At 42.3% G+C, this 467,948-nt stretch overlaps 6 protein-coding genes and 2 long non-coding RNA genes across 18 annotated transcripts; 4 read left to right on the top strand and 4 right to left on the bottom strand.

The window, feature by feature from the left end:
* Window positions 1-1,353: 1,353 nt before the first annotated feature.
* LOC126948418 (uncharacterized) lies at window positions 1,354-12,909 on the bottom strand. The gene is made up of 2 exons (XM_050780198.1): window positions 12,112-12,909; window positions 1,354-10,366 (listed from the first exon to the last, which is right to left on the bottom strand). Exons 1-2 carry the CDS (start codon window positions 12,840-12,842, stop codon window positions 10,339-10,341), a joined length of 759 nt encoding a protein of 252 aa, XP_050636155.1. The 5' UTR covers window positions 12,843-12,909; the 3' UTR covers window positions 1,354-10,338.
* On the top strand, window positions 12,909-265,807 carry MCF2L2 (MCF.2 cell line derived transforming sequence-like 2). Of its 2 annotated transcripts, XM_050780176.1 has the most exons (30): window positions 12,909-13,010; window positions 51,879-51,962; window positions 62,732-62,846; window positions 108,813-108,903; window positions 111,554-111,673; window positions 125,072-125,188; window positions 130,212-130,361; window positions 137,056-137,180; window positions 137,798-137,912; window positions 139,017-139,136; window positions 148,380-148,571; window positions 151,387-151,578; window positions 153,346-153,523; window positions 159,671-159,771; window positions 171,870-171,955; window positions 214,359-214,425; window positions 215,597-215,712; window positions 217,026-217,095; window positions 219,676-219,768; window positions 220,450-220,542; window positions 224,025-224,093; window positions 228,028-228,153; window positions 236,559-236,774; window positions 238,404-238,496; window positions 238,670-238,748; window positions 249,481-249,514; window positions 251,631-251,728; window positions 264,137-264,225; window positions 264,583-264,698; window positions 264,772-265,805. In XM_050780176.1, exons 1-30 carry the CDS (start codon window positions 12,935-12,937, stop codon window positions 264,893-264,895), a joined length of 3,345 nt encoding a protein of 1,114 aa, XP_050636133.1. In that variant the 5' UTR covers window positions 12,909-12,934; the 3' UTR covers window positions 264,896-265,805. The 2 variants fall into 2 exon arrangements, with proteins under 2 accessions (XP_050636133.1, XP_050636134.1); XM_050780177.1 differs by lacking the exon at window positions 151,387-151,578 and having other exon boundaries at window positions 264,772-265,807.
* On the top strand, window positions 13,327-48,484 carry LOC126948425 (uncharacterized). Its single transcript, XR_007723448.1, has 2 exons — window positions 13,327-13,923; window positions 45,289-48,484. It is a non-coding gene; the product is annotated as an uncharacterized LOC126948425 (long non-coding RNA).
* LOC126948424 (uncharacterized) lies at window positions 160,073-164,616 on the bottom strand. 2 transcript variants are annotated; one of them, XR_007723447.1, is made up of 3 exons: window positions 162,714-164,616; window positions 161,051-161,310; window positions 160,073-160,419 (listed from the first exon to the last, which is right to left on the bottom strand). It is a non-coding gene; the product is annotated as an uncharacterized LOC126948424 (long non-coding RNA). The 2 variants fall into 2 exon arrangements; XR_007723446.1 differs by lacking the exon at window positions 162,714-164,616 and having other exon boundaries at window positions 161,051-161,822.
* B3GNT5 (UDP-GlcNAc:betaGal beta-1,3-N-acetylglucosaminyltransferase 5) lies at window positions 175,444-196,027 on the bottom strand. Of its 2 annotated transcripts, none has more exons than XM_050780195.1 (2): window positions 195,858-196,027; window positions 175,444-179,324 (listed from the first exon to the last, which is right to left on the bottom strand). In XM_050780195.1, the coding sequence occupies exon 2, from the start codon at window positions 179,028-179,030 to the stop codon at window positions 177,897-177,899; it is 1,134 nt and encodes a 377-aa protein (XP_050636152.1). In that variant the 5' UTR covers window positions 179,031-179,324; window positions 195,858-196,027; the 3' UTR covers window positions 175,444-177,896. The 2 variants fall into 2 exon arrangements, with proteins under 2 accessions (XP_050636152.1, XP_050636153.1); XM_050780196.1 differs by lacking the exon at window positions 195,858-196,027 and adding an exon at window positions 186,229-186,652.
* Window positions 265,808-285,736: 19,929 nt separating the features above from the next.
* Window positions 285,737-341,264, top strand: LAMP3 (lysosomal associated membrane protein 3). 3 transcript variants are annotated; one of them, XM_050780190.1, is made up of 6 exons: window positions 285,737-286,021; window positions 294,562-295,271; window positions 296,483-296,611; window positions 308,948-309,005; window positions 313,683-313,853; window positions 316,560-321,025. In XM_050780190.1, the coding sequence occupies exons 1-6, from the start codon at window positions 285,973-285,975 to the stop codon at window positions 316,697-316,699; spliced, it is 1,257 nt and encodes a 418-aa protein (XP_050636147.1). In that variant the 5' UTR covers window positions 285,737-285,972; the 3' UTR covers window positions 316,700-321,025. The 3 variants fall into 3 exon arrangements, with proteins under 3 accessions (XP_050636147.1, XP_050636149.1, XP_050636148.1); XM_050780192.1 differs by lacking the exon at window positions 316,560-321,025 and adding an exon at window positions 340,929-341,264 and having other exon boundaries at window positions 285,877-286,021; XM_050780191.1 differs by lacking the exon at window positions 316,560-321,025 and adding an exon at window positions 326,350-328,395 and having other exon boundaries at window positions 285,877-286,021.
* Window positions 320,224-321,397, bottom strand: LOC126948420 (non-histone chromosomal protein HMG-17). The gene has a single exon (XM_050780202.1). It carries the CDS (start codon window positions 321,315-321,317, stop codon window positions 321,045-321,047), a length of 273 nt encoding a protein of 90 aa, XP_050636159.1. The 5' UTR covers window positions 321,318-321,397; the 3' UTR covers window positions 320,224-321,044.
* An 18,507-nt stretch (window positions 341,265-359,771) lies between the features above and the next one.
* MCCC1 (methylcrotonyl-CoA carboxylase subunit 1) lies at window positions 359,772-442,467 on the top strand. 6 transcript variants are annotated; one of them, XM_050780182.1, is made up of 20 exons: window positions 359,785-360,001; window positions 361,515-361,532; window positions 364,408-364,454; window positions 366,470-366,606; window positions 371,861-371,956; window positions 386,470-386,591; window positions 387,592-387,739; window positions 387,829-387,950; window positions 401,435-401,546; window positions 406,283-406,364; window positions 413,000-413,127; window positions 416,790-416,973; window positions 419,396-419,505; window positions 421,099-421,315; window positions 424,330-424,416; window positions 432,649-432,698; window positions 436,240-436,377; window positions 438,553-438,660; window positions 440,758-440,829; window positions 442,107-442,467. In XM_050780182.1, the coding sequence occupies exons 1-20, from the start codon at window positions 359,913-359,915 to the stop codon at window positions 442,233-442,235; spliced, it is 2,196 nt and encodes a 731-aa protein (XP_050636139.1). In that variant the 5' UTR covers window positions 359,785-359,912; the 3' UTR covers window positions 442,236-442,467. The 6 variants fall into 6 exon arrangements, with proteins under 6 accessions (XP_050636135.1, XP_050636139.1, XP_050636136.1 ...); XM_050780178.1 differs by lacking the exon at window positions 361,515-361,532 and having other exon boundaries at window positions 359,772-360,001; XM_050780179.1 differs by lacking the exon at window positions 424,330-424,416 and having other exon boundaries at window positions 359,812-360,001.
* Window positions 442,468-467,948: the final 25,481 nt, after the last annotated feature.

Below are 467,948 nucleotides of genomic sequence, written 5' to 3'. Positions count from 1 at the left end.
CTGCTCAATTTAACATAGCTAGAGTTAGTAAAGCCACTGAAGTATATCAAAGTAGTTATATTTTGCATTGTGAGGGGCCCAATGGACAACCTGGGATTATTCAACCAATTGTAACTTCTGTAGCTCTAAATTTATGGGGAAGAGATTTATTACAACAATGGAGAGCACAAGTTCTAATTCCAGAACAATTATATAGCCCTCAAAGTCAACATACAATGCATGATATGGGGTATGTCCCTGGTATTGGACTAGAACAAAATTTGCAAGCTTTGAAAGAACCACTTCAAGCGGAGAAACAAAGTTCCCCCCAAAGATTAGGAAATAATTTTTGATGGCGGCCATTATTAAGCCTCCAGAACCCATACCTTTAAAATGGCCAATTTGGATAGAACAGTGGCCACTAAGTAAAGAAAAACTGGAGGCTTTAGAGAAATTAGTTACTGAACAATTAGAAAATGGGCACATAGCTCCAACATTTTCCACTTGGAATTCTCCAGTTTTTGTAATTAAGAAAAAATCAGGTAAATGGAGAATGTTAACTGACTTAAGAGCCATCAATTCAGTTATACAACCAATGGGGACATTACAGTCAGGATTGTCTTCTCCTGCTATAATTCCAAAAAATTGGCCTTTAATAGTCATAGATTTAAAAGACTGTTTCTTTACTATCCCTTTAGCTGAGTGAGACTGTGAATGGTTTGCATTTACGATTCCTGCAGTAAACAACCTGCAGCCTGCTAAGCGTTATCAATGGAAAGTGTTGCCACAGGGCATGTTAAACAGTCCCACATTTTGCCAGATGTATGTGGGGCAAGCAATTGAACCTACTCGTAAAAAATTTTCACAGTGTTACATTATTCACTATATGGATGATATACTTTGTGCTGCCCCCATTCAAGAAATATTACTCCAATGTTATGATCACTTGCAAAATTCAATTTCTCACGCTGATTTAATTATAGCTCCTGACAAAATTCAGACTACTACTCCTTACTTCTACTTGGGGACCTTGGTAAATGACACTACCATTGTGCCACACAAAGTAACCATATGTAGGGATCAACTGAAAACATCAAATGACTTTCAAAAATTACTAGGGGATATTAATTGGATACAACCTGCTCTAGGTATTCCTACCTATGCCATGAGTAATCTGTTTTCTATCCTTAAAGGAAATCCTAGTCTCACTAGCCCTCAGAAATTAACAAAGGAAGCTGAGGTCGAGTTAGAGCTGATTGAAAAGCAAGTCCACAAAGCTCAGATAAATAGAATAGATGCAAAGAAGACTGTAGATTTACTAATTTTTTCAACTCAGCATTCACCTACTGGTGCTATTGTCTAAGAACAGGACTTAGTAGAGAGGCTTTTTCTTCCACATACTAATTCATGGACTCGAACTCCTTATTTAGATCAAATCGCTACTATGATAGGGATTGAGAGAACTTGGATTGTTAAATTACATGGATATGATCCTGGAAAAATTATTGTCCCTTTCAAGAAGGCACAAATACAGCAAGCTTTTATAAATAGTCTTACTTGGCAAACCCATTTAGCTGACTTTATGGGTATTCTCAATAATCATTTTCCTAAAATGAAGCTGTTTCAGTTTTTGAAATTAATTAATTGGATTCTCCCTAAAATAACTAAATTTAAACCAATTGAAGGTGCTGAGAATGTTTTTACAGATGGGTCTAATAATGGTAAAGCTTCTTATTTTGGCTCAAAAAGTAAAGTTTTCCAGACGTCCTATACTTCAGCTCAAAAAGCAGAACTTGTAATTGAGGTATTGACTGCTTTTGATATGCCTATTAATGTGATTTCTGATTCTTCATACGTGGTTCATTCCACACAGTTAATTGAAAACGCTCAGTTATTATTTCATACAGATAAACAACTGATGACTTTATTTACCCAATTGCAAACAGCAGTAGAATGCGTCCTTTTTACATCATTAGAGCTCAATTCAGTTATACAACCAAAAACCAAAAGTCTTTTCCAGGACCTTTGACTGAAGAGAATCAAATGGCTGATCGCCTAGTTGCTACTGCAATATCTAATGCTAGACACTTTCACAATTTAACCCATGTTAATGCCTCTGGTCTCAATTGCAGATACAACATTACCTGGAAAGAAGCTAAAGCTATTATCCAGCGATGCCCAACTTGCCAAATGGTACATTCCTCATCTTTCACAGGAGGAGTTAATCCTCGAGGACTGGAACCTAACTCTATTTGGCAAATGGAGTCACATATGTTCCCTCGTTTGGGAGACTAGCTTATGTACATGTATGTGTGGATACCTTTTCTCACTTTGTCTGGGCTACATGCCAAACAGGAGAGGCTTCTGCCTGTGTTAAATGTCACCTTTTGCAGTGTTTTGCGGTGATGGGCATTCCAGCTTCTATTAAAACAGATAATGCCCCAGGCTATACTAGCCAAGCTCTAGCTGCCTTTTTCTCTATGTGGAATATTAAACACATTACTGGTATCCCATACAATTCTCAAGGACAAGCCATAGTGGAAAGAATGAATCTCTCCCTAAAACAGCAGTTGCAAAAGCAGAAGGGAGACAGAGAATGTGGAACCCCACAGATGCAACTGAACCTAGCATTATTAACTTTAAATTTTTTGAGCCTGTCCAAAGGTCAGATGTTATCAGCAGCTGAATAGCATCTACAGAAACCAGCTGCAAAGACAGAAACAGAGAAACTGATTTGGTGGAGAAATCCAATAATAAAAAGTTGGGAAATAGGTAAAATAATAACTTGGTGTAGAGGTTATGCTTTTATTTCTCCAGGCCAAAATCAACAGCCAATTTGGATACCATCAAGGCACCTGAAACCTTATCATGAGCCAGATGCGAAGGAAGAGACTCCAGGAGGATCCTGAGGACTCCCCAGTTGCAGCCATGTCGAGACTGATGCTGAGGAGGACCCCAACTGTCACGTGCAACACCCATAGAACACAGCCACCCACCTGGGGACAGATCAAGAAGCTGTCACAGATGGCTGAAGAAAACCTGAGGAAAGTGGGATAACCAGTCACAATGAATAATTTAATGGTAGCTATGATAATGGTTATCACCACTGCCGTGAGTATTCCTTCAATAAGCACTGGTAATAATGCCTGGATGCAATCACTCTATGACACAGTTACACATGCTTTCTGATCTTGGTATTTACCATAATAAATCTGCTCCTATAATTGAGGCATACTGCCCTCAAAAACCTATTTGTAAACAGGATTGGACCCAGTCAGAAAAAATGAACGTACTTGTTTGAAAGATTACTTTGCAGAACAGGCAGAGGTGCTGCACAATGATTCCATGATTCCTATGGAATCATTATTAATTGGTCCCTTAAGGGGATGTTTAGCTTGAATTGCACCTCTCAGTCTGTGTGCCATGGTCATACTATGCTCAGCTGATCTGAACAAAATGGTCAGATGGTAGATATATTAAGAAGTATGGCAAAAGTTCCTATTATCTGGAACCATGGCAGTATAGTGGCACTTCAACCTCAAATGATATGGCCTGCTCTAGGAGCTTAATGTAAGGATTTGTGGAAACTATTAAATGCTCTTAATAAGATCAAAATTTGGGAAAGAATAAAAAAGCATCTAGAAGGACACTCTACAAACTTGTTTTTGGATGTAGCAAAATTAAAAGAACAAATATTTAAAGCATCCCAGGCACACCTGACCTTAATACCAGGAACTGTAGTGCTTAAAGGAACTGCAGACAAATTAGCAGCTAGTAACCCATTAAAATGAATAAAAACACTTGGAAACTCTGTGATTTCAATGATGACTGTGCTTTTAATCTATGTTGTTTGTCTTTGTATAGTCTGCAGATGCGGATCCCAACTCCTATGAGAAGTAGCTCACCATGACAAAGCTGCCCTTGCTTTTATCTCTTTGCAAATCAGAGAAGGGGGACATGTTGGGAGCAAGTCCCCAAATCTGGTCATAAACTGGCCCCAAGACTGGCCATAAACAAAATCTCTGCAGCACTGTAATATGCTCATAATGGCCCTAACGCCTGCACCGGAAGGTTGTGGGTTTATGGGAATGAGGGCAAGGAATACCTGGCCCACCCAGGGCAGAAAACTGCTTAAAGGCATTCTTAAGCCACAAACAATAGCATGAGTGATGTCTGCCTTAAGGGCGTGTTCCTGCTGCAGTTAACTAGCCCAATCTATTCCTCTAATTTGGCCCATCCCTTCGTTTCCCATAAGGGAATCTTTTAGTTAATTGAATATCTATAGAAACAATGCTAATGACTGGTTTGCTGTTAATAATTATGTGGGTAAATCTCTCTTTGGGGCTGTCAGCTCTGAAGGCTGTGAGACTCCTGATTTCCCACTTCACATCTCTATATTTCTGTGTCTGTGTCTTTAATTCCTCTAGTGCCACTGGGTTAGGGTCTCCCCAGCCGAGCTGGTCTTGGCAGCAGCTGCAATTGGAATCATAATCTGGTTAAGCTTCTGATAATCCACTGTCATTCTCTAAGATCCATCTGTCTTCTGCACAGACCAGATAGGCAAGTTGATAGGGCATATGGTGGGAAACACCACCCCTGCATCTTTCAAGTTCTTAATGGTGGCTCCAAGCTCTGCAGGAATACTGCATTCCTCCAGGGATGCAATATTACTTTTGGATGCAATATTACTGCATTCCTCCAGGGATGCAATATTACTTCTATTTCCCTAAGTAGAAGCAATTCCAGTGGCTTCCACTTGACCTTTCCACTATAACGGCCTTCACTTCACAGGTTAGGAAACATATATGAGGATTCTGCCAGCTGCTGAGTGTATCTATTCCAATTATACATTCTGGAACTGGGGAAGTAACCACAGGATGGGGTCAGAGGCCCCATTGGGCCTGCTGTAGGACATACTTGAGTTAAAACTCTTAGTCTATTTGGGCTGCTGTAACAAGATACCTTAGACTTGGTGGCTTATAAACAACAGAAATTTATTCTTACACTTCTGGAGGCTGGGAAGTACAAGATCAGGGTGCCAGCACGGCCAGGTTTTGGCAAAGGCCCTCTTCCAGGTTGCAAAATGCCAACTTCTCGCTGTGTCCTCATGTGGCAGAGGGGGAAACCATGCTCCCCTCAGGCCTCTTTTATAAAGGCACTAATCCCATTCATGAGGGTTCTACCATTATGAACTAATCATACCCCAAAGCCTCCACCTCCTAATACTATCACTTTGGGGGTTATGATTTCAACATATGACACAAACATTCAGACTATAGCAAACTTCAGTGATCACTCGATCTCCATTAGCCCCTATTCTGACTAGTGGGCCACAATGATATTTTTGGTGTCCTGGGATTAGTGTCAGTTCAGAGTCCTATAATCCCCCAAAGTCTCATTATTTCCTCTTCCCTAATGTACAGCTACCTGAGTAAAATGTCACACATCCTTTGGGGAAGGCTGGGAGAAAGATTAACAGTACAAAAAATTTTGGTTGATATGGGGTTCTTTCCAAAAGGGCACTCAATTTTATCTTAATTCAAGGGGTTCTGGGACTGTAAACTGGCTCAAATCCTGGAATTGAATGAGTGGTTGTGACTCTCCATTTTATGATTCAAGTTAGACTTTTGTTCACTTGACCTAGAAACCTTTCTGCCGATACAAATCAAGTAAGAATTTAGTAGGCCTCCTGTCTATTCCACTTTTGGAAAGATCATGATCAACCAGCAAATGCTGAGGTCTGCAAGAGTCAGACTATTTCAGTTCCTGCTTTGACTTTGCTGTCCCTTGTGGTAATCACATTCACCTCACCTTTGATGATTGAGTGCTGCCACTTAGTCCCTGCCACCCTGAGATCCAATTACTCCTATTACATTGAAGTTTCCCAATTCAGTGACCGTAGTTACCACTGTAAGGCCTGGCCCACAGCAAAGAAAGATCACAGAGCTCTAAGAATGCCAGGGCTCCCCTCAGACATTTCTCACGGTTGTGATGAAAAGGGTATGTACCCTGCCAAGGTGGGTGAGTAGGTCTTAAATGACGAATCTGCTCTAACAATCCAATTTCCCTAAGCCTTTGAATCCCTTCCTCTACATGAAACCAAGGCAGGTCAGGGATTCATAACTCATTTTGGAATTAGGATTTCAACATATAAACATATGTTGAATGCATGAGCCACCTTTCTGTCCATGCATCAGTCAACTAACCAAATAGACTGTTAGAATCCCTTCTAACTCTAAGCTGCATTGTTAAAGGCAGAATCTCTGCTTTGTGGGTCCATATCAATAAATTCAGCCTGATCCAGCTTTATGTTCTTTATGTCAATATCTCATGCCCTTAATATTCATTTCCACATATGTTCCCCAGATTTCTGTCTGTATAAATTAGAAAACTCAAGTAATTCTTTTGTAATATACCCGTGCATGGGGCATACTTTGTAACTCGCCTGCTGGGTGAGTTACAGGGGGCCTGCTGGGACTTGAGTCTAGTTATAGGTCTAGAAGCAAAGAAGGGTGGGTATGGGTGGATCCTGAAGAGAATCAGCGTTGTTTTGCAAAGGCAACTGGCCCAGGGGATGCCATCACAGTTTCCTCTGGGAATGCAGGGTTAATCCCTCAGATGGCACTGAGGAGGATACTTCTACTGGCAAATAAGACTCCTAAGAATTTAGGGGCAAAATGTCCTCAGCATTTACACACACAAAATGTGTGTTGTAATTCAGTCACTTGTGGGATGAGACAAAACCACACAGGGAAACACATGGGAAGAGACAGTGGCAGCATAGAGGTAGAGGTAGATGTGCTGCCCCACCCCCCCATGTATGCACATGCATGCACACATACACCCCTATGCTAGGGTGGCAGGTTGATTTCAGAAAACAAAAAGATGGCAGTGGAATGACTGTTAGGATGGTGTGAGCTCAAGTAACATGTCACTTCTTCTTCTTTTTTCTTTTTTTCAAGACGGAGTTTTGCTCTTGTTGTCCAGGCTAGAGTGCAAAGGTGCTATCTTGGCTCATCGCAACCTCCGCCTCCCAGGTTCAAGCGATTCTCCTGCCTCAACCTCCCAAGTAGCTGGGATTACAGGCATGCGCCACCATGCCTGGCTAATTTTGTATTTTTAGTAGAGTCAGGGTTTCTCCATGTTGGTCAGGCTGGTCTTGAACTCCTGATCTCAGGTGATCCGCCCAACTCGGCCTCCCAAAATGCTGTGATTACAGGTGTGAGCCACTGTGCCCGGTGTCATGTCACTTCTTAGGTTCGTCTATTCAATCAGCTGTGGAGTAAGTGGGATCTTTTCCAATGCCACTTTTCATTCTCTGGCACAAACTGGGTGTCCAGCAATTCAATTCAAATCTGATTTTAACTATCTGGCGTTAGAAAAGACACCACAGGTTAAGAGCACAGTCCCATAAGACTGCCCCTCAATTCAGACACCAATTACAAATCCCCAGCCTTCCATACTTCTGGTTGGCTATAAATTGAGAGTTTCCCTGACTTCCTCCTGAGGTTTGATAATTTGCTAGAATGACTCACAGAACTCAGGGAAGTGCTTTACTTATTGTTACCAGTTTACTGTAAGAGATACAACTCAGGAAAAGCCAAGCGGAAGAGGTGCATAGGGCAAAGTATGGGAGGTGGTGGTCTGCAAAGTTTCCATGCCCTCTCCAGGTGTACCATCCTCCCAGCACTTGATGTGTCCACCAATCCAGAAGCTCTGACACAATCATTTAGGGATTTTTTTTTTTTTTTTTTTTTTTTTGGAGACAGTCTCATTTTGTCACACAGGCTGTAGGGCAGTGATGTGATCTTGGATCACTGCAGCCTCAGCCTCCTGGGCTCAAGGGATCCTCCCTCCTCAGCCCTCCAAGTAGTTGGAACCACAGGCATGTGCCACCATGCCTGGCTAATTTTTTGATTTTTTTGTAAAGATTGGGTTTCATCATGTTGCCCAGGCTGGTCTCGAATTCCTGAGCTCAAGCAATCTGCCTTCCTTGGCTTTCCAAATTGCTGTGATTTATAGGCGTGAGCCACCATGCCCGGCTTCATTTGGGGATTTTTATGGAGGCTCTGCTCTGTAAGCACGATTGATTAAATCATTGGTTGGTCGTTAACTCAATCTGCAGCATTTTCCCCCTTCCTAGAGGTTGAGGGATAAGGCTGAGAGTTTCAACCTTCTAACCAAGGCTTGGTCTTTCTGGTGAACAGGCTGTGTTCTGAAGCTATCTAGGGGTCTGCTAAGAGTCTCTTCATTAGAACAAAAGACACTCCTATCACACTACTATTCATGAAATTCCAAGAGGCTTAGGAGCTCTATGCCAGGATCTTGGGGCAAAGACCAAATCTCTTTCTAATGGCACAATCATACTAAGATGTGCAATCTAAGAATTTTAAAGAGCTCTCATCCAGGCCAGTGGTGCTCAAAGGGTAATCCCAGGACTAGTACCGTCAGGTTTCCTGGGGACTTGTTAGAAATGCAGATTCTTGGGTACCAATCCAGACTACTAAACCAGAATCCTGGAGGTAGGGCCCAGAAATTTGTGTTTTTATAAAAATTACTTCTATTCCCAGGTGATGCTGCTAAAGTTTGGGAACCACAGATGTAGATGAAACTGGTGGCCTCCTTGGTACCCCAGGAATGTCCACCCTCACCTGTAGCACCAGGAGCTGAGGAGGCTGTAGTGCCAGCCACTGCTCTCCAAGGTAGGTCCTTTGTCTGTCTTTCCTTTGCCAGAAGTTGCACTGACAGTTCACCCATAGGGAGGTGCAATCTACAGGGACTTGGAGCTTGAGCAATTATTATTATTATTTTTTGAGATGGAGTTTCACTCTTGTTGCCCAGGCTGGAGTGCAGTGGCGTCATCTCAGCTCACCGCAACCTCTGCTTCCTGGGTCCAAGTGATTGTCTTGCCTCAGCCTTCTGAGTAGCTAGAATTACAGGCATGCGCCACCACAGTCGGGTAATTTTGTATTTTTAGTAGAGACAGGGTTTCTCCATGTTGGTCAGGCTGGTCTCGAACTCCTGACCTTAGGTGATCCTCCCACCTCAGCCTCCCAAAGTGCTGGGATTACAGGTGTGGGCCACCGTGTCTGACCAGCTTGAGCAGGTCTTTACTGAAGGGAGAGAATGGTCTAGGTTTTGACTACACAGTTTGGTCCTTTACAATGGCATCTGCAAAATGAGGCTAAAGCCTTTAGAGTGCTGTTGCGAGGCCTCAAAGGTGTTTGCAAAATGTCTAACATCATACTAGACACAGAACAGTCACTTGCTATATGGTGGTGGTAGTTGTACCTGACACTGCCTATCACAACCATAGCAGATGTTCAGTAGATGTGAGTGATTGTTAATTGGTTCACTGGAGAAGGAAGCAGGCTTTTCTAGCTTGTTTCTCTGATTTTGCCAGCCAAGATGTCTTAGTCTGTTTTGTGCTGCCGTAACAGAAAACCAAGGACTGGGCAATTTAAAATGAACAGAAATTGCTTTGGCTTATGGTTTTGGAGGCTGGGAAGTCTAAGATCGAGGGGCTGTATCTGGTGAAAGCCTTCATGCGGCATCATAACATGGTGGAAGGCATCACATGGGTGATGAGATGCCTCTTTGTGCTGTGGTTTCAATGTGTTCTCCAAAGTTCATGCATTGGAAACTCGATCCTCAATGCAACAGCACTGAGAAAGAAGACCTTCAAGAGGTGATTAGTTCATGAGGGCTTTGTCCTCATTAATGAACACAAGGAGGCATAATATAAGAGATCATAATTAGGAAGGAGAAAAACAGGCAGGGAAGGTGGGAGGGTGGGAAGAAAGAAGACAGAAAGGATGTCAATGTTCATGAGAACAATGGAGACAATGACCATTTTCTTGGAAGAACAAGGAGGTATGAGATATTGAACACTATATGGTCATTATTTCTTCTTCCTTCTTCTTTCTTCTTTCTTCTTTCTTCTTTCTTCTTCCTTCTTCCTTCTTCCTTCTTCCTTCTTCCTTCTTCCTCTTCTTTTCTTTGAGATGGAATCTCACACTGTCACCTGGGCTGTAGTGCAGTGGCACTATCTCAGTTCACTGCAACCTCCGCCTCCCAGGTTCAAGCGATTCTCCTGCCTCAGCCTCCCAAGTAGCTGGGATTACAGGTGCCCACCAATGCACCCAGTTGATTTTTGTTATTTTTAGTAGAGATGGGGTTTCACCATGTTGGCCAGGCTGGTTTCGAACTCCTAATCTCAGGTAATCCACCCACCTCAGCCTCCCAAAGTGCTGGGATTACAGGTGTGAGACAACGCAGCCGGCCGATCATTTCTTCTTAATTCCAGTTATAGGATTTCAGAGCTGGAAAAGGGAACTTGGAGATCACAGAGCCACTTCCTTACTGCCCAGGGGAAGCAGTGAAGGCCCTGAGAGAGCAAGTGTCAGAGACAAGAGCAAAATTAGTTTCTGAGAATAGGCGCTGCCTGCTACATCTCACCATAACTGGAGCTCATTTATCTCCATGGAAACCTTTGAGGACTGTGAAAGTACCAAAGATGTGGGCAGCACTCTGAGTGTGATTTATTTCCTTTCTATCTCTTTTCTTTTTCTTCTCATTCTTAATCATAAGCTTCTCCTCCCTCCTTTTCCTCTCCTCCATTCCTTCTCTTCTTCCTTTTCATGATTCTCACCCATAAGGACCCGGCCTAAGCTGGGAAGTTGAGGTTATTGGATCTTCAAAGTGGCTCTGACGCTCCCAGTCCAACATACCCTACATCATTGTGTTCTTTACAAAGCATTGGTTTCCGCTGACCAAAACTCACAATTGGCTCTGACTGGGCACCAGGGTTCTGACTACTATCAGTAGGAAACATCTCATTTGGTTCCTTGAAAACACTTGTGACCCCTGAATAGCCAGAAACCACCGTGGAAACATAATTCAAAAGCTGCCTCCCTCCTGTGGATCTTTAACTTTTTTTTTTTAGATGGAGTCTCATTCTGTTGCCCAGGCTGGAGTGCAATGGCACGGTCTTGGCTCACTGCAACCTCCACCTTCCAGGTTCAAGCAATTTTCCTGCCGCAGCCTCCCCAGTAGCTGGGATTACAGGCGCGTGACACCATACCCGGCTAATTTTTGTATTTTCAGTAGAGACGAGGTTTCGCTATGTCGGCCAGGCTGGTCTTGAACGCCTGACCTTGTGATCTGCTCACCTCGGCCTCCCAAAGTGCTGGGATTACAGGCGTGGGCCACTATGCCCGGACTTTTAACCCTTTTTTTAATCTCTTGCAAAAGGTGGTTGTGAAAATGGTTGCTCTGTGGCCGGGCATGATCACTCGAGCCCAGGAGTTTGAGACCAGCCTGGGCAACATGGTGAAACTCCATCTCTAAAAACGAAAAAAAAAAAAAAAAAAAAAAAAAGAAAAAAAGAAAATCCTTGCTCTGTTTTGCAGGCAGCGTGCAAAGTGCCAAACTTCACAGCGGGAAGAACCTCCTCTCTCCAAATCTCATGACACAGGTGAACTAACGTCGCTTCTCAACTACAGCCCACAATTGCTAGAGAGAGCATTAAAAATACCCTCCGCCCCCTGGGATGGGGGACTACTCCTAGAATTTGGATCCAGGGTGTTTGCGGCTTGGCTTTTTACATATCGAAGAGGAAAGAGATGGCTGAGAACATCCTCATGGGTGGTCCCGCCACGCCACCGGCTGAGTATTCAGGGACTCCCGCTGTAGAAAGGATTGGGGGACAACCTGACCGAATTCGCATTTGCTCAGGTGTTTCCCATGGCGCTCTGCTGAACTGGGGTTAGTCTTTTGCTGCCAGTCAGAAAGTGTCTGGGCCCAACTAGGGAAACCACAGGATAATGGGCTGATGGGGAGGAGGACCGGCATGGAAGATGTGCCACAGCCTCTCCAGAACGTAGCACTGGCGCGCCTGACTGGTGACAGACGGAGCAGTGGCAAGGGCGCAGCTGCACCAAGGAAAAAGCCCACACAGGGGGTGAGCGCGCCCATGCGTGCCCAGTCATGTTGGAGCGCAGCCCAGGCGCTGGGCTTCCAGTGCAGGTGTGGCCAGCGGAGGCCAAGAACTGCGTGGAACAACCTCAAGGGGGGAAAACACACGCCAGCCGCCCCCCGGGTCAGAAGGTGGGGCAAGCAGCGGCGCCTCACCCAGCCTCCCGCTCCGGGTCCTGCCGGATGGCGGCATCTCTTCGGGTCAGCCCCCTTCTCTCCGCTGCTCCTCCGCAGACACCGCGCCGGGAAGAAGGAGGGGCGGAGACCAAGCCGGCGCGCGTCTGGTGATCCCGACCCCGGTGCGGCTGGAGCGCCTCAGTCGCTGTCTCCCTGCCCCACGGTTCCGAGTAGGGACCGTGAGTCGCCCCCACTCCAGGGGCTGCAGCGCGGGCTCCCAGCAGGGAAAGGGGCGCAGCGTTCCCGACCCCCAAACAAGCGGCGCTTGGGCGCGTGCGCGCCTCCCAGAGAGCCCCGGGCGCCGCCTGCGGGCGGGAAGAGGTGGGCTCCGGGGAGTGGGGAGTGGGGCGTGGGGCGGGGGGCGCAGAGGAGCCGCAGCCACCTGCCGCCTCCCCTGCACCCGGCGAAGCATCCCTCACCTCACAGTCCCTGGAGGCGGCGCCGGAAACCCGGCGGCCGGGACCGCGATTCTGGAAGCCCTTGCCCTCGCCCAGCCGGAGGAGCCGGGACGCGGTTCTGGCGACACTGGCAACTTGCTTCCTTTTGCAGAGCGGCCGCTCCCCTCTCGGTCCAGCTGCGACGCTGGGAAAGCGCCAGACTTGGTCTGTCACAGGAGCCCCCGCGAGGCGTGGCGAGGGAGAGCTGGCAGCGGCTGCGAGGGACTCTCGATCCTTGACTGGAGAGCCAGGAAGAGGGCGAGGGCAGAGCATCCTCGGGAGGAGATGCCTTTAAAAAATCATCCACAGCAGCGGTAGAAACAGTTTTGTTTGGCTTTCTTTATACGGAGTGGTTTTTCAGTGAAATGCTGTCTTGCTTAAAAGAAGAGATGCCCCCCCAGGAGCTCACCCGGCGACTGGCCACAGTGATCACTCATGTCGGTAAACAAAGCTTTAATTTTTCCTGCGTTTTATTAATGGCGGGTGGGGATGGTCTCTGGGCTTAGTCTGACTCCCGGCCTCACCCGGGGCAGCGCGCTCCCTGGGGGCTTGCCCGGCGTCTGGGCCTCGCTGCTCTGGGTCCTGCCTGCGGTGCCCAGCCGGGGGCATCCCTGGGGCGCGCCGCTGGGGGGCTCGGGGGGCCGACGCTGGTGCCTTCACCAGGTGGTTGCCATGTCCGTTGAGCTCCAAACCGAGGGCTGCTGAGCTGTTACCATCCGTTAGCTGCTTCTGACGGGAGTGGGGTGGGTGGGAAGTTATGTTCTGGTTCTGGGGATAGTGAGGAAGGAGAGGGCATAAGAGGAACGAATGCCAGTATTTTTCAGCAGAAATGACTGCCACGCCACTGAAGGCTTGTTTATAAGAAAGTGCAGGGAGAGGCAGGTTAGATGGGAGCGCCCCTGCGCAGCCCGGCCCCTAAGCCTGTTACTGTGCTGCCTGGAGGCGTCAGCACACCCCTGATGATCCCCACGAGAAACCTCTGCAAGCCAAGGAGACTGAGCAATATTAATCCTCTTCCCTGAGTTGAAAAGAGGAGCAAAACATTCATTGCTTACTCCTGAAATAAGGTTCGTGATGGAACGTCAGGCCCCACAGACTAAGGGAAAGAGGACATTGAGACAGTTCCCAGTTTTATCTCAGCACTTTCTTCCCCTAGGTCTTCCCTGGACCTCCCTCAATAAAGACACACATTCAGGTTCAGAACCTTTGGATGTGGGCTACTGGAATTATCGGGATCATTTTCTGTTGCTGACTGCACTTGGAGGTCCTCCCATGAATGCAAATCAGCTTTTATTGATAAAGCCAGGAACTATTTGCCTTCGTTTTCTACACATTTGTGAAAGCTGCTTTCTTGGTACTTGCATGTTAAATATTGCCTCAATTAGTCCAATGTGTTTGCTGTAATAATCATGCACATCTCAAATGATACACTTGTGAGGACAGACTTTGTAAAGATGATTTATATGGGAAGGCCCAGTTTTCATAATTCAGGTTTAGAAAAGAGTTTCTGGTGCCAAATGTGGGCACTGAACTTTTAAGACAAGAGATCAGTAGGATCCTACCAGGTAAGGTTGAATGTGAAATATTGCTGAAGGCAGTGTGAAATAAGAGGAAAAAGAACTTGTAATGAAACAGAATTTGGAATCTGAAATATGATGAAAGCTGAAATGATTGTGCTAAAACCCAGCGCAGGCATGAAGTTGTGGTATAGAGAAAGAGCAGTGGGCTGGGGGTATGACTGTCTGGATTTGAATCCTTCCCTGGACAAGTCATTTAACCTCAGGTTGAAAAACAGGAATTTTTTTTTTTTTTTTTTTTTTTTTTTTTTTTTCAGATGGAGTCTGGCTCTGTCGCCCAGGCTGGAGTGCAGTGGCCGGATCTCAGCTCACTGCAAGCTCCGCCTCCCGGGTTTACGACATTCTTCCGCCTCAGCCTCCCGAGTAGCTGGGACTACAGGCGCCCGCCACCTCGCCCGGCTAGTTTTTTTGTATTTTTTAGTAAAGACGGGGTTTCACCGTGTTCGCCAGGATGGTCTCGATCTCCTGACCTCGTGATCCGCCCGTCTCGGCCTCCCAAAGTACTGGGATTACAGGCTTGAGCCACCGCGCCCGGCCGAAATTTTAATAATACTTTCCCACTCAGCTCAAAGGCTATTTGTGAAGATAAGTAAGATAATGTGGGTAGAAATACTGTGTACACTGTGATTATACAGACATTCCAGTTATTGGACATATCCCTGGTCCCTCTGTCACGCCACTAGAGATCTTTGGTAGGTTACTGGGCCTGTCTCAGGGCGAAGCCTCCCATCTGTTAAACAAGAGGGATGACCTGGTTGATTTTAACTGCCCCTCCTATTTCTCTGGAGCAGGCTGTTCTTGAAATCTGGCAGGCAGTATTCTTTGACTAACAGCTGCCTGTGGCCCCCAGGCTATGGTATTTTCTTGCCTACCTTGCTCCCTCCCTCCTTCCATAGACAGCTCCATACAGGATACACATAGGAATTTGTTGTAGTTTCTGCTCTCAACTTCTAATGACCCTTGGCTTTTGTGTGCTTTGCAAGATTCTGTCTCCTCATACTTAATCTAATAAAACCTGTGAAATGGGTGGGGTACTCATTACTACCCCTATCTTACAAATGGAGGAATTGACTCAGAGAGGATCATCTTCTTTTTTTTTTTTTTTTTTTGAGATGGAGTTTCACTCTTGTTGCCCAGGCTGAAGTGCAATGGCATGATATCGGCTCACCCCAACCTCTGCCTCCTGGGTTCAAGTGATTCTCCTACCTCAGCCTCCTGAGTAGCTGGGATTACAGGCATGTGCTACCATGCCCAGCTAATTTTTTTGTATTTTTAGTAGAGATGGGGTTTCTCCATGTTGGTCAGGTTTGGTCTCGAACTCCTGACTGCGAGTGATCCGCCCACCTCAGCCTCCCAAAGTGAGAGAAGATCATCTTTTAAGGTTTCAGGGGGAGTGAGTGGCAGACTCAGGGCCGGAAGGTTGCTCTTTATATCCCCTGTTGGGGGACCTCAAGGTGGAGGGGGGCGTTTCTCTAACCCTGCAACAGCCTCTGCCTTCACAGAGGGTCGCCTTGGGTAGCCAGTGGCGCTTCTCAAGGATGGATTGGCTCTATCCTTGCCTGTTCTTTTCAGGTATTTCCTTATCAAGTAGCTTCTGAGGGGGTGATCATGAGTTGGGGAAGGTTTGAGAGGTGCTTAGAGCAAGGCTTTGGGTTAGAACATTCTCCTGGTCCTATCCTAGCCACTTTCCAGGGTAGCCACACTGTCTTCCATATTCACTCAGCCTGCTCTGACCCTGAGTCAGTTTCTCCTCCAGCAGGGGTTTCTGCTCTTTCTGCGTCCCTTAGACTTGATAACTGAGTTATCCCTCCTCACCCACTCCCATATTTCCAGAAGTGTCTTGGCTGCTGTTGATTCAGTTTCTGAAATACCTCACAGCTTTTTTCCCTCATGTCCATCCCCACTGCTACCTGCCTCAATCCTACTTCAGGACTTCATTTCCTTCTACCTAGCCATTGTGCAAACCTCCTGTCTCTCTGTGTCTGCCTCTGATCTATGCTAGGAGTCAAACAAACACGACACTCTATATTACAAAGCTTTTAATAATACCTGCACCTAGTCATTCTCTGCAGCCTAAGATACAAGCTCTTCACTGTTGGGCCTATAAAGTTCTAGCTTTGTCCCCTAATACTTGAGATTTCTATACCTGTGGTTGGTCAACTTGAACTCATCAGTTCTTTGGCTCTGTCCCATTATGTTTTCCAGCCCTTTTCTCACCTCTAAGTATTTGCACTTTTACCTCCAACCTGGAATAAGTCTTTAGTATATTTCTCCTCACAGAAATAGTACACATCTTTGAAACCCAGTGCAATGCCATCTCTTTCATGGTGTCGTTTCTGATCTTGCTAGTGGGACATGATAACTCCTGACTCTGAATTCCAAAGTAAGCTTTGTTCTGCTCACATGATGCCTATCATACTCTCCCCTGTATTATGGTTACTGGGTTATTCACATGCTTGTTTAACCCTCTCTGCTTCTAGACTCTTCATTACTTACGAAGAGTCTTATGTACCCCTAGATAGCCACTTAACACAGGGCCTCACTCTGAGGAGATGCAGAATAAATGTTTGCTGAATAGATGAATGAATGATTGTGTTTTGGAATGGAGCTGGAGTACCAGGCAGTTTTTACACTTTTAAGGACAGCTATAAAATATTTGAAGATAACTATTTTGTTTCCAAACCCCCATTTGAAAGGAAATGTGAAGCCCTTTGTGTGTTCCTCATGTGGTGTGCTTCACTCTAGGGTCCTCCTTCTTTGGATTTTGTCCATTTGTCAGGAACTCTTATAAAATGTGTAGTTCACATGTGAACACATGTCTAGATGTGTTTTTATCCATGCAGGACAAATGTAGGACCATCCTTTCCCCTTGATTCTGGACCATAGAGTCACATTGGTTTACGGAATTCCAGTGTCAGAAAAGTGTTGGTTGATTTTCCCCATCCTGTCCCTTTCAGCTGTTGAAATATCTGCAACTTTTGCTGTACTGCTGTTTATATGTGGAGGTGCTGTCAAAGTAACGTGGACTATCTATGAATGCATCTGAAATTGCTCTAGGATTTTGATAGACAGGGCACATATGGCTCACACGGGGGCTTCCAATCACTGGAAACCCATAGTCATCAAGATGGGCCATGTCACCGGGCACGGTGGCTCACACCTGTAATCCCAGCACTTTGGAAGGCTGAGGCAGGCAGATCACCTGAGGTCGGGAGTTCAGGCTGACCAACATGGAGAAACCCTGTCTCTACTAAAAATACAAAATTAGCCAGGCATGGTGATGCATGCCTGTCATCCCGGCTACTTGGGAGGCTGAAGCAGGAGAATCGCTTGAACCCAGGAGACGGAGGTTGCAGTGAGCCGAGATCGTGCCATTGCACTCCAGCCTAGGTGACAGAGCAAGATCCCGTCTCAAAATAAATAAATAAATAAATAAAATTTAAAAAATGGTCCGTGTCAGTAACCCCCCATAGAGGTTTTGCATTTCCATCCTGGCTCACTTTCCACCTTGCTACCTCATATTAGAAGTGATTATTTTACATTTTGATCTTATCATTGTTCTAAAATGACTTCATACGTTTGGCTACATCCAATTACCTGTGAAGCAGAAAAGAATATCTTTTGAAACATTCCTTATATAATTGGAGATCGGATTGGTGGCTCTTTTGGTGACAGAGGCTCTAGGAAACTGATCTGTAACCCAGGTTGCTACTTCTGGGACACAGTCAGCATTGATAACATGCAGCCAGAAGAATACTAAACTGAGGAATTCAGCCCATGGCTCATTATTAAACAATGTTGTTAGCAGCTGAAATGTCTAGGGTCCATGCCTCAGCTGTTAGTACTGAAAGAAGAGTCTAATTAGAGTAGGGTATCTGCTACTCAGGTGGGAATGTGCCCGGTGGGGATGGCTGGACATGTTTCCCCATCTGGCTACACTTGGGCTCTTTTTCGATTGGGCTCTGTAGACACTGTGCCTAGTGTTCACAGACTCTTCAAGGCCTACTAAAAATGTTTGAACCCTAAAAAAAATTGATCGACAAATTTAAAAGTGCAAAATAAAATTTAAGAAATGTTTAAATGTCTACAAAAGCTCTCTTGCCCTTAACATTTTGTTACATTTAAAAAGAAACAGTTGTGGAGTTGGAATTCCATTTCCAGAAATGCCAGTGCGAAGAGTTACAATTCCTCAGTGAAGCAACTGTACTTGGTGAAAATTATTTTAAAAGCCAACCTTCTAAAGCCTCTGGAAGTTGTTTGAAGGGCATGCAGCAAATGAAAAAAAAATACATTTATTCAAGAAAATCTACTAAATCTTGGTAAGAATAGTGAGTGTCTATGGTACCTGAGCATGACCTGCTCTCTTCTCATCCCTCCCAGCTCCTCTCTCCTCAGCTTTCAGTGAAGGGATATAGTCCCTTGCCAGGAGAGGCAGGTGTCCAGCATTTCTCTTCTCTAACTCCAAGTTACTGAGGCCAAGTTCCTGGAGAGCCTCCAGCTGACAGGTCAGGGTCTACTTCATTCCACCTAGCCCCCATTCATGGGACAGAAGCTTTATCCCAGGTGCAGAAGGCTAAGAATACGGAGACCTGGTTGCTTTTGCCCCAGCTCCCTCATAAAATGGAGGTTCAACATTGAGAGAGGCAAGCCAAGACCAGTCTACTACTCTGGCCGAGATTTTGCCTAGAAGTAGAGACAGTCTAGAAGAATAGAAGGTTTGAAGCTCTCCCCAAAATAATTGACTTTAGCAAAAACAGAGTATGGGAAAGCTCAAGTCTAAAGGCATTCTTGAATACAATGGAGATTTTGAGAGCAAGAAATTAAGAGGAGCCTGGTAGCTTTGTGAGAGCAACAAGCTAAACTATAGGCCAGCTTGTTTATCAGAGACTCTGAACCAGGGAAAGAGGCAGCTAAGAAGAACCTTACTAGAATTATAAGGAACCTAAAGATTGGCCTTAAAAAATATCTTTGCCTGAATTTAATTGAATAAGACTGGAGCAATTGTATGCCCCAGGGCATTGTTGAAAACCATAGAGCAAACAGTAGGTAGGTGGAGTTGAACAGCTGAGTATGATATCAACAAAGGCAGACAGCAGAGAGATCCGAAAGGGAGACAGGCAGTACAACTCTGTTAAACCCACACAGACGATGGGCACAACCAAAGCAACACTGTCTGAGGAGGGACATGAGTGTCTTTATACTTCAAGGGAAATATACTTCATTGAAACAGTCTAGCTATGTCACTAAACAAGCAAACAAACAAAAACAAGCCCCAGAGATGGGCAGAAGAGGAATTGGTATTCGTGGTTGCTATAGTATGTTACCTCAAATGTCCAGTTTTGAATCAAAACTTATGAGACCTTCAAACAAACAGGAAAGTGTGACTCTTATATAAACAAAAAGCAGGCATCAGAAACTGCCTGTGAGAAAGCCCAGATGTCAGATTTAGCAAAAACTTCAATACAGCCACAATAAATATGTTCAAAGAGGTCAGGTGTGGTGGCTTATACCTGCAATCCCAGACCCAGGCAGGAGGATCACTTGAGGCCAGGAGTTCAAGACCAACCAGAGCAACATAGTAAAACCTTGTCTCTATAAAAAACTAAAATAACTGAAATTAAAAATTTACTAGAGAATCTTAACAGTGGATTGGAACTGGAAGAACAAAGACTCAAGGAACTGAAGATAGACTGATAAAGATTATGCAATCTGAAGAAGAGAGAAAAATGAATAGTCTTAGAAAAATGTGAGACACTATTAAGTGCACCAATATACATGAAATGTAAAGAGAGGAGCTAGAGGAGGAGCAGAAAAAGTATCAGAAGAAATAATGATTTAAAAAATTCCCCAGATTGATGAAAAACCTTGTACATCAAAGAAGCTCAATGATGTTCAAGTAGGATGAAGGCAAAGAGATCCACACCCAAACACATTATTGTAAAAATGCTGAAATTGAAGGATGAGACAATTTTGAAAGAAGAGAAAAATGACTCATCACATACAAAGAAACTTTAATAAGGATAACAACCAACTCTCATCAGAAACGATAGATGCCAGAAAGCAGTGGTATGACATATTCAGAGTGCTAAAGAAAGAAAATTATCAACCAAGAATCTTGTATTCAGCAAAACTATCTGATATAGTTTGACTCTGTGTCCGTACCCAAATCTCACCTTGAATTGTAATCCCCACATGTTAAGGGAGGGACCTATTTGGGGGGTGATTGGATAATAGGAGTGGTTTTCCCCAGGCTATTCTTTTGACAGTGAGGGAGCTCTCACAGGGTCTGATGGTTTTAAAAGTGGGAGTTTCCCCTGCATGAGCACTCTCTCTCCTGCTGCCTTGTGAAGACGTGCCTTGCTTCCCCTTTGCCTTCTGTCATCATTATAAGTCTCCTGAGGCTTCCCCAGCCAGGTGGAACTGTGAGTCAGTTAAACTTCTTTCCTTTATAAATTACACCATCTTAGGTTGTATCTTTTTTCTTTTTTTGAGACGGAGTCTTGCTCTGTTGCCCAGGATCACTGCAACCTCCCCCTCCTGGGGTTCAAGTGATTCTTCTGCCTCAGCCTCCCAATTAGCTGGGATTACAGGTGCCCGCTACAACACCCAGCTAATTTTTGTATTTTAGTAGAGACAGAGTTTCACCATATTGGTCAGGCTGGTCTTGAACTCCTGACCTTGTGATCCACCCACCTTGGCCTCCCAAAGTGCTGGGATTACAGGCATGAGCCACTGCGCCTGGTGTGGTTGTATCTTCATAGCAGTGTGAAAACAGACTAATACAGAGAATTGGTACTAAGAGTGCAGGTGCTGCTGTAAAGATAACCTGAAAATGTGGAAGTGATATTGGAACTGGGTAACAGGCAGAGGTTGGAACAATTTGGAGGACTCCAAAGAAGAGAGGAAGATGTGGGAAAGTTTGAAACTTCCTAGAGACTTGTTGAATGGTTTTGACAAAATTGTTGATAATGATATGCACAATGAAGTCCAGGCTGAGGTGGTCTCAGATGGAGATGAGGAACTTTTTGGGAACTGGAGTAAAGGTCACTCATGCTATGCTTTAGCAAAGAAACTGGTGGCATTTTGCCCCTGCCCTAGAGATCTGTGGAACTTTGAACTTGAGAGAGATAATTTAGGGTATATGGCAGAAGAAATTTCTAAGCAGCAAAGCATTCTTTTTCTTTCTTTTTTTTTTTCTTTTTTCTGAGACAGAGTCTCATTCTGTTGCCCAGGCTGGTATGCAGTGGCATGATCTCAGCTCACCGCAACCTCTGCCCACCAGGTTCAAGTGATTCTCATGTCTCAGCCTCCTGAGTAGCTGGGACTACAGGTGCATGCCACCATGGCTAGCTAATTTTTGTAATTTTAGTAGAGATGAGGTTTCACCATGTTGGTCAGGCTGGTCCTAAACTTCTGACCTCAAATGATGCACTCACCTTGGCCTCCCAAAGTGCTGGGATTATAGGCATGAACCACCATGCCCGGCCACAGTAAAGCATTCAAGGCTTATTCTGAAAGTGTTCAGTTATATGCTTTCACAAAGAGATGGTTTGAAATTGGAATTTATGTTGAAAAGGGAAGCAGAGCATAAAGGTTTGGAAATTTTGCAGCCTACCTGACCATGTGGTGGCAAAGAAAAACCCATTTTCTGGGGAGGAATTCAAGCTGGCTGCAGAGATTTGCATAATAATGAGGAGCTGAATGTTAATACCCAAGACAATGGGGAAAATGTCTCCAGGGCATGTCAGAGACCTTCATGGCAGCCCCACCCATCACAGTCCCAGAGGCCTAGGAGGAAAAGATGGTCGTATGTGCCAGGCCCAGGGGTCCAGTGCTCTGTGTAGCCTTGCGACATGGTGTCCTGCATCCCAGTCACTCCAGCTGCAGCTGTGGCTAAAAGGGGCCAAGGTACAGCTCAGGCCATTGCTTCAGAGGGCGCAAACCCCAGGCTTTGGCAGCTTCCGTGTGGTGTTGAGCCTGTAGGTGCGCAGAACAAGAGGTGAAGTTTGGGAAACTTCCTGTATTTCAGAGGATATATGGAAATGCCTGGATGTCCAGGCAGTAGTCTGCTGCAGGGGCAGAGCCCTCATGGAGAACCTCTGCTAGGGCAGTGTGGAGGAAAAATAGAGTCCCCACTGGGGAACTACCTAGTGAAGCTGTGAGAAGAGGGCCATCATCCTCCAGACCCCAGAATGATAGATCCACTGACATCTTGCACTGTGTGCCCGGAAAAGCTGCCGGCACTCAACACAAGCCTGTGAAAGCAGCTGCGGTGGCTGTACCCTGCAGAGCCTCAGGGATAGAGATGCCCAAGGCCTTGGGAGCCCATCCCTCACATCAGTTTACCCTGGATGTGAGACATGAAGTCAAAGGAGATCATTTTGGAGCTTTAATATTTAATGACTGTCCTACTGGATTTCAGACTTGCGTGAGGCCTGTAGCCCGTTTGTTTTCGCCAATGTCTCTAATTTAGAATGGGAACATTTACCCAATGTGTGCACCATCCTTTATCTTGGAAGTAACTAATTTGTTTTTGATTTTACAGGCTTATAGGCAGAAGGGACTTGCTTTGTCTCAGATAAGACTTTGGACTTGCACTTTTGAGTTAATGCTAAAATGAGTTAAGACTTTGGGGGACTATTGGGAAGGCATGATTGGTTTTGAAATGTGAAAAGGACCTGAGATTTGGGAGGAGCCAGGGGTGGAATAATATGGTTTGGCTCTGTGTCCCCATCCAAACTTCATCTTGAATTGGAATCCCCACATGTTGAGGGAAGGAACTGGTAGGAGGTGATTGGATCATGGGGTGGTTTTTCCATGCTGTTCTCATGATAGTGAGGGAGTTGTCACAAGATCTGACAGTTTTATTTATTAATTTAATTTTTTGAGATGGCGTCTCACTCTGTCACCCAGGCTGTAGTGGAGTGGCATGATCTCAGCTTACTGCAACCTCTGCCTCCTCTGCCTCCTGGGTCCAAGTGATTCTCCTGCCTCAGCCTCCCAAGTAGCTGGGACTATAGGTGTGCACCACCACACCCAGCAACTTTTTGTATTTTTAGTACAGACGGGGTTTTGCCATGCTGGCCAGGCTGGTCTCGAACTCCTGACCTCAGGTGATCTGCCCATCTCAGCCTCTCAGAGTGCTGAGATTACAGGCCTGGCCACAGGATTTGATGGTTTTAAAAGTGGCAGTTTCCACTGCACACTCTCTCTTTCCTGCCATCTTTTAAACATATGCTTTGCTTCCCTTTCACCTTCCACCATGATTGTGGGTTTGCTGAGGCCTGCCTAGCCATGTGGAACTGTGAGTAAATTTAACCTCTTTCCTTTATAAATTATACAGTTTCAGGTAGTATCTTTATAGTAGTGTGAAAATGACTAATGCAGTCTCTTTAAGAAATGTAGGCAAAATAAAGACATTCCTGGATAAACAAAAACAGATAATTAATTGCTAACAGATCCACCTTTTAAGAAATACTAAAGGAAGTTATTCAGGCTGAAAGCAAGTGACCCCAGGTGATAATTCAAATCTATATGGAAAACAAAGCATCAGTAAAGGTAATTATGTGATTATGAAAGACACTGTAAATGCATATTTCTTCTTTGTTCTCGTAACTGATTTAAAAAGCAATTATGTTAAATAAAAGTACAGGTGGTCCCCAGCTTACAATGATTCAACTTACAAATTTTTGACTGAACAATGGGTTTATCAGGATGTAACTTCATCATAAGTTGAAGAGCTTCTTACAACTTAAGATGGGGTTACAGTTTCTACTGAATGAATACAGCCATTCCTTGGTATCCAAGGGGGATTGGTTCCAGTACCCCCTAGCGCATACCAAAATCTTTGGATGCTCAAGTTCCTTTTATAAAATGATATAAATGGTTAACCTATGCACATCCTCTTGTATACTCTAAATTATCTCTAAATTACCTTTCTTTCTTTCTTTTTTTTTTTTTTTTTTGAGATAGAGTCTCACTCTGTTGTCCGGCTGGAATGTAGTGATGTGGCACGATCTTGGCTCGCTGCAACCTCTGACTCCCTGGTTCAAATGATTCTCCTGCCTCAGCCTCCCGAGTAGCTGGGATTACAGGCACGCACTACCACGCCCAGCTAAATTTTTAAAAAAATTTTTAGTAGAGATGGGGTTTCACCATGTTGGTCAGGATAGTCTCGATCTCCTGACCTCAAGGTCTGCCCACCTCGGCCTCCCAAAGTGCTAGGATTACAGGTGTGACCCACCACTCCCAGCCTGATTTCTAAATTACTTATAATACTTAATACAATATAAATGCTATGTAAATAGTTGCTGTACTTTATATTTAGAATTTGTATTTTTTTATTGTTGTATTGTTTTTTATTTCTTTGAATATTTTTGATCTTCAGTTGGTTGAATTCATGGATGCAGAGCCCACAGATACAGAGGGCCAACTATATTGCTTTTGCACCATTATAAAGTTGAAAAATCATAAATCAAGCCATCGTAAATTAGGGATTATCTGCTGTGTTGCCAGCATTAAGTGCATTTTTGACTTACAATTATTTTGACCTATGATGGCTTTATCAAGACATAACCCCATTGTAAGTTGAGGAGCATCTGCATATAATGTACTGTTGGGTCTATAATATTCAGTAACATAATATATTTAACAAGAGAACAGGGGAAGTGGGTAGGAGAAAAGCTGCATTTGGAATAAAGAAATGACTCCAGAGGGTAGCTCAAATCCATAGGAACAAATGAAGAGAACCAGGAATAGTAAATAAGGTTAATGTTATAAACTCTATAAATATACACTGTTCTCCTTTCTTGTCTCAGATTCTATACTAAACATAAAATTATGTAACATAGTAATTATAACAATGTATTGTTGGATTTATAACATATGTAGATATACTATGTATAATAGCAAAGTGGGAAGAGGGATTAGCACTATATAGAAGTAACATTTCTGTATTTCAGGTTTAATTAAGTTAGTATAAATCTGAAGTAGACTTTGATAAGATGTATATGATAAACTGTAGAATAACCACTAATAAAATAACTTAAAATATATAATGAAAATATTATCAAAGGAATTAAAATGCTACACTATAAATTTTTATTTAATGCAAAAGAAAGCAGTAAGTGAAAAAAATTGAGATACAGAGAAAACAAAACTTAAAATGACAGACATGGATCCCACTATATCGATAATATTAAGTGCAAATGGATAAATGATCCAGTCAAAAGGCAGAAATTGTCAGGCTAGATTTGAAAAATAAGAGCCAACTATATGGTGTCTCCTGGAGACACACTTTATATTCAAAGATACAATTAGTATATTCAAAGATATATAAAAGTAAAAGGATGGGAAAAGATGTATGATACAAATTGTAACTATACATGATGATGTATGTTATAATGATGATAGTATTATCAGATAAAGTAGACTTAAAACAAAAAAAGTCACTAGAGATAAACAAGGATATTTTATAGTGACAAAAGGGTTAATCTATCAGCAAGATATAATAACTACAAACACCTAAAAACAGAGCTCCAAAACACATGAAGCAAACACTGACAGAATTGAAAGGAGACATAGAAAATTCAACTATTGGCTGGCTGCCGTGGCTGACGCCTGTAATCCCAGCACTTTGGGAGGCCGAGGTGGGTGGATCACTTGAGGTCGGGAGTTTGAGACCAGCCTGGCCAACATGGTGAAACCCTGTCTCTACTAAAAATACAAAAATTAGTCGGGTGTGGTGGCGGGCACCTGTAATCCCAGCTACTCGGGAGGCTGAGGCAGGAGAATCGGTTGAACCCGGGAGGCAAAGGTCGCAGTGAGCAGAGACTGCACCACGGCACTCCAGCCTGGGCAACAGAATAAGACTCCGTCTCAACAACAACAAAAAATTCAATTCAACTATTAAATATAATAGTTAGAAACTTCAGTATGTCACTTTCAGTAATGTGTAGAACCAACAGGCAGAAGATCAACAAGGAAATGGAAAACCTACACAACACTATAAATCAACCAGGCCCAACACAGAATAACTCCATTCAGCAACAGCAGAATATACATTTGGAACATTCTCAAGTGTTCCAAGGAACATGGAACATTCTCCAGGACAGACCATATTCTAGACTCTAAAACAGCCTCAATAAATGTAAAATGATTGAAATTATACAAAGTATGTTCTTTAATCAATATGGAATGAAATTAGAAATCAACAACAGAAGGAAATGTGAAAAATTCACAAAAATGTGAAAGTTAAGTAGCATGCATATAAAGAGCAATGAGTCAAACAAGAACTCACAAGGGAAATACTTTAAGATGAGTGAGAATCAAGACACAACATACTCAAACTTAGAGGTTGCAATGGGAGCAGTGCTGAGAGGGAAATTTATAGCTGCAAATGCTTACATTAAAAAAGAAGAAAGATCTCAAATCAATAACCCAATCTTCCACATTTAAGACACTAGCCGGGCGCGGTGGCTCACGCCTGTAATCCCAGCACTTTGGGAGGCCAAGGTGGGCAGATCACAAGGTGAGGAGATCGAGACCATCCTGGCTAACATGGTGAAACCCCGTCTCTACTGAAAAATACAAAAAATTAGCCAGGTGTGGTGGCGAGCGCCTGAAGTCCCAGCTACTCAGGAGGCCGAGGCAGGAGAATGGTGTGAACCCTGGAGGCGGAGCTTGCAGTGAGCTGAGATTGTGCCACTGCACTCCAGCCTAGGTGACAGAGTGAGACTCTATCTCAAAAAAAAAAAAAGACACTAGGAAAAGAAGAGCAACCTAAATATAAAGTAGGAGGAAGAAAATAGTGAAGATTAGAGGAAATTAATGAAATGTAGAATAGAAAAGCAATACAGAAAATCAACAAAATCAGAAATTGATTAATTGAAAAATAAACAGAATTGATAAACCTTTAGCTATAGAGTAACAAGAGAAAAAAGAGAAGACTTAAATGACTTGAATGAAAGAGGGGCATTTCTATCATCCTTACATAAGTAAAAAGACTTGTAAAGGAATAATGTGGATAACTATATGGCAACAAATAAGATAACCTAGATGAAATGGACAAATTCCTAAAACTATACAAACTACCAAAAATGACTCAAGAAATAGAAAATCTGAATAGACCTATAAGAAGTAATTTTTTTAAAAAAAACTTTAAAACTAGTAATTTTTTGAAAACTTACCCACCCACACAAAAAAGTTCAGAACCAGATGGCTTCATGGTGAATTCTACCAGCCATTTAAAAAAGAATTAGTACCAATTGTTCACAAACTCTTCCGAAAAATAGAAGAAGTGAGAATACTCCACAACTCATTTTATGAGGTCAGTATCACCTTAATACCAAAACTAGACAAAAATGCAACAGAAAAGCAAACTGTGGGCTAAATCTCTTATGAATATACAGTTGACCCTTGAACAACATAGGTTTGAAGTGTACAGGTCCACTTATACATGGGTTTTCTTTCTCCTCTGCCACCCAGAGTTAGCAAGACCAACCCTCCTCTTCTTCCTCCTCCTCAGCCCACTTAAGGTGAAGACAAGGAGGATAAAGACCTTTATGGCGATCCATTTACACTTAATGAATAGTAAATATATTTGTAAGGGATAATTGGAAGGACAGCTGAGGAAGGAATGAGGCCAACAGACCCAAGTTCAGGCAAGCTGATTTATTGTCAGTCCTGCCGGGCTACCTCCTGACAAAAGCAGAGGAGGCAGCCCCACTTACAGACTACAGCAGGGCTTTGCAGGGCGAGGAACTGGGCCAGGGTAGGGGAGCTGAGTCGGGGGTGCAGGCGTCTTGACCGCATCCTGGAGATGTTTTTGCCAGCTTTGTTTTGCAAGGTGAGCAGACATGTTAACTGCATCCTGTAACTGCCTGGACAGTTACTGGAGGGGTCAGTGACGTGGGGGGTTTTGTCTTTAGCCCTGAGGGAGCTATGCGGAGGTCACAAAGGACTGCATCGTAAGACCCCTGGGAAGGGAGGGGAATAGCCTGGTTGGGGTGACCTTAACAATATTTTCCCTTATGATTTTCTTAAAACATTTTCTTTTCTCTAGGTTTATTATAAGAATACAGTTTATAATACATATAACATACAAAATTTGTGTTAATCAACTGTTAATGTTATTGGTAAGGCTTCCAGTCAACAGTAGGCATTAGTAGTTAAGTTTTGGGGGAGCCAAAAGTTATACAGGTATTTTCAACTTTGAGGGAGTTTGGCACCCCAGCTCCCACATTGTTCAAAGGTCAACTATAGACACAAAAAGCCTCAACAAAGTTCTGGCACCAAATCCAGCAACATACAAAAAAGATTATACACCATGATCAAGTGGGATTTTTCCTAGGAATTTAAGGTTGGTTTAACATCCAAAAATCAATCAATATAATACATATATCAATAGAATAAAGGGGAAAACCCACATAAGCATCTCAGTAGAGGCCGAAAGGTCATTTGACAAGATTCAACACCCTATCTTGATGAAAAACAAACAAACACTTCTAGGAGTAGAAGGAAGTTTCCTCAACCTGATAAAGGGTGTTTATGAAAAGCCCACAGTTAACATCATAGTTAGTGTTGAATGACTGAATGCTTTCCCCCAAAGATCAGGAACAAGACACCACTTCTATTCAACATTGTACTGGATGTTCTAGCCAGAGCAGTCAGGCAAAAAAAAAAAAAAGAAGAAGAAGAAAGAAAAGACATACAGATTGGAAAGGGAGTAAAACTATCTGTATTTGCAGATGACATGATCTTGTATATAGAAAATCCTAAGGAATCCACTAAAAATACTATTAGAGAAAGCCAGGCATGGTGGCTCACGCCTGTAATCCCAGCACTTTGGGAGGCTGAGGTGGGTAGATCACTTGAGGTCAGGAGTTGGAGACCAGGCTGGCCAACACGGTGAAACCCCGCCTCTACTAAAAATACAAAAATCAGCTGGACTTGGTGGCTGGTGGTTACCTGTAATCCCGGCTACTTAGGAGGCTGAGGCAGGAGAATTGCTTTAACCTGGGAGGTGGAGGTTGCAGTGAGCTGAGATCGCACCACTGCACTCCAGCCTGGATGACAGAGGGAGACTTCGTCTCAAACAACAACAACAACCACCACCACCACCAAACAAACAAACACAATTAGAGAAGAGCCTGCAAGTAGCTGTGAATTCCCTTTGCAGTGACTCCTAGGGGCTCAGTATGCTCCCATTAGTCTAGTCTCACTCAGTCTCATACAATTAATTTAAAACTTTTAGGGGATTGCTTCTTATTTGCTTATATGCATTTAAGAAAAGTTATGATTTTGTAGTTTATCTGGGTTTTTTTGTTGTTGTTGTCGTTAGGGTAGTATTGAGCCTCCTTCTAGCATTCTGGCTTCTAGTGGAAGCAGAACATCTCCTTGGCTTTTTAACCTTCTGTGCATTTCACAGAGAAAACATAATTCATGTACACAGCCTTCCTTCATCATGGCATTTTCCAGCATGTTACAGTGTTTGCCATACTACAACATTTGCAAGCTATACCAGAAAACTGGGTCTCAAAGTTTTTCTCTGTGTTTAGCCAGATGTCAAGGATCTTGAATGTTAAAACAACTGTAGTTCATTTTCAAGGATGCTAAGCTTAATGAACATACTTCCTATCATTTGTTATCCAGGAACCAACTAAGGCAAGGACCTCTGATGTTAGGGAGTCTGGGTAGCTGGCCTCTTATCAGGGCTTCCTGTACTTCTCAGCTAGGGCCACAGGCCATCCTTTGTGTTCCAAAAGCTCATGTGTGTTCCTTATTAAAAAAAAAAAAATGCTTCAAGTAGCCTAACATTTCTGCAAAAAATTACACTTAATTAACATGGCTAATTTAAAAATCTTTGCCAGATACTTGAAATCACTGAGGATCAAAATGGAAATGGTCCTGCTGGTTTTGGAATTTTTCTTTGAAGGGTGAGGCTATTATCACATTGGCTTCCCTTTGGGTGTTAGTGAATATGACCCAGCCAGAGGGCCTCTGAGCCCAAATCTGGCACCATGGGCCAGCTCTTCCCAAATGAGTGTAAGTGCTCTTTCTGCTTATTGTGAGAAATGGCAATTGATTGATTTTAATGAGTCTGAAAAGGAAGACTATCTCATTGTCATGGACTTGTGAAATTAAAGCACTTAGTTCATACTGGCAGGCAATAATTATTATAATAAACTTAAGAAATTTTGGAATTTAACACACTGACATTACCAAAGACATGAATATTTAATTCAAATTAACAAAGCAAAAAAAAAAAAAAAAATTAGCTCCTTTTGGAGCATCTTGCTGGTAAGTGGCAGGACCAGGATTTGAACCCAGGAGGCCTTGGCTTCAGAGTCTGAGCTCCTGACCACTGCTGTTCCATGCTGAGTGCTCTCCAGGCTATGGAGTATCTCATAGAACCTCAGAGCAGGAGGTCCCCCTGGGCCTCATCAGCAAGGTGTACAGTCAGGAGCTAAGACAGCTGTTCTCTCTCTGGTGTCATCTGGTCACTGTGCTCTGCTTCCCTCCTGTGTCTATACCATTCGTCTGCTTTTCTCTGCAGATCAGCTCTTTATTCAGCTGTGGATTTAGAAAGTGGCTGGGTGTTGGCATGGGGGTAGAAGTCCTCAGGGAAGAGGGCTTTGAGGTGAAGAGTCATCCTGAAACAAATCTAATAACCTGGGAAGTGCTGGCCTTATGCTTTCAACTTTTAGAATCATTAAGAATGTAAAATACTTAGGCAGTTTTACGGGCTGGCCCTGGGAAAAATAGGAACCTTGCCCTATATTCAGTGTGCTACCTCCCCTATGTGACCGCCTAGGTGCTCGGGCACCATAACTACATTAAGATGTCACTGGTCAATGAACGGATGGTATTTAGACAGCACCCACCACGACGAAGGCAGTGGGCCAGGCATATGGCCCACAAGCTGTCATGGGGAGAGAATTATGGGGAATCTGAGGGCCTGAGCTCTTAATACCAGCTGAGTCACCCATGGGTCCCTGCTTTATCCAGATAACAAAGGATCTGAGGGGTTTGGAGAGGACACTTGTAGGCCACTGGACTGGAGGGGAGTTCAGGGCCTAATCTGATAGATATATTAAGAAAGTGTGCAGAAAGTCACAAGTTGATGCTTGATCAATTGCCAGTATAGATAGTGGTGTGAGAGTTTGGAGGCAGAAGTTATCGTGACCTTCAGTGATTGGAGAAAGCTTCATATGAGATGTGACTTGAGCTGATCTTGAAGGAAGGAAAAGATTTAGGCAGATGCAGGGGAAAAGCTATTTAATTGGCAAGATAAGGGGAACAGCCACTTTTAGAAATTGCATTGGTCTTTCTGCACTAGTTGTCCAATTTATTGTAGTCTCTGCCTAGGCCTCCATGGTCAATAACCCTTCCCTGGACAACAAAGCTCAATAGTGAGCTTTGCCTTGAAAGAAAGAATGACCTCAAGCTTGAAGGCAGATCTATGGTGTCTCATTGTTTTTCCTTCCTCATATAGATCCTTTTCTAGGAGTAAGAGATTGGAAAGGCTAGAGGATATGGAAATAACATTTAAAATGATGCTATTGGCTGGGTGCGGTGGCTCATGCTTGTAATCCTAGCACTTTGGGAAGCCAAGGTGGGTGGATAACCTGAGGTTAAGAGTTCGAGACCAGCCTGACCAACATGGTGAAACCTCGAGTCTCTACTAAAAAATACAAAAATTAGCCAGGCATGGTGGTGGGCACCTGTAATCGCAGCTACTCAGGAGACTGAGGCAGGAGAATCACTTGAACCCAGGAAGTGGAGGTTGCAGTGAGCCAAGATTGCACCATTGCACTCCAGCCTGGGCAACAGAGCAAAAACTCCATCTCAAAAAAAAAAAAAAGATGTTATTTTAGCTGCCATTTATTTCCTGCCTTTTAGTGTCACAAGTTGTGCTTTTTAAATGTACATTGTTTATTTAATTAAGTTTAATGGTAAATGCAGTCTATTTATATGGAGGAGAAATTTGAGGCTTAAGCAGGTTAGGAAGCTTGCCCAAGGTCATAGCAAGAGGAAATGTCAGAATTGAAAGTCAGGTCTGGCTGGCTTCAAGGCCTTTGAATGCTCATATTTGGTTTAATTTCACCTGACAAAGTGATATATAAACCAGCAAATGACAGAAGTGCTATTACTGAGTTTTGAAAAATCTTTTGAAAAAATAGAATAGAAAATGAAAGCATTAATCCCTGAATTTAAGTATTTTATGAGTCCCTTGAAAAGCTGACTTATTAATAGTCACTTTCTTCCAAAGAAAAACTGTTAACTAAAGCTAGAGAATTTACTTTGTAGTCTAAACATGCAGAAGTAATAAACACATAATTCTTAAATAAGGATAAGCCTGTTAAGAAATGTTTAGGAGTGTTGCCTAATTGCACTTCCCATGCTAAGCACTAGAGTCTTAAGCAAAAAGTCTAATAATCTAATAAAGTTATAACCTCTCATTATCATGGCAAGGTGGCAGCACCACTATGCACTTTTATTTAGTATAGAAGACTCTTTGTATTTAGAGGACTTTACTATGAGGGGGTTTTAAGTACAAACGGTATGCATGTGGACAAACTACAGGTGTTCAAAATGTTTGAGCACAGAGGCTTAGAAGAGTTGCCTCTGGATTTCTTTGTTCAGTTATCTGAGCTTAGCTCCTGTCCAGCCCAGGTTTTGGATTATGTGTCTGTTTTTTTCTACCTATTGTCAGATCAGTTCACATTCATTTTAGCTTTCTCTTTCTATACCCTGGGAAGCTAGAATTAATTAAATTGCTGCGGGGAAAGAGGTCCTTCAGCCTGTTTCTCCTCTTTAATCCCCAATTTAGGACTAACCACGGCCGGGCGCGGTGGCTCACGCCTGTAATCCCAGCACTTTGGGAGGCCGAGGCGGGTGGATCGCGAGGTCAGGAGATGGAGACCATCCTGGCTAACACGGTGAAACCCTATCTCTACTAAAAATACAAAAAATTAGCCGGACGTGGTGGCGGCGCCTGTAGTCCTAGCTACTTGGGAGGCTGAGGCAAGAGAATGGCGTGAACCCAGGAGGCGAAGCTTGCAGTGAGCCGAGATGGCGCCACTGCACTCCAGAATGGGCGACAGAGCGAGACTCCGTAACAAAAAAAAAAAAAAAAAAAAAAAAAAAAAAAAGACTAACCACATTTCCTAAAGGCCTGTGGGAACTGGGCACTGGGCCAGGGCTGAGGACGGGGTATGAAGGAGTGGGGATAACCCCTGCCCATGGCCATAGGCCTCTGAGGGCCAGAACCAGGCCATGGCCTCCACTGCTGCAGCTGCAGCATCCTGCCCAGCTCCTCAGGTAGGGGGCCTGGAGGAATGAATGAATGAATGACTGTCCTTCTGGAGCCTGCAGTCTAATGGGGAGGTAGACCTTAAGCAAACATAAGACAGTATTTAGGCAAAGTCAGCCATCATTCCCAGGTCGCTCGTGGAGTCCCAAGCCTCCCAGGTTCTCTTTCATCATTGGGCTGATCTTGTGGTCTCCTGGCCTCTTTGCTCTGGGCTCCAGTTTTCAGTGACTGCCTTTCTTTTGCACTTGGTTGGTTCAGTTGTGCAATCCAGCTCTTTCTCCCAGTGTCTCAAAAATCATGCACACAGAAGATCGGGGGTTGCAAGATAACTTTCCAAAGTTGGGGAGCAAACAGAGCAAACAGAGCCTGTGTCTAGCAACACAGGCACTTTGAAATGGAGCCAGAGGCATCTTTGTGTTGAAAGTGTCCTCTGGCCACCCTAGCACCTCAGGGTTTCACAGCCCTTACCGTCACCAATTTACTGGCACCTCCCATACCCCATGGCACCTTTCTCTTTCCTCATTTTTCTCCCCCACCATGAAGAGGGTTTGGTGCAGGACCTAGACTAGAATGACAGGCCTAATGAACTCTTGCATTCTCAGCCTCCTATTCTTCATTCCATCTTATTTCTATTGCAGTATTTATACCTCTAGCCTTGCTTGCAAAGGAGGAACAAGCCTGCAGGCTGTGAAATGGGATTTTAGACCTTGACATATGGTGCAGAAATGAGAAGGAAAATTCCACTACACAAACCTCATATGTGAGGTGGCCATTTTCTCCCTCAGTGCCTTGGGAAAACTGACCCAGATTTTAAAAAGAAAGATCATGTTTTCTGGTCATTTTCTGTGGGCTTTGCAGTAGACTCTAAAAAATAAGCAGAAGAAAGAGGGAGGAGAATGAGCATTATGTGATATTTCATAAGGGCTTTAAAAACTGTTTATAAAACTAATATATCATTCGTATTTAAGGTTTGGAAGACTCAAGATGTCAATTCTTCCCAAATTGATCTATAAATTAAACACAACTTCAATCAAAAATCTATTATGTATTTTTGTAGAAATTGAGAATCAGCTAAGAGATACTATAGTAGGCAAAAAGAACTATAATAACAATTTTTTTTAAAAGAGCAAATTTGGAGGATTCACATTACCTAACTTTAAAACTTACTTTAAAGCAAAGTAATCACAACAGTGTGGTACTGGCAAAAGGATAGACATGTAGATCAATGGAGCAGAGTAGATAATCCAGAATAGTACCATACAAATATGGCCAAATGATTTTTGTCAGAGGTATAAAGGCAGTTCAATGGAGTATGATGCAATGGCAATTTCAACAAATGGTGCTGGAACAATTAGACATCTATGTGCAAAACAATTGAACCCTTACCTATACCTCACCCCATATAGAAAAATTAACTCAAAGTGGATCATGGACCTAAATGTAAGAGCTAATTAGAAATCTGTTAGAAAACATAGGAGGAAATCTTTGTGACCTTAGTTGGTCACCAAGACCAAAAGTCTGATTCATAAGGAAATTTGATTTAAGTTAGATTTTGGTAACATTGACATTTTTTTTTTTTTCTCTGCAAAATATACTGTTTAGAGAATGAAAAGACAACCCACCAACTGGGGAAAAAAGATTTGTGAATAGGCCGGGCATGGTGGCTCACGCCTGTAATCCCAGCACTTTGGGAGGCCAAGGTGGGCAGATCACCTGAGGTCAGGAGTTTGAGACCAGCCTGGTCAACGTGGTGAAACCCCGTCTCTACTAAAAATACAAAAATTAGCCGGGCATGGTGGCGCACACCTGTAGTCCCAGCTACTGGGGAGGCTGGGGCAGAAGAATGGCTTGAACCTGGGAGGCGGAGGTTGTAGTGAGCTGAGATCACACCACTGCACTCCAGCCTGGACAACAAGAGCGAAACTCTGTCTCAAAAAAAGAAAAAAGACTTGTGAATAGCATATATGACAAAGGACTTGATCCAGAATGTATAAAAAGAACTCTCAAATTCAATAATAAAAAAACTCAAATGACCCAATTTAAAAATGGGCAAAAGATTTGAATGGATACTTTATCAAGGAAGATACAAGATATACAGATAGTAAAAAACACATGAAAATATGCTCAATATCAGTAGTCATCAGTGAAATTGCGTACCTGTTAGAGTGACTAAAAAAAATGACAATACCAAGTCATGGTGAAGATGACAAGGGACTGGATATCTTACATGCACTGTTGGTGGGAATGTTAAATGGTACAGCCATGTTGGAAAACAGTTGGCAATTTCTTATAAAGTTAAACATACACTTAATATATGACTCAGTAATCGCAACCCAAGAAAACGAAAACTCACGGTCACTTAAAAATCTGTTCATGAATATCTATAGCAGTTTTATTCTTAATCACTAAAACCTAGAAGCAGGGCCAGGTGCATTGGTGGCTCATGCCTGTAATCCCAGCACTTTGGGAGGCTGAGGCGGGCGGATCACTTGAGGTCAGGAGTTCGAGACCAGCCTGGCCAACATGTTGAAACCCTGTCTCTACTAAAAATACAAAAATTAGCTGGGCCTGGTGGCTCGCGCCTGTAATCCCAGCTACTCAGGAGGCTGAGGCATGAGCATTGATTGAACCTGCAAGGCAGAGGTTGTGGTGAGCCGAGATCATGCCACTGTACTGCAGCCTGGACGACAGAGCGAGACCCTGTCTAAAAAAACAAAACTGGAAGCAACCCAAGTGTCCCTCACTGGGGAAGTGATCAACTGTGGTACATCTGCCCAGTGGAATATTCAATAATAAAAAGAAATGATTTATTGATACAGATGATAATGTAAATACATCTGAAATGTATTATGCTAAGATAAAGATGTCAGAATCAAAAGGTACATACTGATCTTTCTATGATTTTGGGAAAAGGTAAAACTATAGGAGTGCAGTGATTGCCAGGGGTTAAGGGTGGGTGAGTGGTTTGACTACACAGGGGCGATCAACTATACTGTATCCTGATTGTGTTGATGCTTAAACAACTCTATGCATTTGTCAAAACTCATAGAACTGTATCCCCAAAAGAGTGACTTATACTATTGGTTAAAAAAACAATTTTAAGAAGAATTAGCAAAGAAAAATAATACCGAAAAAATAATACATGCTCATTGTTCAATATTTGGAAAATACAGAAAAGTACAAGAAAGAAAGTCTATAATCCCATTTTCTAATAATAATCACAGTTACCTTTTGAGCTATATCCCATTAGCTTTTCGTTCCTTTGGCATTTTTACATAGTTAAGATGATATGATCTAGCTTTCTTTACATGTATCATACATATTACAGATAGAATTATATAGATTATATTCTGCTTTTGAAAACTATACTATACATTCAATTATATTGTAAATTCTATTCAGACATCTCCATAGATAATATTTTAATGCTTTATAATTTTTTTGCTACATGATTTTACCATAAATTATGTTGTTCATATAGGTTATTCCCAGTTTCCCAATGTTATTTTTAAGATGCAAGGAGCATCTTTAGTCAGAAATTTTTGCACACATTTCAGATTTTTTTTTTTCTTTTTTTGAGATGGAGTCTCGCACTGTCACCCGGGCTGGAGTGCAGTGGCGAGATTTCGGTTCGCTGCAACCTCCGCCTCCCAGGTTCAAGTGATTCTCCTGCCTCAGGCTTCTGAGTAGCTGGGATTATAGGCGCCCACAAGCATGCCCGGCTAATTTTTTTGTATTTGTAGTAGAGACGGGCTTTCACCATGTTTGCCAGGCTGGTCTCGAACGCCTGACCTCGTGATCCACCCATCTCAGCCTCCCAAAGTATTGGGATTACAGGCGTGAGCCACCGTGCCCGGCCCATATTGTTGTTTTACAAGTAGAGTTCTAGAAAATATTGCATTAGAGAGTGTAAGTGTTAAGTTTTTAAATATGTTTTGGTCAGATTGCCTTCTGGGAAACTTATACCCATCAACAGGATGTGGGGGTTCTTGCTTTCACTTGATCTGTTTATCAGCACTTGTGATTTTGTATGACATATGAGCTAATGACAGAACTTACTTGCAGGGTTGTTTTAAAAGAATGCATGTGAAGGGAATGATGCAGTATCTGTAATGTTAGTCTTCTAGTGATGCATATTTTTATTTTCTTATTTGAATTTTTGCTTGTTTGATAAATGTGTTTTTGTATTCATTTTAATTGAATTTTAAAAAATTATGAGTGAACTCTAATGATTTTAATATTTTATTAGCTGTTTTACTTTTTGCTCTGTGACTTGTTAATATTTGGCTTGGGACCAAGGCATTTGTGCATAAATTTTTTAAATGTTAAAGCTATTAAGCCTTTCTTAAGTTTATAGAAGGTTTTTTGTTCTCCAGTTTGCTGTTTATAATTTTGTTTTTGATGTCTTTTAACATACAAAGGTTTAAAATTGTATGTAGTCAAATCTATAGATCTTTTATTTTGTTATTTTGTAACCATCAGCTTAGCTGAGCCTCAAACCACTTTTTAAACATTTTTTTCTTCTTTCCCTTTTCCTCTTACCCCTGTCAGTTTCAAGATATAACTTTGAGACAAACTGCATGTATGTGCCTCTCATCTTAAAAGACAGCAATGGAATGTGCTGCGAACCTCCACTCCCTTTCCTTTCCCATACTATACTCTCATGCCTTATGAACATTTATTTGCCTAATGCTTATTAAGCACAGACCATGTGGTCTTATCTGGTCATATTTTTTGTTAGAAGCTTCAGGAGTCAGATCCTAATAGGGACCAGGCACCTCCAGAATTCTCTCTTCAACAAAAGATTCCTTCAAGGATGGAACCCACACCCAGCTGAAGACTAATTTACAACCTGGCAGGATCCACGAAGGTGCCAGCCCCTTCACCAAATGAGACAATAATTCGAGGGCCACCAGAGCCACCTGAGCAAGTCATGCCACCTGGAATCTCGTAGCCCCATTTGCCTCTTCTACTTTCCAAGCCCTTTGTTTAAAAACCCGTGTGTTCCCTCCACAAATTTAAGAGTGGAATTGCTTTCTACTCTTCCCATGCTAGCATGGATAATACAATCTTGCTCTCTCTTATCACAACTCGTCATTATTTTTGACTTATTTTGAGAAGCGGTGAGCGGCAAGACCCTTTTGCAGGTTACAATTTCTTATATTGCTTTTATTTTATTTTATTTATTTTGAGACGGAGTCTCACTGTCACCCAGACTGGAGTGCAATGGTGCGATCTCGGCTCATTGCAACCTCTGCCTCCCGGGTTCAAGCAATTCTCCTGCCTCAGCCTCCTAAGTATCTGGGATTACAGGTGCCCACCATACCCAACTAATTTTTATATTTTTATTTTTGGTAGAGACAGGGTTTCACCATTTTGGCCAGGCTGGTCTTGAACTCCTGACTTCAGGTGATCTGCCCGCCTCAGCCTCCCAAAGTGCTGAGATTACAGGGATGAGCCACTGCTCCTGGCCTTTTCTGTTGCTTTTATATCCTTCCTCAAGTAAAGAATAAGTAAATAATCATCAGGGTTTTTTTTTTTTTTTTTTTTTTTTAAGTATCTTTTAGTGGTTTTATTTTTTTTTACACAACTTTTAAATTTCTGATATATATTTTTTGTAATTTTCTCAGTAGTATTTATTAAGTATTTCTTCATTGATTGGCAATGCCTCATTCTTTACATATTGTTATTTTTGAATTTATAATCTATTCCTGGGTCTTGTTTCATTCTTTGTATTTTATTAGTGCTAACATAATAACTTTAAAATATCTGCCAGGAGAAATTCTCTTTATCTAGCATTTGCTTTTTTTAAAAACCTTTTTTTTTGAGACATGGTTTCCTTATGTTGCCTAGGCTTGTCTTAAACTCCTGGGCTACAGTGATCTCCTGCCTCAGCCTCTCAGTGTGCTAGGATTACAGGTGCGAGCCACTGTGCCTGGCCAAAAAAACATTTTCCTAACCCTTCTAGCCTTTTATATTCTTTCAGATAACTTGATAACGATTTCATTAATTCCCCTCATCTCCACAAACTTACTGTAATTTTAACAACAACAAAGAACTAGCTCTAATTAATCAACTGAGTAGTCTCTAATCTTAAAGTGCTTTCTAGTACAACTGCTTTGGGGAAACATTTGACAGTTTCTTGTAAGTTAAATATACCCCTACCCTTTGACTCATCAATACCATTTCTCGATATTTGTCTGAGAGAAAGCTAAACATGTCTACACACAGGCCTTTACATGAAGGTTCATAGCAACTTCATTTAAAACAGTCCAAGTTGGGGAAAAACCTGAATGTCTGTCAGTAGGAGAATGAACAAGCAATAGCTGTCCATATGATGACATATAACTCAGCGATGAAAATGAATGAACTACTGATACCCACTGTGGATGAATCTCAAATGCATTATCCTGATAGAAAGAAGCTAGACACAAAAGAATCAATACTGTATTATTATACCATATGATGTTTTGGAACAGGCAATACTAGTCTCTCTCAAAAAAAGTCACAATGGTGGTTGCCTGGGAACCAGGGTTGACTGGGAAGGGACTTGAAGGTGTCTTCTGGGGCTATGGAAATGTTCTACATCTTGAAAGAGGTATGGGTTACATGGATGTATTCTTTTCTCAAAGCTCATTGAAATGTATAGTTTAATATTTGTACATTTTTATCCCTCCCCCAAATAAAGTTAAAAACCTTTTTAAATAATAAAAAAAAATGTCTTCCAGTTTCTCCTTGGCCAATTGCAAGGCTTACTCTGAAATTTTAGCTTGAATGATACAAATAAAGATGAGAGGTTTGTGTAAAAACATTTATTACTTGCTGATTGGCTATTTTGCATTGTACTCTTTCTTTAAATATGGAAGCACATTATTAATAAATACCATTAAGCATGAAGAACCAAAATAAAATGCATCAGGGAAAGGCAGCCTCTCTCTCAGTATATCATACTCTCTGCATGGCACAGTTTGAAAGGTGAACTCACTTTTCCCCAAGTGGTAGTAAGTAGAATCTTGATCACATTATGACAGGCAAAGAATATCCTTCGTTTGAGAATCAGATTATACTTGCACCTGATCTTCAGGAGGAGTCCAGGAGACGCTGTACATCCTGTCTCAGGATCTGAACCTTTACCGTTTGCCATGTCAATCTAAGGTGCCTGCTCAGATAGTGAATCTTACTGGCTGCAGCGTTAAGCCTCTGGATTTTATTACTGGCAGCCTAGAGAGGTTAGAAGAGGAGGGTAGAATTGTGGCCTGGAATAAGTTTTTTGTTTTGTTTTGTTTGTTTGTTTGTTTTTTTAGAACATCCTTTAAAAAGTTTATCCTTATCATTTTATTTTAAATATCTGGTGACCTGATTTGTGTCTCATGATGTGATGATATGATACTTCTAAAAAAAAAATTCTGATTCTCATGAAGCTAGGATGTCCCTCTCTGTCATCCCCCAGTTTTCCTTTTGTTTCTAAATGAGTACGTTTGATAATCTGCTGGGGCTGTAAACCTGTGAGCACTCACCAATCAAAAGGATCAGCTCTCAGCCATGAAATGACCTTGAGTGAACTTCAGGGAGATTAACTGGGAGAAAGGATTGAACATTTCTGTGTGAGTGCAGTGCCTAGAGAGAAATGGAGAGCGAGCGAGGTGGCACCGTTTCCTGGAATCCAGTGGTGGTCTGGTGCACGAAGTGTGAGCAGCAAGATCCTAGATACTCACCTTACACCTTGGTGCGGATAACAGAGGCAGAGATGAGGGCCTATCACCGTTTAGTAGGAAGTTGCATCAGGCTAGAATATGTGGCAAAAAAAGGTAGTGTGGACGCAATGATGCATGTGTTTTATGTATGTGTTTTATTTCTCCTCATTGTTAGCACAATGATTTAAAAGTAAGAAATTTTACATTAAAAAAATCGTATTTTGCAGTACTGTCTCAAGTTTTTTGTGAAGAATTTCTAAAATGACTTTTATAAAAAGCATTAATTAGCTATTACAATATTGTAGATGGTCATTTATTGATATGTTCATAGGTAGATTCGTAATAAAAAGATACAATTTTCTGAAAAATTAGGTTGTAATATGGAATGTGTAAGTGTGAGCTTGTTTTGAAAGCCTACATATGTCTGCACATACATATACATGCACTGAGTATTGTATAACAATGAGATAACTGGTTAATTTTGGTTAAAGGAATACGTTTTACTTAATTTTGTTTGGTTCTATTTTCTATTTTTTAAAATTACCAACATATCTTGCTTTTTTTCCAAGTGGTAGTAAGTAGGATCTTGGTCACTTCATGGCAGCAAAGAATATCCTTCATTTGAGAGTCAGATTGTACTTGCACCTAATCTTCAGGAGTTTAGGAGATGCTTTACATCCCATCTCAGGATCTGAACCTTTACCATTTCAATATTTCTATATTTCTTCTATGAAATGAAAGTGAAAATAAGAATCCAGGTTATGAAATTCATATTCCTGGAGAAAAATGTTGAGTCTGAAAGGCTTCATGTTAGATGCATGAACTGATAACAGACTGATGGTCTCAGAGTAGAAAAAGAAAAGCGCTTCCCTTCAGTGGGCTGGTGAGAAGAAACATCATTTCTAAGTGTGCTTTCTGTGTACTTGGAAGCCAGCAGGACAGATGTTCTCAAAGCTGAAGCAACTACTTGTTTCTAAGACTGCTTCTTTTAGAAATGCACTTAGTGGCATGCTCCCACCTTTTGTTTGTTTGTTTGTTTGCCTTGAAAATGTTTATAATACATTTATTCCCTTTGGATCACAGGCTAGAAAAGGTGATTAAAGCAAATGTCTTAGGCTCTCTCATTACCCTTTATACTTGGAACCTGTTTCTTCAAGAGTGGGAAGTTATTAAATGAAGTGTGCTTTAAAAAAAATCATTGTTGCAGTATACTTTCTGATTGAGACATGATTCATAGTTATATACCATATACATATTTAGTATGTAATGCATAAATTATATTCTCAAAGGCAATGGCTATTATATATTTGCTACTTAGATAAGGACAACTTGTTAAATAGATTTTGCTTTCCATATTTAAACATGTGTGCTCACCTATGCATGCACACAAATCCTTACAAGGCTTGAATTGAAGTGTATATGATTGCTCTGATTTTATGAAAATTAAATTATTACAAGGGCTTTCCAACTCTGTTAGTAGTGAGGAGAGGAAATAATTTGAAAGAAGAATAAGAATTGCCAAATCCTAAGCTCACAGCATTATATAGGCCTAATTTTTTTCCCTACTAAAGAAGATTATGAAATGTTCACCTGTATTCTTTAGCTGTCAGTCATTTTATTCTGTGACTCAAGACAACAATGAAAGGTTGAGTATGTTAATGTAAATTTTGTGAGTATCTGAAAGACCTTTCTAACATTACTGCAGCATTATGTTCATGAGATACTGTCAGTTGACTTTTCGGACTAAAGTAACACTGATTCCTTGGGATTAGGGGAATGAAACTAGAGATAACACGCTGATTGAAATATGCGTTAATAAAGACCCATAGTTTATGTAATTGTTGGGGGGTCAAGGAGGGTTAGCAACTGGAGGTTTGCTTTTCCACTGACTGTCCCCCCTCCCTTTTTTCTCTTTTTAAAGAAAAAAGTATATTTATAATATATATTATTATAAGTATATTATATTAATATTATAAAATGAATGCTTCTAAGAGTAGCACCAGCTGCTGTAACAAACACCCAAATTTCAATGGATTAATAGATTCCAACACACTGTCCTCTGTCAGAGAGCTGTTTTCTCTCAGTGTTTTAGGGACCCTGGCTGCCTCTATCTTGTGGGTCTGCCATTTGCTATACTTGGAGTTGTCACCTTGCAGCCTGGGAGAGGGAAGAGAGAGTGGCGAAAGCAAACTTGTTTTTTAAATACCCCAGCTTAGAAGTGAAACATCATTTTTGCTTACCTCCCATTGGCATTCAGTCACATGACCATAACTGAAGGTAAAGGGGTGGGTGGGAGATTGAGGCCCTGGCTAGGCAACTGCCTTTCAGTGGTAAAGCTACCGTATGGAAGAGGATCTGTGACATTCTGATGGGCAGCGAGCCATCTCTGCTTCAATAGCTCATTGCAATTCAACTTAAGCAGTACCTCTATACATACATACATATAAATATAAACAACATTCTGTTCTGTATCTCACTTTCTTTTTAAAAAACTTAATATATTTTAAACCTCCTTTCCTGTCAGTAGCATAGATATATCTGATTTTATTAAATGCCTCCATAGTATCCTATTATATGGCTTTATCATCATTTATTTAACCAATCCTCTATTAATGGTCATTTGCAACAAAAGAACAAGCTATAATAAACATCTTTGAACCCATTTATTTTGTACTCGTATTAGTATTACCTTAGAAATCCCTAGACATGGAATTTCTTGGCTAAAATGCTGCATATTTAATATTTTGACAGTTATTTTTAAATTAATCAATGGAAAGATTGTACCTATTTATACTTTCACCCATAGATAATCTGCCTATGCTCTTACCAACCCAATCTTATTCATTGTTAAGATAATCACTAATCCATCAGGCAGAAAATATCTCGTTTTGTTTTAATTTACATTTCTTTATCCATGGTTTGAATGTATGTGTCCCTCCAAAATTCATATGTTGAAACCTAACCCCCAAGGTGACGGTATTAGAAAGTGGGGCCTCTGGGAGGTGGACAGGTCATGAGGAATCCACCTTTATGAATGGAATTAGTGCCCTTATAAAAGAAGCTTCAGACAGCTGCCTCCCTCTTCCATCTCTCCTGCCATGTGAGGACTCAGCATACATCCCTTTCACCCTTCCACCATGTGAGGATGCAGCAAGAATGCACTATCTTGGAAGCAGAGGGAAGTCCTTGCCAGACACTGAATCTGCTGGTGCCTTGACCTTAGACTTCCCAGTCTCCAGAACTGTGAGAAATAAAATTTCTACATTTGTAAATTACTCAGTGGAAGTATTTTGTTATAGCAGCAAGAACAGACTAAGACATGTGGTTAAACATGTTTTGATATAAATTTATTGGCTATATTTCTTCTATCAATTGTCTGTTTCCAGTCTATGCCTATTATATTAGTTTCCTGTGTCTGCTGTAACAAATGACCACAAAACTTGATGGCTTACAACAACAGAAATTAATTTTTTTCACAGTCCTAGAGGCCACAAGTCCACCCTCAAGGTGCTGGTAGGGCCACTCTCTAGAAGCTCTGGGGATGATTCCGTTTCTTGTCTCTTCTGGCTTCTGGGAGCTCTGGCTATTTCTTGGCTTGTGATTGCATCATTCTGATATCTGCCTCCTTCTTCACATGGTTTTCTCTGTGTTTCTGTCTCCTTCTGTTTCTCTGTCTAATCTCCTTTCTCATCTCATTATACTATATCATATTATCGTATGTATACTGAATATACAGTAATGATAATAATTATTATTGTTTTGTCCACACACTGTTTCCAATCAATAGGTTTCACTGGTTATGGGCCAGTGATATGTGAATTAATAATAAATATATACATAATCCCTAAGTCATTATTCCATAAAATATGTTTTTTCTTGTCTTCATGTCAGCAAAAACAGTGAACTGTTGAGAATAGTGATCTAAAGTCAATGTGATCTAAGTAAAATGTAATTGTGTTTAACAAGTTCAAACTTTGAGTATATTTGCATGATGAATTACAAAAAGAAAAGTAAGAGCATTGATGCTTGGTTCTATTGGACTGGATATATAATTACCAAAGAATCTACATTATCATGCTATGAGAGAGGAGGGATTTCTCAAGTTAATTCATTTGTTTTTTCTCTTATCTAAGCACTTCCGCAGTTCAAATCCTCCCTGCGCTCTGAAGCAGTGTGTGTCCCTGATGTCAGCAGTGGCGCAACCCACAAACCACCCTAGCATTTGGATGCAGTCGCATTTTCTTTTGAGGACATAGACCAAGAGCTGTGAAGTATTTCCCTGGGTCTGAGCAGCGTTCAAAGAGTAGATTTCCAGGGCTATGTGCACCTGCCAGCACTGAGCACTGGACCATGAGTGCCCGGGGCAGCCAAGTGTTCTTTAATACATATGTTCATGGGGGTAGGGTGTGAGACGCTGAGCCCTCCAAAGTGAGGGTCTGGGCAGGGGGTGCCACAAGGAACTCTCTGGAGGTGGTGGGAGGGAAATATTCCATTCCTTTTTCTTTTCTTTTTTTTTTTTTTTCCTGAGATGACATCTTGCTCTGTTGCCCAGGCTGGAGTGCAGTGGCATGATCACAGCTCACTGCAACCTCCGCCTCCCAGGTTCAAGTGATTCTCCTGCCTCAGCCTCCTGAGTAGCTGGGATTACACGCACGTGCCACGACGCTGGCTAATTTTTGTATTTTTAGTGGAGTTTCACCATGTTGGCCAGGCTGGTCTCAAACTCCTGACCTCAGGTGATCCTCCCACCTCGGCCTCCCAAAGTGTTGGGATTACAGGCATAAGCCACTGCACCCTGCCAAATATTCCATTTCTTGATCTGTTTGATGGTTACATCAGTGTATATTTGTCAAAATTCCTCAAATTGTATGCTTAAGGCTTTGTGCACTGTATTGCATGTAAATTATACTTCAATAAAGTACCAATAGCGTAAAAAATAAAGGCTACCAGTGCATACTTTTCTGTAAGTAAGCTAAAGGGGTAACCACATATAATGCCATCACTTTAACACAACTGTTTCATATATTCTTTTCTCATACACCCACACATAAGTGCATAAACATATCACACACTTGGTTTTTTCTTTCTTTTTTAAAATCTGGCTATAATCTAACCATTTGTAGGATTTTTGTGTCCTTGACATTGTATCTTAAATATTTTTTGATGGATGCAGTCTTTATACTTGTGTAATGATTGCTTCCATTTTTTCACTCTGGTAAAAATATTACAGTCTACACTGTTACATATAAAGTTTTTATTATGTTCTCGTGATATATTTTCAGATATAGGATGAGTGCATAAAATATTATGGAGATTTTAATGACTGTAATGGTTAAGACATTGGGCTTTGGAGGTCAGAATGAGCTGGGTTCAAGTTCTGGATCTGCATGATCTTGGACAAGCTACTTCAAATCTAGTTCAATATCACCCTTAGAGTTGTTTTGAGGATTAAATGAGGTCACATATATAAAGTATCTGGTATGGAATCAACCACATAAGTGCTCAGAGATCACCAGATAAAAGATTGAGAAACTACTTTTCATAAGGATGCTACCTGCTTCACTCCCTGAGGTTATGCAGAAGCACTGATTTTCCATTATAACCCCAGCATTGTGTATTAGAATCTCAATTATTTTGTGGATGAAATGAGATATTCTATTGCTGTTTAAGTTTCATTTGTTGACAACTAGGAAGTTGGACATGTTCTAGTGTTCTTGATTTTTAAAATCTTTAAATTTCCTTCTAAACAATTATTCTGTCTTTCAAAAGCCTTTACTTCATTATTTGTTATGAATAAGACAAAAGTCACTATTATAGGGCAGGTTAAGCATCGCTATAGCACAGGAGCCAGTAAAAGAAGGAAATATGTCTGTGTTATTTCTGACCTGGCCAATAAAACAGAGTGGTGAAATGCATTATGCCTCATGGGCTGGCCTTTTGTACCAGCCCAGCAACTGGTGTCTCTGAGCCTCTGGTCCAGAGTTTCCTCAGTGGTCAAGTCTAGTCTAGTTGTGGACATAGGAGGGTGGGGCAGGCTGGAAGATGTTCATTTGAGTGTTAGGGCACATCCCTTTTCTGTTATTGTGCAATAAATTCAACTAGTTTATCCGTGGCATGCAAAGTTAGTGTCGAGCTCACAGCTGGTGCCCTATTCATGTTATTAACAGGTACAGTCTTTACACAGCGCCTGAGAGCGGAGATCCTGGTTCGTGGCTTGTTACGTGTTATTGCAGACTCAGTTGTTGGGATCTAGTTTGATGAACTGGCAGACGCTTCTGTTCCTTCTGTCCCCTTGATTCTCTGGGCAAAACAGTGATGTCACAGGGTCTGCCAAACTTGGGGGAGCTGTTCTCTGCTCCAGACCATACCTTTTCCCCCTTAACCTAGGTATTTATTTATTTAGTTCTTTTTTTTCCCCCTCAGATCATACTTGAATCTTTTTTTTTTTTTTTTTTTTTTTTTTTGAGACGGAGTCTTGCTCTGTCACCCAGGCTGGAGTGCAGTAGCGCGATCTCGGCTCACTACAAACTCCGCCTCCTGGGCATACTTGAATCTTTTAAATCACAGTGTGACAGAAATTTCAGAAGAGCAAGAGTGGGGGGCTAAGGGTTTCACTGCCCTTTATCCCTTATCCATTGCAGCAATCAGTGTTGAGATGTCATCAGCCCTGTTTCCTGCCCTCTGTTGTAAGGAGGATGACTCCAATCATTAGCAAAGGTCCTGGCCCCAGAGCACATGCTGCTCTCTCAGCCTGGGAAGTGGGCAACACAGGGATATTGCTTGCTGGCTGCAGTGGAATTCCCGTGGGACATGCTGGACTATTATTTCATTGCCTGAGTCTGGAGGCTGTGTGTGGCCTTTGATACCATCTGTATTTCTGGAATTGTGGGGCCAGGGTAAAATAGAGTCACACTTCTGTGTACTTATCAAGGATAGAAAAGAGACAAGTTTTTCCCTAGTGTATTTGTTTGCCCAGGATAGAAATTGTGTTGAAATTGAATTATCACTTCCCTTTGCCTTATGTGGGTAACAGAGGCAAGTTTCTGCCAGGCATGATGGCTCACACCTGTAATCTCAGCACTTTGGGAGGCCGAGGCGGAAGTTGGAGACCAGCCTGACCAACATGGAGAAACCCTGTCTCTACTAAAAATACAAAATTAGCCGGGCATGGTGGTGCATGCCTGTAATCCCAGCTACTCGGGAGGCTGAGGCAGGAGAATCGCTCGAACCCGGGAGGTGGAGGTTGCAGTGAGCCGAGATTGCACCATTGCACTCCATCCTGGGCAACAAAAGCGAAACTCCGCCTCAAAAAAAAAAAAAAAAAGACAAGTTTCTCCCTAATCTAAGCAAGCCAAAAATGGCAAAAAACAAGCGGGAAGCCTCCACAGACTTCTGTGAGGCCGGGGCAGATGTGTAACAGGCACCAGCGCCTTGGTGGGTCACGGTTCTGCTCACCTTTTCCTGGGAGAAGGAAAAACCCTTTTACTGGTGAGAACACTAAGACTCAGAGTGTACTTGCCCTGATCACCTATCTAGAAGGTGGCAGAAAGTGCCTTTGCATGCAAGTCTGTCTGAATCTGAAGCAGGTCCTTTCCCACTGCAGTGGAGGTGTTCTTTTAGAACCAAACAGTTCTTGCACTTCCTCCCCTACCTACCTAATACAGGAGTGGGAGGCAGGGCCTGCCAGCCGCAGGGCGGTCTTTCTGTTTTGGTATAGAGCATAAGTGTGCCTTACTGGGGGCAGAACAGAGCATGCCCTATTCCAACAGGCCCACAGTGTCAGGCAACTGAAGACTGGGTGTATCTGCAGTCATCTCCATCATGAGTCAGAGGATGAGTCCAAGAAAGCCTCATGATCTGTTGCAGCGGGCCAGGTTGGGTCATGTGGCTCCTTTGCTAGGAAGACTTCAAGGATAACCATGTCACTTCCTCGCTGGAGACCAAGCACTCTCAGCAAAACCTGTACTCAAAGCAAAGCAGCTCATTGCTATTCTTAGAAAAACAAATTATGAATTTTAGTCCTGGTCATTTGATAGCCACAGGAGGCTGGTGAGAAAGGTCTCTGTCGGGGGATGGAGGGATGGGCAAACCTCAGATTCCCACGACACTAGTCAGCCTTTCAGGGTTGCAGGAGCCTTTGCAACTCAAGGCCAAGCTTGGGAATTCTACCAAGCGTGGCTGAAGTTGGCCCTCTTAGAGTCAGGTGATCCGGGCTCTACAGTTATTTGTTGCATAACCACAGGCAAGTTCAGGAACTCTCTGGGTCTCCATGTTGTTGTTTGAAAAATGAGATGGTGTGGGGATGGCTGACTTCGCTAATGTCTGTTCCCCTTTCAGATCTTACATCTTTAAAATGTTTAAAGCACACCTCAAATATTAACATACAAGAACAGTAAATTACACCTTATGATTTTTGTTTTTCTCTGAGTTCATCATCTCTTAAATATGCTTGCTTGGCCAGGCGTGGTGGCTTGCGCCTCTGATTCTAGCACTTTGGGAGCCCAAGGCAGGAGGACTGCTTGAGCACAGGAGGTCAAGTCTGCAGTGAGCTATGATTATGCCACTGCACTCTAGTCTGGGTGACAGAGCAAGATCCTACATCTTAAAAAAATAAAAATAAAAAAATGCCCAGGTATGAACAAATGATAAGGAAGCTCTATTTCTGAGTATGCCACTTTCCTAGAATGCTGGGAGATTGTACTCTGAAGAACTCTTTAATTACATAACTTCTGTTTCTGCTGAAATTCTCTATGTTGTTGTCTACTTGTGTTTTACATTTTATTACAGAAAATTTGAAATGTAGCAAGAGAATTATGTGACAAACCCCTGTGGACCCATCAACCAGCTTCAACAATTATCTACATTTTGTCAATCATGTTTCATCTACCCCCCACTTCCACCCCATGCATACTTTTGGCAAAGGGGAGTGGCTGGAGTATTTGTAAGCAAATCTCAGACTTCATATCATTTCACTGTTAAATGCTTCAATTTGTGTTTCTAACAGAGAAGGCCCCCCTTTGTATAAAATATGACTACCATGCCATTATTACACCCACTGAATTAACAGTGACGAAGGAGTTCTTTGAACTTTTAGTGAATTCAGGGTGGAAGTGGTATTGGGATGAAGAAGCCCTGGTCTGGATTTATCCCCTTTACCCAAAACAATGGGGGAATTCATTGAAGGGGATCTTGGGGCTTAAGCTGTCACTTGGCCCACCCCTTACAAGACTTTCAGAAAGCAAATTTGGAAAAGACCTGTCTGTTCAGAACAATGGATATAACTAGCATTTGCTCAGCACCCTTTGTGTACATCTCCATATATATTATCTCCTTTAACCTCCACACCAAAAAGCTGAGAGTAGAAACCAAGGCTCAAGGAGGACCTTCCCAAATATTAACTTCTGATTGGTCAACCCTAGAATATCATAATGTTACTGAAACAATAGGAAATTCCCCATACTGATTCAATAGGAAATTCCCCCCTAGCATCAGAGCACAGGTTATTGGGTTCATGCCTTAATCTAACCAGATGTTTAACTCCTGTAGCAACAATAACCAGTTCATTCATTGTTTATTGTTGTTTGGTTTTTTGTTTTGTTTTGTTTGTTTTGAGACAGGGTCTCCATCTGTTGCCCAGGCTGTAGTGCAGTGGCACAATCATGGCTAACAGCAGCCTCAAACTGCTAGACTCAAGAGATCCTCCTGCCTCAGCCTCCCAAGTAGCTGGGACCACGGGCATACACCAGCATGTCTGGCTAATTTGTTAATTTTTTGTGGAGACAAGATCTTACTCTGTTGACCAGGCTGGTCTCAAACTTCTGGCCTCAAGCAGTCCTCCTGCCTGGGCCTCAGTACCCAGCTACCAGTTTATTCTTTAAGATTCCCTGGGAAATAGTTAAATGAAGATAATATCTTATTAGGCAGACAGAACATGAAAATGCCTTCCTCTCTTCAGCCCAGGTTGAAGGATTCTAGGCAGTCTTCCCCTCTCTCTAATTCGCTTTCCCCAAATGGATATGAGGGCAAATCACAGGGCTTATAAGTCATTTTCTAGGATTAGAGGACCTTGTAGATTTGTGCTTGAAAGGATTGGATTTTTTGCATTGGAAACCTATAACTTATTATTCAGTTAGGAGAATCTTTAAATAGAAAACTGAAAAAGTGCCTCCTTATATACATTTAGCAGTAGGAAGAGGCCCCTTAAAGTATTCTGGGAGGGGGGAAAAAGGAATGGAGATAAGGTGGGGAGGAAGGAAGTGAGGTAGGGAGGAAAATAAAAATTAAAGAACCCTCATGAATCCCAGATTGATTTTATGACCTGTTTTGAAAGGAGCTCTAGTAACTTATGTTGTTTGTGTTTAAAGTGTCCTTCTGCAGACCCAAAGTTGTAGGCAAATACCTGCTTTCGTAATCAGATCATCCAGCAGGTTTCCTGTGAAGCTACTGAAGCTTAAACTTCAGGGTTCTTTCCTTGTATTGGTCCCTCCCAAAGCCTTGGTAGGGGCTCTAGAAATGTGTTCCCCACTCAGATGCATAAACTCCAAAGCACACAAACCCAGATACAGCCCTGGGTCTCAGGAATCAAGTTCTCAAGGGAATGATGTGCCAGAACCATCTCTTGATAAGTCCCAGATTTCCCAGTAGTACAACTTGCCTTTGTTTCTTTTTAATTTCTTCTTGTAATTTGCACATATTTAACCCCCTTTGTATTTCATTTGTGCAGATGAAATTATGCAGCAGGAAGTCAGGCCCTTGATGGCGGTGGAGATAATAGAACAACTTCACAGACAATTTGCCATTCTTTCAGGTAAGGAGGACATTCATTTGCATTTCCAGATTTTGATGGGGGTGGAGGGTCTTGATGGGAAGGCCCAACCTCTTGAACCTTGAGGAATATTATACTCAAATCTTACTCACCCCTTAGGCCTCACCCAGGACTAGAACAGGCTGAGGCCTATCCTGCCAGAAGAGGGTGGGATCTCATATATATTATTACCTTTGCTGTTCAGTGCAATCTGATCTTTCCCAAAGGAGCACATTTCTTTGTGGTTGTAAATAACAGAGCTGAAAAGATTTTGAGGAAAGAAAAAGAGATAACTACTGACATCAGCGGCCACCATGATGTTCTTCCAATGTTCCTGTTGGATGTTCTTCCAAGATTCCTCCTTAAAAAGGTCTAAGTTCTAAGGGTTCCCAAATGTTGCTGAGGTTATTTGTTCTCTGGGAGAACTGTCTTTTATTCTTAGCTCATTTAAGGGGATTTCCATTAAGCATTTAATTGGGAATGAAGAGAAACTGTTCTGACTAAAAGTCTAGCATTTTTTGAGCCTAGACACAACCCTGAAAGGCTGTCATGACTTGAATATTGTTCTTTCTTATTCGCCTAGCTAAGGGTGACATGACTTTAATTACTAAAACTAGAAGTAGATGCCAAACCCCAAATTGTAGTTAGACCCAACTTAGAGAATGAAGTGGTGACATTAGATGTCCTTAGTATATAACATGGAGGGATAAAGTGGCAAGTTACTATTTTCAACTTTTACATCTCTTCTGAAAAAAACAACAAAGCCATCTTAGTTATATCACAGAGAGAATATGTAGTTGGCGTGAATTTTATTCTACAACATGGGATGTAAAAAAAAAAGTCCCATCTCTTTCTTTTCTCCAAATCACACTTAATCTGCTCCAGGCTCCTCATACCACTGATTTGAAGGAGATGCGAACTCAGTTACTATTGGGATACTTCTCCCAACCCCAGCATTGCCTCCTGGGTGGCAACATCTTACATAATCCAGGACATTCTGGGGGAATTCTCTGGTCTTCACATTAGTCACTGCTCACATAGTCACTGAAAGCTCCATAAATACAGGGTCCTCCTTTTTCTTCTTTCTGTCTGTATTGCCAATACTTAGATCAGAGACTAGAACATAAAAGGTGCTCAGTACAAAAATATCCAAGTCCCTGTGGTCTATTCTGTGAGGCCCGTGGTCTCCCTGCTCCCCAAATGCCTAGTTAGGCACCATTGGTCCCTGTGGGAGGACATAACCAGCCTCCTGAAGGCTCATAGCTTCCCACTATGAGTCTAGGCTTGCGCAAGACAAAAGGCAGAATGGGGTCTGTCCTCTGGGTTCCTGGAAGCTGTTGCTGTGGCCCTACCACAGAAGGCTCCAAGACCACCATGCAGCTCAAGGTCTGGAATGGATGACAGGGTGGGCTGGGGTCGGGTAGATTCCTAGAGCCTCAGACTAAAGCTCTAAGGCCTCAATGCATGATTCTGGCCTATATAATTATGCAATGGCTCATCTCAGGAATCAGTCTAGTGACTGATTAATTAATACATTTATGATCCAAATTTATCTCCTTTGAGTATTATTGAGGCATTTCTTTCTGTTCTTATGACTTAGAGGCAATATAGAAAAAACATGAACTGGTATCAGACAGCTCCAGATATGAATTTGGATTCTGTACTTACTAGCAGCGTCACCTTGGGCAGCTTACTTCTCTAAGCCTCAGTTTCCTTATCTGTATGATGGGATTATTGTAACTTTTTTTTTTTTTGAAACGTAGTCTTGCTCTGTCATCCAGGCTGGAGTACAATAGGATAATCTCAGCTCACTGCAACCTCCACCTCCCAGGTTCAAGTGATTATCCTGCCTCAGCCTCCTGAGTTGCTGGGATTATAGGGACCCGCCATCATGCCTGGCTAATTTTTGTGTTTTTGTAGAGACGGGGTTTCACCATGTTGGCCAGGCCGGTCCTGAACTCCTGACCTCAGGTGGTCCACCTGCCTCAGCCTCTTAAAGCGCTGGGATTACAGGCGTGAGCCACCACACCCAGCCAGTAATTTTGAGGATTAAATGACATAATGTATGAAAAATGCTTGGTATTGCAACTGCTAAATAAGTGTTTCTCTTTTTTTCCGATATCTTTTATAGTGCTAAATAAGTGTTTCTCTTTTTTGCTGATACATTTTTATAGTTCTATAAAATGTTTATTTTGGGGTTCTATTACAAGTAAGATAGTTTTTATAAGGAACTGAAGTCATGCTCACATAACTATGGTATACAATGCCACCATTGATTAGGAATAGAGAGGATTGTCACTCCTTAACGTAGAACAGAGAACTGTGGAAACACACACTGGGCACAGAATACACTTCTGCTTTAGGAAGTTACTTTGACCATAATAAAGATAACCCTTCGATTCTGAGTTTCTTTTGTCATTTAAGTTTGTCTTCTTTTTTTCTTCTCTTTTCCTTTTTTTTTTTTTTTTTTTTTTTTTTTTGAGACATGGTCTCGCTTTATTGCCCAGGCTGGGGTGCAGTGGCACAGTCTTGGCTCACTGCAGCCTTGACCTCTCAGGCTCAAGTGATCCTCCTACCTCAGCCTCCTGAGTAACTGAGACTACAGGCAGGCACTGGCGCACACCATCATGCCCAGCTAATTTTTAAATTTTTTGAAGAGATGGGGTTTTGCCATGTTGCCCAGGCTGGTCTGGAACTCCTGGGCTCAAACAATCTTTCCATCTCAGTCTCCCAAAGTGCTGGGATTACAGGCGTGAGCCAGCACGTCCAGCCCAAATTTGCCTTTCTTATGAAGGAGAAGCATGGATTCGCTGTGATAGTAATTACAGCCTTGCAAGCCTGCAGGAATAGCGGCAGCCGTGGGTCTCTCTGAGTCAGCACTTTGTTTGGAATCAGAGGCCTGCTTTTCATCTTTAACCATCTCTCTTTTTCTGGCAGAAACAGCAGGTGTCAGCAAGGAGGCTGTTGTGGGGGCCAGTACAGTTGTTGTAAAACAGAAATCTCTCTAATTAGGTCTTTTCCCATGGCTGTGGTAGCCTAAGAGCTGCAGTCTCAGCCCCAACTCGCAGCAGTTTCCTTTTCCTGATTCAGGCAAGTAAGGTAAATATTTTCCCTACAAAATTTTCTACCAATTTCATTGATCTCTGGAAGGAGCCAGAGGCCCTGTCAACCAGCAAAGCTGTGAAGGAGAAGATAGAGCCTTTTCCTCAATGCAGCTCTAGCTGCCTAGTCTGCTGAACTGTGCATGTGTTCCCACGGCTGGTAGAAGAGCAGAGGCTCATTACATGAAGCCTGACCCAGATTTGTGGCCCAATGGTTTGCAGCCTTGAAGCCTGTGGGCAGGGCCACCAGCGAGAATTGGATATTGACCGGGGCTGGGGCCTCTGGGAGCTCTGACATTGGAAGACACCTGCATGTTCACAGTGAACTTGGGATATTTCTAAATTCAGAGCTTAGCTAGGAAACGAGAGTATAACCTGGTTAGTGTGGTGGAAACATTCTGGGCTTTGGACTCAGACAATTCTGGGTTCACATTCCAACACAACCAGTAGGTGGCTCTGAACCTCGGTTTTTCATCTGTAAGAAGAAAAGTGCTCAGCATGGTATCTGACTACCAGGGAACTTAACCTCTGAGACTTGTTGGTTTGTTTTTTAAACTGCATAACGAGGTCTGAAGATAGAAACTCTTGGTATTGGATCAGAGGCTCGATGACATTAAGGTTGACATCTTTATGATTCTCTTGATGTTTTCTTCTTACTTGTCAACTCTTGATTCAAGGTGGCTGCTGCAATTCCAGACATCAGGTCAGTGTCCAAAGCAGGAAGAAGGAGAAGGAAAATGCTGGCTTCTTCAGTTCCGTTTGTAGAAACTCTTGGCTGCCTTCTGCTTATGTCTTATTCTAGAATTATGTCACACAGCCATTCCCTGGCAGCAAGAGAATCTCAGAAGGCAAGCATTTAGCTTTCTAACTGCCACAGGAGATGGTGGTCAGGGAAAAGGGGATTGGGAGTGAATTAGCCATTTATCAACATTGCCACAGCTCCTTTCCTTTAATTATAAGGAATTGTCCTTTTAGCTTTATCTTGATGGTTGTTTCCCACTTGGAATTACTGTGTCTGAATCTCTCTCTTTCACTTTCTCTCCCTCTTTGCTCCCTTTCTCTGCCTCTGTCTTGTGGCAGCTTGAATCCTTTTGAAAGTAATTGATGAAGAAATCAACTGCTCAATACTCTTAGGCTTGTAGAGTCCCCAGTTTCCCCTCATACACACCAATGAACCCCAGGTTTGGTGGCGGGTAGGGCTCCCAGGGGTGAGTGGGGGACTCCTACCTGAAACAATGGAGAATGTCAAACCAAGGAAGAGATCAGAGCCCCAACTCCTAACTTACCTATGGAGCTAGTGACTTGAAACCTGGGCGGTGAGAACCAAGGGTGATATCTAGAGCAGGACTGTTTAATAGACATACAGTGTGGCCCACACGTGTACTTTAAAATTTTATAGTAACCATATTAAAAAGGTTAAAATAAATGGATACAATGAATTTTAATAATATATTTTAAAATTACCCATATCTGAAATAATATTTTCACATGTACTCAATATTTAACATTATTGAGATTTTACCTTTTTATTCTAAATCTTTGAAATCTAGTTCGCATTATATACTTACAGCATATCTCAGTTTGGACTGGTTACATTTCAGGTGCTTCATAGTCACATGTGTCTAGCGGCTGTTGGATTCGGTAGTGCAGGTGAGAGGGAAGGTTCTCAGTCATGTTTGACTGAATATCTCCTTTTTATAACAAAAGATTTGTATTGCCCTCTGCCATCCTAACATGAAATTTATACATACTATAACTTGTATCTGCAAGGGTGGGCTCAACAACTACAACAAACAGACTCCAAAGGGTATAGGGCTCCAACTGTAACCACCCAAGGGGTTGACCTTGCCTGCTGCCCAGACAGAGCCAGGGGAATTGCAATAGAGAAAGAGTAATTCATGCAGAGCCGGTTGTGTGGGAGACTGGAGGTTTGTTATTACTCAAATCAGTCTCCCCGAGCATTCAGGGAGCAGAGTTTTTAAGGATAACTTGGTGGGTGGGGGAAACCCAGTGAGCCAGGAGTGCTGATTGGCCAGAGATGAAATCACAGGGAGTTGGACCTGTCTTCTTGTGTTTAGTCAGTTCCTGGGTGGGGGCCACAAGATCAGATGAGCCAATTTATTGATCTGGGTGGTGCCAGCTGATCCATCAAGTGCAGGGTCTGCAAAATATCTCAAGCACTGATCTTAGGAGCAGTTCAGGGAGGGTCAGAACCTTGTAGCCCCCAGCTGCAGGACTCCTAAACCGTAAGTTTTAATCTTGTGGCTAATGTTAGTCCTACAAAGGCAATCTAATCCCCAGGCAAGAAGGGGGTCTGCTTTGGGAAAGGGCTGTTACCGTCTTTGTTTAAACTATAAACTAAATTTCTCCCAAACTTAGTTCAGCCTACGCCCAGGAATAAACAAGGACAGCTTGGAGGTTAGAAGCAAGATGGAGTGGATTAAGTTAGATCTCTTTCACTGTCTCAGTCATGATTTTGCGAAGGCTGTTTCAAAACACACATAACAGAAATTAAGTTCTTACTCTTTTTTTTTTTTTAATACTTTAAGTTCTAGGGTACATGTGGATAACGTGCAGGTTTGTTACATATGTATACCTGTGCCATGTTGGCGTGCTGCACCCATCAACTCGTCAGCACCCAAGTGCTTACTCTTTTACCACTTCTGCATGTATGTTCCTGGTCAGCAGACAACTTTTCTCCATGTGGAGGTTCAGGAATGAAGGCTCCTTTGAGTTTTTGGTGCTTACTGTTGTTATGCATATTGCAGCCTTCTTCTTATGTGTGTCCGGGGAGCAGACAGGCTAACAGAACATGGAAGGAGCATAGTGCTTCTTAAAATTCTCAGCTCCGAGATAGCATACAGCACATTCCATTGACTTGAACTTGTCACAGTCATTTGAACAAACATAACAGCATGGGATCTGGGAAATGTAGTGTAGCTGTGTGCCCAGGAAGGGTAAACTTAGGTGAATAGCCGCCCCTACCTATGCTCATATTTTTAAAAATTAAAAAATAAAATATAAGGAACTGCAATGTAAAGGAGAAATCAAAGGAAACTAATTATAGTAAAGTAACATATCTTTCAATAGCACGTATTTCCACATACATGTCTAGCTACATGAGAATAATAAAAGAGATGCTTGCTCCTCAATTTGGAGTCACCATAAATGTGATGGGTGCAAATGCTGGGGTGTGATGGGGTGATCGGATACCTGCAGTGACTTTATTAAGATTAAAAGAAAAAAAATTCTTGGCCGGGTGTGGTGGCTCACGCCTGTAATCAATCCCAGCACTTTGGGAGGCTGAGGTGGGGGGATCACCTGAGGTCGGGAGTTAGAGACCAGCCTGACCAACATGGAGAAACTCTATCTCTACTAAAAATACAAAATTAGCTGGGCGTGGTGACACATGCTTGTAATCCCAGCTACTCGGGAGGCTGAGGCAGGAGAATCGCTTGAACCCGAGAGGCGGAAGTTGTGGTGAGCCGAGATCATGCCATTGCACTCCAGCCTGGGCAACAAGAGTGAAACTCCGTCTCAAAAATAAATAAATAAATAAATAAATAAATAAATAAAAAAATAAAATAAAATAAAATAAATAAAATAAAAATTCTTTATGAGTATTTGTAAAAACAGAGTTAGAGGCTAGGTTCAGAGCATTTTAAATGGATTTTTCACTTAAATTAAGCCTCTAGTAAGACATTTGGAAGTCATGTAGCATGTGGGGCAATTCTTTGTTTTATTACGGAGAATGGGTCATTTAGTATTCCAGGCCCTGAGATTTCCAAAGTGCCTCCCAGGGAATGGGTCTGCCATTTCCCCAGTGAAAACCTTGTGTGGAGGAGAAAGGGAAAATAGATATTGGAAGGCAAAGAGCAGTAGGAAGATGCTTTGCACCCTTCCCCATCATTGATCTTTGCCATCTTCCTATAGGATTTCCCGTATTCTCAATTCACCTCTGTATGAAGCCTTCTTGCCAACTATCCCCAGGGCCCTTTCAGCAATCCCCTTATGTTCCCCAAGCGCTTAATGTTTTCTGCAATAAAACTAGATGTTTTTCACTTAATGAAAAGGTACAAAATCATAGTAGGAGGAGTAGTTTAGGTTATCATTTTACTTAGTACCAAATAATTCGGGCTGTTTTTTTTTTTTTTTTTTTTTTTTTGAGACGGAGTCTCGCTCTGTCACCCAGGCTGGGGTGCGGTGGCCGGATCTCTGCTCACTGCAAGCTCCGCCTCCCGGGTTTACGCCATTCTCCTGGCTCAGCCTCCCGAGTAGCTGGGACTACAGGCGCTCGCCACCTCGCCCCGCTAGTTTTTTGTACTTTTTAGTAGAGACGGGGTTTCACCGTGTTAGCCAGGATGGTCTCGATTTCCTGACCTCGTGATCCGCCCGTCTCGGCCTCCCAAAGTGCTGGGATTACAGGCTTGAGCCACCGCGCCCGGCCAATTCGGGGTTTTTTGTATTCCTTGAATGGGACTTCGGAATGATCACTTTCTTCCTATTGCATTACCGCGTTTCCTCAGAAGGTGGCACTAGATGCCATGTTGTGGGTTGCCCCGTGGTGGTAAATCTAGCTGTTTCCTTGATGCTTCTGCCTCTTAAGACTAATATTCAACAATAGGTGGGTGTCCACAGTTAACCTTAGGGCCTCTCTGCTGTTCAGTATTGGTAGTAACTAAGATAGAAGAAAATGTCGCCTTTTTTCATTTAGGTGGGGCTAACTTTAATACAGTCAACTATAAAAAGGTAAAATTGACCAGGTGCAGTGGCTCATGCCTATAATCCCAGCACTTTGGGAGGCCGAGGCAGATGGATCATTTGAGGTCAGGAGTTCGAGACCAGCCTGGCCAACATGGTGAAACCCCGTCTCTACTAAAAATACAAAAATTAGCCGGGCGTGGTGGCGTGTGCCTGTAATCCTAGCTACTCGGTAGGCTAAGGCACGAGAATCGCTTGAACCTGGGAGGTGGAGGTTGCAGTGAGCGGAGATCGCACCACTGCAGTCTAGCCTGGGCGACAGAGCAAGATTCCATCTAATAATAATAATAATAAATAAAAGGTAAAATTAAATGGCATAATCACATTCTAGTGAATATTTTAGCGTGTTTCAGTTCCTTGAAATGTTTTAGCCATTCCCTCAGCAAATGTTGATTATGCAATTACTACAGTGTTATAATGCATCTAAATTTAGCTTTTTAAAGACACAAATTCTCTGAATGCACGTTTCTCTGAAACTTCCCATAGTTGTGAAACTGCAAAGAGGAAGAATATTATTAGATGAAAGCTGTTAATATCCTTATCAGTCACTGTAATGAGGTAGTTTAACATACTTGTCTTGGTAAACATCTAATCTATAGATTTCATTTTTGGAAATTTAGAGTAAACATATAGGATTAATAAAGAGGTACCTCTTGGGGACGGATGACTGACCATCCAGACAAATCTCACATGGTTTCATTCCACAGCAATTGGTTTCTGAGCACCTAAGACCCATATTAACAACACCCACAAGAGACTTGTGCAGAAAAACCACAGCACTAACTTACTCTTTACGTAATATACTTATGTTTGCTCAATGACGCATTCCTTTTCTTGAAACAAATTTATGTGGAAAATGAGATTATAAACAGAAGATTCTTATCAGGCTTGGAGTCAGCACCAGAGAGTTGGCCGAACGATCTTACAGTGGTGTCATCAGATAGACTGGTAACATGGATTGGACTCTCAGGGTGGGCTGGCCCTCTCTCCTTAGCTGTACACCGCCCGCCTTTGCTCCTTTGAGTCCTCCTCTTCTGTAGTTTCTTTGTTGACCACACATCCTCATTAACCACACAGTCCCCACTAATCACACCCCACACTGATATGTCTTTCTCAGATATGTTAAATACATTCAGTCATTTGTAGTTGGCCTTGCCTTGAGAGCCATGATTCCTCTTCAAGTGGTTTCTCTTCAAGGACATCACTTGGAAGGTGCATGCAACTTAAGCTCCTATGCCACTGGCTAGGGCAGAGGTTCCCAAACCCTCTCAATTCTCTGCGCCTTAGTATCTCAGTCTTTCTTTCATGGCCCCCCAAGGCCAAAAGCAATAACTAGCATTTCAAACAACTTAATATGTATCTATGTCCTAACAACTTAGTAGCTGTTTGAAAAAATAATACATATAAATTAAAATATTATTTTTTCTCTCAATTTTATTCTTAAATAACTACAACTATCTTAAACCTTGCAATCAAACCAGATATCACCACCTTTATGTCTTGTTCCACATTGATTTTCATACTGTTTTTGCTTTTTATTCCAGCAAGTACCAAACCCCCAGCTTTTTAAAGATGCAACACCATCTACAAGAATATAATGCAATTTGATGTTGAAATTGGGAACTACTGGGGCCGGGCGTGGTGGCTCATGCCTGTAATTCCAGCACTTTGGGAGGCCGAGGCGGGTGGATCACCTAAAGTCGGGAGTTCAACACCAGCCTGGCCAACATTGTGAAACCCTGCCCCTACTAAAAATACAAAAATTAGCTGGGTGTGGTGGTGCATGCCTGTAATCCCAGCTACTCAGGAGGCTGAGGCAGGAGAATCGCTTGAACCTGTGAGTCAGAGGTTGCAGTGAGCCGAGATTGCATCACTGCACTCAAGCCTGGGCGACAGCGCGAGACTCTGTCTCAAAAAAAGAAAAAAGAAATTGGGAGTTACCTCTAGCTAGTAGTAGTACATATGGTGTCCAACAGATGTCAACTATCACTGGGTTTCCCTCAAAAATTTAAAATAGTCACAGCGCTCCTATGAGTTTACTGTGGTTCCCTGGGTACCTGTGACACAGTTTGGGGATTGCGGGGCTAGAACTTAGTCAAATGGCTCCACGTAACTGCAAGGGGACTGGGAAATAGAATCTATTGAATTTGGTGGTCTCTGCTCTGAATTAAATGTTAATTTTCATATTTTTACTTTCACAGGGATATCTTAAATTGCTATTTATAAATTCTTGAAGGGAAGCTGATTATTGCTTCCTTGTAATAATAATAATTATAATAATGGTCACCATTTTTTGAGCAGTTTTATATAATAAGCACCCTGCTAAGGTGCTTCTCCTTTGTGCTGTCACTTAATTCTCACAATACCTTACCACATAGGTACAAACATTATTCCTATATAATAAAATGATGGGACATATATATCTATGTATATACCTAGATATATATATATAAATATGAAAGAAACACATTAAGTATCTTGGCCAAAATCATATAGCAACAATGTGGCAAAGCAGATTTGAACCAGGCTGTCTGATTTTAGCGTTAACTCTCTTAACCAGCATGCAATATTACTTTTGACATTTACTGACTACAAAAATGAAGAGCAATATTACATATTTGTGTTGGCATTATTTACTATTCTACCTATGCTGAATAATTAAATCAGTATTACCTTTTACACAGTAACTCTCTTCAAACGATTCAAAAATTGAGTTCTTACAATGCCATGGAGCCAGCATGAATGAGAAGAGAGACTTGCTCAAAATAACTGTGTTAACTTCTCCCAAATTCTAGTCTGAGATAATATAGATAGGAAAAGAGGTGACTGATATTCTTTCACCCAACTTTCCTGCAGAGGCGCGACGTGACAGCATTTTGCTAACATCTTGACCACCTGTTTTTGTTACAGGAGGCCGAGGGGAGGATGGCGCCCCCATCATCACGTTCCCAGAGTTTTCGGGGTTCAAACACATCCCAGATGAAGACTTCCTGAATGTCATGACCTACCTGACTAGCATCCCCAGGTGAGCTGAGTACAGTCTCCTGCCGCCTTAGGCACTGGCTTTATTCCACCCTTCCCATGTGGCAGGGCTGGGTTGAGACATAGACTTCCATGAGCACAGTTTACCCTGGTATGCATAATAACCCAGCTGGCTTCTGTCACCCATCAGTCACGAACAAGGAATGTGGACAGGGACTGGAAAACAATGACAAACAATTCTCAGTTTTGACTCTGTTTGCACACCGGAGGGACAGAGTAAACAGTGTCGAGTGGATGGAAAACTGATTGAGCAGCTGTGTTGCCTTTGTTCCTTAGGCTATTACTTTATTTTTATTTTTTATTTTTGAGATGGAGTCTTGCTTTGTTGCCCAGGCTGGAGTGCAGTGGCACGATCTTGGCTCACTACAACCTCCGCCTCCTGGGTTCGAGCAATTTCCAGCTAATCTTTTTTTTTTTTTTTTTTTTTTTTTTAGCAGAGAGGGGTGTCACCATGTTGGCCAGGCTGGTCTCGAACCCCTGACCTCAAATGATCCCCCTGCCTCGGCCTCCCAAAGTGCTGGGATTACAGGCTTGAGCCACCGTGCCCAGCCGAGGCTATTCTGGCTTCCTGGGTCGTGTTGTCTAGGACACAGGACCCTTGTTTAAGGACCTCCAACTGTGTCAGGAGTTATTTATCGCTCCTAAATAAGAAAATTAGGGGCAGATTGTTGTGATTGTCATTGTCAGATGGAGAAACTAAGGCACAGAGCAAGGAAACTACAAGGCCAGGGAAAAAAAACTGTGCTTGTAGCCAAGCCCACGATAGAAATGCTTTCTGGCATCTTCTCCTTCCACCCGCTCCAGCCTGGGCCTCAACTCTTTATGCCGCTTAAATCAGTATGCGCCCAGGTCTTCAAGGGGATGGAGTGTGGGCAGAGTCCACATTGGTTACCACCATTTCACAGACAGGGGCAGAGCGGGGTCCAAATGCTGTCCTTAGGCAGTGCTGTGTCCACCTCTAGCCGAGAAGACTTGGTTGGGAAAGGCCTTCCCTCCATGGGTTTGCATTGCTGATGAGCCCCCACCCCTCCCTTGACTATGGTGTGGTTTAGAATGTACACAGTGACCAGGTGTGTGGTATTTTGCTTGCTTGCCATCTGCCTTTTATGATTTAGAGGTAAACAGCAGCTTTGTGACTGAGAGGCCGCCTGGAGTCTGATACCACTTGTGGAGATTAGGAAGTTGATTGCTTTAACCAAACCCGCTTGAAAAACATGTTTTTTCTTTTACACCTTTTTCTTTAGTTTTTTCTTTTACACCTTTTTCTTTAGTTTTTTCTTTTACCCATCTTATTTCTTCAGAGAAAGTTGTGGATTTATTTTGAATGCATTTCTTCAAAGTTAGTACTTAAATATATTTCACTGATTTCCCCCTTTCCTCCTCCCTGCCACGGTCATATGCCATTTATTAATGCAGATATAAGGATGTGGGAAATCCTTTGTTGCTGTGAGGGAAACACACCACACCTGTCTCACGGCTTTGCTCCGGTGTTTCTCTGCGGGACACCTCTGCCTCTCTTTTAGGCCTGATTCTCACTCATTCATCAGCCCTCAACTCTGACCTCATCCCTTTGATGAAACCTTCCCTCACCCCAGTTCTGTTTTCACAGAATCTTTTAAATTTCCACAGAACCCCAGGGTTTACCTTTGCCTATGGAAATTACTTGTCTATGGAAATTATTTCTGCCTCTTCCAGTAGACTGTGAACTTCTTAAGAGTAGGGGCAAATGCTTTGCTTTTCTTCTCTTTCTCTTTCAAAATCTGCAGCCCTAGTCCAGTGCCCAGTGTATGGTTGGTTCTCAGAACTAATGTTGGTACAGTTTTCAGTTTTGATAATGATTCATTCCAAATGGTATTTGTTGTGGGGTGATGAAGGGGTTAAAATATGCTATTCTGTACTATGCGCCATAAAAAAGAATGAGTTCGTGTCCTTTGCAGGGACATGGATGAAGCTGGAAGCCATCATCCTCAGCAAACAAACACAGGAACAGAAAACCAAACACCGTATGTACTCACTCAGAAGTAGGAGTTGAACAATGAGAACACATGGACACAAGGAGGGGAACTTCAGGCACCGGGGCCTGTTGGCAGGTCGGGGGTGAGGGGAGGGAGAATATTAAGACAAATACCTAATGCATGCAGGGCTTAAAACCTAGATGATGGGTTGATAGGTGCTCCAAACCACCACGGCACATGTATACCTATGTAACAAACCTGCACGTTCTGTACACGTATCCCAGAACTTAAAGTAAAATTTAAAAAATGCCATTCTGGCATATTGACTATTTAAGTTAAAAGCACTTGAAAAACAGCAGGTACAAGAAGATCACTTCGACTTTTGTGCTGTTTCTTAAGAGAAGAAGATGGAATTCCTATGTGAAAGACACTCTCTAGGGACTAGAAGGAAAGGTCACTTAGAGAATATTGCACAGGCCTTGTTAGAAACTCTTATTTTTTAAGCTTCCCCACATAATTTGTCACATTTTCACAGTTTACTATTCTTTATTCAATCCAATATATAAGTAACTGACTCTGACTGATTCTTTGGTCTTCATTTCTTTATGAGGGCTGCTGTGCCATGTAAAACACTTATGAATAAATTTCTATGCTTTTCTCATATTAATCTATGTTTTGTTGATTTAACTCTTGGACCCAGCCAGGACCCTAAAACAATAGAGGTGAAGTTTTTCCATTCCTATAGTGAGAAGGGGGACCCTGACAGAGAGGGGAACCCCAGCTGTTATCAACTTGGGTTTTAAGAAGTTGAACTTGAACTCTGTCTTTGGCCCAGTGGCATTTCAGGACAACATACCGTCAGTTTAGCAACTTCTTCTTCCGTGGGAGCGGCAGGGAAGAGGGTGAACAGGGAGGTAGACAATAGGAGGAGTGTCCCCTGTCCCCATTCTCCTTATATTTGTTTTAAGCTCAATGTCTAATCTTACTTAATCCCCAGGGATACAGTCAAATGCTAAGTTAAATGGAGGATTTTCATCTTGCGTTTGCAGCCTTTTCCAAATCATGCTGAAGACAGCTTAGGGAGTGCCCCTGGACTGTGTGGTGAGAAGCAGGCATCTTACAGATGGAGATGAGAAGATCAAACAGGGGCTACTGTTTTGGATTTCCTTGTTCTGCTGTAGGCTCCTTGTACAATTGCTTGTGACCTAGGGAATATTTTCCTTTCCTAGAATGCTGTTTGTCTTTCGGGGAAGAGTGGCTGTCTGGCCAGTTATTCCCCTTTCTTCTTCCGCTTTTGCTCACACTGCTTGCTGCCCCTCCCCTTGTTCCTTTCCACAAAAAATGGAGACAAAGGGTGAGAAGGCCTGAAAGGGCAACTTGACCTGGACCTATGTCTAATTTCCATTTTGGATTTCAAAGAATGTAACCACCCTTGTTCATTTTGTGACTCCTATTTGTCATGATTTGCATCTTTTTATATGTTACATAGTTATCCAGTACCAGAGTCCTTCCCAATTGCAAAATGTTGTATAGACAGGTGGCAGAGGGCTCGTGGATGGAATAAAAAAAGAATTGATAGGCTAGAATAGGAAAATGGCAGGATACTTGGGGTTGGGAAGTGTTATCTTTGTGCCTGAAATTAATTAGGATCTCGCGTTGTGAGAGGGTTGGGCAGGTACAGAAAGGCTTCCCACAGTAACTCATTCTTCAGCAGACCTCTGTGAGAGCCCACAGCATGTAGGGTGCTGTGTACCATGCTGTAAAGGACTGAAAAACCTCAAGACAATGTCTTAGACCACAGGAAACTTATCACATGACTCTGTTATCAATATATTTTGTGAAATGTGTAAATAAAGTGTTATAGGAGCTCAGAAGACAGAAAGTCACTTCGACAAGAAAAAAAAGGAAAACTTTAGGAGAAAAGGGCGTTTCAATCCAGACCCCTAAGAGAAGGTTCTTGGATCTTATGTGGGAAAGAAGTCAAGGTGAGTCACAAAATGCAGTGAAACAAGCAAGCTTGTTAGAAACTACTCTGTTACAGAGTAGGGCGCCCTCAGAAAGCAAAAGGAGGAACGCATCGACTTTAAGTTTTTCTTATATTGGGGTCTTGTCTATATAAAGATTAAACTAAGCTGTGCCTATGTGCGGATGAGCAGACAGTGTGACAAAACTTATTATTCTATTGATTTAAAGAAAACTATCCTTGACATTTTAGTGTGTGAGAACATCAAAGCATAACTATAATTTTTTGAAAACATTTGTTGTTATGGTATTGGGACATCTGGACTTTCTGTTGTTGTAGTATCCTTAGGCTGTTTTCTCAACCATAAACATCTTATGACCATGGGTCATGGTTGGCAAGGAATGTGCCTTGTTAGTCTCAAGACAGAGCTGAACTTAAAACTCTGTCACCTTTGCTCTCCTCGGTTCCTGCCTCCCTAACAAAATGTCCTTGAAGGGATGGTACAGTTTCTACAGATAGATATAGAAGGGAGCATTCCAGAGAGAGAATAGGATAGTGTTGAAGAGCTTTGAACACAGCCCAAACCTGGATTGAAATCCAGATCCTATTGCTCACTAGCTAGGTGGTCTGCGGCAAATGACCTGGCTTATATTTCTTTCTTTCTTTTTTTTTTTGAGATGGAGTTTCCCTCTTGTTGCCCAGACTAGAGTGCAGTGGCACGATCTCAGCTCACTGCAACCTCCGCCTCCCGGGTTGAAGTGATTCTCCTACCTCATCCTCCCAAGTAGCAGGATTACAGACACGTGCCACCACACCCAGCTAATTTTTATATTTTTAGGAGAGACAGAGTTTCACCATGTTGGCCAGGATGGTCTCAATCTCTTGACCTCGTGATCCATCCGCCTCAGCCTCCCAAAGTGCTGGGATTACAGGCATAAGCCACTGCGCCTGGCCAATCTGGCTCCTATTTCTATCTAACGCAGGGTCTCAAGTTTTCAACAGAGCGTCTTTGGGGAATTACAGAGCATCCAGTTTGACCAGAAGAGAGTGAGGCTGCTTTTCAGATGGTATTGAGAAATGAGAGCTGGAAAGAGTTGGAAACAGACTGGGCAAGGCCTTTACCCCCAAGTGAAGGAGTTGAGGCACAGGGAGTAGGAAGAGGCCATTTTCCTGCAAGAGGGTTTGAGGAGGAGAGTGAGGAGCAGATTTATCTGGTGATGGTGTGCAGGATAGATTGGAGGGAGCAGGAAAAGGAGGCAGGGACACCAGTTAGGGGCTTCTACATTAAGACAGGTGCAAAATGAAGAGGGATGATGGCCTGAGAACTGGATAGGAAGGGATGGACAAGAAGACAGGCATTGGGGACTGGTGGAGGTTGGGAAGGAGGAAGAGGGAGAAGCTATGGAAGACGCTTGGTTTTAGGAGCCTTACGATTGTATCCTATTACTCTAAGTCTGGTTGTGTGGAGTTGGAGGTGTGGAATTCAGGCCTCATTTTGGTTTTGATGGTCTCATCATGATTATTTTAAAACTTTTTCTTATCAAAGCCATGCTAAGATAATGGTTCTCAACCTCAACTGCATTTTAGGATTGCCTAGGGAGATTTTAATTCAAGATGTCCAGACCATAATTCAGATGAATTAAATCAGGATTTCTGGGGATGAAACCTGGGTTTCAGTGGTATCTCATCTCCCTGGTGATCCCCATTGCAGCCAGGGGTGAGAGTGCTGTACTAGGAGTGGATAGGGAGAAGCTGTGGTGAGACGGAACAGACATTTGAGGGGCGTGAAGAAGAGAACTTGGAATCAGACTTAGCTTTCAGATAAAGTGAGGTGGTAGTGAATGTGCAGAAGTTGAAAGTCGGAGGGAGGGCTGTTCCCATGTCCTTTACTTTTGCTATCATGGTTCTGTATTTCTTTCCTTAAAAGCAATGTATAAAAAGATTCAATTTCTTGAGCTTCTGTGACCCTGGAATTTCTTTGTGAATTATGTATAGTACTGTACATAAGGAACTATTGAATTACAAACCTTCCCACATGAATCTTATGGTATTAAAATAAATAAATACTAAAAAATACACAGAAATCATTACCCCATCACCATTCTGTTTCCAAAAACAGCTGAGGGCGAGGTTTAGCCTATCAGGTGCCATCTGCTTTATAAATTGTACTACTAGTGGTTTTCACAGTCCAGCTTATAACAATAGCATAGTAAATCCTAGTGGTCAGTTTCTCAGAATGCAAGACATTATCGTTTAAAACATGTCACCTGTGGCTACAGAGTGGAGCCAAGTGGTCTAAAAAGGCATTAGTAAAATATTCTGAGCCACAGAGATGGAGCCGAACTTGGGTCACCCTTGGTCTCCTAGGCTCCTGCCTAACAAGATGTCCTTGAAGGAAGGTACAGTTAACTACTTTTCCATCACAGTTGTTGGTCCTGCAATCACCATTTGTATAACTAAGCATGGATATTTATCACTCTGTTTCTCTACTCAGTTTCCTTATTTTAACTTTCAATTCTGGGTGCATTATTAGAATGGATTGGAGAAAGTACTTTTATTAGATGGTGCAAGAGCAGTATTTCATATCAGTGGTTAATTTTGTGATTGTTTCTATTTCTTTTCTTTTCTTTTCTTTTCTTTTCTTTTCTTTTTGAGACCAAGTCTCACTCTGTCACCCAGGCTGGAGTGCAGCAGCGTGATCTCGGCTCACTGCAACCTCTACCTCCTGGGTTCAAGCAATTCTCCTGCTTCAACCTCCCGAGTAGCTGAGACTACACAGGCAGATGACATCATGCCCGGCTAATTTTTGTATTTTCAGTAGAGACAGGGTTTCACCATGTTGGCCAGGCTGGGGTTGTTTCTATTTCTAAAGGACTTTTCTATAATGAATCTATTGAGGGACCTATTTAAGTTAGAATAATTTTTCTACATTCATTTTCCTCACATACAGTGTGATGAATAGTTTTTGGAGTTAGTTGTGTCCTCTTTTAAGTAAAGTGACCTAAAATGCGGTCTGATATTTGTACTCTAGGAAGGAATAGGAGAAGAACAGTGTTATTTGGCCTGTGAATTGTGATGAGACTTACTCCTTTGTATTGAAAGACTCAGTGGGATTATAACAACTTCTCAGCTTTAGAAACCAGCCTCACCAGAGAAGCGAGTGCAATCGGGGCTTCTTAATATTGTGGAGTGTGAAGGGAGAATAAACCTAGGGACCCCCAAATCATTAAGCCAAAGGGAAGTGAAGCTGGGAGGTGCATCAGGCAAACCTGCCTCTCATTTTATTCCTAAAGAAGATAACTACAAAGATTAAAAGACTATATACCTCCCTCACAATTTGCCCACAAGGGAGTTCCTTATGGAAAAAAGACGGATGGAACTCAGAGTTATCCCTCTGCCCATGTGAGACAGATGCCTATCTGATTGCTTCCTCTGCCCTCCTGTTTCATGAAGCCAAACTGAGGCCTAAGTGACTATTCCTTTATCCTCTTCTCACATGTAAATTGTGTACGGCATATAAGGCTAATCAGAGGCTGGGTGTGGTGGCTCACACCTGTAATCCCAGCACTTTGGGAGGCTGAGGTGGGCAAAACACTTGAGGTCAGGAGTTCAAGACCAGCCTGGCCAACAGGGTAAAACCCCATCTCTACTAAAAAAAAAAAAAAAAAACAACAAAAATTAGCCAGGTGTGGTGGCACGGCGCCTGTAATCCCAGCTACTTGGGAGGCTGATGCAGGAGAATTGCTTGGACCCAGGACGTGGAGGTTGCAGTGAGCTACTGCACTACAGCCTGGGAGACACAGTGAGATTCTGTCTCAAAAAAAAAAAAAAAAAAAAAAAGACCGGGCGCGATGGCTCACGCCTGTAATCCCAGCACTTTGGGAGGCCGAGGCGGGCAGATCACGAGGTCAGGAGATCGAGACCATCCTGGCTAACACGGTGAAACCCCGTCTCTACTGAAAATACAAAAAATTAGCCGGGCGTGGTGGCAGGCGCCTGTAGTCCCAGCTACTCGGGAGGCTGAGGCAGGAGAATGGTGTGAACCTGGGAGGTGGAGCTTGCAGTGAGCTGAGATTGCGCCACTGCACTCCAGCCTGGGTGACAGAGTGAGACTCCGTCTCAAAACAAAACAAAACAAAACAAGGCTTATCAGAGACTCAAAAGAATGCAACCTTTTGTGTCTTATCTACCTATGAACTGGAAGCCCCCCTCACCCGTCGAGTTGTCCTGCCTTTCCGGAATGACTAATGGACATCTGACATGTATAGATTGATGTCTCACATCTCCTTAAAATGTATAAAAGCAAGCTGTGCCTCGAGCACCCTGGGCACGTGTTGTCAGGACCTCCTGAGGCTGTGTCAGGAGTGCGACCTTACCCTTGGCTAAGTAAACTTTCTAACTTGATTGAGACCTGTCTCAGATACTTTTGGGTTCACAGAAGGCAGTGGAAAATACTGTTTTTCAAGTGTCTAAACAACATTAACGAGCAAAAGTGCTGCTTTGATGGAGTAGCTGGAGTGAGGTACAGTTTTCACTGGACTGGCTGTGGAACTGTGTCCCAAAGGGTCAGGGAGATGAATTCATTCATCTGACTCGTCAGGATAGGAATCCAGAGTGTACAGTCATGTGGGTGACTGTGTTGCCCAAGGAGGGTAGATTTGCTTCAGAGCCCCCAGGGAGGTTACCAGAGAGGCTAGATTTTGGGCACTCAACTGAGGCCTGAAATTAGGCACTCCATGCGTTTATTAGGAATAAATGGTGGCACTGGCAAGTATGTCTTACATGTCACGGAAATTTAAGTAAACTGTACTAAAGGGCAGGAAACAAAGTTAATATGCCAGGTTCTTGTCCTTCTCTATTTAAAAACTAAGGGTCTGATGGTACTTCTTCCCAGTAGAATGACCTCATGTGTGTATAATGGCTTTTCTTTGTTCATTTGCCTGGGTGATTGTTTCAGAATACCTCTATGCTGTCATGCCTTTGTGTCCTCTATTCTGTTCTGTTCACTTTCCATCTTTCGACATTTCGATTTAGATTGCTTCAGAAATTCAAAACACAACTTTTGCTTGAATTTGTGAGTACTAATGATTGTGAATATCTGGAATTTGGTCTTAGTGGAATTATTGATGCAGGATTTTTCTTCTTGGTCACTTGGCAAGCTGGAGGCCCCGGGCCAGCGATGCCCCACCTGGGCCTTACTCGGCCACACTACTGAGCCCTAGCTCACCTGTGTTATAGCTTGTATCCGCATCTGCTGGTTCCACAGGGCAGAAAAACAGTTAGGAAAGGGTAGGTATACGTAAAATAGGTGAGGGGTGGGGGTCCATCACAGGAAAGCTTGACAAATGGGAAGACAAGTTCTCAATCGGGTCTGAGGATTTAACCTGTAGCTTGGCTTTTGGGCTTTAAACGATCTTCAGCTTGGAGGTGGGGTTTCACCAGGGACCTGACCGTATCTGCCTGGCCATTTGGCTGCCTCCTGCCACTCATTATCAATTATAAAGATGATAGCCACCTACCATAACAAGCAGCCTCCTCTCCTATTTATTATGTGATATGGGTTGTTATAGTGAAGGGGTGGTCTGAGGAATTGAGATGAAGTTCGAGAATTTAGCGGGTGAGGGATTAGCTATAAAATTTGTGAATGTTGCCTTTTTAAAATCAAACTTTGGGTGTAGAGTAGACAACTGTTTGCCACACCCTCTAACATTCATTATGCGATCAAGAAAGTTTTCCAAGACTGTGAGCCAGAGAGGGATTGACTTTTTACTATTTATTTACTATTGTCAACTAAAGAATGAGGAGGTTCGTAAATTTGGAAAGGAGAACTTTATTTCTCATAAAGAGTTCCAGTCTACAGGGTGACCATTCTGATAGGCTGGGAAGCATAGTCTCCTGCCAGAAGCTGGAAATGGACTCTTCAAGAGAGGGGCCAGAGGGAACAGGAATTTATGCTGAGCAGGGTGGCCAAATGTACATGTTCAATAAGCTATAGGAAGAGTCTGAATATTTATACAAGGAAAAATGTGCACACACACAATTGAGCTTCTTGCCCCTTCATGGGTCCCATGTACAAAAAAATGGCAGCATTAGCATGATCTGAGAGTGGAATTTTTGGCCCTCTGATGTCAAAAAGGGAAGCAGAAGACACGCAAACCCTTACTGCACATTCTCCGTAGACTGACCAGATCCACTCTGTGATCAGTGACCTCTTATCAGGCAAAAAAGGAGAAGCAGTGTTGGGTGGTTGGTTAATATCAGTGGTAGAGTCTTTGGAAAGGGCTAGTTTCTGTGAAAGCCTTGGGAAGAAAGCCTAATTGTGGTTAGCGAGGCAGGTGGGTAATGAGGCATGTAAGACTCTCCATTCCATCATGGCCTGGAACTCAGTTTTCAAGGTTATTCTGAGATTCCCTTGGTTAAGAGATGGTCCATTCGGTCAATTGGGGGACTTAGAATTTTATTTTCAGCTTACACTATTTATTAAGTGACTTTTTGCTATTTATTATTTACTATTCTATTGTGTCAGGAATATGGGGAAGGATTCTAGTACCATTGCCAGAATTAGTCCACCCACTTTTAAAGGAGTCTAGGCATTTGCATAAATACCTTTCTGATTGAATAATCTTTATGAATTCCATGGGTTCATAAAGATTATCATCCTCATGGAGATGATAAACGTGGCGTCAAATTTAGTAATGATGTACATTCAGTATTATCAATCAGAATAGTCCAGGTTAGAGGTCAGCAAACTTCTTCCGTAAAGAACCAGAGAGGGAAATATTTTTGGCTTTTGTTTTGTTTTGTTTTGTTTGCTCTGTTGCCCAGGCTGGAGTGCAGTGGCACAATCTCAGCTCACTGTAACCTCCACCTCCTGGGTTCAAGCAATTCTGCCTCAGCCTCCTGAGTAGCTGGGATTACAGGCACATGGACCAAGCCTGGCTAATTTTTATATTTTTAGTAGAGACAGGGTTTCACCATGTTGGCCAGGCTGGTCTCGAACTCATGACCTCAAGTGATTTGCCCCTCCTCAGCCTCCCAAAGTGCTGGGATTACAGGCATAAGCCACTGCACTGGGCCTATTTTAGGCTTTTTGAACCATAGTGTCGCTACCTCAACTACTGAACTCAACTGTTGTAGCTCAAAAGCAACCATAGACAATACTTTAATGACTATGGCTGTGTTCCAATTAAACTTTATTTACAAAGACGAGAGAGGGGTGGATTTGGCAGACAGATGGTAGTTTGTTGGCCAGTGGTCTAGATTTGTGGTTCTCATACATTAGGACACAATAGAATCACTTGGAGGACTTTTTAAGACACAAATTGCTGGTCCCAACCTGAGATTTCTCATTCAGTAAGTCTAGGGGTAGGGTCAAATAATTTGCATTTCAAACAAGTTCCCAAGAGATGCTGATGCTGCTGGTCTGGGGAACACACTTTGTGAACTGCTGGTCTAGTCCAAGCTCATTTACAGAGGTGGACACTAAGACCATGAACAAAGGAGTTGGGTAAACTCACAAGCTGGTAAAGGAAAAACTTAGGGCTTGATTAGGATTTAGATTTTCTGGCCCCTGGCTCAGTGCTGTTCCACCATGTCATGCAGTTTTCAAATGATATAATGGTGGTTAGCTCCATGATACTAACTTGCATATTTATGTCTGTATTTCTTGATTCATCAACTTTAGACAATATCTTGTGTTTCTTTACTGTGAAAAATGAGTTTTGCATATTATGATGCTTTCTCTCTCCTCATTCCCTCTCATTCTCTAATTTGTGTTAGTTACATTGTTATTTTTAGATCACATACCAGTGATCTAGATTGAAACAACATACTTAACTTCTTTTTGGTGATCCAGCTACCTTAGATAGTATCTGTTGATTTTCTACCACGTGTTTCCATCTTTCTTTATGCTTGTCCTTCATGTTCTTCTAACTATTATATACTGTTGCTAAGATTTAGAGTGTATTTACATTTATTCTACAAGTAGATTTTTTTTTCTCTGACTACAGGTTGATTTTAAATAATAGAAATCAGTAGGCCGGGCACAGTGGCTCACGCCTGTAATCCCTGCACTTTGGAGGCTGAGGTGGGTGAATCACTTGAGGTCAGGAGCTCGAGACCAGCCTGGCCAACATGGTCAAATTTGTTTTGTTTTATTTTGTTTGCTCTGTCGCCCAGACTGGAGTGCAGTAGCACAATCTCGGCTCACTGCAACCTCTGCTTCCTGGGTTCAAGCAAGTCTCTTGCCTCAGCCTCCTCAGTAGGTGGGATTACAGGCACGTGGACCAAGCCTGGCTAATTTTTGTATTTTTAGTAGAGACGGGGTTTCACCATGTTGGCCAGGCTGGTCTTGAACTCCTGACCTCGAGTGATTTGCCTGCCTCGGCCTCCCAAAGTGCTGGGATTACAGGCGTAAGCCACTGCACCGGGCCTATTTTAGGCTGGCCAAATCCCGTCTCTGCTAAAAATACAAAAAAAGTAGCCAGGTGTGGTGGTGGGCACCTGTAATCCCCAGCTACTTGGGAGGCTGAGGCAGGAGAATCGCTTGAACCCAGGAGGCAGAGGTTGCAGTGAGCCAAGACTGCGCCACTGCACTCCAGCCTGGGCAACAAGAAAGAAACTCCATCTCAAAAAAAAAAAAAAAAAAAAAAGAAAAGAAATAAGTAAAATGCATTTATATGCATTCTGTGATATACATTATATATACATAATAGATTGGACCTCTCTCAAGTGACAGATGTAATCCTATGTCATTAAACCTGTATCACTGAAAGGAGGAAGCTACAAATGGTAAAGTAAAATGGGTTCTCTTTCCTTATACCCCATCAGCTACTCAAAATCATTCCGTAATTTAATTTATTTCAGATTCAGACAATGACTTTTTTATGTGCATTTTCACCTGGCATTTCTAATTGCCCTTCTTTTTTCCCTATTTTATAGAAGTGGCATATATCTTTATTGCATTATTAATATCTTGCAGATTCTTTATTATAGAGTGTGTAATGCATACACTTACTTCTTGAAGATATTCTTTTGAGGCCCTCTGGTCTGCTCTTATAATTCAGGGTTGTTGCTGTCTAGATCTCCTGCAAGCTGTCAACCTGGGAGCGTTTTACATTGTGTCTCTGGGAAAGTGCCCTCTGTTTTGGATTTCATTTTCATTGAAACACTTAAAAAATTATTTTATCTTCCAAAAGCATGTATGGAATAATTTTTTTTTTTGAGATGGAGTCTTGCTCTGTTGCCCAGGCTGGAGTGCAGTGGTGCAATCTCAGCTCACTGCAGCCTCTGCCCACCGGGTTCTGGCGATTCTCCTGCCTCAGCCTCTCGCGTAGCTGGGATTACTGGCACACGCCACCATGCCTAGCTAAGTTTTGTATTTTAAGTAGGGACAGATTTTCACCATGTTGGCCAGGCTGGTCTGGAACTTCTGACCTCAGGTGATCTGCCCGCCTCGGCCTCCCAAAGTGCTGGGATTACAGATGTGAGCCACAGCGCCCGGCCGGTAAATAAATCTTAACAGTACCTTGAACATTTGAAAATGACTATATTTGTCCTCGTATTTGATTAGTAGTTTGGCTGGGAATGGAGTTTTTAATGTAAATAACATTGACCCATTGGTTTGTAGCATCCAGTGTTACTGATAACAATGCTAATCCTTCGCACAAAGATCATTCTCATTTCTTTGTAGGTAAACTGTTTATTTTGTTGTAGGTTTGAAATTTCAAACCTTTTTCCTTCTCTCCTGGGCCTTCAAACCTGAGTAAAGTCTTTCTTAGACTTAGAATTCTTTTCACTATTGTTTCTTTGAGTATTTCTCCCCTCCAACTCTATTTTCTGTTTCTGTTTCTATTTTTCATCTCTTTATCAGTTTACTTTTTACTTATATATATATGTATGTACTGAAATGTCTATTCATGTTTTTGCATTCTTCTTCTATTGAGTTTTTGATTTTTATTTTTCTCTCAATTTTTAAGAATTATTTATGTAATTGGTATATTAGCCCTTTATCTGTGATGTATATTGCAAACATTTTTCTCTCACTTCTTAATTTGTCCTTTGTCTTTGCTTAGGATGCTTTTTTCCATGCGGAATTTTTATGTCATCAAATGTATTGATTTTTCTTTTATTGTATCTAAATTTTGAGTCATTGTTAGAAAGTGTTCCTAAATCTACGTTATAGAGCAATTCATCCAGGCTTTCCTGTAATATAGTATGCTTTCTGTTTTTACTGTCAGCTCTGATGAGATTGTTTGTGGTTGGTATGAAGTATAGATCCAAGTTTATCTTTCTTGAAATGTCTATTCAGTTACCTGAACACTATTAATTTTAAAAGTCCATCTTTGCCTCAGTGACTTGAGAATTAATTGGTGTGTCTGTCTATTCATAAATGAGCAATAAACTTTTAATTATAGAGGATTTAAGTTGTTTAATATCTAGTGAGATTAATCACTTCTCCCCATCCCTTAAGCTTTGCCTTCTTTTCCAATGTTTTCCTAACTGTTCTTTCCTGTTTTCTGTCTATTTCTCTAATTTCATAAGAAGGAAAAGAAAAGCTTGTTGGTCTTGTCATTGGGACTGTGTTATATTTACAAATCAATGTAGGGAAAAGTGAAATTTTTCTTGTGTTAAAATCATCCTATCAAAAAGACGTGTCTTTCTGTTTGTTCAAGTCTACTTTTGTGTCTTTCAGGAATGTTTACATTTTTTTTTTCTGGTATAGATTTGTAATTTTATTAAGTTTTTGATCTCTTGTTGCTATTGTAAATGGGATCTATCTACCATTATATCCTTTAACTAATAATTTTACTTTTTGTACTGTCTTTATTAAGTTTAGATATCAATGTTACGCTTGCTTTATACATAGTATTTTAAAGTCTTCTTTCATTTTTTAAAGCTCTGGAACAATTTTGTGACATTGAGACTACATGTATATAGTCATTGATTTTGTAGAATTCCCCTGTGAAACCTTCTGGGCCTTGATAACTTTTTCTTTCAGCTAAATTGGTCCTGTTTAAGTTTTATATTTCTGATGAGGTTAACTTAAGTAACATATATTTTTCTAGGAAATTGCTTATTTATATCCAGGTTTTCAAATTTTTTTGCATAGGGGTGTGCAAGGTTGTTTCTTAGGGATTTTTAATTTTTTGTTTCAGTTTCTTTTGCCATTTCTCATTTTGTGTACCTGTGCTTTCCCCTTCCTCCCCTCCTCTTTTTTCTCCTTAAGTTAGCTAGTGACTGATTTATTTTGTTAATTTTAAAAGTGGGACTTTGATTTACTAATTAGATCTATTGTTTTTTCCATTCTCTACCTTATTCATTTCTGCCTTTATCTTTAATATTGCCTTTCTGTTCTTCCTTTTGGTTTGCTTCATTTTCTTTCATTTTTTGAGTTGATAATTTACTTTGATTCTTTTATCTTGATGATATAAATGTTTAAGGCTATGAATTGTCTCCATTTACTGCTTTAAACAAACCCATACATTCTGATATGTAGTGTGTTGTCATTATATTTTAGAAATTCTGAAATTTTACTTTACATTTTCCCTTCACCAAAGAGTTATTAATAGTAAAGTTTTAAAATTTTCAAGTGTTTTCTTTGTTGACTTACATCGTGATCAATTTCTGTGGATGTTCCATGTGTACTTTAGAAGATGGTGAGTCCTCTATTATCAGGATGTAAAGCTTAAGACATAGTCATTATATTTCCCTTATTGAGTATGTCATGTAGGTCTTTTATAACTTTATTGTTATGTTGTCTATTTGCTCTATCTTGTACTGAAAGCAGTGTATTAAAATCTCCTGTTTAAAGTATATTTCTCTCTACCTGCTTTTGAGACAGGGTCTCGCCCTGTCACCCAGGCTGGAGTGCAGTGGTGTGATCATGGCTCTCTACAGCCTTGACCTTCCTGAGCTCAAGCGATTCTCTCACTTCAGCCTCCCAGGTAGCTGGGTCTGCAGACATGCACCACCATGCCTGGATAATTATTTAAATTTTTGTAGAGATGGGGTCTCCCTGTGTTGCCCACACTGGTCTCAAACTCCCGTGCTGAGGAATACTCCTTTCTCAGCCTCCCAAAGAATGGGGATTACAGGCTCAAGTCATCGCGCCCAGCTCACTTCCTTTATAGGAATTGGTTTACTTCATAGGAATTTGATATAGTAGGGAAATTAATAACTTTGCTCTGGGTCTTCCTCTTATAGACTTTGTATACTGATAATCCCTGACTTACGATGGTTCAACCTGTGATTTTTTTAACTTTATGATGGTACCCATACAACCATTCTGTTTTCCACTGTCAGTACAGTATTTAATAAATTACATGAGATATTCAATACTTTCTTATAAAATAAGCTTTTGTGTTAGATGATTTTGCTCAACTGTAGGCTAATGTAAGTGTTCTTAACACATTTAAGGTAGGCTAGGGTAAGTTATAATGTTCAGTAGGTTAGGTGTATTAAATGCATCTTTGACTTAGGATATTTTCAACTTAAGATGGTTTTGTCAAGATGTAACCCATTGTAAGTCAAGGAGCATCTGTAGTTGGTTCTTTCTTTGTGAGTTAAATTGAAAATATTTTTCTTAGAAAAAGTGAATTAAGTCCATTCATATATATTGATAGGAATGATTTGTTGGGTGTCAATTTTGTCATCATTTTATAACTGCTAGGTGGATTATATTTACTATATTTTTATATACATATTTTCTTTGCTCTTCTTTATTTTTAACTTCTTTTGGTATTTAAGAAGATTTGGAATTTTGTTCTTGTATTTATACCTTTTAAAAATGTTCTTAGTCTCTATTTTTAAAGGTAATCTTTTGCTGTCTAGTTTGTCAGTTTTTAATAATATTCTCTGACTCCCACCTATTGCCTGTACAAGAATCAATGAGCTTATTCTTTTCTCTTCTCTCCTCTTTTCTTCTTCCATTTTTAAACTTGCATTACTTGTATATGTTTTTATTCTACTATGTCTGATATTAGACCTACCATTAAATATATTAAATATATCCTTTTGCTGAAGCTCCCCCAAGTTATCTTTTGATTGGATGAAGACCAACCTTTACTAGATTCTTCAAGACGGGCTTATAGCTACAAAATTCCCTGAGTTTTTGCATGTTTATAACTGTTTTTCTATTGCCTCAATAGTTGAAGGCCAGCTTGTCTTGATATAAAATTCTTGTTTCACACTTTTTGCTCATGAGTTGTCCTAGAATGCTATTACATTCTTGCCATGAATTGTATGTTGCTTTGAGAAGTATGATGTCTTCCTGTTTCTCTTATCCTGATAAATCATTTCATTTTTTCCCTGAAGGTGTTGAGAATTTTTATTTTATCTTTAAAGCCAAACAGTTTACTAAGATATGTCTTACAGTTTATTGTTTCAGGTAGATTTTTCCAGGTGCCTGCTGGGCCCTTTTAGGTATATGTAGATTCAAGTTTTTTGTGTTTTTTGAAAGTTTCTTGGATTATATTACTTATATTTGAAATATTATTTCTGTTGTTTTTAGTTTTTAGAGACTCCAATTATAAGCACATTGGTTCTTTTCTGTCAGGCTTCTATTTCATCCACTTTCTTTCTGACCTTTTTCATTTAAAATTTTGTTTTTTTCATTTTCATTCATTCTTGTTTGTTTTCTCAATGTTATTCACTGCCTTTTATTAAAGTTTTTGTTCAAATATGATATCCCTTAGGTGTCTTGTAATTTAGACTGCTTTTCTCATATGAGGTTGTCTTTTCCTTTTATTTTTCTGTCTTCATTAACTCTGATTTCACTTCTTCTCTTTTTATATATTAAGAAGTTTACTTCTGTTCTTGTTTTTTGACTTTCTTATTTAAAGTGCCACCCACTCCCTCTGTCTCCAGATGTTTGTTTGAAGATATGTAATTCAATTTGGAAAGCTATATTTTTTTCTGCTTAATGACTATATTTTTGGGAGCAATTTTCATTATCTAAAAAGTTTATTTAAAGATATACTTTATTTTATAACAGTTTTCAGCAAAATTGAATGGAAAGTACAGAGAGTCCCTATATACCCCTGTTCCACACACATGCACAATCTTGGCCATTAATGTTCCCCACCAGAGTAGTACATTTGTCACAGTTGAAGAAGCTGCACTGACACATCATTGTTACCTGAAGTCCATCGTTTACATATGGTTCACTCTGGGTACAATACATGCCATGAGTTTTGACAAATGTGTAATGACATGTGTCTACTATAATTGTAGTAATATACAAAATAGTTTCACTGCCCTGAAAACCCTCTGTGCTCCACCTATTCATCTTCCGTGCCCCAGTCCCTAGCAGTCACTGATCCTTTTACTGTTTCCATAGTTTTGCCTCTTCCAGAATGTTATACAGTTGGACTTATACAATATGTAGGCTTTTCAGATTGGCATCTTTCAGAAGACTTTCACAAGTCTTCTCATGGCTTAAAGCTCATTTCTTTTTAGTCCTAAATAATATTCCAGTGTCTGGGTATGCCACAGTTTATTTTTCCATTCACCTGCATCATGGTTATTTTCAGGTTTTGGCGATTATGAATAAAGCTTCTATAAACATCTGTGTGCAGGTTTTTGTGTAGATGTGCATCTCTGGCTCATTTGGGTAAATACTAAAGAGCAAAATTAATGGATCTTATGGTAAGAGTATGCATAGTTTTGTAAGAAACTGCCCAACTGTCTTCTAAAGTGGCTGTGCCATTTTGCATTCCCACCAGCAGTGAATGGGAGTTCCTGTTGCTCTTTGCCAGCATTTAGTGTTGTCAATGTTTAGGATTTTGATCTTTCTAATATATATGATAGTATCTCATTATTGTTTTAATTTGTAATTCCCCAAAGACATATGATGTTGAACACCTTTTCATATGTTTATTTGTCATCTGTAAATCTTCTTTAGTGAGGTGTCTGTTCAGGTCTTTTGCTCATTTTTAAATTGGGTTGTTCATTTTCTTATTGTTGAGTTTCAACAGTTCTTTGGATATTTTAGGTAACATTTCTTTATAAGATATAAAGATATAAAGAAATGTGTCTTATCTTCTCATTCTATTGAAAGTAAACATTTTTATTCTTATTTTCTCTTTTTCCTCCTTATAGTAGTCTTATGTAGATAACTACTGCTTGCATCTTCCATTTAATTGACAGCTTTGGTGGTTTGGGGTGGTTTACAAGATTTCTAGTTCAAGAACATCATCTTCTGTTAGTATATCTAAATGTAGTTTCTTTGATAGATGGCCTTAAAACCTTTTTTTTTCGAGATTAAGGAAAGGGATTTGTATCCTTGTCTTTTTTTTTTTTTTTTTTAAATCTTGTAAGATGCTAAATTTTACCTGTTCTTTTTGCCTTTACCACACAGCCACTGTCTTGCCTTTCTTTTCATTTTCTCTCCCAGAAGCTGTGCCTTTCCAAGACTGCCTCTTTGATTCCTTCTCTTGTCAGTGCCCTGATGCTCCAGAACTCTTTTTCAGTACAGATTATCTCTTCTCCAAAGTTCTTGAGACAAGAGGCTGGGTGTGGTGGCTCATGCCTGTAATCCCAGCACTTTGTGAGGTTGAGGCGGGTGGATCATGAGGTCAGGAGTTCGAGATCAGCCTGGCCAAGGTGGTGAAAGCCCATCTCTACTAAAAATACGAAAATTAACCGGGCATGGTGGCGTGTGCCTGTAGTCCCAGCTGCTCAGGAGGCTGAGGCAGGAGAATTACTTGAACCCAGGAAGTGGAGGTTGCTGTGAGCTGAGATTGTGCCACTGCACTCTAGCCTGGGTGATAGAGCAAGACTCCATCTCAAAAAAAAAGTTCTTGAGACAAGAAGTATTTCAGATGTTTTCAGATTTGGGAATATTTGTGTATACCTAATGAGATATCTTGGGATGCAACCCAAGTCTAAGCACAAAATTGACTTATATTTCACATACACATATCTTGAAGGTAATTTTATACAATATTTTAAATAATTTTGTGCATGAAACAGTTCGTATGCATTGATCCATCAGAAAGCAAAGATGTCACTCTCTCAGCCACCCATGTGGACAGTCTGTGGTGGTTTGGCATCACTGTTATCCTTGAATCTGAACTTTCATGCTACTGATAAACAACTATTATCTTATACTTATTCACACTTAAGTATTTAATAGTAAATAATAAGACATACCATTATTATAGCAAAAACAAATAATGTGTTCAGGGTAACTGTATTTGTCCATTCTCACACTGCTATGAAGCACTACCTGAGACTGGTTAATTTATGAAGAAAGGAAGTTTAATTGACTCACATTTCCACAGGTTGTACAGGAAGCATGGCTGGGAGGCCTCAGGAAACTTACAATCATGGTGGAAGGTGAAGGGGAAGTAAGCATGTCTTACCATGGTGGCCGGAGAGAGACAGAGTGATAGGGGAAGTGCCACACACTTTTAAACCATCAGATCTCATGAGAACTCACTGACTATCATGAGAACAGCAAGGGGGAAATCTGCCCCCATGATCTAATCACCTCCTACCAGATTCCTCCCTCCACATTGGGGATTACAATTCAACGTGAGATTTAGGTGGGAACACAGAGCCAAACCATATCAGTAACTAAGCAGTACAGTAGCATTACCAGCATTCTTGCATCTGCTGTTAAACAACAGCAACAAGGACAAACAACAGCAGGCTTTCAGTTTCCACCTACAATGCCATGTGTTGATTAAAAGGTTATTGTACATTATGTGTTTTCTTTCTTTCTCTTTCTCTCTCTCTCTTTCTTTCTTTATTTCCTTTCTTTCTCTCTCTCTCTCCCTTCCCTTCCCTCCTTCTTTTTCTCCTTCTTCTTCTCTCCCTTCCTTCCTTCTTTCTTTCCTCCCTTCCCTTCCCTCCCTTCCTTCCTTCCTTCCTTTTTCTTTCTCTCGCTCTCTCTCTCTCCCCCCCTTTCCTTCCCTTCCCTTCCCTTCCCCTCCCTTTCCCTCCCCTCCCCTCCCTTCCCTTCCCCTCCCCTCCCTTCCCCTCCCTTCCCCTCCCTTCCCCTCCCCTCCCCTCCCTTCCCCTCCCTTCCCCTCCCCTCCCCCCCTTCCCCTTCCCCTCCCTTCCCCTCCCCTCCCCTCCCTTCCCTTCCCTTCCCCTCCCCTCCCTTCCCCTCCCTTCCCCTCCCTTCCCCTCCCCTCCCCTCCCCCCTCCCCTCCCCTCCCCTCCCCCCCCCCTCCCTTCCCTTCCCCTCCCCTCCCCCTCCCCTCCCTTCCCCTGCCTTTCCCTCCCCTCCCCTCCCCTCCCTTCCCCTCCCCTTCCACTCCCCTCCCCTCCCCTCCCTTCCCCTCCCTTCCACTCCCCTCCCCCTCCCCTCCTTTCCCCTCCCTTCCCCTCCCTTCCCCTCCCTTCCCCTGCCTTCCCCTCCCCTCCCCCCCTTCCCCTCCCCTCCCCTCCCCTCCCTTCCCCTCCCCTCCCCTCCCTTCCCCTCCCTTCCCCTCCCTTCCCCTCCTTTCCCCCCCTCCCCTCACCTTGCCTTCCTTCTGATGGAATTTCACTCTTCTTGCCCAGGCTGGAGTGCAATGGTGCTATGTCAGCTCACTGCAACCTCTGCCTCCCAGATTCAAGCGATTCTCCTGTCTCAACCTCATGAGTAGCTGGGATTACAGGCATGCACCAACACACCCAGTTAATTTTCTATTTTTAGTAGAGACGAGGTTTCACTGTGTTGGCCAGGCTGGTCTCAAACTCCTGACCTCAGGTGATCTACCCACCTCAGCCTCCCAAAGTGCTGGGATTATAGGAGTGAGCCACCACGCCTGGCCTAGTACACTATATGTTATTTTTCTAGGTGAGAAGAAACATCAGAAGTAGTTGAAGAAACAGGAAGAAGTGGGTCCTCTAGGGATGAGGAGGATGAGGAGGCATTCTGGCTTATTTATTTATTTATTTATTTATTTATTTTTTGAGACAGCTTCTCATTCTATCACCCAGGCTGGAGTGCAGTGGCATGCATGATCATAGCTAACTGCAGCCTTGAACTCCTGGGCTCAAGCAATCCTCCTACTTCAGCCTCCCAAGTAGCTAGGACTACAGGCCTGTAGGGGCTGTCTTATCACTGCAGTCAATGTCTTTTTGGGGGAATAGACAAAACAGTGATGTTTCATCAGCATCCCAGGCTTATTCGGGTGTCAAATTTTCATCAGTAGTGACCTTGGCAAACTTGTCAATGAATTTCTCCATTGCTTCAGTAAAGATTTAGAATTTAAGAAAAACAGAAAAACAAACAAACAAACAAACAAAACCCCAATGAACTTTTCCACTGGAGGTGGTGGCACGTGCCTGTAGTCCCAGTTACTCAAGAGGCTGAGGTAGGAGAACTGCTTGAGCCCTGGAGTTCGAGGTTGCAGTGAGCTGTGATCAAGCCACTGTACTCCAGCCTGAGGGACAGAATGAGATCCTGTTTCTTAACAACAAATTTTCTGTAACCAGCCTGTTGAATATTCACACTTCCTTTCAATTTTCAGTTCATTGTGATAGATTTTTGCTTGTTTCATAAGCAGCATACCATTAAGTTGCACAAGTTCACTGCAGTGCTGATGGATCTACTCTTTCACTACATGATCAAGAGCTTCATTTTTAACTTTATGTTGTGTTTTGTATTTTTTTGTTCATTTCTGTTCATCACTTTTTGCATGGAGCATCAACAATTTATCATTCTATATCTTTAGGTCATATATGGTATGCATTCTAACACCACACTCTTCTTCTTCTTCTTTTTTTCTTTTGTGACAGAGTTTCACTCTCGTTGCTCAGGCTGGAGTGCAATGGCACGATCTTGGCTCACTGCAACCTCTGTCCCTCCCAGGTTCAAGCAATTCTCCTACCTCAGCCTCCCAAGTAGCTGGGATTACAGCAGCCTGCCACCACACCCAGCTAATTTTTTGTATTTTTTAGTAGAGAAGGGGTTTCACCATCTTGGCCAGGCTGGTCTTGAACTCCTGACCTTAGGTGATCCACCCTTCTCAGCCTCCTAAAGTGCTGGGATTATAGGTGTGAGCCACAGCGCCCAGCCACTAATACCATACTCTTCTGTAAGATGTTTCTTACTTATGCTGCTGTCCAGTTTCTCCAATTGCTTGAATTTCTGTGCTATAGATAAACATAAGCTTCCTCTTTTTCTTATCACTGTTACTCATAGGGGTGTCTGCTGGCCTTTTTTTTTTTTTTTTTTTTTTGGACATTTCGAAAAATATCTTTACATCATGGAGAAGAGAATAAGCAGAAAACCACAGTGAGTAATACTCGTAGGTCTTGGTCCCATGCAGAGCATCATGGGGAACCTGCCACTGATGCATCTGGCCTGTACACATGCCATTTTATTACCCGTCATGGGTGTGCTTGCACAGGGGAGTCAGGATGTGCATGGAAAAGATACACTGCAGCTGAACAGGGCTGGGAGAGTCTTTATCCCCTTGAGGATGCTGAATAAACGGTGTGTCTATGCTTGCGTTTTAACTGCAACTTGTTACATGAAGTCAGGTGTTGGGTTTTTCCACTTTTGGCATCACGTCAGTGCTCAAAAAGTTTCAGATTTGGGGGCATTTTGGATTTTGGATTTTTGGATTAAGGATGATTGACCTGTATCTTTGCGCTTAAAGTGGACTCTTTTTTGTTTTGTTTTTCCTGTGAGTGGTTTTATCTCAATGGCCTCTTCTCTTGGCACTCCTTAGCTCTCTGCAGAAGCTAGGAGCAGGAGCTCAAGAAATAGTTCTGTTGAAAATTAGTATCTTGATTGTTTTTTAAAAAATGTTTATAAGTAGCTTGAAGTTTGTAGTGTTCTTAATCTTCTAGTTATTCGCAAGGCATGGGATTTGTGTGGCTCTATTTATTCTTTTGGTTTATCTGCATAGTTCTGAGAGGATACGTGACAATTCAGATTCTGCTCAGCTACCCAGAAGTCCCTCTGTTTTGTTTTTGATAAACTTCAAATCACTGATTTCAGATCACTAATGATTTCATTACTAGATGACTAATCAGTGATCTCAGATCACTGATTTTGTTATCAGCCATGTGCATTTTTAAAAAACTCTTCTGTACATTTTTAGGTTCTAACATCATATGTTTAATTTCTGAGAACTATTTCTTATTCTCCCCTTGCTCCCTTTTCATAAGAGTGTGTTCTTGTTTTATGGATGGAGTATTCTTTCAAGAGTCTGAGATTACTGACTAGAAAAAATATAAACTTTTTTTGTAGTTGTTTTCGTTGTTTCTAGATTGGCTGTTCCGTTTGTTCACCTCAATCTTTCTCTTTGATGCTTTGCTTTTATTCAATTCAGGAGATCTTTGGTTGCCTTTTTATATTTTCGAAGGGTTATGTTGTTAATATAATTATCTGGCTTGGATTTCCTTTGCAATTGGGTAGATCTGTTTAACCAAAGTACTTGTACTTGAATGGGAGGAAATTGAGGTCAGTAGACTCTGCAACAGTGAGTGGGTCCTATAAATAGATTTTCCTTTAGGGATGCTTGATTAGGAACAGGCAATACTTTTATTTTTATTATTTATTTATTTATTTATTTTGAGACGGAGTCTCGCTCTGTTGCCAGGCTGGAGTGCAGTGACGCAATCTTGACTCACTGCAACCTCTGCCTCTCGGGTTCAAGCGATTCTCCTGCTTCAACCTCCTGAGTAGCTGGGACTACAGGTGCGTGCCACCACACCCAGCTAATTTTTATATTTTTAGTAAAGACAGGGTTTCATGTTGGCCAGGATGGTCTTGATCTCTTGACGTCTTTATCAGCCTGCCTCAGCCTCCCAAAGTGCTGGGATTACAGGCGTGAGCCACCACGCTCTGCAATACTTTTATTTTTTATAATGAAGAATACTTTGCTCCAGAGCAGAGGTGTTTTGTTTTGTTTTGTTTTGTTTTTAAGTCAATTTTATTTCTAGAAAGACCTGCTCTTTGTATTCTCCTTTTGAGTCTTTCATGCATATGGTCTGAAGTTTCTTCAAGTGCTGCTCTTCCTTCTCCTTAGCTTCAACTCCTATAGCCTAGGCACTGTCCTGGCAAATCTACTTTGCAAAGGAAGAGGTTTGCAAGGCTACAGATGGGGCAAATGCTACAGCCAGCTGCTCTTTATTCACAAGGGGGTGGGGAGTGGGGAAGGAGGGACCCACTGTCCTAGTCACTCCAAGTGAGGCCCCAGAATGAACATCACCTGCAAACTTGTCAGAAATGCAGAATCTGGGGCATCACCCCCAACTTCATGACTTGAAATTGGTATGTTTAACAGGACCCTCGGGTGACTGGTGTGGACTTGAAAAGCGATGATGGCCGGGCGTGGTGGCTAATGCCTGTAATCCCTGCACTTTGGGAGGCCAAGGCGGGCGGATCACGAGATCAGGAGATCGAGACCATCCTGGCTAACACAGTGAAACCCTGTCTCTACTAAAAATAGAAAAAAAAATAATACCCGGGCGTGGTGGCGGGCCCCTGTAGTCCCAACTACTTAGTAGGCTGAGGCAGGAGAATGGCGTGAACCCGGGAGGCAGAGCTTGCAGTGAGCCGAGATCGCGCCACTGCACTCGAGCCTGGGCGACAGAGTGAGACTCCGTCAGAAAGAGAGAAAGAGAGAGAGAGAGAGAGAGAGAGAGAGAGAGGAGGGAGGGAGGGAGGGAGCTAGGGAGGAAAGGAAGGAGCATTGTTGATTATGGTATCTAAGTAATTATTCTGCTATTCCTGCTTTCTGCCCACTCTACTGAAAGAGTAAGACTGTCTTGGAGTTACCACTAAGAGGCCTTCAAGCATTTTCCCCTCCATTTTCTAAGGTCAATATCCTTAGAAAGAGGAATTCATTCATATCCACAAGCAACAAGATCTGATCCTTTTCTAGCGATGTTACCTATCTCTTGCTTCCCCCTTAGAATCCCCTAGTTTTTTTCATTTTCAAACATTTAATGTAAATTCTAGAAATCAATATCATGTAAAGAAAGTTGTGGTGGAGTGTGTGGAGGGGATGGGGTCCGTTAGACTTCCTAGAAGCATTTTTTGCCAATGCTTTAAACAACTATTTTATATCACTTCACACAGTACAAAGACCTGGAAATATGCTTTAATTCTTATATTTATTTCTGTATTTATTCATTAATTCATGATGGTTATTCCCTTTGCATGCTTATAGAGACTACGTTATTGATCAGTAACATACCTATGTTGACCCTAAAGGGCCAGACTCTGTAAAATATTTGAAGAACTTTATTCTGAACCAAATGTAGGGACCACAACACCATGACACATTCTCAGGAGATCCTGAAAACATGTGCCCAAGGTGATCGGGTAATAGCTTGATTTTATACATTTTAGGGAGACAGGAGTTACAGGCAAACATCAATCAATACATGTAAGATGTACATTGGTTTGGTCCAGAAAGGTGAGACCAAACTTGAAAACTTGAACCATTGGGTGAGAGATCATAGGTGGATTCAAACATTTTCTGATTGGTAATTGGTTGGTAGAGTTAAGTTATTATCTAAAGAGTAGAAGTCAGCAGAATGGAATGCTTGCGGTTAAGATAAGCGGGGTGGGGTGGGAGGGTGAGGGTTGTGGAAGCCAAAGTTCTTGATCTGTAGCAGGCTTTAGAGAGAATAGATGGTAAATGTCTCTTATGAGACCTTAAAAGTTACCAGACTCTCAGTTAAATCTCTCCTGGATCAGGAAAAGACCTGGAAAGGGAAGGGGATTCTCTGCAGAATGTAGATTTTCCCCACAAGAGACAGCTTTGCAGGATCATTTCAAAATTTGGCAAAGAAATATATTTTGCAGAAAAAATAATTGTTTCCTTCAGGGCCTGCTGTCATGTGACGCTATACTAGAGTCCGGTTGGAGCCTGGCATCTTATTGTTATAAATAATCTGTTGTGTTAGTCTTAAGATCTCTTTTAATGTTAATGCTGGACAGTTGAGCCTGCATTCCAAAGGGAAGAGGGTATAATGAGGCATGTCTGACCCCACTTCCTGTTATGGCCTGAACTAGTTTTTTAGGTTTCTTTGAAATCCACTTGTCCAAGAAGAGGGGTCCATTCAATTGGTTGGGGAGCTTGTAATTTTATTTTTGGTTTACACTTCTCTTCCTATTAAAAAAAAAGTGTGGTGAGAGGATAGAATTTGACATGTGGAAGCTCTATAGAAAGGAATAGTTGACTGAATATGGGGAAAGGGCTACCTCCTTTTCTGGACAGCCTAGTAGAGAATTAAGTTGGCTTGGAGGCAATGGAGGCCCTGGATATGGTTTGGATTTGTGTCCCTGCCCAAATCTCAGGTCAAGTTGTAATCCCGTGTTGGAGGTGGGGCCTGGTGGGAGATGAATGGATCATGGGGTCAGATTTCCCCTTTGGTGCTGTTCTTGTCATAGAGTTCTCACAAGATCTGGTTGTTTAAAATTGTGTGGCACCTCCTCCCTCACTCTCTTCCTCCTGCTCCAGCCATGATAAGAGATGCCCATTTCCCCTTTGCCTTCCACTGTGATTGTAAGTTTCCTGAAGCCTCCCCAGCCATGCTTCCCATACAGCCTGCAGAACCATGAACCAATTAAAACTGTTTTTAAAAAATAAATTACCCAGCCTCAGATTTTTTTTTTTTTTTTTATAGCAGTGCGGGAACGGGCTAATACATCCTATTACTGGATGTGTCTGGTGGAACTGAGTGGGCATCTTGCAAGGATATGGAAGGGGATTCCTTCATTATTAAAGCACGGAACTAAGTCATTGACCATGTTCCTTCCTCCTATAAACAGGAAGTAGCCTCTAAATATGGTATTTTCTATGAATGAGTGTAGCTGATTCCTAAAGCTTCAGTTTTCTATAACTCTAGATTGTTTATTCATGAATCACGTAAGAGGCTTTGGTTTTTTTTTTAATCTTTAAATTTTTTAAATGGAAAGTACAGAAAAATTTAAACATTTGCAAAAGCCAACAGACTAGTATAATAAACACCTACCTTTCTATCACCCAGCTTCAACAATTAACCAACTCATGGACAATTTGTTTTGTGTGTATCTCCTCCCATGTTCCTTCTCATCGTTACCTTGAAGCAGATAATGTATCATTTTGCCTGTAAATATTTCAGCATGCATTTCTACAAGACAGAGGTCTTTTTCAAACATAATAATACAATCATCACATCACAAAATATACTTTAATATAACCAAATAGTTCAGTCATTTTTCATATATCTCCAATTATCCTTTTTTCTAATAAGTTAGTTGAAATCAGGATCCAGAAAAGAAGTGAGCAGGGGCATACCCTGCCATTGGTTGCTCTGCATATTCTCTCTCCTTTTACTCAAGAGCTATTAATGTCCCTCAAAGCACTGTTCTTTGCTGGCTTTCCTGTGCAGAAGGAGCACATCTGTTTCTTTCCATTGGCTTGGGCAGGGACTTGCCATTATATCAAGGAGAATGCTAGAGTCACAGCCTTTAGTCCATTCTTTTTTTTTTTTGAGTTGGAGTTTCTCTCTATCACCCAGGCTGGAGTGCAGTGGCACAATCTCAGCTCACTGCAACCTCTGCCTCTGGGGTACAAGCAATTCTCCTGCTTCAGCCTCCCAAGTAGCTGGGATTACAGGCACGCACCATCACTCCCAGCTAATTTTTGTATTTTCAATAGAGATGGGGTTTTGCCATGTTGACGAGGCTGGTCTTGAACTCCTGACCTCAGATGTCTGCCCGCCTCAGCCTCCCAAAGTGTTGGGATTACAGGCGTGAGCCACCGCACCCAGCCTCGCCTTTAGTCCATTCTAAGTGAAGATGCTAGTTCTCCTACATAGAACATGGAGAGTGACTTTCCACTCAGGATGAGGCACTGAAGAAAATAGCAAGAGATAAGGTGAGGTGAGATGAGAGAGAAAGTATGATGAAGATGCTGAGGTACTTGAGAGATCAACAAAATCATCCCGTGTGTCTTCCATTCTTAATTTGGTTGTATCTCATAATATCTTCCAAACCCTATAAAAATGATCAGCCCAATCCAACTGAATTTGTAGAAGCATATCCACGGTCCCTAGGGACTTGAAGTCACTATGCAGAATCAGTGAATCATACAATGTTAAAATTGGAAGGATGGTTTGAGATGAGCTTCTGTTAGTCCCCACCATTTTGCAGATGAAGGTGCCAAAAGAATGTCACAAGACTAGAAGGCATAATGGATACTTTATTTCTGAATTAGAATAATAAATTTAAAAAGACATAGGCTAATCATCTTATCCCCTATACCAGGATCAACTCTGGGCACTGCCATTCAAAAGGGAATTCCTAAATTTGCTTAAATTTACAGTGTAACCATCGGCAAACATAGACAGTCCTGAAGAGTAGTTTGATTTCTTCCAGTAAGAAGCCCCATATGCAGTATATCTGTGACAATCATATTCATGCTTGGAATTAGGTATTTGAATCAGGGTTTCCAATTGTCCTGATTTTCCTGAGACTGTTGTTTTTAGCACTGAAAATAATGTGTCCCAGGAACTTCTCAGTGCTGGACAAACAGGATGGTTTGTCACCCTACATTCGACTCAGTTCTGATGACAATGCATTAAAATTTCAGTTGACCAAAATATTTTCTATACCTTGCTTACCCAAAAAGGCAAATCATAGGAAAATATATTAACATCAGAGCTTTCCTGGCACAGTGGTATGACCTGTAGTCCCAGCTACTTGGGAGGCTGAGATGGGAGGATTGCTTGAGCCCTGGGGTTCTGATATATACATATGTGTGTATATATATATATAAACTTAAGAAAGTAAATACCACACCCACCACAATGCTTCTTTGCTATTTTGGGGTCAGAACATATTTACCTCAATCTCTTATACTTACATATTCATATTTAGTGATTTTCAGAATATCAGGTGTGACTCATCAATAATTCAATTATATTTGTGACAAAGGAGTTACTAAGGTTGGAAAATGAAGGAGTATAGTATTACAATATTTTCTATAATAAGACATAATGAATTTTGTGGCATGAGCATTGGTCTTGGAGTCTGAAGACTTCTAATGACTCTTAACTCTGCATATAGGATGTGACTTTCACAAGTTATTTTTTGAAACATTATTGAGGATTAGTTTCCTTGTCTATAAAATGGAATTGTTATCACCAGCCTCACAGAGTGAATATGAGAATCATATCAAAGAGTATTTGTGCAGGTGTCTGACACATCATAGGGCTTTAGTGTTAAAAGGAACAAGAGGGGTAAAAACTAAGTGTTACCTAAAGAAATACATTGGCTAGAAACCCCATTTCCCATGCATTTGGTTTAGTTGAAGTTTTCATGCCTTTGTTGAATAAGAGGGGGTGAAAAAAAAAATCCCATCACAGCAGTCATTTCTGAGTGTTGTCTAACATGTATACCTTATGGGAGGATGATTTAAAGTCATTGTCATGATTCATTGTCTCTTTCTGAACTGTGGCCTATACACAATTATGTCAGGAGACACAGCCCTTTCTGTTCACAGGTATTTTTCCAGCAGATCCCACACTCCATTTACCCAGATGCTCTGGTTGGGTCTTAGTCTGTGTGGAGTGAAGAGAAGTCTTGTTCCAAGGAACACTTGTCCTCAGTTTGGCCGGGGAGACCATATATGCCAGCAGCTGCTTATTTCATAGGTGAAAGAATAGCCTGTGTTTATGAACGATCTAATATTTGCTGAGCCTCTCCCAGCTTCACCTTGTTTAAGAGTCCTGGTGCCTCCCTTAGAACTTCCTTCAGTGATTACATGGTTTAAGTAGAAAAGAAAAAAAAAAGAAAGGAAAAGGAGCAGTAAAATATACAAAATCAAGCTGCCACAAGGTACAAGCAGGTTTGCTGTGAAAAAACAGTGGAAGGGGAGAAATGGAATAGGGTGAAGAGCATCAGTATCAGAGAGCCCTGAGTCTGAAAGCCAGGCTTGCTAGTGTGATGTCAGGCAAGTTATTCTGTTCTATCAGCCTTGGTTTCTTCCTCTGTTAAATGGCGATAACATCTATTTCATTAGGTTAAGTGAGACAAAAAAAAAAATAAGTCTGACAAATGGTAGAACTCAATAAATAGCAGCTATGACTATCTAGAATGAGTGTTGTTGTGTTTGACGTTCACATGTTTTTGCTAGTGCAGCAGAACTGTTTTGCTCACTCTATATCCCCTATGATCAGTGCCCAGTGACATTCAGAAGCTAAGCAACCACCTCTATGTAACCTATGAATCGAAGAAATCACAAAGGAAGTGAGAAAACATTTTTACTGAGCAATAACAAAAACGATATGTCAACTTTCATGTGATATAGGTAAAAGTAGTGCTTCAGAAGAAATTGTAACTTGAAATACTTATATTGGAGAAGAAGAAAGGCTTAAAGTCAGTCCTCTAATCTTCCCCTTAAGAAGTCAGAAAAGAGAATAATAAACACAAAGAAAAGAGAAGGAAGGAAATTGTAAAGGAAAATAAAAAGAACCAAAGATAAATGAAATAGAAAAGAGAAGAATACTAGAGTTCCAGTTTAATTCCATGGTGATCAGAAGTGCACCCTCTGTGTTTAGAATCATTTAAAATTTGTTGAGGGGGTGCCCAAGATGGCTGAATAGGAAAAGCTCCAGCCCTCAGCTCCCAGCGTGAGCGACACAGAAGATGAGTGATTTCTGCATTTTCAACTGAGGTACCAGGTTCATCTCACTGCGGCATGTCGGACTGTCAGTGCTGGTCAGCAGATGCAGCCCAACCAGCAAGAGCTGAAGCAGGGCGAGGCATTGCCTCACCTGGAAAGTGCAAGGGGGAAGGGAATTCCTTTTCCTAGCCAAGGGAAACTGAGACACACAACACCTGGAAAATCGGGTAACTCCCACACTAATACTGTGCTTTACCAAGGGTCTTAGCAAATAGCACACCAGGAGATTATATCCCACACCTGGCCCAAAGGGTCCCACGCCCATGGAGCCTCCCTCATTGCTAGCACAAAAGTCTGAGATCTAATTGCAAGGTGGCAGTGAGGCTGGGGGGGGGGCGCCCACCATTGCTGAGGCTTAAGTAGGTAAACAAAGCTACCGGGAAGCTCCCACAGCTCTAGGAGGCCTGCCTGCCTCTGTAGACTCCACCTCTGGGGACAGGGTATAGCTAAACAAAAAGCAGCAGAAACCTCTGCAGATGTAAATGTCCCTGTCTGACAGCTTTGAAGAGAGCAGTGGTTCTCCTAGTACGGAGCTTGAGATCTGAGAACAGAGAGACTGCCTGCTCAAGTGGGTCCCTGACCCCTGAGGAGCCTAACTGGGAGACATCCCTCACTAGGTACAGACTGACACCTCACACTTCACACGGCTGGATACACCTCTGAGACGAAGCTTCCAGAGCAAGAATCAGACAGCAACACTTGCTGTTCAGCAATATTCTATCTTCTGCAGGCTGCACAGCTGATACCCAGGCAAACAAGGTCTGGAGTGGACTTCAAGCAAACTCCAACAGACCTGTAGCTGAGGGTCCTGACTGTTAGAAGGAAAACTAACAAACAGAAAGGACACCCACACCAAAACCCCATCAGTACGTCACCATCATCAAAGACCAAAGGCAGATAAAACCACAAAGATGGGGGGAAAGCAGTGCAAAAAAGCTGGAAATTCAAAAAATCAGAGCACATCTCCCCCTCCAAAGGAACGCAGCTCATCGCCAGCAACGAAACAAAGTTGGACAGAGAATGACTATGACGAGTTGAGAGAAGGCTTCAGTTGATCAGACTTCTCAGAGCTAAAGGAGGAACTATGTACCCAGTGCAAAGAAACTAAAAACGTTGAAAAAAGAATGGAAGAATGGATAACTAGAATAACCAATGCAGAGAAGACCATAAACGAACTGATAGAGATGAAAACCATGACATGAGAACTACATGACAAATGTACAAGCTTCAGTAACTGACTTGATCAACTGGAAGAAAGAGTATCAGTGATTGAAGATCAAATGAATGAAAGGAAGTGAGAAGAAAAGTTGAGAGAAGAAAGAATAAAAAGAAATGAACAAAGCCTCCAAGAAATATGGGATTATGTGAAAAGACCAAATCTACGTCTGATTGGTGTGCCTGAAAGTGACAGGGAGAATGGAACCAAGTTGGAAAACACTCTGCAGGATATTATACAGGAGAACTTCCCCAACCTAGCAAGGCAGGCCAACATTCAAATTCAGGAAATACAGAGAATGCCACAAAGATACTCCTTGAGAAGAGCAACTCCAAGACACATAATTGTCAGATTCACCAAAGTTGAAATGAAGGAAAAAATGTTAAGGGCAGCCAGAGAGAAAGGTTGGGTTACATACAAAGGGAAGCCCATCAGAGTAACAGCAGATTCTTGGCAGAAACTCTAAAAACCAGAAGAGAGTGGGGGCCAATAGTCAACATTCTTAAAGAAAAGAATTTTCAACCCAGAATTTCATATCCAGCCAAACTAAGTTTTGTAAGTGAAGGAGAAATAAAATCCTTTACAGACAAGCAAATGCTTAGAGATTTTGTCACCACCAGGCCTGCCCTACAAGAGATCCTGAAGGAAGCACTAAACATGGAAAGGAACAACTGGTACCAGCCACTGCAAAAACATGCTAAAATGTAAAGACTATCGATGCTAGGAGGAAACTGCATCAACTAACGAGCAAAATAACCAGCTAATATCATAATGACAGGATCAAGTTCACACATAACAGTATTAACCTTAAATGTAAATGGACTAAATGGTCCAATTAAAAGACACAGACTGGCAAATTGGATAAAGAGTCAAGACCCATCAGTCTGCTGTATTCAGGAGACCCATCTCACATGCAGAGACACACATAGGCTCAAAATAAAGGGATGGAGGAAGATCTACCAAGCAAATGGAAAACAAAAAAAAGCAGGGGTTGCAATCCTCGTCTCTGATAAAACAGATTTTAAACCAACAAAGATCAAAAGAGACAAAGAAGGCCACTACATAATGGTAAAGGAATCAATTCAACAAGAAGAGCTAACTGTCCTAAATATATATGTACCCAATACAGGAGCACCCAGATACAGAAAGCAAGCCCTTAGAGACTTACAAAGAGATTTAGACTCCCATACAATAATAATGGGAGACTTTAACACACCACTGTCAACATTAGACAGATCAACGAGACAGAAAATTAACAAGGATATCCAGGAATTGAACTCACCAAGCAGACCTAATAGACATCTACAGAACTCTGAACCCCAAATCAACAGAATATACATTCTTCTCAGCACCACATCACAGTTATTCCAAAATTGACAACATAGTTGGAAGTAAAGCACTCCTCAGCAAATGTAAAAGAACAGAAATTATAACAAACTGTCTCTCAGACCACAGTGCAATCAAACTAGAACTCAGGACTAAGAAACTCAATCAAAACTGCCCAACTACATGGAATTTGAACAGTCTGCTCCTGAATGACTACTGGGTACATAACGAAATGAAGGCAGAAATAAAGATGTTCTTTGAAACCAATGAGAACAAAGCTACAACATACCAGAATCTCTGAGACACATTTAAAGCAGTGTATAGAGGGAAATTTATACCACTAAATGCCCACAAGCGAAAGCAAAAAGGATCTAAAATTGACACCCTAACATCACAATTAAAAGAACTAGAGAAGCAAGAGCAAACAAATTCAAAAGCTAGCAGAAGGCAAGAAATAACTAAGATCATAGCAGAACTGAAGGAGATAGAGACGCAAAAAAACCTTCAAAAAATCAATGAATCCAGGAGCTGGTTTTTTGAAAAGATCAACAAAATTGATAGACTGCTAGCCAGACTAATAAAGAAGAAAAGAGAGAAGAATCAAATAGATGCAGTAAAAAATGATAAAGGAGATATCACCACCGACCCCACAGAAGTACAAACTACCATCAGAGAATACTATAAACACCTCTATGCGAATAAACTAGAAAATCTAGAAGAAATGGATAAATTCCTGGACACATACACTCTCCCAAGACTAAACCAGGAAGAAGTTGAATCCCTGAATAGACCAATAGTAGGCTCTGAAATTGAGGCAATAATTAATAGCCTACCAACCAATAAAAGTCCAGGACCAGATGGATTCACAGCCGAATTCTACCAAAGGTACAAGGAGGAACTGATACCATTCCTTCTGAAACTATTCCAATCAATAGAAAAAGAGGGAATCCTCCCTAACTCATTTTATGAGGCCAACATCATCCTGATACCAAAGCCTGGCAGAGACACAACAAAAAGAGAATTTTCGACCAATATCCCTGATGAACATCAATACAAAAATCCTCAATAAAATACTGGCAAAGTGAATCCAGCAGCACATCAAAAAGCTTATCCACCATGATCAAGTGGGCTTCATCCCTGGGATGCAAGGCTGGTTCAATATATGCAAATCAATAAATGTAATCCAGCATATAAACAGAACCAAAGACAAAAACCACATGATTATCTCAATAGATGCAGAAAAGGCCTTTGACAAAATTCAACAACCCTTTGTGCTAAACACTCTAAATAAATTTGGTATTGATGGAACATCAAAGCCTTCACTTTCTGTGTGTGCAGATCATCAAGATCAGCCAGAGGTAAGATCATGGGGCCTTCTCAGATCTGTCCTGAACATATTCACAGGAAATGTGTGCATGGTCTTCTAGAGTCTCACAAATATTTTGGAGCCTTTACAAGCCTCTATGAGCATCTTATTCCTGAGCTTTCCCTTTTAAATTTCTTGATTAGCCCATGTTTGCCCCACTGTTAGCCAATACCTCAAGCAACCAAGAAGTTAAACAATTGCCTGTAATCATTTTCTACAAAGGCCTTTGGGGAAAAGACTTTTCACATTGGGCAAGTTCTGAGTCAGGCCTAATAAAGACAGCCTTGCAGGTGGGGTATTCCTAGAAACCCCTGGACAGGTCAAATAATGATAATTCTATAAGACTGAGGCTCCGTAGGTCCCCCATTCCTGTTCTGCCCCTCCCATGGCTGCCAGACTGCTGATTTTCACCATCATTGCAGGCTGTTCATTTCTAAGGCTACCCCCAAGGAAGGGGAGGATAGAAATAGGGCAAGTTAAAAAGCTCACTGTTCATACTGAGACACAGCCATTTTCCTTGAACAAATGCTCTCCAGATTGCTGCAAGCCATCATTTAATTTCCAGTGTTCTCTAAAGATAAAAACCACGTGATTATCTCAATAGATGCAGAAAAGGCCTTTGACAAAATTCAACAGCACTTCATGCTAAAAACTCTCAATAAACTAGGTATTGATGGAACATATCTCAAAATAATAAGAACTATTTATGACAAACCCACAGCCAATGTCATACTGAACGGGCAAAAACTGGAAGCATTCCCTTTGAAAACTGGCACAAGACAGGGATGCCCTCTCTCACCACTCCTATTCAACATAGTGTTGGAAGTTCTGGCCAAGGCAATCAGGCAGGAGAAAGAAATAAAGGGTATTCAATTAGGAAAAGAGGAAGTCAATTTGTCCCTGTTTGCAGATGACATGATTGTATATTTAGCAAACCCCATCATCTCAGTCCAAAATCTCCTTAAGCTGATAAGCAACTTCAGCAAAGTCTCAGGATACAAAATCAATGTGCAAAAGTCACAAGCATTCTTATACACCAATAACAGACAAACAGAGAGCCAAATCATGAATGAACTCCCATTCACAATTGCTTCAAAGAGAATAAAATACCTAGAAATCCAACTTACAAGGGATGTGAAGGACCTCTTCAAGGAGAACTACAAACCACTGCTCAGTGAAATAAAAGAGGACACAAACAAATGGAAAAACATACCATGCTCATGAATAGGAAGAATCAATATCGTGAAAATGGCCATACTGCCCAGGGTAATTTATAGATTCAGTGCCATCCCCATTAAGCTACCAATGACTTTCTTCACAGAATTGGAAAAAAACTACTTTAAAGTTCATATGGCACCAAAAAAGAGCCCGCATTGCCAAGACAGTCCTAAGCCAAAAGAACAAAGCTGGAGGCATCATGCTACCTGACTTCAAACTATACTACAAGGCTACAGTAACCAAAACAGCATGGTACTGGTACCAAAACAGAGATATAGACCAATGGAACAGAGCAGAGCCCTCAGAAATAATACCACACATCTACAGTCATCTGATCTTTGACAAACCTGACAAAAACAATGGGGAAAGGATTCCCTATTTAATAAATGGTGCTGGGAAAATTGGCTAGCCATAAGTAGAAAGCTGAAACTGGATCCTTTCCTTACTCCTTATATGAAAATTAATTCAAGATGGATTAGAGACTTAAATGTTAGACCTAAAACCATGAAAACCCTAGAAGAAAACCTAGGAAATACCGTTTAGGACATAGGCATGGGCAAGGACTTCATGTCTAAAACACCAAAAGCAATGGCAACAAAAGCCAAAATTGACAAATGGGATCTAATTAAACTAAAGAGCTTCTGCGCAGCAAAAGAAACTACCATCAGAGTGAACAGGCAACCTACAGAATGGGAGAAAATTTTTGCAATCTGCTCATCTGACAAAGGGCTAATATCCAGAACCTACAAAGAACTCAAACAAATTTACAAGAAAAAACCAAACAACCCCATCAAAAAGTGGGCAAAGGATATGAACAGACACTTCTCAAAAGAAGACATTTATGCAACCAACAGACACATGAAAAAATGCTCATCATGACTTGCCATCAGAGAAATGCAAATCAAAACCGCTATGAGATAACATCTCACACCAGTTAGAATGGCAATCATTAAAAAGTCAGGAAACAACAGGTGCTGGAGAAGATGTGGAGAAATAGGAACACTTTTACACTGTTGGTGGGACTGTAAACTAGTTCAACCATTGTGGAAAACAGTGTAGCGATTCCTCAAGGATATAGAACTAGAAATACCATTTGACCCAGCCATCCCATTACTGGGTATATACCCAAAGGATTATAAATCATGCTGCTATAAAGAAACATGCACACGTATGTTTATTGTGGCACTATTCACAATAGCAAAGACTTGGAACCAACCCAAATGTCCATCAGTGACAGACTAGATTAAGAAAATGTGGGATATATACACCATGGAATACTATGCAGCCGTAAAAAAGGACGAGTTCGTGTCCTTTGCAGGGACATGGATGCAGCTGGAAACCATCATTCTCAGCAAACTATCTCAAGAACAGAAAACCAAACACCGCATGTTCTCACTCATAGGTGGGAATTGAACAACAAGATCACTTGGACACACGAAGGGGAACCTCACACACCAGGGCCTATTGTGGGAGTGGAGAGAGGGGAGGGATAGCATTAGGAGATACACCTAATGTAAATGACGAGTTAATGGATGCAGCACATCAACATGGCACATGTATACATATGTAACAAACCTGCACGTTGTGCACATGTATCCTAGAACTTAAAGTATAATAATAATAATAATAATAATAATAATAATAATAAGAGACTCAAAGGGATGCATGACCTGTCCTGAGATGTGGCACACAGAAACAGCAGGCCAGAGCTTGAATCCAGGGCTCCCAGCTCACCCTGCTGTCTCTCTACTGGGGCCTAGCCTTAGATACCTGGTGGTCTCCCCTGAAATCTTGAAATAAATGTCTCGTTCTCGTCAAAAAAAAAAAAAAAAAAAAAAAAAAAAGTGTTGATACTTGCTTTATGACCCAGACAATGGTCTATTTTGTTAAACATTCCATGAGCATTTGAAAAGAATATCTTCTGCGTTGCTAGATGTTGCGTTCTTCCAAGTCAGGTCTATGTTCTTACTAATTTTTGACTGCTTGTTCTATCAGTTACTGAGAGAGGAATACTAGAATCTCAAACTTTGTGGATTTATCTGTTTTTCTTTTAGTTCTACCCATTTTTGCTTAGTGTCTTTGGAGCAATGTTATTGCACGCTTAGACATTTAGGATTTTTATGTGTTCCTGATAAATTGGCCCTTTTATATTTATGAATAATTTATCTCTGCCAATACTCCTTGTCATAAATACTACTTTGAAAAATATTAACATAGCCACATTGGCTTTCTTATGACTAGTGATAGCATGGTGTATGTTTTACTACCCTGTTCTTTCAATCTAACTCTGTCCTGATACACAAAAGTGTATCTTTTGTAAGCAGTGTATTTACTCTGTCTCTATTTGCCTTTTTAAATATTTATTTATTTATTTATTATACTTTAAGTTTTGGGATACATGTGCAGAACGAGCAGGTTTTTTCCATAGGTATACATGTGCCATGGTGGTTTGCTGCACCCATCAACCCATCATCTACACTAGGTATTTGTCCTAATTCTCTCCCTCTCCTCACCCCCCCACCTGCTGATAGGTCCCACTGTGTGATGTTCCCCTCCCTGTGTCTATGTGCTCTCATTGTTCAACTCCCATTTATGAGTGAGAACATGCGGTGTTTGGTTTTCTGTTCCTGTGTTAATTTGCTGAGAATGATGGTTTCCAGCTCCATCTATATCCTTGCAAGGACCATGAACTCATTCTTTTTCATGGCTGCATAGTGTTCTATGGTATATATGTACCACGTTTTCTTTATCCAGTCTATCATTGATGGGCATTTCGGTTGGTTCCAAATCTTTACTATTGTAACAGTGCTGCAGTAAACATATGTGTGCATGTGTCTTTATAGTAGAATGATTTATAATCCTTTGGGTGTATACCCGGTAATGGGATTGCTAGGTCAAATGGTATTTCTGGTTCTAGATTCTTGAGGAGTTGCCACACTGTCTTCCACAATGGTTGAACAAATTTACACTCCTACCAACAGTGTAAAAGCGCTCCTCTTTCTCCACATCCTCTCCAGCATCTGTTGTTTCCTGACTTTTTAATGATTGCCATTCTAACTGGTGTGAGATGGTATCTCATTGTGGATTTGATTTGCATTTCTCTAATGACCAGTGATGATTAGCATTTTTTCATATGTTTGTTGGCCACATAAATGTCTTCTTTTGAGAAGTGTCTGTTCATATCCTTCACCCACTTTTTGATGCGGTTGTTTTTTTCTTGTAAATTTGTTTAAGTTCCTTGTAGATTCTGGATATTAGCCCTTTGTCAGATGGATAGATTGCAAAAATTTTCTCCCATTCTGTGGGTTGCCTCTTCACTCTGATGGTAGTTTCTTTTGCTGTGCTGAAGCTGTTTAGTTTAATTAGATCCCATTTGTCAGTTTTGGCTTTTGTTGCAATTGCTTTTGGTATTTTCGTCATGAAGTCCTTGCCCATGCCTATGTCCTGAATGGCATTGCCTAGGTTTTCTTCTAGGGTTTTTATGGTTTTAGGTCTTCTGTTTAAGCCTTTAATCCACCTTGGGTTATTTTTTTGTATAAGGCATAAGGAAGGGGTCCAGTTTCAGTTTTCTGCATATGGCTAGCTAGTTTTCTCAACATCATTTATTAAATAGAGAATCCTTTCCCCATTGCTTTGTTTTTGTTAGGTTTGTCAAAGATCAGATGGTTGTAGATGTGTAGCATTATTTCTGAGGCCTCTGTTCTGTTCCATTGGTCTATGTATCTATTGTAGTACTAGTACCATGCTGTTTTGGTTACTGTAGCCTTGTAATATAGTTTGAAGTCAGGTAGCATGATGCCTTCAACTTTGTTTTGGCTAGGATTGTCTTAGCTCTATGGGCTCTTTTTTGGTTCCATATGAAATATAAAGTAATTTTTTCTAATTCTGTTAAGAAAGTCAATGGTAGCTTGATGGGAATAGCATTGAATCTATAAATTACTTTGGGCAGTATGGCCATTTTCACGATATTAAGTCTTCCTATTCATGAGCATGGAATGTTTTTCCATTTGTTTGTGTCCTCTCTTATTTCCTTGAGCCGTGGTTTGTAGTTCTCCTTGAAGAGGTCCTTCACATCCCTTATAAATTGTATTTCTAGGTGCTTTATTCTCTTTGTAGCAATTGTGAATGGGAGTTCACTCGTGATTTGGCTCTCTGTCTATTATTGGTGAATAGAAATGCTTATGATTTTTGCACACTGATTTTGTATCCTGAGACTTTGCTGAAGTTGCTTATCAGCTTAAGGGGCTTTTGGGCAGAGACGATGGAGTTTTCTAAATATACAATCATGTCATCTGCAAACAGAGACAATTTGATGTCCTCTCTTCCTATTTGAATACACTCTATTTCTTTCTCTTGCCTCATTGCCCTGGCGAGAACTTCCAATACTATGTTGAATAGGAGTGGTGAGAGAGGGCGTCCTTGTCTTGTGCCGGTTTTCAAAGGGAATGCTTCCAGCTTTGCCCATTTGGTATGATATTGGCTGTGGGTTTGTCATAAATAGCTCTTATTATTTTGAGATATGTTCCATCAATACCTAGTTTATTGAGTGTTTTTAGCATGAAGGGTATTGAATTTTATTGAAGGCCTTTTCTGCATCTATTGAGATAATCATGTGGTTTTTGTCTTTGGTTCTGTTTATGTGATGGATTACATTTATTGATTTGTATATGTTGAACGCATCCCAGGGATGAAGCCGACTTGATCGTGGTGGATAAGTTTTTCATGTGCTGCTGGGTTTCGATTGCCATTGTTTTATTGAGGATTTTTACATTGATGTTCATCAGGGATATTGGCCTGAAATTTTCTTTTTTTGTTGTGTCTCTGCCAGATTTTGGTATCAGGATGATGCTGGCCTCATAAAATGAGCTAGGGAAGAGTCCCTCTTTTTCTATCGTTTGGAATAGTTTCAGAAGGAATGGTACTAGCTCCTCTTTGTACCTCTGGTAGAATTTGGCTGTGAATCTATCTGGTCCTGGGCTTCTTTTGGTTGGTAGTCTATTAATTACTGCCTCAATTTTAGAGCTTGTTATTGATCTATTCAGGGATTCGACTTCTTCCTGGTTTAGTCTTGGGAGGGTGTTTGTGTGCAGGAATTTATCCATTTCTTCTAGATTTTCTAGTTTATTTGCATAGAGTTGTTTATAGTATTCTCTGATGGTAGTTTGTATTTCTTTGGGATCAGTGGTGATATCCCCCTTATCACTTTTTATTGTGTCTACTTGATTCTTCTCTCTTTTCTTCTTTATTAGTCTGGCTAGCAGTCTATCTATTTTGTTAATCTTTTCACAAAACCAACTTCTGGGTTCATTGATTTCTTGAAGGGTTCTTCAGGTCTCTATCTCCTTCAGTTCTGCTCTGATCTTAGTTATTTCTTGTCTTCTGCTAACTTTTGAATTTGTTTGCTCTTGCTTCTCTAGTTCTTTTAATTGTGATGTTAGGGTGTTGATTTTATATCTTTCCTGCTTTCTTGTGTGGGCATTTAATGCTACAAATTTCCGTCTAAATACTGCTTTAGCTGTGTCCCAGAGATTCTGGTACATTGTGTCTTTGTTCTCTTTGGTTTCAAAGAACATCTTTATTTCTGCCTTCATTTCTTTATGTACCCAGTAGTCATTCAGGAGCAGACTGTTCAAATTCCATGCAGTTGTGCAGTTTTGCGTGAGTTTCTTAATCTTGAGTTCTAATTTGATTGCACTGTGGTGTGAGAGACTATTTGTTATGATTTCCATTCTGTTACATTTGCTGAGGAGTGTTTTACTTCCAATTATGTGGTCAATTTTAGAATAAGTGCTATGTGGTGCTGAGAAGAATGTATATTCTGTTGATTTGGGGTGGAGAGTTCTGTAGATGTCTATTAGGTCTGCTTGGTCCAGAGCTGAGTTCAAGTCTGAATATCCTTGTTAATTTTCTGTCTCCATCTAATATTGACAGTAGGGTGTTAAAGTCTCTCAGTATTATTGTTTGGGAGTCTAAGTCTCTTTGTAAGTCTCTAAGGACTTGCTTTATGAATCTGGGTGCACCTGTATTGGGTGCATATATATTTAGGATAGTTAGCTCTTCTTGTTGCATTGATCCCTTTACCACTATGCAATGCCCTTCTTTGTCTTTTTTGATCTTAGTTGGTTTAAAGTCTGTTTTATCAGAGACTAGGATTGCAACCCCTGCCTTTTTTTTCTTTCCATTTGCGTGGTAAATATTACTCCATCCCTTTTTTTGAGCCTATGTGTGTCTTTGCACGTGAGATGGGTGTCCTGAATAGAGCACACCAATGGGTCTTGACTTTTTATCCAATTTGCCAGTCTGTGTCTTTTAATTGGGGCATTTAGCCCATTTATGTTTAAGGTTAATATTGTTATGTGTGAATTTGATCCTGTCATTCTGATGCTAGCTGGTTATTTTGCATGTTAGTTGATGCAGTTTCTTCATAGTGTCGATGGTCTTTACATTTTGGTATGTTTTTGCATTGGCTATTTGCATTTTAAATGGAGTGTTATAGGCAATTTCCAATTAATGTGATTATTAAGATGGTTGGGTTTTAATCTACCCATCTCTGACTTGTTCCCTTATTTCTCCTTTCCTGCTTTCTTTTGAATTATTCAAATATTTTCAGTATTCTGTTTATCTCCTTTATTGAGTTTTTAGCAATTATTTCCTAATGTCACAGTATGTGTTTTTAAATTAGCACAATCTACCTGGGATTAATTTCATACCACTTTATATACAACATAAATAGTATAGTTTAATTTCACCCAATACTAGTTTTAATAGTACTTTGTTTTTGGGGGGTTTTTGTTTTTGTTTTTGTTTTGAGCCCAGTCTATCTGTTGGGCTCAAGCAATCCTCCCACAACAGCCTACTGAGGAACTGAGACTATGGGTACATGCCACCATGCCTGGCTAATTTTTTAAATTTTAGTGGAGGTAGTGTCTTGCTATATTGCTCAGGCTGGCCTTGAACTCCTGAGCCCAAGCGATCCTCCTGCCTTGGCCTCCTAAGTTGCTGGGATTATAGGTGTGAGCTACTGCACCTGGCTAATAATAAGTAAAAGTAATTTTACTTACTCCATTCCATTCTTCATGCTATTGTTGTGACGTCATTTATTTTATAATAATACTTTATTACTTTTACTTTGATTAGTCAGTAGTCTTCAGAGAAATAAAAAAATAGTTGATAATACTATGTATACACTATATATTCACATATTTAACGTTTACATAACTCTTCATTCCCTCTTGCAGATTCAAGTTACTATGCTGGGCCAGGTGCGGTGGCTCACGCCTGTAATCCCTGCACTTTGGGAGGCTGAGGTGGGTGGATTGCTTGAGGTCAGGAGTTTGAGACCAGCCTAAACAACATGGTGAAACCTGTCTCTACTAAAAATAGAAAAATTAGCCGGGTGTCGTGGTGCATGCCTGTAATCCCAGCTACTCAGGAGGCTGAGGCAGGAGAATCACTTGCACCTGGGAGGTGGAGTTTGCAGTGAGCCAAGATGGTGCCACTACACTCCAGCCTGGGTGACAAAGTGAGACTCGTCTCAAAAAAAAAAAAGAAAATCAGGTTATCATGTTGGATTATTTCCCTTCAGATTCATTCATTTGCCTGCCTATTCCCAGAATAGGCAACCACCACTTTATGTAAAGGTCTCCTTTAGTATTTGCTCTCTATGGAAGGTCTTAAGTCTCTCTGGAATTTGTTCATTTATATTTCTTTGTCTTCAGAGTTCTCCCATGTTTAAGGAAAAATATGAGCTTTTAACTTCACCAGTGTTTTGTTTGTTTTTGGTAGGAGTGAAAATTTTCCTAAACATCAGCTGAATCTATATTTCTTCAAGTGTATGTCTAATGACAATAAATTCTCTCACCTCTAGTTGCCTGCAAATGTCCTTATTTCACTTTCACTTTTAAAATGAGTTTTCAGCAAGCTAACCTGGGTCAGTATGGGGCTGTGAGAATCGATTAACCCAGTGATGCTTAACTGAGATTAGCTACTTATGTTTTCTTGCAGGTTTTGCTTAGACCTTCTGCCTCATTCACATGTACACACTTTTGTAGGGTAGAGCCCACCTTTCACCCAATATTAGAGAGTTACTGAAGGTTTACTCTAGGCCAACTACTTATCATGTACTATATCTCTTTTTATCTCTGTGACAAGCACATAAGACATAATAGAATTGGAGAAAAGAAAGAAAGAATAATAGCTAGTTCTTATACAGCATTACCAAGTGTCAGGCATTGTTCTGAGCATTTTGCATGTTTGTACATATATGTGTACACACACACACACACACACACATTTAATCCTCGTATCAACCTCATAGATAGATACTATTTTATTATTTCTGCCTTACAAACGAAGAGTCCGAGAAACTACAGGGGTTAAGTAACTACCACTCAACCCCCCAAAAGCACACACAATAGAATTCAGAATTCAAATCTAGTCAAGTTGGTTCCAGAATCTGTGCTTTTAACCATCTTATTACTGGTAATATGATTGTCATTTTACAGAGAAGAGCACCGAATTTTAGCAGAGTTAGGTGAACTCTGCTAGTAAGTCACTGCTAGTAAGTGGCAACACTAGGGTTTGAACCAGGCTCCAAAGCCCTTGCTCTTTTCTCTGTACCATTCTTCTTCCCAAAGGAGATAAGAAAAATGTTTTCACTTTTAGAATTCTACTTTCGAAGGATTCTGTCAGAATTTCATGAGGACTTGAGAGGGGACCAAACAGCTTCCTTTTGGTCTTAGTGATAATGATGTCTTCTCAAGCATATGGTGTCTTGACCTATTTATAGCCAGGCACTGCGACGGGGTTGCTTTTCCCACTGACATGTATTAATTCCGAACACCTCTCTCTTTACTCCCTCTCAGATTGCTCTCGAGCCTCATAGCTGAGCATGTTACTGTACTGATAGCTCTATGAATGTTTGCTTTGGGAGTGGAAGGATGGCAGAGCTCAACCTCGAGGTCCTCTGCCTACACTGGGGATATGTGATGCTCACCTGACACGTGCATATTCCTTTGGGCTTGAACACATGTGTTCCTTTGGTGTTTCATGCATTTGCCAGCCAGAAAGGCAGTCCTTAAGTGGGTCTGATAGACAAAGTATCCATTTTGTTAAGATTCCCAGGCTCAGACTGGGAGAGGGAGTTGGTTGTGCTGTGCAGGGTGTTTACACGGTGAGCCTGGAGTGCTGTGGAGGCTCCAGGGTGTATTCTGCTGTGGGAGCCACATGGAGCATATGGGTCTAATCTCTGACACTGACCACCCTTCTTTGCAGTGTGGAGGCTGCCAGCATTGGATTCGTTGTTGTTATCGACAGACGAAGAGACAAGTGGAGCTCTGTAAAGGCGTCCTTGACACGAATAGCCGTAAATATTTATTTTTGTGCTTTTATTATAAAAGTCATTTAAGTTGTCTGTTCAACTATTTCATATCAAAGTCCTAGGGAAAAGGCAATTATTTTATGTCAAATTTTGGGAAGATCTTTGTAACAGGTGCTGTTATGTCACATCCCTATCTCCTCTGCCATCTGCAGGTCACCTGCACACAATTCTGAGCATGTCAAAGACTTCCTAAGTCTCTCTACCTACTGACTTCTCTGGTCACTGAAGAGGGGCAGGTGGGGAGTACTGGAAAGTTAATGCCCCAGGGGTAACCTGCGACCATTGAGTTAGAGGATTTGGAAGATAAACACCCCAGCTTCCAGACCCGCAGTGGGGCAATTCTGAGGTGTGTTCCACACAGTATCCCAGAGAGTCTCAGCCCCCTTTGCCTACAGTAGTAACCACCTCATTGAGACATTGCCACTCTATTCATTGTTGTCTTCCTTAGCATTCCCTCATTCGAGCTTCCTGGAATCACTTCCCCGACAAAATACCTGCACCAATCCGTGTCCGAGGATTTGCTTTGGGGGCAATTCAATTTAAGACAGTCTTTATTTCAGTATTATTATTATTATTATTATTAAGACAGTGTCTCACTGTGTCAACCAGGCTGGAGTGCAGTGGTGCGATCTCAGCTGACTGCAACCTCTGCCTCTCGGGTTCAAGCGATTCTCCTGCCTCAGCCTCCCAAGCAGCTGGGATTACAGGCATGCACCACCACGCTTGGCTAGTTTTTGTATTTTTAGTAGAGACAGGGTTTCACCATGTTGGCCAGGCTGGTCTCGAACTCCTGACCTCAAGTGATCTGTGGACCTCGGCCTCCCAAAGTGTTAGGATTACAGGCTTGAGCCACTGCACCTAGCCAAATTATTTATTCATATATTAGAAAGACAATGGCAAAAACAGACCCAATGATATTTAAGTAGCGTGGTGGGAGGTGTGCTTGCTTTTGCATTAAATTATATCACCTTGGATTGGCCTCCTTTTGCTTATAGTCTGCTTTTGAACCCTATTTGTTGTTTTCAGCAAGTAGATGTGTCCTTCCTCTGTAGGGACCTCAGACTTGTGAACTCTGCCACAAGCAGAGACACCTTAGGGCCAGCTAAGTCAACATTTTTACCTGAGCATAGCCCCTCTGGAGCAGTTGGGACTGGCTAAAGAGGATGGATGTGGTAGTGTGGTAAAGCAGGACAGGAGAGGGACATTTGAAACCTCACTTAAACCTGCTTGCAGAAGGAGTCACACATGCAAACATGCACACACACGGAGTCCCTGTCAGATTGCTCTAGAGCCTCATCCAAATTCACAAATTATGCCTCAGCCAATACTTTCCGTCTTGGGACAACAAAGCGCGAGGTTCTTCTGTTAGGAGCTTGCATTCAAAGATGGGGAGGGGAGTCCTCCCATCACTGCATGGATTGTTTTCTCCCTTTAGTTTAGTTTTGGATACAGGATTTATCTTTGGGATAACTGCAGCCATGATTGATGCCCATGACTATTCCAGTCTGGCCTCTAGAGAGTTCTGGCTTTCCAGGGTCCATACATAACACATGAGTAATCTAGTATCTGAGCCTAATTTGTTCCAGAATTACGTTGATCATTTTATATGTAAAACATGCTATAGTGCAGGGATCCCCAAATCTGGCTACCTGCCAGAACCTCTTCACGTACTCATTGAAAATACTGATACCTAGATTTCATCCCAGTCCTAGTGAATCAAAGTAGTCTGGAGTAAAGATCTGATTTAGATTAAAAAAAAAAAAAAAAAAAAAAAAAAAGGCGCCATAGGAGGTTGCTTTGGGGGAACCACTGGAAGAATGGAAAGCCATGGCAGTTCCCATGGAGACCTGGGTTCCTAGGTTTGCCCCTAAGCAATTATATGAACCTGGACTATCTCATTGCTCAGAACCTTGCCTTAAGATGAGGGCAATACTTTCTGAAAGCAACTTAGCAATAATATACATCAAGAATACTTAAAATACTAACTCTTTGATTCAGTAATTATTCTACGATTCTAGCCTCAGAAAATATTCCAAGATGTGGATAAAGATGTTCATATCAGCATTATTTACAATAGTAAAATTATCAAAAAGCCTAAATGATTAACAATAAGGGATTGGTTAAATAAATTGTACACCCATAAAGAATAATATTTCCAAAGAATTTATTAATAACAGGAATAAAAGCCTATGGTATAACATTAAGTGAAAAGGCCAGTTACAAAATATTTTAATAATATGAGCCATGATAAAGATATTTAAACAAAGAAAACATCCTATAAGTAAACAGATGGAAATATTAAGTATGGCTGTGAAAACCCATGGGTGAGTTTTCACTTTCTAATGTATACTTTTATTAATTTCCCAATTTTTCTATAAATAATATGAATCATTTTTATAATCAGAAAACATTTTTGCTTGCTCGTTTGGTTAGCTTTGGTTTTTCAGGAGGCGTTAGGCTTATCTGACCTCTAAGGTCTCTTTCAGCCCTGAAATCTGGTGAGATTTACATCATGGCATTCATTTTAACTTTTCCTTCAGTGGTCTTGATCTTGGGTAAGGGGAGACCAATGTAGACCCTGGTAATGGATATGACATTTTCTCTCTCCTCCTGACACTTTTCCTGATGCTTGCAGGTGGCATTTCCAGGAAATTTACAGCTTATATTCATCCTTCGTCCATCTCGCTTTATCCAGAGGACGTTTACTGACATTGGCATTAAATACTATCGAAATGAATTGAAAAAGAAAGTGCCGGTAAGCTTGACCTTTCATCTTGTCTCATTTGGTTAGGGCGTCTGGCGAAGATGGCATTTGGGCAGGGTTTCTGGGCAAGGTAAGATTCAACAGGTAGAGAGGGAGAAAAGGGTTTTCTGGGCTGAGGGAACCATATGAGTGAAGGCATAAAGGTGGGAAGTACACACTGGACGGAGGCCCATGGGAAGCTTCATTTGTGTTGGAGCACGTAAACAGTAATCTTTTGGAGGAAAGAGTAAGAAACATGGACTAGATCTTCAGTGTGAGGATGCAGGGTTTGGATTTTATTCAGTAGACAGTGGGGATCTAGGGAAGGTTTTCTTTTTCTTTTTTTGTTTTTTTGTTTTTTTTTTTTGAGACAGAGTTTCTCTCTTGTCACCCGGGCTGGAGTACAATGATGCAATCTCAGCTCACCATAACCTCCGCCTCCTGAGTTCAAGTGATTCTCCTGCCTCAGCCTCTCTAGTAGCTGGGATGACAGGCATGCGCTACCACACTTGGCTAATTTTTGTATTTTTAGTAGAGACAGGGTTTTACCATGTTGGCCAGGCTGGTCTTGAACTCCTGACCTTGGGTGATCCACCCACCTCGACCTCCCAAAGTGTTGGGATTACAAGTGTGAGCCACCACACCAGGCGCCAGGGAAGGTTTTCTACCTGGGGAGTGACATGGTAAAATTCGTCTGAAGGTGGTGTCTAAAATGATAGAAAGGGACTTGTGAGGAAGCTAAATTGTACAGGTGAAACAAAACACAGATCTGAAATATAGGGGTGACATAAATACAGGAAACTAAAGTAAAAAGTCAACATTGTGATTCTCAGAAGAAAAAAACAAAACTAGAAGATTCAAATTTTTACCTATAACTTTGGCAAACAGATATGAGAAAACAAGCACTCTTAAAATTTGCTGGTAGGAATGGAGTTGGTAATGAGCAATGTGAAGGATTAATTATCAGTATTTATAGAAAATTCAAATGTACACCCTCTTTCACCCACCTGTAAAGTTATTCTATAGATATTTTCACACATCTGGACAAAGCTGCTTAGACAGCAATGTTCATTATTAAGCTGTTTATAAAGGTAAAAGATTGAGAATAACTTAATACTTGACAATAGGGGACTGGTTAAATAAATAATTATCTACCCAATCAGTGTACTTTGTAGCCAATAAAAGTGGTAAGTTATGGTACAACCACAATGGAAACAGCTGATAGTTTCTTTTTTTCTTCCTTTTTTTTTTTTTTTTTTTGAGATGGAGTCTTGCTCTGTTGCCCAGGCTGGAGTGCAGTGGTGCAATTTCAGCTCACTGCAACCTCCACCTCCTGTGTTCAAGTCATTCTCCTGCCTCAGCCTCCCAAATAGCTGGGATTACAGGTGCCCACCACCACGCCCAGCTAATTTTTGTATTTTCAGTAGAGATGTGGTTTTACCATGTTGGCCAGGCCGGTCTTGAACTTCTGACCTCAAGTAATCCACCCGCTTCAGCCTCCCAAAGTGCTAGGATTACAGGCGTGAGCCACTGTGCCTGACTGATAGTTTCTTTAAAAGTAAACATACACCTAACCTATGACCCAACCAGGAGAAATGAAAACACAAATTCACAAAAGGACATACACAGGAATGTCCATCAGCTGGTCAACGGAAAAGTATATATAAGTTGTGGCACATTTATATAATGTAATACTATTAAGCAATAAAAAGGAGTGAAGTACTGATACGTTCAACAACATGGATACATTTCAAACATATTCTCTTGAGAGAAAGAAGCTAGACATTAAGCAGTATGATTATGATTCCTTTTAGGAAAAGTTCAAGAATAGGCAAAACTATGTTGTGATAGAAAATCAAAACAGTGGCTGCTGTTAGGGATGAGGGTGGTGGAGACTAGTTGGAAGGAGACAAAAGGAACTTTCTAGGAAGTGTTCCATATCTTTTTTTTTTAGATGGAGTTTTGCTCTGTTGCCCAGGCTGGAGTGCAATGGCGTGATCTTGGCTCACTGCAACCTCTGCCCCCCAAGTTCAAGTGATTCTCCTGCCTCAGCCTCCTGGGTAGCTGGGATTACAGGCGCCTGCCATTACGCCCGGATAATTTTTGTATTTTTTTTTAGTGGAGACGGGGTTTCACCATGTTGGTCAGGCTGGTCTCGAACTCCTGACCTCAGGTGATCCAACCACCTTGGCCTCCCAAAGTGCTGGGATTACAAGCGTGAGCCACTGCATCCAGCCCTTTCTTCGTCTTTTATGCTACTTAAGTGATACATGTCCTTCTCGGAGTATTGCCTGGAAGCCCACGGTGCTCGTCTGTCCCCTATTGGTGATGTGAATTTTGATCCCCTAGTCAAAGTGTTGTCCACTTTCCCAAATATTAAATAGATTCTTTCCCTTGCAACTAATAATCTTTGCAGAGACGCTTTAAGATCATGCAAATATCTGCTCCTCTAAAAAGTCCAATCTCTCTTTAATATCCATTGAAGATTCTTGCCTGAAACAACCTTTATTTATTGGTTGCAGAATAATGGTTTTTCAACTCCAGCACTCTCATCATTTACTAATCAGTAAATGATGGTATTTTACTGTAAGCTACAGCTTTCCCTTCTCCCCTATTTGTATATTATAGTTTTGGATTCTTAGTTTTTCAGTGGTTTGTAATTCATTGCTGCTCTCAATTATTGTGGTGCTCCGGCTGTCCCAGATTTGGCCAGCGGGAACCCCTTCAAGCTGACTCTTGTGTCCTTGTGACATGTCCCTATCATGTTTTTTTTGGCACTTCCTTACTTTCTGGCCTAATGTGATCATCTAGGCCCCTCTCAGGCATGCTCTGATCCAGCTTTGTTACCAGCCATTTCTCTCAAGAGCCCTGGTTCCTTTTGGTGTTGAAAAGTATTTGAGTCCAAGATCTGGATGCAAGATGTGCTATTACTACTTGGTATCTTTGTTTGTAGGCTCTTTCAGCAGACAGCAGCTGTAAATATATGCATGTATATGCACATATACATGTACATATTTGTAATTACAAATATTCTAGAAATCACAAGTTCATACTGATACCTTAAATTTCAGTCCATGTAAGATGTGTATTTAAGTGAGGGTAAAGTCAAGGGGAGAACAGTATATCCCATTCCGATTCCCATTCGGATAAAATAAGAGGGCCATATATATGATTGTGCATAGATCATCTTGAGAAGGATACACAAGATATACAAGAAGCTGGTTAAACTGGTTGCCTTCTAGATCTCCACCTAGATGGCTGGGGGTAAGTGGGAAGGGGGAGGATTTTTCTATTTAGATAGACTTTTTCTGTTCAAATTTATTACTATCTATAAATATTATCCATTCAAAATTAACAAAAAATAGCTTTAATTAAAATTACTCTGAAAGAGGGCCGGACACCATGGCTCATGCCTATAATCCCAACATTTTGGGTGGCTGAGGTGGGCGGATCATCTGAGGTCAGGAGTCCAAGACCAGCCTAGCCAACATGGCAAAACCCTGTCTCTACTAAAAATACAAAAATTAGTCGGGCGTGGTGGCATGCACCTGTAGTCCCAGCTACTTGGGGGGGCTGAGGCAGGAGAATTGCTTGAACCCAGGAGGCAGAGGTTGCAGTGAGCCAAGATCGCACCACTGCACTCCAACCTGGGCGACAGAGCAAGAGCCTGTCCCAATAAATAAATAAATAAATGAATAAATGAATGAATAAATAAATAAATAAAATTACTCTGAAAGAATGGTTAACCCATCTCAGTGAAGACTTGCCATCTTAGACAAGGAATTTTTCTCATTTTTCTCTCTCCTTTCCCACTCTTATTTTCCTTGTTTGGGTTATGTCTTATATTAATAATCAGATTTCTGAAAATCATTTCTTTTCTACTTTGGGGATTAGCCAAACTCAAAATGAATTTCCCATTCTATTTTAAATACTCATTTTTAAAATACTTGAGTGTTTAAGGAAAATGTAAGGCCTGAGTTCTTTGCTCAGTTTTCCTAACTTGAGTAACTGTTGATGTTTGGAAAGAGATGGAGACCAACAAGAAGCCAATGACTTGTCATCATCCTCATGAGTCCCTTCGTGCCTCCCCTTCAGAAATGAAGAGTCATCAATTCTTCTTGCCACTCAAAAACGTTTGGAATTGGAACTGAGCATTTGACCAAACGTCATGCATATTTCCCTGATTGCACATAAAACACATGTGTTTTATACGTATTATACATATGATCTAGGCATGCTTATATGTACACAGATACATTTGTGACTTATGCCCTCCTTTTCACATGGTGCATCTATCCTAGGCGGGACTGAACATCTACTTTATCTCGATACTCTGACTTTAGCTACCTCTACTTGTGGTAGTGTAGGTTGATTCCCTACGTGTCCTGCTTTTGATTTTAAGTTTAAAATCAAACTTAAAATGCTTTTTGAAAATGCTCTCAGTCACCCAAACCCTGGGTACATTGAGTAGGGCATTCTTTAATGCAAGTTCACCCCGTAAGTTACCATTTCACCTGACGCACAAGGTCACACTCCGTGGTAGCGCTGATGCTCCAGAAACGGCAGAGTCTGAAGTCACCAAGCTTGATGAAATCTAACTTCGAAATACGTGTTGCCTTCTCAATGACAGTTCAAACTGTCAGTTTGTCTTCTTTATTTTAAAACGTGGTTGTGATATTAGCACTTTACTTTGTAGCTTCCTAGCCTCTCTTATATTATAACATCTTCCTGGTCATTTCTAGATAGATAATTATATTTTCACGTGTTGTGGGGAAAGGAGTTTATTTTGCCTGACTGGTGTAGGAATCAGGTGGGCCAAGGATGTAATTGTAGTCAAGTGACATCCTCCCTCTACCTTTATCTATGGAGGCGAAGTACTTTGATGTAGTAAATGGTTTTGGTTTTTGTTTCGTTTTGTTTGAGACAGTGTCTTGCTCTGTCACCCAGGCTGGAGTGCAGTGGCACCGTCAGGACTCACTGCAGCCTCAACCTCCTGGGCTCAAGTCATCCTCCCACCTTGGCCTCCCAGTAGATGGTTTCTGAGTCCCTGTTGCTGGCCAGGCACTTCCCTATTCTGGAACAGCTGTACTCATAGCAGCCCCACAAAACAGTTAATGTGAAGTCACCAAGGCAGTCTTGTAAAACTCCTGAAGAGGCTATGATCGTGGAAACTGGTTGCTTAAAATGAAGTTTGTGTCAGAATACAGGAAATGCTTCTTGTGCAGTTAAAAAACCATGTGTTTCTTTGAAATAACGGTTTTAAGCATCTATAGATAAGAACACAAATGTATACAGAAAAGGAAAAGAAACACGACATTTTTAGCTTTTAACAATTGTTCCAAGAATATGCATGTATGGTAAAGTTGGTGGGGCCACATGAAGAGACAGGTTTGGAAGGAAGAAGTTTATTATATTCACATGTCCCAGAGGTCGGGGTCACCTCACACCACATGGGCCACTGGGGAAGCACCAAGCTTTGGTCAGGAGGCAGAAGAAGGAGGCAGAGGAAAGTCTAGGCCAGAGTGTTTACTGGAGTTTCTGCAGGCAAAGCAAGGCAGGATTTAGTACGGACTAGTTAGAATAACTCCTGCAGTCTTTGGGGTATAAGGGTCGTCCCTTTGTTACTTGGTACCTGGCCCTGGGATGACTTAGGACAAGGTGAACATTGGCCTGGTGTGTGAGAGTTTGATAAGGCGGTGGTTGGGGATTTGGATTTGAGACTGGTTGTTTTGCATATGAAAGACCTGCTCCCAGCTAACCCCTTCACAGTCTCTAAGAAGTGGTTAGCCCTGGGGTGGGGGTGGTGGGGCAGTCTCTTCCTAATCATGGAGGCCACAAATGCCGGAGCCTCAAGAGTACAGAAAATAAGAAAATGTGGCTCATGTAATTGACCTGTGATGACAGGATGCCAGATAGACAAAAACAGAATCCAAGAAAACACAGAAAAAATGTTTTAAGGTCAGTTTTACATGCTCAGTGTGTCCTGTGGGTTTGATGACTAGAATTATTCTGCTTTTTTTCTTCACTATATAGAATATAAAAACTTTCTAAAAATTTCTATCCTGTAAAGATTAAAAGAAGAAAAAAATATGTGGGGAAACTGCCTCTCGTTTATTTTTGAAATTTTTAAATTTACATCAGGTAAAATTCACTCTCTTTGGTGTACAGTTCTATGAAGTTTGACAAATGCACGGCGTTATTCAGTCACCACAATCAAGATACAGAACGGTTCCATCACCACGCAAAACTTCCTCACTGTGCCGCTTTGTAGCCAGCCCCTCTCCCCATCCCTAATCCCTGGCAGCCACTGATTGGCTCTCCATCCTTATAGTTTTACTTTTTGCAGAGAGTGATACAAATGCAATTCCAGCCATGTGCTGCATAACAACGTTTTGGTCAACAATGGACCACATATACAACGATGGTCCCATAAAATTATAAAACTGTATTTTTACTGTACTTTTTTAAAATTTTTTTTTTTTTTTTTTTTTGAGGCAGTCTCACTGTGTCGCCCAGGCTGGAGTGCAGTGGCCTCATCTCAGCTCACTGCAAGCTCCGCCTCCGGATTCACGCCATTCTCCTGCCTCAGCCTCCCGAGTAGCTGGGACTACAGGCGCCCGCCACCACGCCCGGCTAATTTCTTTTTGTATTTTTAGTAGAAACGGGGTTTCACCATGTTAGCCAGGATGGTCTCAATCTCCTGACCTAGTGATCCACCCACCTCGGCCTCCCTTTTTTTTTTTTTTTTTTTGGGACAGGGTCTTGCTCTGTCACCTGGGCAGGAGTGCAGTGGCGTGATCATGACTCACTGTAACCTCAAACTCTGGGGCTGAAGCTATCCTCCCACCTCAGCCTCTTGAGTAGCTGGGACTACAGGTACACACCACCATGCCCAGCTGATTTTTTTTTTTTAATTTATTTTTTGTAGAGGCAGGGGTTTCCCTGTATTGCCCACGCTGGCCTTAAACTCCTGGGCTCAAACGATCCTCCTGTATCAGCCTCCCAAAGTGTTGGGATTACACACATGAGCCACCGCCCCTGGCCCCTTTTCTATGTTTAGATATGTTTAGATGCAGAAATACTTCCCATTGTGTTATACTTGCCTACAGTATTCAGTGCAGTAACATGCTGTACAAGCAGTTAGCCCAGGCGTGTAGCAGGCTGTACCATCTGGGTTTGTGGAAGTGCACTTTACGACTGAGCAGCAACGAAATTGCCTAATGGCGATTTTCTCAGAATTGATCTCTATCATTAAGTGACATATGACTGTGTATATGAGTAGCCTTGGAGTCTAACTTCTTTCACGTAGTGTAAAACAGCTGGGGTTCATCCATGTTGCTTGGTATGTCTATAGTTCGTTCCTTTCATTGCTGAATATTATCTCACATTGTAGAGGTGCCAGTTTATCCATTCACCATTCACCAGGAAAAAACAGTTGAGTTGTTTCTAGTTTTTAGGGATTAAGAATAAAGCTGCAGCCAAACATGGTGGCTCACACCTGTAATCCCAAAACTTTGAGAGGCTGAGGTGGGTGGATCACTTGAGTCAGGAGTTTGAGACCAGCCTGGCCAAATTGGTGAAACCCCATCTCTACTAAAAATACAAAAATTAGCTGAGCATGGTGAGGGGTGGATGTAGTCCTGGCTACTTTGGAGGCTGAGGCAGGAGAATTGCTGAGGTGGAGGTTGCAGTGAGCTGAGATCATGCCCACTGCACTCTAGCCTGGGTGACAGAGCAAGACGCTATCTCAAAAAAAAAAAAAAAAAAAAAAAAGAATAAAGCTGCTATAAACATTCACATACATGTTTTTGCTGGGCCACAGAGTAGGTTTATGTTTAACTTTAAAAGAAACTGCCAAACCGTTTTGGCGAAGTGGCTCTATCATTTTGCATTCCTACCAGCAATGTATGTGAATTCCAGCTACTTCATACTCTTACCACCTTTTCAAAAACAAGGGTATTTTTTTCTAATTAGTCATTTAGTAGGCATGTTGTGGTATCTCACTGTGGTTTTAATTTGCAATTTCCTAATGATTCATGATATTGAGTCTCTTTTCATGTGTTTATTTTCCATCTGTATATGTTCTTTGGTGATGCTTCTGTTCAAATCCTTTGCCCTTTTTTAATTGGGTTTTTTTTTTTTTCTCATTGTTGGGTTTTGAGAGTTCTTTATATGTTCTGGATATAAGTCACTGTCAGATATATGACTTGCAAATATTTTCTCTGAGTTTTTAGGTTGGATTTTCGTTCTCTAAACAGTGTCTTTTGCAGAGCAAATGTTTAATTTGGATGAAGTCCAGCTTATCAGCTTTTCTTTTCTGGGTTATGCTTTTGGTGTGATATCACAGAACTCTTTGCCTAACCCAAAGATTTCTCCTAAAATTTCTCTGAGAAAACACTTTCTCTACTCAGACAACACTTCTAACACCTAATGTGTGGGTTTTGTTGTTTTTTTTTTTTCCCCCACACCAAGCAGTTCTCCAACTGTCTAGACACCATTCAGGTGTTCTACAACTCAATTCAGACACTGAAGTTATCATCAGATCCCACAAGTTAAGGGCTCATTCCCTCAAGACTGTCCCCACTTCAGATGCTAATGCTAATTTTAAGTCTGGGCATCCTATACTTCTGACCTACCAGCTATGGATTGGGGGGGTTCCGACAGCCTCTTCCTGGGGTTCTATAATTTGCTAGAATGACTCACAGAACTTAGGGAAACACTTTACTTATGTTTACTGGTTTATTATAAAGGATACAACTCAGGAACAGCCAGATGAATGAGATGCATATGGCAAGGTGTGTGGGGTGCACAGAGCTTCCCAGCTCTCTCCAGCACACCACCCTTCCAATACCTTGGTGTATTCACCAACAGGGGAGTTCCTCAAATCTCCTTGTTCTAGAGTTTTTATAGAGCTTAATCCTCTCCTTCCTAGAGGTCAGTGAGCGGGGCTGAAAATTCCAAACTATAATCACTTGTTTTTTTCTGGAAACCAGCTCTGCCCAGCAGTTATCTAGGGTTCCCAGCCTGAGTCACCTCATTAGTGTAAACTCAGGTGTGACCAAACGGGCCCCTTATAAACAACAAAAGATACTCCTATCACTTAAGACATTATAAGGATTTTAGGAACTCTGTACCAGGAACCAGGGATAAAGTCTAAATAAATTTCTTATTATACCACAGTTTTCTTCTACATTTTCTTCCAAGTTTAATGTTTCATGTTTACATCTATGATCCATTTTGAGTTAATTTTCATATAAGATGTGAGATATGTCAGCCTAAATAACAGACAGGGAGAGGCTGTCTAAAAGAAAACAATATTTATTCAGGAATAGGGCATTGAAATGGGAATGTGTGTGTCATAGTAAACTATGTGCTTATTCAGGAAGGTAGAGTGAGACAAAGGTTTTTAAAGGGAACTTGAGGAGCATTACATAATTGTTTTGAGATCATTATTTCTGGCTACAAAGATCAATAACAAGAGAGATGCCAATCGGAAATTGGACAGGCAGTTAAATGTTGCAATGGCCTGTGTGCAAGGCTGTGGTTTTTGAAGTCTTTTGTGATAGTTTTGTTATCAGGCATACAAGTGTGAGAACCCTTTCTTTGCAGTCTTCCCTGGCCTATTTGTTAGGTTTATTATTTATTTATTTTTTAGACTCTTGTCACCCAGGTTGGAGCGCAATGGTGTGGTCTTGGCTCACTGCAACCTCCGCCTCCTGGGTTCAAGCGATTCTCCTGCTTCAGCCTCCCGAGTAGATGGGATTACAGGCATGTGCCACCACGCCCTGCTAATTTTTGTATTTTTAGTAGAGACAGGGTTTCACCATGTTGGTCAGGCTGATCTGGAACTCCTGACCTCGTGATCTGCCCGCCTCGGCCTCCCAAAATGCTGGGATTACAGGCATGAGCTACTGTGCCCGGCCTATTTATTTATTTTTTAATACTAGTGACTCTGTTTTGATTCTGGCTACTTTCATAGGTATGGATGAAGGTTCTTATTTTTACATATGAATGTCCGATTGTTTCAGCACCATTTGTCTAAATAGAATTATTTCTCCATTGAATTACCTTTGCACCTTTGTGAAAAAATCAGATTAGTGTTTGCCGGAGTTCACGGAGGGATGTTGGGGGTGGGAGTTGACCGAAAGGTGAGGCACAAGGGAGGTCTTTGTGGCGATGGACAGTTTTGCATCTTGCTTGTCCTGGTGGGTACAGGAAACAACATAGGTGGGAAAATGACAGAGCTACACACACATTATAAGCATATCAAATTCCTGGTCTTGGTATTGTACTGTAATTATGTAAGATGTAACCATTGAGGGTGGAAGGTGCCTAGGACCTCTCTGTACTGCCTTCGTAACTTCCTATTAATCTGTAATTATCTTTGCAACTTCCTGTGAATCTATAATTACTTCGCAGGATAAAAAGGTTTGTGGTTTGTTTTGTTTGTTTGTTTTTTGAGACAGAGTTTCACTCTCATTGCCTAGGCTGGAGTACAATGGTGTAATCTTGGCTCACTGCAACCTCCGCTTCCCGAATTCAAGCGATTCTTCTGCCTCAGCCTCCCAAGCAGCTGGCATTAAAGGCGCCCGCCACCACGCCCGGCTAATTTTTGTATTTTTAGTAGAGACGGGGTTTTGCCATGTTGGCCAGGCTAGTCTCAAACTCTTGACCACAGGTGATCCGCCCGCCTCCGCCTCTCAAAAGTGCTGGGATTACAGGCGTGAGTCACTGTGCCCAGCCTCCTCACAGGATAAAAAGTTAAAAAAATCAATTGATCCTATTTGTGTGGGTCTATCAGGACTTTCTATTTTTTTTTCCATTGATCTATTTGTTCATCCTTGGCCATTACCACACTCTTCTTTACTGTAATTTTATAAGTTTTGAAATTGACAAAACACGTGAATCATCGAACTTTTTTCCTCTTTTACAAAATTGTTTTACCTATTCTGTGTCTTTTGCATTTCTTTTTCTTTTTCTTTTTCTTTTTTTTTGAGACAGAGTCTCGCTCTGTCGCCCAGGCTGGAGTGCAGTGGCCGGATCTCGGCTCACTGCAAGCTCTGCCTCCCGGGTTCACGCCATTCTCCTGCCTCAGCCTCCGGTGTACCTGGGACTACAGGCGCCCGCAACCTCGCCCGGCTAGTTTTTTTGTATTTTTTAGTAGAGACAGGGTTTCACCGGGTTAGCCAGGGTGGTCTCCGTCTCCTGACCTCTTGATGCGCCCGTCTCGGCCTCCCATTTCTATATGAATTTTAGAATCAGTTTGTTAATTTCTATAAAATGTCGGCTGGGATTTTGATTATGGAATTGCTTTGACTCTACAGATCAATACTTAACAGTATTGATTCTTCTAATATAATCCTTTGTTTTTAATTTTCACTTTTCGCTTTCAACTTAAAATTCCTCTTGGTCATCTAAAACTTAAGATGAGAAAGCACAGTTTTGGCAAGTGTGGGATATCACACCTCCCTAATGGTACAGAAAATATGCAGCCTAGCAGGATAGGTTTCTGAAACTCCCGACCCTGTGCAAGGTTACTTTTGCCTAATACAATGTTGCACATTGGGTATTTTTTAAAATGTCGATTATTATCATAGTAACTCATATTCCAAGAAGCAAAGTACATTTTTAGCTTGATAATTTCTAACGACCTGTCCTAAAATTTCTAATTTTAGAAAGAATAAAAACCTTTTAAAAACTCCCATAAGTGGTTTAAAATTTTTAGGCGGGAAAGGCACAGATAGATTCAGGTTTTTATCCATTCTCATATTATAAAGATAAATTTTAAAAGCCCCGAACTGTTTTCAGAAGTGGAGGAGCAAGACATGGGGCCTGACAAGGTTAAGGTGGTGATAGGTAGTAATCAAATCCCACGGAGCCTGAGTCTCTCCAGACCAGGGTCTGTCTTGTTTACAGTATTATCCCTCAGTACCTGGCACTTTTTTTAGTAGTTCAATACATATCTGTTAAAAGAATAAATCAGTTTTATTGCATAATGTTGACCTGGAATCTTTGGGCCACGATTTTTTTTTTTTAAGAGATGGGGTCTCACTTTATCACCCAGTCTGGAGTGCAGTGATGCGATCACAGCTCATTGGAACCTCAAATTCCTGGGCCCAAGGAGTCCTCCTGGCTCAGCCTCCTGAGTAGCTGGGATTACAAGTGCAAACCACTGCACCTGGCTGGGCTCTAATTTATATTCTCATTCCAAACTGAATTCATTCCTTGACTAATACTTTATAATAATAGAAGAAAGTCCATATTCTTATGTCCTCCGACCGAGAGTTAATTTTCAAAATAATCAACAGGGAGTGAAAAAATATAATGTCACAATTAAAGGTTTCAAAGATGTGTTTCAGAGATAGGAATGAGGAGGAGTGCTTGTCCCGCTCAGGAGTGAGTAGAGGGTGTGATACAGTCACTGAGTGAGCCAGAACCACACCCAGGCCAGAACTACTACCAAGGAATAGAAAGGGGCAATTTGGGATGCGTCAGCTTTCTCTGCATGTGTGGGTATTTGCTCATAAGCAGAACTGCTGGTTTATAAACCCCAACACCCTGTTACCTCCAGATCCTCCCTGTGCAAGCTAAAGTAGGGGCACATCAATATTCTTCATCGGGGTGCATTAGTGTAGTGAGTCTTTTTGATGCATACTCTGTGTGTTTCCCTGTATTCTAATTATATTTTGACATTTACCCAACCACCTTTGATTGGGCTTCTCATGGTAGACTTTCAGGCCATAGCACAACACTTGATTTTGGGGGCTGAAAGTACCTTAGCTTGGGAACTTTTGACTGAAAATTCACATAAAGTGAGGCGTGACTTCTAGGTAGCCTGGAACTGCGCTTCCTGAGCCAAGTCAACATTTCATCACAGGCTATACCACACTTTAGTATTTCTCATTCAAAAGGGAAAAATGGAAGAGACTTTAAAATATTTCCCTGCTGGATATAGTAACTTTTTTTTTGAGATACGGTCTTGTTCTGTCACCCAGGCTGGAGTGCCATGGTGCGATCACAGCTCACTGCAACCTTAACCTCCCAGGCCCAAGCAATCCTCCTGACTTAGCCACCTGAGTAGCTGGGGCCACAGGTGCATGCCACCATGCCTGGCTAATTTTTTTTTTTTTAATTTTTCTGGTGATGGGGTCTTGCTATGTTGCTCTGGCTGGTCTCAAACTCCAGGCCTCAAATGATTCTCCCACCTCCGCCTTGCAAAGTGCTGAGATTACAGGCATGAGCCACTGTGCTTGGCTGTAACCATTTTTAAATATAAATGCCTGATAAGGCAAGGTTGAAGTATCATTTAAATAATAATAGAATATAAGATATAATTATAAGAATAGAACCTAATGAACTCTTATTTAGTGATCAATGAGGAATATGTTTAATTATCCTTTTACCTTACAGATTATCATGGTAAACTCTGTCTCTGACCTTCATGGCTACATCGACAAAAGCCAACTGACCCGGGAATTAGGGGGGACTTTGGAATATCGCCACGGACAGTGGGTAAATCACCGCACTGTGAGTACCAGCTTACACGTGCTTTTCACTCTCTCTCCTTGTTTTCCGGAGGATGGAGTGGCAGAGTTAAACATCGACTGCTGGGAGGTCACCCTGTGACTGCCTGACCTTGGGGTGGTTGGGATTTCTCAGGCACAGGCTGGGGAAGAAGGAGCGTGGAAGGGCAAAGGCTGGGGTTTCTCCTGTTGACCGCGTTACCCTATTGCATCTCTTGGTGTGGGGGTTTTGGGACACTTACCTTCGAATGTACCTGGGAAGTTTCCAGAAACACCAATAGCCTGTTATACCTCAGAGAAACTAATTTACTTCATCTGGGATGGGTCTTAGCCTGCCACAGAACTCCCCAGATGATTCTAAGGTACAGACATATTGACACCCATGAAGTCAGAAGAAGCTACATTTAAATATTATCACCCCTCAGTGACTACTGTAGGTGAGAGGTGGGAGGGGGACAAGGATTGTAGAACTACTGGGTATGATGCTCACTATCTGGGTAACAGGATCAACTGTACCCCAAACCTCGGCATCATGCAGTATACCCATGTAACAAACCTGCACGTGTACCCTGGATCTAAAGTCAAAGTCAAAGATGAAACCAGTTTTAAAAAATTGTCACGATAACACATAGTCTATGTCAGGTGAGTTTCTAAGCATTTCTGAGCTTTTTTCTTCCTCTGTTAAAATGGGACTAACACAGTATTGCTCTACAGGGGATAATTTTGCCTGCCCCCTACATTTGTCAATATCTTTCGACTTTTTGTAGTCATAACTTAGTGGGGAAAGTTAACTGGTATCTAGTGGGTCGTCAGGGACTGTGCTGAACACCTTACAATGCTCAAGACAGCCTCCCACAACAAAGCATCATCTGGCCCAAAGTGTGAAGAGCCAATGCTGAGAAACCCCAGACTAACAAAAGCCTCCTGATAGTTTGATGTGGGGAATAAGTGATGTATTATCTGTGAAAGCACCTGCTATATAGTATTTTACTTTTCCCTACCTACTGATATTGGTGATTGTTATGCTAAGTTAGGAGTTTCAGTAATATTGAGATAAACGTGAGATCAAAATTCATTGTCATGGCTTGAATGTTGGTGTCCCCTAAAAATTCACATGTCGGAACCCAATGTGATAGCATTAAGAGGAGGGGCCTTTTGGGACGTATTAAGTCATGAAGGCTGTGGCATCATAAATGGAGTTAGTGCCCTTGCAAAGAGATTAAAGGGAGTTGTCATGCCCCCTCTGCCCTGTGAGGGCACAGAAGCCGTCTTTTATGAGAAACAGACCTCTACCAGACACCAAATCTGTTGGGGCCTTGATCTTGAACTTCCCAACTTCCAGAACTGTAACTGTGAGAAATCAATTTCTGTTGCTTATAAATTACCCATTTGTTTTTGTTATAGGCCATCCCTGGCCTAGTATGTAGCCATGGTTTGTGGTTGTGCATGTGCTAAACATTTTTTAGTGAACTTTAAAAAATACAACTAGTATTGAAAGACCAGAGATATTCTTTACATGCCTTTTACATGTTCTGTGTATATATTTTATATACACACATATACAGTCATGTCTCATTTTATTATGCTTCACATTAATGGGCTTCGCAGATTTGCAGTTTTTTAAAATTGAAGTTTCGTGGCAACTTTGTGTTGAACAACTCTATCAGCACCATTTTTCCAACAGTATGTGCTCACTTCCTGCCTCTCTGACAAATTTTGGCAATTCTTGCAATATTTCAAAGTTTACTATTATTGTTATATTTGTTTCTTTTTCTTTTTCTTTTTTTGAGACAGAGTCTTGCTCTGTCACCCAGACTGGAGTACAATGGTGCGATCTCAGCTCACTGCAACCTCAGACTCCTGGGTTCAAGCAATTCTCCTGCTTCAGCCTCCTGAGTAACTGGGATTACAGGCATGTGTTACCATGCCCAGCTAATTTTTGTATTTTAAGTAGAGACAAGGTTTCACCATGTTGGCCAGGCTGGTCTCGAACTCCTGACCTCAAGTGATCTGCCCACCTCAGCCTCCCAAAGTTCTGGGATTACAGGCGTGAGCCACCATGCCCGGCCAATTGTTATATTTGTAACAGTGACTTGTGGTCAGCAATCTTTGGTGTTACTATTGTAATTGTTTTGGGGTGCCGAAAACTGCATTCATATAAGACAGTGAACTTAATGGATATGTGTTGTGTGTGTTCTGACTGCTCCACCAACTGGTCCTCAGCTGTCTTTCTCCCTCTCCTGGGCCTCCCCACTCTCTAAGACAGAACAATATTGCAATTAGGCCAATTAATTACCTTACAATGACCTCTAAGTATTCAAGTGAAAGGAAGAATGGTGTGTCTCACTTTCGATCAAAAGCTTGTAATGATTAACCTTAATGAGGAAGGCATGTCAAAAGTTGAGATGGGCAGAAAGCTAGGCCTCTTAGCCTAGCCAGTTCGCCTAGTTGTGAATGCAAAGATAAAGTTCTTGAAGGAAACTAAAAATGCTACTCCAGCGAATACATGAACGATAAGAAAGCAAATAGCCTTCTTTGCTGATACAGAGAAAGTTTTAGTGGTCTGGGCCTGGATAGAGTATCAAACCACCCACAACATTTCTTTAAGCCAAAACCTAATCCGGAGCAAGGCCCTAACTCTCTTCAATTCTATTAAGGTTGAGAGAGGTGAAGAAGCTGCAGAAGAAAAGCCTGAAGCTAGCAGGGGTTGGTTTGTGAGGTTTGAGGGAGGAATTCTTCTCTGTAACATACAAGTGCAAGGTGCTGATAGAGAAGCTGCAGCAAGTTATCCAGAAGATCTAGCTAAGATCATTGATGAAAGTGGCGACACTCGGCTGGGCGCGGTGGCTCACGCCTGTAATCCCAGCACTTTGGGAGGCTGAGGCAGGCAGATCACCTGAGCTCAGGAATTCAAGACCAGCCTGGACAACATGGTGAAACCCTGTCTCTACTAAATGTATGAAAAATTAGCTGGGCGTGGTGGCGGTTGCCTGTAATCCCAGCTACTCAGGAGGCTGAGGCAGGAGAATCGCTTGAACCCAGCAGGCAGAGGTTGCAGTGAGCTGAGATCACGCCATTGCACTCTAGCCTGAGCAACAAGAGCAAAACTCCATCTCAAAAAACAAAACAAAACAAAAACAAAAACAAGAAAAAATGGCTACACTCAACAACAGATTTTCAATGTAAATGAAACAGCTTTCTATTGGAAGAAGATGCCATCTAAGACTTCCATAACTAAAGAAGAGAAGTGAATGCCTGGCTTCAAAGCTTAAAAGGACAGGCTGACTCTCTTGTTAGGGGCTAATGCAGCTGGTGACCTTAAATGGAAGCCAATGCTCATTTACCACTCCAAAAATCCTAGGGCCCTTAAGAATGATGCTAAATCTACTCTGCCTGTGCCCTAGAACTAGAACAACAGAGCCTGGATGGCAGCACTTCTGTTTACAGCATGGTTAACTGCATATTTTAAGCCACCTTTTGAGACCTACTGCTTAGACAAAAAGATCCTTTCAAAATATTACTGCTTTTTGGCGATGCACCTGGTCACCTGAGAGCTCTGATGGAGATGTACAAGGAGTTGAATGTTGTTTTCATGCCTGCTAACACAACATCGATTCTGCAGCTTATGGATCAAAGAGCAATTTCAACTTTCAGTTTTATTATTTAAGAAATACATTTTGTGAAGCTATACCTGCCATGTATAGTGATTCCTCTGATTAGTGTGAGTACAGCAAATTGCAAACCTTCTGGAAAGGATTCATCATTCTGGATGCCTTTAAGAACATTAGTGATTCATGGGAGGAAGTCAAACTATCAATATTAACAGGAGTTTGAGAAAAGCTGATTCCCACCCTCATGGATGACTTTGAGGGGTTCCAGAATTTAGTGGGGGAAGTAACTGCAGGTGTGGTGGAAACAGCAAGAGAACTAGAATTAGAAGTGGAGCCTGAAGATGTGACTGCATTACTGCAACCTCATGATAAAGCTTGAATGAATGAGGTGCTGTTTTTTACGGATGAGCAAAAAAAGTGATTTCTTCATCTTTCTGGGGATGATGATGTGAACACTGTTGAAATGACAACAAAGGATTTAGAATATTCCATAAACTTAGTCTACAAAGCAGTGGCAGAGTTTGAGAGGATTAACTCCAATTTTGAAAGAAGTTCTATCGTGGGTGAACTGCTATCAAACAGTATTGCATGCTACAGAGAAATCATGAAAGGAAGTCAATTCATGTGACAACTTCATTGTTGTCTTATTTTAAGAAATTGCCACTGCCATTCCAGCCTTCAGCAACCATCACCCTGATCAGTCAGCAGCCCTCCATATTGAGGCAAGACCCTCCAGTGGCAAAAAGATTGTGATTTGATGAAGGCCCAGAAGATTGTTAGCAATTTTTTAACAATAAAGTATTTTTAATTTCAGGTATGTAGAATTTCTGACATAATGCTATTGCACACTTAATAGACTACAGTATACTGTAAACATAATTTCCCTTTGCACTGGGACACAAAAGAATTTGTGTGACTCACTTTATTGTAACATTGGCTTCATTGCAGTAGCCTAGAACCAAACCCACAATATCTCTGAGATTTGCCTGTATATATAACTAGGAATAATATAACCACACATGTACAGTACATATTGTTTTATAAGTGAGGTATATAGATTCTTTTGTGTGTGACAGTGCATTTTATGGGTGTCACCTCTTTGAACGAGAGACTCAGAAAGTTAGAACTCAAAGGAATCTTAAAGATCATCTGGCTCAATCACTTTATTTTATAGATAAATAAACTGACATTCAATGTAAAGAGGTGACTTATCCAAAGTCATTTGGTCAACTAGTAGCAGCACTGAGACTAAAACCAGCCTCTTTTTAATCTCCCTATCAGGATCAGGTCCTCTATACCATTTCCAAAGTCAGGTAATTCACTCATTTTGTCAACTAAATCTGTTGTCTTTCCATCAAGAAAGCATGTTGGTGAATGTTAAGCTCTCCACATTGTTACAATTATCTGACCTTCCAGGCCATCGAAAACTTTGCCTTGACCTTGAAGACCACTGCCCAGATGCTGCAGACATTTGGGGCCTGCCTGGCCACAACAGAGCTGCCCAGAAGCATGCTATCCACCGAAGACCTTCTCATGTCCCACACAAGGCAGCGGGACAAGCTGCAGGTGAGCGGTCAGTGGCCTCTCAGAGGCTAGCGTCTGTGCCAGCAGGTATACCTGCCTCTTGGAGAGAGCTGGGAGCAAAATTAACAGTTAAGCTCTCATTTTCCTTCTTCTTTAGTGACTTGGAAACCACTGATCATCTTAAACCTTCCAGACAGGCAGTTTGTAATGAAAGAAGTATCTTGAGACTGAGTGGTGAGTGAAGGATGGTGGGAAGCAGCACAGAGAAGGGCTTTTCCAGCTTTGTCTGGGTGAGCTGAGGCATGTGAGCACCCTTTCAAGGGTTGCACTCCTGTGATCCTGCTCAGGACAGAGCAAGACAGAACATGCTAAAATTGCAGGGGGTAGGGGCTGGCTTTTGAAATACAAGCTTTCCAGCAGTGGTTGTAAAGTTTTGGGGCAGACTAATAAGCTGACTTACTGCTTCACTTTCTCAGAAGTGTGTCTTTTTATTTGGGGATGAATTTGAGAAAAAGGACTATGGAAGGTGCCCTGACCTGGGTTGAAGGAGAGGCACCTATTAAATGATTCATAAAAGCACGTCAGAACCTGCTGAGGAAAGGGAGCTTGGCAGGTTCTTTTAGTCATGCAGTACAGGGAAATCTTCCTGGGGCTTCTCCCTGGATGAGTGTTGGCACCTTTCTACCTTGAGAAGCACAGACCAATCCCATTATTTCAGAGAAGCCCAGTTTTCAATAGGGCAGCAAAATGAGGATTGGACGGTCAGTGTATGTGTCTTGGCCTCATGGAACTTGGGAAGAGTTGAACTGTTGTATCTGTGACCAAAAAGTTGCAAAAACACTTTGCTAGATGGTTGATTTGTTCATTTATTCAACATTTATTGAGCACCCACCACTACTTGCCAGGAGAACCAAAAAGGCAACCTCAGCGAACACATAGTCTACTTAGGAGAGTCTCAGAGTCTAGTAATCGAGGCAAATTAATGTTTCCATGTGCCAGGGAACACTGTTAAATTCAGTCTTTAAGGAGGTTGTTATTCAAAAAGAGATGACCGGGAGTGGTGGCTCACATCTGTAATCTCAGCACTTTGGGAGGCCAAGGTGGGTGGATCACCTGAGGTCAGGAGATCGAGACCAGCCTGGCCAACATGGTGAAACCCCGTCTCTACTAAAAACATAAAAATTAGCCAGGCTTGATGGCGGGCGCCTGTAATCCCAGCTACTCAGGAGGCTGAGGTGAGCGAATTGCTTGAACCTGGGAGGCGGAGGTTGCAGTGAGCCGAGATCTTGCCACTGCACTCTGTCCTGGGCGACAGAGAGAGACTCCATCTCAAAACAACAACAACAATGAAAGAGAAAAATATATTCCAAAGATTACTGTGAATAATCAAAATATCTGGACTGGGCTGGGCCCAGTGGCTCACACCTGTAATCCCAGCACTTTGGGAGGCTGAGGTGGGCATATCACCTGAGCTCAGGAATTCGAGACCAGCCTGGACAACATGGTGAAACTAAAACTCTACTAAAAACACAAAAAGTAGCTGGGCTTGGTGGCAGGCGCCTATTATCCCAGCTACTCGGAAGGCTGAGGCAGGAGAATCACTTGAACCCAGGAGGCAGAGGTTTCGGTGAGCCGAGGTCATGGCACGCCACTCCAGCCTGGGTGACAGAGTGAGACTGTCTCAAAAAACAAACAAACAAACAGAAAAACAAAACAAACCAAAATCTGGACTGAAATTGTAAAATCCTGATGACATCCTGAAAATTTTCCCTGAAAATGCCTCTGAGAAGCTTGGCCTTTGCTTTTCTAAACCTACTGGCTTAAGTTCACATGATTCTTAGGAGGTGCGAGTTGCAGAAAGCAGGGCCTAGGTGCCTCTGTGAAGTGTGCTAGGAAGGAGTTTGCAGTTGCACAGGCCCTAAGGTGATCCCTGACCAAGAGGAGTCTGCAGAGTGGTCCTGTTGATACAAAGGGGTGTCATGGGAAGGGCGCCCAGCGCAGCAAGGACTGTGAAACTGAGCTCTGTGCCTAGGGCTCATGAGCACAGTGCGTTCTTTGCCTCAATCCCTGAAGGGTGTGGAGAGGTCGAAGAGCAGAATCACCAGGATGACAACGTGATCAGTCAGGAAGGTCTCTGGAGAAAAGGTTAAAACATTTGGATTTTAGATAAGGACACATTACTGGGAGGTGAAAACCAGCCAGTCAGGTCTTGCCGTATGTGCTGGTGGCAAGGCAGAGGGGTGGGGACAGGGAAGGCAGATGAGTGGGTGTTCTATATTTCTCTACACAGGCAAAGAGTTCTGCAGAGGTAAACAGGTGGGAAAGAACCAGTTTCCAGGATGGAGTAAGGGGATATCCTTATGCATGCTAACCAGCTGTTCTCAGAATTAGAACAGGCAGCTCTGAGCAAAGGCGGCTAAGACTTCTCTCAGGTTATGGGGTGGAGTAACCTTGGAGGCCACATAGTTAGAAGTATTATTTGACATTTATACTCTATTATGTTAATTTGGTTAAACATTCCCTATCCAAGCTGTAAGACAAGTGAAAGGAAATTAGAAGGTTCCATTTAATTGGCCTTTTAGTAAAAGAAATGCTTGCATTTATATTCCATGCTACCCTAAAATCATGGTGAAGACCTAAAATTATTTTAAGACAAAATTCTGAAAGTGATTTAATTTGTCCAAGTGTTTACCTCGATTAAGAATATTAAGTGAATTTGGATTTAAAATATTATCATCTTTATTTTACCAAGTAATATTAATTAACATCCTTTAAAACACAACACAGGCTGGGCACAGTGGCCCAAGCCTATAATCCCAGCACTTTGGGAGGCCGATTGGGGGTGGATCACCTGAGGTCAGGAGTTCGAGACCAGCCTTGCTAACATGGTGAACCCCTGTCTGTACTAAAAATACAAAAATTAGCCGGGCATGGTGGCTGGCGCCTGTAATCCCAGCTACTCGGGAGGGTAAGACAGGAGGATCACTTGAACTTGGGAGGCAGAGGTTGCGGTGAGCCAAAATCACTCCATTACACTCCAGCCTAGGCAACAAGAGTGAAACTCCGTCTCAAAAACAAAACAAAACAAAAAACCAAAAAACCAAACAAACAAAAAATACAGATAATTTCTTAAGGCCTTTTGGTGATTACTGATTATTGTCCCAATTCAAATTTGATTCCTTATCTTGTAGCTTAGAAGCATGAATACCAAAATCATTAAACTAGAGTTACATTTTTCCTCTTTCTTATCCAAAAGTGACTTAAAGAGAGAAATGGTTTATATTAGAAAAAAAGAGGTACTGGCCGGGCACAGTGGCTCACACTTGTAATCCCAGCACTTTGGGAGGCCAAGGTGGGTGGATCACGTGAGGTCAAGAGTTTGAGACCAGCCTGACCAACATGGAGAAACCCCATCTCTACTAAAAATACAAAATTACCCGGGCATGGTGGTGCATGCCGTAATCCCAGCTACTCGGGAGGCTGAGGCAGGAGAATCGCTTGAACCTGGGAGGTGGCGGTTGCAGTGAGCTGAGATCACACCACTGCACTCCAGCCTGGGCAATGAGAGTGAAATTCCGTCTCAAAAAAAAAAAAAAAAGAAAGAAAAGAAAAAAAGAGATACTGTTTAAACTTGTATTAATAACTTAGTAGTTTTTGTGGTTATTTATGCATATTTTATTTTACCCTTATTGGTCTTTTACCTACCTTTTAATCAAAGATTCTATATGTCATTAAATAATTTCTTTTCCAGCTAGAAGAGTGAAAAACTATTGTAAGATCCATTCTTCAGTACAGTGAACTTTTATAGCTATTTAAATAGCTATAAAAGTTGTAGCATGTGATTTACCGTTTTCTCCCAGCCTGGAGAGGGTTTTTTCCTAAACAGCTAGCACAGCTTCGGGGATTTGGCTTGATGTCTTGAATTCCTTTCTCCTGGATCTTTAAGAGAGACCTTAGGTATACGTGTCTGGTCGCCTCTACAATCAAACAGAATAGGAGAGCTATTGAGTTGGAGAGGTTTTCAGTCTCACTTGCTATTTCTCTAGGGACTTGTTACTATTTTGTTCAAAATAGTCTTCCAGTAGAACCTCTTTTCTTTTGGCCCTTCGGTATATTAAGCCAATCAGTTCACACAGAAAAAAATCTCAAAACATCCACAGTGGAACAATCGTATCAAACTTTTAAGCAAACTGATGACTTTACAAAAGGCTCTTCCCCAGAAACATAAATTCTTTCCCCCAGCCTGAGCCACAGTTTGGGCCTTAATCTATTCTTACAATCAGAGAGTGCTCCCGACTTCAGTAAGTGCTATTTTCTGTCCAAATTGTGGGCACCTTGGGCTTCATACTAAATTTGAAACCTTATTTTCTCTGTGATTTCTCTCTCATCTGAGGGACAGAAAGGAAGAGCAAGTCTTGTAAACACAAGCAGCTTTAGCCTTCCCTGGGAGAGCTGAGCTCCGGATGAATGAGACAAGCAAACAGGACTCAGCTACCCGTGGTTTCTGCTGTGTGCCTTTCCACCCATCAAGGAGAGTCCGAGCAAGTGCTCAGAGCGCATGCACAACGGCACCTCCACCTCGTCTGCCAATTGGATCCTGTTCCAAGGTGGTGGTGGGGCTCCCATTTTCTGAGGAAAGGGAACTTTGGTAGGCAATGAGCTATCTCTCAGTTTACAAGCAGTCCTCACCCTGCCACCAGCAGGATCCTGTCAGCACAGGGAAAAGGAGACTCTACAAAAGGGAGTATGAACTTAAACACATGTTCTGGAAGACAGTGCCCTGAGTTCCTCCTCCAGCCTGAGTGCAGGCAGTAAAAAAATTAAATACCTGAAAAGATTATTTTCTTTCCATGGAAACTGAAACTCCAGTTTTAGGCTGAGCAACTTCCCCTTACCCTTTCCAAGTACCATAGTTGCTCCATCTTTCCATCTGTGTTCATGACAGATTTTTGTAACCCTACTCAAGTTGACCATGGGGTTGAATCCCAAAGCAGTCACTTGGTCACAATTTTTGCTTGTATCCTTTTTAAACAGTGTAAAGGGGATATACAGCGTGTGACATCACTTGTGAAGATTCACCTTCCCTGTCTCACACACTTTCTTCATGCTCTGCCACACTTCGGGTGTATCCCTCTTCCCAGCTTCCCCCTCCAGTGTCTCCTTCTGCCACAACAATATGGCGCTTCTCCTTTAGCCTCTCTACCTTTCTTCCCAACTCTTCTTCATATATGGATGTGTGTGTGTGTGTGTGTGTGTGTGTGTGTGTGTGTGTGTGTGTGTTGCTGGAAGCTCAGCAGCAGTTAAGAAAATGAGTGGGAAAAGCCACGACCCTCTTTAGTGGGTGGGATGAGGGAATGGCTAAGACACTGACTCAGGAGTACATTTTTTCCATCATATCTAATTTGTCTTTATCCATCTGCAACCTGACTTCTTTTAGGCTGTTATTAATTTATCCAACCTACAAATATTTAATGAGCATTGATGAGATAAGAAATGAGGGCTGACACATGAGAATGGAAAAGAAGAGATATGCCTGATTCCCAGGCGAGAGTGCCAACCATGTGGCTAATGTGGGGCACTATTTGGAGTGGGCAGAGCCAGAGGAGGTGTCCAAAGAACCTGAAGGGCTAGCTCACAGAAGCCAAGTCCATCATCAGCCAGATCCAGGGCCAGGTTTGAGGATGGGTATGGCCATGTAACCCTTCCAGGGGAAATTCTGGAGTAGGATGGGACACAACAAAAGTATGAGCTTGAGAGGGTCCAGGACTTCTGTGTGATCAGAGTGGGGAAGTCTAAAACTCTTCCCACAGGGAATGAGCTCTAGGCTGTGTGAAGACCACAGAGGTGGCTGGGCCTAGAGGAAGTGATTCAGTGTTTATGTGTGCAGAGGTGATCTCTTGGTTTGTTTTAGAACTATGGGCCTGTTCTAATGCTCAAGGGCATACCAAACCAGCCTCCTCTGACCCAGGAACCAAACCCATAATTCCCAAGCACAAAATTCTAGGTCAGGCTCTGCCACTTTTGTTTTGCAGCCCGGGCTTTCTTTATGGGTAAGGCTCAGGGCAATGAGAGATGACCTGCACTGTCCAAGGAAAGGACTACAGCTGTTGGCTGAAGGAAGTAACCTTCCACAACTGCATAGCACTAAGTCTTTGTGTTAAAAAAGCAGAATGGGGGGTTGGCTTGGAAGTACGAATCTTTCCATGTTAAACTGAAATTGCTGCCCATATCTGCCAAACTTAAATAATTAAACAAGGCCACAGTTGGTTGGCAGGTGGAGGGAGAGCAGGTGTTTATTGATGAGACCAACCGAAGTATTTTTATGATCAATTAGCAGTTATTACGTTATTATTGCTTGGTAGTTTCTAGCATTCAACATTCAATATCTATCATTTTCTTGTTTCTGGTCACTGTCTTGGATTAAAACTAGGTTGTATTAACTAGTTTTGCTTTTAATTTACAATAGTAGCTTGAGATATACAAAAAGCAGATGTTGATTTTGAAGAGGAAAAATATACTTTTTTTGGTGTATACCCTTTCAGATATTTTGAATTTTGTATCATGTCGGTGCGTTACCTATCAAGGATAAGTTAACTGATTAATTTTAAAGCTGCATCTTGACTTCATCAGCATTTAATTTCCTAAATGAAAAATGTACTGATCTACCTCTTCACCCCAATTCTACCAAGAATTTGTTTTTTCTAATTCCTTCTAAGAGAGACTACTTTTATTCTAGGATGAGCTGAAATTACTTGGAAAACAGGGGGCCACATTGCTGTCATGCATCCAAGAACCAGCCACCAAATGTCCCAACAGCACACTCAATCTCAATCAACTTGAGAATGTAACTACCATGGAAAGGTGAGTGAGTGAGGTGGAATCTGCCTTTTCAGGAGAAAATATATAGAGCTAGATGTTCTGGAGCAACCAAGAACAGATTGGAACAGCCAATATTGGGTCTTGGTGGGGCCAAGGAAGAAGAACATTTGAGACAACAAAGGAAAAAAGATCACATCCATCTGGCATCCACGTATGGAGATCTTTTTATGAGCATTCCATTCCCCGCTCTTCAATGTCTATGACATGCTCCCACCCTAGGATTTTGAGGGAGAGGGTAGTATTTATTGGGCTTCATTTCCAAATAACAGTTTGGCTTGGAGCTGTGCTTTATATTCGTGTGTCTCAGGTAGAAAGAAAGAAGGCATGAAGGTAAGATCAGCTGGAGCACATTCTAAAGCACAGCAGCTGCATCTGAAGTGAAGTTGCTGCCTGCACTGTGGGTGTCCTGATTGGAAAATGAAAGGTGCAAAGCCCGCTGAGCCAGAAGAAAGGCATAGGTGACACATGCTTTCATAATAAGGAGATGGTTGCAATTGATACCACTGACCGAAGACACAGGTGTTCTATCCATAGGCCTATATGGATGCCTGTGGAAATGAATGCTAACCTAACACCACTTTCTCATTCTTTCCTGAAAGGTTATTAATTCAACTGGATGAAACAGAAAAAGCCTTTAGTCAGTTTTGGTCCAGTCATCATTTGAAGCTTAACCAATGCCTACAACTACAGCATTTTGAGCACGATTTTTGTAAGGTATTCTTTTCTTGTTTAATATAACTTTCTTTTCTGCTACTGTGACCTCTGGTTTTCTCTCCCTCCTCACTCTTTGGTATGGGGTTTCCCTCTTTTCCCTAATCCAGCTTTCTCCTTATCTCCTTGCTTCTTTACAGACCACCCCCTCCAACCCCCTTCTCACTTTTTCAGTGGAGTAAAGGTGTTCTAGAATCCCATTTTCCTGTTGCGGTACATGGCATTTCAGCGATGGTTTATCTTGCTTTTTTTTTTTTTTTTTTTTTTTTGAAACAGGGTCTTATTCTGTCACTCCGGCCGGAGTGCAGTGGTGCGACCATGGCTCACTGCAGCTTTGATCTTTGGGCTCAAGCTGTCCTCCCACCTCAGCCTCCCAAGTAGCTGGAACTACAGGCAATGCCCCACCATCACACTAGATAATTTTTTTTTTTTTTTTTTTTTTTGAGATGGAGTCTCACTCTGTTACCCAGGCTGCGTACAGTGGCGCAATCTCAGCTCACTGTAACCTCCGCCTCCCTGGTTCAAGCGATTCTCCTGCCTCAGCCTCCCGAGTAGCTGGGACTACAGGTGCCCGCCACTACACTCAGCTAATTTTTGTATTTTTAGGAGAGATGGGGTTTCACCATGTTAGCCATGATGGTCTTGATCTCCTGACCTCTGTGATCTGCCCGCCTCAGCCTCCCGAAGTGCTGGGATTATAGGCGTGAGCCACCGTGCCTGGCCCAGATAATATTTTAATATTTTTGCAGAGACGAGGTCTCCCTATGTTGCCCAGGCTGGCCTCAAACTTCTAAGCACAAACAATCCTCCTGCCTCAGCCTCCCAAAGTGCTGGGATTATAGGCATGAGCCACTGGACCCAGCTATCTTCCTTTTTGATTGATAATTGGTTGAATATAGTTCTAATAGTTCAACTACAGGTGAATTCTGCACCCCCAGCTTAATTTGAAAGTTAGTGAGCTGCAAAAAACAATTTTTTAACATATATAGATATATACAAGTCTTGAATCCTCTTTGGAATTTTGAGTTTTCTTGAAGCATAACAAACCTATACCTTCAGGTGAGTGAGTGTTGGTTTACTTCTGGACTGTTCTAATGTTTCTTGTAGGCTAAGCTTACCCTGGATAATTTGCTGGAAGAACAAGCAGAGTTTACAGGCATTGGAGACAGCGTGATGCATGTGGAGCAGCTTCTTAAGGAACACAAAAAACTGGAGGAAAAAAGCCAGGTTTGCTTTCTAACATTTTTGTGTACTGGGAAGGAGGTTGCTGTGGACGGTGATGGATCACATCCAGTCATTGCTATTGGAAGGTTGCTAAAGGACACAGGAATGCCCAATCCTGCCCTTCAGTCACCCCAGGATCCCAAGGAAAGTTGCACATTAACAACTGCTATGAATAATACGGGCAGCACAGAGTCCTATTAAAGCCGCCGAACATACAGTTGCGGTTGGACGCTCAGGTGGGGTGAGGACTCTGGACCAGCCCTGCCCTCTTACGTGGTCAGCAACCAAGTGGGAGAAGATCACAGCAGGTTCATCACTCACCAGAACAATTATCTCAGAGTCTCACCAATCAGCTTGAGCTCCTCCCTGGAGCCTGGACTAGGGGACTGGGGGTTGTGGGGTTGGTAGTAGACGGGAAACTTTCAAAGGGGAAACCAGGAAAAAAAACAACAACTAGTTTTATACCTGGAGCAAGACAGTTAGACGGGGGAAACTGGTCCACATTAGTTCCATTGCTACACAGAATTGGCAAAGCTTTCTCCTTTCTCATGTCCCAGGAGTTGTAAATATGAAACTTGTATAAGAATATGTATTTTACAGTCCCATACTGGAATTAAACAGTGTCCCAGATCTGCACAGAAGTCAGCATTTAGAAGTGATTACATTTTAAGTGTTTACAAATTTGTTTTATTACAAATGAAGAAAGCGGAGTCATCTCTTTCCATAGAAGTTCCTTTCTGCTTGTTTAAAATTAGGTTCTTTATATTTTTGGGTCTTGGGAACCAAGTACCCTATGGTTAGCGCTTCCTTTCTTAGCTAATCTGGAGGCATGTTTCTCAGATGGCAATTTTGCAGTACTAGAGATGTGCCAAAGTGTGAGCCTCTGGCCAGCAGCACAGATGTCACCTGAGTAAGTGCTAATTAGAAATATAAAATCTCAGACCCCACCCTGGAATTGGAATCTGCATTTTAAGAGGATCCCCAGGTGATTGACTTGTACATTACAGTTGGAGACACACACCCCTAAAGGATACGAAACAAAGTATACTAAGGCCACACTGACTCTAAGAGCTGTCGGTTATAGATTCTGAGCTGCAGGTGCTTGTGCACATGCATGAACACACAAACCCACCTGTGTATCCAGATCCCCATTCAGGAATCCCGTCCCTCCCTAGCGAGTGCTCTTTCTCTTACCAGTGACCATTTGTCAGATAGACTAGTGCCGAAGACACACGAGTCATCAGGAACATTTCTCAAACAACGGAAAAGGTGAATTTCATATCTATGATGACTATATGTCTTAGATTCTTCAGGACAGCCCCAATCTTATAACATTTTAGTTTTTTCAAAAGAATTTTTTACTGAATATAAGTACTATATTTTTTGCTTATTCATATATTAAGAAAAAGTGCCTCATCAATAAAATGCCTTCGTATATATATGAAAGTGGCTACTGACCTATCCGGAGGGTTATTTATTCATCAACAGGTATTCCTTATCCTGGGTTCCATGGATGCGGCGGTGAGCCAGACAGTCCAGATTCTGCCCTCATGGAGCTTACATTCTACTGGAGAGAGATGGTTCACTAAAAAGCAATCAAATTAATAATAACATCAGATAGTAACAATTGATATAAAAAAGAAAACAAAATATAATAGAAAGTGACTGGGGATGCTACTGTAGCTAGCATGGTCTGGAAAGGCCTGAGAAGACGACCTTTGATCTGAGATCTGTTTGATCTGTGTAATCATGCAAAGACTTAGGGAGCTGCGGGTGCAAAGGTCTTAAAGCGGGAATGAGCTTGGTGAGTTCAAGGAACATTGCTAGAGCAGGTGGGCCAGGAGGAAATGAGGGGACAGAGATGAGCAGAGGCCAGGTGTCCTGTTGCACCCTGAGATCTTTTGTGAGGATTTGAATTTTATTCTCAGTGGAACAGAAAGCCCTTGGAAGGCACTCTGGACTGTGTTTTGAATAGTAGTGATGGATCTGCATGACTGCATCACATTCTGTCTTCTGCCCACCTCCTTGAACTTGTGGTCCTTGGTATATACTTCAAAAGTTGCTGACCTGAGCTAGGGATGAAACCTATGGCTATGGAACACAGGAATGCTCTGCGAACCCATGACCCACCTTTCATGGGCAACATTCTGGAAGCAGCTAGACTAGCCCACTGTGGATGACCCGTGACTTGCAGGATTTGCAGACCTGTCACATCCTGTGACTTGCAGATCTTGTTTCTAAACTTGCTTCCTGAAGGATGCAGTACACCTGTGTCTCTGCCTTTGGGTCAATCAAACAAAGCTGTCTCACCATAACTGAGGTCGTTTTCAATATATCTTCCCTCAGACTTCTCAGAGGCATGGCTTCTTCAGATGATTAGGGCTTGGCTCATCTTTCCATTTGTCCTTTAAAGTGTTAAAGGAACAAGACTGTGTCTGGCCACAGTCTGACAAATATCTGCTTGGGGTTTGTCCTTTCCTCGGCACCGAGGGGCCACCTCCCTCCCAGCACAGCCGCACACTGGCTCTGGGGCGTTGCCAGCTTCCTTATTCCACACAGTGACATCATCCTCACAAGTAACCTCAGAGTCAGCTCACTAACCAGGCTCCTGTCGCATGCTGATTCAGCCTGTTCTTTATCTTGTTCTAGTTTGAGGGTTTAGCAGTGTTTTGAATGCTCCTTCCTGATTCTGAAAAACAGTAGTTTCAACCATTTATAGAAGGTCTTCTATAAAAGCAGAATTTGCAGCCAGGTTTTGACTGTGGGAGCATACTGAGACCCTTGCTGAGAGGCCAGCAGGGAACACACCAGGATAGGGTGGAGGAACCACCAGATTTCAGCCTTGACCTCTCCCTATAAGGGTGCTGTGTCTAAGAAGGCATGGAACCCAGGCCATTAACATCTAAGGATGTCATCTAGTTGGAGGGTCATGGCTTTGTGTACATGTGTGAGATTTTCAAACACACACAGAAGTAGACAGACTGGCACAATGAACTCCAAGTGTCCGTCATTCAATTTCAACAACCATTAACTTTCTGCCTTTCTTGTTTCATCTGGCCCACCTCCCCATACACACACTCCATCCCTATGGATCATCTGTGGGTTTGTTCTAGATTCCCTGATAGAGTAACATCACTCACTTTCTTGCTATTTTCTTCCCTAGTAGGCACTCTCATCTCTCATCTGTTATACCAGTAGAGTCCTCGGCGGGGAATAAACTGTTATTTCAATAAAGATTTCTGAATCGCAACTTCTAAGCTGCAACTTGACTATCTAGCCTTCTGGAATTTTCGGCATCTGAAAGATCCCAGATGGGCTTGTGATCAGAGTACCGGATTTTAGCCATTTTTCCCTCACGCTTTCTTTTTTACTTTGGAGATTTTGATGACTATTTATCTTGAGCGGGAGGTATATAAACTAAAAAAATAAGCTTCAATTTGGAGGTTTCACTGTAAATTTCTTTGCAGGCACCAGGAGGATTTCATAGCACATGTGGAGAGGCCAGGTGGTTGGAAGGTGACAAGAACATAGGCTTTAGAGTCAGATAGGGATGGATTAAAATCTTGGCTCTAACAAGTACCAGCTGTATGACCCTAGTCACGTTTCTTAGCCTTTCTGAATATGGCACCCCTCATCTGTAAAACAGAGATAATAATTCCTACCTCACAGAGACCCTGTGAAGATTAAATGAGTTAGATGTGTGGTAGGGACTTCATGTGGTCGGCCTGCAATGTGGTCAGTGGTCAATATTCAGTGGTCAGAAACTATTGTTGTCCTTTCAATTCTGTAATAGTGACCTTCCAACCATATGGTGGCTGAATCCGGGTTGCTCCTTAGTTTCCCTTTTTGTTTTGAGACGGAATTTCACTCTTGCTGTCCAGGCTGGAGTGCAGTGGCACAATCTCGGCTCACTGCAACCTCCACCTCCCAGGTTCAAGCGATTCTTCTGCCTCAGCCTCCTGAGTAGCTGGGATTACAGGTGCCCGCCACCACGCCCGGCTAATTTTTGTATTTTTAGTAGAGATGGGGTTTCACCATGTTGGTAAGGCTGGTCTCTAACTCCTGACCTTGTGATCCGCCGGCCTTGGCTTCTCAAAGTGCTGGGATTACAGGCGTGACCCACCGCGCCCGGCCTCCTCAGTTGCCTTTATGGGTGTTTTTCCCTAGACACATTTGGACCTGTTACTCACATCTTTCCTCTAACATCTCAAATGTCTTCTGGACAGTTCTGAAGGGTGAAATACTATATGCCAAGGGAAGGGCAGGCTCTGATCACCACAGGGCGATTTGGAAGTATCTTGTGGTGAATTTCCCTGGACCCAGAAAATTCTGCCCTGTTCTTAATAAATTAGGCAGCTGGACTTAAAAAAAATGTCAACAGAGACTTTCTTGCCAAGTCTCATGTTTCTACATTTGACTAAAGTCAGACAAGTTTGAGCAACCAAATGAGGTCTCTAAGCTTAGGCAGAATAAGTGCAGTCATTTTTCTCTGTGTATGTTGCTCTGAGCCAGATCCTGGAGCCAGACTGCCTGGGTTTGAAGCCTGGCTCTTCTCTTTCCTACCTGGGTCACCTTGGGCCATTGTGCCTCCACTTCCCTTTGGTAAAACAGTACCTGTATCAAAGGTTTTGTTGTGAAGAGTTAAAGAAATAAGCAAATGTAAAGCATTCAGAACGGTGCCTGGCACGTAGTAAGCTCTCAGTAGATGTCAGCTGTTGTTATTAATATTACAGAGGTAGAGGGATAAATTCTGTGCTATGGAACATGTCCTAGGTTCAGTCTGCAGTAGCTGAGCAGTGCTAGTAAAGGTCTGTCATTCATTTGACATTTATTCTGCAAATATTTATTCATCTCCTACCATGCCAGGTACTGTTTAAGTTCTGAGGACACAGCAGTGAACCAGAGAGTCAAAAATCACTGCCCAGGGAATGAGTATTGCAGTCGTCTTGTAACCAGTGTACCTGGGCCTTTGCTGTTTAGAACAAGTGCTCTGGGTATTTTCGCCTCAGTCCTTTTAACTAGCCACTGCTTGATTTGTGTCACTCGTTTCTATACCAGTACTCCTCTTTGTTTTGTGCAGCATTTGTTTGTAAGTATCTCAGATGCACCATGCCCTGTTTTCAGTTGAATAAGAGCTGGTTCTGGACCATAGGGGTCTGTGGCATAGTGCAGGCAGCAGATAAGTGGTCACAACATAATGAAGCAGGTGCTCTGATCAAGAAAGCACAGAGAAAGTTTTCTGGAGAAGGTGAAGTCTGAAATGTAATTTAGATTGAGCTGGCCCCAGAGGAGTACGGGTGTGGTAGAGGATGGGTGAGGGGGAGTAGGGAAGGATGGGCTTTCTAGGCAGACAGCAGGTAGAGAAGGGATGGAGGCCTAAAGCTGCCTGAATATTTGGGGAACAACAAATGGATAATTAGTATGGTTGCAGCAGAGAATGGTGTTGAGGAAGTGGAGGAGGACTTGGTAAGAGGCACACCCAGGTATAAGCTAGATAACGAAAGGTCCCGTGTGCATTGCTCAAGAGTTTAAGCTTGCTCCTGAAGACCCTGGGGACCCAGAAAAGGGCTTGAAGCTTGGAAGTGATGTAGACACAATAAGATGTGTTGGAATCGCTGCTTTGTCAGCAGTCTGGAGCGTGAGTTGAAGGAGAGCCCGAAGAAAAGCAGGGAGACCAGCTGTCCCCATGAGAAACCATGAGGCCTGAGCAGACAGTGGCAAGGAGGTGGCAGAGATGGGGTCAGAACTTGAAAAGCATTAAGAAGGCGATGGCCCCTGCAGGGCTTCTTGAATGACTGGGAGGGTAGGAGGAAAGGGGTTTGGAAATTGTTGAAACGATAAACCAGTGCAAGTTAAGAGAGGGGCAAGTTGTACATACCTGGAGTTACGGTGACTCCTCATGTTACTGTAAACAGCTAAAGCAGAGCAGAAAATGATGCACTGGATGCTTAGCGTGGCTGGCAAGGGGGCTCATGGGCTCTCTGCTCCTAGAGACCTTTCGGAATGTGGCAGTCATCTGTGCTGATGCCAAAGTCAAGGTTGTTTCACAGAGTTCCAGCCAAGCAGATCACTACATCATGTAGGTCACTGGCTCATTCATTTAATTTGTTGATCAAATATTTATTGCATGTCTACTAAATACTCTCATGGAACTGACATTTTGGTGGGAGTGAGTGGAGGAGGGAGGAATTCTTTTTTTCTTTCTTTTTTTTTTTTTTTTTTTTTTTGACAGAGTCTCATTCTGTTGCCCAGGCTGGAGTGCAGTGGTGCAATCTCGGCTCACTGCAACCTCCGCCTCCCAGGTTCAAGCGATTTTCCTGCCTCAGCCTCTTGAGTAGCTGGGACTACAGGTGCACGCCACCATGCCTGGTTAATTTTTTGTCTTTTTAGTAGACGGTGTTTCACCATGTTGGCCAGGATGGTCTCGATCTCCTGACCTCATGATCTGCCCACCTCAGCCTCCCAAAGTGCTGGGATTACAGGTGTGAGCCACCACGCCCAGCCAGGAGCCAAGAATTCTACATTAAAGTAAATAAAGAAAATAGTTTTTAGATAGAGGTGAGTGCTGTTAAAGAATAAAGTGAGGGAGAGGGCCTAGATGAGTGGGTGAATGGATTGTAGAGAATGACTTCAGATATAGTCGCCGGGGAAGCCCTGTGAGGAGGTGACCCAGAAACTGAGTTCTGCATGACCCAGGGAAGAGCAATCCAGAGAAGGGCCGAGTCAGGAGCTAGGTTGGTGATCAGCTGTAAGCCGTATCTCTCAGCTGGATTCCTGCAGCAGCCCTTTAACAGGCCTCCCTGCATTTCCTCTTATTCTGGACACTGTACCTGGAGCCTTCCAAAAACATGTTCGAGATCCTCCCTACAAACCCAGGGACTTTCCTCTCACAATTAGAAAAAGCCAAAGTGCTTACAAGGGCAGCAAGGCCCCCGCCATGGAACGCCCACTTTCCTCTGGTTACGTCTTCCACTTATTTCCTGCTTGCTCCCTCTGCTGCAGCCACACTGGCCTCCTTCCTGCTACCGGAACTTGTCAAACACACCTTCACCTCCCAGCCAAGTACTGCGCGGCTTGTGCCTGACTTCAGGTCTCGGCTTGTGTGCAGAGCGCTCCCAAGACCATGCACACATTTCTTCGAAGATTCGCTAGGACTCTGCATGTAGCTGTATTAGAGTTACAATCTATAACGATGAAAAAGTACTAAGCAAAATTAGCAAAGGGGAAAGGCGAGGTGAAGTCTGGAGGAAACCAGGCACAAGCTTCTTAGAATCCTCTCCTGTGGGAGTCTCACAGGACATACTTCTTGCCCCCATCTGTGGGTTGTGACAACATGTGTGAAATGTTGTCTACCAGGGAAGCTCATTAGAGACTCAACGCCCAGAGGTTTTATTGGTGGCTGGTCATGTCGGCAGCTTCTGTCTGGCAAGAACCAAGATTTCAGACTCCCAGAAGAAAAGCAGGTAATCACCATAAACCATACTGTTTGCACAAGCGGTTCAGGCATCATGAGCTATTCACATCAGGGAATGGAGGGAACCTTCCCAAAATCTAAGTTCCTAGGTGCCAACAAAGGGCCAATCTTACAATTGGGTCTTTCTTTCTAAGGCTGTAGTCTCAAGCTTTTTTCTTTTTTTTTTTTTGGAGATGGAGCCTAGCTCTGTCGCCCAGGCTGGAGTGCAGTGGTGCAATCTTGGCTCACTGCAACCTCCGCCTCCCAGGTTCAAGCAATTCTCTGCCTCAGCTTCCAGAGTAGCTGGGACTGTAGGCACATGCTGCCATGCCTGGCTAATTTTTGTATTTTAGTAGAGGTGGGGTTTCACTGTGTTGCCCAGGCTGGTCTCGAACTCCTGAGCTCAGGCAATCCGCTTCGGCCTCCCCAAGTGCTAGGATTACAGGCATGAGCCACCACACCCGGCCTAGTCTCAGCCTTTCTATGTGAAGTCTTTTCTGCATAGCTTGAGTACTGCTGCTCAGGGAGACCTTCTCACCATCCGATTTAAAATACTAGCTCCAGCACTCCCTGCCCTCCCCATCATCTAATTTTTCTCCATATACTCGTCGCTGTCTAAGATACCATATAATCCACACATGCAATTATTTATTGCCCGTGTCTCCCACTAAAATGTAAGCTTCATTTCATGAGGTGGGGATTTTTACCTGCTTTCTTTACCAATGAACCCCCAGCACCTATGACAGTGTTTGGCACATAGTAGGTTCTCAATAATATGAGATGGATGAATGAAGGAATGCTTTAAAAAAACAGGAAAACTTGGCACGTGTGGTTAGAGTGAAGTGTCATGCAGAAAGAGGTAGGAAATGTGATTGAGCAGACAGGGTCAGTGCATACAGAGCCCTTACAGGCTTTGGGAAAGGGTTTAGACAAGCATATTTCTTTTTTTTTCTTTCTTTTTTTTTTTTTTTTTTTTTTTTTTTGAGGTGGAGTCTTGCTCTGTCACCCAGGCTGGAGTGCAGTGGCACAATCTCAGCTCACTGCAATCTCCGCCTCCCGGGTTCAAGCGATTCTCTTGTCTCAGCCTCCTGAGTAGTTGGGATTACAGGCGCCCGCCACCACGCCCATCTAATTTTTGTATTTAGTAGAGATAGGGTTTTGCCATGTTGGTCAGGCTCGTCTGGAACTCCTGACCTCAAGTGATCCGCCCACCTCAGCCTCCCAAAGTGCTGGCATTACAGGTGTGAGCCACTACGCCCAGCCTAGACAAGCATATTTCTTAAGTGTCATGACCACCTTTTAGTTGTCCAAACCCAATTTTCACCAGTGTCTCAACTTCAGCTCACCCCCCACTCTCCTCAAAGACAAGTGTCAGTTCCTCTTCTTGTTCCTTTAGTTAATAGGGGTATTCAAAATCTCTTATTATGTGTACTCCATGCTTTTCTGCCCTAGAATTTATTGCAATTATAATAAGTTAACAATTTGTGTAATTTAGTTAATATCTTAATTCTCCATTAATCTGAAGATTTTTGGCTTGTCAGCACTATATCCTCAATGTCTAGCCCAGAACCCAACAATAGAATGACTGCTATTGTTTAGAGTATGGACAACTCCAGGCCAGGGTCAACTTCCTGGACCTGGAACCATTCAGAGCTTTCTCAGGTTCTCCAGTCTTCGTCCTGGGTCAGCATCTCCCCAGCCTCCCTCCAGGCTTGGAGCACACAGTACCAGGCAGCTCTCAGCCTCACGATGCCCTGACTTCTGATGCCTGGCTGTGCATGTTCGCTTTGCAGGAACCCCTGGAAAAGGCCCAGCTGCTGGCACTGGTTGGGGACCAGCTCATCCAAAGCCACCATTATGCAGCAGACACCATCAGGCCCCGGTGTGTGGAGCTCAGGCACCTCTGTGACGATTTCATCAATGGAAACAAGAAAAAATGGGACATTTTAGGAAAGTCCTTAGAGTTTCATAGACAGCTGGACAAGGTGAGCAAAACACAGCCAAGAACGTGATGTCTGCAAGATTTTCTGTGAAGAAGCTTCCATTATACTCGTCCTCCCTTCCTTGTGTGATTGCTGACAGGCTCGAGTGCTTTATGTGAAAAGATGTTCACGAGGCATTTAAAGTGTGCACATCCTAGATTGAAGAGGTACTGAAGGTAAAAAGTGCTCTGGCCATCCCACCACATCCCATTAAATTAACTAAAGGCCATTTCTATCTGTGTGGAGCCAGACTTTAAGAGTGTGTTTTGGCCTGGCCCTGTGGGAACACTTCTTGATTCCCTTTCAGGTGTACAGAGAACCAAGCACTATATTTGCAGAGTGCTTCCCTCATATAAAGGCAAAGGGTTTTGATTCTTTTTGGAGAAGCTTAAGTAATAATGACTATTTTATATGCCCTAGCATTTATCGAGCACCTACTCTATTTCTACCAGGAACATAATTATGTCATCTATTTATAATCCTCAAGACAACCTCTGAGGAAGGTATTAATGGCCTCATTGTGCAGAGGCAGAAACTGATACTCTGCTGGTTCTCAAAATGTAGCACACAAGAATCACCTAGTGAGCTGTTATATGGCAGATTCCCTTATGCACCAGGGCTGGAGACTCAGCGTCGGTAGGTCTGGAATACTGCCCAGGAACTAGTATTTTACTAAAGCACCCAAATGATTCTGGTGCAGGTGGTGCAGGAATGACACCAAGAAGCCCTGGGGAAGTGACTGCCCAAGACCACACGTGGTGCAAACAGGGGAAGCCAGAATTGAAGTCAGGCCTGCCAGATTCCACACCGAGGCTTCACAGGATAGACAGCAAGGCTGCATGCCAGGGGCCCACAGGGAGAGGGGTGTGCAGAGCCTGGTGCCCTTTGGAGGTGACCTCTAGGGTATGTTCCCAGTCAGCAGGAGCAGTGGTTTCTGGAGTCTTCCCTGTCAATTGGTCCCAGGCAGCATGTGACTGATGGCAATGAGTCAGCATGCTCCATCCCCACAGCTGTTCCTCTTGCATGCCAGGGGCACCCACCCGGTTGCTTACCTCATCCCATTGCCAAAGGGATTTTAATGTCAATGAAATACAGTTGTTCCAGAAGCAAGTGGCTCAGAAGGGGCTGGTGCGCAGCCTTCTCTGTGTGCTGAGCTCGCTGCAGGATCAGCTGCTGTTTTGCCAACTCCATTTTTGCTCCAGAGTGGTGTGTGTGTGTGTGTGTGTGTGTGTGTGTGTGTGTGTGTGCGCGCATGCACACACACATGGGTATGAGACGGAGAGAGGGAGACAGAGAGAGAGAGAGAGAGAGAGAAAGCAAGTAGCCATAGGAACTCTGCAGAAAATCCCAGCCTAATGCTTTTTACAGATCTAGGCATGATGTGTAAAGAGAAAGTTTTCACAGCATATATCAAAGCATGAGTTCATATTATTGTGGAAATCCAAAAATGTAGGAAGAAAAAGGTTACTCATGTGCATGTACATATCCTACTACCCCCCACCCCTACATAATGGTAATTATTAATTCTGAAATATCTTTATTTTTATTATTCTAAATGTAGCATATATTCACTGTGCTACATTCATTTGCCTAGATTATCTAGGGAAAAAGTGAGACAAACATTTAAGTTGCCTATCATTTTCCCACTTAGAAAGGCAGCCACTTTGGAGTGTTCCATTTTGATCTTTTTTTCTCTGTATAGTTATTTTATATTGCTTTTCAGGTCACATGGTAAATGGAAATGCAGAGGTACTGGCACTGGAAGCTTATTTTCATATAACTCTTCAGGTAGCATAAGGGTCCCCTGTCTTTCTGTTCAGGTGTCTCAGTGGAGTTCAGAAGAGCAAAGAAAATGAGTCTTTTAAAAAATCTGAATAATTAGAATTCATCACCTATCTGACGTCCTCCCAGCATCCAAAAACTTTGAGTATTGCTGTGCTGAGTTACAAAGCTTTACATTCTTGCTTCCTTAGGAAACACAAATGCCAGTAAATGCAAATAGGGATGGCCTGGGAATCCAAAGAGGAAAGTTGTGTTTTTGTTAAAAGGGACACTCCTTTCTCCCAGGAAATGTAAGGGCCGGGTCCAATGTCTCATTAATCACTCTGTGTTCTCGTAACCAATTTGGATGCAGGTAAACCCCGAAAGCCATTGATTACATTTCTCTATGGTTAGACCAGCCTAAGAGATATTTAGCGCTAAGGCTGAATGGTGCAGTGCCACATGCCTGTAATCCCAGCACTTTGGAAGGCTGAGGCGGGAAGATTGCTTGAGCCCAGGAGTTTGAGACCAGCCTGGGCAACATGGCCAAAACCTGTCTCTTAAAAAAAAAAAAAAAAAAGGAAAGAAAAATTAGCCTGGTGTGGTGGCGCACATCTGTAGTCCCAGCTACTTGGGAGGCTAAGATGGAAAGATCACCTGAGCCTGGGGTAGACCTCTCCAGGCTGCATTAAGCCATGATTGCACTACTACACTCCAGCCTGGGCAACAGAGTGAAACGCTGTCTCAAATTAAATACATATTTACCTGTCTTCTCCTGGAGATGTAGCAATTCCCGTCAGTGGAAGAGAGAAGAACATTATATGACTCATTTTGCTGACCAAGTGACCTCCCTGAGAAGTGGACAGGTGTAGATTGGTTTGGGTTTATCCACCTCATAGTATAATTTACAGTGGTTAGACCCCTTAAACTTTATGCCGTCCCATGACAATTTTCCATTGTCTCAGAATCCTTGTAGACAAGCTCAGACCTGCTGAGGATTATGGTGGCTCTGAGTTGTGGTCAGTCAAAGTGCACAAGGCACTGTTTCTTTCCGAAGGTCAGCCAGTGGTGTGAGGCAGGAATCTACCTCTTGGCTTCCCAAGCTGTAGACAAGTGCCAGTCTCGAGAGGGGGTTGACATCGCCTTGAATGACATTGCAACATTCCTGGGCACAGCCAAGGAGTACCCATTGCTCAGCCCTAAGGAGTTTTACAGTGAGTTTGAGTTGCTGCTCACCCTCGATGCAAAGGTAATGCTTCCGGGTTATTTTGATCCTGTGGTTGGGAAATGGATAGGGGAGGGAGGGACTGTATCTTCTTCCTGATAAAGTGCACGCAGGGTGTACTGAGCAGGCTGTATTGAGTGGGCTCACCGATTCCAAAGCCCTCTGGTGGCCTCTTAGACTCCTGGCCTGAACATCCTGGCATACTGACGCTTCATCTGACTCAAATCAGTCATTTCTCTATTAATGCTTATGAGCATTCCTGATGTACCACACACTGTGCTGAATGCTGAGGATACCATGATGATTAGAAATAGGCCGAGGCGGGCGGATCACGAGGTCAGGAGATCGAGACCATCCTGGCTAACTTGGTGAAACCCCATCTCTACAAAAAATAGAAAAAATTAGCCAGGCATGGTGGTGGGTGCCTGTAGTCCCAGCTACTCGGGAGGCTGAGGCAGGAGAATGGCGTGAACCCGGGAGGTGGAGCTTGCATTGAGCCAAGATCGCGCCACTGCACGCCAGCCTGGGCGACAGAGTGAGACTCCGTCTCAAATAAAAAAAAGAAATAAATAGGCATGCTTCTATCCCTCACTGAGCTTACAGTTTCGTGGGAGAGGCTGACATTAACAAAATAATCACACAAAAATGTATTACAAGCTGATATAAGTGCTGTCAAGGAGGGATTCAGGGTCAGGCATGTGACAGAGGAACTTGACCTGGACTGGGGTCAGAGAAGGCTCTCAGGAAGAGTCATTTGAGCTAAAGCCTGGAGAATGAGTAGACAAGATGGGAGAGCCTTTCCGGACAGGAGGAATAGCATGTGCAAAGGCTTTAGGGCTGGAGGGAGCCTGGCACAGTGCAGACCAAAAGGTCAGGGTGCTAGAACCTGGAGAGCAATGGAAGTGTGTTTTGGGTGAGGTTAGAGATTGGCAGGCAAGGTAGGCTTTGTGGGCCACATGAAAGAGTTTGGATTTAAGCAGGGGATAACTTGATTGGATTTGCATTTGAGAAGCACATTCTTCCATGAAGCCAGCAGGGTTGTAGATAGCACACCTTCCTCTGAGAGCCACATTACCTTGTCTGCACCTCTGGTTTAAGAGCTTCTTTAAGTCAGCTTCCTGGGCACACAGCAGGGAAGAGAAGACACGGTGGAGGAACAAACAGATTATATCCAGCCTGTCTAACTGTTCATGTAATTCTGGGGAATGCCCTGAAGTCCATCCATGGACTCAGGCCAAAATCTTTGCTTTGTCTAACATGACACAAACCACATTGTATTCTAATTGTTTGTTTGTTTATGTATTTATTTCTGATACGGAGTCTAGCTCTGTCGCCCAGGTTTGAGTGCATTGACATGATCTCGGCTCACTGCAACCTCCGCCTCCTGGGTTCAAGCGATTCTCCTGCCTCAGCTTCCCAAGTAGCTGGGATGACAGGTGCCAGCCACCACACCCAGCTAATGTTTGTTTTTTTAGTAGAGATGGGGTTTCACCATGTTGACCAGGCTGGTCTCAAACTCCTGTGCCAGGGTGTTCCAGGCACTGGAGATGCCATCATGCAAGGATGTAGTCATTGCCCTCAAGGGTCTCAAGTAGGAGAGGCTGATCCTTAGATGCACAATTCTGGAGCATGGCAGGACCTGCAACGACTTGCATAGTGATGCCCAGAGGGGGCCACCTGAGGGAGGTAGGGATGGGGGGAGTAGGGGAAGCTGGGAGAAAGGGAATGCTTCGTGTCCTCAGGCTGTATACAGAGAGACCTGTTCATCATGATTTGCTTTTGTTACTGCAGGCCAAAGCTCAGAAAGTTTTGCAGAGGCTGGATGATGTCCAGGAAATATTTCACAAGAGGCAAGTGAGTCTGATGAAACTGGCAGCCAAACAGACTCGTCCAGTGCAACCTGTGGCCCCACATCCTGAGTCTTCACCAAAATGGGTGTCATCGAAAACCAGCCAGCCCTCCGCCTCGGGTAGGTTATTTGAGGAAAAGAAGCTTTGTGGCTTTTGTGTTTCTCCAGCAACATAAGGACTGAGACTGGTTGTCTACAATGGATAATGGTCACTGTTTTAACAGATACTTTTTAAAACAGACTACAGATATGCCATAGCGCAGACATGGAAGACATAAACACTTAGATAACACCAAGTGCCTGGATGTAAGGAGAAACACACAATCTACTGAAGAAGTAAAAAAAAAAATGCATCATAAAGGCTGGGCGCGGTGGCTCGCGCCTGTAATCCAGCACCTTGGGAGGCCTTGGCGGGTGAATAATCTGAGGTCAGGAATTCGAGACCAGCCTGGCCAACATGGTGAAACCCCGTCTCTACTAAAAATATAAAAATTAGGCTGGGTGTGGTGGCTCACACCCGTAATCCCAGCACTTTGGGAGGCTGAGGGGGGCAGATGACAAGGTCAGGAGATAGAGACCATCCTGGCTAACACAGTGAAACCCCATCTCTACTAAAAATACAAAAAATGAGCCCGGCGTGGCCGCGGGTGGCTGTAGTCCTAGCTTCTCAGGAGGCTGAGGTAGGAGAATGGCGTGAACCCGGGAGGCAGAGCTTGCAGTGAGCTGAGATGGCGCCACTGCACTCCATCCTGGGCGACAGAGCGAGACTCCATCTCAAAAAAAAAAAAGAAAAAATTTATTTATATATATATGTATAAATTAGCTGGGCATGGTGGTGGGTGCCTGTCATCCCAGCTACTCAGGAGGCTGAGGCAGAAGAATTGCTTGAACCCGGGAGGCAGTTTGCAGTGAGCCGAGATTGTGCCATTGCACTCCAGCCTGGGTGACAAGAGCAAAACTCCATCTCGACAACAACAGCAACAACAAATGCATCATAATAATAACAACGTAATAATAACAGCATACAATAGACTCCATTCAGGACCTTTAAAAGGCCCACATTTTATTAGCAATGGTGTAGTAAAATTGGTTCTTTGAGCAGAGATTTAAAAAATAGGTAAGTTCTTATGCCAATCCCATATGGTCCTGATTACTATAGCTTATTAGTTAGCATTTAAGATCAAGTCATGCAGTGTTCCAACGTTGTTCTTTTTCAAGGTTGTTTTGGCTATTTTAGGTCCTTTTCATTTTTCCATAAGTTTTAGAATCACCTTTCAATTTCTGCTGGGATTATGATAGGGATTACACTGGATATATGAGCCAATTTGGAGAGAACTATTATCTTACCAATATTGACTTTTCCAATTCCTGAATATGTTATAACTTATGTTTTTTAGGTCTTTAATTTCTCTCAACAATGCAGTAGTTTTGAGTGTAAAGGCCTTAGGCATTTCACTTTTTTTTAACCCTATAATGAATGGAATTAACCGTATTTAAGAATAGGAATAGATTTCTATATAGAGATATAATCCTATCATCTGTGAATAGGGATACTTTTACTTTTTCTGTTTCAATCATTGTACTTTTTTTTCTGGTCATATTATAATGACTGGGACCTCCACTACAATGTCAAATAGAAATGGTGAGAGCAGACATCCGTGTGTTTTCCCAATATTAGGAAAAAAGTTGAAGTTTCACCTTTAAGTATGATGTAAGCTATAGGTTTTCCACAGATGTCTTTTATCAGATTGAGGGAATTCCCTTCTATTTCTTTTTTTTTTGAGAATTTTTATCATGAATGATTATTGAGTTTTTCAAATGCTTATTTGGTCCATGTATTGAGATAATGATATGGTTTTTCTTCTTTATTTGTTAATATGGTAAATTATAATGATTTATTTTCAAATGTGAAAACAACTGTACATTCTCGGAATAAACTGTCCTTGGGCGGGATGTACATGTCATTTGTTTGTGTTGTGTATTGTGGCGCTCTGTCATTAAGCACATATATATTCATGGTTTTTATGTCTTGCAGATATATTAGCCCTTTTATAATGATGAAATGTCTCTCCTTTGCTCCTTATCTCTAGAAATACTCTTAAAGTCTATCTTGTGTGATATTGTCACAGCCATTCCTGTTTTCTCGTGCTTAGTGTTTGCACAACGTATTTTTTTTTTTGTTTTCTATTCTTCTTTGTATTTAAAGTATATTTGTTGTATGCAGCATATAGTTGGGCCTTGCCTTTTTATACACTGCAACCTCTGCCTTGTAATTGGAGTGATTAGATTTTTATGTTTACATCCATCATCATTATTGATATAGTTGGATTTAGAGCTCCTGTTTTGTTATCCTTTATGTCTCACATACTTTCTATTCCTCTTTTCCTCCTTTCCTGCTTTCTTTTGGGTTAGTAAATATTTTTTAATATTTTGTTTTAATTCCTCTATTGGCTTGTTATCATATCTCTTTGCACTGTTTTTCACCCAGACTAGGGATTACCATATGCATCTTAACTTGTCATGATCTGTTGAGTTAGTTTCATACCACTCTATGCAAAATATAGGAAATCTACAACATCATACTTCCATATGCTCCCCATCCATCCTCTGTGCTATTCTTATCATAAATATTACATCTATATATGTTAAACCCCCACTATGGTATTACAATCTTTGCTTTCAATAGTCATATATCAAATTAAGACAAATACATATGTGTGTGTGTGTGTGTGTGTGTGTGTGTGTGTGTGTGTGGTGTATACATACCCCCTTATTCACCATTTCTGGGGTTCTTCATTCCTTATTATAGATTTGAGTTACTATCTTATGTCATTTCTCTTCAGAATAAAGAGCTTCTGTTAGTATTTATTGTTGGGGAGTCTACTGGCAACAAATTCTTTTCTTGGCTTTATTTTTTCCTTTTTGTGGAGAACGGAGTCTTGCTATACTGTCCGGGCAGGTTTCGAACTCCTGGGCTCAAGCTATCCTCCCGCCTCTGCCTCCCTAAGAGCTGGGATTACAGTTGTGAGCCACTGTGCCTGGCCTGTTAGCAATACATTCTTTCAGTTTTTGTTTATCTGAAAATTGTGGTGTGTTTTGGTAATTCTCCATTTAGTACAATTTACAGTGCCTCGTCTTCCACCATGTATCCTACTTTTTAGAAGTAAGCCTGATAACATGTAGTGTATTTATTTCCTGAATTTTAACTGCAAATACACACACACATCCACGTACACACTCTAACACACTTGCATACACATACCACAGACATACCCAAACATACACAGACACATCCTTCTTAGATGATTGGAAACAGAACTTTGTTTTCTTGACCTTTCATCTTCCCTCAAGCTAAACCATGTTCATGTCTATGACTTGGCTTCATTTGTTGTTTCAAGGAACATATGTTTGTTTCAAGTAAATAAAGCAAGAATTAGAGATTTGTTTCTCGGCTTTTCAAATACAAGATTTCATAATAGATAACACTCCTTTCCAGAATAAATAGGTCTTTGTCAAGTCTGAACAGGTTGTCATTGACCTAAGTCAAACAACTAGCTCGTTTTGCAGAACAATCCTGCACTTTTGTTTTTGGCAAGTATCTACTGAGTGTGGACTCTAGCAAGTCACTAAAAGGCTTTTCAAACATTTTTGTGTGATTCCTTAGTAGCTGAGTCTGTGCCAAGATAAGCAATAGTATTTCACAGTGTAAAGAAGATGGGTGGAAGGGCTTAAGAGCTGGAATTTCAGCTCTGACTCTTGTTAGCTGGATGCGTTGGCTACAACTTTTAACACCTCTGAAGTTCATAAGGAATGTGAAAAAACTTTTTAATGCCATGTGACTATAATAGCTAAAATATGTTATGCATTGTATATGATCCACATTCTTCACAAATGAACTCATTAAAGCCTCATCACAGCCTTTACTATAGGATTTCTCATTTTTCCCTACTTTACAGATGAAAAAGGTAACGCACAGAGGTGACTGTAATCATGTGTGCCTCGTGCATGGAAGAGCAAGGCTTGAACACCAGCAGTGTGGCTTCTGTGGCCCTACCTTTCACTGCTTCACTCTACTTACAGTGTCAAGGACAGGCGCTTCTCAGTCATGGTGTCACCAATTATAGTGCATCCATTTCTAGCATCTAGTTATTGTGCCTGGAATCACTCACTTTATAGAGAGCCCACAGAGAGGGAGGAGCCCAAAGGATTGTCTGTTATTACAAAGCAGCATTAATGGTCATATATATAACCTGGGGCAGCAGTGTACTTTCCTACCATTTTCAACATAACATCTATGAAAAACCCATAGAAAGCCCAAGCTGCTTCCAGTTGGCTCACAGAATGAAAGGGTTGGGAGGAGCCTCTGGAGGTCAGATGTCAACCTCCCTCAAGTCTATCATAGCTAAGAATCAGGGTGATATATTGGTGGCGTTTGATGAATGGCATTTTGGTCTTGGGACCTGTAAATGCTAAAATCGGCCAGGCGCGGTGGCTCACGCCTGTAATCCCAGCACTTTAGGAGGCTGAGGCAGGCAGATCATGAGGTCAAGAGATCAAGACCATCCTGGCCAACATGGTAAAACTCCATCTTTACTAAGAATACAAAAATTAGTTGGGCATAGTGGTGCGTGCCTGTAGTCCCAGCTACTTGGAAGGTTGAGGCAGAAGAATCACTTGAACCTGGGAGGTGGAGGTTGCAGTGAGCTGAGATCACACCACTGCACTCCAGCCTGGCAACAGAGCGAGACTTCATCTCAAAAAAAAAAAAAAAAAAAAAAAAAAAAAGAAAAGAAAAGAAAAAAAGAAATGCTCAAATCCTGCCTGGGATTAATCACATCTCCTGTGAGTTTCCCAAGGGACCAGCATATACAAGGGTGGCAACTGTGACAAATAAGAATTCAAAGTACCTCTTATCTATTAGCCTTGTGGCCATCACCCACAATGCTTGGTAAAGCTGGTAAGGTGGGTTAGGAAGCCTTGAGGCCTAACCAGGGCTTCTCCTCTCCAAGTCCCAATTTTACTACCAAATGGCCATGGAGCTTAAAGAAAGGATATTTCCCAGGTGTCTAGGAGCTTGTGGGAAGGGGAGAAGGGAGATAGAGTGACTGAGAGAAAAGAGCAAGAGTAAGACAGCCCAATTTCTTCCTGACTCAGCCAACTGATTCTCACAGTCCTCCCATTCACTGATAAATGTGGGTCCATCAGTTCTGGAATGCAACAATTATACCATCAGATTACCTGCAACAACTGCTGGCTATCGCAAGCATGGCCATCCTCTTACAGTACAATCATAGTATGATTGTGTGTATACATGTATGTGGGTAAAAAGAGGGAGAGCATTTGAAAGAAGACTATAAGGAAATATACTAAGTGACTATGCTTCAATGTTAAGATTTTAGTGTTTTTCAGATTTTCTATAATAAGCAAAAATTAATTACCTTTATAATGGAAAATATATTCAGTACAATGCAGTACCTAGAATTTAGTCTTCGAATCAAAGACCAACATCAAGTGCAACATTATGCTGTACACATGATGCATGCCTAAGCAGCAGTGCATAAAGGAATCCATAAAGTTTGTAATAAGGAAGACTTCATGAGGAAAGTGTCCTGTTTGTTTGTTTGTTTGTTTGAGATGGAGCCTAGCTCTGTTGCCCAGGTTGGAGTGCAGTGGCACGATTTCAGCTCACCACAACCTCTGCCTCCCAGGTTCAAGTGATTCTCCTGCCTCAGCCTCCCAAGTAGCTGGGATTACAGGCACATGCCACTGTGCCCAGATAATTTTTGTATTTTTAGTAGAGACGGGATTTCACCATGTTGGCCAGGCTGGTCTCGAACTCCTGACCTCAGGTGATCTGCCCACCTCGGCCTCCGAAAGTGCTGGGATTACAGGTGTGAGCCACCAAACCCAGCCGAAAGTGACCTTTTAGCTGAGTCTTAAAAATGGGAATGACAGAAAATCTACTGTTCTTTACCACATTACTATATTTATAGATTTATTGTAGTTTGATGTTTCGTACGGTGCTGGGTGTGACTTTTTTCTCTTCTGCTGAAATGTCAAGTCCCTGGAGTCAAGGATTCTATTTCTTTTCTGTGTCTCTCCTTCACCTCCAATTTCATCCACCACCTGGGAAATCAGTGCAGCAGCTCAACTGAGCTTTTTTAGTTAACCACATTGACATGGTCCAGCTATTTGTCCAAGTCAGACAAAGTGCTCTGAGTTATAATTTATAAGTCAAATAACCAAATTAATGGCAGGTTTTCTTAGTCCCTCTAGCTCCTCCTCTGAGAACGTCTGAGGAACCTTATACAGAGACAGAGTTGAACTCCCGGAGAAAGGAAGACGATGAGACTAAATTTGAAGTCAAGGTAAAATTACCTTTATTTTACTTATGGAACTTTCTGACAAGAGAGAAGATTGCTGTCATAATTATCAATAAATCAACAAATCATATTTCCATATTTCCTTAATCTGTACCTATTGTCACCTCCAGAAGATAAGCCCATCAAGGCACATAGCACAGACTAATGCTTTCAAGAACTGGGGTTTATAGGATTTTTTTTCTTTTCATCCTTTTCTTTCTTCTTAATGACAGCTAGAAATGAAATTTGGTTGTGTATGTAATTATCGGTAGGTACTGTTGTAGTAAAAGAAAAATCATTTTATTTATTTCTGTAATCTGACTTCATATTTAAAATTGGTAGAACAGTATATGGTTCATGTATAAAAAGAGCATGACAGGCTGAGCGCGATGGTTCACACCTGTAATCCCAGCACTTTGGGAGGCCGAGGTGGGCGGATCACGAAGTCAGGAGTTTGAGACCATCCGGCAAACATGGTGAAACCCCATCTCTACTAAAAATACAAAAATTAGATGAGCGTGGTGGCAGACGCCTGTAGTCCCAGCTACTTGGGAGGCTGAGGCAGGAGAATCACTTGAAACTGGAAGGTGGCAGTTATGGTGAGCCAAGATTGTGCTGCTGCACTCCAGCCTGTTCAACAGGGCGAAACCACGTCTCACACACACAAAAAAAGAGCATGACAAAATTGCATAGAGCTGCACACACACATGCACACACACAAGTGCGTGAATAACTGGTGAACGCTTAATAGGCTCTGTGGATTGTGCCAGTGTCAGTTTCTTAGATGTTAATATTGGAGGAGGTTTGGAGAAAGGGGACATGAGACTTTCCATTTCTTTGCAACCTCATGTGACTTAATATAATTATTTCAAAATAGAAGTTTAAAAAAAGCATAAGGTTTGGAATCAGGCAGATCTGGGTTTAAGCAACATAACCTCTTGAAACCTCAGTTTCTTGCTTGTACAAATGGGTATAACAATAGCTACGTCCTGAAAATATTTTGAGCATGAAATGAAAATTTGAAAATTGCTAAGCACTGTATAATTTTAAAGTAACATACATTGAGAAACTGAAGTATAATTAATTGTGAATTGTGAATATATGTTGCTGCATAGCAACCCCCGGAGGGGTTCCCTTCCCCTGCCTCCCTGAAAATTAAATATTTGACTGGCTGACTGGTTCTGAAACCATGAGGCCAGGGGCTCAAATGAGCTTCAGCAACATTTATGATCCATCATCAATCCCCAAAGCGTCTGAATATGAACCCCACGGGAACTCCACTGACCTTTAAAGAGTCTGGAAGAAAGTGAGTTTTAGGCTTTTCTTCTTGGAGGCAGAAACAGAGCGGGAACGAGGGTTCTCAGCAGACTTTTCTTAGAGAGAAAGCTGCGTCCATCTGCGAATCTGTGCAGTCATCCTGTATTCAGGGCAGATTAGGACCTAGCCACTGCTGTCCATAAATCCCTTCTGGTTGGAGGAATTGCATCACCATGTTTTCTCAAGTTAAGAAACTGTATGAAATTTCATACTGTCTTGATCAGCCACCTAAAAAAGTAAATAGCAATTTTTAAAAATAGATTCACCTGATTTAACACCCAGGAGGTCTGTGGAATCATTAAGTAATGTTAAAAGGGTTTCATTGTGGTCCTCTTCAAAAGTGAACATCAGCCTCTCCATTTCTGCACCCTGGACTTCTGGGAGAGTGTCATCTCTGAAGGTGAGGACTGTGTCACATGATCAGAGCTCAGATTTGGCCTCTGAGCTCATATTCTGTTGCCACTGACTCACAACATGACATGAACTCACTTCCTATCTCTATGACCTACTTTGCCCATATTCAGACAACATATTTATGACCTGCACACTATAAAGATGCTACGGGAGTTTTAAGCATATGGAAGTTCTCATATAAAGGAATCCAAATTAGAGTGATTTATTTCAATTATTGTGAACAGTAAACAAGTTCTATGGTTTTTTGTTGTTGTTGTAAAAGAAAAACATAGACAGTGTAGGAGCAGCAGTGGGGATAGAATCGGAGGCCTGTTGGTGTGGAAAGTGTTGAGTAGAATCCAAGAAGCCCTGGTCACCCAACTTTTGGTTTCTTCCTTCTTTTGCCATGTTGTTTATTTAATTCAGACTCCAAACCCATCCTGTTAAGATGCCATCTCCCTCTGTATTTAGGCAACTCACCAAACAGTATGGGTACTGTTAAACAAGCACAAGTCCATGTTAAAATCATCCTTCTGTGCTTTAGTTGTTTTCTTCCTTATTGTTGATTTGTTGCATATTTAATGAAAAGCTTTTCCCACAACAGCATATGTTAACAGTCAAGGTGGTGGAGGAAGCAGAGTAGGAACAGAGGCTGGTCAGATTTCTGCTTAGAAAGACCAAGGCTATGGAAGGAAATGTAAGCAGAATCCATAAAGTCATGAACAACATGAGCAGGAAGAAAGTGGATTTGTGCACTAAATCCCCAAATCCTAGACTTAGGAATGAATTTAGGACCAATAAATGCAGTTAGTGTTTCACACATTGTATATTATAACCAGAGAAATTGTTATTCCAAAATACATAAGAAAACTAGTAAGAAAAAGATAGGTTCAAAAAAAAAAAGGTTTAGATTCATGTCTGTGTGGATCATGGATTATTAAAAGGGGGACAAATCAGTTGACTACATCAACAATAATCATTGCAGCTTGTGTTTAGTGGCCGCTGTCCAAGAGAGATGACCAGGATGCATAGAGCATGCATCTAACTCTGGGTGGCAATTCTGACATCCTTTTGGCCTTAGGTCTAGAACTCAAAGATGAAATGAAACACAGCCAGTCTAGCAGAGTGAATCATAACATTGTGATAAATGCCACCCCTTTGCCCTTGAGAGTAAGTACGCAGAGAAAAAAAAGTAGCTGTGAACCAAAACCATGTATAATACAGTCACTGATACTCACCACCTACAACTGAAATCATGACATGGTTTGATCACGATCAGAGAAATCATTTCCTTTTCTGGAGGGATGATCCTTGCCGTGCTGGTTCTGGGGAACTTGAGAAGCTAAACTTGACAGGGCAGCTGAGACTCTTCCGGGGCCATCTGGCAAGAGTGATGCCCTGTGCTCAGCTCACTGACGTCATCTGGGAAAGCCCTGTGGTGGAAGCGATTCGCTGTGCTTTTTGGCGATAGTGATGTAACTATTTCCTGTTCTTCACTGGCTGGAAGCTGAAAGCATGACTCACGGGAACTACTTTTCCCGGGCTGCCAACATCACAGCCTTTTTGTAAGCTGGAAATAAGTCAGAGGCTAACAATTTCTTTTTCCTAAATGTGTACCTACAGAATTAAGAAAGAGCTAACAGTGTTCCTTGGTGCCTGTTAAAATTATTTAAAGGAGCAGAAGCCTATTCTGTGCTCCCAGAGGTTGAAAAAAAAAAGTAAAGTAACAGAAGCCTTTTCAGGATTCTGAGCAAAGAGCCTCCTAAATTAAAAATAAATAAATAAAAGTTTTTGAATGCAGGAGCTGGAAGGGAATGGAGAGGTGAGTGGAGGGTTGCTATCATTGACTGAAGGCCAGACATTGTACTGGGTGCTGTGTGTACCTGAGTCCATCTCTAGTCCTCAGAACCTTGTGAGGATGATGTTTTCCGTTTTATCAGCAGTGCCACGAGACTCAGAGGCTGAGTTTCCCCAAGGGTCATGCAACTAGTAAATGTTATAGGTGGGATTTGAAACTAGCTGTTTACTAATCTGGCAGCTTACTTAACTACCTAACTTATCTATCTGATTATTTATTAATACTTAATGTACCCAACCAGCAGCTTATTTAATCTCTTGTGCCCTAAATGTCCTTTTCTGCCAAATGGTGATAAATCATAGCAATTTCACAGGTGGCTGATTAAATGAGAAATGTGTGGAAAGCAACTTGCACTGTACCTGATACCTAGCAGGTTCTTGGTGAATTTTAGTTCCTCATTTAATCCTGTGTTTAAAAGACAGAATGGTCAGTGTGAAAGATGAAAAGAAGGTAAAAGAAGGTCAGATTTGGGGCTTATACAGAATGATCCTGTTGTTGAATATGTACCTTACTGCCAAATGATAACAGATCAAGGACTAAATTCAGTTCCTTGTCTTCTTATTACTTTGACTTCCAGAAGTTTTTATTAATATTTCTGATTCTCAACAAGAAAACTGTAGAATTATAAACACATTTCAGTGCTTGCCTTCTATGATATTTGAAGTCTAGTCAGTGTCAGAGCTAACAGGAGATTCAGGGACTCTACCAAATCCTGGGGTAGCCCCCAGCCAAGTTCTCTGAAGTTTCCAGAACAAGGATTCTCATGGTTTCCTGTGTACCACAGCTCTGAGAAGCTTATGAATTATGTAGATTCCCAGGGCCCCACTCTCTGAGATTCTAATTAGGGAAGTGTAGGGTTGGGTCCCGGAATCTGATTTTTTTTTTTTTTTTTTTTTTTTTTGAGACGGAGTCTCACTTTGTTGCCCAGGCTGGAGTGCCATGGAGTGATCTCAGCCAGGTTCAATTGATTCTCCTGCCTCAGTCTCCAGAGTAGCTGGGATTACAGAGGCCCATCACCACGCCTGGCTAATTTTTGTATTTCTGGTAGAGGCAGGGTTTCACCATGTTGCCCAGGCTGGTCTTGAACTCCTGACCTCAGGTGATCCCCTGGCTCAGCCTCCCAAAGTGCTGGGATTACAGGCGTGAGCCACTGCACTCAGAATCTGAATTTTGAACTTACACGTTTGGTGACAAGAATGCAGGTGGTATAAAGATCTCACTTTTTGTAACATTGTCCTAGAGGTTACATTTATAGGCCATGAGGACTTGGGATAAAGGAGAACTCATTATGTTTGATCTGGATTTCTCAGGCTAGCATAGGGTCTGAAGTTCAGGGGAGTGAGGTGGTGATTACATTAAGCTAGGAAATGTATTTTTGTTGAGGGAGCTGAATAAGATGAAAGAGAGAATAACATTAAGATCACCATTGGCCTTGCTCTTTCACCAATAAAAAAATGACATCACTGAAATATTTGGTGGGTCCAACTGGGTACATGGCTTATTCAGCTCAATTTAATATATATTAAGGCAATTGCTATGGGTTATATGAAAATGATTGTATCATCAGGCCTAAACTCAGGAAACTTGAAACTTTCATGGGGGAAACAACATATTTCTAATAATTTATAATATATAGCAGAATGACATTTCTACAGTAAAAGGAATATATAAGGTGGTAGAGAAAGCAATTCCTCACAAGGACATCAAGGATGGCTTTCAAAGGAGGTGGCATTTGAATTCAACTCTAAAGAATAAATAGGGCTGTGCGTGGTGGCTTGCACCTGTAATCCCAGCACTTTGGGAGGCTGAGGCAGGTGGATCACCTGAGGTGAGGAGTTTGAGACCAGCCTGACCAACATGGTGAAACCCTGTCTCTACTAAAAATACAAAAATTAGCTGGGCATGGCAGCAGGCACTTGTAATCCCAGCTACTTGGGAGGCTGAGGCAGGAGAATCACTTGAGCCCGGGAGGCAGAGGTTGCAGTGAGCCAAGATGGCGCCACTGCTCTCCAGCCTAGGTGACAGAGCGAGACTCCGTCTCAAAAAAAAAAAAAAAAAAGAATAACTAGAACTCTGAAAGGTGGGTAAGACAGAGAAGGGCATTCCAGAATGAGGAAGGGTATAACATCTCAGAGGTCTAAAGGGCCTAGGCTGTCCTGGGAATGGCTCAAGAATGCTGGGAAGGTAGATGAGAGACAGTTTACTGAGGCTGTCGTTGAGGAATGTTGACAGGAGGAGGAGGGCACCTGTGTATTAGGAAGCTGACTCTGGTAGACACTGAAGAGCAGGTTAGATGAAGGCAGGCAGGCTGACCAGCCTCTGGCAGTTGTCACAGTTGGCTGAGACATCAGTGGTGAGAGCTTACTAGTAGCCGTGGCAAAAAGAGATGAGCAGAAATTATACCCATTGACTGAAACGTTCTCTCTAGTGCCTAGAACACGACTATTGGAGGAAATGTGTAGAATGAAGGAACGGATCAAGGCAGAGAAGGTAGGGGGAGGAAGCATGATATTAAAGACAGCTTCGAGGTTTCCATCTTGGATTCCTCATGGGATGAATTTGTGGGCTGGATAAAGTACTTAGGAGGAACAGTAAGAAGTAAAGGCTTATGACAGCTGAGTCCAGGTTGGGGCTGGGGTCTCATAGATTGATAAGAGCACCCTATACCCTCTGTCAGTGGGGCTAATGCTGCCCCAGAGGCTGCAGCCCTGCCCACACCATTGATGCTAGGATAGTCAACCCACTGGCCTTGTAGCTGTGTGGCAATTATTTGTAAACTAGCTTTGGACCAAATTTGCTGGGACAAAGACTGGCCTAATAAAGTACTTTTCTGATTTGTGATTTTATTTATAGGTTAAGATTTACAGACATAAAAATTGTTACAATGAAATTTATCCATGGAGCTTAAAATCAGATGAAACCAAACAGCCTGAGAAGATTCAAGATGTATGGGCAGCTTCTTTTCAGTGGCCTTGGCACACTTACTTCCTTTACATTTTCTTGGTTTGGGAATGGGCAAAAGTTATCACATAACATGTTTCTCACTTCCTGATATTTTAAACAGAATTACATATTTGCAAATCATTGTTAAAACATTTGCAGTCAGTTTTATAAGATGTTTTTCCTGAAAACAAACTATTACCAATAGTGTTTAGAGTATTAGTCCAGTCTATAAAAGCCAATTTAACCAGCAAGTGAATTGAATTAATTACTAACAATGGTAGCTGGGAAATTTAAGATCTCGGATTAAAAAGACCCTGAAGCTGGGGGTGGTGGCTCACGCCTGTAATCCCAGTGCTTTGGGAGGCTGAAACAGGATGATCGCTTGAGCTCAGGAGTTTGAGGCTGCAAGCTTCAGGAAGCTATGATCACACCACTCTCCTTCAGCCTGGGTAACAGAACAAGACCTTGTCTAAAAAAAAAAAAGACCATCTGAAAATTTTGAAATAGGCAAAATTGCATTTAGGATCCAGTCTCTTACCTTTCTCTATTCATTTCTCATTTCCACAAAGCCTCAGGAACACTGAGGCTTGTTCCTCAAGTCTGCCGTTCCCCTCCAAAGGGGATTCAGTCTATACAATGTCCTAAAACCTTCCTCTCCTCGTCCTTTCCTCCAGGAAGCCCCCCTCCCAAGACAGCTGATCTGGACTAAAGGTAGAGGCAATCTGAGCTAGTTCACCACAATGCATGAATGATGGGCAGTCTGAAAGCCCTTTAACTCTCCTGGAAATAGTTGCGGTTTTAAAAAAGGGACAGACTGCCCAGTTTTCCAAAGTAATATTGCAGTGGCTTTTGCAGGCAGTGAAAATGGAAAGTAGGAAAAGAAGTGCTAGGGTAGAGCAAATAGGGCAGACAAACCAGCTGTGAATGCACTGCTAGGATAGAGTCTCTTCCTGTTCTCCATATCAAAACCCAGTGAATCTCAAAAAAAACAGTTGAGGGTTCCCCTCTTTTTCCCATCAGCTGTGGAGAGGAAGACAGAGCCACTCATTCCTGAGGCTAGTATTTTTCACTCTGGGGCTGCATGGTGTAGAACACCCTGGACTCAGGCTGTGGGTAAATAGCTTTGCCTTTATTTCCTTCCCTTCCTTTTCCTTTCCTTTTTCTCACTATCCTCTCCTGCATCCCATTTGGTAGAGAACATTTTGATAATTATTGATTCTTACGTGACATACCTTTTCATTTTATTTCTCATTTCCATAATTTACATAATTAATTAATTAAATTTACAATGCCAGAAAATGCTAAACCTTTAACATTTTATTGTCATTCTTTAAATGAAGAAGGTGGTACGGGTGCTTGAAATCTACTTTTTATTCTCTCCTCAGAATTGGGCCTAATAGCTCCTGTTTTTCTTTTTTGTTTGTTTGTTTTTTGTTTTTTTTTTTTTTTGAGACAGTCTCACTCTGTCACCCAGGCTGGAGTGCAGTGGCACAATCTTGGCTCACTGCAAGCTCCGCCTCCCGGGTTCATGCCATTCTCCTGCCTCAGCCTCCTGAGTAGCTGGGACTACAGGCGCCTGCCACCGCACCTGGCTAATTTTTTGTATTTTCAGTAGAGACGGGGTTTCACCGTGGTCTCGATCTCCTGACCTTGTGATCCGCCTGCCTCGGCCTCCCAAAGTGCTGGGATTGCAGGCGTGAGCCACCACGCCCGGCCAATAGCTCCTGTTTTTAAGGAAAGTGATCATAATAGTAAATAATACTTTTACCTTAAATTACCAGATACCCTTGGTTTTTTTTGTTTGTTTGTTTTGTTTTGTTTTGTTTTTAACAGAGTCTTACTCTGCTGCCCAGACTAGAGTGTGGTGGCACGATCTCAGCTCCCTGCAACCTCCGCCTCCTGGGTTCAAGCGATTCTCCTGCCTCAGCCTCCCAAGTAGCTGGGAGTACAGGCGCGCATCACTATGCCAGCTAATTTTGTATTTGTAGTAGAGACAGGGTTTCACCATGTTGGCCGGGCTGGTCTCAAACTCCTGACCTCAGGTGATCTGCCCACCTCGGCCTCCCAAAGCGCTGGGATTACAGGTGTGAGCCACCGCGCCCAGCCCAGAGAGCCTTACTTTAAGAGTTGGAACTGAAATCGCTTTCTACACATTCCTAAAATCACAAAGTAAAATCATTTAACTTTGGGAAAAAGTTAATTTAATTTCGTTCAAAGGTTGCTATCTCCCCTTTAGTGAAGAAAAAAAACAATTTCAATAATCGATTGAAAATTAGCTATTGGGACTTTTCACAGTATAAGTTTGAAAAAGGTTTCTGTGTCCTTTAGAGAAACTGAAAACAAAACTTTTTTTTTTTTATGAAATTCCTCAAAATTCAATTTTGAGAGCATGTATTTCTTAAAAATATAGGGGAGAAAACAATTAGATTATAAGTGTAATGAGAAAATGTAAGAAGTTACCATTCAAGGTGCTCCTGGAGAGCCTGTGTGTTGGTTGGCGTCACTTTGAAACTGGAGAGAGGCTGGAAGTGGGGAGGTGGAGGTTTGTGGGGTGGATATGGGGGTTGGGTGTATGTGAGGGGAATTGGACCCAGAGCAGTTCCCTGCCTTCATTGCCACCCCCGCCCCAACCTTTTTGAGACGGAATCTTGCTCTGTTAACCAGGCTGGAGTGCAGTGGCACAATCTCAGCTCACTCAACCTCCACCTCTGGATTCAAGTGATTCTCCTGCCTCAGCCTCCTGAGTAGCTGGGACCACAGGCATGCACCACTATGCCCGGCTAATTTTTGTGTTTTTAGTAGAGACGGGTTTTCACCTTGTTGGTCAGGCTGGTCTTGAACTCCTGACCTCGTGATCCGCTCGCCTCGACCTCCCAAAGTGTTGGGATTCCAGGCGTGAGCCACCGCGCCCGGCCAGCTGTTATATTTGTAACAGTGATCTGTGATCAGCAATCTTCTTTGCCATCTTTTTGCCACCCTTTTTCTTCAGGATAAAATGACCATAAGGGGAGAGGGGCTGTTCCGCCTGATTGGCCTCCAGACAGGGCAGGCATGAGTGACTTCCCTTTCACAGCACCAGCTGGCTGCCAGCCCTCCATCTCCTAGGTATACCCTAGGGGAAATTCAGGGTGAAGGAAGGGAAAAAGGATGCAGTGTCACAAAAAACGATTGTTGCTCTGCTTTAGAAGAGTATCCTTTTATCATTCAATGGAGCTCATAAGGAATCCCTCACTAAGAAATACGGCAGCAATTGCTGAGTTTCTATGGTCAATATTTTTGTCTACTATTTGAATAAAAGAAAGCTTTTACTTGAATATGCTCTCTTCCTCCTAGATCTTTCAAAATGTATAATTTTAAAATTTCCTAAAAGTAATTTGGCTACAATTCACCTTTCATCTCAATAAAATAAAATAAAATTAAAATTAAACATAAAAATAAAAGATATCTCATCAGTTACGATGTAAATGAAAAAATGTTTATGTGTGTGTATGTGTGTGTGTGTGTTATGATATACTTCTTGTGAGTTGTGGTCAGGCTGAAAGCCACTATGCTAGAACACAACTAATCTGTCTACACCTTAGTAAAACATTGGTATACAGTGCAGCTTTCATGAATGCAGTCTCTGGATCTGCTGTGGGTCCTTCCCATTGCATCCTCAATGGCACCAGTGTTATATTCCATTAGACTTGCTTGGCAGAGGAGACTCCCTCTACCCCCACACCAACCGTCTGACACATGTCAGCAAGAGCAACGTGCCAAGGCATTCCTGCAAGCTCCTGAGGGCATCTCATGCATGACAAAATCTATAAATTAGGGAGATGTCATCATTCAATGTAAAAGCTGACAAGGTCCATTACCTACACCTGAATCATTGTTATTTTTCCATCATTAGGTTATTATGAAATAAGACTCTACAATCCACCCCACATACAATAGATCAACAGAGTTCGAAAGAGCACAATTCATTTTATAATTGGGAGCAGGTTTCACAGTGAGAGGAAATTTTGTTAGTAATAATGGTCACTCTTTATGAAGGGCCTGTATTACACGCTGGTGATCCAAAGATGAGTAAGACTGAGTTCAAAGTTCAGTAGGGAGTTTGGGCATAGTAATGTCATAGATGAGAAACTGCAAAAGGATACAATGTAACATTCACTGCTATATTAATTAGTTCAACTTTATATAGAAAATGTGAAGAAAGACTTTTTGGTAGTGTGGTGAAAATAATTAGACTGAATTTGAATCCTGGAACTGGTTCGAATTTGAATCCTGGGACTTATATATATATATACACACACACACATATATAAAATACACATATATATATATACACACACACACACATATATATATATATATATATTTTTTTTTTTTTTTTTCTTTTTCTTTTGAGACAAGGTCTCACTCTGTTGCCCAGACTGGAGTGCAGTGGTACAATCTCGGCTCATCGCAACCTCCGCCTCCCAGGCTCAAGTGATTCTCCTGCCTCAGCCTCCCAAATAGCTGGATTACCAGTGCCTGCCACCATGCCTGGCTAATTTTTGTATTTTTAATAGAGACGGGGTTTCACCATGTTGGCTAGGCTGGTCTTGAACCCCTGACCTCAAATGATCCACTGACCTCCACCTTCTAAAGTGCTGGGATTACAGGCATGAGCCACTGCACCCGGCCAACTTTTATATATTGACACATGAAAAATATTATCTGGTCCCTGGCCAGATATATATAATAGAAGGAACTAAAATTTAGATTCTTATGGGAGTGGCATCCTATTTTAAAAGGAAAACGTGTGTATATATATATACACACACACATATATATACACACACACATATATACACACACACACATATACACACATACACACACACACACACACACACTTGGAATATAAGATTGCCATATTGTTTTAGAGCTGAATTGGCAAAACTAGTACCCCAGGCACGTCTTTAGTTAGACTTGTTATCACACCTCTGTGAAAGCCTACACTGGGCTTACCTCATCTCTGCCTCCAGCACTTTCTGGTCTTAGGACGAGTGCAACTTTTCCAGACCTTGATTTCTTACGAGAAAAAAAAAAAAGGAGATGCTGAATGCAATGATCGCTTTACTGTCCTCTTATGAATCACTTATGAGTACAGTGTGAATAGCCCTTCATGATTAAGGGGAAAGGACACCTGTTTTTTGTTTTTTTCTTTTTTTCTTTTTTTGATATGGCGTCTCGCTCTGTTGCCCAGGCTGGAGTGCAGTGGCGCCATCTCAGCTCACTGCAACCTCCACCTCCCAGGTTCAAGCAATTCTCCTGCCTCAGCCTCCCAAGTAGCTAGGATTACAGGCACCCGCCACCATGCCCGGCCGATACCTGCTTTTGGGAATGAGTTTTTAGTGTGCCTAAAGGAAGCCAAAAAGGGCAAAACCATAATGGATCCACAGAGCGGCTGGGGAAAACCCAAGGAAGAGCGGCATGAGAAACTGGTTATTTTGCTTATCGAGGGAATCAAAACCAAAATCAAACACAGAAATTGGGAGAGAGAAAAATATAGGTTAGGAGGTCCCCACAATATCAAATCTTAACAAAATTTCTTTCACTTCAGAATGAAGAAATCTTTGCAAGCCGTCATGAAAGGGGGAACCCTGAGCTGGAGCAGCAGGCCAGGCTCGGAGACCTTTCTCCCCGCAGGTAAGACTGCAGATCCGTGGGTGCGGGGTGGGGGCACGGGTGGCGAGGATCCTCTCTTTTACATCTCAGCACCTGTCTTTCCCAGATGAGAATCATAATATTTATCCTCTATACTAACCTTCATTTATGTACCTGAGAACAAACCTTGTGAATCCCACAAAAGCAACAAGCAAAAGAGCTTAAAGTGACATCTTAGAAACCAAACTTCTAAGAATACGGTGTTTTAAAAAATTGGGCTATTAAGAGAATATTACATGTAAGCTAATGTTGATATTGACTGAATTATTGGTTTAAACACATTTAAAGTCTCTTGGTTCCCCAAAGACACAATTTATACAAATGCTGTTTTTGCTCTGTAGAAAGGTGTTTGCATCCTCAGAAATGCTGTGCCATTCAGAAAGCCTAAATTAAGGAGGTAAAAGCCAAAAATATACAGGAAAATTTATTTTTAAAAAAATATTTATACTCAGAATCCCCATCATGACACCTGTTCTAGTGCTAGTCACATTATTTATACCCACACTGTTTGAGTTGTAAGCTGCTTTTATCCATGGTGTCTATCATAATGCTTGACTCTTAGCAGGCCTCTGAAAAATGTCTGTAGAATGAATGAACAAACATCTTTAGGAACGTGCTTCTTGATTAAACATAATGTTAACTAGACTACTTTATATACTTTCGCTTACGGTGTATTCAGAGAAACATGTGGGCTCTTACTGATTGACATGTGTCCTGGAGTTATAACGAATGGCCCAGTTCAACATGTGAGTGTTGAATGGTATCACCTCTGAAAAACACCATTTGGCATTGATATGTTCTCTAGTTTTCCTTAAGTGACAGTTTATCTTTTAATACTTTTACTAAAACTCATACCTACTTTTATAAGAGTCTTAGTGTTCTTTAAGTTAGTTGATGAATTATTGTATTAACTTATAACAGGCCAGGTGTGGTGGCTCGTGTCTGTAATCCCAACACTTTCCAACACTTTGGGAGACTGAGGTAGGAGGATTGCTCGGGCCCAAGAGCTCGAGACCAGCCTGAGCAACATAGTGAGACCCCATCTCCACAAAAAGTTAAAACACTTATCGGGGTGTGGTGGGGTGCACCTGTAGTCTCAGCTACTCAGGAGACTGAGGTGAGAAGATTACTTGAGCCCAGGAGGCTAAGTCTGCAGTAAGCTAAACTGTGATCACACAGCTGCGCTGCAGCCTGGGTGACAGAGCAAGACCCTGTCTCAAAGAGGAAGAAAAAAACCAAAAAACTTATGGCAGACTGCCAAATCATACTTCTTATGAGAAACACAAAGGAATAAAGTTACAGCACTTAACTAATGAAACAAAAATATCTTTACCTTCTTGCAAAAGAACTTCGAGAAAAGGCAAAATTAGCCACTGAGTTAATCAAGAGGTAGAATCTGTAAGACTGTTTTTGTTCTACCACCAGCTTTGAATAAATACCTTAAGATCACCAGTCTTTGCTGCAACTGTTTAATCTGTATTTCCTTATTCCTTTTTGATTCTATAGATTTGAGTTTTGCTGCATAACTAATACAAATTTGCTTGGTATATAGAAAGCTTTCAGATTTTTGGGAGATGATTTATTATTCAGAATCCTAAGTGGACACTGTGCAAGGCATGGTTGCCTTCAGAACTTATAGCTGGTAAAAACACGCATGGAATGATTAGTAGGTAGTACAATAATATATGTGACTAAGTATAAATTTGGGGAGGAGGGAAGGAAGAGATGCTTAAGGGAAGAGAGAAGGTAGAACTGGGTTTCCAAAATTTCAGCAGGTATAGAAAAAGCGGTGTTCTTGGCAAGGGAAACCAACTTAAGCAAGGTAGGGTCACGAATGACATTATGAGAGATAATAGTGGCAGTGATAAAAACCAAGCTTTTTATCTTGAAGGAGGAAAAGATTACAGAGGGCCTTGAAAACCAGGTAAAAGAGTTTAGATTTGATGCTGGAGGCAGTAAGGAGTCTTTGAGGTCTGGAGTAAAGGAATATTGTAATGAAAGCTATTATTAAGGACTGTATCACTGCAGAATGTAGAAGTGATTGGAAGGAAAATGGGCTCAAAGAGACATCGAATATTCCTCCCATTATTATCGCAGAATGAATAACCTTGCATATCAAGAGTTCTCTGGTTCTATTCTCGTTGCAGCTATAGCATCCAATTAAAGTCCCCAAATATAGGTCATTAATTAATTCTTCCAAGTCATCACATTTTAGTACCAACTACAAACATTCCTACCATGCCTTGCAAGTAAAAAGTTCTACCATAACCAAATAATTCAGATGCTTACAAGTTTTAAATATAGATTGAGTTACACAATATGCTATGTGAAGAACTGAGCAGGAATCTGGTAAAAAACAGATGAGAGCACACTACATGCAAATATATCGAAGCACCAAACACTCCGAAGTAGGTGTAAGGGCATTCCTGATATTAAGAGATTAGGGTTAAAATTGATTGTATTTCAGACAGCTAACAGTATCAAAGAAAAGGAAAATGTAACTTTTGCAAATGGTATCTTAAGGCACTGTAACTAGAGGTGATTTCTTCCCTCTCTCAACAGATTATAGTCATGCATTGCTTAACAATGAGGATAAATTCTGAGAAATGCTTTTTTTTTTTTTTTTTTTTTTTTTTTTTTTTTTTGAGACAGAGTCTTGCTCTGTCGTCCAGGTTGGAGTGCAGTGGCACAATCTCGGCTCACTGCAACCTCCCTCTCCCAGGTTCATGCAATTCTCCTGCCTGAGCCTCCCGAGTAGCTGGGATTACTGGTGTGTGCCACCACACCCGGCTAATTTTTGTATTTTTAATAGAGACAGGGTTTCACCATGTTGGCCAGGCTGGTCTCAAACTCCTGACCTCAGGTGGTCCACCTGCCTCGGCCTCCCAAAGTGCTGGGATTACAGGCGTGAACCACTGCGCCCAGCCAAGAAATGTATCTTTAGGTGACCACATGGACATGCAAACATCCCAGGGTATACATACGAGAACCTAGATGGAATAGCCTACTAGACACCTAGCTATATGGTAGAGCCTATTGCTCCTGGGCTACAAACCTGTACAGCATGTTACTGAATACTGCAGGCAACTGTAAGACAATGGAAAGTATTTATGTATCTAAATATATCTAAATGTACAAAAGGTACAGTAAAAATCTGAAATAAAAGATAAAAAATGGTACACCTGTGTAGGGCAGCTCCATTACAATTTCATGGGACTGTCGTCATATATATGGTCCATTGTTAACCGAAACGTCATTTTGTGGCACATGACTACATTAGGAAAGAACATCTCCCCATCCAGACATTCCAGCGTGAGTCATTTGACAAACAGTAGCATCTTAGGTGGCCCTATAATGCAGAGAACATGATCATCCTATAGGAATAGGGCTAAGACCATGTAGGACATTAAAACAGAATGAATGATTATATAAGCAATGTTCATGAAAAAGTTTAAATACACATCTCCTGATAATTTTTCAGTTGTTTATTGGAAATCATAGATTTTTTTTTAAAACCCACTAATTATTTTGTCATACAAGAGCAAAATTCAAATAATACAAATATTTAACATTTTGGTATAAAATTAACAATATGGAAAAAAGATGCAAACCAACCAAAAGGTAAAAAAATTTTAACAATAACACTGTGTATAACCATCTTCTATTCAAGTGACCATCCAAGCTGATAGTTTATTTTCCCTTTGTTGACATTTTTAAAAAAGATAGCCCTGCATTTGGAGCACCAAGAAGTTTTTTCCTTCTTTTTTAAAAGGTTGGAACCCTTTTATTTACAAATACTCTTCTCAGTACTTTAAGTGTGATGAGGGAATCATCTAGCAACTTCCTTCTTAGAAAAAAAAGGAAGTGCCTTCATATTTCCTTGAAATTTAAACCTGCTCCATTCTATTCTAAGCAAAAATAAAAAGGACACGGTTCAGAAGAGTTCTTTTAGCAAATAAATAATAGTTTCACAAAAGCACTGCTGTAAACAAGATCACTTTGATGGCCAGAGACACTGATGTTTTCAACCAATGGCAACTTTAAACACTTCCAAGTATAGATACACAGGGTATATATGGCCAAAAGGCAATGTATCATTAAAGAATCAACTAATAAAAATTAATTATAAGCCTGTTGCTTGGTCAAATATGCTTTTGTTCTCTACGTTTTTTAAAATTGGTCAGAAAACTTAAACTGTGATGATCTAAAACCCTGCATCTACTCTGAAAGTAACTACAACCTAGAATGTTTGACATTGTAGTTTTGACATTAGTTAAAAATACTAAATTATCTAAGCAATGTAAACAAGCCTCAAATTTCAAAATAGAAAAAAATTAAAATTTCTGTAAACATTAAAAAGCTACCTGCTAAAAATTGTTAAGTATCATCATCCAGTTGTGTATACTGATAAATCTTTTTTAGTTTTGTTTTGCATGTTTTTAGACATTACCTTATGAGACATCTTATTTTCCCTAACAGGTGCCTCTGCTGTCAAAGGTCTTAAGAGTGAGTTCAGCCACTGTTGCTGAAGTCATTATTTTGGCCTTCATATAATCTCCCTAGCAGTAGACACCACCTAATTCTTTCTGTAGTGAAGGGAGGTAGTGTATTATAGCCACATTTTTATCCTGCTTTGTAAAATAAATGTAACTTACTTTATTAGATCTCAGACACATCTCTCTGATTGCAAGGAACATGCAGCTTTAAAAATGGTTTAAACCCCAAACTGGCAACTTTTCCATCACTTTTTTACTGTTTTCAAGTTTGAATTATTTAGAAAATAAAGATCACCTCTGACAGCTATTTGATGAAAAATAAATTGTTTTAGATATTATAACTTTGATGTTTAATGCTCTCAATTTAAAACTCTGAACTTGGAACAAAGTGCTGTGGTTTATAAGACCTCATTGGGGAGGAGTGGGTTAATTTTAGTAATCAGTACAATGATTTAGACACTAAGATTTCATTTTATAAAATTATGGATAAATTTGGCTTGTAATGTTCTCTCTTTCCATTTGAAGTCTCTCCATTATTATATTCCTCTATGTAAACTACATTCAAATAACAACCTTAAACACAGATCAATATTGAATATTTAAAAACCAGTTGAAAACTTCATTAAAATCAGCTTATTTGAATTAACAATGGTTTCTCCCTACAGAAGGACCCTATGAGCAACCAACTGCCCATGTTATGTGTCATTTTCTAATACTTAAAAAAAATCCATTAAAAACATACAAAGTATTAGGGCAGCATTACTCACTTTTCTCAAAGTTCTCATTAACCTTGAAAAAAGATACCAAAAAAAAAAGGTATTTTAATGACTCTATCACCAATAGCTACATGGATGTGGTAAGAAGTGATGTGTCTGTTTATAATAACATTGTACACATTTTTCTACATCTCCTCGTAAGAACAAGAGACTTTCTTTTACCAGATTCATGTACTTTCTCTCCTATGCTGACCTTTCCCTGCCCCTACTACCTCCACCAAGTGCTGTTTAACAAAAATAAACTTGTTTACCTGGTCTAACAATATATTCATTTCCTTGAAATGTTGTACTATACGTTCATTTGGTATTTTCCAAAAGCAATTATTCTAACATCAAGACTTCTTAATAACGTCTCTACGCCTCAAGTATATAATGTGGCATTACATGAGAACTTGAACTTCCCTTTAGTTTTGTTTTCACTAATAATATAAACCTTTTCTAAATACGAATTCTTTGAAATGAATTTAGGCAATGAAATAGATAAGTGATATTAAACAGCTTCTAGAATCAAAGAAACATTCTGATGGACTAGGCTTTCAAAATATTTGTCTTTCATGCTCATTTTACTTAGGGTATAGACAAACATTTAAAGGTTTTTTTTCATCCAGGTTTGACTCACTGACAGTGAAAACATACAACATTCAAGTACTATTAGATAAACGCAGCCCTACAAGGATATGTGTCCACATAGCTAATTTTACAAAGGAGAATTATCTTCATTAATCTGCAGTATATTTGACCAAAAAAACCTTTTGAAATGGTTTTTACTTTAGGATCTGTAGCATTCTTCCAAAGGTCCTGGAGATCTTGTAAATGTCCATGAGATGTCATCATTTTTTCATAGATGCAGGGATGATAAGGAGTTTTACCCTCTCCAGAAAAAAACACATGGTACTGTGGTACTATCCCTATTTTATTGGCACAGAGGCCCATGAACACATCGTCTATGTAAAGACTAGAATTAAGTGTCTGTGACGCCTCATAGACTTTGGCAGCTACATCACCCGAGATTACATAGGCAGCTCCAGCTGTATAGTCAGGGTAAGCTGGCCACTGGTACATTTCATAGGACACATAGTATTTGCTGCTTTTATGTCTAATGGGAGGGGCACCACGATGGACACGACCAATCCAAAAGTCTTGAACACCAATTTGTTCTAAACTTTGAAGGTATTCAATCAGATTTGGCATGTGAATAAATATGTCATCATCAGCAGTCATAAGAAATTTGGCATGTGGACAATAGGTATTTGCCCAACTGAACTGCATAAGTAATTTCAGAGTAAGATTGTAGAAAGAATCAACAAAGTCTTGCTGAATTACATCATTGTACATTTGATCTTCCCAAACCAGTTTTCTTTGTAGTTCTTCTCCCTCCAGTGGACTAGGAGTTCCTAAGGCAAACAGAGTTTTGATGTTGGCATTCAGCTGAGACCGAACGTAATTCTCATTGCCCCACGTCTTTCTAATTGCGGAACGTCGATCGTAGTTTTCAGGAGCGGTTTTTACAAACAGTAAAAGGAGGACGTCTTGAGCTTGACACTTTTCCTTGTGGTTAATCAAGTACTGGTAGCGAGGCCCCGCTGAGGTGTGCTTAAGAGACAGGGTATCGTTCACAAAGTCATAGCTATTTATGAGGTATCTGTAAGAATATGACTTCATATGGCTCACAATGTGATTATCGATCGGTTCCCAAAAAAACATGAGGCTCCCTATAAAACAAGTTGCAAATAACTGAATAAACTGCCATTTTTTGACTCTTCTGCCACTAATCAACATTCTCATATCCACTCAAGTCTGTTTTTATTTAGCATAGGCACTGGCTTCTTTGGGACCATAGAACTTCGTATTTCGTAGAGTAGGTGTCCATCTTAATACATGTTGGTCATTAAAAATGGAAAACAGTTTTCTTATTTCACAAAATAGTTTCTTTTAATCCCATTTTTCTGAGATTGTGAAAGAATGGAACACCCTGTAGAACGAGGACACTGGCACGTCAAAATTCTTCCACCCGGGCATCCTTCAGGAAGCGTGGTGGGCGGCCTCATGTGGCTCTCCCATGTGAACATTCCATGCCACCTATCAGAGTCAAGAAGAGAAAAGAATCACAATCACGTGGGTTACTGAGGTGCCAGAAAGACACATATTCCTAATTTCTTAAAACCAAATGTAAGCTGCCCGATCTGGACAAAAGGTGATGAGGCAGTTAGTATTTGGCAGAGGCATATGGCTGTTTATTTTTTTTTTTAAGGAGGACAGGAAAAGGGAAAAAATTGCTTTACACTGTCTTCCCATTCAGAATACAGAGACCTTTTTCTACTCCTACTCTTAAAAAAATAAAAAAAAGCTTCCCAAACAGCTATAATCTTGTATACTTAAGTTCAAATTTCACAAATGGGTATATTCATGAATAAACTGCCTTGAATATGGTCAGGAGGAAAGTAGATACATAGATGAAGGCAAAATCTTCAATGAAAAGAAAATTCACAGCAGTAAAAATCCATTAAGGCTTGCCCCAGACAAGGCAGGAATAAGACTTATTATTATTATTTTTTTTAATTAAGGTTCATAATCAAGGAGCCACAATTTGCTCCTTGAAAGCAAACTCTCAATAATGAAAATTAGTTTGTGAGCCCCAGATTTATACAGCCACCTTCTTTCTGCACTTTTTTATTTGGAAATGCAACAGGCGCATCAATGTAAAATGTTCTAAACTGGGAAGCAACAGAATGTAGCCAACAAGCACTGTCTTTGTAGTCAGGCAATTTGAACACCAATGCTGCCTCAGCCACTTATGGTTTCTTATACCATATCATGCATCTAACACAGAAATTTGACAAATTGGGGTAAGACCATTTAACTCAAAGTCTTTGTGCAAATTAAATGGGAATATACATGATAAATGAAGGGAAGCAGACAGAAGACAGATCATTACCTAGCACACTAGGGTACTCAAGTGTCATTTCTTTTTATTTTTTTGAGACGGAGTCTCACTGTCTCCCAGGCTGGAGTGCTCCGCCTCCTGGGTTCACGCCATTCTCCTGCCTCAGCCTCCCGAGTAGCGAATAGCTGGTACTACAGGCACCCGCCACCATGCCAGGCTAATTTTTTGTATTTTTAGTAGAGACGGGGTTTCACTGTGTTAGCCAGGATGTTCTCAATCTCCTGACCTTGTGATCTACCCATCTCAGCCTCCCAAAGTGCTGGGATTACAGGCGTGAGCCACCACGCCCGGCCTCAAGTGTCATTTCTAACCCATTCTGTTATCTTCTCCCCTAAAACCTGCTGTTCCTATTTCTCTTTATTTGTGCTTACTGCACTTCTTTCTTCTGTGCCTGAAATCTGGAACACCCCCCGCCCCATCTCCTCCACTTCCGTTATTTAAATGTTTAATCCTGTGAATCACTTCAAAATCTCTCTTCACCCCTTCATGTTATCCCCTCTCACCCAGACTAGATGATCCCCTGGCCAACCCACCTTCCACTTACAGTCAGAGTGACCTTTGTAAAACTTGGATTTAATCACGAGACGAACTGAGCTTTTTTATCTCCTTCAGAGCCTCTCCACTAGTTAGTGACAAGATGAAGTCTAGCCTGGCTCACAGGACCCTTTAGGATCTGCCTCTCCAGCTATTTGGTCACATCATTTGACAATACCAAATTACTGGCTGAAAGCACAATCACACTTGCCATTTCATATGCCCTGGTCTTTACACCAGCAGTCCTGTGGCCTGGTTACCCTACCTCCCTTGCTAATATCAAGTCTATAGACATCCTTCTCTGGGAAGCCTGAATTAGGATCAACCCATTCCCTGAAAGATGCTTCTCATCTCATCTGTATTGCACCAGCACCTTCTTATACCCCATACAGAGACTTTTTAGGCACGATGTTGTAGACACCCTACACTCAGCATCCAGGTCAGTGTGTGACCCCTGGTAGGCATTCCCCAAATGTTGGTGCAAAGAACCATGCTGGGGGTGGAGCCACTGTTTACTCAAAGTGATGGTTACTGGGGAAAGACTGGGGGTCAGGACGCCTAGCCAGGTGCCACCTCAGATGAGGTCCATGCCATGGCTGCTTACCCCAGGTCCTCTCTTTTCTTCCACCACTGGGACATAGCACCCTCCTTTCTCAAGGATTCTGTCCCCAGTGCTTACCACAGGTAAAACACTTCCTTGGATGGAGAGGTAGGCTGTCTTCCTCAGGGGTGGTACATTAGTTTCCTGGGCTTTGGACAGGACTGACAGGGAGAGAGCTGTGTAGGCTGAGCCACATAGCAAGCCCCAGGCAAAGGCCCTGCTTCATGCCCAGAGATCTGTCCTCAAGTCCCCCTGCCAGTTGACCCCTGATAGAAAACCAACTGCACACACTGAGTGCCCTGCAGAATGGGCCTAGCCTCAGCTGTGACACCTCCATCCCCACTTCAGAGCTTTCGGATCCAGCTGTATTTCCCACCCCCATGATCATTCCACATCAGGGTAGAGGCAAAGGCCAGGTATGTAAAATGTCCAGTGAGGACTAGAGATTAGAGCCAAGCCCCATTCAGACTTTGTCCAGAGATAATCAGTATAGGACACATTTTATTGCTAAGGGCACTGATGTGAAAACTGCACGTACCACTTAGGAAGCCACAGCCAGCATTCTCTTTTTTTTTAAATGCAGAGTGTACTGAAAGTAGTAAGAGCAAGAATCATTTTGTGAAACTTTTGGGTTTTATGTGTGTGTGCGTCCAGGGGTGTAATGAGAAATGTGTTACTGTGCTTTACCATCACAAAGGCTGAAGGCCGGGCGTGGTGGCTCATGCCTGTAATCCCAGCACTCTGGGAGGCCGAGGCAGGAGGATCACTTGAGGTCAGGAGTTTGAGACCAGCTTGGCAACATGGTGAAACCCCATCTCTATCAAAAATACAAAAATTAGCTGGGTGTGGTGGTGCACACCTGTAATTCCAGCTACTAAGGAGGCTGAGGCAGGAGAATCGCTTGAACCAGGAAGGTGGAGGTTACAATGAGCTGAGATCATGCCACTGCACTCCAGCCTGGGTAACAGAATGAGATTCCGTCTCAAAAAAAAAAAAAAAAAAAAAAAGGCTGAAACACTGCTCTAAGGAACAGATCAATATCAGTAATTTCCTCCTTGGATAGGCTGGTCATTTCTGGACTGAATGCTCTAGAGGAAGGTGAGAAAGACATCAGAAAATATCAGTTTCTGATGGTGGCATCTGCCTAAACTTTGCAAAATCACTTTCATTCAGGGGCCCACTTTCTTTCAGTTGCTCTCGCAGTCTTTATCCACAGTGCTCACCCAGATAATGACCATCCTCTGAAGCCTCAAAGCAAGGGCCCTCTGGTCTCCTCCACAATACATCTTGAAGGAACTGGAGGCTTAAAGTAAGGTAATGGAATTCTTGATGGCAGATTTTAAGCCAGCATACACATTTTTAAGAAATCTAGGAAAATTCTCAACTGAAAAGCATCTGCAGTTTCTACTCTAATTGACCCTGGGAAGGGAACAAAGAGGAAAGTAACCTTTGGAATCTCAGGGATCAAAGGGAAAACCAGCTGCCTATTCCTGAGCAGCTGTGTCCAGCAAGCTCCAATGCCAGCTTGCTTTGCATGTCCTAGAGTTGTTTGCAAGTCTGAGCTTCTTGCTAGACTTTCTGCCCACAAGTCCAACTGCTCCCACACCCAGTGTGCATCCATCTGACTCATTAAAGGCGCTACTATCTCTCCAGTGAATCAGGCCTATTACTCACCAGGTTGGTGCGTTGCTGCTACTGCTTATATGGCTACTGTAAGCTGGCAGCTGGTTCAGAACATTCATTTTGTCCCCACCCTCAATATGTATGTTATTTACCTTATTTTCCTGTATTTTTTCAACTGTTCCAAATTGACATTAACAAGTCAAAATGCTTTCTGAAAAATGACAAAAGACCTGTCACAAAGCCAACATCCCACGCTACTTATTCAGCACAGCATGTGAAGTTCTAAAATGAGAATTCTCCCCCTCAGTCGTTTGAATTTTTTAGCCACCATTTACATAAATCGTAACCAGATCTCACTGATAATACGGGAATGATAAGGGGAAGATTTAGGGAAGGTAAAACTCCTCATTTGTATTACACAGCTTCACTTGTATCACAAAAGAACATCTGAATTCCTCCAAATTGAACATAGTCACTAGGAGGCCTTTCCCAGCCTAAATCAAAAGCACTGCCCTCCCCCGGCCTGCCCCCGATCTAAATTCATCAATTACAAGTCAACACTGTTGCGCCCAGCTCCGGCTCTGCGGATGGAGACCACGCACATACAACTGGCACTCACTCTTCTGGTTTCTTACAGCGTCTTAAAGCTTCTCTAAAGCACAGCTTCCAGCTTTCCTATTCAGAGTGCAGGGGAGGGCCCTAGTAAGACGCCCACAAAGCCTGCCGATCTGGTAGAAGAAAATGCTGGGCCTGGCAGGAAACAAAGCAAGCCCAATGCCGAATGCGAAGCTCAGCAACCATCCACAACAGACTGCTGTGGGTGCAGCTTCCTTTGTGTGCCTGCAGCATGGGTCAGTGGCCAATCAACAGGCTAGAAACTCAAGGGTTACCCCTGTTTGGGGCCAGATTTATTGTGTAACCTTGGGCAACCCTCACCTCACTCTGATTCAGTGCTTTAATCTGCAAATCGGGGATGAATATCCATGTAATGTCACTGAGGGGCAGTAAAAATTATAGATGACTTCAGAGCCTGCTGAAAATAGGAAATAGAAAAGCATGGGAGAGAAGAGGACAAAGAATTGCTTGGAAGAAAATATGCAGATATCTCAAATACAACCTGGGTTTGCTTCTATTTGGACTGAGAAGAAGGGACAGGTATTCTTAGTATTATCTTTCCTAATAGAGGTAGTCAGAAGAATAAAGAATAGAAGTAGGAACATCAGAAAAGAGGTGACAGACCCCAAATACTTTTCAGTCTGGGAGCCGTACCCCTCAGTTACTCATAGGAATATTCTTTCACAAGAGAGCTCTTTAAACTTTTTGGGAAGAAACTAGTTAGCACACCCAAAGGTTACAAGTTTCCCTGCAATAATCCCTGATTTTTTTAAACCTTACCCCTGCTATCAACTCATTTCTTTGTGGAGTCTACTTTTGTGATGCTGAGATAATATGTAAAACCTGCTATCCATTTTGAAGTTCTAATCAAGATGGGGAGGTCCACACTTTTAAGTACAAGTTAAACAACCTCAGTCTCCAGTGTTTCAATTAATCCTGTAAGTATATGAGTATTTACTCTGCGAGTTCTTATACCAGTCACAGTGGGAGACCATGAATAAGTATTTTACAGTCTCCAATCTCAAAGCATTTACAGTCTATTTGTGACAAGACTCATAGTTCCCACATGAAAGCATAGTTCCCACAGACAACAATGGACAAATCCTGGTAAGGTACAGTGTGTCAGCACTAATCTGCATGATACCAACCCCAGGCGCAAGAGGAAAGTCTCTGGGACTAGTAGAGAAATCAGTGGGGGCTGGATTAGTCAGGATTTTAGGAGGGCCTGAGGATGACTAGGATTTAGGTGGCTGCAGGAGTAGGAGCAACCTTTGTTTCAGACAAGAACTGCATATGGCAGATATTTGAGAAAGAGCCATTGATTTGAAAGCAGAGAGGTGGGAACCTACTTATGGAGAACCTTAAAAATCAGGTAGAGGAGTCTTAGAGGGTACAGACAGCAGCAGGAAGTCATAGAAATTTCAGGTTTTGTTTGTCATGGTAACTCCCTTGCTCAGTATTTATTAAGTTTGAGCAAGAGGGATTAAACTGGCAATGGTGGTGCAGGGTGAAATGCAGAATGCCTGAAGATCAGGACGCTGGTTTCTCAGGGGCTCGTACTGATGCCGGATGAGGTGAGGAAGGCCTAGTCAAGGGTAGTGGAAGTGGGGAGGAAAGGAAGGCATAAAGAAGGCCCTTTCAAGAAAAAGACCTAGCAGGACCTGATGAATGACCTGGGATGGGGAGTAAAGGAGGAAGAGGAGAAGTGAGAGCTAATTTCAAGCATTACCGACAAGGGAGGGAAAACTGTTTCCTGAGTTAGGAGCGAAGGGGATTGCATTTGATTTTAGACTTGCATTGAGTTCGAGGGTGATGGAGAGACAATAAGGTACAGATGTCCAGAGGGTAATAATCTAAGACAAGCTAGACAAGACTGGGGAGATCCAGGTGGGTACTCTCAGCATGACGATGACTAATTTCATGAATGTGGATAAGCTCTCTAGGTGGAGAGAGAGCAATGGGCCTGAAGGAAAAATAAACTCCGGAGAAGGAGAAAAAGGAGGAGTCAATGAAAAAAGGTCTCGTTCATCAGAAAATTAAGATGGGGTTAACAAATGGGTAGAGTGGGTAAGCAGGACAAACAAGGCCCTGGTCTTGGAGCTCTAAGTGGGGAAGAGAGACACTGACCATGTAGTTAGGGTTATGCTGGGTGCTACGGGAGGGTCTAAAGATGGACCCTGCCCCACTTGGGGGCTGGTTTGAGGTTGGGGAGGGCAATTTCCAGGAAGAGAAGCAACAGTGAACTGTATTTCTGCATTTTACTTAGGAGACATACAACACACTCAAGTTTAAGGAAACCTTATGATGTGTAGACCATTTTGTTCATGTTGTCTCCCAACACTCAAGACAGCTTAGCAGCCAGGAAGTTGTTTACATGGCTTCACCAAGAACTGCATTTCTTCTGAGACTTCAAATTCCAGGATACTCATTCTATAGTATGCTCACTCCTAGCTGCAACTTCTAAATATTCATCCAGAACCTTCTGCCACCCCACCACGCCCAGCAGTCTCCTGACCTTTCTTCCTCACGCACCTCCCCTGTCTCAGATGCAGAATCATCATCGGACACCTTTGCCCTCCCACCCCAACAACCCCAGACCCCAGCGCCACCCTCCCATCTTCCTGTTCCTACGACACCTCCAGGGATGCAGTGGAAACGGAACTTACCAGGCAGGCAGCGTCACCACAAATGGCACTATCTAGCTTTGGGCAAAGTTTTCAGTGCCGTGTGACTGTTCTTGCACTTGTCCCAGACCTTCTCCCTTTCCTGGTCTCTTCAGCGGCCATGCTAAATCTCCCCCTCCCAGGCTCTGTCCCCTCACTCCAAAGACTTCACCTCCTGTCTGCTTCCTAGAGAAAGGAGGAGACATCAGACACACCATCAGCTCCTCCTCCCCTTGTGGGCCGCCTCCTCACAGGCTCCCTAGTTCCCCAACACTCACCATTCCCTCTGTAAACCATACTGATCGGGGCCAGGACTAGAGGGAGACAAGGGAGCCACTTACTTTAGGTGTACAATTTAAGTAGTCAGTATAATAACTCAGTAGTCAGTATAATACTTTGATGTGGTATTTTTTAAAAATCAAAGTTACTGCAAAAAATCCACAATGAACAAAATGTCAAAACTGTAAACCAAGACAGGCTCCAACCCTGTACTTACACAGCCCTGCTTCACCTGACTCCCCTAATCCCTGTCCTGCTGACTGGGACCTGCTGGGGGCTGAATATTGCTGACTTCCATGGACATGCCTGCATTCTTAGTATATGTATGTATACCAACCTAAAGTATCAAAAAACAATACTAATCCTTAGTAAGAATACTAATCCTTAGTAAGAACTAATCCTTAGTAAGAATTCGTATTGTTTTATACTTTAATTTGGTGTGTGTGTGTGTATATATATAATATATATACATTCCTCATTCCTTTATATATTTTACACTTTTATTACTTAATATGCATATATATACATATATATATATATGAATGCCCACTTCTATTCCTATTTTTTTTAAATGCTGGACATGAAAACCTCCTAAAACGGTTGTCTGAACCATGAATAGATTGTGTTCTACATAGCCGAAAAACACCAATCTAGAATCGAATCAAACCTCTACCATAAAATCATCCTCTCTTACTTCAATTGTTGCCAAAACAAGAACAAACCCAGAAATTCTATATAAGAAGGCAGTATAATTCGATGGAAATACTAACGGATTAGAAGAAAACTAAGAAATTTAATCATTCTGTTCTAGTTCTGGTTTTTTCCTTGCTGGGGAAATAAAATATTGTAGTGAAACCTATATAGAAAACAAGACTGAACTGATAATTTTCATTTTAAAAATCAACTTAATATTTGGAATATCCCCATGAGTCATGAAAATATAACGATCCCTTTCAAAGTGACATGCTTATAAAGCAGGACTAGATGAGGCTCCTCCAGTGAGTCGCAGATTTTTTAAAAATTCCTTTATATTCTCATGCCTTTATATCTTTTACATTTAAACTTTTATTACTTAATAATTAAGTCCCATGTGGGAGAGTTTTTAGTTCCTGTCCAGACATAATGAAAGGAAAGAAAGATAAAATCTTCTGTACCATGTTTATGCTGCATTTTGTTCTACATTCCAAGTTTTTTTTTCCTGGCTGCTTCTTGTCATCTGTTTCCTATTAAGTATAGCTAGGACCAATCTTCAGAAGCCAAATTACCTCGTTGAGAGCGATCAGGAATAAAAAGCCCCGCACTTCCTGGAAAAGCTATAATTTGATCTGCATAGATTTCTTCTTAATAAATTAGTTACAATAATTGGTGTTAAGAAATATAACTAGTTACTATTTGGTACTAATTGCCTAGTCTATTTGCTCAAGAAGGAAGGAGGCAATGTGAACTCTGAATTTATAACTCACATTTTAAGGTGAAATATTAGATATCTTTGCAACTGTTATATTTCCAATATAAGACCTCTAAAAAAGAAAAAAATTCTACCTAATGGCTGTCTTCGAGTGTTTTTGTGCTGGGACTTTAGCTATATGAAACTTTATTTCAAGCCATGGGCAAAAATTAGAAGCCACTTGGAATTCTTATCCTTCTGCAGAGAATACATTTATAGAGTTAGTTCTTGATTCAGTGTTAGTCCAAAGAGACTTTAAATTCCACTTTAGCAATCATGGCTCTGGGACAGAGGGGAAAGCTGGATAATAAAACCTTCAATGTGAATCCAGGTACAAGATCTCCACCTATGTTAACTAAGCTATATCTTTCTTTATAAGTTAAACATGGGTGTAGATTTGTTTGCTGGTTATGGGGGAAGTAAAGACAGGGAAATTTCAAATGAACAAATGGGTAAAGACAGACCCTAAGTCTTTATTAACGGGACTTGTGGCATGTGATTATAGATTATTCTTCTATTTTAGGGACGTTATATGAAATCAATAATTCCCAGTAACCAGTTTGATTATGCAAAATTTGAAACAAATTTTAAAAAGCTGACATATAAAGGAGGTCTCAGAGAGGTCAAACACTTGCTTTTCTGAGCTTGGCCCTCTGTGCTCCTTCTTGCAACACAGTTGTTTGGGTTGACAGGGGTGCTTGCTCTTTTAAATATAACTCTTGTCAGTTTCTTTCTTGCCTACTTAAGAAACAAACTTCTCCTTTTACCCAGTCTAGCAACCAAGACAGGCTCCAACCCTGCACTTACACAGCCCTGCCTCACCTGACTCCCCTAATCCCTGTCCTGCTGACTGGGACCTGCTGGGGGCTGAATATTGCTGACTTCCATGGACATGCCTGCATTCTTAGTATATGTATGTATACCAACCTAAAGTATCAAAAAACAAGACTAACCCTTAGTGTATATAATTAAGTATCATAAAACAATACTAATCCTTAGTAAGAATCAGTATTGTTTTATACTTTAATTTGGTGTATAATGGGTATGTCTACTGTACACCACGCCCTGTTCCAAATGCCTTACAAATATGGTAGCTCTTGAAGCCTGACAACAGCCTTTGAGGAAGAAAGGATCTCCCTCCCCATGTTGCAAAAGATACTGAGGCACCGAGATACCAAGTTAACCATGTAACGTCAACAAACTCCAGACCCTGTGGCAGCTTAGAGCAGCTTGTCAGTCCCAGCCCCATCCCTGTGTTCCTCACCTGCCCTTTCTCCCTGGCATGGGCACAGGTTTTCCTGCAGTTCTCATCAGGAGGGGAGGGCAGGGGAGCAGGGGGCAGGGTCAAGAGAAGCAACCCCAGAGGGATGAGAATTTGCTTCACTGCCAGAAGTTTGAAGTCATTTCTGTTTTGCTGCATTTTGTTAGCACTGTTCTTACTTCTTTTACTAACATACTCTTTTTCAAACCTTCCATTTCAGTTTTCCCTCCTTCTTCTTCTTGGTCTCAGTAGTACGAGGCAGTGGGCAGAACTGACCTCATCAGTCTGTGTCCTTTGAGTGTAGTCTTTCATCCACAAAAAAGATTCAGGGACTCCAAGGACGGAGATCCAAAGTTGCAGGAGGGGGAGAAAAAGAGGTGGGGAGGAAGGAAGGAGAGGAGGCAAAAAAGTACCAGAGTCAGGGAGGATGTTTTACGCAAGTATTGGGTAAAATGAAAGGCAAGGAGTCAGACACAGACACCATGGCCTGGAAAAGCTGTCATTCTCTAATGAAAAAGCTGTATCAAAACCGTTTTCATGTGTAAAGGCACGGAAAATGTGAAGATATATTCGAAGTCAGCTCATAAAATGACACATAAGAAGTAAACCTGATGAAGAGATGTAAACCAGTTATCCATCATAAGGTAGATGAATAAAAAATACAAGTTCACCTATCAGTAAGAGTAAGAATTATTGCCTAAAATGCATACCCATCCCTTTAATGTGACATAAAACATGCTACAAATAGCCACTACTCCCAACCCCACCCCTGCCACCCCACTAGGACTCCTCAGACACAATGACTGCTTTATTTGAGTCACCAGAAGAACAACGTTCACTCAAGCTAGAATTTTTCAAACATTCTTGAGATTTGTTAGGCTGGCTTTGTCCCAGAAAAACTAAAATACATTTGAAATGTTGCATTGTGTGGGTTGCCTTCATCCACGAATCTGTTATTAGAAACCCATATGCAGTTGGCCCTGTACATTCATGGGTTCCGCATCCTCAGATTCAACCAACTACAGATCAAAAACATTCTTAAAAAAACTGTATGGTTGTGTCTATACTGAACATGCACAGACATGTTTTTCTTGTCATTATACACTAAATGATACTGTGTAACAATTGTTTACATAGCATTTACATTGCATTAGGTATTATAAGTAATCTAGAGATTATTTAAAGTACATGGGCCAGGTGTGGTAGCTCACACTTATAATCCCAACTACTTGGGAGGCTGAGGCAGGAGGATCATTTGAGCTCAGGAGCTCAAGGCTATATGCCTCTGCACTCCAGCCTGGGCAACAGAGTGAGACCCCATCTCTAAAAGCATAAAAAGAAAAAAAAGTACATGAGAATATTGCATAGGTTATATACAAATGATATACCATTTTATATAAGGGACTTGAGCATGCATGGATATGGGGGGGTGTCCTGGGACTAATTCCCCAAGGATACCGAGGGACAACAAACTATGGACCCCAGACCAGGTGCTCTGTGGATGAAGAGCTTTCCTCTGAGATGAGGGAAGCAGGGAGAAGATGGAAATTGGGGAAGGCTTTGTGGGAGAGGTGGCAAATGAGCAGGAGCTAGAACAGAATTCAAATGTGGGTTTGCGGAGGAAAGGAGGAAGACAGCTCAGAAAGAGAAGAAGTCCACAGCCATACCACCCTGAATGCGCCTGATCCTGGCTGATCTCAGAAGCTAAGCAGGGCTGGGCCTGGTTAGTACTTGGATGGGAGAAAGAAAGGTGAAGGGAGGAATACGGCAGGGAGCATTTCAGCTGGCTTAAAAGGGTGAAGTGGGCTGGGTGTGGGGGTTCACGCCTGTAATCCCAGCACTTTGGGAGGCTGAGGTGGGCATATCAGGAGGTCAGGAGATGGAGACTATCCTGGCTAACATGGTGAAACCGTGTTAATTTTTGTCTCTACTAAAAACACAAAAATTAGCTGGGTGTGGTGGAGCATGCCTGTAATCTCAGCTACTCGGGAGGCTGAGGCAGGAGAATCGCTTGAACCCAGGAGGCGGAGGTTGCGGTGAGCCGAGATGGCTCCATTGCACTCCAGCCTGGCGACAGAGCGAGACTCTGTCTAAAACAAAAAAAAAGGTGAAGTGGAGGGAGCAGGGAATAAGACATTCCAAGAGAGACTACGCAGGAATTTTTTTAAGCACGTAAGAGAAAAAGTTGTGGCTTGAATGGGGAAATGTCAAATCACTTAGTTTGGCTAGAAGTTAGGGTAAAGGGAAAAGACGGAAAAAAGGAGATCAGAAAGGTTAGCCATGGTTGAATCATAAGAAAAACCAGGATTCAGAAACAGGGTGATGATATAACCCAGTGTCTGCCTGTTGTCCAGTGGCAGTTCCTGTGTTCCATTCTGGACATTGTCTTTAGAAACAGCACTTGATAGAGGGTTTATAACACAGAGGTACAAAAAGTAGAAGATGGTATAAAACAAGAGGTATGTGTAACATGTTTCTGTCTTGGTGGATCAATGTTTAGTCTAAGTTAACTACCATTTATTAAGTGCCTGCCCTATTCTAGGCATTACAGCGGGCAGCCCTGAAAGTAGGTTAATACCTATATTTAACTAATTCAACAAATATTAACTTATACTGTGTAGTAGGCCATGGACAGGATGCTCAAAAGACTTCAGAGATGTTTCAGGTGTAGATCTTCTATCAAAGGGTCAGTAAATATTCCAGTGCAAGCTGGAATCTGGACCTGATGGAAGTGAAAGAGAGTAAAAAAGCCAAGAGTGTTTAAATGCAAACAAAAGTAGATGTATACTGTGCCTCTCCATTTACTGGTCACATGAGCTCGACTTGTGTCTAAACCATGTACCAGACAGTGTTTTCTGAGGATCATTTGAGATAACTTATTGACAATGTCAGTCCAGATTAGATGTTCCATCTGTGCAATTTTCCTTTCTCTAGAATCTGTTCGTGTAGCTTTACCAGGGTTAGTTCATGGATGGCTGATTTTTTTTTTTTCAGGTTTTTTTCTTTTTAGAGTACTAAGCTATACTCATAATATGCTTCTTATCAAAAAACATTAATTAGGTAGGAGTTTTTTAAAATACTGATCTGATGGCTAAGGGCCATTTAACACATCGCAAATACTGTGAGGCTTTGTATCGCCCCTAATTGACTGAATATGGTCCTTCTCATGTTCCCCATTATTCTATTAATAGAATAATGGTCTTCCATTATTCTTGACAGGAAATAACATGGTTCCCACAAGCACTTAAAATACATTTCAATTAGGATGACACAGGTATAAGATTATACGGTCCTCTAAAGTAAGAGAAGGAAACCTGAGGTGAGTCCATCCTTGAACTTATTTTGCTTAGAGCACTATGAAAAAGTTATAGAAAGTTATAGGAAAGGAGCAAAAGAGTCAAATCTGAAATATTAGGTGGATCTTAGGCTTTTGAACTTGAACTTTTGGGCTTTGTTGCCTACACACTTGGTAGAACATTCTCTTTTGTGGAGAACTGGCTTCTAGTGTTAAAACCTTCTATGGAAGAGAAATCTGAGTAAGTTACATATCAAAGCCAGCATCTGAATTTGTAGAATTAAAATGTTTTTTTAAAAAAATCGCTTTTTCATTCAAATCTCGTATCTCACCTGATCAAGTTTCTTATCCTTTAAATATAAAGATTCTTACATCCCCTATATATATGTAAACTGATACATATTAGTTAGATATTGCATACTGTAAGGAAGGTATTTAATTCTAGATTTACACTGTTCTGGCTACATCTTTGCTCACAGAGATTCCATATCAAAGGGTAGAGCTCTTGTAATAATTTCCTGTGCCTCAGTTTCTGGAACACGGACATAATGAATTCCTCTCCTTACAAGGTTATTCTAACAATGAATTAAAATAATGGCTATGGAAATATTTTAGAAAAGGCATAATGTATTATAAAAATGCAAAGCTGAGACCTATTTACTTCAGCATATATAAAATCCCCCCAAATAGGGTACATTTTGTTATTCTGAGAAGAGACCATTTCCTTCTGAATTTCTCCCCGTTTCTTCCTGACACCTGTGTTCTGAAATGCAGATTCTAGTGCAATTGGGCCTCAGAAAGAACTTGACCCTTTACAATGTGAGTCACCAAGTGCAATGATTCTAGCCAAAGTGACCCATTTTAAAAGATGACCCATTTCAAAACCCATGAGTTATTATTCAAGCTGTTCTATTTTTGAGAATTAGAAAGGTTTTTTTTGTTTGTTTGTTTTTTACAATCTCACCATTTGAATGTCTTTTATTAAAAGAGAAAACTGATCTCCACTTTAATGAAATACAATATTTCATTTTCTACTTGATGGGGCCTGTACTTTATTTTGAAAATTCTTCTGCACCTTCTGAGTTTTCTCTGGGCAGAGCAGTTATAAGCATCTCTACCTCCTACTCATCCTCATCTCCCACGTTCTCTGGAACAGCTGCTCTGAGCTTTGGCTTGGGCCTTTCCTGTGATAACACTGGTTCTACCTTAAGGTGCCACAGGGAGCCTTGCAGGGCGGGGAAGGGTCAGCCTGAGTCAGCCTCCTCCTCAGAGAGTGCTCAGTCAATGCTCAGAGCGTGTGCAGGAGGAGAAGGAAGAGAGAGAAGGACAAGCAGGTTAAGTACTGAATGGAAAACATTTCGGGTATTGCATTTAGCTTGCTTTAAAAGCAAAGAGTTGGTCCGAGAAAGCAGCTTTCACCTCCTCACTTGTGACCAGATAGAAAATCTACCATAAATTTCTGAGAAAGTTATAACATCAGCTGCTGATCACTAATCACCCTTTCAGCAAGTTCAGGTTGGGATCATTTCAGTGCCACCACTTAATACAACTACCTTCAATCTTCCTTTTCTGGGTCAACTTCAGCTTTTCACATTCCTCTCCCATCCCCCACAGGGACCAGGCAAGGTTTCCCAAAATAAAGGCACAGAGGAACAAATCCAATTCTGATGGATGTACTTTCATCAGATAATTACCATAAATATGAGCCTCAGGCCACCACCAGCCACTGTGCGGTTTCCACATCAGTGTCCCTTTAACAAGATCCGTAACCTAAGAAAACCCACACTGGCCAAGAACGTACAGGGTGTAGTCAAGAGCCGAGTTGAAAACTGTTACTTTTACCTATATGGTATCCAAGCAAGCAATTGCCTCTGTCACATCAGGATTCAAAATGAAATTAGGCAGAGTCAAAGGAAACAGCGGCCACGACCTCCCCGCCAGAAAGATCTACGGCTCCAGTCTCCCCGCCTGCCCACTTCCCTGTCCCCATTTCCCCCTGCCAGTAACTCGCCGAAAGCGTTACTAGGCTGGCGGTTTCCTCTTTCCAGCCCGACGCGGGCTGTCGACTCGAATTCAGCCCTGCCGCCGGAGGCGGGTGGCCGCAAGCCTGGGGCCCCCGGCCGGCAACTGAATTGGTGGGCGCGGCGTTCGCCTCGCGGCTCCCGCGCCCGGGCCGGTCCCGCCACCGAGGAGCCGGAGCTCCTCAGGGAATGGGACTGCGCCGGCCCCGGGAAGCCACCCCAACCGGAGCTGCCCGGCCCCCGAGCCTACCTGCCGCACCTGGGCGGCGGCCGGGCCTGGGTCCCAGCCGCTGGCCACCCGCGCGGGCAGGCCGGAGGGAACAAAGGCGCTCCGGGGAGGGGGCGAGCCTCCTTCCCCGCCGCGCTTTCGGAGGGCGGGCTGCCGGGGCCCGCGGTGGGAGAGGCCTCCCCGACTTCCCGGCTTCCCGGCGCTGGGCGGTGCGCGGTCCGGGCCAGGGCGGCGGGCCCCGAGCCCGTGTCCACGCCAGCCGCGCGCCCCCGGCCCGAGCGCGCGTTCCCACCTGAAGTCCTGGCGCCACGCGCCGGGCGAGGACCAGCGTGTCCTCACCTCCTAGCCACTCTTCCCCCCCGGAGACCTCGCTCGGTCCGGAGTGGGCAGACTCGGAGCCTCCCGCGCCGGAGACCGCGAACCGCTCGGCCGAGAAGGCGCGCCGGGCGGGGGCGGGGCGGAGGGGGCGGCCCGCAGCCACAGTGCCGGGAGCCCGCGCGGGCGACCCAGGGAGCCCAGCTCGGGGCCGCGGCACGGAGAACGAACCATCCGGGGCCTGGAGACGTATCCCGCTGAGCGGCCAGAACTTTCCCCATTTAGCGATCCGGAAGGGAAGTCAACATTCCCACCCAGAGAAGCCTCGGCCCGCGGAAAGATGCGGCCGCGGCACGGCAGTGTTTTCACCACGTAACTGACCACAGACTAACTCCGCGCGGAACCACCGGCCCGGGGCGCTCCGCCAAGAGGCGGACTGTGTTGGCCTCGCGGGTCCTGAGCCCAGGACACGCCGCGGTTCCTCCCACACAGGACACTGGTTCTGCCGCGCAGCGGATTAGGGTGGTCTTTTCGTTTCCGAGCGGGAGCTCTAAGGCAGGCTCTCAAGCGGGTCTTGTTAAAAGGTTTCTGGTCACACCACTTATGCCTGGAGCTCTGGGGGCCTCAGTAACAAAGGAAGGAAACTTACAGCAAACTAGGGCTGCACTGCTGCGATCCGTTTCTAAAATACGAGAGGAGGGGGAAACCCCGCCCCAGGCCAGCTTCCCAGTGACTTTACCTCCAAGTCTAGCTTCATTTCAAGGGCAGTTTAGAGCGAAACTCACCAAGTCCAAGCCCAGCTCTTTAAATGTCCAAATCTGAGGTCGGCTTTCCTTCCTGCATCGGAGCGAAAGTCGCTGGTCTCAAGAACAAAACTTGCGGGCTTTAAATCTTGGGCGAAGACTGGACGGGCAGCGCTGGACTGGGCTCGCTTCCCCGGCGGGATGCGGGCTGGATGCGGGCGGAATGGGGGCCGGCCCGGGCGGGGGCGCTAGGCTCCTAGCCGCGCGCCCCGCACCTCTCGGCGTCACGGCCCGAACCCGGCCCAGCCCGCCAGACCGCCACCCTCCCGGCGCGTAGGTGAAGGTAATGGGCCCCGCCCCAGTTTGTACTTGTCTGTGGATGAGAATTCCAGGAAGTGTTTCCCTGCCGCTCTTCAGTTAATTGCGATCACTTACTTAAATGGCCAACTGGAAGCCAGAGTACACATGAATGTCCTCTTTGAACTTCAGAATACTTCCTGCAGGTAACCAGACAATATCGAGAGATGCGGGCTTCTACTCAGGGAGAGAGATTATGAATGAATCCTGTATGCGCTTGGTTTCTTGTTCCCCGCATGTTGTTAGACCTCTCCCTAAAGCTACAAAACATTTAACAGAGATAATATTTTGAGCGATTCTGTTATTGTACCTATTTCAGAACATGATAGAAAAGCAAAAGATTAATCCAAATACTTTAGTAAAATAAAAGCTTTGAGTTTGTCATAAGAGGAAGAAGACAGGTAATGAGTTAAATGTATGACTGTTGAATCAGGGTTTAAAACAGTGGGGCCAGCAGGCACGGTGGCTCACACTTGTAATCCCAGCACTTTGGGAGGCTGAGCCGCAGGAGGATTGCTTGATCCCAGGAGTTAGAGACCAGCCTGGCCAACACAGCAAGACCCCGTCTCTAAAAGAAAACACACACACACACAATGAAAACTGTAAACATTGTACTTGTTCATTCAAACTAGATTTTTAGAAAGTTTTTAAATTGCTTTCCTTAAGCCGGTCAGCATCTTTTAAATCATGCAGTTCTTTTCATATGCTACCTACAGAGGGCATGGCTCAGCACCTCCCAGACTGTGGCACTGCATGTACGTCAGACCATAGACAGAAATATTTACATATGTGATTTGCAAAGGAGTCACTGACAGTGACCCACAAATAAGCTGATTCATTATTAATACAGCACTAATCACATACCTTCTGTAATAAAATGCTGACTAAAATCCCACATGCATTTCCCCCAGCCATCACAAGTGTATGTTGGATATCTGTGCAAATATTCAATTACAATTATATTCCTTTCAGATCATTTGGAACTAGGTCCATGTGTCAGGATACATATGTTCCACATACATGAGCACATAGAACTGTACCCACGAGAAATACAAACTGACCAAAACCGTGATAGACACACATAAAAATCACATATTCATGTCATACTAGATACAGATAAACATACCAGATAGATAAATGGTTTCAAAAGTATGTCTGGAAATTGGAGATACAATGCAAGCTTTTTGGTGGTAGTAGGGAGAGATGAGAGGGTGTGAAGGAGAGATGGGCAAGGTCAAGTAGTCCCGAATGCCCACCCTGGGATCCACACAAGCTCAGGTCACACATGGGAGGGGACAGGGAAGTCCCCTTTGCTTGTTTGGAAAGATTTCCTAGAGCAGCATGGCTTCCTGTCCCACCCAGAGAGAGGGGAAGAGAATGACAGATTTGATGGTATTGATGGTGTTATGCTCAGTTACTTTTATCAAGAGGGAATACATGAAGATGTTGAGATGTGTTAGAAATAAACTTAGGTAATAATGATGCTGACTTGGCCATCAGGAAGAAGGAGGACCGTGTTGGCATGCTTTCCTTATCCAAGTAGCAGCTGGTAAGCAGAGAGCCCTGTGATTAGATCTATACATGACTTTGGAATGACCAAAATCTGCATGTTAGACTCAGCAGGGATAGATAAGGCACAGAAAGAGCAGAGGAGTAGCAGATTTAGGAAAGGGGATCAGAGAGTAAGGCAATACATGCATCATCAGTAGTGGAGAGGGAAGACTAAACCTGAGTGCAAGAGAACCTGGGAGATGGTGGGAGCAACAGGGAGGGGCCCAAGGAAGAGGCTAGTGTTACTAAAATCATGAAAGGAGAAGCAGGTCTGATCACTGAGTGGCTTAACACAACTGAAGCATAGCAGCACAGTGTCAGGCTTGACCTGTTTCACGAAATTTGTCTTTCCGGATTCTCTTAGACCAGATTTCCTCACAGGCCCTATAGGGAACCTGTCCTGTGAATTTGAACACAGCGCGGGCCATGTATTCTGAAGCAGGCCAGTGTTCATTCAAGGCCTGGGCTGTTAGAGAGACTCTGGCTGGATCCTGACCTGGCTTCCTACACAGGAGCTGGCAAGTTACCAAACTTCTGTGTGCCCACAGTAATGCCTGCCTGCAAGGGTGGGTGAGGATTAGTGCAATCATAGTGATGGGGGGAGTGCTGAGCTCAGAGCCTGGGCTATCTCGATGGGGTGGATGAATGGTCGGCATCCTCGAGCCCACCACAGGCTGCAGAAAGCTCCTCTCACCTGGCAGAGGTGGGCTCATGCTGTGTCCTATCATCGTGCTGTAAAGGATCTGCTGTGTTTCACACCTCTGGGAATTTCATTTCTGTTGATACAGCATCATCATTCAAACAACGCTCTATCTCCTTGGGTCCACTTCCTCTTTCACTGCTCACCGGCCACCTCCCACCACACACAGCCTTTCTTGGTGTTCTTTTCTCTCCACACTTGCTCCTTGCTGATCTCACCCATTGTCTTTAATCTTGACTTACATTTCTTTTTTTTTTTTTTTTTTTTCTTTTTTTGAAACTAAGTCTCACTCTGTCACCCAGGTTGGAGTGCTGTGGCACGATCTCAGTTCACTGCAACCTCTGCCTCCCAGGTTCAAGTGACTCTCCTGCCTTAGCCTCCCGAGTAGCTGGGATTACAGTTGTGTGCCACCACACCTGGCTAATTTTTTATATTTTTGGTAGAGATGGGGTTTCACCATGTTGGCCAGGCTGGTCTCGAACTCCTGATTTCAAGTGATCCGCCTGCCTCAGCCTCCCAAAGTGCTGGGAGTACAGGCATAAGCCACCACTCCCAGCCCACCCTGATTTATATTTCTAACCCAGATTCTCAGCTTCAAACTTAAGTGTCTTTGGGTATGTCACATCAGTCTTTAGCTTAATATGTCTAAAATGGGATGTATAAATACGGGATTGGGAAATGGTTAATGGACAGGACTTGAATGCCCCGAAAGCCAGAATCCTCCTTCTTCTCACCAGTGACCCAGCCCAGGGTGTTATGTGTCAGTAACAGTCGGCAGTATTTTGTCACTGTATAAGTTATATGTCTTTTGCCTCAACTGGCTGTGGGGAGGGGAAAAAAGTTGTATGTCTGTTTTGCCAACTACTTTGAAAGTCTTCAGATCTCTTGTGGGTGAACACCATGTCCTGCTCTTCTCTGAGTCCCTCAAAGACCCCCCCCCATCTCCTTGCCACTCCCACAACAATTCCTATCACAGAATGAATGCCTGGTAACTGCAGGTTGAATTGAATTTTTGCATAGCACTTCCACACTCATCAGTTATTCAAACTTCTGTTCCAAGAATCCCATCCGTAGTACAGTGGCCCTGTGTACTTCTCCTTTGATGCCACCAAGGCCCAAAAGCTGACCCTGGAGGCACACTAGCCCTTTCCTGCAGTTCTTGCTACTGCTTCTGTGGCCTGGCGCCCTTCAGCAACCTCCCTCAATTCCCGGGCCTCTGCAGTTTGATGAAATCGTACTAGGTACACCCAGAACTGGAAGATGAAGCAAACTGACAGCACAAGGAGGCACTCACCTGCAGGCCATTCTGAGAACCCACTTTCTTCCATTTTCTTCTCCTCTGCTTGGGGGAGGGGTCTCCTGGGACTGATCAGCTCCTTCACACCAACACATAAGGAAATCTCTTATGTGCCATCTAACACTCGGTGGGACCTCTCAGACACAGGGACAGGGATAGTCTTGGAGGGGCAGGCCCTGCTGGCTGGGACCCTCCCTGGTCCAGTAGAGCTGTGCTGTCAACCCTCCGACAGCCCCTGTGAAAATGGCCTGATACCAGTCCCTGGCAGTGAGTCTGTCAGCGTGTCTTCTCCTTTTCCCAGCAGCAGATCAGACACACGCTCCACACTCCCGGGAGCATACAGGGTTCTGTGCAGGTTCCAGAGGCAATCATTTGTGTTGGGAATTTTGCACTTAGGTTTGGTTGTACTAATATTTAAGGAACAACTAAAATGTAATTTTCTTTTTAAAAAAATATACATTTTTTTCTGAGACAGGGTCTCGCTCTGTTGCTCAGGCTGGAATGCAATGGCTGGTCACGGCTCACTACAAGCTTGACCTTCTAGGCTCAAGCAATCTTCCTGCCTCAGCCTCGTGAGTAATGGGGACTACAGGTGCACATCATCACACCCAGCTAATTTTTTTATTTTTAGTAGAAATGGAATTGCTCACTATGTTGCCCGGGCTGGTCTTGAATTCCTGGGCTTAAGCGATCCACCCACCTCTGCCTGCCAAAGTGTTAGGATTACAGGTGTGAGCCACTGCACCAGGTCTAAAATGTAATTTTCCATTTCCCATTTTTAAATACTTAGTAATTACTAAGTGCTAATTTCCTGCTTTACAGAGAGTACGTGGTTCAAATCCCACTCAACCAATTTCCAAAAGGCAGTTAAAAGTCTTCCTAGGGTTTACATTGAGTAGTCTTTAATATAAGTAGACTATTAGATAAAACTTGCTATGCTGGGATTTTCCTTATAGCAGTACTTCTAAAAAGACAATTTTAAAGTCCATGATAAATTCATGTGATCTGAAACCATATACATTTCATGAATCAGTCTTGGTGGTCTGATGGTCCAAAGTTGTAAAGCCCAATATTAATACCTAATTGGCTCTGCAGATTTAGGGCTAAGGAATCCTAGGAAAGATTTCTAGGATTCCTCTGAGAGGAATTCCTCTGAGAGAGATGTTGGCATCATACTTAATAAATAAGTGAACCCTCTTGGGAAAAACAGGGATCTATTAGAATAATAGAATATCTGCTGCTAGATAAAGACGCAAATAGATCTGCGTCTTTTTGCACAGGGGCAAAAAGAGGCATGGGGAGGGAAAAAGGGGCACAGGGCAGGGAAAGTAGCATGTGTCTTCTCAACATTTTCGGCTCTTTGACTGTTTCATAGGCATGCTTTTTATCTTTGGGAATTTCCTTTTTGCAGTAGATTTCCTTTTGTTTTCATGAGGTAGAAGCTCTGGGTGCAGTTGACCCTTGGTATCCATGGGGAATTGGTTCTGGGACCCTTGTAAATAACAAAGTCCACAGATGCCCAAGTCTCTTATGTAAAATGGTGTAGTATTCGCATATAACCTATGCACAGTCTCCCATATACTTTAAATAATCTCTGGATTACTTATAATACCTAATATAATATAAATACTATGTAAATAATTGTTATACTGTATTGTTTTTAAAATTTGTATTATTTTAATTGTTATAGTGTTATTATTTATTTATTAATATTTTCTTTTTTTTTTTTTTTTTTTTTTTTTTTTTTGAGACGGAGTCTCGCTCTGTCGCCCAGGCTGGAGTGCAGTGGCGCAATCTCGGCTCACTGCAAGCTCCGCCTCCCGGGTTCACGCCATTCTCCTGCCTCAGCCTCCCGAGTAGCTGGGACTACAGGCGCCCGCCCCTGCGCCTGGCTAATTTTTTCTATTTTTAGTAGAGACGGGGTTTCACCATGGTCTCGATCTCCTGACCTTGTGATCTGCCCACCTCGGCCTCCCAAAGTGCTGGGATTACAGGAGTGAGCCACCCCGCCCGGCCTATTAATATTTTCAATATAAGGGGTGTTTAATCCACAGATGTGGAACCTATAGAGACGGAGGACTGACTATAATTGTTTCACAATTTCTTTTCTTTACTGAAGATTACTGAGTTACTTGGATACTCCTGTTGGGATTACTACCAGTAGTACTCTTTCTTGGGAATTGAAGTAATGAGGTTTTCCTATCAGCTGTATTCTAGGAATCTCCTTGCTGTGCCAGACATCTCTGACACCACGTCTTGTTATATTTGATTGCAGATGTGCTTCTGAACCAGAGGATTGAGATTTCAGCCACATTCCTCAAATCCCAGGCATACATAGATAATGGTCTGAGCCAGCCCTTTTTCTGTAACCTGCTTCTCTGTGTCCTTGCTGTACAGGCCCTGTCTCTCAAGGAGACGAGTCAGAAAAGTGGGCACTGTTTCAATGGACTGACATTCATGCTCGACACATCAGTTCCCCTGTCACTGTTAGATAAAACTTGCAGGCAGTTTGACCTCAACCAAGTCAGTGCTCAGAGCCCTGATTTGCTCTTCTGTGAAATGAAAATAACAATTAGTACCTACTCTTGTCCACAGAATTGGCATGCATCCTATAAATCTATCAACCATCCATTCAATTAACACTTATTGAGAATTCACTTGCTTGCAAGGCACTGGGGCCAAGGATGAATAAGATAGGACATCTGCCCTAGAGGAGCTCTTGTTAGGGATTTAATGGATCAAGTAAGATAATGAACACATTAAAAACAAAAAAACAAAAACAACCTTATTTCGTGCCCATTGGGTTAGCTATTATATTTTTTTTCTTTTTTCAAAAAAAAAAAGAATGATAATCTAAATGTTGACCAGAATGTGGAGCAATTAGAACCTTTGTGCACTGTTGGCAATATAAAAGGTGCAGCTGCTGTGGAGGGTGTATGGCAATTCCTCAAAAAAGTTAAAAATAGAATGATCCTATGATCCAGCAATCCCACTTCTAGGTATATGCCCAAAATTGAAAGCAAAGACTCAAACAGGTACTTGCACATCAAGGTTCATAGCAGCATTATTCACAATAGCCAAAAGGTGAAAAGAACCCAGGTATTCGTCAACAGAAGAATGGATAAGCAAAATGTAGTGGATGCATAAAATGGAAGATATTCAGCCTTAAAAACGAATCAGATTTTGATAAATGCTACAACATGGATGAACCTTGAAAGCATTATGCTACGTGAAATAAGTCAGACACCAAAGGATGAATATTGTATGATTCCACTTATATGAGACACCTAGAATAGGAAAATTCATACAGAAAGTAGAATAGAGGTTCCTAGGAGCTGTGGGGAGGTGGAGAATGAGGTCATGTTTAATAGGTACAGAGATTCAGTTTGGGATGCTGAAAAAGTCTGGAAATGGGTAGCGGTGATGGTTATATAACATTGTGAATGTACTTAACACGACTCAACTATACACTTAAAAAAAGGTTTAAATAGTAAATTTTATGCATATCTTACCACAATTTAAAAAAACTTTATAATACCTAAAATGCCATACAAATGCAAGCATTGTTAAGTTGAATTAAGATTAATGGGACTGTTTATGATCAATCTCTTAAAGTGCTATATGCATAAAATTACATTATCATTATTTATTGTGTGATGTTGAAGAACATCTATTCAGATAAACTTTAATAATAATTTATATCCCATCTTCTTCCAAAAAGAATTTGAGGTAGTTTACTCTAAAATCATCAGGGTAATGAGACCAAATCCTACTAATATAAGACAAAATATAGAAACTGAGATGCAAAGCAGAGAAGAAGGAAGAGAAGGCAGGTCACCTAAGCAAAACTCAACTGTTATCCTCCTAGGAACCAGGGAATTGTTCATATTAATCAGACCTTTTGTTCTTAAAATGTCATTAGTTTCAATATGATCCTTGTATGGGTCTATAGTGCTTTGTGTTGTTACCATTAACAGTTCTAGGAATTTATTTTATAATTAGGAAACACCTAATCAAAACAGAAGAAGGATCTAAAACTTAAGAACATGTTTTCCTGAGACCGAGCCCTCAGGACTGTATTCTGTGTTTAATAAACAGGTTCCTGGAAGGGTATCTGCCCTGCTTGCCACGGCCCCATCAATCTCCTGTACCTCCCCTGGCCTGCAATTGTCCACACTCGTGGCCTGGCATGACAACCATCTCCTCAGCCAGCTCCCCCAGCCTCCCCCTACTAGCCCCCATCCAAACTCTGCCCTGGCAGCCTGGATCCTCTAAGGCCCTGTGTGTGGCCATGACTCCAGCCCCTGCTGGAGTTTACTCCTCCTGGAACTCCTGTCTTCCTGGACAAGCCCTGTACCTCTTGTAGAGGATAGGTCAGACTTCACCTTCTCCAACCCAATCCATTCCCCTTCTCCTTTCTGTTCCTATGTAGCACTCCAGTTACACATTAACTATTAGTTAATCACGGTTGCAAATGAATTGAAAGTCTTGTGACCTTTGTTTCATTTCTTCGGAAAAGTGAAAAGCAGGGACCATTAGACAAAAGATCACATCAAACAGTGATCTATTAGAAGTGATAACACATTTGTAGAATGATGTATGAGGGCCAAGAGGGGAAGTCAAGTTTATCTAATCCAGCCCTTTAACATACAAAGAAACAGATTCTGAGAAAGGAAGTGACTTACCCTGTATCCTAGAGGTAGAAATAGAATTGGAAACCTAGTTTCTTGAAACCCTGTGTTTTTATAACACCATGCTAATTTCATTCTAATTTGTGTTTTATTTAATAATCAGCAAACGGTTCTTTAGATGCACCCCAAACATAGCCAAGAGGAACTAGGTAAAGTAGCAGAAACAGTACTTGCTTTGCAAAAGCCATAGACCTTGGGCAAGTTGTTTCAGAGCCCTGGGCCTCTATTTGAACTGTTTCCTGATATTAAATAAAACACAAATTAGGATGAAATTAGCATGGTGTTATAAAAACACTGGGTTTCAAGAAACTGGGGTTCCAATTCTATTTCTACTTCTGTTTTTACGTCTGTAAAATGAAGAGATGAGCTGGATCGTTTTTAAGTTTATATCTGCTTGTAGCATTTTATGAACCTACTAGACGATTGGCTTAACCCCACTGCATTAGTTAGGGTTCTCTAAAGGTACAGAACTAATAGGATAGATGAATATATGAAGGGGAGTTTATTAGGAAAATTGACTCACACAATCACAAGATGCCAAGTCCCACAATAAGGCATCTGCAAGCTGAGGAGCCAGGAAGCCAGTCTGAGTCCCAAAACCTCAAAAATAGGGAAGCTGATAGTGCAGCCTGCAGTCTGTGGCCAAATGCCAGAGAGCCCCTGGCAAATCACTGGTGTAAGTCCAAGAGTCCAAAAGCTGAAGAACTTGGAGTCTGATGTTCCAGGGCAGGAAGCATCTAGCACTGGAGAAAGATCTAGTCCTTCCACCTTCCTTTGCCTGCATTTATTTATTTATTTTATTTATTTATTTTATCAGATTTTGGTACTGGGAATGGTTCTAGAGGAACAGAGTTTTAAGGCTGGATTTCTTTAGTTGGTTTTTGAGGTTTCTGGAGTTGGTTGCTTAATATGATTAGACCCCAAAATGCTAAGGACTCTACTTCTAATTGTGTGGAGAACACTGATAGTCCTTGGCACAAACTGTTTAAAGAGTTATGCAACAGAAATGCATTCAATACTCCTGATTCACCACTCATGAGAGGCAAGGAGTTTAATGACTCTATACATAATACCTTTGACCATATGTAGAGGACCAAGGAATATAATGAAGTTGGTTGGCTGCTCCTAAGTTCACTGGACAAAGTGATGGAAGAAAATGAGGAACTTAGGGATTCTGACTCTTGGCTCCAGAAGCATACACTGAGCCTCAAACCTTCTAAGATTGTCTGGAGTGAGAGTCTTATCTCTTGTAGAGAAAGAGTTGAAATTGTGGAAAATCATATACAAGCTCTTATCATGGGAGTGGCTGACCTGCAATGAAAGGTGCATGCACAGCCTTGCCAGGTGTCTACTGTTAAAATGAGGGCATTGATTGGAAAAGAATGGGACCCTGCAACTTAGAATGGGGATGTGTGGGAGGATCCTGATGAAGATAGGGACACAGGGACAAACCATATCATTTCACCCCGGCCCCTCCCAAATCTCATGTCCTCACATTTAAAAACAAATCATGCCTTCCCAACAGTCCCCTGAAGTCTTAACTCATTTCAGCATTAACTCAAAAGTCCACAGTTCAAAGTCTCCTCTGAAACAAGGCAAGTCCCTTCCACTTATAAGCCTGTAAAATCAAAAGCAAGTTAGCTATTTCACAGATAAAATGGGGGTATAGACATTGGGTAAATATACCTGTTCCAAATGGGAGAAATTGTCCAAAACAAAGGGGCAATCAGCCTCATGCAAGTCTGAAATCCAATAAAGCAGTCATTAAAGCTTGAAGTTCCAAAATGATCTCCTTTGACTCCATGTCTCATATCCAGGGTATGCTGATTCAAGAGGTGGGTTCCTACTACAACCTTGGGCAACTCTGCCCCTGTGGCTTTACAGGGTACAGCCCCCCTTGTGGTTGCTTTCATGGGCTGGTGTTGAGTGTCTGCAGCTTTTCCAAGCACATGGTGCAAGCTGTTGGTGGATCAACCATTCTGGAGTCTGGAGGATGGTGTCCTTCTTCTCACAGCTCCACCAGGCAGTGCCCCAGTGGGCACTCTGTGTGGTGACTCTAACCCCACATTTCCCTTCCATACTCCCCTAGCAGAGATTCTCCATGAGGGCCCCAAACTTCTGCCTGGACATCCAGGCATTTCTATACGTCCATCTCAATTGACTTCTGTGAACTCACAGGCCCAACACTACGTGTAAGCCACCAAGGCTTGGGGCTTGCACCTCTGAACCAATGGCCTGAGCTGTACCTTGGCCCCTTTCAACCATGACTGGAGTGGCTGGGATGTAGGGCACCAAGTCCCTAGACTGCACAGAGCAGGGGTCCCTGGGCCAGGCCCACAAAACCACTTTTTCCTCCTAAGCCTGATTCTGTGATGGGAGGGGCCACCACAAAGGTCTCTGACATGCCCTGAAGACATTTTCCCCACTGTCTTGGTGATTAACATTTGGCTCCTCATTATTTATGCAAATTTCTGCAGCAGGCTTGAATTTCTTCTCAGAAAATGGGTTTTTCTTTTCTATTGCATCATCAGGCTGCCAATTTTCTGAACTTTTATGCTCTTCTTCCCTTTTGAACATAAGTTCCAATTCCAAACCATATCTTTGTGAGCACATAAAACTGAATGCTTTTAACAGCACTCAAGTCACCTCTTGAATGCTTTGCTGCTTAGAAATTTCTCCTGCCAGATGCCCTGAATCATCTCTCTCAAGTTCAAATTTCCACAAATCTCTAGGGCAGGGGCAAAATGCTGCCAGGCTCTTTGCTAAAACATAGCAAGAGTCTCCTTTGCTCCAGTTCCCAACAAGTTCCTCATCTCCATCTGAGACCAACTCAGCCTGGACTTTATTGCCCATATCACTGTCAGCATTTTGGTCAAAGTCATTCAACAAGTCTCTAGGAAGTTCCAAATTTTCCCACATCTTCCTGTCTTTTGAGCCCTCCAAACTGTTTCAACCTCTGCCTGTTACCCAGTTCCAAAGTTACTTCCACATTTTCAGATACTGCAGCATCCCACTCTGCCAGTTCCAATTTACTGTATTAGTCCATTCTCCTGCTCCTGATAAAGATATACCTGAGACTGGGTAATTTATAAAGGAAAGAGGTTTAATGGGCTCACAGTTCCACATGGCTGGAGAGGCCTCACAATCATGGTGGAAGGCAAAGGAGGAGCAAAAGCATGTCTTACATGGTGGCAGGCAAGAGAGCATGTGCAAGGAAACCGCCCTTTATAAAATCATCAGATCTCCTGAGACCTATTCACTATCATGAGAACAGCACAGGAAAAACCTGCCCCCACGATTCAATTACTTTCCACTGGGTCCCTCCCATGATATGTGGAGATTATTACAATTCAAGGTGAGATTTGGGTGGGGACACAGAGTCAAACCATATCACCCACCAAAGAATTTGCCAGTACACAGAACAGCATACACTTTCACCTCCTCTCATCCTCCACACTGTTCCCCTTAGTCTGGGACAAACATCCTTCTTCTATTCCCCCTTACTTTTTAAAAAACTTTTTATTTTAAAAAACTGATTTTTTACTTAAAGAAAAACCTCTGCTTAAACTTCACTCAACACAGAGTTAGCAGTGTCTCCCCCAACCCCTGATTTAATTAGTTGCCCCTCCTCTGCACCTGACTTTTCTGACTACCCTTACCTTATCACACTTATTGGAATCATTGATTTTCTTATCTCTTCCATTAGACTCTGAATTTATTAAGGTCAGGATTATGGTACATTTCTCTATCCCAAGTGCCTATCATGGAGCCAGGCTCATAGTAGGGCATCAATATGTGTCTGGTCAATTAATGTAATGGTTTTTGGGTGGGAAACAAGGACGAGAGTGTGGTACTGATTTCAACTGAAGCTGCTGGAGTTTTTAAGGATGATTGGCACTTTAAAGAAAGTGGAAAATAGTGATAACGTTGGCTTAAGAAAAGTGGGGTCTAAAAGGAGTGGGACAGATGAGTGCTATTTAGTTGAATAGGGGACCATCTGCAGTAGAATCATCCAGGGCGCTTGTGAAAACTACAGGTTCCATCTTAGCTCCCACCCACCACTCTCCATTCTGATGTGTAAATCTAGTTGTGTAAATCTGGTTTTACCTTTAAAGGAAGCTCCTTAAGAAGATTCTTAGCACATGAACAGAGAGCCTTAAACTCCTAGAAGGAACTCTGGCAGCTCTGGGCAAGTTCTTGAAGAAAGAGAATGATGACAGGATAAAAATGGAGCTTTGGGGGACTGGGCATGGTTCCTCACACCTGTAATCCCAGCACTTTGGGAGGCCTAGGTGGCAGATCACCTGAGGTCAGGAGTTCGAGACCAGCCTGGCCAATATGGCAAAACCCCATCTCTACTAGAAATACAAAATTTAGCCAGGTATGGTGGCAGGCACCTTTAACCCCAGCTACTGGGAAGGCTGAGGCACGAGGATTGCTTAAACCTGAGAGGTGGAGGTTGCAGTGAGCCAAGATCTTGCCATTGCACTCCAGCCTGGGCAACAAGGATGAAACTCTCTCTCAAAGGAGCTTTTGGAAGGGCATAGTCTGGTGGTCTGCAAAATAGACTGGGGGAAGAGAAATCTCAGAAGTAAGGGTGAGCTTCTATGAGTGCACTAAAGTGTTTAAATGGCAGGAATTGAAAGCTTGCACTGCAGGGTGTCACCAGAAGTGGAGAGTCAGTAGTCACCCAGGAAGCATGTTGAGAGATGATATAAGGAGCCTGGGTGACAGAATATAAGGGAGATATAAGAATGATGGAGGGGGAATTTTGAAATGACAACTGTGTTTTAGGGACCGTAGAAAAATGTCAGTTCCACTGATACACATGCTACTTCTGTCTGATTAGTTCTATTTCAACTTGATGTGACTGCGGTGTCTGGGAGGCATCCAGGTGAAAATGATATAGCCCATTGGCAGCGTGGCCTCAAGAATGACCAAAGGTCTGGGAGGAAGACAAAGATGTGGGAGAGTCAACAGCATGGGACAGGAAGGACAGAAGCCTGGAAATCTGAGTTCAGATTCTTAAAAAGTAAAAATCTGTAATGCTTTCTGACATGCATAATGTGATGATAGGATAGCAGGAGGAACTGGAAACTCTTGAAGGCAAACTGTGTTGACAATAATGAGCAAAAATAGACCTCTGGTGGACGGGAATCCCAAAGGATACTCTTCTATTGGAGAACTGAGAACCGAGGAGGGGGTGTGTGTGTGACGGGGCAGTAGTTCAAAGCGGGAGCAGAGGAGGGCACATGAACAAAGAAGAAACTTATCAGGAAATCCTAACATGTATCTATTTTAATGATCTCTCTTGCTAAAGAGGATTGCATTTTTTTAAAGCATATTCCTTTCATTCCTGCCCCTTGGTTGTGGTGTCATTTGAAACAAGCATGAGGTGTCATGTAGAATGGAACCAGATAACCAAAGCTCCGTTTTCATGCTACCCTGAAATATGGCTTCAGAGAAGAAACATTCCTTTAAAACACATTTTGCCTGCGTTTCCCCTTTAATGAGCTAAGGGCAGCATCTATTTTGAAATGTAAAACAAAGTAAACTAACGCAGAGTACCTTAGTGCAGGCTGCTCTTGCATCCTAATCTCCCTTTGATATCCTAAGTGCAGTCCTCTAGCTCTGAGTAGATTGCCATCAGGACAGAAATTGCTGTTGGTGCTGAAAGGTTTTTTAATTACTTGAATACTCCAGTGTTTTCTGTTGTTCATCTGCATGATATACACTTGATGACTTTAGGTGGTAAATCCTTGAGAGTCTTTTCTGTGAATAAAGTTACATGCTTTGGAATAGGGTTGTCCAATCTTTTGGCTTTCCTGGGCCACACTGGAAGAAGAATTGTCTTGGGCCACACATAAAATACATTAACACTGGCCAGGCACGGTGGCTCACGCCTGTAATCCCAGCACTTTGGAAGACCAAGGAGGGTGGATCACGAGGTCAGGAGATCAAGACCATCCTGGCCAACATGGTAAAACCCCATCTCTACTAAAATACAAAAAGTTAGCTGGGCATGTTGGCGCACACCTGTAGTCCTAGCTACTCAGGAGTCTGAGGCAGGGGAATTGCTCGAACCTGGGAGGCAGAGGGGGCAATGAGCCGAGATTGTGCCACTGCACTCCAGCCTGGCAACAAAGCAAGACTCATCTCAAACAAACAAACAAACAAACAAAAACATTAACACTAACGATAGTTGATGAGCTTTAAAAAAAATCACGAAAAAAATCTCATAACGTTTTAAGAAAGTTTACAAATTTGTGTTGGGCCACATGTGGCCCACAGGCCGCAGGTCGTACGAGCTTGCTTTAGAATAATAAAGCAGGGAATCATCAGTAAGAGTCATACATTTTCTCCTGTTTTATAAAGGTAGCTGAAAGGCAAACAGGAGAAGAAAGCAAAAACAATGGCCTAACTGTGGTGTGAGGGCTCTTTTTAAAGTTATATATTAATTTGAATGTATTGAATGAATATTGATTTGCCTACATTCTTCAGTGGAATTCCTGTCATTGGCATTTTATCTGTTGCACTCCAACAGGTAAAATGAAGCAGTTGGATAAGATTTCTAGACTATTTTCCAAACTATAATGCAGAATATGACCAAGGGATTTCTTTTCCTTCAGAGATGTGAATATTTTCCTGTATTAGAGTCCTAAAAGCTCCTAAGAGTCTCTTAAGTTCATAGATCATCTTTGGATAATAACCTTGACTTCTGCCCACCTCCTGGTTATTTCTGCCTTCTGACTTCCTTTAATCGTCAATGCATCCTGAAGCCAACTTGCCAAGTTGCTTAAGCCCAATGCTTCATGAAGGCATAAGAGGCTGATTGTACTCAAGTTTTCCATGAATGCTTAACTGTTGCTGTAGTCCCCCTGGATGCCGTGGCTCATAGAAACATATTGGTGTTGAGACCTGTACTTCCTTCTGACGTAGAAACCGTCGTTGTTTCAGGGTGATTTATAAAAGGCACAGGAACCTCTTTCTCAGTGACTTAGTAAAGTATGATGTTAAAGTAACTTTTTGGGAGTTTTAGACTTCTGGAAATTACATCCTCTATGGTGCATCTCGTTTATCAGTCTTGTCTTATAACAAGTATTTATAAATAGACACAAAAATGATTATAAGAAAGAATAATGAACTGTAAAATATGTGAATTGTATTAATTTATATCTATCAAATAGGGTTTACTTATCATTACCTCCAGTAACATTCATTTTAAAATATTATATAAACCCTATTTTTCCATTATAAAAGCAGTAAATGTTTCACTTAAAAAAACATTGTAGAAGGGTATAGAGTAAGATGTAGAAATTCTTCATATTTTAGCTTTCAGTACCACTCTCCAAAAGCAATCACGTGTTAAGTTTCTTTGCATAAATTTTCTGAGCATATACAATTTTACGTATATTTCTACGTACTCATTTTTTACACAAATAGTCATGCTATGCTTACTTGTCTACTTCTTGCTTTGTTTTTTCACTGAAAATACCTGGCCTCTGTCATATCAATGTTTGAGTCAGCCTCATTCTTTTTAATAATTGCGTGGTATTTCATTATGTGTGTGTTCCATATATATATATATATAATTTTTTTCTTTTTTTCTTTTGAGACGGAGTTTCACTCTTGTCCCCCAGACTGGAGCACAATGGTGTGATCTTGGCTCACTGTAGTCTCCACCTCCTGGGTTCAAGTGATTATCCTGCTTCATCCTCCCAAGTAGCTGGGATTACAAGCATGCACCACCACACTCATCTAATTTTTTGTATTTTTAGTAGAGACAGGGTTTCACCATGTTGGGCAGGCTGGTCTCGAATTCCTGGCCTCAAGTAATCCACCCGCCTCGGCCTCCCAGAGTGCTGGGATTACAGGTGTGAACCACCATGCCCGGCCTACATACCATAATTTTTTGATGAGCATTTAAGTAACCAGTTTATATCTGGTTGTCGTTGAAGTTATATTGTCCTAATTGCAAACAATGAATATTCCTAGAAGTGAAATTACTGAACCAAGGAGCACGTGTTTTACATTTCCATGAGATGTTTCCAAATTACCTTCCAAAGAGCTTGCACAAATTTATACATTTTACCAATATTGTCTGAAGGTTTTTCCACACCTTCATTTACCAGTCTTTCTTTGAGGTTTGAAATGTTTAATATTCTAATATATGAAAATTGTTGCTTTTTTAAGATATGCCTTTATTGAATGTATGTACTGAGTATTTTTTCCACAAGCCTAATAGCCATTTGAATATTTGTGTGAATCTCCTATTTTGTGTCCTTTCCCATTTTTTTCTTTTGGATCATTTGTGTCTTGCCACATTCATTTTTACGAGAGAAAAACAAATCATTTTCTAGGAGAGGCTGCCATTTAATAGATAATCCATCAGTAGTTCACAGGAATAAATACATATATTCTACACAAGGACACATGTATAAACACTCATCTACTTGGACCCCTAAAAGAAATAATAAATATGGCCACGTAGCCTAAGGAGAGAAAGAAAGTCTGTCTGGGATAGATGTGGGGACTGGCCTCACTCTTTCTACTGGTTTTCTATTGCTCTATAAAAACTGACCACAAACTTAGGAGACTCACAGTTTCCCTGGGACAGGAGTCCCACAAGGCTAAAGTCAAGGTGTTGGCTGTGTTTTCACGTGAAGCTCTGGATCCTCTTCTAAGTTCATGTGGTTGTGGCAGGACTTGGTTCCTTGCAACTATAGGACTGATTTCCCTTCCTTGCTGCCTGTCAGCTGGGAGCCACTCTCAGTTCCTATGGCTGCCCACATTCCATTCCATCTGGCCCCCTCCATCTCAAAAGTCAGCAAAGGGGAATCTCCTTTGTGTTGAATCCTTTTTGTGCTTCCAATCTCTGACCTCTAGACCCAAAACTGAGTTCATGTGATTAGGACAAGCCCAAGTGGATTACCTATCAAATGAACCGTAAAAGCCTTCCACAGCAGCCCCTAAATTAGTGTTTGATTGGAAGAGGTGTATGTGCAGTGGGGCCAGAAGTCTTGGGGACCGTCTTTAATTCTGCCCACCACATGTTCCACCTGCCTTCCTTGACAGAAGCAGACAGAACTCATACCTTTTGCCTTAGGAAATCATGGTGAAACATCCAATGCCAGAGGAAGGAGCTAGCATCCATCTAATGCCATGTACAACAAAATACATCCATATGGGTCAAAGATCTGGATGTGAGGGCCTCGCACACTGTCTCACACCTATAGTCTCAGCAGTTTGGGAAGCCAAGGCAGGAGGATTGCTTGAAAGTAGTAGTTTGAGACCAGCCTGGGTAACATAGCAAGACCTCATCTCTACCAAAAAAAAAAGGCATTAGCTGGGCGTAGTGGTGCACATCTGTAGCCCTAGCTACTTGGGAGGCTGAGGTGGAAGGGTTGTTGGAGCCCAGCAGTTTGAGGCTACAGTGAGCCATGATCATACCACTGTACTCACTGTACTGGGCAACAGGGCAAGACCCTATCTCTTAAAAGGAAAAAAATCTTGATGTGAGCAGAAAGCTGGAGAGAAAATCTAGGAAACCGCTTATACAACGTATACAATGTAGGGGGTGGGGACAGGGTCAGGCAGACCTTCCTTGACTAAGGATCCAAACCTGCTATTTCTGACTCCAACACCTCCCTTCTTGACCCCCACACTGTATGGCCCACCCAGAGGACAGGTCATTCACTGGCTGCCTAAAGGATTTTGAGTTCTCTAACCTTGCTGTGTCTTCTTGATACCAGTGTGATCACAGTATGTGTTTGTGAGATGCTGACCTTGGGTGTTCAATAGAACAGAATGAACTGACCAGAAACTAAGTAGGTGAGCCACTAAAGGGAAACTGTATTGATGAGCATTATTCTAACAGAATTCTAAAAGAACACTCTCCCCTCCCTGTCTCTCTCTCTTTCACCCTCCCACCTGCTGCTGCGATTCAGGCGCATTATACATGACTTGCTTGAGACTGAAGAGATTTATATAAAAGAGATTAAAAGCATAATTGATGTAAGTAGATTTGGGGAGTGGGTATCAAGCATATATTCAAACTGCAGACATTTTGTTGTACAAAAAGACTCAAAATAGTTGCCATAAGTCTCCAGAATTCCCACCAAGGTTTCAGGTCTTAAAATATTACAAGTGTCTCCAGTAGGAATAAGAGCATTCCTGTGGTTTCTTGATCCGCGTAGCCAAATAGTTTCCAAAGAATTATGCCAGTTCACACTGATTCCAGCAATGCCCAAATAGGTCTACCATCTTCTTGCCTACAAAGGATATTATAAGTGTTCCTGATACTTTAATAAGGGAAGATTATTTCTTGTTTTTTTTAAGTAGCCTTTTTTCTTAAGAGTAAAAATGCATGTTTCCCCTATTTTCCTAAGGGAATAGTCTTAAGGAAAAAATTATATGTACACAATTATTTATAATCACATTTTTACAATAAAATATTAGAAGCAACCCAAATGTCCAATAAAAAGGGAATGTTTAGTAAATTATGATATGTATGCTGAATAAACATTATTCAGATATTAAACAATTATTATTGGGCTGGGAGCAGTGGCTCACACCTGTAATCCCAACACTTTGGGAGGCCGAGGCAGGTGGATCGCCTGAGATCAGAAGTTCGAGACCAGCCTGGCCAACATGGTGAAACCCCGTCTCTACTGAAAATACAAAAATTAGCCATGTGTGGTGGTACATGCCTCTAATTCCAGCTACTTGGGAGTCTGAAACAGGAGAATCACTTGAACACGGGAGATGGAGGTTGCAGTGAGCCGAGACCACGCCATTGCCCTCCAGCCTGGGCAAGAAGAGCAAAACTTCGTCTCAAAAATAATAATAATCATAATAGTCATAGCAATTGTATCAGGTCACAAAACAATGGGTACATTTTCCCTTCTTTTACATTAAACCTGTGTAACACAAACATTTTTAAATGTATTTGCTCTTCCCACAAAAATGCCATTTTATTATCATTGCCATTAAGCCATCTCCTTCTGAAAGTGGGCACATGAGGAAAATGATATCAAAAGAAAGTACTCGATACAACAGCTTTCAAGAAACAAGTGTGCTATATTCTTCAATTATTTCACTAAAGTTTTGGTTTTTGGAGTAGCTAATTCAGATGATCTCTGGTATGTTCCTGTTTGTAACACCTACCTTGTTTCCACCTCTGCAGGGATATATCACTCCAATGGATTTTATCTGGCTAAAGCATCTAATTCCAGATGTTCTTCAGAATAACAAGGACTTTCTCTTTGGGAATATTAGCGAACTTTACGAATTTCACAACAGGTATATAATAATTCATGTTATCAGAAAGAATGGAGAGTAAGAGAAGGGTGGAAATGAGACTGATGGAACTGGGGGATGAAAATGCTTAGATGTTTTCAGGTTTAAGCTAGTGGTTTGGAGTCAGTGGATTGGATTGGGGTGGGTTGGAGTGAAAGGGGAGGAGAAGCCCCACAGGATCCCTGGGGAGGAAGGGAAGAGGCATCAAAGGAGCATGCACCTGGTGTCAGACATCCATATTGTATGCAGTTGAGTGTTCCTTTGTTTATTTATTTATGCATCAGCATTTTTTGAGTACCTGTTCTATGCCAGGCGCTGTGATCAGCATTGAGAATACAAAGATGACCAAGATACACATCTACATACCATTATCATAAGGGGATGCTGGGAACTAGGCTGTTAGAAAATGCTGACTGCTCAAACAAGTTGTACTTTTAACCCAGGGCTGCTTAGATACTGAGTTCTAGAGAATTGCAGGAATAAGGGACTTTGGAAATCATCTTCAAACACTTTCATGTTACACATGTGGGAATGGTAACATGTTGACTCTCTTTATTTGCTATGATGACCCCAAGATTGCACACCTAATTCACAGAGGGAGAAAAGCTGCTTGATGAATTGAACCACAGTTGTTTCCTAACCCCATCCCTCGTCCATTGGTCAGACACAAAATTAAAATGGAAACCCACTTCCGCTAATTTCCCCAGAGAAGTTATGTAGCGTCTTTGAGCCCCAGGTTTTATATTTATGAAACCCTATCTTGCAGGGTTTGGTTGAGGATTAAATGAGATATTATTTGAGGAGCACTTAGCTTATGCCTGGCTTATAGTAAGCTCTCAATGATATTAGTAATAGCAACAGCAGCAGCAACAGTTCTTATGAACGTTGTTTTCATGTAACAGGGAGCATCAGTGAGTGTATCCAGTCTGTCTATGACTAGTGCTTAGAATTACCAGAACAGCTGTGTTCTGATAATTTGAGATGATCCTGACCCGCTGTGCCTTCTAAGTAGTTCTCGTTTCTCCTCTCTTTCTCAACTAGTTCTTCTCATTCTCTTTCTTAGTTTTCTTTTTGTGAACCTAAGGCAACAGATCAAACAAATTAAAGTTGTGAGTGATTTCAGGGTAATTGTAGTAATGCCTCAGAATACAGCTTTTTCTTTCTGAATCAATGTGTAGAAGACAAGGTAAGAGCAAGAAGGCCTGGAGAACATTTTTGTAGGCACCTCTTAAAACCTTATGTGATTGTACTTAAAAAAATAATTATCTGCATGTAAAAATCAAAACATTCTTACTTGTATACTTTTATTTTTCCAGGACTTTTCTAAAAGAGTTGGAAAAGTGTGCTGAGAACCCTGAACTTCTGGCACATTGCTTTCTCAAGAGAGTAAGTCTGTGCTCCCAGTAAATAACCATGTTAAAGTCAGGCCTTACTTTTCTGTATTAAGAGGTAAGGACAAATGGAAACACCAATGGTCTAAAAACATATCTGCTTCCCCCCCACTCCAAGCTTTACTGAAATATAATTGGCAAATAAAAATCGCATATATTCAAACTATACAACTTGATGGTTTGATATACTTACACCCTGTGAAATGATTACCACAATCAAGTTAATGAATACATTCATTACCATTGTGTGTGTGTATGTGTATATATATATAATACATATATATATATATATATATAAAAAAAATCTTAAAAAGTTGATTTTATATCATTGAAGTAGAAGGGTGGTTTCCAGGGGCTGAAGTCTAAAGGAAGTAGGGAGATGTTGGTCACAGGGTACAAACTTGCAGTTATGAGATGAGCAAGTTCTGGAGATGTAATGCACAGCATGGTGACTATCATGGAATAATACTGCACTGTATACTTGAAATTTGCCAAGACAGTATATCTTGTATCTGCCCTTTGAATGGAAAACATGAGTTGGCCTCCCAACTTTATTTGACTTTATCCAAGGTGAGAATGAGTACAATTTGACTGAGCTCACACTGATATGCGGGAGTAACTGCAAGCCTGGCTTCCTGCATAGCCCCATGAAATGGAAGGCTGGCCACCCATTGTCCCCAAAGCAGAGGTTACTCTTCTGAATGACTCAACTGTGTTTTAAAACAAGAATCATACAGTGAGATTAGAGTCCCACGATAAAGCTGTATTAATGCTCTCAAGAGGAGAAGCATTGGTGTTAAACTAAAAATCTCAGAAAATACATTTTATTTCCATTCTATTTTTTACAACATAGAGGATGATTAGAAAATTTTAAATCTACAACCTCTTTTAGGCTTAGTACTCAATTTGTGAATGTCTTGGCCTACAACATACCTCCAACTACCCCTTCTTCCCACCTCCCATACTTCTTCCTTCTTTCCCTGTTTCTCCATCCTGTTTTGGGCAACAAATAGGCTGTCTGGGCCAGTGGGAGCTGCCACAGAGAAATGTTTCACCCAACACCATTCCCCACCAAGTGCTTTCTAGGACGCGACCATAGAGATGATCCTGATGCCCCGTGCCTTCTAAATGGTTCTCGTTTCTCCTCTCTTTCTCAACTAGTCCTTCTCATTCTCTTTCTTATTTTTCTTTTTGTGAACTCAAGGCAACAGATCAAACAACTTAAAGTCGTAAGCAACTCATATTATGACTGAGGCTGAGAGCAATACTTATGATAACTGGAAGAAAACAAAGCCCCCAGGTTTCAAGATATTTGACATTAATGGAGAGAAGGAATCTTCAATGCTCAGAGCCCTTTGGTGGCCCCATATGGCTTTCCATGTCACCTCATCATAGGTGTTAAGCTCTGAGTTACTGTTCTAGCTCCTTAACCGGTCTGAACATTTTTCAAGGGCCATCTGTCTTAAGTGTGTGTGTCATTTTTTTCCTGGAGGGAATAGCAAAGGACGGTTGCTGTAGTTCTTATGCTTAAAGTGACCACTTACAACCTCTTGGGACAAAGCAAGAGCTATAGAAATGGAAGTCATTCACCATAGCGATGTATTTGGGAGTCGAACAGGCATCATTGAAGCTGCGAGGGAAGAAATCATCTGTGTTGGCATATGATGGAAGTCCAGAGTTGGGCTGAGCAGGACAGGGACACAGACTTCAGCAAGGAGGTGGCTGCATGGGCTTCTCCAGCAGAGTGGCATGGGATCTGTGGCCAGCACAGCCGCTGTGGGCCAGGCTCCCTGATAGAGCAAGTGAAGCTGGCAGGCTGACTCCAGAGGCTTGAAGTGTGCTCTCTCTCTGGGATATTGGCAGATGTGTGCCTACCTCTCAGTGTCTTTGATACCATGAGAATACAGGTTGAGCAGCACCTTGAGTCCTCCTTGCTCTCCAGTTCCGAAACAGTCACATAACATTTCCTGTCTCAGAGTCTTGTGCTGCAGGTTGAAAGTGATGTTTGAGGCAGAGCCTGTCACTTTGAGGGTTGCCCAAATCACTGAGATCCATATTGGTTGCCCAATCTACCACATCTCCCCTCTGGCATGTTTCCATCTTTTGGTTGTTTCTTGGGCTTCTTTGTAGGGTTGGTGTCACGATGACCACAAGGAACGGGTGGGGAGAGAAAAGAGGGGGCCATCAACCACCAGCCTCTTTTCTGTCAGTTTTACTACTCATTGCAGACCTGTTGTGGGGAGATGTCGAAGTCCTGGACAAAGGGCAGGAAAAGAATGATAAAGATAAAAACCAATTCCTGTTTGTGAGTCTACTTATGTATTTACCAATAGCCCTTGTAGATGTTCCCAGAGCACTCTGTGCCCATCTATGTCCAGTAGTTATGGTTGTTTATAGCCTTCTGTTTCTCTCTCCATCACACACGCATCCCAACATAAGATTACTTACTGCGCACCCCCAATTCCTTACACATTAGAGTACTCTGGCTTGTTGAATGAATGAATAAACTGTGTTATCCTGTCCACTTACTGAAAAATGCTACCTGATTAATTTGTTCTAATTTTTTCCCACCTAGAAAGAAGATCTTCAGATATATTTTAAATACCATAAGAATCTGCCCCGAGCTAGGGCAATCTGGCAAGAGTGTCAAGACTGCGCCTACTTTGGGGTAATGTTGAGAAGACAGAGTCTCCCACAGATTGTTCCTGGAAAATGTTTCTATGCATCAAGTTGTTAAAGAAATCACAAGTGGGACTAGGGAGAGGAATTAGACATTGGGATTTATGTTTACTTAAAGTGTCCCATACTTTGAAATTACACATGAAAAGTTTCGACACAGTCTTTGGTCTCTATGGGATAGGCCTGTGAGGAGCACCTATATCTGGTGAGAAAACCAGTGTCTTCTTCTAGGATGGGTTTTTTAAATGAAACTAAGTCAAAAATATCACACTTTGGGCTACCTGGAATGATATCTACAAACCATCTGTATCCTTCAGGCTCCAGATGGCCTGAATAGACTCTGGCGGCCCCCAGCTTGAAGACAGGCAGCCTTCTTTTCAGAAGGACTTGAAATGCCCCACTGTTTTCTAGTGAACTTGCTTTCTAAAAGAAATAAATGGTTCTGCTTCCCTAGATGCCTGTAAAAATCTTAGCCAAACCGTCCTCTTTCCTCTTTCTCTTATTTCACATACTGTTCCTAGGGGACAGAACAACCCCACAGCCTTATGGAGCTGCTCGACAGCTGCCCCTATTGTCTAGGAAAAGCAATTCTGTGTTTTGTACCTAAATGCTGCCACTTTTATTCTGTGTGTATTGTTTGTTTTATGTTGTTTCTATTTGGCTTTTAAAGGTATGCCAGCGCCAACTGGATCACAATCTCCCTCTTTTTAAGTATCTTAAAGGACCAAGCCAGAGACTTATAAAATACCAGATGCTGTTGAAGGTAAAATCAATGAGACAGTGCTTTTCCATTGTGGGAAACCAGGCGCCTGCACTATGGTGCCCTTGTCGTTATGCATGTAGAGCTGTGCCTTGGTCTTCTAAGGCTGAAGATGTGTCCATCCTGCCGGCTTTTTCTTTTCCTCCAACTCTAAATCAGCCCTCTTCAAGGTGGAGTAAGACCAAAGAATCGTAGAGCTGGAGGGCACCTGAGGGCCTCACTAGTCTAATGTGTAGCTCAGGGCATGAATCACTAAGGAGCCTGGCTTAGGGGAGGAGAGCTCTTTGGGAGCGAGAGTGTGATTTTCCACAAAGTTACTGTTTTATGGGCATTTTAACTTATGGAAGGGAGAAGACAAAACTGAAGTCTTCTCTCCTTTTGCAGCGCTGACCTCCATTCTTAGATTTAGGATCTTACCCTGAGAGCAGCCTAACAGAATGAACTTTGCTATATCTGAACCCTGAACCCCTAAGTGGTTCTGTCTCTCTCTGTCTCTCTGACCTTTGCCCCTCCTTAGTGATAAGTCATTGACACTAGCACATCTGCAGGCAAGCATTCTCAGACACCCCAAACAGGATTTGAGGGCCTATCATGGCTGGTTTTCCATGTGTGAGCTTGAGGGAAAGGTTTGGGCCACCGCGGTACGTTGTCTGTTGAATTAACCTCTATGAGGCATTTAGGTAGCTCTTGCCCAGTGGCCACTGTCTCTTAATAAAAAAACAAACAAAAACAAGCACCTACTGTTTACTGGGTGCTTCCCCATGTGTATTTCTTTTTTGTTTTGTTTTGTTTTGTTTTGTTTTGAGATAGAGTGTGACTCTGCCCAGGCTGGAGTACAGTGGCGCAATCTCAGCTCACTGCAACCTCTGCCTCCCAGGTTCAAGCAATTCTCCTGCCTCAGCCTCCCGAGTAGCTGGGATTACAGGCGTGCCACCATGCCTGGCTAATTTTTGTATTTTTAGTAGAGACAGAGTTTCATCATGTTGGTCAGGCTGGTCTTGAACTCCTGACCTTGTAATCCACCCACCTCAGCCTCCCAAAGTGCTGGGATTACAGTATTTCTTATTTAATCCCCACAATCAGACATACCAGCCATGCTCTGGACTGTGAAAAAACTGAGGCTCAGGAAGGTTAAGCTCATTGCCCAACAATCTCCCCTCGGAAAAAGTTACCCCTTTCAGGCCAGACATGATGACACACACCTGTAGTCCCAGCTACTTGCGAGGCAGAGGCAGGAGCATCCCTGAGTCCAGGAGTTCAAGGCTAACCTGGGCAACATAGCGAGACCTCATCTGTAAAAATAATTTAAGGCCCAGTGTGGTGGCTCACACCTGTAATCCTAGCACTTTGGGAGGCCAAGGTGCGCAGATCATGAGGTCAGGAGATCGAGACCATCCTGGCTAACAAGGTGAAATCCCGTCTCTACTAAAAATAAAAAAAATTAGCCAGGCGTGGTGGTGGGTGCCTGTAGTCCCAGCTACTCGGGAGGCTGAGGCAGGAGAATTGCATGAACCTGGGAGGCGAAGCTTGCAGTGAGCCGAGATTGTGCCACTGCACTCCAGCCTAGGCAACAGAGCAACATTCTGTCTCAAAAAAAAAAATTTTTTTTTCAAAGTTACTCGTTTCAAGCTTTCCATTAGCAGTTTTAGCCTCAGCATACTCTGCCATTTGTCAGTTATGAGACCTTGACCTCTTGGGCCTTAGTTTTCCTCTATGTAAAATGAGGGTACTAGAACCTCCTCTGTAAGATCGTTATGAAGCAGATGATTAGCACATGCGGAGGGCTTGGCACAGCCCAGGAAGCTCTGCATGATGCGTAGCTGTTATCTTAGACACCGAGACTGTCACACCACCATAGAAATGAGGATAATGATCTGCTTCCTTCAGCGAGCAGCACCTCGGAGCATGTTTGACACAGCACTCACTCAAGGCTTCATGCTCCTCTGCATGTCCCATTGTCACTGTCATTCCTATTCTAGAAGTCCAACCTCTGGGCCCAGTGAGGAGTGAGCAGGATGTAAGTGATGGTCCTCCCTCCTTCAGCCTAGGCTCCAGCTTTCCCACAGAGGTGACATTTACACACGAGCTAGGTTCGTACCAGACGCAGAGGGCTGTGGGACATCGTCACTGGAAACACAGACTCGAGAGTTTAACAACCTGGGTCTGAATCCAGGCTCTGACCCTTCCAGGATGCGTGAACTCAGGCAAGTTACTTAACCTCTCTCAGCCTCAGATTTCTCACCCGTAGAATTAAGATAATAATAGTATTTTCCTGGAATGCTTGTTGGGAGCATTAAATGAGACAATACAGGTTAAAAGCACTTAGAAGGTTTTGTTAGCTGCCTTTCACTGAAGAAACAAGAGATAGAATTACTACAACATATTTTGCAGGGGGTCTGTGAGGAATTGTGGGGGCTACCCAAGGCAGACCAGAGCAGCGTCCCCACAGCTAAGCTTGCTGGTGCCTGTGAAACCAGCTCAGGCCATCACATGCCTGCAAAGAAAGGAAAGACCTTGTAGTCCTGTCTAGGACCTTCTCTATCCCCAGGGGCGGAGCTTATTTTGCTTCTGCCACACATGAGCTGGCTTGACAGAGCATGAATGTTGGACTGATTGCTTTAGAAAGGATCATGGGGTCTTGGGGAGAGGGTGATCAGTGATAGCTTATACCATTAAAGACAAAGACTCATGAAACGTTGGGGAAAACGTGAACAAAATATGTAACAAATGGTCAGTATGCTTAATGAATCACGTGCTCTTGGAAATTATAATAAAAAGATGTGCAAAGGACATAGCAGTTTGCATAATAAACACCGCTAGTAGCAAACATTTTTTTAAAAAGTTCTACACCTCTAGTTATCTAAGGAAGTCAAAATAAAACAACAGTGAGGTAGGATTTCTCTTTTCATTCAATTGTTAAAGATTTTTTATTAAATGGTACTACCCCTTGTAGGCTAGGAGCTGGTGAGACAAGCTTTCCTATATAGCTGGCAGGAACACAGTCCTTCTGTGAAGAACTTGGAAATATGCCTCAAAACTATTAACATTTACAATTCCACTCTAGGAATTTAGCTTTAAGAAAAATGCACAAAAGTTATTATCATTATTATAGTAAAAAATATTGTTAAACCTAAATGTTTAATGATAAGGGGGACTATAATTCGATTATGGTTTATCTATAAAATATAACACGCTACCACAATCAAAGCCCATGTTTTAGAAAAATATAAGGGGAAAATATTCATGAGATATTGTTGAATGAGAAAAAGCAGTCTACAAAATAGGGTGTACAATATGATTCTAGGTTTGTGGAAAGAACCCTGTGCCAAATACATCATTTATTCTTTCCCTCTTACACATTTACACACGTTCTCAGTCAGCTTAGCACTGGTGACAGATAGTTTGCACAGTAGATTTTGTTGACAATCTACATTTTGATGGCAATCTACGTTTTAATTTTCAACAAGACTTTTGGGTTAATGCAGGGTCTGCTGGATTTCGAGTCTCCAGAAGATATGGAGCTAGACCCAGGTGAACTAGGAGGCTCGGCTAAGGTACTGGATATTAAATATTACATTTATATAACTGATTGTTAATGGTGTTTGTCTATGGGTCAGAGGATTTACAGCAATTTTACTTTGTGATCTTTATTGTCTAGATTTCCTAAAACCGTATGTATCCTATAACTCATAGTCAAGAAAAAAATCAAAGGCAATTTTAAAGTAGGGATTTGCAGCCCAAAGGGAAGTGGTAATGTATTTTCTTCCTTCCACATAATTTTTTTTTTTTCAGACAGAATCTCACTCTGTTGCCCAGGCTGGAGTGCAATGGTGCAATCTTGACTCACTGCAACCTCCACCTCCCGGGTTCAAGCGATTCTCCTGCCTCAGCCTCCCAAGTAGCTGGGATTACAGGTGCCCACCACCATGCCCAGCTAATTTTTTTATTTTTAGTAGAGACGGAGTTTCGCCATGTTAGCCAGACTGGTCTCTAACTCTTGACTTCAGGTGATCCACCCGCCTCGGCCTCCAAAGTGCTGGGATTACAGGCGTGAGCCACTGCGCCCAGCCAAAAAATATTTTAATGGGAACAAAATTAAGCAAATACGTAAAATGCATACATAAAAGACTGGAAGTAAATAAATATGATAAAATGTCTGCTATGGTTTTCCTGAATGGTAGGATTATGTTTTCTTCTTTGTACCTCTTAGTGTATCTAATTTGTATGTGTTATGTCTTGTTCTCCTCTCTGTGTGTGTGTGTGTGTGTGTGTGTGTGTGTGTGTGTGTGAAACTCTAAGAATCTGCCAAAGTTCCCTTAGAAGAAATGGTGACTGTGACCACATCAGGTTGGAAAGAAATCTGTGGTTTAGCAGTGGGGTTTCTCTTCCATTTTCTATAGAATATTCTAGTTTTAGCAATAAACACTTAAGACATGTCTCATGGGTCAGTCATTTGCATGCCCTTTCTGCTCAGAATGGATGACAAGGACCCCTTGAAAACAGAAGCAGCTCAGGACACAGGTAGTATTTTTACAGCCGGGAGCAAGAGGAGCTACCCCTAGTTAGAGGAGTTTAATAATGTTTTCAAGGATTTTTCTGAAACCTATATTATATAATTCAAAACCCTAGCCACCTCATGTTTTGTGAAGAAGGGTTAGTGGAAGGAAGGAGGATAGGAGCATGTGAGGATCTGAAAGGAAACTGAGCATTCAGTGTTAGGTAAGGAGAAAGATGCCTGGTATAAGAACTTTTTTAAAAAATTTGTTTATTTGTTTATTTTTTTGAGACAGAGTCTCACTCTGTCACCCAGGCTAGAGTGCAATGGCATGGTCTCAGCTCACTGCAGAGGTGGAGACCTCCCGGGTTCAAGCTATTATCCTGCCTCAGCCTCCTGAGTAGCTGGGATTACAGGCACCCGCCACTACACCTGGATAATTTTTGTATTTTTAGTAGAGATGGGATTTCATGACGTTGGCCAGGCTGGTCTTGAACTCCTGACCTCGTGATCCACCACTCTCGGCCTCCCAAAGTGCTGGGATTACAGGCATGAGCCACTGCGCCCTGCCAAGAACTCTTAATCCCTTATTGATGATGTTAAAATAAATTCAGGTGAGAGTCTGTAGTCTTACCAAGAAGTGAAGCTTCTTTATTATGAATGAGAAGCGACGATTCCATGGTACGTTGTTCAGAGGCAGCAGCATGATCTGTTCCATTCACCAGCCCTGTCACTCATGTCTCTCATCCAAAGATGCAAAAACCCAGTGCTTCTGCATAGATTGAGAAAATATTAAACCCTTTGACTACATTGTGCTGTAGAGCACAAAAGGAGTCAGGGCTAGATGGGGAGCAGCAAAGGGGCTAGCTGTTCTTTATTGTAGAAATTGAGATGTTAGGCCAGGCGCGGTGGCTCAAGCCTGTAATCCCAGCACTTTGGGAGGCCGAGACGGGCGGATCACAAGGTCAGGAGATCGAGACCATCCTGGCTAACACGGTGAAACCCCGTCTCTACTAAAAAATACAAAAAACTAGCAGGGCGCGGTGGCGGGCGCCTGTAGTCCCAGCTACTCGGGAGGCTGAGGCAGGAGAATGGCGTGAACCCAGGAGGCGGAGCTTGCAGTGAGCTGAGATCCGGCCATTGCACTCCAGCCTGGGCGACAGAGCGAGACTCCGTCTCAAAAAAAAAAAAAAAAAAAAAAAACAAAAAAAAAAACAACAAAAAAAAAGAAATTGAGATGTTAAAAAAATACATTGAATAAACCAAAAATTTTTTTATGTGTATTTACCAGGTAACAGATAAATACAGCATGTCAGTAGCAGGGAGATAAAATACCGCAAACCCATGCAAAAGCCTTTTGAGCTGAAACAATCATCCCAATCACATCCTAAATGTCACTGTGGTTATAATTGGAACATTGATCTCTTTAATTAGTTACTGCTTTTCCGCTGAATGCTGAGTCTCTATGTTTGGGAGGTACAGAGCGCTGGCTTATCTCTTTGGCATCTGTAATGGGGTGCAGTATGGGGAGGGCCAGGGACAGTGGAGGAAGGAAGAACAGAGTCGGGGGAGATTCAGTGTGCAAATATGATGTTATGGCTTTTACATGTAAATCATTAGTAAATTTTCACATAGCAGCCTCTGTGGAGTTCTTTGTCTCTATAGGAGTTTACAAATGTCCTCCTCTGGGATGATTTTAAGTATAATTTTACCCATAGGAATAAAGCTTTCACATTAAATACAGGAATATGATACTCAGATTGTACTCTTTTTATTTGTCTTTTTTTTTTTTTTTTTTTTTTGTGAGACAAGGTCTCACTTTGTTGCCCAGGCTGGAGTACACTGGTGCAATCTTGGCTCTCTGCAAACTCTGCCTCCCGGGTTCAAGCAATTCTCCTGCCTCAGCCTCCTGAGTAGCTGGGATTATAGGCACGCACCACCACACCCAGCCAATTTTTTTTAATTTTCTTTTTCTTATTTTTTTTTTTTATTTTGAGACAGGGTTTCACTCTTGTTACCCAGGCTGGAGTGCAATGGTACAATCTGGGCTCACTGCAACCTCTGCCTCCTGGGTTCAGGCAGTTCTCCTGTCTCAGCCTCCCAAGTAGCTGGGATTACAGGTGCCCACCACCACACTAAGCTAATTTTCGTATTTTTAGTAGAGATGGAGTTTCACCATGTTGGCCAGGCTGGTCTCAAACTCCTGACCTCAAGTGCTCTGACTGTCTCAGTCTCCCAAAGTGCTGGGATTACAGGCGTGAGCCACTGTGCCCGGCCATATGGTTTTTTTTTTTTTTTTCAATTAGCCCCAGGGAATAGGGGTATAAAAGAGAGAGGAACCTATTTAAAAGGAGCTAGGTTTTTCCATGCTTTAAAAAAGCTGAATTCTGGCCAGGCACAGTGGCTCATGCCTGTAATTCCAGCACTTTGGGAGGCCAAGAGGGGCGGATCACCTGAGGTTAGGAGTTCGAGACCAGCCTGGTCAACATGGCAAAACCTTGTCTCTACTAAAAATACAAAAATTAGCCAGGCATGGTGGTGCTCACCTGTAATCCCAGCTACTTGAGAGGCTGAGACAGGAGAATTGCTTGAACCCAGGAGGCAGAGGTTGCAGTGAGCCAAGTTCGTGCCTCTGCACTCCAGCCTGGGCAACAGAGTGAAACTCTCTCTCAAAAAAAAAAAAAAAAAAAAAAAAAAAAAAGCTGAGTTCTATATGTTTCTTATGTAGCAGGAATATAATTTCCATGATTTATGAACTCCATTCTTCACTAGTACAATGCACAGAAGTAGATGATTTTGCTTGTCTCTATATCATATACCTAAACCACAAGCATCTTTAGCCACCATGCTTTGGGAGCAGGGAGACAGATCAATATCCACCATTCTCAGTCAGGGTTGGCTGGATCCCCGGCTCCTCATCTCTGTCCTGTTTTCCTTCTTTGCTTTCCAGATTGTATACTTTTGATTTCCAACAAGGCATTTGTTTTCCACAGGATGGGCCAAAGAGAACCAAGGCTTCAGCATTCTCAGCTGAACTACAACAAGCTTTGGCAGTGATAGAGGATTTGATCAAGTCCTGTGAGTTGGCTGTGGACCTAGCAGCAGTGACTGAATGTCCGGTATGTTCCACAGCAGCGTTAGAGCATCTCACACAAAAGGCAGGTGCAATACTACACAGCAAGGAAATGCTCTGGCAAAGTCAGAGAGATCGTCTATGGTAAAGAAATTGAACTCTGAGGAAAGTCACCTAAATCGCTTAGTAAACCCAGGCTACGAGATTCCAAGCAGTCCCTTGGCATCTTCAGGAATCTTGGGTTTATTCCTCAGGGTTCTGAATGTGGGATTGACCCACTGTCTGGACAAACCAGAAAGTCAAGGGCCATAACATAAATGGGCAGAGGAAAAGTCCTGGAGGAGCAATTGATTTTCTAACTTGTGGCATTGTTAAAATAGTGAAAGATTTGTCTTCTTGTTTCAGAGTTTCTCTGAGAAAAGTATTTTGGAAACAGGTCCTATATTCTTGCCCCAATTTTATATCACAGATCCCAGAAGAGGCCCCAAAAATATACAGTGTACATGCCTTAATCCAAATGGTCTAATGAAAACCCAAGAGATGCATTTAGAGGCCAACACTGGGGAGCTGAGCTCCAGCATCAGTGTTAATCTGGAGCAGGCTGGTTCCAGGCATTCCAGGCAAAACATCCCCTATAACTGTATGATCTCTGAGACTGGAGCATAGTTAATATTCGACTTGTTTTGTTTTTTACTTTGAAGTACTCTAGATTTTGATTCAGATGTATTTGTTTTATTTCACTGTCATAATAAATTACCGTAAGTTTGGTGGCTTAGAGCAGCATAAATTCATTATTATTATTATTTTGAAGTTCCAGGGTCAGAAGTTCAACACAGTCTCATGGGCTAAAATTAAGGTGTTTCCTTTCCTTTGTGGAGACTAGCATCTGTCTCATTGAGTTTTCCAGCTTAAAAAGGCCACCCACGCTCCGTGGCTCATGGCTTCATAGCCAGCAATGGCAGGCAGGTTGAGTTCTTCTTTTTTTTTTTGAGACAGAGTCTTGCTCTGTCGCCCAGGCTGGAGTGCAATGGCACAATCTTGACTCACTGCAACCTCTGCCCACCAGGTTCAAGCGATTCTCCTGCCCCAGCCTCCTGAGTAGCTGGGATTACAGGCGCCCATCACCATGCCCAGCTAATTTTTGTGTGTGTGTGTGTATTTTTAGTAGAAACGGGACTTCTCCATGTTGGTCAACCTGGTCTCGAACTCCTGACCTCATGTTCCACCTGTCTCCACCTCCCAAAGTGCTGGGATTACAGGCAAGAGCCACTGTGCCAGGCCAAGTTCTTCTTACATCACATCTCTGTGACCCCTTCTTCTGCTTTTTTGTCACTTGTGATTATATTATACTTTTTCCTTTTTTTTTCTTTTCATTTTTGTCTGGTTTTGAACATACCATGTATGAGGTCTTGGTAGAGGAAATGACTTTTCTTTCCTTGTCATAAGTCAAACCATGAAAGTTATTAAGGTCCGAAAAATGAGATGTTTTTACTTCCCATGCTGGTATTTCTTGGGCCTGGATCTCAGAAACTTAGCCCCACAAACCCTGTGATCCCAGCCATGATGCTGTTACTGTCCCCTGGGACTCCAAGGTGCCTCTGCTCATGACTGATGCATGATTCAAGAGGATATGCATAAAATGCAGAGTAGGGTTATGTTGTGTGTAAGGATCATTTTCTTGGTAACAATTCTTCCTTCTTCGGCTAAGGAAAGTCAAGGGAACAATTTGTTAGGTCAATTTGGGGCATCTTTCTGTTCTTTCTTTAATCTTGAATCATGTGTTAGCCACCCCTATTAAATTTCATTTCCCTGAATCTAATGAATGTCCTGGAAATGATACACAGAGCAGGAAACTCTTAGTGTAAATAACATAGGAGGAGGAGGCTGTGAGAAAAGAATGGTTAAAACATGAGGAAATAATATTCTGCCTTAATTTCATTCCAAGCTAGTTTGCATGCAAATAGGATGTACCAGCTTATAGAATTTGGAGATTTTACACGCAAAGCAAAGGACCTTTTTTGACCATGTGTCCTCAGAACTGTGCCTTTGCCAGATGCTTTTTGGTACCTTTTCTACTAAGACTTAACTTACTTTTACATCTAATACATTAGCTGATTTCTCCTGACAGTTTTGTATAATCCTGTTGAATTATGGAGGAGTAGGCATTGGAATTTTCAACCTTCTGATTCAAAAGAAGATCCATGGAAGAAGAGTTAACTCACTCAAGATGACATGGCTGTCAGTTTGGACTATTTTTTGTTCATTCCCTATCCAGGGTGCTATTCCACTCTTCATCTGATTCTGATTAGAGTTGACTAACAACTACCTCTAACTGAGCTCAAATGATTCTGAGACTCTGTCTCCATTTTGTGGAGTTTTATGACGGGTGTTTATAATCACATGCTGTATGCATGGCTGAATCCAGAGTTTAACCTCTTAGTTTCTCTGCTTGAAATTTAATATTAACCTGGCTTTATAAAGGAAAGAAATTGAATGTGATAATTAAATTATCACAATTAAACAACTAGAAAACAACTAGAAAAAAAATCCCTTCTGATATTTATATTTTCTCCTTTTTATGCATATTCAATTAGTCCTGGGTCTAACTTAATCACAGAAGTTTAAAATTCTTTTCCAAACAAGTTTGTTTTGTGGAACACTGAGATATAATTTTCTTCTATGCATTTGCAAAAAAAAAAAAAAAAAAGTTTTTTTCAAATCCAATGCAAAATAGAGATGCATTTAAATTCTGACTTGCCAGGGACAAGTTCCAAAGTTGAATTGTAAAGATTGAATGGAACAGTCTTCCTTTTTGGAACAAATCCATATAAACCACTAAAGGATGTATTTGTATTGGAAGTTCGTTGTGGGCTAGGGCCAGGATTTTATTTCTATTGCAGTTTCCTCTTTCCTTACCCCAGTGTTACCTGCAGAGATAGGGCTGAGTAAATAATCCTAGTGACCCAGGCAAAGTATCTTGTTCATTCCACCCTCCGCCCCCTCCATAACACCTGTATTGCAGGTAGTTGCCGGCAGTAAATGAGGATTAAATCATGGGTAAGGCACCAAGCACTGTGTCTGGCGCCCAGCAGATGCCGAATAAACAGCCCTAGTGGTAAGTTATATGGGGACCTGCTCAGGCTGGAAAGGAAGAAACCTTTTTGCCCCTGACTATTGTAATCACAGGCTCCAACAGCTTCTGCTTTTCATTTCTGGACTCAGGCTCTGTGTGGATCCATTTATACAGATGTTTCCTGCTTCTTTGTGCAATAAGTTTGTGACAGTCACATTAACTCTTACTACCAGGAATGGAAACGTGGGCACCCAAAAGAAGCTCTTCCTGAGGCCAGCTTCCCTAGATTCAGTCTCTCAGCCAGACTCTTCATTTGGCCAATGTAGTCACATTTGAAATCTTTGTATCGGGGCTCTGACCTACAGAATGCCCAGGCATGAAAATGGTAGCATTTACTAATTGATTTTGCTATCACTTCTTGTACAGAGGAGGCCATCTAACTTATCACTTACTCGTTTGAGGTAGCCCCTATATTCCATCTCTGAGTTCACAACCATCAGGTTCTTCCACACACCGTGTGATATGGCCACACTTGTTACTAGTGGAAAACAGTTGGGAGTATATTCGTTTCCTAGGGCTGATGTCACAAAGAACCACAAACTACTTGACTTCAAACAACAGAAATTTATTCTCTCACAGTTTTGAAGGCTAGACGTCCAAAGTCAAGGTGTGAGCAGGCCCACATTCCCTCTGAAGGCTCTCAGGAAGAATCCTTCCTTACCTCTTCAGAGCTTCCGGTGACTGCCGGCAATTCTTGGAGTTCCTTGACTGAGAGCTGCCCCACTCCAATTTCTGCCTCTGCCCTCGCATGGCTGTTCCTTCAGCGTGCGTCTCCATTTCTTTGTTTTCTCTTTTGATAAGGACACTGGTCATTGGATTTGGACACATCCTAACCAAGTGCAACCCCATCTTAACCAATTATATCCGCAAAGACCCTCTTTCCTAATAAGGTCATATTTTGAGGTTCTCATAGACATGAGATTTTGGGGCAACACTCTTCAACCCAGTACAGAGGCATCACTGAATGAACTCCTTGGATAAATCAGTATTCCCTCACAGTGATGAGTCTTTTGCTTCCTGTCCCCTACTCCCAAGCACCACTAAATGCCAATAAATAAATACAAGGGAATGCCAATAAATAAATAAATACCAGGGAACACGTATCTGAAAGAGGTTGTGCAACGTGGCCTCTGACCTTGAGATCAATTACAGTCTAGTTGGAAAGAAAAGGTACACATGATGGAAAAGGTCATTCTTGCTCCTGCTCAGGGAATGTCCCTGCAGCTTCCTGTTGGAGGTGGAGTAGCTCCACACAGCACACACCGTGATGACGGTGAAGCGTGTGTGCCTGCTCTTCATCAGCACCGGGTAGGGCATGTGCTCACCCGCTGGAGATTGGGCCTTGGGCGTGGAGATGGGCGATCCTGTCATATGTGTGGTCTGAGAACCATTGTGCAATATGACCCAGAGGATATGTGCCCATATGTTTCTGCCAGACTTGAAAGACCCAGCGACCCTCTCCAGTGACTTCCGGTGATAATGGACTTACTGGAAAGCTGACCTGCGGCGTCTCAAGAAGTCACAATGGCAAAGCCAGGCTCATGGAGATGGGAACTGAACAAACCTGGGATCCACAGCAGCTCTGGGGCCTGGGCCTGGGGAGGGAGCCGGGGTTCTTACCCGTGTGCCCTGCCTGTATGTGTCAAGTGCACCTACATGCCTGCTCGCCCCTCCTCTTGCCACCTACTGACTGTTTTTTTCCCTTCCGTCAGTGTCTTCCTCTTCCTCATAATTTCTAATGACTCACCTTCTTCATAGTCGTTTCCTTTTTGTTTATTCCGCTGCCTGCTTTCCCCTAAAGCATCTCACAGCCCCATCTCCTGCTGGTCACCGCATCCTCCTGTTTTCTTCAGTTCAGGGAGATACCATATTGCCACTTCCAACCCCTGGCACATTGTTTTATGCTGGGGGCCCTATGGTCAGCTGCTGGTGCCTCTCTTGATTCACATCCCTGAGTAGGAGCAAGAATGACCTTTTCCGTCATGTGTACCTTTTCTTTCCAACTAGACTGTAATTGATCTCAAGGTCAGAGGCCACGTTGCACAACCTCTTTCAGATACATGTTCCCTGGTATTTATTTATTTATTTATTGGCATTCCCTAGTATTTATTTATTGGCATTTAGTGGTGCTTGGGAGTACGGGACAGGAAGCAAAATACTCATCACTGTGAGGGAATACTGATTCATCCAAGGAGTTTGTTCAGTGATGCCCCTGTACAGAGTTGAAGAGTGTTCCCCCAAAATCTCATGAGAACCTCAAAACTTGCCTATGAAGGTACAGCAGCATGGCTATGGATGGGGTGAGAAGGAGGGTTCAGAGGTAATAAAGCACAAACCTAGCTGCCTGAGGCTGCCTCTTCAGCATTTCTGGTTGGGGCTGTTTCCTCTACAGTAATAGTCTGTAGCCTTGTGGATGCCTTAACTCACGTCACCCCATCTTCCACAAGTCATTAAAGAGAGGACACCTGGACTTATGCCCGTTCCCCCATCATCCTAGCCTCTTCTAGAATTACTTTGACAGTTGAGCCTCCACACTGACCGCATGTGTTCTTACGAGCAGCTTTACCTAAAACATGTTCCTCTTTCTAACGTAGAGCGTGGTTGAGGATGTTGCTCAGTGACAACATATCATTGGGAGAAATGTTTCTTATAGCTTAACAGGAATAGCTGTGCTTTTCCTGAACAACTTGTTTGTGTATGTCTTCAGACACAATAAATCATATCACTCACCATGTTTCCCTCTGTATTGCTATTAGAAAGTCAGAGCCAAGTCTGCAGCAAGTTTAAATGACTTTATTATATGCATTTTACATATAACCTCTTCATCTTTTCTTTCATCTTCTACACCTTCTGGAACAGTTCATCTGATTTATTATCTTTATTTTTAGGGATGGGGATCTCCCTATGTTTCCCAGACTGGTCTCCAACTCATGGACTCGAGTGATCCTCCTGCCTCAGCCTCCCAAGTAGTTGCGACTACAGGCAGGCGCCAACCTCCCAACTTCTTTGCTTTTTCTTCACCCTAATTCTCTCAGTTATTTTCTATCTGCCTATACTGTATGTATTTCTCTAAGATGTGTCAAATGTTTAAAGTGAGGTAGAGAGTGAATACATTGTAAGATAGAAACTACAAGTTTGAATATCCCTTAGCCAAAATGCTTGAGACCAAAAGTGTTTTGGACTTTTTTTTTTTTTTAGGGGAGGATTGGAATACTTGCATATACATATTGAGTTATGTTGGGGATGGAACCCAAGTCTAAACACGAAATTCATTTATGTTTCATGTATACCTTATACAGTTAGACTGAAGGTAATTTTACATGTTTTAAATAATTTTGTGCATGAAAGCTGGGTGCAGTTGGTCATACCTGTAATCCAAGCACTTTGGGAGGCCAAGGCGGGCAGATCACCAGAGATCAGGAGTTCGAGACCAGCCTGGCCAACATGCCGAAACCCCAGCTCTACTAAAAATACAAAAATTAGCCGGGCATGGTGATGCACGCCTGTAATCCCAGCTACTCGGGAGGCTGAGGCAGGAGAGTCCCTTGAACTCAGGATACGGAGGTTGCAGTGAGCCAAGGCTGTGCCACTGCACTCCGGCCTGGGCAACAGAGCAAGACTCCATTTCAAAAAAATAAATAAATAAAAAATAATTTGGTGCGTGAAGCAAAATTTTGACTGTGTTTTGACTGCCACCCATCACGTGTGGGCAGGTATGGAATTTTTCGCTTCCAGTGTCATACTGGTTCTCAGAAAGTTCCAGATGTTGGAGGATTTCAGATTTTTTAAATTATGGATGCTCAACCTGTGCCGATGACATGTGTTTATGCAGTGAATATTAAGTATCTGCTTCTACCAGTTGCTTTTACGAAAACATACTTCCTGCACTATTTACGTCGATATTGAGTACGAACTGAATGAGTTTAAAGGAAAAAGCAATCACTAAGATCTGTAGTGATCACATTTGAGTAGGTCCTTGATGGATGCAGATAGAGTGAAAAAATTATCCAGGGTCCTCGTGGGCCTCTCCACCCTTCTGTTTTGGAATGTGGTGAACTGTTAACACAGAACAGGAGCATTGGCTTTTAGGAAAGAAGGCCTCATTCCTGGACGTTTGAGGGTTTTATTCACCACAGTCGACATATATAAATTTTCCAAAGAAGAAAATAAAAAATTAACATAGAAAATAATGCCATAGACACCATAGAAATGACTAGAGTTTATTGCTCTTGAAGTTTTTCTTTTAATGTTTCAGAAGTTAAGTCAATTCTTTAAAAAAAAAAAAAAAAAAAACCTAAAGTTTGCCTAACATATAAACTATAAATTATAAAAATGCCCAATGAATTATGAATGGAGTACGTATTTCCGGTATTAACTCAGGAATCATAAGGATTGATCTCAGCTAGAGGTCACTTAGGGAGATTTCTTTGTCTTTGTCCCCTTCAAATAATTTGTTCCTTTTGGTGTTTTTATTCAGGGAAATGAATTCTTACCTGCTTTAAGCAATCAAAGTTTTGAAAAATACCAGATAAAATGTCTCGCTCCCAGCTCGTCTTAGTCCACTGTCTTTTGAAGAGAGCTCAGAGAAGGCAGGGTCATCTCATTTGGACTTTCAACCAGACATGTGACAAAGGCAGCCTTGCTGGTGGAGAGAGCGGCAACTCAGTATATACCTAGAGTCAAACGGACTTTTACCTGTCATTTGGTATTATCTTGGCACTGTTGACTCACTCTGAAAAACCCAGAGCTGAATGCAGTTAATGTTTCCATTACAATGTTATGAAGATTAGATCATACTAAACTTTCTCTTTTCAGAAAAAGCTTCATGTTCTCAGATTCTCATATACCTGAAGCAGAAGTTAGGATGCAGATGGAACACACAGATGCTCATGGGTCCATAATGCAGCCAAAATTCTGTCTCTCCTGGACATAATTGAAATGTTAATTTCTTGTCCCTTTGAAGGAGACTGTCACGTATCAAACATAGTGCAGAGGAAATTGAATTCTGCTAGTTAAAAATTAACTGAGTCAAAAATATCACAGTCCCCTATCTCTAGCTCAAGTATTTCTAGCATTCTTTACGTGTAGCATTACCTTTCATAGCTGAATTGATTTCCTTGTATAACTAAACGGTGCCGCACTCAGTGAAGCTCACAAAATTGTAGTTTTGATTTAGTGACAGATCAGCCTGAAAAGCACTGTTAGAATTGTAAACTTCAAAGAAGCATGCTTTCTAAAATTTGAAAACAGGCCACAAAGGCTTCTTTCTCTGTCAAGTAATTTTACAGCTTCTTTTCCTGTATGTGTGTTTCCAAAAGGATGACATTGGAAAACTAGGCAAGCTGTTGCTGCACGGCCCTTTCAGCGTCTGGACAATTCACAAGGATCGTTATAAAATGAAGGATTTGATTCGATTTAAGCCCAGCCAGAGGCAAATCTACCTATTTGAAAGGGGAATAGTGTTCTGTAAGATACGAATGGAGCCTGGGGACCAGGGATTGTCTCCTCATTACAGCTTCAAGAAGGCCATGAAGGTAAAGGGAGTCCTATTGCATCTGGGAGTTGCCCTGTGCAGAAAGAGAGAGATTGTTTCCTTATTTTACAGATGAGGAAGCTGCAGTGCAGAGAGGTGAAGTTAACTTGCCAAATACCACCCCACACGGCTAGAATCCGTACCCAGGTCTGTCTGACTCCAGGGTCAGAGCTTACAATCAGTCTCTAGACAGGGCCAGGGCTGGCATAGGAGATGCCTTTGTACTAGAGAAAAAAGACTGTATGGTAGCCGGTCTGGACAAACTAATTAGTAAAAGTACCCTCTTTCCTCCAGGCAAAGAGGTGAAAGAGAGGTGAAAGGCATAGTGGTGAGAACATGGGCTGGATTTCATCTTAGATTTGCCCTTCTCAACGGTGCATCTTTGTGTCTAAGTGCAGGCATTGTCCTGACCTTGGGGTCTAAGGGACCCAGGCCCACACCAAGCATTGTTTTCTCGCCTGTTTAGAAACTGTTTAGCTATCTGTATAGCCAGTTAGCTATCAGGTACACACACACACACACACACACACACACACACACACATACAGGAGTCACACACCTATACATTTATGCTCTTGTGATTAAAGCTGTTAATTTGTTCATAGTAGCCTTTGTTATTTATGTTTCTTTTTTCTTTTTCTTTTTTTTTTTGAGACAGAGTTTTGCTCTTGTTGCCCAGGCAGGAGTGCAATGGCATGATCTTGGCTAACTGCAACCTCTGCCTCCCAGGTTCAAGCAATTCTCTTACCTCAGCCTCCCGAGTAGCTGGGATTACAGGTGCGCACCAACACACCCAGCTAATTTTGTATTTTTAGTAGAGACAGAGTTTCACCGTGTTGGTCAGGCTGGTCTCGAACTCCTGACCTCAGGTGATCCACCTACCTAGGCCTCTCAAAGTGCTGGAATTACAGGACTGATTACAGGGGCATGAGCCACCACACCCGGCCTTGTTGCTTATGTTTCTTAATGGATCCTTGTTCAGTTACTATTATGTAGAAAGTTGTGGCCGGGCGCGGTGGCTCAAGCCTGTAATCCCAGCACTTTGGGAGGCCGAGACGGGCGGATCACGAGGTCAGGAGTTCGAGACCATCCTGGCTAACACGGTGAAACCCCGTCTCTACTAAATAATACAAAAAACTAGCCAGGCGAGGTGGCGGGCGCCTGTAGTCCCAGCTACTCGGGAGGCTGAGGCAGGAGAATGGCGTAAACCCGGGAGGCGGAGCTTGCAGTGAGCTGAGATCCGGCCACTGCACTCCACCCTGGGCGACACAGCGGGACTCCGTCTCAAAAAAAAAAAAAAAAAGAAAAAAAAAAAAAGAAAGTTGTAAAATAGGTGTTGAAGGAGAAATGGTCTCTTCACTGAAAGGCTGAGGGCTGCAGCGCCTCCTGCAGAAAGATACAGTGGAAAGTTAACAGTCTGTGTTACCTTCTGAAGCAGATGAGACAGAAGACACTGTACCAGATTGTGTTTTATGCTGTCTTGGGGTCATTAAGAGAGGAAAGCAAAAACTTGAAAGGAAGATGAAAGAAGAGAGCTGTCAGGGACAGAAAGGATTAGAGTGATTGACAGGGACTATTTTAAAATCAGAAAACGATGGTATAGAACATTTCTCTTCCCTCTTTATAATAGTTGACGACACTTTCAATTCGCCAGCTTGGAAGGGGGAGCCATAGAAAGTTTGAAATTGCCAGTCGAAATGGACTTGAGAAATACATCCTGCAGGTAAAGCTCATGCCTTCCCCATGGGTCTCCTCTACTCTTTCCTCATTGTGTTCCCATAACTCGACGAGTGTTTTCTATCTCATTATGCTAACGGTCACTGGGAGAATAAAAACTCTGCAATGAATACTCAGGGTAGTCTTATACTCATAGTGTTTTCTTATGTGTAATTGCAGGCAGCTTCAAAAGAAATCAGAGACTGTTGGTTTTCAGAAATAAGTAAATTATTGATGGAACAACAAAATAATATTACAGGTAGGTTACCCCTGCTGACTTTCGCCTGTAGAGTTATACTGATTTCAGCTCAGTGGGGGATATGCAAATTGGGGATATTGTTAAAGAAAATGGTTTGCTGGGAAAACAAATGAGGCCACATTTTCACAGTCCCTGGAAGCACCTGTGCTCGCTTTTGACTGTGGTGGAGGTGGAGGGGTTGTGTGATTGTGTGTGGTTGTGCTGGTTTGTCCCTTTTGGTTGTGTTCCCCCCACCACCTAATTGCCAAGGTCAACTTCTTAATCAAAAATCTGAAGGCCACCCAAGAAAATGTTAACAGAGATTCAAATGGCCAATACTACCTTTCAGACACTGTACTACTTTTTTAAAACATCAAGATATAATTAACATACCATAAAATTTACTGTCTTAAAGTACACAATTCAGTGGGTTTTAGACTATTCACAAGGCTCAGTAAGCATCCCTAGTCTAATTCTATTTTTTTTACTTTTTACTTTTGTCTTTTGTTTTGTTTTGAGACGGAGTTTTTTCTCTTGTCGCCCAGGCTGGAGTGCAGTGGCGCCATCTAGGCTCACTGCAACCTATGCCTTCCAGGTTCAAGTGATTCTCCTGCCTCAGCCTCCCGAGTAGCTGGGACTACAGGTGCGCCACCACGTCTGGCTAATTTTTGTATTTCTAGTAGAGACAGGTTTTCACCATGTTGGGCAGGATGGTCTTGATCTCCTGACCTCGTGATCCACCCGCCTCGGCCTCCCAAAGTGCTGGGATTACAGGCGTGAGCCACCACGCCCGTCTGTTTTTTGTTTTAAAGTATTTAACAACCTAATTCTAATTCTACTTCCAAAATATTTTCATAACTCTCTCCCAACAAAAAAAATTCTGTACCAATTAGCAATCATTCTCCATCTTTCCTCTTCCCCCAGCCCCTGGCAATCACTAATGTATTTCCTATCTCTATTGGATTTTCCTCTACACATTACATATATAGCCCTTTCTGTCTAGCTTCTTTCACTTGGCATATTTTTTTAAGTTTCATTTATGTTGTAGTATCTATCAGTACTTCATACATTTTTATGGCTGAATAACAGTCCATTGTATGGATATACCATCTTTGTTTATCCATTCATTAGTTGATGAAGATTTGGGTTTTTTCCCCTTTTTGGATACTGTAAGTAAAGCTGCTATGGATATTTGTGTACAGATATTTGTATGAATCTTTATTTCCAATTTTCTTGAGTGTATGTATGTGGAATTGCCAGACCATATGGTAACTTTTGTTAACTTTCTGAGGAACTTCCAAATCATCTTTCAAAACAATACCACCATTTCACATTCACACCAGCAATATAATAGTTGGGTTCAATTTTCTCCATTTCCTTACTAACACTTTTATTGTTCATTATAATAACATTATTATCATTATTATTGCCATCCTAGTGGGCATGTACTGGTATCTCATTGTGATTTTGATTTACATTTCCCTCATGGCTAGTGATGTTGAGCATCTTTTAACATGCATATTGGTCATTGGTGTATCTTCTTTGTAGAAATGTCTATTAACTCCTTTGTATGTTTTTTAATTAGCTTGTCATTTTATGGTTATTCTGGATACTGGACTTTTATCAGATATATTATTTGCAAGTATTTTTTCCCATACTGTGCATTGTCTTTTTACTCTCTTGATAGTGTTCTTTGCAAAGAGTTTATAGTTCTAACTCTTACAGTTAAGTCTTTGATTCATTCCAAGTTAATTTTTGTATATGATGTGAATTAGGGACCCAAGTTCATTTTTTTAAATGTGGATATCCATTGTCCCAGAACCATTGATTGAAAAGACTATTCTTTGCCCACTTTGAATGGTCTTGGCATCATTGTTGGAAATAAATTGCCTTTAGGTATAGAATTCTTTGTTGACACTCTTTTTTTTCTAAGCACTTTGAATATGTCATGCCATTGCCCTCTGGATTCTGTGATTTCTGATAGAAATCAGCTGTTAATCTTATTGAAGAGTCCTTCTGTATGCTTGCTGCTTTCAAGATTCTTTCATTGTCTTTGTTGACAGTTTGATTATGATATGTCTAGGTGTGGATCTTGATCTCTTTGAATTTATATTTTTTGGGGTTTATAGACTTTCTTGAAGGTAAAGATTAATGTTTTTCATCAAATTTGGGAAATGTTCAGCCATTGTTTCTTTAAATATTATTTTAGCCCATTTACCCCTCTCTCCTTCTGAGACTGCCATTATGCATTATTAGCATGCTTGAAGGTATCTCGCAGTCCCTGAGGCTCTATTCATTTTTCCTTCATTCCTCTTTCTTTCTCTTCCTAAGACTGGATAGCTTCAATTAACCTATATCTAAGTTCTCTCATACTTTCTTCTGCCTACTCAGATCTGCTATCTAGCCACTCTAGTGAATTTCTCATTCAATTATTATACTTTTGAAATCTAGAATTTCTGTTTGGTCCTTTAAAACAAATATTTATATTCTCTATTTAATGAGGATTTGTTCTTTTACTTTCCTTTAGTCTTCATATTTGATTTCCTTTCACTTCTTGAACATATAAAAATAGTTCATTTAAAGTATTGGTCTAGTAAGGTCAGTATCTTGGCTTCCTCAGGAAGAGTTATTTTCTTTCTTTCTCGCTTTCTTTCTTTCTTTCTTTTGTTCTTTCTCTTTTTTTCTTTCTTTTTTGAGACAGAGCCTTGTTCTGTAGCCCAGACTAGAGCACAGTGGTGCAATCTTGGCTCACTGCTACCTCTGCCTCCTGGGTTCAAGTGATTCTTCTGCCTCAGCCTCCCAAGTAGCTGGGATTACAGGTGCACGCCACCATGCCCAGCTAATTTTTGGGTTTTGTTTTGTTTTGTTTTGTTTTTGTATAGATGGGGTTTCACCATGTTGGTCAGGCTGGTCTTGAACTCCAGACCTCAGGTGATCCGCCTGCCTCAGCCTCCTGAAGTGCTGGGATTACAGGCATGAACCACAGCACCCAGCCTCAGAACAGTTTCTATTGACTGGTTTTGCTTTTTCCCTGGGTATAGACTGCATTTTCTTATTTCTTTATATGTCTCATAATTTTCTGTTAAAATTAGACATTTTAAATAACATAATGTAGCAACTCTGGAAATTGGACTTTCCCACCTCTCCTGTTTGTTGTTGTTACTGTTTATTGTTGTTTGTTTTAGTGACTTTTCTAAACGAATTCTGTGAAGTCTATATTTATGTGCAGCCCTTGAAGCCTGTGCTCAGTTAGCTTAGTGATTTAAATACTAATGACCCGACAGAGATTTCTTTAAACACCTGAAACCAATAAGTCTTCTAGTCTTTGCCAAGGGGCTCTGTGTGCACATTAGGGCACACCTTCTCACTCAGCCTGGCACTTGACAGTTCTAGCCTAGCCTTCACTTTCTGTGTGTGCAGATCATCAAGATCAGCCAGAGGTAAGATCATGGGGCCTTCTCAGATCTGTCCTGAACATATTCACAGGAAATGTGTGCATGGTCTTCTAGAGTCTCACAAATATTTTGGAGCCTTTACAAGCCTCTATGAGCATCTTATTCCTGAGCTTTCCCTTTTAAATTTCTTGATTAGCCCATGTTTGCCCCACTGTTAGCCAATACCTCAAGCAACCAAGAAGTTAAACAATTGCCTGTAATCATTTTCTACAAAGGCCTTTGGGGAAAAGACTTTTCACATTGGGCAAGTTCTGAGTCAGGCCTAATAAAGACAGTCTTGCAGGTGGGGTATTCCTAGAAACCCCTGGACAGGTCAAATAATGATAATTCTATAAGACTGAGGATCCGTAGGTCCCCCATTCCTGTTCTGCCCCTCCCATGGCTGCCAGACTGCTGATTTTCACCATCATTGCAGGCTGTTCATTTCTAAGGCTACCCCCAAGGAAGGGGAGGATAGAAATAGGGCAAGTTAAAAAGCTCACTGTTCATACTGAGACACAGCCATTTTCCTTGAACAAATGCTCTCCAGATTGCTGCAAGCCATCATTTAATTTCCAGTGTTCTCTAAAGATAAAAACCACGTGATTATCTCAATAGATGCAGAAAAGGCCTTTGACAAAATTCAACAGCACTTCATGCTAAAAACTCTCAATAAACTAGGTATTGATGGAACATATCTCAAAATAATAAGAACTATTTATGACAAACCCACAGCCAATGTCATACTGAACGGGCAAAAACTGGAAGCATTCCCTTTGAAAACTGGCACAAGACAGGGATGCCCTCTCTCACCACTCCTATTCAACATAGTGTTGGAAGTTCTGGCCAAGGCAATCAGGCAGGAGAAAGAAATAAAGGGTATTCAATTAGGAAAAGAGGAAGTCAATTTGTCCCTGTTTGCAGATGACATGATTGTATATTTAGCAAACCCCATCATCTCAGTCCAAAATCTCCTTAAGCTGATAAGCAACTTCAGCAAAGTCTCAGGATACAAAATCAATGTGCAAAAATCACAAGCATTCCTATACAACAATAACAGATAAACAGAGAGCCAAATAATGAGTGAACTCCCATTCACAATAGCTTCAAAGGGAATAAAATAACTAGGAATCCAACTTACAAGGGATGTGAAGGACCTCTTCAAGGAGAACTACAAACCACTGCTCAGTGAAATAAAAGAGGACACAAACAAATGGAAGAATATTCCATGCTCATGGATAGGAAGAATCAGTATTGTGAAAATGGCCATACTGCCCAAGGTAATTTATAGATTCAGTGCCATCCCCATCAAGCTACCAAAGACTTTCTTCACAGAATTGGAAAGAACTACTTTAAAGTTCATATAGAACCAAAAAAGAGCCCGCATTGCCAAGACAATCCTAAGCCAAAAGAACAAAGCTGGAGGCATCACACTACCTGACTTCAAACTATACTACAAGGCTACAGTAACCAAAACAGCATGGTACTGGTACCAAAACAGAGATATAGACCAATGGAACAGAACAGAGCCCTCAGAAATAATACCACATATCTACAGCCATCTGATCTTTGACAAACCTGACAACAACAAGAAATGGGGAAAGGATTCCCTATTTAATAAATGGTGCTGGAAAAACTGGCTAGCCATATGTAGAAAGCTGAAACTGGATCCCTTCCTTACACCTTATACAAAAATTAAGTCAAGATGGATTAAAGACTTAAGTGTTAGACCTGAAACCACAAAAACCCTAGAAGAAAACCTAGGCAATATCATTCAGGACAGAGGCATGGGCAAGGACTTCATGACTAAAACACCAAAAGCAATGGCAACAAAAGCCAAAATTGACAAATGAGATCTAATTAAACTAAAGAGCTTCTGCACAGCAAAAGAAACTACCATCAGAGTGAACAGGCAACCTACAGAATGGGAGAAAATTTTTACAATCTACCCATCTGACAAAGAGCTAGCATCCAGAATCTACAAAGAACTTAAATAAATTTACAACAAAAAAATCAAACAACCCCATCAAAAAGTAGGCGAAGGATATGAACAGACACTTCTCAAAAGAAGACATTTATGTAGCCAACAGACACATGAAAAAATGCTCATCATCACTCGCCAAGAGAAATGCAAATCAAAACCGCTATGAGATACCATCTCACGCCAGTTAGAATGGCAATCATTAAAGTCAGGAAACAACAGGTGCTGGAGAGGATGTGGAGAAATAGGAGCACTCTTACATTGGTGGTGGGAGTGTAAACTAGTTCAACCATTGTAGAAGACAGTGTGGCCATTCCTCCAGGATCTAGAACTAGAAATACCATTTGACCCAGCCATCCCATTACTGGGTATATGCCCAAAGGATTATAAATCATGCTGCTATAAAGACACATGCACACATATGTTTATTGTGGCACTATTCACAATAGCAAAGACTTAGAACCAACCCAAATGCCTATCAATGATAGACTGGATTAAGAAAATGTGGCACATATACACCATGGAATACTATGCAGCCATAAAAAAGGATGAGTTCGTGTCCTTTGTAGGGACATGGATGAAGTTGGAAACCATCATTCTGAACCAACTATCGCAAGAACAGAAAACCAAACACCGCATGTTCTCACTCGTAGGTGGGAATTGAATAATGAGAACAATTGGACACAGGAAGGGGAACATCACACACTGGGGCCTGTCATGGGTTAGGGGGAAGTGGAAGGGATAGCATTAGGAGATATACCTAATGTAAATGATGAGTTGATGGGTGCAGCACACCAACATGGCACATGTATACACATGTAACAAACCTGCACATTGTCCACATGTACGCTAGAACTTAAAGTATAATAAAAAATTTTTAAAAAGAAAAAAAATTTTCCAGTGTTCTGAAAATACATTTTCTGACCATTTTTGGCCAGTTTTTTCCATGCTTTCACAAAGAAGAGAATTTGGGGAGGGTTTTTTTCTCCACCATTTTGACTGATGTCACATGCTGTACTCCTTTCAGCAAGTAAAAATCATCTTTAAGTAGGCTTTATCCTTTCATTTTGTTTTTTTGTTTTGTTTTGTTTTTGAACCAATTCTCATAATAGTAGGGATATTTGGTGGGAAAATCCACAGCAAACTTTATCAATTGAGTTCTGATGTTCCTCTCAGGTAATGTTACTAGGGTGAAGAAATGTCAGTCTCATGTGGAAAGTCTGTCTTCCATCATTTATACTGGCAGTGGTTTGCATTTTGGGTAAGAAAAATCACATAAAAATGAAAAGATAACCTTTGTCTTTAGAGATAGCAGGAATGCAACTAGCTCACACTTTTTCTAGGTCTTCTGTGATCATCAGCTGCTCAGGAATGTGCAAGGGGTGTGCATCATAAGATAAGGGAAAAGATAAACCAAGTAGTGTAACTGGGAAGCCACCACATCAGTTTTCTGTCACAAAAACCAAGCAACATAAGCTCTTGATTTAAACTGTAGGTAACTGCCAAGAACCAGTAACAAGATTATATCATTGATTTTACTTTGTATAAAAATAAGATGGGAAAAACTATGATTTGCTTTTGTTTTACAACTATTAATATTATGTTAAATATATGTTGTGGTAATTGAATAGGAGTGTCCTAGAGGCTTAATACGGAATGATATGGTAACACTAGTAGAAAAAATTACTTGTTTCCTGCAGAAACAACATTCTAGTCACAAGCTTGTTTAGAAATCCTTACTCACTAGGTCAGTGTTTCTCAAACGGTAGTTTAAGGACCACCTGCATTCAAATTATTTGAAGGGCTTGCTACAAATGCAGATTTCTGGTTCCACCCCAGAACTATAGAATAGCTAGGGTTAGTCCTGGGGACATACATTTTAGCTTATTAAGGTTTCTAGGTAGAGACTTTTTACTATAATTTTTAAAACTCCTTTACTGAGGTATAATGACACGATAAACCACACATATTTAAAGTGTACAATTTGATAAGTTTTGACATCTGTATATATCTGTAAGGCATCACCACAGTCAGGATAATGAACATGCCTATCATCCGCAAAGGTTTGTTCACACTCCTTTGCATTCCCTTCCTCCTGCCCCTCCCTCACCCACCCCAGGTGATGACCGATCTCCTTTCTATCACTAGAGGTTAGTTTGCATTTTCTAGAATTTCATAAGAGATAATACAGTATGTACTTTTTTTTGGTCTGGCTTCTCTCCTTGGCATATTTATTCTGAGATTCGTCTATGTTGCATTTTGTAAACAATAGTACATATTTTGGTTGTTGCTGAGTAGTATTTCATTGTTTGGCTAGACCCCATTTTCTTTATCTATTTACTTGTTAATGAACATCCGATTTGTGTCTGCTTTGGGGCCATTTTGAATAATGCTGCTATGAACATGCAAGTACAAGTCTTCCTGTGGACATGTGTTTTTATTTCTCTTAGGTAAATACCTAAGAGTATAATGGTTTGGCCATATGGTAGGTGTATGTTTAATTTTTAGGAAATTTCTAATTACTTTCCAAAGTGATTATACCATCTTCCATTCCCATAGTAATGTATGAGAATTCCACTTGTGCCATGTCCTCACCAATTCTTGGTATTGTCAGTCTTTAAAATTTTCAGATTTCTAATAGGGGCATAGTGGTATGTCATTAAGGTTTTAATTTGCTTTTCTCTAGTAACTAATGGTTGAGCATCTCTTTATGTGCTGCTTTGCCATCTTTATATCTTCTTTGGTGAAGTGTCTGTTCAAATCTTTTGCTCATTGTTTTCTTATTATTGAGTTTTGAGAATTTTTATGTATATCCTAGATACATGTCCTTTTAATGCTTTGTAAATATTTTCTTTTAGTGTGTGGCATATTTTTCTCCTAAGAGTAACTTTTGAAGAGCAAAAGACTTTAATTCTTATAATATTTAATTTTAAAATTGTATGGAGCATGCTTTTGGTGTCCTGCCTAAGAAATCACTATCCAAACGCCATAAAGATTTCCTCCCTATGTTTTCTTCCAGAAGTTTTATAGTTTTACATTTAGGTCACTGATCCATTTTGGGTGTTGGTTTGTTTGTTTGTTTGTTTCTGTTTTTGATTTGTATGTGGTGTGAGGTATGGACCAAAGTTCAGTCCTTTGCATATTGATGTTCTAGTTTTTCCATTGCCAGTTGTTAAAAACACTATTCTTTCTCCAACTGACTATTTATGTAGGTGCATCTATTTCTGGATGCCTGATTCATTTCCATTGATTTATTTGTCTACCTTGACATCAGTCCCTCACTATCTTGGTTACTGCTGCTTTCTGATAAGTCCTTGACATCAGTCCCTCACTATCTTGGTTACTGCTGCTTTCTAATAAGTCTTAAAATGAGGTAGTTAGAGTCCTCTAATTTTGTTCTTCCTTTTTAAAGTTGTTTTGATTATTCTCTGTCCTTTATACTTCTATATATATTTTAGAATCTGCTTGTCAACTTCTCAAAAAAACTAATTGAGATTTTGATTAGGATTATGTAAAACCTCTAGACCAATTTGGTGAGAATTGACTTCTTAACAATATTAAGCTTAATCTAAAATTTAAATTCTAACTGACTCCCCTGCTGCCTTCCTGGCCCTGCAGAAAAAGACAAGTTTGTTATGAAGATATGACATTTATTCAGTTGACAATTCAGAAAGAGATTTCTCAAGCCCTCCTTAAGACCTGCACTGTGCTCTTTAGGTTGTGACAGGAATGCAAAAATCTAGATAAGAAGCAAAACCAGGCCCCAGCCTGTAGTTTAGATAAAAAGAAAAACATTACTGAACTGAAAGGCCCAGTGGTGTTGTACCAGCCCCTTCCTTTTACAGATGTGCAAGCAGAGGGTCAATTTTACACAACTTATCCGCAGCAGAACGGAGTCTCCTGAGCCTAGTACACCAAGTAGGGTCTGATGAAATGTCTCTGTGAGTGATGCAAATGGCAAGGGCTCTAAGAATTCAGAGAGGGCCCACAGTGGATGGTGAGTGAGTGGGAACCAGGGCCCTGGGCTGAACCAGGAGCAGAATGCAGACTCAGGCTCTCTGGATACCCTTGAGGGTATCCAAGCAATGTTGAGAAGATGGTGTCCCAGGTTCCAAGATCAGGAATATCAGGACTGTCAGTACCTTATGCCTGCTGAGCACTTTACAAAGCTCTGACATATAAACATTATCTCCTAGATTCATTTTTACACCATCCTACAACACCTTTCAACCTTTGTGGATTGTTAAGCATAATAACCCTATACACTGGCCAAAGCATAGAGTGACCTCAGGGCCATGGGTGAGAGGAAGGACAGTGGGAGCCAATGAGGGATTTAGAGAGAGGGCCTCTCAGAGATAACCAGGCAGAAGAGGACATTGTACCCAGGTGTTATGGAGTCAGCTAGGGCTTGGGCAGGGAAGAGAAGCGTGTCACTGATGGGTGAGATACAGCAGCACAAGAAGCTGAGGAGGGAGGCAGGCACTGAGGTTTGGGACAAGCTCCTCAGCTGTGGCATGACTACCTATGATCGGGAGGTGTAGGGAGACTGCGGGGAAAGGTCAGGCCCCACCCGGAAGGGTGCAGGAGCAGGTAGTGCTGTGGGTGGGATACAAGGCAAAGCCCCAGTCCTGGCAGAAATCAAGGCTATGATCCCATCCTAGCAACTGGGCAACACGTGCCAGTCACATCGGTAGTAAAAGGTAGGCCCAGGAACCTTGAAAATCACAGAGCTGCCTTGAAGTGAGCACATTCAGTGATGATCTGGAGCCTAGCCTGGGACAGTCAGGAATAGGGTGGAAGGAAAAAGACTGAGATGGCCTCAAATATCAGGCCAAGAAATTTGGCTTTTATGCCATGGGAGGCAGTGGGGGGCCTCTGGAGGTTGAGATCTGGTGTTATGCTCATACCTGGGACAACACTTTAGTAAAGAATGTGACTCTTATCACTCTCCCAGGGACTCATGATTTTTTCCCTCATCAAGTCACAGAATTTGGGCTCACATGGAAAAAAATCAGCATTTGATGGGTACACTGTTTATTCTTTAATTCAGTATTAATGGAGCTAACTGTAGAAACTTGAATGGACCCAGAATCAATGCATGCAGGAAACTCAGCAGGATGGGCTAGAGACGTGGGGGAGGATGCCAGGACCACGTGAGCCCAGGGACTGCAGCAACGTTTTCTGAATTCCTGGGAAAATAAGATCAAGACCTACACACCTTTATATATTTTTATAGTATTCTCTGTATGCATATATGTGTATTTAAAAATCAATATGTAAAATCAATTCAAATTAGCTTAAAGTTGAGAGTGCTGTTTTTTGTTTTTTTAAATTTTAGACCAAGGAAATCCACAGTTTGAAATAAGCACAAGGTAAGTACTGATTTTTTTATTTTAAAGACGTGTCAGATGCTTTGGATGTTTCATATTGAGTCCATGTCATTGCTTTTATTGCTTTTCTTCCCCCAACACTTGGCTTATTACAAGGGATTTCCAATTTTTAAAAAATACTGGCCGGGTGCAGTGTCTCATGCCTGTAATCCCAGCACTTTGGGAGGCCAAGACAGATGGATTGCTTGAGCCCAGGAGTTTGAGACCAGCCTGGGCAACATGGTGAAACCCTGTCTCTAACAAAAAAATACAAAAATTAGCCTAGGGTGGTGGCGCAATTTTAGTCCCAGTTACTCGGGAGGCTGAGGTGGGAGGATCACTTGAGCCCAGGAGGTCAAAGCTGCAGTAAGCCTAGATCACATCACTGCTCTCTAGCCTGGGTGACAGAGCAAGAGCCTATCTCAAAAATAAATAAATAAGTACATATATATGTAAATAAATATAAAACATTAAACAATAAATCAGTTCCCAACCCCACTGCTAGCCTAGGATATTAAATCAATTCCCAACCCCACTGCTAGCTAGGATATCTTTTCTGGTGCACACTTGCTGTATTGCCAGTTGAGGTAGATCTGCCAGTTCAAAACCTCCCCTAATTGTCCTTGCTTTTGGCTGTTTGCTTGAGTTTTCTATTCCATTCCTATTTTCACAAGGCTGCCCTGCCTCCTACTTTGCTGAGTGGGCCAACGCACCCTCTGATGTTACCTCCCCCGGCTTTCCCCTCTCCACTCAGAACTCTCCTGATCATCTTCCTTTCTTTATTCCCCCTTGTCTGGGAGGAAGGTGTGCTCAGACTTCTTTCACGGTTAAGTTCTCACTGGTGCTCCTTGCCCCATCTATTACTGTGGCTTACAAACCTCTTCGTCTATAATTCCTCTTCCTGCCCAAAGCACTCAGGGATACTCAATATGTTTGTTGAAAACACCTGTCTACTGTGATCCAGTTCTGATACAGGAGTCTGCTTAGTTTTTCTAAGCTCATTTGGCCCGATCCTTGTGGAACCCACCCAGACCCTAACCCAAAAAGATGAGAGAAGTGGAAAAGGTGAGGGCTCTAGAAAGCAGCTGTTTCTACCCCTCCTCTTTGCCCCCACACTCTTACAGAGTACTCTATTGCAGCATTTAATATGCTATAATTTTATTGTGTGTTTACATTTTCTCCCTACTAGATCATGAATTCCTTTAGGGCATGGAGGTTGTCTTATTAGTTTTAGCTTCCCTCAGGCCTCATCTACCAGTGCCAGGCACTTTTGTAGGTGCTCAGTAAATATTTAGTGAATAAACAAATGAAAGCACTCATTGAATAATCAGACAAGGCCAGCAAACCACTCTGCAAGCAAGGCCGGAGGTTTAGCTCAGGCATATCTTATTCCTCTTGGACCTCCAATGCTTAGTAGGTGTTTATTCACTGGATTCGTCTAACGCAAAAGAGTTACTATCATAGTTGGCATTTCGGGTCAATAAAGAGGAAGGAGGGAGCTGTAGTGAGCCAGTGAAAACACTTTTGAGAAGACAAAGGTGATTCTTCCTCCTCACCTCTCCCCTCTTTAAGATTTGTAGCCATGTAATCCCAGCACTTTGGGAGGCCAAGGTGGGTGGATCACAAGGTCAAGAGATCGAGACCATCCTGGCCAACATGGTGAAACCCCATGTCTACTAAAAACACAAAAATTAGCTGGATGTAGTGGCACATGCATGTAGTCCCAGCTACTCGGGAGGCTGAGGCAGGAGAAGGTGTCAACCCAGGAGGCAGAGCTTGCGGTGAGCAGAGATCGCGCCACTGTACTCTAGCCTGGGCAACAGAGCGAGACTCCGTCTCAAAATAAATAAATAAATAAAAGAAAGAAAGAAAAAAGATTTGCAGCCAATTAGATGTTTGCTGTGTAATCCAACAAGACGTGTCCTTTGGACATTTCCTTACTGCATATCACCTACCGAGCTGAGGCAGGCCTTCAACTACAGGTAAGGGAGGAGCAGCAGGTCCTCGAGACCTAGACCAGAGATACACTAGGTGAGCCAGTGCTACTCCAACTGGTGGGGGAGGGATGCATGTGTTGTTCCTTCCAGTGACTCAATGTTCATGTTTATTTCTCTAAAAGCAAAGGCAATGGAGCGGGATGCGGACCATGGATTGAAAACATGGAAAGAGCTACCACTAGCAAAGAAGACCCAGCCTCCAGCCCAGGAGGGATTAAAGGTAGGGAGGGTCCTGTGGGAGAGTGGAGCACAGAAGCAGTGGGGTGATACCAGCTGCTTAGATGCTAAGGAAGACATCACCTAGGGCCCAGCCCTTCTTTAGTTAAATGAGGGAGAAAAAAGAAAGCATTTTACCACCATGTGGTTTAAAATCGATTTCCTGCTATTCATTTGTGTAGAACAAATGGGGCCAGAATTAACATGAAGGCAAATGCCTCACGTTGAGAAGGTAGATGCACCCCCTTATCCACAGTTTCACTTTCCAGGTTTTAGTTACTGTTAGTCAACTGCTGTCCAAATATCTAATGGAAAATTACAGAAATAAACAATCGGTGAGTTTTAAATGATACGCCATTCTGAGTAGTGCGATGAAATCTGGTGCCTTCTGCTGTGTCTTGCTTGGGACATGAATTATCCCCTTGCCCAGGGTGTCCCTACTGTCTGTGCTCCCCACCCCGCCAGCCTTGGTCACTTATAACCATCTTGGTGATTAAATCGACTGTTAGGATCATAGTGCTTGTGTTCAAGTCACTCTTACTTTACTTCATAATGGCCCCAGGCCAGGCGCAGTGGCTCACACCTGCAATCCCAGCACTTTGGGAGGCCAAGGTGGGTGGATCACCTGAGGTCAGGAGTTCAAGACCAGCCTGGCCAAGATGGTGAAACCTCGTTTCTACTAAAAATACAAAAATTAGCCAGGCGTGGTGGTATGTGCCTGTAATTCTAGCTACTCAGGAGGTTGAGGCAGAGAATTGCTTGAACCTGGGAGGTGGAGGTTGTAGTGAGCCGAGATGGTGCCACTGCACTCCAGCCTGGCCGACAGAGCGAGACTCTGTCTGAAAAAAAATAAGTAAATAAATAAATAAAATAAACAATGGCCCCAAAGCACAGTCGTGATGCTGGAAATTCAGATATGCCAAAGAGAAGCCGTCAGATGCTTCCTGTAAGTGAAAAGGTAAAAGTTCTTGATTTAACAAGAAACAAAAAAATCACATGCCGAAGTTGCTAAGATCTATGGTAAGAAGGAATCATCTATCCACGACATTGTGAAAAAGGAGAAAGAAACTTGTACTCGTTTTGCTGTCGCATCTCAAACTGCCAAAGTTTACAGCAGCAGTACTAAGATGAAAAAGGCGTTAAATCTGTGGGGGTGGAAGGCAAATAGAAACATGCTCCCACTAATGGCAGTCAAGTTTGGCACTCTCTGGGGTTTCAGGCATCCACTGGGGATCTTAGAAGTAGCCCCTGAGGATAAAGGGGGACTACTGTACATGTCATTATAAATATGTCCAAACCCAAGGAATGTACAACACCCCAGAGTGAACCATGATGTGAGCTACGGACTTTGGGTGAATATTATATATTCAGGGTATAGGTTCATCCATTGTAACAAATGTGCCTCTCTGGTGGGGAATGGTGATAGTCAGGGAGGCCATGCATGTGTGAGCACACGGGATATATGGGAAATCTTCATACTTTCCTCTCAGTTTTTCTGTGGACCTAAAACTGCTCTAAAAAAATAAAGTCAGTTGGGTGCGGTGGCTCACGCCTGTAATCCCAACACTTTGGGAGGCCGAGGTGGGCAGATCACCTGAGGTCAGTAGTTGAAGACCAGCCTGGCCAACATGATGAAACTAAAAATACACAAAATTAGCTGGGCATGGTGGCACATGCCTTAATCCCATCAACTCGGGAGGCTGTGGCAGGAGAGTCGCTTGAACCCAGGAGGCAGAGGTTGTGGTGAGTCAAGATCGCACCATTGCACTCCAGCCTGGGCAACAAGGGTGAAACTCCTTCTCAAAAAATAAAATAAATAAAGTCTTCTAAAAAATAAATAAAGTCTTCTACACATATACAGTATTATAGTAGAGAGTACTGACAGCCTGCCCAGACCCTCTTTACAGGCTGTTGGCCCCATGTCTCCGCTGCTATGAGGTTAGCTGACAATGGCTCACAGCCGTGCCCTCCAGACAGTTGCCCTCCGCTGCCCAGGGCTGTCCAGCCAGGAAATGCCTGTGAGATTATGTCCTCCCCTAAGGGTGGCTTATGGCCCACCAATGCTTACTGATTCAGGGTACAGAAGCCAGTCCTTCTGTCTCAAGATGGTAACCTGCGGTGCCATCCATGCTCCAGCACTGCCCAGGGGATCAGGCTGATGCTAGACTTCCACTAAGCCCACGTCTGTGCCTGGCTTCTTCCCTGCCCTAGCTTCGGCCTCACTGTCTTCCAGGTTTCATCTGAAAGCCCTTTGTCAATAACACACTTGCATAGTCTGCTTCTGGGAACCTGACTGAAGACCGTTAGTACCAGGAGGGGTCCCAGAATGGATGGGATTCTGGTGTTGGCTTACTGCAGTCCAAATGGCCACGAGGACCTCATTATTGGTGTTAAGTGGAGTGTTGAGAGTCCTGGGGCCTTGGCCTGCTGTATCAGTTCAATTGCTCAGACCTTCATCTGTGGTGACCTGGGATCAGATACAGGTGGATGGGGATATGCCAGCTGGTGCAATGTCTCTAACATTTGAGAGCTTTGAGGAAAATATTATCTATCAGGAAGGTAGAGTTGGGAGGCTGTTGCTAAGAGCCTCCCGTTGATGCACTGAAGAGAGAAAGTAACAGGGTCAGACTAATTACCAATTTAAAACACAGGATCAGAATCAGGGGGCCTCCCTGCCAACATTTAGCCTCTCATCTCCTATAGCAGAGGCAGACTGGGCTGGTAAAAGTGGCAGAATTTGAGAGAAGGAAAAATGCTCAGTCTAGGCAAGTCTGCCATCTGAATATTTTGGATTCCTAGTGCCAGTAGATGAGCAGGCAAAGTCAGATCCTGAGAGGGAAGATAAGGGACCGAAAAACTGGGAATGAGGACATCTGGATAAATGCCCTTGACCTCCCAGGCTGGCAGCAGTGGCCTACTCCGCCTTATACTACAAAGTACAGCCAAGGACCAACTGTAGCAGCAGGTGGCAGCCATAGATTTAGTTAAGTAGGATTCTTGCTGTGTTCCCTAGTGGAACTGTCTCCCTTGGGTCCTGTCCCTTAAGGAGTACCTCCTCCTGATGACCAGGACCCATTTCTCCTTCCAGTGTGGTAACTGCTCTCTTTGCCTGTTGGTCTCCTGGCATGAGGACAAAGAGATAGGATTCCTCATGCCAGTAGGGCTAGGGCCTGGCTAGGGGAAAGGGAGAAGCTGAGATTCACCTAAGATTGTTCCCTGTCCCCTAAGACTATGCAGAAGCCTCAGATGAGGCATACAAGGCAATGTTTGCCCTTCTGAAGATCTGTCCCCGCCTCCCTTCCTGAACCATTCCAGAACAACCACTAGGATCAAATGACAACATGACCTGACTGGAGAAGGGGCACACAGGCCTGTGGGGGTGAACTCAAAATGTGAGAGTCTTTGAACTGTGCTTTAATGCCCACTAAAGAAGGTGCATAGCAGAAGTCCAGTTAGTCCACTTCCTCTTAGGCACCCCAGTGCCTGCACCACGGGCTCAGAAATGGAGAAGCCTTGGTAGTAGAATTGAACCTGTGCTCGGCCCCAGCAGCGAGGGCTCCATGTCTTCAAGACTGCGCTAGCTGCTACCGCTACCACTGTTAAATGTCCAACTTGCCAGCAGAGGTCAGTGCTGAGCCCCCAGTTTGGTACTGTCCCTTGAGGAGACAAGTTGATTTTATCGGACCCCTTCAAGCTAGAAAGTACAGTGTGTGACCAACCATATAGCGTTACTTTTTTTTTTTTTTTTTGAGATAGCATTTCACTCTTGTCGCTGGAGCTGGAGTGCAATGGCGCCATCAGGGATCACTGCAACCTCCACCTCCTGGGTTCAAGTGATTCTCCTGCCTCAGCTTTCTAAGTAGCTGAGATTACAGGCTCATGCCACCACATCCAGCTAATTTTTGTATTTTTAGTAGAGAAGACAGGATTTCACCATGTTGACCAGGCTGGTCTTGAACTCCTGACCTCCAGTGATCCATCCACCTCGACCTCCCAAAGTGCTGGGATCACAGGTGTGAGCCACCGCGCCCGGCTGTATAACATTGCTTTGATCAGGGGACTCAGTATGGCAAAAGAGAATCAGCTATGGACATGTGATCACAGGACACAGTCTTACCCTCGCATTCTGAAGCTGGCAGCCTGATAGTAGTGGGACAGCCTCTTGAAAGTGAGGTGGGGCGGGAGTTTGGATGTGGCACTGCGGGGATGGAGTGCTGTCCCTCAGGATGCAGCGTACAACTGAACCAATGGCTATTTTATGGTGTCATGCCCCCAGGAGGCAGAGTATATGAATCTGGAGTCAAGAAGTCAAATGAGTTGTGATCTTGCCCATGCCCATGATGACTCCAGTGATGCACATGGGGACACTTTTTTCTCCTCATGTCTCCAACTTTAACCTCAGTGGGTCTCGACAAGGGAGACACTTCCACTAGGGAACACAGCAAGAATCCTACTTAACTCGATCTATGGCTGCCACCTGCTGCTGCAGTTGGTCCTTGGCTGTGCCTTGTAGCCATTCTCTCCCTCCTACTCATTCTAGACACCCCTCTCCCCATCTGGCACTTCTGCTGGTGGCATGCAGAGTGAGGGTCCTAGACTCTTATCAGGCTATGGTTCTTGGACATGGCCATCATAGTTACAGCTGGGCATGGGAGTATTCCGAGATGTCTTAGTGGATCACCTGAGCATCAGACATGTCCCTCTCTGCCTCTGTTAAGCAGCAGCCCCACCTCCTCACGACGACCAGGACCCGTTTCTCCTTCCAGTATGGTAACTGCTCTCTTTGCCTGCTGGTCTACAGACAGGCGGGGAAAGGGAAAGGATTCCTCGTGCCATCTGGGATGGGGTCTGGCTAGGGGAAGGGAAGAAGGTAAGATTCACCTAAGGACCTACACAATTTCTGGATGGGACAGTCAGCAGACAGGTGGGTGTGCTGTTTTGAGTGCTGTTGGTTAACCAGCCTCTTTCTGGCAGCTTACGGTGAAAATAAAGGATGTAAGCTAATACTGTTTTACTAGCTTGGGTGGTGCTGAAAATTTTTAATTCTGAATTCACTTTGTCCCTGATTTGCAAAGTCCTGGCCATGTGAAAGACATAAAAATGAGAATAACTGTTCTACCTCAGAGCTAACAGAGGAAGAACCTGTCTGCGGCCTTACTATACGTCCCTTGTCGGGTCCCTCAAGGTCTCCAAGGTGACCTAGGAGCTATCCAGTATAGCATGTAATGGTTGTTTCTTTGCCAATTTTTGTGGCATTTCCTTTCGGGCCTAGATAATTTAGTTACTTTCATTATCATTACTTTTTTTTTGTTATTCAAACTTATTGGGGCACTCTAGTATTTCAATGATTACTTCATTGTAATCATTTTTTTTTTACTTATTTACTATATTTATTTATAGTATACTATACATATATACTATACTTATACATATACTATACTATATATACTATAGTATATATACACTACACTTTTATATATATACTATACTATAGTATATATATACACACACACAGAAATGCACAGAAAAAAACTATAGCATATAGTATATATATACTATAGTATAGTGTGTATATATACACACTATACTTATTTACTATAAGTTCTAGCAAACTGCCCCCTCTGGAGAGATGATGGGTTATTTTAGATATCTGAGTTTTAACTATTTTGTTTCCTTTTCTGATTATAAAAGGAATACACATGTAGATTGTCAGAAATTTAGAAAATACAGGAAAGTACAAATAAAAATACAAATCCGACATAACCAGATATAATCACCATTATCTTCTTCTTGCAGACGTTGTCTATAGAAATGCATGATTTGGTCAGTTGTGGTGGCTCATGCCTGTAATCCCAACACTTTGGGAGGCCAAAGCAGGAAGATCACTTGATATCCAAGAGTTTGAGACCAGCCTGGGCAATATCACAAGACCCCATCTCTACAAAAACTCTTGTTGCCCAGGCTGGAGTGCAATGGCGTGTACTTGGCTCACTGCAACCTCCACCTCCCGGGTTCAAGTAATTCTCCTGCCTCAGTCTCCCGAGTAGCTGGGATTACAGGTGCCCACCATCACACCTCGCTAATTTTTGTATTTTCAGTAGAGACGGGGGTTTCACCATTGAGGCCAGACTGGTCTCAAACTCCTGACCTCAGGTGATCCGCCTGCCTCAGCCTCCCAAAGTTCTGGGATTTACAGGCATGAGCCACTGCACTGGAGTATAAAAAAAATTTTTTTTTAAGTAGCTGGGCATGGTGGTGGGTGTCTGTAATCCTAGCTACTTGGCAGGCTGAGGTGAAAGGATTGCTTGAGCTCAGGAGGTTGAGGCTGCTGTGAGCCATGATTGTACCATCGCACTCCTCCTGGGCAAGAGTAAGACCCCGTTGCAAAACAAAGATATGCATGATTTTTTTAAAAAAAATTGAGCCATACTAAAATTGGGGTGACTTTATATTTTAATCTTATTGGAAATTTTCCATTAAAATTCTGATGAAATAGACAAGACTCTGACTGAACCAACCTAGACATATTGGCTTACCCTTCCCTCCTGCTACTCATCTTTGGGCTTATTCCAATCCAGAACATTTGAGGGCAGCTGGTGGCTGAGCTGGCAGGCAAAGCTAGGTTATAAAGTTTCTTTGATCCACCTCCCCCGCAGCTTCCAGCAGCTCTGAAAATCTAAAGACAGTCAGCTCAGACTGCCTTAGGAGCTGGCAGGGACTTTGACAACAGAAATGCACAGGAAAAAAAAAAATGTGCCCTGAGAATGCCAACATGTGGAATCTGAAAGCAATTAATTAGATGCTCTCAAGAATGACTCACTTCCTCTTGGCCAAAGATAGGCTTGCAAATGAAATAGGCACTTCAGCTATAGGCCAGCCTAAGATATCCACATTTATACTCTGGGCCACCAAGCAAAAGATTGTAACTGAGCCTAGTACCCCTGGAAACATTTTGGAACTCTCTCCTGTTGTGAGCTCTAGAGAGCTACCGGGATGGATTAGACAGAATGTGACCCCCATGTATTAAGTTCTAGAAGACAGAGAGGGAAATTGGTTAGCAGCACGCACAACATAATGATGAAGGGCTCAAACTCAGGTCTCAAAGACCCAGCCTCAAGTCCCGCTTCATCTCTTTGGATGGATTCTATAGCCTCTCTGTGCTTAAGTTCTTTTTATCATTTGTTTTACAAAATGGATATAATATTGTATAGTCTTGCCGTGAGGATTAAATGAGATGCAGCCCTTAGGCTAGCAGCTAGATCTCTGACTCTGATAGCATGGAATTGTTAGCAGTTAGTTACCCCCTGGTTCTTCCAAGTGAAAGGAAGGAAAGCCCAGGGGGTTTAGGCATTGCTTCTAAGCAGCTCACCACCTCCCACCCCAAAGTGAAAATGATATCCTTTAGTTCATGTGATAGAGATGGTCCTTAAAAAGTTGTGCCAAGCACGGTGGCTCACGCCTGTAATCCCAGCACTTTGGGAGGCCAAGATGGACAGATCAAGAGGTCAGGAGATCAAGACCATCCTGGCCAACATGGTGAAACCCTGTCTTTACTAAAATTACAAAAATATTAACTGGGCATGGTGGCCCGCTACTGTAGTCCCAGCTACTCGGGAGGCTGAGGCAGGATAATTACTTGAATCCAGGAGGCAGAGGTTGCAGTGAGCCGAGACCGTGCCACTGCACTCCAGCCTGGCGACAGAGCGAGACTCCATCTCAAAAAAAAAAAAGTAAAAAAAAAAAAAAAAAATGTGCATAGAGAAAAATCTAGTTTGAAAGACAATAAAAATAGAATTTGCCCATTTAATGTCTATCGGGTGAGAGCTACTGCTGAACCAGGAGGATCTACAATGGTCTCTTTGTGCCATCCAGTGGACAGTAAGGGAAACACCATGATTTTGTCTTCAAAGTCTATAATTTATCAAAAATATGTATGCTGGTGAGAATAATTTCAGCTCACTACTAGGTTCATTGTTAATAAATTTCATTCCGTTTGTTTAAGCAAAATAAAAAAACCATTCAGCTTATGTGATGTGCACTAGAAAGATAGTCAACTAAGGGTTTCGAAAGAGAATACTCACCAGTCCTTATCTGCAGGAATTCTCATCGCCCATCTTTCCCATTCTTCTTGTCCTTCTCCACCAATACTCCTTATGCTTATCTGATACATAGACTGAGAGTGCCCCAGAGACTCAGGGTGTATCTGCCCCAACACACCACTAGATCTTGGCTGGGACAAAAGTCGTTCTATTCATTTTCCAAGACTGCAACTATCACTTAAAATTTTGCTGTAATCAACTGGGCATGGTGGCTCATGCCTGTAATCTCAGCACTTTGGGAGGCCGAGGTGGGTGGATCACCCGAGGTTAGGAGTTCGAGACCAGCCTGACCAATATGGTAAAACCCTGTCTCTACTGAAAATACAAAAATTAGCTGGGTGTAGTGGCGTGTGCCTGTAGTCCCAGCTACTCAGGAGGCTGAGACAGGAGAATTGCTTGAACCCGGGAGGTGGAGGTTGCAGTGAGCCAAGATCACGCCACTGCACTCCAGCCTGGGTGACAGAGTGAGACCCACGTCTCAAAAAAAAAAACCAAAACCAAAAAAACCCAACGGTTTTGCTATAATCAAATTGAATATTTGTCAAGAGCCTGTGTGTTTGGCATGGTTTTTTCTGAGGGGTGTGTGGGTGTATGTGTGTGTGTTTGCTCTGTTTCTTTTTAAAACCATTTATTATCCTTATAATCTGTTTCCTTCCCTGAGTGTTTATGAGGACGAGACAATGGCAGACAAACCTCCCCCAAATGTAAGTAATAATAGCACACCTGGAGTGCCCAGAGCTGTTTTGAGACCCTCTCTTTAGTATTGTTGTAATTGCTATGCACAGTAATCATAACAGGTACTATTTGTTGAATTCCTGTCGTGTACCAGGCATTTTTCTTTATCAGAAGTTTTGCTAATCCTCATGTCAAGACTGCAAAATCGATGTTATTATCTCCAGTATAGAGATAAGGAAGCTGATGCTCAAGTGGTTAAGTGATGTATCCAAGATCACACAGCTAGTGAGTGACAGAGTGAGAATCAGGTCTGACTGCCCTCAGGTCTGACTGACTCCAGAGCACCTTCTCCTGCCGTGGGGCAATGGGCCTCTCAGTTGTTCCATCACGCGCCTGTGACTGGCCAGACCCTGAGTCTGAGATTTTGGGGTCTCTTCAGTGCTGCCAGCTCCTTAGTGCCTAAGACTCTTAGGACCTCAGAGCCCATGACCAGTGAATCCAGCAGGGGATTAAATATGCAGATGATGTACGACAGCAAAAGTCAGCCCACGGGCTGGGTGCGATGGCTCACACCTGTAATCCCAGCAACTGTGGGAGGCCTAGGCGGGCGGATCAGTTGAGCTCAGGAGTTCAACACCAGCCTGGCCAATGTGGTGAAACCCCATCTCTACCAAAAAATACAAAAATTAGCTGGGTGTGGTGGCATGTGCCTGTGGTCCCAGCTACTCAGGAGGCTGATGTGGGAGGATCCGTTCAACCCAGGAAGTCAAGGCTTCAGTGAGCCGTGATCACACCACTGCACTGCAGCCTGGGTGACAAGCCAGACCCTGTCTCCAAAATAAATAAATAAAAGCCCAGGGCTGGGGCTGGAAGGCCTGGGTGAGGAAGGGAACATGGTCTCTAGGAGTCAGGACACCCAGGTCCTGGCCCTGATTCAGCTCCCACAGGGCCTTGTGTCAGTCCCCACCGGGTGGTCAATTACCATTCCCGGCAGGGCGCCCCCGTGAGCTGCACTTTCCTCCCCAGAGAACCAGGGGCTTTGCCTGCAGGATGCTCTCTAAGGTTTTCTGGTTCTGAGAATTCTGGGTTTCTTCCAGGAGCCCTGGGGGATACCTGGTCAATAGGTTACTGTCTCTGCTGCCAGGAACCCGAGGCCTGGGGGGAGACAAGGCGAGGGCACACCCAGAGCAGCTGCAGTTTGCTCAGGAGAGATGTCGCCCAAGGGCCTGGATGAGATTCCCCCACCTCCGCAGCCCCCCCTCCTGCTTTGTCTCCTAGGATAGAAGAGAGCATGATAGGATGTAGTGGGACAGATGAGGACTTCACACACTGTAAGGGTAAACATTGTTTCGTCTGCTTGTGTTTGAATTGTATAAATGTATTTCTGCGTGTATGCTGTGTTAGGGGGTAAAATTTGCGTCTCCCTGAGGTTGCACTCTGAGTATGGAAAACCTGGCTCTAGACTAAACCAGATCCCCCATGGTGCTCCAGGCATCCCCAGCCTCACATGTGGCACCCTGCGTTCCTGCTGTCAAAGGCCCACGTGGGTCCTCTGTCTTTCTCTGCATTGTCAGGGCCTGCGCTGACAGTCCCCCCACAGGGAGGTGGAATCTGGGGCTTGACAGCACTGGGAGGATCCTTCCTCTTTCCAGGCTCAGGCAAATCCTTGCCTGGAGGCAGGGAATGGGCTAGATGACCCCTGAAACAGTTCAGTCCAGGGTCTGATAGCCCCTTTGTGCCCAGCGCTATGCCCCCTCCCCTTCCCACGCTTCCCTGCAGGGCCTGCGAGAGCAGGGAAAGCAGCTGCCAGCTCCAGGCAGTCATTTTACCCCAGGTGCCACTTACCCTGAGGAGGGGCTGGAACCAGCTAATCGTTTTACCTGGAGATGCCACTTACCCTCCGGAGGGGCTGGAGCCTGTCAGGTTTTTCAGTTCTTGTGTCGCCTCCCAGCCCTGCCCACACCAGGTTGTGGGTGTGTATGGCTGACGAAGGCCCCTGAGCCAGGCCAACCCCCAACCTCCCAGTGGGTGGCTCTGTGGTCCCTGGCAGCCCTGGCATCATCCGGGGCACAGAGGCCATGGACCCTGGAGACACAGCCCTTGCTATTCACGCAGGGGATGGTCAAGAGCATGGCTCCGTTTGTCCCTCTATCCCTCCCTCACAGAGCTTTCAGCAAGACGATCATTCTTCCATTCTCACTGCTTGCTCCTGGCATAAGGAGACCCCAGGGCTGGAGGACTTCTCTAAAGAGGAGTCTTGGGATTTCCTCAGATGCTCCCAAGTCCCATCTGGAGGATGAAGGTGGGGAGCACATCCTTGAGGCAGTTTCTCCTCTGCCCCCCACCCCTCGCCTCTCCCACCTCCAGGGGCTAGGAACTTAACCAGGACTTGCTTCAACCTGAGAGGAGGGTGTCCAGCCTCCTCAGAGCCTGCCACCATCAGGGGGATTTCAGAGGGGCCTCCTGGGAGGTGCTGCCCAGCTGCCCCCCCCCGTGTTACTCACACAGCCCCCACTGATCTGCTCTGGGGGCCGGGGCCCAGAACATGGCTTGTAGGGGACCTGGGACAGCAGCCCAGGAGACACCACTTGTTCATTGCCTGCTCACCCAGATAACTGCAGCTCCCTCCACTGCCGCCTACCGCCCTCCGGCCATGCCTCTGCCCAGAATGCCCTCCCTCTCCAGTCCTGCCCACCCCTGAAGCCCTGCCCAAACCTCCCTGAATTCTCGCCTGAGCAGACACTCTCCTGCACAATTTCCGCCACAGGGATTACTCAGCTGAGCCTCAGTCTGGGGCTGCCCTGTGCTGGGACCTTTCTGCAGATGCTCGGCTCCCTACCCTCGCCCGTGAGCCATGTGGGGCAGAGACTCCATCTCACTCAGAGTGGAGTAAAGAGCAGGAGTGCTGGAGAAGCCAGCTGCCCTGCCACAGGCCAAGAGGATTTGGCCAAGTGACCACTGCTGTCTGTTTCCCCAACTGTAAAGGGGGCTGAGACCCTTACAGGGTTGTGAGGCTTAAACTTTGACAAACGCATAACATACCACCAGGCACAGGGCAGTTGCTCAGTATTTGGCAGTGGCTGCTGTTCCCCAGTGTCCAACACTTCCCGGGGATGTAACAGGTGCACCACGGACAGGACTGATGAGTTTATCAGTTCACTGGGGAGACAGGCAGGATGGACGCACTTGCTTGTTCCTCTGATCTTCCCTTATGGGGAGCAGTGACACTTGGCAGAGGCTGCCAGGGAGATGGGAAATGGACATTAATTAGGGGAGAGAAAAGGAGGCAAGGAGAGGAGGGTGAGAAAGAGACAGGGGAGGAGGAAGGGAAGGAGGCATGGTTAGAAGACTGGCAAACACAAAAAACAATGACTGTTTTCTTGGAGGAACAGGGAGGTAGGGCCATGAACAGCATGTGGACGGTCTTCTCTGTGAAGTATGACATTTCAGAGCTGGAAACGCAGCCTGGAGATCACAGACGCCCTCACAGCCCAGCGCAGTGCAGGCCCTGGGAGATCAGGAGTTAGAGATGGGGAGGACCGTGCCTGCAACAGGCACTGCCTGCTACACCCTGCCATAGGCAGAGGGGCTGTCTTCCCACCCCACAGAGGCCCCATCCTTCCCTTTCTCTCCCGAAGGCTGCTCCAGCAGGGAGTTTAGCTCCATGGACACCTTTGAAGACTGTGAAGGTGCAGAAGACATGCAAAAGGAGAGCAGCGCTCTGAGTGTAATTACTTCCCTCTTGTTTCTTTCATCTTCTTCCTCCTTCCTGTTCATCAGCTCCTCCTGCCTCCTGTCCCTCGCCTCCATCCCTCCCCCCCTCCTCAGGATTCTCACCCATAAGGACCTGGTTAAGCCAGGGAGCCGAGGTCACTAGACCCTCCTAGCCTGGCACGTCCCCACGTGGCTGTCTCCTTGGCGGTGCGCTGGTGTCCGGTCATAACTGGGGCTCCTGCTGGGAGCCCCGTGGCCCAGGTGGGAGGGTTGGGGTGGGCCGCAGCCTGCCAGCGGGAGTCACCACCTTGCCCGGCCTGGCCACAGCCTCCAGCAATAACTCAGGGTGCACCCGTCCCCTCCCTTCCAGCTCGCAGGCCTTTTCCAGTCGGACGACAGTCACGAAACCTGTTCTTCCAAATCTGCTTTCCTGGAGAGGGGAGAAAGCACCCAGGGAGAAAAAGAAGAACGCGATGAGGAGGAAACGTGAGTGTGAACGAGGAAAGACTAAGCGTCTTTTTGGGCCACGGCGTCTCTGACTTTCTTCTCGGAATTGCAGGGCGACCCGCAGCACCGAGGAGGAGCGCGCTGGGGCGTCCACGGGCCGGCTGGCTCCTGCGGGGGCGACGGCTGGTTTCCAGGCGCGGGCACGGCGCCCGAGGACCTCCGCCCCGGAGAGCTGACCTCCCTGCGGACGTCCCCGCTCCTCGGCTCCAGAGCGCCCGCATTCCCAGGAGAGGCGGTGTGGGGGCCCGGGCCCTGCCCAGCTACGCAGAAAGCAGCCGGGGCCTCGGCGGCGGCAGAAACGGGACGCAGGGCCGCCTTCCGGGAGCCCGAGGGGTGCCCTGAGTGAGCGCCTGGCTCCGCACGGGGGACTTCGGAGCTGCTCTAAGGCGCTTGCAGAGCCCACAGCCCACGCCTTCTCAACCGCACACTTTGACATTCCGAGCCGGGCAATTCTTTGTTGTGTGGGTTTCTCTGTGCTCCCACGGTAGGATGTTTAGCAGCATCACTAGCCTCTACCCGCTAGGGTCCAGGAATGCGCCACCCCATCCTCCACCCCACCCCCAAATTGTGACAATCAAAAATGCCTGCAGACACGCCCACATTTCTCCAGGGCGGGGTGGGAATCGGTTGAGAACCGCTTAGCCTGAGCCTTGGCGGAGCCGGAGCTGCTCAAACCCGGCGGGGGCCGCAGACTGAGAGCTCCAGGTCCCCCTCCCAGAATCCCTGCGAGCATTCATGGGGTGTTCGTGTTAGTGCCAAGATTGCTTCGTTGCAGAGACACTTCGTTCCAGGTTACTTTCTGAGATATTTTATATATCGATTTATTAGTTTTTAAATGAGTTTTGTTATTTTCCATTGTATTTTATTTTTAGTTTTATTGGTTGATTTTAATTTTTTGTAGCTTTCTAGTTATTTAATTTTATAGTTTCAGTTACTGGTTTATAGTTACTTTATTTTCAAAGTTATTTAGTTTTCGAGTTGTTCATTTTCAGTTATTTATATGTAGCCATTTTGTTTTAGGAGTTATAGATGTTCAGATTAATTTGCTTGGAATTTATTTTTCATCATCTTTACAATTATTATCTGAGTTATTTACCTTCATAGTTATTTCACTTTAACTTATTGGAGTTTTTGAGTTATTTATTTTTACAGTAACTAATTTGACTATTAAAAACTCACTGGAAGTTTTTGAACTACTGTAGAGTTATTTATTTTCAGATTGAAATGTTTTAATTAAGGGTTTTCCCTAGTTATCTAGTTTTAGAGTTGTTTATGTTCACAGGTATTTATTTTCAGTTATTTTATATTTGAGTTGTTTATTTTTATGTTCTTTTTTCCAAGTTATTTGGTTTTTAGTTATTTCATTTTCAGCATTACTTCATATCTGAAAATTATATTTTCTGAATTTTTAAAGAGTTTTTGAGATATTTAGTTTTTGAGCTATTTTCAGAGTTGTTTGTTCTCAGTTATTTCAGTTTTGTATTTGCCATTCAAATTTTTTCTGTTCTTTATTTTTATTTAATTTTCAGATTTTTTTCTTTTTTTTTTTTTTAGATGGAGTTTTGCTCTTGTCACCCAGGCTGGAGTACAGTGGCGCAATCTTGGCTCACTGCAACCTCCGCCTCCTGCGTTCAAGCAGTTCTCCTACCTCAGCCTCCCAAGTAGCTGGGATTACAGGAGTGTGCCATCATGCCCGGCTAATGTTTTATTTATTTATTTATTTATTTATTTATTTATTTATTTATTTATTTTTGAGACAGAGTCTCTCTCTGTCGCCCAGGCTGGAGTGCAGTGGTGCAATCTCAGCTCACTGCAAGCTCCGCCTCCCGGGTTTACGCCATTCTCCTGCCTCAGCCTCTGGAATAGCTGGGGGACTACAGGCGCCCGCCATTACGTCTGGCTAATTTTGTTTGGTTTTGTTTTGTTTTTTAGTAGAGACGGGATTTCACCATGTTAGCCAGGATGGTCTCGATCTCCTGACCGGGTTTCGCCATGTTGGCCAGGCTGGTCTCCAACTCCTGACCTCAGGTGATCCACCTGCGCTGGCCTCCCAAAGTACTAGGATTACAGGCATGAGCCACCGCACCCGGCCCTCAGAATTATTTAGAGTTAGAATTCTTAATCTACTAGTCAGGTTTCAATCAAGAGACACTATATCAGTTATTTCAACAGAGAGAATTTAATATAAATAATTGTTATCCAGCTAGCAGAGATTAAAAAAAAAAAAAAAAAAAGTAGTGATAATGAGATATCATGAAGATTTTGACTACAAGCTCCCAGCCCAAGGACTCATACAATAAAGAGAAGAGGTTGAAAATATCAAAACTCAGAAATGTGAACATAGCCCTAGGGCTGGGGGTTAGTCCTCTGAGGAGGAGGCGCTACCAATGGTACATGTGGCCCAAGGGCTCAGAGCCCAAGGTCCAGGAGCTGGATGCAGAATTCTGGGGAGGGGACATGGCCAGCCCATGCTGCTGTCTCTGAGTGGGCATCATCAGGCCGGTTATGGGAGTGCTGGGAAAATAGCAAGCTGGAACCAACTGCCTCTGCTAGAACCAGCTGTCACTCTCAGAGTGGAGACGGGATGCTGACGGTGGGGGCGGGGGTGGGGTGCACACAGGAAGGAGCCCGTGGTAGCCCTGCATCACGGAAGGGTGGGCTGGAAGCTTAATTACCAGCACACTCAGCTTTCGAGTTACATAGAGTTAGAGTTACGTTAGGATTCCGTTAGTTTTGGAATTGTTAGGGGTGATTTGATTTCACATTTTCTCGGGATATGGGATTGGGATGAGTCTCCTGGTTTGTTTCTGGAATAGAGTGGGCCACGCCTCACAGAAGTCTCCCCCAGGAGACACAAGACAATCACTTTAGAATTCAAGAAAACAAAAATAATGTGTCTCATTTTGTTCATAAAGAAGCCCTTTGATGACGTGGCCAAAAAGGGGCAGAGCCTGAGGGACAGACTCTTAGAAAGGTGCCCATGGAACAGGATCCCACAGAGTGTTCCTCTCAAATTCTTTAGAACTTTACGCTGTTTTGTGGGACCACCGTCTCCCACTCCTTTCCTAAGAACACAGTGTTTTTCTTGATAGAATGTGTTTCAAATGCGTAGACTGTTTGCACAATAAAATAAAGTTCCTCCCAAATCAAGAATCTGTAATCTTAGGTTCTTCTACCTGCATTATTCTTCAGCCCACATTGTTCCATTTGACCATCAGAATGTTTACATATGTATGTACGTCTGGATGGATGGATGGATGGATGCATGGATGGATGGATGCATGGATGGATGGATACACTCGTTTTATTCAACGCCTATTTCTTGAGCACTCCTGTGCCCTGAGGATGGGTCTGGCACCAGGTAGATACCAGGGAGGTATGAAGATGAGTGAAGCTTTCAGTCCAGTTGGGGAGACAGATGTGGAAACAGAATCACAACACGATGTGGCAAATTCTCTGGGAGCACAGAACACCATCACTGACTCTTCCTGATACAGTCAGGAAGGGGTGACATTGGAACTGGGTCTTACAGGCAAGTGTCTTCTCCCAGTGGAGAAGGAGAAGGGCACCCTGGTGGAGGGAACAGCATGAGCTCAGGTACAGGGGCATGGAGGAGCTGTGCATGGCAGGTGGGACAAGTTGATGGGGACTGCTGGGTCACAGGTTCAGAAAGGCACTAAGCTTAAGGGCTGACCCTGGTGCTTGACAGATCCTGCTTCATTTGGTCCTGCAGCAAGTCTGCAAGATAGTAGGGAGCAACCTCAGGAGTCCCATGCTTCTCCTGACCTTACTTTTCCAAACACAGTGTACATTTCTGGATATCTTAAGCTCCTTCTTGGTTTTATCCATCTCTCACTTTACACTTGTCCATCGGAGGTGAGTTGTGCCCTCTCCTTCACCTTTTGATTCCTGCTTCTTAAATAACTGTAGGGATGGAGGAAGGTTGAGACCAGAAAGCTGTGAAGCACAGACTTCAACTGACAAGGGAGGTAGAGGAAAGCAGGGAGGTGGAGGAGAGCAGGCAGGTGGAGGAGAGCAGGGCAGAGACCTGCTTGCGGGAATGGCATGCAGAAGTTCTGCAGACCAGCACAGTGGGGAGTGGGCTCCGGACATCACCAACTGTGACTGCCTCCAGCTGCATTCAGCAGCCATGGAAAGGTCGTGGGGATGCCTTTCCCAAAGTGGGAAGCTGCTTTAGATCCAACCCAGGCTTACGAATGCAACAGATTGGGATTTTTTGAAGCACGTAGAGCCCTTCGCAGCATTCATAGCAATAAACATATGTCTCAAGTCGAAAGAAAATATAGTCCTACACAATCTGCAGTTGTGTATTTTTACGCTTTTTATAATACACGTCCATGCATTCCGTCTTGATGTGTGTGTGTGTGTTTCCCAGCAGAGTTCTCTGTTTATCGTGTCTATCACAATATATCCATTTCCCTATGATAATCCATTTCTCTGTGAGAACATGTAAGAACTCAGATGGTTTCACATCTTAGCTGAACAGAAGAGTCTGTTGGGTTCTGACCACTTGCCTCAGGAAACACATCATTGTATCCTCTCAAACATTTGTCTGTTGAATAGCCAGCCACTCACTATGGAAACACCCCCCAAAGCATTCTCAGTCCTTTGGATCTCAGCCCTTTTCTGGATCTATGAAGATGTCCACACTTAATAATTCTAGCAGAATGCAAATTGGGCCAAACCTCACAAGCCTCATAGGAAGACCCTGTTTGCAAATGTCATGCCACAGGTGGGTGACCAGGGGAGTCATTCCAATGCCAGTCTTTGCCCGAGGTTCCTGGGCTATTGTCCTCCAGTGATCCAGGATGGTCCAATTTGACCTTTCACTCCAGCCTCCATGTCAAAGCCCCGAGCTGCTGCTCTGCTTGCTGGTGTCGTCTGGGAAAAAGCTACCCTTTGGGGCTCAGAGAATCAGACTCCCCACTGAGCCCATGGTGGGACAGGAATCGTGGGATAATTTTCATAAAGCTGTGCCAGGAACCGTCTGTTCCCAGCAGACACGACGTTCCCTATTCTACACCTGGTTGCACTGCTCATTCAGGAAATAGTTGTGCATTTTTAGACTTCTTAAAAACGGGGGAAAAAAGAGTGGCTTTTCTCTGAGTGAAATTTATGTCACCTTATTTAAGTATAAATGGAAGAGAATCCAAAACCACCAGATGAAATCCCTCACACTTAGAAGTTGTTCAGATACTCCATGGCTATATGATGTTGCCTGTTGTCCACCAGAGGAACTCAGATTTCACAATATTGCTGACGATTGGGAAATGCTGTAGCCTCAGGATAAAGTGCCCTGGCTGAAGCATTTGAACTAAAAGCAGACCCAGATCTGTAACATCTGGTGGGAGTCTGAGTTCATATTAAACATCAGCCATGCATTATGAAATATTAGAAAAGTTAGAGATCCTCTAAACCAGCCTTCCCAGAGTATATTTTGCAGAATATGCAGAAGAGTGTAAGAGTTCAATGAATTAACCCCATAACATGCCAAGCAGAAAAAAAAATTAAGAGCAAATGCTTTTTTTTTTTTTGAATAGAGTCTTGCTCTGTCACCAGGTTGGAGTGCAGTGGTATGATCTTGGCTCACTGCAACCTCCGCCTCCCAGGTTCAAGCGATTCTTCTGCCCCAGTCTTCCGAGTAGCTGGGACTACAGGTGCACGCCACCACACCTGGCTAATTTTTGTATTTTTAGTAGATGGGACTTCATCATGTTGGCCAGGATGGTCGCGAACTCCTGACCTCATGATCCGCCTGCCTCGGCCTCCCAAAGTGCTGGGATTACAGGTGTGAGCCACTGCACATGGCTGCAAATGCACTTTTAAATACCACATATTCTGTCCCTCTCTTGGTCGATCTCAATTAGTTTTCAGATTCTTCAAAAAGAATCTGAAAACTTCTACAAAAAGGAAGCCTGTATCGTTTTATTAAACTCACCATTTCCTAAACTTATTTGGCCACAGAACCTTTCTGTTTGTGGAATATAATGTCCCATGTGTATTCCTAAGGGAAAAGGCTAAGGTGCTATAACAAAGAGATCCAATAATACAGTGATTTAAAGAATATTTCTGTCTTGTAAGTCAGTCCAGGCTGGGTATGCAGGCTGCTCTGCTTTGCACAGCCATTTTGGGTCCCAGGTTCCTTGCATTTCATTTTCCACTGCCCTAGAACGCTGTCTTTGTCTCTAATCAACATTGGCCACAGTCAAAAGTACATCTCAGAAATATCTGATTTCCAGCTGTGAAGAATGGGAAAGAGTTTGGAAGTTTGCATAAGCAATGTTTTAAAGCCCATCCTGCACATGGTACATAACACCTTCTCTTCTACTCTTTTGGTGAAAGCTTTGTTGCATGGCCATGCTAACCCATAAGGGAGTTGGGAACCTAGCTAGGAGGACATTGCCCTACCTAAACTTTATTACCATGTATCAGTGTCACCCAGCCAGCCTGCAGGAAGGCGGCGACTGGAATCCAGGTCTTCCAACTCCTGGGCCAGTATCAGCATCACACTAGCATTTGCTTACTCAGCCTATATGTATCAAGTACCTCTTGAGTTCTGGTTCCATGTCATAATGTGAAGACAGAAAGCTTTATAAAACATAGTTTCACAAATTATCTATAAAATATGTATCACTTGCATCTTTAATCTGACAGCAGATTTTACATATAAAGAAACTTTCATATATGGCTATTAAAGTAGCAAAAATTACAGATTTATACAATTTTTTAATTTTCCAGAAGACACATATTATAGGGATAAACAAACATAAAAGGAACAGAGAATCTTTAAATGGACCCAAATACATCTCAGAATTTAAAGTACAAAAAAATACATTTCAATTTAGTTCTGAATAAAAAAGATAAATTATACATGAAAATGGTTTGAGGACCACTGGCTAGCAGTATTGAAAATGATAAGAATAGGTTTTACCGCAGCCCTTAAGATAATTCATGTTATTTAAAGATGTGACTTAAAGAAATTATGAACGTCAAAACATTTAAAAATTAATCTTGAGAAAAATCTTTCCAAGCAAAAACTAAAACCAGAAGCTACAAAGGAAAATCTTAATAAGTAAGGTATGTCAGAAGCAAAATCTTACATATAGGAAGAAAAAACATGTAAAAATTCAAAAGATACATTTTCAAAACATATGACAATAGACTAATTTCCTTGAAATATAAATAACTGTTACGAATCAATAACAATTTTTAAATGGGCAAGACATGACTATATACAGGAAAAGAAATTCGAAATCCAATAAACATATGAAAACAATGAGGTATCTTTTTCACTATCTGATTGTACAATATTTAAAATTGATAATACACAGCATTGAAGAGAATATAGAAAAACTAGAACTGAGGTTGGGCATGGTGGCTCATGCCTGTCATTCCAGCACTTTGAGAGACCAAGCTGGGAGGATTGCTTGAGGCTGGGAGTTTGAGACCAGCCTAGGCAACATAGCAAGATCTAGTCTCTACAAAAAAAATAAATAAGTAAATAAAAATTTTAATTAAAAAGAAAAACCAAGCTGGGCGCAGTGGCTCACACCTGTAATCCCAGCACTTTGGGAGGCTGAGATGGGTGGATCCTCTGAGGTCAGGAGTTCGAGACCAGCCTGGCCAAAATAGTGAAACCCTGTCTCTACTAAAAATACAAAAATTAGCGGGGCGTGGTGGTGAATGCCTATAATCCCAGCCACTTGAGAGGCTGAGGCAGGAGAATCACTTGAATCTGGGAGGCGGAGGTTGCAGTGAGCAGAGATCACGCCACTGCACTCCAGCCTGGGCTACAAGAGTGAAACTCTGTCTCAAAAAACATAATAAATAAATTTTTTTAAAAAAGAAAAACCAGAACTATTATACACTGTTGGTGAGAGTATAAATTAGTGTTAGCTTTTTAGAAGAAAATTTTCAATACTATCAAAATTTTAAAATATGTTTATAGTTTGATCTAATGATTTCACTTCTAGAAACATATTTTAATGGTATACAAATGAACAAAAATATGTATGTACAGGTGTTCATTTTAACATTACTTTTCCATAGAAAAACAAGTTTGGGGGTGCAACTTAAATGTCTGTGGTAGTATCAAAATTTATCCTCAAATTGATACTCCTCCCTTCAAAAAGGAGAGTCAAATTACCTGCCCTATAAGTGTGATTCTAACAAATAGGAAGAATATAGTGGAAGTGATGCCAACAGACTTTTAAGACTGGGTTATAAAAGGTGTTTTGACTTCCTCCTTGTTCTCTCTCCTGGATTACTCACTGGGGAATAAGCCAGTTGCCATGTTGAGAGGACGCTCAAGCAATACTATGGAGAGACCCACGTGGCAGGAACTGAAGCCTCCTGCCAACAGCCATGTGAATGAGCCAGCTTGAAAGTGGATTCTCCAGCGCTAGTCAAGTCTTCACATGATTTCGACTCCAGCTGATATCTTCACTGAAGCCTCATGAGAGACCCAGAGTCAGAACACCCCAGCTAAGACACTCTTGAATTCATTACCAGAGGACTATGAGATAATAAATGTTTTAAGCTGCTGAGTTTAGGGATAGTTTGCTAAGCAATAATAGATCACAAATATAATATCAAATAATAAAAAGCTGGCTAGTACTGTACTGACGCACAATGGAACTTTATGCATTGTTAAAAATCGTATCTTCTGCTTGAGATGTAGAAAGCTAGAAAGCACCTTGCAAGTGTGAGAATTCCCATTCTTGGAGAGATGAGAATCAATTCCCATTCTCAGAGAGATGAGAGATTCCCATTCACAGAGAGATGAGACTCAAGCACTTGCTTACCTGTGGCAGGTACAGCCATACTACTGGAAGGAAGAATTAAGCTAAAATCTTTAATGGTCTGGTGTAGGTTTGCAAGAGAAAATAGAAACCCCAAGAGCCACAGATAATAAGGAAAATTTGCATCCACTTGCAGACTTTTCTCAAAGTATCTCACTGAGCACTAACAAAAAAAAAAGACCAACAAAAGTCCTGAGAAAGCATCCTTCCGGGCATAGATCTGGGGGCAGAGAATATCAGTTGCTACAAGAGAGACACAAAACCGCTTTCAAATGCTATTGCCCCATCTCTCCTACAAAGGCCTTAAAAGCCTAGAGGAAGGGTAACAAACACTGCCACTCCAGGGGGCTGGTACATCCAACACAGCTGGAGAAAAGTAACAAAAACTTAAAAACTAAAACAACAACAACAACAAAATCCCTCTGATTCTGGGGAAGGGGCAGGAATATGTGCTGAGCCCAAAACTGCTGTTGTGGGGAGGGACAGAGACACTTGGTCATACCCTTCAAGACCCAGGGACACAGTACCTGCAGGAATCAGAACTGAGAATCACAACCAAGCACCTCACCTCTCTGTCCCCACCGCCCCGCTAACAAGCACTGACTAACGATTAACGATGGAATACTCCTGGGAGAGCTACAAGTGTATGGAGAGAGAAACTGACAGACAGCGGAGAAGACCCAAAATTGAAGATGGAGCAGACATTAGGGAAAACCCCTGGGCAAACAAGTCCGTATCCTAAACACAAGGTAAGATTTGAAGTGCCTGGTATACTTAAGGTCACCATAGCAACAAAAATCCCAAGGATCTAAACAAAGTAATAAAGACTGCAAGAAAGGGTAATCACGTAAGTATAAAGGCTTTTCTCCCATATATATATTTATATGTATTATATATTTATATTTATATTATATAAAAATATATAAATATATATAACATATAAATATATATTTATATAGAACTATATGTTATATATTTATATTAACATATACATATGACTTATATATCATATATTTATAAATATATATTTTATATATTTATATATTATATATTATAAATATATATTATATAATAAATATATAATATCTATTATAATATAATAAATATATAATATCTATAATATATATATAATAGATATTATATATTTATTATATTATATAAATACATATTATATATAAATATATAATAATTATATATAAATATATATAAATATATAATAAATATATATAATATAATATATAAATATATGTTTATATATTTATATATGTTTATATATTTATATATAAATATATGATATATAAATAAATATTATATAAATATATAACATAAATATATAATATAGTAATATATAACATAAATATATAACACATTATATATTTATGTTATATATTACTATATTATATATTTATAGATTATATACATATTTATATATATTATGTATATTTAAAGATAATTTTTTAAATTTTAAATAAGAACAATATGTTATGAAGTTTCTAATTTATAAAGAATTAAAATGTATGACAACACGGCCGGGTGTGGTGAGTCACACCTGTAATCGCACTTTGGGAGACCAAAGTGGAAGGATCACTTGAGGTCAGGATTTTGAGGGCAACTTGGGCAACATAGTGAGATCTTGTCTCTACAAAAAATTAGCCACACATGGTGTCACACACCCGTGGTCCCAGCTATTTGGGAGGCTGAAAATATTCTAAGTCGAAAATGCATTAAATTTACCTTACCTACCAAACATCATAGCATAGTATAACCTACCTTAAATGTGCTCGGAACACTTACGTTAGCCTACAGCTGGGCAAATCATCTAATACAAAACTTGTTTTATAATAAAGTGTTGAGTGCATCATGTAATATATTGAGTACTTTGCTAAAAATGAAAAACAGAATGGCTGTATCAGTCGTTTACCCCTGGGATTGAGTGGCTGACTGGAAGCTAAGGCTTGCTGCCACTGCCCAGAATCGTGAGAGAGTATCTGATCTCATAGTAGTAACTTGGGAAAAGAGAAAAATTCAAAGTATAGTTTCTACTGAATGCATACAGACTTCACAACATCGTAAAGTTGAAAAATCATAAGTTAAACCATCCTAAGTTGATACCATTTGTTCTTGAACCATACTATCAATTAGTTTAACCTAATTAACATTTATAGGTCCCTGAATCCAACAATGAAAGAATACACACATTCTTCTCAAATGCACACAGAACATTTAACAAAACAGCCCACTATTATGAGTTAAATTGTGTCCCTCCAAAATTCATATGTAGAAGTCTTGATATGGTTTGACTGTGTCTCTACCCAAATCTCAACTTAAATTGTATCTCCCAGAATTCCCATGTGTTATGGGAGGGACCCAGGGGTAGGTAATTGAATCATGGGGGCCAGTCTTTCCCATGCTATTCTCGTGATAGTGAATAAGTCTCATGAGATCTGATGGGTTTATCAGGGGTTTCCGCTTTTGCTTCTTCCTCATTTTCTCTTGCCACCACCATGTAAGAAGTGCCTTTCGCCTCTCGCCATGATTCTGAGGCCTCCCCAGCCATGTGGAACTGTAAACCCAATTAAACCTCTTTTCCTTCCCAGTCTCAGGTATGTCTTTATCCGCAGTGTGAAAATGGACTAATACAGTAAACTGCTACCAGTAGAGTGGGATTTTGTGAAGATACCTGAAAATGTGGAACAACTTTGGAATCGGGTAACAGGCAGAGATTGAAACAGTTTGAAGGGCTCAGAAGAAGACAGGAAAATGTGGGAAAGTTTGGAACTTCCTAGAGACTTGTTGAATGGTTTTGCCCAAAATGCTGATAGCAATATGGACATTAAGATCCAGGCTGAGGTGGTCTCAGATGGAGACAAGGAACTTCTTGGGAACTGGAGCAAAGGTGCCTCTTGTTACGTTTTAGCAAAGAGACTGGCAGCATTTTGCCCCTACCCTAGAAACTTGTGGAACTTTGAACTTGCGAGATGATTTAGGGTATCTGGCGGAAAAAATTTCTAAGCAGCAAAACATTCAAGAGGTGATTTGGGTGCTGTTAAAGGCATTCAGTTTTATGACAGAAGCAGAGCATAAAAGTTATTTGCAGCCTCATTATGTGACAGAAAAGAAAAACCCATTTTCTGGGGAGAAATTCAAGCTGGCTGCAGAAATTTGTATAAGTAGCAAGAAGCCTAATGTGAATCCCCAAGACCATGGGGAAATGTCTCCAGGCCATGTCAGAGACCTTCACTGCAGCCTGTCCCATCACAGGCCTGGAGGCCCAGGAGGAAAAAGGGGTTTTGTGGGCCAGGCCCAGGGTCCCCATGCTGTGCGCAGCCTAGGGACTTGGTGCTCTGTGTCCCAGCTGCTCCAGCTATGGCCGAAAGGGGCCATTGTATAGCTTGGGCTGTGGCTTCAGAGGGTGGAAGCCCCAAGTCTTGGCAGCTTCCATATGGTGTTGAGCCTGCGGGTGCACAGAAGTCAAAAATTAAGGTTTGGGAACCTCTGCCTAGATTTCAGAAGATGTATGGAAATGCCTGGATGCCCAGGCAAAAGTTTGCTGCAAAGGCGGGGCCCTCATGGAGAACCTCTTAAGGCAGTGTAGAAGGGAAATGTGGGATCAAAACCCCCACACAGAGTCCCTATCGGGGCACTGCCTAGTGCAGCTGTGAGAAGAGGGCCATCATCCTCCAAACCCCAGAATGGTAGATCCACTGATAGCTTCCACTGTGCACCTGGAAAAGCTGCACTCAACACCAGTCCATGAAAGCAGCCTGGAGGGAGGCTGTACCTCCACAGGGGTGGAGCTGCCCAAGACCATGGAAACCTACCTTTTGCATCAGCGTGACCTGGATGTGAGACCTGGAGTCAAAGGAGATCATTTCGGAGCTTTAAAATTTGACTGTCTCACTGGATTTCAGACTTGCATGGGCCCTGTAACCCCTTTGCTTTGGCCAATTTCTCCCATTTGGAATGGCTTTATTTACCCAATACCTGTACCTCCACTGTATCTAGGAAGTAACTAGCTTGCTTTTGATTTCACAGGCTCATAGGCAGAAGGCCTTGTCTCAGATGAGACTTTGGACTGTGGACTTTTAGGTTAATGCTGAAATGAGTTAAGACTTTGGGGGACTGTTGGAAAGACATGATTGGTTTTGAAATGTGAGGACAGGAGATTTGGAGGGACCAGGGGCAGAATGATATGGTTTGGCTGTGTTCCCACCCAAATCTCAATTCGAATTGTATCTCCCAGAATCTCCACATATTGTTGGGGGAACACAGGGAGAGGTAATTTATTCATGGGGGCTGGTCTTTCCCGTGCTATTCTTATGATAGGGAATAAGTCTCATGAGATCTGATGGGTTTATCAGGGGTTTCCACTTTTGCGTCTTCCTCATTTTCTCTTGCCACCACCATGTAAAAAGTCCCTTTCGCCTCCCACCATGATTCTGAGGCCTCCCCAGCCATGTGGAATTGTACGTCCAATTAAACCTCTTTTTCTTCCCAGTCTCAGGTATGTCTTTATCAGCAGCATGAAAATGAACTAATACAAGTCTTAACCCCAAGTATCTCAGAATATGACTATATTTGGAGATAGGGTCTTTAAGAGGTAAAATGAGTTCAAAGAGTAGACACTAATCCTACATGACTAATGTCCTTATAAGAAGAGGAGATGAGGACAGACAGGCATGCACAGAGGGATGACCATGTGAGACAAAGGTGTCTACTAGCCAAGGAGAGAGGCCTTAGAAAGAACTAACCTGGGCCGGGCACAGTGGCTTATGCCTATAATCCCAGTACTTCGGGAGGCCAAGGTGGGTAGATTACCTGAGGTCAGGAGTTCGAGATCAACCTGGCCAACATGGTGAAACCCCCGTCTCTACTAAAAATACAAAAATTAGCCAGGTGCAGTGATGGGCACCTGTAATCCCAGCTACTCGGGAGGCTGAGGCAGGAGAATCGCTTGAGCCTGGGAGGTGGAAGTTGCAATGAGCCGAGATTGCACCACTGCACCCCAGCCTGGGTGACAGAAAGAGACTGTCTCAAAAAAAAGGAAAGAAATAACCAACCCAGCTGACACTTTGATGTCACATGTCTAGTCTCCAGAATTATAAGAAAGCAAATGTCTGTGGTTTAAGCTACCCAGTCTGTGGCACTTCATTACATCAGTTCTGGAAACTAATGTAACCAACCACAGTCTTGGTCAAAAAACAAATCTCAATAAATTTATAAGAGCTAAATCCTATAATTATGTTTTCAACCACAGTGGAATCAAAAATCAATAAAAGAAAGATATCTAGAAAACTATGTGTTTGAAAATGAAATAATGCTATTTTAAATAACCATGAGTCAAGGAGATAGAAGGCAATTAGGAAGTATTTCTAATTATGTGAAAATGAAAACATATTAAAACTTGTAGGATCCAGCTAAAGTAGTAATTAGAGGAAAGTTCATAACAGTAAACCTGTTTATTAGAGAGGAAGAAAGATTTTAAACCACTGGCCTCAACTTCCATCTTTCTTTTTCTTTTCTTTTTTTTTTTTTCAGGATAGAATCTCACTCTGTTGCCCAGGCTGTAGTGCAATGGCGCAATCTCAGGTCACTGCAACCTCCACCTCCCGGGTTCAAGCGATTCTCCTGCCTCAGCCTCCCAAGTAGCTGGGATTACAGGTGCCTACCACCACATCTGGCTAATTTTTGTATTTTTAGTACAGACGGGGTTTCACCATGTTGGCCAGGCTAATCTCAAGCTCCTGACCTCAGGTGACCCTCTCACCTCGGCCTCCTAAAGTGCTGGGATTATGCAGGCAACTTCCACCTTTAAAAACTGTTAAAAGAGGAGCAAATAAAACACAAGTTAAGTAGAAGGAAGAAAATAATAAAGATCAAGTAGAAATGAATAAAACAGAAAATATAAGAACAATGAAGGAACTCGATGAAATGAAATTTTGTTGTTTTTGAAAACATGAATAGAATTGATTAACCTCCAACCAGACTTATCAGGGAAAAAAGAGAGAAAACACAAATTATTAATATTGTCAGGGAAATAAGAGAGAAAATACAAATTATTAACATTAGTAATAAAAGAAGTGACATCACTACCTATACTACAGATATTGTAAGACAAATAAGGGATTGTTATGAACAGCTTTATGCTAATAAATCCAACAACTTAGTTGAAAGAAAAAACTTATTTTTTCTCTTCTTTTTTTTTTTTTTAGAGACGGAGTCTCACTCTGTTGCCCAGGCTGGAATGCAGTGGCGCGATCTCAGCTCACTGCAAGCTCTGCCTCCCAGGTTCACATCATTCTCCTGCCTCAGCCTCCCAAGCAGCTGGGACTACAGGTCCCCACCACCATGTCCGGCTAATTTTTTTGCATTTTTTTAGTAGAGACGAGGTTTCACCATGTTAGCCAGGATGGTCTCGATCTCCTGACCTCGTGGTCCACCCGCTTCGGCCTCCCAAAGTGCTGGGATTACAGGCGTGAGTCACTGCACCCTGCCTTCTTTTCTTTTTTTTAGACACAGGGTCTGGCTTTGTCACCCAGGCTAGAGTGCAGTGGCGTGATCGCAGCTCACTACAGTCTCGACCTCCCAGGCTCAAGCAATCCTTCTGCTTCAGCCTCCCAAGTAGCTGGGACTACAGGCATGTGCCACCATGCCCAGCTAATTTTTAAGAAATTTTAATAGTGATAGGGTCTCCCTGTGTTGTCCAGGCTGGACTTGAACTTCTGGCCTCAAGTGACCCTCCCACCTTGGCCTCCCAAAGTGCTTGGATTATAGGCATGAGCCACTGTACCAGCCAGAAAACAACTTTTTTTGAAAATAATAAACTGTGATAGTGTGATACAATAATATTTCTTTGGTCTCTGTCCCAGTTTCTAAGACACAGCTCCTAAAATCCTTATATATAAGAGTTCTAGGATAATCTTTTGTTTAAATATTTGGTCTTTGACCCTGGTTCCTGAAACAGAGTTCCTAAATCTCTTGGAATTTCCAGGGTAAGAGGCGTACCTTTTGTCCTAATGAGGATATTCTTGGTGGGACCTTGGATTGCCTCAGGATGGGAATTGGTTGCTAGGGGAACCAAACATGTAATTAGAGGGTTGGAACTTTCAGCCCCTCCCCACTACCTCCGGGGAGGGAAGAGGGGCTGAAGGTTAAGTAGATAACCAATGGCCAGTGATTTAATCAGTCATCCCTACATAAGGAAGCCCCATTAAAACCCAAAAGGACACGTTTAGAGAGCTTCTGGGTTGCTGAGCATGTGGAGGTACTGGGAAGGTGACGATCCCAGGGGGGGCATGGAAGCGCCTTACCCCTTCTCTTATACCTTGCCCTGTGTGTCTCTTCCATCTGGCTGTTCATCTGTATTTTTTGTATTATCCTTCATAATAAACCAGCAAATGTAAGTAAGTGTTGCCCTGAGTTCTGTAAGCCTTCCTAGCAAATTAATAGAACCCAAGGAGGGTATAGTGGGAATCCCAATCTATAGCCAGTCAGTCAGAAGTATAGGTGACAACCTGCTACTTTCAATTGGTGTCTGAAGTGACAGGCAGTCTTGTGGGGTGGAGCCCTTAACTTCTGGGATCAAACTCTAACTCCAGGTAAATAGTGTCAGAATTGAATTGAATTATGGGATACCTAATTGGTGTTCACTATAGAACTGGTTGTTGGTGGAAAGAAATCCCACGCATCTTGGTGACCAGAAGACATATATTTTGTATTGAGTCTTGAGGGTAAGAGTGGGAGAAACAGTTTTCTTCCTATCTCATACACCTAGCAAAGCTCACTCAAGGAGAAATGGATAACCTCAATAGCCCTATATCTATTAAATACATTGAATTTATACTTAAAATCTTCCCACAAAGAAACCCGCCCCCAACCCCCGAGACCTACACATTTTCACAAAGGAATTTTATAAAACATTTAGGAAGTAATACAAATTTTGGCATATCCCTCTAAAAAAATTGAAGAGCGTGCAGCACACCAACATGGCACAAGTATACATATGTAACAAACCTGCACGTTATGCACATGTACCCTAGAACTTAAAGTATAATAATAATAAAAATAAATAAAATAAAATAAAATAAAATAAAATTGAAGAGTAAGAAGTACTTTCCAATTAATTCCTGAGGTCAGTATTACTTCCAGACAAAGCTGTTAAAAAAGAAGGAACATGACAGATGAATGTCAGTCACAAGCACATATACAAAAATTCATAACACAATTTTACAAAAACAGTCCAGCAATATATAAAAATGACCCTAAATCATGAATGAGTGGTATTCTCCCCGAAATGCAGGTTGATTTCATATTTAAAAATTAATACGAGTCACAATATTAACAGATCAAAATGAAAAACCATGTAATCATCCCAATATATACAGAAAAAAATTAAATAAAATCTAACATCCCTTTCTTGAAAAATTCTCAGAAATTTAGGAATAGGAGGAACATTATCAACCTGATAAATAGCATCTATGAAATACCTAGTGCTAACATCACACTTAATAGCCAAAGTATGCTTTCCTCCTCAAATCGGGAACAAAACACATTTCTCCTCTCATGGCTGCTATTTCTCCTCTCATGGCTGCTATTTCACAATGTCCTGGAGGTTCAAGCCTCAACAGAAGGCTTTTCGACAAGAAAAGAAATAAGAACGTCCAAATTGGAAAGTAAAGAGTAAAACTGTCTTTATTCATAGATATAATAGACTATATAGAAAATCCAGTGGAGTTTACCAGGAAAAATGACTAGAACTAAAAAGTGAGTTTAGCAAGATTGCAGGATATGAGATTAGCATGCAAAAATAAATTGTATGTATACATATACAGTCATGTATCACATAACCATATTTCAGTCAATGACCACATGTATAATGGTGGTTTGATAAGATTATAATGGGGCTGAAAAATTTCTATCACCTACTGATGTTGTAGCCGTCATGATGTCAAAGTGGAGAGGGCATCACTTGTGGTGAGAAACTAAGATTGTACTGCCAGTCGTATAAAAGTGTAGCACATACAATTATATACAGTACATAATACTTGATAAACAACTATGTTACTGGTGTCTATATTTACTATATTATGTTTTGTCATTACTTTGAGTGTATTCCTTCTACTTACAAAAAAAAATTAACTGTAAAACAGTCTCAGGCAGGTCCTTCAGGAGATATACCAGAAGAAAGCATTTTTATCACAGGAGATGACCGCTCTGTGGATGTTACTGCCCTCGAAGACCTTCCACTGGGACAAGATGTAGAGGTGGAAGACAGTGATATTGACAATCCTGACCCTGTGTAGGCTTAGGCGTGTGTGTGTGTCTTCATTTTTAACAACAAAAAAAACTGTGGCCGGGCGTGGTGGCTCATGCCTGTAATCCCAGCTCTTTGGGAGGCCGAGGCAGGTGGATCACGAGATCAAGAGATCGAGACCATCCTGGCCAACATGGTGAACCCCCGTCTCTACTAAAAATACAAAAACTAGGTGGGCGTGGTGGCATGTGCCTGAAGTCCCAGCTACTCAGGGGGCTGAGGCAGGAGAATCCCTTGAACCCAGGAAGCAGATGTTGCAGTGAGCCGAGATGGTGCCACTGTACACCAGCCTGGCGACAGAGCGAGACTCCATCTCAAAAAAAAAAAAAAAGTTGTAAAAGTTTAAAAAAATTGTTAAAATGGAAAAAAACTTACAGAATAAGGATATAGAGAAAAAAAATATTGTTATACAGCCATACAATGTGCTTGTCTTTTAAGCTGTGTTGTTATAAAAGAATCAAAAAGTTTTTTAAAAATTAAAAAGTTTATAAAGTCAAAAATTATAGTAAGTGGAGGTTAATTCATTATTGAAGGAAGGAAAATTTTTAAAGTAAATGTAGTGTAGCCTAAGTGTACAGTATTTATAAATCCTGTAGTAGTGTACAGTAATGTCCTAGGCCTTTATATTCACTCGCCACTCACTGACTCACCCACAGCAACTTCCAGCCCTGCAAGCTCCATTCATGGTACGTGCCCTTTATTAAGTGTGCCACTTTCTATCTTTTATACTGTATTTTTACTGAAACTTTTCTATGTTTAGACCTGTTTAGATATACAAAGACTATTATCTTCCAATTACCTGTAGCATTCAGTACAGTACCATGTTGTACAGATTTGTAGCCAGCAGTGATAGGCCTTCCCATATACCCTAGGTGTGTAGCAGGCGATGTCATCTAAGTTTGTTTGTTCACGCAACAATGAACTCACTAAATGACACATTTCTCAGAACATATTCCTGTCGTTAAACTACCTATGACTGTACTAGTACTGCAAAATCAGAAATTTAAAACAATTTTAATGCCACTTATAATAGCATCAAAAATATGAAATACTTAGGGCCAAACTAGAAACAATATTTGAGAAATCTGGGAAAAAAAATACAGAAGACCTAAAAAAATGGAGAGATATACCATGTTTATAATCAGAAGACTCAATATTGTTGCAATGTCAAATCTTCTGGAATTTACCTACAGATTTAATGCAATCCTAATAAAAATCTCAGTTGGATTTTTGGTAGAAATTAGTAAAACGATTCTAAAATTAATACGGAAATGCAGAGAACTTAGAATAGTGAAAACAATGTTGAAGAAGAAGAAGATTGGAGAGCAAACCACCACGAAGTCATCTCCTTCACTATCCCATTCCTCATCTAGTGTGGCTCTGAGTAGTAAATAATTGATCAGTCACTCTCTAGATATTGTTGTATATTAATAAATTTCTCTCAACTAGGCAGTAAGCAACTTAAAAGCATATATTATATTCTAGTTGTGAACACCTCTTCAGTTACAACGGCATAGTGCTTAAAATCCTACACTCTCAAGGCAGATAGGATTTATGGCCCAGTTTCTGTATTTATTATCTAAGGGACTCTGGGCAACTCCCTTCTCTGTGCTTAGTTTCTCCATCTGCGAAATGGGGCAGCAGTAATAACAACCGTGTCCACACGGACTGGCAACCGCACTTAAATGGAATAAGAAGAGTGCCTGGCACACGGTCTATACCCACTTACTGTCTTTTGAATAAACGGTCTCAAAGATCAGAAAGCAGGTAGTCGCTGAAATTAGGTTGACTGGCACAAGTTAACCCTCACCTTTCACCATAAAAATTCCATTCTGAAACGCACTGCAAGCTTTGGTTAAGTGTACTTGATTAGAGTGTTTGGAGCAACATAGTAAGATAAAATAGTTGTAGCCAAAGTTATTTTTCAGAAAATAATTTGAGGCTAGGCTGAAAGCCCTCAATCCAGTGATAAGGAGGGTCTCCTAATATATTGCTTAAATGTGTATTCCCCACTGGGACTCAAGCCCTGTCAAAACATCGTTGTTTTGACAGACAATACAATTAATAGAGGAGGGAGATAAGACATTAAAAGGTTGCCTGTCAGCGATGTTGAGCCGCGGGCCCTGGCTCACGCCTTAATCCCAATGGTTGGCTAACGCGGGAGAATCGTTTGAGGCCAGGAACTCGAGACCAGCCTGAGCAACACAGCAAGACCTCCTCTCTACATAAGCTTAATAAAATAAAATAATAAAAATAAAATAAAATAAAATAAAATAAAATAGCTGGGCGTGGTGGCACGTGCCTTTGGTCCCAGCTACTCAGGAGGCTGAGGTGGGAGACTCGCTTGAGGCCAGGAGGTGGAAGTTGCAGGGAGCCGAGATCACGCCACTGCACTCCAGCCTGGGTGATAGAGCGAGACCCTGACTCAAAAAAAAAAAAAAAAAAAAAAAAAAAAAAAAAAAAAAAAAGATATTGCGTATTTTTTGTTCCAGGAATTTCTGGTCTGTAAAACCACCTGAGGCCAGGCACAGTGGCTAATGCCTGTAATCCCAGCTCTTTGGGAAGCCGAGGCGGGCGGATCACCTGGCGTCAGGAGTTTGAGACCAGCTTGGCCAACACGGTGAAACCCCATCTCTACTAAAAATACAAAAAATTAGCCGGGCCTGGTGGCACATGCCTGTAATCCCAGCTACTGCGGAGGCTGAGGCAGGAGAATCGCTTGAACCCGGGAGGCGGAGGTTGTGGTGAACCGAGATCGCGCCACTGCACTCTCTGGGCGACAGAGCGAGACTTCATCTCAAAAAGAAAAGAAAAAGAAAAGAGGAGACCCAGGGTATGAGCGCAGGAGGCCGGCGCTGCCGGGACCACGCGCGCGCGGTAAAGGGTCCCAGAGGCCCGGCCCCGGCCGCCGCGCCGCGTCCCCGCCCCTCCCGGCTCCGTAAGGGGAGGAGGGGGCCGGCGGAGTTTCCCTCCACGCCCAGCGGCCCTGGGCGGGCTTTTCGGCGGCTTCTCATAAACAGGTGGCTTCGTCTCTCCGGCACAGGTAGGTTTCTCCGGCACCGGTTAGGGGCCTGCCCGGACCTCGCCGCGCACTGCAGAGCCTCGCCCAGCGCCCACCATGCCCCGGCAGCTCAGCGCGGCGGCCGTGCTCTTCGCTTCCCTGGCCGGTGAGTGGCGCGCAGGGCTTCCCGCGGTGGCCCTGCCGTGTCGGTCCCCTGTCATCTAAACGCACTCTGGAGTCCCGCGCGCCACAGGACGGGCTGCGGGTAGGGAGGTGTGGCGCGTCCAAGGGCTTCCCGGCTGGAACTTGTTTTCCGTGAGTTACTCAGAGCAGGTGTCATCCCCAAAGACAGTAACGCTGTCCCTCGCTTCCGAAAGGGTTCTGGGCACCTTCTCTGGGAGAGTTTGTACAGGTCACTTGGATTTAAGAGTTGGAGACCTGAGCCAGGGCTTAGGAATGGGAGTCTTGGCTTTGTTATCCGGGAAAAGCGCTCATGTCTTGCTCTTCCTTGCATCAGATGTGGTCTGACAGATTGTGCCATTTCAGAAAGGTGTAGGACAGAGTGTCCAAGACTTTTTTTTTTTTTTTTTTTAATGATCATTGTACTTCCCATCCCAGATGCCGTCTGGGACGCCGAGTTTATGATTATTTTATGTTCCGACCCTCCACTTTCTCCAAAGCTTTTCCCCCTAGACATTGAGTCCTCTTGGGTGCTGTAGTGCTGTTCCTGTGATGAAGTTTACTGGTTAATCGAACGTCATGAGAGCACTGCCTCCGTCCCCACCGCCCGGCTAGTATGCTCAAGCAGGGGGCACGGTGGCCTTTGCTTGTGACATGAATGCTAGGAATGTTAGGAAAGCAGTGGGAAGGGTCGTGCCAGCTGCCCTCACCTAGGCAGTTCTCCCTGTGCCACGCTTTCAGACTTACAGTTACAGGTTCTTTTAGGGGACAGGAGAGGAAATCATCATTATGCTTCTCAGGGCAAGCTATTAAAAAAGCAAAACAATCTCAGCCTACCGGTAACCCACAGTGACCTGTATGTGAGCGCTCCTTGAATGGATGGATAGACTCAGAAACACAATGATATTGACAGGCCGGGGGCGGTGGCTCACGCCTGCAATCCCAGCACTTTGGGAGGCCGAGGCTGGTGGATCACTTGAGGTCAAGATTTCGAGACTAGCCTGGCCAACGGTGAAACCCCGCCTGTACTAAAAATACAAAAATTAGCCGGGCATGGTGGTGTGCACCTGTAATCCCAGGTACTCGGGAGGCTGAGGCAGGAAAATTGCCTGAACCCAAGAGGCGGAGGTTGCAGTGAGCCAAGATGGTACCACTCCACTCCAACCTAGGTAACAGAGTGAGACTCTGTCTCAAAAATAAATAAATAAAGACACAGTGAGTATTGACGAATTCAAGGGCAAGTGGAGAGAAAATGCCCACATTACCCATTCCTTTCTGAGCTACAAATTCTCAGAGGTAAGCTAGGTGAAGGATGCATGAGAGGTTTCTTCCTCAGAAGTGGAGTGTTGCATGGCCTTTGAGAGGTGGCACGGAGCTGGATTCAAACCCTTGCCCTGACCCTTACCAGCAGGGAGGCCTTGTTCACATCACCCAACCTTTCGGGTGCTCAGTTTAGTCACTAAAAAATGGGGAGAATAATATCCTCTGCCAGAAGTACTGGGGAAACAAATGAGGTAGCGCCTGGAAAGCAATTACTGCAGTGATTTTGTTCAGTGATGTTAATCCGTATCTCCTGTTTGTCTCTCTAGTCCCTTTCCCATTCACCTCACAACCTGACCGTGAGCCCCTTCTTCACTCAGTACAGGGCTCATCAGCACATGGTAATAACAATGATGGCCATGGCTTCCTGGCACTTTCTGCATGCCAGGCACTGTTCTCAGTGCTTTAATCCACAAAACAGCTTTGTAAGTACTTTATCATCTGCATTTTACTTGTGAGGAAATAGAAGCACAAAGAGGTTAAATAGCTTGCCCATGATCACATAGCTAGCTGGTGACAGAGTCAAGCTTTGAACCAGACCCTGTGCCCATAGCAGCTAACCTATGTGCTTTATTCATACATCTACTTACCTATAACTTATTTAGTCTCATAAGAACCCTGAAAAGTAGATGCTATTCTTATCCCTATTTTACGATGAGGGTACTGAGGCAGAGGCAGGTTAAGGAATTGTTCATGGTATCCCATTTAGTGAGTAGCATTCCTGAGACTGGCATTCAAGACATCTGGTTTTGGCTGGGCGCAGTGATTCACACCTGTAATCCTAGCACTTTGCGATCCTGAGGTGGAAGGTCGCTTGAGGCCAGGAGTTTGAGACCAGCCTGGACAACATAGTGGACTGTGTCTCAAACAAAACAAAACAAAAACGAAGTCTGGCCTTGGGGTTCAGGCTCTACACTACTGTACTACATGGCCTTGCATGCATAGGCTCAAGAAATCCTTGTTGAATTGGAAATGAGCAAAAATCATCAGAAAGTTTTGCTAGGAGAGACAGAACTTTTGGGTAAACTCTCTGAGTAATCTTTATCCAGTCAACATGCTTCCCTGATCTCAAATTTTCCCTCCAGAAAATGGGGGATTTAAGTTCATATTAGTTAAGTTTAGGTTCAGTTACACGTAAGAGACAAGCCAAAATAACAGTAGATTAAACAAAATAGTTGCTTGTTATTCTTTCATGTGAAAATATGTCCAGAGAAATTCAGGTCAGTTCTAGTGTGGGGGTGCTTCACTGGGGATCTGTCATTAGGATCCGACATATAGGTATGTGACTTCTACCCTCAAGGCCTCCTCATGGTTCCACATGTCGGCTGGAGCTTCAGCCATCACATACAAGTTGCAGGTTGGTCAAAGGGGGAAAAACAGAAGGGCTGTAGAAAGGCAGGCCACACAGGTGATTGAGCTGCCTTCACCCAGCCTTCCCAGAAGGTCCACATGATCTTGATACTTCTCTTCTTTCACTAAAACTCAGTCATGTGCTCCCACCCAGCTAGAAAGGAGGCTTAGACACAGAGCTCTTTATTCCAGGCAACAAGTGCTCAGCTGAAACTTGAGGTTCTGTTAGAAAGGAGAGACTGGATTTTGGAACAGTCAGCCAGCAGTCTGTCACAGGGCTAGTGCCCCTTCTGCTCTAGGGTTTCCTTGATTCTCTCTGCTGCACCCTGCTGGAGCCACTTCTGCTGCCCCTAGAGGTGCCAGAAAAGGTGCTGGGGACTAAACTATGATTCCCTGAACCTGGACATGGCCGTGGGGCTCCAATGACTCCCTGACTGTGCTCCTCAAAGCTCTGCAGACAGAGTATAGTCTCCAAGTCCTGCCAGGCCTGCTCCCTGCTGGTCTCCCCTCCTCACCCCTCCCTTCCCATACCATCCCTGTGTTCTGGTCATGTTCTCCAGACATACAAGACTTCTGAAGCCTCTATGCCTTTACACATCCTCTTCCTCCTATCTGGAAACCATCTCCTCCCTTGTCTGCCTGAAGAATGTATCCTTGTTTTGGATTCCCACCCTACCCACACTCTCATAGTATCTGAGGATTTGATAAAGACACTTGTCAGTCGGGCACAGTGGCCCATACCTGTAATCCCAGCACTTTGGGAGTCTGAGGTAGGTGGATCACTTAATCCTAGGAGTTTGAAACCAGCCTGGGCAACATGGTGAGACCCTGTACAAAAAATGCAAAAATTAGCTTGGCATGGTGGCACATGCCTGTAGTCCCAGCTACTAGGGAGGCTGAGGTGGGAGGATCGCTTGAACCTAGGAAACTGAGGCTACAGTGAGCCCTGAGCATGCCATTGCACTCTAACCTGGGTGACAGAGTGAGACCCAGTCTCAAGGAGAAAATAAAAACAAAAACAAAAACAGAAAACAAGTCACACTGAGGAGTATGGTCTACTCATGTGTCTGCCTCACAGTGCCCCTGAGAACAAAGACCTACCCCCGCTGTCTGGTGTGGCCTGCCTGAGAGGAGACCCCTACATACTGTTGAGTGGTGCGGCAGGGAAACCAACCAAATGCTGTCTGGGAAGGGACTGACTGTCAGGAAAATACCTAGAAAAGATCTCTTGTGAAATCATTGACTTTCCCAGGGGACTGGGCAATGACTCATCTCACACCCACTGGTTGTAGGGGAACCAAAACCTTCTAACACCTCTTCATGCGAATTTCCATCTAGTGGAGTCCAAGCAATGGATCAAGGGCCTGGGGTGCTTGTTTGCGAAGTCTCCTGAATTCTGGAGAGGAGAGGCTGGGGTGGCGGTGGGCAGATGAGTGTGTGAACACCAGAGCTATGTTCTGTGAATAGAGGGAGGGTCAAGACAAAGTCTGGTCTATACCTGCCCTTGCTTCTGCCCACTGCCCTCTTTTATTTATTTATTTATTTTTATTTTTATTTTTTTGAGATGGAGTCTCGCTCTGTCGCCCAGGCTGGAGTGCAGTGGTGTGATCTTGACTCACTACAAGCTCCGCCTCCCGGGTTCATGCCATTCTCCTGCCTCAGCCTCTGGAGTAGCTGGGACTACAGGTGCCTGCCACCACGCCTGGCTAGTTTTTGTATTTTTTTTTTTTTTTTTAGTACAGACCGGGTTTTAACATGTTAGCCAGGATGGTCTCGATCTCCTGACCTCGTGATCTGCCCGCCTCGGCCTCCCAAAGTGCTGGGATTACAGGTGTGAGCCATCGTGCCCATCCCCCACTGCCCTCTTTCTAGGCCTCAGACAAACCTGTGACCTTGACTAAACCTCTACAGGGCCAAACATCCCATTTAAAACCTGTGACCCAGTTTTTACAGAAATGAGTCATATATGTGTGGTCATATACATAGACCATGTGTGTGGTCATATACATTATAAAGTAGCTCATATGGTCTTTCTGAGCTACTTTACAATGCAGAGCATACCTACCCCAGTCGAATCACCTGCCTATCCTTTATGCACCACACTCCTACAGGGAGAGGAGGAGCAGTGAGAGGGCCAGAAGAGGGAAGGAGAAGGGGTGAGAACTATACTTCTCTGACAGGTTTAATCTGTAACATCCATAAACTTGGCACTTTTGGTTGAGCCATCTGCTAGCCCACCCTTCTGTCCACCACCCAGAGACACACCTACACCTACACACCGTATCAAGACATCTCAACAGGCTTCCTACATAGCAAGCACACCTTGACCAAGTACCATATATCTTCTTGGCTTGTTTAGGATGCTGTTCATTTGTGAACAACTAAGTCCTTTTTTTTATTTATTTGCGTTCATTCATTACCACTGAGAGAAGAGTTCTAGTTGCATCTTGAGGAAGGCTTTTTTTTTTTTTTTTTTTTTAAGGGTGCATTACTCAGTTTAGGAAATTGTACTCGTTGAGAAGATTCTCTTTAGCTTATAGACACCAGCCATACACAGTAGGATTTTAGCAAGGATATAATCACTTTCCCAAGAGAATGACTGGCAAGTGGTTTCTAGTCTCCTGGAGGTCTCTGTAGCAATCTTTACTCTTCACCACAAGATATTCCTGGAAACCACATTTGAGAGTGAATTCTCTTTCTCCATCATAATAGTATGAATCTAATGGGGCTCTCACTGGTGTTTGACCAGAGAACCAGCAATGTGGGTTTTACCCAAACGAATTGCTAAAATAAATCTTCAACAACACTCAATCTCCATTATAATCTCGAAGTGAAAAATCTTTCTCCAAGTTCCATGACATGGGCATAAAAGTTCTACGTGTAGGGATTTTACAAAAGTTTGTAGGTAAACCTGTACCCCATCAAACCTACAACTCTCAAGTATCATGCATATAACTTATCCAAATGGATATTTTAGATTTAAAAAAAAAAAGGACTCTTAAAGAATGATCTCAAATAACTTCATGTCATTAATAATCGTCGATCTTTTTATAAGGTTATAAAGACAATTTGAACTGATGCTTTTGTCTTTCCTATTTTGCAAACCAGTTGTACAGAAATAATTCATGGGTCTTACTACTGGACTTAAAGTTAGAACTTTTCTTCTGGAAAATAATCCCCTTTTCAGCACATGAAATTTTGAAACTCTCACCAAGGATCATCATTATGAAGTTTTCATGAATTGGGGTCACTGGAGGGCACCCTCCTGTTCCTCTCTCCTCTGCTTTTGTGTCTTCTCTCACCATTCTTCCCAGCGACACCCCACCTCCACCACCCCTCAAACCCAAGGGCAAGCTTTGATTCAGATGTACCAGTGTTCAAGTCTCTGCCTCAACTTCGATCAGTTGTGTCATTATGGTCAAATGGCTGAAATTTTCCAAGCCTGAGTTTCCTCATTTGAAAGATGGATAAAGTAGTACCCACCAAAGGGTTTTTGAGAGAAGTTGGTAAAAGATGGCCCTTGACCTAAGGCCTTCTATGTAGTAAATGTCCAGTAACCTGGAATTTTTATTGTTATTAATATGAGAAAAGTAACCTCTTAGAAGTGTATTGAATGGAGGAGGGAGATAGAAAAGGCATATATGAATTATTTTTATTGGGTATGAACTTTAGGACTTTGTAAATACTAGCATAGCAAGATCTCCTTTCCCTTTCTGCATGTTCTCCCAAGTCTCAGCCCAGCACAGGACAGCTCCAGCTGTCCTGAGAGTCTGTGGGTAAACACAGAGAAACCACAAAATTGAAGGGACACAGGCATCTCTCATGTGCCTGACACAGACTCCTAAAGACATCATCCGTTTGTTGTTGTTGTTGTTTTGGAGGCGGAGTTTTGCTCTTATTGCCCAGGCTGGAGTGCAATGGTGTGTTCTCAACACACTGCAACCTCAGCCTCCCGGGTTCAAGTGATTCTCCTGCCTGGGCCTCCCAAGTAGCTGCAATTACAGGCACTGTGTCACCACACCCAGCTAATTTTTGTATTTTTAGTAGAGACAGGATTTCACCATGTTGGCCAGGCTGATCTTGAACTCCTGACCTCAGGTCATCCACCCACCTTGGCCTCCCAAAGTGTTGGGATTACAGGTGTGAGCCACCGTGCCCGGCCCATCATCTGTGTTTTGTCCACTTTTCTGGATCCCTATGTGCCTGGAAGGAGACAAGGATAGACCTATTCTAGTTGGAAAAGAACCAGAGGCCCTCTGCCCTTAAGGATGACCTCTGGAGAGAACCTGTGACAACAGGAGACACCGTCTGTGTGCTTAATGGTCCATGAAGAGTTTTACTTAAACCAACTCATTTGAGCCTTACAATAATCCTAAAAGGCCTACAATGCTATTGTCCTCATTTACACATTCAGTCAGTTTTTCATTCGACCTATATTTACTGAACACTGTCTATGCGCAGGCACTGCTGGTGAAAACGGTGCACACAGTTCCCACCTTCGGGGTGCTGTTAATCTACTGGGAAAGATCCACAACCAACAGATAAACCAAAAGCAAACATTTAATCAGGAAAATATTTGGCTAGTACATACTGGCCAGGCTGATTGTTAAATATTTGAATACCGTCCCCATACATAATTACAAGTTGTAATTAATGCAGTGAAAGCAATGAATTTAACATTGCAGTGGAGAAGCATGGATATGGGGAACTATTTTATATAAGGAGGACAAGGAAGATGCTCTGAGGAGCTGCCATGAAAGCCAGAACACGAAGGACAGCCCACCTGAAATATCAGAGCAGTTATGACTTCTCTTCCTTGGTTGAGAAAGGCTGGGCCACTCCAAAAGTTATGTAAGAAAATGACAGGAATTTGTCTATATTGAGAAAACAACAAAGAACAAGATAAACAATGGAAAGGACTATATTGTGAAGAGATGAGTCTCCTGTCATTGGGAACAGTTAAGTCTAGATTGGATGAACACATGGCAAAGATCTGTAGGTGTAACTCAGACATCAGATTAGGGTTCGGGACTGGGCACGGTGGCTCACGCTTGTAATCCCAGCACTTTGAAAGGTTGAGGCAGGTGGATCACGAGATCAGGAGCTCGAGACCAGCCCGGACAACATGGTGAAACCCCGTCTCTACTAAAAACGCACAAATTAGCCGGGCATGGTAGCGGGTGCCTGTAATCCCAGCTGCTCAATAGGCTGAGGCTGGAGAATCGCTTGAACTTGGGAGGTGGAGATTGCAGTGAGCTGAGATTGCACCACTGCAACTCCAGCCTGGGTGACAGAGCAAGACTCTGTCTCAAAAAAAAAAAAAAAAAAAAAAGACTGGGGTTTGGACTAGATGACCTTTAAGACCCCTTTCAAACCTGGGATTATGTGATTCTGTGAAAACTGTATAACTCTGTAAAGCTTTGTTGCCATCATTCATGCTGCCCCAGCTCTCTCAGGTCATATAGCAGCTGTTCACCCAGGAACACTTTTTTATGTCAGCTGTTCGGATTCACATTTGAAGGTGGAGAATGAAGAGGCATTGACACTTAGATATCTAGCTAAGCACGATCGCTTTGGTGTGTATTAGTACCACACCGCACACAGGCAGAGGGGCTGGGTGCTGTGGAACTGTCATAACCCTGTAAAAGACATGGATACAACCAGAACATTACATTTGTGGCCTAGGGGTAGAATCTTTGATGATGTTTGCTTCATTGTTATACCCTTGTAAATTTCCTCCCAATATAAAAATTTGCATGTTAGGTTTTTTATGAACAAACATCAAGATGGGGATGGGAGAGGGACCTTGTAAGCAATTGGTTAGTGTTTTTAACACGTTTGTTTCCTAATTTTCAGTAATTTTGCACGATGGCAGTCAAATGAGAGCAAAAGCATTTCCAAACACCAGAGATTATTCTCAACCTACTGCAGCAGCAACAGGACAGGACATAGCAAAACCTGTCCAGCAACCAGCTAACCAAGCACCTCACCAAGCTTTAGCAGCAAGATTAATGGATGGTCACATCACCTTTCAAACAGCGGCTACAATAAAAACTCCAACAACTACTCCAGTAACTACAAAAAACACTCCAACCACCAGCCCAATTATCTACACCCTGGTCACAACCCAGGCCACATCCAACAACTCACACACAGCTCCTCCACTTACTAAAGTTACAGTCGGCCCCAGCTTAGCCCCTTATTCACTGCCACCCACCATCACACCACCAGCTCATACAACTGGAACCAGTTCATCAACCGTCAACCACACAACTGGGAATGCCACTCAACCCAGTAACCAGACCACCCTTCCAGCAACTTTATCCATAGCACCACACAAAAGCACAACTGGTCAGAAGCCCGTTCAACCCACCCATGCCCCAGGAACAACGGCAGCTGCCCACAATACCACCCGAACAGCCGCACCTGCCTCCACGGTTCCTGGGTCCACCCTTGCACCTCAGCCATCTTCAATCAAGACTGGAATTTATCAAGTTCTAAATGGAAGCAGACTCTGTATAAAAGCAGAGATGGGGATACAGCTGATTGTTCAAGACAAGGAATCGGTAAGTTGGGGCCACAGGACTATAACACTATCTTCAAAGAATCTGAGTGGAGGTTGGCTTGCTGGGAATGATCATTCCCTACATCCCGTATCTTTACTTTAAATGAAACCAATAGCTGTGAGCTCATCTCTCTCCAAGGTGCTCCCTTAAAAGGTGATTATGTTTGAGGATACACATGAAAATAGAAACTAATAGCAACTGTTTGGAGAGAGGAAGGCAAACAAAAATTTAAATATTCACACCCCTCACTTTTAGCAAACATGGGCAGAGTGTCGTGGAATGTTCAATGCTGATCTCAGCCCCTCCCTGCCACTCCAGAAGACTTACAAGCCTTATATCCTTTCCTGTGAAATGAGAGATTAAGACAGATGGTCTCTATGGTTCTAGACAGTTGTGACATTAATATGGAAATCCATATTAACGAGAAAACTGAGGGAGAGGGGTTGTGATTACTTGATGTACTAAAGGAATCACTAAAACAATATTTTCTCTTTCTTTGGTTTTTTTTTTGTTGTTGTTTGTTTGTTTTTGTTTTTTTTTTTTAGACAGAGTATCGCTCTGTTGCTCAGGCTGGAGTGCAGTGGCATAATCTTGGCTCACTGCAATCTCTGCCTCCCTGGTTCAAGGGATGTTCCTGCCTCAGCCTCCCGAGTAGCTGGGATGACAGGTGCCTGCCATCGCACCTGGCTAATTTTTGTATTTTTAGTAGAGACGGGGTTTCACTATGTTGGCCAGGCTGGTCTCGAGCTCCTGACCTTGTGATCCACCCGCCTCGGCCTCCCAAAGTGCTGGGATTACAGGCATGAGCCACTGTGCCCAGCCATCAATATTTTCTTTTTCTGCAAACTTCAATGATTTCAAATAAAACTTCTACATCCAGGTTGCCATTTGTGACAGAGGTACCTTACAGAGCAAACCCTTCCCTCTAGTATCATTTAACATGTTTAACTTAACATAAATTCCACGCAGCTTATCAGGAATATACCTGCCATCAATTATTTACAAAGGAACTCCTCTGTGAGAGAACTCCTCTTTAAGAAAGCTTTTGAACATAACAGTTTGGAAACGAGAGATGCCGTCTGGGGACTTTGCAGTTCTCCAGTGAATCCTCAGCCTTAAGTTTCAGGCTCACAAACTAGCCTATGCCTCTGGTTCCTTAGCTAGAGTTTTCTTCCACATCTCATTTAGCTGATCTGTCTTACTTGGTTTAGGTTTTTTCACCTCGGAGATACTTCAACCTCGACCCCAACGCAACCCAAGCCTCTGGGAACTGTGGCACCCGAAACTCCAACCTTCTGTTGAATTTTCAGGGAGGATTTGTGAATCTCACATTTACCAAGGTGAGGCCTGAGCTCCTTTGCACAAACCGCATCTGGTACAGCTTTCCCTCTCCCTCATCCTGGGGCCCGGTGGTGCAACCTCACACTTCAGTTTGAGATCTTTGCTGATAAGAATGAGGGGTTTGGGGATGGAGAGGAGGAAGTGTCAACATCTTATGTTTGTCTTCTTCCCCCTTCAGCCTCCTTCTGTGCAGCCCAAAAAGGGCTTCAGGGCCTCTTGGGGAGACTTGACCTCTGGGGAATCTAACCACCCCTGCCCTTTGCAAACCAGCCAAAGGAGGAAGTTGTACAGATGAGGAAACCTATAGAAATTCCCAGTGGACACCAGAGGAACAGGATTATTAAGAGGAACAGGATTATTTTAAAACCAAAATCAAATGTCAGAACAGGTTCTTTCCAACCACAGCAGGCAAAATTCAGGGCCCAAGCAGGCACTGGGTTTCCCAAACCATACCCTGGAAGGGGCAGACGGAAGTAATGTGGACAGAGCAGTCACAGATCAAGGTCAGAGAGTCTCACTGTGGATTTGGCTCTGTCCCTTGCTCTCCTGGTGACTTTGGACAGGCAACTTAACCTGTCTGGGCTTTATCATTTGAAAAATGGAAGAAAGGACTTAGAGATGGCCTCTGTAAAGAGCATGCCCCAGCCAGACGCGGTGGCTCACACCTGTAATCCCAGAACTTTGGGAGGCCAAGGCAGGCAGATCACCTGAGGTCGGGAGTTCGAGACCAGCCTGGCCAACATGGTGAAACCCCATCTCTACTAAAATACAAAAATTAGCCAGCCGTGGTGGTGTGTGCCTGTAATTCCAGCTGCTTAGGAGGCTGAGGCAGGAGAATCACTTGAACCTGGGAGGTGGAGGTTGCAGTGAGCCGAGATTGCGCCATTGCACTCCAGCCTGGGCAACAGGAGCAAAACTCTGTCTCAATTAAAAAAAAAAAAAAAGCATGCCCCATGCATGGGAAGTGGCAGATGCTCAAGAGCCGGCAGCTGCAATTGCAGTGACTGAAACGGGCAAATGTCTCGCAGACCAGAAGGGGCTGGTCAGCCCACTCCCCAGGGAGAGACTTGCCCCCTCTTGCCCCAGAGTGTCCTTCAAATTGCCCCAGTAAGAGCTGGCAGGAGGCACTGAGAGGCCCCTTGCAGCTGGGATTAGCTGCATGATCTCAGGGGAGTTGGGGCTTGTTTCCCAACCTGTAAAACGGATATAATCACATGTACCTAGTAAGACCCTTGGGAATATTAGGAATGGGGTATGTAAACCGTCTAGCACAGTAGATAACAGTGTTCAGTGAAGGGTGGTTATGATTGTTGTCATTATTAACTTGGTCTCAAAGGCTTTATTCTCCTGGAGCGTACTAAGGTAGAGTTGCACTTGAGAAGTCAGTGGTTTCCTTTTGCGACCAAGTGGGAAAGACAGTCCTTCATACCTAACTCCTCACAGCAAATGGGGAAGACATTCAGGGTAGAATAACTGCTCTATCCCTGGAAAATTGAAGTTAAACTATAGAGATGACAAGAATTTCTTTAAAAGTCCCTGGGCTGGATACAGTGGCTCAAGAATCACTCGAGGCCAGGAATTTGAGACCAGCCTGGGAAATATATAGCAAGACCCTGTCCCTGCCAAAGAAAACAAAATAAAATTAGCTGGTCTTGGTAGCGCATGCTTGTAGCCCTAGCTAGTCAGGAGGCTGAAGTGGGAGGATTGCTTGAGCCCAGGAGGTCGAGGCTGCAGTGAGTAATGATTCAATGATTGCATCACTGCTCTCCAAAAAAAAAAAGTTACTTCAGCAAAATAGCCGAAGATAAAGACATAAACATTTTACGCTTTGGTTCAGGGCTCAGTTCCACCCAGACCACTCCCCACTGCCCATGTGACTAACTGACTAATGGAAGACATTGGCAAACTCCAGCATTTGTGGCACACAAGGGCAGCTGCTATCAGGCCTTAGGCAGACCTGCAGACAGTGATTTCTTTGACACTTTCAACCTCTCTTTTTGTTGCTTTCTTCTTCTCCTGATGCTCCAACCCTGCCTTTCCTATTCCTTCAGGCTGGTCTCTGACCAAATTCCACCCAAGTGTTGAGTCCCTGCCTTTCTGAAAATCCTTTGAGGTCCCAAATTATCTGTTCTTCCAAGGGTAGGGGCAGAAAATGGGTGTCCAGAAAGAGCCAGAAGCACCAGCAGGTCGTCCTCCTCTCCCTCCATTCACCCACCTTCAGGAAGGGGCAAAATGGGCCACTCTCAGCCCATGGCCCTGAGTGTTGCAATAGCTGCTTTGCTTGAATTTCACCAGCCACATGCCCCTTATTCGTTCCATTCCCCAGCACAAATTCCCAAAGTAGCTGGCCTCCGCCAGGAGGAGAGCAGAGAGGCTCACGGAACGTGAAAATTCCCGCCGGCCTTAGTTATCCCAGAAACTTATGCATTTATTTTTTATTAAATTTATTTTGACTTTTTATTTTATTTTTAAATGTTTGTGGGTACATAATAGGTGTATATATTTATGGGCTACATGAGATATTTTGATATAGGCATACAGTGTGTAATAATCACATGAGGGTAAATGGATTGTTCATCACCTGAAGCATTTATCCTTTGTGTTACAAAAAATCTAAATATACTTTCAGTTATTTTAAAATGTACAACAAATTATTTTTGACTTCAGTTACTCTGTTGTGCTATCAAGTATCAGATCTTATTCATTCTGTCTCTCTCTCTCTCTCTCTCTCTCTATATATATATATATACACACACATACATATTATTTTTTATTTTTTTGAGACAGAGTCTCGCTCTGTCGCCCAGGCTGGAGTGCAGTGGTGCAATCTTGGCTCACTGCAACCTCCGCCTCTCAGGTTCAAGCAATTCCCCTGCCTCAGCCTCCCAAGTAGTTGGGACTATAGCCGTGCACCACCATGTCTGGCTAATTTTTGTATTTTTAGTAGAGACAGGGTCTCACCATGGTGGCCAGGACGGTCTCGATCTCTTGACCTTGTGATCCGCCCACTTTAGCCTCCCAAAGTGCCGGGATTACAGGTGTGAGCCACCACGCCTGGCCCATTCTGTCTATATTTTTTTTACCCATTAACCATTCCCTTTTCCCTCACCCCACCCATTACCCTTCCCAGCCTCTGGTAACCATCATTCTACTCTCAATCTCCATGAGTTCAATTGTTTCGAGTTTTAGCTTCCACAAATAAGTGAGAAGGTAGAAAGTTTGTCTTTCTGTGCCTGGCTTATTTCACTTAATATAATGACCTCCAGTTCCATCCACGTTGTTGCAGATGACTGGATCTCATTCTTTTTCACAGCTGAATTGTGTATATGTACTGTGTTTTCTTATCCACTCATCTGTTGATGGCCACTTTGGTTGCTTGCAAACCTTAGCTGTTGTGAACAGTGCTAGAATGGATGTGGGAGAGCAGATCTCTTTGATATACTGATTTTCTTTCTTTGGGGTATATATTTTACAGTGGGATTGCAAGATCATATGGTGGCTCTCTTTTAAGGTTTTTGAGGATCCAAACTGTTCTCCATCTTGGTTCTACTAATTTACATTCTCGCCAGCAGTGTACGAGGGCTCCCTTTTCTCCACATCCTCACCAGCATTTGTTATTGCCTGTCTTTTGAATAAGAGCCATTTTAACTGGGGTGAGACAATATCTCATTGTAGTTTTGATTTGCATTTATCTTATGATCAGTGATATTGAGCACCTTTTCATAGACCTGTTTGCCATTTTATGTCTTCTTTTGAGAAATGTCTACTCAGATCTTTTGCACTGAATTTTAAAAATCAAATTATTAGATTTTTTAAATCAAATTATTAGATGTTTTACTGTTAAGTTGTTTGAGCTTCTTATATGTTCTGCTTATTAATCCCTTGTTGGATGGATAGTTTGCAAACATTTTCTCTCATTCTGTGGGTTGTCTCTTCACTTTGTTGATTGTTTCCTTTGCTGTGCAGACGCATTTTAACTTGGTGTAATCCCATTTGTCCATTTTTGCTTTGGTTGCCTGTGGTTTGGGGTATTACTCAAGGAGTCTTTGCCCTGAAGAGTTTCCCCAGTGTTTTCTTTTAGTAGTTTCAAAGTTTGATACCTCAGATTTAAGTCCTTAATCCATTTGGATGTGATTGCTGTACACGGCAAGAGATAGAAGTCTAGTTGCATTGTTCTGCCTATAGATACCTGGTTTTCCCAGCACCATTTATTAAAGAGACTGTCCTTTCCTCAATGTATGTTCTTGGCACCTTTGAATTTCTGCATTTTAAAAAAGAATTTGGCTGGCACACCTGTAATCCCAGGACTGTCAGAAGCCGAGGTGGAATGATTGCATGAGCCCAGGGGTTTGAGATCAGCCTGGGCAACGTAGCAAGACACTATCTCTACAATAAATTTAAAAATTAGCTAGTCATGGTGACGTGTACCTGTGGTCCTAGCTACCACACGCAGGCTGAGGTGGGATGATTGCTTGAACCTAGGAGGTCAAGGCTGCAATGAGCTGTGATTGTGCCATTGTACTCCAGCCCGGGTGATAGAGTGAGACTCTTTCTAAAAAACATCAATCAATAGGAACTTGTTTAAGCCAAAACAGGGACCCTGAATTCGAGAATTACAGGTGCTAGGCATATAACTTAATGAGCGAAGCAAGCTAGTTTAAAAAAAAAAATTGTTTTCATTGAAACAAGCAGTCCTGAATTTTTATTTTACCAGTTTTGATAAAGATCAAAATAGGTCTTCATCAAAAATTAAAGACAAGAAAGCTTTCAATTTCCATTCAATCTAATAAGAAAAAATGTTGAAGTAAGCACAAAGTAATGAGGCAACTGACAAGGACTCAGAAATTAGGAGACAAAAGGGAGGGGCAGGAGAGTGTTCATCTCCCTAGGAGTTAGTTCTGCAGATGGTGCAAATGGCAGGGCTGGTGTCTAGCCCCGAGGATTATCACTATCCTTTATGGCATTTATTTGGGATGCTCCAATGTCCATTCTGAGTGGCTTACCTTCTATACTAGTTGTTCAATATTTTTTTTCTTTTTTTTTTAGATGGAGTCTTGCTTTGTTGCCCAGGCTGGAGTGCGGTGACACAATCTTGACTAACTGCAACCTCCGCATCTTGGGTTCAAGCAATTCTCCTGCCTCAGCCTCCCAAGTAGCTGGGACTATAGGCGTGCGCCACCATGCCCAGCTAATTTTTTGTATTTTTAGTAGAGATGGGGTTTCACTATGTTAGCCAGGATGGTCTCGATCTCCTGACCTCATGATCCACCCGCCTTGGCCTCCAAAAGTGCTGGAATTACAGGCGCAGTTGCTCAATATTTTACATGTCCCGTCAATCAGGTGGTAAGGTGAGGGTGGTAATGCCAGATCTTCTGATTGTTCAAGATAAGGCAGAAATCTAGATCTTTCTAGAAAAGCACATGATTTTTTTAATGTTGGCAATATATTTTTAAAATTTTGAGGGCCGGGTGTGGTGGCTCACGCCTGTAATCCCAGCACTTTGGAGGCCAAGGTGGGTGGATCACCCGGGACCAGGAGTTCAAGACCAACCTGGCCAACATGGCAAGACCCTGTCTCTACTAAAAATACAAAAATTAGCTGGGCGTGGTGGCAGGCACCTATAATCCCAGCTACTTGGGAGGCTGAGGCAGGAGAATCGCTTGAACCCAGGAGGCGGAGGTTGCAGTGGGCCGAGATTGTGGCACTGCACTCCAGCCTGGGCAACAAGAGTGAAATTCCGTCTCAAAAAAAAAAAAAAACACCATGCTGGCCAAAAAACCTATAACGTAAGGCCAGATTTGGCCTGTAGATTCTGATGCTGTGACTTCTGCCCTAATGGGTGTGTTGTATGAAGTGTATTTAGGTAAGAAAGCTTTCTAGATTTTTTCAAAAGAGAAATAGACTCAACTATTCAGTCGATCACTTTTGAAATGTTGCTGCTTTCTAAACGAGCACTTCTCAACAGCAACAGTATTAACATTTGAGACCAGGTAAGTCTTTGTGTGGGACTACCTTGTGCCTTGAAAAATGGTTAGCAGCATTTCTGGCCTCTGTCTACAAGACGCCAGGAGCAACTGCCCACCCCAGTCTGACAACTCGAAATGTCTCCAGACATTGTCAAATGTCTCCTGGGAGGCAAAAATCATCTGTGGTTGAAAACCATGGCTCTAGAGAAAAAGAGAACCTTAGAAAATGTGAGTTTATTCATTATAATATAATAGATGTTATGGGAGCTAGGTTGTAGAATGATAAATGGATGTTGATTAGGCCTGATTTATCAACTCGTTTATTAGTAAGAATTTACTAAGCACTTACTTTGTCCCTAACAATGAGCTTGGCTATGAAAGAAAAATAACAGAAATATAGGCTATAGTTCCAGCTTTCAATTTGTAGGATTTTGTTTGTTTGCTTTCGAGATGAGGTTTTGCTCTTGTCACCCAGGCTGGAGTGCAATGGCATGATTTTGGCTCACTGCAAACTCTACCTCCTAGGTTCAAGTGATTCTCCTGCCTCAGCCTCTAGAGTAGCTGGGATTACAGGTGCGCACCACCACACCTGGCTAATTTTTGTATTTTTTAGTAGAGACGGGGTTTCGCCATGTTGGCCAGGCTGATCTTGAAGTCCTGACCTCAGGTGATCCACCTGCCTCGGCCTCCCAAAGTGCTGGGATTACAGGTGTGAGCCACTGTGCCCAGCCCAATTTGTAGTTTTTAAAATTGAAATACTACCAATGACTATAACATAAAGAAAAATCAGTCACTTAACCTCGTCGTTCACTCAAGGCAAATTATCCATATCATTCACTTCGTGATCATGGACAGGCTGCTCATGATCTCTGAGCCTCAGCTCCTCTTCTATAAGATGGAGCCAACCAGTGCTTATTTTGCGGGGCTGCCGTGAGAGTGTGCTGAGCTAAAGAATGTAAAAGTGCTCAGCGCGGTATTTGGCCCCTAGTGCTGTCAGGAGAGGTGGATTTCCTTTCTTTTTTTCCCCTCAGTTTCATTTTTTGAAAAACTGAAAAACTTTCCCTGTCAGTGTCTCATTTGGTTAGAGTGACAGTCTGAAACTTGTTCAGACTCTTCAAGTTCAAGATCACGTACGTCTCTCCCCCCACCTCCCTACAACATCCTTCCTGGTGGGATAGTTGCTTTTAAAACATCCTTCAGTAACTTTGTTCTGTGCGCAGGACTATCCCTTTCTCCTCCACCCCTTTGGCTGGGCAGCTCTAGGTCTCCAGCCCTGGCTCTCGACATAGTGAAGTTAACCATCAAGAGAGGAGAGGTGCCAGGGTCAGGCAGTGCACTGGCCAACTGAGGTCTTGGAATCAATGCTGCAGACCCACCTGGTGTTCTGGTGTTTCCAGTTTCCAGCTTTTTTTTTTTTTTTTAAGAAAGGGCTCCCTCTGTCACCCAGGCTGAAGTGTGGTAGCACGATCATAGCTCACTGCAGCCTCGGCCTCCTGGACTCAAGTGATCCTTCCATGCCTTAGTCTCCTGAGTAGCTGGGACTACAGGTACATGCCACCAGCTAATTTTTTTTTATTTTTATTTTTTGTAGAGATGGGTTTTAATTATGTTGCTCAAACTGTTCTCCAGAGCCTTTGAGGGGCATTTGGAACCCTCTTGGCCTACGAGCTGGGCTTCTGAGGACGGTGACCAATGTTCAAATGTTAACACTCTCACAGTGCACCGCTTAGAACCCCCCAGGTAACCTGTACTTTCCACACCCTGTTTCCCCTGGTACTTTTCCCTCTGCCTGGAAGGACCTTCCCACCCCTCAGCTCCTTTAGCATCCATCCTTAAAATAACTCAAATATCATCATCCTGTGAAATTCCCCCTTCCCCACTTCCGTTTCAGGTAAAATGAGAGACTTCCTCTTCTTAGTTCCCTGAATCTCTAGTCATTGTTCCCCAAACTTCATCAATGCACTGGTCACACATTTCACCATCCCCAAGGCAAAGTCTGTGGCTCCTTCACTTCTCTTCCCTAGTACCCTCCCGGACTTCATCTATAGTGTATCTTTAGCAAACATTTGATAAACAAATGAATCAATGAAGGAGAAAATCTAAATTTTGCAGAGAACTCTGGGTCAAAGTGCCAAAAAGTAGATCACAGGTTCCTTTTGCTATGTCCAGAACAAAACTTTCTTGATTTAGTCACAACAGTGCTGAGCAAAAAAGACGTGATCGATGCTGAAGACAAAATCCACATCCTGAACAGCTAGGGACTGTGAAGCTTCCATGGTGGGTTTTGCTGAAGTGGACGGGGGAACCTTAGGGCCCCGCGGTTATTGGCATGCTGGCGTCCTGGGCAGGATGAATTGGCTGGCTGGTGCCAGACCCCCGTATGTCTGTACAAAGGTAGACATGTTGGTGGACCCTCAGTTTTGCTAAGGAGGATGTTAAGATTCTTGACGGATTAACAAAGGACCACAGAGCCTAAAATATTTCTGGAAAAAAGTTTACCAAAGATGATTTTGTTTCCTTTAAGAATATCCAGGCCGGGCGCGGTGGCTCAAGCCTGTAATCCCAGCACTTTGGGAGGCCGAGGCGGGCGGATCACAAGGTCAGGAGATCGAGACCACAGTGAAACCCCGTCTCTACTAAAAATACAAAAAATTAGCCGGGCGCGGTGGCGGGTGCCTGTAGTCCTAGCTACTCAGGAGGCTGAGGCAGGAGAATGGCGTGAACCCAGGAGGCGGAGCTTGCAGTGAGCCGAGATTGCGCCACTGCACTCCAGCCTGGGCAACAGCGTGAGACTCCGTCTCAAAAAAAAAAAAAAAAAAAAAAAGAATATCCAGTAACACTATAACTCTACAAAATAAAGTGGCACAATTGTCTAACTAAGCCTCATTCCAGAGCATAAATTATGTAAAACTTGGAATCTTTTTTTTTTCTTGAAAAGAAATACTGAATAGGGATGTATGAACAGAAGCCATGTCTGTCTTGAATGGTGGTGAGACAAGATGGTATATCCCCATGCCATTAACCCTGAGGCCCGGGGCTTAAATACCATATGGAAAGGGTGAGTCAGAAGAGATGTGCAGGACGATTGAAGTATGATCATGTCAAGTCAAACTTGGAATCTTAAGAAAACTAAATATCCCCTTGCCCTTTTGTTGACATGAATCCACCTAACAGATACTTTTCCTTTACCCTAAAGATAGACATCATGGCTAGGCATAGTAGCTCATACCTCAAGCCTCATTCCTTGTAATCCTAACACTTTGAGAGGCCAAGTAGGGAGGATCTCTTGAGGCCTGGAGTTGAAGACTAGCCTGGGCATCATAGTGAGATCCCATCTCTATAAAATTTAAAAAAAAAATGCTGGCTGTGGTGGCACGTGCTTCTAGTTCCAGCTACTTGGGATGCTCAGGCAGGAGGCTCACTTGAGCCTGGCAGGTTGAGGCTGCAGTGAGCCAAGATCTTGCCACTGCACACCAGCCTGGGCAACAGAGGGAGACCCCGACTCAAAAAAAAAAAAAAAAAAAAAAAGCTAGACATCAGCTTAGTCCTAGTCAACGTTTGACTAATCTTGATTCAGTCAAAATGGAAAGAAATCTGAGTACAGGTTTCAGACTCTGTCCTGTTGTGCCCTTAAGATGAACTCACAGTGAATGTGAGCACTCTGCTTGTGGAAGGCCTCATGTTTTGATTAGTCCTAGAAAGCGTGGATTCTTGTGGAGCGGCAGTGGCCCTGCCCATCAGGAACGGGTTCCCAGGTGTTCCGCTTGTGCATCTGGAAGGGCTCAGGCTTGTTTTCATGCTTTGCTGTTGCCCCATGAAATTCTTGAGTTTTGAACACGTGGCCCCACACTTTCATTTTTTACTGAGCCCCAAAAATTCATTATGTAGCCAGTCCTGCTTCCCATCAATGGTTATAGGTTTCAGCTGCCTTTCAGGGAATGTGAAAGTAAATTCTCACATAATGAATTTTTGTCCTATACCCACACATCCCATGGAGGAAAACGCAGGGCAGGATCTTGCTTTGTCTCACCTACAAGCTATGTGCATCTGCGGTAGATGCTTAACTCTTCAGAGCCTCTTTGTTCTCAGCTGTAAAATGGTCTGATAATATCGATTCTGGTCTCAGGGGGTCATTGTAAGGATCAAGTGAGGCAATGTCAGTGAAAACATGCATGTGGCAAATGGTGAAACTCTCACAGAAATGCCACGCATTCTTTCCTTAGGTGAACAGGTCAGACACCAAAGGGAAGATTCCAAGAGGCCTCTGAGAAGTCTGAGCTGACCTCATTACTATTCTGCTGCTCCTCAAATCAGTCTCACAGTGCAGACCGAGCCATTTCCAAAATCAAAGCTATGCTCATGTCACTGCCCTGCTTAAAACCCTTCAATGGGCCCTCTTTGCCCTTAGGGATGGGGCGGGGGTCTTGTAACCCTGACTGTGGACCCTGAAATATAAGTCTCTCTTAGATTAAAAGAGGCTCCAAATTTTAAAAATGCCCGGAATAAATGGTATATAAAAGCAACACATAGTTGGTGTCTTCTTTTTTTTTTTTTTTTTTTGAGATGGAGTCTGGCTCTGTCACCCAGGCTGGAGTGCAGTGGCTTGATCTCAGCTCACTGCAAGCTCCGCCTCCCAGGTTTACGCCATTCTCCTGCCTCAGCCTCCCGAGTAGCTGGGACTACAGGCGCCCGCCACCTCACCCGGCTAGTTTTTGTTTTTGTATTTTTTAGTAGAGACGGGGTTTCACCATGTTAGCCAGGATGCTCTCGATCTCCTGACCTCGTGATCCGCCTGTCTCGGCCTCCCAAAGTGCTGGGATTACAGGCTTGAGCCACCGCGGCTGGCCAAGTTGGTGTCTTTTTAAAAGAGACATTTCTCCCTAAGGCAAATGGATGGTCTAAGGGCATTGTTCAACTTGCCTTCAAGACCCAAGAGACTGAGCACCTTGACGGAGGCAACCAGGTCCTCTCCCATGACCTAGAACAGTCCCCGGCATGGAGTGGGTATGAAAGAGACGTTAAAGACTAGACTTGGAGGCAAGCAGAGCTGGAGGTCATATCTTCCCCTGCCACCTCTTAGGACTGTGACATGGAGCAAGTCACCCAGCCTCATTTTCCCTCATGATTATGGTGAGGATTAAATAAGGCAAGTGCATGGAAGTGCCCGCGACAGTGCCTGACACAGGGTAGGAAGCTATTGTGTGGCAGGTGCTATTCAATGAATTGTAGGATCTAGAGCTCAGTGTATCAGTATCAATGATCTTACTAAAACAGTTTGTATTTATGGAACCCTTTTATTGTATAATGAATCAACATTTTATCCACTAACAATACACAAATGAACTATAATGTGGTCAAGATTAGTATTGTTAAGTTTCTCTAATGACTATATTTGAAACCTCTAAAAGTAATTCAATTTCATGTTCCGATTTGGGTTGCTCTGCCATTTTTGCACCTCTTACTTATAGATGGTTTTCTAAGGAATGTTTAAAACTGAGAACACTGTGGATCACCTCAATTAAAAAATGGAAACTCCCTTTTCAACTTACCCTTCTACACCCCAATTCAGTTCCCTAGAAGGTTTCATGCCCTTCGTTTTTATAGGGTTGTTTTGTAGTTTGTTTTTGTTTTTCTGGAAAGATAATTCCTAGATGAAATGTGGGGGTACTGCTTTGTGTTTAAATACAACCACTTGGGGTTCTCTTCTAGAGGATACCCAGGATCTCAGGGTAAGGCATTTCTTCCCATAATCCCTCCCAGTGGCCCCATTTAGCCATTTTGAAGACATAGACCCATTAAGCTGTGTAAAGCCATTGACACCCTATGTAGGAACATGTAGACACCATTTTGTATACATTGTTTTTCCCAGAGGGTTTATGGACCCCGGGAGGTCCTCCCATGGTATCCTTAAGGATGAGCCTTCTAAACCAGATGGATGGTCTTAAAAATAAAAGGAAAGGATGCGTGGTCTCAGGATAAGAATTCCTACCCTTAGATATTAATTGCTAGTAAAAGCTTACTATACGCTCCTGCTCCTCCACCTTCCTGATGGACTTGCATTGTAACAGGGAGAAATTTGGCCCAACCAAGGGACTCAGATTATACTGGTGGAATTTGAATATCAGGCCCTATCAACTAGTATGCAGTAGGGAAATTTGGGGCCAGGGGAAAACTGTTAGTTATTATTTATTTATTTGTGGTATGTTTACTTTTTTGGAATTTTTATACACAATTATGACCCAGTATCAAGTAACTCCCCAGCCCTTATATCTAGATTTAATAGCTGGAATCCTAAACAAAGGTTATAAACCAAGACTGTAAACATATGAATAGAGATGAACCAAAGGTTAACACCCTGCTGTTTTACAGGATGAAGGATCATATTATATCAGTGAAGTGGGAGCCTGTTTGACTGTCTCGGATCCAGGTTAGTAATTACAGAATGCCCGTTCTACCAGCCATGACACTGTTTCTGGTTAGCTCACCTTTCATGCTATTGAATCTGCTCATGTTTGATGCTGCTTTTTTGTTGTTGTTGTTGTTGTTGTTGTTGTTGTTGTTGTTTTTTGTTTTTTTTTTTTTTGAGATAGAGTCTGCTCTATTTCTCAGGCTGGAGTGTAGTGGCACCATCTTGGCTCACTACAACCTCTGCCTCCTGGGTTCAAGCCATTATCCTGTCTCAGCCTCCTAAGTAGCTGGGATTACAGATGTGTGCTACCACACCCAGTAATTTTTGTATTTTTAGTAGAGATGGGATTTCACCACATTGCCGAGACTGGTCTCCAACTCCTGACCTCAGGCGATTCGTCCACCTCGGTCCCACACAGTGCTGGGATTACAAGTGTGAGCCACTGCACCCAGCCAATGCTGCTTTTAAGGAATAGGCTAAGAAAGCAGCCAGCAATGTGATTTTGGGGGACTTTACTATGCCTCTGTGTGCTTGTAATTTGCCCATCTGCTCGTAAATGAGGCTAGACTAGTATGATGTCAGAGATCATGATTGGCAACGATAAAGAGTTTAGTGGCTTTTTGACAGATCTGCTGTTGATAGTGCAGCTGATTCTATACTCTGGGAATCATACATTCACTCTACTAAAATGTAGTTAGTGCCTGCTAGGTGCTAAGCCCTGTATTAGGCATTGCGGATCCATAATATTTCAGACTAATAGATCTTACCCTCATGGAGTTTACATTCTAGAAGAGGAAGAGTGCAACAACACGTTAAATGATAATACAGTAACCCCCCCACCTTATTCACGGTTTCACCTTTCATGGTTGGTGCAAAAACAGGTGAGTACAGTACAGTTAGAGTTTCTGAGAGAGATCGCATGCACATCACTTTTGTTATGGTGTGACAATTTTTCTATGTTATCATTAGTTATTGTTTTTAATATCTTACTGTGACCAATTTATACATTAAACTTCATCACAGGTATATATGTATATGCAGGAAAAAACATAGTATATCTAGAGTTCAGTACTATCCATGGCTTCAGGCATACACTGGTACACTGGGGGTCTTGGGATGTATCCCCCAAGGATAAGGGGGACTCCTGTGCTCTGTTAAGTAGTGATCATTTCTTTTTTTTTTTTTTTTTTTGAGACAGTCTCGCTCTGTTGCCCAGGCTGGAGTGCAGTGGCTTGGTCTTGGCTCACTGCAATCTCTGCCTCCCAGGTTCAAGCGATTCTCCTGCTTCAGGCTCCTCAGTAGCTGGGATTACAGGCACCTGTCACCACACCTGGCTAATTTTTGTATTTTTAGTAAAGATGGGGTTTCTCCACGTTGGCCAGGCTGGTTTCGAGCACCTGACCTCAGGTGATCCATGCACCTCGGCCTCCCAGAGTGCTGGGATTACAGGCGTGAGCCACTGCACCCGGCCCAGTAGTGATAAATTCTATGAACAAACACAAGCAGGAGGAGTGGAGAGGAATTGAAAGCTATTTTAGGTGAGTCTATCCCTTATATCTTAGGGAAGCCCTCAGGGGAGAAAGGCCCTTTGAAGAGGTGAAGTTTGAGAAGAGAGATTCACCTCTTTGGGGATATCCGGGCCTAGGGAAGCTCTTTCCAGATGGCCAGAAGAACAGATGCACAGGCCCTAAGGGGTGAGCTGGCTAGTGTGTTCAAGGACCTGCAGGGTGCCAGTGTGCCCGGAGAGAGAACAAGCAGCAAATGTGGTCAAGGGACAGACAGCCAGGCCAGAGCATGTAGGGCCAATGGGCAAGGCAAGGGTCAGGACTTTGGACTGTATTCTAAAGTGTGAAAGGATGCCACCAGGGGATCTGGGGGAGAGAGGAAAATGATACCTCAGATTTACATTTATAAAGGTTCACTTTGGTTGCTATATGGACAATGACTCTAGTGGGGTAAATTCAGAGAACTCCTACAGTGTTCACTTCCAGAGAAGCAAAGCTCCCGCTCACACTAGATGTCTCTCAGAGGCCTCAAATGTTTCCCTGCAAAGTTAAATAACTTTTATTTTCTTGTATCCCCCTGTGCCAGGTACTGTACTAAGAGTTTTCATGTCTGTTTTCTCCTTTTCAAAGCTCTATCCTTTGACTAGCTTAAACATTATTTTACCAGTTAAGGAATTTATGCCGAAGAAACTTGCCAAGAATTGAAAATGTGGAGTAATATCTACTTAAAATATCAGCTACATTGTATTGGTATGTTCAGGGAGATTTGCCAATGATTGTTAAATGTAAGTAAGATAGCATAGTTGACAACTCATTTTCATATATGTTAATTCACTTAGACCTGTCTCATTTAGGATAGAGAATAAATATTGTGAGTGCTAACATCAGTTAGCTAATGTTATCACTAGGTATGGACCAGATTTTAGCCAGCAATAGAGTAGCAATCTCCTAAGAGGCAAGGGAGGCTGGGTGCAGGGGTTCACGCCTGTAATACTAGCACTTTGGGAGGCTGAGGCAGGCAGATCACCTGAGGTCAGGGTTCAAGACCAGCCTGGCCAACATGGCTAAATCCCGTCTCTACTAGAAATACAAAAAAAATTAGCCGGGCGTGATGGCGATCGCCTGTAATCCCAGCTATTCAGGAGTTTGAGGCAGAAGAATTGCTTGAACCTAGAAGGCAGAGGTCGCAGTGAACCAAGATCGCACCACTGCACTCCAGCCTGGGCAATAGAGTGAGACTCCGTCTCAAAAAAAAAAGGCAGGGGAAGTGAAAGACTGATCAAAAATTAATTTAGAGCTGAGGGTGTGGGAAAATCAATTCTAGGTCCTGATCCTAATGGCTGAGCAGGAGCTTAAGGAGTCACAGTAATGATGATTTTCATGTTAATGGGGGTATTAAGAATAGTAATCAGTTGTAATTACAGTAGTGACAGTTGTAATGTTAGTGGGGATGGTAGTAGCAGACTATCCCAGGATATAACACATGATACGGTCGTGTACACAGAGAATTCAGTATGTTGTCTAGGGCATTTGCATGTACAGACACTGGCATTAATGCCACCTTGTTAATTCATCCTGGGACTATTCCTTACTGTAACTACTAAGCGGACCAGACAGTTGGGTCCTCTGACCAGTGAAATTTCTACCATTCAAGAAGCTATAGTGTAGTCAGAAGAATGCTTAGTAAGGATGGAATTAGAGAAAATGGAGTTCATTGTATGATTAATTATTTTTCTTTTATTATTATTATCTATTTATTTTTGAGACAGAGTCTCGCTCCGTTGCCCAGGCTGGAGTGCAGTGGCACGATCTCACCTTACTGTAACCTCCACCTTTCGGGTTCAAGCAATTCTCCTGCCTCAGCCTCCCTGAGTAGCTGGGATTACATGCACCCACTTCCACGCCTGGCTAATTTTTGTATTTTTAGTAGAGACAGTGTTTCACCATGTTGGCCAGGCTGGTTTCAAACTCCAGACCTCAAGTGATCTGCCCAGCTCAGCCTCCCAAAATGCTGGAATTACAGGCATGAACCACCATGCCCAGCCTATTTATTTATTTATTTATTTTAGAGACAGTCTTGCTCTGTGTCCCAGGCTGGAGTGCAGTGGCGTAATCATAGGTCATTGCAACCTTGAACTCCTGGGCTCAGATGATCCTCCCACTTCAGCCTCCCAAGTACTTGGGACCACAGGCACGTACCACCATGCCTGGCCTCAATAATTAAAATGTTTAACTTCATCTGCTGATGAAGCCTCCACTTCCTTGAGCAGGGTGTACCTGTCATAAGACAGGGCCAGTCCTTGGGCAGGTTCCTCTACCCAGACGGCACTCAGATGGGAAGAGATGGGCCTCTCCCTTCTCTCTGTTTCTGTGGATGGATGCAACAACTCCTCCTAATGAGTTCTTTTTTTTTTTTTTTTGAGATGAAATTTCACTCTTGTTGCCCAGGCTGGAGTGCGATGGCGCAATCTTGGCTCACCACAACCTCCACCTCCTGGGTTCAAGCGATTCTCCTGCGTCAGCCTCCCAAGTAGCTGGGATTACAGGCATGTGCCACCACGCCTGGCTAATTTTGTAGTCTTAGTAGAGACGGGGTTTCTCCATGTTGGTCAGGCTGGTCTTGAACTCCCGACCTTAGGTGATCCGCCTGCCTCGGCCTCCCAAAGTGCTGGGATTACAGGCAAGAGCCACTGTGCCCGACCCTTAATGAGTTCTTGACCCTGCTCGTCTAATACATTCAGCCTGGCGATAGGCAAGTGCTGCATTTGCTGACTGTGTGTCCCTTCACTGATTCATTAAGGGTTCTGTGACTTTCTAAGTCTCAGAAAGCAATCTTCTCTTACCTCTAAAATTTTGGAGGCACCTCTCTGTAGCCCCCAAGTACTGACTAGTTCCCACCCACTCTGTCCCCAGTGATTTAAAATAACCAAAGAACACATTCTCAAAAGTTCTCATTTCAGTGTTTGCGCATTCCAGTTTATGTGAGGTGTCTCCCTTATACCCCAAACAGAGCAGCTGAAAAAGTCTCCAAACCGCACCAGGGTGTTTTTTCATGGGGAGAAGGTGGCAGAACCCCCAGAGAGCCACTCAGAAGGAAGTCCATTTAGCTGCACATGGGCAGCCCAGCCACAGCTGGAGCTCGGTGGATGCCTATCAGGACTCTTAAGAAATCTATATGTCACCTTTTCAGAGACAATTTACCAAGGAATGAAGCATGCAGTGGTGATGTTCCAGACAGTGGTCGGGCATTCCTTCAAGTGCGTGAGTGAACAGAGCCTCCAGCTGTCAGCCCACCTGCAGCTGAAAACAACCAATGTCCAACTTCAAGCCTTTGATTTTGAAGATGACCACTTTGGAAATGGTAAGTTAAAGATGGATTGGGTTGCAAACATACACTTTAGAGTCCCCAGGGTAGATCCAAATGGTTTTCTGTCTGCAGATGTCCAAGGAGCCAGCATGTCATGAGCTTCCTGGGACAGTATGATTCCACACAGCTCACAGGGCCAGGCTTCTCTGGCCACCTCAGAATCAGGCACCTGCACCCACCCAGTCATGGCTGTCCTACAGCAGATTACATTCTCTTAGACTCTCACACATTCTCATTCATTTAAACACTCATGCGCTCAATCAAAACAGAAAATACCACCTACGACTTCCCTTTATGTCCTGGTGGGTGTAAATTCAGATATGTTTGGAGAACACTTTAAAGATCCTCAGTATCAGTAATGTCTAAAATCAAGATTTGAGGATAGTTTCTTTCCCACCGCAGAGGGAAAAGAGCAAAATGGAGCAATTCAAGATAGAAGGAAACCCCCTCTTCTCAATTACAAGCTGTTGGAACCCCTCATCTCAATTACAAGCTGTTGCACCCAACAGTGTTTCCTCAGAGTTGGTTTTAGTTTCCCTCTAAATTCTGCTTTGAGTTCTGACCATCACAGGCAGAGCTTGCCTGATGACTGCCCTGGAGGAAAACAGATCCCTGGGCCAGGGCCAGGAGCCGACCAGGGTGACTTTCCAGAACAGCCCTCTTCTCCCTCCCAGGAACACAGTGTTACAAGGATTTCTACATATGCCCAGGAGGGTCATGTACTTCAATTTCTAAAACATCCCTCTCATAATAACTAAAAAATGTGCTCACACCTTCCCAGTTATCAAAAATAGATTTAGCTAGAAGTTTAGCCATCTTTTAAATGTCTACAATATGAATCTGATTTTGCTTTGGGTTCCATCATGAAATGGCAGATGCGTGTAGCAGAAAACTTCTCCGCAGGTACTCAGTGGGAGGCATTTGGCAGAGGAAGGACTGGGCGTTGCTTGCCTTGGGTCCCCTGGTTTCTGTAGGCTTTGTCGGAGTCCCACAGTCATATGAAAATTTGCCAGTAGGGGTTGCCCCCATTTGTCATCCACTCTCAAAACTTCTAGTGTTAGGAAACTATTTCTTTCTTTTACAATCATTATGAAGGTTTGAAAAACTTCTGTAATCGTGTGATCCTAAAAAAAAGGTACACACTTGCTCTTCTTCCCCTTCAGAAGCTCTGTGAAGCAGGAAGTGATCAGGTCTGGGAAATCTCTTAGTGGTAGAGGTGGGAAATAAAACCTTTCAGCAGGACGTGCCTGGCCTCCTATTAGCAGTGTTCACAGGGATGCATAGAAAAGCTCTCTTGTCTTTACATTTTTTTTCCTTAAAAGCATCATTAATTGGATAGTTTTCCAAACAACAGACTTCAGAGTTCTCCTTAACTCCTTTCCCTCCAGCAGCCTCTCATACAAATAGTCACAAAGCCCTAACAATTCCACTTCCAAAATGTTCCCCTTGTTCTCCCACTGTCACCCTGTCAACTCAACGCCATCTTCCTAGTGTTTGCACTTCAAATTTCACTAAAGATGCTCAAATGCGAAGAGGCATGTCATTCTGTAAATAGGATTTTCTAGCAGAGAGTAAGAGAAGGGGGAAAAGAGGAGCAGGTTACCATACCATATGGTGTTTAAAAGATACATGTGCAGAGGGTTATGGGAGCCCAGAGGAAGCTGTGATTGACAGCATTGCTGATGAGAGGGTGGACTAAAGAAGTCTTGACTGATGGGCGATTTTTAAACAGGGGCTTGAAGAACTGGAGAGGAATCCAGCAAGTGTCAAAGCTGAGACTTGTAAAAGATAATGGTCATCCCAAACAGTAGACTCCTAAATCCTAAAATCCCCTCCTCCCTAAAATCCTGGAGCCTGCATACATTGTTTTTTGTTTATTGAGTTTTAGGGTTTTTGCTGTCCTTTCCTTTGGCTGTTTATTATGCTGTTTTAGCAGCCCCAAGCTATCTGAGCAGCCCCTTTAAGAAACACAGAGTTAGGGCCAGGTGTGTTGGTTGACTCCTGTAATCCCAGCACTTTGGGAGGTCAAGGCAGGCAGATCACTTGAGGCCAGGACTTTGAGACCAGCCTGGCCAACATAGCAAAACCCCATCTCTACTAAACATACAAAAAATTAGCCCGGCATGGTGGCATATGCCTGTAATCCCAGCTACTCGGGAGGCTGAGGGATGAGAATCACTTGAAACCAGGAGGCAGAGGTTGCAGTGAGCCGAGATTGTGTCACTGCATTCTGGCCTGGGTGACACAGTGGGACTCTGTCTCAAACTATTACTAGAGTTGGACAATATGGCTCCAGGAATTACTCTAAGTTGAGAATCAAGACATAACTCTGATCACAACCCTCTAGGCCAAACTAGCATATTTTCTCAAAGCTGGATCTGCCTGGAAGCAGCATCAGAATCCCACCGGCCCCAGCTCAGACCACTGAATTATAATTTCCTGGGCATGTGTCTGGAGATCTGCAATTTAATAAGCTCCCTAACTAATTACCAGTGCTACACATGTCAGAGCCACTGTGGCTCTGAGAGGATCTGAGAAGGAAAGATCCCTTTCCCTCTCATTTTCACCCACTGTGGTCTGAGCCCCGGCAGCTCCATCTCTCCCTCAGTCTCCTCTCCAAAGCTGAGGCAGATGTGGCAGTGCCACTTCCCAGCATTTGTGGCCAGTCTGTAACACTTGTTACTCTGACTTCAATTACAGCGGATGAATGCTTCAGTGACAGAAACAGGAGAGAAATCCCTGTGGCCATGGGCCTGAGTATCACAGGACTGCTTGTCATTTTGCTAACCGCATGTCTGGTGGCCAGAAAGAGGCCCAGTAGAGGATATGAACGCATGTAAAGCCCCACTTTCTTCAAAACGTGCAAGGTTAAGGTCTTGGGAATTCCGGCCTCATATTCAGCCTGAAGTGAAAGGATTGATCTGTCTCGTTGCTTGTTGCACCCTCCAGAGCTGATTAGGAAACCTAACTTCCCACCAAAGGGCTACCCCAGGGCTAGGAAACGGCACCTCCCCACTTCCTCCTGTTACCTTGGGGAGGCCATGCCAGGTGTGCTTGACACCCTCTGCCACACCTGAATATACCAGTGCTGGCTTCCGGAATTAGAGGCAATAGGCAGAGACATGAGCGGGGTGCTTGTGAGAAGGGAGGAAGCAAAAACCTGGAGGGAGAATCGTGGCGAAGACATTTGCAAATTGACTGATTTTTCTTAGACATTTTCAAGAGTCCTGATTTTCAGTTTTCAAAAACATTACTTTAAAAAAAATCAATGCATTTCAAAGTTGGTTACAAAATGATTTTAAACTCCTGGATTTTACCAACATTTGGTTTACTTAAATTTTAGATGATCTTAGTATACTATTATTTTTTTAAAAAGCATATCCTACTCTATGGTAATGTATTATCCGTTTAAAAAATTAGGTAACTGCCTATTTCATTTTTTTAATTTGAAGCACATATCAAAGATCATGGCAAAAAAGGAGGAGCTCAATAAATATTAGCTCTTCTGTTCCTTCAGCTTCATGTGTTGTCTGCCTTCTTAGCTACTTTTTTCCTGGTTTGTCGGCTTTTCTTTGATGCTGTTTTATTCCTGTAAATGTGTCCATTTGGACCATTGCAGGAGAGGAGGGAGGCAGAGCAGGGAAACAGTCCGGAATGGCAAGCAGGAAGAGGTAGACCCGCCTGCAGGATCACTCACTTCCCTTTTATGCAAACATTCACCAAAAACAGTACATTCCTGATGGCGGACGGTTGATATCTGAGGAAAAATGCTATTAAAATATGGCTTAGGATGTTATTCATGGTTTCCTATTACATTGATTGGGGTTCAGAGAAAAGGGAGAGGAATGTTCTTAATTGATTCAGAGAGAGGGGAGAGGAATGTTCTTAATTGATTCTACTGACTGGAAGTTTTCTTGTTTTTCCAAATTTTCCAGAGGTGCCATTCATTATTTTTAACATGACGTTTATGAAATTTGACAACTCTAAAACTACTGCTTATTTGGGAAATGTACTGACTCCCCAGGAGGCATTTTTGCTCTCCTTGTTTTCTTAGAAGTGGGGCTGTGGGCGAGGGAACACCGCAGCTTCAAAAGAGCGCTAAGAGCCCCTGAAGACATCCAGAGTGTCAGGAAATGTCTGTTTCCCTCTTAAAACAGGAGACGTTGATGACAATCTGATATGAGGACCCAGGAGTTCCCCCAAGTGACTCAGGCTTAACAGCAAGAGCTTGGCTTTGGAGAGCTGCGATCTCCTTCCACCTCCTCCTTTAAACTGTCTCCTGCTCCAGGCTCCCCTGTGTCCAGTGTTAAGGGCACTTGAAAGTTCTGTAGGGCAGAGGACAAGGTGTTTATTCACCGGCCACTCACCCTTCTGCAGAATGATTAATGTAAGATTTACCTTCTAGCATGTGGAAATCCCTCCCCTCGCAGATGAAACAGAAGCAGAATTTAAAATCAAGTGTAGAGGGATATGACCATTCACTTAAATTTAATTTTCCTTCCTACCTTCTTCAGGGAGTTCTTTTGGATGATGGCCACTGCTTGGACTCCTGCTATCTATTCCCCCCACCCCAGTACCAGTTATTCGTAGAATTAATTTGAATTGGCATTCTGGTAACACAAAAAGCAAAGGTTTCATTGGACTGGCCAGTAAATAAACGCTTGGATGTGTGATTTACTCACAGTCCTGCCCACTTTCCAGGTGGAGAGGAGAGGGGCAGCCGAGATGGGCTCCTCATCTGCCTCCCCTCCTAACCACTCACACATCCACCCTAAGAAGCCTGTGATGAGAGGGAAAAAAAATTCGGTGAACTCCTCCGTTACTAAATCTGGAGGAAAAAAAAAGAGTGGGTTGCTTTATCTTCTTCCTTTACTAACCTAGGATAGTGAAAATGGCTCCCAGGAAGACTGGGAAGAGTAAAGGTAGGGACTGGTGGCGGCGAACTGGGGAAGCAACCCCAGGGCCGAGGATCGCTCCAGGCTGCAGCTAGTTTCCATGCTACAAAAAAGAGAATAGAATCCAAATATCTAGCCCAAAGGGAAACATCAACTGAAGTCAGATGCCATGGAAAGAAAGACCGTAATTCACCCAAATGGCATCATAGGAAATGGAGTATTTGGACTGACATGCTCAAGCATAAGCAAAATGAAAACCAACTGCATGGTCACTGTGCCAAAATACTGCAGCAAAATCAGAATAGTATGAAATTAAATTAAGAAAAGGAGTGAGGGTGTATTAGTTTGCTAAGACTATCTTAGGAACATACTACAGTCTGGATGCCTTAAATAACAGAAATGTGTATTCCCACAGTTCTGGAGGCTAGAAATTCAAGGTCAAGGTGTCCACAGCATTGGTTTTTCTGAAACTTCTCTCCTTGGCTGTAGATGGCCTGTGTCTTCATGTGGTCTTCCTTCTGTACCTGTCTGTATCCATGTGTCCTCTGTGTGTAAGGATACCATTCATATTGGGTAGAGGCCCACCCTATTGACCTCATTTTCACTTATTGACTTCTTGAGACACCCTGTGTCCTAATACATGTTCTGTGCTCCTGGAAGTTAGGACTTCACCATGTAAATTTGGGGGAAGGGAGGGGAGACAATTTTGTCCATAACAGAAAGTTAGAAATGAAAATAGTAAAATACAAAGAAAACATAATTCAAGGAACAGAAAGAAATTCCTGACAATTGCTTGATGCTGAGAATCACTTAATGTGAATTCCAGATAATCAGAGTTTAAAGATAAGATGTTAAAATGAAAGAGTAAGAAAACAAGAGGAATGTCAAAGCAATACACTACATAATGTATAGAAACAGTAAGAGGCAGAATAAATAGGGAGGAAATTATATTATTTTCATAGAGAGAATGACTGAGATCATTACAGGTAATACAGATAAACCTTATGATTAAAGCATTACAGGGAAGCTACTAGATATACAAGCTACTCTGACATAGAGACCTCAAAAATAGAATGACAATATATTTGAAGATTTAAGGACATTTCCTTGAGATAAATCATTGAAGTTGGGATTAAAAGAGCATGTCCCAAAAAAGAATTGATACCAAAAGTTTAACACTGGGACATATCAGAAACAAGCTATAAAACTTCAAACATAAAGAAGTCTTTAGGCCTTTATGGAAAATAAAATAAAATCACCTGTAAACAGGAAAGTTAAAGTTGACCTCCAATTTCTTCACAACAACATTTAAAACCAGCAAATAATTTCTACAATGATCTAAGAAAAAAAAGTATGACCCAAAAATATCAAGTATAAAGACAATAGGCAGATATTCTTTTGTTTGTTTGTTTGTTTTGAGACAGTCTTGCTCTGTCACCAGGCAGATATTCTTTTTTTTTTTTTTTTTTCAAGCCAAACTGTATCCAGCTTTATTAAAGATACTTTCCATAAACAATCATGGTATTTCAGGCAGGACATGGGCAGACAATCGTTAACAGTATACAACAACTTTCAAACTCCCTTCTTCAATGGACTACCAAAAATCAGAAAGCCACTATAAAACCCAATGAAGTCTTCATCTGATGCTCTGAAAAGGGAAAGTTTAGAGTGAGGGTTGACATTTCACATTTAGCATGTTGTTTAACAACTTTTCACAAGCCGACCCTGACTTTCAGGAAGTGAAATGAAAATGGCAGAATTTATCTGAAGATCCACAATCTAGAAATGGAACCAATGCTGTTTTGACAGGTGCCATCTCAGTGGCATCACTGGAAAGTCCAGATTGCCTGACACACTGGTAACCAATGACTACGGGTCAGGTCCCAACAGATGTCTGGGCTTAAGGGAGTTAAGTCTATGCTGAAAGATGGAAAGGGAGAAGAGGACATAAAAACAAATTTGTTTTTCCATACCACAAGGCTTTTGTGCCAAGGTGGCCATGTGTGTCAAAGTCAGGGACTCCCTCCTCCTGGGAGCCAAGAGGAAGTCTCTCAAAACTAGAAGGGAAAGGTGTTTTCCCCACATCAATCCAGCTTCAGTGACATTCTGTTAGTGACATATGCCCCTTCCCCCAAAAACAACAATGAAGTGTTCTGTGTGCTAACAACATAGCTTAAAAAAAAAAAAAAAAAGTAAAACAAAATTCTGTATTTTTATAAAACTTGATAAAAAATAGTATTTCAAACTGTACAGTCACCAGAAGTACACAGTTCTCAAAAATGCACACACTTCACTTGGCATCTCCAGCACCTTCAGCTTTCTGTGCCTGGTCTGTTTTGGCATCTCCGTTTTCTGCAGGGTTATTCCCCTCCTTGCCAGCATCAGCTTTTCCCTTTTTCCCTTTGGGTACCTTCTCTCCCTTCTTTGCAGGGGCCTTTTTAGGCTTGGGCTCTGGCTTTGGAGGAGCAGGTTTAGCAGACAACCTCGCGGATCTTCTCTGTGGTTCGTCCTTCACCTTGGCTTTATCTCCTTTAGCATCCCCTTCAGCCTTTCTCTTGGGCATGGTGGCGGCGGGACGTAGGTGCTGTACGCGGGATGCAGCGCGCGCGGGCTTTGGTCGGTCCGGGGGTCGTTCTCGCCTCTTCTTCTTAGATATTCTTAACTATGAAATAATTCAAAGGATACAGCACAAGTAAGCCCTTCTAAAAAATATTGCTTGACAATGAAATTCACTGAGAGAGGAAATGAGTCGCAATATAAACAAGGAAATAAGCAGCCTTTAGGAATAGAAAAGTCACAGTAGGCCTGGTGTAGCAGCTCATACCTGTAATCCCAACTCTTTGGGAGACTGAGGCAGGAGGATTGCTTGAGCCAAGGAGTTTAAGACCAGCCTAGGCAACATAGCAAAACCCCATCTCTACAAAAAATACAAAAATTAGCTGGGCATGGTGGTGCATGACTGTAGTCCCAAACTACTTGGAAGGCTGAGATGGGAGGATGACTCGAGCCTGGGAGGTCCAGGCTGCAGTGAGCTGCGATCGCCACTGCACTCCAGCCTGGGTGACAGAGTGAGACCCTGTCTCTAAATCAACAAATAAAATAAATGGAAAAAAAAGACTGATGCTGGTGAATAGTGGATCCGTTTACATATAAAATGTACCAAACAATTATGGGTCTGGGAATACAAACACACTTTCCCATATGTGAAATGATATTTGTACATGGTTATTCATTACAACATTATTTGTAATAGCAAAAAAATGAAAACAAGCCAAGGGTCCATCAGTAGGGGCCAGATTTTAAAACTGATTCATCCCACAATGGAATCCTTAAACAGCTTCAAGAAGAATGAGGATGCTATGTATGTTTAAGGAAAGAGTTCCAAAATATATTATATCAAAAAAGTATAGTGCATAATAGTATATTCATTATTGTCCTATCTGCACAAAGAAACATCAGAAATATAAACAAGAACTAAGGAAAATAATTATCTAATAGGGGACAGGAAGAACTAAGAAGAAGGGGCAAGGGTGGAAGTGAAACTTCTCAATGTACAGCATCTTGTATTATTTTGACTTTTTAAATCATATGAATGTGTTAAATAGTCAGAACACTTTTTTTTTTTTTTTTTTTTTTTTGAGACAGAGTCTTGCTCTTTCACCCAGGCTGGAGTGCAGTGGCACAATCTCGGCTCACTGCAAGCTCCCCCTCCCGGGTTCACGCCATTCTCCTGCCTCGGCCTCCTGAGTAGCTGGGACTACAGGTGCCCGCCACCAGGCCTGGTTATTTATTTATTTATTTATTTCGTATTTTTAGTAGAGACGGGGTTTCACCATGTTAGCCAGAATGGTCTCGATTTCCTGATCTCATGATCCGTCCACCTCGGCCTCCCAAAGTGCTGGGATTACAAGCGTGAGCCCATGCCCAGCCAGTCAGAACATATTTTTAAAGATTACAGGAATGATAGTTATCAAATAGAATTGAAGTGTTATAAACCTATACAATGGATTAAGGTCAAAGATTGTTTCCTTAAGTTGAAATAGCAACCAAAACATTCTTCACACAGGGGCTTGGTGGGTGGCTGCTGGCAACGTATTTTATTGTGGGCTTCTTGATGATAAAATTTAAGCTAAAAACTTCAAAAATTAATAGTTTTTAAAACATTTTTTACTTAGCAGGCAATTGAAATGCATGGTACAAAAATAAGTGATAAGGTTATTGTAAAATGAAATGGACAGAATAAATATTTGATTTAATTTTCTGTCTGTGAGAATTTCACAATAAAATCAGTTTACTTTGTAAAAAAAAAAAACAAAATGAAACAAACCCAGACAATGTTAAAAACAGTAACATAACTATTCAAAATTTGGAGTTGTCTGGGCACAGTGTCTCACGCCTGAAATTTTGGGAGGCTGAGGTTGAAGGATCACTTGAGGCCAGGAGTTCAAGACCAGCCTAGGCAACATAGTAAGACCCCATCTCTCCAAAAAATTTAAAAAGTTGCTGAGTGGGGTGGCATTTGCCTGTACTACTAGTTACTTGAGAAGTTGAGGTGGGAGGATGGCTGACCTCAGGAGTTTGAGGCTTCAGTGAGCTATGATTATACCACTGCACCCCAGCCTGGGCAACAGAGCAAGACTGTGTCTCAAAAAAAAAATTTTTTTTGGAGTTGAAGAAAGGGGAGATGCAAGGGAATCTGTTAGTGCTAGTCGTTCAAAACAGTATCAATAGATAATGTTTAAACTGGAAACAAGGTTTAGCAAGCACAAGTCCAATTTACTTCATAACCTCTTAATGTCTTTTATAATTGTTTAATGCATACTTCAGAATCTCTTTCTACAACTTTAAAGGGGCCCCTTATGAACCAATATTTCCCATGACATTGGTGTGTGATAATTCCTTCAGTTTAAGTTTTTTTCTTCTATTAAGTGCAAGTAAAATTGAAATTAAGAAATGTATTAAAATAGTACTTGTATGATCCTATCTTAATAAAAGTATTTCTATTTATTTTTCTAACCTATCTATCCTTGTAGTTCAAAGAAAGATGCCTGAAATAATGTTTCTCCATGTTAGCAATGACATTTCTGGGTGGATGGCCCTGGGGTAACTGGTTTCACTTTTTTGTTTGTGATTTTCTCTACTATTTTAGTTATAATGAGCATAGACTATTTAAAATAGAGTGATTTTGCTTTAAGCACGCACGTGAGTTTGCACATGTGCGCGTGCACGCGTGCACACACACACACATATTCACAGGGGAACCACATGCCCAAAAAGGTTTATAGTGATTGATTCAAATAGAAGAAATGTGGTGATTGGATCAGTCACTACTTTTCTTTGTGTACTCTTTTGCATTTTAGAAATGTTTAAACAATGTTAAATAATTTAATCATTTAACAAAACTGTATAGACAGTAAAAGTTGCCCTCCACTTCCCTCCCAGTCCTCCTCCCAGTTTTTGGTGTATCTTTGCACACCGGACCCACCAGCACATGGGTTTGGGTTCACACGATGCTTCACGGATCTTAGGGAACTTCTGTTATAGAACGCGGAGACCTGCCACGTTCTTTTTTAATGGCCATATTATTTTCTATTGTCTGAACACTATTTTAGTTTTTACATATATTTAAATTGTCTCTCATAAAATGAGCAGTGCTGTAATATATCTTTGCATAGTTGTGCAAATATATCTTTGGGATAATTTCCTAGAGATGGAATTATTGGGTCAACAGTTGTGTGCTTTACCTTTTGTTTTAACTTTTTGTATTTTTTCCCACTCATTTTAATTCCTTAAAACTTATCAAAGTTCTTTTTTTATTTAAGAAATATAGGCCAGGCATGGTGGTTTATGCCTGTAATCCCAGCACTTTGGGAAGTCAAGGACTGTGTGAGCCCAGGAGTTTGAAACCAGCCTGGGCCACATAGCAAGACCTCATCTCTAAAAAATAAAAAATTAACCCGGAATGGTGGCACACACCCCTAGTCCCAGCTACTCAGGAGGACAGGGTGGGAGGATGGCTTGAACTCAGGAGTTCCAGGCTGCAAAAAAAGAGAAGCATATATAAGTAACAAAGTTTCATGTACTCCAAAAGGTCTTATCATGGAAAGCAACATATCTCTGTCCCCCTGCCTCCCTGCCCCAAGATACAAAATACATTTAACTAATTTTAACAGTTTCTTCTGATTGCCATCTCCATAACTCTAAAAAGTAAAAGGTTTATCATGATAGTTCCTAATTGATCCATTTTAGACTTCCTGCTATGGCACATAAAGATGTGTGGTTACACAACTATTTTTGGTTAAATCAGTAAAGTATTAAGGCATGCATTATTATAGTTTTATAAATATTGGCTGCTGTCAAGCCAAGTAGTGTACTACAAGCACAGTTTCTTTCCTGTCCAATTTTCTTTTTCCTGGAATCTCTGATTGCCACTCTGTCTTCTCTGACCTCTTTTGATCCTTTTATTCTTGGATCTCAGGTACACTGAATTGCGTTGATGGCGATCCTTGGTTCAGGACATAATTTCAGTGTTGGTTCATACAACGACCTCACACATGTATCTTTTTAGCTATCTATGACTAACACATGGTTCTTCATTTATTTGCCCTTTTCTCCCAGTCTCTTCATTATTCTATCAACTTCCCCCTTTTCCCCAGACCCCTCCGTCTTTCCTCAGTTGAGATTTATTAGTCTCTGACTCAATCAATTACATTTAGATGAATTGAGTAAGCGCTTTCTAATGGTATAAAGATAAAACAGTTTTGATAAGTTTGTAAACTCTCACTTTTAAGCTCTCATAAATAATTTGGTCTGTTTTCTAATATTAGCTAAAAGTAATACAATAAAACCTTAGGAGTGACAAAATTGTTTTATAAAATGGATAAAAATCATGTTTCTCAAGAGATCATCTGTAATCTGGTCACTGGTCACCAAATGGTCTTTGTTTTGTTTTTGTTTTTTGTTTTTGTTTTTGTTTTTTTGAGATGGAGTTTCACTCTTGTTGCCCAGGCTGGAGTGCAATGGTGTGATCTCGGCTTACCACAACCTCTGCCTCCCGGGTTCAAGCGATTCTCCTGCCTCAGCCTCCCGAGTAGCTGGGATTACACATGTGTCACGTGCCCGGCTAATTTTGTATTCTTAGTAGAGATGGGGTTTCTCCAAGTTGGTCAGGCTGGTCTCTAACTCCTGACCTCAGGTGATCTGCCCACCTCAGCCTCCCAAAGTGCTGGGATTGCAGGCATGAACCACCGCGCCCAGCTGGTCTCTTTTTTGTAAGCATATCCCACTTAGCAGGCAGTATGCCTGGAGTGACTTCTTACTCAGTTCAGGAAATGAGGATTATGATTATTGAATGTTAATTACTGAGAAAATATGGTTATTTAATCTTCTAACAGTCTTACATATTATTTGCTGACTTTATAAATTAGGAAATTGCAAAGGTAAATTACCTGTCCAAGGTCACAAAGCTAGTTAATGGTGGAGTTAAAAGTCAAGCTTTGTTTGATGCCAAAGCTCATCTTCTTTCCCCTCTAGCCTACTTTCTGGACTGCATCACCAAACCTTACCCACTGTATTGTATTTGTTTTCTCTCTTAGTGGATGAGTGCTCGTCTGACTACACAATTGTGCTTCCTGTGATTGGGGCCATCGTGGTTGGTCTCTGCCTTGTGGGTATGGGTGTCTATAAAATCCGCCTCAGGTGTCAATCATCTGGATACCAGAGAATCTAATTGTTGCCCAGGGGAAATGAAAATAATGGAATTTAGAGAATTATTTCATCACTTCCAGGATGGATGTTGGGAAGTTCCCTTAGAGTGTGGGTCCTTCAGACAATGTAAACCACCATCTTCTACTCAAACCAAGTGAGTCATGTGTGATTTAAGTTCAGGCAGCCTATCAATTTCTAAATACTTTTTGTTTATTTTATGAAAGATGTAGTAAGCTGTTTATTTTCTAGTTTCCTTTAGAATATTTTAACCACTCAAAGTCAACATTTGAGGTATGTTGAATTAGCATAATACATGTAAAGTAGAATAAGCCTTCAAATTATAAACCAAGGGTCAGTTGTAACTAATATTACCTGTGTTTGCATTGAAGATTTTATTTTACCCTTGATCTTAAAACAAATGCCCTTGCTTTGTTTATCAAATGGACTTTCAGTGCTTTTACTATCTGTGTTTTATGGTTTCATGTAACATGCATATTCCTGGTGTAGCACTTATCTCTCTTTTTCCACTTTACATTTTTTGTTTTTGTTTTTTGAGACGGAGTTTCACTCTTGTCACCCACGCTGGAGTACAATGGTGCAATCTTGGCTCACGGCAACCTCTGCCTCCCAGGTTCAAGTGATTCTCCTGCTTCAACTTCCCAAGTAGCTGGAACTACAGGCACACCCCACCGTGCCTGGCTAATTTTTGTGTTTTTAGTAGAGATGGGGTTTCACCATGTTGGCCAGGCTGGTCTTGAACTCCTGACCTCAGGTGATCCACCCACCTCAGCTCCCAAAGTGCTAGGATTATAGGCATGAGCCATCGTGCCCGGCCTTAAATGTTTTTTTTTAAATCATCAAAAAGAACAACATATCTCAGGTTATCTAAGGTTTTTTAGTAAAACCAACAAAAAGAACAAATCAGATTACATTTTTTATCTTGATGACTCCTGCTCCACAATTGCTAGACTAAGAATTAGGTGGCTACAGATGATAGAACTAAATAATAAATAAGAGACAATAATAATGGCCCTTAATTGTTAACATAAGCGCCAGACTCTAGGCTAAGCACTTTACCTACATCTCATTTCATTCTCACAACTTATAGGTGAATGAGTAAACTGAGACTTAAGGGAACTAAATCACTTAAATGTCACCTGCCTGACTGATGGCAGAGCCAGAGCTTGAACTCATGTTGGTCTGACACCAAGGTCTTTGGTCTTCTCAATACACCAAGTTGCCTACAAAAACAATGACAGCACACTCTGCCTGAAGGCTCACACCTGCCTGCAAGCATATGCTCACCTTATGGGGAAACGGCTTTATCCAGCATCTTGAGACTTTAGAGTAGATTAAAGGAGAGCTTTGCATCTTGAGGCATTAGGGTAGATGAAAGGAGAGCTTTGCAGACAACAAAATAGCCTATCCTTAATAAATCCTCCACTCTCTTGAAGGAGACTGAGGGGCTTTGTAAAACATTAGTTTCTCATTTTTGTGGGATTATTTAGCTGGGCTGTAAAGATGAAGGCATGGAATAAACTTCTCAAAGTATTTTTAATTTTTTCCGATAATAGAGAAACTTCGCTAACCAACTATTCTTTCTTGAGTGTATAGCCCCCTCTTGTGGTAACTTGCTGCTTCTGCACTTCATATCTATATTTTCTGTTGTTCACTTTATTCTGTAGAGCAGTCTGCCAAGAATTTTATTCCTGCTGGGTTTTTTTGCTGTTAAAGAAAGGAGTTAAGTCAGGATAACAGAAAAGTCCACATAATCCTAGAATTTTTAGTCAAGGAATAATTCAAGTCAGCCTAGAGACATGTTGACTTTCCTCATGTGTTTCCTTACAACTCAGTAGGTTGTCAAGGTCCTGACTTTAACCTTAATAAAACATTGAATTGTATTAAAAGTTTTTGTAATAAAAACTTACTTTGGAGATTTGTGCATGTCATTTATTTTTTAGGATTCATTTTTGTGCTGTATAAAATTTTGTTTACAATCATCTTAGATTTTTGCTCAGATCAATAAGTTAAATCATCTTTCTATAGTTTATTCTATTCTCCATTGCCACATTATCACTTGGTAGGAATTCCTGAGAAGATAAACCACATTAAAGTTACATATGAAATGTCTCAACTCTTAGCTTGGACTGACTGCATTGCTAGTTTACTTAAGTGTAGCCACATTTGTTCATTCATTCATTTCATCACCATTGATTAAGAATTTGCTAAATGTCAGATACTCTTATAGGAGCTGAGATGAGTAAGAGGTCCTGTATTAGTTACCTATAGTGATCAGAGAGAAAGAGAGAGAGAGGGCCGGGCGCGGTGGCTCGCGCTTGTAATCCCAGCACTTTGGGAGGCCAAGGCGGGCAGGTCACGAGGTCAGGAGTTTGAGACCAGCCTAGCCAATATGGTGAAACTCTGTCTCTACTAAAAATACAAACAAATTAGCTGGGCATGGTGGTGCGCCCCTGTAGTCCCAGCTACTGGGGAGCCTGAGGCAGAAGAATCGCTTGAACCCGGGAGGTGGAGGTTGCAGTGGGCCGAGATTCTGCCACTGCACTCCAGCATGGGCGACAGAGCAAGACTCCGTCTCAAAAAAAAAAAAAAAAAAAAGAGAGAGAGAGAGAGACTGACCAAGATGAAAGCTGTCATATCCTTTAAAACCTAATCACAGAAGAAACATACTATCATTTCTCTGTTTTTTTATGGTTCACATAGAACATCCCTGGTACACTTTGGAAGGGGACTACACAAGGGCTTGAATACCAGATTTCTTAGTCCATTTTGTGCTGTTATCACAGAATACCACAGATTTTGGGATAACTTACAAGCAATAGAAGTTGATTTGGTCATGGTTCTGGAGGCTGGGAAGTCCAAGATGGAAGGGCCAAATCTGATGTGCGTCTTCTTGCTGCATTATAAGATGGTTAAGGCATCACATGATGCGAGGACACAGAAGAGAGAGCAAGAGGGGCCCACACTTGTAATAATAGCATTAGTCCATCCATGAGGGCAGAGCCGTCATGACCTCATTGCCTCTGAAAAGTTCCACTCCTCAACACTGTCGCATCATAGATTAAGTTTCATTCACACTTTTGAATTGTACATTAAGTTTCCAACATATGGTTTAGGGGACACCTGCAAACCACAGCGCCAGGAAAGGGAGGAACTCCTGGAGGCATTGTGGGTGCTGCCTACCCCAGGTGCCTACCGTTAAGGTGCACATTGTGGAATTAGTGGTTTACTTTTTGGAGAGAACTTGGGTAAATTAATTCCAGTATACATACTAAGAGAAGTGGATTAATAGGAACATATACAAGGGACGATGAGAGCAAGGCCCTTTCCAGCCTGCTTCCAAACCTACCCCAGGTGTAGCACCTCCTCAGGAGCACAGCCTCCCGACCCTGGTGATGAAGGTCCATCGACCACAGGGGCTGGTGTTGACCCATTTGTCTATAGCACTGACGTCACGGTTTCACCTTCCTAAAAGCAAGTACCCAGGATGGCTCCAGCTCCTACCCAATCTGCCCCACCTTTGTTCTTCTCACACTTTCTTGCTTTGTAAGGTCCTAGATCCTCCTCTGGACTCCTGTTTGGGGCTCTAAGCTTGAAGGCCAGGAAGGTCTGAGGACACAAATACATGAGCCACTCCTTCCTGGCCCGGAACTTGGTTCTCTAGGATGATTTGCTGTGAGATTTCCCTCTGCCCACTAAGTAAGAGAAGTATAAACGATAAAAAGGGATGGAAGAAGAATCTCTGCCAATGAAAAAAGAGTTTCATTTTATAATACTCCGACCCCTCCCTCATCAACAAGTCCCTTCACCCCACCTTAGTGCCTCCAAGAGATGCCAATTTTGGTCAAGTGTTGGCAGGCATGAAGAAGAGATGTTTAGGCTAGGCACCATGGCTTACACCTGTAATCCCAGCACTTTGGGAGGCTGAGGCCGTTGGATCACCTGAGGTCAGGAGTTTGAGACCAGCCTGGCCAATATCGTGAAACCCCATCTCTACTAAAAATATAAAAATTAGCCAGACATGGTGGCGGGCGCCTGTAATCCCAGCTATTTGGAAGGCTGAGGCAGGAGAATCATTTGAACCTGGAAGGCAGAGGTTGCAGTGAGCCAAGATGGCAGCACTGCACTCTAGCCTGGGCAACAGAGTGAGACTCTGTCTCAAAAAAAAAAAAAGAAAAGAAAAAAGATGTTTTATTTTGTTTTTAACTTAACTAGTTCTATATTAAAACCAAGATTGAGTATGGATAAATTTGTGAAATAAATTCTGTTGTCAAAATTCTAAAATCTCTTTTGCTTTCCAGATATTCCCTCATGCTGTCCTGGCAAACTTTCTTCTTAAGTGCTCATGTATTCTAACTTCCTCATATCTCCACCAGCCCCACCACCCCACCCCAACATACTTCAGCTGATCCCCGCAATTTTATTCACTCACTCAATACCATTTTTTTTTTTAACGGAGTCTCACTCTGTCACCCAGACTGGAGTGCAATGGCACTGTCTCGGCTCACTGCAACCTCTGTCTCCTGGGTTCAAGCAATTCTCCTGCCTCAGCCTCCCGAGTAGCTGGGATTGCACATGCACCACCATGCCCGGCTAATTTTGTATTCTTTGTGGAGATGGGGTTTTTCCATATTGGCCAAGGTAGTTTCAAGCTCCTGACCTCACGTGATCCGCCCTCCTCAGCCTCCCAGCGTGCTGTGATTACAAGCATGAGCCACTGCACCCAGTCATTTTTTTTTTTTTTTTTTGAGACAGGGTCTTCCTCTGTCACCCACGCTGGAATGCGGTGATGTGATCATGGCTTACTGTAGCTTCAACTTCCCAGGCTCCGGTGACCCTCCCACTTCAGCCTCAAAGGTAGCTAGGACTATAGGTGTGTGCTATCACACCCAACTAATTTTTATTTTATTTTTCTATACATATGGGGTCTTGCTATGTTGCCCCAGTTGGTCTAAATTTCTGGGCTCAAGTGATCCACTCACCTCTGCCTCCCAAAGTGCTGGGATTACAAGCATGAAGCACCACTCCTGGCTCATTATCGTGTGTTAGTAACCCATTGTGGAGTTGTCTTTTATCTCTCCCAAAGCCACATGTATTTTGTCAAAAGACATTACCTTAATCCAAAGGCATAAAGCTTCAGCTGGGTGCAATGGCTCATACCTGTAATCCCAGCACTTTGGGAGGCCAGCGCAGACAGATCATTTGAGGCCAGGAGTCCGAAACCAGCCTGGCCAATATGGCAAAACCCCATCTCTACTAAAAATACAAAAATTGGCTGGGCATGGTGACACGTGCCTGTAGTCCCAGCTACTCGGGATGGGGGGGCATGAGAATCGCTTGAACCCAAGAGGCGGAGGTTACAGTGAGTTGAGATGGCACCACTGCACTCCAGCCTGGGTGACAGAGTGAGACTCTGTCTCAAACAACATCAACAACGAAAACAAAGGCATAAAGCTTTATGTTTGAGGTTTTAGGCCTGAGCACAAGATTTGCAAGAGGAATCTTTCAAGGCAGCAGGATCTCCTGGCCTCCATCTATTCTCAGCACCTGCCAGGAGTCCCTACCCACACTTCCTGTTAAGACAGCTCTGATAGTAAGCTTGTTTTATATTGACATGCCTCTGTAGCTTCACTAGCTACTGGATGGACACTTTTAATTGACAGTTTTAAAAGACATTACCGGCTGGGCAGAGTGGCTCACGCCTGTAACCCCAGCACTTTGGGAGGCCGAGGATGGCGGATCATTTGAGGTCAGGAGTTCGAGACCATCTTGGCCAACATGGTTGAGACCCTGTCTCTACTACAAATATAAAAATTAGCCAGGCATGGTGGCGGGCACCTATAATCTCAGCTGCTTGGAAGGCTGAGGCGGGAGAATAACTTGAACTCGGGAAGTGGAGGTTGCAGTGAGCCAAGATTGAGCCACTGCACTCCAGCCTAGGTGACAGAGCAAGACTCCATCTCAAAAAAAAAAAAAAAAAAAAAAAAAAAAAAAAAGACATTACCTCCAATTTTCTTCCAGAAATAGGTGAGTTGTAAATAATAGATATCCAGATGATACGCAGATATTTGAATACAGAATTTTGTTTTAAGATGGGGTGTGGCCCTGTTGCCCAGGCTGGAGTAAAGTGGCGTGCTTATGGCTTACTGTAACCTTGAATTCTTGGGCTCAAGTGATCCTCCCATCTCAACCTCCCAAGTAGTTGGAACTACAGGCATGCCCCACCACACCCAGCTTTCTTTCTGTAGGGACAGGATCTTGCTGTGTTGCCCAGGCTGGTCTTAAATTCCTGTCCTCAAGCAATTCACTCACTTTGGCCTCCCAAACCACTGAGATCACGGGTGTGAACCACACCACACCTAGCCAGAATGCAGAATTTTTTTAAGATCAGACTTTCCATCTTGTTTGACTTATGATTTGAAACTGTTTATTAAGATTTCCTTGAAACTCAACTGGCTGTGGTGGCTCAACCTATAATCTCAGCACTTTGAGAGGCTTAGGCAGGTAGATCACTTGAGGTCAGGAGTTTGAGACGAGCCTGGACGACATGGCGAAACCCTGTCTCTACTGAAAATACAAAAATTAGCCTGGCATGGTGGCACACGCTTGTAGTCCTGGCTACTCAGGAGGCTGAGGCAGGAGAATCCCGTGAACCTGGGAGACAGAGGTTGCAATGAGCCAAGATAGCGCCACTGCACTCCAGCCTGGGCGACAGAGCAAGACTCTGTCTCAATAAATAAATAAATAAATATTTTCTTGAAACTCTTATCCATGAACTCTGATCCATCACACTCCAAAGTCTCCACTTCGCACTGCGCAGCCCTCCTCTGCTGTCATCTTTCTTGGCTCTTCTGCTTTCCTCCAATTCCTTAAATATAGGCTGTAGCACTCAGGGTTCTCCAGAGAAACAGAACCGATAGGAGACGTGTGTGTGTGTGTGTGCACGCGCGCGCGCGTGTGTGATTAGGTCTGGAATCTCCAGCAGGAATTAATATTGCAGTCTTGAGGTAGAATCACCTTTTCTCTGTAAACCCTCCGGTTTTGCTCTAAGGCCTTCACTTATTTTGACAAGGCCCATTCACCTTATCAAGGAGAGTCTCCTTTACTTAAAGCCAACCGACTGTAGATATTAACCACATCTACAAAACATATATATATATAATTTGAGATGGAGTCTCGCTCTGTTGTCCAGGCTGGAGTCCAGTGGCACAATCTCAGCTCACTGCAACCTCCGCCTCACAAGTTCAAGCAATTCTCCTGCCTCGGCCTCCTCAGTAGCTGGGATTACAGGTGCATGCCACCACGCTCGGCTAATTTTTGTGTTTTTTAGTAGAGACGGGGTTTCGCCCTGTTGGCCAGGGTGGTGTTGAACTCCTGACCTCAGGTGATCTGCACACCCTGGCCTCCCAAAGTGCTGGGATTTCAGGCGTGAGCCACCACGCCCAGCTTCTACAAAATATTTTCATAGTAACACCTCAAATAGTGTTTGATTAAATAACTGCATGCGATAGCCTAGTCAAGTTGACACATAAAACTACACATGCTTTGGGGGAAACAAAACATAGATTTTCCCCCTAATTCTCTCCTTAGCCACTTTTTCTCAAAATCTTCTCCCTCCCTGACCCACATGGAAGTGGAGCAGACAGATCTCAAACCTAACCAACTGAAAACAAAGTATGAATCCCCACCTTTCACCCACCAGACCCTCAAATCAGCTCTTTCCTCCCATTATCAAAGCCTCTTGTGATTTTTTGTTTCTTTGTTTTATATATATATATATATATATATATATTTTTTTTTTTTTTTTTTTTTTTTTTGAGATGGAGTCTTGCTCTGTCATCCAGGCGCTATCTTGGCTTGCTGCAACCTCTGTCTCCCGGGTTCAAACAATTCTCCTGCCTCAGCCTCCTGAGTAGCTAGGACTACAGGCATGTGCCACAATGCCTGGCTAATTTTTTGTATTTTTAGTAGAGATGGGGTTTCACTATGTTGGCCAGGCTGGTCTCAAACAGGCTGCCCACCTCGACCTCCCAAAGTGCTGGGATTACAGTCATGAGTCCCCACGCCTAATCTATTGCTTTGTTTTTTAGAGATAGTCCTCCCTCTGTCACCCAGGCTGGAGTGGTATGCAGTGGTGCCATCATAGTTCATTGAAGCCTGGAATTTCTGGGCTCAAGTGATCCTCCTGCCTCAGCCTTCCCGAGTAGCGGGGATTACATGCACTTGCCACCATGCCTGGCTACTTTTCCCCTCATTTTATTAGAGACGAGGTCTTGCTATATTGCCCAGGTTGGTCTCCAGCTGCTGGTCTCCAGAGATCTTCCTGATTCCCCAAGTAGCTGGGATTAAAGGTGTGAGCCACTGTGCTAGGCAAGCCTCTAGTTTTGATTTCAAAAACTTTGCAGGTATCCTTGATCCTTCTCTTTCCCTCACCTTCTGTACATAGTCCATCAGCAAGTCTTGTCAGTGTTGCCTTTAAAATATATCCAGACCAGAATCCAATCACTTCTTTTTTTTTTTTTTTTTTTTTTTTTGAAATGGAGTCTTACTCTGTCACAAAGGCTGGAGTGCAGTGGCATGATCTCGGCTCACTGCAACCTCCACCTCCCTGGTTCAAGCAATTCTCCTGCCTCAGCCTCCCGAGTAGCTGGGATTACAGGCATGCGCCATCACGCCCAGCTAATTTTTTGTATTTTTAGTAGAGACGGGGTTTCGTCATGTTAGCCAGGATTGTCTTGATCTCCTGACCTAGTGATCCACCCACCTTGGCCTCCCAAAGTGCTGGGATTACAGGCGTGAGCCACCATGCCCAGCCGTACCAATCACTTCTTACTATCTCTACCACTACTGCTGCAGTCAAAGCCTCTCTCCCAGGCTACAGGAGGCTAGCAGTCCTCTCTTCTGGCTCACTGAGTCCATTCATTGAAACATAGGTCAGATCACATTGCCCTTCTGGTAAAACCCCTTTTGATGGCCTCCTACTTTGGCCTTCAGAGACCCGCCTGTCTGGTCCCCATATTCCTCCCTCCTCGTGGGTCCTGCTTCCCTCCCCTTGACTCACCACAGGCAAGCCACACCAACTTGCTTCTGGTCCTCGACGTTAACTTCTCCAGATATTACATCTCACTCCTTTTCATTCAGGGGACAACACAGAGAGGCTTTCTGGGGTTTCCCTACCTAAAGTAGACCCACCCCGTGTGCCTGGTCACTCTTGTCCTACTACCCTGCTCATTTTCATCATACATTCAATCCCTAATGGGAAGGATCTTGTCTCTTTTCTGCTGCCCAACTGTCCTGTACGTTTCATGACGGGCAGATGGAGGCAGCACAGGGGAGTGGCATGTTTCAGCCTGTGGTGGCTGTGAGAATGTGCCATACAGACCTCCAACTACAGGACGTGTCATTGGCCAAAGGCCCCAGCTGCTGTGCTTTGAAAGCTATTACTGGCCAGCCACAGTGGCTCACACCTATAATCCCAGCACTTTGGGAGGCCGAGGTGGGCAGATCACCAGGTCAGGAGTTCAAGACCAGCCTGGCCAACATGGTGAAACCCCATCACTACTAAAAATACAAAAATTATCCAAGTGTGGTGGTGTGTGCCTGTAGTCCCAGCTACTTGGGAGGCTGAGGCAGGAGAATCTCTTGAACCCGGGAGGCAGAGGTTGCAGTGAGCTGAGATCGCACCACTGCACTCCAGCCTGATGACAGAGCGAGACTCCATCTCAAAAAAAATAATAATAAAATAAAATAAAATTAGCCAGGCGTGGTGGTGCACACCTGTAATCCTAGCTACTCAGGAGGCTGAGGCAGGAGAATTGCTTGAACCTGGGAGGCGGAGGTTGCAGTGAGTCAAGATAGTGCCACTGCACTCCAGCCTTGGTGACAGAGCAAGACTCCATCTCAAAAAAAGAGACAGAGCTATTGCCACGTTTGCCCCAAAGCCACAAGCATCTTCCACAGGCAGCTCCCAGACAAGGACTGAGCGTGCAGGGATACTAAGGTGAAACCATTCCCAGGACACACAGAGCTGATCTGATAGCTGACTTTGGCTTGAGGACTTCTCAACTGCCAGACCTTCCTTAGACTGCACGACAGAAATGCTTCTGCCCAGTGCTCCTTCACTTTCCCCTTCATGCAGATTCAAGCTGGCATCATGGTCTAAAAACTCTCCAGCACCTTGGCTCCCTCGCCATTTTCTCCCACAGACTTTTCCCCTGATAAAATCTGGTATGGTTAATCCCATCTTGGCATCTTTTTCTTAAAAGTCCCGGACTAACGTAAGTGGTGCTGAAAGTGGCCCAAGAAAAGAGGCAGTAAGAAGGGGATTTGGAACTGGCTCACCCATCACCCAGCAGACAGAGGGGATGTTGTCCTGGTTGATAGGTAGGCATAGATAGTCCCTGGCCCTGGGTGGCAGCTCAGTTGCTAAAGATTTCATTGGTGGTGACCTGAGAAAAGATGCTGTTGGAGGGGAATGTTGTGGCAGGTGTGATTTCACAAGCATTTAACAATATGGGAGAACAATGCCTACCATAGCAAAATGGGCTGTCCTACTAAATTGTGTTGATAGCCCTTCAGGGGAATAACAGAGACTGAGGGCTGTTAACAAGCAGTGAATCACCAAGTATGAGAGTAGGAGAGCCTAGAGGTAGCTTACATAACAGGCATTATCTTCCGTAGTGGCAAGATAGACTCAGTTTTTAACAGCCGGTCAAAAATCTAATTGCAAGCTGGGCTTGATGGCTCATGCCTGTAATACCAGCACCTTGGGTGGCCGAGGTGGGAGGACTGCTTGAGCCCAGGAGTTTGAGACCAGTGTGGCAACATAGAGAGACTCCTGTCTCTACAAAAAGTTAAAAAATTAGCTGGGCATGCTCGTGCTCACCTATGGTCCCAGCTATTCGGGAGGCTGGGATGGGAGGATAGCTTGAGCCCAGGAGGTCAAGGCTGCAGTGAGCAGTGATCTCACCACTGCACTCTAGCCTGGCTGACAGAGCAAGACCTTGTCTCAAAAAAAAAAAAAAAAAAAAAGATTGCAAGTCTACAGAGCTTCAAAGAGATTTGAGTGTCCGGTGCACGCAGGTCCGGTATAGAAAGCGCAGGGCCCTGGTGGGGAAATCTGGGATCCTGAACCACAGCGCAGGGGCACTGAGATGGATTCCACCAGTGATATTTGACTCTGCAAAAGCCCAGAACATCTGGGATTTCAGATGTAGCCCAGCCTTCCCTACTTGGTGCTAGCAAGTCAGTTTTCTGGAAGATGCTACTGAAGCCTCTCTCACAAGGCAAGAGGTGACCCCCCTCCTCTCCTCCTAGCCAGGCTGAGAACTAGGATTAAAATGCAACTGAACTCATGCTTGGCCTGATTGAGGCAGGAGAATAGGGAAGCTGGGGTTAGCAGGGTTTCAGCAAGTGCAGCCAGTCAGCATGGGCAGGGGAACAGCGGGTGCAGCCAGTCCGCACGGGCAGGGGAGCAGCAGGTGCAGCCAGTGCGCATGAGCAGGAGAGCTGCAGGTGCAGCATATAGGTCACATCCTTGTCTCTGTGACAAGCCACTTCAGCCCCCAATTGGCCACCGGCCAGTCCTTCATGGGATGTGGCCAATTGGAGGCCTCTAAGGGTTTCCTAGGGGTTTTGCTGGGTTCTTTCTAGCTGAATAAAAACCCTAACTGAGGGGGCTCTTCAGCAGCTGCTTGCTTAAGCCTGCTCCCACTCTGTGAATTGTCTTCGATAAATCTGTGCCCACTCCGTGGCATTGTGTTCAATTCTTTGTCCAATATGCCAAGAACCTGGACATCACAATTAGGACTTTTTTTTTTTTTTTTTTTTTTTTTTTTTGAGATAGAGTCTTATCCTTGTCGCTTAGGCTGGAGTGCAATGGCACGATCTTAGCTCACTGCAACCTTCGCCTCCAGGGTTCAAGCGATTCTTCTTCCTCAGCCTCTCGAGTAGCTGGGATTCAGGTGTCCCACACCACGTCCAGCTAATTTTTGTAATTTTAGTAGAGACGGGGTTTCACCGTGTTGGCCAGGCTTGTCTCGAACTCCTGACCTCAGGTGATCCACCCACCTCAACCTCCCAAAGTGCTGGTATTATGGGCATGGGCCACTTTGCCTGGCCACATTTAGGACCTTCTATCTGGTAACATGATAAGTGGGGAAAGAGACTACACACACACAAAACGGCAAGAATCCGCTGGCACGGACAGGCTGGACCCAGGTGAATACTCCTGGGGCTGGATTTTGAAGGTGCTTGATCAATAGAGCCAGAAGGTAAATCTGGGTAAGCAAGAATTCACTGACCTGAGGGTAGATTCTTGAACATGGTATTTAACACCCAGCAAGTATTCCAGGGAATGGACACTTGCTATGAGATGGCTCTGAGAAGCCTGGAAGAAATGATATCCAATTCTAAGCAAAGCGGAGATGCCTGAGTGGCCCTGGCAGACAGCAGAGGAAGGAATAAGGAGGTTGAGGAGAGTGTTGAGTAGATGTATTTTAATAAGGTCAGAAGACACGCTAGAGGATTGTTTTCCATGAGAGAGCTCAGGATACATCTTTTACTAAGGCCGTCAGAGGGGTGCCAGCATTCCTGAGCACATTGGTGTGGCTCTTTTGTAACACAGATGGTAGGAGAGAGGTCCCAAAGCTGGGACTATGGGTCCCCTGAAACAAAGCCAGGTGGCAGATTTAGCCACCACAAGCTGGGAGACTGTCATTACCATAACAACTGGCAAGGTAGAGGGACATCCAAAGGAGCACGGTTTGCAGCGTTCGTGGATGTGGTTAATGGAGTAGGGAATCCCAAGGAGCAAAATAGAGGGCCAGCCAGCACGGGTCCTGCTTAACATCTAAAGCAACAGCAATGACAACAGACAGTGGAGAGGCAGGAGGCTAAGGGTGGTCACTCCAATAAAATACCACGAATCCTTGCTCGATTTCCAGAACCGAGGCAATTTTTAGATCTGGAGCCCACTGCCTGAAGAAGTGGCTTGGCTCTAAGAGGAAGAGCCTATGAAGATTCTTCCCCTTCTTCCCCCAAAGGGACTTGAGAGGAAAAAACTGTTTTATGTCTTCTTTTACACCACAACAATCAACATGGAAAACTGCTGTGACCAAATGTGTATGTTTCTCCCCACCCCCAAATACCAAGCAAGCCATCTGTTCTGCAGTGGACACCACATGGGTTCCTTCAGTTCAATTCTGACACTACCTGGAGGCAGCATCAGATCCCACGGGTTGAGGACTCACTCCCCAAGACTGCTCCCCACCCTCTCTGCACTTCCAATGCCAATTGTAAGCCCTGGGCTATTTTGCCTGTGCTTTTGACCCACCGGCTAAAAATCAGGGTTTCCACAACTCCCTCCCTCCTCGGGTTCTATTAATTTGCTAGAGTGGCTTCCAGAACTCAGGGAAACACTTTTACCAGTTTATTATAAAGGACATTTTTTTTTTAAAGACAGAGTCTTCTTCTGTCATCCAGGTTGGACCACAGTGGTGTGACCACAGCTCCTTGCAGCCTTGACCTCCTGGACTCGAGGGAACCTCCCACCTCAGCTTGCTTTCATTCTTTTTTTTTTTTTTTTTTCCCCACCTCAGCTTTCTAAGTAGCTGGAACCATAGGCTCGCACCACTAAGCCCAGCTAATTTTTTTCTTTCTTTTATTTTTTTAGACGGAGTCTCACTCTGTCACCAGGTTGGAGTGCAGTGGCGCCATCTTGGCTCACTGCAACCTCCCCTTCTGGGTTCAAGCGATTCTCCTGCCTCAGCCTCCTGAGTAGCTGGGATTACAGGCACCTGCCACCATGCCCGGCTAATTTTTGTATTTTTAGTAGAGACGGAGTTTCACCATCTTAGTCAGGATGGTCTCTATCTCTGGACCTCGTGATTCGCCCCCCTTGGCCTCCCAAAGGGGTGGGATTACAGGTGTGAGCCACCGTGCCCGGCCAATTTTTTTTTTTTTTTTTTTTTTTTTTTTTTTTAAGATGGGGTCTCACTACATTGCCAGGCTGGTCTCCAACTTCTGGTCTCAAGCAATCCTCCTGCCTCAGCTCCCAAAGTGCTGAGATTACAGGTGTGAGCCAATGCGCCCAGCCTTCAAAGGATGTTTTAAAGGATACAAATACGCAGACAGATGAAGAGATACATAGGGCAAAGTCGGAAGGGTCCAGAATGCAGGAGCTTTTGTCTCCATGGAGTTGGGGCGCACCACCCTCTGGGCACACAGATGCGTAAGCCCGTATATGTTTGGCTAGCTGCAAGCTCCCAAACCTTGTCCCTGTTGTATTTTTACAAAAACTTTCTTGTGTAGACATGATTAATTAACATTGGCCATTGATGATCAGCTTAACCTTCAGCCCCCTCCCTCCCTGGGGGTTGCGGGGTGGGACTGTGATTTATAATAAAGTTTTGTGACTCTAAATGTCTCAAAATGGAATCACTTGTGACAGGTTACTCAGCCTACCGTGAAACTGCTGACCCCTAAGCATATGTATGGTGTTCTGAGGTGAAGATGCCTGTGTGGCCAGGCACCCCTGAGACCTGACAAGAAAGCGGAGCTAAAAGACCGCTGAGTTAACAGTTAAGGACACTCCTGTGGAGGACCATAAAAACTGCAAAGAAACTGACCATGGCTAAGATGCCTGCAGAAGCTCTGCCGATGAGAACTCTGAGGCCTCTTTTCCATGAGGCAATGGACCCCACCCTGGCGACATTCTGAGAAAAACCAGCCCCAAGGGTTGTAAGTCAGCCTGCTGGTCTCCTGAGCTACTTGCTGTGGTTCCTCCCACTCTCTGTTATTACTGCATGTGTGTGTGCCAAGTATATTTGCATGACTGTTGGTGTGTGAAACTTGCAATAAACTGTGAATTCGTAATCACTTAAGTGGCCATTGAGTCACTGTGAAACCTCTTGGGTACCCCTGTGGGAGTTGGCACGATTAGGCTAATCGAAACTCTAAGCAAGAGAGATCCAAAGTCCTGACCTTCTTCTAATCCTGCCTCGGTTCTTCCAGTGACCAGCCCCCATCCTGGAGCTACCTAGCGGGGGCCAGCCATCAGTCAGCTCATTAGCATACAATAAACTGTCACTGTGGAGATCCTAAGGATTTCAGGAGTTGTATGCCAGGAAACAGGGACAAAGGGTGATATATATTTCACAGTATTGCATGACCTATGGCCATTTATTGACTGACGGTACACCAGGAGAAGGAAAGAACCACGTGTTTCAGGCACTATTGGATACAGGGTCTGAGCTGACATTGATTCCCAGAGACCCAAACTGTCATCATGACACTCCTGATAAATTCCGGGCTTATAGGAACCAAGTAGAAAATGGAGTCCTCAGACCAGGCACAGTGGCTCACGCCTGTAATCCCAGTACTTTGGGAGGCTGAGGTGGGTAGATCATGAGTTCAGGAGTTCCAGACCAGACTGCCAACATGGCGAAACCCCATCTCTACTAAAAATACAAAAGTTAACCAGGCATAGTGGTGCGTGCCTGTAATCCCAGCTACTCGGGAGGCTGAGGCAGGAGAATCGCTTGAACCTGGGAGGCAGAGGTTACAGTGAGCCGAGATCACACCACTGCACTCCAGCCTGGCCACCAGAGCAAGACTCCATCTCAAAAAAAAAAAGAAAGAAAAAGAAAAAAACGGAGTCCTGGCTAAAGTCTGGCTCATAGTGGGCTCCTTGGACCCCAAGAATAGGTCCATGGGTTCCGTGGACCTATTCAGTGGTCATTTCCACAGTATCAATGAGCAACAAGGATTAATACATTTGGCAGTTGGAGTAACCTTCATATTGGGTGCCCAGTCTGTAGAGTAAGAGCTACTATTGTAGGAAAGGCCAAGTGGGAATCACTGAAATGCCTTCTTCCTTGTCTCCACCAAGACAGTAAATGAAAAAATAATATAATATTCTGGAACACGATGGTTGGAATCGGTATCACCATTAAAGACCTAGAGAATTCCCAGTCATCTCTCCATATTCATTAGTCTAGGCCCTGTGGAAACAGGATGAATCTCAGTTTGTAGATTCCTACAAACTTAAATAGCAGGTTGATTGCAGCTGCTGTGTCTGATGTGGTATCATTGCTGGAGCAGATTACGAAGGCCACTGGTACATGGTATGCAGCCATTGATTTAGAAAATATGCTCTTTTCCATTCCAGCTAAAAAAAGCATCAAAACCAGTTCTCATTCACATGGAATGGACAGCAGTATTCATCTGCAGTTTTGCCTCAGAGCTTTGTTAACTCTCCTGCCCTCTATCATATAGTCCAAAGAGATTGGCACCACACAGGCATCCCATAGGGACAGTACTCTGATCCATGACATTGACATTATGCTAACTGGACAGATAAGGAAGAAGTGGTTAGTATGCCGGAGGCCTTGGTGAGATACATATGTTCCAGGAGGTAGAAGATTCAGGGATTGACTGTTTCTGTGATGTTTTTAGGGGCCCAGGAGGTCAGAGGCTTTCCAGAATATCCCCCCCAAAATTAAAGTACATATTTTTTGCATCTTGCATCCCTTCCACAAGGAAGGAAGCACCAGAGGATGGTAGGCCTCTTTAGGCTCTGGAGGCTACGTTTCATACCTGGGAAAATTCCTCTGGTTCATTTACCAGGTGACATAGAAAGTTACCACTTTTGATGTGGCCAGAGTTAGGAAAGAGCAGTACAGCAGGTCCAGGCCACGGTGCAGTCAGCCCTGCTGCCTGAGCCAGGTAGGCAGACCTTACGGTGTTGAAGGTGTCAGTGGTGAGAAAAGGTGCAGTATGGAATATTGGGCAAACTCCAGCGGAAGAATCATAACACAGACCCCAGATGTTTTGAGCAAGGTCGAGGCCATGCTGCCATTTGTAGCAGACAGAGATATATACTTTTGAGAAATTGCTCTTGACATGTGACTGGGTCCTGGAGCACTGCCCGTTTTGAGGTAGATTCTGTCAAACCCACTGAGTAATAAAGTCAGGTGGGTTCAGCAGTAGTCAACTGTGAGAAGGAAATGGTACATCCAGTATCAAGTACATGCAGGACCAGAGGGCATGAATAGGTTTCTTGAGAAGGCAGTCCAGCCCCCATGTCACCCAGCAGTGCCCCTCCCCTAGCTTGCATCAATTTTATTAGGGGCCAGCAGGAGGGAACAGGTAAGAAGTTGAAAACGGAGGAAAAGCACACATTGGTTTACACACAAGTTGGCTTGGTTTGTGGGTATAAGCCAAAAGTGGGCAGCAGCTGTATTACAGTCACATTCAGAGATGCCCCTGAAACACAGTGGGGAAAGAAAATCTTCCCAATGGGCAGAGTAGCAAGCAGAACACTGCAGGAAAAGTGGCGCGGGATGAGAAAAGACACAAATTCGGGCCGGGCGCGGTGGCTCAAGCCTGTAATCCCAGCACTTTGGGAGGCCGAGACGGGCGGATCACGAGGTCAGGAGATCGAGACCATCCTGGTTAACACGGTGAAACCCCGTCTCTACTAAAAAATACAAAAAACTAGCCGGCCGAGGTGGCGGACGCCTGTAGTCCCAGCTACTCGGGAGGCGGAGGCAGGAGAATGGCGTGAACCCGGGAGGCGGAGCTTGCAGTGAGCTGAGATCCGGCCACTGCACTCCAGCCTGGGTGACAGCGCGAGACTCCGTCTCAAAAAAAAAAAAAAAAAAGAAAAGAAAAGATACAAATTCTTGGACAATGCTGTGGCCTGGTCATCTGGCCAAGGGTCTGGAGAAAGAGACTGGAGCATCAGAGACAAGGAGGTCTGGGGTAGAGGTATGTGGATGGACATATTAGGGTAGCTATAAAGTGTAAATATTTTTGCATCACATGTTAATGTCCACGAGAAAGTATCCACCATAAAAGAGTCACTGAACAAACAAGTCAGCAATTTTTTTTTTTTTGAGACAAGTTCTCACTGTGTCACCCAGGCTGGAGTGCAATGGTATGAATATAGCTTACTGCAGCCTCAAACTCCTGGATGGAAGTGATCCTCCTGCCTCAGCCTCCTGAGTAGCTGTGACCACACACAGGCATGCACCACCACACCCGGCTAATTTGTTTTTTTTTTTTTTTTTTTTTTTTTGAGATGGAGTCTCACTCTGTTGCTCAGGCTGGAGTGCAGTGGCGTGATCTCAGCTCACCGCAACTTCTGCCTCCCAGGTTCAAGCCATTCTTCTGCCTCAGCCTCCCACGTGGCTGGGATTACAGGCACCCACCACCATGCCGGCTAATTTTTGTATTTTTAGTAGAGATGGGGTTTCACCATGTTGGTCAGGCTGGTCTTGAGCTCTTGACCTCAGGTGATTGGCCCATCTCTGCCTCCCAAAGTGCTGGGATTACAGGCATAAACCACTGTGCCCGCCCCCATCTAATTTTTTTAATTTTGTAGAGATGGGGTCTTACCGTGTTGCCCAGGCTGGTCTCAAAATCCTGGACTCGAGTAATCCTCCCATCTTGGCCTGACAAAGTGCAAGATTACAGGTGTGAGCCACCACTCTTGGCCTAAACAAGTCAACAAATTAACTCAGCCAGTGAGTTAGCTAGGCTTTGTCATAAATGACAACAGTGTTTGCACAATGCGCGTGTGAATAGGTGAACATGGTGGCATGACTTCCCACTTGCCAAGGCCAGTCTAGCTATTGCAAATTAAAACCACAGTGAGACATCATTCCACAACCTCCAAAATTGATACAATTTAAAAGACGGGCAATACCAAGTATTGATGAGGAAATGCTATTTATTGCTGGTAGAAAAAAGATACAATCATTATAGAAAAAGTTTTTGGCAGTTTCTTGTAAACTTAAACATATAACTGTCCCAACACTTTCCTGTAAAGGGAAAGATAGTAAACATTTTAGGTTTTGTGGGCCAGATGGTTTCTATGGCAACTATTCTACTCAGCTGTTGTAGCATGAAAAGCAACTACAGACAACAAGTAAAAATATAGGCTTGTCTATATTCCATATTCAGAAAACTTAATTTATAAAAATAGGTAGGTGGGCTGGGCGCAGTGGCTCATGCCTGTAATCCCAACACTTTGGGAGACTGAGGCGGGCAGATCACAAGGTCAGGAGTTCGAGACCAGCCTGACCAACATGGTGAAACCCCATCTCTACTAAAAATACGAAAATTACCCAGGCGTGGTGGCACGCACCTGTAATCCCAGCTACTCAGGAGGCTGAGGCAGGAGAATCGCTTGAACCTGGGAGGCGGAGGTTGCAGTGAGCCCAGATCATGCCACTGCACTCCAGCCTGGGTGACAGAGTGAGACTCCATCTCAAAAAAAAAAAAAGAAGGTAGCTGGGCTATGAGCTCTAGTTTGCTGTTCTCTTACCTAGAAATTCAACAGCTAGGTATACATGCACAATAAATGGGTACGTATGTCCACAGAAGGAGGCAAAAAATACTCATAGTAGCTTTATTCAAAATCATCCAAACCTGGAAGCAATCCAAAGGTGTATCATCAGGAGAACAAATTATGGTATTTTCTCTTCTTTTCTTTTTCTTTTCTTTTTTTTTTTTAGACGAAGTCTCGTTCTGTCACCCAAGCTGGAGTGGAGTGAAGTGCTGTGATCTGGCTCACTGCAACCTCTGCCTCCCAGGTTCAAATGAGTCTCCTGCCTCAACCTCCCAAGTAGCTGGGATTATGGGTGCCCACCACCATGGCTGGCTAAGTTTTTTTTTAGTCGAGACTAGGGTTCACCATGTTGGCCAGGTCGATCTCAAACTCCTAACCTCAAGTGATCCACCCACCTTGCCTCCCGAAGTGCTGGGATTACAGGCGTGAGTCACCATGCCAGGTCAATTGTGGTATTTTCATGTAACAAATACAAAAACATGAATAAAATTCAGACGTTATGTTAAGTTAAACAAGTCCACCACAAAAGAGTTCATTCTGTGTATCAGTTATCTTTTGCTGTATAGCAAATCACCCCAAAACTTAGTGGCTTAAAATAACAGCTATTTATTCAGTTCATGATTCTGTCCGTCAGCAATATGGTCTGGGTTTGCTAGGTTATGTATTAGTCAGCGTTCTCCAGAGACAAAACCAATAGGATATATATAGATATATGAGAAGGGATTTATTAAAATTGGCTCATGTGATTATAGAGACTGACAAGTCCCATGGCAGTCTGTCTGCAAGCTGGAGAGGACCCCAGGATGCTTCATGGCATGGGTCAGTCCAAGTCCAAAGGCCTAAGAGCCCAGGGCGAGAGTGCAGGGGATGAGAGGAGACTGATGTAAGTCCTCGAGTCCAAAGACAGGAGAGCCTGGAGTTCTCATGTCCCAGGGCAGGAGAAGTGTGTATACCAGCTCCAGGAGAAAGAGAGACCAACTAGCTTTTCCTCTGTTTTTGTTCTCTCTGGGTTCCCGGTGGATTGGATAGTTGAGGTGGATCTTCCTCACTTAGTCCACTGAGACCCACATGCCAATCTCCTCTGGAAACACCCTCATAGACACACCCCAAAATAATGTGTGACGGCTAATACTGAGTGTCAACTTGACTGGATTGAAGGGTACAAAATATTGATCCTGGGCGTGTCTGTGAGGGTGTTGCCAAAGGAGATTAACATTTGAGTCTGTGGGCTGGGAAAGGCAGACCCACCCTTAATATGGGTGGGCACCATCTAATCAGCTGCCAGCACAGCTAGAATATAAGCAGGCAGAAAAATGTGGAAAGAGAGACTGGCTTAGCCTCCCAGCCTACATCTTTCTCCCATGCTGGATGCTTCTGCCCTTGCACATCAGACTCCAAGTTCTTCAGTTTTGGAACTCGACTGGCTCTCCTTGCTCCTCAGCCTACAGACAGACAGACTTTTGTGGGACCTTGTGACCATGTGAGTGAATACTTAATAAAATTTCCTTTATATATATATAAATACATATTTATAATATATGTATATTCCACTAGTTCTGTCCCTCTAGAGAACCCTGACTAATGCATAATGCTTTACCAGTTATCTAGGTGTTCTTTAATCTAGTCAGGCTGACACCTAATGTTAACCAGCAAAGGCTGTATTTCTGATCTTGGCCAGGTGCACTCATGCGTCTGCAGTCTGACCCAGCAGGCGCTGGCTGGTACAACCACCAATTTATGGGAAATGCAAAGAACAGATGATCATATTCAAAGAGACCAAGAGGAGACAGTAGCAAAATCTGAACTTTAGGGAACTAGAGAACAATTTAAATTCTTTAGAAAAAGTAGTCAAGGGAATTAAAAGAGAGATAGAAGAGCTGGGTGCAGTGGCTCACACCTGTAATCCCAGCACTTTGGGAGGCCGAGGCAGGGGGATCATGAGGTCAGGAGTTTGAGACCAGCCTGGTCAACATGGTGAAATCCTGTCTCTACTAAAAATACAAAGATTAGCCGGGTGTGGTGGCACACACCTGTAATCCCAGCTACTCAGGAGGCTATGGCAGGAGAATCGCCTGAACCTGGGAGATGGAGGTTGCAGTGAGCAAAGGTCGTGCCACTGCACTCCAGCTTGGGCAACAGAGCAAGACTCTGTCTCAAAAAAGAAAAAGAGACAGAAGAACCTATAGATTGGGAGAATCACAAGAAATTCACCCACCGACTGTAAAGGTTGAAACTTTTTTGGAAGGCGGTTCAAAGAAACTGCAAATAATACATTTTATACAGTTAAAAAGAAAGAAAAAAATAGTCCAGTTGGGGTGGCTCATGCCGATAATTCCAATACTTTGGGAGGTTGATGGGGGAGGATCACTTGAGCCCAGGATCAAGTGTACCATCAGGTTATAGTGTACCATGATCATGCCACTGCCTTCCAGCCTGGGCTATAGAGTGAGACTCTGTCTCAAAAAATATATATATATATAAATTAAAAAAGAGTATTCATAAGGCAATTAGGGAAATGCAAAAACTAAGTATATTTTATAATATTAAGCAATTATTGTTAATACTTTTAGGTGTGATTATGATTTTTTTTTTTTTTTTTTTTTTTAGAGACAGGGTCTCACTCTGTCACCCAGGCTGGAGTGCAGTTGTGTGATCATGGTTCACTGCAGCCTTGACCTCTTGAGCTCAAGTGATCCTCTCACCTCAGCCTCCCTAGTAACTGGGATTACAGGTGAACACCACACCTGGCTAATCTTTAAAAATTTTTTGTAGAGACAGGGTCTCACTATGTTGTCCAGGCTGGTTTGAACTCCTAGCCTCAAGTGATCCTCCTGTCTTGGCTTCCCAAAGTGCTAGGATTACAGATGTGAGCCATATCTAGCCTTGATTATTTTTTAAAGAGTTATTACTTTTGAATATATATATGCTGAAATATTTATGGATGAAATTAAATGATGGTTGAAATTTGCCTCAGAAAGATCTATAGGAAGTGGTGATAGGTGGGATATAGATGAAAAAGGTTAATCGTGAGTTGATAATTTTTAAAATTGTGTAATGGGTACAGGGATTTATTATGTAATTCTATAATTCTACCCACTCTTGTAATAGTAAAGCTTTTCCATAATAAAAGGTTTTTTAAACCGGGGGAGAAAAACTCATATGCATGAGAGAAAATGTCTTTTCTTTGCTTGATGTTGTGTCTGCTGTGATGGCAGGAGCCACTGCAGCCTTCTTTTGACACTTGCTGAAAATGGCAGAGCAGGATAGAAAGCACATGGCCACATCCTTGGTGATAACATTGAGCTATTGAGTTAACCAGTCCTGGAAACACCCTACCTTCTATCCTTGTTGTGTGAAATAAGTTTCCCTCATTTTCAGTTGGATGTTCTGTGAGTTACAGGCAAAAACATCTTAACTGACATGGGGAACAACAAGAAATTTGTAGGACTAACGGAGTCATAGAGTTTCATTTAAAATAATGAGATTGATGATAAGGAAAACGCCTGGGCCCTTTTTAGGTATTAGAAAGCTGAGCTGGCATACATTTGTTTTCAGAACCACTGAGCCTTGCTCTATTTTACAAAATGGATTTTCAGAAGACCGGAGAGACTCGGAGCACTTCCATTTATTGAGCAATGTATTTTTTTAATTTAGGAAAGCCAAAACAATGTTTCAAAAATGATGGTATATTTTACATGTTGACATATAACAAAATAACATTTTAACACAAAAATTACAACGCAAAGTTGTGGCTATTCATAGGATAATTATAAGACAAAAATAAAATATCAATTCATGGCACAGTGTAGGGAGTGTGGTCCCGGACTGAGGCACAGGTTCAAATTTCTGTCCGTCTGATCACTGTGTTGCTGGGACTACATGAATGACTTCATTCGGAGAAGGTTTAAATTTAAAACCCTTTTTAAGTGCAAAGTCTGGGTTGACAGCCCTCCTGGACCTCCTGGTCTTTCCTGCAATAGGCCTAAGAATAACTCACATGTATGTATCACTTTACAGTCTTCAAAGGTCATTTGAAGGCCGGGCGTGGTGGCTCACGCCTGTAATCCTAGCACTTTGAGATGCCAAGGTGGGCAGATCACCTGAGGTCAGGAGTTCAAAACCAGCCTGGCCAACATGGCAAAACTCCGTCTCTACTAAAAATACCAAAATTAGCCAGGCGTGGTGGTAGGCACCTATAATCCCAGCTACTCGGGAGACTGAGGCAGGAGAATCACTTGAGCCTGGGAGGCAAAGTTTGCAGTGAACCGAGATCACGCCACTGCACTCCAGCCTGAGCGACAGAGCGAGACTCCATCTCAAAAGAAAAAAAAAGGTCATTTGACATAACTTATTTAATCTTCACAATGACCCTTTGAGGTAACAGAAATACAGGGTGCTGCTTATTGCACTGGGGTTCCCAGCCGAGGGGGTTGATGGAAGCCAAAATCCAGACTTGTACTCAACTTACCATGCTGTGTATCCTGTCCTGAGTTTGCCTGTTTCAGGAGAATAAGGAACTTTTATGGAATTTTCCCAAAGAGACACAAGCAAAGAGCAGTCCTGTGATATAATACATATGTAAAGATCTTTATCACCATTAAAAAGCATGTCAAATGGTACTGGTACAAAAACAAGACGCATAGACCAATGGAGCAGAATAGAGAATCTGGAAATAAAGCTACACACCTACAATCATCTGATCTTCAACAGAGTTGATAATAATAAGCATTGGGGAAAGAACTCCCTATTCAATAAATGGTGCTGATAACCGGCTAGCCAGATGCAGAAGATTGAAACTAGATCCCTACCTTTCTCCATATACAAAAATTAACCCAAGATGGATTAAAAACTTAAATATAAGATCTATAACTATAAAAGTCCTAGAAGACTACCTAGAAAATACCATTCTGAACATCAGCCTTGCCAAAAAATTTGTGACTATGCCGGGTGTCGTGGCTCACGCCTGTAATCCCAACACTTTGGGAGGCTGAGGCAGGTACATCACGAGGTCAGGAGATCGAGACCATCCTGGTTAACACGGTGAAACCCCATCTACACTAAAAAATACAAAAAAATTAGCCGGGCATGGTGGCGGGAGCCTGTTGTCCCAGCTACTCGGGAGGCTGAGGCAGGAGAATGGCGTGAACCTGGTAGGAGGAGCTTGCAGTGAGCCGAGATCGTGGCACTACACTCCAGCCTGGGCAACAGAGTGAGACTCTGTCTCAAAAAGAAAAAAAAAAAAAATTGTGACTAAAGGGATCTAAAACTATAAAAGTCCTAAAAGTCCTAGAAAAATACCTAGAAAATACCATTCTGAACATCAGCCTTGGTAAAAAATTTGTGACTAGGTCTCCAAAAGCAATGGCAACAAAACCAAAAATCAACAGTTGGGACCTAATTAAGCTACAGAGCTTCCACACAGCAAAATAAACCATCAACAGAATGCACAGATAACCTACAGAATGGGAGAAAATATTTGCAAATTATGCATCTGACAAAGGTCTAGTACCCAGAATCTATAGGGAACTTAATTCAACAAGCAAAAGACAAATAATCCTATTAAAAATGGGCAAAGGACATGAACAGACACTTCTCAAAAGAGGACATACATGCAGCCAACAAACATATGAAAAAAATTCTCAATGTCACTAATCTTTAGAGAAATACAAATCAAAATCACAATGAGATCCATCTTGTACCAATCAGAATGGCTATTATTAAAAAGTCAAAAACATAACAGACAGTGAGGTTGTAGAGAAAAGAGAATGTTTATACACTGCTGGTGGAAATGTAAATTAGTTCAGCCACTGTGGAAAGCAGTTTGGAGATTTCTCAAAGAACTTAAAACAGAACTACCATATGACCCACCAATCCCATTACTGGGCATATACCCAAAGGAATATAAATCATTCTACCAAAGAGACACACACACTAGTATGTTCATCATAGCACTATTCACAATAGCAAAGACATGGAGTCAACCTAGATGCCCATCAACAGTGGACTGGAAGAGAAAATGTGATACACATATACTATGGAATACTACACAACCATCAAAAAAGAAAGAAATCATGTCCTTTGCAGCAACATGGATGCAGCTAGAGGCCATTATCCTAAGCGAATTAACACAGGAACAGAAAACCAAATACCACATGTTCTCATGTACAAGTGGGAGGTAAACGTTGAGTACACATCTATACAGACATTAGAACAATAGACACTGGGTACCACTAGAGGAGAGATGGTGGGAGGGAGGCAATAGTTGAAGAACTATCAGGTACTATGCTCACCTGGGTGACGGGATCATTTGTACACTAAACCTCAGCAACATGCAATATACCCATATAAAAAACCTACACGTGGCCAAGCACGGTGGCTCACGCCTGTAATCCTAGCACTTTGGGAGGCCGAGGCGGGCAGGTCACCTGAGGTCAAGAGTTCGAGACCAGCCTGGACAAAATGGTGAAACCCAGCCTCTACTAAAAATACAAAAATTAGCTGGGCACGGTGGCCAGTGCCTGTAATCCCAGCTACTTGGGAGGCTGAGACAGAAGAATCATTTGGACCCAGGAGGCGGAGGTTGTAGTGAGCAGAGATCGCACCACTGCACTCCAGCCTGGGCAACAAAGAGAGAAGCTTCGTCTCAAAAAACAAAACGAAACAAAACAGAAAACCGCAAACTTGCACGTGTACCCCCGAACCTAAAATAAAAATTAAAAAAAAAAAAAAACAGCATGCAAAGTCCTTCAATACATCTGATGGTATAATGGGTTATTCCTTTGGGCTTTAGTTTTATCCCAGATACACCTATTGAACACCCAAGAGGCTACTCGGGCTGTTCTACACTTCTGTTGGAGCAATTGTGAGGATGACGGATTAATATCACTGCCCTTGCCCCAGAAATTGGAAATAATCATACTTGCTCTAAAACAGGACCAGTGGGTGGAGTTATAGAGAGAACAGCACACCAGCTTCTAACTCTGTACCTCCACTTCTGCTTCCTTCCCACCAATATTTTCTTCAATCAGATTTAAACATTACTTGTTGTTAAAGTCATGTCTGTTTCTTGTGGAACTTTGCAAAGTGCAGAAAATTATTAAGAAGTAATGTTGAGAAGGAGTGGTAGAGAATGAAACACAATTCTACCTCTCAGAGACAAAACCATATGGAATGTAAAAATATATATATATTTACAGTGAGGAAACCTGGCAGACACCAATTTAATCAAGTGATAAAGTGAACATCAGCAGTGATGGAACAAACTCACATTATGTACCTCCAGATACGATGCACTGAAATGGGTATGATGTCACTTCTGTGGTGTTCCTGCCCAAAGGGAGGAATCTAATTACCTAATCGAATCATGAAGAAATACCAGATGAACCTGTTAAAGAAAAATAAAATTAGAGGCCACAGTTTGGATATTTCCCTAGGCCAACAACCCACAGCCATGTATAGTCAAAAATTAAACTATCCTAATTTCCCTGAAAATGCTAGCTCTAACCATAACACACTTTTTCCTCCTTGTCAGTATAATAACATTAAGCCAATACAAACAAGTTTATGCAGCTTTATTTGCACAACAGAGATCAATGTACTTCCTCATTTAGGAAGCTGCACAGAGCTCTCTAGTTGGGGAACTGTTGTTTTGTATGCTCAATAATCTTTTTAAAAATTTAAATTTGATCTGATTTTATTTTAGACAAACCCAAATTCAAGGATATTGTACAAAACAACTGGCCTGTGCTCATAAAAAATGTCAGCATCATGAGCATCTTTTTAAAAACGAAGGAATCAGACTGGGTGCAGTGACTCACATCTGTAATCCCAGCACTTTGGGAGGCTGAGGCGGGTAGATCACTTGAGGTCAGGAGTTTGAGACCAGCCTGGCCAACATGGTGAAACCCCCGTTTCTACAAAAAAAAAAAAAAAAAAAAAAAAAATTAGCTAGGCTTGGTGGTGTGTGCCTGCAATCCCAGCTACTCGAGAGGCTGAGGCACGAGAATCACTTGAATACAGGAGGCAGAGGTTGCAGTAAGCCGAGATTACGCCACTGAACTCCAGCCTGGGAGACACAGTGAGACTTCATTTCAACAACAACAACAACAAATAATAATAATAATAAAAACAAAACAGAGGAATCATTCCAAATTAAGTGACCTAAGAGTCAATGCAATATGTACTACAGTGTTTTCTTTTTCTTTCTTTTTTTTTTTTTTTTTTGAGATGGAGTTTTGCTCTTGTTGCCTAGGCTGGAGTGCAATGGCACCATCTCAGCTCACTGCAACCTCCATCTCCTGGGTTCAAGCGATTCTCCTGCCCCAGCCTCCCCAGTGGCTGGGACTACAGGTGAGTGCCACCATGCCAAGCTACTTTTTTATTTTTTTGTATTTTTAGTAGAGATGGGATTTTACCATGTTGGCCAGGCTGGTCTCAAACTCCTGACCTCAAATGATCCATCCGCCTCAGCCTCCCAAAGTGCTGGGATTACAGGCATGAGCCACCGCACCCAGCCACTACAATGTTTTCTTTTGGAACAATTGTTGAAAGTCGAAGTAGGTCTGTAGAATAAATAATAGTATGTATCAGTGTTAACTTCACAATCTTCAAAAATATTCTGCAGGCAAATGATAAAATTTCCTTGTTTTAGGAAATATGCAGTGACATAGTTAGAGGTAAAAAAAAAAAAAAAAAGGCATCATGTCTGCAGCTTGCTTTCAAATGGTTCCAAAAGAAAATGTGAGTATATGCATGTGTGAGTGTGTATATGTACACATATATATCTATATCTGTATGAGGAGAGGGAGAGAGAGAGAAAGATAAAGCAAATGCGATAAAATAGAAACATTTGGGTTGGGCGTGGTGGCTCACGCCTGTAATCCCAGCACTTTGGGAGGCTACAGCGGGTGGATCACCTGAGGTCAGGAGTTCGAGACCAGCCTGGCCAACATGGTGAAACTCCACCTCTACTAAAAATACAAAATTTAGCCTGGCATGGTGGCACTCGCCTGCAATCCCAGCTACTCAGGAGGCTGAGGCAGGAGAATTGCTTGAACTTGGGAGGCTGAGGTTGCAGTGAGCCGAGATTGCACCACTGCACTCCAGCCTGGGCGACAGAGCAAGACTCTGTTTCGAACGAAAAAAAAAAGAAAGAAAAGAAAAAAGAAACATTTGGGAAATCTAGGTGAAGGGTACTATTCTTGCAGCTTTTCTGTAAGTTTGAAGTTATAGCAAAACAAAACATTTTAAAATTATGTATTTTTCTATAGTATCAGCCTAAATAAGGAACAGAGAGAGGTTTTATAAAAGAAAAAGATTTATTTTGGAATAAGCCATTGCAATGGGAGTAAGCGTTTTAAAGGAAAACATGAAGAGTATTATGTAATTGTTTTGAAATAATTATCCTCGGCTACAAAGATGAATAACATGGGTAATGCCAGTCCAGGGTTTCATAGGCAGTTGCTGGACACATGTTCTTGCAGAAGTAATTTTTGTGTAAGGTTGTGATGGCCTTTGTGCAAGGTTGTGGTTTTTGGCAGTCTTTTTTTTTTTTTTTAATGAGACAGAGTCTCACTCTGTTGCTCAGACTGGAGTGCAATGGCGCGATCTCAGCTCACTGCAACCTCCACCTCCCAGGTTCAAGTTATTCTCCTGCCTCAACCTCCCAAGTAGCTGGGATTATGAGCACCCGTCACCATACCCGGCTAATTTTTGTATTTAGTAGAGACAGGGTTTCACCATATTGGTCAGGCTGGTCTTGAACTCCGGACCTCAGGTGATCCACCTACCTGAGACTCCCAAAGTGCTTGGATTACAGGCGTTAGCCACCACGCCAGGCCAGTTTTGGCGGTCTTTTGTGACACTTTTTGTTATCAGGAATACAAGCATGAAAACACTCTCTTCGTAGCCTTCCCCAGCTCTATTTGTAAGAGTTTTTTTTTTTTTTTTTCTTTTTTCTTTTTACCATTAGTGACTCCATTTTGATTATGACAACTTTCACAATAGCTAATACAGGCCTAAGGTACGAAATGCAAAAGATGCAAAAATGTGTACAGTAAATGTTCACCTCCATCATTTCTGTCCTCAAGACAACAACTTTTCTTGCCTAGAGGATATTTCCACATGTATAAGCATATGGGAATTTTCTTTCTCCTACTTTTACATAAACGATGAAATAATAATCACAGTTTTTTATTTTGCTTTTTTCACTCATCAGTGTTTTATGAGTACATATTGCTCTCTCATTCTTTTTCAATTACTGCATAGTAATTCATTGTTTTTCTGCATGTACTTTTTTTTTTTTGAAATGGAATTTTGCTCTTGTTGCCCAGGCTGGAGGGCAATGGCATGATCTCAGCTCACCACAACTTTCGCCTCCCGAGTTCAAGCAATTCTCCTGCCTCAGCCTCCCGAGTAGCTGGGATTACAGGCATGAGCCACCACGCCCAGCTAATTTTGTATTTTTACTAGAGATGGGGTTTCTCCATGTTGGTCAGGATGGTCTCGAACTCCCGACCTCAGGTGATTCGCCTACCTTAGCCTCCCAAAGTGCTGGGATTACAGGCGTGAGCCACTATGCCTGGCCTGCATATTCATTATGTAACTAGTTTCTTTAATTAGTTTGCTATTTCCAACAACGCTATAAAAAATTTCCTTAATCATATATCATTTCAAACATCTATGGGTATAACTGTAGGTGAATTCCAAGAAATACTTTTGCTAGATCAAAGAGTTTGTGAATTTGCATTTTTGATAAATATTGTAAAAGTGCTATGCAGAATGGTTGTGCCAAATTTTACTTGCAACAGTAAAGTGTAATAATATTCCCACACCCCTCACTAATTACAGTGTGCTTAACTTTATGTTATCTGCTAATATGATAGGTGAAGTGTGGTGTATCATTATAGTTTTATTTTGTATTTCTCTTTTATGGTATGAGATTAAGTGGGTTTTATATTTACTTACTTTTTCTATTCTGTGAATTCCTCATATTCTTTGGCCATTTTCTCTTTCATTATAGATTTTTTCTTATTGATTTATAGTTCTTTATATATTAAGGAAAGTAGCCTTTCATCTGTGATAAGAGTTGCAGAATTATTCTGTTTGCTGTTTGACTTTATGTGTATGTTTTGCTGTGCAGATTTTAAAACTTTTTCATGTAGTTGAAGTTATCCTTCCTTTTTTTTCCATTATAGCCTCCGAGTATTGTGTTATATTTAGAGAAGCTTTCTCTGGCTGGGCATAGTGGCTCATGCCTGTAATCCCAGCACTTTGGGAGGCCAAGGCAGGTGGATCACTTGAAGTCAGGAGTTCGAGACCAACCTGGCCAACATGGTGAAACCCCGTCTCTACTAAAAATACAAAAAATTAGCTAGGCATGGTGGCGGATGCCTGTAATCCTAGTTATTTGGGAGGCTGAGACAGGAGAATGATTTGAACTTGGGAGGTGGAGGTTGCAGAGAGCCGAGATCATGCCATTGCACTCCAACCTGGGCAACACTCTCAAAAAAAAAAAAAAAAAGAAGAAGAAGAGGAAAAACTTTCTCTGCTCTAAGACCTCCCATAATGTCTTCTAGCACTTTTATGCTTTCACCTTTTATATTTAATCTTTTATCCACTTGGAGTATTTTGGTGTTAGGCGTAAGAAGTGAGTAGGGATCCAACTTTTTTTCCCAAAGGGCTAATCACTGGTCCCAATCACTTTTTGAGTTACTGAGTTTTAAAATCTAGAATGAATGTCGGATTTTGTCAATGATCTGTTAAGCATCTGTGAATATAATAAGATTTTTTTCTCTTTTAAACTATTAATATGATTCATTTTATTAATTGATTTCTTAATAGTGAATCATCCTTACACTTCTGGAATAAACCTTGCCTATTTACAGTGTGTTATTCTTTTCATATGCTACAGGATACTTCAGTTAATTTTTTTGCTTTTTTTTTAGAGATGTTCTCTCACTCTGTTACCCAGGCTGGAGTATAGTGGCATGATAAGAGCTCATTGCAGCTTCAAACTCCTGGGCTCAATTGATCCTGCCTCAGTCTCCCGAGTAGCTGGGACTACAGGTGTGCCTCATCACGCCCAGTTTTTTAAAAAATTTCTTGTACAGATGGGGGTCTCACTATGTTGCCCAGGCTGGTCTCAAACTCTTAGGCTTAAGCAGTCCTCCCACCTTGGCTTCCCAAAGTGATGGGGTTACAAGACATAAGCCACAGCACCCAGAGCAGTTAATATTTTATTTAGAATTTTTCCACTGATACTTATAAGTGAAACTGGTCTGTCGTGTGTGTGTGCATGGTATCTTTGTTGATTTTGGTATCAAAGTTATGTTTACTTTTTTAAAAGAATTTGGAAGACTTCCATCTTTTTTGTGCTCTGACAGAATTAATAGCATTTTAGTCAACTACTCATTTGTGTGGAATTTTCTTGCAAGACATGAAGGGCTTTTGTAACTTTTAGGGGTGAAGGTGAAAGTGAAAGTGGGTCGTGGTGGTAGCAAGGATAGTTCTTTGATAAACTTCTCTATTTTTTCTATGGTAATGGTTTGCTTAAATTTTGTCTCTTCCAGGATCTATTTTGATAAATTGTATTTTTATTTTATTTATTTATTTATTTTTTTTTTTGAGACGGAGTCTGGCTCTGTCGCCCAGGCTGGAGCGCAGTGACGCGATCTTGGCTCACTGCAACCTCTGCCTCCCGGGTTCAGGTCATTCTCCTGCCTCAGCCTCCCAAGTAGCTGGGACTATAGGCGCCCGTCACCACGCCCGGCTAATTTTTTGTATTTTTAGTAGAGACGGGGTTTCACTGTGTTCACCAGGATGGTCTCGATCTCCTGACCTCGTGATCCACCCCCCTTGGCCTCCCAAAGTGCTGGGATTACAGGCGTGAACCACCGCGCCCGGTCGATAAATTGTATTTTCTTGTAACATCATCCATTTCATCCAGAGTTTTTTTTTTCTATTTTTCTTTTTCTCTTGTTTTTTTTTTTTTGAGACGGAGTCTGGCTCTGTCGCCCAGGCTGGAGTGCAGTGGCGCGATCTCGACTCACTGCAAGCTCCGCCTCCCGGGTTCCCGCCATTCTCTCGCCTCAGCCTCCTGAGTAGCTGGGACTACAGGCGCCTGCCACCAAGCCCGGCTAATTTTTTGTATTTTTAATAGAGACGGGGTTTCACCATGTTAGCCAGGATGGTCTTGATCTCCTGATCTCGTGATCCGCCCGCCTCGGTCATCCAGAGTTTTAAGTTCACTTGAAGTTAAGCAAAATTAGCATCTTACAAGTCTATAATTTGTTTTCTATGTCTGTGATTTTACCCCGCTTATGTTTTTTAAATCATGTCAAATGTACATTTTTCTCTATTTCTGATTAGATAACTATTTTATTTTTTGTGAACCTGTGGGTTTACTAGTCCTTTGAAATTGGTTTCCTGAATTCATTTATTTCTTCATTTATCTTCCCTAATTTCTCCCTCCTGCTTTCCTCATGAAGCATCTGCATGTAGTGTTTACAGTTTCTTTATTCTCTCGATATTCCTCAGTTTGCTCTTTGACGTCCTTTTTTTCCCAATAGTCCGTTAGAACACCTGTTTTAAGCTCAGGTGGTTTAAAGATTTTCACTTTAGCTTATTTATTTATTTTTTCATCCCCGAGAGCACTAGAGAATTGTGTATCCTGCTCTCCATCCGCATTTGGCTTCTTCCCCAGGGTTCTTCTTCCAGAAGCTGATGAGAGAAAAGAACTACACGGGCTGCAGTAAGAAACAGTGACAGGGCACCAGGAGGCGGAGGACGGTGAACACCCTTGCCTAAGTCGGCCCAGGCCCCACGGGGCGCAGAAATAAAGGCCACACCCCCACGAGCACGTGGCCAGACTGTCCAATCGTCGCTACTGAAGCTGGGCTCTGGTCTTTGATTGGTGTTCCTGGAGACTCCCTCACATTCTTGGATCAGCCCAAAGCTAGGCTCAGACTCCGACGGTGGCCGGTGGGGGTCACGAGGCTTCGGAGTGAAGAGGAGGGTTTGGCTTGTGGGACGCAGCCCCCTCTGTGCTGGGGAGTCGCTGCGCGGCCGGGCTCCAGGGACATGGCGGCAGCCTCTGCGGTGTCGGTGCTGCTGGTGGCGGCGGAGAGGAACCGGTGGCATCGTCTCCCGAGCCTGCTCCTGCCGCCGAGGTGGGTGGAGGGGCCGTGGCGCAGTGGGCAGAAGCGGGAGCGAGGGTGCACTGACCCGAGTGAGCGGTGGGAGGTGCGGCAGGACCCAGGGTCGGGGTGGGGAGGACGGTAGAAAAACCCCAGCCACTTTCGGGGGGCGGGTCTGCTGGCAGTCACGGCGTCGGGAGGAAGACATCCCCACCAGTCCTTCCCTTTCTCCCCGTTTCCGCACATCCACGCTTCAGCGCGCCGTTGGCTTCGGTTTTCCATTTCTGAGGACTGGGCCCACCATCCTCCAGGCTCACCTCGCCGTCGCTGCAGCTCGTAGCCGTTTGCATCGGGCTTTCGCAGCACCTCTTAGGTGGGAGTGTTGTTACAATCCGGTTCCGGGGAAGCCCGAAGGGCTCAACGACTTGCTCAGTGGAACACAGCTATTAAGAAATGGGGCCAGGATGCCCTCAAAGCGTTTTTCAGTTCAGTTGTGCCCCATCAGGTGTCCAGTTCAGAGAAAGACTCTTGGAGTTCATTCTCATTGTTAGAAGGAATGAAGTTGTCAAGAAGAGCAAATGTACCTTCCACAGAGCTGGGAAATTATTTTGTCAAAAACTCTTGTACCCAAGTTTGAACAACACTATCAGATGACACAGTCTAGCTCACCTGACTCCAGCTCTGTTTCAAATTTTGAGCTCTAAGCTTTGGTGGCAATAACTCTGGCAGTGGAAACACCCTCCGGCTTGTAGATAGCTTGCTTCTTTGTCTTCTTTTGCTTCATGGTTATCATCCTCCATCATTCTGGAAAGATTGACAGTTTAGTGTTCAACGGCACAGACTCTGCAGTCACGGCTGGGGTCTTAGCTTAGTTAGCTACTCAGTAGGTGTGTGACTTTGGGTAAGTTACTCAATATTTCTTCTTTAGTTTTCTCACCTTGGAGATGATACTAGTACCTTGGGTTGTGAAAATTAAATGAATTAACTCATGGAATGAGATTTAAGCACAATCTCGTACATAAAATCAGTCTATAAACGCAAACTCAACCATTTAAATGAACGTTTGCTTGCTTTTTCCAGAAATATTGTAGATACCCTTTTTAGTTACTTAATTTTAGGAGTGCTCAGGAGAAACATAAGAAAGTTGTGGCAAGTTGGCTGGGCGCAGTGGCTCACGCCTGTAATCCCAGCACTTTGGGAGGCCGAGACGGGCAGATCACAAGGTCAGGAGATCAAGACCATCCTGGCTAACACGGTGAAACCCCGTCTCTACTAAAAAAAAACAAAAACAAAAACAAAAAAATTAGCCGGACGTGGTGGTGCGCGTCTGTAGTCCTGTAGCCCTGCCTGTAGTCCCAGCTACTCAGGAGGCTGAGGCAGGGGAATGGCGTGAACCCAGGAGGCGGAGCTTGCAGTGAGCTGAGATCGCGCCACTGTACTCCAGCCTGGGCGACAGAGTGAGACTCCATCTAAAACAAACAAACAAACAAAAAAGTTGGTGAAAGTAATGTTAATGTTCTTGTTCTACTGGTTTTTCTTTTCTTAGGTTTCCAGGGCTCTTCAGGTTAGTACCATAGACCCATTTTCTCTCTTCCCTTTCAAAGCTTAGCTATTGTCTATAGAACTGTCCTCAAGTATGTCACTGTGGAGAGTGTTAGAGTTGTTAATGGCTTATAGAAGTAAAACTCTTCACCAGGAGAGTTGGTTCATGCCTGTATTCTTAGCACTTTCTCAGCACTGTGAGATCCAAGGTGGGAGGATTGCTTGAGCTCGAGAGTTCAAGATGAGCCTGGGCAGCATAGTGAGGCTTCATCTCTACAAAACGTTAAAAAATTAGTCAGGCATAGTGGCACACACTTGTAGCCACAGCTACTTGGGAGGATGAGGAGGGCAAGGATGGCTTGAGCCCAGGGGTTCCAGGCCATAGCGAGCCATGATCACACCACTGTACTCCATCCTGGGTAACATCCCATCTCAAAAAAAAAAATCTTAATAGTGCAGATAGTTTACACTATTTTTATGTTATGAATCTCTAGTAGCTCAGAGAAAATAATTTCTAGTGGCAGAATTACATGACAATAAGCTGGTATAGAGCCACCTTGAATCAGGGAAGCAGCTTCTTAATCTTGTTTAAGCCATTATTTTTAAGTTGCAACTTAGATAATTGTGAAAAATGGAATAGATGATCAGAACATTGTTGGGATAGAGGATAATAGTTAAGTGGGCTCTCTCTCTCTCTCTCTCTCTTTCTCTCTCTCTCTCTCTCTCTCTCTCCCTCCCCCACCCCCCTCCTCCTCCCTCCCTCCCCCTCTTTCTCACTGCCTCCCTTCTTCTGTCTTCACTAGAAGATTGCAAAAGAAAGCTTTAGGTCAACAGTAGCCTTGAAACTTAATCAGTCTTAAGCTACCTTTACCAACCAACAACGATTTAATCGATAAATCTGCCCAGAATAGGCCTTGAAACGTATCAGAAGCCTATCTGAAGAATGTGAAGGGAAGATGATGCTATGAGCTAGAAAATACCTCATAAAGATCAGAAAAGATGATCCCCCTCCTTCATGATCAAGAAAGTAAGGTCATCTCAAATGGAAAGCTATGGGAAAGCAGCAGCCTCCTGAGGAAGCCAGCTCACAGAACTCTCCTGCCAAAGCTGTGGGTCTTCCCAGCAGCTCCTCATGGATGGCAGCATCTAAGGGTGCATTGTAGGGCAGTGAGTGTATAGATGCATATAGATGTGTAGGTGTCTCCCACATCTTGGCTCCAGTGAAATACTAGTCCTGCTCAACTACATAGTCATATACATAGTATGTATATACTACTGCCTAGTTACATAGTTTCTAATGCACATGCTGTGCTTTTATCTTGTGCTTTGTGAATAATCTAAAATGGTTAGTTAGTCCTTTATAACCACATCTTCTAGGTATAGACAAAAAGATAGGTGGAATTGCGTCTGTAATTTGTTGGTTTCCCTGCCTATGCTTTTTTAAATTTTTATTTATTTATTTATTTTTGAAACAGAGTCTAACTCTGTCGCCCAGGCTAGAGTGTAGTGGTGTGATCTTCACTCACTGCAACCCCTGCCTCCCAAGTTCAAGTGATTCTCCTACCTCAGCCTCCCAAGTAGCTGGGATTACAGGCACACACCACCACACCTGGCTAATTTTTGTGTTGTTGGTAGAGATGGGGTTTCACCATATTGACTAGGCTGGTCTCGAACTCCTGACCTCAGGTGATCCCCCAGCCTCAGCCTCCCAAAGTGGTGAGATTACAGGCGTGAGCCACCGCGCCCAGCCCGCTTATCCTCTTTAGCTGAAACTTAATAGACGTTATACTTTTTTGTTCCTAAAGTGAATCTGGCCTGTTTTCTGTCAGCTCTTGGTTAATGGTTCATTGTTACCTTATTTTATAAACAGGTATCATGAAACTTAAAAATTGTTGAGATTTCTACCTCGTTAAGACACCTCAAGTCATCTTGTCTCCCCATTTCTTCATTTCATTTTACTACAAGGACTTGGAATAGCATTATATAATCCTTGTAGAACTGAGAGGTACCTTCAAGATCACCTCTTACAGTCTCATCTCGTGTGTGAGAACACTGAAGCCTAAGATATTAAATCTTGCATCCTCAACTGGGATGATATCACCCCTGAAGTGTAGAAATTGATTCTTGGGAGAGCCAGAAAATCTTACATTTTTTTCATGGTTTACGGCTTACCTAAGCTCAACCTTACCCCACCCTTCCTGCAAGGAATAAAATCTTTTACAAGTTTTCTCATTAGGAGAGTAATAATGAAAAAAAGTTTGAGAAACACTGATGTAAAGTGACTCGACTCTGGGCAAGCTGGTCATTGGAGGGACTCGGATGAGAACGCAGCTCTTCTGGTCCCACAGCCAACATTCTTTCTGCTGCCCCTGTTTAACTTCCGTTTATTTCTCTGGTCTTACTTTTTAAACATGTCTCATGTTTCAACTTGATTGGTATTTTTCCAACTGTAGATTGACCAACGTATTTTAATAAAATAGGATACAACTGAAAGTGCCAAAAGGCAGAATAAGTCATTTTTAACAAAACATCTGTTTTCATTAAGTGTGTGTCCTTGGTGGTTTGTATTGTGAGTAGTAGCCAAAAAGGTTTCAAAAAAACTAAACTAGATGATGTTAGTATACCTTGGTTGTTTAATCATCTCTGACTCTGTGGTCTTATGCCAGCCTCAGGAACAAGCAGCTAGGTGACTCATTCAAGGACAGGTAGTACGAGGGAAAACAGCCAGATCTCTAACTCTTGAGTTCTAGATTAGTTTTCTACCCACTAAGAAAGCCTTACTAAAGCACTGTTAGTTGACTTAAGGTTTCATGTTTTAAGAAACTGAAATTCTTTTGAAAGAACAATTGCGTTGCCTATTCTGTTTAATTATAATTCCTTGTGGATTTATGTTATAGGACATGGGTGTGGAGGCAAAGAACCATGAAGTACACAACAACCACAGGTACTGACAGACTTTGTTGTTCTATTTGATTTTGCTTCAGATTGGAAGTGTTTAAGAAAGGGAACTGTTTAATCCCTTAATATGTGCATAGTAGAATTAGTTATCATAAAATTTGGATTTTCATGATAATTTTCTAGAAGTGTTAAGTCATGGTTTTCACCTCTTTTATATCAAATCTCTCTTGCTGTTAAGTCTAAAATACAGAGGGCAGCCGGGTGCAGTGGCTCATGCCTGTATCCCAGCACTTTGGGAGGCTGAGGTGGGTGGATCACCTGAGGTCAGGAGTTCGAGACCAGCCTGGACAACATGGCGAAACCCTGTGTCTACTACAAAATACAAAAATTAGCCAGGTGTGGTGGTGTGTGCCTGTAATCCCAGCTACTTGGGAGGCTGAGGCAGGAGAATCACTTGAACCCGGGAGGCGTCGGTTGCAGTGAGCCAAGATCATGCCACTGCATTCCAGCCTGGGTGACAGTGCAAGACTCCGTCTCAAAAAAAAAAAGTAAAATAAATAAATAAATAAAATACAGAGGGCAATAATGGAGAACATTTTATATTCGTGTTGTTCTTTCTGTCTGTTTGACCCTCTTAGTGTATTGCATTGGAAAATCATAACTACGATGGTCTAAAGCAGTGCTTTGAAAAAGCTGTTTTAAGTAGCAAAACCTTTTTTTCCAAATAAACTTTAACATGGAATTCCCAACTATAAAACATATAAAAGTGTAATAAAGTATAACTTCCAGCTGATTGGGTATAACCCTTTCCCTACCCTGCTCTCCCTCCCCTGCCCACAGTCATACATATGTCATCTATCAGCCCCTGTGACAACTCTTGGGCTCTATAGAGCCCCATGGAAAAACACTTTTGAATTAGGTGCAACCTTATTTTTTTTTTAAAGAAGAAATAACTTTATTATGTTGAGCCTATGGATTCTATTTAATAAATAACTTTATTATGAACTGTCAAAGAACATTTATTTCATGTTTGATATTAGAAGTACATTTTATATATGCAGTAGCTTGTCATTATGGTGCCATGCCAGTAGACTGGTACAAGAGTCACTTGTGTTGCAGGAGAACCACACACACCTGTGTACACAGGGGTAGAGGCAGAGAAGCAGAGTAACTGAGACCTTAAATTCTGGAGTGACGCAGATCTAGGTTGAAATCCTGAATTCTTCCTTTAGCTGTGTAATTTTGGGAAAATAATAACTCTTTTAGCATTAGTTTCTTCATCTTTAAAATTGAGATAACAATGATAGTATCTATTTCATTAGGATTATTGTAAAAATTTAAGTCAATGTTGAGTCTTTAGCACAGGACCTGAGGCACAGAAAGTGCTTATTAAAGATTAGTTATTATTGGCCGGGTGTGGTGGCTCACACCTGTAATCCCAGCACTTTGGGAGGCCAAGGCGGGTGGATCACCTGAGGTCAGGAGTTCAAGACCAGCCTGGCCAATATGGTGAAACCCTGTCTCTACTAAAAATATAAAAATTAGCTGGGCGTGGTGGTGGGCACTTGTAATTTCAGCTACTCAGGAGGCTGAAGCAGGAGAATTGCTTGACCCTGGGAGGTGGGGGTTGCAGTGAGCTAAGATCGCACCATTGCACCCCATTGCACTGGGGGACAAGAGCAAAACAGTGTCTCAAAAATAAATAAATAAATAAATAAATAAAATAAAGATTCATTATTATTAATGATGATAATTTTTAGCACTATTATAATTTGATCCTTGGCATAACAAAGCATCTTTTAATTTTATTTTATGTTGCTTTGTATTTTAAGTTAAAAAGGCTGAGTAATTTATGTTAATGAGTACCTTGAATTTCAGTGAAAAGAAGTGCACTGTTTAATATTAGTTAAAGTGGTCATTTTGGGCTCAGTTATGCTAGTTTTACCAAAAAGTCTGAACTTACCAGTTCGAGTCCTTATTAGCCAGTTAATATCGTATTCTCATTCTTGTTCTTTGCTCTCCAGTAACATTTCTGTGTGATTTTCATGGTGTTTTAAACAGGAAGAAACATTACCAAGGTCCTCATTGCAAACAGAGGAGAAATTGCCTGCAGGGTGATGCGCACAGCCAGAAAACTGGGTGTACAGTCTGTGGCAGTTTATAGTGAGGCTGACAGGAATTCCATGCATGTAGATATGGTATGTGTTAAAAATTGGAAGCCACGTCTTACGTTTATTCATTTACTGTGTCATTATTTCAGTTCTTTATGATGACAGTTGATATTTGCTAGTGTTAACAGGGTTGAAGTAGGTAAGTTCAAACTCTCACTGATAATTCTTGGGAACATTTTTCAGATACAACATAGTTGAACTAAGCAGTGTGCTTAGTAGAACAGTTGATTTACAGGGAAGGTCTTTATCTCCTTGAGGATCAGTTAAAACAGTTCACAGAATGTTGGTGATCCACTGATTACACTTTGAGTAGCTCATGTCCACATTCCCTATATACAAGGAGAAAGATCCAGGCTCTATTCTTTTTTTTTTTTTTTTTTTGTGACTGAGTCTTGCTCTCTTGCCCAGGCTGGAGTGCAGTGGCCTGATCTCAGCTCACTGCAAGCTCCGCCTCTCAGGTTCAAGCGATTCTCTTGCCTCCATTCTCCTGCCTCAACCTCTCGAGTAGCTGGGACTATAGGCACCCACCACCATGACCAGCTAATTTTTTGTATTTTTAGTAGAGATGGGGTTTCACCGTGTTAGTCAGGATGCTCTTGATCTGCTGACCTCATGATCCGCCTGCCTCAGCCTCCCAAAGTGCTGGGATTACAGGCGTGAGCCACCACACCCAGCCAATCCAGGCTCTGTTCTTAGCAACTGCTACTTGCTGGCTGAGTGATCTTAGCCAAGTCACTTCATGTTTCTCAGCCTTGCTTCATCTGTAAAATTATAACTAAAAAGACCCAACTCCCTGAAGTTTGTGAATGTTATGAGTGAGTTATTACTAGTTTTTTTTCGTTTTGTTTTTGTTTTTGACAGAGTCTCACTGTATTGCCCAGGCTGGAGTGTAGTGGGGTGTTCTTGGCTCACTGCAACCTCCACCTCCCGGGTTCAAGTGATTCTCATGCCTCAGCCTCCTGAGTAGCTGGATTACAGACATGCACCACCATGCCCGGCTAATTTTTTGTATTTTTAGTAGAGACAGGATTTCGCCACATTGGCCAAAATGGTCTCGAACTCCTGGCCTCAAATGATCCACCCACCTTGGCCTCCCAGAGTGCTGAGTTACAGGTGTGAGCCGCTGCGCCCAGCCTATCACTAGCTTTTATCCACCAGAAATAACTCCAAGTATGGGTGAATTCAACTGTTGGCCTTCATTATGCCTGCAGCAAGACTCCAAGCACTAGCATCAATTCATGATGAGCAGCCTCACCCGGGCTTTTATCACTGTACAGCAGGCCCTTGTGGCTCTCTAGCCACTTTTTTTCTCATTCTGTCCAATGAGTATTTCAAACCTGTTTCTCTTCATTCCAACCTCCAATTCTCCCTCCACCCACCTACTTGCAGCAGATGATCTTGATTTCACAGAGAAAATAAAATTGAGCTTCCTGACACAGAATCTGCTGACTTAGTTACATCTGCATCCATCTTTTCCCATCGAAGGTCAGTCCCTCTGGATCCCTTCTCTTGTCTTTTTAAGAATTTCCCCCGCTGGGCACAGTGGCTCACGCCTGTAATCCCAGCACTTTGGGAAGCCAAGGCAGGTGAATCACCTGAGGTCAGGAGTTCGAGACCAGCCTGACCAACATGGAGAAATCCCGTCTCTACTAAAAATACAAAATTAGCTGGGCGTGGTGTCACATGCCTGTAATCCCAGCTACTTGGGAGGCTGAGGCAGGAGAATCGCTTGAACCCGGGAGGCGGAGGTTGCAGTGAACTGAGATCGTATCATTGCACTCCAGCCTGGGCAACAAGAATGAAACTCCATGTCAAAGAAAAAAAATTTCCCAAAATAAGAGAGTAAATTTTAAATGTATTACCGTGAAAAATAGTAGGTAAGTGAGATGATGGCTGGGTTAATTGGCTTGATTCAATCATTCCACATTGCATGTGGCAAAACATCACATTGTACCCCATAAATGCATACAATTATGATTTATCAATTAACAGTATTAATAAAACATAAAGCAAAAGGAGACATTCCTATGTCAAAAAGAAAAGGATCTTCCATTTTTCAATGATGGGTCTTCAACCACTCTCTACTAGACTGATAATATCCGTGTCCCAAAATCCAGTGGAGTCTCCAGGACTGAGCTGACTCTACCCCTCAGCAGCATTTAACAACTTGTACACTGCTCCCTTCTTTTAGAAATAAGTTCTCATGGCTTTCTCAGCTTCTTGCCTTCTTGTGTTCTCTCAGTGTCCTTTCTCTGGACCCTACCCATCTACCAGAACCTTATGTTGAAGTTTCTTAGGACTTGGTCCTTGGCCCTCTTTTCTCAGTGTATACTCTCATTCTGGATCATTTTAAATACTCCTGTAGCTTTGAGAAACAAATTTCTATTTGTAGCCCAGACTTTCTTTTGAGCATGATACATGTATATCCAACTGCCCATTCAACATCTCCACTTTGTTATTGTCACAGATACCAAACTAGTGTGACTGAAATTGAACTCATGACCCTTCACCTGTACTGAACCTGCATTTCTTACAGAATTCCCTAACCCCGTAGCGGACAACACCATTGCTAATAAAAACAATAATGTCAGAGATCTAGAAGTCTTTGAACATTTTTCTGTCTTCTTTCGCACTCTACATCCTTCCCCCCTCATCTAGTAAATGACCAAGTACTGTTAATTGTATTTCCCAAACATTTCTTTCCACTTCTTTCCACCCCGTCCCACCTATAACTTAACTCAAAGCCACAATCACCTTCTTTTTTTTGAGCCAGGGTCTCACTCTGTCACTTAGGCTGAAGTGCAGTGGCACAATCACAGCTCACTGCAGTCTCAACCCCCCAGACTCAAGCAATCCTCCCACTTCAGCCTCCTGAGTAGCTTGAACTACAGGCACTTGCTACCATGGCCGGCTAATTTTTAAAATTTTTTTGTAGAGATAATGTCTCACTATGTTGTCCCAAAGTGCTGGGATTATAGGGATTATAGGCATAAGCCACCATGCCCGGCCCCACTTATCACCCCTTGCTTGACCAAATGCTGCAGCCTCCTAAGTAGCCTCTCTACCTCCACTCTTAACTGTCCCCCATCCCCAGCCAACAATCTGTTTTCTGCTTTTCAGTCAGACTGAGAGTATGAAATAAAAATGTACTTAAGTTACTCCTCTTCTTAAATGCTTTAAACCTTTATATGGTCCACCAGCTTATCAGTAATTTAAAAGGTGGATAATATTCATTGTTGATGAGGGTGGTTAGAAACTGGTATGTTGATGGAAATATATATATTGATAAAACCATCTCAAGGCTGATTAACCAGAAGCTATTAAACTATGCATATCCTTCAACCCAACCCTGCAAACATTCTTGTAGGTTTCTGTCCTTCAGGCATGCTCACATATATGTGCTAAGAGAAGTGTGTACGGGAATGTCTGCTTTAGCCTTGCCCACATCCAGTTTTTTGCTGTTATAACCTAGGTGCGCATTAAGAGCTACATGATTAAATGAACTGTAATACCGCCATACTATGGAATATTTTGCAAATGTTATACAAAATAAGGTATAGACATGTGTACTAGCAAGAAAAAGAGCTCCCAAGACATACTGTTAATGGAAAAAGCAGTTGCAGAAGATTATTTATATAGTATGATCCTATTTATGTAAAAACAAGAACTAAAACTGCATGTGTTTATATAAACATATATGACTAGTTAGGAATATGGATATGGAACATTATGTCTCAAGTTGATTATAGTGGATGTTCTATCTGGAAGGAGACTGCAGTGGGGGGAGTACCAAAGGGCTACTTTGCATTTGTATTATAATTCGTGTTCTTTAGAATGAGGATAGATTTGTGTTTTGTGGAGTTAAAAGTGAAAAACAGGCTGGGTGCCGTGGCTCATGCCTGTAATCCCAGCACTTTGAGAGGCCCAGGCAGGCAGATCACCTGAGGTCGTGGCTAACATGGTGAGGCCCTGTCTCTACTACAAATACAAAAATTAACTGGGTGTGGTGGCATGCACCTGTAATCCCAGCTACTCGGGAGGCTGAGGCAAGAGAATCACTTGAACCCGGGAGGCAGAGGTTGCAGTTAGCCGAGATTGCACCACTACACTCCAGCCTGGGCGACACAGCAAGACTTACCTCAAAAAAAAAAAAAAAAAAAACACACACAAAACAGCAACAACAACAACAAAAAACATTTAAAATGGTCTCTTTGTGTGCTTACTTAGGAGAAAGCCCAAAGCTTTTTAACATCTTATAGGCCCTTTGAAACCTGTGCCCAGCTTTCTGTCCAGCATCCTCTCTGGCCTCTGGACCCCTTGCTCATTGTGTTCCAGCCACACAAACCTTTCTTCGGTCGCTCAAATGGACCAGTTTTCCTCCCACCTTTTTGTAGGTTGTTTTCTCTGCCTGAGAGCCTCAACCTCAGCTCCATTCCTGTTCCCAACTCCACATTCTTGATCTGTTTGCCAGGCAAAATCTTGATCATCCTTGAGGAGCCTCCCCTGACTTCCCTCCTAGGCATTTCCTGACCACCTTCAGACCAGATCAGGCATTCCTCCTGTAGCCTTTATGCCCTTGGTTTTTCCTCCATGACGTTCATCACAGTTGTCATTAAGTGTGTGAGTGTATGTTTAATGTCTGTCTCTCTCCCTAGACAGGGACATTTGTTCACTATGGTACAGGCAGCTCCCACCTCAAAGTGTGGCACATAGTAGGCCTTCAGTAAGTCTTGGGATGAATGAATGATGTGCTCTAAGTGGTCTACTTCAAGGGATGCTATGATTATGTGAAAGTTTTAAGGAATGATATAAAATAATTCACAGATGTATGAAAGGAGCATTATCATCATACTCTGATAATTATATAAACTTTAATCAACTTTGTAAGCTTTTTTCTTTGTGTACATCTGTCACATATTTTGTTTCTATTACCAAATATAAATTTTTGGCATTGAATACATTTAAGGTTATTATTGTTTTTGTAATAATATCATGACTAATGTCTGTTGCTTTCTATCCTGAGACACTTTAGTTTCACACCAGTGTGTGGCTTGTGCATGAAAACAAAGTTTTGTTACCCTCTTCATGCAAAAGATTCTAAGACTGGCTTATTTTTATAGCATAGACATATGCTGGTACTTCAGTTTTTCAATTCTTGCACTGTTCTTGAGGGAGTGGCATTTTTATTTACAATAATAAAATGACCCCAAAGCAGTTCTGTATAGTGTATGAGTATGTACTAGCCACAAAGTCTTTTAAACATGTGATGTTTCTTAAACAGGCAGATGAAGCATATTCCATCGGTCCTGCTCCCTCCCAGCAGAGCTACCTATCTATGGAGAAAATCATTCAAGTGGCCAAGACCTCTGCTGCACAGGTGAGGGTTGTGAAGAGATTTGCAGTGCAAAAGGAATACGTTTTGTGCAACTGATGCAGTTACTTATAGAAATTTTCTATTTTTAGCCCTTCGCAAGATCTTTACATTTGATTATTGGATTATCATTGTAAACTAGGCATGTCCCATCTCATTTCTCAGCCAGTCTGCCTTTTTACTGGCTCCTGTGTACTTTAGATACTTTGGGAAATAGGTGGAAAGAGGGTCTAAATTATAAGTTAAAATTAGGAGAGAATTCAGCTCTTCTGTCTTCAAAACTACATGCTTAAATCCTTTGGGAGAAATAGGTAGGTAGGGCTCTAAATTACAAGGTAAAATATAAGCAAGAAAGAAATATTTTGCCACCCCAACTTCCCAGTCTCATTCTAGGGCCACGTAGGGAACTTAAGGAAGATGGTTCAGGCAAATGGAATTGCCAAGACTCTGAGATGAAAACAAGCTGGCGTTCAAGGGAGAAAAGTGTTCAGTGTGGTTGGAGTGAAGGCAGTAAGGGGCTGTGTCATTCAGGTATAGTCAGTAAAACCAAAATTCCATTTGACATTTCAGCAGAAGGAACTTAGTTGAGGAATTAGTTCCACCAGTGTTAGAGAGCTGAAGGCGGGCCGGGGATGTTGAAATTGCCCCATAATAATAACAGAAATTGACAACCACCCTTTGGGCTGTAGGAGAGACTGGTGGAGGGACCTTCTGCAGCGGTTCTGAGATCTGTGGAGGGGCCCTACCTGGCTGCAGGGGGCTTAATGAGGCTAGTTCTTGGAGTTCCAAAAGAACCTGAAGACTGGAACCAATCGCCGCTTCCTGGCGTCAAGGAGTAGGAAAGCTTCCTTGTTCAGGTTTGCCTACAGTGACCCCTACAGGCGAAACCTAACAGGAAGCCCACTGGCAAACAGGCAGAGCTCCTTCACAAGGCACCAGGTAGAAGGTTGGGTTTGCAGCTGGGAGAACCAGCTTACAGGAAGAAAGTGGTAGGAGATGATGGAGCATCATTTAGAGCATTACAAGTGTTGTTTGTTTGTTTTTGACAGGGTCTTTGCTCTGCTGCCCAGGCTGCAGTGCAGTGGCACAATCGTGGCTCACTGCAGCTTCCAACTCCCAGGCTCCCACTTCAGCCTCCCAAGTATCTGGGACCACAGGTGCACACCACCACACCTGGCTAATTTTTTATTTTTTATAGGGAATGGGCTTTCTACCTGTTGCCCAGGCTGGTCTTGAACTTCTGGGCTCAAGCGTTCTGCCTGCCTCAGCCTCCCAAAGTGAGAACATTATAGGTCTTGATAAGGAGTTCGTATTTCATTCTGAGTAGCCATTGGGGGGTTTTTTAAAGCTAAGGAGTAAAGCCATCGGCTTTACTTTTTAATAAAATCATTGTGGCTTCTGGGCAGGGAAATGGATGATTGGAGTGGGGGCAAAGGTAGGGACAGCAACATTGAAAGAAGGCAAAACAATTAAAAGTAAATTGCTATAGTGTTGCCCATCACCCTCACCTGAATTCCTGCTCCTTAGAAATTCTTCGTTGTCTCCTCTAGCACATTGATCATTCAGCATTTGATTTCCTGTTCTAGTCATATTTATACTTAATTAGTGCTTTGTTTAACAAGTTTAATATAGATATTGGCTCCTCCATAACTCCTTTGTGCTCTCCTAAGGGAAGAACTCATATCTTACACCATTTTTTTAGCATACCTCCTAGCAGCCCAGTGAGCTTGTACACAGTCCTGAATTTGTTTTTATTTTTGTTTTTTAAGACAAGGGTTCACTTATCCAGGTTGGAGTGCAGCAGTGAGGGTTCAAGCGATCCCCCCACCTCAGCCTCCCAAGTAGCTAGAGCTACAGGCTTGCATCACCATGCCCAGCTGATTTTTTAAATTTTTGTAGAGATGGAGCCTCCCTATGTTGCCCAGACTGGTCTCAAACTCCTGGCCTCAAGTCATCCTCCCACCTCAGCCTCCCAAAGTGTTGGGATTACAAATGTAATCTACTGCACCCAGCCAAGTCCTTAACTCAAATTAGTGAATATGTATAGTTGTTTTGTATTGATGTGTCGCTAAATCAGTGTTCTCTTCTTTAAAATAGAGTTCTTAAACTGAATAGGTATTAATTTATACAAATGCATATTTAAAATATGCTTGTTTATAAAGCTTTTTTGGTTATAGCTTGAAGTAAAAGGTCCTTAGGAGGGTAAGAAGATGATAATAATACATGGAGATATATATATATCTCTCTCTCACATGTCCTTAGGCATTCAGGCCCTTTAACATAAACATCACTTTATGTATTTATCATGTGTTTAAGCATAAATGCCATGGTATTATTACCTTCATCTTATGGGCATAACATCTAATGCACAGAAGGTTGCATGATGTTGGGCCGGGCGCGGTGGCTCAAGTCTGTAATCCCAGCACTTTGGGAGGCCGAGACGGGCGGATCACGAGGTCAGGAGATCGAGACCATCCTGGCAAACACGGTGAAACCCCGTCTCTATTAAATACAAAAAAAAACTAGCCGGGCGAGGTGGCGGGCGCCTGTAGTCCCAGCTACTTGGGAGGCTGAGGCCGGAGAATGGCGTGAACCTGGGAGGCGGAGCTTGCAGTGAGCTGAGATCCGGCCACTGCACTCCAGCCTGGGTGACAGAGCGAGACTCCGTCTCAAAAAAAAAAGAAGGTTGCATGATGTTATTCCAGATCATCTAAATCTTGCGTCAAAGTGTGGTCCATGGACAGCAGGTTTGACATTACTCGTGAACTTGTCAGAAATTCAGACTTTTAAACTGGGCACAGTGGCTCAAATCTGTAATCCCAGCTACTCAGAAGGCTGAGGCAGGAGGATTGCTTGAACCCAGGAGTTTGAGGCCAGCCGGTAGAAGATAGCAAGACCCCATCTCTAAATAAAAAACAATAACAGCCTTTAAGTCCTACCCTAAACCCACTGTAATTTGCATTTTATGCAAAATTTGCATTTTTATCAAGATACTCCAGTGATCTGATATCAAAACGTGTCTAATCACTGAAAGAGAAAAGGATTAAACAAGAGTATTCTGACTCCCAGCCCTATTCCCTGTTCATTGGACCAGACTGAGCAGTAGAACTTTCTTGCCCTGCATTTTGGAAAAAGGGAAGGTGTTGTTTAATTAGAAATTTTTATTAATTAAAAATTACTTCTTGTAGGTCAGTGAGCTTCCTTTTTATTTTATTATTGCTTTCTCTTCTAAGCTGCCTCCTCAAGAGTTGAAAATCCACTTTCTTTTTAATGGCCATTTTTCTGAGACCATTTTTTTAGTTTAAATAACAACCCTCTAGCAAATGTATGATATTCTAATTCCAGGGACTTTATCAAGCTTGTACCTATTTAGAATAGTATCATGTTAGTTGCTATAACACAAACAATGAGAAAGGAATAATACTTATTTTGAAGTATGTTCCAAAGAATATTTAAAAATAATAAAATATTTTTAGACAGTATTTTTCAAAGAATAAAATATTTTCAAAAAATACTCATTTTGCCTGAATATTGAAGATTTGGAGTGTCTTGCAGAAATTAGTGGTGAAAACAAAGGATAAAAGAACAGAAGCCAAGTAACATGAGTGAATGAACACTGGAATTAAATCAGAAAATTTAGCCTAAGTAAAGCTATTTAGCTCTTTGGGACAGACCTGATCAGAAAGCAAATTTGATGGGTTATAATTTACAAAGTTCTCCTCTAATAAAAAGATACTTGCCAATTAGGAGAGCAAACCTTCCTTTAATGTCGACTTTAAAGAAGAAACTTATTGGCCATCTAGTAAAGGACATTGAATAACACTTGTACAGTGATTTGAAAGAAGTTTTCTAAAACTCCAGAATTGTTCTTAATGTGGTCATTTTGACATAAGCACTTTTATAGAAATTAAAGTAAAATTTACAAGTGAGCTAAATTTCTGGTGATGCCTGGTGATATAGCTATATTGTAAATATGTTTTAGGCTAGCGCTTTTTTTTTTTTTTTTTTTTTTTTTTAAGATGATGTCTCACTCTGTCTCCCAGGCTGCAGTGCAGTGTTATGATCATGGCTCACTGCAGCCTTGAACTCACAGACTCAAGTGATCCTGCCACCTCAGCCTCCCAAGTAGCTGTGATGGGACTGTAGGCACATGTCACTATGCCCAGCTAATTTTTTGTTTATTTGTTTGTTTTTGAAACAAAGTCTCACTATGTTTCCCAGGCTGGTCTCAAACTCCTGGGCTCAAGTGATCCTTCCTTCTTGGCCTCCCAACGTGTTGGGGTTACCGACGTGAGCCACCACTCTGGCCACACTAGTTCTCTCGATTGCCGGTTGTCTTCAGTCTTCTCTGGTTGGGAAAGAGGCCGTAGTTAACCCTGTCTGCAGGTTAGAACCACCTGAGCTTTTAAAGAGACTGTTGTACTGCCTTGTGGAAGAGATCTGTAGTAACTGCAAAGGAGCATAAAGCGGTCTCTGGAATGCTTGTGATGTTCTGATTCTTGAGCTGAGTACTGGCTGCACAGGTGTATTCAGTTTAAGTAAACTGTGGACATAAGAGCTGTACACTTAAGGCAAATGCAGTTTTCTATATGTATATTATACTTTAGTCTCCTCAGTTATCTGAAGTAGCTCCTGAACATGAATGTTTTATAAAAGTGCTCCATTTTTTTTTTTCTGTGCTACCAAGAGTTAGGAACTTTATTACAGGTACTAGAAAATCGGTGACAAGTAACTTAAATGCATATAGCAAGTTATTTACTAAATACAGGTACTCTGTGGTTGACCAAAAGGAAGCCCATATGTTTTAAGTATCACAGATGAAGGTAGGAAATTCTTGGTGTCAGGTCTCAGGGTCTGTCCAACCCATGCTGAAGTCTGAGGAGAGTGGGTGGATGAGCAGAAAAAAGACTTAGGGGGCCATAGGCAGGTGAACATGGTTTTATTCAGCAGCGGCTCTTATTAGCAGCTTAGTTACACCAGCTCTCTCACACTGTTCACCTTTATCTTAGCTGTCTGCTCTGGCTCTGTGGCTCCTGCCACTCCCATGCTTGCTGCTGCATAGCTGGCTCTCCCTTGCCTTCAGGGTCACCAGCTTAACTCTTTTTCTCTCTGGGCATGAGCAAGCCAAGCTGTGTCCTGGCTCCTACCTGTCCGGCTGCAAGACGGACAACTTTGGCTCGCTCTCTCTCTCTCTCTCTCTCTGGGCGCCAACACTCCCACCATGTCAAGCCATGTTGAGCCGAGCTGAGCCCCAAGAGCCCCTGAACAGCATTAGCCAGGCAATTATACCTTTTACAGACAATAGTGGCATAAAGCCAAGTATGAGCTTACACAAACAGTTATATAACAAGTGCAGTATGTGCCTGCGCTGTAAATTTGCTGAGTCATGCAGGCCTGGATATCCACCTCAGCCTATTCCTTGACCAGAGCACATCCATGTACCTTACACTTGGTAATAAGAATTTAAAGACCATGACTTGTCCGCTTCACCATGGAAAGGACACTTCTCATTTTTGCTTGAAGTTTTTGGCAAACTCTGCTTGAGGGTAGAACCAGCAACTTTGCTTGTATGTGTCTTCTTGAACAAGTTACAGAGCAAAGTAAATACAAACTAAAAGTTTGGAAGAAATTATTTTGGCAGAGATTTAAGGAGGACAAGAGATAATAGTTTTCTGTGTTTACTAATAAAGACATGTTAGTACTGTGCAATGAACAATCTCGACAGGTTTGCAATCCTGTGACCCACCAGGGTGAAGTGGCAGCTCAATACATGCCTGAAGCAAGGGAATTAGCCCACTGGTAATAGTAGTGGTGCTGTTGTTTTCCCTTTTAATCCATTCAGATGCTCAAGAACATCATGGTTTGGGTATATTAAATTGTTCTTCCTAAGAGAAATTAGTTAAACTTCTTAAGGCCGTTCCCAGAGTGTACGACTGAATTTTATCTTCGCAAGGAGATAGCTCCTTTTGTTTTTAGTTATTGATATGGTTTTGCTGTGTCCCCACCCAAATCTCATCTTGAATTGCAACTCCTACAATTCTGACATATCATGGGAGGAACCCGGTAGGAGGTGATTAAATTATGGGGGTGGATCTTTACTGTGCTGTTCTCATGATAGTGAATGAGTCTCATGAGGTCTGATGGTTTTAAGAAACAGGAGTTTCCCTGCACAAGCTCTTTGCCTGCCGCCATCCATGTAAGTTGTGACTTGCTCCTCCTTGCCTTTCCACCATGGTTGTGAGGCCTAAACCTCTTTCTTTTGTAAATTGCCCAGTGTCAGGTATATCTTTATCAGCAGCATGAAAACAGACTAATACAGAAAATTGGTTCTAGTAGCGTGGGGTGCTGCTGAAAAGATACTTAAAACTGTGCAAGTGACTTTGGAACTGGGTAACAGGCAGACATTGAAACAGTTTGGAGGGCTCAGAAGAAGACAGGAAAACGTAGTAAAGTTTGGAACTTCCTAGAGACTTGTTGAATGGCTTTGCCCAAAATGCTGATAGCAGTGTGGACAGTGAAGTCCAGGCTGAGGTGGTCTCAGACGGAGATGAGAAACTTGTTAGGAACTGGAGCAAAGGTGACTCTTGTTATGTTTTAGCAAAGAGACTGGCAGCATTTTGCTCCTGCCCTAGAGATTTGTGGACCTTCAAACTTGAGAGAGATGATTTAGGGAATCTAGCAGAAGAAATTTCTAAGCAGCAAAGCATTCAATTGGATGCTATTAAAGGGATTCAGTTTTATAAGGGAAGCAGAGCATAAAAGTTCAGAAAATGTGCAGCCTGACAATGTGATAGAAAAGAAAATCCCATTTTCTGAGGAGAAATTCAAGAAATTTCTGCAGAAATTTGCGTAAGTAACAAAAAGCCAAATGTTAATCCCCAAGACAATGGGGAAAATGTCTCCAGGGCATGTCAGAGGTCTTCGTGGCAGCCCCTCCCATCACAGGCCCGGAGGCCCAGGAGGGAAAAAATGGTTCCTTGGGCCAGGCCAGACTGCTGTGTGCAGTCTAGGAATTTGGTACCCTCAGTCCCAGCTGCTCCAGCTGTGACTAAAAGGGGCCAAGGTATTACTTGGGATGTTGCTTCAGAGGGTGGAAGCCCCAAGCCTTGGCAGCTTCCACGTGTTGTGGAGCCTGTGGGTGCACAAAAGTCAAGAATTGAGGTTTGAGAACCTCCGCCTAGATTTCAGAGGATGTCCAGGCAGAAGTTTGCTGCAGGAGTGGATCCCTCATGGAGAACCTCTGTTAGGGCAGTGCAGAAGGGAAATGTGGGGTCAGAGCTCCCACACACAGTCCCTTTTGGGGCACTGCCTAGTGGAGCTGTGAGAAGAGGTCCACCATCCTCCAGACCCCAGAATGGTAGGTCCACTGACAGCTTGCGCCATGTACCTGGAAAAGCCACAGGCACTCAACACCAGCCTGTGAAAGTAGCCAGGAGAGGGGCTCTACCCTGCAAAGCCACAGGGTGGAGCTGCCCAAGACCATGGGAACCCACCTCTTGCATCCATGTGATCCAGATGCAAGACATGGGATCAAAGGAGATCATTTTGGAGCTTTAAGATTTGACTGCCCTGCTGGATTTCAGACTGGCATGGAGCCTGTAGCCCTTATGTTTTAGCCAGTTTCTCACATGTGGAATGGCTGTATTTACCCAATGCCTATACCCCCATTGTATCTGGGAAGTAAATAGCTTGCTTTTGATTTTACAGGCTCTTAAGTGGAGGGGACTTGCCTTGTCTCAGATGAGACGTTGGACTGTGGACTTTTGAGTTAATGCTAAAATGAGTTAAGACTTTGGGGGGCTGTGGGAAGGCATGATTGGTTTTGAAATGTGAAGACATGAGATTTGAGAGGGGCCCAGAGCAAAATGATATGGTTTGGCTCTGTGTCCCCACCCACATCTCATCTTCAATTGTAACTCTTATAATTCCCACGTATCGTGGGAGGAACCCAGTGGGAGGTAATTGAATTATGGGGACAGGGCTTTCCTGCACTGTTCTCATAGTAGTGAATGAGTCTCATGAGATCTGATGGTTTTAAAAATGGGAGTTTCCCTGCACAAGCTCTCTTGGCCTGCCGCTATCCATGTAAGACACGAATTCCTCCTCCCTACCTTCTGCCATGATTGTGAGGCCTCCCCAGCCATGTGGAACTGTGAGTCCAATAAACTTCTTTCTTTTATAAATTGCCCAGTCTTGGATATGTCTTTATCAGCAGTGTGAAAACAGACTAATACAGTTATGAAAGGAGAACATTTATCTAGTGTACCAAAAAATTCCATCGAATTCAGTATCTGTTAAAAAGAAAGGAGACTAGTAACACATACTCTGGAAATGAAATTAAGGAAACGGTTACATTCACAATAGCAATCAAATACTTAGGAAAAAAGTTAGCAAAAGCAGTTCAAGACATATTTACTGAAAACTGTAAAACATTGCTGAGAGATACTAAAGAAATTCTAAAGAAACAGGTATTTCATCAGAACACTCAATATTATTCAGGTGGCATTATATATTTAATGCAATCTTTATAAAAATCCCAGAAGGCTTTTTTTTTTTTAAAGTAGAAATTGACAGGCTAATCCTAAAATAGCTCAAGAGCCTGATATATACCTAAAACAATTTTTGAAAAGCTTAACTAATTTGTAGGGTTTAGACTGTCTCAGAACTCATTATGCCGGGTGCAGTGGCTCATGCCTGTAATCCCAGCATTTTGGGAGGCCAAGGTGGGCAGATCACTTGAGGTCAGGAGTTCAAGACCAGCCTGGCCAACATGGTGAAACCTTGTCTCTACTAAAAATACAAAAATTAGCCAGGCATGGCAGCAGGTGCCTGTAATCCCAGCTACTTGGGAAACTGAGGCAGGAGAATTGCTGGAACCCAGGAGATGGAGGTTGCAGTGAGCCAAGATCGTGACATTGTACTCCAGCCTGGGTGACAGAACAAGGCTCTATCTCAATCAATCAATCAATCAATCAATCAATGTATCTACAATAACCAAAACAGTGTGGTATTTGTATAAGGATGAAAACATAGGTCAGTAGAACAGGATAGAAAATCCAAAAATAAACTCACACATATGTAGTCAATTGATTTTTGAATAAAGATGCTAAAGTAGTTCAATAGAGGAGAGTTTTTTAAACAAATGTTGCTGGAGTAATTTGATATCTCTTTGTAAAAAGATGAACCTGAAGCCTAGGTCCTAGACTCTTACATCTTAAACAAAAAAATTAACTTACAATATATCATAGACCTAAATGTGAGAACTAAAACTAAAACTTCTAGACGAAAACATAGGAGAAAATCTTTGAGACCTTGATTAGGCAAAGATTTCTTAGACATAATACTATAAGAAAGGTTCGTGAAATAAAAAAAATGGTAAATTGACTTCAAAGCTTGAAACTGTTGCTAAGAAACCCAATTTTTAAAAAATGAACAAAATATTTGAATAGATCCTGCACCAAAGAAGGTACACAAATTACCAGAAAGCCCATTAAAAGATGTTCAACATATTAGCTGTTAGGGAAATACAAATCAAAACCTCAATGAGATACCACTTCATACTCACTAGGATGCTATAATCAAAAAGAGATGATAACAAGTATTGGTGAGGATTTAGAGAAATTGGAACCCTTCTATGTTATTGATGGGAATGTAACCTGGAGCAGCCACTTTGGAAAACAGTTTTGCAGTTTCTCAAAATGTTAAACGTAGAGTTACTTTATGAACTAGTAACTCTACTTCTTCAGTATGTATCCAAAAGAAATGAAAACACATCCACACAGAAATTTATGCCTCAACGTTCATAGCAGCATTATTTATAGTAGCCAAAAAAGTAGGAGCAACGCAAATGTCTATCAACTGATGAATGCATAAATAAAATGCAGCATAGCCATACAATGGAGTATTATTTTGCCATCAAAAAGGAATGGATTAGTGATTTGTGTTAAAAAAAAAAATGGCTGAACCTTGAAAACATTATGTTCAGTGACAGAGCTGGTCACAAAAGACTGCATATATTATATGATTCCATTTATACGAAATGTTCATATAGGTAAATCTATAGAGACAGAAAGTAGATTCACAGTTGCCTAGGGCTGGGGGTTTATGGGGAATGAGAAATGGCTAATAGGCACAGGATTTCTTTTTGCAGTGTTAAAAACTTACATTATTAGATCTTGGTATTTTAGATTATAGTGATAATTGTGCAACTATGAGTATACTACAAATCATTGGGTTGCCGAGTTTTATGGTAAATGAATTGTATCTCAACAACTATGTTTAAAAAGTGCAGTAACACTATGCACCCACTAGATTGGCCAAAATCAAAAAGACTGACAATACAATATGTGGGCAGGGATATGGATACCCTTGAAAGCATCATAAATTGCTGGTGGAAATGCAAAATAATATCATCCCTTTAGAAAAGTTAAATGTATTCTTACCATATTATGACAAACAATTGCACTCCTGGGTATTTTCCCAAGAGAAATGAAAAATATTTTCACACAGACTTGTCTGTGAATGTTTATAACACCGTTATTCATAATAACCACAAACTGGAAAACAATTCAAATGAATGGGTAAACAAAATGTGGTATATCCATATAACAGAATCCATATTATAAAAAGAAATCATCTACTGACACACTCCACAACATGAATAAACCTTGAAAAATTATGTGCAGTTGAAGAAGCCAGACACATAATACCGTATGATTCTGTTTATATGAATTTTTTTAAAGGCAAAACCTTAGAGACAGCAACTCAGTTGTTGCTTGGGTGTGGGAACAGATTGCAGGTGGGCACATGGGAACTTTTTCTAGTGATGCAAGTGTTCTCAAACTGGATTGTAGTGATAGTTGCACAATTGTATAGATTTACTAAATTCACCAAACTATAAATGAATGAATGCTATGTATTATAAATCATATCTCAAAAGAAAACCCAAACCAGGGAGGACTAGGACATAGACCTGTTCGTTTTCATAGTGTAGATGTTTGACCGTTTTATACAAAATACCCAAATTGTGAGAGAAAATATTTGCAAACTTTGCATCTGACAAAAGTCTAATATCTAGTATCTATAAGGAACTTAAACAGATGTACAAGAGAAAAACAACCCCATTAAAAAGTAGGCAAAGGACAGGTGGGCACGATGGCTCATGCCTGTAATCCCATAACTTTGGGAGGCTGAGGCAGGGGGATCACAAGGTCAGGAGATCGAGACCATCCTGGCTGACATGGTGAAACCCTGTCTCTGCTAAAAACTCAAAAAAATTAGCAGGGCGTGGTGGCGGGCGCCTGTAGTCCCAGCTACTTGGGAGGCTGAGGCAGGAGAATGGCGTGAACCTGGGAGGTGGAGGTTGCAGTGAGCTGAGATCACGCCACTGCACTCCAGCCTGGGCAACAGAGCAAGACTCCGTCTAAAAAAAAAAAAAAAAAAAAGTGGGCAAAGGACATGAACAGGCACTTCTCAAAAGAAGACATACATGCAACCAACAAACATATGAAAAAAAGCTCAATATCACTGATCATTAAGAAATGCAAATCAAAACCACAGTGAGATACCATCTCACACCAGTCAGAATGGCTATTATTAAGAAGTCAGAAAAATAATAGATGCCAGGAGGTTGTGGAGAAAAGGTAACATTTATATGCTGTTGGTGGGAATGTAAATTAGTTCAACCATTGTGGAAAGCAGCAGGGTGATACCTCAGAGAGCTAAAAGCAAAACTGCCGTTCAATGCAGCAATCCCATTACTGGTTGTATACCCAGAGGAATGTAAATCATTCTGCCATAAAGACACATGTGCATGTATGTTCATTGCATCATTCACAATAGCAAAGTCATTGAATCAGCCTAAATGCCCATGAGTGACAGATTGGATAAAGAAAAGTTGGTACATAAACACCACGGAATACTATGCAGCCATAATAAAGCATGAGATCACATCTTTTGCAGGAACGTGGATGGAGCTGGAAGCTATTATCCTTAGCAAACTCACACAGGAACAGAAAATCAAATACTGCATGTTCTCACTTAGAAGTGGGAGCTGAATAGTAAGAAGTTATGAACACAAAGAAGGAAACAAAAGACATTGGGGTATACTTGAGTGGGGAAGGTGGGAGGGAGAGGAGCTGAAAAGATAACTATTGAGTACTAGGCTTAATACCTGGATGATGAAATAATCTGTACAACAAACCTCTGTGACATGTATTCACCTGTGTAATCTTCACATGCACCCCAAACCTAAAATAAAAGTTAATAAAATAAAATTGAACTTTGGTTTAAAAGAAATAAAACTCCACACTGGCTGCAACTTGTGACTATCCAGCATTTTATCTGTATCTGGCATTTTATTGTTTCCTGTCACTAGGATGTGGGTTTTTCTATTCGTATGAGTTTCCCAGATATCTGAAGCTTGCCCCTTTAATTTTGAAATGTTCTTTGAGTGTAACTATTTTCAAATAGTATTGGCGAAGCGTTTGTCTTTTTATATTGTTTTGGTCATAATTATAATACCTGTTAGAAGAACAAATCCCCTCAGGGCTACTGATACTGGAGAGGGAGTGACTTCATCACTCATGAAATCATCCAAGCCCACTCTGCCTTTTGCCTTCTTCTGTTTCTTCCCTTTTTGCTGTCAGTGTGTTTGCTCTTAGAAATCTTGCTGTCCTTCAGTTACTGAATTTCCTGTTCTGTGGGCTAACAACCGAGTAAGTATGTTCGTTAAAATTCTGAGTACATTAGAAGTAACTAGGCTGAAGTCTGAGGGATGCCCTTTTCACTAAAAGTACACATACAGTTGTCCCCCTTTATCCAAGGTTTCTCTTTGAGTGGTTTCAGTTGCCTGCAGTCTACTATGGTTTGAAAATATTAAATGGAAAATTCCAGTAATCAACAATTGATAAGTTTTAAATTGCACGCCATTCTGAATTGCACAGTGAGATCTTGCACGGTCTGCTTTGTCCCTCCCAGGATGCGAATCGTCCCTTTGTCCGGTGTCTCCACGCTGTCTACACTCCCCAACATAGTCACTCAGGAGCCATCTAGGTTATCAAATCGACTGTCATGGTACCACCATGCTTGTGTTCAAGCCACCCTTATTTTATTTAAATCATGGCCTCAAAATGCAAGAGTAATGATGGTAGCAATTCACTTATGCCAAAGAGAAGCCGTAAAATGCTTCTTTTAAGTGAAAAGGTGAACATTCTCAAGGAAAGAAAAATATATATATGTATGTTGAGATTTCTTGGTTCTTGGTAAGGACCAAGTTTCTATCTGTGAAATTGTGAAGAAGAAAAAACAAATTCATGTTATTTTCCTGTTGCACCTCAAACTGCAAAAGTTACGGCCACAGTGCATGGCAAGTGCTTAGTTAAGATGGGAAAGGCATTAAATTTGTGTTTAGAAGACATGAACAGAATCATGGTCCAATTGTTATCAGTCCAGTTCTGTAGTATTCATAGTTTCAGGCATCCACTAGGGATCTTGGAATATATCCCCCCTGGATAAAGGGCACTCCTATAGACTTTAATACATGACTTTCATTTGCTTCTTAGCTTTTTTCTGGAAAGATTACATTGATAGATAGTGACCTGAAGATAAGTGAGGTATTTATTGAGCTAGTGTTCTCTTTGGGATTTTTGGATGCCATGATTTTAATTCTAGGCCAGTTTTACAGAGACAGAATAAACAAATTTCCCTTACCACTCTGAAGCTCTTTACTCCTTGACATTCTACCGTAATTGCAGTGTTGTTTTAAATTTAAGTATACAGAAACTTCTGTACCATATGATCTAGCAATTCCACTTTTGGTATACAACTAGAAGAATTTAAAGCGGGGACTCAAACAGATACTTGTATACCAATACTTGTTTTTCATAGCAGCAGTATGCACAATGTGTAGAAATAACAATGTCCATCAAGAGATGAATGGGTAAACAATATGTATACAAACTGGATATTATTCGACCTTAAAAACAAATGGAATTCTGATACATGTTACATGAATGAACCTTGAAAACATTATGCAGGTGAAATAAGCCAAACTCAGACAAATTATTATACACTTCCACTTACATGAGGTACTTTGGCTAGACAAATTCATAAACACAGAAAGTAAAATGCTGGTTACCAGGCACTAAGGAAAGGGAGGGAATGGAGAATTATGTTTGGAGATTAAAACATCCTGAGGATGGATGGTAATGACAATTGCCCAACATTGTGAGCGTACTTAATGCCACTGAATTACGTACTTAAAAGTAACTAAAATGGTCAATGTTTTGCTATGTATATATTATCACAATAAAAAGAAATACAGATTCATCTGGTTTAGGTAAGGCTTCAGAGCTTTCACATGAATATTTCAGATATTTCTTTGGAAACAGATTTTAATAGAAATCATACTATTAGCAGTGTAGGGAGAGGCCTCCCAGAGGAAGACAGCTTCACCTGCATTAAGGTGTTGCCAGTTGAGCACTAATGAGTAAGTTTTTTATTTTATTTCTCATTTCTAGGCTATCCATCCAGGATATGGTTTTCTTTCAGAAAACATGGAATTTGCTGAACTTTGTAAGCAAGAAGGAATTATTTTTATAGGCCCTCCTCCATCTGCAATTAGAGACATGGGTATAAAGAGGTATGAGTTTATATCTTTTAAAATATAACTGTGTAAAGGTCAGTTGAAATAGTTTGGGCCAGGCATGGTGGCTATGCCTGTAATATCAGTGTTTTGGGAGACTGAGGCAGGAGGATAGCTTGAGGCCAGGAATTCAAGACCAGCCTGGGCAACATATTGAGACCTTGTCTCTAAATTTTTTTTTTAATTCAGCCAGGCCTGGGCACAGTGGCTCACACCTGTAATCTAGCACTTTGGGAGGAAAAGGTGGGAGGATCGCTTGAGCCCAAAAGTTTAAGACCAGCCTGGGCAACATAGGGAGACCTTGTCTCTACAACATTTTAAAAAAATTCCAGGCTTGGTGGCACATGCCTGTGGGTCCAACATCTTGGGATGCTAAGGTAGGAGGATTGGTTGAGCCCAGGAAATCAAGGCTGCGGTGAGCTGTGATCACACCATCATACTTCAGTCTGGGCGACAGAGTAAGACCCCATCTCAAAAAAAAAAAAGATTTCAGCTGGGTGTGGTGACACACACCTGTAGTCCTAGCTGCTTAGGAGGCTGAGGCAGAAGGATCACTTGAGCTCAGGAGTTTAAGGCTGTAGTGAGGTGTAATTGCACCACTGCACTCTGGCATGGGCAACATTGTGAGACCCTGTCTCTTAAAAAAAAAAATAGCTTGTTTTACCCATAATAGATATTTTAATTCTACCCTTCTGTTGTCATAGGCGTAAGTTATTTATCTGCGACAGGGAAATTCCATTGAGTTACAGAAAATACTTAATGTTTCTAATCAACATATTAGTATTTTGGGATTAAAAATAGGGTGAGATGAGCTACCACATGAATTGGGGGAAACTAACTAATAGACATCTTGAATTTGTATTATTTTGTCATCTCAGACTTGATGTTTTCTTTAAAGGGTTCCATCGTAATTTATAGACTGGGCTATATTTGTGTTTCTCTTGAATGAAACAGTTTATAGAATTTGGGGCATGTTGTTTGCTTTCCCACTCTAAAGCACATCCAAATCCATAATGGCTGCTGCTGGAGTACCTGTTGTGGAGGGTTATCATGGTGAGGACCAATCAGATCAGTGCCTGAAGGAACACGCCGGGAGAATTGGCTATCCTGTCATGATTAAAGCCGTCCGGGGTGGAGGAGGAAAAGTAAGACTGTGCATGCTTGTGTTTGCCAATTCAGGCTCCTCTTCTTTGTTTTATTTATGTTGTGGTCATAATCATCTTTTCTCTCTTAGGGAATGAGGATCGTTAGATCGGAGCAAGAATTTCAAGAACAGTTAGAATCAGCGCGGAGAGAAGCTAAGAAGTCTTTCAATGATGATGCTGTGCTGATCGAGAAGTTTGTAGACACACCGAGGTGGGCTGACCTTATTTTTCTGACTCAGAGTTGAAAAATTAAATTATAAAAATAATGCATGCACTTCTATAAAATATAAAACTATAATAGTATATAAGATTATTATTATAAGTTTCCCAGTTCTGTCCTGTGATGTAACCACTGATTGTAGGACGGTATGCATTCTTCCAGGCATTTTCTATATGAATAGAAACCTATAGTGGCCGGGCACGGTGGCTCAAGCCTGTAATCCCAGCACTTTGGGAGGCCGAGACGGGCGGATCACGAGGTCAGGAGATCGAGACCATCCTGGCTAACACAGTGAAACCCCATCTCTATCAAAAAAAATACAAAAAATTAGCCGGGCGCGGTGGCGGGCGCCTGTAGTCCCAGCTACTCGGGAGGCTGAGGCAGGAGAATGGCGTAAACCCGGGAGGCGGAGCTTGCAGTGAGCTGAGATCCGGCCACTGCACTCCAGCCTGGGCGACAGAGGGAGACTCCATCTCAAAAAAAAAAAAAAAAAAAAAGGAAACCTATATATATATATATACACACATACAGCAAACAAAATACATACTTGAGAACAGTGAATAGAATCTTTCTTTCTTTTTTTTTTTTTTTTGAGATGGAGTCTCTCATTCAGTTGCCCAGGCTGGAGTGCAGTAGCATGATCTCGACTCATTGCAACCTCTGCCTCCCAAGTTCAAGTGGTCATCCTGCCTCAACCTCCTAAGTAGCTGGAATCACAGGCACACACCACCATGCCTGGCTAATTTGTGTGTTTTTAGTAGAGATGGGATTTTACCATGTTGGTCAGGCAGGTCTCAAACTCCTGACCTTGCGATTTGCCTGCCTCAGCCTCCCAAAATGCTGAGATTACAGGCGTGAGCCACCATGCCCGGCCAGTGAATAGAATCTTATACACTAATATTATTTACTAATACTATTATCACAGACATCTTTCCATGTCAGTAATTATAGATCAGCCTCATTCTTTTTGTTGGTGACCTAGTGGTTCTATGATCTTAATATACCATTAATTCATTCAGTATGTTTCTTGTTGATGAAATTTAGAGTTTTTTCAGTATTAGCAAATTATTGTAATAAATTCAGCTATATTTATAGAACTCTGTCAGTTGAGATGCTCAGGAAATGGAAGTAATTTTCTAAATTGAATTATAAGTGATATACTAATAATAATAGGAGCTAACACTTATATTGCACTTACCATGTGCCAGATTTTAAGTATTTTACACATGCTAAATAATCTTGCTGTCCTTATAATTCTAATATAATTCTTACAACAATCTCATTAGGTAAGTACTGTTTTCATTTTACAGGTGAGGACACTAAGCTACAGAGTAGTTGTGTTGTGTTACTTGTCTGAGGTCATTCAGCTGTTAAGTAGTAAAGCTGAGATTTGAACCAAGGCAGTTTGACTCCAGAGTTCATATCTAAGCCACTGCACTAAGCTACTTCTCTGGGTACCACTATAGCAAATGCAATGTGAATCCCTATTTTTTTTTCTGGAATTTTATTTTCATGTTTGTTGTTTAAGATGCTGATTATAAAGTTTCTTATTTCATAGATTTTTATGACAGTTGTTAAAAAAATTTCATATATATATATATATATATATTTTTTTTTTTTTTTTTTTTGACCTGTAAGTCAAATGAAAAGAATAATTCATTTGGGAACCGTGACTGGAAAGAGATTTACCTTAAAGGTAACAGACTTGAAGCTTTCAGGCCCTTCTTTGGCATTAACCTCTTCCAAGACCCTGACCTAATTTTGTATTTGCAGTTTTGTATTCTTCTCCTTGAAGGAGACCCCCAAATTGTTTTTCGTTTCAGGCCCTATAAAACTGAGAACTGTCCTGAGCATGGCATAGTAAATGAAATTCGATTAGAATTTGATAGTAAAAAAAAAAAAAAAGAAGTCAGTCTTAAAATGGGTAAATTGATGAGGAGAACACAGCCTATGCCATCTGTTATTGGGAAGTAAGACAAAAAAAAGGCATTTCTGAGGTAAATTGAAGGCTTCCTTTCAAGAAGGAATAGGCTAGCCATCCAAATTAGTATGCTCTTAAGTTAGAATTGTGGAGATATCAATAGCTTATTTCAGTAACTATGTAACTCAATGCCTGCAACATTTTTTGAATATGTAAGTTCTTTACTTATGAAATGTTAGCCATACATTGCCTCACATTGTAATTTATTTCCCCAATAGCTGGAAAGCCCCTGGGAATCAAAGACCTGGTAGTATATACATTTTTACTTTTTTGTATGTATTGCCTGGCATACCACTTTCCTTGTAACAGGCATCAGTAATATTTTTTGAACTGTAGAAATAATATGAATACATTACAAACTTTTGGAAAAGGCAGAAGATGGAAAATAGCCCATAATTGTATTCTCCTAATAATTATTAATATTTCTATATACAGTCATGTTGCTTAATGACAAGATACATTCTGAGAAATGCATTGTTAGGCAATTTCATTGTTGTGCATACATCATAGAGTGTACTTACACAAACTGCGATAGTATAGCCAACTACACACCTAAGCTGTGGTATAGCCTGTTGCTCCTGAGCTACAAACCTGTACAACAGGTTTCTGTATTGAATACTGTAGGCATTTGTAACACAGTGGTAAGTATTTATGTATCTAAACATCTCAAAACATAGGAAAGGTAATGTATTGTGCTATTATGTCACTAAATGATAGGAATTTTTCAGCTCCATCATAATCTTATGAAATCACCATTATATATGCAGTCTGGCATTGACTGAATGTCATTGTGTGGCACATTGTGTGACTCTATTTCTATTCTGTATTTCTATTAATAATTTTTTTTTAATTAAAAGCAAGTTTATTAAGAAAGTAAAGGAATAAAGAATGGCTACTCCATAGACAGAGGAGCCCCAAGGGCTGCTGGTTGCCCATTTTTATGGTTATTTCTTGATGATATGCGAAACTAGGGGTGGAGTATTCATGCCTCCCCTTTTTAGACCGTATAGGGTACCTTCCTGACGTTGCCATGGCATTTGTAAACTGTCATGGCGCTGGTGGGAATGTAGCAGTGAAGACGACCAGAGGTCACTGTCGTTACCATCTTGGTTTTAGTGGGATTTAACCAACTTCTTTACCACAACCTGTTTTATCTGCAAGGTCCATATGACCTGTATCTTTTGCTGACCTTCTATCTCTTTCTGTGATTAAAAATGCCTTAACTTGCCACTGGGAATGCAGCCCAGCAGGTCTTAGCCTTATTTTACCCAGCTCCTATTCAAGATGGGAGTTGCTCCAGTTCAAATGCCTCTGACATTTCCCCATTCCCTTTTGTAAGAGAACGCTTAATCCTAACGGTTGTAGAGGGACAAAGATCCATCTTCTGTAACTTCTTCAGGCTGAATGGGGCGATGATATTCCTGCCTAACTATTAGGATCTCTTGTGTTCAGGATAGAGAGGAGCTTAGTTAGAAAGCATCAGTATGTCGAGAGCCACTCATAACTCTTGAGTTCCAACAAAAGGTGATGTCTGGAAGATTAATGCATGTTTTTTAAAAAAACATTTGGTAAGCTTATCCTGCATTTCTACACAAAGAGTACAACAGTAATATATTCCACAACAGTAAAGCAAAATAAGCAAGATTATCCCAAGTTAACTAAATTAGAAGACTTTCCACGAACTGGGCAACTATTGGAACCAAGCTGATATGGGGTTGCTAGGTGATTCCAATACACGCCCAGGATTAGAATATTGATCCAGATTTTTGCTTTACCAATCCCTCCTGTTTCTTCTCAGTAGCATCCAGAGATCACTGGTTGGTCCACAGGAATAAGCAGGGTTAGTCTAAATTGCAGGAAATCTCAAAAACAACTGATGAAACCAGAATTCAATAACAAATGTACCATAGTTCTTGAAACACAATTTTTCTCTCTCCAGTTTCCCATTTTTACTAAAGACAAATCATGGTAAGGCTGATTTGCTTTATTATACATGGCCTGATTATTTGTACAAAGTGCAGCAAGAATAATTGTTTGCCATATAGGCTTTTAAAATTAGTTTTGATAGAACTCTTCCATAAGAAACCTTAGAGAAGACCTTTTTTTTTTTAAGCCAAGCCCAGCCATGGATTTATACCCTCAAATACCTATGAGTTGGGTAAATTTCTCTCCTCTTGAGGTCTCATGATAACTTGGGGCTCCTGAGTCTGTCAGAAAGTGACATTCTTTACTTACTACAGGTTAGGAACCCTGTATAGAGACTGTGTAGACAAGGTACGAGGCCAGTTTTCCCCAGGGGCTTTTATTAGCTTTACAAGTCAAGTTTGATTCCTTAAAGGAAAGCATGCCATTCCAGTCAAAGCCTTGGCAAAATAACCAGTAGTTTCTCCAATTGTGCCCCGTTGCAAAGGAAAGCAGATTCTTACTGCATTTATGCAATAACTATATTGCCATAAGTTAAGATACTCATAAGTAATTTCCAAATTCTGGAGAAATCAGAGAGGAACAAATATGCTCCAAATTTTGTTTATGAGTATGTACATTACTTAATTGTTTAAAAAGCTGTGAATAACTTAAAAGTTTCCTTGACTCTGAAGAACAAAACAGGATCAGCAATGTTTTAAGCAACAAGTCAAAAAAGGTTACTTCAGACTTCTATTAGTTTAGTCCATATGGTTAACTTCTGTTTTGCTTGACATACATGAACATTTCAACTTTCCATGACAGTCCTGAAAGTTTCTCTTTCCCTTTTCTGATGTCACAATCTCCAAAGTTAAATGAAACCTGCATTCAAGAACACCTATTAGAGTTGTATAGTTGATTATAAATCACCTTTTGGGGCTTGGTGGCTCATGCCTGTAATCCCAGCACTTTGGGAGACTGAGGCAAGTGGATCACTTGAGGTCAGGAGCCTGACCAACATGGTGAAACACTGTCTCTAATAAAAACACAAAAATTAGCCAGGCATGGTGGCACGCTCCTGTAATCCCAGCTACTTGGGAGGCTGAGGCACGAGAATTGCTTGAACCTGGGAGGCAGAGGTTGCAGTGAACTGAGATTGTACCACTGCATTCCAGCTTGGGCAACAGAGTGAGACTCAGTCTCAAAATAATAATAATAATAATAATAATAATAATCTCCTTTTGAAGAGGATCAAAACAAAATAATTGTCTATGGATGACAAAAAGTTTTAGGACAGCCACAGTTAAAAACACAATTGACAAATTTGGTTACCTCTGTTGCATACAATGGTTTTGTGTAACAATTATAATTATACTGATAAGGTGCACTAAGTCATATCAGAATTATAGGAGTTTCCCATTATTTTGGAACACATACTAATAACATATTTATACAAATATAGCCCGAGGAAAGCTAAACACTGTTTCACATTTGACACTGCTTCCTGTATGACTTTTATGCCATATTTCACCTTTACATAACTGTACTGTTAATGTTAAACCCAATTTTCAATAAAACCTTATAGACATATCTACCCAATTTTAATGTTTGACCATAAAGTGAGGTTCTCATAAACCTTTTATAACCCTTTACAAATTTTTGTTAAAGAGCAGATTAGTGCTCTAAGAAAAACCTGTTGTGCTTTTATTCCAATGTTCAATTTACAGAAAACCTGAATACCCCTTTAACTTTAGACAATATGTTCACACACACAATTTCTTTTACAAAGATTAATTTTTTACAAACCTTCCACAACTTGCTTAAACCTTAAGCTTTATCTTATCTAACTTAAAACAATCCTTTAACTTTTTAATCTAGACAAAAAAAATCCACATTCCTATGCCTTCTTATAATCTTTTACCAAAAACGCATTTCACTTTCTATACACACCTTACGTGTAGAATTGTTTCAATTTCTCAAAAATTACTTAAATCACGTAAACTAAAAGACATTATACTTTTTGCTTTTCTGACAAAATAATTGATATAAGCACTTATTTTTAAACCAGTTAATCAAAGCTCTTTCATATTACACACACAACACATATAAATACACAGACAAACAGAAAAAAAGGACTCATTCCCTAAGCCAGGAATTGAACCCTGAACCCGGACCACCATTGTGAAAAGACAAAGCTAGGCCACATGGTTACATGGTTACATGTCCCAAGGACATAGAAGACAAGAGGGAAACCTCATCCAGTTTTTTTCCCAGGGACCTGCAGCAAAGTTTATAACTGACTAGTTTGCTGGGCCATCTTAAACAGTGGGCTTATGGGGTTCTAAGCCTGTGTTTTATCCTAAGGTACCCATCTCTATGACAGAACAATACAGAAAGACACACAAAGCACACCAGATTCACTACAGCTTAAGACTAGCCTCACAAATCCTTTTTTTATTAATCAAAACTTTACAGAGGAGATAAACAGTGATTTTTGCCATTCATTCAATCAGTTTGCACAGAAAGAGAAAGGGAAGGGAAAGAAGAAAAGCATTGCTTTGTGGCAGGACGGGAAAGGCAAGGTGCTCAGAGAGGCCAGAGAAAGACCCACCCATTGCAACTGACACTAAATCAAAAGTTCAGGTGGCCATTTGTCAGTTAAGAAGGGATCTTTTCTAGCAGTTCCTTCAGTTCTCAAGTTTCTCCTTTTGGGGAGGTAAAAGCTCCCCATATCCCACCATCCTGTACATGCCTAATCCTGTCACCTACCACCATCAGCAAAGAGTGCAAGGCAGATTAATTCAAACAGAATAGCAGTTAACATCCGTAGTGCCAAACCCATTCTTAGCCAAGAGAAATTTTACTGAGAGGAGCCTCTAACCCTCTAAATCTTAGGAAGGAATCTAACCTTCCTAAGTTGGGACTCTAACCCCCTAAATCTTAGGAAGGAATCTAACCTTCCTAAGTTGGGCTTCAAACCCAAGTTCAGTCAAGCATCCTTGCCTTTTGTTGAGAGGGGCCTTTAACCCACTCTGTCTTAGGAGAGACTTTAACTCCACTAAGTTGAGCCTGTAACCCAATCCTATTCTTTACCCAGGTATATGCACCCCACTTACCCACAGTTGGCCAATCAGTGCTGCAGTCTTTGGGTTGGAGGGTCTCCTCAGTATCATCCCTTCCATGGTTCATCAGAAAGACGTTACCAGACCCCAGTACTTACCCAAAGTTAGCCTTTGGGTCAGGATTTCCTTAGTATTGTTCCTTCTGTGGTCACCAGAAAGATGTTACCAGACAGGGGTCCTGATCCAGACCCCAAGAGAGGATTCTTGGCTCTCACACAAGAAGGAATTCAGGGTGAGTTCATACGGTAAAGTGAAAACAAGTTTATTAAGAAAGTAAAGGAATAAAGAATGGCTACTCCATAGAGAGAATAGCCTCTAGTAATAACATTTAAATATCCTGATAATCATACCGTGTGTCCTTTATGTCCTGCTAAATAATTACCTGTTGAACTAATGCAGTGCCAGAAGATTGTCAAAATGGTGCTGATAACGGAGAAGAGTCGATATCAAGATATTTCACAAATCTTATCAAAACTGTTTAATACATCTTAAAGACTGGGATAAGAAACCACCTTTAAAGTATACTATTTGGGAAGAAAAAACAGAAATCAGATTTCTTCCTCAGTTCATATATAATACATATTCTAGATGGATTAAAAATGTAAATAGGGGCCAGGCACGGTGGCTTACACCTGTAATCACAGCACTTCAGGAGGCCGAGGTGGGCGGATCACGAGGTCAGGAGATCAAGACCATCTTGGCTAACACAGTGAAACCCCGTCTCTACTAAAAATACAAAAAATTAGCGAGGTGTGGTGTTGGGCACGTGTAGTCCCAGATACTCGGGAGGCTGAGGCAGGAGAATGGCATGAACCCAGGAGGCGGAGCTTTCAGTGAGCCAAGATCACACCATTGCACTATAGCCTGGGCGACAGAGCAAGACTCCGTCTTAAAAATAAATAAATAAATAAAATAAATATGAAAATGAAAATGTTAAGACTCTTAGAAAATATCAAGGCGCTCATGATAGGACTCAGCTGCATCTGTCTGTCTCTTTGGCCATACTCTGACAGTGGCTGAATTAGGGCAGCTGGGATTTGATGCACCGCCTGGTTCTCAGACACTTCTAGACGCTGTGCTCCAGAAACTCTAAGTTAGATAAAGCTGCACAGAAAAGGGTCATCAGAAAAAGGTAAATAAGACTGATTTAATAACTACAGAAATCTTAACAGAACACAGATCTTCATTGAACTTCCCTTATAAGCAGCCAAAGGAAAAGTGTTTCCAACTTCTAAGACCTCAGACAAGGCTGACCACGATGGCTTATGCCTGTAATCCCAGCACTTTGGGAGTTCAAGGAGGGTGGATTGCCTGAGCTCAGGAGTTCGAGACCAGCCTGGGCAACACGGTGAAACCCCGTCTCTACTGAAATACAAAAAATTAGCCAGGCATGGCGGCGTGCACTTGTAGTCCCAGCTACTCGGGAGGCTGAGGCAGGAGAATCGCTTGAACCTGGAAGGTGGAGGTTGCAGCGAGCCGAGATCACACCATTACACTCCAGCCTGGGTAGCAGAGTGAGACTCCATCTCAAAACAAAACAAAACAAAACTCAGGCAAGAATTGCTCTGTGCTCTTGATGTGGCCCCCAAACATTCCCTTCATAACCTGGAATCCCTACTGTAGTGTTTCCTCTTACCTGGAACAGCTAAAAGATGAGGGAGAGTCAGAAGTGGTATGTGTTAGTCTGTTCTCATGCTGTTAATAAAGACATACCTGTGACTGGGTAATTTATTAAAGGAAAGAGGTTTAATGGACTCACAGTTCCACATGGCTGGGGAGGCCTCACAATCATGGCAGGAGGCAAAGGAGGAGCAAAGGCATGTCTTACATGACAGCAAGCAAGAGAGCCTGTGCAGGGAAACTACCCTTTATAAAACCATCAGATCTCATGAGACTTACTATCACGAGAACAACATGGGAAAAACCTACCCCCATGATTCAGTTACCTCCCACCAGGTCCCACCCACCACACATGGGGATTATGGGGAGCTACAATTCAAGATGAGATTTGCGTGGGGACACAGCCAAACCATATCATGGTAGAATTTTACAATTGGAATTAGAAAAACAGACATTTCAGCTCTAACATGTAAAGAGCTTGAAAGTCATCAGTCACATCCAAAAAGCAAGAAAAAGGCTAACCAAAATGAAAGTCTGTGGCTTTAGAACCATCAGAGAATCGAGGCCATGGGACAAGCCTTCACTCTAAAATCTGGACAAGCATGCAAGTACAGTGAGTCACAGCCAGATCAGTTTACCTGGAGCAGAAGCTGCTGGAGCCCTAACACTTACGTGGGAATTTTGAAAAATGGCTGAGGCTAAGTGTGGGCCAGTGTGGAAGGGAGAAACTCCTTGGGACCCAGTCTTAGAGGAACCTCTTACTTTCATGGGGTTTGCCTCCAAGAACCTCATCAGCTTCCCACAGTAAAAATCCAAGAAGAAAAAAAATCCCTCGTGTTTTACAGCATTGAGAAGGGAAAAGTAACCAATCTGAAAGAGATCTAGAGCATTCTATTCTCCATAACAAAAGAAATCGTAACTCCAAGGAGATGTTGCCAGAGCCTTTTTTGTTCAGGGGGAAGGTAGTTAGCCAACCACATTTAGCCTTCCCATTTCACCTAAGGGGAGGGAAAAAAAAAAAACAACTTAGAAACACTTCACAGCACAAACACAGAACCACTAAAAGACTTGAGATTTAATCATAAGTTTATAGAGTGCTTTCCCTGCCCCACACCCCACTACCAGGTTGCAATGGTCTAAATGTTTGTATCCCTCCAAAATTTACATGTTGAAACCTAACCCCCATCCCTAATGTATTAAGAGGTGGGGCCTTTGGTGGGTGTTAGGTCCTGAGTGTTCTGCCCTGATGAATGGAATTAGTTCCCCCAATAAAAGAGCTTGAGGAACCTATTTGCCCCTTCCCTCTTCCTCCATGTGAGGACATAGCAACATGATGCCATCTATGAGGAACGGACCCTCACCAGACACTGAATCTGCCAGTACCTTGATCTTGGATTTCTCAGCCTGAAAACTGTAAGACATAATTTTCTGTTGTTTATAAGTTACACAATTTAAGGTATTCTGTTATAGCAGCATAAAAAGACTAAGACACATGTCTTCAAGACTCCCATATAGTAACAATGGATTACAAATGGAGGAGCTGTAACTATGTAATAAGGAGTTCTTAGGGAAACCAGAGGCACTGGTATTAAAAACAAAACACAACAAGGACACTAGAGGAAACGGAAACATCTGGCATCTACAACTACTGCAGACATTAAACACAGCCTCCTTTCTAGCCAGATTACCCTAAGGCCTCACTTTAAAAGACTGTTTACCTCAGATCCTATTACCTAATACATCATGTTCTACTTTTAGCAATTACAAAGCATGCTAAAAGGCAAGGGAAAAAAACGGACTAAAACAAAGTAAGCAGTACTAGACGGATATGATACAAATTTAGGAATTATCAGATAAGGAATTTAAAGTAACTGATTAATATATTAAAAGCTGTAATAGAACAAATAGACAACCTGCAAGAACAGATGCATAATGCAGGCAGAGAGATGGGAACACTGAAAATGAATCAAAAGAAAATGCTAGAAATAAAAAACACTGTAATAGAAATGAAGAATGCCTTTGTTGGGCTCATCAGTGGATTAGACACAGCTACAAAAAGAATCAGTGATCCTGAACATAGATAAATAGAACTTTCCCAAACGGACATGCAAGGAGAAACGAAAATGAAAGTAAAAAGGACAGAATGTCCAAGAACTCTGGGACAATTTAAAAGGATGTAACACGTTATTTGAATACCACAAGAATTAGCAGCAGGAGAGATATTTAAAGTAGTAATGGCCAAGAATTTTCCAAAATTAGTGACAGATGCAAAACTACAGAACCAGGAAGCTTAGAGGACACCAAGAAGAATAAATACCAAGATATGTACACCTATGCACATCATCTTCAAATGCAGGAAAAGAAAGACAAATAGAAAATACTGAAAGAAACCACAAGGAAGGACAATACTAGAGGAATAAAGATAAGAAATCTTACCAGAAACCATGCAAGAACAGAGTGGAGTGACATATAAAGTGTTCAGAGAAAAACAACTAAGCTAGTCTTCTGTATCCAATGAAATTATGCTTCAAGTATGAAGGAGCAATAAAGACTTTCTTAGACAAACAGAAATTAAGAGAATTTGTCACCAGTAGACCTGCCTTGCAGGACATATTAGTAGATGTTCTTTAGAGTGAAATAAAATGTTTTTGGTCAGAAACTTGGAGCTACATAAAGAATAGAAAAGAATTAGAGAAGGAATAGGTGGAAGTAAAATATTTTCCTGTTCTAACATAGGAATATTTTCCTATTCTGAATGGATTTAACAGATAACAGTTTGTTCAAAATAATGGCAACAATGTATTTGGTGATTATATAGCTTATGGATAAAGAGGAAAAGTCAACAAGGCAAGAAATCCAAAACGAAAAAATCAGCTCCAAGAATTTTATTAAGAGAATGTATTGGACAGGTTAGAAAATTCAAAACGGGAACTTTCAGAAAAGTTGATATATCAAGAAGATAATTTTTTTTTATTTTTGAGACAGAGTTTTACTCTGTCACCCAGACTGGAGTGCAATGGCACGATTTCGGCCCTCTGCAGCCTCCACCTCCCAGGTTCAAGTGATTCTCATGCCTCAGCCTCCTGATTAGCTGGGATTACAGGTGTGCACTACCACACCTGGCTAATTTTTGTATTTTTAGTAGAGACGGGATTTCACCATGTTGCCCAGCTGGTCTCGAACTCCTGGCCTCAGGTGATCTGCCCGCCTTGGCTTCCCAAAGTGCTGGGATTACAAGTGTGCACTAACCGTGCCCAGCAAGAAGAGAAATTCTTTGAAGTGGTTAAATAACATACTTCATGAAGTAAACAAGAATAGAAATGACCTATTGTACTGAAGCAATACATTTATACGACTTTCTGGCCTTTTTTTTTTTTTTTTTGCCTCTTCTATGTTTGACAGTTTTTATTTTAAAAAATCAACAGGAAAACATATTTGCTGATCACCCCTGTATTATGATAGTGAATAGGTGAAGTGAACTACAGTGTGACCGTATCACAAATGTACCGAGAAGAATGCTTTCATGTTCACCAAATAGACCGTATTAGCCTTATTTCCACAAAGGTTATGTACATTCACTCTTAATATGATTTATCATAATTTTACTATTTTATAATCAACATGTAAGTACCTTTGTTGGTTGTTTTTTTTTCCTTAGAGATGGGGTCTGACTTTATCAGCCAGGCTGGAATGCAGTGGCACAATCGTAGCTCACTGCCGCCTTGAATTCCTGGGCTTAGGAATCCTCCCGCCTGAGCCTCCTGAGTGGCTAGGACTACAAGCATGTACCACCATGCCTGGCTAATTTATTTAAAAAAAATTTTTTTTAAGAAACAGTCTCACTATGTTGCCCAGGCTGGTCTTGAACTCCTGGGTTCAAGCAGTCCTCCTGCCTCGGCCTCCCAAAGTGCTGGGATTTATAAGTGTGAGGCACTGTGCCCGGCCCTTTTTTGGGTTTTATTATGATTTTTTATTAGTATGTTTCTAAGATACTAATGGTCCATATTAATTTAATATATTTAACTTTTCTGGATGAGCCATTTTAATTTCAGTCTTCTATTTTCATAAAATTTAACTGTAAGAGTTGCTTAAAAACAAAAGGTCACAAAAATTTTTCATTGGTCTTTTGACAATATATGAAGTGACTATAATTTGTAATATTAATGTAGTCAAACTTATCAGTCTTTTCTTTGACAGTTTGTTCTTTTTGTTACGTATCCCTACTTTAGTCTCTATTTTCTGTCCTTTAAAAATATTCATTCATTTATTCATTCTCCTTCAGGTTGGAGAAATGTCTTTTATTATTTGCCATTTTATGTAGTGAGATTTTTTTCTCTTTAATATTCATCCTGCAAATGGTAATGTTTTCACTGAGTTTTACAAGATTACAGTTTCTTTGTTTTGACAGGGTCTCTCACTCTGTCACCTATGTTGGAGTGCCGTGGCACAATCTCAGCTTACTGCAGCCACAACCTTCTGGGCTCAGATGATCCTCCCACCGCAGCCTCCTGGGTAGCTGGGACTGCAGGCATGTGCTACCATGCCTGGCTAGTTTTTTTTTGTAGAGATTGGGGTTTCACCATGTTGCCCAGGCTCATCTTGAACTCCTGGGCTCGAGCATTCTGCCTGCCTTGGCACTGAAGTGCTGGGATTACAGGCGTAAGCCATCTCATTTGACCTGTGGTTTTTTTCTAAGTCTATAACCTCTAATTTGAGGTCAAAATATCAGATCTTACTTAAATAAAATAAAAGTGGAGAAATCCTGGTGATTGTACCTAACAGTTTAGCTTAACGAATGTGATATTTATCACCCCTAACAAATATATTAACATGTGTTTGCTTTTATATAGGCATGTAGAAGTCCAGGTGTTTGGTGACCACCATGGCAATGCTGTGTACTTGTTTGAAAGAGACTGTAGTGTGCAGAGACGACATCAGAAGATCATTGAGGAGGCCCCAGCGGTAAGCACCTTGGAAAGAAATTTCTAAGCTTCTCTATAATGTGAATTTTACTCTGATTTTCACATCAGAAGTCTGCGAATCTGGTGTCTCTCACCCCTCAAACTCCTGCTGGACAGCTGTTTCCTAATAGCGGTATAATGAAAAGACCTCCTGCGGTATTGGGGATGAGGAGGAGACTGATGTTCTGGGGGTAGACACAACAGGGCCGTGTTCCTTCTGGATAAAATATGGGAAAATCTACTCTGATTCACCTATCTGATTTACAGTGAAAAGCTGTATAGTGAGGTTTCAGTGCACATTTTAAATTGTAATGAACGGCTGGGTGCAGTGGCTCACGCCTATATTCCCAGCACTTTGGGAGGCCAAGGTGCGTGGATCACCTGAGGTCGGGAGTTCAAGACCAGCTAGACCCACATGGAGAAACCCCCATCTCTACTAAAAATACAAAATTAGCCAGGTTTGGTGGCGTGTGCCTATAATCCCAGCTACTCGTGAAGGCTGAGGCAGGAGAATTGCTTGAACCTGGGAGGCGGAGGTTGCGGTGAGCCGAGATCACGCCATTGCACTCCAGCCTGGGCAATGAGCAAAACTCCGTCTCAAAAAAAAAAAAATACAGAAAATCGTAATGAACTAGAATTAATTACTGCAATGGAATGGTCTGGTTAATTGAATGTATTTTTTGTGGAGAAGGCTTTTTTAATTACCATTTTATATGTTCCCAAAATATGAGAGATTTTCCTGCCTTATTGGTTATATTATAGAGATGAGAGGGTCTCTCATTTGGCAGCGCTTGCTCGCTTAACATTATTTGTTTACATCTCTTTGAGCCTTACCCCTGATTGGTTGAGGTGATTACCTGGGTCAAAGCCTGCAACTAGGACTACCTAATTTTGGATTTACATTTCTGTGGAGATTGCTACTGCCATGGATTCTTGTTCAATGTTATATAGATGTTTTTTTAAATATATATTTATTTACAAGAAGTCAGGGATCAGAGGTTTCTGGTTAATCAGTACATTATTCTTATACCATATTCAAATTTTAATTTATGTTGCAGAATATATTAACTTCTGTTGTAGAATATATTATACCATTCTATATTATACCAGAATATGTTATGCCATGAATATTGACATATTAAATGTCAATAGAAATTGCAGTAAAGCCTTATTTTCAAGTGGTGATTACTTAAATTTATATCTGTATAGCACTGTTTTTAAAAAGTTAAAAACTTTGTTTACTTCTTGACATATATTTCTTTTTATGTACCTTTCTTATTAACTTGGAATCTCAAGGTTTCCCATTATTTTAAGGTAATCATTAGGCACATCACTCAGATTGCTTATCATCCTGAAACAAAATAAGGACTGTTAAAAGTTACCATATTGATACATATAGTTTTGTTTTGTTTTTTTGAGACAAGGTCTGGCTTTGTCATCCAGGCTGGAGTGCAGTGGCGTGATCATAGCTTATTGCAGTCTCCAACTCCTGGGCTCAAGCTGTCCTCCCCTCAGCCTCCAGAGTACTTGGGACTACAAGCGCATGCCACCATGCCTGGCTAATTTTTTTTTAATTTATTGTAGAGATGGGGTCTTACTGTGTTGACCATGCTGGTCTCAAACTTCTGGCTTCAAGTGATCCTTTAACCTCAGCCTCCCAAGCACTTGGATTACAGGCCCGAGCCACTGTGCTCAGCCTGAAACATAATTTTAAGTGGACATATAGCTATAAAACCTGTCATGTAGATACAATGGACAAAGATATGTAATTATGCTGAGTAATATCTGCAATGCATAGAAATTAGTAGCAGAATCATTAAACTTTGGTATATTGATAGTTAAACTAGCATAGGACAGTTCTTGATGAAGTATATAATATTAGCTTTTTATCCTTCTTTTTTTTTTTTTTTTTGAGACGGAGTTTTGCTCTATCACCCAGGCTGGAGTGCAGTGGCGCTACCTCGGCTCACTGCATCCTCCGCCTCGTGGGTTTAAGCAGTTCTCTGCCTCAGCCTCCCAAGTAGCTGGGATTACAGGCACCCACCACCACACTCGGCTAATTTTTGTTTTGTATTTTTTAATAGAGACAGGGTTTCACCATCTTGGCCAGGCTGATCTTGAACTCCTAACCTCATGATCAACCCACCTTGACCTCCCAAAGTGCTGGGATTACAGGCGTGAGCCACCGCACCCGGCCAACTTTTTATCCTTTTTCATGCAGAATTTGATACATAGAAATATAATACAGTCATGCATTGCTTAACAATAGGAATACATTCTGAGAAATGCGTCCTTAGGTTATTTTGTAATCGTGTGAACATCATAGAGTGTATTTAAACCTAAATAGCAAAGCCTACCACACACCTAGGCTGCTAGTAGAGCCCATTGCTCCTAGGTTACAAACCTATACAGCATGTTACTGTACTGAGTACTGTAGGCAGTTGTAACACAGTGGTATTTGTGTATCTAAACATATATAAACATAGAAAAGGTACAGTAAAAATACAGTATAAAAGATTATTAAAATGATACACCTGTATGGAATACTTACCATGAATTGAGCCTGCAAGATTTTCAGTTGCTCTGGGTGGGACAGTGAGTGAATGTGAAGACCTAGTACATCACTGTACACTTGGTAAACACTGTACACTTACACTCAATTAAATTTATAAAAAATATTTAATAAATTAGCCTTAACTTACTGTAACTTTTTTACTTTATAAACTTTCAAATTTTTTTTTCACTTTCTGACTCTTTTTTCATAATACTTAGCTTAAAACACAAACACATTATACAGACATACAAAAATATTCTTTCTTGGCTAGGTGTGGTGGCTCATACCTGTAATCCCAGGGCTCTAGGAGGCTGAGACAGGTGGGTCACTTGAGGTCAGGAGTTTGAGACCAGCCTGGCCAACATGCTGAAACCCTGTCTTTACTAAAAATATGAGAATTATCTGGGTGTGGTAGCAGGCACCTGTAATCCCAGCTGCTCAGGAGGCTGAGACAGAATTGCTTTAAAAAACCCAGGAGGCAGAGGTTACAATGAGCCGAGATCACACCACTGCACTCCAGCCTGTGCAACAGAGTGAGACTCCATCTCCAAAAAAAAAAAATTATTTATAGCCTTATTCTATAACCTTTTTCCTGTTTTTTTATTTTTTTTTTTTTTTTTTTTTTGAGACAGAGTCTCACTCTGTAGCCTAGGCTGGAGTGCAGTGGTACAGTCTTGACTCAGTGCAGCCTCTGCCTCCTGAGTTCAAGTGATTCTCGTGCCTCAGCCTCCAGAGTAGCTGGGACTACTGGCACTGGCCATCACACCCGGCTAATTTTTGTATTTTTAGTAGATACGGGGTTTCACTATGTTGGCCAGGCTGGTCTCGAACTCTTGACGTCATGATCCGCCCACCTCAGCCTCCCAAAGTACTGGGATTACAGGCGTAAGCCACTACACCCGGCCCCTATTTTAAAATTTTTAAATTAAATTAAATTAAATTTTTTCAAGACAGGGTCTTGCTGTGTCACCCAGGCTGGATGGAGTGCAGTGGCACAAACATGGCTCACTAGACCCCTGACATCTTGGGCTCAAGTGATCCTCCCACCTCAGCCTCCTGAGTGACTGAAACTATAGGGGTGTGCTATCATGCCTGGCCAATTTTTTTTATTTTTTAGAGACGAGGGCTTACCGTGTTGCTCTATGGTTTGATTCTCGCCAGGCTGTTATCAGTCTCCTGGGCTCAAGTGCTTCACCCATCTCGGCCTCCCAAAATGTTGGGATTACAGGGGTGAGCCACCACACCTGGCCTGTTTTAACTTTTTAAACTTTTCTATTAAAAATGAAGACACAATCACACCCATTAGACCTAAACAGAGTCAGGATCATCAATGTCACTTTCTTTTCTCCACATCTTGTCCCACTAAAAGTTTTCAGGGTCAATAACATCTTTGGAGCTGTCATATTCTATGATAACAATGCCGCCTTCTGAAATACCTCCTGAAGGACCTGCCTGAGGCTGTTTTACAGGTGACTTATTTTTTTCAGTAAAAGGGATACACTTTAAAGTAACTATTAGAATTGTATAGTATAGTAAATTAAAAAAAAAAAAAAGTAGTTGTATTATAAAGTATTATATGCAGCACATCATTGTGCTATACTTTTTTTTTTTTTTTGAGACGGAATCTCGCTCTGTCACCCAGGCTAGAATGCAGTGGCATGATCTCTGCTCACTGCAAGCTCCACCTCCTGGGTTCACATCATTTTCCTGCCTCAGCCTCCCGAGTAGCTGGGACAACAGGCGCCCGCCACCACACTCGGCTAATTTTCTTTGTATTTTTAGTAGAGACAGGGTTTCACTGTGTTAGCCAGGATGGTCTGGATCTCCTGACCTCGTGATCTGCCTGCCTCAACCTCCCAAAGTGCTGGGATTATAGGCGTGAGCCACTGTGGCCGGCCGATTGTGCTATACTTTTGTATACTGGCAGTGAAGTCGTTTTGTTTACACCAGCCTCACCACAAAGACATGACTAATGACTGTGCTGTGATGTTATGGCAGCTACAGTGTCACTAGGTGATAGGGATTTTTCAGCTCCATTATAATCTTATGGGACAACTGTTGTATGTGTGATCTGTCGTTGACTGAGAAACATCATTATGTGACACCTGACTGAATTGAATTTTAATGGAATTTCTAGTAAGGCAAGCTACTAATGGAGATTTATTTAAATATCTTTTTCATAGCCTGGTATTAAACCTGAAGTAAGAAAAAAGCTGGGAGAAGCTGCAGTCAGAGCTGCTAAAGCTGTAAATTATGTTGGAGCAGGTATGTTAAGATTTGCTTCTAATGGAAGAGACATTAACAGTGATTAATTTATGTTTTAGAAGGCAAGAGAAACACAAGTTTTAAATCAGTCGCTTTCAAGCTGTTTTGACCATATTCACAGTAAGAAATACGTTTGATATTGAGACCTGGTATGTACACATAAATGTTTATTTTTACATCCATATATATTTGAAACAAATGTTTCATTAAACAGTACCTGTCTTAATTATATGAGTTTTGATATTTTGTATTCTATTTTAAAATCACTAGATTGATTTTTTTTACTTCTTTATAGTTAATAAACTTTATTTTTTAGAGCAGTTTTAAGCCTACAGCAAAATTGAGCAAAAAGTACAGAGAGTTCCCATATACCCCCGTCCCCCGCCGACACTCCCCAACACACAAGCTCCCACAGTATCAGCATCCCTGTACCAGAGTGGTAACGTTTGTTAAAGTCAGTGACCCTACAGTGACATATCATCACCCAAGTCCGTAGTTGACATTAGGGCTCACTCTTGGTGGTATACATTCTGTGAGTTTTGACATGAAATGTATGAAATGTAATGAAATGTATCCGCCATTGTACTATGGTATAGAATAGTTTCAGTGCCCTAAATATCCTCTGTGCTCTGTCTATTCATCCCTCCATTCCCCCTAAACCCCAGCAGCCATTCATGTTTTTACTGCCTCCCTAGTTTTGCCTTTTCAAGAATGTCATATAGCTGGAATCCTACAGTATTTAGCCTTTTCAGATTGGTTTCTTTATAATATGCATTTAAGTTTCCTCCATGTCTTTTCACGGCTTGATAGTTCATTTCTTTTTTATGCTGAATAATATTTTGTTGTCTCGATGTCCCAGAGTTTATTATCCATTCAGCTACTGAAGGACGTGTTGGTTGCTTCCAAGTTTTGGCAATTATGAATAAAGCTGCTATAAACGCCCTGGAAACAAACAGGCTTTTGTATGGACATAATTTTTTAGTTTATTTGGGTGAATACTAAGGAGCGTGCTACTGGGTCATATGGTGAGAGAATGTTTAGTTTTGGAAGAAACTGACAAACTGTCTTCTAGAGTGACTGTACTATTTTGCATTCCTACCAGCTACAAAAGAGGTTTCCTGTTGCTCCAAATCCTCAACAGCTTTTGGTGATGTCAGTGTTTTGGATTCGGGTCATTTGGTATCTCATTGTTTTAATTTGCATTTCGCTAATGACATACAATATTGAACATATTTTCATATGCATACTTGCCATCTGTATATCTTCTTTAATAAAGTGTCTGTTCAGGTCTTTCACCCATTTTTAATCAGGTAGTTTGTTTTCCTATTGTTGAGTTTTAAGAGTTCTTTGTATATTTTGAATAACAGTTATTTATCAGATGTGCCTTTTCAAACCTGTCCATCTGAGGCTTGTCTTCACTTCTCTTGACTTTCCCTTTCTTTTTTTTCTTTTCTTTTTTTTTTTTTTTTGAGAGAGAGTCTCACTCTGTCTCCCAGGCTGGAGTGTAGTGGCGCGATCTCAGCTCACTGCAACCTCCATCTCCCAGGTTCAAGCTATTCTCCTATCCCAGCCCCCCAAGTAGCTGCGATTATGGGCATGCGCCATCACACACCCAGCTACTTTTTTGCATTTTAGGTAGAGATGGAGTTTCACCACATGAGCCAGGCTGATCTTGAACTCTTGACCTCAGGTGATTCGCCCACCTTGGCCTCCCAAAGTGCTGGGATTACAGGCATGAGCCACCACACCCGGCTGACTTTCTTTTCACAGAGCAGAAGTTTTAAGTTTTAATGAAGTCCAGCATATCAATTATTTGTAGATCATGCCTTTGGTGTTGTATATAAAAAGTCATCACCATATTCAAGCTTGTCTAGGTTATATTATACTCGGCTGGCCTTGTGCTCTTTTGAAAGGTTATTAATTATTGATTCAATCTCTTTAATAAACATAGCTATTCAGATTATTTCTCTTTATAGAGACAGGGTCTCATTATATTGCCCAGGCTGGTCTTAGACTCTTGGCCTCAAGAGATCCTCCTGCCTTAGCCTCCCAAAGTGCTGGGATTACAGGCATGAGCCACCATGCTGGCCTATCCTCACTGCAACCTCCACTTCCTGAACTCGAGCAGTCTTCCCACCTCAGCCTCCCAAGTAGCTGGAACTACAGGCATGTGCCACAACACTCAGCTAATTTTTAAACTTTTAGTAGAGACAGGGTCCCCCCATATTGCCAAGGCTGGTCTCAAACCCCTGAGCTCAAGCATTCCTCCCACCTTGGCCTCCCAAAGTGTTGGGATTACACACATGAGCTGCTGCACCTGGCCCTAGGTTCTCTCTTTCTTGTATGAGTTTTGACAGATTGTGTCTTTGAAGGAATCGGTTCATTTCATCTAGGTTATCACATTTGTGGGCATAGAATTATTCGTATTTCTTTATTATCATTTTAATGTCCATGGGATCTGTAGTGATAGCCCTCTTTTTGTTCCATTACTAGCAATTTGTGTTTTCTCTCTTCTTTTTTTCTTGGTTAACCTGGCTAAAGGTTACTGTGTTTTTGTTTTGTTTTGTTTTTGAAACAGAGTCTCACTCTGTCACCAGGCTGGAGTGCAGTGGCGAGATCTTGGCTCACTGCAACCTCCACCCACTGGGGTTCAAGTGATTCTCCTGCCTCAGCCTCCTGAGTAGCTGGGACTACAGGCGCGCACCACCACACCCAGCTCAGTTTTTGTATTTTTAGTAGAAACGGGGTTTCACCATCTTGGCCAGGATGGTCTTGATCTCTTGACCTCGTGATCTGCCCGCCGCAGCCAACGTTATTGATTTTATTGATCTTTTCAAGGAACCAATTTGGGTTTTGGTGATTTTTTTCTATTGATTTTCCATTTTCAATTTCATTAATTTTTGCTTTAACTTTTATTATTCCTTCTGCTTACTTTGGATTTAATTTGCTGTTCTCATTAATTAAAATATAAGCTTAGATTATCGATTTTGGTATTTTCTTCTTTTCTAATATATACATTCAATGCTATAAATTTCCCACTATGCACTGCTTTTGATACATTCTTCAAATTTTGAAAGTTATATTTTTATTTAATTCAAAATATTTTAAATTTTTTCTTGAGATTTCTTTATTGATTCAGGTGTCATTTAGAAGTGTGTTGTTTAATATCCAAATATCTTAGGATTTTCCGGATATCCTTCTGTTAGTGATTTCTAGTTTAATTCTGTTATGTTCTGAGAGCAGACACTGTATGATTTCTATTCTTTTAAATTTGTTAAGACGTGGTTTATGTTACAGAATGTGGTCTATCCTGGTGAATATTCCTTTCTAGTTTGAGAATGTGTTCTGCTGTTGTTGGATGAAATAGTCTATAGATGACAGTTGTATCCAGTTGATTGATGGTGCTGTTGAGTTCAACTATGTCCTTATTGATTTTCTGCCTGCTGGATCATTCATATTTATTTAATAACAGATAGGTGTTAAAGTCTCCAACTATAATAGTGAATTAACTATAATAGTGAATTAATCTATTTCTCCTTACAATTCTTTTTTGCCACATATATTTTATGCTCTGTTATTAGGTACATGCATGTTAAAAATTGTTATGTCTACCCCTTTATCATTGTTTAATACCCCTCATCCCTGATAACTTTTCCTGCTCTGAAATTTGCTCTAAAATTAAGATGGCTACTCCCACTCTCTTTGGTGTTAGCATATTCTATCTTTCTCTGTTTTTACTTTAAATCTACAAGTCTTTATATTTAAAGTGGATTTCTTGTAGATAACATATATTTGTCTGTTGCTTTTTTATCTGCTCGAACAACCTCTGTCCTTTCATTGGTATATTCAGACCTCAACATTTAAAGTGATTGTTAATATACTTTGATTAATATTTACCATATTATTGCTTTCTGTTTATTCCCCTTTTTCCTATTTTTATCTTTCAGACTTTTTCTGCCTTTCATGGTTTTAATTGAGCATCTTGTATGATCCAATTTCCTCTCCTGTTTTAGCATATCAAGTATGGTCATATGCTGCATAACACCATTTTGTTCAATATAACAGTGGTTCCATAAGATTGAAATGCAGCTGAAAAATTCCTATCTAGTGACATTGTGGCCACTGCAACATCATAGTACAATGCATTACTTTTTTTAGGTTTAGATATATTTAGATATACAAATACTTACCACTGTGTTACAGTTGCCTACAGTATGCAGTAACATGTTATTATTGTTTCAAATATTACTTCCGTTCCTTCCTTTCTTCTCCTTCTGGTATTCTCATTCTGTGTAGTTATACCTTTTGTAGTTGGCTTACAGTGCTAGGTATTGTTCTGTTTAAGGTTTTTTTCTCATTGTTTTTCAGAATTGGAAGTTTCTGTTGTCATATCCTCAAGTTCAGAGGTTCTTTCCCCTGCCATACCCAATGTGCTAATGAGCCCCCCACAAAGCATGCTTCGTTTCTATTAGGGTTATGGTTTTGTTTTTTTTTTTTTCAATTCTAGCATTTCCTTTTTATTCTTTCTTAGAATTTTCACTTCTCTGCTTACATTGTCCATCTGTTCTTGCATGTTGTCTACTTTTTTCATTAAAGCCCTTAGCCTGTTAATCACAGTTTAGAATTTCTGTGTCTGATAATTCTAACATTCCTGCCATACCTGATGCTTCTTCAGTCTCTTCGAACTGTGTTTTTTGCCTTTTAGTATGCCTTGTAATTTTTTGTTGAAAGATGGACCTGGTGTACTGGGTAAAGAGAATTTTGCTAAACAGGACTTTTGTAATGTGATAAGGCTGGAGGGGGCGTGTTCTACTGTCCCATGATTGGATGTCAGTCTTGCTGAGCCTGTGTCCCTGGTGTGTGAACTTCACCAGCGCTTCCCGGTATGTTTTTGTTTTGTTCTCCTCCATCCCTTAGATTGGACAGGATGTCTGGCAAAGGCTGGGGTTGAGTATTTCTCCTCCCCCAGTGAGGTTAGGCTCTGATAAAATCCCAATCATTTAGACTCTGATAAAATAGTTTTTCTCAAGGGCAAACCTTGAATGTTTTGGTGTATTTCAAACTGGTTGCATTTCCCTTCCTCTGATGCTGGAAGCATGGGAGGATTTTTCTCTGATATTCACTGTGAAGGTCTGGCAGAGCTCCTAGAGGTAAAACTCACGGAAGTGTGGGGTCCTCCTGTAACTGGGTCGCCTTGGAGTTTTTAACTCTCAGAGTTGTCCACACTGAGCTGCCAGGAATTTGTCAATTACAGCTCAGGCTTATCCTCATGGCATCTCTGTATCTGCCTGTCAGTTGTCTGTCTCTCTGGTTCTGTGGACAAGCAGCTTGCCCTGTGACCTGATTTCTCTGACAAATTTAAAAATTGTTGATTTTCAGCTTGTTCAGCTTTTTACTTGATAGGACAGAGTGGCAACTTCTAAGCTCCTTGATGCCAGATCAGATGCCAAGAGTCTTCAAATTGATTTTAAGCTGGGCACAGTGGCTCACACCTGTAATCCCAGCACTTTGGGAGGCCAAGGCAGGCAGATCACTTGAGGTCAGGAGTTCGAGACCAGCCTGGCCAACATGGTGAAACCCCATCTCTACTAAAAATACAAAAAATTAGCCGGACATAGTGGCGTGCGCCTGTGTTCCCATGTACAGGGAGGGTGAGGTAGAAGAATTGCTTGAACCCAGGAGGCAGAGGTTGCAGTGAGCCGAGATCGCGCCATTGCACCTCAGCCTGGGTGACAGAGTGAGATTCCGTTTTTAAAAAAAAAAAAGAATTGATTTTAAAATCCACTAATGGGTTGTGACCACACTTTTAAAAACAATTTTACATTGTGTTCACTTTAAGCTAAGAGAAAAACACACAAACACAGAAACACAGAAGACTACAAACTATATGATTTCATTTATATAAAATTCTAGGAAAACTATAGTGACAGAAAGCAGATTGGTGGTTTCCTGGATCCCAGGGTTTAGTGAAGGGACTGATTCCAAATGGGAACAAGGGAACTTTTTTTATAATGGAAATGTTCTATAGTTTCATTGTGGTTCTATGATTGTATTCAATTGCTAAATCACACACCTACACTTCAAATAGTTACAGTTTGTTGTCTAAAATTGAACCTTAATAAAGTTAGGGGAAATTTTTTAGAGCTTAATAGAATGCCAATAGATATTAACATAAGGTTTAGTTGCCAAACAATCTTTCAATGGGTTACCAGCCAAAGGACTTTAAAAGGAAATTCCTGGAGCCCACAATCATGGAAAAAAAGTTTTTCTCCATGGGGTTAGGGTGAGATGGGATGTCATGCTATGAGGCTCCCAGGATCTTGGTGCTCTGAGGCAGTAACATGTGGTCCACCCTTGTTCTCACTGTTACAGCAGCTGAAACGGATTCATAATTTGGGCTTACCATTTGCTCACAACCCCGAATATACCTTTTCGTTGCCAAATTTCATACAGCTCTCTATTTTTGACTAAGACTCATGCTGCTGCAAATGTGAGATGTTTTCTTCATGAAATGCAAAGTGTTACCATTGAATGAAGGCAGCAGTAAAACTTGATGTGATGCATCATGGGAGATTTTGGTTTGCTACTGATTGATTATACACTATTGAATATGACCATTGTTTTTTATCTTTTAGGGACTGTGGAGTTTATTATGGACTCGAAACATAATTTCTATTTCATGGAGATGAATACAAGGCTGCAAGTGGAACATCCTGTTACTGAGATGATCACAGGAACTGACTTGGTGGAGTGGCAGCTTAGAGTGCGAATATTTTTTCTATTAAAGATCAGCCTTGGCTGGGTGTGGTGGCTCACGCCTATAGTCCCAACACTTTGGCAGGCCAAGGCAGGTGGATCACCTGAGGTCAGAAGTTCAATACCAGCCTGGCCAACATGGTGAAACCCTGTCTCTACTAAAAATACAAAAATTAGCTGGGCGTGGTGCCAGGTACCTGTAGTCGCTGGTACTCAGGAGGCTGAGGCAGGAGAATCGCTTGAGCTGGGGAGGCAGAGGTTGCAGTGAGCCGAGATCACACTGCTGCATTCCAGCCTGGGTGACAGAGTGAGACTCCATCTTAATAAAAGAAAAGAAAAAATAATCAGTCTTGATGGGAGGGAGGCGAGGGTTGAAAAACTACCTAAATGGTTCCATGTTCACTGTTTGAATGATGGGTGCACCAGGAGCTCAAACCCCAGCATTATGCAAAATACCCGTGTAGCAAACGTTCACGTGTTCCACCTGAATCTATAATTTACAAAATCCAAAAACAACAACAGCAACAACACAGTCTTGAGAATAGGTTACTACCTTCTGACCTCCTAATGCAGGTGTCATTTTGGACAGGATTCAGTTCTTGGTGGTTGTGATGAGGACAGGAAGATGGGACATAAAAAGTGAAGCCACATTTGATGCTGTAGCTTTTTTTGGCACATTAAGGACTCAGATTCATTTCCCCTTAGGCATGGGCAGCCAGCAGGTGAGATTCTGTCACAGAGGCTTGCTCACAACCACATCACCTCAAGGGAAAAGCCTCATGGTCTACCTAAAGCCTCAGCATTCTGGGCCAGGCCATCATTCGATTTTAGAGGCAGGGCAGATGCTAGACAAGATGAAATGAGCTAAGGCAGAGTTGGGAATGAAGAGCCAAGGAGATGGTCTAGAATGATCCAAGTAAAGTGCGGATTTATGGCTATTGCTGGCCCATGAGTAAATGTTCATTCAGAGTAATTGTTTGGAAACTTATAAAGCATTTTGGCATCGCTATGACATGTCTACTGTATTTTTCAAACACGTAAGGTTATAACTGTTCTTTTACTGTGGATAGTTTGAGAAGCACTGGTATAAACCAGAATTCCACAAAACATACTTCTCAAATATTAATAATAGCTTAGTCTGTTTTTGTTCTCGTAAGAACAACAGATTTTACTTTAGCCTTCTTTTTCTTAACATGAAAAAAATTGGTTAAGTAATATAGACATTCCTGATATCTGTAGGATTCTCGGTTCCTTATATATCCTGAATCTAAATTGTTTTTTTATGGTGTGATGCTAAAGTCTTGATTATTTTGATAATTTTATCTTTTCAGAACTTCTGTAAATAATAATATAATACTCCTTTTGTTGGTTCCTTGGGGGTGATCGGTGGTTTTAATTGAGCCAAAAGGTTCTTCTGGGGCTGTATATCCTAGGGCGCTAATGAAAACCAGGCACAGCAAGCTAGTAAGTTTTAGTGAGTGTCAAGAAAAACTGTAATGGCTTTGGAAACTTCTGGAAAGAGTGTTTATATTTCCAGAATTCAAGGAAAAGGAGGACAATTTTTCTGAAGCAGTAAATCAAGAGAGTTTAGACTTTGGAAATCATAAGAGAAAAAAAGATTTCTAAGGATTAAGGAAGGAGAAAGCTTTTGGGCATTAGGGAAACCAACAGACATTTATTTTTTGTAAGAGCTTGTCAAGGCTCTTCGGAAAGAGAAGCCAGCTTTTATCATCTGGGGAGGGACACTAGAACTCAGGGAAGCTGCTGGACCTGGTTTATATACAGTTCAAGGCATTTGGCATCTGGCCTTTAAACAGAGGTAAAACAAAGGGGCTCACAAGTCAAGAGTCCAAGCTTGAGGACCTGCCTGTGTAGTCAAGCCTTCCTAGAACAAAGGTTGAACAGTGACTGATGTGAGTGTCCCGGGTTCAGGCTACAGATACAGATAGTTAACAGTGTTCAGGGAAAGCTGGTGAAAATGTCAAGGTTAGGGGTTCCAGAGAGCCAATGTCAGCCTGAGAGAACTCAAATGGCACTATCTCCAAAGACCCAGCGACACTCAAGTGGATGCCAAGCTTGGAGGAAAATGGACAGGCAAAGACAAGTCAAGGTGAACATAAGAGACGGAGTTTTGCTCTTTTTGCCCAGGCTGGAGTGTGCTAGAGTGCAATGGCGTGATCTCAGCTCACCTCAACCTCCACCTCCCAGGTTCAAGCGATTCTCCTGCCTCAGCCTCCCGTGTAGCTGGGATTACAGGCGTGCACCACCATGCCCAGCTAATTTTTGTGTTTTTAGTAGAGACGGGATTTTACCATGTTGGCCGCTGGTCTTGAACTACTGACCTCGGGTGATCCACCTGCCTCGGCCTCCCAAATTGCTAGGATTACAGGCATGAGCCACTGCGCCTGGCCCAGAATTCTTTATTAAAATATTAAAGAATTTGTTCCAAGTCTATTGTGAACAGTGCTGCAATAAACATACGTGTGCATGCATCTTTTTAGTAGAATGATTTATAATCCTTTGGGTGTATACCCAGTTATGTGATTGCTGGGTCAAATGGAATTTTTGGTTCTAGATCCTAAGGATGGAATGATAATAGGTAACATAATGCTTACTGTGTGCCGGACACTTTTCTCTGAAGCATGGAAGGCTTAAGAAACTTGTCTACATGACAAAGTAAATATAGAGACAAAATTTGAACCTAGGCAATCTGGCTGCAGAACCTGAGGTATTTTCAAAATATACTGCCATAAAGGCATTTAACTTAGTTCCGTTTCCTTTCATTCTTAACTGCCGTGCATCCTGATCTTTCATATTTACAGATTCAGAAAAATGAAACTTTTGCCTCTGTTTTATACTTAACCGGTGTAGTTCAATGTCATGCTAAGTTACTTAGAGTCTTTTTTCCTGTATCTAGATTGCTTTTTTAGGTTGTCATTTTCTCATCTTGGAAAAAAACTTGAGAGTAAATAGAGAAAAGTGCAGTGTGTCCTCCAATAGCCATTTCCAGTTTATACTAGTTAATTGAAGAGAGTGATTTGTTGTATTGGTACATAATAGCCAAAATAGTAATAATTATAGTAACAACAAACTGTGGTGATCACCCTGTTTGTAATCTGGTATCATACAGTACACATCAGCATAACAAAATTGAAAAACCATAATTTTCCCCTTTCTGTTTTGCTTTATCACCCACTTGCTGATGAAGATTACAGCATAGGATGACAACGCCAGCCACACTTTTTGCTTGGCTGTGAAGCTAGTCGTAAACACTAATAATGTACTATTTTTTAAAAAAATTGATTTGGGAATTGAGTGCTAATGTTTTCAATGAAAACTGAGAGTATGTTGCCAGTAAGAAATTTTGGTTTTGATTATATTGAACAAACACTGATTTTTATATTAGTAAGTTAGCCATCACTTTGCCTGCTTTTGCCATTTAAAAACTCTGATGCCCAAATGATAGACTGTTGCCAAGCTGCATCTGTTTTTTAATTTATTTTTGTTTTGCCCAATACTCAAATGAGTAGACAAAATAATAGTTTTTATTTGGCTGCATTGCAAAACCTAGATGTACGTTTTACCTCGAAAAAAAGCAAGACCATTGATCTACTAAGTCTGGGAGCCGCTATATGGTAGATTTCATAAGAAACGCTATTCTGTTACCAGATTGCAGCAGGAGAGAAGATTCCTTTGAGCCAGGAAGAAATAACTCTGCAGGGCCATGCCTTCGAAGCTAGAATATATGCAGAAGATCCTAGCAATAACTTCATGCCTGGGGCTGGCCCATTAGTGCACCTCTCTACCCCTCGAGCAGATCCTTCCACCAGGATTGAAACTGGAGTGCGGCAAGGTAAAGTCAAAGAAAATGAAAAGTCTCACTCAATTTTTAAGTTTTTAGTACATTATTATTTTTGGACAAATTCTGATCCCTGAGTCTTACGGAACTGTCTAGCATATTTTAAAATAAAGAATTTAAGTGATTTCTCAGTAACCGTTACTTTTTCCCTCTGGAATTGTTATTTTTAAAGAATAGCGAGTATTTTTAAACAGTGAACTCCTTTTCTTTGAAATTCAGCAGTATTTGGTCAAACCTAACCAGGAAATATTTTGTGCGTACTGTTTTTGACCTTGCCTCATTACAAAACTGATTTAAGATGACTGATATCTGCTATGCACAAGGCAGACTGCCTTCAAGGTACATAAAGTATAAGTTGGAGAATTAATACATAAACTTAGTGTAAGCTAAACAATAATAAAAAAATTACAGTAAAGAAACAGTGGAAGAGTTATCACAGTTCAGCATATGATTAATAAGAGTGGTCATAACTAGTGATTATTTAGGACTTCCTACTTACAGGCACTGCTCTAGGTGATTTTTCTACATGTGTTCCTTTCACCATGAGAACTACCCTGTGAGTAGGCATTATTATCATCCCTGTTTTCTAGATGAGGAAACTGGAACACAGAAGAGTTAAGTGACTTGTCCAAGGTCATCCTTGGAGCCAAGATTCAGACCCAGACAGTCTAGCTCCAGAGTCAGTGCTCTGAGCCTCTCCTGTCATCTTAATTTCAGTTGCTGGAATAAGTTATACAGTGATGGGATATAGCAATTTTCAGGGGTAAGAGGTCACGCTAGACTAATACAATCAGGACAGATTTTTTTGTTTGTTTTTTTGTTTGTTTTTGTTTTGTTTTTGAGATGGTCTCGCTCTGTGCCCAGGCTGGAGTACAGTGGTGTGATCTTGGCTCATTACAACCTTTATCTCCCTGAGTTAAGTGATTCTCAGGCCTCAGCCTCCCGAGTAGCTGGGATTACAGGTGTATACCACTATGCCTGGCTAATTTTTTTTTTTTTTTTTATATTTTTAGTAGAGACAGATTTTCACTATATTGGCTAGGCTGGTCTCAAACTCCTAGCCTCAAGTGATCTGCCTGCCTCGGCCTCTCAAGGTGCTGGGATTACAGGGGTGAACCACCGTGCCTGGCCAGGACAAGTTTTTAAATGGATGTCTGGAATAGATTTAGATAGGTAGATTTAACAACATAATGAAGAGTGAAGAAAAGAGAGAAAGGTATGTTCGAAGAATAGTAAGAAAATATGTGGCTGGAGACATGGGTTGAAGGCAAATCCTAGTGACCTGAAAGCCAAAATGAGGATTTAGGTCTTCTTAAAAATAAATTGGTAGCATTTTGAGAGTTCTGGATAAGCCACAGCAAGATTTGGTAGTTAGTAGACTCTTTAACTTAGCAAAGCATCTTAACTCTGCTTGCCCCACTGGTTCCTTCTTTTTTTTTTTTTTTTTTTTTTTTGAGACAGAGTTTCACTCTTGTCGACCAGGCTGGAGTGCAATGGCACAATTTTGGCTCACTGCAACCTCTGCTTCCCAGGTTCAAATTATTCTCCTTCCTCAGCCTCCTGAGTAGCTGGAATTATAGGCACCCACCACCATGCCCGGCTAATTTTTTGTATTTTTAGTAGAGACGGGGTTTCACTGTGTTGGCCAGACTGGTCTCAAACTCCTGACCTTGTGATCTGCCCACCTTGGCCTCCCAATGTCTTGGGAGTACTGGCGTGAGCCACCTGTAGGCATCTGATCTTACCAGTGAGGACTCTGGGGTTCAAAGAGGTCAAGTGACCTGCCAAAATCATGGAAAGACCCTACAACAACATTCTTTACAACACACTACATCCTTTCTACTTGAACCATTTCTAACTAGTGGAATGCGCCCTGGTTCAGATTCTTGTTCTCTAGGACTGTAACCATCCTAGTGATGATAGCTGCCATTGGTTTATCAGCTTTGCCAGGTATGGCACCTGTCACTTTATTATCACTCCTCCCAGCAACCCTGCAGGACAGAGGAATTATTAAACTTGCTTGACTGGTGTGGAAACTGAAGGAGTGGAGGGTGGGGAATGCTAAGGGCAGAAATAAGGGGAATGTGAGAGGGTGGAGGAAGATTGTGTTGACTTTGAAAATGAAAAGGGAAAAGAAGCTTCAGAAGAAGATAGGAGAGGGAAAGCCAGCTTGTGTGCCATTGAATCACCACATTAGGGCCTGGTGCTATTGGGTGACCCACCCTTGTTACACCTGGCAAGTTTTCAAAGCCCTCTGAACCTCAGGGTCCTTATGAATAAATTTGTGTCGATGTTATTTATCATGCAGGGGTTTATGAGGATTAAGCGTGAAATGTACGTAACAAAACGTCTTCCTTGTTGTATTTTATTCCTTTATGTTTTGACTTGAAGAGGTTATCGTGGTTTTCAATTTCAGGAGATGAAGTTTCCGTGCATTACGACCCCATGATTGCAAAGCTGGTCGTGTGGGCTGCAGATCGCCAGGCAGCATTGACAAAACTGAGGTACAGCCTTCGTCAGTACAATGTGAGTGATCTGAGACCGTGCCAGTGACCTTGATGTGTTTGCTCAGCACCAGAGTTCAGCCTTTGTCTTTGGCAAGGCCTTGGTCTTGTCAGCGTATTCTCTATTTCCATCAATTGCCCAAACAAAATAGTTTCATATGGGAGAATTTTGCAAGGGCCAGAGCAGGGTTTGAGGACTTCTTCATTTCAGTTACAAAAGAAAGATTGCAGAAGTAAAATTGTTAGTGTCAGTGCTATGTTTCGGTGAAATCCTATTCACTCTGTAGATAAATCCAGCTATACATGGTACCTTAGTAGGTTTTTTATTTTTCCTAAGAGCTGTCCACAGTAGAAAATACTTAGGAAATAAAAGCAGATGTTTTCCTGAATGTTGTTTTCGCTACCCAGTATGCCTGCAGTCTGGGTTTACTTTCTCTAAAGTAAAATAATTATGTTCAGTTTCATCCCTTTAATAGAGTTTGTTATTTTTCTGTAGAACATTAATTTCCTTGGTGCAGAAAGTCCCATATCACATTGATTTGGCCCATAGAAGGATTTATTCACCCAGTTATTCAACTTGTTTTGTGTTAATTATTGATCAAAGCTCTGGTTTCTGTGGCTTCAACCACACTGGCTGCCTTGCCGCTTCTGAGACTCACTCAGCATGCAGCCATGCATTCCTGTCCAATCTTCCAGAATGTTCTTCCCCTACATGATTGCAGGGCTCCCTCCTGACTACCCCGCTCTCCTGCTCTGAACCCTTTCCCAGGCTGCCGCATTTAAAGTATGACCTTTTGTTATTCTTTATCCTTGTAGCCAGCCTTCATTTTCTTCATAGCATGTGACATTATATTCAATACCTGTTTACAGATATTGTTACTTGTTGCCCTAGAATGTCAGCAGAGACTGTGAAGGCAGGGACTTCATACCTTTTGTTCCTCACTCTATCCCCAGTGCCTGGATCAGAGCCTGTCACTTAAGAGATGCTCAGGAAATGGCTGTTAAATGAATGAAGGAATGGATGAGTGAATGAATGAACCCAAAGCTCAGATAGCTGGTTTTACTTTTGATCCCATTTATTGGTGTATTTGGGTTAATTTTATACCTTTTAAAATTTTTGTATCAGTATATAAAATTTGGATTTTATTGTTGGAAGGAAGCTCTTTTGAGGTCATTTAATCCTATCCTCTCCTCAGTATAGCAATCCAGCTTGCTGTTTGCAGTCTTCCTATTCTGTGGAAGCGTTCTGAGCAGCAAGTCTTCAATACCTTGCAAATGAATTTCATTTATGTTTCTTAACATTTATTATGTTCCTAACCTGCGTCAAGTAAGTGCCTCGGTATTTCCAGTATCCTCTTTGTCATATTAAAATGTAATTTTGAGTGTCAAGTCCAGATGGATATAGTAATAGTGGATGGACATAGTGATAGTGAGATGGTTTTTTGTGGTTTTTTTCCCTGAGAGTTGTCCTGTTGCCACATGGTACCTTAGTAGGTTTTTTATTTTTCGTAAGAGTTGTTCACAGTAGAAAATGCTTAGATAAAAAGAGCAGATGGTTTTCTGAACATACTGTTTTTCCCACTCAGGAGGAACTGGGGCTTTATTCTCTTCCTAGATTATTGGACTGCACACCAACATTGACTTCTTACTCAATCTGTCTGGCCACCCAGAGTTTGAAGCTGGGAACGTGCACACTGATTTCATCCCTCAACACCACAAAGAATTGTTGCTTAGTCGGAAGGCTGCAGCCAAAGAGTCTTTATGCCAGGCAGCCCTGGGTCTCATCCTCAAGGAGAAAGCCATGACCGACGCTTTCACTCTTCAGGCACATGGTACGGACGGCTTTTCTCTTTCCTCTGCTTGTCAAGTTTTGCAAATCATCACTGAACATGCTTTTCTTTCTGTATGGCACCCTTGCCTCTCTTTTCTCCTCTCAGTGACTGACATCATTCTTTGCATTCTTTCTTTTGTAGTATGAAGTTTGCAGACATGTTTTTTAGTATGAAGGAAAGCTCTTCACTTGCCATGGATGCACCCATAAACACTATTTAACCCGTTAACTGGAGTGTAACTAATCACCTAACATTGTAGAAATGGATCTCTTATTTTACAGACGTGAGCACGGTGGCTTACGTCTGTAATCCCAGCACTTTGGGAGGCCAGGGCAGGTGGATCATGATGTCAGGAGATCAAGACCATCCTGGCTAACACAGTGAAACCCCATCTCTACTAAAAATACAAAAAATAAGCCGGGCGTGGTAGCACACGCCTGTAGTCCCAGCTGCTTGGGAGACTGAGGCAAGAGAATCGCTTGAACCCAGGAGGCGGAGGTTGCAGTGAACCGAGATCACGCCAGCCTGGGCAAGAGGGCAAGACTCCATCTCAAAAAAAAAAAAAAAAAAGAAATGGATCTCTTTTCAGTCAAGCACTTGTTTTCCCCACATCCTATGCTAATTTCTTACCACTTCTTTTGTTCACCACTCCTCATGGCCCTACTTTGTTATGTCCTTTGTACCTGCAGGAACTCCCTTTGTCCCAGAGTCTCAAGACAGAACACCAGAGACTTAGATTCTCTTGGGTTACCCATGACTTATTGTCGAATTACTTCTTCCTCTTTTTCCATCCTGTGATTGGATGTCTACCTAGAGACTTCATAGTGTCATAGTATCCAAGCGTAGGAAGGGCCATAACAGGGGTTCATCCTGGCTACCACACACATGCATTGCATCCCTACCCCAGCACACCCACTAAGCTGTTGCCCAACTTCTTCCTAACACCTTGGGAAACTGAAAGTTCATTACTTCATCGGGTAGTTGATACTTTCAGTCAGTTCTCCATTAGAAAGTTCTGCCCTTAAACCAAACACCGCATGTTCTCACTCATAGGTGGGAATTGAACAATGAGAACACTTGGACACAGGGTGGGGAACATCACACACCAGGGCCTGTTGTGGGGTTGGGGGAAGGGGAAGGGGAAGAGATAGCATTAGGAGAAATGCCTAATGTAAATGACAAGTTAATGGGTGCAGCACACAAACATGGCACATGTATACATATGTAACAAACCTGCACGTTGTGCACATGTACCCTAGAACTTAAAGTATTAAAAAAAAAAATTCTGCCCTTTAAATTGATACAGAATCTCAGCTCTCACATACTTTTTGCATTTCAGGCTAGCTCTGACCTTCAGAGCAAACAGAATTTTTAAAAATCTCATCTATTTTTCTCTTTTATTGGTAATTACTGTATTACCCTATACAGTTTGAGCATCCCAAATCCCCAAATCCAAAATGCTCCAGAATCGGAAGCTTTTTCAGCGCTAACATGATGCTCAAAGGAAATGCTCATTGGAACATTTCAGATTCCAGATATTTGGATCAGGGATGCTAAGCCAGTTAAATATAATGCAAATAATCCAAAAAAAAAAATCTGAAATTCAAAACACTTCTGGTCCCAAGCATTTTGGATAAGTGATACTGAACCTATATTATTATACGATCCTATCATTAGAATCTTTAATTTCTATATCATTTAGATTCATTCAAGATAGCTATTTTGAAAGCTTAAAATGTAACATGTTTTAAGTGCTGAAAACTACATCTTTAGAAGATTTGTGCTCTATCCTCATTTTATCCTTTTACATTGAATGAAAATGCATCTAAATATGTCCCATGTGGTATTCCTGAGCCTGAACTTAACATTTTTAGAATGGAGTGTTCTCTTACTGTGACCTTCCTTTTAAAAGTTTATAATTGGTACAGATATGAGGTTCAGAATAAATTGCATCAGCTTAGCTATGCTGAAGCACCTGGATATTGTCCAATAGAGGATATACACCCAAATGCCCATAAGGGGCCAGGCACGGTGGCTCACGCCTGTAATCCCAACACTTTGGGAGGCCCAGGGCAGGTGGATCACTTAAGGTCAGGAGTTTGACCTTAAGTCAGCCTGGCCAACATGGTGAAACCCCGTCTCCACTAAAAATACAAAATTAACCGGCTATGGTGGCATGCACCTGTAATCCCAGCTACTCAGGAGGCTGAGGCAGGAGAATCACTTGAACCCAGGAGGTGGAGGTTGCAGTGAGCTGAGATCATGCCACTGCTCTCCAGCCTGGGCAACAGAATGAGACTCGTCTCAAAAAGAAAAAAAAAAAGGCTATAAGGGCTGAGCCAACAACATAAAAGAGTAAAAGAGGCCAGGTGAAAGAAAAATAGTGAGCAGTAGAGACTTTAGTGACCTGGAATGAATTTGCCCCATCAAAAGGGGGTGACCATGGTACGTTTATGCCACTGTAGGATTAGAGTTTAGGTTGCAAATAGTCAGATTCTTCAGTAGAAGCTAGAATTTTTCATATGAAATTTCATAAGATGTAAACAAAAGTATCCCTTTAAACTTAAAACAACAAGAAGAACAAAAACAGCACATCTGAGCTGCCAGTTTAGGACTTGCATGTTTTTTTTTCTTTTTTTTTTTTTTTTGAGATGGAGTCTCGCCCTGTCACCCAGTATGGTGGCACAATCTTGGCTCACTGCAAGCTCCGCCTCCCAGGTTCACGCCATTCTCTTGCCTCAACCTCCCAGGGAGCTGGGACTATAGGCGCCCACCACCATGCCCGGCTAATTTTTTTGTATTTTTAGTAGAGACAGGGTTTCACTGTGTTAACCAGGATGGTCTCGATCTCCTGACCTCATGATCTCCCTGCCTTGGCCTCCCAAAGTGCTGGAATTACAGGTGTGAGCCACCGTGCCTGACCAGGACTTGCGTTTTATGTTTTCTTTTGTAAGGTGTAAATTTCATAGGCTTGATGCTCATAAATTTGTTACTGAATTTTAAATTTTTTCTAGATCAATTCTCTCCATTTTCATCTAGCAGTGGAAGAAGACTGAATATCTCTTATACCAGAAACATGACTCTTAAAGATGGTAAAAACAGTAAGTAATGTTTCATTAAAAGAGAAATGTGAGTCATACAAATGTATCACATTAGTCTGAAAAAGAGGATTCCAGCCCGGTCATGATCAGTTACATTTTTTAAATGCCTAGGCTAAACATTGGAAGGAAATATGCCAAAATAATAGAATTGATTGGCTCTGGGTAGTAGAGTTGATGGTATTTGCTTTTCTTCTTTGCACTTTTTAAATATTTTGTAAATATTCTAAAAATATGTCATAAAATAAACGTAGCAAAACAGCTGAAATGAAATATGCCAGAATGTTAGAAATATGCAAAAAAAAAACCACCTCTTTTTCCCTAATCCTTTGTACTTTTTTTCTTGCTTTGCAATTCTTCTGCAGCGAGAGTGTATTACTTTTAAATAAGAAAAACAGTTTTCAGCTGGGCGCGGTGGCTCACGCCTCTGGTCCCAGCACTTTGGGAGGCTGAGGCAGGCAGATCACGAGGTCAGGAGATTGAGACCATCCTGGCTAACATGGTGAAACCCTGTCTCTACTAAAAATACAAAAGATTAGTGGGGCGTAGTGGCGGGTGCCTGTAGTCCCAGCTACTCAGGAGGCTGAGGCAGGAGAATGGCGTGAACCAGGGAGGCGGAGCTTGCAATGAGCTGAGATCACACCACTGCACTCCAGCCTGGGCGACAGAGCGAGACTCCATCACAGAAAAAAAAAAGAAAAACAGTTTTCAAAACTATGTCAGAGAGGGACGATTACCCACTGCCCAGGCAGTGTTTCAGGGGTTCAAGTGGAAGTGGGTCACTGCAGAGCTATAATTTATTAAGTGCCTTATCTCATGTAAGTTTTTATCTTCACAACATAAATGAGGGGGAGTCACTGTTATACCCACGTATGGATGATGAAAGCATGGATGATAAGGCACAGAAGTGAAGTAATTTAGTCAAGGCTAGTGAGTGGCCGAGCTAGGATTCACACCCACTCTTTGTGACATTGACTCTTAGGCTATTTCCACCAGTTTTCCAATAGAAAATTGATTTTTGATTGTCAACTAATTTGAGTTGACTCAACTTAGGGACTGACTTTCTTTAACTGAAGTCAAAAGAGGCTGATGCTTAAGCCAGAAGGAAGTTTATAAACTTCTGGCTGGAGCAGTGTAGCAGCAGGACCAGAATTCTATAGCTGGTCACTGTATCCCTTCTGCTGTAAGACAGTTTGTGTGGGAAGCCCAATGGGTGGAGTCAGAGCTCAGAGTCCTGGCTAACCTTGAATGTGAGATGTCATTGAACTGTGACAGTTCTGTTATAAAAATATGCCTCCCAGGTAGGGCAGAATACTTTTGTCAGCTGATGACAGAATCCTCTTCCTTGGACAGAGGAAAATCTTTTTCACTTCACCTCTATGAAGACACTAACTCAGTAACAATTTTTTTGTTTTGTTTTTTGACACAGAGTCTCTGTTGCCCAGGCTGGAGTGCAGTGGCACAATGTCGGCTCACTGCAAGCTCCGCCCCCCGGGTTCACACCATTCTCCTGCCTCAGCCTCCAGAGTAGCTGGGACTACAGGCGCCCACCACCACGCCCGGCTAATTTTTTGTATTTTTAGTAGATACGGGGTTTCACTGTGTTAGCCAGGATGGTCTCTATCTCTTGACCTCGTGATCCGCCCACCTCAGCCTCCCAAAGTGCTGAGATTACAGGCATGAGCCACCGTGCCCGGCCAGTAACAAATATTTTGTTCACACAAGTTTATTGGGTTATAGCTCTTCAGTTATTTTTCAATTCTGAGCCTAGATGGTCATTACCTTAAGTGCCTTGGGCATATTGTCAAGCCTTTATAATGAAAATTTGCAAACATCCTTTATATAGTAGCATTCTGCAAATGGTTAACCCATCCATTTATGCTCATTTCATCCTAAGAAATACAGCCCCCCAAATCTGGAAGTATCTTACTCTAGACTGCTATATGCTAAATACAAGTATCAAAAGTGGTAAAGTTTCACTGGCTTCTTCAACCTGAATTAAACAGAAGAATTGCATGTGTGATTGTAATTCATATAAGCCAACTGTGTTATTTGGCATGGCTCTTCACTAAAGCAGCAAGCACTGATTGGAAGTATGCTGTGTTTTTTGAAATTAAAAAATGTTTTCATTAAAAAATGAGTACATAATTGAAAAGCCAACATGATTGCTGTTCACTATATCCTTTTGGCAATATTCTATGAAAATAATCCAAGTCTATATGTAACAGCTTTCAGAAAATGTTATATTGCTAAGTCTCAAAAAAAATGCTAATAAGCCATGACCACAATTAAATGGAATGCATGAAATAGGAAGCTTAAGAGACCAGGCTGGCCACAGTGGCTCACACCTGTAATCTCAGCACTTTGGGAGGCCAAGGTGGGAGGATTGCTTGAGGGCAGGAGTTCGAGATCAGCCTAGGTGACATAGTGAGATCCTGCCCCTATTTATAAAATAAAAATTTTTAAAAAGGGGGGAAAAAAAAGATACCAGAAGAGCAGGACTCCATCTCAAAAAACAACAACAACAACAACAAAAAGATACCAGAAGCATTTATGAGTCAAAAGCAGAAGCACCTTCTAGTGAACTCAGTGAGAATGACCAACTATTTTAAGTATTCAAGGCTTGCAAGCTATTCTTACTTTGCTACTAGAGGCCATGTTTCACAGAACCCTGCCCAACCTCAATGATAATAATGTCTAAAATTTATTGAGTATTTGGTATATGTCAGTTACTGTATTAAACACTTTCCAAAGATTATTTCATTTGCATTTTCAGAACTGGCCAATGAGATTGGTGTTATTATTAGTGTGAACTTTATAAATTACTAATCTCTCTAAGCCAACGTCAAGGCTCAAAGAGATGAGTAATTTTCCAAAAAGTTACACCAAAAGTAATTGGTGGAGTTGGGATTTGAACCCACACTCCAGGATCCATGTGCTGACCGAAAACTGCAAGTGCCACACTTGCATACCTTATTAAATGTATAAGAGGATGTTTAAGGTTCTCTTGTAGGTGACAAGAGATATCTAGGGTAGGATTTTTTTTGGTAGTGTCTTTACTGTGATCTGTTGGCATTCGTGCCAGTTAAATACATGTCATATTTTATAAATTCAAAGAAAATGGCTGTGGTGTAATTGGAGGCACTTTGTGATAAGAAGAGTTAAAGCCTGTCAACATGATATAGGGTGGAGAAGTTTTATTCATTCATACATTCAGTACAAAGTTTTTGATAAAATAGATATGCCAAGTGATGTGGAGAAGAGAAGGAAATGTCTTTGTCCCTGCTTTTTTTCTGTTAAGGAATTTGCCATTTGGAAGTGTGTATGTTGAGAAGATGGAGAGCGTAGTGGTCAAGAGTGTGGGCCCTGGAGTTCTTGTACTTTAGTATTTGACTTTTGTGAACATTTTAATTTTGATCATTTTTCTGAAACAACTGATAGAGAGGAAAATCACTCTTTATAAACCAGGATGAGAGGAGAATCATAGTGGGTGTTTTGTATGCAGAAGGCTAAATGTTCAGAGGAGGGAGAATTTACTCTGCCCAGGCTGACTCTTCCCAAGGACAGTGAGCCTGATGTGAATGGGCAGTGAGGTTTCTGTGCTGTGGCAGGGCACCAGCAGCGTAGTGAAAGAGAAGTGTGAGCATAGAGCCACAGTGCAGGGAAAGCTGGGGGCATACATGGGGAATGTTTTTGTGTGTGTGTGGTTTTTTGGGTTTTTTTTTCTGAGACAGAGGCCCGCTCTGTCGCCCAGGCAGGAGTGCAGTGGTGTGATCTCAGCTTACTGCAATCTCTGCCTCCCGCGTTCAAGCGATTCTCCTGCCTTAGTCTCCCAAGTAGCTGGGACTATAGGTGAGTGCCACCACGCCCAGCTAATATTTGTGTTTTTAGTAGAGATGGGGTTTCACCATGTTGGCCAGGCTGGTCTCCAATTCCTGACCGCAGGCGATCCTCCCACCTTGGCCTCCCAAAGTACTGGGATTACAGGTGTGAGCCACCGTGCACGGCCTAGGGAATGTTAATTGTCCCACTTTCCCATTTGGGTGGAGCATCAGGCCGTCCATGGAGGAGAATGGTAGGAAATAAGACTGAGAGGTTGGGGCCTCCAATATCAGGCGAAGTATTTGGAATGGGGTCAGGACATCAGCTCTGAGTGTTGAGATGAGAAGCAGGAAGACCCCAGAGGACCTCCTCAGATTCAGCCAGGCCTGAAGCAGTGGGGCCCGAGGCAGGGTAGAGCAGTAGGAATGGAAGGAAGAGATGCATAGGACAGGGAAGAATTTGGCAGCATTGTAGTAACTGTCCCTATTTATAAAATGAAAATTTTTAAAAAGGAAAAAAAATAAGATGCCAGAAGCATTTATGAGTCTAAAGCAGAAGCAACTTCCAGTGACCTCAGTGAGAATGACCAACTATTTTAAGTATTCAAGACTTGCAAGCTATTCTTACTTTGCTACTAGAGGCCATGTTTCACAGAACCCAGCAGTGGAAACTGTTGCATGTGGAAAGCAAAGAGGATGAGGCAAGGATGTTGCATGTGGAAAACAAAGGAGGAGGAGGCAAGGATGACAGGTTTTAAGCCTGGATGACAAGGAGCATCGGGGTGCCAGTCAGGGAGCTCACAGGTCTGGAGGAGAAGAAGGTAGAGGGAGAAGATTGGTTGGCCCCGCCGTGTTCATCTTAAGTTGTCAGTGGAGCATCCAGCTGGTAATGATAATAATAATCAGAGGTCACCTGGAGAAGAAACGTCGGGGCTGGAAACAGATGTGAGCTGGCAGCATCAAAATGAGTACTGAAGTATCAGAAGCAGACAAATTGATTTTGATCTATATACTCTACTCCACAAAACTTTAGATTTTCATCTCCTCGGATAGTCAACCAGTTCCATACTCATGTAATCTAGGCATACTCTGGAGTTATTGCAGGTTTGGTTCCAGACCACTGCAATAAAGTGAGTCAAAGTTTTTGGTTTCCTCATGCATATAAAAGTTATGTTTATATTATACTTTAGTTTATTGTGTGCCAATAACATTATGTCTAAAAAAAATGTATATACCTTAATTAAGAAATGCTTTATGGCTAAAAAAAATACTAATGATTATCTAAGCCTCCAGTGAGTTGTAATCTTGTTGCTGGCGAAGGCTCTTGCCTTAGTGTTGATTACTGTGATTGATTTAGAGTGGTGGTTGCTGAAGTTTGGGGTGACTGTAGTAGATTTTGTAAAATAAGACAGCAAGGAGGTTTGCTGCTTCAGGTGACTTCCTTTCATGAAGATTTCTCTGCAGCATGCAGTACTGTTGAGATGTAGCAATTCGGTCACATCTTCAGGCTCCACTTCTAATCCTAGGTCCCTTGCTATTTCTACCACATCTGCAGTTACTTCCTCCGCTAAAGTTTCAAACCCCTGAAAGTCATCCATGAGTCATTAACGTCTTCCAAACTCTTGTTAATGTTGATAATCCAACCTCCTGCCATGAATCACAAATGTTCTTAATGGCATCTAGAAGGTTTTCAATTTACTTTGACCAGATCCGTCAGAAGACTCACAATCTATGGCAGCTATTGCCTTACAAAATATATTTCTTAACAAGACTTGAAAGTTGAAATTACTCCTTGATCCATGGGCTGCAAAAAGGATGTTGTGTTAGCAGGCATGAAAGCATTAATCTCCTTGTATATCTCCATCAGAGCTGTTGGGTGGTGACTATGTGCATTGTCACTGAGTGATAATATTTTGAAAGGAATCTTTTTTATCTGAGCACTATTGAGTAGGTCTCAACAGTGGGCTTAAAATATTCAGTAAACCATGATGTAAACAGAAGTGCTGTCATCCAGGCTTTGTTGTTCCATTTATAGGGCATAGGTTGATTTAGCATCATTCTTAAAGGCCCTACGATTTTCAGAATGGTAAATGAGCATTTAATTCAACTTAAAGTCACTGGCTGCATTAACCCCTAGCAAGAGAGTCAGCCTGTCCTTTGAAGCTTTGAAACCAGGTATTGACTTCTCCTCTCCAGCTATGAAAGTCCTAGATGACATCTTCTTCCAATAGAAGACTGTTTTGTCTCCATTAAAAGTCTATTGTTTTTTGTAGCCACATTTATCAATTATCTTAGCTAGATCTCCTGGATAACTTGCTGCAGCTCCTCCATCAGCACTTTCTGCTTTATATTGAACCTCATGAACCAGCCTCTGCTAGCTTCAAGTATTTTTTCTGCAGCTTCCTCACTTCTCTTGGCCTTAATTGAATTGAAGAGAGTTAGGGCCTTGCTCTGGATTGACTTTGGCTTAAGGGAATGTTGTGGCTGGTTTGATCTTCTATCCAGACCACTAAAACTTTCTCCATATCAGCAACAAGGCTGTTTCACACTATTTATTATTATCATTATTATTATTTTAGAGATGGGGTCTTGCTATGTTTCCTAGGGTGGTCTCAAACTCCCAGGCTCAAGCAGTCCTGCTTTGGCCTCCCAAAGCACTGGGATTACAGGCATGAGTCACTGCTCCCAGCCCAGCTATTTCACCTTTTTATCATTCATGTGTTCACTGGAGTAGCACTTTTAACTTCCTTCAAGAACTTTTCTTTGCATTCACAACTTGGTGGTTTGGCATCAGAAGCCTAACTTTTGGCTTATCTCAGCTTTTGACATTCTTTCCTTGCTAAGCTTAATCACTTCTAGCTTTTGATTTAAAGTGAGAGACATGTAACTCTTCATTTGACCACTTATAGGCCATTGTAGGGTTACTAATTAGTCTAATTTCAATATTGTAGTGTCTCGGGGAATAGGGAGACCCATAGAGAGGGAGAGAGACAGGGGAATGGCTGGTCAATGGAGCAGTAAGAACACACACAATGTTGATTGAGGAAGTTCTTTATCTTACATGGGCACAGATTGAGGCACCGTAAAACTATTATATAGTAGTAATATCAGAGATCACAGATCACCATAACAGATATAATAATTTAAAAGTTTTAAATATTGTAAGAATTACAAGAATGTGACCTAGAGACACAAAGTGAACACATGCTGATGGAAAAATATGCTTGACATGGTGTTGCCACAAACTCAGTATGTAAAAAACATAATGTCTGCAGAGTGCAATAAAGTGAGATGGGCCTGTAACATGAATAATTTATTAGGTGTGTATAGTCTTACCATTTATAAAGCATTTTCACATTTATTTAATAATTATTACATTTTATACCCATTTAATGACTCAGAAAAATCAAGGCTCAGAGGTTTAGTGAGTCAAGATGACAGAGGTGATCAGGTGGCAGATGCCATTCTCAACCAAAAACTTCTCTTTACCAATTCATTGCTTTTTTTTTTTTTTTTTTTCTTGAGATGGAGTCTCGCTCTGTCGCCCAGGCTGGAGTGCAGTGGTGCAATCTTGGATTACTGCAACCTCCGCCTTGCGGGTTCAAGCTATTCTCCTGCCTCAGCCTCCTGAGTAGCTGGGATTACAGGCGCGTGCCACCGTGCCTGGCTCATTTTTGTATTTTTAGTAGAGACGGGGTTTCACCATGTTGGTCAGGCTGGTCTTAAATACCTGATCTCGTGATCCCCCCGCCTCGGCCTCCCAAAGTGCTGGGATTACAGGCGTGAGCCACCGCACCCGGCCTGCATTTTTAAAATTATAATACTGCAGCCTTTTTGTTGAGGGAAAAATACGTAAAATATTTGACAGCCTTAAAATATCTAAAACTCAAGGCTGGATGTGGTGACTCATGCCTGTAATTCCAGCACTTTGGGAGGCCCAGGCAGATGGATCACTTGAGTCCAGGAGTTCAAGACCAGCCTGGGCAACATGGTGAAACCTCATCTCTAAAAAAAATCAAAAAATTAGCCAGGCGTAGTGGCACGCCTGTAGTCCCAGCTACTTGGGAGGCTGAGGTGAGGGGATCACCTGACCCCAGGAGATTAAGGCTGCAGTGAGCCGTGATTACACCACTGCACTCCAGCCAGAGTGAGACTCTGTCTTAAAAAATAAATAAAAATGAAAATAAAACCCCTGAAATTCCATTTTAAAAAAGAAAAGTTTGAAATTCATCTTTATTGGTACTAATTTGACAGATGCTTTTCTAACAAAATATTTCCAAGAAGTTCAAAGATGTTGACTTTCCTTTGAATAGTTGGTTGTCTTCAGGTTGAGCGTAAGATTCGTTATATCTCAGTTATTAAATAAATGAATGTTTTCTAATTTTTCTTCATTTTTTTCCCTTTTTCCGTAAAGATGTAGCCATAGCTGTAACGTATAACCATGATGGGTCTTATAGCATGCAGGTAAGCCTTATTGGTTTTGTTCTACAGTGCAGAGCTGAATCTGACCTCTTTTATACTGAATAGGGTATTTTTTCTGGTTTCTCTTAAGCCTTTGACTATTATGACTGTAGTTACGAGAATAACTTATGCTTTTATTTCAGACCCAATTTGGGGAAATTACCCCCATACAGTTTCTAACTGATTGTTTACTCAGTTGGGCTGTTATTCCTTTAAGAATAAAAACTTGGCAAAAAGTAAAAGCTTGAATCAGACATTCACAAGCCCCTAAAGTATGTACATGTATTTACATCAAAAGCAGCAGTTCTCTCAAATTTTTTGTCTCAGGAACCCTGTACACTCTTTAAAATACCCACCAGAGCACTTTTGTTTGTGTTAATTATATCTCTTGATATTTACCATTTAGACAATTTAACTGAGAAGAACTAATTTATTATTATTTTTTAATTGTGGTGAAATACACATAATATAGAATTTACCATTTTAACTATTTGCATTCAGTGCATTCAAGTTGTTATGTAACCATCACAACCATCCATCTCCAGAACTTCTTTCTTCTTGTGAAACTAGAATTCTGTACTCACTGATTAAACAGTTACACTCCATTCCTTCTTCCCCCATCCCCTGAGAACCACGATTCTACTCTCTGTCTCTATGAATTTGACTATTCTAGGTACCTGATAAAAGCGGAATAATGTGGTATTTGTCCTTTTGTAACTGGCTTATTTCACTTGGTACAGTATCTTCAAGGTTCTTCCATGGTGTAGCATATGTGAGAATTTCCTGTTTTTTTGTTTTGTTTTGTTTTGTTTTGTTTTGTTTTAAGGCTGAAAAATACTCTGTTGTATGTATATACCACATATTCATTATCCATTCAGCCATTAATGAACATTCAGGTTGTTTCTAGCTTTTGGCTATTGTGAATAATGCTGCTATGAACAGGGGTGTACAAATACTTCTTTAAGACTCTGTTTTTTGTCCTTTTGGGTATATATCCAGTAGTGGAATTGCTAGATCATATGGTGATTCTGATTCTTTGAGAAACCACCATAGTGTTTTCCATCGCAGCTGCAGCGGTTTGCAGTCCCATCAACAGTACACAGTGGCTCCAGTCTTTTCACATCCTTGCCACTACTTATTATTTTCTGGGGTTTTATTTTTTTGTTTTATAATAGCAATACTAATGAGTGTGAGATAGTAGTATCTCACCGTGACTTTGACTTGCATTTCCATAATGACTAATGATGTTGAGCATCTTTTCATGTACTTATTGGCCATTTGTATATCTTGTTAGAAAAATCTGTATTCGAGTCCTCTGCCAATTTCTTAATCTGGTTGTTTTATCGTTGTTGTTGAGTTGTAGGATAAATCGAAAAAAATTTAAAACCTAATCACAAGTACACATTCCATTAGCCATCACAGTGATAACATTATCACACGTTCAGTAGCCTCTCGAAAATTCCGTTGTGTACTTATGAGAGAATGAGGTTATAAAAAACAATACCTTAATCTTTTTTTTTTTTTTTTTTTTGGAGATGGAGTTATGCTCTTGTTGCCCAGGCTGGAGTGCAATGGCGTGATCTCAGCTCACCACCACCCCTGCCTCCCGGGTTCAAGTGATTCTCCTGCCTCAGCCTCCCAAGTAACTGGGATAACAGGCATGCGCCACCATGCCTGGCTAGTTTTGTGTTTTCAGTAGAGACAGGGTTTCACCATATTGGTCAGGCTGGTCTCGAACTCCCAACCTCTCAGGTGATCCGCCCACCTCCGCCTCCCAAAGTGCTGGGATTATGGGCATGAGCCATCACGCCTGGCCTTCTTAGTCTTGTTATGATTTGTGGATGCCCTAAAAGGGTATTAGGGACCCCAAGGAACACACAGGTCATATTTTGAGAACCTCTAGTGTAAAGTTCATGGTAATCCTCAATTAGAAGAAGACCATTACATTGGCAAAATGGAATGCTTAAATGGTTTTTAAAAAGTGGGAATTCAATCAAATTCCTATAGTAAGGTACAACTTCAGGAAATAGAATAACTCATTTTTAATATGAGCTAAGAGATGTCAAATCCTGCAGAATAGATTTGTCAGTGATATGAGGCCGGGCGTGGTGGCTCAAGCCTGTAATCCCAGCACTTTGGGAGGCCGAGACGGGCGGATTACAAGGTCAGGAGATCGAGACCATCCTGGCTAACCCCGTGAAACCCCGTCTCTACTAAAAAATACAAAAAAACTAGCCGGGCGAGGTGGCGGGCGCCTGCAGTCCCAGCTACTCGGGAGGCTGAGGCAGGAGAATGGCGTAAACCTGGGAGGCGGAGCTTGCAGTGAGCTGAGATCCGGCCACTGCACTCCAGCCTGGGTGACAGAGCGAGACTCCGTCTCAAAAAAAAAAAAAAAAAAAAAAAAAAAAAAAAAAGATTTGTCAGTGATATGTATTAGACCTCCCAACACTTTGAGACACATTGATTTTCTTTCTCTGAGATTCAGAAAAACCATGGAAAGTCTGCCTACTTGGGTATAAGGGCTATAATTCATATTAATGCCTCTGGTTTGAGATAATTTCTTGTCCTATGGTAGCTGGTAAAGTAGATTGCCAATTTGTTCTTATCTGCTCATGGAACTACATTCACAATTTTAAAATGTGTTTTCATGAATCTTTAAACAAAACAGTTTCCAATCTAACCTTTGTCCTAAGAATTCCACAAACATTCAAATGGCTGTTTTAGTAGGTTACAAAGCATAGTAAAATGTCATATTTAACTTAGGATAGATGAGAACCAATGTATAAATATTGCAGTATGACCTATTTCACTTTAGTCTACGTAATATATTTGAAAAGAATAGCCATTTAACTTCTACACTAGCATTATGGGAATTGAAATGAAGACTATAGAGAGAAGATTTAAATGTAGTTTTTACCTAAGGGAAATTTTAAAACAGAAAGGTTCCATGTCCTTTTATCAGCTTCCTTGAAACATTGTGAACTTTGTTCTTTGGCGTATGGTCTCTTAAAGTGAGAAAATTATGGCCAATCTCCAGCTAATTTATGTTCTTAAATCATAACTGAAACCCATGAATTGGGCCTACGTGTTGATAAAAGAATATCATCTAATTATGTGGTTCTGGCTTTTTTTTGGTGACTGACTTTGGCACAGGAAAACTAAATTTGACTTCAAATACTCAGAAATAATTTTGTATTACAAACGTAATATATGTAAATGAATTTTAATAATTTTGCATAACTTGATTTGTATTTTTGTTTCATATTTTTAGTGCTATCTTTATATATTTACATGAACCTTAATCTATAGCATTATGGATAAGTTATATAACTTTTTTTCCCCTTTTAATTATCTTCCTGTCATTTCTATATGAAGTATCTTGGTTAGGAATAGGGGGAAAGTTCCATGACTTTTTAAAATATATATATATGTTTAAGACGTATTTTATGTTTTAAAACTACCAATAGTGAAGAATTGATTCTGATCTTATTAATTCTGTAGGGTTGTTCATTTATTTTAAAGATCTTATTTTCATTTTTTTCAGATTGAAGATAAAACTTTCCAGGTCCTTGGCGATCTTTACAGCGAGGAAGACTGCACTTACCTGAAATGTTCTGTTAATGGAGTTGCTAGTAAAGCTAAGTTGATTATCCTGGAAAACACTATTTACCTATTTTCCAAGGTAATGTGTCTTCTTTATAATATCATTCCTGGGGCATGGGAAAAAACTGTTTGGCCCGAGACATTTCACTGAAAGAGATTAGAAAGATCCAGCTTCCTTCGACCATTGCTGTGACCCTTTTCCCTCAGTTTCCCTCGCCATTCTGTGTTTCTTTGCCGAATTCCTGCCCTCTCTAGTTTCCCATTCACTTCTCTCATTCACACAGATGCTCATTGATAGACACATATCCATTTTCTTCCTGAATTCTGAAACAAATCCTTACATTTTCTTTGTCAGAGAGTATCTCCCTGCTCAGTGGGTGTTATTGTCTCAGGGCTTTGATGTCTGAACACTTTTCCCCACCCACCATCACCCTGACAACTGGAATCCTGGTGACTTTGGAGGAGGTGACCACTGAGAGAGGAGTCTGTGGACCAGATGTTCCTTGTGGGGAAGGTGGACAGTAGGAAGGTGGATGGCATTAGTGGTGGTCTCTTGACAGTCAGAGCCAAGGCAGGCTTTGCATGGTTTTGGTTAGGAGCCTGCTGGCCAGTGAGTCTGTAACCTTCTGCCTGGGCAGAGGAGGATAATGCATTATCAAATATGCTGTGGCCTCACAGTGCTTTGTGATGAGATTCCTTTGGTAGTCTAGTAAGTAAACTACTATATATGGGGTTGAGGATGATCCCACTTTGCCAGGCATTCCTTTCCATAGCCAATTGTGCTATAGTTATATGATGATAGAGGCAGTATAATGGAATGGTGAAGAGCACAAGTTCTAAAATGTGAAGATGCTTTGGTTCAAATCCTGGCCTTGCCACTTAACAGCCGTGTGACCTTGGCTGTTAAACTCTCTGGGCTTTAGTTCTCCTATCTATAAACAGTAATAATAACAGCAATAACAGTAATAATAATAGTTGCAGTGGCTTGTGCCTGTAGTCCCAACACTTTGGGAGGCCACGGCAAGCAGATTGCTTGAGACCAGGAGTTTGAGACCAGTCTGGGTAACATAGTGAGACCCCATCTCTACAAAAAATTTTAAACATTAGCCAGGCGTGGTGGTGTGTGCCTGTAATCCTAGCTACCCAGGAGGCTAATGCAGGATTATTAATAGGCTTAGGAGTTCAAGGTTGCAGTGAGCTATGATTGTGCCACTGTATTCCAGCCTGGGTGGCAGAGCAAGACCCTGCCTCTAAAAAATATTAATAATAGTACCTTCCTCATAGAGTTGTTGTGATGATTAATGATATAATATATGTGTGTTAAAACCAATTTCTAGCATACTGAGCATCTGAGAGTGGGGGTGCTACTGAAAATGGCTACCAGACAGTGGCTACTTGTTGTCTACAGTTAATGCTTTATTTTTATTTTATTTTTTGAGATGGAGTCTCGCTCTGTCACCCAGGCTGGAGTGCAGTGGCGCAATCTCGGCTCACTGCAAGCTCCACCTCCCGGGTTCACTGCATTCTCCTGCCTCGGCCTCCCGAGTAGTTGGGACTGCGGGTGCCTGCCACGTCACCCGGCTAATTGTTTGTATTTTTTAGTAGAGACGGGGTTTCACCGTGTTAGCCAGGATAGTCTTGATCTCCTGACCTCATGATCCACCCGCCTCGGCCTCCTAAAGTGCTGGTATTACAGGCGTGAGCCACGGCACCTGGCCTAAATCTTTTAATATACTGTGAGGCATGTATACCGTTACCTCTTTACAGTTGGAAACCAAGGCTGAGAGGGGTTTAATAATTTGCTCAAGGTCATAAAGCTAGATTAGAACCCTGGTATTAATGGTGACTAATTTTTGTGTGTGTATGTGTGAGTCAGAGTCTCTGTCACCCAGGCTGGAGTGTAGTGGCGTAGTCTCAGCTCACTACAGCCTCTACCTCCCAGGTTCAAGTGATCCTCCTGCCTCAGCTCCCGAATAGCTGGGACTATAGGCGCGTACCACCACACTGGGCTGATTTTTGTATTTTTTGTAGAGATGAGGTTTTGCTATGTTGCCCAGGCTTGTCTCAAACTCCTGGACTCAAGCCATCTGCCTGCCTTGGCCTCCCAAAGTGCTGGGATTACAAGCGTGAGCCACTGCGCCCAGCCATGATGACTAATATTTAACAAATAGTGGGAAACAATTACCTCAGGTATGTTAGTAAAAATATAGTGATAGGATCTTGATTCCATTTTCAGTTTGTTTTCTGTTTCTAGGAAGGAAGTATTGAGATTGACATTCCAGTCCCCAAATACTTATCTTCTGTGAGCTCAGAAGGAACTCAGGGAGGCCCCCTAGCTCCTATGACTGGAACCATTGAAAAGGTAATGACATAGCATCTGTAGAGTGATGTTCAGTAAGTTTTAATACGTGGCTTTGTTGAACTTTGTCATTTATGGCCTTTTCCCTTTCTAAACCTTGCCCACTGGCAAGCATCCACTTCACAAAAACAAGAGGATCTATTACAGATTCAAATGTTTTATCACAGTCCTCTCTGAAAATACCCATTTACCTCATTTATGAAAAAGACTGCTGTTTTTGAAGGCAGGCATTTGCATCAAAGTACAAATAATCTAAATTGTCTTTTTATGATTAAAACTGAGCATTCATTAAGCATTATTCAAAAAAGCTGGTTTTGAATGTTAAATTTAATAGCAACAAATTTTTCATGAAATAGTGACATTTTCTTTAGTGTACATAGTTGCATCTGTGTTAATGTAAAAGGCTGGTATCGGTGAAGAACGATACGGTTTTGTGTTGAATGCAGTGTATAATTCACAGTTGCAATCCATACTGTCTAAGTCAGTTCGGGCTGCTAGAACAGAATACCATAGACTGGGTGACTTTTAAACAATAGAAGTTTATTTCTCATGATGCTAGAGGCTGGGAAATCCATCAAAGCACCAGCAGATTAGGTGTCTGGTGAGATTCTACTTACCAATTTCATATACAGCCATTTTTTCTCTGTGTCCTCACGTGGTGGAAAGGACAAGGGACCTCTCTTCAGGCCTCTTTCATAAGGGCACTAATGTCATTCATGAGGTCAGATCCCTCATGACCTAATCACCTTCTAAAGGCCCCACCTCCAAATACCATCATCCTGGAGGTCAGGATTTCAACAAATGAATTCTGGGGGGATATAGACATTTATACCGTAGCACGTATTGATATAACATCAACTGGTGATAGATCAGTATCCGTTGTCTCCTTTTATATACTTGAATACAGTAGAGTCTCCTCAAATCCATTTAAGTCATAAAAACTCAACTGTATATGCTTGAAACAAAAAAAAGAAGAAGAAGAAAATAACTACTTAAATAGCGTGGGTGATTTCAGCCACCATTCTCCTTTGGACATATTTACCCCAAGTGGGTATGAGCTAGGAGACCTGGATCTGCCGTTAGCTCATTGGATTTCATTCCCATGGCCTCTCATAGTGTAGGCATCTCTGCACAACTCTGTTAGTCTCCCACTTAGTAGCCATGTTAACCACAATGAAAGTGAGACCATACAGGATCTATGAGTCCACTCATATGTATACAAAGGAAAACAGAAATCGCTTTCTGGGGTCGCTAATAAGTTTAATTCTGTTGCATGAAGGTTGTTTTCACATTTACTACACAGGGCTCTGAAGACTTCAGACACACTTACTATACTTGGCCCTAGACAACCCCAAAACAAGAAAACCAGTCAAGACCCTCATCCCTCTTCCCTGTCTGGTGAAGACATTTAAGTATATTAGTCCTTCCCTACAGTAGGCAATGTGTCTTGTTTCTACATTCTTGAAAAAAATGAAAGGATATCAAAATATATGGAGTATATTCATGTGATTCAAGCAAAACTAAGTGGTTTTGGGGGTGGGACAGGGGACTAAGCAGTGCTACCCGTCAACGACAGTGCCAGCAATGCCACATTGACCTGTAGGCCTCTGATTTGACCAGTACATTTGACCTGCAGGCCTCTGATTTGACCAGTACATTTGATCTGCAGGCCTCTGATTTGACTAGCACATTTGGGCTGTAGGCCTCTGATTTGACCAGTACATTTGATCTGCAGGCCTGTGATTTGACTAGTACATTTGGGCTGCAGGCCTTTGATTTGACCAGTACATTTGGGCTGTAGGCCTTTGATTTGACCAGTACATTTGGGCTATAGGCCTCTGATTCGACCAGTACATTTGGCAGATAGCACAACCACATACTACTTCTGCCTGTAAGTTTATATAACAACTCTATGGACCACAAAGGACCTCTGTGTTTTTTTTTTTTTTTTCTTTTAATTGATGTATTATTGTGTATATTCGTGGTTTACAACATGTTGTGAGTACATATAGACAGTAAAATGGTTACTGTAATGAAGCAGATTAACATATCTAGGACCTCTGTGTTTTCAAATATTAACCTGTCACACTGAATCTCAAGGTGTTTGTCAAAGCTGGAGACAAAGTGAAAGCGGGAGATTCCCTCATGGTTATGATCGCCATGAAGATGGAGGTAAGGAAATTATGAGTTCAGTTGCTAAGAGGACTTCGGGAGCAATCAGACCTAATTGTTCCTTTGGCTTATTTTGTAACTTAATACCACCTTAAATATGAAGAGCAATGAATTGACAAAGCATTAATTGTAGGAAACAAAACCAAACTATCTTTCTTGTAAAAAGATTTTTATTTTAATTTTGTGAAATTGTACCTGTCATTTCTGATTCTGAAATTAATGAAATTATCAATAGCTTGGAATCAGGTAGTAACCCAACTGAATGTTAACTGTTGGTGTTTTCTAAGGCCGAATCAAGGATACCAGGCATCAGTTTCAAAGTGAAAACCTGAATCAAATTAAATTAGCTGTTTAGGTTTTTAGCCGGTTCAAATGGTAGGTCAGTGATTCTTAGGCTGAATGTTGCAGTCCTTAACTTAGAGTGGTTCAATTAAGGATTTTTCAGCTTGACAATAGTGTAAAACCATACACGTTGAATGTACTCCTCAACTTACATTGAATTTATCTGGACCTGACCCCATTGTAAGTCAAGGAGCATGTGTACAGTCACCTGGGGAGATTTTAAAAACTGCTTCCCCAGACCCATTGAATTGCGATCTCCAGGATAAAGCCCAAGGATCAATACTTTTGAAAGGCCGGGCACAGTGGCTCATGCCTGTAATCCCAGCACTTTGGGAGGCCGAGGCAGGTGGATCATTTGAGGTCAGGAGTTCACAACCAGCTTGGCCAACATGGTGAGACCCCATCTCTATTAAAAATACAAAAATTAGCTGGGCATGGTGGTGCATGCCTGTAATCCCAGCTACTCAGGAGGCTGAGGCAGGAGAATTGCTTGAACCTGGGAGGCAGAAGTTGCAGTGAGCTGAGATCTTGCCACTGCACTCCAGCCTGGGTGACAGAGCAAGACTCTGTCTCAATTTAAAAAAACAAACAACAACAACAAAAAAAACAAGAACAACTGTTGAAAGCTTCCTAGGTGCAATTCTAACATGAAGCTCAAGTTGAGAACTGAGAGCTACACCAGAGCTTCCCAGTCATATCGTTGAATGGTCACTGCTGTGTCCTAGTGTTAATTCCTCTCAACTTGTTACCGTTCTCCCTGTGTGCTGTGATGTTAAAAATAAAAACAACAACAACAAAGTGTTGGAAAGCACTGAGAGACAACAAAACATCAAAGTTGGCTACAGTTTTCATTTTTGGTCTCCCTTTCTTGACTTGGTGTATACTGTCCTCATTAGTATTGCAGCTGTCTTTTGTCCTGTCTTGTGTCTCTGCAGCATACCATAAAGGCTCCAAAGGATGGCACAATAAAGAAAGTGTTCTACAGAGAAGGTGCTCAGGCCAACAGACACACTCCTTTAGTGGAGTTTGAGGAGGAAGAGTCAGACAAAAGGGAATCAGAATAAACTCCAGCAAGGAAATGGCCAATTAAGTAGTGTCTTCTCTCTCCACCAAAAAGAGAAAGTGCCTCCTGCTTTTCTCGGGGTCTCATAAAAAGCAGTTTTACTAAATGATTGTATGCTTGTGCTGAATGCCCGTCATATTTGAGAATCATGCATTTGGATCACAAATATAATAAATTATCTCAAAATATTTCATACTAATAAAGTTGAAATATTCTTTTTTATTGGAAACCAATGTTTATTTCTGCCTCAAATTTTATACACTGTAGTCTCTTTTAGGAAGGGAGGAAGAGAAAAGGACATTTAATTAAATGAATTACTTTCCAGTTGCTGTTATGAAGAAAACGGGCAGTAACATGTTTCAGAGATGCCCTGGAGTTCAACAACTAAGGTTTTGTCTGGCCAAAAAGTAACTTACTAGGTAGTTTAAAATACATGGATATTAGCTGGGCACAGTGGCTTTCATCTGTAATCCCAGCACTTTGGGAGGCTGAGGCAGGCGGATCACTTGAGTTCAGGAGTTCAAGACCAGCCTGGCTAATATAGTGAAACCCCGTCTCTACAAAAAATAAGCCGGGTGTGGTGGTGTACACCTGTAGCCCCAGCTATTTGGGAGGCTGAGGCGGGAGAATCGCTTGAACCTGGGAGGCAGAAGTTGAGGTAAGTCAAGACCGCACCACTGCACTTCAACCTGGGTGACAAAGTGAGACTCCATCTCAAAACAAATATATAAATATAAATAAGGAAAGACATGGATATTGTTTCTAGTGTTTGTGATTAGAAAGTTTCTATCTAGGTTGCCTCTGCCTTTATTGTACTTTCTAAGCTTATAAAAATACATGTATTTTATATCTATTACATGCTAAAATATATTAATATAAATGTTTGGTAAATTTGAAAAGCATAATTTTACAGAAAAAGATAAGAATTAAAAGCCTGAGCCTGCTGAATACTTTTTTTTTAGAAATACTTTTTTCATTATGAAGAAAAACCATTCAGTTTACTTTTGTCTAGATTCCGTGTTACTTTTACTAACAGATGTGCAGCCTTTTGCATTTTTATATATTCATTGAAGTGTTAAATATTTGTTGAATTGAGTTCTTGTTGAATACATAAGACTATGCTAAATGTTGTGGAAAATACAGAGAAATATAAAAGATGGTCTCCCTACTTTAAGATGCCTATAATTGGGAAAGTAAAACATAATCATGTCTGCTATGATGAGAATGTGTGCCCTATATTTCACGTGTTAAAAACTTAATCCCCAAGTTCGTGTGTTGATTAGAGGTAGGACCTTCGGGAAGTAATTAGGATTGGATATGGTCATCAGGGTGGGGCTCCCATGATGGGACTGGTGGCTTTAAAAGAGAAAGAGAGACCTGAGCTGGCTTGCTCTTGCCCTCTTGCCATGTGATGCCCTATACCATGTTATGACACAGGAAAAAGTCCCTCAGCAGACACTGGTCCCTTGATCTTGAACTTCCCAGACTTCATAACTGTAAGAAATAAATTTCTTCATAAATTATCCAGTCTGTGATACTCTGTTTTAGCAATGCAAAACAGACCATGACAATGTCAGAAGTTACAGTTTTAGCAAGGGAGCCTTTTCCCCTTTCCAAACAAAATTTTCTCTGTTTAAGAGACAGAAAAGCGGCCGGGCACAGTGACTCATGCTTGTAATCCCAGCACTTTGGGAGGCCGAGGTGGGCAGATCACGAGGTCAAGAGATCGAGACCATCCTGGCCAACATGGTGAAACGTGTCTCTACTGAAAATACAAAGATTAGCTGGGCATGATGGTGCGCGCCTGTAGTCCCAGCTACTCGGGAAGCTGAGGCAGGAGAATTGCTTGAACCAGGGAGTTGGAGGTTGCAGTGAGCTGAGATCGTGCCACTGCACTCCAGCCTGGTAACAGAGTGAGACTCTGTCTCCAAAAAAAAAGACGGAAAAGCAAAGGTGATGTGATGGAAATTTCACATTGCTGTTTGCCCCCTTTTGGAGAATGCCGTTTGTATCCTTCAGTGGAACATGGTTGAGTTCACTGTTGCATTGTTAAGTGACTGTGTTGGGGATATGTGTATTGAAGGAATTCGAAGCCAGCCTGCCCAATTACCCACATATTGGTAGAATTCTTTCTTTAGGATCTTTGCCAGGTCTGGTGCTGTGTGAACAGAGTTGTTTTGCACATGAATGCATCTGTTTCTGCTACAGACACTTACAGAGCATTTGCTGTATACTAGGGCCTCTGGAAACAAAGATGGTAATAAATGACCTCTGCCCTTGCCCTATCTAATGGGAAACAGGATCCAGCTGCATAGAAAAATGTAATATAGGCCAGGCATGGTGGCTCACATCTGTAATCCCAGCACTTTGGGAGACCGAGGCAGGTGGATCACCTGAGGTCAGGAGTTGGAGACCAGCCTGGCCAACATGGTGAAACCCCATCCTTAGTAAAATTACTAAAATTAGTCGGGCATGGTGGCACATGCCTGTGGTCCCAGCTACGCAGAAGGCTGAGGCAGGAGAATTGCTTGAACCCTGGAGGCAGAGATGGCAGCGAGCCAAGATCGTGCCACTGCACTCCAGCCTGGGCAATGGAGTGAGACTCCATCTAAAAAAAAAAAAGTAATATAATTGACAATAAGTGGTATAATATACCTGTCTACTAGGTGCCATGTGCGGTCAGGTGAGTGAGGTACTAAATTCTGCTTTGGGTCAGGAGGCTGAGGGAGAGGCAGTGATGTTTGAACTGGGCTTTGGAGGGTAGCCGTTTGCCAGATGGAGAAAGGTGGTGAGTCCAGGCCGTTGCAGGCAGAGGGACTCACAAGGTCTAGGACGGTAAGGCATGAAGGCATGCAACGTGTTGGGGGCACAGAGTGGATGGCTCAGGCCACTAGGCAGAGAAGGGCAAGCAAGGGATGCAGCTGCCTAGCAGTAAAAGGCCTTCTCTTGTCCCAGAGGACTTCATTCTGGAGGCAGTGAGGAGCTGCTGGAGATTTTCAACCAACTTGAGTTTTTCAAGTTGTATAATGTCCACAGTCTGGAGTACAGGCTGGAAAGTGAAGAGAGGCTGGAGACAGTCCCAGACACCAGGTATGTGGGCCAGGCTGGCTGCAGCGGCTCAAGCCTATAATCCCAGCACTTTGGGAGGCAGAGTCTGGAGGATCACTTGACACCAGGAGTTGGAGACCAACCCCACACCGCCTGCCCCAGGTCTCTACAAAAAATTTAAAAATTAGGCATGGTGGCGCATCCCTGTAGTCCCAGCTACTTGGGAGGCTGGGGTGGGAGGATTGCTTGAGCCCAGGAGTTCGAGGTTACATTGCTCTATGATCACACGTCACTGCACTCCAGCCTGGACAATAGAGTGAGACCCTGTCTCAAAAAGAAAAAGAAAAAGTACAGGTCAGGGTGGGGAAAACAGACTATGGTGCACATCGTGACTTAAAAGTACTTCTCCCTTGGATAAGACCCATTACAGGCATGGACCAAAACAGTCATTGGTTGGAAAAAAGCAGCTAACTACCTTCTCTTTGATAGCAGCGTGGCTCAGATATTTAATAACCAAGAGAAGAACAACATTTAAGAACCCCAATGATTGCTTTTTGATCACAGGGGAGAACACATAGCATTGTAGTTGAAATACAGCAGTTAAAATTCTTGCATTCAGACCCTAGCTTTGTCACTAATTAGCTGTATTGCCTTGGGCAAGTCATTCAACCTCTCTCAGCTTTATTTGTAAAATCTGAGGTGGCAGCACTACCTCACAGGCTTGTTTTGGAGATTAAAGGAGAAAATGTAGAGTTTGCCTTTAGCATTGTACCTGGAAAATCATTTATACTTGCCTGGTAGTTATTGCCAACTCTGGTTCTTGCTAGGGAGCAATTAAGAAACTGCCATAAATTCAGCCTAGCTGGTTACTCTTGCCAGGAAAAATCCCAGGTCCCAGGATGGTGAAAAATCCTGCTTGGACATGCATCACCCTGACCCCTCTCTCCCCTCCCTTCCCCAGCTGTAGCCTGCTCCAGTGTGACCCAGGAACCTGTCAACCACTGACAGACTGTGTTGCTGCCGGACTGTCGGGGGAAGCCTCCGTCAGTAGGTAGAACTGTGTGCTGGTGGGACAGCAGCCCACCCATTTGCATGAAGGCTGGGTCAACTGAGGAACAACTCACTTGGAACAACTCACCTGGAACAACTCACTTGCATGAAGGCTGGGTCTGGACTTGCTCCACCTGCCACCATCAGTTGTCACATGTGTGTAGCTGGTGCTGGAGAGGAAGCCTGTGTCTGGCTTGCGCCTCAGTGTGGGCAGGCATCACACTTGCTGCTGGGCAGCAGAGTAGGGCGGTCTTTCATTTAGCTGAACTCTTTCCCCCTTTTCCTCTTCCACAATCGACTTCTCACTCCTGCACACTTACTGTTAACCCTCAACTAGTCCTCTTAGGAATATTAGAAGGTGAAATGTGCATCTGTGCCCTGCCTAGCCAGGGCTCTTCTGCTGTTGTCATGAAAGTATTTACAGTGTTGACAGTAATGTTTGCATGTCTATTACATCTTTCATCAGAAGATCTCAAGAAAGCACTTCTAGGCGGGGAGTGGTGGCTCACGTCTGTAATTCCAGCACTTTGGGAGGCCAAGGTGGGCGTTTCACCTGAGGTCAGGAGTTCGAGACCAACCTGGCTGATATGGTGAAATCCTGTCTCTACTAAAAAAAAGATACGAAAATTAGCCGGGCATGGTGGCGGGGGGGGGGGGCGCCTGTAGTCCCAGCTACTTGGGAGGCTGAGGCAGGAGAATTGCTTGAGCCTGGGAGGCGGAGGTTGCCGTGAGCCTAGGTTGTGCCACTGCACTCCAGCCTGGGTGACAGAGCAAGACTTTGTCTCAAAAAAAAAAAAAAAAACACACTTCTAGACTTTCACACTAGGCTTCAAAATACCCCGGAAGAGGAAAACGCGATTTAAACTGTGTGGTAGAAGAGATGGCTGTCCCCAAATGCTTTACTCCTTGCTTAGTACAAAGAACCTTAGGGTACCAGTCTCCTCCTGCTAATAAAACACTGTTCCCTGAGGGCTGACCCCAGGGTGCTGCCCCTAGAGGTTAGTAGTTTTTCCCCACCAGACTGGGAGTATAGGGCATCCCAAGAGGCCCTGCCCGCAGCTCTCAGCTCTCTGCCGCAGGCGGAGTGGAAACACTCTTGCCCATCCTCCCCCAACCCCTGGGAATGTCCCTGGCGACACCATTCCTTCTGGATGGTGCCTGGGCCTTGAGGAGATTATACCCCTGATACCGATGATTACCTTGTCACCCTGACATTTGTCTCCCATTTGCTGGATCCCTGGGGACTCAAAATGCCTTGGTGCCTCTAACTGGCTCAGTCTCCTGCAGCGAGTTCCAAGTGAAGTGTGCACTCTCCTCTGCCACCTCCAAGCCACAGCACAGACGTCAACTCCCTCCCTGCTAAGAATGGCTGATGGCATTCTCTGTATGTATACCACCCCTCATTACCATTTTGCTAAACTGTTAGATTAGATTAGACATAATTCTTATTCCAAAACCAGCCTCCCCCAGAAACAAAAATCCACTAACAAAAACAGGGTAATTTGGGACTTCTCCCTCTTCCCAGTTATTCCTTTATCATTACCAACTATGTCATAAAAGTATTATGGTTTTTTTCCATTATTGAAAGCAGGCAGTTAAAAGTGCTACTCCAGTGAACACATAAATGATAAGAAGGTGAAACCGCCAGGCTAGGAGCAGTGGCTCACGCCTGTAATCCCAGAATTTTGGAAGGAGGAGGCAGGAGGATTGCTTGAGCCCAGGAGTTCAGGAGTTAGAGACCAGCCTGGTAGGGAGACCCTATCCCTACAAATAATTTAAAAAATTAACTAAGCATAGTGGCAGGCACCTGTGGTATCAGCTACTTGGGAAGCTGAAGTAGGAGGATTGGCTGAACTTAGGAGTTTGAGGCTGCGGTGAGCCGTGATCGCGCCACTGAGCGACAGAGCGAAACTCTGCCAAAAAAAAAAATAATAATAAAAATCTATTTAGAATGGGAGTTTATATTAAAACATTTCTCCAGACTAACTGATCTTCTGATTGCTTAACTTACAGAAGACGACTAATCACTTGAAACCTTAATAGAAATAATATGTTTCAACATTGCTGAGGAATTTGTTAACTTCCCAGATGAAAATTCTGGGATTAGGTGGTGAGTAGAGAAACAGGCAGTGAGGGCCAACATTCAGAGGTTTGCATTTCATGAAAGGGCTTTGGAAGTATCTGAAATTTGGAGAAATGTACTTAGGAGGTGGGGTCTGTGACAGTTTAGGTCTTATATACACAAGGACAAAATTTCACCCTCCTCCTAGAACATCAGGGAGATGGATTAATGAGAAAGATGTGACTCACCAAGGGTAATATTACATTTATAAACACTGAAAGAATATACCAGTTTAGAAACTCTTATCATCAACCCTGCTTTTTCAGATGTTTTTATTCTTGTATTTTTTGCACATTTTTATTATTTGCTAATGTAATTCTCCTTTCCAAAAAAAAATCTGACTTGCTTAAGTGAATGTTTAAAGAAGTTAAAAACTGCACAGTGGAATCCACATTTAGGAAACTCCTTTATGAGCAGAAATATTTGTCTCTTCCTCAAACAGAAATTTCATGTTGCTGTTAAAACAAAGTGACTTGATTTCTTAGATACACTAATAAAACAAACAGTATAATGTATCAACACTTTAGTTATGATTTCTTCTTTTTTATATATATATTTTTAGACAGGATCTTGCTCTGTCACCCAGGCTAGAGTGCAATGGTCATCATCACAGCTTACATCAGCCTCAGCCTCCTGGGCTCAAGTGGCCCTCCCACCTCAGCCCCACAAGTAGCTGAAACCACAGGCATGCACTACCATGCCCAGCTATTTTTTATTTATTTATTATTTATTTTTGTAGTCTCACTTTTTTGACCAGGCTGGTCTTGAACTCTGGGTCTCAAGCGATCCTCCCACCTCGGACTCCCAAAGTGTTGAGATTACAGGCATGAGCCATTGTGCCTGGCCTTTTTATGACTTCACAGCGAGAAATGTACCTCTCGTTCAGATCAGAATATTTATATTGATCTGACTTGTGTGTTTCTCCTGAGTGAAAAGAGGATGGAAGCCAAATTATAATGATGAGGTTTCTTGATGAGCAGGGACCCAAATAAAAGGAAGATGGCGCATGGTTTTGTTCTGCAGAGGATATGACAATTTGATACATGTCTCTCCACAAAAGGAATGCATACGGGGGCTACAGGTTGAAGATACATGCTAGGAGTTCTCTCCCTGCAGAGTTCCCATTTTTCTCCTTCACTTGCTCATCTCCATTTTGTTGACATATTCTTTCTTTAGATGTATTAATACCATTAGCCTGTTTTCCCTAAAATTGTCTGATGACAGGAATCACCTGGAGTGCTTGCCAAAAGTAGATTTCTGAATTAGAATCTCTAAGGGAAAGGCCTGGCATTCTGTATACTTAACAAATGCCCCAAGTTGTTCTGACCAGGAAGGTTTGGGAACAATGAGTTGGTCTAGTGCATCTCAAAATTTAACATTCCTACTAATCACCTGCAGCTACCGATTCCACTGGTGTGGAGAAGGGCTGAGAGAGTCTCCATTTCTAACAAGCTGCCAGGCTTGCAGCCCGAGGACTGCGTTTATTTTATTTTGAGATGGAGTTTTGCTCTTGTTGCCCAGGTTGGAGGGTAGTGGTGTGATCTCAGCTCACTGCAACCTCCGCCTCCTAGGTTTAACCGATTCTGCTGCCTTAGCCTCCCGAGTAGCTGGGATTACAAGCATGCGCCACCATCCCCAGCTGATTTTGTATTTTTAGTAGAGACAGGGTTTCTCCATGTTGGTCAGTCTGAACTCCCGACCTCAGGTAATCCGCCCGCCTCAGCCTCCCAAAATGCTAGGATTACAAGTATGAGCCACCGCGCCCAGCCCGAGGACTGCATTTTGAGGGACATGCATTAGTGATTCTCAAAAGGTGGTCCAGGGCCAGCAGCAGCAGCACTACCTGGGAAGTTATTAGAAATGCAAATTCTCAGCCCCACCCTACATCTCCGGCATCAGAATCTCACGGGTGAGGCTCAGCAAGACGTCTGGAGAGATTTTTATACATATGAAAAATCAAGAACCACAGATCAGATCTGTAGTTAGTTAGGCTTAGCTGCTTCTTACTGCTTCTGGCTGGAAAGTTATTTCACTGGAGATAAACCTTTGAATATGTCTAATCTTATTCGTTTTGTGTACATTTACGTAGTTTAACTCCACTTGGGGAGGTGCCTTGCTAGCCCCTTTGTAAAGAGTTCAGGGAATATTGGCAAGAAAGTCATCTTGGGGTATTTTGGGGGAAACTGTTCCTTGTTGGCTTCAAATTTAATGTTTAAAGATCACTACGGAAACCGCGTTAGGTTAGAACAGGCTTTGCAAATGCAAATGGGAAAGGGACAAGCACACAGACAGCAGTGAGTGAGGCAGCATGGGGTAAAGGGGAGGAGAGGTTTGGTGAGCTTTGGACCTTGGAGAGCAGCTACTCCTCAGCCCCACCCAGCTAGTGCCAGGCTAGGCGGGAATGTGGGCTCAGGGCGGTCACATCTTCCAACTTTTTGCGTGAAATCTCCTGATTTTGAAATTTTGGCCAACTCTTAGATTCATGGTAAATATTCCGTGTGCCTAACCAAGTTGGCCTTGGTCGGCAGCTCTGCCTTGGAGGAACTAGCTGGGGAGATGATTCACCAGCCTTGCTGCCCCTCCATGGGTCACCCTCACAAAGAAGCAAGCCAAGGCTGCTCTGCCTATGGAGTAGTGGTTCTTTTGTTTCTTTACTTTCTTAATAAACTTGCTTTCACTTTATAGATTCGTCCTGAATTCTTTCTTGCGTGAGATCCAAGAACCCTCTCTTGGGGACTGGATTGAGACCCCTTTCCCACAACACTATTACTTACTTCTGGGGTTTTCATAAGAATTAATTTACATATGAGAGTTCCCTTCTCTCCCTTGGACACTTTCCCCAGGAGTCCTTTGCTTTCTGTTTTTTGTTTGTTTTTGTTTTTTGAGACATAGTCTCACTCTGTCCCCCAGGCTGGCTTACAGTGGCGCGATCTCGGGTCACTGTAACCTCCGCCTCCCGGGTTCAAGTGATTCTCCTGCCTCAGCCTTCCGACTAGCTGGGACTACAGACACGCACCCCCACACCCGGCTAATCTTCGTATTTTTAGCAGAGACAGGGTTTCACAACATTGGCCAGGATGGTCTCGATCTCTTGACCTCGTGATCCTTCCACCTTGGCCTCTCAAAGTGCTGGGATTACAGGCGTGAGCCGCCACACCTGGCAGGTCCTTTGCTTTCAAAACACCATTGAGTATTTCATTGTTGTCAAATTAAATCCAGAGTAGTATCTGAGATTCCATGCCATCTAACATGCTGTGGAAACTACAAAGCCTCCAAACAGGTTTCTACAGAGACTACTACTCTTTGCCTTCCTCAATTAATTACACAGAAAGGATGGGAAAGGTGCATAGGGTGAAGGGGGAGATCAGGAAAATACAAACAAAGAAGCCAGGCAAGCTGAGGTATCGCCCAGCTCTGGTGGTCCAGTGCTGGGAAACCCAACCACCAATTACTTTCCAGGCCCCATGAAAGGTAAGTCAGCTCCTCTGTCCAAGTAGCAAACTGATCAGCCGAGGGTTAGCACCCATGGAAATTGTTGGAACACTTCATGTTGGAAAATGAAGTTTCAGATTGTGTAATCCCTCTAGAAGCAAAGAATACTTAACAGGAAAGTAATTCCAGAGGCAGATCCAGGTTTTGCAGGTCCTGAAGCTTACACAATTTGGGGAGAACTTATTTAAGAAAAAGAGTGTGAAATGACATATACAAAAATAGTTTTGAAAGTACACGGCAGTCTTAGCCAAATGTGGTAGAATGTTTACTTCTAAAATTTTACAAAAATCAGATGACTAGAGACTTGGAAGGGGCCCATACAAGCAGGGGTCCTGGAGGTTCCTAAGTATCCTGGAACATCAGCCTGTGTCCTGGTGACCACTGGAGGGCTGGGAGGGGTAGTGTCCAGAATGAAAGTGTTGGTGCTCTGGGAAGCTGGTGATGTTCCGTGTCTTGACCTAGGTAGGAAGGTGACTACACAGTGGGTAATTTCACAACAATCTGTTAAACTGCACACTTGGGTTTTTGCTTTTTTTTTGAGATGGAGTTTCGCTCTTGTTGCCCAGGCTGGAGTGCAATGGTGCAACCTCAGCTCACTGTAACTTCTGCCTCCCAGGTTCAAGTGATTCTCCAATCTCAGCCTCCTGAGTAGCTGGGGTTACAGGCACCTGCCACTACGGCCAGCTGATTTTGGGTATTTTTAAAAGAGATGGGGTTTCACCATGTTGGCCAGGCTGCTCTCGAACTCCTGACCTCAGGTGGTCCGCCTGCCTCGGCCTCCCAAAGTGCTGAGATTACAGGCATGAGCCAAGGTGCCTGGCCTAGTTTTTGCACTTTTATGTATACTTGTTATATTTCATAATTTAAGAAATCATTTGGCCCTTTTCTAAGTTAGGGAAAATACTCATTGGATGAAGTAGGTCTTCAATAAATACTTGTTGAATGAGCTAATGAATGAATAATTTTCAAATATATTCAGAAAATATATAGTAAAGGCCTAAATGTGTAAGGACATGTTATTAAATATTTTATATTGGCTGGGTGTGGCGGCTCACACCTGTAGTCCCAGCACTTTGGGAAGCTGAGGAAAGAGATCACCTGAGGTCAGGAGTTTGAGACCAGCCTGGCCAACATGGTGAAACCCAATCTCACTAAAAATACAAAAATTAGCAGGGCGTGGTGGTGTGCACCTGTAAGCCCAGCTACTGGGGAGGCTGAGGCAGGAGAATCACTTGAAGCCAGAAGGTGGAGGTTGCAATGAGCTGAGATAGCACCATTGCACTCTAGCCTGGGCAACAAGAGTGAAACTACATCTAAAAAAAAAAAAAAAAAAAAGACTGGGTGCAGTGGCTCACGCCCGTAATCCCAGCACTTTGGGAGGCCGAGGCGGGAAGATCACGAGGTTAGGAGATCGAGACCATCCTGGCTAACACAGTGAAAACTCATCTCTACTAAAAAATACAAAAAATTAGCCGGGCGCGGTGGCAGGCGCCTGTAGCCCCAGCTACTTGGGAGGCTGAGGCAGGAGAATGGTGTGAACCCAGGAGGTGGAGCTTGCAGTGAGCCGAGATCGCGCCACTGCACTCTAGCCTGGGTGACAGAGCAAGACTCTGTCTCAAAAAAAAAAAAAAAAAGTTATAGTATTATTATAGTATAGTATATTATTTTAAGCAAAAAGAAAAGTAAGATTTAATGAGAGAAAATTATATTTTACTTCATTTTGCCTTTTCTTGCGGGGGACAGGGTCTCTGTCACCCAGGCTAGAGTGCAGTGGTGTGATCATGGTTCACTGCAACCTCTGCCTCCTGGGGTTAGCGATTCTCCCACCTTAGCCTCCCTAGTAATTGTGACTATTACAGGTGTGCACCACCAAACCCGGCTATTTTTTGCATTTTTTGTAGAGATGGGGTTTTGCCTCATTGCCCAGGCTGGTCTCAAATGCCTGGGCTCAAGTGATCCATCCACCTCGGCCTCCCAAATTGCTGGGATTTCAGGAATGAGCCATTGTGCCTGGCCCTCTATTTTTTTTATCCTACAAACCCATATTTGTCCACTCTAATAAGGAACTAGGATTGGAGGCAAAATGGACAAGAGAAACAGGTAGAGGGAGGTACAAAAGGGAACATCCATCATGTGTAGATATTTGAAGTTATTTATCTTGAGTTAATCCAAGGCAAATCTTCAATTTTTTATTACAATTTATAAAATGCATCTTTCTCCTAAAAGAAATGTTCTCCTACTTTTCTTTGGTGATGATCGATATTGTGCCCAAACTGACGGAGTACATCACTCACTCTTTGGAAAATCAATTTCTCAAGTAGTCAGAAATTAGGATAGCTACATGAGAGATTTTTAATAGCCAGAGCTTTCAGATCTGCAATTACCTAATTATACTACATGCTCCATTTTCATTCCTATTTAATTCAAGAAATTAAGGATCTATATTATCCCTGTTTTCAATATCAAAATCTGAACAGGTAGTGTGATAATTTTTCCTAATTTGTGAATGTGTAGTTACGTAAAACCTTATTAAAGAGCTATTTTGTTATACATTTAATTAATTATCTTTGTTGTGAAGTCTGGGCATACATACGGGGGCAAAGCACTCAGAAGGAGGCATAAACAAAACAGTCCCTTGGCTCAAGCACTTAATAATTTACTAGGAAATCAGAAACATAAACCTGAATCAATTAACTTGCTAAATAAAGTTTATGTTCTTAAAAAAATGTATAAAACATCCAGGGAAATATAAATACAAACTAGATATTTGAAGACATTCAGGAATGATTCCTTTTTTTTTTTTTTTTTTTTTTGAGTCTCGCTCTGATGCAATCTCGGCTCACTGCAAGCTCCGCCTCCCAGGTTCCCGCCATTCTCCTGCCTCAGCCTCCCAAGTAGCTGGGACTACAGGCGCCCGCCACCTCGCCCGGCTAATTTTTTATGTTTTTAGCAGAGACGGGGTTTCACCATGTTAGCCAGGATGGTCTCGATCTCCTGACCTCGTGATCCACCCGCCTGCACCTCCCAAAGTGCTGGGATTACAGGCGACAGCCGCCACGCCCGACCTCAGGAATTATTCTTAATTTTGTAGATGAGTTAACGGTATTGTAAGTTCTCCCCCTAGAGCCACCTTCTTTTCAGGACATATCCTGAAATATTACAAATCAAATGTTATGATATCTGAGATTTGCATCAAAATTATGCAGATTGACTGGGTGCGGTGACTCACACCTGTAATCCCAGCACTCTGGGAGGCTGGGGTGGGAGGATCACTTGAGTCCAGAAAGTTGAGGCAGTAGTGAGCTGTGATCAAGCCACTGCACTCTAGCCTGGGCAACAGAGCAAGACCCTTTCTCAAAAAAAAAAAAAAAAAAAAAGCAGCTCATGGGGAATGAATGGGGTATAGATGAGATGAGACTGGCCTTGAGTTGGTAATTGTAGAAGTCAGGTGATGGGTACATGGATAGGAAACCATTCAGTCTACTTTTGGATACGTTTATAAACTTTTAGCATAAAAATTATTACACCTTATTTAATCTTTCTTTCATTGTGAAATGAAAACACTAAATATTACTGGAGCCTCAGTGATTTGCCATCACCATTTGAAGCTCTCTCAACTTTAAGATCCCAGCAAGCCTGCCTCTTGTTTCCTCCATTGCTTCTATACAGGTCTCAGTATCTGTCCTGTGGTTCTCAGAAGCATGTACCCTGGAGGGATATAATGACAATGGTTTGGTTAGTGAGAAACTGCTTGACTCTTGCCTGAACTTTAAAATCTCCACTTATTTAGGAATAAAACAGAAATAGTTCATCTTATGAGTTTCCTCAGAGGCCAGTGAAATCCTGAATTCTCTTGGATGAGAGAAACCTACAAGGATGAACTAACTAAAAGATGTGTCAGTTCTTCTTGTCTCTGATCTTGGTGTCAAGGCTATTCTGCAGAAGCTAGGGCCTTTGTCAAAGAACTGAACACTTAAACTTGTCCTAAGAGTTGGAGAAGCTAAAGGAAGATCCAAGGGAAAGAAATTTCAGGCTTGGCTGCTGCTTCCCTTGTGCCCTTCAAATCTCCCAGGAATCTTCCTCAGGGCCCTTCCTAATGGGAAACATACAAGGAAAGGAATACAGGGAAATATAGTTGAGATGCATTCCAAGCCAGCACGAGTTGTGTTCAGACTATAAAGTTCCTGAAAATCAAGCTAAAGAGTTTGGTTGGGCTGGGCACAGTGGCTCATGCCTGTAATTCCACCTGGGAGGCCAAGGCGGGTGGATCACCTGAGGTCAGGAGTTCGAGACCAGCCTGACTAACATGGTGAAACTCCGTCTCTACTAAAAATACAAAATTAGCTGGGCTTGGTGGTGCATGCCTGTAATCCCAGCTACTCAGAAGGCTGAGGCAGGAGAATCACTTGAACCTGGGAGGCGTAGGTTGCAGTGAGCCAAGATCATGCCATTGCCCTCCAGCCTGGGCAACAAGAGCGAAACTCCGTCTCAAAAAAAAAAAAAAAAAAAAGTTTGGTTGATATGGACAATGAGTGGCCACTGAAATCTTTTTTGAGCCAGAAGCGACATGAGTGAGGCTGGGCATGGAGGCTCATGCCCGTAATCCCAGCACTCTGGGAGGCTGAGGTGGGAGGATTGCTTGAGCCCAGGAGTTCAAGACCCAGGAGTTCAAAACTAGCCTGGGCAACTTAGGGAGACACTATCTCTACAAACAATTTAAAAATTAGCTGGGAGTAGGGGTGCGTTCCTGAAGTCCCAGCTACTTGGGAGGCTGAAGTGTGAGGATCACTTGAGCCTAAGAGTTTGAGGCTGCAGTGAGCTGTTACTGTGCCACTGCACCGTGGCCTGGGTGACAAGATTGCAGTGGTGAATAGGACAGACTGGAGGGCCTGGTTCTGGTGCCCTGTATATATTTCAAGTGAGGGGTAGCTAGACGATCTGGAAGGCTCATGTGGAAAAGGAAGAGGCAGAGCAATGACTAGAAATTTTGCTGCTGGGGGCTAGTATGCAAAGCTTGCTTTTGTGTGTTTGGGGGATAAGAGCAGATCTACACACAAAGTATTCCTGCCCTTGACATTGCCTTTGTCCCTCCATTTTTTAAGCCTAGAACATTTAAACTGGGTCAACATCCCAAGTTTGTGACCCTAAACAGGGTCCTGAAGGAGAGGATACAAATGGACATTTATCATGTTTTGTGACACTCAATAATAGCAATTGAAAACCCTTACTGTGAGGGAAGGCACCAAGTGGGTGGAGGAAAATACAAAAGCTGGGCTGAAGCAGGAGAAAGCTGGGAAGCCTACACAAGGCTAAGCACACCTGGGCTCCTTCCTGGCCCCCAAGAGCTCCAGGGGAATGGGAGAGTTGAACTGGCAAGGAGCAATCCACTCTCACCATCGGCCTCTGGAACCCTGTCAGGAAGAGACCCCTGGACCACAACAGACACTCAATTTGGCAGGGAGAGCTGCTTAGAGAAGTGATAGCGGCAGCACACCAGTGGATGTGGAGCCCAGAAGATTTCACGTGGGAGCATCTGTAGCAGAGCACAGCCAGGGATGTCAATCCCCCTAGATTCAACTTGCTCCCATAAGAGACTTCTGCCCTAGGGGAACTGATGGACCTGAATTCTGCAGGGTGGTCTTGTCCAACAGACAGGGCCAGTTGGACCTGAGCACCCCTTGGTCTGCTGGCACTGTCTGACGGGCCCCAGCCTGGCTATGTCTGCTTGCAAGTCAGCTTCAGGTGCCCTGGAGTCCCACACCATAGCTTCTGTGCTGGTGGACTGTGTGTGACTGGTGGAGAGCTCCAGAGGGGTGGCCCCTACAGCCACACACAAGCCCACACACTCCCTCCCCAAACTGCAGCTTCCCCGGGGTCCATAGCAGCTCCCCACATCACTTTGTTGGCACGCATCTGCCTGGGTGGGTTTTGCAATCCTTGACCTGCCAGTATGGGAATGCAACCACCCCCATTCCCCCACTGATCACCATTGCAGATGGAGCCTTGGCAAACAGAGTCGGCCAGCCCAGCCCCTGTCAGCATCCTACCCTTCACCCTAGGTGACCACTCCTGTTTGTGGGACACAGAGAAGGTACCCAGACCTGCACTTGCCAGCACTCTGCCCCCAAGCCAACACCACCTCCAGCACAATCACATGCACAGTCACCAGCAGAGGACCTCTGCACATCCCCAGCTTTGTTGCCTCCACCACTGTGGTGAATACCTGCAGGGAGGCAGATACCCTGCCACCTGCTAGCTCTTTGCCACAGCTGCCACTACCACTGCCACTGGCATGTGCAAATGAGGATGGATCTGCTGTCACTGCACTACTAAATGCTTTGGCTGACACCATCCATCAGAGTGTAGTGACCAGCAGTCCAGGAGCACCTCACTCCACCCCCTTACAGTGCAGTGGATTCCTAACCTTGAGGAGTCAGAGAACAAAGTCAGAAGTTCCCTAGAGTTAGAGCATACAGTCCAGGAGTTGAGGGCTGAGTGCTGGACCCCTAAAATCTTCCAGAAACAAAACCAGTCAGTGGAATCCACCTTATACCACAATCAAATCCTCAGGGTCATCAAATAGGATAAAAGAAAAAAATATATACAAAGGTCAGCAACCTCAAAGATTGAATGAAGATGCGGCCACAAATATGAGAAAGAATTAGTGCAAGACAGCTCAGAAAGCCAGAGTACTTTCTTTCCTCCAAATGACTGCATCCCCTCTTCAGCAAGGGTTCTAAACAAGGCTGAGATGGCTGAAATGTCAGAAATAGAATTCAGAATATGGAAAAGAATGAAGATCATTGAGCTGCAGGAATATGTTGAAACCCAATCCAAGAAAGCTAAAAATCATGATAAAACAATGCAGGAGTTGACAGAAAAAATAGCCAGTATAGAAAAGAAAATAACCCATCCGATAGAACTGAAAAACATAATACAAGAATTTCATAATGCAATCACAAGTATTAATAGCAGAATAGACAAAGCAGAGGAAAGAATCTCAGAGCTCGAAGACTGGCTTTCTGAAATAAGATAGTCAGACAAGAATAGAGAAAAAGGAATGAAAAGGAATGAACTAACCCTCATGTTTAGGTTTAGTTTACGTAATCTTATGTAAGATTATGTAAAAGAGACCAAATCTATGACTCATTGTTGTCCCTGAAAGAGATGGGGAGAATAGAACCAACTTGGAAAACATATTTCAAGATATCATTCATGAGAACTTCCCCAACCCAGCTAGAGAGGCCAACATTCAAATTTAGGAAATGCAGAAAACTCCAGTGAGATACTTCACAAGAAGTTCATCCCGAACACACATAATCATCAGATTCTCTAAGGCTGGAATGAAAGAAAAAATGTTAAAGGCAGGTAAAGAGAAAGGCCAGGTTACCTACAAGGGGAAGCCTATCAGATTAACAGCAGACCTCTCAGCAGAAACCTTATAAGCCAGAGGAGACTGGGGACCAATATTCAACATTCTTAAAGAAAAGAAATTCCAACCCAGCATTTCATATCTTGCCAAACTAAGCTTCATAAGCAAAGGAAAAATAAGATCCTTTTTGGACACCTTTTCAGACATGCAGATGCTGAGGGAATTTGTTACCACCAGACCTGCCTTACAAGAGCTCCTGAAGGAAGCACTGAATATGGAAAGGAAAGACCATTACCAGCCACTACAAAAACACACTGAAGTACACAGACCAGTGACACTATAAAGGAACCACATAAACAAGTCTGCAAAATAACCAGCTAACATCATGATAAGAGAATCAAATCCACACATATAGATATTAACCTTGAATGTAAATGGACCAAATGTCCCAATTAAAAGGTGCAGCATGGCAAGCTGGATAAAGAATCAAGACTCATTGGCATGCTGTCTTCAAGAGACCCATCTCACATGTAATGACGTGCATAGGCTCAAAATAAAAGGATGCAGAAAACTACCAAGCAAATGGAAAACAGAAAAAAAGCAGGGGTTGCAATCCTAGTTTCAGACAAAACAGACTTTAAACCAACAAAGACAAAAAAGACAAAGAAGGACATTACATGATGGTAAAAGGTTCAGTTCAACAAGGAGATCTAACTATCCTAAATATATATGCAGCCAACACAGGAGCACCCAGATTCATAAAACAAGTACTTAGAGGTCTTCAAATAGCCTTGAACTTCCTCATAATAATAGTGGGAGACTTTAAACCCTGCTGACAATATTAGACAGATCATTGAGACAGAAAATTAACCAAGATATTTAGGATCTGAACTCGGCACTGGACCAAATGGAGTTGATAGACGTCTACAGAACTCTCCACCAAAACCAACTGAATATACGTTCTTCTCATCGCCACCACATGGCACATACTCTAAAATCATCAAATAATCAGAAGTAAAACACTCCTCGGGAAATAAAAAAGAACTGACGTCATAATAACCAATTTCTCAGACCACGGTGCAATTGAATTATAAATCAAGGCTAAGAAATTCACTCAAAACCATGTAGTTCCACGGTATTTGAATAACCTGCTCCTGAATGACTTCTGGGTAAAGAATGAAATCAAGGCAGAAATCAAGAAGTTCTTTGAAACTAATGAGAACAAAGATACAACATACCAGAATCTCTGAGACACAGATAAGGCAATGTTAAAAGGGAAATCTATAGAACTAAATTAATAGAACTAAATTTATAGAACTAATCAGGCTGAGCATGGTGGCTTATGCTAATAATCCCAGCATTTTGGGAGGCTGAGGCAGGCAGATCACTTGAGCTCAAGACCAGCCTGACCAACATGGTGAACCCTGTCTCTACTAAAAATACAGAAAACTAACGGGGCATGGTGGTGCGTGCCTGTAGTCCCAGTTACTCAGGAGGCTGAGGCAGGAGAATCACTTGAACCTGGCAGGCACAGGTTGCAGTGAGCAGAGATTATGCCACTGCACTCTAGCCTGGGCAACAGAGTGAGAGACTCCGTCTCAAAACAAACAAACAAACAACAACAACAAAAACAAGAACTAAATGCCCATATCAAAAAGTTAGAAAGATCTCAATTTGACAACGTAGCATCACAGCTAAAAGAACTAGAGACCAAGAGTCCACCAATCCCAAAGCTAGCAGAAGACGAAGAACCAAACTCAGAGCTAAACTGAATGAGACTGAGGCATGAAAAACACTCAAAAGATCAATGAATCCGGGAGCTTTTTTTTTGGAAAAAATTAAAATAGACCACTAGCTAGACTAATAAAGAAGAAAAGAGAGAAGATTCAAATAAACACAATCAGGGTCAGGCATGGTGACTCACGCCTGTAATCCCAGCACTTTGGGAGGCCAAAGCAGGTGGATCACTTGAGGTCAGGAGTTCAGACCAGCCTGGCCAATGTGGTGAAACCCCATCTCTTATAAAAATACAAAAATTAGCTGGGCGTGGTGGCACATGCCTGTAATCCCAGCTACTTGGGAGGCTGAAGCAGGAGAATCACTTGAAGCTGGGAGATGGAGGTTGCAGTGAGCCAAGGTCATGCCACTGCACTCTAGCCTGGGCAACAGAGTGGGACTCTGTCTCAAAAAACAAACAAACATAATCAGAAATGTCAAAGAGGATATTACCACTGACCCCACAGAAATACAAATAACCATCAGAGAATATTATGAACACCTACGTGCACATAAACTAGAAAATCTAGAAGAAATGGATAAATTCCTGGACACATACAGCTTCCTAAGACTGAATCAGGAAGAAACTGAATTCCTGAACAGACCAATAACAAGCTCTGAAATTGAGTCAGGAATGAATAGCCTACCAACCATAAAAAGCCCAGATCAGATGGATTCACAGCTAGATGCTACCAGCTGTACAAAGAAGAGCTGGTACCATTCCTGCTGAAACTATTCCGAAGAATTGAGGGCCAGGTGCGGTGGCTCACACCTGTAATCCCGGCACTTTGGGAGGCCGAGGCAGGCGGATCACAAGGTCAGGAGTTCGAGACCAGCCTGGCCAGCATGGTGAAACCCTGTCTCTACTAAAAACACAAAAAGTAGCTGGGCATGGTGGCACGTGCCTGTAATCCCAGCTACCTGGGAGGCTGAGGCAGGAGAATTGCTTGAACCCTGCAGGTGGAGGTTGCAGTGAGCTGAGATCACGCCACTGTACTCCAGCCTGGGTGACAGAGGGAGACTCCATCTCAAAAGAAAAAAAAAAGAGAGAGAGAGAATTGACGAGGGGCACTCCTCCCTAACTCATTCTTTGAGGCCAGCAGCATCCTGATACCAAAACCTAGCAGAGACACAACAAAAAAATAAAACTTCAGGCCAATATCCTTGATGAACATTGACGTAAAAATCCTCAACAAAATGCTGGCAAACTGAATCCAGCAGCACATTGAAAAGCTTATCCACCACAATCAAGTAGACTTTATCCCTGGGATGCAAGGTTGGTTCAATATTATTCAAATCAATAAATGCAATTCATCACATAAACAGAACCAAAGACAAAAACCACATGATTATCTCAATAGGTGGAGAAAAGGCTTTCAATAAAATTCAACACCCATTCATATTAAAACTCTCAATAAACTAGGTAATGAAGGAACATACCTCAAAATAATAAGAGCCATCTATGACAAACCCATAGCCAACATCATACTGTATGGGCAAAAGCTGGAAGCAATCCCCCTGAAAACTGGCATAAGAATGCCCTCTCTCACCAATTGTATTCAACATAGTATTGGAATTTCTGTCCAGGGCAATCAGGCAAGAGAAAGAAATAAAGGACATCCAAATAGGAAGACAGGAAGTCAAATTATCCCTGTTTGCAGATGACATGATCCTATACCTAGAAAACTACATAGTCTCAGCCCAAAAGCTCCTTAAGCTGATTAAAAACAAAAAACAAAAAACAAACAAAAAACTTCAGCAAAGTCTCAGGATACAAAATAAATGTGCAAAATCACTAACATTCCTATACATTAATAACAGTGAAGCTGTGAGCCAAATAAGAAATGCAATTCCATTCACAACTGCCACAAAAAATATAAAATACCTAGGAATACAGCTAACCAGGGAGGTGAAAAATCTCTACAAGGAGAACTACAAAACACTGCTCAAAGAAACCAGAGATGATACAAAGAGAAAAATATTCCATGCTCATGGATAGGAAGAATCAATATCCTTAAAATGACCATACTGTATAAAGCAATTTATAGATTCAACGCTATTCCTATTAAATTACCATTGACATTCTTTGCAGAACTAGGAAAAACTAACCAGGCATGGTAACATGCACCAGTAGCCCTGGCTACTTGGGAGGCTGAGGCAAGAGAATCACTTGAACCCAGGAAGTAGAGGTTGCAGTGAGCCAAAATAGTGCCACTGCACTCCAGCCTGGGTGACAGAGTGAGACTCTCTCAAAAAACAAACAAACAAACAAAAAAAACACTAGAAAAAACTATTTTAAAATTCATATGGAACCAAAAAAGAGCCCAAATAGACAAGGCAATCCTAACCAAAAAAAACAAAACTGGGTCGGGTGTGGGGGCTCACTCCTGTAATCCCACCACTTTGGGAGGCCGAGGCGGGTGGATCACCTGAGGTCAGGAGTTCGAGACCAGCCTGGCCAACATGGTGAAACCTTGTCTCTACTAAAAATAAAAAATTAGCTGGTCATGGTGGTGCACGCCTGTAGTCCTAGCTACTCAGGAAGCTGAGGCAGGAGAATCGCTTGAACCTGGGAGGTGGAGGTTGCAGTGAACCAAGATCATGCCACTGTACTCCAGCCTGGGAGGTTGCAGTGGGCTGAGACTGCGCCACCACACTCCAAAAAATAAATAAATAAATAAATAAATAAATAAATAAATAAATGAGAAGAACAAAACTGGAGGCATCAAGTTAACAATCTTCAAACTATACTACAGCTATAGTAATCAAAACAGCATGGTACTGTTACAAAAACAGAAACATAGACCAATAGAAAAGAATAGGAAGCCCAGAAATAAGACCGCAAGCCTATAACTATCTGATCTTCAATAAACTTGACAAAAAAAAGCAATGGGGAAATGATTCCCTATTCAATAAATGGTGTTGGGATTACTGGCTAGTCATAAGCAGAAGATTGAAACTAGACCTCTTCCTTATACTATATACAAAAATTAACTCAAGATGGATTAAACACTTGAACATAAATCCCAAAACTATAAAAATCTGAAAGACAACCTAGGCAACACCGTTCTGGGCGTAGGAACGGGCAAAGATTTCACGACAAAGATGCCAAAAGCAATGTGACAAAAGCAAAAATTGACAAATGGGATCTAATAAAATTAAAGAGCTTCTGCACAGCCAAGGATACTATCAACAGAGTGAACAGACAACGGAATGGGAGAAAATTCTTGCAAATTACGCGTCTGACAAAGGTCTAATATCCAGCATCTATAAGACACTTAAATTTACAAGAAAAAAAAAAACCCAAACCCATTAAAAAGTGGGCAAAGGACATGAACAGACACTTTTTAAAAGAAGACACACATGCAGCCAATAGTCATATGAAGAAAAGCTCAGCATCACTGATCATTAGGGAAATGCAAATCAAAACCACAATGAGATACCATCTTACATCAGTCAGAATGGCTATTAATGAAAAGTCAAAAAATAACAGATGATGGTGAGTAAATAGAAAAAAAGAAATGCTTATGCACGGTTGTTGAAAGTGTAAATTAGTTCAATCATTGTGGAAAGCAGTGTGATGATTCCTCAAAGACCTAAAATAGAAATCACATCCCATCCAGTAATCCTATCATTGGGCATACACCCAAAGCAATATAAATCACTCTATCATAAAGACACATGCACACGTATGTTTATGGCAACACTATTCACAATTGCAAAGACATGGAATCAACCTAAATGTCCATCAATGGTAGACTGGATAAAGAAAACATGGTACATATATACCATGGAATACTATGCAGCCGTTAAAAAAAAATGAGATCATGTCCTTTGCAGGAACATGGATGCAGCTGGAGGCCATTATGCTTAGCAAACTAACACAGGAACAGAAAACCAAATACTCCATGTTCTTACTTATAAGTGGGAGCTAAATGATGAGAACACATGGACACATGGAGGTGAGCAGCACACACTGGGCCCTATCAGAGAGTGGAGTCTTGGAGGAGGGAGAGGATCAGGAAAAATAACAAATGGGTACTAGGCTTAGTACCTGGGTGATTAAATTATCTGTACAACAAGCCCCCGTGGCGAGGTGGCTCACACCTGTAATCCCAGCACTTTGGGAGGCTTAGGCAGGCAGATTACCTGAGGTCAGGAGTTCGAGACCAGCCTGGCCAACATGGTGAAACCTTGTCTCTAGTTGTAATCCCAGCTACTCGGGAGGCTGAGGCAGGAGAATTGCTTGAATCCGGGACCCGCAGGTTGCAGTGAGCCGAGATCCTGCCACTCCACTCCAGCCTGGGTGACAGAGCCAGACTCCATCTCAAAACAACAACAACAACAACAATCACCAAAAAAAAAAAAAAAAAACCAACAACCCATGATACAAGTTTACCTGTATAACAAACCTATACCCTTGAACACAACAGCTAAATTTTTAAAAATGTAAATTAAAACAGCAGGATATTGTTATTTTTACCTATTAGATTGGCAATAAGTAAAGGGGATTACAAAAATATGGATTTGGCAAGATTTGTAGGAAATGTACAATCACACACACTGGTAATGGGAGTACAAATTGGCATAACTTTTTTGACGGTCAATTTGGTAAAGCATTAATATGTGTTAAAATATCCCTTAATTCAGTCATTCCTCTCTAAAGAGGTTTTTTGTTGTTGTTGTTTGTTTTTTTGAGACAGATTCTCGCTGTTGCCCAGGCTGGAGTGCAGTGGCCAACCTCCGCTTTGCGGGTTTACGCCATTCTCCTGCCTCAGCCTCCCGAGTAGCTGGGACCACAGGCACCTGCCACCATGCCCAGCTATTTTTTTTGTATTTTTAGTAGAGACGGGGTTTCACCGTGTTAGCCAGGATGGTCTTGATCTCCTGACCTCGTGATCCGCCTGCCTCGGCCTCCCAAAGTGCTGGGATTACAGGGGTGAGCCACTGCACCCGGCCTTGAAGAGTTTTTTTGTACAGATATATCCACACAGGCATTCCAGGATGTATGACTAAAAATAATCATTGTAGTATTGCTTGGAAAAGAAATTTTAAAAATAAAATGAATAAAATAAAATAAAATTGGATTTCTTGTCTTATTATTGAGTTTTTAAAGTCTTTAACATATTCTGGATATAGGTCCTTTATCAGTTATATGATTCATTGTCTGGCTTGGTTTTTTTTCTCTCTCTCTCTTTTTTTTTTTTTAGACGGAATCTCACTATGTTGTCCAGGCTAGAGTGCAGTGGTGCGATCTCGGCTCACTGCAACCTCTGCCTCCCGGGTTCAAGCGAGTCTCCTGCTTCAGCCTCCCGAGTAGCTAGGACTACAGGCACCCGCCACCACGCGCAGCTAATTTTTGTAGTTTTAATAGAGACGAGTTTCACCATGTTGGCCAGGATGGTCTCAATCTCTCGACCTTGTAATCCTGCCGCCTCGGCCTCCCAAAGTGCTGGGATTACAAGCGTGAGCCACCGCGCCCAGCTGTTATTTGACTTTTTAAATGATGTCTTTTAAAGTGCAAAATTTCCAATTTTGATGAAGTCAAATCATCCGGCTGGGCGCAGTGGCTCACGCCTGTAATCCCAGCACTTTGGGAGGCCGAGGTGGGCGGATCACGTCAGGAGATCAAGACCATCCTGGCTAACACGGTGAAACCCTATCTCTATTAAAAATACAAAAAATTAGCCGGGCGCGGTGGCGGGCGCCTGTAGTCCCAGCTTCTCACTCGGGAGCCTGAGGCAGGAGAATGGCGTGAACCCGGGAGGCGGAACTTGCAGTGAGCCGAGATTGCGCCACTGCTCTCCAGTCTGGGCGACAGAGTGAGACTTCGTCTTAAAAAAAAAGAAAAAAAAAAAATCATCCATCTGAAGGATTGGGATCAACCTGAAGATCCTTCTCAGGCACAAAAACAACCAACCCAATAAAACAGCTGGCTCCATGGTGGTGAACTAGGAAGCTGGGCTCTGTGCCATAGACTTCACCCAAGGTATGTTGCTCCACCACACTTGCACAGACTGAGCGAGGGATTCTCTTACACATTTCACAGCTATGCTGTTACTCTGTAGGGCTGTATCCTATTGATCAAGAATGAAAATGATCCCTTCCTCTCTCTTAACCCTTCCCACGTGGTGGCAGTTCTTTCCAGCTAGACCTGATCTGCCTATTGTGCTGTCACCAACACCTCCCCAGAGCTCACCCTGGCAGGCTTGACATGGACCTTTCTGCCTCCTCCTCTCTCCTCAGCTCCCATCCCCTGCATCTCCCTTCTGTGGCCAGGCTGTCCACAAAATTATTTTGCTTCAATGTGGTGATCTGTGGCCACAGCATTTTCCTCTCTTTTATACCTTTGGTCAATTAAGAGCTGCTATGTTACATTTGATCTCTATTCTCTCTCTCTATTTTTTTTTGAGATGGAGTCTTGCTCTGTTGCTCAGGCTGGAGTGCAGTGGCGTAGTTTCAGCTCACTGCAACCTCTGCCTCCAGGGTTCAGGTGATTCTCCTGCTTCAGCGTCCTGAGTAGCTGGGATTACAGGCGTGCACCACCATGCCCAGTTAATTTTTGTATTTTTAGTAGAGATGGGGTTTCACCATGTTGGTCAGGCTGGTCTCGAACTCCTGACCTCTTCATCCGCCCGCCTTGGCGTCCCAAAGTGCTAGGATTACAGGCGTGAGCCACCGCGCTGGGCCACATTTGATCTCTAAAGACCTTTGCCCTGTCATCTCCCTGCTCAAATGTCCTGAAGGAGTCTCTCTCTCCCACAACAGATTAAGCTGTTTGGGCTGCACCTTTATTTGTGCGTTTGTGTGTGTGTGTGTGTGTGTGTGACCTTTAGATTCTCTCATTGATTTCT

This window comes from Macaca thibetana, chromosome 2 (genome assembly GCF_024542745.1).
Source record: "Macaca thibetana thibetana isolate TM-01 chromosome 2, ASM2454274v1, whole genome shotgun sequence".
NCBI lineage: Eukaryota > Metazoa > Chordata > Mammalia > Primates > Cercopithecidae > Macaca > Macaca thibetana.
This window is presented reverse-complemented; position numbering and strand designations above follow the sequence as displayed.

Coding starts and splice junctions, on each gene's coding strand:
- B3GNT5 (XM_050780195.1), bottom strand. CDS start 179,030: ATGAGAATGTTGATTAGTGGCAGAAGAGTCAAAAAATGGCAGTTTATT.
- LOC126948420 (XM_050780202.1), bottom strand. CDS start 321,317: ATGCCCAAGAGAAAGGCTGAAGGGGATGCTAAAGGAGATAAAGCCAAG.
- MCF2L2 (XM_050780176.1), top strand. CDS start 12,935: ATGCTGTCTTGCTTAAAAGAAGAGATGCCCCCCCAGGAGCTCACCCGG. Junction 148,572..151,386: donor TTCATAGACAGCTGGACAAG/GTGAGCAAAACA, acceptor TTCTTTCCGAAG/GTCAGCCAGTGGTGTGAGGC. Junction 151,579..153,345: donor TGCTCACCCTCGATGCAAAG/GTAATGCTTCCG, acceptor TTGTTACTGCAG/GCCAAAGCTCAGAAAGTTTT.
- MCCC1 (XM_050780182.1), top strand. CDS start 359,913: ATGGCGGCAGCCTCTGCGGTGTCGGTGCTGCTGGTGGCGGCGGAGAGG. Junction 419,506..421,098: donor ACAGCCTTCGTCAGTACAAT/GTGAGTGATCTG, acceptor TTCTCTTCCTAG/ATTATTGGACTGCACACCAA. Junction 436,378..438,552: donor CTATTTACCTATTTTCCAAG/GTAATGTGTCTT, acceptor TTCTGTTTCTAG/GAAGGAAGTATTGAGATTGA.
- LOC126948418 (XM_050780198.1), bottom strand. CDS start 12,842: ATGCTCTGCCCTCGCCCTCTTCCTGGCTCTCCAGTCAAGGATCGAGAG. Junction 10,367..12,111: donor GACCCGGAGCGGGAGGCTGG/GTGAGGCGCCGC, acceptor TTGCTCTCTCAG/GGCCTTCACTGCTTCCCCTG.
- LAMP3 (XM_050780190.1), top strand. CDS start 285,973: ATGCCCCGGCAGCTCAGCGCGGCGGCCGTGCTCTTCGCTTCCCTGGCC. Junction 295,272..296,482: donor TTGTTCAAGACAAGGAATCG/GTAAGTTGGGGC, acceptor TACTTGGTTTAG/GTTTTTTCACCTCGGAGATA. Junction 309,006..313,682: donor TTTGACTGTCTCGGATCCAG/GTTAGTAATTAC, acceptor TCACCTTTTCAG/AGACAATTTACCAAGGAATG.